Source organism: Sceloporus occidentalis, unplaced genomic scaffold (assembly GCF_023333645.1).
Source record: "Sceloporus occidentalis isolate IW3139 unplaced genomic scaffold, rSceOcc1.0.p SCAF_3, whole genome shotgun sequence".
Classification (NCBI taxonomy): Eukaryota; Metazoa; Chordata; class Lepidosauria; order Squamata; family Phrynosomatidae; genus Sceloporus; species Sceloporus occidentalis.
In genome coordinates this window covers 245,008,838-245,585,553 of record NW_028316983.1, presented here as the reverse complement: position 1 = coordinate 245,585,553, position 576,716 = coordinate 245,008,838, and the positions used below count along the sequence as shown (strand labels likewise).

The 576,716-nt window shown below is 42.3% G+C and overlaps 2 protein-coding genes and 1 long non-coding RNA gene across 10 annotated transcripts; 2 read left to right on the top strand and 1 right to left on the bottom strand.

Moving 5' to 3' along the window:
- The first annotated feature begins 31,932 nt into the window (after positions 1–31,932).
- On the top strand, positions 31,933–38,226 carry ARC (activity regulated cytoskeleton associated protein). Its single transcript, XM_089518064.1, has 3 exons — positions 31,933–35,106; positions 35,897–36,062; positions 36,486–38,226. The coding sequence occupies exon 1, from the start codon at positions 32,345–32,347 to the stop codon at positions 33,572–33,574; it is 1,230 nt and encodes a 409-aa protein (XP_089374190.1). The 5' UTR covers positions 31,933–32,344; the 3' UTR covers positions 33,575–35,106; positions 35,897–36,062; positions 36,486–38,226.
- A 144,492-nt stretch (positions 38,227–182,718) lies between these two features.
- On the bottom strand, positions 182,719–569,716 carry LOC149317707 (adhesion G protein-coupled receptor B1-like). Of its 6 annotated transcripts, none has more exons than XM_089518056.1 (33): positions 568,922–569,716; positions 459,871–460,787; positions 413,254–413,412; positions 395,424–395,531; positions 393,930–394,094; positions 391,912–392,076; positions 383,248–383,412; positions 380,715–380,879; positions 375,605–375,706; positions 367,838–367,944; positions 365,488–365,682; positions 363,625–363,693; positions 360,593–360,701; positions 358,395–358,538; positions 355,616–355,691; positions 350,534–350,636; positions 342,226–342,269; positions 300,433–300,610; positions 259,786–259,889; positions 248,514–248,616; positions 242,693–242,843; positions 236,163–236,232; positions 231,784–231,850; positions 227,567–227,652; positions 219,775–219,873; positions 211,874–212,045; positions 207,616–207,711; positions 206,164–206,218; positions 197,796–198,505; positions 195,802–195,837; positions 193,900–194,007; positions 192,024–192,077; positions 182,719–187,470 (listed from the first exon to the last, which is right to left on the bottom strand). In XM_089518056.1, exons 2-33 carry the CDS (start codon positions 460,616–460,618, stop codon positions 187,273–187,275), a joined length of 4,911 nt encoding a protein of 1,636 aa, XP_089374182.1. In that variant the 5' UTR covers positions 460,619–460,787; positions 568,922–569,716; the 3' UTR covers positions 182,719–187,272. The 6 variants fall into 6 exon arrangements, with proteins under 6 accessions (XP_089374182.1, XP_089374183.1, XP_089374184.1 ...); XM_089518057.1 differs by having other exon boundaries at positions 206,179–206,218; XM_089518058.1 differs by lacking the exon at positions 192,024–192,077.
- A 66-nt stretch (positions 569,717–569,782) lies between these two features.
- Positions 569,783–575,409, top strand: LOC149317706 (uncharacterized). Of its 3 annotated transcripts, none has more exons than XR_016280660.1 (4): positions 569,783–569,932; positions 572,471–572,718; positions 574,269–574,359; positions 574,578–575,409. It is a non-coding gene; the product is annotated as an uncharacterized LOC149317706 (long non-coding RNA). The 3 variants fall into 3 exon arrangements; XR_016280659.1 differs by lacking the exon at positions 569,783–569,932 and adding an exon at positions 570,004–570,193; XR_016280658.1 differs by lacking the exon at positions 569,783–569,932 and adding an exon at positions 570,004–570,776.
- The last annotated feature ends 1,307 nt before the right edge of the window (positions 575,410–576,716 follow it).

The following is a 576,716-nucleotide window of genomic DNA, read 5'->3' as shown; positions in this document are numbered from 1 at the left end:
TGGAGGACCTCTAAAAACTTGGGCAAGCTCATATGGAGCAATACAGTCTTGCAAAGCAATAGGATTAGACACATGTCCCTTATGTTGGTAACAGCCTCTTCTGACTGGTGATCTCAAAGATCTGCCAACAGAGTTGTCTCATGACAGAGCCTCTCTGCTGGTTAAGATCTGCAGGCAGAAGAACTCCCCCACAAGCAAAAAAGAAAAGATCGAAGAGGCAGGCCAAGGAGCAGTTGAGTAACACCATACACAAGTCTCCTCCAGCCCAGAAGCACAGCAACAAGGTGACACAAGATTAAGCCAGGAAAAGGGGGTTGGAGTGGACAGCCCTTGTGCTCTTGTCAAATTCAATGATTCTATGGTTGTAAGGGTAGTCTAAAAGGATTCCCCACAAGGAGGGATTTAAAGTCAGCGCATCTTTGTTTTGCATAGTGTTGATCCAGCTTGCCTTGGGCCACCTGAGTCAGCAAGGGTTGTGCTTGAACTAAAATCCTAGGACAATCTTCAAAGACAGCCCCATATGGAACACATAGTAGGAAGTCAAAACTGAAGTTACCAATTGGGCTAGAAATGAGAGACATAGCCCTTTTAGTCCGGAATACAATATGCAAAGGAATCAAAGGTGCTATAAGATCCCTTTGCATACGGAGGTTACTCAGGCATGAATCATTATGGCTAGGATATCTCTGGAAAGAAAATGGCATCTTTCTCTAGTTGGAAACTTTCAAGGATGACATAGGTCCCCTGCAGGCCCTTGCATGGCCTGGTCCAGTTTTTCATGTTAGTAGTAGAAGTAGCAGTAGTAGTTAATTTGCTTCATGTTGGCTTCAACTCATGGAAACCCCATGAACCCCAAAACACCCTATCCTCAACAACTCTACTTAAGTCCTGCAGGCTCAGGGCTGTGGCCTCCTTGATATCCATCAGGAATTTTAATCCCTGTCCATAGATAAATAAATAAAATATCTTGACCCCCCCTCCCCCAGATGAAAAGGTTTTGGGCCATATGATTTAGGGCCAGATCTGGAAAACCCAACTCTTCCTTCATCTGGCTTTTGGAAGATCTAAGGGATGAGCCACATGGGTTCTGCTGGTGGAAGGGCATTGGTCCCAGTAGAAGAGACTTGTGCCTAATTCTAATCCCCCACAAACAATCCGCTTTTGAGTTACAACTGCTTGGTTAATCAAGTTTTCATCACAGATTAATGGCCAAATCTAAATGCATTTCAGCCTGATTAGTCACTGTTTGATCCTTCTTATTTAATTTAAACTAATATTTTGCATGGTGCTATAAACGCTGGGGTCCCATGCAGTCTCTGGAGCCCATTTCAGCAGCTGCTGAACCCCCCCCCCCCAAGTTCACTAATGGCCTGTTGGTCTCCTTCCATTATTATTATTATTATTATTAAAAAAATAATCATAGACACTTTAGGTCATGGGAAAGATCAATTTACTCAATATAAACTGCTCAAATAATAGTGAATTGGGAGTTATCTAATCCATGAAAAACTCAGAAAGAAACAAGACAAGAATGCAAAATCTCTCCTTTGCTGGTTATTTAACACTTGAGCTTTAGAACAGAGCTATAAAGAAGGAGGAGAAGATTACAGGTATTAAAGTTTTAAAAGAAACATACAAATCGAGGGCATTTACGGACAATTTGGTATTAACGTTGACAAATCCACTGGAGGAGTGGGGAGGCTGAATGAAATATTAAAAGAATTTAGCAATTTGGTTGGTTTTTAAAACCAATGCACAAAAGACTGTGATGCTGAATAAAAATACAGAGTTGAAAGATCAAATAGAATTAAGATGGAAAACTGGTTGCAGAACTGAAAAGAAGGTGAGATATTTAGGCATCATGATGACTAATTCCAATTGTATACTGTTTCAAAAATAATTACATTGTGATGTGGACTGGAATTTAAAAAAAGACCTTCAGAGTTGAAACTCGTCTCTCTTGGGAAGAATTTGTGTAATAAAAATGGATGTGTCATCCAGAATGTTTTTTCTGTTCCAGACAATACCTATTATTAAAAAGGACATACTTTTTAATTAATGGCAAAAAGATTTATCAAGGCTCAGTTGGCAAAGAAAGCAAGCAAGAGTGAAGATGAAAACACCACAAGATGCGAAATGATGAGGTGATCTTGGATTACCGCCTTTGAAAATATACTTCACTGCATGTTGTTTAGTGCAGTTAAAATAATGGATAACATTGAGAAACAGAAGATTGTTAGAAACAGAAGGGCATGTTTTATGTTTGGGATGGCATGAAATGCTATAGTATGATAAGTCTAAGGTTAATGTAGATTTTAGTAATCTTTATGTGCGAAGTGCTTTATTGAGAATATGCATGAAATTCAAAGCTCAGTTATGTTAGAAGATGCCATTATCGGTTTCCTCTCAAGAAGCCTTTTATAGACAAGAAACAATAGGCAAAGAAAAATGGTTCAAAGAACTCAATAAAAAAATAATTGAAAGAAAATTGAATATAATTAAATAAAAATAATTGGAAAAAATCATCATGAATTTGAGGTGTTTTCACATAAAAACCATGAGGACATCCCTAAAATGTGCAAAACACCCGTAGTCCAATGCAGAATCTCCCAGCACCCAGAATTGCCTGCCATTTTTGTCAGAATCCTTCTCAAAATGACAACAGGAAGTGACATGACATCACTTCTAGTCACCATTTTGGGAAGGACTCAAATGAAGGTAGAGATAGTTTTTTGTGGGTTTTGGGGGCTCTGTGGCCCCTAAGCTAGAAGAGCTTATTCCTGACATTTCGCCAGCATCTGTGGCTGGCATCTTCAGAGAATGTAGAGAAGGAGGTAGAGATATTTGGGAGCATTGGAGAGAAAGAATTGGCCCCTTGCTCTTGTGCAGTTGCCTGCTCCTGCAATGAATAAAAGGATGACTTGTAGACTCTTTATGATGTAACATAATCACACTACGTTGTACTGCACCATGTAGTATAGGGATCACTTCTTACTGGAGAAAGATTTGTGTGTGAGTGGGGTGAAGAAAGGGAATGGAAGGAAAGAGAAAAGAAAAGAGAAGGGAAGGGAAGGGAAGAGAAGAGGGAACAGCTCTCATTCTCTTCTCCCATATCTTGAAACAGATCAATAGAGGAATTCAGAAAAGCTTAGGCAGATATGATTGACTATCTAAACTCAAACTGGGGACCTATAGCAACACAAGCTTTAGAATAAGAATGAACAAACGAACTTATCAGTCTGGAATTTGGGATATTTATAAAGAGTTATGATCAAGAGCGAATAACTCGTATTGTGACGTTAATTAAGAATAGTATTTACTCATGTATACATCTAGAAATTGTAGTCAAAAAATTGTCTCCAAAAACCCAAGTCAACTTATTCACGGGTCAATGTACGTACCGTACTCTAACTCTTACCAAAAAAAGAAACCAGTCTCTGCTTCATTCTTTACATCCTTTTTTACATGCCCCTAAGTTTTAAACTCGACTCACCCACAAGTCATATCAAAAGCCGTAATTTTGGACCCAAACCTGTCTTCAACTTATACATGAGGTTGACTTATAGCCGAGTATATATGGTAACTTGAATAAAATTGAGGAAATTGATTTAAATTTTGCTTTTTTAGGCAAAAAGTGATTATACATCATACCATTACTAAGAACAGTGAAAAGGCAGAGGTCAGAAGTCATTTTATTGTTTTTTAGTCTTTGTTTGTTTTAATAAATAATAATAAAATTTTTATTTGTATACCGTTTTTCCGTCTGATCAAAGCAGTTCAGATTATACTGGTTATGTGAGATATGTCACAATACAATATAGTACAATACAAAGCAGTACAATAATCGAGCAATACAGTATATCAAGTTACATCAGCAATATTACACAATTCAATAAACGTCTCATAGCATATACAAATCAATTTAAAAACTATCGGTTGTGGTTGGATATCCGGATCTTAATTAGGGTATTCTATCTCTAAAGAGAATTAAGGGGGTATACTATCTGAAAAAGATGCGTTTTCAAAGCCTTCTTGAAAGCTTCCAGTGTGGAACATAGCCGGATCTTTTTAGGGAGAGCATTCCAATGAGCAGGAGCTGTCGCCGTGTAGGCTCTCTGATAAGTTTTTACTAATTTTACCCTGGGGTATTCAAGTAAATATGTCCCTGATGTTCTGAGGGTGAGGGGGGGGATTATGTAGGGAGAAGCGCTCCCTCAAGTAACTCGGGCCCAAGCCATGTAGGGCTTTAAAGGTAACGACCAACACTTTGTATTGCTCCCGGAAGCTAATATGCAGCCAGTGGAGAGATTTTAATATAGGTGTTATATGGTCCAATCTTTGGGTACCCGTGACCAATCTGGCTGCAGCGTTCTGAACTAACTGAAGCTTCCGAACCTGGTACAAAGGTAGCCCCATGTAGAGCGCATTACAGAAATCCAAATGAGAGGTTACCAGTGCATGTACTACAGTTTCAAGGTCCTTTCGATCCAGACAGGGGCGCAGTTGGCGTATCAGTCGAAGCTGGTACCAAGCATTCCTGGCCATCGCATCTACTTGAGATGATAATTGTAGAGATGAGTCCAGGAGTACTCCCAAACTGTGAACTTTATCCTTTAGGGGGAGCTTAACCCCGTCAAGGACAGGGTGACAAATTTCCCTATTTGGATTCGGGGTGCCTATCATGAGTACCTCTGTTTTCTCTGGATTCAGCTTGAGTCTGTTTTTCTGTTTTATTTTGTGTATATATTTTCTGTATGTGTTTATGGATTTATTTTATTTTTGCTGTTGTTATTGTTGTTGGCATTATTGTTGTGTTAAAACAAACGTATCTGGGGAAAAGACAAAAGAAAAAGAAAACAATTACTCCCCTATATAAATGGGTTCTGTTTGCCATTTTGAGAGGGACTGTAGAAAGAAAAAGGTATTGGGTTCTGAGTTCTCTGTGTGATTTCAGGCAAAAATGGCCTGAAAATTTCACTGATTTTTGTAATTTTATTTTTGGGGGTTGGGGGCTTTGCGGGACTGGTGTGGATTTTAGCAGCCATAAAATTTGGGCGAAGGGGTGCATGATGCTCATAGATTGCAGTATACTCACACCTGGTCTACAACATCCGTCATCCAGACTTTGACCAGTAGCCACATCAGAGCAACAAAGGTTATAAGAAAGCATGGGACTTTGTTTGTATTTCAATGATGATGATGACAATTTAATTTCGCCTACAGAAACAAAAGCGCCATGGAGAGTGATGCCTCAAGTAAGAATTTCTCATCCATTTTGAGATCCTTTGCCTGGTACTTGAATGATAATCATTTAGGAAAGCTGTGTTGCAATCAGGCAGAAGAGCAACAGCAGCAGGACTAACAAGAAAACATGTTAGCAGCTTTAAATGAAGCTTTTTGGATCTCTAAAACACATATATTCCGTGCTTTCATCAACTCATAAAATCTTTAGGCAAAAAGCCATCATACAGTCATCAAGAAAGTAAAGAGACAAGAACTGCTTGTGACATTTGGGGATTTTTATTTTTTATTTTTGCACAGACTGGTTTTAATCGTTTTTAAAGATAGCAAACACTGTTATTTAAATTCCTGCTGCCATAAACATGCCTGCATACCATTAGGGCTGTAATTCTTCACTAAGTTTCATCTTGAAGAAAGCAATGAGTAATTTTCTTCCCACTGCAAGCAAGGCTTTGAAAATCATGAAGTTTTCAAAGCCTATTTGAAACGTGTGGCTTATTCTGCACAACATTTGAACATGGCTGTTTTGCACGTTTTTTGTGAGCAAAAGATTAATATTTCTGAGTATAAATATTATTTTCTGTCCAGGAAATGCTGTGCCCTTCAGAGAAAAGTCAGTTTCCTGCAGAGAAAACGTGTTTTCTGTTCACCCATTTGACAATTTTACATGGAATAAAACCCCAACTGGAGCATTTTCTGTGTGGGGAAAACACTTTTTGTGTGTGCAGGAAATAATATATCTGCTTCGAAGTATTATTTCGTGTGCAAAAAAGAAAAAAGTGTCTCCTGTGCAGAAAATACTGCCTTTTGTGCAAAAGGACCATACATGAATTTTGCACAGAGTAAGTATGAAGATTCTCCTCAGTGCAGGATTTTTCCTGTCGTCGTTTCTCCACACTTGAAAAACACAATATCAACACACACACACACACACACACACACACACACACACACACACACATATATATATATATATAACATTCTCCTTATCTCTACATACCATCAAATCTTTTAGACAAAACCAGCAATGGCTGGTTTCCCTCCAAAGCATTTTAATTCAACAATACTTCAGTATGAATTGCAACTCATCTAGGAAACATCAACTACACTAAATTTCATCCATAGCTTTGGGTCTGGGCTGGTTGTTCTTTCTGGGGCTGCACCTGCACTGCAGAAATAACACAGTTTTGACATCACTTTAACTGCCATGGCTTGGTGCTATGGAAATTTGGGATTTAACCCTCTGGGTGACCTTGGCAAGTCCCATGCTCTCAGCCTCAGGAGAAGGCAATGGCAAACCTCTTCTGAACAAATCTCGCCAAGAAAGCCCCATGATAGGTTTGCCTTTGGGTCACCATAAGTCAGAAATGGCTTGAAGGTACACAACAGTCACAACAATGACACCAAAGCTCTTTGAGAGAGAAGGCTAAATATCTCAGAAAACCTCAAATTCCACAATTCCACATAATTCAGCCATGGCAGTTAAAGCAGTGTCAAACTGCATTATTTCTGCAGATGAGGCCCTGGGCACACCTGATTTTCAAAGCTTGGAGGGCCAGCACGCCTGGCCTTAAAAGTATACACTTTTGCCTTTTATAGTTTCAAGGCAAAATCCAGCAGATAGTTAGGGATGGAATTCTTCATTAAGTTATTCTTGACAGACGTAATGAAAATTTTTAGCATTTTTCCTCCACTTGAAAGTCTTGAAAAACGGCATTGTGTTCAAAGACTATTCACAGTTTGGGACTTATTCAATGCAAAAATCACATTGGAGCAAGGTTGTTTTCTGCTGCTCCAAAGGCTAAGGCATGGAGCTATGGATTCAATCTACAGGCGGAGATTCCACCTAAACATTAGGAAGAACTTTCTGATGGTAAGAGCTATTTGAGAGTGAAATATGCTGCCGCAGTGGATGATGAAGTCTCCTTATCTGGAAGTTTTAAAAAAGAGTCTGGATGGCCATCTGTCACAGAGAGCGCTTGGACTGTGTCTTCCCGCATGGCAGAATAAAATTGGGCTGGTAGCCCTTGGGGTCTCTCCCAACTCTATCACTCTATTATTCAAACTGTGAAGATTCTTCTTAGTTCAGGAGTCTCCTTTTCAGGGAGAAAAAATATATTTTTCAGCCACTTGTCAAATATTCTCTAATATTCTTTTCACTTCTGCAAGAAACTCACCTTTGCTAGAATTAAGGTTGCCAGGTGAGATAAGGTCTTATGCAAGCACCAGTGGCTGAAATTCCCTCTTCTACGAATCAATTAAAAGTACAGGAATCCTCTCTCTTACTTATTTGGCAACTCTAGCTAGAAATGAATAATTCACTTTTCAGCATATGGAATTTCATAAGCCTGTTATTTCCCCCCCTCATTTAGACAAATGCTGAGCATATGGAGAGGAAGCACAATCACATCTACTTGGATTTTACATTCAGGAAATTTGTTAACCCTAATCTGGTGATAAATCTATGATTTGCTGTCCTCCAATTATGTAATAAAATGACATCTGATGGTTTTCACTTTGGCAATTTTGTGCAGCTTCATATATAGGCTGGGACATTTGTGGGGGGCAACTGTTGTAATTTGTTTTGAAGATCCTTTAATATTGAGCTGCTTTGTCAATACAGTGGGCCCTAGGTATTTGTTGCGGTTTGGTTCCAGGACCCCACTGTGGATTCCAAAATCCATGGGCATTCAAGTCCCATTGTATATAACAAAGTCATCAAATGGCATTCCTTATTTTAAAAAATGGCAAAATCAAGGTTGCTTTTTGGATTATTATTATTATTATTATTATTATTATTATTTGGAATATTTTCAAACTGTGAATGAATCCATGGGTGCAGAGTTTACTGCATTTGTTGCTTTTCTTTTCTTTTTAAAGGGCATGCTTTAAATTAAAAATTCATGGCTGGAATACTCAGTAACAGGAATGCATAACCTAGAGATACATGTTTGCAATTGATTTGTATTCACAGTCTTTACAATGAATCAATGTAGAGAATACATAGGAACTGTGAAAATCTCCCAGTCCAGACTTATTGGGCAATAGCTACTGTAAGCGATGGAGGTCTGTTGTACTGTCGATCAGGATGCAACAGACTGATGTTTCCACTCCCCTCCAATAAGCAATCCCTGGTACAACAGTCACAGGAAGTATCCTTGTTGCAATTTCTCCTAGCACTGGAGATTGCTCACAGGAAGAGAACAGCCATGATGTATTCAAGTCTTCTACTCCAAGTCTCAAGTCTCAAGTCCTTGCAAGATATTTTCAAGTCAAGTCTCTAGTCGAGTCTCAAGTCTAGGAGCCAACTTTAACAGACAAAAAGGAGATGAGGCATGTTTCTCAGAAGAGAACAGCAAATGTATTAAGCAATGGTCTTGAGGTGGGGCTTGAGGTCTGCTTGGCAGGCTGTCTCCACTGCCCATTGGATCTTCTAAAATAGTTCAAAGGCTTTAGAAGGATCCTTCTACCTCAAAGCCATTGCCTAACATATTTGCTGTTCCCCTCCTAGGAAGGCACCCCACACTCTGGGGTTGGGTCTTATCCGTTTCTTGAAGTGAATGACCCCAGGAAGTCAGTCCATAAAACTATAAAAGTTGTGAGTTGAGTTGAGTCAGTGGCTTATTTATTGGCGAGTCAAGTCCTGGTTGAGTTACTGAAGTGACTTGAGTCCGACTTGAATCTGAGTCAATCAACTTGAGTCTATTTCAATGGAGAACAAACTTCTATTGCTCACAGTAGCTGCTGCCCAGTATCCAGTAGGTTTGGGTTGGTGGAGACTAGGGACCTTATCACATGGCAAAAAAGCTCAACTTACCCCTGCTGGGATACAGTCACTTAGAGGATGCAGTCAGGAATTATTGCATTAAAAATGCTACTGATGCCACTGGGCAACTGCATCCCAGCTGCATCCCTGTTCACAGCTGCGTTCAGCCAGCTGATTTACATCCTGTGTTTGCTAAGTGGCTGGCTGAGTGCAGCTGGGATGCGGCACTCAGGATGCAGCATCCCAGGATGCAGTCACCCAGCAGCATCAGCGGCATTTTTAATGCGATAATTCCCGACTGCATCCTATAAGTGACTATATCCCAGCAGGGATAAGTAGTGGGGTTTTTTGCCATGTGATAAGGTCCTAGATCATAAGGCACTATTTAACTACATAACTAAGACAGCTATGTAACTCAGTAGCTGATCTAAAGCTGTGGTCAAAAGTTTTGACTTCTGCAGGATACTAGAATTTTCAGCCATATCTATCCTAACTGGTGCTGTGTCCCATGATTGGGGAAAAAGCAGGATATTACTGTAATAAATAAAACAAAACAAAAATGAATTATGATGCCAAACCAAGATAGAGTGCATCCACAATACAAATGCAGCAGTCATATCTCAATTTAACAGCCTTGGCTGTATCCTATGGAACCTTGGGATCTGTAGTGTGCTGAGATACATAAAATTTTCTATTGTACTCTGCATCAATCCCCCGAAGCATAGCATAGTTTCCAAAAATTTCCTCCAGATGTTTTGGACTACAGTTCTGAAAATTTTTGACTGTTGGCCAAGATGGCTAGAGATTCTGGGAACTGATGCCCAAAACACATGCAGGGCCAACCTCTTGGAATTGCTGCACTAGAGCTTTCTGCCAGAGGAAGGCAGAGCCATGGCAGTTAAAGTAATATCAAAGTGCTTTGACTGTGTTGTGTGGACATATCCACAAGAACAGAGTCTACACTGCCAAGCATAGTGAAAGATTTATGTAGGAGGGACTATGCTAGGGCACCCCTGAGCACCACCCTCAGGACTTAGAGTTTTGTTGCAATGTTGTTGTTGTTGTTGTTAGCTGCCTTCAAGTTATGACTTATGGTGACCCCACGAATGGGACATCTCCATGATCCCTTATTATCAACCTTTCTGCTCAGATTTTATAGGTTGATGTCTGTGACCTCAGGCGTGCCTGACTGAATCTAGCCATCTTGTGTGCAGTCTTCCTCCCTTTCTGCTGCTCTCTACCAATCCCAGCATTATTGTTTTTTTGAATGAATCATGCTTTCTCATTACATGCCCAGTATTGCTGCACTAGCCCACCTGAATGTCCATCCCATGTTTGGTGGAGAGTGGGAGAGGGTTCAAGAGAAGCATCTGGCTATGCCCCATAATCAGATGTAGGCTGATGGCATCTTCTACTAGAATCCATAACTAGACATTTATGAGAAGTTTTGGCTCAGTTTGCATCAGTGCTGTGTAATGGCATGTTTGCTGCCTGGATTCTCCTCTGGGCTGCTGAGGTTAGTAGCAGGCCATCACATTGGCCAGAGCCATGCTCTAATATGGTCTGGTTGAACTGTCCCTTGCCACTGCTGCCTCCTCCTCTTGAACATGAGCCAGCAGTGTGATGTGGCAGCTAGAAAGGTCAATATGATCCTAGGCTGCATCAAACGGAGTATAGTGTCTAGACTGATGGGAATAGTAGCGTCACTCTATTCTGCTTTGGTCAGGCTTCACCTGAAATACTGCATCCAGTTCTGGGCAACACAATTCAAGAGGGATATGGAGTATGTTCAGAGGAGGACAACCACAATAATGAAAAATCTGGAAACAAGCAAGCCCTATGAAGACAACATAGGGAGCTGGGTATGTTTAGCCTGGGGAAGAGAAAGTTCCAAGATGACTCAATATCCCTGTTTAAATATTTGAAAGGATGTCCCATTGAGGATGGAGCAAGCTTTTTTCTATTGTCCCAGAGGCTAGGACATGGAACAATGGATTCAGGCTACCGGAAAAGAGATGACACCTAAACATCAGAAAGAACTTCCTGATGTTGAGAGCTGTTTGACAATGGACTACACTGCTGGGAGAGTTGTGGAGTCTCCTTCTTTGGAGTTTTTTTAAACAGAAGTTGGATGGCCTTCTGTCCGGAGGGCTTTGGTTGTGTCTTCCTTCATGGCAGTGGGTTGGAACAGATGATCCTTGGGGTCTCTTCCAACTCTATGATTCTATTATTCTAGCCCGCCTCATCCTTCTGCATCTCCTGACCTTTGCCCATGAATCTTCTTTCCCCTCCAGAGAAGTGCGGCTCCATTTCTAATTGTGCTTCCGTTTCATTCTTTCCCACTTTATTATTAGAACAGGAAGGCAGTAGAATTCCATTACCCAGATTCAACCTCCAGAAACCTCTGAATTTTGACCTCCCTCTTCACACATATCTTGGCAAATGCATTAGCAAGTGAACAAAGAATCCAGTATGGGGGAGAGGAATCCAACAGAGATTGTGTGTTTAACTCAGCAGGCGGTAGACCTTGATTTTGTTCTTTCCTACTGCTCTTTTTGTTTGTTGTTAAACCACAGTTATTTACCCCAACCTTACTTTTTGCTAGGCTATGACAATAAACTGGTAAAACCTCTTATGATCCTTGCATTTCTCCATAAAATTATGAATCCATCCACATGACACAGTTGTAGCAATCCAATGCTACTTTAAGTCCGATCACTTCATTTTAAGATCTGTAGTTTGGTGACAGACTTAGAATTTCCTGCTAAAGAGCTATAGCGCACACCTCTGAACTGCAGCATTTAGAATTCTATAATGGAGAACAGAAAGTACAAATTACAAATTACAAATCCTAGAATTCTCTGTGTACTGTAGAAACATTCTGCTCTAAACCCTGCTGATAGTCCCAACTAGGGGCTCATTCCCACTATGTTTTAAAGCAAATTGTTGATCGGTTAATACAACCGTCGTTCCCATTTGAAACCAATTCTGATCCTAGTGTGATTGGTTTCAATTGTGATGAAGTGAAGCGAATGCAAAAAAACCCGCTCTTTCCTGACACCAGTTCTTTGGTGGTTCTTTTGGAAAGATTCGATTCCAGAGTATGTTCAACAAGTGGGAATGATGGATCTGAATTGCATCACTCTGGAGGGGAGAGACTAATGGCAGAGGGGTGTTTACCATCCCTCCTTAGTTTTTGGTAGACCCACCATCCCCCCCCCCTCTCTCAGTGCTGACCATGTGTTTGTTATCTGACCTATGGGTGCATTTTTTAAAAAACCCATAGAAGATTTGATTAATTGCGTTTGCAACTACTTGATCAATTTATTTTTTTAAAAAAAATCTGTATAAATGCCATGGAGCAGGCAACCTTTTTGAGCCGGGGGCCGGGTTGCTGTCCCTCAGATAACTGGGGGGCCTAACTCAAAATGGTGCCTGGAGAGGCGTGGAAGCTGCGGCGGGGGCAGCAATCGGCGGCAGGACCAGGCTGGGGCCGGTCCCAAGGCCTCGCCGGGCTGGATCCGGCCCGCGGGCTGTAGGTTGCCGACCCCTGCCTTTGAGAGTTTTAGCACTGTGCTCTTGAGCACCTCTTTGGGGAAGCACTCCTTGAGTGATGCCCAGGCAAGAGGCCCAGTGCCTGCCAGCACCCTCTCCTTACCCAGAGTCCAGGCTGCCGCTTATGTCACTGATGGCACACTGATGATTGACATGCATTTTGAAGTGGCACAAACTAGTGGGGGCAACAATCATGCCACATAAAAAGCAATTACAAGGACATAATGAAAAGATCCGCTTTCATAGTGGGAACGATGGAGCTTTTGGAATCGATTTGCCAACAGGGAGCAAAGGCGAATCCCAAACCGCTTTTAATGTAAGTGGGAATGAGCCCTAGAGTTGAGGAAATGAATCAGATTTACCTGTGTAATTTCTCAGTATATGACAATTGGTTGAATGGATTTGCTCTAGGTAGGATTAACCAAAAGGACACCAATTTCTAATGTCTCATGATTTATACCACCCTGAACACGCTTGATCTCATCTGATTCCAGAAGCAAAATCAGATTGGGGCCTGACTAATATTTGTTTGGGAGACCACTGATGCTTTCACAGTGCAGAAATAATCCATTTTGAGACCACTTTAACTGCCATAGCTCAATGCTATGCAATCTTGGGTTTTGTAGTTTCTTGTGGCATCAGAGCTCTCTTAAATTTTCTGCATAAACGTGGGTATTAAGGGTTTAAATTTCCCTTTCTCTCACATTTGTTCTTTGTGAGAAATAGTATTTTAACAATTCCAGAGGGTGTTTTAAAAAAAAAAAAATCATTTCCCAGGTGAGTGGATAATATACTTTCTGATTTTGTTAGGTCCCTTTCCTAACACCTTCTGCCCATTCCCCCTCCCCCCCCCCCCCATCCTTAAAAACTGAAACTTTTCCCCACAGCATGGAAAAAGAGAGATTGCTGGAATAGAGAAAGAAGAAACTCTATCCCTGTGTTTCTCTCATGTATATAAACACATCCCACGCTGTCTACCCATATCTCACTTTTCTTTCCCAGTCTTAATGATACGTTTTCTTCCCCTTTACTTTCCATTCCATTTCAGTGTACTCTTGCATCTGAGTTTTGGAACAAGGAACAAGCTTGAGACATTGCATTGCTTCATAAAGAAAAGCGATGGAGCATAAGCATATCTGGAAGACACACCCTGCTGTCTTGAAGCTTCATGTTTCTAATTCCAACTGTGCAGAAGGAGGATGGAGAAACTGTCCCTATCTGAACACCACTCCCCAAAGCCCCTGATCTTGTTTTCCGGAACATCACCAACATGTTGGCCATCCAGGATTTCTCCATTTCGATTCACAGGTTGAGACTATGTTGTGTAATCTACGCACATGTACTTACTGCCCTACACCCCCCTTTCGCTGAATACTAACATTGTTCAACAGATTTTGTATCTGCCAGTGTCTCTGTTTCTTGTTCCCTTGTGTAATGGGGAATGCACAGCATAACTGTTCCTACAATCCCAGTGAATCAAGAGGTACGTTGAAGGCACTGATGAAAAGCTACTTGCAATGCAAGAAGCTGCAACTATAGGTGAAATAGTCATGTCTGCAGAATTTTACTTATGCAACTGTAAAGCGAATATGGAGATTATGCAATAGTGGAAAAAGTACAACCACATGCATAAGAGAACCCAAGTGTGTATGCAATACTTGCAGGGTTCCAGACAGTTGATTCTACTGCGATTTTCACCCAACATTGTACATATTTTTGTTTGGTTTTTCGAATTCTCTGAAGATGCCATCCACAGATGCTGGTGAAACGTCAGGAATATACTCTTCTAGAACATGGCCACATAGCCTGAAAAATCCACAAAAAACTATGGATGCCGGCCATGAAAGCCTTCAACTTCACATTGTACATATTCTTTTACCTCACAACAAAGCTGTGGGTAATATACCACCAACTCAAAATATGGAATTATTATTTTTGGCATACAGTATCAAGAGTTTCCTGGCTGGTATGTTCATGAATGCAGAGGGGTTGCTAGGAGTTGTGATTCTAAACAACAACAAAAAAAAGACTTACCCTAAATCTACTGCAATGTGCTGTTTACATTTCATAGGCTCATTGGATCCTTGTAGGTACAGGCCAGAAGTGGACCACACTGATTTATACTAGCTGTATCTTGTTTTATACCAAGGTGGGCAATATTGGTGACTTGAGGGCCCAGTCCTCTGCCTCTAGGGCCATGTGGGCTACACAAAGGGCGAAAGCTGGCAGAGAGAAAAACCTGATGTAGACAGAAGTCAATTTCTGGGGCAGCATCATGGTCAGAATACTCCAGGACTGCCCAGAGTATTCTTCACAATGTAAATCTGCCCTAAATCTTCTGATTTCTTGACTCCATTCTGATTAATGACTGAGCCAAAGTAGAGTTGAGACCTGCTATTAAAAGAAAGAAGAGGAGGAAAGAGAAGGAAAAAAGAGGGAGTAACAGTACTCAGAGATTCACTACCATCATACCACCGCTCCATTTTTCCCCTAATAATTTTACATAACTGGGGTGGTGGATGAGATATAATAGCCATGATGAATTAATTTCCAAAGATAATTAGTATCTGGGAAATAAGTCCTCTTATCTATTCACCTATTCATCTTGATTGCAAATACACCAGTGGATGTGAATATTAAGAGGTCAGGATCAAATATTCTGTGTATGATCGGAGGTCCTCATTCCAAGGTAAATGTATGCATGGCAGACAAGTACTAGGGTTGACCCCAACCCCTTCCATTTAGGAAACAAAGGTAAGCTGTCATAAAGTACATTCAGGGAAAAAAAATACTGTGGGCTGTGTTCTTTGTGTAATTATATGTCCGCCTTTCAAATTGACCTTCTCAAATATTGTGCTCAGCAAGCAGAAAGAGGCCATGGGGTATTTCAGCTGGGGAATGGCCCCACTTTTTAGTGGATGAAAGAAAGGCAAACAATGGATTAAAAGACTCTTCTCCAGACAGCTGCACTTAGGGGAGAGAAATAATGGACTCCCTATTCAAGTGCATAACCACTCCCCACAGAGCACTCCAGATATTGGGCGAGTTTTTCATGTCATTTATGCAACAGGCCTTAAAACCAGCTGCCAGAATAAGTGCCGGCTAAGATGCCATGCGGCCCACACTGTGAAAGAATGCCAAGGCTGTGGCAGCAGAATTCAGCCATTGAATGGCACCAGCCATATCTGCCAGAGTGCCATTGACAGGGGCATGTTTACTCTTGTGTAGTGTAGAAACATTCTGGTCTAAACCCTCCTGATAGTCCCAACTAGGGGCTCATGGCATTTTGATTCCTTTTCTCCAATAAAAAGGGAACAGTGCCTTGCAGGGGAAATAAAGCACTGGAATGAAAAACAAGGAGTGGGAGAACAAGATTGAAGGAAGATTTCCAGGTTTCAGGGGCTGCCCCCTCTTCTCTGCTTCATGGGTCCAGGGCCAACTAGAGGAGGGGAAATCTAGGGCAATTAACCATTGCCTGGTGATGTCAAAGGATCCCCAAGACACATGTTGCATGCGTTTTGGTCCTTCCTGGTAGTACAGTTGGCCCTTGGTATCCACTAGGGGCTGATTCCAGGACCCCCTTTGGATACCAAAATCTGTGGATGCTCAACTCATATTATATGCAATAGCAGAGTAAAATGGTGCTCCTTATATAAAATGGGAGGAAAAAATCTAGCTTTGCTTTCTGAATTTTTTAAAAATATATATTTTCAATTCATGGGTTGTTGAATCCATGGATAGAGAACCCATGGATACGGAGGGCTGACTGTATTATTATTTGCATGCCCTCCAACTATCCCAGTTTGGCAAAGACTTTCTTGATTAATCCTATGTTTTTGCCCAACCCCACTAAATATTCTACTGTCCCATGTTTCAGTGGTTTTTAAAATGTCCTAGTAGTTCTCTACTCCTCCCACTTTCCTTCTCATCCTGGTTTAGTTTGGTTGCTGCAAATAGAGCTCAAAGTGTCAAAGTAGTTTGGATTCCATTAACTCAGGAGGAGGAAGAGAAGAAGCCAGGAGAGAATATTCCTCTTTCCTGTAGGCTCAGGCAAAAGCAAATGCCTGCAAAATGATTTTCTCAGACAAAGCCCCATTCATTCTCTGCCTTTTTTCAGGGTTTTTTAAAAAAAAATCTCCCAGTTTCTTTCTCCTCTCACTTCTCCATTTTCTGCTAAATCCAGTTGCTTCAAAATGAATTCAAAGTGCAAAAGTACTTTCACTCAATTAAATCAGCAGTTGGAGAAGAGAGGAGCGGGGACAATCTGGTCCTTCCCAGAAGGTTCAGGGAGAAGCAAACTGCTGCAGCCTCTCCTACTTTGTTTGCTTTTCTTTATTACTAATTTTTGCCACTTCGACCATATTGTGATGTTCGTTGGACACATGTATTCAGTTTCTCAGTGAAATGCTGAAGAGTATATATTTGTCAATTGTTTTTGATGTGCATTGTAAAACTGGTGAATTTCAAGAAAAATAACCATAATACTCAAAATCTACATGACAAAAATAGGGAAGAATAAAAGATGGAAAACTTTTAGCCAGTCCGCCTTTGCTGTAAAGGAGAGTAATACAGGGGCCCAGGTGGGAGAAAGGAAGCAAGACATTTTCATAGAATCATAGAAGAGTGGAAGAGACCCCAAGGGCCACCTAGTCCAATCCCATTCTGCCATGCAGGAAGACATAATCAATGCACTCCCTGTGACAGATAGCCACCCCGCCTCTGTTTCAAAACTTCCAAAGAATCAGACTCCACCACACTCTAGGAAAGCATCTTCCACTGTCACACAGCTCTTACTATCAGCAAGTTCTTCCTAATGTTTAGGTGGAATCTCTTCGCCTGTTTCTTGAATCCACCAAATGCATCTGAGGAAGTAGGCTCAAGTCTATGAAAGCTCATGCTACCAACTTCTGTCCTTGCAGGATCCCTCAGCATACTGATTTTCCAGACTAACATGGCTATGTCTTTGAATTCTCTTCATGAAGGGCACTTTCCCTTCAGGCACTCTTAAGAGTTACAAGTTACAGTTTAGTTTAGATAATTTAAGCCAAGACCACAAAATAAACGTAAATTCTGACACAGCTATGGATGAACCAGACAAGATCCTAAAATGTAAGACATAAAACTGAACACTAAGGGGGCGTTTCCACTTGCCATTTAAAACGATTTTAAATACAGCGATTTGTTTTAAAACGACTCAAAATACAGTGAGTGTTATCCCGCTTTTCAAATCGCTTTATTTTTATCGTTTCCATTTACGTAACGTTTTATTTTGATTCGCTGTAATTGACACAGTATCGTTCCCATTCATGGATGAATCGATGTATATTTAAACCGGTTTTGTTACTTTTTCGTTCACATTCACTTGTTTCGGCTATGAATGTCATGTCAATCAAAGCGACATCATCATGATGTCACAATACTTCGGAGTAATTGCATCGATGTACCTGCGTTCCCACTACGGGGACGTTTTTAATTCGTATTAAATTTCGCGTTTTTTTAAAAGAGCCAATGAGGAGGCGCTTAAGCTCTTAAGAGTCCTAAGTGCCTAAGCTCTTAGGTGATCAAGTGCCTAGGCGCCTATGAACATTTAAAATTTTAAAAAAATATTATGCATTTAACACACTTACCTCTTATCGCAAAGACCTCCGTGGACAAAGGGGCAAGGGAGGGAAAGATGGCAGCGGCGACAACGGATGGGGACAAAGAAAGGGCGACTCCCCCGAGCCAGCCCATCGTGCTCCACCCATCCTGTGGAACCCGAATCAGACGCCGAAACGTTCCCATTTAAATACAACGATCCTTATATCGGCACAAGGGATAACCCGGGGTAAAACCTACTATTTTTTTGCGCCGGTTTATAGGCTTCTGATCCGGTTTAAATGTTTGGATTTGAATCAAATTTGAATCGCTGTGGGAACGATAGAGGGTAAATCTAGAACTGTTCTAGAGTTAATTCGGGATTGAGTGAGAATGATACACCCTGGATTTGCTTTGTAAACTGGTGTATAAGCGAGTGGGAACGCGCCCTAAGGTCAGGATCGTCAAAGCCATAGTATTTCCCATCACTGTGTATGGATGCCAGAGCTGGACCATGAAGAAAGCTGATAGAAAGAAAAACAGCTCATTTGAGATGTGGTGCTTTGGGATGTGGTGCTGGAGAAGAGTGCTGAGGATACTGTGGATGGCCAAGAAGACAAACAAATGGGTCCTAGAACAGATGAAGCCTGAACTCTCCCTGGAAGCCACAATGATCAAACTGAGGCAGTCATATTTACCACATCATGAGCAGACAGGACTTACTAGAAAGCATGATAATGCTAGGAAAGGAGGGTGGTAGAAAGAGAGGCAGACTATATAGTAGAAGGATAGACTCTGTCAAGGAGACCATGGCCTTGAGCCTGCAGGAACTGAGCAGAGCATTGAAGAATGGGGGGGTCTTGGAAATGTCTCATACATAGGATCATCGTGGGTCAAAGTCGACTGGAAGGCAGCTAACAACAACAAGCTACTCACAATACAGATTGGCTTTGTAGTCCTTGTTGTTCTTCAGGAATAACTTGGAGTCTGAACACTTTTGTCCATTCTCAGCCAGCTTCCCCAAGGAAGCCCTCTGTGCCCAAGCAGCCCATTGTTCTCCTTTGTTAGTCTCTCCCCTTGGGAGAGCCTGGGAATGCAGGAGTGATTTGCATGTGTATTGTTCTGTGTTGATGGCTCACACTGTATATATACACCCAATTTTTTCCAGGCAAAGCATTCTCTGAAGATGCCAGCCACAGATGCTGGCAAAACATCAGAAAGAAACTCTGCTAGAACATGGCCACATAGCCCAAAAAACCCACAAAAAACTATGGATGCCGGCCATGAAAGCCTTCAACTTTACACTAATACTATCACCTTATTAACTCTTTGTTGCCTGGAGGAATTCTATCCCCTTAGCTGCACTGCCCAGATAATTTGAGAAGCCCTGTTATCACAGAAGCTGGGCAAAGTTACCTTACCTTTGAGCCATAAACTTTCAGCCACAGCTGTTCATTCCTAAACACAGCTTTCAACTCCTCAGTGGAGAGCAGAGGGAGAGGAAGCAGAGAGGTCCCAAGCTCTTCTTCTTGCAATGCAAAACCAATTCCTGATCAGGTGTTCAGTGTGTCCACACTACTATACCACTTGAATACAGCCAGTCTCACTTAATTCCAGATTATATTGTTGCCAGACCAGAAGAGTTCCAAATTTCATGGCTAAAAACTGAGATCACCTAAGACTGATCCTCTAGTGCTGTCACAAGGGATAGGCCATGGTGACTTCAAGGCACAGCTCTCACCCTGAGATTCCTCCTTCTGCTTTTAGGACCGTTGAAGAAGATTGAAATCCTGAGATTCTGGACAAGGTCCTGAAACTGGGAAACCTTATTTTAGAAGCAAAACAGAGTCAGGTCTGGGTTAATACTTGGATGGAAGACCACCAAGGAATAAAGTGAAGGATCTTCAAACATACAGGCAAGAATTATGTCTAGAACCCTGCAAAGTTGGTGCTAGTCAGACAATACCAAGCCAGATGGATCAATGGGCAGGCTCAGTATAAAGTAGGTTCCTATGGCCTGACGTCATTAATCAGTCTAGTCTTTATTTCCAAGCCTCTTGCAATTGTTATCCTTTCCCCTCCAGTAGGCACTTGCTTGGAGATTTTCAAGAGGTTGGAGAAAAAGCTTGTGTGAGGTATCATTGTTGTTTTGAAGAGGCAAAATATAATTCTATGTGCAGTTCTCTGGTGAAGCAATTTCTTTGGAGCATTCAAGGGAAGCTCTTTGAAAATCCCCATTCATGCTGCTGAGAATCCTGGCCTTTGTTCTATACAGGGTTGCTGCTGCCTGCATTCACGTGAATCTTCCATGCTTTTCGTTGAAGAAAGCAAAAAGGTCTTGTAAGCTCTATAAGGTAGAAAGGAGGTGGGAATTGTGCGGTTTAACCCTAAGCTGCCATGCCAGCCAAGTCCAGATCCCTCACAATGGATGGAGCAAGCTTATTTTCTGCTTCTCCTGAGACTAGGACATGGAGCAATGGATGAAAGCTACAGAAAAAGAGATTCCAGCTCAACATTAGGAAGAACTTCCTGACAGAGTGTTCAACAGTGGAACACACTCCCTCAAAGAATGGCGGAGTCTCCTCCTTTGGAGGTTTTCAAATAGGGGATGGATGGCCATCTGCTTTGATGGTGTCTTCCTGCATGGCAGAATGGGGTTAAATTGTATGACCCTTGGGGTTTCATCCAGCTCTAGGAGTCTATGATTTTACATAGGATCTACACAAGTTTTTACTCTAGCAACCCTCCCTGCATATGTCTAAGTTGCCCAATGGAAAAAGGTGAACATTTTTGTCCAACATGGAATAATAGCACTATAATTCTGTAGCATGAAAGGGCCTTCCAACTTATTCATAGGATGCATATTTGTGGGTGGATACACATTTGTGTATGAACATGAATTGCACATCATTCATGCATGTTCATCGAACATTCAGATTTGCATATCCATAGGCTGTGCAAGATCACTTCTCACTAAAGAGACACCTTTGTGCAACTGCTGCATAACTCCGTGGGCATCAAAATGTGCTCCGTTTCTTTGATGAAATAAGATCCTGTTCACAGAGCCAGTATGGTCCAGTGGTTTGAGCAATGGACTACACCTCTGGAGACCAGAGCTCAAAACCCTATTTGGTAATGGAAACATACTGAGTAACCATGAGCAAGTAACACTCTCTCAAACTCAGAGGAAGGAAAATACAACCCTCCTCTGAACAAATCTTTCTAAGAGAATCCCATGAAGTGTACATCTTATGGTCAACATAAGCCAGAAACAAGTTGAAAACACACAACAACAGCAATAACACCAACAAAGGGAAATCCCACATTTCCAAAAATCTTCCCAATGGTAGAGCCACTCACCATGCTGGTTGAGGGGATTCTGGGATACATTTTTTTCCAGTTAAAAAGTAATTGTTTTTAGGCTCTAACAATTGCACTTCACAGCAGCTTCCAACAACTAAATAACAAAAAAAAACCAAACTTAGCAACTAAATAAATGTTCCATTTACAGAGCGGCGGAACTGCTCAGTAATTAAAAGCAGCAGCGGAAAGGGCTTGTGGAATAAATAGAACGACTTGTGATTTTAATCCCAGCCCTCAGATAAAGTTATCAGGAGCGATGATTTTTCTCCCACATACGAGATCCAGTCCAATGTACGCTGCATGGGATGAGCTAGCTAGGTATATCCTTTTCATTGATTTAATCCCACCATTCTAATAAAGGGCAATTTTTGGCGTTCAAATCCCTTAAGGAGAGGGAAAAAAGCACAAAGCTAATAAGCAAAATTGGTTTGTTTCTTCTCTTGATTAAGCCTCCCACAGCTTGACGCGGTGGGAAAGAGATTATAAGTGGATCATAATCAATAGCTCATTAATATTATCCCTGCCCACACGTCCGCCCGCTGAGAAAATTAAGAAGTGGCTGATTGCAATTGAGCAAACTGGTTTTTTCTACAAGGGCTAACAAATTCGTCCGACCTTGACATTATTATTCCAAAAATACTGTTGTTCCCAGAGAGGCGGGTACAAGTTGGGAGATGCCAATCTACTGCTCTATGCTCAATTGATGATAATAATAATAATAATTAATGGAAACCATGGTTGCCTATAACCATCATGTTTAAGCTCAGTCTCTAAGCTCTGCACCCACTCATATTTTAGGTTCAACCCCTGCCTGGAAAGAGTGGGATTTCTGACAATGAAAGACTGAAGGCAACTCCTTTGAGCAGACAAATGCAGAACAAGGAGCTGCAGGACGGGAGCCTTTGAGTAGTGCCAGTCAAAGAAAATGTTCCTGAACTTCAGACAGTCTTTCAATTGCTACTTTTATTCATTCCCTTGAAAGGGGTCATTACAGTTGGTAGGCTGAAAAAATAGAGCCAGCGGCCCATTTTCTTCATCTCATCCCACCCTCAGAACCTATCTCTGAAAGCGCAGCTTGGGAGTATGCAGCTGCCTTGCCAAATTGACTCTGACGTGTTATATTGGGCCAGCTTTTCCTTTCCATTTACTGGACTATATGTACAACACATCTGGGGTGCATGCGAAGCCCTTTTGGATCCTTTGGTGAGAAGTGTTTCTTTGGCAACCAGGTATGAACAAAACGACTTTAAGATGGGGTAGGGACAGGAGGAAGGAGCATTAATATACTAAGATATGTGGACGACACAGTACTACTAGCCGAAACCAGCAAGGATCTGGAATGATTACTAAAGAAAGTCAACTAGGAAAATGCCAAGGTAGGTTTAATGCTAAATGTTTAGAAAACAAAAATAATGACAATGGGGGAGATAGAAGAAGTCATCCTAGACAATAAGAAAATTGAAATAGTCAAAGAGTTGCCATAACTTGGATTGAATATAGAACAGAGACTGTAGTCAAGAAATCAGAAAGAGCCTAGTAATGGGAAGGGCAGCTATGAAAAACTGAACTAGATCATAAAGTGTAAAGATGTAACTCTGAACACTAAAGTGAGGACTGTACAAGCCATTGCATTCCCCGTCCCAATGTACAGATGCGAGAGGTGGACAGTGAAGAAAAAAGAAAATAAACACCTTTGAGATGTGGTACTGAAGAAGAGTGCTGAGGATACTGTGGATGGTCCAGAAGACAAACAAATGGATTCTAGAACAAATCAAGCCTGAACTCTCTCTGGAAGCTAGGATGACAAAATTGAGACCGTTGGACTTTGGTCAAATCATGAGAAGGCAAGAATCACGAGAAAAGACAATGATGCTGGGAAAGGTAGAGGGCAGTAGAAAGAGAGGAAAGCCACATGTCAGATGGTTAGACTCCTTCAGAGAGATGTCTCATCCACAGGGTCATCATGAATCGAGATTGACTCAAGGGCAGCTAACAACATCAACAAGGGACATGGGCGTCACTTGGGGATGCTGTGGGTACGGTCTGCACCTTAAGGAGGGGAGGGACACCACTTTTCTCCAGACCTTTGCCTTTTGGCAAAAATGGGCTCTGGCATTCACCAACATCCCTGTTAAATGCTGGAGCTCAGTGGAAGAGAAGGCATGAAAGGGGCAAGGCTCAGTGAGTGGAGAAAGATGAGGCCTCAGATTTTATTTTTATTTTTAAACTCATTTTCAATCTTCTTTTAAAAAGTTACATCTTACTAAATTTTCACTTTAACCACCAGAAACTATGTAAATGTAAATACATTTAAGCTGTACATATGACATTGCAATTTGAAGGTATAATTTTAATTGTGCTCGTTATTTATGTCACAGCTATTGCCATGACATTCAGTGACATATGGGAATTGTGATTTATGAGTAATGTTAGTACAAAAACACTACTAAAGGTTCTGCATGGTGTGGTATGGCCGGAGGTCAATGGGAAGGGGGTGACACCATGAGTTACAGCACCAGGTGATGTCAACCTTAGTGATGCCACTGGACAGTTTAGTCCATGGGGCACATATGGGCCTAAGGGCTGTTTTGTGGGCCCCAGGGTCTCCCAATATGGGGGGGGGGGGACACCAGTGTCTTCTAGGTCACTTGCTGTTGTAAGGAATGACTCCCTAGGGTCTAAAATGGCTTGAGAGGGGGCAAAAACATTTGGTAAAATGCTTCCCATACTGCCTAGAAGGTATTTGGGGGTAAAATATTGAAGGTCCAAGGTTTACTGGGAAACAATGCAGCCTCCAAACTCTAGTTAACTGCTCACTCCAGCTTTAAGCTCTGAGAGATGATAATGTCCAGATAGCACAAAATCTATGAGAACTCAATTCAGGTTTCTCGTTCGCTATGAATCTGTGATGTGTGGTCCTACTCATGATAAGCCAATAGTCTTGTGAATCATAGACTCAGAGAGTTAGAAGGGACCACAAGGTGAGCTAGTCCAACCCCCTGCCACACAGCAATACACAAGTAAAACACTCCCGAAAGAGGGACATCCAATCACAGTTTAAAAACCTCCAAAGAAGGAGAGTCTACCCTTCCCTTAGGTAGGCTTTTGCACTGTTGGACAGATTTTACAGTTAAGAGGTTTTTCCTTATGTTTAGGTGGAATCTTTTTTCTTCTAATTTGAATCCGTTGGTTTGTGTTATAGTCTCTGGGGCAGAAAAAAAAGCTTGCTCCATCGTCCAAATGACATCCCTTCAGATACTGACAGAGGGTTATCAGGACATATTTCAGTCTTCTTGTCTCCAATCTGAACATACCTAGCTCCCTAAAGTCTAATCTGCACTGCAGAATTAATTCACTTTGACCTCAGTTTAACTGCCATGGGTGAATGCTATGGAATCCCGGGATTTGTAGTTTTCTGAGCTATTCGGCCTTCTCTGTCAGGCAGCTCTGGTGCCACAACAAACTACAAATCCCAGGATTCCACACCATTGTCTTAAGTCATTTCTCATAAGACTTGGTTCCCAAACGTTGGTCTTCGTGGTCATTTTTCTTTGGACATGTTTTACTTTGTTTATCTCCTTCCTGAACTGTGGTGCCCAAATTTCCACACAATATTCTACTGTGGGATGTAACTAGGAAGCAAGGCAGAGGGGAAGGTTTCCCATAGCTTTAACATCTTTGCAGGATAGAAAAGTTGGCTGATTCTGTGCAGAACCTAACAGTTGAATGGACCAGCTAAACTGGACCAACCAAAACATTTCAACTCTGGATGTTAGAGATATTGGAGCACTTACTTGGTGTCAAACTGCATTATTTCTACTCTGCAGATGCACCCTAAAATTCCCAGTATCCTCCAGCTGGTGGGTATGGGAATTATCTTTCCAAAGGAGTAACTTTCCTGAGGTTTGGGAGAAAGTAGGTGTGAACATTGTCCTAAAGAGTCAATGCTTTGCTTAGAGATGGATATCTCTGTGGTGAGAAAAGCAGGGCCAGTTTCTTGAAATATATTTGGTGTATTGGCAAATAGAAGCACCACCAGATTTTCCATATGCAATCTTTCCTCATCGGCTCTCTTCTTCTTAACCTTGCATTCCCCTTTACCCAGTTTTTAGTTGCTCTCTTTGTCTCCTCTCCTGTCTTTCTTCCCCTTCTTCTCCCCCATTCATCCTCCATTCAAGTCTCCTTTGGCTTTTCTCTGCACCAGTTGCAATCCCTCTCTGCCTTGCCTTACTTCCGGCTCTTCTCCCCTCTCCATTTCTGTCTGCACACCTTACTTTTATTAGAAACACCACTGGCATTGGTTGTCATGACATCTCCATCAGCCAGATATTCCCTTGGAAATCCAAAAGGAAAACCCCTTTTCATTTTCGCTCCCTTTAGGGAAAACAGCAGCAAAAGTATGTTTCAGACAAGGGAATTGGTGCACTGCCAAAATAAGAAGAAGGAAGGAAGGAGAGACAAAAGACAAACCTCCAAACTGATAATAACAGCAGAACCTTTGTTCCATTTGAAATCCCTTTGTTTCCCTGCTGGAAACTGCTTTGTGCATTCAGATCATCATTCAAATATGTGCACTGTGTTTGTCATTCATTGGCAGTGGACAAATTATTGGTTTGGGAAAAATGCGTAAGGGGAGACTTGCATTTAAATGCACTTTCAGCCATGGGTTGATTTAATTTAGGGCCCTTGAACGCTAAGCAATTATAGTGTTATGATTCCATTTTAATTGCTATGGTTCCATCCTGGGATTTTCAGTTTAAGGTGGAGTATTTCCAATGCTTAGCCAGAGAGTTCCAATGTTTTTTCAAGCTGCAAATCCTAGGATTCCACAAGAAGTTATCATGGCATTTTAAGTGAAATTATAGTGCTATAATTGTGGAGTATGGAAGGGCCCTTAGGCAGGTCACTCACTTTGAGTCTTGCTTTTCCTTCTCTGTACAATGGGAACAACAGTAGCCAGGGCCACAGAGTTCGAGAGGGAAAAATACCCATGTTCTGATCTTTGATGAAAAAAGATGTCTCAACACACAGGAACACCCCATCAAGAAAATAGATGACCAACATGAACTTAAAAAAATAATAATTCAGAAATTGATTTTTAATAATAATAATAATAATAATAATGCATTTATATTCCGCCTTTTCCCAAGGGAATCAATCCCCCCCTTTTCTGGCGAATGATTTATTTGTGTAAATAAACTCAACCCTGAAAATCCTTTTCTGCACAAACCTCAGCATTTCTGCACAGAAATATTACACAATTGTCTGCACTTGATGCATTGTTTTCTGCACAAAATGAACTCTTTGCACGAAACCAAATTTTTCAAAGCAAATTTACAAATTTACTATTTACAAAAGTTTCAAAGTGTAAAAATTGTGATTTGTTATTATTATTTTTTTACAAAACCACACATCGGCTCAAATATTAGGGAGACACTTCTGAAATTATTTGTTCTTGTATGCCAGAGTGAAATAAGCAAAGGTTGTGCCTTCAGGTTGCCTGTCACCTTATGGTGACGCTATGAATTCCAAATGGTTTTCTTAGGCAAGGGATACTCAGAGGTGGTTTTGCCAGATCCTTCCTTCGAAATATGGACTACAGCATCTGGAATTTGTCGGTAGTCTCCCATCTCTGTACTATCCTGGGCTGACCCTGCTTAGCGTCCATGATAAGACAGGATCTAGTGCCTTAAGGGTATTTAGTGCTCTAAACAAATTTTTCAGGATTGGAAATGTGTAGGTTTTCATTACAAAGCACTGCACAGTGTTTGCTTCTTTGATCTAAAAGCAACAGGGTTGGACAAATGTGCACATTTTAATTTCCCTCTATTTTCATATTCAGTTTCCTCATTCCTGTTCTTTCTTATGCTGTTTTGTGCACGGTTTTCATAAATACACAAATTTTTTGTGAGCATGTTCTTCAAGTATTTCTTGTTGTTGTTTGCCTTCAAGTCATTTCCGACTTATGACGATTCTAAGGAGAACTTGAGAGCCAGTGTGGTGTAGTGGTTGGAGCACATACCATATCTCCAAGGACCAGGTTTCAAATTCCCACTTAGCCATGTAAACCCATTGGGTGAGCCTGGGCCAGTCTCACTCTCTCAGCCTCAGAGGAAAATAAAGGCAAAACCCACTGTGAAGAGATCTTGCCAAGAAAATCCAGTGATAGTATTGCAAAAGTTGAAAATTGCTTGAAGGCACACAAAACAACAAGGAAAATCTATCACAGGTTTGTTTGTTTGTTTGTTTGGCAAAACCATTATACCACACTTACTTTCATTCTTCGAGTGTACACATACTCATATACATTTTTGTTCTGAAAACTAGATTGCAAAAATTCAAGGAATTGGAGATCCTGAAGCATCATGGCATTCTGCTTTGCATAATGAATAAAAACTGAATTCAGCGCATTCTTGTCAAAATCCAAAGACAAACAACACCCCCTCTTTTATTCTCAGTCCTTAAGAGGCAATGCAAACTTGTTTGGAAAAGGGTTGTTGAACAGCAGGCTAAATTGTGTCTCCCAGTGGCTTCCTTATGGAACCAGTGGCTGGGTGAATGCTTGGCAACCTAGTACAGATACAAGCATTTCATTATTCACCTAATGCATTTGGCTGGACCTGTATGTCCCCATTTTGAAGAGGTTGAAAATTACCCCCATGACTCACCCAGGTCAGGACTGAAGACCCTTCTGGCCCTTCAGGGTGGTCCTAGCATTGCCAGATCAGGACTCTCCTAGGTCCTGAAATTTCAGGGTCAAACCCTGAGACGTAGGAACAACTCCTTGTGATATCACAAGTATATTTCCTGTGATCTTGGAACCCTAATGTTGTTGTTGTTGTTGTTGTTGTTGTTGTGTGCCTTCAAGTTGTTTCTGACTTATGGTGACCCTAAGGCAAGCATATCATACATAGAGCATTTTGGGGCTGAGAGGGTGTGAAACACCCAAGGTCACCCAGTGGGTTTCCATGGCTGTTTCAATGCTTTCAAGGAAAGAATTCCAATGCATTTGGAATTGCCTATGTAAAAAGAAAGAGGCAAGAAATGAAGATGCAACACCCAGGAAATGCGATCTTGACTCTTAAAGGCATTTTTCTGTTATCTCTCTCCCCCCCCCCCCCTCTCTATCTAGCTATCTAGCTATCTAGGCCTTGCAACTTCTGCTCTTTTGAGAGAGTTCCCTCAATGGTGCCTTGCAAAGCCAGTCAACTGTTGTTACTGTTGTTGTTGTGTGCCTTCAAGTAGCTTTTAATTTGTAGTGACTTCATCATGGAGTTTTCCTTGGTAAGATTTGTTCAGAGAGCGTTTGTCTTTGACTTCCTCTGAGGCTGAGAGTGTGTGACTTGCCCAAGGTCACCCAGTGGGTTTCCATGGCTGAACGGGGATTTGAACCACAATGTGACCAAAATATTCTGAGTGGGGACTAAAGACGCTGTGCCACTGCTAACGGTCAACCCTACCATCTGCAAATAGATGTGGAGCTTCTCTTCTCCCTAGAGAAATTCCTACCCTGTCAGAGTTTCTGTGCCCAAAAAAGGAAGGGAAATATGTGACAAGCTGTTTTCATGTGGCTTTATCCCAGTAGTTTTTAGAATTTAGCCTTTCAGAGGTTTTGGACTTGGTGCTGCTGTATGCCTTGAAGTTGTTTCTGACCTATGTCAACCCTAAGGCAACCCTATCATAGGGTTTTCTTGGCAAGATTTGTTCAAAATGGGTTTGTCTTTGCTTTCCTCTGTGCCTGAAAAATACGATTTGCCCAAGGTCACCCAGTGGGTTTCTATGGCTAAGCGGGAATTCGAGCCCTGATCTCCAGAGTCCTAGCTCAACACTGAAACTACTATACCACACTGGCTTTCAAAAGCTGCATTGTTGTTGTTTTGGACAGCTGGCTCCCAAATTCCTGACCATTGGCCACACTGGCTGCGGTTTCTGATAGCTAAAGTCTAAAATACATGGAGGGCCACCAGTTGAGAATCACTGCTGTATTGCATGTGTCCCCCAAAAAAGACCCCACAAAGAAATAGAATTGCCAAGCTAGTACCATCCCAATCCATGGTGATGCTGTGAAAATTATCCATCCGTCATTGTCATGTAGGATATTGTCATTAGAATATTGAGGGAAAACTAACAAAGAACACAAATATATACTTTTCAAGGTAGTGTTCTCATCCTGAGATTCCTTCCCTCATCCTGAGGGTGAGAGAAGATGATCTAAGCTTTAAGATTTGGGAACCTAATGAAGAATCTCACCTTTGCAAACCCAAGAATCAGCAGACACTCATTTTTCCCCACATTTCTATCACATCCCTAAATACAAATTGGAATACTTCCTCTAAAAGGCTAAAAAGGAGTGGACAGTAACCCACAGCAATGCTTCAAAGAAACAAGAACCTCCTGGATGTTCTACAGCTGTCTCGAGAACCTGAATGAATCCATTGGGTTTCAAAACAGAAGGAGATCCATAATTCAGTACAAGTTCATATACGTCGAATTTTAATATATTTTTAAAAAGGACATGCCACAAGCCTAAAGCTGAGTGATAAAACCACACACACATCAAAACTTCACAAGATAGAAACTTCCAACTCTCCTTTTCCTCCTCCCAATCAGAATCTCATAAGGGGAAGATTTCCCAAATCTAAAAAAAGTCCACAAGAAATAAATGTTGTAGTTCATGTGGGTATGGAGGAAGCTTGTTTTCTGCTGTTCCAGTGACAAGGACATTGAGCTATGGATTTGAACTATAGGGCAAGACATTCACCTCAACATTAGGAAGAACTTCATTTTGATAAGAACTGTTCAACAGTGGAACACTCGGCCTTTGAGGGTCGTGGAGTCTCCTTCTTTGGAGGTCTTTAAACAGAGGCTGATTAATGGCCATCTTTCTGGGGTGCTTTGATTGTGAGTTCCTGCATGGCAGAATGGGGTTGGACTTGATGGCCCTTGGAGTCTCTCCCAATTTTATGATTCTATGGGTCATGCTTTTTTTTAAAAATGAACCCCTTGTGTCCAATGAAAAAAAGTAATAATTAAAAACCCAACTGTATATTTGGGGAGTGGGGGCATCTCTGGGAAGAATCACCAAGTTATGTAACCCTCCACGCTTGCTTACTAAGCCTCCCCATCGTGGCACCTTTCCCCTTCCTAATCATGCCTTGGCATCACCATCCTGTCATCTCCTTCATCCCAGTCTGAATGACGGGTTGGAGTTCCGGATAGGGAAACTCTGCCTTTCTAGAAAGGGAATCTCTTTCTTGGCTGGTTACATAAGCCCCCGGTTGTCCTTTTATGGCTCAGCTTCCTGCTTCATCCACCAGGAACAAGTGGAGCATCATCTGCGTCTGTGGGCTGGGCGAGTGATTAAGCATCTGATTCAGGCTTACTAATTGGCAGGTTTGGCGATGGGTGGACTTAATGTGTTGGAAGCCCGGGATGGGTAGGACACCCCCTCCCCAACCCTATTAACCCCCGTACACACAAAAAACACAGTCCCCCCTCCAAAATAAGCATCCTTGTGGTCACTGTCATTAGTGCCCTGTCACTCCATGTGCTGCACCCTAATTCCCACTTCCGGTTTGAAAAACAAAAACATGCACCCTTTCCTGTCCAGTAACACTCCCCCCCCCCCATATCTTTTTGCAAAATTGTACAATGTTGCTTCTCTGGGTACATGTGCAGCTTCTGTACCTATATGTCAGAGGAACGGACTGGCAAAACCATTATTGGGTATTTTTTGCTTGAGAGAACCCTATGGAATTCATGGGGTCACCATAAGTCAGCGGACAACTTGAAGGCACATGCACACATTCTCTCTGTGTGGTGCATGTGTTTAACACACACAAACATACAAAGAGAGACAGAGAAAGAGATGTGGTGGAGAGATGTAGGGGACAGCATGAATGGTCAACCTTTTGTTGGCCAGTGGACTGTGACAAATTGCATTTCAATCTCTTGCCCCCTTTTGTCAGGGGTCACTTGGAGAGAGTGGCTTAATGAAGACCTTGCAGAGTTAACAAGGCTGGGAGATGAAGAAGTCCTTTCTCCATCTCTGTCCTTTGTAAGCAAGGGATGTGCAGGCAAGAGGGGGTGGCGGTGGAGGATGAGAGCGAGGGAGGTGAGGGGACTGTCATGCTGGTGGTAGGGGGAGAGAAAAGGTAAGAATTACTCATCCATCCATCCAACTGTCTGCAGAACCTTTAAAAGTGCTTCTCGCCTCAAGTCTGGAGCTGTGTGGGAGGGGGTGGGCAAAGCAAAAGGATGGGGGAGGCAGGGAGATTTGCCAGGAGCTATGTTTTCTACTGAATCTTTCCCAGCCAATCAGGAGCCAGCTGGCAATGAGCAAAGAGGACTGGCTACACCCACAGAGGGAGCTGCATGGAGTATAAGTATTGGTACCCATCTGAGCAAGTGACAGATCACAGAGAGAAGCCGAATAGCTCTCTCTGCTTTGCAGCTCCCAGAGATTCAGAGCCCTTGTGATTGGGAAGTTCGCAGAAGAAAGGAAAGGCAGAAAACAGCATTGGCAGAGGCACTGGCAAGAGTTTGCGGCTTTGCATCTTCTCAAGGAGGAACACAACCTGCCAGGGTCAGGGATCAGTGGCAACGGGCAACCAACGGACCCAGACCTGACAACTTTCTTCATTTGTTTGTTTCTCCTGGACTTGGACGGCTGTAGCGCAAGTGGACCCAGACGGCGACTCTTTCTGGGTTGATTTCTGATTCAGTTGTGTTTGTGGTTTTGTAGAGGGAAATAGGTAGTTCTCTTCAGGACAGGTTGGTGGCAAAGGGGTCGCTTAAAAAGGGTGAAGGTACAGTTAGGCTATAGCTGCAGAGCTAGCAACTATGCAGTTGGAGAACTTCAATCACGGGAATATCCACTCTTTCCAGGGCCACCGTGGGGTGGTCAACAACAACAAGCCCAATGTCATCCTTCAGATAGGAAAGTGCAGGGCAGAGATGTTGGAGCATGTCAGGAGAACCCACCGGCACCTCTTAACCGAGGTGTCGAAACAGGTGGAGCGGGAACTGAAAGGCCTGCAGAAATCAGTGGGGAAATTGGAGAACAACCTGGAGGACCATGTCCCCTCAGCTGCTGAGAACCAGCGGTGGAAGAAATCCATCAAGGCCTGCTTATCTAGGTGTCAGGAGACCATTGCCCATTTGGAGAGGTGGGTCAAGAGGGAGATGAATGTGTGGAAGGAAGTTTTTTTCCGCCTGGAGAAATGGGCTGACCGTCTAGAGTCTGGCGGGGGGAAGTACTGCCATGGGGATAATTCCAGGCAAACTGTCTCTGTTGGGGTAGGAGGCCCTGAGATCAGGCCTAGTGAAGGGGAGATTTATGATTATGCCCTAGATATGAGTCAGATGTATGCCCTGACACCACCTCCAACAGGGGACATCCCTGTGGTGCCTCAACCTCATGAATCCTATCAGTGGATCACTGCCCCAGATGATACACCACCTTCTCCAGTGGAGACCCAGATTTTTGAGGACCCCAGGGAGTTTCTCACTCACCTGGAGGATTACTTGAAGCAGGTAGGTGGGACTGAGGAATACTGGCTCTCTCAGATTCAAAACCACATGAATGGCCCTGCTAAAAAGTGGTGGGAATACAAGCAGGACTCTGTCAAGAACTGGCTGGAGTTCAAGAAAGAGTTCCTTCAGTATAGTGAGGGCACCCTGACAAGGGATGCTATCAAGAGGGAACTGGATCTCCCTCAGAAGGAAGGGGAGCCCTTAGACCAGTTCCTCTGGAGAAAGAGGGACCTCTATCAGACCCTCTATGTTGAGGCTGAGGAGGAGGAGGTCATCCAGTATGTGGTAGGGACCCTCCAACCCAAACTCAAGCGTTTCCTTAGCCATCCCTACCCTAAAACTTTAGAACAGCTGATCCAGAGAGGGAAGGAAGTTGAGGGCAACATGGATAACTCTGAGGACCCCAGTCCTCAAAGGACCCCAGACCACCAGCTAGGAGATTCAGTGGAAATTTTGCCTCCTTCCACCACTTCTAGTCCTGCAGCGAGTGACAGGACTCAGCCAGAGATTTCTGTCCCACCAACCACAGTGATATGAGCTGTGTAAGGAGACAAAAATGATCCAGATGGGAGCTGGAGGCTTACTTAGGATGATTGTTTCCTATCAGCAGAAACTTTCAGCCATGAATGGTCTGATGATATTCTCAGTCCAATGGCCGATAGAAGGAGAATTGCCTATTCTTTGAGGTGGACCATGTGGAGAACATGGTTTGCCTGAATCACTCAAAGGTGATACAAACTGGAGTACTAATGGCTATTTTGATGATATTTTTTTAAAGCCATTACAAAGGCAACCAGTTCATTCTCTGTGGCAGAACTGGCTACCTTCCTTTTGGCATTGGTTGCCAAGGGAATTAAAGAGGCACAATAGAGGATTCTTCCTACTTATAACCAGTCCTGTCCTTCAACATGCTTTTCCTCCCAGGCATTCTCCCTTGCTTTCAGGAATCTATTCCAAATGCTTATTGCTTACCTCTGTATTAATCAATGGGCTAACTCTCTGGAAAGCCACTGGTTTCTGCTTTCCTTCCATTTCCTCCAGCTTATAGTGTGAGATCCTAAAAGACTGGAGGACTTTTTGCAAGTTGCCTCCAGAAGCTCACCAGGAGTTTCAGCCATGAAATTAACCCAATGCCTGCTCTCTCCCTACTCCAAGTGGGTCTTGGGCTCTGACCTGATTATTCAGGGCTTTCAGTTCCAGAAAAGCCATTTTCGCTATACATTCAACAATGGATGAGAGCTAGACCTAGGTTATTTACTTCCCTACCTTCTAGACTTTAGGAGAAGAGGGGTTAGCCAGGGTGGGATACCTACTTTGCTCACTCATTAGGGCGCTAAGATGTTCTTTCCTTGTGGCTAGATCACTAGCAGGAAAAGGGAATATGCTATCAGTTATCTCGAGTGACTCAAGATTGCACTCCAAAGCTATACCAGAGTTATACTCCTAAATTATGTTAAAGCAGGGTGGGTGGGATATACAAACACAGCTTGAATTCAGATGTGAAGCTGTCCACATCTCTGCCTCAAGACAACAGAGACACTGCATTCATGCTCTCCTACTTTCTTGCTTGAAAGACAAACTGGACACTTTAGTGAGCTATCAATGCTGCGATATCTTCAGTGCCGTGCTAGCTGAGCTGATAGATTTTCCCCTCATAATCAGACTGATTTTAGAAATGAGTGCTTGAAGAAACCTCGGGTCTCATTGCGTTCCTTGATGCTGAAAAGTGAAAGGCCAGCAACTTTAAAAAACTTAGCTGGAGAGAGAGTGAGAGAAAGAGAAAGAGGGAACTGAAGCAAAAGTTTGTAGCACAGAAATTCTGCGCCCTCTAGAGTTCTAGAACTGCAGGAAAGAAGCTTTTGCTGCCACTCAGGTTGTTGGACTAGTCACTGCATATATGACTAGGAGCATTGACCAACCAGAAGAGGTGAAAGAAAGAAAGTAATAGAAGAGAAAACATGCCTGAAGACAGCTTCTGCTCCCTTTGCCGTAAGAGAAGCAATGAAGAACCACTGTGTGCAAATTGTCCTGAGAGCCTCTGGGATGTGACTCCTTTCCCTAGGCTACAGGTAAGATTACTCCTCCTTGGCCTATCTCCTGTTGACAGTTGTAAATGGTGATGGATGAATATAATTCCCAAGTTTAGTCCTTGCAAGATTGAGCAAAATCCTCAGAGTCAGAGGGTATTATTTTAGAGGCTGAGAACTGGCAGGGAAGAGATGGTAGTCAGGGAAACTGGAGATGCCCTCTCCATTGTTGGCCCATTGATAAATTAGCAAAAGAGATTTGTTAAAATCAAGATTGATGTGGGTTGGGGAAGGCATAAGGAAAGAATGGCCCAAACCCCTACTGCCACTCTTCTCAGAGTTAAGAGAAAATAGAGCTGGGAGAGTTCCTAGAGATTGTCTAGCTACAACTTTACTAGTTAGAGCTGGGACAACAGTATAACTTGAGAACACTTCATCATTCGCTCACCAGAGGACTGGGTAGATGGTAGCTGTCATTGAGTACTCCAGTCTAAAGAGGTCCAGAGTCCTCATGTCCCTTCTCTTCCTTCACTCCCCCAGACCCAAGAAAGATTTTACAATAAATGCTGTAAATGAAGGAAGAGTTAGTCATTTCCATTTGTTTACATGTTGTTCTCTGGCTGCCAAAATCAAGACATGAGAGAATTGGGCCAGTGGGCACAGGTAGGCAGCAACTCGGTCTCTGTGCATCATAGTGCATTCTCTACTGTGACAGCAGAAACTGGAATTTGAGGTTGCTCAGACAGAAAAGTAAACAGTGCTAAAATGCAAGACATTGTGTGTCTCGGAAGCAAGACCAGCTCACAGTGTATGACCTGCTTTTTTCTTGCAGTGACTCATTCGAGAACAGCTGCGAACTAAGCACTTCCTGAATCACATGTGGAGCAGAGATGAATATGGAGAGGAGCCTCAGAAAACAACCCAGCATGCACCAGGGCTGGATGGACGTCAGAATCCAAAGGCTTCTGCAGCCCCTACAGAGAGATTGCCTGGAGAAGGTAATGAGCTTTCTTGGCTTGCATGGCTACATCCTGGCCCCTGCTATGAGATGCTAGCTCTGAATGCCCACTGTACTTATTAAAAATCCTTCCCAATGGAAGAAAACATTTAGGTTCCACCTTGGTGGAACATCATGTTGGAGAAGAGATGCTAGAGTTTCTCCATTTGGGGAGAGGTCCCTAAGGAGGAGGATTGAGTTTTCAGGGGAATGTCAGGAATGGGCTCTGACCCTGTGATATCCCTTCCAAATATTAAAGATGTCACCTCTAGATTGCCTCTCTTTCTAATGTACTCCAAGAACTCCAAGGTTCTATTCATGTGGAAATTACTTGTCACAACTTTCCCAGGCTTTAGGCTATCTATTCTAGTCTTCTTCTTTCCTTAATCCACCATCTAATCTTTGCTTCATTCTTTTATTGTAGGATGTTCATTTCTTTCTGCAACTATGAAGCCATCTCTTTGTTTGTCTGACTCCACACTTCCACCATGTGCTGAGAAGATGCATTCAGTTGTGAAAGTGCAGCTTTCAGAAATATGGAGAGAAGTGGCAGATGTGGGCAGCTGCTACAACTCTTGAGGCCAGAAAGGTCCCACGGATGCAGCCAGCAGAACAAAAATGGACATTCAATGGACCATACCCAGGAGAGAAGCAAGCAATGTCTCAAAATGACTACTACAGCAATATGAACTCTGTGGCTGGGGATGTCAAGGGAGGTTGAAGTTCTTCAGGTGTTGAATGCAGAGTTTCACTGGGGATGAGAAAATGATTGGAATTGGGGACAAGGGTGAGGAATTGGGGAGAGTGAGCTCAAGCTAAAAATCTATAGCCTGCTTAGTTGATCCAAGAGGTCAGTTAATATGTCTTGGTGGCCCTATTGCTCATGAGGTTTGACCAACTGAAGTTAAATGCTTTTTCATTTCTTCAGAAACAACATCTTGAAATTAAAGGTGTTTGGCTGAACTACAGAGATGGGTCCAATAGTCACAAGATAGCTGGTGATCATTCACGATGAATGGGTCACAGCTGTCTTTTCACATTGGTCACAGTGCCACAAGGAGACATTTTCTTTTGGCTTATGTGATATTCCTTTTTTGTTTATAGGGCTAAACTAAGGAAGCATAAACATGTAAACCACTGTATGCAGTATGCATTTACCAGATAGTGTTTTTGATGTTCAAATCGATTTCACTTCATGTTCCACCTGTCAAACAGGTTGGATTGGAGATGGTTTGGGATTTTATTTTCTTCATTTCTTCCAAACCTACATTGCTCTACATTAGGTGTGACTGTATACGAATGTCAACGTGCCACATCATACCATCTCTTCAACGTCTGGTGTGTTTGGTCATTTTTTCCAACTCAGAGCTGAGGAGACGTGATGCACCTTGAGCCATCAAAAGAAGAATATTTAGGGATAGGACAGTTATGTTAACTTTTTTAAAAAATGGATATCATTGAAACTTTGGAAAAACTGCTAGATTTTCAGCCTCAATATCCATGCTGGCCTCTTTCATTCCTTGCTATCTACAAACATTACTTGGAATAGCAACAACATGCGATCATAAGTCTTTGAACAGCTGGCCAATTCAATTGCTGGATCGCGACAATATCAATTGCTTCTAACCAGCAGGAGCTTTTTCTGTAGCACTTTTGTTCATATATCATCAGTTCTCGCTGACAAATGTGGGAGAACCATATTGAAAGGCATGAGTGTATGTGTTGTATCTGTGAAACCAAAAACATCTCTCCTGATCCTTTGCATAGCAGTTCTCCAACAAAGCTGCTTTCTAATTCTAGTTTTTATGACTGGGTCTCCTCAGTTTATTGTGGGTTGTACAGAAAGTAGAACTACTGATTCATTATGAATTTTCTTGCTATCTAGACTTGGGTGGGGGCTTTCTTTCTTTCTTTCTTTCTTTCTTTCTTTCTTTCTTTCTTTCTTTCTTGTATGCTCAGATCACTTGTATTGTATGAAGCCACTGACTCCTCATGTTATCACATTGGTGGTGACTCATCCGAGGCTGTGTCAGCCGCCGCTATAGTTTTAAACAAAATGTTATTCTTCACTTGCAAGCAATTGTAGCAAAAGTCTGTTCATAGCAAGGGCATTTTTGCTTTTCTAGATTTCTACAATAAAATATTGCAATAGATGCACAAAATAAGCATACTCCTGTCTCACATTCATTTCTATCCACAACAAATATGGCCTATTGTGTGTGGCATGGCTTATGGCATGAAACGCCAATGTCATATATGACAGGTTTGAATCTAGTTTGCTTCTCCATCTATGCAGGGAGGGTCTCTTTCATCTTACATGATTATATCACTTTGGTGCCATTTTAACAGCCATGACTACATCATATGGAATCCTGGGATTGGTAGTTTAAATGAGGTGTTTCAAACTCTCTACAAGAGAGCTGTAGTACAGCATAGGGGTCATTGGTAGCCAGCAGGGCTAATAATATAGTCTAAGACCACTTTATCTGCCATGGCTTAATGCTATGGAATTCTGCTATAATGGGGTCCAAAACACACTGCAAAAATAATCCAGTTCAAGAGCACTCGAAGTGCCCTTGCTCAGGGCTAAGGAATCTTGGGAATTGTAGTTTATTGTGGCACCAGAGCTCCCTAGCAGAGAAGGCTAAATGTCTCACAAAACTACAGTTCCCAGAATTCCCTAGCATCGAGCCAAGACAGTTAAAACAGTCTTAAAGTGGATTATTTCTGCCATGTTCTTTGGACCCTAGATGACTTAAAGGGAAATGACCCATGGGAATGGTGAGAGAACACACACAGTGGAGGAGCACACACTTGGAATGCCAAAAGTCCTGGGTTCAATACTTCCAATGAAAAGGATCAGGTGGATGGCAATATGTATAATTTGTTGTTGTTGTGTGCCTTCAAATAGTTTCTGACTTATGGTGGACCTAAGGTAAACCTATCGGGGGGGGGGGGTTCTTGGAAAGATTTGTTCGGAGGGGGTTTGCCATTGCCTTCCCCTGAGGATGAGAGCATGTGACGTGCCCACGGTCACCCAGTGGCTTTTAAGGCTGAGCTGGGAATTGAACCCAGTCTCCAAAGTCAAAGTCCAGCATTCAAACCACTAGGCCACATGGGTATCATAGAATCATAGAATCCCAGAGTTGGAAGAGATCCTCAAGGGCTATTCAGTCCAACCCATTCTGCCATGCAGGAAGACACCATCAAAGCACTCCTGACAGATGGACATCCAAACTCTGTTTAAAAATCTCCAAAGAAGGAGACGCCACCACACTCCAGCATTCCACTATTTGAACAGTTCTTGCTGTCAAGAAGTTCATTAGTTTCATCAGAGACAATGGATTAGGGTAGTAGATCTTCAGATATTTCACTGTCACATGTAACAATGAAGAATTCATAGTTTTTGTGGGAGTTTTGGGCCATGTGGCCATGTTGTGGGAGAATTTATTCCTGACATTTTGTCTGCATCTGTGGCTGGCATCTTCAGAGAAATGAGGACACTCCCTGCCCTCCACCCACCTAGGAATTCTGTGATTTGGTTGTTGCAGTTGTGCATTATGCATTGCATGTTCTGGTTGCACATTGTGCTTTGCAGTTGCACCTTATACAAAGTGCATTGAGGCTGTGCATTGCATATACTGCATTGTGAGTGCACATAATATATCATGCTTTGCCGTTTTACCTTGTGAGCTGGGCACTGGGTATCATGCACTGTGGTTGTGCATTCTGTATTGTGCAGTGAGGTTGCACATCCTATACTGTGCATTGTAGTTGTGCATTGTGCATTGTGGCTGCACCTCATGTATTGTGCATTGAGACTGTGCATTGTAGATTGTGCATTTGTAGTTGCACATATATTGTGCATTTCAGTTGTGAATTGCCTATTTGGCATCATGGTTGTGCATCATGTATTGAGGATTGTGCATTATACAACAACACCCAGTCATTAACATGCTTTTCATAATGTTATTATTCTACATGAGAGCTGCATAGTGTTCACATAGAATATCTCTGCATGCAAGTATTTACACTTCGTTGAGCGGCTTTTAAATTGCAGTCTATAAAATGGAAGGGGGCTTCAAAGATTGTGGAGTGCTTCTGGAGAAAGTATGAGAGAGGGCTGTAAAGAATCCTCAGAGATTTCCTTCTCCCGAATGAGGAAGGATCAACCTCCACGAGATTTTTCTCATTTTAGGTGGAAAGTCCAACCAGAGTTTTGACGAGAAAGCATTTTTCACAAAACACACTTTTCTTTGCAGGGTGTCTTTTTCACAAAAAAACTCCCCCCCCCCCCTTGGAACAAGCAATTTGTTTGTTTTTGGTACAAAAATGTTTTGAAGTTTAACTGCATGAAAGTTCTCAACATTTTGCAAGTAGAGAGAAAAGAAATGATAATTACTCATCCCTGCATGTGCAGATTGGGGAGAGGGAGCATAGGTTTACATGGCAGGTGGGCAACTGTCAATTTTTGCCCTGTGAGGGGGGAATGAGGGGCTTTTTGCCATGGACTTAGCTACCACGAGCCATTTTAGGCTCAGAAAAGGACAGGTTTACAAGAGGAAATGACCAGGAAGATGGATTAGATCACTTTCAGGGCATTTTCCAACTATATGATTCCATAAATCTGTGAGACTGACTTAGCTTACATATTCCCTGCGGGTACTAAACACCTTAGGAGGCTATGACTCATGACTGCAATTGCCATTTCTTGCTAAATTACGAATCAGCTTCAAGATAATCATCTGACCTGTTCCTGGTGGAGCACCAGTTGGACAGCAGAGAGAGACACCGGAGGGAATGTGGAAATTAAATCATTTCTCATTTCCGATCCCCCAAGCAGAAGACGGCACAATAGCTCTGATTGGGAAGCCAGGTGTCTCCCAGCCCTTAGCTAGCAGTTGATGTGAATGATTCTTTTAACGGTGCCCTCCTGATCTTTAGTCAACGACACAGGGAGCCATTTATCCATTATCGGGTGCCGCTAGGAAATAGGCTGGTTTCATTGATGACTCAGCCATGGCCTGCTACAAGAACCTTCCTACAGAATTGGATTACAGTAGCTACTCTTGCAAGAGAGCTTAGAAAAGTGGCATTTTGGACTATAATGCCCATGTTGCTTGGGGATTCTGGGTGTTGCAGTTCAATGATGAACTTTTTCAAGGGAGACATTAGCTGACGGGTCTCAAAAAAAGTAAGGGCACCATTGAAAGGGTGAAGGAAGGTGGGTATGAGGCTGGCTATATCTTTTTATTGCTCTTCACGATTTCCCTTGGTGTGGTGGAGAAGACGTGACTTTTTCATTTGATCTCAGCTGCCATTTTCCCCTTCCCCAACTAGAGTGACCTCTGTGCATTGCTATTCTGAAATACTGGGGCTTGGGAGTGGAGGAATGGTGGGATAGAATGGCCAGGCTTCCATCACACTGCAATGCAATTTGATGGTGCTAAGGCAGCAAAAGCTGGCAGCTCCCATTTCAGGTGTTTTTGGCTGCATCTGCACTTCAGAAATAAGGCAGTTTGACACCACTTTAACTGTCATGGCTCAATGCTATGGATGTCTGGGATCTGTAGTTTTGTGACATATTTAGCCTTCTCTGTCAGAAAGCTCTGGTGCCATAACAAGGTACAAATCCTAGGTTTCCATAGGATGGAATCCGATGGGATGGATCCATTTCCTCACTGATGTGGGAGCTGCTATTATGCAGGGATGCATCCTCACAGAAAATTATTGCTCAGAGGTAGGGGATTCCTGGGTACTATTCACCTACAGTTATACAACCCAGGACAAGATATAGCCATCACCCTCCTGGGCCAGACTGTGGAACCAGTCGGCCATAGAGGTATAAGAATGGTGACTTTTTCGAAGTCGAAACAGTCATCCACAATGACTGACAAAGGAGGCTGGTGTAATGCCAGGTCTTGACAGCATATATCACCCACAGTGTTCTGGCCGGAAGCAGATGGCAGCCAGTAATTATACAGATGAGTCCTATTACTGACATAGCCTAGGGCGAATTTCACCCTTCTTTTACTTGACCCACTGAAAAGGCTCCGATATGACACCTACCTCCATTCTCATCATTTTCTAATAGGATCGTGAAAATTGACAAGGGAGAGTTAATGATGGTTAGCACAAGTTCTCTGAAACTTTCCAGATGAATTTGAATGGGATGGGTGCCCCACACTGATGTCAGTGGGACAGGGAATCTGCTCTGGCATGTAGTCTGAAGATTGGTGGAAGGAATGTCATGTAGATGGCACAATACTGCTAGCAGAAATCAACAAGGACTTGAAGCAATGACTGAAGAAGGTTAAGGAGGAAAGTGCTAAGGTTTTGGTTAATGCTGAACATTAAGAAAACAAAAACAATGGCCATGGAAGATCTATAAGAATTCATCCTAGATAACAAGAAAATTGAGATAGTCAAAGAATTCCCATATCTTGGACCAAATATTGACCAGAATGGAGACTGAAGTCAAGAAATGAGAAGACTGGGAATGGGAAGGGCTGCTATGAAAGAACTGGACAAGATCCTAAAGTGCAATGATATAACTCTGAACACTAAAGTGAGGATAGCTGAAGCCATGGAATTCCCCATCATCATGTATGGATGTGAGAGGTGCACAGTGAAGAAAGCCAATAGATAGAATATCGACTCATTTGAGATATGGTGCTGGAGGGAGTGCTGAAGACACCATGGAAGGCCAAGAAAACAAAGAAATGGGTTCTAGAACAGACCAACCCTGAATTCCCCATGAAAGCTGGGGTGACTAAATTGAGGCTGTCATATTTTGGTCACAACATGAGAAGGAATGAGTCACTGGAAAAGTCAATGATGCTAGGAATGGTAGAAGGCAGTAGAAAGAGAGGGAGACGTTGTTTTGATTCAGTGAAAAGGCCACAGGCCTAAACCTGCAGGACCTGAGCAGAACAGTTGAAGACAGGGGGTCTTGGAGATGTCTCATCCATAGGATTGCTATGAGTTGAGGTTGACTCTAGAGCAGTTAACTACAGCAAATGTAATCTGAACTGTAAAGGAGCCATCCAGAGTGCTGACCCCCAGCTGCCAAATAAATTCAGCACTTCAGATAGCTCCTCTACAAACTATGGCCTGATACAGATTGATGCAAAGCACCGGCCTGGGGCCTATTTTAGGGCTTGGGATAGCGCACCGTCCGCATGCTCTGAGCTCTACCGTGCCATAATGGCTTGCTCCCATCCACACGGGGCTGCCATGATGACATATGTGCGGCACCATGTCCAAATGACATGGCGCCACATGGATGTCATCATTGCACATGAGGGTATCAAAGGCGCCTAGCGTGCGCCAAAAAAGGAAACCACTTGGAGTGGGTTCTTTTTAAGGCTTCTGGAGGCCGCACCATTTGGTTGCTGCAGCCTTTGTGTGGGGTAGAAAGGAGCGGCATCTCGGCACTCCTTTCTCCCCATCTGTATCCCCCCTAAATCCAGAATTCAGGTAGGGATGGCCACATTCACAGATGTCCCTTATGCATGCAGATGATTATTTTTCAAGTGCTGCAGAGGCTGGTATCTTCATCCTCTCCACACAGCACCTACATTCCCCCTCTCAATTTTCTTTAAAAACCTGAAGCCACCTCATATGGGCTTTCCATGCTGTACTATGAATAGAAAGGACCTCATATAGGCTTTCCATGCAGTACTATGAAAAGGAAAGAATAGAAGCACCTGGCAGTGCCTTTCTCCTCCTGCTGGAGGCACAGTGAATACAGAAGCATTGAGACCTCCAAAGAACCTCCATGGATCCCAGTGGTGGTGTCATCATTGTGTGTCCAAGTAACAGGGGTGTTGCCAGACCTTCCTTGGTCCTGTCTTCTCACCTTGCAGCATAGAATGCCTGTGTGAGGCATCTCCGGGGCTTTAAAATAGGTGTGAGGACATGGTAGTGCAAGACCTACAGGGAGATTGTTGCACTATGCTAAGGGGATGTTGGAATGAGGACAATAACGCAGAGAGGGAAGCCATCCGTCCCTCCTTCCAATGGTTCTGCTGGTCCCTTTGCTGCCCCCTTTCCTCTCTTTCCCTCAATTTATGCCACCCAAATACTTCGTTCTTAATAGTCCTTTCTCAGGCCAAGGCATTCTGGGCTTTATAGCCACATTGCATCAGTCTGAGGAAGGATTCTGATTCAGGTTGAGTTATTTAACCTGGCTAGCTCTTCAGGGAGTTTGCCAATGCCTGACTCTAATAGAATCCACCCAGAGTAACCCATTGAGATAGACAACTAACCCAGAGAAGTCTCCTATGTGAGAGTCACTGTACGTTGGAGTTGACTTGAAGGCACTAAAAGAGTCAAGGTGGTGCAGGAGAGCCAGCGTGGTGTATTTGACCATCTGTCGGGGATGCTTTGATTGAGATGTCCTGCATGGCAGGGGGTTGGACTGGATGGCCCTTGTGGTTTCTTCCAACTCTATGATTCTATGATTCTAGTGATTTGAGTGTTGGACTATGACTTTGAGACACCAGGGTTGAAATCCCCACCCAGCCATGGAAATCTACTGGGTGAACTTGGCCAAATCTCTCAGACTCAGAGGAAGGCAATGACAAATCCCTTTTGAAGAAATCTTGTTTGTGAAAAGCCTAGGATAGAGTCACCATAACTTGGAGTCAACTTGTAGGAACATAAAAAGAACAGCAATATTCCCATACTGTGTCACCCACAGGGGAGGCTTATGTGTCAAAATGGCGGCTGGAGGTTTGCTACTGCTGCCACTACCAGCAAACTGTCTTTCCAAAAGTGTGTATGTGTGTGAACAATATGAGGCAATTTGCCAGAAACCTGGACAGACTAAATCTGAGTTCTGGTGGAAAATGTAGGATAACAACAGCAGCAACAACAATGAAACCCACATGTGTATGGTATAGTTGTTAGAGTGTGGGCCTTGGACACTGGGAGACTTGAATCCTGGCTCCATAAGGAAAATCCAGTTGATCAGCTTGGGCAGGTTGCACTCTCTCAGCCCCAGAAGAAGAAAATGACAAACCCCCTGAACAAAACTCCATGATCAATTTACATTTAGGCCACCAAAAGACAGAAATGACACACACACCACCACCATAAACAACAGTCTACACAAACATGCAAACACTTCTCACTTTTTTGACCCAACATACCAACATCTGTGCCCACGTATTCCCACGGTGTGGCATATCCACACTCCCACACATGACTCAGTGAGGAATAAGAACTGGCAGCCAAGACTCCCTGCTCACTAAAAACACTACTCACATCTTTTTCCTTTCCCTGGAATTCAAACAAATTGGCTTGCCATCAATAGATTAAGCGTGTCCAAGACAGTCCAAAACACGAATGGCACAGCATCTTTTTGTTTATACAACAAAGGCTCTCGAAATTCATCTTTCTTACCATTAGATCATTGCATCATCTGGATCCTGTCCTTCTTTCCCTATCCAGCCCAGTTCTGAAAATGACAAGAGATCACACCCACCCGTGTGGCTCTCCCCCTCCACCCACATGCCACCCACTCTCCCCAGAGCCCAGTCGCATTTGGATGGTCGCCCACCATGTACCTTTTCGACGGGACGAAAAACAAAGAAAGCCAGGCTTCCCACCCTGTCATGCTGTCTGGCACAAACAAAAAGGGAAATCAGGAAAGCCCAAGAACACCCTCTCAAAATTTGGCCCACCCCTTCCATTCCCTGGGGTTAAGTGGGTTCGGTGCCTGTACATGTTTTCGGTTTCTATGACACCAGGGGTTTTTCCACACAAAAGGTGCAAGATATCACTCAGTACAGCAGCCGCTGGTGCGCAAATCTCTATGGAAACCAGAGGCAGGTTATCCTCTATGACAACATCTCTCTGCCTTCCCTGGAGGCAGGGAAAGATTTTAATTTGTTGGTCAGAGGTGGGAGACAGAAGCTGTTCCTCCACCCACCGCCTCTCCTCCCCCAGTTCTTGGTTCATTTCTTTTAAAAACAGAAACAAAATGCAAACAAAACAGAAACCAACAGCAATATGTTCAAATTCAAAATATTGTTATGAGAAATTAAAAATAGAAAAACGTATTTCTTGTTAACATGCTTCTTTATTTTAAATTGTTTTAAATTATATTTGCTTTATTTGTGGTATGTTGATTAGAATCTCAGTATTGGGAAAGTATGGGATATAGATGAGTAAAAATAATAATGATAATTATTGGCCAGAAGTTTGTATGTCTTCAAGAATTAGAATTTTGCAGTTGTGTAATGTCCATATCCAGTACAGAGCTGTGGTTACGTTACTAGCTAGCAGAGAAGGCAAAGTGTCCAATGTGCATTGGTATACAATTCACATCAGTTTGCAATAAGCATGTGTGCAATGCATATTGGTGTGCATCACACTCTGATGTACATTGAGCACTGATACACATCATGGACTAATGCACATCCTCAGAAATGAGCACTGCATGCCTATGTATATTGGGCACTCCAGGCAGTGTCTCATTATGCACCTTCTCAATTTAGTAAAGGAGTTTCTTAATGCTTCTGCTGTGTAGCTAGGTATATGTAAAGTTATATAACGTCACAGCCATATAGGATTCCAGCAATTATTATTACTATTATTGCTATGATTGAAAACAGCTGTGATTCCAGGAGTGGTCAATGCTCTGGGCTCAATTCCAAATACATCGACAAAACACAGAATAATGGAATCACAGAGCTAGAAGAAACCACATTTTGAATCTTGATCCTGTCCTCTGGGGTATTAGGTACTCCTCCTAATTTGGTGTCATCTGCAAATTTGATAGGCATGCCCCCAATTCTGTCATCCAAGTCATTGATAAAGATGTTGAATAGCACTGAGCCCAGGACAGAACCCTGTGGGACCCCACTGGTCAGTTCAAGATGAAGAAGAGAAATTGAAGAGCACCCTTTGGGTTCAGTCTGTCAACCACTTACACATCCATTTAACAGTTACATTGTCTAACTCACATTTTGCTAGCTTGTATACAAGGATATAATGGAGAACCTTGTCCAAGGCCTTACTAAATCAAGATATGCGACATCTACAGCATTCTCTTTATCAACTAAGCTTGTGACTCTGTGAAAAGAAAGGAGATAAGATTAGCCTGGCATGACTTGTTTTTGAGAAATTCATGTTGGCTTTTAATGATCCAGCCATTCCTTTCTAAGTGCTTGCAGGTTGTCTGTTTAATGATCTGCCCTAGAATCTCTCCTAATATTGATGCCAGGCTAACCAGGCAGTAATTATCGTTTTTGGAAGAGAGGGGCAACATTTGCCCTCCTCCAGTCTGCTGGGTCCTCTCCTGTTCCCTGGGAATTCTCAAAGATTATTGCCAGTGGTTCTGAGATTACCCCTGCCTTTTCATTTATTTCCCCTTTCCTGCACATTGAAGCTCCCGAAAACTGCTCTGTTCTTCTCTGATGTATGTATGTATGGAAAATATTATGTTGTTCTTATTTTGAATCCCTGTCTTTCTCTCATCTCTTCTTCCTATTAGTAAGCCCTGCGGATTCACCTTGCTCAGTTCCAAAACTTTACAGCCTTGCAAGTTTACTCATTTTGGAGTTACTATTGTCCCATTTAAAAGCAACTGTGTTCTATTAAATAGCTGTATTTTGCATGTACTGTTTGCTATTTATGAAACTCTAACATAATATTTGCTATTGCCCAGTGCAACTATTGTGTATATCTTGGCTGATCTGTTTTGAGTTTCATTCCATTTCTGTATTTATCTGCATGGAAGTGTACATTTCATAGAATCATAGAATCATAGAATCGTAGAATCGTAGAGTTGGAAGAGACCACTAGGGCCATCCAGTCCAACCCCATTCTGCCATGCAGGAAATCCAAATCAAAGCATACCCAACAAATGGCCATCCAGCCTCTGTTTAAAGACCTCCAAAGAAGGAGACTCCACTACAATCCAAGGGAGTGTGTTCCACTCTCGAACAGTCCTTACTGTCAGGAAGTTCTTCCTAATGTTGAGGTGGAATCTCTTTCCTGAAGCTTGCATTCATTGCTCCCTCCTCAATATGACATCCCTTCAAATATTTAAACAGGGCTATCATATCACCTCTTAACCTTCTTTTCTCCAGGCTAAACATCCCCAGATCCCTAAGTCGTTCCTCATAGGACATGGTTTCCAGACCCTTCACCATTTTAGTCGCCCTCCTTTGGACACGCTCCAGTTTCTCAATGTCTTTTCTGAATTGTGGCGCCCAAAACTGGACACAATATTCCAGGTGGGGCCTGACCAGAGCAGAATACAATGGCACAATTACTTCTCTTGATCTAGACACTATACTTTTATTGATGCAGCCTAAAATTGCATTGGCCTTTTTAGCTGCCGCATCACACTGTTGACTCATATTTAACTTGTGGTCTACTTGGACTCCCAGATCCCTTTCACATGTACTTTCATTCAGCCATGTGTCTCCCATCCTATATCTGTGCATTTCATTTTTTTGCCCTAAGTGCAGTACCTTACATTTCTCTGTGATGAATTTCATTTTGTTAGCTTTGGCCCAGCTTTCTAGTCTATTCAGGTCATTTTGGATCTTGATCCTGTCCTCTGGGGTATTAGCTATTCCTCCTAATTTGGTGTCCTCTGCAAATTTGCTAAGTATGCTCCCAATTCTGTCATCCAGGTCATTGATAAAGATGTTGAATAACACTGGGCCCAGGACTGATCCCTGTGGGACCCCACTGGTCACTTCTCTCCAGGATGAAAAGGAGCCATTGTTGAGCACCCTTTGCATTTGGCCAGTCAACCAGTTACAAATCCATGTAACAGTGACCTTGTCTAGTCCACATTTTACAAGCTTGTTTGCAAGAATGTCATGGGAAACCTTGTCAGAGGCCTTACTGAAATGTACATATGCTTGAAGAAGATTTCAGAGGCTATTGCTGAAATTTGGCAATATGGTTTTTAGGGATCTGGGACCTGCAAAAACAGCCTGGGGAATCACATGCAGCTCAATAGTTTCCTTGCTATTCATCCCTGCTTTAAACTTTTCACATGATACCCCAAGCTGAGAGATCTATCTCAGTGGTGGGAAAATTTTCCTATGGGGTGCATGTGGATCCCAGGTTATAGGGGCCCTCTAAGGAGTAAAAACAATAGGGAGTTGATGAAATAAATACCTAAACAAAGATGGTATGGTACCCTTTCCATAACCCCATCTTGGGAGAAAATGTGTATGTACTTTCAAGTCACCTTTTAACTTAGGTAGTCGAAAGGCGACTTGAAGGCACATACAGACTTACTCTCAAGATGGTGCTGTAGAAAGGGTCCCATGTCCATTTGTGTCTAGGAATTTATTATCCCCGAATTAGTCTTTTAAAAGAAGATTGTAGAATGCATTGCAGTAATCAAATTAGTTACCAATGCATGGTTTTTGTGTTTAAGCTACTGCTGTCCAGCAAAGGTTGTAACTGGTGCATCAGCCAGAGCTGGCATCTGAGCCATGGAGTCTGCTTGGATCTGCAATGTCTGGTGGGTCTAGAAGTACTTTGAAGCTATAAACTTGCTCTTTCAGTGAGACTTCAACCCTCTCTAGTTGCTAACCGAGTTCCTGGATATGAGAACCACTAATCCTCAGAGCTTCTGTCTTATCTGTATCCAAGTTTTTAAAATCATTTCGACTGAAGGGGGAGAATGTTGCAGACTCTGGGAAACTACGAAACAATGGTGCCATGGATAAACAGACATGGCCATCTGGGGAACCCATCCTATGGCCCTAGAACCAGGTTTTCCCCACTCATGGGATAAGGAATAGGTTATGGAAATGATTTTCAAAATGGTGTCAGGCATTGTTCAAGCTTTGGTGCATTCCAATAGTGGAAGTCCGTTTCTGAGGAACAGCAGATAACCAACTCAGGAACCCCTTCAAGGCATGGTTTAGTTCCAGGGACTTCGACTGCCCATCCCTGTTTTACACAGTGGCATCCTAGATGGAGCTAAGTCCTCCCAATCCCAAACTGGGGGCAATTGCCCAATGGAAACCAAAGGATAACCTTTGGCCAGCCTGGGAATATTTCAGATGCTTATGATTATACACAACTGTTTCCATGGTTATCATTGCTAAGGCAACAAGGCAGTTTCCTTACTGCCTGGGATAGTCAGTACACCTAGTTAGGGGGTGGCTATCTGAAACTCTGCAGTTTCCATTTAAAATAATAGCCCAAAGATCCTTTAGAGAAGCCACCTTTTCTACTGACCTGGTATCCAGATGATGTTTCTATACTTTCTCTCCCCCCACCTCTCAATCATCTATCATCTCAATCATCTAGACATTCCATGTAAACATCAGGAAAAACCCACTGATGTTAAGAGCTGTATGACAGTGGCATGCACTGCCTTCTAATGGAGTCTCCTTCTTTAGAGATTTTTAAACAAAGGCTGGATGGCCATCTGTCAGGAGTGCTTTGATGGTGTTTTCCTGCATGAGAGAAGTGGGTTGGACTTCATAGCCCTTGGGGTATCTTTCAATTCTATGATTCTGGGATTCTATGATTCTATGATCCATCTGTCTATCTTCACACACACACACACACACACACACACACACACACACACACACACACACTCTTTTTCACTGTTGTTGTTGCTGCTGTGTGCTTTCAAGTTGTTTCCAACTGACGGCAGCCCTAAGGTGAACCCATCACAGGGTTTTCTTGGCAAATTGCTTTATAAGGGTTTTGCCATTGCCATCCTCTGAGGCTGAGAGAGTATGACTTGCCCAAGGTCACCCACTGAATATCATGGCTCAGTTGTGATTTGAACTGTGGTCTCCAGAGTCGTAGTCCAGCATTCAAACCACTACACCATGCTGGCTCTTTACACATTTTCATAGGAGATTATCACATTGACAAATGCTGCCATGATAGACTCGGGATTGTAAAGATGAAACTGGGGTTTATCACATGTTCCGGCGGCCGGGTGAGTGCAACTCGCCTCCATCCCATGCCTTGGCTGTGCTTATAATGAAGCTTTTAAAAACAGAAGCCTCTAGTTTTTGAAAAGCCACAGGATAAGCGTGTCTGAGGTCTGGGATGCAGACGGGTTGCGCTCACCCAGTTGCTGGAGTGTGGAGTCTCATCTTTACAATATGGAGTCTATTGCAGCAGCATTTGTCAAAGCGATAATCTCCTAAATGATTAAAAATCAGAATTTAACAAATAGTAGAATTTTATGGGTTTGCCTATTAAACAAAACAAAGTGGTTTTTTTAGGGGGGGGGATCTAAGAAATCCAAGTGTTTTGCAAATTTGTTTATTAACTTCTCTGTGTTAACCACTCTTAACACACACAGAGAGAGAGAGAGATAAAGAGAGGGAGATTAACTACTTCAAGGCTCTAGAATGAGTTTGTAAGACATGGTGTTCATTGGTTTGCAAATTATACACACAAAGGCACACATTATGAGATGTTACGTTGGGACAATGTTGTGTAAATCTCCATGAATCAAACTGTCAAATCCAGCTGGACTTTGAGTCCAGAAAAACAGGCTTCAGTGGTGAAACTCAGAAAACCTTGATTAAGAAACTATAGATCCAGTCTGGTGACTTTTATTGTCAAAACTGACCAAGTGTTAAAATTGCCTAATTAAATTACACACAATTTCAAACTTCAGGTGGAGTAAATTCTAATTTGTTTTAATTAATTTCTCTTCCCTTTCCCACACCATTCCCTTTTCTTTGTTGTTAGAGCCAGATGCTTTTGCCTAAATTACCTTGAGTAAGCTTGCCTCTTGTGTCTGAGCTCACCCTACTAAGTCATACTATCATATATGCAATCACCACATAATCAAACATATTATGTAAGGACAAAAACATATGTAACTCATGGCTGGAACTATACATTAATGTGCTACACAGACATTTACTGAATGGCAATTTCACACAACAGAGTGTAAACACCAAAGATGCAACTGAATGCACATCCATTTACAATGTGGAATGGACACCCATGTCCAATGCCCAATGTACATCCATGCATGATTCACATCCATGCACAATCCCTTTTCCACAACTTTGCACTGACTGTGGCTCTCGCATTTCAGATAAAATGTCCAAGCAGGGAAGCATATGCATAGAACAAGATGCACAAAGATGGTTCAGGCTATAATATTTTATTGTTGTCATCGTTCCAACTACTTGTGAGTGCCCTTGTTTAAGTGAAAAGGTGAGTCATAAGTATATAAAGATATGGTTTTCTGGTTCTCTCATAATATCGGAATACAGGGCCATTCAATGAAGCTAAATAACATGACATTCACGCCAGATGAAAGGAAGTACTTTTCAGCCTACAGCTGAATTATGATATTTGCAGTGAAGGCCACCCATCTGGATAACTTTAAAAAGTGTATAGAATTAGTAAAACTATCAGTGTTGTTGTTGCTGTTGTTATATGCTTCCAAGTCATTTTTGACTTATGGCAACCCTAAGGGTTTTTTTGGCAAGTTTCTTCAGAGGAGGTTTTTCATTGCCATCCTCTGAGGTTGAAAGTGTATGACTTGCCCAAGGTTTTTATGCTCAAGCAGGGAATCAAATCTTGTTCTCCAACGTTCAAACCACTACACCACATGAGGCAGCATGGCATAATGGTTTGAGTGTTGGACTGGGAATCACTCCACCATGAAACCTACTGGGTGACCTTGGACAAGTCACATGCGCTCAGCCTCAGGGGAAGGCAATGGCAAACTCCCTTTGAACAATCTTGCCTAGCATATCCTAGCCCCACAGCTGCCCTGACATGCCCCATTACTTGGCCCTTCATTCCCGTGCCATGGTGGCTGTCTGCATGGGTGTCCTGCTGGGCCACCTGGCATGTCTTCTGCCACTGTGAGTCACTCGCTTTTGAGATCAGACAAAGGCACTCAGGAATGGTCACTTGGCTGGGCACCTCAACTTCAAGGCACACAGCAACCACAACAACCACAACAACAGTGTAGAGTTGTCCTTTCCAATTTGAATTAGCTATTTGATTGTTTATATTGCTCTCCTTTCATTCTTCATTCATGTTAAATCACAGGTTGGTTGAAGGGGTCTACTCTAAAGTAGACTTACGTCTGTGTCTACACTGCAGAATTAACACAGTTTGTCACTGCTTTAACAACCATGGCTCCATGCTATGCAATTCTAAGATTTGTAGCTTTGTGAAATGTTTAGCCTATTCTGACAGAGAGTTCTGGTGCCACAATAAACTATAAATCCCTGGATTCCATAGGATGGAGCCATGGCAGTCACAGCAATGTCAAGCTGCATTAATTCTGCAGTGTGGCAGCAGCTGTTGTTTCCTAACAGAGAAAGGAGCCATGTCACCTTGTCAGAAGCAACACATACCTGCATGTCATATCTCATGCCTTCCAATTATTTCCTTTATATTATAACCTTGTCTCTAGTATTGGTTCTCAAGGTAGCATACAAAAGTCAAAACACATACAATGAAAAGCCATTAGAAAAAGAGAAGTCAATACCAGTAAAAAGATAGTACTAAAATACAAATGAGCAATACCTAGAATTAAAAGAGAGAGCCGGTGTGATGTAGTGGTTTGAGCATTGGACTACAGCTCTGGAGACCAGGGTTTGATTCCCTGTTTGAGCATAAAAACCCACTGGGCGACCTTGGGCAAGTCACACTCTCTCAGCCTCAGAGTATGACAATGGCAAACTCTTGCTGAATAAATTTGTCAAGAAAACCCTATGATAAATTTACTTTAGGGTGGCCATGAGTCAAAAATGACTTGGAGTCACACAACAACAAGAATTAAAATCCTCTAAAACAGATTCATTAAAAGTCAGAAGAGTGAAAGAAGAAGCAACATGTGGGATGTAGCAGGAGAAGCTACTGAAGGAAAACAAAAGCACTCTTTCATATCTGCAGCGATTGTTGTACGTGCAAAAGAGCTTGCTAGATCACAGTGCACTCTTCCTAAGTACAGAAGCTCCTGGGAGAGGCTTTTGTGCTGTTATTTCAGCACACGATTGATTGCGGCTCTTTCTGAGCTGGTTCTCAGATCCTTTGGAAAAGGGTTACTCCTCCTTTCACCATCTGAACTTGAAGTAGTTATGTGTTTTTTGAGTTCAAACTCTAGAAATTGGAGCAGAAGTCAACCGCTCACAGTTAATGGGCCTCCAGCCGTGGATGAATGTGCAGCAAAATTGTTCACTGAATCAAGGCATCTGAAGGTCCATGCATTCAAAGTCATCATGGTGGTATGCCAATGAGCAGAGTAGAAATGAGAGCGCACAGTCTGTTCCAAGCAGGAAATGTACATTTTGGATTAGAAACCTGCTAAAGTTACAAAGGAAAGTCCTCAGAGAGAACGTCTGAAAGACCACGGCCGAAATGCTATATCATGGTCTACTTTTCATTACAGGGACTCAGGTGTTCAAGATACAGGAAAAGGGATTCTACCTAAATGTTAGGAAGAATTTCCTGATGGTAAAAGCTGGTCGACAGTGAATAGACTGTCTCAGAATAGAAAGAGTAATTATGTTGTTACTGTAATTATAATTAAGTTGTGTAAAATATGAGAGAAAAAAAGAAGAGAAACTTAAGCTTTTGCAAAATTAAAGAAGATATCAGAAAGACATGCAACAATGGACAGTAAAAGAGGGAAAAGTAGATAGTCGTTTAATAAACAATTCTTTTGTGTTGTTAAGCACCGAAGGTGAAAAAACTAAAGGAAGTGGTGAATGCTTGATTTGAAAGAGAGAAGAAGGAATGTTTTAATTTTGGAAGAAAGATGAATAGAAGAAAGAAAGAAGATGAAGAATGAATGAAGATAGGGGAAGGGGAGGGGGTTAGTAAGCATTGTTATTGATTTCATAAATAAAAAGTTTTACGTAAATATATAAAAACCTTTGAAATAAATAAAGTATTTTAAAAAAAGAAGAACGTGATGAAGTCTCCTTCTTTGCAGGTTTTTAAAGAGAGGCAGAATAGCCATCTGTCATGGATGTTTTGATTGTGTATTCCTGCATGGCAGAATGGGGTTTGACTGGATGGTCCTTGGTGTCTTTCCAAGTCTATGATTCTATGATGTCTCTGCAAAAAAGATACCCAGATCCAGAAGGGTGGTTTGAGCATTGGACTATGACTCTAGAGACCAAAGTTCAAATCTCCCATCAGCCAAGGAAACCCACTGGGTGACCTTGGGCAGGTCACATGCTCTCAGCTGCAGAAAACCTGTGTTCGGTTCAGCATAGGGTCAGCTGAAGTCAGAAGGCACACAGCAACAAACCACTGCTTCTATGGTATTCATAGAATTCTCCTCCAGCACCGCAGTACCAGTACGTTGATGTTCTTTGTCTCAATTTCAGTCTGGGAACCACTCCCAAATGAATAATCTGCTGAAGACCTTGGATGGGGGCAGATTTGTTCTGCTCACTGTCCAAAATTTTAGAGCAGAATCCCTGATCTCTGCTCTCTTGCACCTGTTGGCTAAGTTCCTTCCATTCCAAACTGTTCCAATAACCTTTTGATCAACATGATTCATCTCATTCCATGCCCAGGTATTGCATCCAGAGCTGCATTTGCATCTGAGCAGGCCAAGGAATTTTTCATCTACCAAACAGATCCCTGATGAATATGCATAACTGCACTGGATGCTCATAAACAATAAGACGAGACTACAAAACTTGTTAGCAGCTGTTACTCAGTCAAATCCAGGGCTGCCTTTATCATTATGCCCAGATGTGAGTTATACCCAAAGATTCCTCCCTCTTCCCATTCATTGAGTCTCTTTCGTAGTTCTAGCTCATAAAAGGAGGATTTCAATTACAGACACATTCTATATTAAAGATTTGATTTTTGTGTCAGCTAGGAAAGGGAACTGAAATTTATTTTTACCCTGCATTATTGTTCCCACAAGCTAGTAGTTGCTGAGGTTTCAATACAAACAGGGTGCAAACACCCTAGTACCAGTTCAGCTGTTTGCTTGATGCGGGGGAACGAGGAGTATTTTTCACTGAACTGCACTCTATAATATTTGCACTGAAAATTTCATCTGCACTTTTTATTATCATCATTCAATGTAATAGAAAAGAAATGTCTTCTGTGCAGACTTTACGAAGTTTGGGGAAGGGTTTTCTCTCTGCTCCACTATCATCACAGGTAAAATTGTTGAGGATACAGGAGAGAGGCTTCTGGGTGGCTGCTCCCACACAGTGGAACTCCACACGTGGTCACACAATACCAGAGTGCAGTCACAATGGTAAAAGCTATTAATGAGAAAGAAGAGAGAAAGTAGGAGAGGCTGCAGCAGTTGGCTTTTGCCTGAGCCTACTGGGAAAGACATGATTCTGCCCCTCTCCTCCTGTCTCCCACTGAATTAACTGAGGAGTGTCCACAAGGAGCCTTGGTGGTGCAGCGGTTAAATGCTGGTATTGCAGCCACAATGTTATGAATTTGATCCCAGAGCTCCAAGGTTGACTCAGCCTTTCATCCTTTTGAAGGTAGGTAAAGTGAGTACCCTGTTTGTTGGAGGCAATTGGCTTATAGATTATAAACCGCTTAGAGCATGCTGAGCACACTATTAAGCAGTACAGAAATGTAAATGCTATTGTTATTGGTCCACATGGACCAAAAGGCTCATGTTCCCCCATCTCATGTTGTCCTCTTTGGACTTCACAGGCCATCAGCCCCAGGCTGGGACTGGGATTGAGCAGACTGGGTGCAGAGCTGGTGGATTTGGCCCAATCCTGGGTCAAAGGGAACCTAACATGGGTCAAACTGACCCACCATTTGCCATAGAGTTTGTGGAAACTCTGTGGTAAACCCTGTCAGATGAGATGGATCCATGCATCCCTTACCTCCCTCTGCCATTGCCACTAATGAGAAGATTCCCATCACTGTGTCTGATATGGAAATGGGGCACCTGGCCATATGAGTTCAGCCAGGTGCCCCATTTCCACATCACATACAACTAGTGCCAATGGTAGAAGGATGTAAGGGGCACACCATAATAGCAGTTCATATTGTGGTGATAGGGATGAGCATGTAAATACCTGCCTGTTCCCACATCAGCCCAGGGAACTGATCCAGGTTGGGATCCAGGCCAGGATAACAACGGTTGTCTAGCCTTTGAACTCAGTTTGGAGTAACTGGAGTAAGCTGAGAATGAAGCAGGAAAATGAGAAGATGAGAGAGAAACTGGGACATTTTAAAATCAGCTGAAAAAGTTGGATGGCATGGGTTTAAATAGGGACTCTCCCTTGCAAATTAGGACAGTTGGAGAGTATGAGGCTGGCTCCCTCTGCAATCTTTTTTTTACCAGCAGCAAAGACCTTTGTATTTAAACAGGACTTCAGTCTTTTAGTGGGGTGTGCTGTGCCTTGATCTTATGTTTCCTGTTTCATAGAATCATAGAGTTGGAAGAGACCGCAAGGGCCATCCAGTCCAACCCCATTCTGCCATGCAGGAAATCCAAATCAAAGCATCCCTAACAGATGGCCATCTAGCCTCTGTTTAAAGACCTCCAAGGAGGGAGAGTCCACTACACTCCGAGGAAGGAGTGTGTTCCACTGTCGAACAGCCCTTACTGTCAGGAAGTTCTTCCTAATGTTGAGGTGGAATCTCTTTTCCTGGAGCTTGGATCCCTCCTCAATATGACATCCCTTCAAATATTTAAACAGGGCTATCATATCACCTCTTAATCTTCTTTTCTCCAGGCTAAACATCCCCAGCTCCTTAAGTCGTTCCTCATAGGACATCTGTTTATTTTGAACTGTTTTGAGTATTTTAATATGATGGTCTCTTTAATGATTTTTTAAAAAAACTTTTGTACTAGATATTTCTTTAATTGTATTTTGCTTTAACTTTTTCTTTATGTTGCCTTGGGTCCCATGATAGGAGAAAGATGGGATATAAACACATGAAATGAATGACTGAATAATCAAACACAAATTTCTAAGCTGAAAAAAAGTAAGGAAAAACTCCAGAAGGAGGCAGCCATGGTGGAAAATGGCTCTCAAGTCAATGGGGGCAAAACCCAGCTGCTGTAGCCTTTCCTATAACATTTGCCTTCTTGACCACACAGTAACGTTTATCCACACGTGTTCCAGTTTTCATCTGTGAAATGCTGAAGGACATGAAATGCAATAGTGCAAATACAACTACACCACAAAGGCTATCAGAGATTTATTTATTTATTTATTTATTTATTTATTTATTTATTTATTTTGGAGTGGGAAGAGATTGGGTAAAATGGTACAAGCTGTTGCAATGGTACAAGCTCTTGTATGGATACAAGAGCTGGAGAGTGAAAAAAATGGATAGGGAAGAAAATCAATTCATTTGAGATGTGGTGCTGGAGAAGAGTGCTGAAGATACCAAGGACAGCCTTGAACAGATCAAGCCTGAAACTCTCCTGGAAGCCAAGATGATCAAGTTGAGGCTGCTGTACTTTGGTCACACTGTGAGAAGGCATGACGTATTAGAAAAGACAATAATGCTAGGGAAGGTGGAGGAAGTTTCTATTTTAGTGTAGTATTTGACTCTGGAGACCAGAGTTCAATGCCCAACTCAGTCATGAAACCACTGGATGGCCTTGGGCAAGTCATGTGCTCTCAGCCTCAGGGCAAAGCAATGGCAAACCTCCTGTGAACAAATCTTGTCAAGAAAACTGCTTGATAAGGTCACTTTAGGTTCACCATAAGTCAGAAGCAACTTGAAGGCACACAACCACACCATTTTGCTTGGGTTGCCTGCTTCCACCCAGTGCCTTCTGTACTTTATTGCTTTGGTGAATTCATTTGCCATGTTGTTCTTCAGCTGTGTAAACACTTTATTGGATTATGGTGGTTCCATACAGAACCACCATACAGAACCAGAACCACCAGTTAGAAATCTGGAAGACAGTAGAGTCTCTTTCCTTGAAGGTTTTGAAACAGCTTCGATGGTCATATTTATATATTTGTTATTCGTCATGTCAGCAGTGCTTTTTCTGTAGTTTCCTCCACTAGACCTGCGGTTAGTCTAGATGATCTTGGGAGTTTTTTGCTTGCTTGCTTGTTTGTGTGAGCTTCACAAGTCTATGCTTCTGTGTTGTTAATAAACAACAGGTGCCACTGTTTCTCGAGAGGGAATGGGTCTATGTCTATAAGCAATGAATTAGAAGCAGGACATCTCTGCACATTGTATTTCATTCCCTACAAAATTTCACAGGAGAAAACTGAGATGCATGTAGTCAAGGAATATCACAGTGCAGTAAATATGGCAAAGGTATTCATGCGGAAAAAGATACAAGCTGCAGCAGTTTGCTTTTCCCTGAATCTACTGGGAAGACCATGATTTCCCCTACTTGCCTCTTGTCTCCTGCTGAGTTAATGGAGTGAAATCTACTTTTGCACTTTGAATTTAGTTTGCAGAAACTGTGGTAATTGCTAATAGGAGGTAATAGGAGGCAGAGACAGAGTGGAAAGATGAAAGATACTGGGACATTTTAAAAGCAGCTGAAAAAGTGGGATGACAGAGGATTAATCAGGGCTGTCCCTGGAGAGTATAGACATCTTTGAATCCCATTTGGGAGAAAAGTGGGATATAAATCAAATCAACCAAATTAATCAACCCATCTTTGTTGGGAAACATCAGCTTGTGTGTCATTTCAGTCTCATAAAAGGCAGGAAGGTGGGTCATATTAATTGAATGAATAATAATAAATTATTTTTGATCACGTTCTGCTGGTGAGTTTGCCAATAAGCAACTGCCTGGCCTCTGCAAGGAACTGCATTAGATGCTGGATCAATTGGTTAGATCCAGCAGAGCTTCTCTGATATATTTACTTTTCCCCTTCCCGATCTATGACTCAGAACAGTGGATCCCTTCAGCAGTGCATGAAGCGTAAAGAGAAGAGCTTCATGATAAAAACAGGGAAAGTGAAATGTTTCAAGTTGAAGATTTGTGGGTTTTTTAATATTATTTTTCACTTGCCACCTCCTCGGTGTTTCTTATCTCGGAAGAACGCTGTACTGATTTGATGCCACTCTTTCTGCCAGTTTAAGATAAAGCACAATGGGTGGGAATCAGAGACGGTGGGTGAAGACAAAGAGAGCTAAACGTTTTCTTTGCTTGCATCTTTTAAATCTTCCTGCCTTGAAAAGTGAGCAATCTGCCTTTGAGAACAGAAATGTTATGTAAAGTGCTCTGGATAGTTCAAAGAAAAAGGAATTGGAGGAGAAAATGTGTGTACGTGTGTGCTTTGTGTGTCGGAAAGAGCTAAAAGTGATGCTTTGGCGGCTCTTGGGACTGAAATCTTCAACTGAAGAAGTAGTTCAGTTAATGACTTCAAAAAAAAGTTAGGCCAACAGAAACTTTTCATACCCACTTGCTGACCCCCAAAAACTACATTTAAGGGTTCTGGAACAAGCTGTTTCTTTTGCAAACAGAAGAAATGTTTATAAGGACTTTAATTTTGCTTTTCTATGTACAGTTGGCAATTCTACTTTTCAAACTCTGCATTGAATTGAAAGATCTACCCACCCCTCGCTTTCCCTAGCTCTAAGCAAAAGTATCTGGCAGCGCCTTTGAGACTAAAGACTTTATGACATATGACTTTTAGACCATGATTACACCAGGAAAGAAGTGGCTTTGGCATTTTGCTCCATGAATCTGAGGAAGTACACTTAGGTCTATGAAAGCTCATGCTACCAGCTTCTCTCTTTCTCTCAGTTATTCTCAATACCCCTTTGCTACAATACTGCATTGCATACCGATCTAGGGCGGTGATTCCCAAAATGGGCAGTACATCCTTCCTCTGGGGCAATGGAGAAAGTCAGGGGGGCAGTGATGTCAAAGGTCGGCAACATGGGGAACGTCTGTTAAAGTATTGCCATGCAAAGAAAGACGGTGGGAACCAGTGGCCTTTAGGATGATGGTGGGGATGAAGAGTTGGAGCATGTGGTGTCAGGGGAGAAGCAGCTGCAAAAAAAGAGGAGCTTTCACATTTGGGACTCTGTTTAAGCTTTGTGAGCTTTGCTGGGACTCAGCTGCCAGCTTGGAGCTGTGTTGCCGTTCCTGCTTTATTTCATCAGACAGGCCGACAGAAGAGGTAGCAGAAGAAACTACATGCAAAGGGTTGCTGTACTTTTGAGACTTAACTAGATGACCGCACTGCACTCTTATAGTGCTCCTATTCCACTTCAAATGCTATTGCTGCCTCCTGTTGCATTCTGGGGCTTGTTGTTCAGTGAGGCCTAAGAGCTCTCTGGCAGAAAATTCTAAATGCCCCTCCTTAAACTGCAATTGCGCAATAAGGTGACCTAAAACCCAAATAATTGTGTGATTGCTTTCTGGACATATCCATGAATGAACCATTAGTACATTTCGGCACATGTCTTCAAATCATGTTCCTGCCCCACACAGAGTAAAAAACAATAAAATAAAATTGATTACTTCACCATAGTTTTTTAATCCAGTGTAAACAAAACCATGCCCTACACCTCATCCAAGACTGAAATCCACTGCAAACCCAATCCTGGCAATGAAACAAGTTGCCTGTGCCAAAATGCAGAGCCTTTAAATTTTAAAGGTCCTGGGCTGCTTCCCCAATAGTGTGAATGAAATGCAATTAGCTTTCACACCGTGGCAATCATTATTATTATTATTATTATTATTATTATTATTAACCTTTATTTATGAAGCGCTGTAAATTTACACAGCGCTGTATAAGCAATCTTTTTAGTTAGACGGATCCCTGCCCTCGGGCTTACAATCTAAAAAGACATGACACAGAAGGAGAAGGGAGTGGTGGAGGGAAAGAGTAAGAGGTCCAGCATTTCCTCTCTACCTCCAAGGCCTGGACCAAGGCAGATGGACTGGAGGGAGGGCTTGGCTTCATAATGGATGGTTAATCATTTTCCAGGGAAAATACATACTCTCAAGTAGGATAATGCATATACAGTACATAGCAATACAGGAAATGGTTTGATAAACAGGCACCAAAAGAACATCAAATAGTAAGTGACAATTATGCAATGCCTGGGAAGGCTTCTCTGAACAGGATGGTTTTCAACTCCGTTTTGAAGCTGGTTAAAGAAGATTGAATCATGTTTCAATCATGCTATTGAGAAGCCCTTCACAGGATTTCCCCATGAATGCTTTGTAGCTGGAGCATTTCTGGTTTGTCCTGGGATAAATGAGTGCGACATCGTCTGAAAATCTTCTCTGCAATTGCGAGATTTACCTGGGATTATGCCTTTTTCTTTCCCTTTTCCCTCCATCTGATAATCTCCTATGTTGACCTGGAGAAGAGAAGTCTAAGAAGTGATATGATGGCCATTTTAAAATATGGAAGAAGGAGTAAGCTTGTTTACTGCTGCTCCAGAGGCTAGGCAATGGAACAAAAGATTCAAATGCCAAGAAAAGAGATTCCATCTAAACATTAGGAAGACCTTCCTGAGAGTAACAGCTGCTTGATGGTGGAATATGCTGCCTTGGATGGTGGTGGAATCTCCTTCTTTTGGAGATTTTTGAATAGACACTGTTAGGAGTGCTTTGATTCTGTGGATGGCCCTTGGGGTCTCTTCCAACTCTATGATTCTACAATTCTATGAATCTATCTCATGAAAACCAGTAACTGCAAATATTCTTTCCATCTCTACTTATTACATGCTTGAAGGAGAAGTTTCCTTCATTTGAACCAATATTTAGAAATGTCTGCTGCCTTCTTTTGACTCAGCAACCAAACTTGTTGAATGAGGGGAGGCAGGATATTCAAAAGATGGTTGTCTGCAAAGACATGACATTTTTTATCCAGCTAACCTAGATCTGTGTGGGTTTTCCAGGAACCACGTCAGAGAGAGGATGTGAGGTGTTGAAGTTGAGAATTACACAGAAGCCCTCTTGATGAGATGAGTAAATTAAAAACACATATGGACTTCAGTGCAATGAAGTGCATCAGTATCTGACCTCAAATATAATTTTAATGTAATTGGCTGCAGCCCAAGTTTATTCTTGGTACTGTTTAGACATTCCACTAGGTGGCACTGTTGCAAAATCATCAGGAATGATCTTTTATGAATGATACAAGCCAGACATGCTTTGCATATTCCTTTCTTCACATACATTCTATGGAAACTGCCATTCTCCAGGGAAGAGAAAGCGTTGGTCCATGTGGAATAAGCCTTTTTATAATAACGTTTTAAAAAAAATAACTTTCAGTTCTGAATATATAGGAAAGGTTAGCAGAAACCTCACCATCCAATCTCCTCATTCAGATTTTTGGGTAGATGTTGACTGCAGTATTCGAGGGAAACTACTACAGATCTATCTACACATTTCAGGAAGCACAAGTCTGCAGTCCTGACCAGAAAGATGGAGCAACCAGTGTCCAGACATTTCAGCACAGAACATTTCAGTCTTTCTTATTTGGCCCAGTTTGTTATAGAGGGGCTATCTGCTGTGGGTATTTTAGACAAAGGGGAGACTTTTTGGCTTCATAGATGTAAGACAACATGGCCTCAGCCTAGAAGGAAATATCATCATCCACTGATGGATGTTGAAAAGTGAATGTACTAGACAGCCATCTTGGATGCAGCTCAGTTTCATCCTTAGCAACTGAAGAAGGCAGAAGTCAAAAATGTTTTGCTCATTTTAGATATATATTTAGTTGTGTATGTTCATCACTTTAATATGTGTGTGTGTGGGAGGGAGGGAGAGAGAGAGAGAGAGAGAGAGAGAGAGAGAGAGAGAGAGAAATAGATTACTAAATGGCTCAGGAGTAGGGTTGCCATAATTTTCTACCACAAAACTGGGACAAAAGGTAGGGAAAAGATGTAGGGCATTCAAGAAAAATGGAGGACATGACCAACTAAAAGCTAAAAACATTAATAAATTTAAAAAACATTAGTATAAATGCATGTTTCAATCTGAGTCACGCTCAAGCCCCCCAGTGAAGCCTACCAGGCCCTGGTGGCAGCAGTGGCAGTGGTTCTGGATGTCCTGGGGCTCGGCATGTTGGCCCAGGGTCTGGAGGAGGCCTTGCTGCCGCACTGGAGGCCCCGGCCCACATGTTCATGCCCTCTCCCTCCCTGAGCTTCCCCTTCTCCATAGGTATAAGCATGCCTCCTCCTTACTGCCTGGGCCCGGCTCTGCACAGAGTGCAGTGGAGCACTCGGGGAGGGCAGCAGCTGCCATCTTGGCCACCAGCTATGTGCCAAGGCAGATAAGTGACTCAGGAGGGAAGGAGGCAGAGCTGAGGCCTAGGTCAGGCAATTATCCCTGCCTTGTTCTGGGCACATTTGACATTTTTTACTCTCCATTCCAGGAATGTCCTGGAAAAAATGGGATATGGCAACCCAATCAGGAGAGTAGTGGCTTCACCCATGCCACTCCAAATGATGCTGCAGCACTTCCATTCTCTTCCTGAGGAGAGACAGTAATCAAAGCATCCCTTTCGCTGAACAGGAAAACATTTGTTCAGCAAAAGGGACACTTTGATGACGAGGAATTGAAGTAAGCTGAGGACAAAGGGAGAAAATGGAAGGAGGAGAGAGAAACCAGGACATTTTAAAAACAGCTGAAAAAGTGGGACAATAGAGGATTAACCTGAGCTGTCCCTGCCAAATTGAGACAGTTAAAGGATATACACCCTGCAAGCATGATGTAGAATCTCAGCCCTTGTTTCTGTCCAAAACAGTGCAAACATTATCAATTCAGCTCTGTTCTTCTTGAAAATGAACCTCTCTCTTCATCCAAAAGAGGAGTAAAACATCACTTCAGACACACTTAGTGTGACATCCCCACTTTACCTAGTATGAGAAATGCATGAAGTTTAAAGGAAGCAGGGAATATAACACACATTTTAGGACTGTCATTAGGCTAATGCTGCTGTTTCTTCATTTCTTTATAATGTGACATAAAGGCCATTTGTAAATCTGAAGAAAGGCGATTAACAGTGACAACAGGAGGCGGTGGGGAGAGGATGAAGAAAAGCCCCTATTTGTGTAATGTCCCAGTAAGCACGTCTTTCTCTGCTCAGACATTCGGAAGAGATGTTCCTTTGGAGGCCGTCACAGGAATTCTCAGCAGAGCCTCCATCCTAATTAATGAACTTTAAAAATGCTGCCAACTGAACAATTTTAATGTTGATCCATAAAGCTGACAGCAGAAGTAGATGTTTATTAGCAGCTCTCAAAGGCAGTCCAGTCATGATGTTCCACTGAGGATCTATCTAAAATGCTAGGCAGAGGCAGAAATTAAGTTGTTCAGTGTTTAACTTTCCTTTTTGTAGATAATTGCTTCTTCAGATTATGGCACTTGCAACAAGAAAGTCCCCCCCCCCCAAAAAAAAAAAAAAAACAACCCTATCTGTGGCTACATTCTGGAGGATTCTCCTGGGGCCAGCTTTCAGGTCCTTCTTGGCAAGATCCTAATGTCTCCTAGGATGTCACAGCCATTGACACTAACATACCTGCAAACATAAAAACTGCTTTTGCCTGAGTCTGCAGAGAAGGGCAAGTATTCCCCCACCCCCCAATTGAATGAACTGAATGCAAACTCATTTTGCAGTTTAAATTCCATTTGCAGCAACTGAGGCACTCTAAGGATAAAAAGGAAAAGTGAGAGGAGAAGAGAGAAAGTGGAATATTTTAAAAAGAGCTGACAAAAGTGGGACAATATAGGATCAATCAGGACTGTCCCTTCCAAATCCCGATAGTTGGAGGGTGTATCATTGATGGCTGATATCATGCCTTAGTTACTGATATCTTAAAAACTGATATCATGCCTTAGTTACATCAAGATTCTGTGCTCACATACCCTCCAACATGAAAATTGGGACAAAAATAATGACTGCAGAGAATCTACAAAAATTCTAACTAGACAATGAGGAAATATTAATAGTTAAAGATTTCCAGTACCTGGGATCAAACATTGATCAGAGCAGAGACTGAAGAAGTCAAGAAATCAAAAGACTAGAAATGGGAAGGGTAGCTATGAAAGAACTATACAAGATCATGTAAAGATATCAAAGTGAGCACTAAAGTTAGAAGCATCCAAGTCATTTTATTCTGCATCATCATGTATGGATGTGAGAGCTGGACAGTGAAGAGAGTGGATTTAAAAAAAGAGAGATGCATTTGAGATGTGTTGCTGGAGAAGAGTTCTGAGGATACTGGGTCAGCCAAAAATACAAACAAATGGGTCCTAGAGCAGATCAGGCCTGAACCTTCCCTAGAAGCCAAGAGGATAAAGTTGAGGTTGTCATACTTTGGCTGCATCATGAGGAGGCATAAATCACTGGAAAAGACAATAATGCTAGGAAAGGTACAAGGTATTAGAAAGAGAGGAAGACTGCATGCTAGATGGATAGACTTAATCACTGAGACCATCATGTACATGAGTTTGCAGGACATGAGCAGAGCAGTAGCTTTGGAGGATAGAGGGGCTTGGAGATATCTCAGGAGCTATACAGATTGATCCTAATTGGCGGCCTGCAGCCGCCCCTTTTAGAGCCAGATTGGGGTTGCGGCATCCATGCCTTTCCATGGTTCAAAAAGGAGCCACAAAAAGTGGCTTCTTTCTGCACTATAGAAAGTGTGCCATAGCCGCTGGCGTCGCTGTCCTGCTTACCTCTACTGAGGACAGTGCAGCAGGGAAGTATACAGAGGAGTAGTCCAGAGTCTGGTCCAAAGGTCACATGATAACAGTCGCTCAGTCACAGAAAAGGACAGAGGCAGGAACATAGTTGCAAGGCAAGTCAAGAGGCCAGATATCCAGAGTCATAAATCAGATAGCAAGGAACACAGGAACAATAAGGCTGCAAGACACATTGTCAGCTGCAAAGAATCTCAGCAGCTGGAGTCTTTTATAAGGCCTCCGCATCTCTCAGATGAAATCTATTAGCTCTCTTCTTGGCTTCTAGCCTGGAAGAACGCCTCAAAGACTCCATGGCCTGTCTTTGCTCCACAGGTCTTAGCACCTATTGCCTAGAGTCTGTTTCTACCTCTGCAGTTTCCTGAATTGCAGCTTCCAGAACTGCAACTTCCTGAGCCTTCTTTGGGAATGCAGATCCAGGCAACCCCAGGTCTGCTCCTACCTCAGACTGCTCCACGTATTCAGAGTCTCAATCTGACTGTGCCGCTAAGTCAGGCCCAGGGCAGTCCATGACAGCCGTGACTTTTCACCATTCCTTTGGCGCTTAGCCATGTAGACACGGTGCCAGAAGAGCACCATGATGTGGCCTGTTGTGTGGTGCAGCTCACAGCGCCACACCAGCCTGGTGGTGGAGTTGAGATGTGCGTCATGGGGAGACTTCACCACTTTCTGTGGCAGTATATTCCACTGTTGAACAATTTATTTCTCTATGTCCCCGACTGCTGCAGTGACTAAGGATGGCATTTCTCCTCTAAATGCCTGTCTTGAGTCGATAATGGGCTGGATGAGGGAAAGCAAACTCAAGGTGAATCCAGAGAAAACGGAGGTGTTTGCGATAGGGACCTCTGGTCCAGGGATGGAGATTTGTCAACCAATCCTGGATGGGGTCACACTTCCCCAAAGGACGAAGTTCGCAGTTTGGGAGTACTCCTGGACTTGTCACTACAGCTGTCATCTCAAATAGAGGCAGTGGCCAGGAGTGCATGGTACCAACTTCGGTTGATACACCAACTGCGCCCCTACCTGGCCCAGAGGGACCTTGAAACAGTGCTACATGCTCTGGTAACCTCTTGTTTAGATTTCTTAATGCACTTTACATGGGGCTACCTTTGTACCAAGTTTGGAAGCTTCAATTGATCCAAAACGCTGCAGCCAGATTGGTCACAGATACATCCAGATCTGACCATATTACTCCAAGACTAAAATCATTACACTGGTTGCCAATCAGCTTCCAGGCCCAATACAAAGTGTTGGTTATTACCTTTAAAGCCCTTCATGGCTTGGGCCCAAGTTAGTTGAGGGAACGCCTCTCCCTACACAATCCTCCCTGCACTCTCAGAACATCCGGGAAGAAATTACTGGAACATACAAAGACCAGACTAATCACAGCTTCCCACAAAGCGTTCACAGCCGCGGCCCCCACACTTTGGAATAACTTACTGGAGGAGATCCATCTCATCTCCACCTTAGAAGCCTTTAAGAAGGCACTTAAGATGGATCTCTTCCGGTGAGCCTATCCACCTGATCTTTTATAGTGGATCTTACAGAATTTTCTACACCTGATTCAATAGTACAGACACAGACAATGACTTGGCTATGTTAATAATAATGTATTTTCACATGCTTTTATTGATTATTTTATGTAGTATGGTATTGTGTAAATGTATTATCTGATTTTATTGGTTGTAATCCCGCCTCGATCCGCAGGGAGAGGCAGGAAATATATTATTATTATTATTATTATTATTATTATTATTATTATTATTATTATTATCTCTTACTGCCAGGAAGTTCTTCCTAATGTAGATTCCTCAATTACAAAGGACTAGGCTCTTGATGTTCCTTCCAATTCTATAGTTCGAGGATTACATAATTCTAACCCTTACTTCAAATTCCAATAAATTTGAGGTTCTATTATGTGTCTAAAACCCTTTTAAATTTTGTTAGTCTTCACAGGTAGACATGTAAAAGTATGCTGTATGAAGATAAATTAGATTTTAAAAAATAACGGCAATACTTCCAATAGAAAATAGTTTAAACAGCCTATTTAATAAACCAAATCAATGAATATCTTAACATCCAATTTTCCATTCATGAGCTTAGGCTCTGTTCTCTTTTGAATGGAGGATAAAGACATCCTGGAATGTACATCGGTGTTCAGAGGTATACAAATACACAAGATAATATTGTATCACAATGGGTGTGGCTTGTTGTTCAAAGCCCTCTTTTCTGCAGCAGATAAATGGATTAATTTTCTAACAAGAGGGGATTTTATTTGTTTTTCCAGAAGCAGCTGTGTTGAATGATGCTCTGTAAAAACCACAGAGCTAATATGGCAAGTCCAAAATCACTTTTGCGCTTTGCTTCTCTCCCTTGTGGCCTGGTGTAAATTCTGGTGAATTTACAAAAGACAGGGAGCTAATAATTCAACAAAATAATTCTCACAGCCCAGGAATATTAAGTGATTTGAACACGCAACCACACACACACACACACACACACACACACACACACACACACACACAAAGGTATAGCTTTTCTTCCTGCTGAGACTGGAATATGACTGTGTCTTGTGAAATTCTAGGACAACAGTGAATAAATGGTAAGGACTGGTTCAATGCATGACAAAACAGGGACAAATAGTTGTAAGGCAGTGATAGAGCATGTGTTTTGTCCTCAGATTACAGACTTAGGGAGCTGGGTATGTTTAGCCTGGAGAAGAGAAGTTTAAAAAGTGATATGATAGCCCTGTTAAAGTATTTGAAGGGGTGTCATATTGAAGATGGAGCAAGCTTGTTTTCTGTTGCTCCAGAGATTCGGACGTGGAGCAATGGATTCAAGCTATAGGAGAAGAGATTCCACCTCAACATTAAGAAGAACTTCCTGACATTAAGTACTGTTTGAGAGTGGAACACACTCCCTTGGAGTGTAGCGGAGTCTCCTTCTTTGGAGGTTTTGAAACAGAGGTTGGATGACCATCTGTTGGGGGTGCTTTGTTAATGACAGATCCTGCATGGCAGGGGTTTGGACTAGACTAGATGGTCTTTGTGGTCTCTTCCAACTCCATGATTCTATGATTCTATAGGTTCAGCTCTCAATTAAAAAATTTCTACCACTGCACCAGTTGGAGAATATAATCCTGGTCCACGAGTCTGATTTAGGGCAAGTCAACCACATAGGTTAATTGATCCAAGTCACCTTATTCAACTATAAAATTAGAGGCTACACGTGAGCCCTTCTGTGCATTGAAAAAATATGTATGGAGAGACTGTAAGGGCTATGCAGACTAGCCCCATCCCTTGTTGTGCCTTACGGCTGGAGCATGGCTTTGGTGCGACTTCTGGACTCTTAGGACGCATGCATCATTGAAACACCATACCTCCACTGTGACTCGAAGCAGCTTTATTTTGGCTGTCTGTTACAGGCCATAGTCATTTAGAAGAAATCAAATAGATCACACAGTACCTTGTCCATGGCCTGTTCTCTTTAAGTAGTCAGTCTTCATAGGTTTACAAAAGGGGAGAGGGAGAAAATGTTACTTGCCTGAAGAAAGAGAGCAAGGGGAGTACCAGTTCATAGAATCATAGAACACAGAACCACAGAGTTGGAAGAGACCTAAAAGGCCATCCAGTCCAACCCCATTCTGCCATGCAGGAACTCACAATCAAAGCATCCTCAACAGATGGCCATCCAGCCTTTGTTTAAAAACCTCTAAAGGAGACTCCACCTCACTCCAAGGGAGTGTGTTCCACTGTTGAACCATGTTAAGATTCTCTGAACACAGAAGCCACCATGTTAAGGTGTTTCTCTGACCCTAGGTCCCCGCCACTCCTGCTGAGCTGGATGGGGCCCCTTGAGACTATATTTTTATCTAACATAAACCTTGCTGCTGCCACCATTTGCCATTGCTTTCCTCAGGTAACAGTCAGTGACTTCCTCAAGGTCTCTTCGTTTCTATGGCTAAGTGTAGATTCTAACCCTGGTCTTTCCAAACTCTACTCCAACACTCACACCTGTAAACCATACTGGCTCTCAAGTCAATATTTCCATAAATTGAATTGATACCCAGGCTCTACTCTAGCGGAGGCTAACAAGTGTGTTTAAGTCCCAGTGAACTTCACATAGAATCATAGAGCTGGAAGAGACCGCACGGGCCATCCAGTCCAATCCCCTGCCATGTAGGAAATCCAAATCAAAGCATCCCCAGCAGATGGCAATCTAGCCTCTGCTTAAAGACCTCCAAGGAAGGAGTCTCCACTACACTCCGAGGGAGTTTGTTCCACTGTCGAACAGCCCTTACTCTCAGGAAGTTCCTCCTAATGTTGAGGTGGAATCTCTTTTCCTGTAGCTTGCATCCATTGTTCCGGGTCCTGTTTTCTGGAGCAGCAGAAAACAAGCTTGCTCCCTCCTTAATATGACATCCTTTCAAATATTTAAACAGGGCTATCATATCACCTCTTAACCTTCTCTTCTCCAGGCTAAACATCCCCAGCTCCCTGAGTCGTTCCTCATAGGGCAAGGTTTCCAGACCTTTCACCATTTTAGTCGCCCTCCTCTGGACACGCTCCAGTTTCTCAATGTCCTTTTTGAATTGTGGTGCCCAGAACTGGACACAATATTCCAGGTGGGGCCTGACCAGAGCAGAATACAGTGACACTATTACTTCTCTTGATCTAGACACTATACTTTTATTGATGCAGCCTAAAATTGCATTGGCCTTTTTAGCTGCCGCATCGCACTGTTCACTCATGTTCAACTTGTGGTCTACTTGGACTCCTAGATCCCTTTCACACATAGTTTCATTCAGCCAGGTGTCTCCCATCCTATATCTGTGCATTTCATTTTTCTGCCCTAAGTGCAATACCTTACATTTCTCTGTGTTCAATTTCATTTTGTTAGCTTTGGCCCAGCTTTCTAGTCTATTCAGATCATTTTGAATGTTGATCCTGTCCTCTGGAGTATTAGCTATTCCTCCTAATTTTGTGTCATCTGCAAATTTGATAAGTATGCTCCCAATTCTGTCATCCAGGTCATTGATAAAGATGTTGAATAGCACTGGGCCCAGGACAGAGCCCTGTGGGACCCCACTGGTCACTTCCCTCCAGGATGAAAAGGTGCCATTGTTGAGCACCCTTTGCGCTCGGCCGGTCAACCAATTACAGATCCATTTAACAATGACCTTGTCTAGTCCACATTTTACAAGCTTGTTTGCAAGAATGTCATGGGAAACCTTGTCAAAGGCCTTACTGAAATCAAGATATACTATATCCACAGCATTCCCTCATCTACCAAGCTGGTAATTTTATCAAAGAAAGAGATCAGATTTGTCTGGCATGTCTTCTTTCTCTCCGTGTGTAGGGATCCGTGTGTAGGTATCCTCTCTGTGTCTAGGGATACCTTGAACCTGGCTTTCCTGAGTCTTAGTTAAATTTGGGAGATGTTGGACTATAAATCCCAGCCGCATTAGCCAGCATAGATAAAGTTGATGAATGCTGGGAATTGCAATCCACCAATATCTGGAGGGTTACACAGATTTCATCCTTGTCCTGAGTATGTAACACTGGCTTTCAGTATTATACAGGTCTCCCAACAGAATGATTGATAACTGGTTTGTGTGTATTCACTGGGAAAAGAGAAGTTCATCTATTACCAAAGGAATTTTGGCAGTGATGTCAAATGCTACCTTTAGGCTTGGCCCATTATCGTAACATTTCCTTTCTGCAACTGCTGGATGAAAAAGCAGGAGGTGAGGCATGTTTTAATAGATCAACGGGGATAAGGGAAAATAGCTGCCCTGGGATTGATTTGTCTCCTCTTGGCTTGTAATTAAAATTTGAAAAATCTCTCCAGCGTAATGAGCAGAAGATACTCAAGAGACACCACTTATGCGCTCTGCCATTAAGGAGTCCATCTCCGTTACACGAAACCATTATTGGATATTAATGCAAAATGTTGAGGAACTACCTTGGAGGTAAAACCATCTCTTTAAGCCACCTTTTCTGTTCCCCCTTGCTGGCATGCTGGAGAATGAATATCAGGTCTGATATTCTCGCTGGTTTGTGCCTCAGTAGTGGAAAATTGCTTCCATATTGGCAGAGGGTGAATCTGCTCTGGATTTTAGACTGGGCTTTCAAGGAGTTGCCCAAGATGCTGAAACCAATCCCACCAAAATAGGTTCCTTACCTTTGATGGTGCCTTAAACATTTGGAGTAAAAGGTGGTGCGGTTTTTCCAACCCATGAAAATAGCTTTAGCACCTTGGACAACTCCCATAGGGCAGAAGTGGGCCACTGTTGGGAGGGTAGAACAACACATTAGCCCCCAAGGAGATCTTGGAAGGCTGTACCCACCCACCACACACACACATAGCAAAGAAAATTCAATTTATGCCCCCAACACATCCCCCAGAGAACCGGTTCCCAAACTTTGGTCCTCCAGATATTTTGGACTTCAGCTCCCAGAATTCCTGACTGTTGGCCAATGTGCCAGGGGTGTCTGGGAGTTGAAGTCCAAAAACCTAAACGACCAGAGTTTGGAACCACTCCTCTAGGAATGAAGACTTTCCTAATGTTGAGCTGGAATTTCTTTTCCTGTAGTTTGAACCCATCACTCAGGGTCCTATTAGTTGGAGCTGATGAAAACAAGCTTGCCCCACTCTCAGTATTCAAAAACAGAGCTACCATTACACCCTTGAACCTTCCCTCCTCCAGCTCCCAACGTTGTTCCACAAAGAGCATGCTTTCCAGACCTTTCGACCATTTTGATCACCTTCCTTTGGACACACTCCAGCTATGTCCAGATAAGAACGCTCTTTAAATATCTGATGAGCTGTTATGTAGACGATGGAGCAAGATTGTTTTCTGCTGCTTCTGAAGATCAGGGCCAAACAAATGGATACAGCCACAAGTGCTAGCCACAGATGCTGGTGAAATGTCAGAAACAAACTCTTCTAGAACATGGCCACATAGCCTGAAAAACTCACAAAAAACTAAAATATTACAAGAAAGGAGATTGTGGATAAACATAAAGAAGTACTCCTGATAGTGGACTGCTGAGCCATAGAACAGATTGCTTGAGAAGATGGTGGAGTTCATTTTAAACATAGGATAGATGGCCACTTCTCGGGCGAGTTTAGCAGATAGCTGCAATGGCAGAACAGGTCTTGCCACCAGTCAGATCTTTCTAATATTTAATTGAAAACTATTTTCTTTTCTTTGGAATCCACTGATTCATGTTCTACTCTCTGGAGCAGAAGAAAACAAGTGTGCTCTGCTATTACACATCTCCCAAAGATGGCTGTCATATCTCCTCTCAGCCTTCTCTTCTTCAAGGTAAACATTCTTAGCTCCTGAAGCCATTCCTCATAGGGCTTGGTTCCTGGCTCTTTCACCATCTTCTTTCCTCTTCTTCCATCACTAGGCTGGGAGGTACATAAAGCTTTCCATATCATTGCTGGTAGTAGACAAAGTATAAGAAAGCACATTTCTACCTATTGCTCTGGTTGCTTAGCTACATAATTAGCCTAAAATGAACCCCATGAGTACATTGGACTTAAAACTGAGCTGCTTTTATTGCATATTTGTCTAAGGATGCATCCACACTGTAGAAATAATGCAGTTTCACACCACTTTCACAGTCATGGCTCCACCCTAGAGAATCCTGGGTTTTGTAATTTTGTGAGACACTAGCACTCTTTGGCAGAGAAGGCTAAAGACCTTTGAAACTACAGATCCCAGGATTCCACAGGATGGTGCTGGGGTATTTAAAGTGGTGCCAAATTTCACAATCTCTACAGTTCAGATGCATCTTTGCTACATTTTCCATTTCATTGTAGCACTTCTAGGCACCCTAAGACACACATTTAAGTTATGATGCACATCCTAGACTGGCACCTGATAGACTGTGAAGCCACAATAATAATGATAACAATTATATATACATACTTACTCAGAAGTAGATTTTCTCTGACTGCTGCCACACTGCAGAAATAAAGCAGTTTGATGCAGCTTCAACTTCTGTGGCTCAAAGCTACAAAATCCTGGGATTTGTAGTTTATTGTGGCACTAGAACTCTCTGACAGAGAAGGCTCAGTGTCTCACAAAACTTCAAACCTCAGAATTCCATATCAATGAGCCAGGGCAGTTAAAATTGTGTCTAGCTGCTTTATTTCTGTAGTGTGGATATACCCATTGAGTTCAATATGACATTATGTTCAATTGCTTTCAGGTAATCATGCACAGTGTTATTTTTCCACATATTGCCAAATCTACCACTTATTAAATCAAATACAAATCTGAAGCTTTCTGTATGCTATCAGGGCTAAGCAGGAGCTATGGGTCAGAGTTTCCATTTGAGTGTTTCAGATCCAGTAATCCACTGAGTCCTCTCTAATGCATACCTGCACACCTTGTTAACCTTGTTTTGATTGATTCAAGAATTAATCTCTTTTGGGCATCAAACAGATTCCTTTTCTGTGTTACAAGCATAACATCTCATGTGTCCTTAAGCTATCTGGTCAACTAGCTGGTGTTCTTGACTGTCACTGGAATTATCAGCCTCAACTTTCAGATGGATGAGGAGCTGATTGTTTGGCTTCATAGCTTGAGCTAAAGATTTTCTTTGCATCAAAATATTTGAAAGGGAAAATAACTTTTATGAAGCTGTTCCATCTCCATCAGGGTTAATCAAGGAAGACGTTTGTTTAGAAATTGCTCAATGTAATTGTTCTGTTATTTTAAAAATCACAAGGCCAGGAAACAAGTAATTCATAGAACAGATACTGAAAACAGATATTGTTTGGGGTTCATGGTCAGGAAAACTTTAAGGAAGTATAGGGAGGGTTCACAAGGACCCTCCAGTCCCACCCCTCAAATGCAGGAATGCACAACTATAGCATTCCTGAAAGACAACCAACCAACCAACCAACCAACCAACCAACCAACCAACCAACCAACCTCTGTTTAAAGAGCTCAAAAGAAGGAGAATCCACTATGTTCTGAGGCCATCCAGTCTACGATAAAACAGCTCTTGCACTCTTTTTTTTTACCCCTAGTGTTTAGGTGGAATCTCTTCTCTTGTAATTTGTATCCACTGGTTTGTGTTCTAGGAGTTTATTAGACAAGGGAAATTGGAAGTATAATCCAATGGCCATCTGAACGCAATCATGGGGTTTCACGTTATTGCGTGATAGACTACCACATGCAATTTCAGGCAATGGCAAGCTATTTTCAGGCAATGGGGAGTCAGTTCGAACACAATTCGAATTCACGTAAATTCGCTGAACTAGCGAATTCATGTGAATGCGTTCTGGCCCCACTTTCTTTTCATTTGAAATTAAGAGAAATTCCTCCCGTGTGATAAACTCCCTAGTCTCTGGGGCAGCAAGAAATAAACTTGCCCCATCTTCTATATGACATCCCTTGAGATATTTAAAAATAGCTCCCATATCAACTCTCAGTTTTCTCTTAATTAATTAAACAGAGAGTCTGTGAACATCTAGAAAGCAATTCCATAATCACAAAAAGTCAACATGGGTTTCAGAGAAACAAATCATGCCAGACAAATCTGATCTCTTTCTTTGATAAAATTACTAGCTTGGTAGATGAAGGGAATGCTGTGGATATAGTCTTGATTTCAGTAAGGCCTTTGACAGGGTTCCCCATAACATTATTGCAAACAAGCTTGTAAAATGTGGACTAGACAAAGCAACTATTACATGGATTTGTAATTGGCTGACCAGCCGAACCCAAAGGGTGCTCAACAATGGCACCTTTTCATCCTGGAGGGAAGTGACCAGTGGGGTCCCACAGGGCTCTGTCCTGGGACCAGTGCTATTCAACATCTTTATCAATGACCTGGATGACAGAATTGGGAGCATACTTATCAAATTTGCAGATGACACCAAATTAGGAGGAATAGCTAATACTCCAGAGGACAGGATCAACATTCAAAATGACCTGAATAGACTAGAAAGCTGGGCCACAGCTAACAAAATGAACTTCAACAGAGAGAAATGTAAGGTACTGCACTTAGGGCGAAAAAATGAAATGCACAGATATAGGATGGGGGACACCTGGCTTAAGGAGACAACATGTGAAAGGGATCTAGGAGTCCAAGTAGACCACAAGTTGAACATGAGTCAACAGTGCGATGCGGCAGCTAATAAGGCCAATGCGATTTTAGGCTGCATCAATAGAATTATAGTGTCCAGATCAAGGGAAGTAATTGTGCCACTGTATTCTGCTCTGGTCAGGCCCCACCTGGAATATTGTGTCCAGTTCTGGGCGCCACAATTCAAAAAGGACATTGAGAAACTGGAGCGTGTCCAAAGGAGGGCGACTAAAATGGTGAAAGGTCTGGAAACCTTGCCCTATGAGGAACGACTCAGGGAGCTGGGGATGTTTAGCCTGGAGAAGAGAAGGTTAAGAGGTGATATGATAGCCCTGTTTAAATATTTGAAGGGATGTTATATTGAGGAGGGAGCAAGCTTGTTTTCTGCTGCTCCAGAGGACAGGACCCGGAGCAATGGATGCAAGCTTCAGGAAAAGAGATTCCACCTCAACATTAGGAGGAACTTCCTGACAGTAAGGGCTGTTCGACAGTGGAACACACTTCCTCAGAGTGTAGTGGAGTCTCCCTCCTTGGAGGTCTTCAAACGGAGGCTGGATGGCTATCTGTCGGGGATGCTTTGATATGGATTTCATGCATGGACTAGATGGCCCTTGTGGTCTCTTCCAACTCTATGATTCTATGATTCCTTTACAGGCTAAACATCTCCAGCTCCCTATGCTGCTCCTCATAGAACATGGTCTCCAGAATAACTTTCATTGTCTTGGTTGGTCTTCTCTGGTCACCTTCCATCTTGTTAATATTCTTCTTGTACTGTGATGCCGAGGGCTGAACAAAGTACTCTGAGTAAGTAAGATCTGACCAAAGCAGAATAGAGTGGCAATACTACTCCCCTTGATCTGGACACTGTGCTTCACCCTACAATTGCTTCACACTGATACACCCTACAATTGCAATGGCCTCACTCTTGACTCATGTGTTCTTCTGCATCTGCATTGCAAAAATAATGCTGTTTGACACCACCTTAACTGCTATGGCTCAATGCTATGAGAGTTTTGGAATTTGTAGTTTGTTATGGCACCAGAGCTCTCTGACAAAGAAGGCTAAATATCTCACCAAACTACAAATCCCAGACTTCTGTAGCACTGAGTCATGGCAGTTAAAGTGGTGTCAAACTGCATTATTTCTGCATTGCAGATGCAGCCCTAGACCCCTAGACCCTTCAAGCTGGTATCAGCCATCCTCTATTTGTGCATTTCATTTTCCCCCCCTGATTAAATGTAAGACCTTACATGTGACCCTGTTGAAATTCATTTTGTTAGTTTTGACTCAGTTCTCCAGTCTGTCAAGATGATTTTGAATTCTGATCCTGTCCTCAGGGATATTCACTGTTCAGTCCACTATTTGAAGTCATATGCCAATTTGATAAGCATGTCTTTATTCCATCTCCTAAGCCATTCATAAAGATGTTGAACAACACTAGGCCTAGAGCAGAACCTGAGGGCACCCCACCAGTCACTTCTCCCCAGGATGAAGAAGAATCTTTTTTGAGCACTCCCTGGGTTTGGTTTGTCAATCGATTACAGTTCCACCTAAGAGTAGCACTGTCTAGCTTGATGCAAGAATATTGTGGAGGACAGTGCCAAAATTCAGATTTTGAATTTGAAAGAAGATTAATAAGATTAATAAATTCTTTGGGAACAGACTGTTCTATATCTCCTTAGCTTGGCCATTGAATGTTCCTCCATGAAAATGTGCAATGAATTTGGAGGCTCTTCTGGAAGAGAATCTCCCAAGGAACATCCAGGGAAGCCTGAAGAAATCTTACATGAATACTGCAGTTTGAGACTGGGGGAAAGGAGTGGTAAAAGAGTTGAACATCCTTATAGGAAGCAACCATCACTTTTGTGTACTTGTAAAAAGAGGACATAGACCTCCAGTGACATCTCTACTGCACAGCTTGACAACTTGTTGCTCTCTGGATGTGGGGGAACCTCCATCTCCCATGATCCCTCACCACTGGTTGCCCTAGCTTTGGCTTATGGACTCTGCAGTTCTGCAACATTTTGGAGACACACAAATTGCTCACCATGCATTGTCAACACCTTTAAAACAGAGGGGGAAAGGCAGTGGTTTAGGGCCACATGTGGGCCTCAGTTTTTTTGTGGCCTTCAGTGCCTCTAAATTCCTAATATTTTCCCTTTCTGGTCCAGGAAAGGGAAGGGAAGAGAAGAGAAGGGAAGAGAAGAGTGAAATTCCTTTTTGGAAGCCTCAATGACTGTCAGTTTAGGTTTAATTTAAGTTGTGGGGCCTTCTTTAACATTTCAACTCCAGTCCCTACTCCATTTTTCAATATCAGAAGTTCTAGCTACTTCTGGGTTTTTTGTTTTCCTTCTTTCTTCCATCCCCCCATTCCTCCTTCTTTTTCCTTAGTCCTTCTTTCCTTCCCCTTCTTTCACTCCTTTCTCCCCCTCCCTCCCTCCCTCCCTCTGTATCCTTCCTTCCTTCCTTCCTTCCTTCCTTCCTTCCTTCCTTCCTTCTTCTCCTCTTCATCTGCCATTTTTGATGCTCCAAGTACTTCCAAAAGTTTTGTGCCAGAAAAATCAGCCCCCAGCACCATCCCAGCACCTCCACACCAACTTTATGATGCCAAAAAGCCATGCTGATATCTCTGGAGTCTCTTCCATTCTGGCACGAAGGCATAGTTTTGATGACAAGTTCCATCTGCAAGGGAGAGAATTAGGGGGACGTGTCTGACATGGCAATAGATACATTTATAAAGGATGCCTTTTGCTTGCTCTTTTGTCACACTAACAGCTTGTGGGTGCCTCGGAGTCTGGTCACACCATCTTCATTTCCTCTTTCCTCTAATGGTCATAATTACTCAGAATGCAAAGAACTGGGCTCCTTTGGTGTAAAATTGGCAGCATTTTGTGAGATTCACGGTTTTGAAGGCACTTAATTGCCACTGAATCGGAAAGCCTCTAACTGTTCCAGGCTTGAAAAACCCAGATAGAGGCAACCATTGTGTGTACGTTCAATAAAAATCCCAAGGAAGATATTCAGATGCCGCCTACACCTTCCATTTGCTGTCCCAAGCACCCACCTGTTCAATTATCTTTAAAGACAGGCTTGAGTTGCAAAATACCACTCTAAATGCCAGGCTGCTTCAGACGGCTTTTGTATTGTTGCAATGCTCTGATTTGGAAAGCCTCCCCAAAAAAGGGCTTCACTGGACAAAAGAGAAATGGAATGAATATTGGCAAAACAGTTACCTAACTGTTGTGATCAAAATGTTGGTGACTTCTGCATATGAAAGGTCCCCTTCAGAAACAGCTGGACATTTTAGTCTGATGTGCAATGGATTTATTCGCTGCAACAGAGTGAATGCAGAGTTCTACATGTGACATCAATGTACATGGAAGTACATTGCTGTACATTGTGCATGGAGGCACATTGACCATTGATTTGCATCCTGTTGCAGTTTGTTAACTGAGTGTAGCTACACTGCAGAACTGTAGCAGCTTGACACCTACTATGACTCTATCCTACAGAATCCTCAGATTTGTAGTTTGGTGAGGCATCCAGGCTGGTCTGACAGAGAGCACTGTTGCCTTGCCAAACTACAAATCCCAGAAGCATATAGGATAGAGTCATGACAGGTATCAAACTGCTTTAATTTTGCAGTGTGGTTACACCCAAGGCAGTGCTGCACAGCTCTGCACAAAACTATGCTCCATTTGTCATTTACTGTCTGACTTGAGTCCAGAAACACAAACTTCAGTAGGTTGAGAAAATTTTATTTAGAAAATTGAGGTTGTTCTTCTGCTGCTGTTGTATGCCTTCAGGTCATTTTAGATTAGTGGTGACCTTAAGGGGAACCTATCCTGGGGTTTTCTTGGAAAGATTTGTGCAGAGGAGGTTTGCCATTGCCTTCCCTTGAGGCTGAGAGCAGGGGAGTTGCCCATATTCACCCAATGGATTTCATGGCCCAGCAGGAAATTGAACCTGGTCTTCAGAGTTACAGTCCAACACTCAAACCATTGTGCCATGCTGCCAGAACAATGCTTAAGGACTGAAGCAGTTTCTGTTACATAGTATATTTAAAGCACTTAGCTCACACATTTTTGTCTGCTCCCATCCTATTCCTCTTTCCACCAAATCATTCATTTCCCCAAGACTGTCCCTTTTAACCCCTCCAAACTAAACCTTCCCACAGGACTGATTTTGAAGCTCACAGTTGATATTTCATCCCTCCACACCTGCTCATTACCCAACTCCAAGAAAAATACACAATTTTTGCAGCCAGCATCATCACTGATGTAGCATATCCCATCATCCAGCACCCAACATCCAATATCATCATCCATAATGTAGCATATCCTACCATCTAGTACTATAGGATGGAAAAACACATAATTTTTTTCTATTCATATCGGCACGATATTTCCATACTGGTGCATGGAAAGAGATAACTGGCGCCAGGGTATAGAAGGTACCTGGCACCATTCAAGGTCATACAGAGTATTTTGACTTATGGATGCCCCATGGACATCACAAGTCCTGGAATACACCTTCCTCCCAAAAGGTACCCTTCTCTCTTCCAGGGTTACTAAGCAACAAGCTGTCATTATAGGATAGCAGTACATGGTCTTCCCAGTGCACATGCTTCATAAATGTGACCTCCAAATTGCCCAGCATGGTTTTGTGGTTTGAGTGTTGGACTACAACTCTGGAGACCAGGGTTCGATTCCTTGCTCAACCATGAAACCCACTGGGTGACCTTGGGCAAGTCACACTCTATCAGCCTCAGGGGAAGGCAATGTCAAACCTCCTCTGGACAAATCTTGTCAGGAAAACTCCATGATAGAGTAATCTTAAGGACGCCATAAGTCAGAAACAACTTCAAGGCACACAACAATAATTAGTGATAGTGTAGCTATGCTGGGATAGGAGCTTAGTGGTTATCGTATGGAAATGCATGGATGTCTCTTCTTTTCCTTTGTGTCAGTCTTTTCTGGTCCTTAGGCCACTGGCACCTGTTTGCCGCTGCAAATAAAACTATAAATCCTCCACTCTCCAATGGGGACATCTGGCTTAATCGCACCAGGGCAACAAACCCCTATTTTTGTGGCTAACTAACTATGATCCTGACACCATTTCCTCAGTGAAGGTTCTCTACTCCACACCCCATTTTTATTAACCCAGTGGCTTTCAGCAAAGTATACACTGACAGTAGGTCAGAATGGGATATTATGGCTGCCGTGTGCCCACCAAAACAAGCTGTAGCCTAGATTCTCCTCCTTCCCTCCTGGTAATGCTCAGCAAAAGAATGCAACATCATCAGACTGAATTTTCCCCAATTTCCAGCTCCACTTTGTTGGCTGCTGTTAGTGGGAGTGTGGAAATTCGTAACACAATGATATCATGCCGTGTGTTTCTTTTACAAAATAGTATTAATGTGGAGAAGATGAGGGGGCAGAGTGATGCAGAGCTCAGCGGCCTCATACATCAGCTGAATGGTTCCAACATCAAGTTGTAGGCATTTTTTTTCTGGAAATCTAGCATTATATGACGCTTATGCCATTGTTCTACTCTTTCAGGCATGACAGTTTGAATGACGTCCCTATAACTTCCTCTCTGGCTTTAGCCAAACCTCCATTGAATTGTTACTGCTTTACTTCTTCCATTTGTTAGGAAGGATCAAATTAGGGGAATTTAATTAGCACAAATATTATGAGAGGCGTGTCCTAACAATGCACGCAGCGGGGTCGTGTCCCTATGTGTATACCAGAGGTCATCTAGTCCAACCCCAAGAGAAAGAGACTCGGATGCCAAAGGAGGTGCCTTTAAAATATGAACATTTATTGAAGCCACACAACAAAAGGGATCACACACGCACACACACATTCAATGCTAAAGCAAGGGAGGGGGGAGTTCAGGAGTAAAGGAAAAGGATAGAGGCACCGTTGGAAATATTTACCTTCGAAGTCTTCGCCAAGACGTCGGATGTGAAGGATGGTGGATGGTGAGACATGGCTGCGGGAACGGGAAAAGAAAGTGGCGGCCACGGTGGCTAGAAGCTGAGTTCTGGCAGGGAAAACTAACAAGAGGCCTGGGTGACAGTGAGCTTGGCTTCGCTCAAATGATTTCAGCAGAGCAAAAAATGCTCAGGGAATGCAAACTCAGAGCGGGATGCTCTACAAGCAAAGAACTCAGGCTTGGAACTGAATCTACAAGCCCTGCTTGGAAATCAGGCTCGGAACTTACTGCTCGACAAGCCCAAGGAAGGGCTGGAAATGAGGTCTTTATATACCCCTAAACATAACCTCAGGCTATGGCAGCCTGGCGGACAAAAGGCTTGATGACTTTTGTCTAAGCTGAAACTTACACAATGGATACACAAAGCATAGGTCTGGCACTTTTTCAGGGGGAGCGAATACCTTGATGGTCGAGCCGTTAATCTAATTACTGGCTCATTAATGAGGAAGCTATAGCTATTGTCTTCCTGCTTCAGGTAGCATGCCAATCCGGTCTAGCAACTCCCAAAACTGCTGCTGAAAGGTTTAAATCTACCTTTTTTCCTGTGACCATGCCTAGCAAGGGCTGCTGGCTACGTGATCTGATCGCTTTTGGGATAATGGCGGCTAGCGATTGGGTCAGTCAGGGGTCATGGCTTCAGACTGCATGGCACCCAAAATTTAGATAAAACCATACTTGATAACACATTGGTTCCCAAATGATCCTTTTTATACAGTCACATAGAACAGAGATGCACCACAGGATTCATTAACTCTAACATCTTGGCCATTCAACCTCAGTTTAAAAACCTTCAGGAAAGGAAAGTCCACCACCTCCTAATGTAGCCTGTTTCATTGCTGAACAGTTTGTCTCAGCAGAAACATTCTGTCTCTTGTTTAGTAGAAATCTCCTTACCTTTCATTTGAATCCATTGGTTTGGTTCTTGCCCTCTGGAGCACAGGGAAATAAGCATGCTTCATCTTCTACCTTTCAGATCTTCAGAAATCTGAAGATGGTTTTCATATATCTTCTTGGTCTTCTCCTCTCCAGGATAAACATTCACAACTCCCTCAATTGTTCCTCAAAGGACACTGTCTCCAGGCCCTTTGCTCTGGACATATTCCTTTCTGGCAGTTTCCTTCTTGAACTGTGTTGTACGGAATCCAAAGGAGATAGGGCCTTTTTCTCAATAGGATGAAGCCATTTTGAATCACTGTTGCCTTATCACTTTGCATGTTACCATTGATTTAACAGTACAGTAGTGTATACAGCAAGTCAGCCAGACTTCCTGCCTGCCTTCCCTCCCTTACTCCTTTTCTTTCATTCTTTTTCCTCCCACAGGGTCAATTAAAATATTTGGTATGTGTCAGCTAAAGGAGCTTCTCACAACTGACTCATGGCCTTCTAATTTCTCAGCCCATCATTCTAGCTGTAGCTGAGATAGTAACTTGATGTGCAAGGATATTAGCAAATTATAACATTTACCTCTAAGGTGTGGAAAGGTTTCCATGTTGGTTTGGACTAGCAGGCTGATGTGAATGACAAGCTGTTACCTAGTGTGCTCTGTTAGCAGACACATCAACTCACACATGTTTTGAGTATATGTTCTTGTGAGACAAGGATGGGGAACTGTGTGGAGGTCAGGACCCATTTTTCACCCACATCTTTCCCCAAGTTACATTTCTAGATTTAAGACCATCTAACCCATTTTTCTAAGGCTCTCTGTTCCACCATCCAACAATGGTCACCATCTTTCAGAACCTCGTTTCCTACAGCAATGCCCCAGCCCCAAGCTTCTTCCTTTCTACCTCTTCTTCTATGCCTTCCTGTCCCCTCCTCTTGAGCCATCAAGCAATTCCTCTTATGAATCAAGCACCTCTTGGGGCCAGGCATGTCTTGGCAGAGTCTGGTGGCATCTGCCTGTGGGTGGACAGAAATGTCAGCAGAAGTATTACGTGGTGACAGCTGGTGATGACTGCCTCATTCTGGCCAACATGCCAAGCTTGCTTGCCAGGGAATTCCTTCTGGGTCACCTTTGCATCTTTTGACAGCTCCATGTGAATATATAAAGAGCAGGAGTAGGGGTTCTGGAGTGTAACATTCTTCTCCTGCCTCCTCTCTGCCATTCATTTTAAGGAAGTGGGCCAGTGGCAGCTGGTGGCTCCATATCTGGAGTGTTGAGTCATAGGATCCTAGATTTGGAAGAGAACCCAAGGGCAATCCAGTCCAACATCCTGCCATATAGGAATACACCATCAAAGCACTCCTGACAGATGGCAATCCAGCCTCTGTTTTAAAAAACCCAAAGAAAGAGATTCCACCACTTTCTGAGGCAGAACATTCTACTGTTGGGCAGCAATTATTGTCAGGATGTTCTTCCTAATGTTTAGGTGGGATCTCTTCTCCTGTAGTTTGATTCCATTGCTCCATATCCTAGTCTCTGGAGTAACAGAAAACAAGTTTGCTCCTTCTTCCATATGACATCCCTTCAAATATTTAAACATAGCTATCATGTCACCTTTTAGCATTCTCTTCTCCATGCTAAACATATCTAGATCCCTAAGCTATTCCTGACAGCTTGGTGGTTTCCAGACTTTTCACTATTTTGGTCGCTGTTGTCTCAACACTCTCTCTGCGTGTTCCATATTGAGTTCTCATTCAAAATTTAAAGGCGCTAGGATCTCCAAAATAGGTTCAGTAGCTTGCATAGAGCAGATAAATTTTGGATGAAAATCGAGTGTGGATTCATTGACCTATTTATTTAATTATTGGTTCGAATATTTATATCATATGCTTTGTGATGGGAGTTTAGCATGGTCTACCAATACAGCAATAAACAATTTAAAGAATTCTGGAGCTTAAACAACATAGACATATATTAAACAAGGGCGTAAGTTGAAAGAGCAGGTCTGGCAGCCACAGTGTAGTCTATGGATAAATGTTGAATAACCAGGTACAGGATCAAACATTGATAGGAATGTGGACTGCAGCCAGGAAATAGGGTGGCTATGAAAGAACTAGAAAAGATCCCAAAATGCAAAGATACACATCTGAGCACAAAAGCTAGAATCTTACAATCCATTGTACCCTACCATGTAGAGATGTGAGAGCTGGACAGTAAAGAAGGAAGATAGGAGGAAAATCCATTCATTTGAGATGCGGGGCTGGAGAAGAGTGCTGAGGATCCCATGGAAGAGCAAAAAGACAAACAAATGGGTTCTAGAGCAGATCAAGCCAGAAAACTCCCTGAAAGCAAAGATGATGAAACTGAGGCTGTTGTACTTTGGCCACTTCATGAGGAGGCAGGACTTACTGGGGAGAAAACCCAATAATGATTGGAAAACTGGAGGGGTGTAGGAGGGGACGAAGACAGTGTGCTAGATGGATGGAGTCTATTAAGGAGGTCACAGGAATGAGTTTACAGAAAATAAGCAGAGCAGTGGAGGATAGGGGGTCTTGGAGATGTCTTATCTACAGGGTTGCCATGGGTCAAGATTGACTCAAAGACACCCCTTTGCTCAGTGTACCATAGCTGTTACCCTGTTAGTGACTTAAATCTATTACCCTGTTAGTGACATGTTGTGTGCCTTCAAGTCGTTTCCGATTTATGGCAACCCTAAGGCCTATCACAAGGTTTTCTTGGCAAGTTTCTTCCGGGGGTGGGGGTCTGCTATTGCCATCCTCTGAGGCTGAAAGAATGTGACTTCCCCAGTGGGTTTACATTGCCAAGCTCAGATTAAAACCCTGATCTCTGGTGTCATAGCCCAATGTTCAAACAGCTACACCATGCTGGCTCTGTTACATAGGCACCTTTGATTTAATGGGGTTTTAGAATTAAGGCTTTCGATGCAATGCTATCCCTGTGCTATTCCACCCACCCCCCACAAGAGCTTTTTAATAAGGAATAGCACGCCTGTATGACATGAAATCACTCTTTGAATAACAAAGCACTGATTAGAGGAAAGTAATGTATCTCGGCTTGGCAGTTAGGGAAAGCAAAAAAGAATGTGTATGTCTGATTGGATCACTTTGTAAAAGAATGGCATTGTTTATCTCAGGTTGGGGACATATAAAAAGTGACATGATGAAAGCATTTAAAAATCAGTAATGGCACTGAGAAATGGCACCATTCTTCTGGCTTAGTCATAATTCAAACAGAAAGAAACACGTGAGAATATGGAGACCTCTTTTGAATCACAGGGGACTTTGGAAAAGTCGCCTGGGATCCTGCCAGAAGGATAACTTTACATTCATAGAGGATGCAGCCTCACTGGAGAATTAATGCAGTTTGACACTACTTTAACAGCCATGGCTCCATTCTATGAGTCATGGGATTTGTAGTTTGTTGCAGTACCAGAGCTCTCTGAAAGAGAAAGCTAAATATTGCACAAAACTACAGATACCAAGATTCCAAAGCACTGAGCAATGACAGTTAAAGCGGTGCCAAACTGCATTAATTCTGCAGTCCAGATGCAACCAGAGTTGCATGCTGATTCAACAACATCACTCTGGGAAATGTGACGCTTTGCAAGTACATGTGTAACTTGTTAAGGAAAAAGCAACATGGGACATACAGTGATTGAAATAAAACATGTATGTGAGAGTCAGGGTGACTCAGCAGAAGCAAGTAGCAACCACACAGGTGTAAAAGGTAATACAATTAGCAAGTCCTGAATGCCAAGGACAGAAAAGTAAAGTGGATAATTGAAAACACCTGAGAATTGTTAAGTGGTCAAGGCTGAGATGATGAAATCACTAATTCTGGATAGAAACAAGAGAGCCAATGAGAGTGGATGTACACGCCCACTGGGTGGAAACTGACAGGAGTGGGTGGTATGATCCAAGGACTATAATAATGACTATGAATCCCAGTGTGTTGTGTGGGTAGTATTGGAGTAGTGAGGAGTATTGTTGTGTTGGATAGTTTGGAGCTGTATATAGTAGAATAAAGTAGATCTTTTATATAAGACTACTGAGTTGTCTGGTGTCTTGAGTGAAGATACAAGAGCCAGCTGGATCCTGAAGAAGTGGGAAGACTTCTGTGGAAGCAAGAGTGAGAAGGCTTGGAGAGTTTGTCAGGGTCTTCAGCCTATTCTCTGTAACTCTGCTGCTTTTGAAGCTAAGCTTTATCCACTGGCCAAAACTGGTCAGCGTCGGTGCGCAACAAGGTGGTGAGTTTGAGCCAGAGGTGAAGAGCTACAACTCCCATCATCCCTGACATAACTCACTGTGGATTCCAATCAGTGACCATGGGGATGTTCCCACTAGGTGAAACCCCGCGTTCTGAATCGAATCCAAGGAGTGGTGTTCCTATTAGGATCCGATTTAAACCTAGAACGGTTCTAGAGCAACCCGCAATCGTCCCCACTACAAATCGAATCGTAGAGCGGAATAAAATTTTGAATCAAGTTTTTGTCATTTAACGCGTGTTAAAAAAGATGTAGGGTCTGACCTTCGTTTTTCCCTTGATTCGAGTTAGGAATCGGAGCATTTAGATAGGAACGACAGCCTTTGAAATCGGGTTAGCTGGATGGGAGGAGCGGAGTGCGATGGGGCTGGCCTTGGGGGATTTGCCCTTTCTGTCCCCATCTGTCGTGGCTGTCGCCATTTTTGCTTCCCTCACCCCTTTGTCCGCTGTGGTCTTTCAATAAGAGATAAGGATTATTTTTATTTTTTATTTTAATGGTTTACAGGCGCTTAATCTCTTCAGCGCTTTAAGCGCCTGAAGTCCTGTCTGCTCAAGTGCCTGCATCTGCCAAAGGAGTACAAGTCTTCCCCCGGTGGATTGTAACCTCCCCTCTGTGTGGGGAGAGCCCATTTCTAATGGAGGAGAGGCAGGAAGGCAAGCCTCCTCTCGAAGAGGCATTCCCTGCTGGCTTGGGCTCTGATCTCACCCAGGCAGGGAAGGGAAGGCTCCTCGCGAGGAGGCATCTGATCTTGCCCAGGCAGGGAAGGGCTCTGATCAATGGGGGGGGGGGGGGAAATAGAGCCTTTCTCCCTCTCTTTCTCAAACGGAATCTGCCTTCTCCTCCAACCCTGGAAAGAGAATCTTTGGGAAGAGTGCTCCCTCCCTGCTTTTCCAGCAGCCTCCTTCATTGATCTCTGTGCTCTCTGAAGGGATTCTCCCTGGCTGTCTTGGGAGACATTAAGAGGGGATGCTGTCCTGCAAAACCCATCCCCATAGTTTCTCTGGAAACAGCTTGGGCTCCCCAAATTCGCTTTGCCAGAAGCCTCTCCCATTGATCTCTGGGCTCTCTGAAGGGACTGTCTTGGGAGACATCAAGAGGGGATGCTGTCCTGCAAAACCTATCCACATAGTTTCTCTGGAAACAGCTTGGGCTCCTCAAATTCGCTTTGCCAGAAGCCTCTCCCATTGATCTCTGGGCTCTCTGAAGGGATTCTCCCTGGCTGTCTTGGGAAATGAAATGGAAATGATGCCAAAAGTTAAATCGCTTCCAAATATTCCGGATTAACGTTACGTCATTCTGACGTACTATTGATTGACAGCCCCAAATAAGGCATGGAGGAGAAGAATCGATTTATTTAAACACCGATTTCATGCCAAGTAGGAACGCTTGCAGGTAAAAACTTCGATTTAAATAACCAGATGGGAACGAAGAATAACACGTTTTGGAACGCGAGATAACACCAGGGTTATTTTGAATCGGTTTTATTAAAAACGTTGTATTTTAAATCGTTTCAAATATTAAGTGGGAACAACCCCCATGTTGCTCTGCACACCGAACACCGATTCTGTAACCTTGAACAGAATACAGACATTTTGCTCAGAGCCTATCATTAGTTCTAGCTAGAATGCAACCATTGAATAGATGGGATTTACCTATGTGTTGACTCCCCATCTAATAAATTCATTCAATGGATCTATTGTTGTTGGAAGCTCTGGGACCACAACAAACGACAGATCTCAGGATACCATTGTTGGAGCCACGACAGTTAAAGTGGTTTCAGATTGCATTAATTCTGCAGTGTGGCACCAGCCATGGTCTTTCAGATATTCTGAAACAAAGCCCCATAGACCTTTATATGTTGCAACCAAAACTTTGAAATGTCCCTGGCATTGAACCAGTAGCCAGTGAAGTGGTTTCAACCACTAGAATTACAAGTCCCCCTGCCAGTGACATTTTCCAAAAACCCCTTTCCCCCACAATGCTGAAAGGTTTGGGATCCCTGTCCTCTTTTCCATATGGAATACCAGATCAAAATTTGAGCCTGCCTCCACCATGCGTTCTCACTGCCAGCCAACGAAGGTATGCGCGGCAAGGTTTCCGCTGAAAAAGGCAGCCAACATTCGTGATTTCTCACCGCTGAAAATAGAGGGGTTTTGGCAGAAGAAGCGTGTGCTTCTCTTCATGGCTTCCAAATGCGTGGGCTGGCTAGGACCCAATGCCAGGCTTCTGTATTTATTTATTTTCTCTGCAGATTGAATGGCATCTTCGGTTATTTGTAGACTAGTACAAAAGAAATGTGTGCATCATGCACAACAAATCTTGAGTCTCACTCTACCTTGTGGCCAGCTGTGGAACTTCAGCCTCTTTGAATTGGGGACTTGTAGTTTTCAGAGTTTACACAAGGAATGACATACAAATAGTGTAGGAAATTGTAGCTAATTGTGTAACAATGAAGGCAGGAGTCTGTTTGATGTGCCCAGGGACCAATTTTCTACTCTCAAACTCTTTGGGGGCTGCATGGACTGGGGGAAATGCCCCAAATTTTTGTTTTGCTTTTTAAAATACACATGCAAACATATAGAAGTAGTTGGAAATTTTGAGAAATTGAATTTTTTAAAAAACATTCAACATGGATATCTCTTCTTGGAGGCCTTCCTGTGAGACTGTGCACCCCAGTTTTGGTCAGAATGAGGGCCTTTAAAATAATCCAGTGATGCTGAACTAAGGCACAAGCATGTCACTTAGTATGATCCAATTCCTATTGTTAGTCCTGACTGGAGTAGAAACCACTGAAATGATTGGATTGCTCTCTGTGATGACTCAAATCCTCTAGTGTAAAGTTGCTGATATCTGCCTTCAAGCCATTTCTGACTTAAGGCAACCCTAAACTCCTCTCATGGTGGGTTTGTTTTGTTTTACCAAATTTGCTCAGAGGTTTTCTTTTCCCGTACTCCGTGTTAAGATTGTGTGACTTGGCTGAGCAAAGATCTGAACTCTGGTCTTTCAGAGGTTATTTATATGTTGTTGTCATTTTTTAGAAGTTTATCACACAGGGGAAATCCCGTGCAAAAACAGGATTTAAAAGGTAGAAAAAACTCACAAAAGCGGGTTGATTTTCACACATCTTTGTTAAACTTGTGTTAACCCGAATGGAAAGTAAACAAAAGCTGCTTCTTTTTACTTTCAGGATTTTCTGAAAGAGGAGTGGCTTTTGTCTACTTGCCCTTCACTTTCCATTCGGGTTAACATTAATTTAACAAGGACGTCGTGTGAAAATCAACTCACTCTTGTGGTTTGTTTGTTTTTTTTTGCAATTTAAACCCCTGCTTTTGCATGGGATTCCCCCCGTGTGATAAACTCCTTAGTGCAAGTGTGAAAATAATCTCACTTACACATTCCAGTTTTGTTGTTCACACTATTTTTCTTTTAATTGGAACCACATCTCTGTTCATCTCTGCATGTTCTGTTGCTCACACACATCAGGACTGTGCATAAAGATGAAGTCAATGATGCAGATGTATCTCAAACACTTTCAAGGCATGCAGAGTTTGATCCCGGTTTATCCCATGTCTATTTGCATCAGTTATTCACACAGCCTACAATGCAAATCTTTTAGGAAAACTCAAGAAAAAAACCAAAAATAGATTATCCCAGATGAAGTGGGGTTTTTTGGCAGCCCCCCTAAAAAAATACTTACTTGGGTGCATTTGAAATGCATATGAACCACAAAGATTCAACCCATATTCTAGTGGGATTATTTTCACTGTCTGAATAACCCCTCAAAGTCCTCATCTGAGACTCAAACCACAAAACCAAATATCAAAGTCAGCATCTGTTTTTGTGCATAAGTGTAAAAGTTGGACAGTAAAGAAAGCTGATAGGAAATGAATCAATCCATTTGAAGTGTGGTGACAGAGGAGAGTTCTGCAGATACCATGGACCACCCAAAAGACAAATGAATGGATCTTAGAGCAAATTAAGACTGAACTATCACTAGAAGCCAAGATGACTAAACAGAGGCTGATACTTTGGACATACCATGAGACAAAGTGACTCATTGAAGGAATCAGTTATGTTTGATCAAGTGGAAGGCAGCAGGAAAAGAAGGAGAGCACATTTTAGGTGGAAGGATTCAATCAAGGAAGCTGCAGGCCTGAGTTTGCAAGACCTGAACAGGGCAGTTAATGTCCAGGGATGATGGAGGACTCTCATTCATAGGGTTGCCATAAATCAAAAGTTAAATTGACAGAAAATAACAACAACAAAAGGCCTACTGTATGTGTATGTATGTGCCTTCAAGTCATCAGTTGACTTATGGAAACCCTATGCATTTCGTAGGGTCTTCTTATGAAAGGAATACTCAGCAGTAGTTTTGTGAGTTCCTTCCTCTAAAATATAGCCAATGGCAGGCACCTGGTATTCATTGGCAGCGTACCGTCCATGTACTAAGCAAGGTTGACCCTGCTTAGGTTCCAGGATCAGATAAGATCTGATGCCTTTAGGGCATTTACATTTTGTTGTTGTTCTGTGCCTTCAAGTTGTTTCTGACTTCTGGTGAGCCCAAAGCAAGCCTATCATGGGGTATCCTTGGCAAATTTCTTCTGAAGGGGGTTGCCATTGCCATCCTCTGAAGTTGGGAGAGTGTCATGGCTGAGCTGGGAATCAAACCTTGGTCTCCAGAGTATCCACCCAACACTCAAATCACTATACCACACTGGCTTCCTGGAATAAAGTATACTAGCTAAATAAAAACCCCAAATTAATTAAATTAATTACATTATTCTGTTTTAAACCAGGCCTTTAGTTTTCGAACCTGTCATCCAGAAGCTTTTTCTGCAAAGACAGATTTTTGAAGAAGCAGGCTTGGAAAACCCTCCATTTAGAAGGGAGCATTATGCAGGTGTCCACTCTGGGTTTTAATATGAGTTTAAAGGTGATGAACCCAATGTGCTGAATAAACTCAAAAATAGCTCCAAAACCTTGACTAGCTCCATTAAAGTTTGTCCAAAAATTCAGAGCACCCCATGAATGTGGAAGCTTCTGGCCACCATGGACCGATGAAATAACTTCTTTTAATCTGCTATGCTTGGCAAAATATGTTTAGTCATGCACAGTTTTGATATGAAGATTGACACAAATTAGTTTTGGAACACAAATATTATTTGAAGTTAATATGTTCAAATGCCTACCATTTAAAGATATGCTGCTCCATCCAGCTCTTGCTTCTCAAAATACCAGCGTCGGTTAAAAGCAAATATTTAACAAATTAAACCACTGTTCAGATTCCTCAAACTGTATACAAATTTACAACCTTGATAGCGACATTTTTGATGTCATGCACATGATTTTATTTTTATTAATACAGCAGTTGATATTATGAAGGTGACACAAGACGGGGGCCGTGTTTTCCCATAAGTATTCTATCTGAAGTTTGCCTTGAGCAAAAGCTGAAAAACAACATAGTGCTATGAAAAAGAAAAAAAAAGATCTTGTGAGAACAATAAAAAGCTTTTACTAGATAGGGCTGGGGTAAACATAGAAAAGATTTCAAAGAATGAAAAGAAAATTGAATGGCACTGAGTACATAAACAACTTTTGTTGTCTGGGTGTGCTAATAAATAATCATGTGCAAGGCTGCTGTTGTTGCATAAGGTCAGTCAAACTCAGGTACTTTAAATATTTGCATCTGTATATACAGACTTTCTGGATGGATGAATTTATGACTTCTGCTTTCTTTGTCACTTTCTTATGTTGAACTCAAAAGTTCTTTCTCCCTATTTATGAAGGAACATGCACATTTTGCAAACTATGGTGGGTTACAGACCGCCGAAAAGTGGCGGCCTGCACCCAGCCAGAGCGGCAGCTGCTGAGGCCCCGATCCGCCACTTTCCAGGCTGCGGGGAAGCGGCAAAAGGCCCTTCCCCGCAGCCTGGAAAGGGGTGTCCTTGGGGCTTCAAGCCCCAAGGAAACGCCACGGTGGTGGGGAGGAGGAGAAAGGGGCCGCTTGGCCCCTTTCTCCTATGCATCGCTGGGTGCAATCTGAAGGCTGCACCCAGCGACGCAAACGGCAAAAGGAGCTCCGTTTCGGAGCTCCTTTTGCGGCTGGGGAAGGGGTGCACTATGCGCCCTGGTGCGATGTTACGATGTTACATCTGCGCCGCCCCGTAACGACGTCACGTCCATGCTGCCCCGCATAGAGGCGGCGCGGTTGTGACGTCGTAATGGCGACGGCCGTGTGGAACAGCCGCCGCCATTTTGTGCGTGCTCCGTGCATGCTAGGGTTGGGGGTGTTCGGAAAGGACGCCCCTTTCTAACCCTAGCACACGTGGAGCACGCACTTTTAGGCCTGTTTGTAACGGGCCCATGAGTTGCCTAAACATGGAACAGGTGGGTGTTGATGTGACTTGAACATAGAGGCCTCATTCCCACTACCTTTTAAACCGGATTGCAAGTTGGTTTGAAACAGTTTAAATGACCCTGGTTCACACTTGAACTGAATCACTCAAGCGATTCAGACAGGGGGGCCATGTGCTAGACCCATTTAACCCATGTCTTTTTGACGCTGATTTTTTTCGCGTCTTTTTGGATAAATGGATTCTGTGTAAGTGTGAACCAGATGTAGATTGGAATCGATTTAAATTTGCCCTTTGACTGGCTGGGGTGGGTCCATTTTGAATTGATTCTTTCATCAATGTGAACCACAAGTAAGTTATTTTATTTTGCAGCAAGAAAATGCAATCGGGGCAAATGTACTGTGAAGCACGCTCTGCTGCTGAACTGATCCATTGATTCGGATTGCAAAGCAATTTATTTGTAAGTGGGAATGTGGCCAGAGAACAACTCTGTTTAATTAATGAAACTCACCTATATATCAGTATTCCTTCCAACAATGCTGGGAACCCAAGGGTCACTTATTCCAAAGCCCATCAGTTCTACTTCTAGAGCAGCAGCGGGAGATGGCTATCTAACCTCTCTTTAAAAATCTCTTATGAAGGCGAGTCTACCTTCAACTTGGGTAGTCCATTCCACTCTGGAACAACTTTTACTGTTGAGATATTCTTCTGAAATGTTAGTTGGAATCTCCTTTATTGAAATTTGAATGACAAATGTTGACATGCTCTCATGCTGTCTTTAGGATGTCTGAGTACATTGGCTGCCAATTTCAGTGCCTCGCTGGAGCAAATATTAACATCTTTAGAGCACCTCTGGTCTGACTGGATCTTTCCCCTTGACTTCACTGGGATTGCTTCATCTTTAGTTGTTTGCTAAAGTGCCCATTTTCTAACCCTTATTATTTATTCTGCTAATACCTATTGGCTGAGTTCCTATACTGGGGTTATGTAGCATAAACCTCACTGTGTGATGGTATTCATTAATTGCGCTATGCAACCCCTGTGCTGAATTAAAAAAGGACATAATGTTTGATGACTTTAGAAAAAGAATATGAGAGAGATGCTTCTCATATATATTAAGAAGAATATTGGAAAGAAGGAAAGTGTTCAGAGAAAGGTGACCAAGAGGGTAAAAGGCCTGCAACCAAACCTTATGAGGAACAGTTAAGGGAGCTGGGCTTTGTTGAGCTTGAGAAGAGAAGACTGAATGGTATCACGATGGCCATCTTTACATATCTGAAAGGACTTCACGTAGAAGATGGAGCAAGCTTGCTTTTGGCTGCTCCTGAGACTAGAACATGGACCAATGGAAATACTTAAAGTACTTGTGCCATGATGGCTGTCTGTACAGCCTGAGCTGCCTGGCACATTTGCCGCTGCTGAGAGTTGCTTGCTTCTGAGTCAGAACAAAGTACCTATGCAGACAGACAACATGGTCTGGGAACAGAGGGCTCTGGATCTCTGTGGAATCTTAACAGGTACATTTTTAAAATGCAGTTCAAGACTGTTAAACCTCAGTTCTGGTAGAGCATGCCAGACATTAGGCGGACTGCTTGCCTCAGAACCAGGGTTTGGGATGTGAGTTTTCCAAACAAGATGACACCAGAATGGATGGTGGTGGTGGAGGTTTGAAGGGTACAAACTCACAAAGTGAGAGTCATAGCATGGTCCAATGAGCTCTAAAGATGAATCTCCAGGGTCCTTTATTTTGGTAATAGGTAAACTTGTCAATCACTGGGCTACCACATTGTTTATTATCAGCCTTGCATGCATTTAATATCTGTTGTAAAATCATAAACATGATATATATCAGTCGGTTCCATCCTTGTAGGCAGCTGCCCAGTATGAACTTCTTTTCTTCTTACTAAATTCAGCATATCAGCCAGCGCACATCATCTCCCATATCCAGCCACCCATAATGTACTCCCTGTGACTGTCTGCCCATGTGTGCATGAGTAAATGTCTCCAGAGAATACTCTTTTGGCTCATGCAGACAAGGCCATCATCTCAGTCTGAAAAACTAGAATTCTTCTAAAAATATCAAGCTCTTTAATAGCAGGCATACAACAAACCAAATTAAGGTTTCACATAATTTGAATGGAATGGATGGTGCTTAAAAGGCTTCATAATTAAGACAGAGGTGAGCTTCCCATCATTAGACCATAATGGCAGGAATTCCACCACTTCACACATCCGCTCATGATGGGAGAGATCATTAACTCTTCCCAGATTTATAACAGGGTAGAACAAATGCCAAAAGGACAGACCTGAGATCTGCATGAGTTCAGCGCACCTGGGGAAGATTCCATAGAGTGAAAACCCATCCTGATGGTGTTTCAGTCCATTTCTGTCTCCCTTATAGTCCTTTTTTTCAAAAGCCACAAACAAAAAGCAAACAAAAAAACCTTTCCACCTCACTATTTTGATAGGCATCCTAAAAATGAAATATATAAATTATTTATCAGTTGGTCTCTGTGAAATATATTGCAGTGTTGCTCTTGTGTACCTTCAAGTCCTGGGGGACTAATGCAGAACACTAACTTGCAAGAATGTTCTGAAGGCTTTCTGTTGGGCTGCATCTGTATTGCAGAAATAATGCAGTTTGACCCTGCTTTAACTGTCATGAATGAATGTCATGGCTCAATGCTATGGCGTTCTGGGATTTGTAGCTTGCTGTGGTACAGAGCTCTCTGGCAGAGAAGGCCAAATATCTCACAAAATTACAAATTCCAGAATTACACAGCACTGATCCATTGCATTTAAAGTGGTGTCAAACTGCATTATTTATGCACTGCAGATGCAGCCTTGGTTTCACCACCATTGCAGGCACATTTGGGCAAGGACACAGGAGAGGGCCTTCTTGAAAGCTGCTCCCAAGTTATGGAAAGTTATGGGAAAATTCAGTTGGTCCTCTTCCTGCTGCTTTTCTACCAGCAAGTAATGATCTTTTTATTTAGGGAGGCATCTTGTTTTCAGAATGATGCGGCAGGTGGATATTACAAAATAAAAGCTGAAAACACTAATATAAATGTAAATTCTTGCTTCTTAGTCCTGCTCAAATGGGATGCAGTGGCTCAAGTGGTTAAGACGCTGACTCTGTTGATGGCAACATCGCAGGTTGGCAGTTTGAGGCCTGAGTGCCATATGATGCGGTGAACTCCCATCTCTGTTCCCAGCTTCTGCCAACCTAGCAGTTTGAAAGCATGCAAATGCAGATAGATAAATAGGTGCCACTCTGATGGGAAAGTAAACAGCATTCTGTGCAATCATGCTGGCCACATGATCACAGAGTAGTTTCTGACAAGGCTGGCTTTTCAGCTCAGTAACGGCGATGAGCACTGCCCCCTGTTGTCAGACACAACTTGACAACCTTGTCAATGGGGAATACCTTTACCTTTACCTTTAGTCCTGCTTAAAATGGAGGACATCTTGAAATTTCTCCTGGACAGAAGGGTGAAATGTAAGGCATGTCCTGGAATATGAGGGCATCTGGTCATCCTGCTAGGCACCAGTATAGACTATCTAGAGAATGCATGAAGAAAGAGAATGGAAGAAGGTTTCATAAAGCACATATATGATAGATGGACCAATAACCAATAACCTGATACAAAGCAGTGGCATCTCTAGGGAGACACAGGGATGTGGATCACACAACTTGACAACCTAAGCAGGGGTGACACCACTGCTCCTCAAACTTTGGGCAGAAATGGACTGTGGCATTTATCTGCTTCCCTTTAAAATGCTTTAAGAGATGGTGGGAGTGGGGTTAAGCTCAGTGAGAGGAGAAAGGAGAGGCCCCCAAAAATCTTAAAATTAAAATTACAAATGTCAAAATGTCAATTTTTTTTTTTAAAAAAATGAAATTTAAATTGTTTAATATTTTAAAATTTTAACCAAATCTTTGCTATGTATATGTAAATCTATTTAGGTTGTGCATATGATATTGTAATCTGAAAGTATACTTTTAATTTTTCTAGTTGTTTATGTCACAACTATTGGCAAGACATTCAGTAGTATATAGGAATTATGATTTATGAGTAACATTAGTGCAAAAAAGCATTACTAAGGATCCTGTATGTTGTGAAATGGGAGGAGGTCAATGGGAGGTGACACCATGAGTTACTGCACTGGGTGATGCCAACCCTAGATGCCACAGATAATTGTGGCATTTAAACAATCCGATAACCAAGCGGTTGTCTGGAAGGAGTGTGTGTATTTTGTCAGTGTATTCCTCTTTCCTTTTTGCTCTTAGATCTTCAAGATTGTGGAACCCACTACTATCTAGTAAACTGACAAGGGAAGGGGAGATACTCATTCCTCTTAGAAGTCTCCTTAGCTCCACTGTTGGCAGTAATGCAGTACAACCAGCCCTCCGTATCTATAGATTTTGCATCCATGCATTCAACCATCCACAACTTGAAAATATTTTTAAAAAAGAATTCCTTGATTTTGCCACTTTATATAAGGGATACCATTTTACTATGCCACTGTATATAATGGGACTTGAGCATCCATTGATTTTGGTATCCATGGATGGTTCTGGAACTAAACCCCAGCAGATCCCAAGGGCTGACTGTACTTCTTAATTTGAAAATTAAAATGTTTCTTTGTGGAGCTGAAACGCAGCTTTCTGTGAAAGCCTTTGAGGTCTGAACTGATTTTATCCAATTTGTACGTGTTCATGGTTTCATTAACTTGGACGTGTCGGAGTGTTTAATATGCCTTTGGACTGTAAATTGCCTTTTACCCTGTTACATTTCAAATAGTTTTAAATGGTTTAATTTAATTTTATTGCACGCTGCCCTGAGATCTCTGGGTATAGGGTATGATATACATATTTTAATAAATATTTTCATAAATAATAAATGCATGATATAATTCAGCATGAAGTTACACTTAGGACTTTATTATGGTTGTTGTTCTTATTAATAAACGATTACATTTTATGGGGCTTAGAGAGAAAAATCTGATCCCTCTTGTTATTTGCTTTTCTCTGAAGGTTTCACAAGATATATACAAACTTCCTTTCTAAGGATAGTTCACACACACACACACACACACACACACACACACACACACACATATAAATAGATGGGGATTTGTGCATAAAGTGAAGACAATTCAGTGTCGATGTGAATGTGTGAAAATGTCCAGCAATTTGCAAAGTACATCCTGGATGATCTTTTTCCTTGTGGTCTCTGATGGAGATTTTAAAATGTATATTAAATGTATTTACCGAGGGGGAAAATGCAGCTTTGACACTTTGGTATTGCAAATGCAGTTTGATATTTTGGACTACAACTCCCAGAATCCCTCCTTGGTGTAGACAATGTATTAAATGCTGCGTGTTAAAATGCATGCACAATTTTGTATGGAAGTGCTTTCAATGATAAGAAAACAACAACAGGGTTAAGCCAATCCCTATAAACCTGTTTTGAGTATAATTCCCAGAATCCCCCATCAGTATGAACAGTGTATTAAATGATGTACATTAAAAAGCATTTATTGTTGGGCATTAAAATACATTTGTTGGGGAAAAACTAAACTGTTTTGCCAAAAGCTGGAAATGTGCTTTTTTGGATGACAACTGCCAGAATCCCCAGTTAAAGTGGTGTCAAACTGCATTATTTCTACAGTATAGATGCAGCCTATAGACAACTAGCTCAGCAAGAAAATATGCTTGTTCAGTTCTATTCTGCTTGGCTTTTCATTCAGCAGAGGAGTTTGGCATCTCTTGCCCACTCGCTGGTAGGCAACCATTCTTACACATCCTAACTTTTCTTCTGGACACTCTTGTCTTCCTTTTCATTTCAATAATCAATATAATTTATCCCAGACACGTTCTTCATTGCAAATCAGTGAGTAGTTGTTTCACACAGTAAACAAAGGATTGGAAAAGAAAAAATATATAATATGCATATTACAAGTGGCCAAGGCTCACTCTATCCCAAGTGTAAATAATACGGCATTGAGTTAATAAAGATCCACTTCATCTACAGTCAGCGGCTGAATTTCTCCTCTGATTAAATGTAAGAAAGCTTTCCAAACACAGTTGCTCCTATTGCTGTTAGTGGGAGAGAGAGCGAGAAAGAGAGATTCTGCTTCAGCATGTGCTTTTTAATGGGAATGGATGGAAACAGAAAATTTGGCACTGTGATGTGTGAGATTTATTCATCTGACATAGCAGGTGGTCCATCATAAGCAATCTGCCATGTGGTCCAGTCATTCTTTCCAGACGGATAAGTGACAGGTGAATGAACAGAGTTTTTCCTTCTAGATTTTAATTTTCTTAGCTCTTGGCAGCTATGGAGTTCTTTTTAGCATTCTTAGAATTTATAAGGTTTGCTGTTCTTGCTGTATGCCTTCAAGTCACTTCCAACGTAGGGCAACCCTAAGGTGACTCTGTCTTGGGGTTTTCTTGGTGAGATTTGTTCAGAGGTTTGCTATTGCCTCCCCCTGAGGCTGAGAGAGTGTGGCTTTCCCAATGGGTTTCATGGCCAAGATGGGCATTGAACCCTGGTCTCCAGAGTCATAGCAGTGAGTGGGCAGAGCTGGAGAACTACAACTCATTCTGGACAATAATGCCACTCTATCAAGGGCTCTTGATGGCAGACCTTTACTTGCTTACAGACAGCCTCCAAACCTCAAACAGGTACTCACCTACAGGACAACAGAAGATGCAGATGGCAACATAGGTGCTAAGCTTTGCCACAAACCAAGATGCCAACTCTGCCCACACATTTATGCAGGAAATATCATCACAAGACCTAATGGTATCATCCACTATATTGGGGGGGGGGGACCTTCACATGCTCATTCTCCAATGTGATTTATGCCATACTGTGTCAGCAATCCTCTTCAGCACTCTACACTGGGCAAACAGGCCAGACCCTGCGCCAAAGGATAGATAAATGGACATAAAGCAGACATTAGGAATGGGAATATGCAAAAACCAGTGGCAGAACATTTCAGTCTCCCTGGACATTCCATCTCAGACCTCAGAACAACAGTCATAGAACAAAAGGTAGATTGGAAAGGGAAATAGCAGAATTGGAATTCATCCACAAACTACAGTCCATCAGCAATGGGTTGAACAAAGACAACAGTTTCCTGTCTCACTAGACACACTTCAACACTATCTGACCCCATCCTCATGGGGTGCCCTGCATTCATCTATTCTTCTCACCTCAGGCTAGTCCCATTGCCAGACTGGATCTGCCAGTTCATCTCCACACACAAAGACTAGTTTCTAATGCCTTTGTGCACAAACAACCATCATTAAAACTGACCATCCTCACATACCAATGGCACATATATGTCTGTGCCTGGCTTCTACTTCACCAAATGCATCTGAAAAGTAGACTGAAGTCTATAAAAGCTCATGCTGTCAATTTCTTTCTTTCAATTAGTCTCAAAGGTGCTACAAGATCTCTCTGCATATTAATTACACAGACTAACATGGCTATGTCTTTGAATTTTACCTTGTTTTATTTATATTATATTATATTATATTATATTATATTATATTATATTGTATTATGCCTTTCTTCCAGAGTGGAACCCAAGGTGGTTCATAAACGAAAATCAACTGCCAATGTGGCTTTGTGGTTTTTGATCATTTGACTCTAGAGACCAGGGTATGAATCCTCACTCGGTGATGAAAACTCATTGGTTGACTTTGGACATATCACACTGTCTCAGCCTCAGAGGAAGGCAACAGCAACCCCCTGTTAAAATATATTTCTAATTTGTATGGAAAATGTTCAGATGTGGCAATGGTTAACTAAGGTTTAAAATGGTTCCTGTTGCAGGCCAGAAAGCCTAGGCCTGGAAGAACAAGTCTTCAAGGACATGTGCTGAGACATAATATAAACAAATGTATTATTGTTATGCTCTTGTGTAGTGTGGTGACTTCATGGGAAAGAGGTGTGTCCACTTGGTGGGAAAGATGATCTTGTGTGAGAACAAAGACTGAGGTCACATTCTAGCTTCTAGCATGGACTCTGGAAGAGTATAGATATATAGTAGCCTGCTGTAAAGTGTAAATAGCAACAAAGTTAATAAACCCTCATTTGAGTGAAAATCTGTGTGGAAGTTACTTTGATCCTGAGTAGCTGAGAAGACTGCATCTGTTCCAGTTGGTACCAGTTCAAACCACCGGTAACAAGAGACATCAACCATCCCAAAGATCTTTTCTCTAACACCCCCTCCCCCCCACTGAAGAAATTATGCCAAGAAAACCCCTGTTATAGGGTTGCCATAAGATGGAAACTACTTGAAGGCACACAACAACGATTGCCTGAAAAGCCATTAAAGTAGTCACACTAAAACAATATCAAATTATTTTAAAGCATATAAGTTAAAAAATAAATAAAAGAGACACATTTTTTTTGAAAGCCTTCCTGGCATTTTACATATTACAAGTCTACTTTAAGGGAAAAAATTAATTTAGACCAGAAGCATATTGGTAGACAGTGCAATTCTTTTACAATTCTTTTAAAACTGATTTTTTTATAGTTTCCATATTGTGTTCTGGCCAGAAGTCTAGTGCATTTTGCACTAGCAGCGGTAGCCATCAACGGCAGCCTCATGTTAATTCCATTGCAGGAGTCTAACTGAGAACTTATCAATGCATTGACTACTCTGCAAACTTTTCTCCTATCAGACAAAAGAACAAACTAAAACACAAAGCGGGTTTGCAACCCCATGGAAAGAAACAACCACCATTGGTCAGGATGGTAGCTATGCTGCATGCAGGCTTTATAGAAGATGAAATCTATCATTGAGCCCAACACTCAAACTATTGCCCCATGCTGGCTCAAAACACATGTTAACTCAGAAAGTCTAGAGAAGTGACTTAGGAGCTTATCACACAAGGAAAGAAAGTGGAAGTTCAGCTGAATAGCAGAGCCTTTCTGCATACCTTACCACATTGAGCTGTAGTAATCCTAAAAGTGAATCTGTTTTCTGGCTGGAAAAATCCATTTGACAAATGACTCACTTTTATGGCTGTCTTTCATGGGAAGAGAACTGAAAACCTAGGACGGCATGTGGCAAGGTATGGACAAAGGTGCGAGTATCCACCTTAATGTCTGCTTTCTTTCCTTGTGCAATAAACTCCTTGCTTCTGCACATGTTTATTTAGAAGTAAGTTTCACTCTTCACTAAGGTTTATGCCCAAGTAAGAGTGTTTAGAAATGTATCTCAAATTGCTGTTCTGAATAAATTTATTTTACATAAAGTCAAAGGCAGAAACATTGCACTCAGAAGCAAACATCTTCTTACACAGATACAGCCCAAGAACAGTCCTTTTGATCATTCGTAGAAACACCACACAGGATGCATTTTACAATCTCAACACAGAAGGGAGACAAAGACCTCAGTCTTCCACATGCTGAATTCAAATAAATATCCCAGGGAATGTTAGTGTTTGTTATCATTTGGCGTTCCGTGTGTGGCATCAACAATCTGTGGGATTGGGTTGAACTGTTACCTTTCAAACTGATTGAAAAGAAATGGTTTTCAAACATGTGCTGAAGAACATTTCAGTAAGCTTCTCATGGGTGGGATGCATGGTTTGTGTGATTGCATTAGGTATGCAATGGTGTGTGTGTGTGTGTGTGTGTGTGTGTGTGTGTGTGTGTTCCTCTTGTATTTGATTGTCATTGTATAATAATCTTTGGGAGTCTCCAGAAATGATGGCTAGTCACTTCCATGTCAGTGGGGCATTTAATATTAGTATCCTGAACGTTACAGCAGTTCCCCAAGATGGTGAACTCTATTTACCAAAATAGGCTCAGCACTTTGGAGAGCTCCTTTAAAATCCTTCGAAATACAGTGGGCCCTTGGTATCCAGGTACAATGACCCCCTGACCATTGACCTATGGGGTCCCCCAGGGTTTTGTGATGTCCCCTATGCTATTTAACATGCACATGAAACCACTGGGAGAGGTCACTTGGAGTTTTGGGGTATGGTTCCATCAATATACCAATGGCATCCAACTTTATTACTCCTTTCCACCTCAATCCAAGGAGGCTGTTCTGGTCCTAAAGCAGTGTCTGGCATCATTAATCGGCTGGATGAAGGCAAACAAATTGAAACATAATCCAGACAAGACAGAGGTGCTCCTAGACAGTTGGAAGGCCTATCGGGGAACACAGATTCAGCCTGTGTTAGATGAGGTTACACTCCCCTTGAAGACACAGGTTCAGAGTTTAGGGGTAATCCTGGACTCAGGTCTGAACCTGGAGGCCCAGGTCTCTGCAGTAACCAAGAGTGCTTTTGCACATTTAAAACTTGTGTGCCAGCTTTGCCCATTCCTTGAAATGCCAGATTTGGCTTCAGTGGTACATGCCTTGTTTACATCACATTTGGACGATTGTAACATACTCTACTTGGGGGTCCCTCTGAGGAGTGTTCAGAAACTTCATTTGGTGCAAAGAGCTGCAGCCAGGCTGTTAACAGGAGCAGGTTACAGAGACCACACAATGCTCCTCTTGAAATTCCTTCATTGGCTGCCAGTTTGTTTCTGGAAGAAATTCTAAGTGCTGGTTATGACCTATAAAGCCCTATATGGCTCAGGTCCAGGCTGTTTGGCAGAATGTATCTCTGTGTATGAACCAGACTGGTCTCTGAGATCCTCAGGAGAGGTCCTTCTCTCTATCCCACTACCATCACAAACACAGTTGGTGGGGACACACAAGAGGGCCTTTTCCATGGCTTCCCTCAGACTGTGGAACTCCCTGCCAGGGAAGCTAGAATGGCCCCTTCCTTGTTGGCCTTCCACCAGCAGGCTAAAACCTACCTGTTTAGACAGGATTTTAAAAGAGAAAGTTTTTAAAGCATGAGATAGCATTGTACAGTGAATCCGTGCCATACAGGCAGTTTCCAGCTTACGTGGAAGCCCTCGGAATGGTTTGGAGAATGGCATGGCCGTTCCAACCCCCCTGCGTAAGGCAAAAAGCGCATATGCTCAAGCCCCATTATATGTAATGGGGCTTAAGCGTACGCGCTTTTTGCCTTATGTGTGGGGGGGTCCGGAACGGATCCTCTGTGTAAGGCAACGGCAGACTGTATCATTTTAAAGTATTTTTTAAACATTTTAATCTTTTTAATTGTGTTTTATTCCTTTCATAAGAAGGCGGGCTTGCCTTCCGTGGCTTTGAGCTTACGTGGAAGGCAAGCCCCAGTAGAAATAATGGGATGCGTACCTGTGCCCTGGATGCGGCCGTGAACACATGCCCCATTATTTTATATAGGGTTTGATCATACATTCTTTTCCCCATATGCGGGTGGGAGGGTCCAGAACAGGGAGGGCGGACTATAATTTGTTTTCATATTGTAATAATTTAATTCTATTTTAATGTACTATTTTTGTATGTTTTTAATTGTACTGTTTTTTAATGTTGTGAGCCGCCCTGAGTCCCAGTTTTGGGGAAAAGGGCAGGATGATGATGATGAAGATGATGATGATGATGATGATGATGATGATATCCATTGGGGTTTGGTTCCAGAACTTCCCTTGGATACCAAAATCCGTGGATGCTCAAGGCCCATTAAATAGTGGGCTTATCCATCCAACCTCTTATAGGAGATCTTTAAGATAAAATGCTTCACTTCTGGTGATGATGTATGTTTTCTAAATGTTTTAGATGTTCTACATGTTTTAGCTATTTTATTGAATTAATAATAATGTCAGTGTTTTATTGATTGTATTTTATATCTGTACTGTGTTAATTTGTTGATGTAATTCCACCTTGATCCATAGGGAAAGGTGGGAAAATACAAATACAAATTATTATTATTATTATTATTATTATTATTAAATACAATGGCATAGTGAAATGGTATCCCTTATATAAAATGGCAAGAACAAGGTTTGCTATTGGAATTTATATTATTTTCAAGCCATGGATGGTTGAATCCATGGATAAAAAATCCATGGATGTGGAGGGCTGGCTGTATAGTCCAATTCTGAGAACATGTTCTGAGATAGTAGCTGGAAGAAAGCCCTCCATAGCACTAAACTGAGAACAGCTACATCTTGACAGAATGCACACTTGTGAATAACATCCCATATTTTCCCCTCTCCTGCATGATTTCCCCTCTTCTGTATGATTTTTTGGCTGTCGAAGAAGCCAGTGGAACTTTGAAAGCTTTGTGCATTTTTGTTGGCCCCATAAAAGTATCACTGTTTTGTGGATTTTGGATGTTGTTGTAGTCCCTCACTGTTGTTTGCTGAGATTCTCTTTCCCTGCCAACAGCAACCTGCCCCTTGAATCTTAGTCTGCCCAATTTCATGAAGGCAGATCTCAGAATGTTTTTACTACATTGATAATTCAGTTTTTACTTCTTCTCTCCTCCACTCTGGAATATTTTTCTGACTGCTATAAAAGATATTTATATTTTAATTATTATTCCGACTCGGCTTTATACGATTCCAGCAAAATGGCTTTACATGATTCCACTCTCATTAACAGCTGCAGAGAAGAGATTGTATGGAAATTTGGAAAATGCCCTTAGCCACACACCCAATTTATTTGTATTAGGTATTAAAATATTAATATCCGACCTAGCCTTTATCATGGGATATTTAAATTTAAAACAATTCTAGTTTAAATAAAATAGTTGAACAAGATCAAAAGATACTGAACATGTCAACAAGTTAAAAGCAGATGAAAGACTGCAACAACTTAAAACCATCAACATGCTCCATTTAAAAGTAAATTACTGCCCCAAGGTTTTTCATTTAAAAACATGCTTTGTCTTGGTACCGGAAAGAAACCAATATTGGAACCATTTGGTCCTCCAACAGAAGATCATTTTACAACTGGAGTGCCAAAGCCAAGACGTCTCTCTTCCATGGCCTTCCATATACACTGGGATTTTTAACTGGGATTAAAAAAGGACCTCCAGACATACACACCAAATTTCAGGTATATGCAGAGGAGACAACAGTGCTCACTTACACAAGCAATTCTTCTTCTTGAAGGCAGCAACCTGTAATTTTAGCAGTTTTCTTCTCACTGCCAGAAAGTCTTCAAAACCATTGTTGTTGTGTGTCTTCAAGTCATTTCTGACTTATGGTGACCCCAAGGTGAACCTGTCATCGTGGCAAGATTTGTTCAGAGAAGGTTTGCCATTGCCTTCCCCTGAGGCGGAGAGAGTGTGGCTTGCCCAAGATCACCCAGTGGGTTTGATGGCTGAGCTGGGGATTGAACCCTGCTCTCCAGAGTTGTAGTCCAGCACTTAAAACAATATGCCATGCTGGTGCTGTACAAAAACTACTCATTTCTCAAAACCTGTTTGCAATCTGGGTCTGAGTCTCTGCAAATTTTGCATGTGGTTATTTTGTGCAGGAAGCAGTATTTTATGTATAGAAAATCATATTTTGATTCAGAAATATTAATTTCTGGGCAGAAAATGCTGTCTCTTGCACAGAAAACACTGTATGAAAATCAACCATGTGCAAATTTTACACAGAGTAAACCCCCAATTACAGCTATTTTGTGTGATAACCTCCAGTATTTTCTGTGCACGAATTAATATTTCTGCACTGAAGTATTATTTCCCAAAGCTGTTTCCTGTCCAGAAAATGCTGTTTCCTACACAAAACAATCATATGTGAATTTTGAGCAGAATTAAGTCCTGAATTGTGAAGATTTTCATCAATCCTGGGTTCTTCTTGTCAGGGTTTCTCAACACTAAAAATCGGAACGTGGTTTTCCAAACTTTTGGGGGGTATATTTTTGAATATTCTTTCAAACCTTTACAGAAGCCTGCAAAAAGGATGTGGAATTCCTGGAAGAATCCAAAGTGCTAGTCATGACTTAAAAGTAGAATCACAGAATCATAGAGTTGGAAAAGAGTTGAAGGGCCATCCAGTCCAACCCCCTGCCATGAAGGAAGACACAAACAAAGCAGCCCTGGCAAATGTGAAAGGTTGTGGTTGGAATTCTGTTAGGGACATGCACTTGTGTAACTGTCTCTTCTACTTGTAAATGTCCTTTTTGGGGGCATTAGAAAGTTGGTACTCCCTTCCTCTCTCCGCAGTGCCTAGTGCCCCTTCCAACTTACTGTAAAGCCCCTGAACCTACTCCACACAATCATTCCATGCTTCTTGGAAAGCACGCATCCTCACAGAAACATCTAGCTACATGCCCATTTGTTGTTGTTAATTGCTGTTAGGTCGACTTTGACTTATGGCAATCCCTTGAATAAGAGACCTCAAAGTACACTCAGTCACCCTATCTTTTTCAGCTTAGATCTTGCAGACTCAGGGCCATGGCTTCCTTGACTCACTCTATCCATCTGTAATTCTGTCTTCCTCTTTCCTGACTGCCTTCTGCCTTCCCAAGCATTATTGTCTTTTTTAGTGAGTCATGTCTTCTACTGATATGGCCAAAGTACAACAGCCTCAGTTTCCTCATCTCGGCATAGTGTATTTATGCTACACTGAGGAGATCTTGGACTGAGGCCATTATGTTACTGTATGAACCTGGACAAGTATTAAGATCTTCAGGTTAGGGCTTTCTCTCAGTCTCAGCACCATCAGAGGCACTTGAGGTGAGGCTGCTCCTGCTTTGTGGAACTTCCTCCCACAAGAAGCTTGTTTTTCCTCCTCTCTTCTCTTTATGCCAGCAGGGAAATACCATTTTATTTAGACAGGCCTTTGATTCTTGACTCAAGATAGCAGAAGGTTGGTTCCCCCCCTCCAAAAAAAATAAGACTGTGCTTTTACCTTTTTAAATTATGTTTTAATTTGTTTTAAACTGCTCCAGTGCTGTGCTTTTAATAGAATTATTTGTGTAATTAATATATATATATATATATATTAAAAACCCCACACACCTTTGTACAATAAGATTTTAGTCATATTTTGTTTTAATTTCAGGATAGCCATTGGAAGTCCTGTGCTGGCAGAAAGGCAGGATATAAATGAAGTGCGAGTAAGTAAAGAAATGTGGAATGGAAGGGGAAATGCAAGCACCAATAAATCCAAGGGTGGAGGGAACTTCCATGACTTTGGATTGTCTTACCCATAAATGTACACAACTGTTTATGAAATACACATATTTACAACATAATGGTGGGCATAGATTTTTCTCTGATGCTGTATCAGGGTGCTAGGTTCTACTGGATAATGTGAAAATGAGATTTGGACTGGAATGTTACATAGAAACTATGTAATATAGATATTACAGAAATTGCATTATCTGCTTATATGCTTCCAGTCCAAATTCAAGGTGTTGGTGATTACATTCAAAGTCATAAGCAGCTTAGGACATGGAAACCTGAAGGAGTGCCTCTCCCTATACACTTGCTTGAGTACTGAGGGTCTCTGAAGAGTCCTGCCTCTGTCTCCTGTCAGTGGGATCATGGGAAGACGCATTAGAGGGTCTTACCTGCAGTGATGCCCTGTTTGTAGAAAACCCTTCCTTTCGAGGCTTACTTGGCACCAATGATGTTTTCATTGTGATACCAAGTTAAAATATGAGCCTGAATCCTGTTGTTAGTCCCAACTATAGTAAATCTATTAAATTATTTGGATTGGCCTTTGTGTTGGCTCACCAGTTGATCTATTGGATCATCTCAAGTTCAGACTAGGATTTAGTCTAAATAGGATTAGACTAAATAGGCTAATACATTTGTGACTTTTTATTAGAACTCTTGAAGCTTATCTGATTTCTTCCAAAATGGATGTATTGCTGTTGTAGTGTGATGTTGTTGTAGATGTTGGGTATCTTTAGCCAGGAGAAGGAAAAGTTAAGAGGTGACATGGTAGTTGTGTTTAAATATTTGAAAAGTGTTGTCGTATTGAAGAAGGAGCAAGCTTGTTTTCTGCAGCTCCAGAGACTAGACATATTATCAAAAGGGGACGTCCCATCCCTGTCCCATCCTTCCTGCCTGATCGCAGGAAAGACTTTCACATTTGACTAGTACTTGACTCGTCAGGGAAATGTGAGTGAAAGTGATTGCGCAAATCACTTTCACACTGCAGTGGGATGAAAAGCGCTTTCAGTCATCATTTGCAGTCTTTTGTATTAACAACTTAATCCGTTAATACCATGACAGCTGAAAACACTTTCAGCTGACGACTAAAAGCGCTTTTCAGCCTTCTGCAGTGTGAAAGTGATTTGCACAATCACTTTGACTTGGGTCATGGATGGGATAAGGACAGGGGAGTGATCCCATCCCTGTCCAGTCCCTCTTGTGATAATCTCCTAGGACACAGAGGAATGGAGGCAGACTACAGGAAAAGAGATTGCACCTCAACATTATGAAGAACGTCCTGACAGTAAGAGGTGTTTGACAGTGGAAAAGGCTGCCTTGGAGAGTGGCAAACTCTTCCTCATTGGTGGTTTTTAAACAGAAGCTGAATGGCCATCTGTCAGGAGTTCTCTGAGTGCTTTGTCTTCCTGAATGGCAGAATGGGCTTGGACCGGATGGCCCTGGATGACATTCAAATTATAGGATGTGGAAGCAGCACTTTAAAAGATAATTAGTTGCCTAAATCTCTCTATAGCAATTGTATCTATGATAAAACATCATTCCAGACTCCACCATGAGATTGGCAAACCCAGTTCTTAAGGGCAATGCTTTGTAAGTTCAAATGCAGACTTTGATGCCGTTTTTCCTGGGAGGTCATGGCCTTGGGCATGGAATATGTATCTCTGTGTGGTCTAACTTTTTTCATCAATGAAAACTTTTCCTCAGTATCACCTCTGATGAAAAGGTAGATCCCATGACTTCAGTGCTACCACTTTCTTTCCTCTCTATCCTTTTAAAAAAAGAAAACATATTTTTCTTTTGTATGAAGAAGATTATGAGCTTCAAAAACCAGTGTATATTGCACCTTCTACCCAGCCAAATAAAGGCATAACTAAAATGTAGTCTTTGGATTTTTTGTTATGGTCAGTAGAGCTGGAAATAATATTCAAAAATATTGGAGAAATGGTTCAAAAACATGGTTTTTGAATGTTGAGGAACTCTGGTGAGAATAATCCTGGAAAGATAGGACTCTTTGCACTTTGTAACTTATTCTGTGAAAATGTTGTATGTGTTTGTGCAGAAAACAGCAGACAATAGAAAATAATTTCTTCATACAAATGCTGTTTTCTGTGTGAAACAACAGTATGTGAATTTTGTACAGAATAAGTCCCAAATTGTGCATTCACATCGAAAACTGCATGGTTTTCAAAGACCTCAGAGCAGGAAAAAAATTGCTAAAACTACTTGTTGCTTCCTTCAAGAAACCCCTTAATGAAGAATTGCACCCCAAATAGTCATTAAGGCCTTTTTTTCCTTCAGGGAATATGAAGGGATAGCAAAAAAGAAAGCTGTCATGGGGCAGTAGTTTGAGCATTGGACTATGACTCTGGAGATCAGGGCTCAGACCTTGAGCAAATCACACTCTCTAAGCCCAAGAGTAAGGCAAATGCCAACACCCATCTGAACAAATCTTACCAAGAGAACCTCATGATACATTTACCATAGGTTGGATTTTCCGGCAAGATCTGGAGCAAAAGGTAAATCCATTATAAGGAATGGTATATCCTGGTTCTGGTGCTGAACTGACCGGACATTGTTTGGACTGTTGGCACCAAAACCAGGGTTTGGGCTGTGTGTCATCCAGGCTGCCTGCCAAAAGGACAGGCATTTTATTTGACCCATACAGACAAGGTCTCAATATAACCGTCCAATTAAAAAAAATGTATGTACAGCGCTGTGTAAATTTACAGCGCTTTATAAATAAAGGTTAATAATAATAATAATAATAATAATAATAATAATAAGACAGTTTCCTATATCCCCATATTCTGACTTGTGTACTTCACTAGGTGCACTTTCATGTTCATCTCCCAGTACAGTCTCTAATGACTCTGGTTTGGGGACAAATTTCAGCTTTAAACTTAGTTCTGATAATTTCTAGCATATATTTTATTCATGGAGATCTGGTGCTTAGGAAAACAGAATTCCCGACAGACTTTATACAACACTGTTAGTATTCTCACCTTCTGCAAAACCAGCAGTGTTATTCATCATTGAAATACAATCAGTAAATGCGACCATAGATTATTTTACAGGGACCAAATGGGACCAGAAATAATACCAGCAAATGCAGACCTATGAACAGGAATCAATGCTCTGTCCAAAGAAAGAGCTAAATATAGAATGGCCATTCCCTTAGAAATGACAGCCAAGCAGTCAGGCTGCACTCCATGAGAAGTTTCACATTTCTGTTGTGATTTCATCAAATACCTTGACTTCTTTTCAATTAGCCCAGGCACAAAGATGATAAGACTTCAAATAACAGTTTAAATGTAGCCTATTAAAAAAAAAAAAAGGTGGAGGAGCTTAATTTGTCCAATTTTGTCTCAGAGTCTCCCTCTGTCTAATTGGACTTAATATTTTCACAGTCTTCCTGCCAAATCCATTTTGTCCAGCCCATGAGAATCTAATTACATGGGAACATTTTAATCGCATTGCATTTCAAACAGTGCAATGCAGCTTTTCCTAATTTGCAAGCCTGATGCATCCACCCTGATCTGCAGTTTCCCTCCATTTGGGGCTGATGTTTCCAACAGCCTGAAAGCTTGCCAGGGTTTTAAAAAAACCTGAGTTATAATCTCCAGGAAATAAGCTTCATGCCCAACAAATGGAGATTCAACAGCTTTCATAGAATGTCAGAGTTTGAAAGGACCTCAAGAACAGACATCAGTTGGATTACTGTGTCCACTTCTGGGCACCACAGTTCAGAAAGGATGTTGACAAGCTGAAACAACCAAGATGATAGGAACCCATGCCCTGTGAGGTATGACTTAGGGGGCTGGGGAGGTTTCACTGGGAGAAGAGACGACTGGGAGGTGATATGGTAGCTATCTTTAAATATTCTAAATCGTGTTGAATTCAAATCAGTGGATTCAAATTCCAAGACAAGAGAAGCCACCTAAACGTTAGGAAGAACTTTCTGACAGTATGAACACAGTGGAACAGACTGCCTCAGAGGGTGGTCAGTTCTGCTTTTTTTAGAGGTCTTTAAACAGAGGTTTGATGGCCATGGTGCTGTACTTTAAGGGAATGGACTAGACCTTTTCTCCTCCAGGTGTTTTGGACATCCAATAACCCAACCAACTTGACTAATGGTCAGGGATTCTGAGAGCTGAAATCCAAAACATCTGGAGGACTAAAGACTGAGAATCACTGGACTAGAAGTCTTTACTAGATCTTTTTAAATCCTCCAGTAGAATGGGGCCGTGGCAATTAAAGTGATATTGATCTATGTATAAATATGCAATGTAGATATATTCCCTGCTGATGACTCTGGATCAGTATAATATCCTGATGTTATGTACAAGACAACATTAGAGTGGCTAACCATGGCATAGCTAACCCAAGCTGTCCACTACTTCTCCTTAGGGATCATTTAAAGGTCTCTGATGTGCTACATATATGCTATTGCCACAGGGGATAAGAATAAGGGCAGTGTGTGCACCCTGTTTGGTAGGCTCCAGTTACCACCATCCCCAAAGAACACACTCATGCGCATCTCGGATCAGGCTATTTCAAGGACTGTACCTTCCCTGTCTGATTTCTAAGAACTTTAGGATCTTAGAGGCCTTTCTCTCTAGCATCACCTTCACAGACATATTTGACACATTTGGTGGGTTCTTCTCTGTGGCTACCCCTAGAAACTAAAACTCCATTCCTAAAAAGGCTAGACTGGTTTTCTCTGGTGGTCCTTTTGTCATCAAGTAAAGACTTTTCTATTCAAACAAGTATCTGAGAACTGATTGCTTTAGGTAATGGGTTTTCTTTCTTTTGCTTTTTGATGCTGTACAGTTTTTCATCTATGCATTTAGAATAATGTATATTAAGCAGTTTTCATTCTACAGGCGGCTTAGCATTATTTTAATTTTAGTGCTGAATATTTAACAAAGCTTGCCAAGAAAACCCCATGAAAGGTTCACCTCAGGGTCACCATAATTTGGAAACGACTTGAAAGACATAAAACAAAATGCTGCACCTCTTTCTATTCTGTATGCTATCATGAGCCCCAGTTTTGGGGAAACAGTGGGGTATGAATGAAATTACTGATTGATTGCTAGCTATCTGCACACACAACAGGACCACATACACAACTCCACTTTGAACTGAATGTGGACATTCCCCAACAGACAAACATGCCAAATTTTATTCATCAGGGAACTTAGGCACCAACAGGATTCCAGCCCAAGGAAGTAACTTGCGTAAGCCCTTTCAATTATACAGTTCCATCTGGTTGCATTGGCAAGTAATGGGAGCCTCTTGCAAGGTTTCTAATCTTTTGGTCTGACCTGGTGCAGCTGTTCTTCGATATGTTATCTCTTAGACAGATTTTCAAACAGCAGGACCAAGATGTTTATGCTAGCCTTGTCCCTTCTCCAAAAACCCCCTGGCCAGTACTTGCTATCTTACTTTGGAACTTGCATTCCATTATCTCCTCTGCATAATAGGTTTTAAAGTGCCAGAAGCCAGTCTCCCTGTGGCATAAAAGACCATTTTGAACAGTAATGGTCATTGGCAAACAGGATGTAAATGGCCTAACAGTTAGCAAGAGTCACATAATGTGACTCTATACCAGGTGTTGAGTGCCATGTGCTTCTCTGCATCATTGTTTTCATAGGTTTGTGGGAATTTGTGGCCACTTCTTGCTGTCAAAGGCCAACTTGTGCGTTTCTGTTTTAATATTTTACAAAAATGGGAATGCTTCAGCCGAATTTGAAGCCGATAGTGTATTTTATGTGAAACAACAGACTGGTTTTGTTAAGCATCGTATTTAAGAAAGCTGCCCTGTAAATCCTGACTGACCATGCACATTCCTGGTGCAAACTACTACTATTGCACTTTTGCCAAAAATGGATAATAAAATAGCAAGCAGACTTTCTCTGAACTCATTCTCAATTATTTTAACTTAACCATCTAATTAAAAAGACCTGAATCAGAGCTACATGGAGGTAACTGGAAATGGCTTTATGTTACAGCAGTTCAATGTGATAACATTGGAAATATGCCCAAAGATATGATTTTCTGCTTGTGTGAAGTCTGTCCTGGCTGATTCTAATGGTCATCAGGAAATTAATTAGAATCAGGCTATCTGAAGGACTATACCTACTACTCTTCTTCTTTCAATGCTTAACCTCTGCCTCTCAATGTTCAAATGGTATTTTAAATTGCTGAAATGCTAAAATTTTGGGGACTGAAAGGATACTTCATGTGAACATAGTTTTTATTGGTGTGTCAATGCCTGCACTCCCTCCCCAGAAAAAAAAAGAGGGTTAGTTTAGTTTTCAACAAAACCAGAAGTTGATTCTCAATCATTTCCTGTTTTGTTTTGGAAAATTTCTGTACCTTGCAGCATGGCAGAAAGGCAGAAGTTTGTTCATCCTTTCCTGATTTTTGTCCATTTCTCCTCCATTTGTTGAAGGAGAAAGAGCTTTTTCAGTTGTGGCACCCCACATTAGGTACTCCCTTCTCGGTGATAGTTAACTAACAATATCTGTTGGGCACCACAATTCAAAAAGGATGTTAACAAGCCGAAGCATGTCCAGAGGAGGGTGATCAAAATGGTGAAAGGTCTAGAGAACACCAAGTGCTATGAAGAGCAGCTTAGGGATCTGGGTATGGTTAGCCTGGAGAAGAGGAGGTTAAGGTGTGATATGATAGCCATGTTTAAATATTTGAACTAATGTCATATTGAGGATGAAGCAAGCTTTTTTCCTGCAGCTCCAGAGAATAGGACCCAGATCAATGGATTCCAACTCCAGGAAAAGAGATTCCAACTAAACATGAGGAAGAACTTCCCAACAGTAAGAGCTCTTCAACAGTAGAACATGTTCCCTCAGAGGTTGGTGGAATCTCCTTCTTTGGTGGTTTTTAAACAGAGGCTGGATGGCCGTCTGAGCTTTTAGATGGTGTCCTCCTGCATGGCAGAATGGGATTAGACTCGATGATCCTTGGGGTCTCTTACAATTCCATGATTCTGTGATTCTGTCATTCTGTTTTCATGCCTGAAGAAACTTGCTATGTGCAAAATGTTCTTTGGTTTTAACAGAGCAATGAGACCAGGGTGATGCCCTGCTGTGGTTAAGTGTCCCATGTGTGTGTATGTTTGCCTTCAAGTCACTTCCAGTTTATGGTGATTCTATTGCAAACTTATCATGGGTTTTTGCTTGGCAAGATTTGTTCAAAGGAGGTTTGCCATTGTCTTCCCCTGAGGCTGAGAGTATGCTTAAACAATTAAACTGCCCCTGATTGGGACAATAGCATTAGAAATTGCAGCAAGCTCAAATTTTGCTGCAATGTTTCAATTCCATTAAATGAAAGCATCCCCCCCCCCCCCGGTATCAAATGAAACTGAAGTTTGATTTTACTGCTGCTGACAATGATTACAAAGAACAAGTCATCCAGAGACTCTTTTCATTCACCATATACAGAAGATTATTGAAGTCTCTCTTATTTGATTGTACCACATTCACTTCACCCTTCCTCATTATTTCTTGGAGACGATATTTATCCTGAAAAATGAAGATTCCAAATCCTTCGCCCGAGTCTTTAAATGAACAAATAATCCACAAAGCTTTCAAGTACAACGCAGTGCCATCATTTCCTATTGTTCATTTTTCCTTGGATCCACAGAGCCAATTCAAATCAGACATGACTTTGTGGATACAATTAGCAATTACCCATAACATGCTAAAGGAAAATCCTGCATACTTTTCATAGCCTTCTTTCTTAAAATTCTCCAACAAATGTGAACTCAGAGCGAGGAAGAGGCAGAGAAAGAGACAAAGACCGCATCTGCACTGCCTAAAGAATCAATGTGACACGCTTTAACTGGCTCAATTCTCAAATTCTGGGCTTTGTAGTTTGTTTAATGTGCTTAGCCCTCTCTGTTAGAAAGAATTCTTAATTGTTGTGTTTCGTGAAAGTACCTTAACTTTGTGTTACAGTAGGGAGGGTTCAAAACACTATATTGCTATTGGCAGTGGAGTAGCTACAGAGGATCAAAAAGAGGGTAGGGTCCCCCTAATAGAATCATAGAATCATAGAATCATAGAATCGTAGAGTTGGAAGAGACCACTAGGGCCATCCAGTCCAACCCCCTGCCATGCAGGAAATCCAAATCAAAGCATCCCTGACAGATGGCCATCCAGCCTCTGTTTAAAGACCTCCAAGGAAGGAGACTCTATCACCTTCCGAGGAAGTGCATTCCACTGCCGAACAGCCCTTACTGTCAGGAAGTTCCTCCTAATGTTCAGGTGGAATCTCTTTTCCTGTAGCTTGCATCCATTGTTCCGGGTCCTGTTCTCTGGAGCAGCAGAAAACAAGCTTGCTCCCTCCTCAATATGACATCCTTTCAAATATTTAAACAGGGCTATCATATCACCTCTTAACCTTCTTTTCTCCAGGCTAAACATCCCCAGCTCCCTAAGTCGTTCCTCATAGGGCATGGTCTCCAGACCCTTCACCATTTTTGTCGCCCTCCTTTGGACACGCTCCAGTTTCTCAATGTCCTTTTTGAATTGTGGCGCCCAGAACTGGACACAATATTCTAGGTGGGGCCTGACCAAAGCAGAATACAGTGGCACTATTACTTCTCTTGATCTAGACACTATACTTCTATTGATGCAGCCTAAAATAGCATTGGCCTTTTTAGCTGCCGCATCACACTGTTCACTCATGTTCAACTTGTGGTCTACTTGGACTCCTAGATCCCTTTCACACGTAGTTTCATTCAGCCAGGTGTCCCCCATCCTATATCTGTGCATTTTATTTTTCCGCCCTAAGTGCAATACCTTACATTTCTCTGTGTTGAATTTCATTTTGTTAGCTTTGGCCCAGCTTTCTAGTCTATTCAGGTCATTTTGAATTTTGATCCTGTCCTCTGGGGTATTAGCTATTCCCCCTAATTTGGTGTCATCTGCAAATTTGATAAGTATGCTCCCAATTCTGTCATCCAGGTCATTGATAAAGATGTTGAATAGCACTGGGCCCAGGACAGAGCCCTGTGGGACCCCACTGGTCACTTCTCTCCAGGATGAAAAGGAACCATTGTTGAGCACCCTTTGGTTTCGGCCGGTCAACCAATTACAGATCCATTTAACAGTTCCTTTGTCTAGCCCACATTTTACAAGCTTGTTTGCAAGAATGTCATGGGAAACCTTGTCAAAGGCCTTACTGAAATCAAGATATACTATATCCACAGCATTCCCTTCATCTACCAAGCTGGTAATTTTGTCAAAGAAAGAGATTAGATTTGTCTGGCATGACTTGTTTCTCTGAAACCCATGTTGACTTTTTGTGATTATGGCATTGCCTTCTAGATGTTCACAGACTCTCTGTTTAATGATCTGCTCCAGAATCTTTCCTAGAACTGATGTCAGACTAACTGGACGATAATTGTTGGGATCCTCTTTTTTCCCCTTTTTGAAGATGGGGACAACGTTTGCCCTCCTCCAGTCTGCTGGGATCTCTCCTGTTCTCCTGGAGTTTTCAAATATGATTGCCAATGGCTCCGATATTAATAAGAATTCTGCTCTTCCAAAGAAATATTCCTTCAGTCCTCAAATTTCTTGTAACATAAAACTTCAGTTTAGCACGTAGAGAAAAGTAGTTTAGGCATCCCAAGAAAAGTAATAGGCAAAGTGACAAAGAGGATGCAAACACAGCAAATAGAAGTGTTCTAGGACTAGAATTCAGGAAGGGACATCTATATGGGTCAGTGTCCCTTATGTGTACGGTTGTGTGGGTTGTAATTGAGGGTTTGTTCAGCATACAATTTGCACTTGGCTGATTTGCATAGAAAACACAATTTTCTGGATGAAGGAATTAATATTTCTTCATTGAAATTTTACATTCCATGCAGAAAATGCTGTTTTTGTGCAAAAACAACCACATGTGAATTTTTCAAAGATCACATACTAAATTACAAATAGCCTTTAAAAACTGTTGTTTTCAAAGACTTTCTCACAGCAGGAAGAAAATTGCTGAAATTACTCACCGCTTTTGAGGAGAAACTAAGGTCCAAATCACACTACAGAAACAATCCAGTTTGAGTCTGCTTTCATTGCCCTGGCTCAGTGCTAGGGAATCCTGGGAACTGTAATTAGAGGTCTCTGACAAAGAAGGCTAAATGCCCCACAAAACTACAGTTCCCAGAATCCCCTAGTATTGATCCATAGCAGCTAAAGCGGTCTCAAACTGGATTATTTCTGCAGTGTGTTTTGGACCTAAAGCTGCTACACCACAGTATTAATACACTTTGACATCACTTTAACTGCCATGGCTCAATCCTATGGAATCCTGGGATTTGTAGTTTATTGTGGTACCATTGATCTCTGGCAGAGAAGGTAAAATATCGCACACAACTACAAATCCCAGAATCCCATAGCATTGGTTCATGGCCATTAAAGTGGTGTCAAACTCCATGACTCCTGCAGTGTGGAAGTAGCCTTGGTGAAGAATTCCATCCCTTAAATTCCAGAATGGAGACCACTGAGTTGGACCCTTCGTGGTTTTAAAAACTGAATGGCAAGAATCAAAGTGCAAGGCTAGAACAGTGAAATTTAGAGTTGCAGAAAGAGGGAAAGGGAGAAAAAGAGGGAGCGTTGCAGAAGACAAATGCTAAACAGTATTGGCAGTTGGACCTTTCACATAGTCTCTACCGGAGAAATAAATTAAATGCAAAAGAGAACAAAAAAAAAAAAAAAAAAAAAAAGGTGAGAGGGAGGAAGGATTACTGGTCTGGGTGAAAAGTACTAGTGGTAAGAACAGAAATAGCTTTCTGATGGCCCTTTTGACAATTTTGAATGTTCATTCAAGTGCTTCGGCTGCTAATTTACTCCTACAGCAATCACTACTCCATTCCTCCTCCCTTCCTCCCACTCTGGCATGGAAACAATTAATGAACTTACTTTTTGGACAGTCTTTTCATGCTTGGCACTCTCGCCAACAGGAAAAGTTAGATGATGGAAACTTTAAAACTGCTAAATCTACAGAGAGTTAAACGAGAGATGAAAGTGTGAAGGGACAAAGAGGTACAGGTGGATAGGAGTGAGCCAGGAAGTATCCTACATACCTGAGATCAAGACAGAGAACATCAATCCATAGTGTGCATCTAGTCCAGTGCTGTAGGCAACAAGATGTTGTGTGGAGGAAACTCGATTGAGATAGCCTTTGGCTGGAATCTTGTTGGTTGGTCCCAAGTCTGGTAAAAACATTGAGATGCATGATAGCTACCACTAAAAACTTGAAGGGATATCATATAGAAGATAGAGCAAACATGTTATCTGCTGCTCCAGAGATTAGAACATGAATTGATGGATTGAAATTACAAGAAAAGGGATCCCTGCTGATCATTAAGAAGAACTTCTTTACTGTTAAAAACTGTTCAACAATGAAAGAGGCTATGTCTGAGGGTGATGGACTTTGCTGGTCTTTGAACAGAGGTTGGATGGACATCATTCAGGGGTGCTTCAGTTGTGTATTCCTACATGGCAGGAACATGGACTAGCTGGCCTTTGTAGTTCCTTCCAACTCTAAGATTCTATGATTCTATGAGTTTATTGTTGAATGATGAGTCAATGCATTGGGAAAACTTATTATCCAGTAGGTCCACTATAGTTAGAACCAATAATATGGATCAGGATATTGGTTCTTGTATCTTGATGTTCACTGATGACTCTGAATATGGCGGTTGGACTGGCTCCCCTTTCTAATTGCCATAGGTGGACTCAGTCTTTATGAATGTGATTGATTTTTTCACATTGCAAGACAGCGAAATTAGAAGCCAGAATCCTGTTGGTGTCTCTAACACATTCCTTCACACATATGGTTGTGCTATTTTTGTCTGTTGCACAATGGACAGATTTGATTTCCTTCTCTGGAGTTCTTTAAACAGAGGCTGGATGGCCATCTGTCAGGGATACTTTGATTGAGATTTCCTGCATGGCAGAATGGGGTTGGACTAGATGGCCCTTGCGGTATCTTCCAACTCTAGAATCCTATGATTCTATGAATTCATGCTTTCATAAATAAAAATACACAAGTTCAGTTATGTTACATGTTGCTGTGTGTTCTTGGATGGTGCCTAACTATTCATCAGTGCATTTGATGTATCACTTGATTTGCTATAATTGGAGAAACAGTCAGTGCTCAGTCGTCTTTGCAAAAAGAAACTAAGCAGTCATGAGGTTGGTTGTACAACATTAGTATTTAGGTTGGTGTGGTGTAACCCACATACAAATATGTGAGTGCAGCTTTACACTACATGAACACAATGTCAGATCTCAACTAATACATGTGCCCCATATTATATAGCCTCACAGCCAGACATATAAACTAGGAGTGAGAATAAATTTATTTATTTCCATTTAGCAAAAGATAGTGGGGAAAAAGCAGTAAGAGAGAGAGAGAGAGAGAAGATAATGAACCATTCCCATTTCAATTTAATTTATCACCCCAAAGAAGCATTTTCTGTCCATCTGAAAATGCCCTACCAAGGACAGTATGCTATGCATGCCTACTCAGGAGTAAGTGTAACTGAATTCATTGGGATTTAACTCCCAGATGAGTTAGCAGATGTAGAATGGCAGCTTTCTCTGCATTTCACTGTGCCGTGTTTTCTCCAGTGGAGCAAAGAAGGGGGCAAGGGAAGAGACCATAATCAGAGAACAGCAGAGCTTAGCAAACTTAATTTTATGGACTCCTACTTCCAGAATCCCCTAGACATCATTCTGGAAGCTGAAAGTACCCAAAGGTGACTTGTCCAAGCTTCGGCTATAATAAAACAAATCAAATGGCTACAACAAATTCCAACTTTGCCTATTACAAAATTAATTTTTCATTTCATCCAGGGTAAAGCAGAATTCCAATGGAGTAGAATGTGGAAGGACATATGTCCTTGGAGCAAGAATGAAGCAAAAGGAACATCTGCTCCTCTCCTTCTTAATGCTATTATATAATATAATAATTACCTATTATTATTGTCAAATGATAAACACGCATGTGGGAAGAGCCATGTTCAATTCAAACCAATCAACCTGAGGCTGGCATTTATCACAACTGATGAAAAAATTGGATGGAAAATTAATTAATAATAAATATGATGTGTTTGCAAAGGTTTGTGGTCTGTCTTGTGCATTCTGCTTAATACCTGAAGGGGGCACTCTTGCCCTAGTCCATGGTCAAACTATAGTGATCATGCCATTCCTTTTGCAAACTACCTGCATGATCAAGAGCCTTTCTTTTTCTCTCCTCTCTTCCTCCTAATCAGGGTGACTTCAGATGGGCTTTGCTGCAAAACGCTTTTGAAATGAGGAATCCAGGTACCCAAGTGAAGTTTTCATCCATCCGTGGGTGAGGTTTTGCTGACTATCGGCAGATGTAATTATTTAATGAAGCAAGGAGCTGCTATTGATTTTTGTGACTCTGGGTGGAAATTAGAAGCACAGGTATAATTGTCCTTAAGCGTTCAATTTATCATTCCTAACGACCCTTGCCTCTTAGACCTCTGCTAATGGGAAATGTGATGTTGGCACCTCACCTTCCAAAGGTGATCTCAGCTTGAGAGGGATGATTCACTCTAAAAAAAATCTAGACTAACTAGCTCTGGATCTGTGGAAGGACAGACTTAAGAAAATCACATCTTGTGTAGTACAGGTGATTTCCAAGGCACATCTGTTCCTTCTACAGAGTTAAACACTGTATTCTGGAAGCATCCATCTCTATACAGCACAAATGGTTGCTTGTGTCACTAGAGATATGTGTGCTGTTTGAGAATGGCAACAGGCAGGGAAATCTACAGTAAACAAGATCTGGCAGAGGAAACCTAGACCAGTCCAAAGCTCTGGTGTCACAACAAACTACAATTCCTAGAATTCCTTGCTTGTTAAAGTGGTGTCAAACCAGATTATTTCTGCAGTGAGGATGCAGACTTACAGACAGTTGCAAGGGGAAGCAGAAGTGTGCCCCAAGATGTCTGAGGAACAAATGAAGAAAGCCATCCTGAATAAATTCCAAAGCCAAGACAGGAGTTTTTAGTAAGATTCGTCTGAAATACACGTGACGGTCAGATTTCCACAAAGTCAGGGACATCAGCAGCAACAGAATGTCCAGGACTGAGCTAATTCATACCAAGCAGTCAGTTAACCCAGCTGGCTTCATTAGCTCAGCATCCTCTTTTTAAAGTGGAGCAGGGCTTTTCCTGACCTTGTGCCCTTGGTGTTTTACCATACATTCTCCCTACTACAAGAACTAAGGATCATTTCACAGTTACTGGTTTGTTCTTTCTGCTTTGAGATGTATTGTCCTGTACAGAAATTCATGATTTTTTTTACCTTCTGTGGAAAGCACATGTTCTGAACAAGAGGCACACAATTTCAGGAAGAAAAAAACACACACACATGGTTTCTTAAACAGAAAACATCTAGAAATACAGATTCTCTTTGCAAAATAATACTTTCTGGGGAGACCATCTTTTCCCGTGCAGAATATCTTTTGCTATCTCGATAACTTTCTTACCTTGAATATTGATTTCTGTTATCAATTTCTTTTCTTTTTCTTTTTTCAGTTTCCAGGATAACCACTTACCACATTTGTTTGCCGATTCAAAATACTTTTGTCTAGTATATTTAATTTTTTTCTCCAATTCTTCAGTCAATGTCGAGTTTAGCTGTGCTTCTAGAATCTGAATTTCTCCTATTAATACTTGGTCTTTAGGGTTCTTTTTTACCAATTGTTCCTTCTGTTTTAATTCTTGTAGAATTTTATTAAGCTTAAATCCTCTCCTTTTTTTGATTTCTGCGGTTTTTTGTATAAAAAACCCGCGCATTACGGCTTTGGAAGTATCCCAGACAACTCGGTCTGCTACCTCTTTATCTAGGTTTTCTTCAAAAAATAGTTCTAAGTTTTTTTGGGCTTGTTCTAATATTCGTTTGTCTTTTAGCAAATTTTCATCTAGTCTCCAATTATATTCTTTTCTGCTAATTTTCATTTCCATAGTAATTGGATTGTGATCTGATAATATTTTAGGAAGGGAGTCAACTTTAATTACTTTGGGAGCCAATATTGATGAGATAATAAACATGTCAATACGAGACCATGACTTGTGATAATTTGAATAAAAAGTATAGTCTTTTGAATTTCCCATTTTTAGACGCCAAATATCTGAAAGTGCCAAAGTATCCTTTAATTCAAAAAAGGCTTTCGGTAGCTTTCCCTGGTTTTTCCTGTTAGGTTTGGTACTTTTCCTGTCTATCTTTGGGTCAGTGACCCCATTCCAATCACCTAGCATCACCGTATTGTCGTATTCATAATTCAACATAATTTTCTTCAAATTTTGATAAAACTTTTCTTTATTTTCATTTGGAGAGTATACCCCGACCACCAAAATTTTCCCATAGGAACAACTAATTTCTACACCAATATAGTGCCCTTTTGAATCCTTGAATATTTCCTTTGCCTCTATTCTCGCATTTATATAAATTACCACACCTTTCTTTCTTTTTTCTCCGGCTGCCACAAATTCTCTGCCTAATTTACTACATTTTAAATATTTACTTTCTGTGTTTTTAATATGGGTTTCCTGGAGACATATCACATCTAATTTTAATTTCCCTAGATAGTGATTTAATTTCTTTCTTTTACCAGGATTATTTAATCCTTTTATGTTCCAAGACAAATATTTTAATGTGCTATTCATTCACAGAAACACCTTCTCCTAAAATTTGTGAACCGCCCTCTGGGTCCAGATCTTCACTGTTTTCTTCTTCTGTGTCTTTGATAGCTATGATATTTTGTTGTTTTTCCTGATCACCACTTTTTTCATCCGTTCTTACATTTGATTGTGGTTTGTTCTGTTCTCCACCTTCATCGTCTTGGTCCAGATCTTTTTGGAAGTCTTCCAGGAATTCCCGTGCTTCCTGAACACACATTAATCTAACTTTTCTTTGTCGATAACGAAGCGAGATGCCTTCAGGCACCTCCCATCGATATCTTACACCATGTTCTCTCAATACACGTGTTAGGAAGATGTATTCCTTTCTCCTTCTCAATATATTATTTGGAATGTCCTTCAAAAGTTGCAATTCCACCCCGTCTACAATTAATTTGGCCTCGAAATGTCGTTGAAGTACCTGATCTTTCATTTGGGTCCGGACGAAATGCAAGATGATATCTCTCGGCAATTTCTTCTGTTTCGCCACCCACGAATTCACGCGGAAGGCCTTATCCAGTTCAATCTCCATTAACTCTTTTTCCTTACCCAAGAACTTTGCCAAGATGTCAACCATTGTTTCAAAGGTGTTTTCATTTTCTATTTCCGGAAGTCCTCTAATCTTTAGACACCGTTCACGCCATTTCTGTTCCCATATTGTTCTTTCATCCTGATTATCTATTCGTTTATCAATTTCTTCTTTCAGTTTTTCTTCCAGTTCTTGATTTTTCTTTTCTAGAACCTTAACTTTGGCCTTAACTTGTTGCACATCCGAGCACCATCTTGAGGGGGAGAGAAGCAGGCCAGCGACAACAGGCCTCCGCCTGCTAAGAAGACGAGCCCTCCTCCCGACCACCATCTTGAGGGGGAGAGAAGCAGGCCAGCGACAACAGGCCTCCGCCTGCTAAGAAGACAAGCCCTCCTCCCGACCACCATCTTGCTTGTCTTATTGCATGTTGTTTTTATAATGTGTTAATTTTTATTGATTCTGTGAACCGCTTTGATCACCTCGGAAAAGCGGTATAAAAATAAAACATATTATTATTATTATTATTAATGGCATGGTTGATTTCCTTAAATTCTTCTCTCACACCTTCTCTTATCTCTACCTTCATTCTTTCCATATCATGTTTTAAATCCTCTTTGTCCCTCTTCATATCCATTCTCAGTTCTTCCTTATCTTTCTTCATATCCAGTCGCATCTGACGCATCTCATCTAAAAGCATCGAACACATATCTTGCGTATTAGGTTTTGCTAAGTCAGCTGAAGATCTTCTTTGAAGTTGTTGCTGTTGTTGTTGCATTTTGCTCACTTGTGATCTGGTTGTTGTCATCTTAAAATCTTTGGACAATGGTGGATAAGTTAAGTAAGTTTGAGTAAGTTTCTAATGTCTTGATGATTTTCTTATTGTTTGGTATTGCCCACTATTATAAATAAGCTAATAGAAAAGGTTTTAAGTTTTCAAAATTTGGGGGAGGGTTAATTTATGTATTAATTATTTATGTTTAGTTTTTACTATATATTGTTTGTTTAGTTCACAAAGAAAAATCAGAAAAAAGAGGGTTCAGTACAATTTATCCTGACCAATTCCCAAATGATCCACCAGATGGCGCTCTTACGCTGTAGTAACTTCTATATATCTTTTGTCAATTCGAATTTCCAATCTCCCCACGGATTGATTCTACAGAATGTTATTCAGACCTTGAAACAGAGCTGAGAGCACCAACCAGCTGCATTCAATATTGATAAGAGTAGAGTTTTTGCCTTATTTACTCCCCCCAGAAAACCCACAGAATTTTCTGTTGCTGTGATTGTTTCTATATTCTTTTCAAATTTACTTCCCTTCAAACAATGCTTCACCTCTCCCTTTCAGAGACAGTGTATAACCTGTGATATATAACATATAATCCACAACAATTACTATTATAACAAGAACTTACTTTTAACAATGTTTCCACCAGTATTATAACAAGACAAAATTAAATTCCAAATTGCTTTTAAGTCCCCCCTCTTTTTTTTTTTCAGCTTCTAATCAGATCCCAGCTCGTTGTAGTATCAGTCCTCTATTTTTCTGTCTTTGTGTGCTTGTATTGCAGTCCTATTTTTCCAATTTCACTTCAATTTTTGCTGAACTCTTATTCCAGTCCTCTTTGCAAACCGTTTGCCTCTCACTGTCCTCCAAACTGCTCTCTCTCTCTCTCCCTCTCTCTCTGTCTTCAAAACCTCTCTCCTCGTTGCGTCCTCCAAAAACCGCTCTCCTCTGGCTATCCTCCAAGCCACTCTCTTACTCTGTTTTTTGCTCTGTCCTCCAAAAATCACCCTTCTTACTGGGTCCTCCAAATCACTCTCCTTTCTCGATCCTCCGAAGCCACTTTCCTCTTCTGACTACCTAGTCGTTCTCCTTGTGCAACTCTCTGGAACCGCTCGCCTCACTCTGTCCTCCAAAGGGTTCCAGTCATCCGATCCTCCAATCCATTCCCCTCGCACAAAGGACCACTAATCCTCTTCAGTAAAAGGTGTCTCTGCCAGCAAAACCAGAGTCAAAATCACGGTAGTAGATTCTGAGATTAATTTGTAATAGACATGCACTCAGAAGTTTTTATGTCCCAATCAAAGTCAACATGCAATAAGACACTGTATATTATGTTCAATTCAGGAAATAAGAATACCTTCCAGATGATTATTTGCTGAAGTATTTCAATCTGCAGAAAGTAGATGTATTGATTTGAGGGTTTTTAAGATTTCCGTGGATTGTTGTATATTTAATAGTCAGGGGCGTCTTGGGCCATCAGAAATGGCGACTCCAACGCGATCGCTCTGTCCTCCGATCCCCTCCGCTTCTTACCCCCTGAAGGGCAGTGATCTTTCTATCAAAAGCGGGCATCGGACCCTAGTAGGACTCATCCGAGTTTCCCATAGCAGGGAGGCTTCTGAGCAGTCAACAGACAGCTCTGATCCGCGCTGGGCAAGCAACTCTCCACAGCAGCACTGTGAGTTTGCTTATTTCAGCGCCATGCCCTGACCGGAAGTTACCAAACAAAATCAAATTAAATTGATTTTTCAGAAATACTTTGCAGACCTATTTACAGGGGGGGAAATAAATGGTAAAGATTTAGGAAAATTTCTGGATAAAGAAGAGATTAAACCAATTGATAAAGAAAAACAAGAAAAAATTAACAGAAAAATATCTATATCAGAAATAATGGAAGCGATTAAAAGTCTCAAAGCAAATAAATCTCCAGGTCCTGATGGTTTTACAGCCCTGTATTATCAAAAATTGTCATCTAATTTAGTGGTCCCTTTACAAAGAGTCATGAATGGAATTTTAATTGGAAAAATACCAGATATATGGAAATCATCATACATTACGCTGATCCCTAAACAAGATAAACAATTGGATGACCCAAAAAATTATAGGCCAATAGCATTATTAAATGTGGACTACAAAATTTTTACATCAATTTTAGCTTTAAGATTAAAAAGTATATTGAAAGATTGGATTGATAGAGATCAATGTGGGTTTTTACCAAAAAGGCAAATCAAAGATAATATAAGAACTCTTATAAACCTAATCGAATATTGTGAAAAAAGACCTGACAAACATGTGGCCGTAATACTATTAGACGCTCAAAAAGCTTTTGACAATTTGCATTGGGACTTTATGTTAACAGTACTAAAGAAAATGGAATTAGGAGAAAATTATGTAAAATGGGTAAAGGAAATCTATAAAGACCAAAATGCCAAAATATTGATTAACGGTGAAAAAACTAAAAGTATCCAGATAGAGAAAGGGACAGGCAAGGCTGTCCATTATCCCCCTTATTATTTATTACGGCATTAGAAATCTTAAATAACAAAATTAGACAGGATAATAAAATTAAGGGAATAAAGATCAAGAGTTTTGAATACAAAGTTTTAGCATATGCAGATGATTTGGCGATTATCTTATCAGACCCTGTGGACGATATCTCACAATTGCTAAACACAATAGACGAATATGGTAGATATGCGGGTTTAAAGATTAACCGAGAAAAATCAATTATATTACCCTTAAACATAGATCAGAAAGAGTGTGAAAAAATTAAATCTATTTCCAACTTTGAAATCAAAAATAAAGTTAAATATTTGGGGATTAACATTACCAGAAAAAAAATCAGATTTATTCAAAAACAATTATATACCCTTATGGAATACTATTAAAAAGGATTAAAAAAAATTGGGGGAAACTGCAAATTTCTTGGTTAGGGAAAATAGCTGCAATACAAATGTGTATCACTCCTAAATTATTATTTCTATTCCAAAATTTGCCCATCATAACAAATGATAGTCCGTTCAAAGAATGGGATAAAGAGATAACCAAATTTATATGGGATAAAAAGAGATCAAGAATCAAACTCAAAATATTACAGGACAGTAGAGAGAGAGAGAAAAAAAAAGAATATCTTTTGCTATCTTAACCACACTTTGATGTTGTTTGTCCACAGAGTTTGGCTCTAGCTTTGAGATCCCTGTAGAAGATCCTGGTGCATGCCCCACCAGCTCACAATGCTAGGGTCTAATCTGCACTGCAGAATTAAATGCTGTTTCACACTGCTTTAATTGCCATGGCTCCATGCTATGGAATTGTGGGATTTGTAGGTTTGTGAGATACTTAGCCTTCTTTGTCAGGGAGTTCTGGTGCTATAACAAACTATAGGTCACAGGATTACATAGCATGAAGGCATGGCAGTGTCAAACTGCATTACTGGCCATATTCTGGTGTTGTTTGACCTGGTTTTCATCTGTGAAATGCTAGAGGGTATGTTCTTTCTATTCCTACTGTTTCCCCTACTTTTCCCCCAACTTTTAGAGATCTGACTTGAAGGGAAGGGAAGGGCTTTCCGATCGAAGGCCTAGCTGAGCAGAGTCTAAAACTGGGCTTAACACAATTAGCATAGAAGGAATGTGCATGTCTAATGAATGATGATGAACAGATGGTCTAATTAAGGAGATCGGTTTTGCCGTTCCCTTCTGTGTGGTGACCTTGGAAGGCATATGGGCCTTGTCATCTGAAATAGACTGGCAGTTGGCCAAAAGAATCAGCTATGTTCTTGATGGCTTTACACAACCAAACAGAGACAAAATGGTATGAGATTGCTAGGGTTCCTTTCACCAATACAGCACCCACCTGCTTGGGAAGGCTGGTGACAAGAATGGTGCACCATGGCTACTTGTGCCCTTTCTCTTTGCTCCTGCAAATGCTGATGAGGATGATATAGCTGGCGGCAGTTAAGCTTGGTACAGCCTCCACAAAACTCTCTCCAGGCTATCAGCATACACAAATACATTTTATTTACCTATCAATTGAGTTTATAGTATGCTGTTCTCCAAGTTGGGATGTAAATTAAATAAATCAATAGTATATTTGTGAGTGGTGAAAATTTGGAGAGGTTAAATATCTTAGAGGCACCAGATCCCATCTGGTCTTTGGAAGCAAAGCTTAGTACTTGGATGGGACACTGCCAATGAAGACCAGGTGCTGTAGACTATGGTCCAAAACACACTTCAGAAATAATCCAGTTTGAGACAGCTTTAAATGGCCTGGCTCAGTGCAAGGGAATCCTGGGAACTGTAGTTTCTTGTGGCATCAGAGCTCTCTCAAAGAGAAGGGTAAATGTCTCACAAAGCTACAGTACATTTCAACCAACTCTTCACTATGCCTATGTAAATGCATGTAGCTTGTGCATATGATATTGTAATTTGAAGGTATAATTTTAATTTTACTAGTTGTTTATGTCACAACTATTAGTATTACATTCAGTGGTATATGGAAATTACGATTTACAAGTAACATTAGTACAAAAAAACATTGATAAGAGTCTGTATGGTGTGAAACAGAAGGAAGTCAATGAGGGGGGTGCCACCAGGAGTTACCACACTGGGTGACACCAACCCGAGGGATGCCACTGGGCATACGTCCAAGTGGATAAAAGGTAGGATTGCTATACGCCCAATTTGACAAGGTATTCCCTGGGCATGCCAGTTCAATGCTAAACTGGCCAAATGTCGAGACAGTTTGCACCTGAACTGGGGATTGGGCCCTACATTTTCAGGAATACTTGCTGTGGGGATAAGAAAAGACTGTTTTATTTCGCCCATGGAGGAAAGGCCTAGTTCTCATCAGTTTCTACACAGAGAAGTTCACCATATGAACAGGACACTTCTCTTGTATTTGTGAAAATTTTCCTTCAGATTTTAGAATCTTGGAAAAGCATACAAAATGGTGACTTTGGGGCAGTACTGACCACCCCTTTCAGGGTGGTCTGTAGGTGCCCGTTTTTGGTTCACAGCAACCAAACTGCAACGCTGTGAACCAAAAAAGGAGCCGTCTAGAGCTCTTCCGCCCACACATCATGCACATGCCCCCCCTCGTGTGGGCAGGAAGGCACTGTAATGGCACCACCCGCACGTAGTAGGGCTCAGGACTATGTGGTTTTTCGCGGTCCCGAGCCCTGCTATTGCTGCCAGGATGTCGTATTCTGGAGGTGTGTACTGGGCCTTTGAGGCTCTTCAGACTAGCCATTTAGGCTGGCCTGGGGGAGGAGTTGGGGAATTGCATCCACATGACACACACCCCGCCTCTACCTCCAGGGTGCCATGATGCCATGCGCTGCTCCACACTGTGCATGTCATCACGGCACTCCACTGGTGCTACGTCTGTATAGCCATGGTGCTGCAGCTATCACACCCTATCCAGGATGTGGAGCCACTAGGGCTGTACACACAGCCCCTAAGAGCTGGTGCAACGCTGTCCTTTTCCTAGCCAGATCGGGGCCACAGCAACCTCACACTGCAGCCCTAATCTGGCTTTTCCATGGTGCAAAAAGGAGCCACAAAAAGCGGCTCCTTTTTGCACCCTGGAAAGGGTGTGATAGCTATGGCGCCACGACTATACGGTGCTCCTTCAGACCTGCATCATGTGGAAGCAGCACTAGAGGAGTGCTGTGATGCTGTGCACCATGTAGAGCGGCCTACAGTGTCATGGCACCCTGGGGGTGGAGTGAGGGCGTGCATCATGTGGACACGACGCCCCAATCTGCCCCCAGGCCAGCCTTAATGGCTGGCCTGAACAGCTTTTTGCGGGTCCCTTTTGTGCCCTGAAAAGGCCAGATTGTGGCTGCAGCATGAGGTTGCCACAGCCCCAAGGAAAGGGATAGCGTCATGATGTCCCTTACAGGCTTTGTGTACAGCCCCTTAATTGAGCCAAGGAGGGAAAAATAGGCTGTAGAAATAATGGTTGTGAAGAAGAGCAAAAGATTTAGTGGGTGATCAAGCCCCTCAAGCACTCCATCATATTCTGAGTTCCCTTCAAGGGTTTCTTGATCAAACCTGATCTGTTTTGAGAAGCTTCTTCCTAGACTGTGTTCAAAATTCAGGATTGTTTGTATGTCTCTTTAACAGAATGAAGGAGCAGCAAGAGTAAGAAGAAGTAGGGCTTTGGCGCTCCAAACGCCACAGAAAAGTTAATAGGCTGACTTTTTCCTGGCGAGAGACCCAAGGCAGCTGGCTTACAAAAGCTAAAATCAAGATAAATTAAAACCCTGCTAATTGAGAAGTTAAAGTGCAATTAAACAAACTTCACATGAAAAATACCATCACATTTTAATAGTATAAAATCATTTTTTAAGAAACCATAACGATAAAATTAAAAGCACAGTGCACACACTCCATGAAAAGCTCCATGCCACCAATTCATCATTAAAAGCCTGTTTGAAGAAAAAGGTCTTTCCTGGTGAAGAAAGCCAGTGTGGTGTAATGGTCTGAGTGTTGGATGAGGACACAGGTAGACCTCAGCTACATCTATACTGTAGAAATAATGTCATTTGACACCACTTTACGTGTTGTAGCTCCATCCTATGGAACCCTGGGATTTGTAGTTTCACAAGGTCTTTAGCCTTCTCTGCCAAAGAGTGTTGGTGCCTCACAAAACTACAAATCCCAGGATTTTGTCAGGTGGAGCCATGGCAGTTAAAGTGATATCTTTCTACTGTATAAATGCACCCCAGGGTTTGAATTTCAGATTAGCCAAGGGTGGCTTCAGGCGAGTCTTTCTCTTCCTCAGAGGAGGGCAAGGGCAAATGCCCTCTGAACAAATTCTGATAAGAAAACCCTGTGAAAATTTCACCTTAGGGTCTCTGTAAGTCAGAAATGATTTATAGGCACATAACAACAACAACTTTTTGTAAATGAGAGAAGAGAGGGGGCTGGCCAAACATTCTGTGGAAGAATATTCCATAGCCTGGGATCAGCCACTGCTGCATCTGCACTGCAGAAATAATCCAGTTTGACACCACTTTAATTGCCATGGCTCAATGTTATGGAATTCTGGGGATTTTTCTTTTGTGAGACATTTAGCCTTCTTTCTCAGAGTGCTCTGGTGCCACAAAACTACAAATCCAGGATTCCATACCATTCAGCCATGACAGTTAAAGTGGCGTCAACCTGGATTATTTCTGCAATGTGCATGCAACCAAAACACACTGGAGAAATAATCAAGGTTGACACTTTTATTATTATTATTATTAACCTTTATTTATAAAGCACTGTAAATTTACACAGCGCTGTACATGCAATCTTTTTAATTGGGCGGTTCCCTGCCTTCAGGCTTACAATCTAAAAAGACACGACACAAAAGGAGAAGAGAGTGGGAGTGGGGAAGGGACCTCTCTAGTAGCAAAATACATATAAAGTACATGGCAATACAGGAAATGATTCCATAAAACAGGCAACAAAAGAACATCAAATAGCAAGTGCCTGGGAACGCTTCTCTGAACAGGATGGTCTTCAGCTTCATTTTGAAGCTGGTTAAGGAAGTGATGGCTCTTGTTCGCGGGGGAAGAAGGTTCCAGGAGTGAGGGGCAGTGAGTGAAAAGGGGTGAATCTGGGATGGGGCAGAGGAAATCCTGGGCTGAGACAGCAGACCTTGACTACCAGAATGGAGGGCCCTAGTGGGAAGGTGAGGAGAAATACGGTCTGATAAGTAGGGAGGGGCCAGTCCATGGAGGGCTTTAAATGTCGACAGCAGGAGTTTGTACTGAATGCGGAAAGGGAGTGGGAGCCAGTGAAGGGATGCCAAGACAGGAGAGATGTGGTCAGAGCGGTGGGTGGAAGTGATAATGCGTGCAGCTGAATGCTGGACAGAGATTAAAGGACGGAGGTGAGAAAGAGGAAGCCCAGCCAGGAGGACATTACAGTAATCAAGTCGTGAGATCACTAGGGCATGGACCAGGATCTTGGCAGTAGAGGCGGAGAGATATGGTCAGATTTTGGCAATATTGTATAAGAAGAATCTAAAAGCCTTGGCTGTGTTCTGGATCTGAAGGATACATGACAGAGAAGAGTCAAAGATAAAACCAAGACTGCAGGCTTGCTGGACTGGTTGAATAGAAATGTTGTCCACAGAGACAGAAAAGGAGTGTTGAAGGGTAGACTTAGGAGGAAAGACAAGAAGCTCTGTCTTGGACATGTTGAGCTTCAAACGCTGATGGCGCATCCACTGCGAGACAGCTGTGAGACATGATGAAACTTGCTGTTCAAGCCTTGGAGAAAGGTCAGGGGTGGAAAGATACAGCTGGGTGTCATCGGCATACAGATGGTAGGAAAAGCCAAAAGAGCTAATGAGTTTTCCTAAGGACAGTGTGTAGAGAGAAAACAGAAGGGGACCCAGAACAGAGCCCTGGGGAACTCCAACAGATAAGGGAACAGGAGAAGAAGTCTGACCCCCTGCAACTACTGCAAAAGATCTGCCAGACAAGTAAGATCTAAACCAGTCGAGAACAGAGTCTGAGAACCCAAGGTCAGAAAGTATATTAACTAGAAGAGAGTGATCAACGGTGTCAAAGGCTGCAGACAGATCAAGAAGGATGAGAACAGAGTAAAGGCCATTAGCCTGGGCCTGTAAAAGGTCATTTGAGATCTTAGTGAGAGCTGTCTCTGTGGAATGCCTTGGGTGGAAACCAGACTGAAAGGGATCATGGCTTGGTGCTAGGGAATCCTGGGGATTTTAGTTTATTGTGGCACCGGAGCTCTCTGACAGAGATGGCTAAATGTCTGATAAAACTACAGTTCCCAGAATTCCCTATCATTGAGCAAGGGCAGTTAAAGTGGTCTCAAAATGGATTATTTCTGCAGTGTTTTTCAGACCATTGAAAGCTCTATCTCATGTCTTCATCCTACAGGCCTTCAATGGTCTAAGAGAAAGCCTTCCCAAAAGGAGCTTAAGGCGGGATACAGATGGGCAAAAAGGGGTGTATTCATGACGTCATGAAGGTAGAGCCTTCAGACGGGCCTTACCTGAATGCCGCCATGAACACGCCCCCCGCACGCCCCAAGCGGGAAGAAGTGGCATTAAAAAGGTGCTGCTTTTCTCCGCTTCTTTTCCGTTTGATGCGCAGCTGCGCAGCTCCGTCTGTAAGCTGCTGCACCGGTACGTCAGAATTGCTACACCGCTAATTTAAGTTGCCCATTTAAAAGCTCCGTGTCTGCCGCGTCGCATAATGAGTCGGGGTCCTGGAACATGCGCAGTTTGCAGTCAGGCTTTAATTGCAGCGTCAGCTGCCATGCAGGTGTGGAAGCTGCAGCACAGCTGCAGCGCATTTTAAGACTCGTAACCCTAACCCTAACCCTAACCCTAGAGCAACATGTACGCATGCGCTGCTTGGAAAGTTTGGACTTTAAAGTGAACCCCTACACACATTCCTGTGCCATTTTCACCTAACAATAAAAAAACCCTAAAACTTTAAATATTTACATATGTACAAGGGAGGTGATGGGGGATGGCAGGGGGACAGCGGTGGCAGCGGCGACAGCTGTGGCTGCGCATTGCAGATTCAGCAGGAGCGCGGGGACCAAAGGAGAGGAGGCATCTATGATGCTGGTGACACTGGCAAAGTGCAAGCGGACAAGGATGCCAACACCAGCTGATCACCAGCTGGCAGGAGACCACCATTGTTCTTGGGCAGAGCGGGAGGGAAAGTTTTAAAGGGGCTTGGGCACTTTAAATGTGTCCATAGGCTTTCTGCCGCCGCTGCTTAGCGCTGCAGCTGCGCAGCTGCGCATCCGCTAGCCGGCAAAGGAAAAAAAAAGCCCCGTTTTTGGCCGCCCGTGAGGAAGCTGCCTCTCTCTTTGCAGCGTCCTCCGAGGCGGCGGTTTGGAAACTCCGGGTCTGAAACGGCCCCAGGTGAGGCGTCTTCACTGCCCCCCATGTGGAAGCCCCATCTCCTGAGCCACGCCCCCGGGGCGGGCGGTCTGGAGGCTCCGTATTCAGCAGAATACACCTCCAAGACGTCTTCTCCTGCCCGTCTGTATCCCGCCTAAGAAAGATTTGGCAGGTTCCTAGGGAGATGCAGTCTTCCAGACAGCTTAGCTATTTTACTTATCTTTAATTTAATTTAATTTAAAATAAAAGAGTTTGGAAGCAGAAGCCTACTCTCAGCTATGCCAGAAGTTTTCACCAGAAGAAGTTTACTCTCTGGGTTTTCTTTCTGGTCCCAGTTCATGAACTCATGATAGATCTTTTTTCCTTTTCAAATTACCAGGAGCAATTATGCTCAAAGCTCTCTGGGGAGCTCCATACTGAATCCTGCCATACGTTTGTTGTGAATGATGGGAAGCTTTTGTTTTCCTGATAGCAAAAGTGTGGAAGTAAGGGCAACCCAGATGATTGAGGTACCATGGACCATCATTTGGAGGAAATATTTGCCAGCCCCGGCCCTTCATTTGCATCTCCTATAAATGGAAGCAACTCTGGGAGAGCTGGCAAGGAGAGCTGGCTGTGGAACAATATGCCAGGCGTGACAGCTGCTAATGCAAAGGAAAAAGTTTATAAATTAAACTGAAAGGAGGCTCTGAGAAATTAATGAACAAATGAGTTGGAAACTCTTTGCAGGTAATGCAGGCAATATTGATGCTGTGTTTAGGGTGAGAAAGAATATACATTCACATGTCAAAAATCAGGTTTTCCAGTAATGCTGCCAAGCGATAAGAAGAAAACTAGGAATGGGGGAGGCAGTCATGAAAGAGCTAAAGAAGATCCTAAAGAATAAAGACATACAACTAAGCACCAAAGCTAAAATCACCCAAGCCAATCACTATGTAGAGATGTGAGAGCTGGAATGTGAAAAAAGCAGATTAAAAAAATTAACTCATTTTAGATGTGGTGCTGGAGAAGAGTGCTGAGGATACTATAGAGAGTCAGAAAGACATATGAGTGAGTCCTTGAGTGAATCAGGCCAGAAATACCCCTGGAAGCCGAGATGATGAAATGGAGGCTGTCGTACCTTGACCACATCATGAGAAGGCATGGCTCATTGGAAAAGACAATAATGCCAGCAAAGGTGAGGGTAGAAGAAGGAGATGTAGACTGCATACCAGATTGCTAGGCTCAGTTAGAAAGACACAGGCATGAGTCTACAGGAGAGCAGTGGAGGACGGGGAGACTTGGAGATGTCTCATCCATACGGTCACCATGAGTCAAAGTCAACTCAAGGGCAGCTAACAACAAGAACAAATGTCTTCCACATGTCTTTGTGCCTTTCCCATGCAAAGCTTCCTAGTGTTCCTGCAGTCATTGTGAGCTCTTTAAAACATGTGTTAATGTAGATATCAAATATAAAAATATAAAATCCCATATTCAGCAACAGGGATGTAGTCTGTATTATCAGTCCCATTTGAAATGTGCTGAAAGAGAGTTCTACAGATCCCAGACCTTTTAAAAAAATTGTATCAATTTTTTGTTGCCACCTGAAAATGGACCAAATTGGCTTACAACCACCTGAAAAGAAATGCTTTACTCTCCCCACACTTTCACCTCCCCCCAAAATTCCCAATCACCCCCCCCCCCCGCAAAAAAGCCTGCAAAAAAGCTGAAAAACCAGTCAAAATGGGACATAGAAGTTACACAATATCATTGACGGTGCACCAAGATGCAATGGTGTGACTGAATAGAGGGCATGTGGGGAGAAGGGGAAGAATTAATGCACACACTTGTCTTAGCCTACCCTTCCTCACAGGTTTATTATGAGATTCACTGACATTCAATGAATTTCAAGAGAAAGTGAAAAGAGGGTAAGAGAGGGAGAGAACAGGAATGTAAAGGAGAAAGTGAGAGAAACAGGTGGCAATTCATGTCAGGAATATAGAGGGAATGCATGGAGAATGAAGAAGTATGCAAGAGGAGATTTAGAAAGGTTAGAAATAGAGAGAAAGAGAAAGAAAGGAACTAGGAAGAATCAAGAAGGAAACGGGGCAAGATCCAAAGGTTAGCTTCACCCAAGGAGTTTTGAAATGAGACAAGGTTAGAATGTAATTAGTATGTGTATTGTGTTTTTAAATGTCTTGTATGTATTTATGTTTATGTGTGTATTTTGAGAAAACACTTAATAAAAATAATGTTAAAAAACAAAGTTTATTGGGAGGAGGAAGGCTGCAAAACCATGGATCCTGCCTTCTTTGGAAAGGGCAGAATAAGACTATGTTAAATAAAGCACACATTAAATGAAGCTTAAAATATTAGAAAGAGTAGGCAGCTCTTGGCAATTGCATGATGGGAGTTTGAAATAGTCTTGATTTAATAGAAGCGGATGCCAAGCCAGGTGAACCAATCTCATGCTCCATTATGTTTCTGTGTTAAGGATCCTGGTTTGACACAACCCTCCACTGTTCTCTCCCACATTCGTTGTGTTATCCTTCCATGTCCCTGTCTGCCTCCCATCCCTTGGACCTTGAGAAAGAACCAATTAAGCCTGACTTCAGCTCTGATGAGAAAATTTTTGAATGGCAGACTCACAGAACTGCAAGAGCATCTATTTTTGGGTTCCCATTTAAGAACCTTCTGATTGCCCTTGCCATCAATAAGCCTATTGATACAGGATTGGAAATGTGAGGCCTGTAGACTACATGAGACAGTATGGAAATTGTTGGGCCCCCAGATGCAGTGGCTTAGTGGTTAAGATGCCAATTCTGATGATCGGAAGGTTGGCAGTTCGAGGCCCAGGTGCTGCATGATGACGTGAGCTTCTGCCAACCTAGTAGTTTGAAAGCATGCAAATGCAAGTACAGTGGAACCTCGCCTTATGTGGAGGATCCATTCCAGCCCCCCCTTGCATAAGGCAAATTCTGCCTATGTTCGAGCCCCATTCAAATGAATGGGGCTCATGTGCGCTGTGGCACAGTGGCACACGCGCCACAAGCATGCACCACAGGCACGTGCCCCATTCATTCAAATGGGACGTGCCTCCCTGCGTGCACTGCACGCTCTCCGCGGCTTGAGTGCGTACGCTCAAAGCCGCGTATAGCGTGCCCACATATAACGCAGGCACACTGTAGATAAATAGGTACCATTCTCAGTGGGAGGGTAACAGTGTTCAGTGGAGCCATGCTGGCCACATGAATACCAGAGAAATCCTCGGACAGGGCTGGCTTTTTGGCTTAGATACGGAGATGAGCACTGCACTCTTCAGTTGGTTATAACTAGACATTCATGTCAAGGGACTACTTTTACCATTACTCTCCCTCCAGGACTTCCCCAGGAGGGAATGGGGAGAAATTATTAAAAATTCAGGGTTGCAGTGGGAAAGGGCAGCCCTCCAAGGGCCCCTGGAAGGGCCAATGTGCCCCCAACTACCAGTGGTTGCATTAATAGTTTCTTTATGAGCAGAACTACACCCGGTCCATCTGGTGGCATCAGTATCCAGGTTTTAAAACAGCAACTTGCAATTTTAACTGAATCAGACTCTCTCCTGTGGTTATTTGGATTTCTCAGACGAAACTGAGATTGACATGCTTTGGACACATCATGAGAAGGCACGGCTCACTATAAAAGATAATAATGCTAAGAAAGGTAGAAGACATTAGAAAGAGAGGAAAACTACATGCCAGATGGATAGATTCAATCAGGGTGGTCATGGGCCTGAATTTACAGGACTGAAGCAGAGCAGCATTGGACTACGACTCTGCAGACCAGGGTTTGATCCCCTGCTTGGCCATTTAGTGTGGCTTTAATGTTTGTAATGTTATATTGTTTTTAGATGAGATTTTAACTGTTTTATTGTAATATGTTTTTATAATTTTATTTGTGAGCCACCTTGGGTCCTCTCTGGGGAGAAAGGCGGGAAATAAATCAAATAAATAAATAAATGAACTCCTACTGGGTGACCTTGGACAAGTCACACGCTCTCAGCCTAAGGGGAAAGCAATGGCAAACCTCCTCTGAACAAATCTTGCAAAACCCCATCATAGCTTCCCTTTAGGTTTGCCATAAGTTGGAAATGACTTGAAGGCACACAACAACAACAACAACCAAAAAGCAGAGCATTAGAGGACAGAGGTCTTGGAGATGCTTCATCTATAGGTTTGCCATGAGTCAGGGCTGATTCGAGGGCAGTTAACACACACACCTACCTCTATGAGCTCATCAAAGCTCTAAGATCATCTAAGATCCTCTCTCTGTCTCAACACCTTCTCATACTTGTTTGGTGGGAACAAGGGAGAGGATGCTCCCAGACTTTGGAAATCCCTCCCTAGAGAAGCCAGGATGGCCCCATCCTTGTTCTGTTTCTGTCAGCAAAATAAAACATTATGTGATCCATAAAACTGACCAGGGTGGGGATTTAATGCTGTACACTGTTGTTTTAAAGGTTGGAATAGTCTTTCAAGAATGTTAATGTTTTTAATTTCATAAGTAGTTTGTTTTTTACGTAACTTTTAGATTTCTATTTTTATTGAACTATGTGCATCCTTTTTTAATCTGTATTATTTCAAAAATAAGTGGTAAATTGCCTTTGTTCCTGTTATTTGGAGAAAGACAGGAAAAAAGGAATAAAAGGATGGTGGTGCAGTCGTGGTGCAGTGGTTACACAAAGTTGTGAGTTTGAGACACAAGGTTGTGAGTTTGATCCCATTCCCAGGGGCTCCAAGGCTGACTCTTGTATCTTTTCATAGACTGGTAAAATGAGTTCCCAGCTTGTTGGGGGCAATTAGCTTACAGACTGTAAACCGCTTAGAGAATGCTGAGTTCACTGATAAGTGCAGTAGAAAGGTAAATGCTATTGCTGTAATGCTGAAATGAACATAATAATAAACATAACACAATTTGTATGTTTCACTTCCCTGTTCATGCAGATCCAAGGAGTTTACCAAGCAACCTCTGGGCCTTGTCAAATGAAGAGGAATGCAAACATGAATAGACAGATCAATTGTTTCATGGAAATCCACTCCTCAGAAGCAGAAACAAGATAATTATGTCTTTCTGAGGATAGGAAACCAAAGATTTACAAACTGTCTTGAATGATTTTGGAGCTGGGAAGGCTCAGAGGAGATAGACATTCTTATGTTCACATTGAAGCCTCATGGCTGCATTTTGTCAAGAAGAATTGTACCAAGAGACAACACATTATTCCAGATGAGCTTTGCATATTCTGTTGGGTATGCAAGCTGTGAATGCTGTATTTCCCCCTCCCATCCACTTGTTTTCCATACTTAGAACTCATAAGAGACAAGACCCAAGGTGGGGAGAATAAAACATACCTGGCAGAGCACCATGAGAGAGTAAACTGGTCCTAAGGAACTTAGCACCAAGGTCACCTAAATGTCCAGTGTGAAATAATATATCCCCCTTTCCTGATCCGTAAATCAGGAGCTCTTGTTTACTAGTCATTTCCATTTCTGTGGGAGTTATATCAGCTCCATGCTGACACCTTACTCAAGAATTCATATTGTGCATCCAATAGAGTGTAAAGAAATGCATTGCTTGTGGAAGGGGTAGAAAGCTTTTGTGTTGAGATTATTAAAAACCAGGGGTTAGATCCCAGGAACTGCCTTCTGGGGATAGGACTTCATTTACTGAAGGTGTCTTAAATCTGCAGAAATAATGCAGTTTGACACCACTTTAATGCCCACGTCTCAATGCTATGGAACCCTGGGATCTGTAGTTTGTTGTGGCACCACAACAATATCTGACAAAACTACAATTCCATGGCATTGAGCCATGACAGTTAAAGCGGTGTCAACCTGGACTATTTCTGCAGTGGATGCAGCCTAAATCTGGTTTTGGGGGGCTCCCCCCTGTAATGATCTCTCTAGGGTCCTCACCTTGCTTCTGCCTGAGTTAGATGGGACCTCCAGAGGCCATCTATCTTAGCTGCCACCTCCCATTGGTTTGAATTTCCCCTGCACAGCAACTCAATGGGATGTTGCTGGGGTTCCTCTTGCACTATACTTTATACTTCTGATGCATCTCTCTCCATGAATAGCAATAGCATTTACATTTATATATGGCTTCATAGTGAACTAAGCACTCTCTAAGTGGTTTACAATCTGTAAACCAATTGCCACCAGCAAGCTGGGAACTCATTTTACTGATCTATGAAAGGATAGAAGGCTGAGTCAACCTTTGGAGCCCCTCAGGATCGAACTCGCAGTGTTGTGGCTGCAGTACTGCACCACCAGGGCTCCTTAAAGGACACCTTCCCTTGAGTCCCACTTAAATAAGTTACAAAGCAGTCTAGATCAATTCAGCTAAGGTCAAAATAAAAGTAAGCCCTGATGCGCCTATCTAAATGTTCCCTATCTATCCTTAGTTCAATGGGAATGCTGAGCTTGGATGTTCCTGGGGATGTCAGTTAGGACTTTACACCATACAGTCTTATCTGATCAACTCTTCTAGGTACTTTAGGTGCCTGGTCTGAATGTCTCTTTGTCCTCTTCACTTCATGTTCCTTACTGAAGTATTTATGACTTTCTAGGAAGTGTATAGAATATCAACCATCTAAGATATGCAGATGGTACCATAATACTAGCAGAAGACACCAAAGACTTGGGTCAATTACTAAGGCAGGTCAAAGATGAGAGAGCAAAGGTAGGGTTAATGTTGAACATAAAGAAAACAAAAATAATGACCACAAAAGAAATATGTAAATTCAGCCTAGACAATGAGGAAATCAAAATCGTTAAAGAGTTCCTGTACCTAGGATCAAATATTGATCAGAATGGTGACTGCCGTCAAGGAATAATATGAAGGCTAGGAATTGGAAGGGCAGAAACCAAAGGAATTAGACATGGTCCGAAACAGTAAAGATATACATCTATTAACTATATATCGAAACACTAAAGTTAGATCTTTAAAGTATTTTTTCCCAAAACGGATTTTATTTTTCATGAAATAAACATACAGTTAACATAATAAATATAACAGAGGACAGATACATCTACCACATATAAAACTAACAGATCTGACAAACATTCTACAATACAAAACAACTAGCTGACAAAACTTCCTTTCCTTTACTTTGACTATTCATTTTACCTCCAGTTATACTACTGATTAGATATGTGTATGAGCCTAACCCATTACCCCCACTTTTTTAGCATTTCAAAAATAATAATATATAATAACACTCAGTTTATATCCTGCCTCTCCGTCCATGGATGGCTTTCTGTCTGGGATGCTGTGATTGAGATTTCCTGCATGGCAGAATGGGGTTGGACTGGATGGCCCTTGTGGTCTCTTCCAACTCTACGATTCTATGATTCTATGATTCTATGACAATTGAGGTGGCTGACAGTAAAGCTAGTGAAAAGATGCAGAGCCAGTGGGGTGTACTGGTTTGACTGGGATTCTGGGAGACCAGGGTTCAAATTCCTGCTAGGCTATTGGTAACCTTGGCTAAGGTACACTCTCTCAGCCTCAGAGGAAACAAATGGCAAACTCCCTCTGAACAAATGTTGCCAAGAAAATGCGGCGTTACCATAAGTCAGAAATGACTTGAAGGCACACAACAATAATAACAGTAGCAGCAACAGCAACAATAGTGAAAGGATGAAGATCCAGCATGTTGCAGCAGTTTGGGTGCTGCACTAGGAGTTTGGGAGACCATGGTTCAAATCCCCATTGAGTCACAGAAAGCTACTGGGTGACCCTGGAAAAGTCACACTCTCTCAGCCTCAGAAGAAAGCAATGGCAACTCCCTTCTGAAGACATCTTGCCGAGAAAACCCTAGGATAGGGTTGCCACAGGTAGACATTAACTTGAGGGCACCTAACTGGTACCTAACCAGTTGAGATGTGACTGTGATAGCATACCATACAGGAACCTTTGCATTCATGTAATAGGGTCTTACATATCTCCCCCTCTTGATATAATAATCATATATGATGTTGTTGTTGTTGTTGTTGTGTTCCTTCAAGTCATTTTCCTACTTATAATCTGGTGGCGCAGTGGTTAAATGCCTGTACTGCAGCCATTTACTCAAAACTGCAAGGTTGCGAGTTCAAGACCAGCAAAAGGGCCCAAGCTCGACTCAGGCTTGCATCCTTCCGAGGTCGCTAAAATGAGTACCCAGACTGTTGGGGGCAAATTAGCTTACTTGCTAATTAGCTTACTTGCTGTTCACCGCTATGATCTTTGGAATAGCGGTATATAAACAAAACATATTATTATTATTATTATTATTATTATCATTCATTTTCTATTTTTGCACTGCTTTTATGGCACTAAAATTGCTCCTTCCTTCACTTGGTGCTTGTTCTTATTTTAATGGAATGCGTTGTTTGGTTTTGGGGGATTTTTTTGTACAGTGAAACAGTATCAGAACTTCCCTTGCAAATGCATCGCCTGTTTATTTTGTTTTTCCATGAATAACTTTGACTTCAGAAAGTGTCATCTTTGCTCAGCTGTTTGGTGTACATCTGCTCCCCAGACCCCTTCATTCATTCACCAGTCTGATTTGCAGCTCTGATTTTGCCAGTTGTGTGACATATCCTTCTTATTTATGTCATCTGCCTTTCACTTTGAAGGCTAAGCTTATCCGTTTCCAGCTCCCTGCTATGATCTGCTTCATAATTTCTCTAAACCACTTAAAAGTGGGGGAAGTGTATTGAAATGATATGACAAGATAAAAATGCCTCCCAGAGATGCAGCCTTCAACATGGGAGAGGAGTTGAGGCGGAAGCAAATGCCTGATGCTTGAATTCTGCGGAAGAGACCTAATAGGCACATTGGCTGCATCTGCACTGTAGAGATAATGCATTTTACACCCCTTTAACTTCCATGGCTCAGTGTTATGGAATTCTGGGATTTGTAGTTTGGTGCAATATTTAGTCTTCTCTGTCAGAGAACTCGGGTGCCACAATAAACCACAAATCCCAGGATTCTGTTGGATGGAGCCATGAAAGTTAAAACAGTGCCAAACTGTATTAATTCTGTCCAATTGGGAAATTAAAGTCTGGTCTCTGGGTTTCAAAATCCAACACATAAACTGCTACACCACATTGACTCTCTCATAGTCACTACAGTTAATATTGCTCAAGGTGGCTGTGAAAAACACACACTAGGATCTACATTTGTGGCTCCCAAACATTAATTCTGTGGAGCACCCTCCGCTTGAAATTCTGATATGGTGCCAACATTGGATTCTTTTCAGCACCTAGTCAAAAAAACCCTACTTTTTATCCATGTCTTTAGGCTGAATGTACTGTAATTGTGCATGGATCTAGTTTGTAATTACTGTAGCCTTTGAGATTGTTTTCATCTTGTTGTATTTAATAGTTAAAATATTTTAGGGATTTGATATGGAATTGTTTGGTTGTTTTATCTGTACACTATCCTGAAATCCCATGGTAAAAGTTGGGATATTGAGAGCCAATAATGTGGCATAGTTTATTGGACTAGGACTCTGGGAGATGAGGGTTCAAATCCCAGTTGAATCTGATTATTCGAGTGAAAACTAGAGAGTGTCTGTATCTTTAATGTTTGTGTAGAAGAGGGATTTTCATCAGTTGTTGCCTGTCACACAATCAGGTCACAGGCGACACCTGGTAGAATTCACTCTTCTACATAACAATTAAAGGTATAGTCACCCTCACCAGTTTTCCATCTGCCAACACTACCGTTGGGCTATGAAAACCCATTGGATGGCCTTAGACAAGTCACATTCTTCTTTCAGCCTTGGAGGAAGGCAATGGCAAATCCCCTCTGAACAAATCTTGCCAAGGAAGTCCTATCATAGAGTCACCATAAGTCTGAGTTAACTTGAAAACATACAAGAATAAGAATTTATTTTAATTGTATTGTTAAAAATATCTTTATTGAATTAAAAAAAGAAGGAATGAGAATGACAAACAAAAAAAGTAGCAAAACAACTCACCTTAAAACCTGTATGAAACAAATAAGCCATTGACGGTGTCTTCCTCCCTGGCAGGAGGTTAGACTGGATGGCCCTTTTGGTCTTTTCCAACTCTATGATTCTATGAGTCTATGAAATGGAACATTAAACACATAAAAATGTTTCCACCTTATACCTACCAAAAGTACCTAGCTCTAAATACCAATATCACTCACTTTAACTTAAACAAAGGCGCAGTACAGACCGCAGGGAAATGATGGCCTGCTGGCACCCATTTTTACTTCAGAGGGATGTTCTTTTTGTGGTGCCAGAGTGATGTGAGTGTGCAAGTGGCGCACTCATGATGTAAGCGATGTGCAGTGATGTGACACATGGTGATGTGCAGATGCCACGTGTCACCTATGTCAAAATGCTGGTGCTTGTATAGATGGAATGCCACCATTATTGTGTCACCATGCCATACTAGGGTTAGGGACCATGCGGTTGGTGCACAGTCCCTAACCCTAAAATCGGTGAGAGCACGGCACTTCATGTATCGGGCCAGACATACTCTTTTCATCCACTTCTGACTTAAAGCAACTCTATCAAAGGGTTTCTAAACTCTAAAATCATTATCAATACCGCCTGAAAATGAATCAAATTATACTTTTATCCATTTATCAAAGAAAATGTAATATCTATACAACTGCTTGATCCTATTCTAACTCTACTCATGTAGTACTCTAACACTGCTTGAATAGTAGTGTTGCCAAACCTTTAGATGATATGCAGACCGGCCATTAAAGCCGGCCTGGGGGCAGAGTTAGGGCAATGCATCACAGCACTCCTCTGGCATTGCGTCTACATGGCACAACACTAAAGAAGCACCGAAAAGCCATGGGGCAATCTGTATAGCCCTTTAGTCAAATATCTTAATTCTCACCCCTCAAACCTTGAATTCCCTTCTGTTCTTTTCAAATATTCCACATATAAGTTCCAACCTCTCAATAGAATAATAATAAAAACAATCTCTGGACTGTCCCTTAATAAATATGTTAATTTATCAATTGCTCCTATTTCCAACCCTTTTTAAACCAACTTTGGTTTCAGGGCTATTATCTCTTTTCCAATGAAGAATAATAAATATAGGAAGGTAGGCAGGCAGACTAGGGAATATGTCTGGTGTTGCCCAGGTTGTACCTGAACCTTCATGCATTGGAAGGTGAGGAATCTTGAATGAGTTGTGGTATTTTTGTGAGCCTTGTGGAATTCCAGCATACTGAGTGTCAACAATAGAGTTATCAGTGTGGATAGGATTATTGGAGTAAGAGTTAGAGATTATTTATTTATTTATTTATTTATTTATTTATTTATTTATACTCCACTCTTCAGCCAAAAGGCTATCAGAGTGGCTTACATGAACCCATCAAGAATCCCATTATCTGTGCCAAATGGGGCCAGTATACTGATAACCAGAGGACATTACCTCTTGGCATCATGGCTTGCTAAAATAAATAAGAATGGCATGGCACATGTCCCCTTATTATCTGGAACAAATAAGAATTCTAAGAGTAACAACAATAAATTTCATGGAACAATGTTTTCGTGAGCCCCATTTTTTTGTCAGTTAAAAAGATATCCCATACATAGAAAGAGGCTGAAATGTTGGGATATTTTTGCACCTGTGGGTCTTAGTGGTTGCATATGGCTTAGGGCAAACTTTCCTTCTCCTCCTAAGGCATCAATATGAGGAATAGGGTACATTTGGGAACAACTGAAAACCCCAGGGATTTTTAAAACATGGCTTTGTTTTTTGCATCTTCAGATTGCAGTAAATGTCTCCATAATGTTAGATGGGAAATGTCAGAAATATTTCCTGTAATAGACGACCTTTTTGTGGAGGTGGGGAAATGAAGGATGAGCTGCAGTATTTATTTACCTTGTTGTTTTATTATGAAGAATGTGGCAGGGTGGATTTATCCTCCTGAGCAGCGAGAGCAGCCTTCTCCAATCTGTTGCCCTTCAGGTGCTTTCAACTACTTTGGAGATGCCATCTGGGGATGATGGGAAATGCAGTACACCAGGGGACTACATAGTTCTTGTATAGGCCAAATTCTCTTCTCCCTAAACCCTGTGCTTATCTCCGTATATGTCCTGGTAATAAGAATAGAACCTATATAGCATAAAGGCACCAGATCCCACCTGTGTTTGGAAATTAAGCAGGATCAACCCTTGGATGATAGCCCACCAATGAATAAAAGGTGCTGTTGGCTATATTGTAGGGAAAAGAAATTGCAAAAACACTTCTGGGTATTCCCTGCCAAAGAAAACCCTATGAAATTCATGAGGTCACCATCAGTCAACAGGTGACTTGAAGACACACACACATACACACAATGAGACAAGAAGAATGCAGCACAGTGGAATTATTGCTCTGAATAATGTGAAGTTGAAGGTTTTCATGACCAGCATCAATAGTTTTTTGTGGGTTTTTCGGGCTATATGGCCATGTTCTAGAAGAGTTTGTTCCTGACGTTTCACCAGCATCTGTGGGTGGCATCTTCAGAGAAGATGTTAGCCACAGATGCTGGCAAAACATCAGGAACAAACTCTTCTAGAACATGGCCATATAGCCTGAAAAAACCACAAAAAGTTCTGAATAATGTTTGGAGATATGAGGAGTGCAAGAACCTGGAGGGACTCACCAGAGTAGAACTTGCTCATGCAATCAAGGGAAACTGGAGAGATAACACCATCTATGACAGCCAATCTCCTTTCCAAGTACTGAGTAGGACTGCTCCTACCTAGCTTCCAAGATCAGACAGGATTTGGTACCTTCAGGATATTTGTGTCTCTTGCACATGTGTACCTTAGGATAAAAGCGGGTAGCTATTTGGGGCTGTTGCTGATTCAGTCAGATCCATGTAGGCCAAAGTGTTGCTATTTTGAGGATCAAGAACTGATGTTTAAGTTACTCCAGTAAGTTTCATAATGATTGTTGGCTGTTTTGGGATGCCCCCTAAGAACAATTATAATGAAAAACTACCTCATAGAGTCTCATTCCCTCCCCCCAGTGAAAAATAATAATTTTGGTCATCTACGAGGAGTGGACTGAGTTGGGGAGGGGTTGGAGAGGCCCAAGGGAATGTATAGGAGCCCTCCAGGCCTAATGTGCCCTATGTGCCACAAGTCCCATATCTGTCTTAGGAGATGCAGCAAGTCAGCTTTCTCTTCTTGATGCACACCTGCTAATGTCAGTGTAATCCTTTCTACCTCTATTGAAAAGGCAGTCCTGTGCTCATGGGGGTGGTAGAGCAGTTAGGATCTGCCTTGTTAATTTTCCATTCCTTTCAATGTGCACATTTGTGCATCAAGCCCTAAACCTATAAAACCTTGAATAGGTGGAAAATTTCATGCACTACAGACCCAGGGTGGTACCAAATGAATAAAACCATTGTGGATTGAGTAGGTGATTAAGCTGTCATGTATTATTGCATCACGACACTGCTGCTCTGGGCTTGCTTAACATCCATTCATGGTCCCCAGTTCCCCAAGTGGTAAGAATGTTCAGGCATCACTTTTTATAGGACCTGTTTCTTTGTTAAGAGGGAAAAAGTAGAGAGCCATAATACATTTTGTTATAGCTTGTTTACAGATGCACTAGGTGAACAGATGGGATGACACAAAGCCATTTTCCAACAGCAAGACTCTGCTGACTGGAGGGCATTGGCTTCTCTTCCTTTAGCAGTAGTGTAGTGGAGCCAGGGATTGTAGGGCTAGGACACCGGTGCAGATCTAGAAACATAGAATCTTAAAGTTGGAAGGCCCTACAAGGGTCAGCTAGATCACAAACAACTCAACATAACTAAACCACTGTAGAAAGATGTCCATACTACATTGAGATTGCCTAGCATGACTCTTTGTGTGCAGAGTTGCACTGTCATTGCAGTATACAATACTTTTGTTGAATATCAACTCTATGCAGTTGTCCCAAGGCCAGCATTCTGTTGTTGTTGTTGTTTGACCTCAAGTTGTTTCTGACTTATTGCAACCCTAGAGTGACCCAATCATAGGGTTTTCTTGGCAGAATAGTTCAGAGTGGTTTGCTTTGCCTTCCTCTAAGGCTGAGAAATTCTGACCTGCCCAAGTCCATCTAGTTAGTTTCCAGGACTGAGTAGGGATTCAAACCCTGTTCTCCCAGAGTGCTGGTCCAACGCTAAGATCACTGCAGCCTGCTGGATCCTGTTAGAGACATACACAAGCATAAGTCCACCTTAGGCTTACATGTGCTCTGTTTTTGTTTTTTAAATATTGTGTGTGTGTGTGTGTGTGTATATATATATATGGTGGTCCTCCCAAAAAAATTGGGACTCAAAGAGGCTCATGATTTGAAAGAACAATACAATTAAAAACATACAAACACAGTGTCAAAATAGAATTAAACTATTTGGAGTATTAAAACCAGTTGCTCTTCAATAAAGGAATAAAAACCAATTAAAAATATAAAACTCTCTTAAAAACAGTTTAGTTAAAACCATACAAAACCATAAAGTTTAGTAAAGACCTCCTGGCAGGTTCTTTAAAACTGTTCTGTTTTAAATGCCTGTCTGAATAGAAAGGTTTTAGCCTGCTGATGGAAAGACAACAAAGAAGGGGCCATTCTGGCTTCCCTGGGAAGGGAGTTCCAGAGTCTGGGGGCAGCCACAAAGAATCCACTCTTTCGTATTCCCACCAACCATGCTTGCAATGCTGATGGGACTGAGACAATGGTCTCTTCTGATGATCTTGGAGCCCAGACCAACTCATACAGGGAGATATGGTCTGTAAAATAACCTGGACCTGAGCCATATAGATCCTTATAACCAGCACTTTGGATTAAGCCCAGAAACAAACTTGCAGCCAGTGGAGTTGATTCAACAGGGGCATTGTAAGGTCTGTGTAACCGGCCCCAGTTAACTGTGTGGCTGCAGCCCTTCGGACCAGTTGTAGTTGACATTTTTTTCTCATAGAGTCATAGAACTGGAAGAGATCTCAAGGGCCATCAAGTTCTCATGCTACATTTTCCAGAATAGCCACCCTAGGACTTACCTTTGAATTGTGAGGGTAGCTACTCCATTTCTGAGAACAGAGGGCATGGCATAAGTGGCTGCCTTGGTCATCATACTCAGATGCAAACCAATGACATCAACCACTGAGACCTCTAAAGCACCCCAGTGGAGCTTGGCTGAAGATGTCCTCATTGAGATGCTTCTGCAATCCCCTCCATTCATAATCAGTAATGGAATATCAGTGGGGGTCCTATCACATTGCAATGGTGAAGCATGGGAGTGGTGTCATGGAGCTGCAGCAACATGTGGAAGTCTTATGTTATGCACAACTGTCTCAGCCCAAATGTGCAACCAATGCACAACCAAATACAGTCAGCTTTCCATATTCATGGATTTTTTATCCATGGATTGAAGCATCCATGGTTTGAAAATATTGGAAGTATACATAAATTGCTAGTTTGCTATTTTACATAAGGCACACCATTTTACAATGACATTGTATTTAATGGGTCTTCAGCATCTATGAATTTTGGTATCTACAGGGGTCCTGGAACCAAACAGTAGCAGATATTTAAGGACCTACTGTACACATATGCAGTCATATATAATATGCAACACACATCCATGTGCATTGATGCCTGTTCTGCAACAAACAAAACTGCTGCTGAACCATGTCTATAGGGTAACTCACACCTGCTCTAGGCACAAACACAATTTCAGCACAGATATCATCTGTCTCCCCTGTTCCCTCTAAGATTAGCTGCCATCAATTTGAAAGCTGGATAGTAGATTTCCCCAGGAACAATATGTTATTGTAAGCTATATCTGTTGTATTGCAAAATATTTGAGAGAAGTCTTGGACAGGGAATTAAGACCCATTATCTTTACAATTTAGGCTGATACACCAATCAGAAGCTGATTCAATGGATTCAGTCTAGTTGAGAATAACCCATAGGATCCAGGCTACAATGTATTTTCTCTCAAAATTCAGATTTCAAAATATACGTCTTGTATGTTTTATTCATTGTATAAATTATGCATACATAGGAAACATATTTTGAATATATTTTTTTACAAAACAAGGACCATGAGAACATTTCAACTATTGTAAAACCGATGGTAAAAATATTTACATATATATCTGAGAAGTACGGACGTTTTTGCAAAGGATGAGATCCCCCATTTTCATAGTTATTTGAGAGATACGGAACTCCAAGTGGCCAAAGACATTTTGCAAAGGGCAAGATTCTACACACATTTTTATACACAGTAGAAGACAACTGGACCAACAATTGATTGTACTGCATTATTGATAATGGAACGGCAAACCTGTAAAAATTACTTTTTAGACTGACAATTCCAGAATCCTCCAAACACTGGTGAGTGTATTCTGAGACTTGTAATTCAAAAAAAAGGAACTTTGGTGGGATACAGACCACCCAAAAAGGGCGGTCTCCCGCTGCCCTGGTTTGCTGCGCAAGGGAGCCACAGCGGATAAACCCCATGGCTCCCTCGTGCAGCAAAAAATCCGCAAAAAGTGGTTTCTTTCTGCGGCGCGGTACTGACACCGCAAGGAACCAATGGTGCACTTGTGGCATCACAAAGGTGCTGGGACGTGCGGACACTAGACGTCCATCATGTCAAAATGGCGGCACCCATATGTACAGGGCACCACCATTTTGATGCCCTCGTCACGTGCGAGGGGCAAGTCGCATCTGGAAGCGCCACCTCCTGCATGTAATGACGGCACCCGTTGTTACATTTTTTCTCTGCCACACCTAAGGGCAGCAGACTAGTTTAGATTGCATAATGAAAGTTCTCTCCTCCATCATCTCATGTCTGCTCACTGCTTCCCAAAGAAAAGCATCTCACTGTGACTAATGGTAGGTCCAATCCTATCAACCAGATTGTATCAGAATTTGTAGTGGTCAAATTCCTGAAACCTCCCTGATATGGAAGCGTCTCATTACTCTGGCTCCTCCTTATAACTGTCAGGCAAGATCTTACTAATTATATTGAAGTTTTCATCAGTGTCCTTGATGGTAGAAAACCACTTAGAAACTGCATGTGATATGGGATACTATACTCCAAACCTAGCCCAGATAGTTGAATTATGTGACCATTTTTTGTACCATCTGTCTTGGGTATTAGTTCATGTTTGGGTACAGTTCTACACTAACAAGAAGAAACTCAACACTGACATGAAGAATCCAGGGCTAACACGAATCTTTGCAGTTTGAGATTTATTCTAGACAAAATTCACCAGTGGTTGTTTTGCATGAAAAATGTCATTGGCTGCACCGAAAATGCTATTTGTGACACAAAAATTCTGCACATGAACTTTGCACTGATTACGTCTTCATCTGTGAATACTCCTTGAAAAAGACACAGTTTACAAAGTCATTTGTGCAGCAAGAAGAAAATTGCCAAACTTACTTGTTTCATTCAAGAACAACATTAGTAATGAATTATACCCATAAGAGTTCCCACCAAATAAGACGGTCAACCACTGTAAGATTCATGATACTCATGGGAGGGGGGAGAACCTAGCAAAGCAAAGGATGTATTACTGTAGGGAGACTCTCCAAAGGCCAACAACAGCAAGGTTCATGATATTAAAGTAGAACAAGAAACGAGATCCCCTGTTTCAGGTGTACATTAAGCCTTGGGGAATGGACAGAACCCATCAACATGATAAACATCAACTGGAGAGTTTTCTGGTTGTCTGGAGATGGATCAAATCACCGCTGATGGTTTCTAATTGAAAGCGGCATGAGCCCATAAGGTCTGATGTCAGGTTCAATTACTCAACACATGTTGTCATCTCCGCTAAATCCATCCATGCAAATATGGCTGCTAATTGGGGGAAGAGGTATCTCCAGTGGCCTGGTGCCTCCACTGCAAGGCTCCTTGTTTCCAGCAAACCTTCTTCCCAGTTGCTTATGCAGAACTAATGGCACATGACTCAGAGCACCTGGGCTTTGGGAACAAGGAAAAGGCAGGAGGAGGCAGAAATTAAACAGCTACAATTAATTATGTTTGCCTGTGTGAGCCTTGCTTTGGTACCTGGAGACTTCCTCACTGGCCCATGCTCTAATTGTTCACCTTTCTCCCCAGGAATAAGACAAAGCTTTTATAGAAATTAATTCAAATGAACTTGATTAAAGCTCCTCCATTTTACTCCGTTACTGGTCTGTTTCAACAAATGCTGCAGCAGCCATAAGTAAACCATTGCTATACTTTGCTGTAATGTGTGTTCCAAAAAAACCCCATACAAACAAACAAAAACCCAAAACAAATCAAACAAACAAACAAACAAAACAAGTACATAACACATAAATTGTGTTCATGTATAATGTCCCCACAACCCTTGGTTCCTATTTGTGATATTTCCTTGTGACTTCTTTGACTAAAAATATGTTGGACTGTTTTTCAGAAAGTGAGGGAGTTGTGGAAGCCACTTCCCCAATTCCTCCATGATCTAAATGCTGCAGGCCTAAGATATCATCATATTTGGCAGTGGGGCAGAAGGAATGATGGTGACTGGAAGTGTTCTTTTGCACCACATCTCTGGATTTTGCCTTCATTGTGATTGTTAGCTGTACAAATAGGAGTATAGTGACTAGATCAAGGGAAGAAATTGTGCCACTCTATTGTGCTTTGGTCAGACCTCACCTGGAATAATAATTGTGTTTAGTTTGGGGTACCAGCATCCAAGAAGGTTGTTGAAAAACTGAACATGAGCCAACACTGTGATGCCAGCTAGAAAAGCCAATGTTATCTTAGGTTGGATCAATTGGAATACAGTGTCCAGATCAAGGGAAGTAATTATACTACTCTGCTTTGGTCAGGAATGCCAAATATTGCAGAATGCTGTGCCCAGCTCTGGGTACCACAATCCAAGAAGGATATTGACAAGCTGGAGCATGTCCAGAGGAGGGTGATCAAAATGGTAAAAGGTCTGGAAATCATGTCCTACAAGGACCCCAAGATTTGAAGGTGATTTTTTTGTCAGCCTTGTGTTTTGCACTTAGAATCATAGAATCATAGAATCGTAGATTTGGAAGAGACCACAAGGGCCATCCAGTCCAACCCCCTGCCATGCAGGAAATCACAGTCAAAGTATCCCCGACAGATGACCATCCAGCCTCTGTTTGAAGACCTCTAAGGAAGGAGACTCCACTACACTTCGAGGGAGTTTGTTCCACTGTCGAACAGCCCTTACTGTCAGGAAGTTCCTCCTAATGTTGAGGTGGAATCTCTTTTCCTGTAGCTTGCATCCATTGCTCCGGGTCCTGTACTCTGGAGCAACAGAAAATAAGCTTGCTCCCTCCTCAATATGACATCCCTTCAAATATTTAAACAGGGCTATCATATCACCTCTTAATCTTCTCTTCTCCAGGCTAAACATCCCCAGCTCTCTAAGTCGTTCCTCGAAGGGCATGGTTTCCAGACCTTTCACCATTTTAGTCGCTCTCCTTTTGACACGCTCAAGTTTCTCATGATTTATACTCAAATGCCATAAACTGCACAAACTTTGTAGTAAGCTTCCTTATTCCATGACCTTTAAAAATCAGAACCATCAGATGGGTTATGCACACACACACACACACACACACACACACACCAGCAGTCCTGTGCTGGCCGGTGTGTGTCTGTGTGTGCTTTGCTTCAAACAGGGGAAAGAGACTTGTTTTTTGACAGATACCTTTTGTATGTGCAAATAACACAAACTTTGAAGAGGAAAAAAATGAGCCTTGTCCAGAATCCTGTTGCTGGGTGCATCTACTGTAGAAATAATTTGACATGACTTTGAGTGAGGTAGCTCTATCCACTGGAACCTGGGATTTGTAGCTTTATAAAGGCCTGGTACAGAGCTGCGGGAAGTGCCGTCCTGACACTGATTCTAGGGTTCGGAAGTATACGCATGTTCCTGAACCCTAGCGTGCGGCAGTGGTGCCATAATGGTGGCCTCCTGTCCACACTGGGTCACCACGTCCACACGTTGTGGCGCCGCACTTGCATCACCGATGCATGCCAGTATGCCAATGGCACAGTCATGGTGACCAGCGCACGCAGTAAACAGAACTTGTGTTTAGCAGGTTCTTTTTAGTGCTGAGGGATGCTGTGTGGTTTGGCAGCTGCAGCGTCCCTTAGGAGGAAAAATGGTCTGCTGAGTCCCAAAGTGTTTAGCCTTCTCTGCCAAATAGTGCTGGTGCTACAAATCCCAGGAATGTGTAGGATGGAGCCATGGCAGTAAAAGCATGTCAGATTGCATTATATCTACAGGATGGACGCACACACTGTCTTATGCACTCTTATGCACTTATAACCGCCTCTATTGAAGCAATTGGAATTGTGTTATCTCATGCACAATCATGTCCATATTCATTCAATATCCACATTCAATTCAAGTGCAGAATAATAATAATAATAATAATAATAATAATAATAATAATACGTTTTATTTATAAACCGCTATTCCAATTGGATCATAGCAGTGTACAAAAAATATCAATACACAGAGCAACACAAAATACAATAAACAATATACAATACATAGTTAAAACCACTAAAACATTACACCTTAAAACCACTAAAACAAGACCAGGCCAGCTAAAATACTTGAAGATATTGCACATTATAGGGGAAGGATCGCAAAAAATGGATTTTTACAAATGAACATGCAGATCTGCTTGGGATATATGTGTGTCTGTGTGTTGAGAATTTTCATGACTGTACATGCACGTTGGTTCCTGCATTCAGTTGCACATCCAGGTGTTCATTCATTTCTGCAATGTATATGTGGAGACTTAGATGTAGCATCTTGACCATTGTTTTTGTCCTCGTGCTGGACATGCAAGATCTCAGAAACATTAACTAACTTTTGATAATTTGTCTTGACATGTCGAGAAGCCCTGTGTCATTAAGAATATGTAATTTAAGATTTTTTCCTACCTGAAATGATTGAGAGGTATACACAGAACATCATATCTATTGCTGAACGTACCACTACCACCTCCCATGTCCCAAAGCCTCTTGATTTAATGTAGTGCTGAGGCAGCTATCACATTCGAGAAACAAAATATAGAAACTGGGGCTTGGCAAGTGTATTGGAATGCCTTCCAAGTTCAGAGCAATTACATGTAAATTTGTTGTGGCTCTGGTGTGGTTGTTAATGGAAATTAGAGTTGCACTCAAGAATTACAAATATGAAGGCTGAAGTGAAATATTTCAAATGAATATGTAAAGTATCAGGAATGCATAACATGTGACCATCATGTTAATGGATACAAATTTTGCTCATTTGTTTTCACTCTAAAGCTTATTTCCAATTTTTAAAAAATCTTTCTCTCTCTGTGTGTGTATAAATATGTATAAAGGTTGAGAAGAAAATGACAGAAGGAAGTAAGTAAAAAAATCAGAGAACTGGAAAGGAAGTCACAGCATGAGACAGTTCTACAAGGAATATGTCAACCACTTAATCCCCCTTCCTTTGACATTGGGTGCATCTATACTGTAGAAATAATGCAGTTTGACAGCACTTTAACTGCCATGGCTTCATCCTACAGAATCCTGAGATTTGCAGTTTTGTGTAGCACCAGCACTCTTAAGAAGGGTAAAAAGCTTGTAAAACTACAAATCCCAGGATTCTACAGAATGGAGCTAAAGCACTGAAAGGGGTGTCAAACTACATTATTTCTACAGTGTAGATGCACCCACCTTTATAACTCATTTATCCATATTCTTTTCATCTTTGGAGATATCACCTCTAAGGTCCCTTTAGCAACTTCATCGGATCACACATGTGTTGGATGAAATTTTTTTTTTGTCCAATGTTAGTGGATTACTGATTTGTGTCATTCCAGACAAATATCCCCATGATTATATATTTCACTGCAGTTGGGAAGAATTGTCAGTTATCTTCAAGGTAGAGGAGGCCTTTTCTCTTGTAAATGTGCATCCTGCCAAGTTGCTCAGCCTCTTCCACTAAAGACATGCCCCATATTCTACTAGGCTGGGAAGAAAACATTTACCAAAATTCTATATCAAGTTGATGGAGCATAACTTTATGCTCAGAGACTTGCATGATGATTACAAGATGGGAATTGAGATTGTTTAGCAACTGTGATGATGTGCAATAGAATGTACAACCAAATGCACGTCTACCTTTATGCATGGTTCACAATGTGCACACACAATGGGAGCACATGTACAACTCCTCTTCCATTGTTGTTATTTGCCATCAAGTCCTCTTCAATGCATGATGATGCTATGAATGAGAGACCTTCAAAAGACATGGTCATCAACTTCCTTGTTCCTGTCTTGCAAACTCCTTGTATGAGTCAAACTATCTCTAATGTGGTCTCTTTCTTTTCTTACTGCCTTTGGCTGTACTGAGCATTCTATCTTTTCCAGTTTGTCATCTCACGATATACCCAGATTTACTGAGAAAAAGAAAGAGGTTGGTAGCATAAACCTCCATAGACTTAGATCTACTTCCTCAGATGGATCTGAGAAGCTAGTAGCTTATGCTAACAATTTCTTTCATTCTCTCAAAAGTGTGAGAAGATCCAGAATAACACAACACAGGCCACTTACATTGGTTTTCCCTTGCCCTTGTGTCACCCTATCCACATGATGCAGGGAAGAAGGCCCGATTGGTGTGCAGACTGTCTTCACATGGGAAGGCCAGTCCTGCACTGAATCTGGGCCATCCTTGCCTTAATCCTTTTTTATTTTAAACTCATCATTTGTTCTGGAATCTTCTAGGAAAACCTGGAGCATTCTGGAGCAATGCTGGGTGGCTGTTTACACAATGTCCCACTGTGCCACTTGGTGTTGTCACCGCTGGTTTGAGTCATTCCTCTGAAGTCAACCCTGGGCACCTTGTTTTTGACCTCGGAGGGAGAAGCTTATGTGAGAGGCAGAGGTGCCAGATGGCACAGCTAGACATGTGTAGACAGCCTGTTTGGTGTCACTTGGGATTGCCCAGGTAATGGAGAGAACTGGGGACAGCTTTGGGGACAGAATACTCTGGCAGCAGAATAACAGAATATTCTGATTTGTAGGCCATTGATCTTTGAATTCTTTGAATTCTAACACCAATACTAAGATTCTGTAGGATGCAACCATGGCATCTCAAGTGTATTGCATTGTTATAGTTCTGTAGTGTGAAAGAGGCCAATTTTATGCTGGGCATGCATGTTCCAAATACAGTTGGTTGGCCCTCCAACTTTGCAGCTTGACTTCAGCAGATTTGACTATTTGCAGTTTTGATTAATATGGTCTCTCTAGGAATCTTAAAATCCTCCAGCTCAGTTCTGCTGGAAGTTGACCATAGAGTTGTGCTGGAGAACCTAGACGTTCCTAGAGAAAACTCTTCCCTAGGCATTTGTAGGTCCTCCAGCATGATTCTGTGATCAACCTCTGTCAGATGTTGACCACAGAGTTGCACAGGAGGATCCGGAGATTCCTAGAGAGGTGTTGTCTTAGATAAAAAGAATAGTGTTTTTAATATGTGATTTCCCCCACATTAATGGGTACCTTCACCCCTAACCCCAGTGAGTGTGGAGGGGCCACTGTATGTAGTTAGATTTCAAGTCATTGGAATATAGTTTAATTTTAAAAATCTATAACAAAATTAATGCGTCACAATTGCTCTTGCCAGAAAACAGTGCCACTGGATGCACCCTCATCACAAGAAACATGAGATGTATTGCATTTACCTGGTCATTTTCTTTTTCAATAGATATAATGGTGTCCAGGGGAAAGGGTACCTTTCTCTGATAGTTATTTCCCAGAGGAAGATTACAAACAGTATATGTTCAGCACTATCCAGCCTAACTCTGCTTGCTCAGAGGTAAATCCTAAAGTCAATTTGCCCTCAATAATTCCATGACACTCAATTTATATACCTGGTCAGCAGTTTCTCAGTACTGTCGAATTCCCAGGGGTGTACACTTGAAAAAGAGAGAGCGTTCTAGGAATCTAATCTAAATCACAAAAGAGAAAGTCAACTGCCAAGAACCAAGGTTAATTTACGGTAATTGATTCTCGGGAAGGTAAAAGGGCAAGCATTGCTTTGGGATACTAGTCTTGGCAAACAGCTGTTTGGTCTAACAATAGTCTTTTGACAAATCTTGGACAACAGGCTGCCAACTGGGCTTTCATTAATGAAAGGCTATTAGATTTCTACAGAATACCCTCCAACTGTCTCAATCTGGCAAAGACAGGTCAATTAATCCTCTGTCATCCCACTTTTCAGATGCTTTTAAAATGTCCCAACTTCTTTCTCACTTTTCCCCTTTGTTTTCAGCTTTCTTCAGTTGCTTCCAAATGAGTTCTATGGGGCTATACAGATGGGTGGCATGCAGCTGTCCCTTTTCGCCCTGGATCAGTACCACGGCAACCGCATGCAGCAGTACCGATTTGCTCCCTGGAGGGAACAAGGAGAAGCCACAAAAAGCGGCTTCTTTTTTGCTCCCTGGAAGGGGCATTATAGGCGTGCTAGCGTGCCATGATGATACCCATGCCGCGCTGTTTGGGTTCTGTGACACAGTGGCATCATCATGGTGTGCACCATGTAAATGGGCAAGCATCAAAATGGTGCCCTGGTGGCAGGGTCACGACATCAAGTGCGCAGACGCTACACCATGACTCTGCCCACAGGCCACCACTTTTTGCTGGTCTGTACAGGGCCCATGTCCAGAAGCACTCAATTAACTCAGTCTGGGAAAGAGGAATGGAATCATGTTCTTCCCTGTAGACTCCAACAAAGGCAAACTTCTGTAGTGTCTCCACAATTTTGTATTCAATAACTTTTGATATATTGACTGCACTCTGTTGTTACTTATCCACATGTGTTTCCCTTTATAAAATGTTGGAGGGTATTCAGGCATAAGTCCAAGTTCCATCTGCTGAGCCATTTTTGGGGCCATTGTAAAAATTGGAATTTTCTCCTGACGTGGCATAATGCCTAAACTCACAAATCCCACCTTTTAGTTATTGTGCACCTACCACATGTTACAGTGCATCTACACTGTTGAAATAATGCAGTTTGACATCACCTTAAGTGCTGTATCACCATCCTCTGGAATCCTGGAATTTGCAGTCTTACAAATGCTTTAGGCTTCTCTGCCACAGAGTGCTTGAGCCTCTCAAAACTATAAATCCCAGGATTCTGTAGGATGGACCCATGGCAGTCAAAGTGGTGTCAAACTGCACAATTTCTGCAGTGCAGATGCACCCTTAGCTTCAGTTGGGGATGAGGAAATCATATTTTTCCCCAGACTGTTCACAAGCTCTTCTGCCACAGTAACTCAGCCAATTGTGCTAGTCTGTGCTTCTGAAATAGTAGCCGATTATCAAGGAATTCAAATGCCATTTTCGTCCTTGCTGGTATTCATCAAGTATTTGCATGTTTACCATTTCACCATAAGGGACAACTGTCCATCACAGCTGTGAATCTCTCCCTGTGAATTATGGCTGCTATCACATAGAGCCCAGGTGCTTTCATTTTATTGCATCTGAGCCTATGCCAGATGGATGGGGAATCCTAACCAATCCCTAATGATTTCTCCACTGAATCCCCATAGCCCAGCTTTTCCGAATCTGGAGCATATATTATTATTAGACATTATTCTCATGCATCGCAAAATATTTTGACATAACAGAGCAGCACACGTCCCCAGATCGATCCAAAATGGCTTGCTTTATGGCCATACACAAAGTAGTATACGCATGCTTTTCATCTTACCAATTATCAGGAAAAAATGTAATAAAAGAACTGCTGTAGGACCAAATTAGGATTCACTTTCTCTCTAGATGGAAATGAGAGGTGATAAAAATAAACAAATAAACACTGTGCTATTAAAAAAAAAGAGAGAGGAAAGAGCCTCATAAACAGAAGTGGAAGGAACTATAAAACATGTTCAATAAAAAACCCAAGGAGTCTCTTTCCCTGTTTCCCACTTCCATCATATAACCCTGGTTGGAAAAGGCAGCAGAAGGTGTTTGTGGAAATTCCAATGTTTTTGCCTCAAATCATGGAGAGTCTAAATAACCTTTTCTCTTTGCCCTTCTCTGTCCACCTCTCTTTCACCCTCATTTCTTGCAGGTCATGTTAAATCCACAAGAAGGACTTGTTGCAACCATACCTTAAAATCACAACATCTTAGAAGCGGGAAGGGGTCACAAAGGCCACCTACTCCAACCTCCTGCCATGCAGGAATAGAAAAACTAAAGCACTCCTGAAAGAGGCGCATCCAAGCTCTGGTTAAAGACTCCCAGAGATCATAGAATTGAGTTGGAAGAGACCCCAAGGGCCATCCAGTTCTGCCATGCAGGAAGACACCATCAGAGCACCTCCGACAGATGGCCATCCAGACTCTATTTAAACACCTTCAAAGGAGGAGACTCTGCCACACTCCATGGCAGCATGTTCCACTGTTGGATAGCTCTTATTGTCCATTTCACAGAAGCAAAAAATAAAAATAAAAATAAATTGTAATTCTAATTTTGGCACAAAGTCTTGGCCTAATATTATCCATAAGAGCCTGCCTATATCCTGAGATCTTTGCAGGAGGCACTTCTCTCAGTCCTGCCTCCATCACATGAACATAGGAGAGGGCCTTCTTGGTGGCTGTTCCTCCTGGTTGACTTTCCACCATCAAGTGAAGACTTTTCTATTCCAGCAGGCATTTCTGAACTAATTTAGCATACTGTGTTTTTTATGTTTTTAAATTAATATTTTATGCAGTTTTAGTTCTATAGAGTAAAATCATATAAAACAGTAATTTTAAAGCATTAGGGTCACCATAAATCAGAAATGACTTGAAGGCATACTGCAAGAAAGGTCTGGTAGACAGTATACCATTTTAACTATGGTCCAAAGCACACTGCAGAAATAATCTGGTTTGAGACCACTTTAACTACCCTGGGACAGCCATAGGGCATCCTGGGATTTGTAGTTCATTGTGGCACCAGAGCTCTCACACTGAGAAGGCTAAATGTCTCACAAAACTACAGTTCCCAGCATTCCCTAGCATTGAGCCAGGGCAGTTAAAGTGGTCTCAAACTGGATTATTTCTCCAGTGTGCTTTGGACTTATATATGGTTTAACTTGTATCTCTTTTCACTCTGTAAGTCACCTTGAGTCCCTCTTTTGGGATAAAGGTGGAATATGAATAAAGTGATTGATCAATTGATTGATTGATAAACAAATTCATCCAGCCCCATACCAAGCATTAAGAGTTGCTTCTCCTCTGCACACACCCAAGTGTCCTTATTAACAGTTTTCTGCTGTATTAGTAATTATGGGTGGCTGCTTTCCAAGGAAGGCACTGAGAGATAACTTTCCGCCTGCAGTAATGAGACCTGCTGGGAAAAGTAACTGCTTTGGACAGACCTCAAAAGCCTATAACAATGAGTCGTCCAATTACCTGGCAGTCTCCTTCCTGCTCCTATCCTTGGTTTGCTTTAAAGTGAGCAAAAAGGCTAACAATTCGTACCTATGAACTGAAATCATCAGGAGGGTGTTGCAACTCCATCATTATAATTGCTATTTTCTAGAATGCCATCATTGCCTATGATGTAAAGTCGAAGGCTTTCATGGCTGGCATCCATAGTTTTTTGTGGGGTTTTGGGGGTTATGTGTCCATATTCTAGAAGAGTTTGTTCCTGCAAATCCTCTTTGCATATCCTCCCACCCTGAGGCCTTGCCATTCAACAACAGAACAATACACAGATTAACATGGGAATCACTCTTCCCAATCCAAGGTCACACAGTATATTTATATACCCCACTCACTTCCTTGCCAGCATTCTCTGAAGATGCCAGCCACAGATGCTGGTGAAACCTGAGGAACAAACTCTTATAGAACATGACCAAATAACTCGAAAAAACCACAAAAAACTATCAATGCCTATGATGTTTTATGGCATGATGTCAGGAGAGGGGAGGAGGTAAAATATACATTGCCAAGTCGAAGAGAAGACAAAGGAAGAGGAGGAGGGAAGTAAGCTGGTATTTGGGTGGCCAACATTTATGGGCTAGGGAGCAAATTTTTGAGCTTGGAATCTATGGGTACATAAGATACCAAAGGTTTCAAAAGAGGATGTAGAAGGAGCTACAAGTCCACTTAACGTATATGTACCCATTTCCCCCCAAAACCCAGTAATGGATTTCCAGCCCGTTCTTGTTGGATGGGGGATGAGTGTTCATAATGATAAACTGCACATCTTACAACCAAGTTAAAAGGTGAATAATCAGTTCTGGAGACTTTCAAGGAAACCTCCCCTCCCCTTCCAAAAAGTGCCCATCTGGGAGACTTGGGATTTATCTTCATTCTACAATATAGCCATTTGCTACTAATTTAATTGCTATGGCTCCATTCCATGGAACTCTGGGATTTCCAGGCTGCTGTCCTTAGATTTTTCTGTAGACATTCACTGTGGGGGAACTAACTGGAAGAAATTTGTGCAAGAAAGATTTAGATGGTATTGTCCATTTATAATAACCGCCTTAGTCTACTTCTCCTAGAGCTCTTTACAGCTTTAGCTAATGGTAAATGGTGGCCACTACAAGTTATACATTGGTGTAACTTTGGCTTCTGGCTATGTTTCTCATCAGTATAGGCTTGGCACTTGACCTTGGAATTAGGGATGGAAAGTATATTAAAAATATTTGGAAAATGGTCAAAAGCATGTTTGAGTTGAGAAATCCACATGAGAAGAATTCTGCACTGACAAAAATCTTCAGAGTTCTGGATTTATTCTGTGCAAAATTTCCACGTGGTTGTTTTGTGCAAAACAAACAAACAAACAAAAACCCAGCCATTTTTTGTTGAAAATATATTTTTTGTGTGGTAAATAATACTTTTGTGTCAAAAATAATGAAGAAATATTAATTTCTGTGCAAAAACTCTTGCAATTCGGGATTTTGTCTATGTAAAATTTGAACAGGGTTGATTTGCAAAGAAAACAGCCTTTTTCTCTGTGTTGAAAACAAACATTTTTCATGCAGAAAAGCTGTTTCCTGCAGAAAACAACCATGTGTGACTTTTATGCAGTATAAGCCCCAGCTGGTGTGGTTTTCAATCCTTTCTCACAGCAGCAAGAAAATTGCTGAAATTACTCATTGTTGTAAACTCAGGCCCTATACAGACTGTCAGAAAGCGCTGACCTGTGGGTGGAGTCAGGGTGCAGCGTCCTCATGCTGGACGCCCTAACTCTGCCCCCATGGTGCCATTTTGGCACACGCCAGTCCACATGGCGCATGCTATCATGATACACCTCTAGTACTGCATCCGTATGATGCAGTGCCGAAGGGGCATCATAAAGCTGCACTGCCATGGCTATGGCGCCCCTTGGAGGGGGCCAAAAGGAGCTGCTTTCTGTGGCTCCTTTTTGTGCTCTCTGGAGACCAGATCAGGCCCACAGTGTGAGGTTGCCACAGCCCCAATCCGGTCAGGAAAGGGGAGGCTGCATGCCGCCCCTTAGGGACAATCTATAGAGCCCCTCAGTGAAGAATGACATCCCTACTTGGAATGGAAGGAAGTACATGTACCAAGCCCCTGTTATGACACTTCCATAACCCATTGGATGTAAATATAGACAATTAACTATCAAACTACTATGAAGGCTATGAGTTTGTTGCTGCTTTGGGCTCCCAACAGTTGATCAGAAATGCGAATTGCTCTGCAAGGCTTGCTTTAAGTACAGACCTTGCCTTAACATCTGTAACTGTAGCTGGTTCCATTGGCGGGTTACATACTGCCATTAAAGTACGGAGTCAGTCCGTACTAGGGTTAGGAAGATGCGGTGCTTCCGCACCCCCCTAACCCTAGTACGGACTGAGTCCGTACAAAATGGCGGCCCCCCTTCCACATGGGGGCCGCCATGACGGTGTCACGACCGCGCTGCCTCTATATGGGGTGGCGTGGACGTGACGTTGTCAGGCTTAGTGCGCCCTTTCCGCGGACCAGGAAGGAGCTCCGTTTCAGAGCTCCTTCCTGGTTTGTGGCGGCGCTTTGCCTCACTGGGTGCAGTCTTCAGACGGCTGCGCCCAGCAAAGCAAGGGAGAAAGGCAGCCATTTGGCCCCTTTCTCCTCCTCCCTGCCGCCGGCGGGGTGTCCTTGGGGCATGAAGCCCCAAGGACACCCCTTTTCAGGCTGCGGGGAAGCAGCGTTTTGCCACTTCCCCACAGCCTGAAAAGCGGCGGATCGGGGCCTCAGAGGCTGCCGTTCTGGCAGCTGAGGCCCTGATACACCGGGGAAAGGGGCGGGTGCAGCCCGCCTCAAATGGGCGGGCTGTAACCCGCCCCAATGAATCTGTCATACCTTCCACCCACCAATGTTCCAGGCCTCTGTATTTTAAACAACCATACTTATTTTCCAGATGAGGCATTAAAATGATCTAATAGGCCATCCTACTACAATCCTGGGATTCACATGAGGAAGCCATGGCCTTTCATGTGGTATCAGAGTGTTTTAATTATATAATATGGATGTATCTCAGATGTATGTGTGTCGGGGCTGTAAAAACAATGATGAGGAGCATTGTAAAAACAATGCTGAGTATTTACTTAGGGAGTGTTTAGAAAGTGCCATCCCACACCTGAATGTAGAAAGGGACAAATGTACCAAGTCACTACCTAAAATAGAAATGAAGGTTGCATTGCCTGTGGGTTGCATGCAGCCATTTTGTAGATCCTGTTCAACCCTTGAGACCTCTGGATACACCTGACCCCACCCAGGCCCTTGATAAATAGCTTTGACTGAAAAATCAAGCAATTGTGATGAAAACCCACATCATATTGCACCCTTCAGCCTAGTAGAAACAGTTCTACATACCCCTGAACAGCTTTAAAATATTGGAAAATAATGGACTTAACATTGTTCTTATTCTGGCAAAGATGGCAAAATGCTAACAGGAGATAGAGAAAAGGCAGAATTACTCAACACCTTCTTTGCCTCAGTCTTCTCAGAAAAGGCAAAGGGTGCTCAACCTGAGGATAATGGAGCAGAGGACAGAATAGGGGAATTTCAGCACAGAATAAGTAAAGAGATAGTAGAGGAACACCTTGTTAATCTAAATGAATTTAAGTCTCCGGGACCAGATGAACTCCATCCAAGGGTATTAAAAGAACTGGCAAAAGTAATATCGGAGCCATTGGCAATCATATTTGAAAACTCCTGGAGAACAGGAGAGATCCCAGCAGACTGGAGGAGGGCAAACGTTGTCCCCATCTTCAAAAAGGGGAAAAAAGAGGATCCCAACAATTATCGTCCAGTTAGTCTGACATCAGTTCTAGGAAAGATTCTGGAGCAGATCATTAAACAGAGAGTCTGTGAACATCTAGAAGGCAATGCCATAATCACAAAAAGTCAACATGGGTTTCAGAGAAACAAGTCATGCCAGACAAATCTAATCTCTTTCTTTGACAAAATTACCAGCTTGGTAGATGAAGGGAATGCTGTGGATATAGTATATCTTGATTTCAGTAAGGCCTTTGACAAGGTTTCCCATGACATTCTTGCAAACAAGCTTGTAAAATGTGGGCTAGACAAAGGAACTGTTAAATGGATCTGTAATTGGCTGACCGGCCGAAACCAAAGGGTGCTCAACAATGGCTCCTTTTCATCCTGGAGAGAAGTGACCAGTGGGGTCCCACAGGGCTCTGTCCTGGGCCCAGTGCTATTCAACATCTTTATCAATGACCTGGATGACAGAATTGGGAGCATACTTATCAAATTTGCAGATGACACCAAATTAGGGGGAATAGCTAATACCCCAGAGGACAGGATCAAGATTCAAAATGACCTGAATAGACTAGAAAGCTGGGCCAAAGCTAACAAAATGAAATTCAACACAGAGAAATGTAAGGTATTGCACTTAGGGCGGAAAAATAAAATGCACAGATATAGGATGGGGGACACCTGGCTGAATGAAACTACGTGTGAAAGGGATCTAGGAGTCCAAGTAGACCACAAGTTGAACATGAGTGAACAGTGTGATGCGGCAGCTAAAAAGGCCAATGCTATTTTAGGCTGCATCAATAGAAGTATAGTGTCTAGATCAAGAGAAGTAATAGTGCCACTGTATTCTGCTTTGGTCAGGCCCCACCTAGAATATTGTGTCCAGTTCTGGGCGCCACAATTCAAAAAGGACATTGAGAAACTGGAGCGTGTCCAAAGGAGGGCGACAAAAATGGTGAAGGGTCTGGAGACCATGCCCTATGAGGAACGACTTAGGGAGCTGGGGATGTTTAGCCTGGAGAAAAGAAGGTTAAGAGGTGATATGATAGCCCTGTTTAAATATTTGAAAGGATGTCATATTGAGGAGGGAGCAAGCTTGTTTTCTGCTGCTCCAGAGAACAGGACCCGGAACAATGGATGCAAGCTACAGGAAAAGAGATTCCACCTGAACATTAGGAGGAACTTCCTGACAGTAAGGGCTGTTCGACAGTGGAATGCACTTCCTCGGAAGGTGATAGAGTCTCCTTCCTTGGAGGTCTTTAAACAGAGGCTGGATGGCCATCTGTCAGGGATGCTTTGATCTGGATTTCCTGCATGGCAGGGGGTTGGACTGGATGGCCTTTGTGGTCTCTTCCAACTCTACGATTCTATGATTCTATGATTCTGACAAAATGGCAGGTCTGCAGGAGCCCTACACGACAGGGTTCAAGCCCTGTACTGTGTCCATCTCTGCCCTAAAGATTCCAGCAACTTTGAATGCTATGCATTCAAACCAAGTTCAGATCTTCTGCCGTGAGTGGCATCCCCCCAATGGGAGAAGTGTGAATTATGAATGAACAACAATATTAGGAATGTGAAAAGAGCTTTTTTGAAGCTCTAGGCCTTTAGTTCTGCCATGGGAAAAGAGTGTAATTGCTTCTCAGGTGACCTCTGCTCCTCTTTGTAGAAATGATTTGGCCCATGAGGCTCTTGCCACTGGCTCTTGCCAGTGATGATTCTTATTTGGGATTCTTTATGTCTCTTTGGAGAGTGGTGCTCCCCCTCCTTCCCTCCTTCTTTTTCCCCAGTCTTTAAATCCGATCTCTGCTTCTTCCTCAGTCCTATGTATCTGCTCATGAAACATGTGTGCATATGTGAGCTTGTCTTTGTGCATGCTCTCCCAAATGTAGAATTGCTTGTCAATGTTAAGTTGATGCTGATTGTTATATCTGTATCCATTGGCAGCTGGTAACTTCTGTGCCAATGGTATAGTACTAAAAAGAATACTACTACTACTATTATTACTACTGCTGCTAATAATAATGCTGTGGATGTACTCTATCTTGATGTCAGTAAGGTCTTTGAGAAGGTCCCCTGTGATATTCTTGTAAACAAGCTAGTAAAAGGTTGGCTAGCTGAATTTGTCATTGCTTGATGTACCGATCCCAAAGGCTGCTTACCAATGGCTCCTCTTCATCCTGGACAGAAGTGAACAGTGGGATACCATAAGGTTCTGGCCTGGGCCCAGTGCTATTCAACATCTTTATCCATGACTTGCATGATGGAGCAGAGGACATGCTTATCAAATATGCAGATAACACCAAATCAGGAGGAGTAAACACCCCAGAGGACAGGATCGTAATTCCTAACAACCTTACTAGATTAGAAAGCTAGGCCATTAAGATTCTAATAATAATAACAATTATTTATTTATTTATTTATTTATTTATTTATTTATTTATTTCTTACCCGCTTCTTCCCAAGACTTAAGACAAGGAACAACATAGATTAAAACAGATAAAATCATTTAACCATCTAGGTTGGAACACATGAACATAGGACACTTTAAAGTCGTCCAATATAATATTATAAAAATATATACCAATTAAATGCAGAAAATAGAATGAAAATAAGCTCCCCTTGCTGTTAGATAGGTGACTTCCTGTTTCTTCTTTTTCTTTCTTCAGGAGAGAGGCAGAGAGTACATGGAACCTCTATAATATGTATCTGAGCAGATTTACATTCCTGGAAGCCAGTTTGAAGGGCTCCTGGAACCACATTCCAGGACTATTCCCTGTTTTACTATGGATTTTGTAACGCAATATACATAAATTTCTCTTTCATAAAAATCTTGTTACAAAAATCCACAGTAGTTAACTTGTGGTTGTAACCATAATCTCACAGCACTAGCCAGCTGTTCCCTGCAAGTATAAATACCAAATATTTGTACATGTCAGACTCAAACTACAGCTTTCCTTCTCCTCAGCCTCCCTCCATCTGCTGCATCTGTAGCTCTTATAACAGATTTTTGTTGTGTCAGGAGTAGAGATGGAAAGACATTTCACTGGATTTGTCAATCCAGATTAAAGTCATATTTTAACCCTCCTTCCAAGCTTTATTGCAAGAAAATGAGACCCTTGCTTCAAACATTTGAGAAGCTTAGGGAGGCATTTGCAAGAGGTAAAATCTGCCCAAAGCAATGTACATATTTTTAAAAGTGAATGGTGAAAATGTCCATAATTGGGCCAGGCCGGGGGAGGGGGGGAGATACACAGAAATAAACTTTAGCAATATAGAAAATGTTCCATAAATTAGGGAAAATGACCACAAATATGTATTAATTAGCTGGAAAGTCTAAAAAGAATGACAGAAATTTGAGTGTAGGAAGAGATAAGATTTTGCAATCTGAACCAAAACAAGAACTGGAAGAAACAACAGATAGGATTTGGAGAAATTCAATGAAATCAAGACTGAAAGCTTCTCACATTCCTACTTCAGAGGAACCACACAATCCACAGTTTTGTGGCATATTCCCATTGTGCTTTCCAGTGTTGCCTTGGAAAAGGCCAATATATTGGGTTTATACAACTATGTGGTGAACCTATGTGCCTTTGGAAGCTTTTATGTTGAAAATTGAAAATTATTCCACTAAACAAGTGTGGGTCCACATGGGCAAGAATACTCCCGGAGTTACTTTGATGTAAGGAAGGAAGGAAGGAGCAGAGGAGGATAGGAGAGGAAAAAGATAAGCAGGCAGCCAAGGAGTGGGGAGGAAGGAAGGAAGGAGAAGGAGAAGGAGAAGAGTAAGGGAGGGGAAGGAAGAGGAGGGGAAGGAAGGAAGGAAGGGGAGGGGAGGGGAGATTAGGCAGGCAAGGAGTGGGGAGGAAGCAAGGGAAAGGGAAAGGGAAATGGAAAGGGGATGGGAGGGGAGAGAGAGGAAAAGAGGAAGGAAGGAAGGGGAAAAGGATAGGGAAAGGGAAAGGGAAGAGATAAGGAGGCAGGCAAGGAGCAGGGAAAGAGAAATGATGAAGAAAAACTTCTTTCAGTTCAAAGAGCAGATGGTAAAACTCAGGCAGCTCAACTGAAATGAGACCCCATAAAAAGCCTGCCAGATTATATGGGGCTATCAACCCAGGGGAGGCCTGTAGTGCTTGCTTTTTATTTATATGTCTAGTGCAGCCCCTGTTGTTAAACCTTTTCTGGAATTTAAGGCTGTTTCTTTTAACATCCATCTTGCAGCGGATTCCACCGAGTGTTTTCGCCCAGCCACCCCTTGATGGCATCATAATCACTTTCCCCAGCCTAGCTGGGTGATAAAAGGCAAGAAATTACAAAGATAAATCTTAATGGATTCAGGAAGAATCAGTGCCCTTCTAAGACAAAAGACTCATCCGAAGGGGGGGAGGGGGGCTATGATTGGCAAATCCCACCAAATCCCCCCTCCTTTTATACAAAGCACATTAAAGCAGGAATTATGGAAATGTGATATGTGTTTTACAACTCTCCCAGTGCCAGAGTGAGATTTCATGGGCAAAGAAGTAATTAAAAACATGAGGAAAAAGAGGCTTTAATGGTGCTCTGTTAAAGGCCACCTAAGGTGGAGATCAGATCTTGTCATCTGCATACCAATAGCAAAAGAATTAAGGGAACAGGAGAGTGACTCCGAACACACTATTCTGTGGCATTGAGAATACGAAGTAACCTTTGATGGATGGATTTCATTTTCTTTGTAGCCTCTCCAATCATTACAGGGGCAGAAAGTCAGCAGAACTAGCTAGCAATGGAAAACTATGGGAGGTGAAGTGAGCTCCAGAACTGCAACTGGAAGAAGCCGGTTGCCAGGAGTGTACAATCCCATCCCCATTCTATCTACATGTTAACCGTGGGATGTGAGGACCAAAAACCCAATACAATTCTAAGCTGCATCAATAGAAATACACTCATCCCTCCATATTTGCAGCTTTGAAATTGTGGATTTGATTATTCACGGATTCAATTAATATGTTCTATCTAGGAATATCTAGGTCCTCCAGTGCAACTCTATGGTCAACTTTAACTAAACGTTGCACTGAAAGACCTAGAGATTCCTAGAGAGTATACTCTACTAGGTCTTTGTAGTTCCTCCAGTGCCGTTCTATGGTCAGTGTCTGTCAGACGTTGACCACAGAGTTGCACTGGAAGACCTAGAGATTCCTAGAGAGGTGTCCTCTCAGGTAAAAACACGGTGTTTTTGTTATTTGCGGTTTTCCCATATTCACGGGGGTCTTGTGCCCCTAACCCTAGTGAATATGGAGGGACAAGTGTATAGTCTCTAGATCAAGGGAAGTAATAATGCCATTTTAATCTGTTTTTCTCAGACCTCATCTGAAATACTGTGTCCGGTTCTGGATATTAATATCATAGAATGATAATATTGGAAGAGAGAGGGCCATCCAGTCCAACCTCATTCTGCCACACAGGAATACACAATCTAAGCACGCATGACAGACAACCAACCAGCCTCTGTCTGAAAACCTCTAGAGAAGGAGACTCCACCACGCTCTGCAGCAGCATATTCCATTGTCACGTTCTTCCTAATGTTTAGGTGGAATCTCTTTTCCTGTACCTTGCATTCGTTGGTCCATGCCCTAGTTTCTGGAGCAGTAGAAAACAAGCTTGCTTTTTCTTCCATATGACATCTTTCTAAATATTAAACATGGCTATGGTGCTGTACAGACCAGCACTTTGTGCCAGCCTGCACACATACTAGGGTTGCCTCGGGGCGTCCTTTCCAGATGCCCCGCAACCCTAGTATGTTGTAATGGCAGTGCCCTTTCTAGATGGGCACCGCCATGATGACATCACGGCTGTGCCGCCTCCAAATGCGGCAGCGCGGACGTGATGTCTTGGCTCCGCTGAAGGGTGCCTGTGATAGCCATCTTCATTTGAAGGGATGCCATGTGGAATATGGAGGGCCATCATGGTGTAGTGGTTTGAGGATTAGTCCTAAGTAGAGTAAATCTACTCAATCAATTGTGGAATGGTAGAATTTTGAAAGAATGAGCTAACACAAAAGCCAAGGGCATAGATTTAATGGGTCTCCTCTAGTTTGGACTAACAATAGGAATTTAGGCCTGATTTTTTATTTTATTTAATCACTTTTTATTACATAATTACATTAAAAAACATACATATAACCATATACATCCATAAACATTATACATCCATCAGTTTAATTCTTACTTTTATAACATTCATTCTACCAATTTATTTATGTATAACATACACCAAACTAAAGGGCCTGATTATTTTTAAAAAGGATTTATTTTCCAAATTAGTCTAATATGTTTTGCCCAGAAATATTGGTATTGCTTTCTTCAGCTCCTTCTCCAGAGGCAGTTAAAAAGGAGACCATATACATCTGAATTCTTTTGAGACCCCCCCCCCCCCCCGGTTGAGTTGAATGGTGACTCCCATTGATTCTATGGATCTACATTTGTTGGGACTAATCAATAGATCCATCAATGGAGCCAGTGTGGTGTAGTGGTTTAAGCATTGGAATATGACTCTGGAGACCAGGGTTTGAATCCCAGCTTGGCCATGTAAACCCACTGGGTGACCTTGGGCAAGTCACACTCTCTCAGCCTCAGGGATGGCAATGGTAAATCCTCTCTGAAGAAAATTGCCAAAAAAGCCCTGTGACAGGTTCGCCTTAGGGTTGACATAAGTCAGAAATGACTTGAACACACAACAGCAGCAGCAGTAGTAATAGAATTCAAGCCAGTGTTTTTTGGAGGAAAGGGAGCATGTGGAGATGAAGAGTGAAAAGAAGTGGAAGAACCCATAATGTATGCATGCCTTAAGAGATTAATCAAAGAGAAAGCCTACCGACAAAAATGACTTTCATTCTCACTTGTGGTGAGATGAAGAAGCATGAGTAGAAACTTTAATTCTCCCCCTCCCTTTCCTCCACTACCCTAGAATAATCTGTACACCTCCCCAACCCCAAATTATTCTGTCCAAGGAGCCTACCTGCCTTTACTAACCTATAGTATCAATTTATATGCTAATGGTCCTTTAGTTTGTAATTCAAGACAGATCCTGCCAATGCCGGGTGCACAGCGCGAAATGCGCTTCATCTCGGAACGGAGGGACAGTGAGGATAGGCTCAGAGAAACAAAAAAAGGAATCAAATCCTAAATAATTGGATCATTGATGGAGTTTGTCCCTGAAGATTAAGCTGCTGTTTCATTTCAGCCCCTCACCTGTCTGGCAGGGAGCCTTTTGAAAGTATTTTGTAATTAGTTAAGCTTCAGTTTGAAGTGAGCATGGAGCTCATGGAAAAAGTCACTGGTTTTTGGCTTCTTCTGAATTGGCTTGTCCCTCAAAACCTGGAAAATGTGATGCCCAATGGATCAGTGGGACAGCAAGTGACTGATCTCTGCAGCAGCAGTCACCATCATCACTATCATCATCACCATCATCATCATGGAATCATAGAGTTGGAAGAGACCACAAGGACCATCCAGTCCATGCAGGAACTCACAATCAAAGCATCCCTGACAGATGGCCATCCAGCCTCTGTTTAAAGACCTCCAAAGAAAATGATTCTACCATGCACTTATCATCATAAATACTTTCTAGTTATATATTGTTGGATTCAAGGTGGCTTACAATGAGGATAAAGAGAGAAAGCAGGAAGAAAAAGAAACTGGGACTTTTTAAATGTAGCTAAGAAAGTAGGATGGCAGAGGATTAATCAGGGCTCTCTTGCCAAATTGGAACAGTTGGCAAATTAAGTTGTGAAAGGAATGAGGACTCCAGAACCCATGTGTCTTGTGATCCATTACAGTTGTCCTCCCCCTGAAGAAGTACACATGCATCTTAGGTTGGTCCTTAATCAAAATGCCACCATTAGCATCTTAGATGGCCCTAATTTCTTTCAGTACCTTTCATTCTCTTTGACCAGGGCTCTAGCAGCTGACATTTCTGGATGGAGATCACCTAGATGAACAAATTCCATGCTGTCGGGAGTTGCAAATGCACCATTCCTGCCATAAAATATTGGGAAGGTTATGTGATGAGTTATACAGTAGTAGAACAGTTATTGCAGAGTCCTGGTGATTTCAGCCACAGATGGTGAGAAACCTCTGGAGAGGAGACAGGCATGATTCAAGCCTGTTCAGAGTTGTTGCCGTGAGAAGAGTCTGGCTGAAAGAAGAAAGAAGGGATGGTATGGGAATGAGAGGGGCAACTGTGCCTATAATTGGTAACAAATGCGGAATTGAAATTGCCATGAATTTGAAATGGTGTGTCCTTCAGTGTTAATGCCTGAGGTTTAGTTCTGACAATTAGCATCTCTGAGCTGGACTTATAGTTGCTGAATAAAGGTTTGCTGAGTTTGAAGCCTGAGTTTCTGAACTTAGTTCCTGCTGGACTTGACACATACACTGCTATTTCCCAGCTGGATTACTGTAGTGTCTTATACATGGGGCTGCTATTGAAGATGGTTTGAAAGCATGAAGTGTTCTGGCACCCAGATCTTAAATGGCTGGTTTGTCTAGGCTGAGCCATTTTGCACCTATTCTGACAGAACTACCAGTTGCCTATTGATTTACCAGTTCAGTTCTGCATGCCGTTATTTATCTTACCTAAGTGGCCTGAATCAGCTAGAAACCCTCCTCCCTCCTGCATCAATGTGCCCATGTTGTGAAATCTTAAGACAATAGGTTTCAATGAGTGCTTTAAATGAGAGGAGGGCATTAAGAAGCCTTGAAAGAGAGGGACTTTTTGTTGATGGCACCCTAAGTCTGGAAAGTTCTCTTAAGGGAGATCTGACTAGCACAAATTATGTTAGCACCAACTCAGTACTTAAACAACAACTACTCAAGCATTTAAACAGACTCTATTGGCTGGAATTCTTTATCACAGCCTATGGTTGCATCGTAGAAATAGTGTACTTTGGCACCATGTTAAGTAGTGTAGCTCCAGCCCAGGCAATCCTGGGATCTGTAGTTTTACAAGATCTTTAGTCTTCTGTACCAAAGGCTGCTGGTGCCTCAAAAAACTACAAATCCCAGGATTCTGTAGGATGAGCCATGGCAATTAAAGTGGTGCCTAACTGCATTATTTCGACAGTAGATATGCACCATAGGACTCTGGGAATCCCAGGGTTCAGTGGGATGGGGCCATGGCAGTTAAAGGAGTCTCACTGCATTATTTCTGTAGCGTAGATGCACCATAGGACTCTGGGAGACCAGGGTTCATATCCCTTCTCAGTCAATGAAGCCCACTATGTAACCATGATCAAACCAGCCTCCTCTGATTAAATCCTGCCAAGAAAACCCTTGAATAGGGCTGCCATAGGTGAGAGTGGAATTAAGGCTTATAACAACAGCAGCAATATTTCACTGTATTTTTTTGCTTATAACTATGTGACTTAAAAAAAAAAAATCATCCCCACTATATTTGATGAGCTTGAGCAAACTGATTGTCCCATTCATTGATTGAGTGTCTTGACCTCCTTTCACTGAACACATTTTGCAGGGCAGTTCTGCTTCCTAAGCAGCTGTTCCTTTCAGCTTCCCTTCAAACATCAGCCTCAGGGCTAGTCCATGCAGTTAAAGGGACATGCCTTACTAGTCAGCCACCCCAAGTTCAAGTGATTAGTTTGTTTTTTGAAAGAGCATCTTTAAAAGGAGGGTAACTGGGTGGCAGGCTGTTCTCTTAAGACAAATAGCTGTCTGATGAAGCACATGCTTTTGGCTGGCATTTTGTTGCTCAATGCACTGGGCTAGTGGCTGCATCTTCTCCAGGGTCATGCAGTGGAGGTGAGATAAAGAAGGCAAAAGCTGGAGTCCTTTCAGTGTCCTGTGCATAGGTAAATGTGGAAGAATGAAGAACACGTGCATTTGGTTAAAGGGTGCAGACTCAAGGTTGTACATATGGTGCCACTGCACATAGATGAGCATTGTGCATGGCTGAACATGCCTGTTGTGAATGGCTGGGCATTGGGCAAGATCATTGTGCATGACTGAGAATTGTGCATGGCTGAATATGGTCAATAAATATAGATGAGCATTGTGCATGGCTGAACATGACCACTGTGCATGGCTGAGCATGGTCAGTACATATAGATGAGCATTGTGAAAGGCTGGACATGACCATTGGGCATGGCTGAGCATTGTGGATAACTGAGCAAGACCATTGGGTAGGGCTGAGAACTGTGCATGGCTGAATATATTCAATAAGTATAGATGAGTATTGTGCATGGCTGAGCATGACCATTGTGCATGGGTGAGCATTTTGTATAACTGGGCAAAACCATTGTGTAGGGCTGAGAATTGTGCATGGATGAATATATTCAATAAGTATAGATGAGAACTGTGCATGGCTGAGCAAGATCATGACCATTGTTCATGAGTGAGCATTGTACATAACTGAACAAGGCGATTGTGCATGTCTGAGAATTGTGCATGCCTGAACATGGTCAACAAGTATAGATGATTAGTATAGCTGAGCATGATCATTGTGCATGGATGAACATTATGCATGGCTGAACAAGCCTGTTGCACATGAATGAGCATTCTGCATAGCACAATGTGTCCAACCAGCACACTTGGTTGTGCATTCAGTTCACATGTGAGGTTTTCCTCAGTTGTGCAACGCTGCTACTCAGCTGTCGATTGCTGCATAGCCTTTGTTTGCAAAAGAGCAGAGGTTCAATCCCTGAGATTTCTTGATGAAAGAAACAGATAGATTGTGGTATGAAAGGAAACAAGGAAGAGAAGACATTTCTGAACTAGACTAAAACTTGAGAAAGTTGCCTTTTTTTGAGTGACTCATCCAGAATTTGCTAGCAAACTGTGAGCTGGATGGACTCGCATCTGTTCCAGGGGCCATTTTAGAAATTGTCCAAACTGAAGTGGGAGATTTCACACAGTGTGGAATGCCAATGTGCAGAGCATATTCATAGAATACCAAAGAAATAGACCTGAGGGACATGTGCTCATCTTTTCATCCAACAATAAACTGCAACCATGACAATACAAAGCACGGTAAAGAGGAAGGATTTAAATTCCTTTCAGGGGGAATTTGGGGATTAAGCTGAGCTCCTTCGCATACACAGCTGAAGATTTTATATGTGTTTCCATTATATATTTGATTATTTTTTTTGTATAAAATATTCTTATATTGCCCTTCTCTGTAAGGATTCCTGGAACATGTAGAAAAGTATGAGGGGGGGGGGGGGCTGTGCAGGTATACATGCAATATGATAAAGAGATAGTAACAACAAAAATGAACAAAAGGCAGATAAAAATATTTTTTAAAACCACAGAGGAGGAAAAGGCAACCTTAACACTTAACAATCAGCATTTTTTTTTTTTGGGGGGGGGAGTATTGGGCCAAAATCCAATTGCTGTAAATCCAAGTAGAGCAGATCCACTGAAGCAATCAGATTTACACAGATGTGGGCTTACATCCAGCAGCTGATTCTTTGGTCTGCTTTTGATCCTGAATGGCAGTGCTAAGTAGACATACTCCTTCAGGTGTTTGGATAGCAATCTATTTAAGGGTTTAATGGTAGCTGAGTACTAATACCAGTATGCAAAGGAGTCTTAAAGCACCTTTGTGATGAACTGTGAGAAAGATGTTAAGTTTTCATGGGTTGCATCCACACTGCAAAAATAATTTTTATTTATATTTCCCACCTCCCCCAAGGATCGAAGCGGGATTCCATCATTAAAATAATACAATACAATCCAAGAAGCAAGCTATAAAATACTAATAATGAATTACAGATTACTATTAGTTCCTTAAACTTAACTGCTGTGGCTCAGTGCTAGGGAGTTCTGGGATTTGTAGTTTTGTGAGCTTTTTTCTGTCAGGAGCTCTGGTGCCACAAGAAACTACTATTCCCAGAATTCCCTAGCATTGATTCATGGCAGTTAAGGTGGTGTCAAACTGGATTATTTCTGCAGCATGGATGCAGCCCTAGACTTGGACTGCTTAGATGCATAGAGGAAGTAGACCAAGGGCCCAAGCAGACAGCCAGGAAAAAGAGGCTCAATCCTGTGTTTGTGGAAAGTGAGTCAAAGACATGCTGTCCACACTGCCTAGCGAACACCCATGGGCAGTCCAAACAGTGTGATATCAAGCCATGCCACTGGGTTATGCCATCCCATTGGACACCCACCTGTATGATAGGCCATACAGTCACTCATACAGCCATTCATACACCATGAATGCAAAATTACACTTAATCTCAGTGCTCTAGGTTCTTAACCATTAATGGAGCCAACACATAGATAGATCCCATTGATTCAATGGGTTTACTCTAGCCACAAATAACGGTAGGATTTGTGCTATTATATTCTAGTAAGAGAACAGTGGAAATATTGAGGCTCTTCAGCTGTTGTTGGATTGCAGGCTTCAGCATTCCTAGTCTAACGAATGGCGGAGTTGGAGTCCAACAACATCTGGAAGGTTGTATGATTCTTGGTCCTGTAGAAAGAAGACCTGCTCTTGTATGATGTGATAAGCTTGCTGGTTTGTTTGCAGGGAGAGTGAATTAAATCCAAATCCTTTGCCTCTGATAGCATGTGGCTTGCATTATCAGATTTGACTACCACAACCATCTTCATCAACACATAGGAAGGTGTGCAGCCATGCCATACACAGCTATTTCTGGATCAGACTAACAGGCAATTTCTTACAAAGGAAGCAAGGAAAGGGACTTTACTTTTTGCGCCCACATAGTGATGGAAATAATATTTATAATTATTCTTCCCAAGGTGAAAAAATGGATATCTGGATAGTTTAGGCAACTATCACAAAGAATAATAGACCAAAAATAATTTTGTTCATTTTTCTCCTTTTTGAATATCCTGAAGTGTTGTGGAGAAACTATTCTGCAGAACAAAAGACAGACACCAGAATCTTGTATGACCTTTATGTTACATAACTTTGCCCATAGCAGCTATAATATTTATACCAATAACAATAGGATTAGAGTGGGAACATGGTGGGTGGAACAAAGAAATTACCCATGTCCTCAACCCATCATACTGGTCACCTATGGTGATCATGAATTAATAAAGAAGGATATGTTATTCTTGCACATTATATTGCATCCCCTTTCACTGCCAGGGTACTTTCAAGTGGTTTGAGGGTCTTGCCTGGTGTCATCATAGTACTCTATAAACGTAGGAAGAGGTTCAGGTTTTCAAGGAAAACAAACAAACAAACAAACAAACAAACAAACAAACAAACAAAGCACATGCACAATGAAGCATAACTTACTTCTTCACTCCCTCTCAAAAACAAACAAAAGTGTAAAGACTCCTTTACACATTTAGGGTTGTGTACCATCAATCTCCTGCCTGTGAAGTAATGAATTAATTGTCCTATGCAACCCTTGGGTTGAACAGCAGTGTTGAACAACTGAACCAAGGCAGAAAATGTGCAACCAAATGTACAACCAAATGTTGAGACATCTATTAGTATATGCACAATGCACATGCATATACCATATATATATATACACCATATATACCAGTGGTGGCTAAAAATTTCACTGAGGGGGGAATTTAAATGCACCTTAAACACCAACAGGAGTCTGGTCTTAGAGACTGTTGTCAATATTCTCTGTCACACAGTCCGATTATAAAGGTCCTTCCTGGGCATCACTCCATTTCCAGTATCTGAGGAAATAGACTAAGGCGGGTTATAAACCGCCACTTGGGACATCCGCAGGACGTCCCATTTTAAAAAAGGGGCATCTCTTCTAGATGCCCCTGGCTCTAGTACGGACTCTGTCTGTACAATATGGCGCCGGCTGTTCCACATGGCTGGCACCATCTTTACGTATCGGACGCTGTGCGTCCGAACGTGTCGCGACGTCTGTGACGTCAAGAATGCGCCCCTGGCGCCTCGCGACGTCACAGAGGCGCCGCAAGAAGAAGCTCCATTTTGGAGCTTCTTCTTTGGTCCGCACGGGAGCCGCGCAGTGTGGGTGCTACGGCTCCCGTGTGGACCAAGCGGCGTCGGCAGACCGCCTCAAAGCAGCGGTTTATAACCCGCCCAAGTCTGTGATAGCTTATGCTACAACGTCTTTCAATCAGTCTCAAAGGTACTACAGTGGGCCCTCCCCTTATGCAGGGATCCATTCTGGATCCTTCTGCATAAGGGGAAATCAGTATATACTGAAACCCCATTGGAAGTAATGGGGCTCGCACCCGCAGTGCACAACAGCACGGTGGTGCATGTGTGCCATGGGCGCGCTCCCCGTTAGTTCTTCTGGGGCGTGTGAAGGGATCTTCTGGGGTGGCTTTCAGCATATGCATACCTTTGCATATTGCTATTCTAGACTAACACAACAATGAAAATTATGTTGAGGTGATGGATGCATAACCTAGAATTACAGATCCTCAACTGTTCCATATTCAACTACAGTCTGCCCTTGCCTTATGCGGAGGATTCGTTCCAGACCCCCCCCCCCTGCATTAGGCAAAAAAATGTGTATGCTTGAGCCCCATTAGATATAATGGGGCTTGTGCATGCTGTGCAGCCATGCACACACACCATGGGTGTGTGCACCACTCTCCCACTTTCCCGGTGGCTTCCACATAAGCTGAAAGCCACCTATAATGGGCTCATTGTATAACATGTATTCTCCATCATGGCATGGAAATGTACCCACAGAGCCCACCTTAAACTCCAGGAAGACACTATGAGTGATGGATGTCTGTTCTGATGGCAATCAGGGTATAGAAGGATGACATTTCCAGCCCTCTTCTACAAAGGACTGAGGCTAAAGGACCCTTACCACAATTCCTCTTCTTATTGAAGATTGGTGTTCGGAGGGGGCTGGAAACTTCATCATATTGTGTCCAGATTGAGAACAGAACACACCTCTGCCACTTGGTGCAGCTGCTGTTAAGAAAGGTTTGGTGGGTCAGGTGATGTTACTGAGTTATGCTTTTGTAATTGTCTGCAATGTAGGATCTCAGCTGTCGTTTTTCTTCTGTTGGAATTTTTCTGAGACTTAGCCCAAGAAGGTGCAAACATCTAGACTGTGCTTTGAACTTTATTTCTGGAAATATTTCATTGGCAACTCTGGCAGCCACATGTGGGCCATTGCAAAAAGAACCCATACAATCTTAATTCATATAATCTTAACATTACTGAAGAACTTTATATGGAATTTGATACAGAACCAGACATAAAGTGTTTCGGAAAATTATTGGCAGAAGGAGGTTGATGTCGATCGTGATATACCTGTGAAGTGAAATCCAAGCCCTAAATACCAAAACTGCTGCCATGGGTGAGAAGATTGCTTGGCAAATCCCATATAACATGGTCTAAAACCCTGTTGTATTTACATAGTTGTACTGAATTCATTTTAAGCCTCTTGAACTCAGTGGATTAATACTCCGATCCTTTGTTTACTTTCGTAAAGCACAACACGGACAAAATTAATTGCTTAGATACTTTACCTTTGCGCACAGAGCTCAACACATCGTACATGAGGGGAAAGCATACATAATTTCTTTATTTATTTTCCCATGTACAAATTACTACAGCCTCTCTGGAGCATTACACTTTCTCACATTCCCTTCTTTCTCCCTTTAAACTTCTATCCTGCATTTCCTCCAAGGACCTTGGGGCAGCACATATAGGATTTCCCATCTTGGCCTCCTGAAAACAACCCTGTGAAATAAGTAAGACACTAACTGTCCCAAGAGCAACTGGCGAGTCTTTTGGATTGAATGAGAAATTGGAACCCTATCTTTCCCAACCCTTGGCTGACATTCTGTTAAGTATTCAAATGGTTCTAAGAGTCTGGTCCTCCAGATGTTTGGGACTTCAGCTCTCAGAATTCCCAGCCAGGATAAGCAATGTTCAAGAATTCTGGAAGCTGAAGTTGCAAGCATCTGGAGAGCAAAAGTCTGACAACCACTGAAGTATATTATAGTGCTTAACAAGTCCTTTTTCCTCCTATTTCCCATCATAACATTGAGATTTAGGGATCTGGATTTATTCTTCAACCCACAGGATATTAATGGTCTTCACAGATTCCCAGGGGTATGGTTGTTCTTTAGGGTAGCATATATATTTTACTGAGCGGAGGAGGTTTGGGCTGCTTATTAGGCTGCACCAAAGTGTCTAGGACAAAATGATGCTCACATGACTGCATCTTTGTCAGATCCCTCCCCCAATTTCCAGTTCAAATTAGTAAAGATTACAATGGATTTTTCAGCTTAAAAAGTAGATTTGGAGCTGGTGGCTTTTAAATGTAAAAAAAAAAAGTTCTTTGAGGGATTATTCTATGTTCTTTCAAGGAGTTACCCACCACAAAACAGCTAACCCCTTTCTTCAAATAGCTGAAGAGGTGGCTGAAGGTGCGTTGCCATCACTTGTGGTCATGAAAATGCTAGCAGTGATGGGGACGATATGGCTGTCCAGAGCTCCAGAAGAGCTCCAGATTTTGGCAGTGTTGTCTCCTGGGCTTTGGAGCATGCCAAGACCTGTTCTAGAAGGATGAAGAAAAGGAGTACATACATAGTTGCTAAAATCCTCATTAATTGTTCAATATGTAAATCTATCTCTTTCAATAGATCTATTTTAGTCATGACTCACAACAGATAATATTCACTGAGTTGCACTACAGTAACTTTGTGTCATTCCCATTTACAGGAAGGATATAGTGATGGAGTTGTGTTCTACAGGTTATAAGGATGCAGCAGGATGATGTTTCGAGACCTCCTTTCTGCCAGCAATGAGGAGTTACAACAGGATCCTGCTTCCAATTGTCATGCCACAGATTGCTGGCAAAAAGGAGCTGGTGGCATCTTGCTGATGTAGCAGATGGTTAGTAAGGTAAGACTGGTAAGGGTGTCAATAGGGGCTGTAAGGGTGCAGGATGCACCAGGTGACAACCTAATGGTGTGTGTGTGTGTGACAACACTGTTCCACAAATGTATGCCTTTGGGCAGAAATGGGCTGTGGTATTTGCCTACATCCCTTTAAAACCCTGGAGCTCAGTGGAAGAGAAGGCACATGTGGGGGAGGCAGAGACACTTTAAAAGTGTCACATCCTACCAAATTTTGACTTTGGCCACTTGGAAATATGTAAATGTAAATGCATTTAGGCTGTGTGTATGATTGTAAATAAGGAAGAAAAACATAATGACCAATGCAGGACATTGCTTTCTAAACACTGCATTAAGTGATAGAAACAGGATTTTTCAGACACTACAATGAATAATAGGATGAATTACTCTGAAAAAAGGAACTATTTTATCACTCTGTGCATTTCAGGGCTGGGTCTACAATACATAATCTATCCTTGATGGGAATGACGAAGCCATTTTTTTCCTCTGCTTCTCTAGGGAACAAGAGATGAACCAACTGATTCAAATTACGGGGAAACAATATTTCACCTATACTCTGAAGTATTTCTTGATGGGAAGAGCTGTTCTAAAAACAACGCACTGCCTCAAAGGATGGTGGCATCTTTTTGGGATGAATTTAAACAGATCTTCTAGCCTCTCATTCTCAAGATTATTTCAGTTATGGATTTTTGCATGGCAGTGGGTTACCTTTCAGTCCCTGCCAGCTCTATGGATTCTACAATTCTATCTCCATTCCTTTCTCACATATATACATTTTCCCAAAATGAAATTTGAAACTCCCCTCCCCATATTTTTACCACCAGCAAAAGGGAACTGTGATTTGAAGGCAAAAAGGTAAAAGTAAAAATTATAACAAACCACTGTATTGTGGAGGAAAAGATCAAACAAAATACAACAGATGGAGGGAAAAGACAAGAAAATTCATGTATAGCTACAAGTATGAGCAGATTAACAGGCTTTTGCTCTCGGTGGAGAAAAGATCCTGAACATTTGTTTCTTGACTAAAAATGCTGATATTAATACATATATACATACAATATAAAAACCCTGATATTCTTCTTTACTTAAATATTGCTGACCATTATCCTGTTAAATGGCAGAAGTATGCCATAAGAGAGTTCATGATTTACTATTTCACTGTGGGAACAGAAGAAATTCTGGGAACATATACATATTTATTGGAACATTTCAAGATGTCTTGATCAGTGTTTGCAGTTATCTTGCCCTCGCATGGAACATTTACAGCTATCTCAGCAAGAGGCAGCAGTGGCATTGATCTCTATGGATTTTTAACAGAATCATAGAATTGATCCTATTTCAATCACGACTGTTCCGGTTTTGAGGGTCTGTGGTCTCAGATTTTTAACCAGGATCAAGAGAAAGAAGGAGGATCTATTTAGTAATTTGCTCCATACAATGCAATGTTCCAACCCAGTGGACGAAAAAGACCAACATGTTTGGCACAGTATTTCCCCTCCTTTTCTTCAAAGGTCAAAGGTGGGGAAAAACACCCACCAGCCTGGGATACTCACCCCATTTGTGCAGACCTACTATGGGGAAAGACATTTGGAAGGACACAAGTTAAAGAAAGGGACATCCTCGGGTTTCAAGTTCTCTTTTTATTGAAGAAAAGAAAAAGAAGAAAAAAATAGATTTTTCCCCAAGTAGATGTTACTCAGTGTTTTGTTTTGTTTTTTCCAGTTTGTCTCAAAGTCCTAAGGCAATGTTCTCCGTATGCTCAACTTTTCCGGTATTGACCACTTTGAGAAAGTAGACCGGGGGAAGGGGCACTGAGTCTTTTGAAAACAAAAGGGAGGGTGAAATGAGGCCACGTGACCCTTTTGTAGAAAGGCCCACAATTAGCTTTGTCTATGATCTACTAACAGTCAATATAATGACCTACATTCTTTTTTGTTCAATGTTTGCTTCTGTGTGTGTGTTTTAAAAAACCCTCCCTTACCCAGTCAAGTTCTTTCTCCTCTTTCTTTCTTTCTTTCTTGGAGATCGGTTGAACGGAACCCCATTGTCCTAAGAGAAGCTCTGTTCATTGTTCACACATCACACTTTTGCTGCCACGGTTGCTGTTCTTATCGTCAAAGAGTTCAGAAAATCCAGCAAGGAAGAAGACATGTTGGAGTCGCTCCCCAAGACCTTCTCTCCCACCGCACCCGGACGTAGCTTATGGAGAGCTGCTGGAGAAATCCCATTTATAAGGAGGCCTTTTCTTGGTAGAGAATCTCTGCTTCAGATGGCTTCAAGGGAGCGGAAAGGAGATGGGCCTTTTTCTTGTCCTTCCACCATCATTCCAAGAACCAATGGGCAGTAAGCCATGTCTGGAGGAACAGCAATCATCTACCACTTGGTAGGTTTCCCACTGAGATCTTCCGTCTGGTTGTAGATTCTTTCACTCCTGACTTCCATTGCCACAGTGCTCTTGATAAAGATCCTTCAATCACTACTGAGAACTGGAGGCTGAAAAACTTGAATCCCCCCTTTCCCCCTCCCCATATTCTTCCCTTCCCCTTGGCCTGCTTTGTTTCCCTTCGCTTCCTTCCTCACCTGGGAAAGATCACGTTTCGTCCTGCACCTACTGCTACTATGTTCTACAAAGTAATAGATTCCCCCAACTCTGTCTGCAGAGAACAATACAAAGGTTACTCCATATTTACTTCCTTTGAACCAAAAGGTTTCGAAAAGAAACCAACAGACTTTTCTCTCTCTGCTTTGATTTCCTTTAATTGGTTCTTTTTTTAATGTATAAAAACATCTTATCTGCTTGTATGTTGTTGCTGTTTTTTTGTGTTGTTTCCTGGCAGGGGAAATAGGACACACACCTTCTGAGTCTCTTTTCTCTTGTCCTTCTCAGACTTCTGTCTGGAGGTCAATGATGTCCTGTCCCACCAGCGGGATTGTGGCCCCTGCCTTTTCCCATTCAACAGTTTTGAGTTCCAAAGGAGACTGGGAAACAGGCTCCATGTCCTTTTTAACCCATGCTGGGGGTGAGTGGACCTTCCGGATTCCTTCCCAGGGTCTCTTGTTTGGCGTCTGCTGTTTTTCTTGCTATAGAGAGGGGGGTAAAACAGAGAAGGAGGGAGTTAGATTTCTGGGGTATTAAGTAAAAAATAGAGCTGTGAGGATTTTCAGGCTAACTGTCAAATGCATTCATCAAAGAACTCTGGAGGAATTAAAATAGCGCTTAAAGAACCTGCAGATATTTTTCTTTAAGTAGTATTTTTAAAGCCAATGTCTACAGCAGTCTCAGGTAACACCTGCTGTCTTCAAAGAAGATTCCACATTTTCTCCCACACTGGAAATCAATGTCATTAAAGAAAGAAAAAAGACTGGGCTTTCGGCAATGTATGCATGGATGTAAAAGCAAAGAATGTGTCTGGATTTTGGTGGTATTGTTTGGGTGTTGGTAATGTCCTTCTCAGCAGGCTAATATAGTGTTGTGGTTTGAGTGTTAGGTTAGGACTTGGGGAGGCTAGAATTGGATTTAGGCCAGTAGCTCCAGGGGTATAGGTTCGACTGGAGTAATAGCAGAGAAGTGAGGTGGTCAATATGCCCTGGAGTTTAGTCTGAATTTCAAAAGATCTGTTCAAGGTGCTACTGAGCCTGTGGTGGGGATGGAGTTTAGCACTGTGGAGAGACCCTTTAAATTCTGGACTAAACCCCAAAATGATGGAGGAAAAAGCCTGGGGATGAATACTAAAACAAAGTAAGGCAGAGCCACACTGAAGGAGAGGAGTTCTCAACCAGGGAAGAATTTAGAAGCTGCATATTTATTAAGCTCTTGCGAATCTGAAGGAAGAAAACAAATTAAAGATTTAAAAGGGTTAAAAGGATCCAACTGTACCATTGCTAACTGGCTCTTTTTGCTAATGATCATAATAAACTCAAATATACGAAAAAAGTTCAACATGAATAGTTTTCACTTAGAGTTTGCTTGGTAACTTTCCATTATGGTGAAATAACTGCTTTTTAAAGCAAATAAACATCCAGTATACACCAATGATTTCTTAAATGTTGTTGTGTGTCATTGCTGGGTAGTCTTTCAAAATGTGGCATGAAGGGTAAGGTATAAGTGCCAGCATGGCATAGTGGTTTGAGTGTTGGACTATGACTTAGGAGACCAGGGTTTGATTCCCAGCTCAGTCATGAAACCCACTGGGTGACCTTGGGCAAGTCATATGCTTTCAGCCTTAAGGCAAGACAATGGCAAACCATCCTTTTAACAAATCTTGCCAAGATAATCCCATGATAGGTTCACCTAAGGGTTGCCATAAGTCAGAAATGACTTCAAGGCAAACAACAACAACAACAACAACAACAACAACGTTTACTTTGCAGTCAGATAGCCTAGCCAGAATGTGACATTTGGGCCAGCACTATGTCATTAAATAAATTTCACTAATGCCTCCTTTCCTGAACTCCAAAAGGGACACATTTCTTCTATACTGGATTCACATCTGCCCAGATTGTGGGTTGCCATTTCTGTTGATGCTCTGCCATTAATTTGAATCCCTCACGAACGCAGTTGCGATTATTATTTTGAAAAAGAGAAGATGGATCTTCTCATAAATTCTCCTTCTCTTAGTTTCCCCATCTTCCTGATCTCAAAGGTAGTGAGAATTTAATGTCAAACATACCAACATGTTGTAGCAATTTGATCCCTTTCTGAAAGAATCCAAACATGGCACGTTCAAGGTGTATTTGTGTGTGTGTGTGTGTGGGGGGGTGACATATGATTGAGAGATGGAACATCACCACAGCATCATAGTTGTGTGTCTGATCCAGAATCTCAACCATCACTTTGACACCCAGTACTTGAGAAATTGTACTGGTAGGATATCTAGGTCTGTATCAGGAGGGTGCTAATGATACAGGCTGCATTCTGCTGGTGAATTATCTTCTAGACTAGATGAACAATTTATGCCATTTTCCATGGCCCCCTTGGCAAAGACTGGACTTCTTCCATATTTCCTTATAAGTTTTTGTAAAAAAATAAAATAAACACCTTTCTCTGAATCTGAAATGTTATCATCAAAATTCATTGATGAGAACTGGCTATTTCACTCCATGATCCAGGTGTTAGATTCACCCTCTTGTCAAAGCAAGTTCTCGTGCTGATTAATTTCATCCATTACCTATCTTTTTTCCTAAGTTGTTATCATTATTATTATCTTTATTTATATCTCACCTTTTCCCCAAGATTGGGACCCAAGGCACCTCAAACATGAAGAAGATTATAATTACATTTTACTGTATCATCACTAATCACTTTAAATTACTTTGATATAAAACTGAAGAGACAAATGCTGAAGATCACACAATAGAATCCCTAAGCAAAAAAAGGGAAGATTGCTGAACATGTTTCAGCCTATGTAAGTATTTCAGCAGCCGCCTTCAGGGGCACTCTAAGAAACTAGCTGCAGAAATTTCGGAAGTTGAAAATCTCATTCCATTTGCTGGACCAACAAGACATTTGTATGCTAGTTTCATAGTTCACCTTTGAAGAAGGCAATTGCAATGTTTACATAGGGCAAAATGTGTTGAGCTTGTTTCAAAATTTTTAAAAATTAGACCATCTAAGTACACTTAGAAACACATCTCCATTTTTTTCTCTTGTGGATTATAATACAATACTACCAGGACATGATTTCTTACTACTTTCCTTCAGTGCTTTAATTCTTGCCATAACTGCCTGTTTATACATGTAAATAATTTTTACTATTGTCATCCATTTAGGAGGAAAATAAAACAATGTGCTCAGCTTAATGTGCCTTGTTGTCCCCCACTGCAGCATTTCCAGGTGTATCTTTTAGAATGTAATAAAATAATTTATAAGTGATTATATTTATATATTCACAATGCAATCTATATTGCACATATTCATTCAGAACTTGGTTCCAGTGAGTTCAATGGGACGTTCTTAGATGGAAATGGGATTGCGTACCTTTTACTGTTACATGTTGATATTATTTTTAGTATCACTGTTTCATTTTTTGTTCATTTTAACTAGAAGCCAAAATGACTGAACTGAGGCTATCATATACTGGACACTTCATGAGATAACATGACTTGCAGGAAAAAGACAATAATGCTTGCTAAAGTTGAATGTGGCAGGAAAAGAGAAAGAAAATATTACAGATGAACTTTCTCACTTTGCAAAATCAGGGCAGGACTCTTTGCAAAATCTCAGTTTGCAAGATCTGAGCAGGGCTGTTAACAGGATCCAGAAACCTGTTCAGGACTTACATCTTCATAAGTGGACTTACATCTCCAGGAATTAGAACTGGGCAGTTTTGTAATGTCCATATCCAACAAGGGGCCACTGTTACATTATTATACAGGGGATCTAGCAAAGTGGCCAATGCACATTGGGACCAATGTACAATAGGACCCATGCACATCAGAAATGATACACAATAGGATGTGCATTGTGACTAATACACATCGGTCCCGATGCCCATTGGTTCTGTTGTACATCAAGACACCGGCTAGAGAGTGCTGATACACATCAGTAGAGCCCAATGAGCATTGGGACATTCTTGCTAGAATCCTGTTGTGCATCTTTGCACTTCCCTAACAGGGTTTGTTAGCACCTCTGCTGTGTAGCTAAGCATATATAAAGTTAGGTAATGTAGACTATGATAGAGGATTCCAGTCAGAGTCTCCTGGAAATCTCTCATTCATAGGGTTACCGTATGTGAAAACCAACTTCACAACACAAAACAACAACATTTAATTAATTATTAATTGTCCATCATTAAATCTCTGGAAAAAAGATAAAAAAGAAGCAATCAGATGTTCTTGCAAGCCATGCCAATGATCATCACACTACGGTACCACACCTGTCCATGGAAATAAACAAGTCTGAATTCTATTGGTTAGTCTCAACTAAAGGAGACTCCTTGTTTCAATTGTTGAATGGGGAGTGAAGATGTAGATTAATCCCATTGATTCAATAAGTAATTGATGCTAACAACAGGATTCAGGTCATGGTTGACATAGCCAAGTGTACTCATGTGCACAATCTAATAATCATCTCAAAGAGAAAGCAAATCAGGTCTGATAGGAACATGCTATTAATTTTCTGCAACTAAAAATAATAGTGAGAGGTTGTAACAATGACACCAGATGAGAAGGAACCCAAAGAAACTATGATGCCCAAATGCTTGTATGAAAGAAGTACCAACTGTGAATAGTTTGGAGAGTGTTTCATCTTTTTTTTCACTTGTTCAACATTGTAAACAGGTTATAGGTTTAAGAAAAGATTTGTGGCAGTAAAACATGCTACTGATAAAGATGGAGGTAGGTGCCATCTTTGGGTATTGGCAAGGCAAGATAAGATCATTGTCAGGGATGGCTTTGAGGAAATGCAGACAAGGCTCTTACTGTGCAGGTGGATGGATGGGAAGACCTGCCTGGGTCTTCTGTGCTAGGTGATGCCAGGTGTGAAAGGGTCAAGGAAGGATTCAAGGGATGATTTGCTCATAAACAGAGAGGGCTAGGTGTTCATACCGGAGAGAGAATGCATTTGGAGACATGCATCATGGCAAGGTTTGGAGTGAAGAAGTTTTCTCTAAGGAAAAACAGGCAGTAAGACTTACGCTAGCGTTAGTTTTATCACTTCCACCCGAAGAAACACTCCACCGTTTTATAGCCTAAACATATAAGAAAGAACAGGGTGTTTTTCCCCCTTTCAATCAACATGGGTTGGCCCACACTCATGAACCGGAATGTGGCTGGTAGGCCCAGGAATACCATAAAGTAATGAGAGATGGCTAACAAGGATTTGGCAAGCGACTTGCTATTACAAAGTTCAGCCCATGTAGAGCACCATGGGGAGTATTACTCGTAATCCAGTCGAATGAGTTTCTCACAATTGGTGGATGAACCTTCTGAGGAGAGCGTGTTGTAATGGAGCAAAACTCATATTGAGGATCTAGCCATACATCAAGATCTCATCTTTTTGAGCTCAAGGAAGGCTGATTTACATGGGTAAAGTAAGGTACTATGACAGCCAGCATGGTCTAATGTTTTGAGTGTTGGACTTTGGAGACCAGGGTTTGATTCCCTGCTTGGCCCTGGAAACCCACTGGGTGACTTTAGGTGAGTCACATACTCTCAGCCCCTCAAAAACAGTGATAGGTTCATATAGGGTCACTAAAACTCAGAAACAACTTGAAGGCACACAGCAACCACAAGACACCATAGTGTTGAGGAAAGTTAACTTTTGTGGATCATAATGTGAGCCTTGAGAGCCTAGAAATCCTTTCTAATTTTCCTTTCACCTTATTTTTGTCTACAGAGTTTGTAGACCACAAATAGGTACCTTCTGAGGTTCCAGGGCTCATTTGCTTTTTCCCTAAACATTTATGGTCTGGCTGTGTCCTGCTTCTAAGAAAAGCTCTGGGGTCATTACATTTAAAGGGGAAAATGGAAGCCCAGATTCTTCTAGGAGTATGTGTGATATGCAGTTTGAGGAACACACACACACAATTGTGTAGATGGTTCAGGAGCTGGTGAACTGCACTGGGGGGAAGGGTCCCAGGATGGTCATCTATGTTGTGGAGAATAAGGATGGAAGGAATATTAAAATATATATTTGAAACATTGTTGTAAACATGCTTTTTAAGTGTAGTGGACCTCTGAGGGGAAGAATCCTGGACTAACAAGAATTTCTGCAGTTTGAACCTCATTTCATGCAAAATTCACATACAGGCTTTTGGTGCAGAAAATAGAATTTTCTGCACAGGAGACAGCATTTTCTATATATGAAAAATGATATTTATATGCTGAAATATTATTTCCTGCACAAAAAATGCTGCAATTTATCATGTGCAAAATTTGCATTTGCATAGAAAACAGTGCTTCACAAACAGGAAACAGCATTTTCTGCCTATGAAATTATATTTATACATAAGAATGTTATTTTCCACAATGCTGCTTCCTGATGAGAAAATGCCAGTTTTTGTGCAAAACAATCACATGCAAATTTAGGCAGAATAAGCCTCAAACTGTGAAAAGGCTTTGGAAACTGTGCAGGGTTTTGAAGAATTTCTTGCAGCGGGAAGAAAATTGTAAATAAAAAGTATTTGCTTCCCTCGAGAAGAAACATAGAGAGGAATTATATCCCTAATAGAGAACTAGGGGAATGAAAAGTCATTTTGCATGCACTGAGAATTCAGCAACTTGAGGCATGTCTCCATTCAAGAAAAAGGCATTGTGAAAAGAAACATTCCAGTGGTACAAAGGCTCCTTCCATGGATGTAGCATTCAAAAAACCCATAATAGAGTTGCCTTAAGGTCACCGTAAACTGGAAATTACTTGAAGGCATGCAACAACAAATTCAGCACAATATATACCTCTTTTAAAGTTAAGATTACAAAACTGGAGTGACTTCGCTGCCTAACTGACATGGAAGCCATGAGACATCACTGCTCCAGAAGAGAGGCTTCTCCAGGAAATAATTCAAGACTCACCTTGCAGTCTGTTGTTGTTGGGGATTCCTTGTCTTTCTCTGCATGCTGCAGTTTCCGGTTCAAGTCCTGGAACATGTCTTGGTGACGTTTTCTCGTGTGCATTATTTTCTGTAGTAGGCAAGGAAAGACACACCAGTGAAGACATCCTGAGTTTTCCTGCAAAGCTTTAAATAAAAATGGCTAGAAATCCTGACCCTTGCAGGAGTATTCATGTGAAGATGCTCACAGCCATATGTCACTGTGTTCATCACAGGGGTGGAGGAATGTCATCCTCTCTTCCCATCTCTTCCCATCTTTCTGCACACTATTGTCAGTAAATACTTTAGCTGGATTTTTTTTTAATAGCTATAGATTCCTGTTACAAACTTGCATAGGGCTCTGTCAACAGGCCTTACCTTGGCTGGTATATATGGCAGTGCATCACTCAGTGACATCTGATACCTTCTGTGAAAATATGAGAGTGAATCTAGTGGGCTTTTATTTCTGTCACTGTGCGGCAACCAAATTTTGGGCAACTTCCTATAGGTTCCAGGTAGTTCAATTGCCCCCTGGGCATGATGAACTTGCCAACACTTTGGTTTATGCCCTATCTACCTATACTGATTTTCTAGCTAACTGTGTATGCTACCATGCCCTATCAGGTGACATGCTAGCCAAGTTTAAATATTTGAAAGGGTGTCAGATTGAGGATGGAGCAAGCTGTTGCTCCAGAGAGTAGGACATGGAGCAATGGATTCAATCTAGAGGAAAAGAGATTCCACTTAAACATTAGGAAGAACTTCCTAATGGTAAAAGCTGTTCAACAGTGGATGATGCTGCCATGGCACGTGGTGGAGTTTCCGTCTTTGGAGATTTGTAAGCAAAGGCTGGATAGACATCTGTCACAGAGAGTGCTTTGATAGTATCTTCCTGCGTAGCAGCGGGTTGGAGTGGATGGCCCTTGTGATCTCTTCCAACTCCATAATTCTATGATTATACAATTGCTGGGTACAGCTACAGTGACATCCTAACAAAACCCCAATCTGCACAGTGTAGGCATAGATCCTGCACACAATGATATCAGTGAACTTTTTGGTGGTGATATTAGCCCCCTTTTAAACAAATGCACTACTATTGCAACATCATGGCTGTGCTTCAACACCAGGATTGCAGAGCTTAAATTTCTGTGTACATTGTCACCCTTGTGTTGAAGGCAACATTGTACAATTTAATACATACCAAAATGTGCTACCAAATGCACAGCTAGATGTGTTAGCATATGCAGATAATTGCATGAACACATGTGAGTACATGTGAATGCACATATATATGTACCAGAACTATGTTACTACATATCTGAAGGGATGTCATGTAGAAATGCAGCAAGCTTGTTTTCTGCTGCCACAGAGCCATGCTGCCTCCACACTACAGAAATAATCTGGTTTAACACCACATTAACTTCCATGGCTCAATGCTATCGAGTTCTGGGGACTGTAGTAAAGGAAAGTTCTGGTGCCACAACAAATTATAATTCCCAGAATTTCAAAGCATTGAGCCATGACAGTTAAACTGGTGTCAAACTGGATTATTTCTCTGGTCCCTGTACTGGGAGGAAGGTGGGATATAAATAAATATAATAAACATAATAATAATAATAATAATAATAATAATAATAATAATAATAATAAATATTTCTGCAATGTGGAGGCAGCCAGTTTTCTCTCAGTCACACATTATTTCAGGAAATGTCGACCACATTGGCTCACATTGAAATACATGCTGAACAAAATATTCAAGCATCCATAAATGAAACTAGCTTTGGCCTGGGGCAGAAACAGGGCAGACAAGAAGCTTTTTGTTCATCCCTCCTTGTCTTTCAAAATGGAAACAAAACAAAACAAGTAGGAAGCAGAAGACACTCACCTCAAAATCTAGTTCTGCATACCGGGATTTCCGTCTCTGGAAATTGAAAGATTTTTTTTTTAAAAAAATGCTAATTAAAAGTACATTGATTGTGTCATATGAAATAGTTCATATCTTGTCATTAGATTGCAATAAGATTTAGAGACACACTATTTGAAACCACTGGTTGATCTTGGACAAGTCACACTCTCTCAGCCCCAGAGGATAGCAATGGCAAGTCCCCTCTGAACAAAGCTTGCCAAGAAAATCCTGTGATAGAGTTGCCTTAGTTGGAAATGATTTGAAGACACACAGCAGCAACAACAAACACATATTACTGGGATAACAGAAGTGAACATTATTCCTGTTAATTGTCTCATTCCCCCCAGAAATCAGTGATGTAGACATCAGTTGACTGACTTGGATTCAAGTTAGTCTGAAGTTGTTTCAATGACTCAGTTTGGACTTGACCTGACAATAAATGATGCACTGACTTGACTCAGTTCACAACTTGTATATTTTTAGGGATCAACCTGCCGGCCTAACTTTTATCTGGAAATGTTATGGAACAGAAAACGGTTCTCCTCCTTTGAAAAACACTTCCTCTCACTGCTTTTTGCCTACCAATCACATGATGGATGGCATACTTTACATCTGTCATAAAGAAAGTGCCCAGTCTCCTCAAGCCCATTGACTAGTGTATTTGCTATTCCCCTCTGAAAAATGCAAACGGAGTTCAGAATCAAAAGTAGTTTTGCATTCAATTGGTGGGGGAAGGAGAGGAGGGGGCAGAATGTTGTCCTTCCCAATTGGCTCCAGTAAAAGCAAACAGCTGCAGCCTCTCTGAGTTTGTGTGTTGTTCCTGATTAATAACTTGTGTTGGCAGTGTCGCTGGAGCCAGGAAGATAAATGTCTCAGATTTGAATCCTGTTGCTAATCCCAAATGCAGCCAATTGTTAAATGATGAGTCAGACCCTGTGCAAATCCAACCGATTCAGTGGGTCTACTGTAGTTGGGACTACCAATAGATTCAAACCTTAGATAAGAAGGGTCACCACGAAAAGATATTCTGAAGGTGAAGAGATATTCTGATATAGTTGGTTACAAGGAAATGTCATACACCAAGGAAGGATGGACAAAGCTGCCAGAACAATAGCAACAGCACTTATATTTCTATACTGCTTTATAGTGCTAAGCACTCTCTAAAAAGTTTACAATTTGTAAGCTAATTTCTCCCAACTAGGTGAGTACTCATTTTACTGACCTATGAAAGGATGGGAGGGTGAGTCAACTTGGAGCCCTACAGGACTGAACTCACATGGTTTTGGTGGCTGTCCTGGCATTTAACCACTGCACCACCAGGGCTGAGCCACCTGAAAATGTGACAGTTTTCTTCCACTGTCCTCCCAGAGCTCCCTAAACCTCTTCAAAACTCTCAAACAAAAGTAAAACTATCAAAATGATGGTTGGAAGTGATATTGCATCATTCCAGGCACGCTGGTGCAGTCTGCTGTCAGGCACGGTGGAGAAAACGGTCCCTGCCTCCTGCACAGTGACCCAGCCCTTCCTAGAGACTACCCTCCAGCTATTGGGGGTGGGGAGGGGTGCCAAAGGATGGCATTGCCCAAAAAATATGAATTCTGTCCCCTGAAACAAACAAAAAAATAATCCTTCAGTCCTCGTTGCAGAGAGTGAGACTCTTAGCTTTGCTGTTTTCACATTCCCTTACTAACTTTTCTGCCCTTTTTCTTCTGATGGCTAAATGACTTTTCTAAATTCTAAATTCTCAGGGGAAATTTTAATCAATTGCAATGCTACACACTGGGCGGCAATGAAACAAAATTTCACTGCAAGGGCACAATTTTTATTTGGGAGGTAATGCACACATTTTTTCCACAGCTCCTGTAGCTACACTGCTGGTACATGAGATCACTTTGAACATGAGATGCTGTAGACATAACTAGGACATTATGCTTTAAAGAACAAGCATTACCACCTCGCTGGCTGACACTTACTTCGAGGGAGCTCATGGAAAGGGTAGAGATGGTCTCACTCTTAGATACTACTCCAGAATTACTGGACTCGCCTGTGTCACACAAGCTGTTTGGCATTTTTGAGTCACCAGATTTGTTAACCAGAGGAGGGGACAACTGTTGTTGCTGCTGCTGCTGCATCATAGGGGAAGCCTGAACCTCTCCGCAGCTCATCCCCACAGGCTCCCTTGGTGGGCTCTTGACAACAAAGCCTGGGTCTGTGGCCATGCTGAGATGGATCAGCCTTGTTTGTGGCATCTGGTCAATGTTGATGCTATATTTTGTTTCATCCTTGGGTGGTGGTGGTGGTGGCGGAGGCTTAGGACGCAAGGTGGAGGTGTTGCTGGGCAGGATAACATAGCTGGTGTCTATGGCTTGATCTTGTGCCCGGGAAAGCTCTGAGTCCAGCTTTTTGAAGATATCTCCATCACAGATGTAGATCGACTTGGGAGGCTGGCTCTTGTCCTTCTTCAAAGTAAGGGTGTGGTTGCTGAAGTCATTAAGGTTGATGGCCCCTAGGTAATGTGGGGACCCTTGGAGGTGCATCTTGGAGACGTTGGCTGGAAGACTGTTAAAGTTGGATGAACCCTTCTGCTGGTTCAGCTTCAGTTTCTCCTCATCCTGCAGTGAAGGGCGCTTCAGAGTCCCTGTGATGGTCATGGTGCGGCAAGTGCTGATGTCTTTATTGAGCACTAACAAGTTGGGGGGAAAGTCATACTGTCAGTAGATGTAATACAAAAACATCTTGCAACACAACAGAAAAGACTTCCACAACAAATGATGCTACCAGACATTTCACTCTCTTCATCTAGCATAGAGATTCCAGTTTGGATCACTGTTTCATTCTATGACCCTGTATTCCAAAACACTATCCAAACCTTGATCCTTGTTCCAAAATTAGTGGTTATGCTTTGAATTGTTGCTGAGGTAATAATATCCAGTGCAGCCACCCATCCATCAGAGCAAGGAGGAAGAAATTATCTGATTTTTAATTTACCTGGCATAAATGCGTTTACTCCACATAATACATTTCAAATGAATCTCATATTCCCAAAGCCTCCCAACTGGGGCTGCAAATGTTAATAAAGACTGGAAATAATTCAAACATTATCTAGGGATGCCGTGATAATCCACTAGATTAGTTTTGCAAGACGAATATTGTACTTCTGCTGGAAAGGACAATATTTAGTTTTATCCAATTTAATTTTAATCAGGAAAAAAAACTAGCAGCATCTGGACATGCAAAGCCTTAGACATATCACTTTGAGCGGGGGGTGGGGACAGAATTGCCTGCATGAACAATGTTATGCACAGTCTCTGAGATGCATGTAAAAAGGCTACAAGGACCCATGTTGAAACTGGCAAGATTTCTTCCCATGCTCATCTCTTCAACATGGCTAGAGCAGAGGTGGGCAAAGTATATCTCCTAGGGGTGTGCATGTGGCCTGCAAGGCAATTTTTGTGGCCCTAAGCCTCTCCAGTTTTCCCGGACTACCTTTTTCCTGGTCAACAAAAAGTGGGTGCATAGCCTCCCCCGGAAGCCTTTCAGAAAGAGGATTCACCTTTGAAATTGGTTAATTATTGTAAATAACAACTTTCCAATAGGACCTAAAAAAAACACAGTGCACACACTCACATACACATACACCAAGAGAGGTTAACATAATTTTGCTTGATCTCTTCTGGCCCCCTCTTTTTTTTGGGGGGGGGGGGAGTCTGAGTGACGCTTTGAAAAGAATAGGGACAAAAATGGTCCTCAAGTCTTTTTCAGTTGTTTAGTTGTATCCCAGGTGGACAGAATGTGTGTCTTCTGTTTGCAATGTGAGCTCCAAATCAGCATATATGTGTCGTATCAGCTGCAATGTCATCAGATGAAGGCCTCAAGTGAAGAACCAAAGGATCCACTAACTACTTACCCAAAACCTCTGCATAGATGCCCTACCAACCCATTTCCTCCAATGAAAAAAGGTCCAGTTAAGATGGGCCTTGTGGCCTCAGTAAGATAATTCCTAATATGGCTGCAGCATTATATGCCCCTGTGCAGCTCTGGCACCTTATAAAATACATCAGCAGGATCTGAGCTTTGAATGGGTTCTGAAGGCTGCTTTGGGCAGAAAGCAGGCAGACACAATCAAAGAATGACAACATTAAAATCTAAGGCTGTAGCTACACTGCAGAATTAAAGCAATTTGACATCACTTTAACTATCATGACTCAATGGAGAATATCACACAGTAAGCCTCCCGCAAATTGTCAGGAAATAGTCAGAAATCATGGAAAACCCATGATTGGCATTCACACCCCATGTGCTTCTCCCAAGAGTAAATCGTAGTGGAGGCATCAGCGCTTGCTTGCCCCATGAGTAAAGCATCCTTGGAGCTGCCATTTGGCAATAACAGGATCTTGGGGAGAGGATTTGGGGGAAATGTTATTTGAAAAATTCACAAACGCAGAGCCAATCCAAGATGGTTAAGTATTTGTTTGTTTTTTCTAACCATCTGATATGGTTTTGTGAAACAGTTTCTTTTGAGAGCATGTTATAGTCTATATCTCTGTGCACTCAAGAAAGTAATAATTTCTCTCCCAACATGATGCACTCAGATATTTTTGACTACATATTTCTCACAGTCCCACTCCACTGGCCATAGTGGTTGGAGATTCTAGCTATTGTAGTTCACCAGGTTAGGGGAGGCCATTTTAAAGCATGAAGAAGGCATGGCATGCCAAGGATGACAACCTATACATTGGAGGAAGCTTGTTTTGTTCAGTTATTAGTGCATGTTAACAAAACCAACATATGTGTGCAGAGACAATTCAGAGTCTTGAGACAAACCGACTGAATAGATGTGTTGATGTTTCCTTCTCGAATATGTCTTCTAATCTGGATAGGTTAAGAGGACATCCATGCCAAATTCTTTTCTTTATTACAATCAGGATCCCAGAGTCAAGACAGTAACTCCATAACAAAATGAACTTGCTTTCCATTTTCTGAATGCTTCTTTTTTTAATGGGGAAAGAGGTCATTTAATAAGTGAGCCAGTTTTGTTTAGCAGTTTTGGTATTGCACTAGGACTCTGGGAGACCAGGGTTTGGGTCCCTACTCAGACAGGGAAGTTCACTGGCTGACCTTGGTCAAGTCAAGTCACAGTCTCTCAGCCTCAGAGGAAGACAAGGGCAAACCTCCTTTGAATAGTTTTTTGTGGGTTCTTTGGGCTATGTGGCTGTGCTCTAGAAGAATTTATTCCTGATGTTTTGCTGGCATCTGTCTCTGAAGATGCCAGCCACAGATGCAAGTGAAACATCAGGAATAAATTCTTCTAAAAATACAGCCACACAGCCTGAAAAGCCCAACAAAAATCTATGGATGCTGGCCATGAAAGTCTTCGACTCCTCTGAATAAATTCAGTCAAGTAAACTTCGTAAAGGATTCATCATGAGTCAGAGTTGACTTGAAGCCAGACAGAAACAACAAAGTAAAGGCCACCATTCTGTTTTGCTTAGTATTATATAAGCTAGGAGTGGGAATCATGTCATCCTGCAAACCTTGTTGGTCTATAGCTTCTAGTATCCCTCACTATTGCCAATGCTGGGTAGGGCTGCTAAGACTTGCACTCCAACAATAGCTGGAAGGTCACATAATTAGCACTCCTGTTAGAAGCAACACTGAGGAAAAATAACCTTCAAGGAATCTGAAACTGAGTTATTCATTTAGAAAACCTTAAGACTCAATGGGGGAACTGGAACCAGAAAATTAGGTCTTTGAAGCGTTCTGTGCAGAAATGTATTTTTAAGGTGTTACCATTTTTTGCTGGGATGGGGCAAAGGAAGACATGCATGTGTTTAGGGCCACTTTCCCCACCTGAAGCTTTGGAGGCTGATGGATCCCATGCCAATAAGCTGGTGTATCCATTGTGGAACATAGTTTGAACTTTAAACTTTTAAGGTATTGTAAAAGAACAAATCTTGCCAAGAAAACCCCATGAGAGGTTGGCCTTAGGGTTGCCATAAGTCGTAAACAACTTGAAGGGATACAACAACGGCCACAACAAAATGTATTGCTGATTAAATGGGATACAACAGATGAATGAGTGAGTACATGTGAAAGTGATGTGGGTCACAAATATACTGATTCATCTGTCCTTAGTTGAAGGGGCCACTGGCATATACTTGTCTCTCCAGATACATGATGCAATTGTAGAAATAATTCATCCTTGCTTTTGACAAAAAGAGTCAAATATTAAAATGCCCATTAAATACACTGTTGTCATATGGTAATAATAATAATTTGTTTTATTTATATACTGCTATTCCAAAGATCATAGCGGTGAACAGCAAGTAAGCTAATTAGCAAGTAAGCTAATTTGCCCCCAACAGTCTGGGTACTCATTTTAGCTCCCTCCTCGGAAGGATGCAAGCCTGAGTCGAGCTTGGGCCCTTTTGCTGGTCTTGAACTCGCAACCTTGTGGTTTCGAGTGAATGGCTACAGTACAGGCATTTAACCACTGTGCCACCAGGGCTCTAATATGTCCTGCCCAATCTTGAACTGGTCTGGAAACATAGAGTTGGAAGAGACTTCAAGGGCAATCAAGTCCAACTGGATTGTCCTTTACTATTGTTTCAAAAACCGAGCAACTCTACAGAGGTTGGTTCAAAATTAGATTAACTACAGATTAAATTTTAGGCAGATGTAGATTTCCTCCAGTAGGAAGAGGATTTTAGGATACATGTAGGTGGAACAAAGGTACAGATCTCAAGTGCTGAAGTGGCTTGCTCTCTCCCTGTCATCCAGATGTTCATTCAGTGATCACTCTTGCCAATCCGCAAGGCTGGCAAAATTGCTCAAAGCCATAGTGTTCACCCAGAGGATTTGAAAAACTGAACATGGGAATGATTTAGCATGAGTATGGAGTGGAGGTAGGAACCAGGAGAATTCCATTTGGTCCACTTTTTAAGGTGAACTCCTCTAAATTACTCCTCCTGGACTAATATGTGAATTGGAAGACCTCAGCATTCAGATCACATGCATCTCTTAATCTTGCCGTGCTCCTGATCTCAAAAATGCAAATATAAAGAAGTGTATGTTCAGCAATGTTGAATCATAAGTGTAGATACTGGAGAAGGATATATATATAGAAATATACCTGTGTTGAGTAAGGTTCAAAACACACTGCAAAAATAATGCAGTTTGAGACTGCTTTAACCACCCTGGGTCAATGCTAGGGAATCCTGGGAACTGTAGTTTTGTAAGATATTTAGCCTTCTCTGTCAGAAAGAGCTATGGTGCCATAATAAACTATAGTTCCTAGGATTCCCTAGCACTGAGCCAGAGCTGGTAATGCGGTCTCAAACTGGAGTATTTCTGTGGTGTGTTTTGGACCTAAGTTAGGTAAAACTGCATGGGAAAATATTTAATTTTAAAGCAGTTATTTAAAAAAACATACTGATGATTGAATGGGAAACAACAGATGGGTGACTGAATACATGTGAAACTGATGTGGATCACAAATATACTGTTGCAATATCTGATAGAAAGACTAGGGAGAGAATGACCCCCAGCCCAGTGAGCAACTTTCCAAATTCTCCATCCCAAAGTGAAAAATGTCCCCCAAGAATAAAATGACTTTTTTTGGGACAGGAAGTTATGTTGAAACATCCCCTGCTCTCCCAACCCTTGAAAGCAGCTGAAATCAGCCAAAGACCTAGATGCTGAAGAATAGAATTCCAGTCACTTGCAGATGCTATTTTTAAAGCTAATTTTTGACTGAATATTGAATACCTACATAATGCAATATATGTGGGCCAGTGGTAAATGCACACGGCTGAAAACATATTGAACAACTGCAATGCACAATGCATTGAGGCAATGCATAAAGACAAGGTGCATTCAAAAACATTTCTGTGTACTTTTTAATGGGCTACCATATGTGCAACAGTTACATTTATGCAACTCCATTTCTCTTGCCATCACCTGGATATATCCGTTACATAGTGCTCCCATGGCCAAATCATTCCACTAACAAGATGCTGGCCATAGTCTGTGAAGATCAAAATTGTCCTCCCCAAATGCTGCAATTGCCCACATCTGCTCTGTGGGGATTCTGCTTCTCAAAAAACAAGAATTGGATGGTGAGAATAGTGGATGAGCACTTGGAAATGATAGAAATAAATAAAGTCCATGGGTATGGATGGCTGGATGGATAGAAGAGACATATTAGTGAAACATTAAGAGTGAGGACAACTTAACATGTTACTTTGAACACACAATACTTTACGAACGTAGCCAACTATATAGGCATAAATCACCAAGATAGTCCTAGCTAAAGTTGAGCCATTGGATCAATTAAATTTATCTATATGTTGACTCATCACTGAACAATTGATTCAATGCATCTACTCTAGTTGGGAAAAACCAACATGATTCTCCCCATGATGTATGGATTCAGTTAATGTGTATACTCAGTAAAGAGATGGGGTTGTGTCTACCCCTTTCCCAGGAAATTCAAGGTATACTGGTAAGCAAGCATTTCTGACTTGGATGGGGAAAAAAGTAGACTGATTGAATCAATTGCTGAATGGTGCATTAACTTTTATGTAAATCCCATCGATTCATTGGGCCTGCTCTAGTTGGGGCTACCAACTAGGAATCAGGTCATCACATGATGCATGGTTTAGACCATGACAAAGTGTGGGATATAAAGGCAGAAAAGACATGGAGGGGAGGGGAAGGAAATGAAATATAGGTACAAAAGCATAGAGAAATTATTCTTATCCTTAAACAGATCCTGGTTTGGAAGATTGGAGTCCTATGCAGGGCCTGAGAGAGCTTGGAAGCAGGAAGAGGGATTTTAAGGAGCAACTCATGAAATTCCCAAAAGCATCACAGGTTTTCTTCAGGTGAGCAAGGGTTGCAAGGAGGCAGGGCGTTTAAGGGTTGGGCAGCAGGGGGAACACTCTTAACAGAGCTGTCACTGTCAGCAGGCACAATGCTCTATCTACTTAAGCAAAGGGAGAGGGTGATGACCCAGGCATGTCTGCAGGGCTGGAAGGAATATCCAAGGGCACAGATTGGAACAGAGCAAATGGGATGCAAGAGAGACACAGGATGGTGAAGACACTAGTTCACCTATAGTATTTCCAAGCACAAGCATGATCCAGAGGAAGGAAAGAGACATGTGGAGAGCCCTCAAAGCTTTAATACAGTCCTTCTATGGCTAGGCCAATATCAGTTGATCTTCTGGAATGATGCACTGTCCTGGTGAGCCTTCAATGGGGAGATTGCATCAGGATTCACCATAAAATCTTTCTACCTCTGACTTCAACATTCCCCGTGATTTGGTTGGACTGCTTTTGGGACACAGGATGATGGCCTTACAGGCCTGCCTATTCATGCTATCCAACCCCCTTCCTTATCACCTATCAAAATGGTTGCAGTACTGTTACTCTGGTGGAGACGGGGGGCTCTTGCTGCTGGGCTGGGTAAATAAGGGCATTGCCCTAAATAAGAATTAAGTCCCACAATGAAACTTTCCTTCAGTTCCCAAAAGTCTAGCAATGTAGAGGCTGAGACAATGAAATTTTTTTTCATCTAGAACTTATTGGTTGTGTTAAAATTCCTTGGTCATGCTGCCTGCCCCTTTTTCTTAAAACGGAACTTTCTTCAATGTCAGAAATTTGGTGTTTGAAGGAAATTTTCATGTGGGGAGTGGGAAGTTCTTATTTGAAGAGGGAAGTTCCTCATTTTGCACTCCGTTGGCAAGCTCAACATGGAAATGTACAGAGGAAGATGATCTGCGAAGGCCTATCCTTTTATGTATAAAGTAGGAGGGGAAATTGTCTACTTTTTACATTAAAAGGGGGCCCAAAGATAAGGGGAATCTGAAACTCCACACCCACATTCTCCATTCTCCTTAACTTCTGACACTTTTTCCTGAGGCCAGCTTATAAAGTGCCTGAAGAAATGAAGCAGAGAGAGGTCTGAGATCTTGTCTTGAACTGTGATTCCTAGAATCTCTTAGACAGCATGGGATTTGTAATCCAGAAAGTAATGTTTCCAGTCTCTCTTTGGGCCTACAGCATCTCTTCTAACTCTCGCCCAACAGAGATTCCACTTGTCCTGGGTGATATCATAAGCATATAGGAGAACAGCAAAAGGAAAGTAGCCATTCCAGGTTTGGGTGAATTAGCAACTATTTGGCAGGGCAAGACAGGTTGAGCAAGGGACAATTCAGACACAGAGACCACACAATTCCACACACAGAGAGAGCAAGGACACACATACACACTCACATATATATAGAAAAATAAAAAGTCAAGTTCAATCCCCAAACCAGGTCACTTGCTGATGTCTCACCTGTAATGTGCTCACCTGATCTACAAGCCATGTCTACGTCTTTCTCGAAATCAGTCTGAAAGACAGAAAAAACACAGGAGGGACGTGGTCAGTGGGGGGGGAAGAGAGGACTGGCACAGGAGGGAGAAGGGTGAGGGGCCTGAAATCCAAAAATGACCATAGTGCAGAGTGAGGAAGTAAACAATAACTTTAACAAAACCTTGATGTCAATAAAAACACAGTTCTTTTTAGAACAGCAACAGTGCTAGCCTGCTGGACACAGCTTTTGAATATTGGAAATAGTGAGCTTTTCCACAAACATTCCCCCCTTTTTCTTTTGCACAGAATAAGGGTTTTGTGTAAAAAAATTATTTTGAAAAATAATTCCCCAAATGAAAAAAATCACTGCAAAATGCACAAAAGCTCTTGCAATTCCAGGCAACAGGCAGAAAACCTGAAATGCTCCATTCTTTCCAATGAGAATGAAAAAAGCAACCATTTGTATCCCTATAAAGGACCAGTGCCACCATGAGCAGGTACATTTTTTGACAGATGGACAACTTGTAAAACATATCCCTGAAACTCATCGATGCACATCAAGGAATGTGATTCCATTGAGTCAGTATAAGCTGAATAGCCAATGTTTGCTGTATGAACAGTAGAATTTCCTCCAGTGACTACAGAAAAGGGGCTGATCTGTACTATAGGCTGAATGTCTTTCACTTACCCAAGTTAATAGTAGTGAAGCCTAAACTAGAACATCATTTGGCTGAACGAAACTACTACAAGCGCACAGGACAAGTGGTTTTCCCAGCAGAGACAAGGATTAGGAGATGATGTGCTTAACTATGATTATGAAGAGCAAAATGATTGCTCATAGTGATGAACACATCAAGGAGAAAATACACTGTACATTGGGGGCTGTGCATTGTTAAGGTAGTGTGATTTTCTGTGTGTGGGTTTCATCCTTCAGAGAGATGTGGGATCAAGAGAGCACTCTTATGACTGTGACTGTTGTTTGGCTTCTTGAAGCCTCATTATCTCCACAAGTCCAGTTTGTCACATCTCTTTTCTAGTACACAGCCTGTACACATTTCAATAACCCCCTCCACCATTCCTATAGACACCCACCCACCATGGCCTTGAACAATATATTTCATCCTGCCTTTGTCCCTCAATGACCATAGTTAAAACTGAACTTGTCACAGCATCACCATACCCACAAGTTTTGCATTGTTTGAGCTATTCATACAGTCTGATTATAAAGGTCCTTCTTGGACACCAGTTCACTCCTTGCATCTGAAGTAGTAGACCAAGTCTATGAAAGCTTATGCTACAATGCCTTTCACTCAGTGAGTTTCAAAGGTGCTAAAGATCCCTTTGCAAACTGATATTGTAGTCTAACATGGGCAATGCCTCTGAATTCAATCAATCTTGGAAGACACCATCAGAGTAAGAGGCACTTTGTCCTACCATGAGCTGAGCATGTCCATTTTGAAATGATCCCCCAGAATCTCCATTCCCTTCTTCTTGACGATCCACCACTCGGCATTTCACAGCATCCTGAACCTAAAACAGGATGTTGCATATGTCACCATCAACACAATAACATCTGACTTCATGAATTATGGAACTAGGAGGTAACTGGACCCAGTTCTGCCACCGAAAAAAATAGTCAGTGAAACCAGATGATGGATATACCATGAGAAGCACTCATTAGTATTAAGGTAATGATCCTGGAAAGCACAATACGTATCAAATAACTGATTTTTAACATGTAAATTTATATGCTGTTTTATCCTGCAACTGAAGAATCTTTTTGAAAAATGTAAACATTTCTGAAAATGTAATAATGAATCTGATCAAGAGGTAAGGACCCAGGGAACAGGGATGGAAAGAACATTTCAAAATGTTATAAAACGATTGAAAAACATGCTTTTTTTTAATCTTGAGAAACCCTGATGAGAAGAATCATGGACTGATGACAATCTTCACTGTTTGGGGCTTTTTGTACAGAATAAGCAAAATATACATGTAAAAATAGTATTTTCTGTACAAGAAACAAGTTTTTTTCTGCACAGAAAATATTTATGTGTGGAAATATTATTCTTGTGCAGAAAACGTGCTTTCCTGTCTAGAAAATGTTGTTTTCTGTGGAGAAAACAAGCATGTGTGAATTTTGTACAGAACTGAAGTCCCAGATTGCAAAGAGGTTCCATAAAGTGCTAAAATTACTCATGACTTCACTCAAGAAAAAAAATTAGTGATGAAGTTCATTCCTACAATGGAGATGGATGACTTTCTAGGGGTAAAATATAGGGTTGGAGCCATGTTTGGATTAGATTTATGGAAATCAATGACAAAAAGTAGTCATAACTAGCTGAGGTCTCACTCCTTTACACAAGTATGACTTTTGCAAAAAATAATAATAATGCTTTTGTACAAATTAACATGCAAAACAATCATAACTGGAAAATGTGCAAAAACTTTTACAATTTCAACCAGAAGGTAGAGAACCTTTGAATGGCTTCCTCCTTTCATATGGAAATAGGAAATGAAAATTAATATCATTATTAGTATACAGAAGTTATAATTGAATAAATACAAGGAAAAGAAGATTGCATATACTTTGGGGAAGCCATAATGAAAGAGAAATTCAATTATACTAGAAATTATATGTTTTGTGTGTTTGTTTTATGTTTCATGTTAATAGTTTATTAGGGTTATGTGGTTATATGTGTCCGTATATGTAAATATGTATATATATGTATATAATTACAAATAAAAAGAAAAAGAAAAAAAAAGAAAAGGAAATGAAAGAAGCAAGGATTAGCCTGGTTCCAAGCAACAGAATCTGATTTACTTAATTTATTTGAACTATTTATATGCTACCTCCCAGCAAAAAGAATGTGCTGTATATTGTTAAACCAGACCACAATCAAAACATGAACGGGGATGTGAACATCTCTTTATCATTCAGCATTTTCATTCTGCCCTTCTTTAATAGAGGATTGTGAGTCTGCGGCTGGGATCCAGTTAGGGTCATACACATGGGTAAATTTCCCTTATGCATGTACATAAGTGGTACTGTGAGAGTTGGTATTCTCTTCCTTCCTCCTTAGTGCCCAAAGCCCCCTCAACATGTTGAAAAGCCTCTGAAGTTTCCCCAGCCCCATTGGCCATTCCTTGGGGAGTGAGCCAGATTTCAGAAGCATCTTCCCATAGCTAGATGCAAAATGATGACATCAATGCCAAGATCTGTCAAAGACTTCCAGGGTTCTCAGTGCCACAGTAATCCTTTCATGTCTGGCAATGGGGATGTAGCGAGATGCTTCTGTGTTCCTGCTTGCTCCCCGCAAAGCAGAGAAAGGCTGTGCTGGAGGGGAGACTTCAGAGGCTGTTCAATAAATAAGAGGGGTGCTATATGGCTCAGCCTAGCATAGGTGTGTATACAAAACTGCTGTACTACAATGAGCCATACAGGATTGCAGCCTGCCTTTCCTTCCGGAACTGGCATTTGCACAACTTTCAGCACACCGATTGGCTTCCTGTCAATGTTTTACACACACTGAAGCTCCCTTACATGTACAGTTGTACTTTTCCGCCAGTGCATAACTTCTGTGTTCAGTTCACATTTACTGAGTTCTGCAGATGTAACTGTCACACATTCACCTGTGCGTTCTTGAATGGTGCAAAACTGTTAAGCAGTACCTCTAATGTATCTGTTGATCCACCAGGGTTGCAATAACAGTCCTTGTGCATCCCCCATTGCACTGTGGGACAACCAACAGACACATTAGTGGACAGTTGGCTGCACAATGTCAGTATTCAGCTGACCACAACTGCAACTTGTCTATATAAGTGCATATTTACACAAAACTAGCAAAGACTAGGACCTTGCCTATTTTTTTCACCTTGTGCAATTTAATTGATGTTCATAACATTTCCCCATGAAGTAACATTTGTTTCTATGTATCTCTCTCCCCCCACCCCCATATTTAAAAATATTTTTAGATAGATATCTGAAACATCTTAATTTGCACTTGCAGAGCTGTGTACTAACTTATGTAGGCAAACATTCTCTGTTCCCTAAACCTTCCATACAATCATAGAGTTGGAAGAGACCCCAAGAACCCTATGCAAACACCCCCGACAGATGGCCAAAGAAGGAGATTCCACCACACTCCAAATTGCAGCATGTTCCGCTTTTGAACAGCTCTTACTGTCCCAATGTGCTTCCTAATGTTTACTGGAATCTTTTTTTCCTGGAGCTTGAATCCATTGCTTTGTGTCTAGTCTCTGGAGCAGCAAACTACAAGCTTGCTTCATCTTCAATATGACATTTTTTTCCAAATATTTAAACATGGAGTCTCCTTCCTTGAAGGTCTAAGCAGAGGCTGGATGGCCATCTGTTGGGTATGGTTTGATTGAGAGTTCCTGCATGGCAGAAGGGGTTGGACTGGATGGCCCTTGGGGTCTCTTCCAATTCTATGATTTCTATGGCTATCATGTCACTCCTTAACCTTCTCTTCTCCAGGCTAAACATAGCCAGCTTCTTAAGCCTCTCCTCACAAGGCATGGTTTCTAAATCTGACCAAAACAGAATACAGTGAGATTATTAATGTCCTCAGTCCATACGCTAGGCTCCTATTGATGCAGCCTAGGATCATATTGGGTTGAATTGCTTAATTATTATTACCTATTATTGTATTTATTTATATCCCACGTTCCTTGTGGTATAGGGACTCAAGGCGGCTAACAATTAAAACAAGTACTGAACGGCTACAAAGTACTGTACTGTACAGCTATAAAGTACTGTGGTGTTACAAAGACAAATTTAGCTAAACCACTGCCCTTTAACTTAACCTCCCTTCTCACTATAATTCAGTTACATGGGGTATGATCATTCAGAAATACAGGTTTCAGTGTCAATTAAATGTCACCCTCCTGTTCAGTAATATTATTCTTATGTGGAAATAAAACATGGCCTTCCCCTAACCAAGCTAAGATCCTAATTTTCATGACTTTAAAAGCAGCATGGGAAAATTATGTATTTGGAGTGTTTTATTCCCTTAAAAAAAGGAAATTTCCTCAGCCCTAATTTTCTTGCTGCATTAAGATATTTGCTCCTGACCCAATATCAAATGATCTCAAGAAGTGCACAGTGAAATCAATTTAACAAATCCAAACAATATAAAACATTAAAAAATCATTTAAACAGGTTCAAAGCCTATTAAACAGTTTGACAAGGTAAAATAATACAATTAAAAGCCACTTCACAGATTTCAAGCAATTTATAATCATGAAGCATTTGTAGATTTGAATATATTGTGTCTAGGTGTGGTGCAGTGGTTTCAATGTTGAACTATGATTCCAGAGACTAGGGTTCGAATCCCAGCTTGGCCATGGAAACCAATTGGTTGATGTTGGGCAAGTCACACACACTCAGCCACAGAAAACCCAGGGATAGGTTTACCTTAAGGTTGCCCTAAGCTGGAAATGACTTGAAGGTACTCAACAACAACAACAACAACAACAACAATCCCATATGCTTTAATTAAAAGCCCTGCTTTGACTTGGCACCAGAATGATACCACCATTGGCCCAATTGGGACTTAAGGGGAGGGTATTCCAGCACTAAAGAGGGCTCCCCTAAAAAATAAATACTTCAGACTTTGGCCAGGTATGTATATAGGGACGAGGAGTTTAACTACCTCTTTTAGATACCCACCTCTCTTCTCAAGATGCAATGGACCATGACAATGACAAAGCCCTCTAAGGAGTCAAAGACTGCAAAGAGGATCTGGAAGAGGGCCGACCGGCGGTCAGTGATAGCCAACACTGCTGACATCCAGGTCAGAGCGAGGAGAGGGAGGACCACGCAGGAGCTCCAAAGGGATGCCCTGGGAGAAGAAAGAGAAGAGAACAGCATTGAGGATCTTCAGAGGTCCAGCTTGCCATGTGGTGGCCACTCTTACAAGCTTCCTGAACCCAAAGTGTTGCAGAGGGATGAACTTTTGGTACAGGGTGAATTATCTGAAATGGTTAAGTGGCCAATGAAGTAAAAATACAGATGGATGCAGAGAAACAAAAAACAGCTTGGACTATTGTCTCATGTAGCCCTCAGCTAACTCACTCTGCATGTCTGTGGGCCAGGCCAAAGATACCCATCCTTGTACCTGATTTAAAGAAATTCTGAATTAAAAACCAGACAATGTCATTTTATATATATATCCCTGAGAGCAACACCATACTGGTTAGGCACTCAGTAGCACATAAATGGCACCATTGTATTGCTATGCCAATGAAGAGTCCAAATGAAGAACAAGTCAGAGCAAGTCCATTAAATGATTCCCCCAGAGCAATGCTTGAGGCCTCTGACAATCAGAATGATCTAATGTACTGGTTCTAAACCTTTGGTCCTCACAAAAAATATTGAGCCTGATTTGTGCTTCATCAATTGAGGACATTTTGGAATTCCTTTTGGACAGAAGGTTGAAGTATAGATCTAGGGACATATTTTGGAAAAGGAGGTTGTGTGGTCACCCTGTCCTGAATGAATATTCAGCTGCCAGGCCATTCAGAATTCAGGTTTACCAAAAGAGTGGGCTAGATAAATATGCTTGCATGTGGTGGGAGGGTAGTGGACATACAGATATACTTTGTGTAGACGGTTTCTACTATAATCTTCATGCACTAGGTATATATGTATGTGTGTGAGTATATATATATATATATATATATATATATATATATATATACACATACACATACACATATGTGGAATATTTATCTATCTATCCATCAATGTATAGTGGGCCTTTGGTATCCGTGGGGATCCCCCTGCGGATGGTAAAAAATGCAGGACTCAAGGCCTGTTGTTTGCAATGGGTGCTTGCTCATGCCCGCACCAGCATGCGCCCACTGTAAAAGCCAGGGCTTGCCATCTGCGGAGGCTCAAATCCATGGATGGTAAGCCCGCACTTGGCACGGGTGCACTGCATCTGTAACTTTGGATCTGCATTGTGCAAGTTGTGTTTTTTAATTCCAGGAAGAACTGTGAAGGGTTGCAGGGTATACAAATTCCCCATGGCCAGAGGAGAGTTTCTGTGTGTGGATTCTCAGGTGCTTCACCCAGATAGCCAGGAAAAAACTTAAAGTGGGGCCGATATAAAAATAGCCATAGATACAGCAAAACAAAACATGCACTTCTTGCACTGTGAGAAATTTCCTGAATTCACTAAATTCCAATATACCACAAATGCAATCAAATTTAATTACCCCATGTGGTTTTAACCCAGTGTCTGTACCTCATTTCAAACATAGATAGATAGATAGATAGATAGATAGATAGATAATAGATAATTGATTGAATTTTTATCCAGCCTTTCTACTAAGATGGGATCCAAAGGCTCTAAGGGAGAAAACTGTTTCTAGCTGTTCAGATGAAAATAAGACAATATGCCATAATTCTAGGGATAGTTCTCTGTGAATTCTAAACAAAAGAAAGAAAAGGAAAAAAGTGACCATTAGTGATTAAAAGGGTCCATCCTAATGCTTGAGGGTTAAGAAGCAACCTTAGTATAAATGAATACCTGTTTTTCAAGTGGTCTACTTGTGTGAACAGTGCAACTTTGGATAGACAGAGTGCACCAGGAATTAGTTATATTCAACTCATGTAATTAATAACTAGTTCTTAGCTGACAACTCTTAATTAACACTGCATGTCATGTAAACATTTTGAATGAATCAGTGCTAATTCATAATTGGCTCTTAGCACACTCTTCTAGAAATATAGTTTTCTATCTTGGAAAGGCTGAAAATAACTCATAATCCTGCTTGGATTGGCATGGAAAATAGCATTTATCTTCAGGGAATGGTCAGGACCCGGTGCTTTATTTCTGTAGTAGTTATTTTGCATTTCTGTATTCTTCACAAACATTTTATGGAAAATATCTCCCAGTGGCAGAGAAAGGCCATCTAAAAAGCATTGTCAAAAGTCCTTTTCTCATTACATTAACATTAACAACCAGTTCAAAGGGTATGATCCATTCTGAAGAGAAGAGAGACTTTTCAAACATGTATAAAATCTTCTTCAGACTAACTGAGCAGGATGTGGAAATGTATGAAACTTTTTCAACTAGATAAAAATACAATAAAAAATGTACAAAACCAAAATGCAACCCCACCACAAACCACTTCTCACTTGTGGCATGTCTCCCATTCCTACTTCCTCAATTCATCACATTACTTTGGTTAACAGAAAAAGTCACCCTTTGCAACATGACATAAAGAAAATTGACTTTAAGGACAAGCACAAGGTAGGGAGAACAGAACCCAGCCCAACCAAAAAGAGTCAATGGAGAAGACACACAGGGGGTCAGCGGTGGGCGGAAGGAAAGAGACTGATGACACATAAGCAGAGGTAGCAAGGAGCAAGCAAGTCAATGGGTCAGTTTGGCTGTGATGATTTCCTCATTGGGTTTATGCAACAAGGGCAACTAGGTGTCATTGATATCTGCTCAGCCTGATGCAGTCGATCGCACAAGTGAGTCTGAGGAGTTTGGGAAGACTTTTCCAACAGATGGCCCATGTGTTAAGCACCCTAAAGCATTCTTCATTGATGCTCAGTTCTAGGAGTGTATAATAATGAAGACACCATCACTGGTTAGTATTTTCCCAAAAACTTTGGTTGGATTGGTGGGTGGTACCAGTGGTCTCTACCAACAGCAACAAAAAGCAGCGTCTGAACTGAAGTGGGACAGCTAGGACCAACAGAAACAAAGATCTCTTTTGGAATGGCTTGTTTTGACTCCCTTGTAATATTACAGGCAAGATTATAGTCTCCACAATCCTTTAAAAGTTAAACAACAGCTTTTCCTCTACTACCTTTGGAAAGTAAAGTGAGGGGCAGACTGTAAACCTATGTTTTGGGGGGTGTTGAGTCCTAACTCTGTTTTATGGCTGCTCTTTGCACCACTGAGTTGTATGTGAGTGTTCCCAGTGAAGTATGTATGTTGGGATAGTGTGCAACATGGGGAGATCTCTGTTAAAAATTGCTCTGGGGGAGCAGATTCTGAAAGCAATGGATCCATCAGATGCCTCTGAAAACTGGAGAAAGGGGCTGTTACCAGTATCGCCCAGCTTTAGTGCTCCTAATTCAAAAATGTCAGACTAGATGAAAGTCCTAAAGATGTCATGAAATGGAAACAAGAGAAAAAAGTGAAAGGAGGTCATAGTCAGTGAGCTGGTGTATTATGGCGGAAGCTTGAAGAGAGAGCAGGAGAGGGTTTCATTACACAGAGATCATCAGGGGAGAGATGTGAGAAGCTTTTAGGGAACACTGAAGTTGATAAAGGGGGCTGGTGGAAAGGAGGAAAGGGAAGCATAGGAAAAGACAGTGCGTTTAGCAAAGGTCTTTGGAAGCGTACCATGGGGATGAGGCAGGAAAAAAGACCAACAAGGGGGAAGTTAGAATGCTCTAGGGCACAATCAAGCAGAAAAGTGTTCCAGCTGAAAGCATCAAGAAGAAAGGGGAGGTGTCTCATGCGTTGAAAAAGAAGCAGACCGATTGAGGGAGAGGTGTGAAAGGAGAAGGAACTTGAGAAATCAGAGATGATCCCCAAGTTTGGATGTGTCTGAAATGCAGAAAGATGACAGTATGAACAGCACTGGCATAGAGAGGTATGCCAGGGTTTTGGCAGAAGAATGAGAAGCTTAGTTAGGAGCACTATATGCAATTGAATATGATCAAAGGACTTGTTGGAAGGCATTTTAGTGCACAGGTATGGAATTGAACAGAAAAGTACTGCAGTCCTTATACAAATGTGCCCCATGTCCCTCTGAGCCCTTGCGATTTAATACAAGGCAAGTGGCTGGTGTGCCTGTTGCAGTGCTATTTTACTGGCTGCTCTGTTTGTCTGGAATTCAACTGGTGTCAAATACATGTAAGTTGCTGTTGTGTGCCTTCAGATCATTTTTGATTTAGGCAAACCTATCATGGGTTTTTCTGGGACTGAGAGTAGCATTCTGTGGTTCAGTGGAGAAGTGAACCCTGATCTCCAGTATCGTAGTCCAATGCTCAAACTACTACACCATACGAGTGCTACATGTATAATTTCCCTTAAATAGAAAAATGCACTTTTTTGGCATCTGAGCAATAGATCTATTCAGTTCTGCAGGTGCAACCATTTCATACAGGCCAGAATCCTGCTCTAAGTCACAACAAGAGTAGATCATCTTGAGTTAATCACGATTCAATAATGATTCAATCACCATTCAACAACTGATTGAAGAAGTCTACTCCAGTTGGGGCTAACCAACAGGATTCCAGCCATATGGCGGCACATTATTGGTTGGTGCACAAGTACTTGTCAGTGCAGCATTTGACTAATATTGCAGAAAGAGCTGCTGCACAACAGAGCAATAGTCAGGGAAGTTGGCAAATTCACAAATAGTTGCATAATGTTGGCATTCAGGAGAAGAGTGATGTAGAGGAACTATATAGGATCAAGGTTGCTTATTATGATCCATTTTATATCCTGTCTGGTATCCATGTACCAAAATACATGCTGTATTGTCTGATAGGAAGGACGCTATTCAGGATAAATACTTGCTTTCCTAAAGAATATTACTTAACCATGGTACTATCTTGAATGTGGCCCCATCTCATCTTATTTTGAAAGGTAAGAAGGGACAGGTCTGGTTAATACTTGGGTGGGAGACATTCAGGGGAGATGAGGGATCTCCAGGGAGGAATGCAGAACAATCCTGCCTGGGATCTTGGAGAGCTATTAGAACTGACCTTTCTTGGCTAGGTGGACCGAGGGTCCATCTCGGTAGAAGAAAGCTTCCTTTATGGCAGCCCTATGCCTAGCTTCAGCTAGCTATCCAAAATTACAAATATTCATAACTCATAATTATGAATCAATCATTGTTATTTATATGGTTCAGAATTAGGGATGCCAGATGGGATGCAAAATAGGGATCTTGTAACTTTAATCTTGTATAAATCCCTTAGGTTGGCAGGAGCAGCTCCAAGATAACAGCCCTTTCCCATCATCTGCCAATTGATGCTTTTAGCTAGACTTTAGTGGGTGGGTTATATATGCTCAGCCACTTTCCAAATTTTGTAACTTGGAGTGTAACTTCAAAAGGCATGCCAATTATCTGTGTGTCATCAGTGATGTAAGTGGCAGCCTGGCTTGGGAACTATGTATATGTGTGTGTGTGTGTGTGTGTGTATTACTAAAAAAAATGGATAGAAGATTTGATTCATTGGTTTTGCAACCACTTGCCTCACTGATTGCAAGTAGTTGCAAAATCAGTCAACTGAATCTTCTATCAATTTTATTTTTTAAATAAAGCACGAAGGCAGCTCTGAGGGTGGGGGTGGAATGGTGGATCTACTAAAAACTGAGGAGAGGCGGTAAACACCTCTGCCATTTAGTCCCTCCACTCCAGAATGAAGCGATTCAGATCCATCGTTCCCACTTGTCAAACATGTTTCAGAATCAATTCTTTTCAAAAGACCGCTAGGAAACTAGTGTCTGAAGAAACTGTTATTTTTGCGTTTGCCTCACTTTATCGCGACAGAAATCGATCAAAGTAGGATCGGAACTGGTTTCACATGGGAACGACAGTGATATAGCCAAATCAGTGATTTGCTTTAAATCATAGTGGGAACGTGCCCCTAGAGTATTCTGGCCATAAAGCTGCCCTGGATTCTACCGTTACATCTGCACTCCTGAGAGGTGCTGGACAGCTGTCTACATGAGCATCTCACTATGCTGTCTGGTGTTGCTGCTGCTTGTGTGAGATGCTCCTTCTGAAGTAAAAAAACAAGTCACCCAGAATTAATTACATGGCTGTGTGTCTCACTGTGACTTCAGAGGGAGTGATTGTTCCCAGTGGCAGCAATAGTGGGTGGCACAGCAGGATGGGCATGTAAACATTGTGGAGGTAAGTTTTTCAAATTCAACTTAATGGAGGGATGGCCCAAATTCAATGCAGAACTGGCCCTTCCCCATTAAGACAGTCCACATTTGAACTGGGGCTTTAGCTCTGCATCATGTGGACAGGGCAACATTACGGTGGGGGGGGGGGGAATCAGTGTAAATTACCTTGGTCACAATCGGCAGTATTATTTTTTGGTGTTTTGGGAATGTTCCTAGGCAAACACATTCCACATTTCCCCATAACTTTAATCCAAATAGATTGAGAAACAGGAAGATTTATTGGGGTGATGCTCAATCAAGCAGACAAAGGTACTTGTCTGTACTTACCTTTCAGACTTGATTTTTTAGCCACAGTTGCTTCCTCCTAACATGGCTCTTGTGTCCTTGATGGAGAGCAGAGGAGAGGGATATAGGCTGCATCTACACTCCATAAATAATCTGATTTGACATCACTTGAATTGCCATGGATCTATGTGTAGATGCATCCATAGAGGCATCAGCAACAAGAACAGAGCTTGGAGCTTGTCTGCCTTCCCAGCTCTACTCTCTATCAGGGAGGTGATGGCCACGTTGAGAGGGAAAGACTGCAGTAGACATTTGAAATCTAAAAAGTAAAAGAAGAGAGGCATCTTTGTCTGGTCTGCCTTAGTATTACAGTATCTTGATTGGGTTCTCAATCTGTTTGGGATTAAAGTTATGGGGAAATTTAGATTTGCTTCCCCTGGGGTGTCCAAGGGAAATTATAACAGTTACAGTTACAAGAGCTCCATCCTGCATCCAGTATGCAAGCCTAAACAGAAGATGAAAGATGGTTCTTCAGAAGCATGGAGAATGATTTTTGACCAAAATCTATTTTAATTAAAGATAATCTATTAAACTATGGACCTTTTCTTCAGAGCAGGAACTATACGCAGCTAGGGAGACAGTCAAGTTAACGAGAAATGGTCACTTGAAATGACAAGATCAGGGTTACAATCCCAGAAGTATCTTACAAATGTGTATGGCTTCCTACAGTTCAACACTTGTGCCTGATGGGCCACACTAAGTTCAAAGTTGCAGAAGTAGAGATGCATATGCGGTATCATCGAGCATGGTTTCACATTGTAAATTGATGTTCGCACACACTGAATTGTATATTTGTTTGCATATTTGTTTGCATGTTTGTTGCTTTGGTTCTGTTGTGCAATGTTACCATGCAAGACACGTTTTGCAAAGAATAAGTAATGTGTAATGCTGAGATTTAAAGCACTCAACACCAATGTAGTATCTTGGTGAAAACAAAACTCTTAAGTACCCTAGAAATGTTGCAGAAAAATTATCTTATTTTCTGCTTCTTTTACTCATGAAAGAAAACTTTTGGGACCTAAATTGGAGAACACTAGATGGTTAAAAAAAATGGAATAGGCCTATTGCCTTCCATTGAAATATCTAAGAACTTAATATTGAAATCGCTTTCCAAGTTTATGTGACTGTGTGTGTAGAATTTCAAAGTGTGGCAGGAAAACTAGGAAAGTTAGCCATCTGAATATGGACTAAGGGGAGGACAGAGGAAAGCCAAGGAGCTGGGTGGGCAGAAGTAAAAAAGGAGCATGGAAAAGGAGACTTGTAACTAAAAGAAAGAAATAATAATTTTTAAAAAGGAGAAAGAAAGGAAGTTGAAATTAGAGGAACTAACATGGCGTTACTGGTGGCTGTGGCCGAAACTTCACCGGAAGAAACCACTCCACACTTGGAACATTTGAGCGTGATGCCGTAAAGAGGCACTGCCATCTGACTGCAATTAAAATTAAAAGACTGAAACGAAACAAAACACTTTGCTCGTGAACACAAATGAAAGGGAGGGGGAAAAGAAAAGAAGGAAGGGAGGGGAGAAGAATATTAAGCAAAAACTTTTTTTTTTTGGGGGGGGGTAGGGAAGCTGAATAAAATAAAATCAGAACCAACAACACCCATAGATTGAAAGAGAGAAGAGAGAGAAGGATACAAAATAACAGAAAGTGGGGGGTTGACACTCTCATCTACATCAATCCAGATGTGGAGGACCATGAGCTCATCTCCCAGCCACCCCAAAGAATTGAACAGCTGTGTCAAATGTCAGCAGGACTGGATGGAACTGTGTTGGGAAAAAAAAATCAGCTAATGACAGTCTGCATTTTGGGGTTGTGGTACCATAACATTACCTTCTATACTATATTCCTCATCTGGACTGTTAAGCTTTGATGACTGGGGCCTTGCCTGCAAATCCATAAGACCCATTCCCCCCTTGTTCTGGCATTATCCTGTTCAGATGATGCACAGCCCAAACTCTGGCTGTGGTATGAACTGTCCAAATGACATCTGGCACATTCCACACCTTAACCGTGATATGACACCCTTAAATCAGTTTAAATAATATACCTCTTGCTCTGGATCTTTGACTCCTTTCATATGCCATGGTGGCTGTCTGCATGGGCATCCTGCTGAGATGCCTGTCATGTCCACCACCTCCATGGGTCTCTTGTTCTGAGATCAGAATGAGCTGATTGTTGCCAGGCACTTCATTCTGACCCAAGAATGAAGTGGTCTGCAGTGGTGGCAGATGCTCTGGGCAACTCTGCAGGATGCCCATGCAGACAGTTGCCACAGCCCAGGAGTGGAGGGCCAGGTAATCAGAACAAATCAGGACAGCTTTGGGACCAGGATATTCCAGCCTGGCCTCCTGAGAAACATCAGCAAGAACTATGGTGTGGTACAGACTGCCCAAAAAGGGCAGCCTGCCGGCACCTGTTTTTCCACCAGAGGGAAGCCTCAGCCGCCAAACTGTGAGGCTTCCCGCTGGTGGAAAAAGAAGCCGCATAAAGCGGGTTCTTTTGAAGCTGCAGCGGCGGCGTAACAAGTGCGCCACTCATTACATAAGTGACGTGTGGATGTCGTGTGGCACTTACATAACAATGGCAGTGCCCATGTATACAGGGCGCCGCCATTGTTACGCCCTCCTCAGGTGCGAGAGTTGCAGGGCATGTGGGCGCTACGTCCTCAGCCAACCCCTAGCACGTGATGAGGGCGCCTAAAAGGCCTGTATACTATATTCACAAATGTTTTTTGTGGGTTTTTCGAGCTATGTGGCCATGTTCTAGAAGAGTTTGTTCCTGACATTTTGCCAACAACTGGTGAAACGTCAGGAACAAACTCTTCTAGAACATGGCCATGAAAAACCCACCAAAATAACAACAACTATGGATGCCAGCCATGAAAGCCTTTGACTTCACATCAGTGGGAACATTAGCACTGGATGGACAATCTGAAAGAGCCACCAGTAAGTGAGAAGCCTACAGCCATTGCTATTGACACTCGTGATTCTCTTGTTCATTTGAGGAATCTTTACTTGATGTCATCATAACGTATTTTCTATGAGAACTCATGGAGAATGCCAACATGTTAAGTGAATCACTGATTGGCCTTGGTGTGGTGAATAGTTCTTTTCAAACAACACAAAATAGACATTTGTTAGGAGAATATGAAGGTGGTGCATAGTGATGGCACACTCATCTTATATGTGGAGGTGGTATATGTGGAGTAGGTAACACATACCTACTATCACTTTCTTCCTTTTTACTCTGTTTTTCTCCTTCTCTAATGAGATGTCCTTTGGTGCAGGTCATTTCCACTTCTGATCCAGCAACAAATAAGAATGTTATTGTTCTGAATCCATCGATAGTCTTCACTAGAATAAACCTATTGACTCAAGAGGATTTACTGATGTGATGAATCATTATTCAGTGATTAATTCTATGTGTCTATTCTAGCTGGGACTAACCAATAGGATCCAAGCTATTATAACTCTTACTGAAACAAGATAGATAGGTAGATAGAAAGGAAAGGAAAGGCCATTTTCTTCCATGTTAGACTGGAAACATGTGTTTTTACAATAAGAGTGCAACTAATATTATCAGCTTTTCATGATGCCTTTGGATGGATGAATGGATAGCTAAGTAATAGACAGGTAGATATGTAGATAGATAGATATGCATGAGTTTTATTTTTCACATTTCAGAATTCCCTGTGAAGACTTTGCAAAAGGTTTCCTTCATGGAAAAAAATACTGATGATGCAGAACAAACAAACAACACCCACCTTCTCATAATTTTATCCACTGCACAGTAAACTTTGATTTTTTTTCAATTTTGCATGACAGAAGGATTATTATTATTATTATTATTATTATTATTATTATTATTTAAATAGAATTGGAAGTGGTATGATTGACATTCATTGCGTATTCTTTTTGGGTGCATAAGCCCATATCTTTTCATTATTAGAAATGATGCTCAACGTGAAACTAAATGTTAAATACTTGTGCTGCAAGCAACAGGAAAATATTATTGTGTTCAACTCTTGCTTGTGGGCATCCTGGAGACAAGCTGAGAACTAAGATTAAAACTGAAATGGGAAATTTGAAATAATCCAGCAAGCTTTATCATTATTTTTTGGCCTGTTGTTATCTCTGGTCAAACACATTTAGCAAGATTTTTTTGTGTGCTTTTCAGGATATGTGGCTGTGTTTGGGAAGAATTTATTCCTGCATTTTGCCTGCATCTGTGGCTGGCATCTTCAGAAGGTGGTGGCATGGAAGTGAGTGAGGCATATATACTGTGTGACCCTTGGTTTGGAGGAAGTGATTTACATATTAATCTGTGTGTTGGTCTGTTGTTGAATGGCAAGGCTTCAGGGTGGGAGGATTTGCGGGAGGATGTGTGTGTCCCACATATCTTGCAAGGCTTCAAAAACCTGCAATGCATATTTGGCCAGAAATTATGATGGAGACTATGCTTAGAGCCAAAGGTAAAGTTCTGCTGTTTAGTTATGGTACATTTCAGCTGGAAATAATAGGGCCACCTTGAAAGTTGCTACCCAAGGGTTTGTTTTTTTTTACTCATTTATGGTGGGGGGACAAAGAAGGGGACAATTGCTGTCTTTTCCTCCTCATTTTTTTGGCCACTGTCAATGCTGTTTTTGCACAAAATGGCAATTTTTGTGCAGAATATGTCTTGAACTGCAAGATGTATCACCCACCTAGGGCTCTCTTTTCCAGGGTGTCCTGACATTTAAGAACCCCATTTAAAATCATTTTTGGATATTTTTAATTAATTTTTTATCCTTAATTCTGATTCTAAGGAAAAATTGCAGTTGTATTCAGCCATGAAGATGGCCGGCACTCTGTTTGCTTTGACATCACATTATAGTTTACCATTGCAGACCATTGACAATGGAATGAATTATACAGTGTCCCCACGTCATACGCAGGTGCCTTTTATGTGGCTTTCAGCTTAGTGGAAAGCCACAGAACGGGAAATGAATGACATGTGCGCTGCACCGCACATCATGCACAAGCCCCATTCTATCCAATGGGGCTTGAGCATATGCGCTATTTGCCTTATGCAGGGGGTCTGGAACAGATTCCCTGCATATGGCACGGGCTCACTATAACTTTTTGTCATTTAAAAAAGAAAATGCATCAGATTACCCCCTCACTACAAATCTATTCAATGTATTTGCATTTGCAGGTATTCCTTTTCCAACACAGTTCCAAAAAAACCCAGGCTGAATGCAATAAGCAAATTGACACAGTCTTTCATCTTCTATGTCCCTTCTGCATTCATAACAAATAACACATTTCAAACTGGTAAAGAGACTGATCAACCCCTTCAACATGGAAAGCACATCTTTAAAACCATTTCACATGCAAGCAAAGAAATTAACAGAAAAGGAAAGGGGGGAAAGATATGAAAAGTGATGCCCACATTTCCCTCAGTGTTTTCATTTTCAAAGTACATTCAGCACCACTGAGAACCAGCTAGGGAAGGAATTGATAGAAAGACTGTCCTGTTTTAGCAAGGCAATAAATGGAAACTGACCAGTTTTCAGGCTGTGTGGTTTGATATAGGATCCATGTGGACTGCAGATATGCATAATGCCTCACATGAAGGATGAGCAGAGAGTGACTTAGTTCTGTTTCTTCTTCTTCTTATAACTTTGTGAGGAGCCTGTTCTCTGAATCCCACTTTACCTGCCTCCCAATTTCAATCCAGAAATTCTGGAAATAATTTTGGGATATTTTCATTCTTGGTGGAGCACTTCTCCAGAACAGACAATGGCCAAAAGGTTTTTTAAGAGTTCTGGCTGTACTGATCATGAACCGTATCCATACAATAATCCATATCCATACAAAAATCCCTTTGCCCTGGTCTTGAGAATTTCTGGAACTAGACACAACTATTTAAACTGAATGCTAGGGGTCTTTCCCTCCTGCCCTGGGAGTTTCTGAGACAGGCAGGAACACATTCCCCTATATGCATCCCCACATATTCCTCCCATTGTTCCTGGGCCGTCCCACTCAGGAGATGTTGAATGGGATGTGCCCATTGCCATGGAGATTTTCCTCCAACTTTCCTTCCCTCGTTACATTTCCACTTACCAGACAGAACATGTTTTTCATACCCTCTTTTCTTTAAGGTCATAGTCCTGAAGTGGTGTAGCACTGTGACTGTACAGTACAAGGAACATGGATATTGGGGAACAGCATTGGAGAGGTGTTGAGATCATGGAGGGGATGACAAGAAGGGAAGGAAACCTCACCCACTCCATAGCTGACCATATCTCAAACAGGAAAAAAGAGTGGGCAACCCTTCGTAATATTTAAGACAAGACTGGTTGTGGGAGCAGAAACAACCATTACAACCAGTAAAATCCAGAATGAGAATAGCCCATCATTTACTGGAACTATTGCCCATCTGGAGTAGGAATGGAAAGAATACTTGAATATACTCACAAAATGATTGAAACATGTTTTTTTTTTTTTTTAGTTTTATGCAACACTGATGAGAGGACTCCTAGACTGATGAAATTTTCACAGTTTAAGACTTATTCTGCATGAAATTCGCAAATGGTTTTTCTGCAGAAAACAGCATTTTCTGCATGGAAAATAATATTTCAACACAGAAGCATTTCAATTCCTGCACAAGAAATGCTTTTATTTCTGCCCAGAAAATGTCCTAATTGGAGATTTAGTCTGTATAAAATTTGACATGAAAAAAACAGCATTTTCTCTGGAGAAAACAGCATTTTTTGCATGGAAACTTACACTTCAATGCAGAGTATTAATTCCTGTGCAGCAAACGTTTTCTGCCCAGAAAATGATGTAATTTTGGATTTATTCTGCATAATATTCACACTTGATTGATTTGCATAGAAAACACTATTTTTCTGTGCAGGAAATGGCATTTTCAGTACAGGAGTTAATATTTCTGCACTGAAATGTTATTTTTGACTCAGAAAAGACTGCTTTCTGCACAAAATATGCTGCTTGATGTGGTAAAGCACAAGGTATGAAGTTTGCACATGAATCAAAACCTGAGTGGTTTTCTAAGACGTTCTCACAGCAGGAAGAAAATTAATGAATTAGTCATTACTATTTTTTGTGTAGAAATTTAGTGAAAATTACATCCCTAATCTGGAGGAACCCTATGCCTGTATTTGGACAGGGCAAAGTTTCATAGAACTAAGACAGAGGTTGCATCTGCACTGCAGAAATAATACAATTTGACACCGTTTTAACTACCATGGCTCAAGGCTATGGAGTTCTGGGTTTTGTAATGTGGTGCATACCAGAGCTCTCTGAGAGAGAAGGCTAAATATCTCACAAGACTTCTAAAGCAATGAGCCATGGCAGTTAAAGAGGCACCAAGCTGCATTATTTCTGCAGTGCAAATGCAGCTAGAGTTTCTTTCCAACCTGAGTTTGGCAGGAATTCCATGCCCTGCTTTGCTGTTCACAACAAACATCCCAGCAGGTTTTCTTAGAATCTTGATTTTGGAGGTGGAGCTGGCAAGAGGGAGAAGGGCATGGGTGCTGCATGGGTGCTTTTGGCTATTGGTGCTCCCAAAGGAAGAGTGACATTGGAGAAACAAACTGCTTAGAGCTGGTAGATTTTGTCTGTTTTTTTCTCACCATTTCTGACCTATTCTAGAAAACATGCAACCACCAGCATAATGCACAAACAGGATCCTCTGACTCAGTTCCAGAAATGACTTATCCCTCATCCTTCTTGGGTGACATTTCCAAAGGAGAGTAGCACATTCTTCAAATGTTTGAAGGACACTGATGTGGGTTGGTTAGCAGCAGAGGCCATGTGCTGCAGTGGAGTCTTTGGAACATGCACAGTGTAGTTTAGCCACATGAGACTTCTTGTGTGCAGAATAGATTGCAAAATCCAGCTCTACTACTTGGCCTTCCTTTCATTGGAGATGGCAAGGAGAAAATCCCGAAGCTTCAACATGTACAGCACCTGTGAGCAACTGTGGGGTGCCAGGTGCCAATTCCCCCCAGACCCCTCCTCACACAGCCTGCACCAATGGAGCAAATACCCTTATTTTCCTCTACATTCCCTCTGAAAATGGAGACAGGGAGTGAAACCATACAACTTCCCATCACCATTTTGAGAGGGACTACAGAGGAAAATTGGTTTTGGGAAGTAGTGGATGTCTTTGTGAATGGGAAAGAAGCACCTTCCTTTGTTTGAAGGACTTTCTGTATGGCTTTAGGGCAAAGGTTCCCTGAAAAACTGCATCCATTTTTTAAAAAGAAATCATTAGGGGGCTTAACAACCTTGGGAGACTGTTGAGGAGCTTCCCAAGCTAAAAATGTGGGGTCTAGCCCCCACTCCTGGGTGCCACATGCTCAGCAAGCCTACATGCATCTGTTGCCCACTGCAGACTTTCACAAAATGCCAAGAAAAGTCAAGGTGTAACTCTTCCTGTTGCCATTTTGAGAGTGACTGCAGAACAAAAAATAAGTATTTTGAGGGTAGTATGGGGATTTGGGCTAATTCTAGGGGTGGGAGCATTTTGGTATGTTTGCATGAGTTGAAAGAACTTTCTGTGTGCGTTTAAAGCAAAAACAATGTCCCCAAATTGTGCCATTTCATTTAAAAATTATGGGTTTCTGGGGCTTTGGGGAACTAGTGAGAGACTTCAGGGGCCACAAAAATGTGGCCACATATTGTCCAGCTGCTTCTAAATCCTAGTGTTATTTCCAACTAAAGTAGAGCAATTGATTTCATTGCTTTTACCTCCATATAGACTCACTAGTCAACTATTTATTCAATGTGTGCATCTTTTGGGGGGACAGGACAACATAATTTCTTCCAGATCTGTTCCTATCTTGATCCTAAGCTGGCATGATATGACTTGCTGTGAATTCACACTGAATCCCTTCAAGTGCAATGACACATTTATGCTCCTTTAACAAACCACACAAGGGTGAAAAATCTCTTTCTTCTCCATCACACATGGCTGACTTCACCCTTCCTTTCCAATTGACTTTTTCAGACAGTCATTCATATTTTCTTCCTCCTCCCCTGCCTGGTTAGCAAGTGTGACTTTTTAATTTCTGGTTTCACTCATTAGAGGAATGATTGATATAAGGCATACCCTGCCCGTTCCTTCAGTTTCTTATCTGTTATTCCATCTTTGGATACAAGTTTGTTAAACACCAGAATACCAATAACCATGTTCACCTGTTGGAAAAGAAACAACAACAAACAGGTTTGATTTGAAGCCTAATGAAGACATATTCAGCAACATAGCCATATATTAATAAAGATGTAAACTATATTCACAAAGTTTTTTGTGGGATTTTGGGTCTATGTGGCCATGTTCTAAAAGAGTTTATTCCTGACATTTCACCTGCATCTATGACTGGCATCTTCATAGAAAGGCATTCTCTGAAGATGCCAGCCACAGATGCAAGCAAAGCATGGTCACATAGTTTGAAAAACCCACAAAAAAGTAAGGGTGCTGGCCATGAAAGCCTTTGACTTCACATATATTCACAAAATTTCTGATCCTCAATGAGAAAAAAACATGGGTAACATCCTGTACTAGAAACGTAGCCATGATGATGTGGCTATGATCTGTCTCCCCACCTGATGCCCAAAAGCCACCTTAACATTCAACCAGTTAGTCTAAGGGACAGAACTCTCTGGTGCTGAAGGATGAGTTGGAAGAGACCACAAGGACCATCCAGTCCAATTTCCTCCCATGTTATGAAGACACCAACAAAACAAGTCTGTCAGTACCCTGCAGGGCTTGTAACTTGCAGGAATGTAATTGGAGGACACACTGTTTTGAAATAGTTTATCTGGAATGGTGCCAGGGTGCATGACCGTAAATGTAGTCCTAGGTTCATTTACTGACATGCTACATTCTGGCCCCCTTCTTGGATAGAAGCAGAAAATATCAGAAGCTTGGATGATTTCAGCCAACCTATAGCTACCCACCCCAAAGACTATTGGACTATCTGGCCCCCTCCCTGAACTCAAATGCCTTTGAACAGGGTTTTTAGTGACTTTTAAAGGGAATGCAGAGAAGCAGACCATAGCAACCTTGACAAAAGAGACACACCATTTCTCATGCAGAGGGGCTGGTTGTCTTATGCCAATTATTATGCCTTGCAACTCTCCTGAAAATTTGGTTGGATTCCAAGGTCTGTTTCCCCCACACACCAAATGTTCATCATGCAAAAGGCACTGGGACTCTGAACCTGCAGTGGAAACAATCTAGGTCTCTTTGACCTTGGTTGGAGTCCCGTTGCCAGTTCAGATTTGCCATTAACCTCTCTTAAGTGAAGCTTAACTAGCTAGCAGAGGGAGTGGAGAGCTGGTAGGGAAAGATTGATGGAGTAACTAATATAAAATGATGTAAATTTTACCTCATTTTTTTCTCACCCAAATGAAAGGATTGAAAAATGAATTAAAAATCTGAAAGCAATCTCCCCCGATGCATGTCTCGCTATCATAGCAATAGCAAGTACATTTCTATACAGCTTGTCAGTATACTTAAGCACTCCCTAAGTGATTTGAAATGTGTAAGCCAATTGCCCCCAACAAGCTGGGTACTCATTTTAGCAACCTACAGAAGGATGCAAGGCTGAGTGGACCTTGGAGACCTGCCTGAGGTCAAACTCACAACCTTGTGGCTGCAGTATAGGCATTTAACCACTGCGCCACCAGGGCAGTATGGGTAACTTGCATGTGGAATGGGCCAATTCCACCCCTCTCCTTGCAACCCTACCTGGTTCCACACATCCCATAGAAAGTCTAAAGAACTCAATATTCCTCTGCAAAATGGCATCTCAAAATGTAGCCATTTTGAGATGGACTGCAGAGGGAAACAGGTATTTGTAGTAATATGAGAGTTCTGGCGTGCCAAAGGAAATGGGGTATTTTCACATGTTTTCATGCATTTTGGAGGTCCTCTGTGTTGGTTTGTGGCAAAAATTGCCCAACATTCATGTTGATTTTTTAAAAAATCTTGCGTCGGTTGAGAAATTTTGGGGGCCCTTAAAGGCCACAAAAGTAGGGCCCAGGGCCCTCAATTTGCTCACCCCTGTTTTAGGACCTGGCTAGGCCTTAACAAAAATGTTCCAAGAAGCCAAATAAGAAAGTAGAGTGAATTCATTTCAAAACAGGTGAAACACAATTATACATGTTGAAAAGAAGGGGCTGGTTTAGCGCTATCTTAAGTGACATTTTAACTGTTTGTCCCACCTCACTCAGGCTGGCATCCTGTTAGTGCAACCGTCCTAATGCTGCGACCCTTTAATACAGTTCCTTATGTTGTGGTGACCCCCAACCATAAAATTGTAGTGTCCCATTTCCTAAGACCGTCAGAAATATGTATTTTCCAATGGTCTTAGGCTACCCCTGTGAAAAGGTCGTTCGACCCCCAAAGAGGTCCTGATCCACAGGTTGAGAGCTGCTGTGTTAGTGACATATACAAGTGTAACACTGGTATTTTGTAGGAAGAAATTCAGTGCCTCCCTCATGCAACAATTTTCCTTGAAACTCATCTGTTGTCTGCAGGGGGTTTCCTCACAAGGACATTTACTGACCTGGGGATTCCTTAAAGGGTCCTCCAGAGTTCATGCAAGGGGATATCATTGTACTGTGTCTACAGGGACTTAGCAAACACTGTTGCTCTCTCTCAGCCACTGCATGGCCATGTGGCACAGCATGAGACAGGTGTCTTTTGAGGGAGGTGAGAGAATAGACAGACCTCTGCCCTCTGATGTGGGATCTCAGCATTTGAGCACTACCTTACTACAGATTCAAACCAGCAAGCATTGCATTGCTTGGGCATTCCCCAATGGAAACATCTAGGTAACATGTAGAAGATTATATGACATAATTCCACCATGAATTAATTCCCGGCTTCTTCAATCAAGGTTATGAAGAAAAGGAAATGAAGCCTAACATCCCTGTAGGACTGTATGTCATGTCATGCCATGTACTGCACTCTCTTTACCTAGATATTATGATGAGACGATAGAGGAAACACAGAGAGCAAAGAGACAGGGAAGGCACTCCTTTCTGTCAGTGGTGGTTGTTGGATCTCATGTCAGCAGGATCACTAAATCTGGGGTGAGCCTGAATTTTAAAGCAGCTATGCAAAGGGCTGAAACTGTGTCAGTAGCCTTGTCTGCATGGGCCAAATAAACCGGCCTTCCCAGGTCTTTTCCATGGGGAGTCCAGATGCCGTATGCCCAAAACCTTGGTTCTCCTGCAAACATACTGGACATGCTCAGTGCCAGAACTGTGGTATACCACCTTTAACATGTTTACCTTTTACTCTGGATCTTTTGGAAGTTCTGGAGCCCTCTGTTGCAATGCCAGGTGGCATCCTGCGTAGCCACCAGTCTCTAGCACTGCAGTCGAAATGAGATGCTCAGCCATGATATCAGTGCTGCATTTCTCATTGTGACCTCAGAGAGAGGTGGCCCATGGTGGACATGTCGACTGGCTAAGCAGGACATTCTTGTGAATAGTTGCCCCGGTGTTGCAACAGAGGGACACATAATCGGGAGAGGTCCAGGCAGCTCCAGGGCCAGAATACTCTGGACTGCCTCTAGAGTATCCTGGCCCATGTACACCAGGGCAGTGATAGGCTTCAGTGCCTTGGATAGTTCCTTTTAATTTCAGATTAAAATCTGGAATATATTTAACACCCCTATTGACATCAGAGCAAACAACAGCCACTGCTTTCTGTCCAAAAATAGATAACTACATACATAATATGGCACATCAAACCTGGAGCTTTCTGACAACACAGACAACATACTGTCAGTCTCGCTGAGAGTAGACCCATAGAATCAATGGGATTTATCTATGTGTCGATGCATCATTTGACAATTGAGTCAGTGGGTCTAATCTAGTTGGAAATAACCAACAGGAATCAAGCCATTTTTCCACCCATCATATGTTGGGCCAGAGATCTATAGCAGATCTCTTGACCCCAAATCAGCATGCATACATGCTCAATAGCATTTTATCCATGGGTGCCCATTAATAATAATTTCTTCAGGATCATTTCAAGGCAGTTTATATATCAGACTTATCATTGCTCCATGAAGCAAACCATTCTTAATCCTCTCCTTTTTAAAGTGCCTTACTCAACGGTATGGCATTCACACTCTTAATCATTCTTGAATAGGATCCCTGAGGGGAAAGGACCGTAGCTTAGGTACTTCTGCTTTCCTTCAGGTTATTTCCTCTTGAGAAATTATTTTAAATGGTGGGATCTGGAGGAAACTGGAGCCATGAGTGAGGCACACATGGGGGGGAAATTGTTCAGAAGAAAGGGTAAAATACCAAAACGACAGCCGCTGCAGGTCCCACGAAGGCATACAGCAGACCTCCTTCCAAAGAGAGCCAACAGCTGGTAAAGGAAGAGGAAGAAGAGACAGGTCAAGACAGTAGCAACGCTGGCCACAAGGCACAAAACACCCATTAACTATGTACAACCCAAAGCCTTTTTGACCAGAGTCTTGTTGGTGTCTTGTGCATGTCAAGAAAGTGGTTGAACATTTTTGTCCAATGCAGAATCTGGACTTATAGAATTCTCTAGTGCTGTGCTGAAGCCAAATTCCCAAATATACTGTTGCATGCCTACAAGTCAGTATGGCAATACTATTGCAGGAGTTTTTTTGGCAAGATTTGTTCAGAAGGTTTTTTGCCTTTCCTGTCCCCTGAGGCTTGAAGGATGCGACTTTCCCAAGGCTATCCAGTGGGTTTCTGTGACTGAGTGGGGATTTGAGCCATGGTCTTCAAGAGTTGTAGTCCAGTGCTCAAACCACTACACAACATTGGCTCTCCCTCAAACATTTTCCTTCCCCTCAAATAGGTATCTCTTTTGATAATTCATTCAGAGGACTTTAACACATGGGGAAAAGCAGGGGTTTAAACTGTCATTATCCCATGAAAATCGTGTGATCAGGGTGAAGATTTTCACACAAAATCACAATTAAAGAGGACTTATCCCAACAATAACCAGGTAATAACCAACAGCAAATCATTCACAGGGAAATCCAATACTCAACACACTACACCACACTGGCTCTCCCCAAAACATCTTTCTTTCCTTCAAATATCTGTTTGAACAATTCATTTATAGAAAGCTTTATACTGCTGCTATCCAAATGAAGTGAGAGCTAATGTAATGTATTTGTTGAGACCAGGGTTTGAATTCCCACTCAGTGGTTTGGACGCTGCATGTGCAAGCATCTAGCAAGTTCATTCAAATCAATATCAGACTTCTTTATTATATCCATGCTGTAAGTTACAGCTGAGACTATTCAGATGTTAACTCCATTTATTGTATCATTAATTGTATGCTTAGGCACGTGTTCAGTCACTAACTGGATGCTGAGCATTGTTTTAATTTCCCTTTCCAGGGCTTATCTACACTATTAAAATACTCCCCGTTCCAGTCAAACAGAATTTGATCCAGTCTCCCTTGAAACCACCCCCCCCCCCCCAAAAAAAATGACCAAAATGATAGCCAGGAGTGAGTTTGTGTCATTTTGGGCACAGTGAAACATGGCAGTTTTAACCTTCAGAGGTGGATACATTCACAGGGGCCTGGGCTTTTTGCAGAGGCAGGGATGCAAAACACCCTAAAGTCTGCAGACAAGAAAAAGGCTTCACATTTTTACCAGAGTATCTGCAGAAATCCACAGTAATGCGCATTATAGCACATGCAGCTGTCTGCCTGCTTCACATGAACTTGGATGGTTGTGTATTTTTGGCAGAGGGAGGGTGAATAGCTGCAAATAGATGCCAATTTGCACAGGAAAGCGAAGACAATTGATACGAATGTGTGAAAATGCTCAGCAATTCATACAACACACACTTTTATGTAGACTAGTCCTAGGTTATTTATGACCAGCTTTACATTTGAGCCAGGTTGCCCTTGGGACTTTTTTTAAATTTAATAAGAGTAGTCTCTGTCCTTGAGCTGCTGATCCTATCTGAATATTGCTCTGGCGCCTTGCCTTCCAGAAGCCCAGATCATGAGTCACTCCAAGAGGCATAGTGTTGGCATGGTTATGCACAAGAGCAGATGCTTTCAGGCATGTCCAAAGAGAATAGCATGGCAATATGGTCAGAACAGAGTTTAGGGACTTGGAATGTATATGTGGTGGATTCCCAAAAGCTCAAAGGAAAACAGAGCTGAATGTCAATGGAAAGAAATCTCATGCAAGAGGAAATTGAAGTCAATCAAATCCTACACTTGATGGAGAATTTGAGGGAAAAAATCAGACTATGGTCCACCTTTGAGTGACCTCTAAAATTATGGTGGCTTTTTAAATATTCTGCCAAATACTTATCTTTGACTGAATGTATGTTCCTTAAAGAAGGGCTGAAGCTGGTGATATCTCCAGTGTGGTGGAGGCGAAGTGGAGAGTTGGATTGGCCTGACTATGGCTGCTGCCACACTACAGAATTAATGCAATTTGACATTGCTTTAACTGTCACAGTTCCACCTTATGGAATCCTGGGATTTGTAGTTTGTTGTGGCACCAGAGCTCTCTGACAGAGAAGGCTAAATATCTAATGAAGCTACAAATCCCAGAATTCTATAGCACTGAACCGTGACAGTTAAAGTCGTGTCAAACTGCATTTGTTTTGCAGTGTAGATGCAGTTTAAGATATTTAAAGAACTGTTTTCTCTTTGAGCCCATCCATCAAACTGCTGCCCCATCCTGTCTAGCCACATGTTTGTCATAGACCTGCTGTTTGTCCCATCATTAGTTGAACTACAGGACAGTAGAAAATGCAGGACAACGCATCCATCCCACCATTATGCCCAGACTCAACATTCCTTATTATGAGATGCTATATTGTATTTTAGCATGGGGGGGGGGGGGGAGCAGTATCCTAATTATTTTTACAGCACATCTTTTTAGAGAGCCAGTGTAGTGTAGCAATTTAAGTGCTGGACTATGACCCTGGAGACTAAGGTTCAATTCCCAGCTCAGCCATGAAACCCACTGGGTGACCTTGGGCAAGTCACATACTCTCAGCCTCAGGGGAAGGCAATGGCAAACCTGCTCTGAACAAATCTTGCCAAGAAAACATCAGGATAGGTTAGCCTTAGGGTTGTCACAAGTCAGAAACAACTTGAAGGCACACAACAACAAACAACATTTTTTTTTATTACAATCCGGTTGCTTGGTCAAATTCGGTGGTTGTCTGGGAGTTTCCATTGGTGCACAAATATTAAAATAAAGAAATACAGAAATAGCGGGTGCACTGTTACACTCCAATGCTTTCACTGTGATGGGGAGGAAAATCTTGCTTTCTGAGGTATGGTGGAATTGTGTAATTGCCAAAGGATTGAAAGCAGCAAAAGGCTAGAAAAACACAGTGATTGTGGGAAGGTGCATGAGACAACCAGCAATAATAGCTGTGATTACCCATAATGTCCAATGACTGAAGGTGTAACAACAAACCAAAGCGACTGAACATGTGTGTGCTTCATGGGACAGCATTGTGAATAAAAGGGTAATGGAAGGCAATTTGGTTTTTCTTCAGAGATCATCGATTTAGTCCCTGCTGGTAATTAAGGTCAGGCATTAACCAACCCAGTTCCCTTCCAACGCTCCATGCAGTCAATGTTGTATGAGCTGAGGTTAATCTATGAGAAGTGGAGGATTCCCACTTGCAACTGTATCTTAGCATTCAGACTAGGCACAGAGAATCCAGCAACTTAACTGCATGCCATTGCAGAACCTGGCTTAGCTATTTGCTTTAGAACAGGTGTGGGCTATTGTGTGGGAAAAACAATGTTTGTGCCTGTGTGCATCCCACCACCTGGGCACAAATAATGTGATGTCATTTATTCCCACTATTTTTCTTTATGGTGGTGCAGTGGTTAAATACAAGTACTGCAGCCGTAAGATTGTGAGTTCGATCCCAGGCAGGGCTCCAGGGTCCACTCAGCCTTCCATCCTTCCCTAGGTTAGTAAAATGAATACTCAGCTTGTTGGGGGCAATTGGCTTACACACTGTAAACTGTTTAGGGAGTGCCAGTTCACTGACAAGTGGTATAGAAATGCACTTGCTATTGCCACATTTTGGGGGGTATTGGCAAGCGAAACTGCAAGTGAAACTGCTGCATTTGTTCAGTGGCCCCTCCACATTTCCTGGGGTGAGGGACACAGGACCCCATGAAGTGAAAAACTGCAACTATTTATTTTTATCTTCAAGAACATCTCTCTAATTATTATTATTATTATTATTATTATTATTATTATTATTACATTTATTTATAAAATGCTGTAAATTTGCACTAGAAATCTCTAGGTCCTCCAGTGCAACTCTATGGTTAATTTCCACCAAAAAGAATTGTGCTGGAGGGATCTACAAATACCTCGAGAAGTGTTCTCTCTAGGGATCTCTAGGTTTTCCAGAATGACTCTATGGTCAACCTCTGACAGAGATCTCAGTAATAGTCAAATCCGTGAATAATCAAATCTGCTAAGGTTGAAGCTGCAAATGTGGAGAGTCAGGTATACATAGTTTAGGGTGGATTTGGTGCTTTTCAGTCAAAATAAATCACCTGAAATAGACCTTTTAAAAACATTTTTGGATGCTTTGAGGTTCTATGGAAGCCTCATGGGTTGGGATTTGGGGGCCACATGTTTTCCCCACTCTTGCTTTTGAATTAAAGAAAGACCATTACTCACTAGTTCATGGTGCTGTATCCCTTGGCTTTAGTGAATCCCACAGAGATGGCCACCACCAAGGCAGGCAAGCCTAAATGGAGAAAATTTAAAAAAGAAAGAGATTATTTTTAAAGCAATTATTTGTAAAAAGATCTTTCACCAAACCATGGAGTTGTTTCCCCTTGAAATGATGGTTATATGTCACTTCCAAGTCAAAAACATATGCATCAGTGCTATCACTTTCTGGGGAGTGTTTGATGGGAGATGCAGGACTGAACAGCTCACAAAACTACAAATCCCAGGATTCCATAGCATGGAGCCATGGCAGCTAAAGCAGCAAGATTGGCTCTCTCTTCATTCAGTGTTAAGCTGGCCATGGTAGGAGGTCTTTCCGTTAGAATGTGGTGTATATTTTTATCATCATGATTATGCCTTTTAAACTGTTTTAAATTAATGCTCTTAATATGATTTGTAACGTTTGTGCTCCCTACAGTTTTCACACTACATTTAGTTTTAACTTATAGCCATCCTCAGGTCCCATATCAGGAGAAAGGTGATCATCATATTCAATGAATAAAATGATGAATGAATATTTTAAATCCTGTGGGACCTCATGAAGATTTGCAGTGACCAACATGATGCCAGCAGATGGAGTTCTGAGTCAGGCTTTGTTTCTCAGTTTTATTTGTGTTTGAAAATAACAACCATGTGTGGTGCAGTGATCTGAGAGATAGTCTCAGACTTTGGGAAACCTGGCTTTCAATCCTTGCTCAGCTCTGGTGTTCCACCTGGTGACCTCAGGCAAGACACACTTTCTCAGCTTCAAAGGAAGGCAAGGACAAACCCTCTCCGAACAAATCTTGCCAAGAAAACATTATTATAGGTCCACCTTAGGGTTGTTGTTGTTGTTGTGTGCTTTCAAGTCATTCCCCCTATCATGGGGTTTTCTTGGTAAGTTTCTTCAGAGAGGGTTTGCCAGTGGATTTCCATGGCCAAGAGGGGATTCAAACCCAGGTCTCCAGAATCATAAGGTCCAACACTCAAGCTTTCGGTCATTCAGAAACAACTTGAAGGCAGACTACAACTGAAAATGACAAGCCAATTTGATGCTTGATTCTGTTGCACTATTTGTACTTCCAAACTCTTCTCAATATGTTCATGTCTCATTAGGATGTTTTACTTTTAACTATCTAAGGAAGGAGGAGAGATCCAGTGTGGTGTAGTGGTTTGAGCATAGAACTAGGAGACTGGAGAACAGAGTTCGACTCTGCTCAGCTATGGAAACCTGCTGGGTGACTTTGGATGTGTCACACTCTCTCTGCTCCAGAAAACCCCAGGATAGGTTTGACTTAGGGCCAATTGGAAATGACTTCCAGGCACACAACAACAACAATCATGATACCTTTAAGGACTTTTGTGAGTGAGTTTGAATCATCCCTTCACCTTCTAATAATACAACTTGATGGGGATGAGTGAGAACTTTGCCTCAGTTTATTTTTGATAAGACTTTAACCAAATGTGCATATTTCTTCATATTTAAGGTGGAAACACCAGACTTTTAAAAAGAACAGCAACTGAAAGTGGAGGAAATGAAACTGGAAAATTTAACCATCCAAGTTTTGGGTGCTAAACTCTTCCCACTGGCAGATATGAATTTGGTCACACAATGTTGTTATTCATCTAAAAGGTGGTGTACTGCATCTGCACTGCAGAAATAATGCAGTTTGGCACTGCTTTAACTGCCATGGCTCAATGCTGTGGAATTCTGGGATTTGCAGTTTGGTGAGATATTTAGCCTTCTATGTCAGAGAGCTCTGGGGGCAAAACAAACTACAAATCCCAGGATTCAATGGGATGGAGTCATGTAAGTTAAAGTGGTGTCAAACTGCATTATTTTTGCATTGCAAAATTGAGTGCAGATTTATACTACTTGCACATGATATATGATCCTTGGCCTTGGAATGGTGTCCTCAAATGTGTAAACTCCATAGTTTGTACTATTCATATGTGTGTATGTATGTATGTGTGTGTACACACACACACACACACACACACAATTTTACTACAGCCACAAAAGGCTAGGGGATTATAAAATTTGTTGTCTTCAAGTTTCTTCCAGCTCATGGCAAATCGAAGGCTAACCTATCACAAGGTTGTTGATTTTTTGCAAGATTTGTTCAGAGGAGGTTTGCCTTCCTCTGAAGTGGAGTGAAAGTGACTTGCATCAGGTCACTTTGTGGGTTTCCGTGGCTGAGCGAGGATTTGAATCATTTGCTCCAGATTTGCAGTATAAAGCTCAAACCCCTACAAAATGCTGCCCCTTAGGAGTTGAACTGAAAACAAAAAGTACAACTTGTTAAAATTCTCATAAATATTCCTAGTGAGAATTTTATATGAAGGACTCTTTGCATCCGGATCTTAATTCAATGTCTGCATCCCATTCTCTTGGTCTCCCATGGCTGAGTTATTAAGACAAGAATATCTGCCTCTTCACCTAAGGAAACCCTGCCCATCATTTAACACCCATCTCCTTGTGACAATGATAAGCAACCTATCTCACTGCTAAGGAAGGACAAATCTCTTTAAAAGGGAGTGAGATCACTTGCCTGCCTGGGCTTAGCTTCCCAATGACAAAAGCCCTTGCTATGGATGCAATGAGATTTGAGTCAGATTGTATAGAAGGCATTTGGTGGATTTCTTCAGTTGTTGCCCTTTCTATACCAGTGCTTCTTAAGGATGTCCCAATCCATACAATTCCTAGCAATGGAAATAGCTTTAGCAGTCATCTAAGGTGACTTTGGCTTCTGCCACACTGCAGAATCAATGCAGTTTGACACCACTTTAATGGTCATGGCTCCATCTTATGAAATTCTGGGATGTGTACTTTGTTGTGGCACCAGAGTTCTCTGGCAGAGAAGTCTATCGCACAAAGCTACAAATTCCATAACATGGAGCCATGGCGATTAAAGCGGTTTCAAACTGCATTAATTTAGCAGTGTAGAGTTGCATCCTTGGAACCAGTGCGATGGTTAGAGCATTGTACTACAACTCTAGAAAACTCAAACAGAGAAAGCCACTGTGTGACCTTGAGACAATACTCTTGGTGGCCAGTTTGGTTGAGTTATGGAATAAAAAGAAGGGCTTCAGGGGAGATTTGAGGGACTCTTGGAGAGTTCAAGCCTGATCTGTTCAAGGATCCACTTGTTATCTATTTGGCTGCTCAAGATATCCTCAAGTACTCTTCTCCAGCACCACATCTCAAATGAGATGATTTTTGTCTTATCCACTTTCTTCCCTGTCCAGCTCTCACATTCTTACATGATGTTGGGGAATATAATGGCTTGGACCATTGTAACTTTAGTCTTCAGTTATATATCTTTACACTTTAGAATTTTGTCCATTTTTTCATGTCGGCCTTTCCCATTCTTAGGGGTGGTATAGACCGACACACGTGGTAAGGGCTGAGTGTCCGCATGCTCAAAGCCCTTACTGCACCACCCAGATGCCCTCTTGGCACTTGCCCATCTACACAGCATGCATCATGATGATGCTCGTCGTGTGCAGTGTCTAAACAGTGCTGTGCACAAGGAGCATCATCATGGTGCATGAGTGTGCCTATGAATCCCCTTTTGGGATGCAAAAAGAAATGCCCAGAAGTGGATTCTTTTTTGTTCCTCTGGTGGCCATGGTATGTGGTTGCCGTGGCTTTCTTTGGGGGCAAAAATGGGTGACATTGAGCCACCCGTCTGTTGAGGTCCTTTGTCTTCTTCTCATTTCTTGACTCCAGGACTTACTCATAGCTAAATTAGGATAGGAAGAGCAATTGTGGTGTAGTGCTTTGAGTGATGGACCAGGACTTCAAGAAAACCAGGATATGAATCCTCACTTGGCCATGAAAATCCTTTGGATGGCTTTGGACAAGTTACATTCTCTCAGTTTGAGGGGAAGGCAGTGACAACCTCCCTTGAACAAATCTAGCCACAACAACATGGCAACAAGATCTCCTTGGGCTTGCCATTAAGTCAGAAATAACTTGAAGGCTCACAACAACTGTTGGAGAGCAGGTCTAAATCCTTATCATCATCAATGTTGCTCCCCCTCCCCCGCGCAAAATCAAAGAAGCATATAGTTCAATGAACAGTTGAAAATAATTCTGTATAAAGGATGTCATAGTCATGGGTGACAATGTGTTAACCAGGCTGATGAATCAGAATCCTCTCTTGACTGCCAGGCTTTCAAAGGATATTAAATGACAATTAAACTAGGATTAGATGAGGTAAGACGAAAAGCAAATAAATTAAAGTCCTCTGAGTCAATAAACCTAAGCAACAGTAAATGGAGAATCTCCCTGGAGAGAAAACCTTGAGTTAGAGAGCTATTATGCATGCTACAGAGAAAAGGGTAGCAGAGAAAGGTGGAAAATTCAGGGTGGTAGCCGTTTAGCCTGGAGTTGGGAATGGACATATTCCATATAAGCAAGGCAGTGAATCTGCTTCAGGTTTGAGTCTGAACTTTTAAAGTGCTGTCTAAAGTGCCAATTTTGAGGATAGGGTTAAGCACCTTGCAAAACTGTTTTAAATTACAGATGAAAACCCAGACCAGATTTACTGCTTCACTGACACAAGAGATACCAGTCACTTCTGCTCTTTCCCATGTCTAAATCTCCCAAACAAAATAATCCAGCACACTGGAGAGAAGATTTTGCTGAACATTTTGCCATTAAATGTGCACTTTCTGCATTTCAGGGGGTTTTAATCTGGGAGATTCTTAAAAAGCACAACCATCCACTTGAAGTGTGAGCTCAAGAGGAATGGGTTGGATCCAGATGTAGTCATACATGGAGTAGATGAATGGTCTTCCCATCAGCCATCTCATTTGGCACAATCTATGAGGATGGCAACTCCAAAGTGGATATATACACAAATATTTTAATGAATCCAAATGTCACTCAGGAAACATTATTGAGGTGCTGTGATGATTGTAATAGCAGCCGAGAATCAGGATGAAAGGGTTTGTTCCACACAGGTGTGGGAATCTACCACAAGTATGGCCATTTTCTTATACTCTGGTGTAAATTTCTTAACTAGCCAACATACTGTTAGTGACTGAGGCATGCTACAGGAAAGTCTTGACCAGCATTTTGTTTTTTAACAGGATAGTACTATGCATATCTTCTTGTTATTTATTGCCAAGTCAGCTTCAACTTAATGGTGACCCAATGAATGAGACTGTACCATCATCCACCAAGGAATGCTGAAAACAAAGTGCCACCTTGGATGCAGCTCCATTTAATTTTTCAGTAATGGAAGAAGGCGGCAGCTGAAATGTTTTGCTCATTTTACATTTTCCATATTTACATATTTGTTAATAATTATATACAGTGGGCCCTTGGTATCTGTTAGAGTTTTGTTCCAGGACTCCTGTGGATAACAAAATCCAGGGATGCTCAATTACCATTATATACAATGGCATAGTAAAATGGCATCCCTTACATAAAATAGGAAAATCGAGGTTTGCTTTTTGGACTATATATATATAAACTATAAATGATGAATCAGTGGATGTAAAATCTATGGCTACAGAAGGCTGACTATATTATATTGACCCTTACTGGCTGCTGTTTCTCTCCATCCTGCCAAAGTATTCTCTGACACAATAGGCTACAACTGTGCCATTGCTCTTTGGGATGGTTTTCATTTTGCTGCCATCAAGGATGTTTCAGCTAGGGCAGGACATGAGCCCAAATGTCCTCCATTTAATTCTCTAATGACTTCATCAGTAAAGATTGAAGCAGTTCCTTTTAAATTTGCTGCAGAGTCCCATTCATATTAACGTCACCTTGAGAGAAATCCCAGGGGTTAATAGATTATCCTAGAAAAAGCTAAAAAGAGCAGGAGATATAGGTCCAAAAGACACTGCAGAAATAATCCAGTTTGAGACCGCTTTAACTGCCCTGGCTCAATGCTAAGGAATTCTGGGAATTGTATTTTTGTGACACATTTACCTTTATCTGTCAATGCACATGATAAACCCTGTTTGATTTTGCAAAATGGAGCTCAGGGGCTGTATCTGCTCACCCCACTTTGCCCACTTTGCCTTAAGCCATGCTTTTTGGAAGATGTTTTCTCAAAATAGATGGAAACAGAGATAGAGGGGAAGATAGAGAAAAAAGCAAACAGAATTTCACTTTTGTGCCAGCATGGGGTAGTGGTTTGATTGTAGCTGGGATCAGCAATAGGATTTTAATATATGATAGCTGTGAGTCAGCACAGGGTAGATGTTTAAGGGTTGGACTATGCCTCTAGAGACCAGAGTTTGAATGCCCATTCAGCCATGGAAACCCTAGGTGACCTTGGGCAAGTCACACACTCTCAGCCACAGAGGAAGGCAAAAGATACCCTGTACAAATCTTGTACAGATGATAGGGTTGACACAAACTGGACATTACTTGAAGGCACACAACAGCGACAACAACAAATCTATTAACTGATTTAGTAACATATGAGATTATTTTCTTTTCAAGCATTCAGGTATGAGCGAGAGACCCTCACCCCATCCAAGACATAGGAAGCGTTTGCGGATGATGCGGTTGCGTAACCTGCCAGTCACAGCCATGTACGATTGCCAGGCTTCTGTCAGCACCCAGCAGAAGGAGGAGAGGAAGAAAAAGTGCAAGAAGGCTGCCACCAAGGTGCATATCACCTGGAAAGACAGAGTGAAAAAGACATATATGAAGAAAAACAAAAAGATCTGTAGGGGAAAGAGAGCAATCAGTTGGGCTGAAAGAAACAGAGAACAGAAATACATAAACCTAACTCCTACGTCAGTTTTGTGTGGCAAACATTTTCACATGCATTACAAACCTTGTGTTGAGTAGCAATGGTCCAAAACACACTCCAGAAATAATCCAGTCTGAGACTGGTTTACCTGCCTTGGATCAGTGTTAGGTAAACCTGGGAACTGTAGTTTACTGTGGCTCCAGAGCTCTCTGACAGAGAAGGCTAAATGTGTCACAAAACTACAGTCCCCACAATTACCTAGCATTGAGCCAGGGCAGTTAAAGCAGTCTTAAACTGGATTATTTCTGGAATGTGTTTTGGGCCTAAGTTATGCAGCTGGCCCAAGTCATGAAATGCGCAATCAGACCCTCAGACAAATGTGTATCTGCACATTTGGGGTAATGGTTTTTAACCAGAGGTTGGGTGGCCATCTCTCAGGGGTGCTTTAGTCATGTATTCCTGCATGGCAGGGGGTTTGAATAGATGGCCTTGCTGGTCCCTTCCAGCTCTGTAATTCACTGATTTTATGAATAGTTATTTCAGTCCACAGTTCCAAAAAAACATACAAGCAAATAAAATCTCTCCTCCAGCATCAGTGACCACCAGGGCATGGAAGTCCAACAAAAGCAACTTTTCCAAAAAGTAGTCTGATCTGATACAGATACATTCATTGCTTCCATTAACCTAGCCCTAAACCAAATATTTCAGTAATTACTGCCAAATGAAGCAGTGGTTCTAGTCATAATTACCTTTCTGGGGTTCTAACCCATCAAGCATCTTTCCTTCCTACCTTCAGAAGTGAATGCATTATTATTATATTTTTTGTCCTTTGAAGCAGGAGATAAAGCTTAGCCAAGCGTGCTTTCATAATAAATAAGGCTGCCAAGCTGCAGCTGAGAGTATCTATGGTGGGGCCCTTTCCCTTTGTCTAATGTGACCGGCAGCAAAAATATACATCGTTTTAATGTGTCCCTTTCATCTTCAAAGCTTTTTGCAAATTCAGAGATGGATTCTCCGGATGTGCCCTGATGGGGGAAAAAGTCTCTATATGACAGGGAATGAGCAAAGGGAGAAGGCAAGGGAGGCAGCATCCACTGTAAGACTAATAGAAGTTAAACCCCCCCCCCCCCCATGTCAGAACTAATTGTTAAATAAGACCCAAGCAGTTAAAGTGATGCCAATATATTGTTGTTATATTTATTATATATATAACAAATATTTACAATAATTTATCATTTATAACAATAATAATAACTGGGATTCTCCCAATTTTAAGAGCCAGTGTAGTGTAGTGGTTTGAGGGTCAGATTAGGGCTCTGGGAGACCCAGGTTTGAATCCTTGCTTGGCCACAGAAACCTATCGGGTGATCTTGGGCTTTAGAGGAAGGTAAAGACAACCCTGTCTGAACAAAACTTGCTAACAAAACCTTGTGATCATACACTTTACAGTTCCCATAAATCTAAAACTACTTGAAGGCACACAACAACAATGATTTTTATAGAAATGCTGAGGCCAGGGGGAACATCAAGAGAAAAGAAGGAAGATAGAAAACATTGAAAAGTATGAATACAAAAATGTGAATAATTGTTTCCAAACATGTACCATTTTTGTGCAAACAGGGAGGAAATGCAGAATGGTGCAGTCCAAATGAAATGAACTCAAGGGTTGTGGGTGTGTTTGGATACACACCCACACCCACATAAGTGTGTGTGCATGCGCGTGTGTGTGTGTTTGGATAGATAGCTAGATAACTAGATAGCTAGACAGACAGACAGACAGACAGACAGACAGAGGATCTGATTCATCCCTTACAATCTGTAAATAACTGCCTGAATCTGGGGTAAATTACTTTGAAATGATTCAGATATTTTGTAGAGTGTAGGGAATTACTCGGGGTGTAATTCTTCACTAATTGTATTCTGGAAGAAATCAGTGAGTAATTTTACCATTTTTTTTCCAGCTGCAAGAAAGTCTTCAAAAACAGTGCAGTTTTTGAACAGTATTCACAGTTCAGGACATATCCTTTGCATAACTCACATATAGTATCTTTTTCACAGAAAACATCATTTTCTATACAGTAAACAGCATTTTCCAGAGCAGAAAATAGCACTTTATGTGCAGAAAATGCTGTAGTTGATGACTTGTTCCAATAAATGTGCTGGGGTTTTGGGTTTTTTTGAACAAACAAAGTATTTGTTCCAAATACGTCTGCGGGTGCATCTTCACTGTAGCAATGAGTGTGGCATCAATTTGCTGTCACTCCATCTCAGACATATTCAAGTCCCATAGAGAATAATGGTGCATGTGCCTGTGGAGCGCATGTCCACCCATTTTAAAGATAGCAGCTCATCCCTCCCACAAAGAGCGAGACTGCTGACTCCAAGTCTGCACATATGGACGGATGATTGTAGTGGTATCCAACAGAAGGGTGGTGGTGTAAGACGCTTGCTGAAGACTTGGGAGAAGGCCATCTCAATGGATGCTCCTAGGCCATGGAACTCCCTCCAGCAAGAGGTTCATTTGCACCATTTCTACTCTCTCCCTGCTGACAGACAAAGGCCTTTATATTTAAGCAGGCCTTTGACTCTTAACTCTTATAAGAGAAAGGTTCGCTAACATGCTCTCCTGTGCTTCAGTCTTTTTTTCAATGGACCTTTCCTATCCATGAGGTTTAGGTTCCAGGCCCCCCTGGGGATGGGCAAAAACATAGACATTCAAGTCCCATATTATTAAATGGGTAGCCTGCCTGTGTTCATGCGAGTGTGTCCATGTGCATGCACCACCACTGAATAATATAAGGCATGGGAATCTGCAAGCAGTCACACCCGCAGGTTGCTAGCCTGCTGATACAGTGGGCCCACTGTTTTATGTTTTAATTTCTTTTTGAACTTTGTGCATTTAGTAGCAATGTTTGTTTAATTGTTTTTAAGTTTTGCACTGTAAGATTTTAGCTATTCTTTGTTTTAATTAAAATTTTAACACTGTTTTAATTTGTTTTAAATAAAAACATAGCCAATTAAGATGTACTGAGTCCCATTCTAGGAAAAAAGGTGGTCTGTGTATGTGTGTGTATATATACACACACATACACACACATATATGTGTACACATTAACTTAAAAATAGCACAACCATCTCTTAACTATGCGAATGTAGATTTATACAAGAGAAGCACAACGTAGGTTCCTGTATATTTTTAGGCCTGTGTATTTACTTGTGCATAATTCAACAGGGAAAGATGGAGAGAATGTGATGCTCACAATTTCCTCCTGATCAGGGGAATCCAAAAAGATATATGCGGGGTCTGTGAATAATCTCACAGGTCATGATTTTCTGTAGAAAACCTCATTTAATGTGAATTTCTTTTCCATCTCTCGCACCCACGACAAGCAATTCCTTTCCCTTTACCTACCTAGGTAGGGAGGGCTGGGTTAGGATTCCTTAATTAAGGTCAGGAATTGGCTCCAGGCCTAGTAGATGAAAAAGGCGCTATGGAAGAGCAGAACATTTATTAAGTGGAACACGCTCCCCTGGCTCTCTTTGGTCAATCTGTCCTTTTGAATTTGAGAGATAAAAACCACTCAACCTCACAAGCCAGTCCTGTTCTTGTACAGTGCCAGGAGGCAGCGAACTGCAGGCAGCTACTCAAAAAGCATCTCATCTGAAGCCTTTTCTATCTTTCTTTTTTAGCAGGGGCTCTTTGAAAGCTTCCCAGATTCTCCAAGACAGAAACTGATAAATAGGTAATTCGTTTGCCATGTAGTTGTGTGCTTTGATGATGAAATGATTTAGCAAAAGCAAAAACCAGGGATCAGCCTTTAAGCTTTAAGTTGGTGTTGAAGAATATAGTGGGTGTGCCCCTACCATCAAGCAGATGGTTTCTAGAGTCCTTATCAGCATGATGGCCTGAGGCCTTGTCTGCATGGGCCAAAAAAAAAGAAAAAGAAAAAAATCCCCCCCCTCCTTTTGGCACGGAGACCAAGGAACGCATGGCCCAAATGCAGGGGTGACACTAGGGAGGTGCAAGGAGTGTGGACCACACTAGGTGACATTCTGAAAGGGGGTGACACCACTGCTTCCCAAACCTTTGCCTTTTGGCCGAATGTGGCATTCCCCTGCATCCTTTTAAAATTCTGAAGCCCAGTGGAAGAGATGGTGTGTGTGGCATAAGCCTCAGTGGGAGGAGAAGCCTTAAGGCTTTAATTTTTATTAAAAAATAATAATAATCATATCCTAAAATTTTAAGGTTTTAAAGTTTTTTTAAAAAAAACCCTTTAATTATTTCTTTATTTTATTTCTTTATAAACATCACATCTTGCCAAATTTTCACTTTAACCACTTACAACTATGTACATGTAAACACATTAAGGCTCTGTGTATGATATTGTAATTTAAAGGTATCATTTTAATTTTGGTACTTGCTTATTCAGAACGAATGCCATTTACATCCAGTGATATATGGGAGTTACAATTTCTCAGTAACATTACTACAAAAACCATTACTAAGGATTCTGAAGGGTGTGGTTTGGGAGGTGGTCAGTGGGGTGGTGGTGGTGAAACCATGAGTTATCATACTGGGTGATGCCAACCCTCGTGATGCCACTGCCAAAATTCTGGTCCTGGTATGAACAGAAAGTATGATATTTTACCTATTCAGTTCTGGATTATACCTCTTTTAACCACACTAAAATACTTTCCTGTTCACTCTGGGTCTTTCTGAAGGATCTGGAGCCCTCCACTCCTATACTGGGAAATTGTTTGAAACATGTCCCTCTAGGATGCCCGGTACTGTCAGTGCTGCCTCCAGTTGCTCTCTCTGAGACCAGAATGAGGTGCCCAACCATATGATTGTCCTTGTTGGTCTGACCCCAAATCAAAGTGATTTGCAGAAAGTCAGTGGGACATGCATATGAACAGATGCCCCATGTCAGAATGGAGGGTCCTTGTCATAGGGGACAGTCAGGTAAGCTCTCAGGCCAGGATACCCCAGGCTGCCCACAGAGTATTCTGGACAGTAAAGATTGGACCCAATATGTCCAGTGGCATAAGCAGGATCAATTCTTGTACAGAGTTTCACTTTAGCCAGGCAATTCAAGACTAAGAAAAGACTGGCAGGTGAGAAAGGACTAGAGGAGTAGAGTTCCCTAGTTACAACTCACTTTGGATAATTTTCATAGTGATTAGGATGGGAGCTTTGGTCATGCCTGCATAATTTTGTTTCTTTTGTTTGCTTCTGCCCTATGCAACCCTGGTGACAGAAGAGAGGGCATCTCAGCCAGTTGCTCCTACTATCCAAAAATGGGGCTCAGGATTGTTTGCCCTGAGATCATCTGGGTAGAATTAATTGTTTAGGGGCCTGATTCTGCCATTTGAAGTGGGAAGATGATGAAACCCATTTAGCTAATGGACTATGATGCTTCTTTCATTATAGACCACTTGCTGAATTATTTAACACCGATAAAGCTTATCTTTTAACAGTTATGTGTGCCAGTTTTAAGTACCAAATGAAGGCTCAGAATTAAATCAAGCTCCAGCTCAGGAAAAAACCCACAACAACCCAGCTACATCTAACCCAAGTAAGTCAGCTCCTTACCTTATTCCGGGTCTGGGTTTGCCCAATCAGGATGAGAGCATTGGAAGATATGATGGAGAGGCAGAAGTTGATAAGGATGACAGAACGTTCTGAGCGAATGTACCTGCAGAGGGGGAACAAACAGAAGGAGAAAACCGGAGATCAGTGGTCTTCAACTTTTTAACAACTCATATGGTATGTGTGTAATTAAATGCTGTCAAGTTATGTATGTTTTAAAAAATTAATAAATATATATATATTTTAAAAAACCCGTTTCACAACTGGCTTCATTTAGACCTCCAAGGTCCTGCCTGTATGGGCCAAAAAACCTGTTTTCCTTCTTTCTGGAGGTGTCCTGTTGGGATGATGCATGACCTAAATCCTGGTTGTGATGCCAACAGTCTGGATGATGTCTGGCACATTCAGTGCAAGAACCAGGGTTTAACAGCATGAATTTTAAAAAAGTATCTCTCCATTTCCATGCTGGGGTGGTAGTCCGCGCAAGTGTCCCACTAAGCTGCCCTGTGCATCCATCATTGCTGCCAGTTGCTCACTCTGAGGCCAGAATGAGGTGCCGAGCCATGAGATTATTGCTGAGCACCTTGTGTTGATCTCAGAACCATGCAACTGTGATGCTGGCTGATGCACTCAGTGGCTGACCAGGATTCCCATGCAGATAGCTACCTTGATGTGGGAATGGAGGGCTAGGTAATGGGGGGAGGCCAGGTCAGCCCCAGGGCCAGGATACTACAGGCTGCCCCAGGAATATCCTGGCCAGTGCAGATACGGCCTGATTTGCAACATGGGACCCACTTCTGTAGCCCAATGTACTCAGGTAGGACACAAGTGATTCAAAGTGTTTTCACCACAGATGTTAGTGGCACCACAATGAGCTTTGTGGTCAGTGGCCAAGATCCTATTAGGGTACTAGAAGAGTGGGTAGCTTTTCCAGCATTTTTATATTGGTAACTAAAGGTTGCTGCTAGTGTAACACATGAGTCCCAGACATAACTCCCCCCTGGCCAAGTAGTATCTTGGGAGACAGAGCTGCATCAGGATGCCTTCTGGCTGCTTTTATTGAGCCAGGGGAATATCACTGCACAAGGAGGTGCTGCATAGCTACTTTAATAACATCTTTCAAAGTAATTATCCTGTAATCAAGTAATCAAGAAGATTCCAGCATTTTGCAATGACTATGGGTGAAAAGGTTCCAAACAGGTGTCTAACCTTTACATAGGTGAGCTGCATGTTGATCCCTGCCATTAAAAAATAGCAGAAATAATTCACCCTGATGTGCATTTTTTAAAGCATGCAAATTCACTAAGGTCTGCAAACTCGGCACACTTCTACTTCAAGCACACAAGACATCTCCCCAAATACCTCTTTCCCAGTGGATTAGCATCATGTGGACTATGCACATCAGTCTTTTTGAGAGGTTTGGGAAATGGAGATCTTTACCTGGCTATAAGGCATACATCTAGATCCTTGAAAGACTCACATTTCTTTTAGACTATACTGGTAAGGTTTAGCAGATGGCAGACCCCAGGCTAAATCAAGCTGAAGGAAAGCTGGCAGCTGGTCTACCAACTCAAGGAAACTGTTCCTGCTACTGGCCTGAGATGACAGCTATGACTACTAAACTAAAGCTGGCTCAATCTCAGAGGGATTCAAGCTCCCTTCAAAGGAAAGGAGAGACAGAACAGCCAGTCAACAAGTCTTAAGGATGTAATTATCCACTGAGTTTCTTCTTGAAGGTAGCAATGAGTAATTTCATCAGTTTTCTTCTCACTGAGAAACCGCACAGTTTTCAAAGGTGATTCGCAATTCAGGACTTATTCTGAAAAAAAATTCACATGTGATAGTTTTGCACATAAAACAGCATTTTCTTCACAGAAAACCGTATTTTCTGTGTAGAAAAATTTTTTAATGTAGAAATATTAATTCATGTACAGAAAGTGTAAGTATGTGGGAATCAACTATCTAGGAATTTTATGCAGAATAAATCCCTAATTATTGCATGGATATGCGTTGACCAGAATGGCTATTTCTGTGTTGAAAGATTATTTCCCATGTTTAAAATGCTGTTTTCTGTGCAAAACAAGCAGACGTGAATTTTGCACAGAATAAGCCTCAAACCACAGCAATTCTAATTGGTCCAGATTTCTTCTCATGAGTATTTTTCAGTTTTTGTAAAACATACTTTTCATCCATTGTTCAAATATTTTCAATTCCTAATCAATAGCCAGTAGTCAGCATGGGTAGAAATCATTTCCATTATTAAAGGACACATTTCTCTGTAAGTTATAGGGAGGCAGAGATGGAGAGTATAGTTTCACTCAACTCCTGCTCAAGAGAATTCCAGGGGCAAGTGATTAACTCCTGTGGGAACAGGAAGGTGGGCTAGATAAGTTTTTGGTCTGATCAAGCATGAAACTATTGCTTCAGTCTTGCATGATCCAGCATAGTGTAGTAGTTTCACATGTCAAACTAAGTATGCTACAACTGGCCATTCAGTGACCCCTCAGACCAGCCATATAATCTCTCAAGTAGTAATTGAATGGAAGAACACCTGTAGCCCAATATTCTCAATCTTAGTCTTCCAGGTGTTTTGGACTTCAGCTCCCAGAACCCTAGACAGCTTGACCAGAAGTCAGGAATTCTGGGAGTTGAAGTCCAAAACATCTGGAGGACCAAAGTTTGGGAATCACTGCTGTATCCAGACCAAAAACAATTAACTCCCCACTGAGACCGGCTGGGGTCCTCTGGAGGTTTCGTGTCTGGCTACAGAGATAGCCAGATGCTTCTCTGCAACTCCACTACTCCCATCATGCATGGAATGGATTCATGGGTGTCTTCAGTGTCTCTACAGTATCTCCAGTGGGGATCTTTGATCAGTGCAGACTTCTGCAGGTTGATTTACATCTATGTATGCCATTAATAGGATGCTACCCTTTACATGTAATTAAGGCAGTTACCCACATGAGAAGATAGGAAGACCCTTCAAGAAGAGTCAGAGCATTGCTTCATTTAGCTCACAGTTCTCTAAACTGGCTCACAGTAGTTTCTCAGTATTGGTCAATCAGAGATCATTTGCAGTCCAACAATATAATCACAGCTTTAATGTAAATAGTTGCAGAGATAACTAGTTACTTGAAATTAGTTTCTTTCCCCAATAAGAATGACTGCAGTTTATTTAAAGAAGGATATTATTCTTTCTGTTGTGTGCACCTGTTCCTGATGCTACTCAGAATTTGTATGAAGCTGCTGGGAGAAATCATCTGGAGACATGGGGCAGGGTGTTATCAGTATGCTGATGATACCCAAATACACTTCTCCATGTCTCGGTCATCAGCAACGACGACAGATGGCATTTCTCCCCTCAATCAATGTCTTGCAGCAGTAATGGACTGGATGAGGGAACACAAGCTCAAGCTGAATCCAGATAAAATGGGGGTACTTACAGCAGGGCCCTCCAAACCAGGTATTGGGTTGCAACCTCCAGTCCTAGAGGGGTGTACACTCCCCTTGAAGGACTGTGTTTGCAGTCTGAAGGTGCTTCTTGACCCCTCACTTCATATGAGAAATCAAGTGAATGTGACGGTCAAGAGCGCCTGTTATCAATTTGGGCTGATATTCCGGCTGCGCCCTTTCCTGGAACTGGATGACCTCAAAACTGTAGTACATGCACTGGTAACCTCAAGACTTGATTTTTGCAATGCTCTCTACATGGGGCTACCCTTGTGCCTAGTCCAGAAACTTCAACTGGTACAGAATATGGCAGTCAGGTTGATTAGAGGAACTACTAGGAGCAACCATATTACACCAATACTGAAGTCACTCCACTGGCTGCCTATTAGTTTCTGGGCACAGTACAAGGTGTTGTTTATCACCTTTAAAGCCCTACATGGCTTGGGCCCAACCTATTTAAGGAATTGCCTGCTCCTATATAATCCACTCCGTACACTCAGATCCTCTGGGAGGAATTTATTGCAACCTGTAAGGACTAAACTGAAGCGACCTTCCAGAGGACCTTCTCTGCTGTTGCTCACACCCTATGGAATGGCCTGCCAGATGAGATACACCAAATATCCAAATTAGATAGCTTTAAAAAAGCGGTCAAGATGGATCTCTTCTGGCAGGCCTTCCCGGAATAGCCCCCAGCTACATATAGATTCCCCATACTTGGAGTATTCTGTATTTGTACAATCCCGGCCATGATGAGTTTGTCCACTGCTTTTGCGCTATGATATCGTGTGATTTCAATATAAATGTGTTGATTTTAATGTTTGAATTTTAATCTTAGAATGGTTTAATTCCTTTTTAAGGGGGGTTGTATATATTTGTATTATTGTTTTCTCTGTACATCTGTATTATTTTGATTGTTGGAAGCCACTTTGGTTGTTTCTGACAAATAAGTGGGATATAAATAAAAGTTTTATTATTTATTTATTTAATTAATTACTTTTGGGGGGGGGAAACTGGGATGTGACCTCCCTAGGTTGTGGAGGAAGAATGGTACACCATTCAAGTGATAGCTTGTGGTACTTTCTTGTGATGCATTGTAGATACTGTGACCACAAAGAGGTGGAAAGGAGGAGACTCTGTTTTGTACCATAGGCCAGTGCTTTATAATATTTTGACTAAGGCCTGATACAGAAGGGCAGAAAGGAGCACTGAGATGTCACCCCTTTCTGCCTCACACAGAGGCCACAGAAACCAAATGCCACAGCCTCTAGGAGGCTTAAAAAGAACCCACTCTTTTTAAGGTGTGTGCGCGGTGCCATTGGCTCCCTCATGTGCACTGATGATCTCCATGTGACATGGTGCCATTTGGATGCTTTGCTGTGTAGATGGGAGTGCACCATTATGGTGCAGTGGGGCTAGGGAGTGTGCGGTCGCTCCATGCTCCTGAGCCCTAATTTCAACCCCAGGACGGTGCTTGTTGCCCATTGTATTGGGCCTTAATTTTTAAAAGAGCAACCTAAATGTTCATTATTCCAGTTACATTTTAAGAGCTGAAAAGTAGTTTAAAAGACTACTACTATAATTGTGGAGGGGGACTGGGACTGGGAAAACTCTCTTGAATTCTCTTGAGGCACAATGCCAGCCTGACTCTTGTTTACACTGGTGGTTGTGTTCATTAGACACTTTCATAAGGAGGTATCCTATACCTCCTTATGCAAAGGATTCCACATTGGCCCACAATGCAATGAAGAGTAGGCACAGATCTGCCACCTCCATAACTAGAATGACCATCACAATGTCTGTGGAATAGTCCTTGGACAGCTGAGAAAGTGACAACCACAATTCCAACACACACACTGCTGCTGCCATTGCTTCTCTCCACAAAACTACATCACTGGACCTTCTTCTCCCAGTGTTGAACAGGTTCTGGTCCCAAAAGTGTAATGATGAACTTTCCTGGTCTAAATGTAACTTTCCATGCCCTAATTACAATATACAATTAATGGGCTGGGAATGTCTTAATCACTTCTTTTTCAGGTCTATTCCGGAGCTTGGGAAAGTCAAGGAATTCTAGGAGTTGTGATCCAGAAAAGGAACTTTCTCGAGCTCTGGGCATGCTCACTGAGAGCATCAGTCTCCTGTGGAAATATCAGTCACAGAGAGACAGAGAGGAGGAGCTTCCACTTGACTCCTGGCCTTTTTGGCTGCCATGCAAACCAATTGTCACTACTGGAAGCATGCCTGAGTACTCTTGCATCTGGAAGGGAGAGATCAATCAGAAGAAATGGGGTCATCGGGTCAAGCTGCCTGCTGGCCTCCAGCCTAGAGGAGGTTGTGAAGTGGCAAAGGCGACAAAACCTCAGATTATTAAACATGAGACTGGAGCTCAGTGGGCCAGCAGCCAATAGCTGCTGTGATCTGAAGCAGTGACAGATGTGAGCAGCTCTTGTTGTTCCTTTTTCTCCTTCCTAAGAACAAACCATGCTGATGTTATTGCTCTGAATTTTAGATTGTTGTGGAATATCCCCTGGACTCTGTTTTGCATCCGCTTGTTTCACAGCAGCTGCAGTGCTTTGTGCCTTCAAGTCATTTCCAAGTTAAGGTGACCCTAAGGAGAACCTATTATGGGTTTTTCTGACAGGATTTGTTCAGAGGAGATTTGCAGTGGCAATGGCCTTCTCCTGAGGCTGAAAGAATATGACTTGACCAAGGTTACCCAGTGAGTTTCCACAGATGAGAGAAAATCTGAACCCTGGTGTCCAGATCTGCAGTCTAAGGAAACAGCAATTGTGTTCCACAAAATGGCCGGCAGAGGCCAAGTTTTTACATCTCCCATTTTCCTTAAAATCATGTCGCATCAGGGCATGCCAGCCACTAGGATGGATCCTGGTAGTACTGCAGATAATTCCTTCCTCCATTATGCTTCAAAGTCCTCCTTTGCATGGGAAACAATTACAGCTCAATCACTAAAACTGTTTGCAGTTCTCTGACAGAAATGGAAAACAGGGATATAGCTACAGGGCATGGGGCAAGTTAAAAAAATCACCTAATGTTTTCCTTCATTCCTCAAATTTCTAGAATTGCACAGAGTGAGACACTGAAAACCATACATACCCAGAACTCTTCTGTTTGCTGTTTTCTTGCACACTCTGTCTTCCCAAACTGAAGTTTTAAGTTACTCAATATTAGAAATTTGGGAACTGAAAGCTGAAAAGCTTGAGGAAGGGGAGAATTCTTTATTGGGAATGACAATACCCTCATTTTGCTATCACTCTTAGCTACAGCTTTGATAGAAAAGAGTGCAGATTATACTTATGCTAGAGAAGAAAGAGTGTCTTGACAAACTGAGGGACCCAAAGAAGTAAATGGTCAGCTACTGTGAGATTTTTCACATTTGGGGACCCTTTCCATGAAAAATTTACTTGCTCAAACAAACAAAGCTTTGCTAGGGTCCTACATCATGGCTGCGTAACATCATTCATTGAATACAGTGTTACAAATTGATTGTGTTACACAACCCCTAAAATGAAATGTAATGTGGTGCAGCAGAATGCATAGCTGGATGTACAATGGAATGTACAACAGAATGCAAAGATTCAAAATAGAGGGGTGTAACCTACTTCAGAGCAATAGATCAAACAGGAAAGAAGGAGGGATAGCATTATATATCAATGATGTTTATATCTATGAAGAGATCCATGACTTAAATCCTGGAAGCCAGATTGAGAGCATCTGGGTAAAAATTAAAGGAGATGGAAGCAACAGTGATGTCATTGTGGGATCTCCTACAAACCCCCAAGACTGAGGATTTGGATTATGCTTTCCTGGAATAGATTACAAAACATTTAGAAAGGAGAGATGCAGAAGTAATGGGAGATTTCAACTATCCTGATGTTTGTTGGAAGTCATACTCTGCCAGTAATATAAAGTCTATCCTGCAGTACGTTGCTATTCAGGAATCAGGAAATAGTCTAATTTAGGTTGATCAATAGAGTTTTTTTTTAAAATCTGCCTGGATTGGTGTTAAACAACATCCATTTCTCTACTCAAATTAACAGGCTTTCAATTTTATTTTATTTGAAGAAACTGAGCAGGGGTATATTTGGGCATGTGTTTTGTGTACCACCTGAATGTCATCAAACGTCTCCCTGAATTAAGTTGTAATATAGCAAATACATATGCTCTGGGTTATTTTTTTTTTGAAGAAGAGGGCTCACTGTGCTCATTCAGTCATGCTCAGAGTTACACACTGGAAGGCACAGGACAAGAGAAAATGATACATCTACTAAATGAGAAAGCTACATGCTTTGAGAAGGTCACCTTTTCTTCCTTCCTCTGTATGAGGTCAGGGGTGGATAGTTCAGTAGCACACCATATGATGCCACTAGGTCAATGACAGCACAACAGGAAAAAAATAGGGATGCCACAGTAATCTGTCAGATAGTATTTCTGATGTAAGTATTGTAGTTCCACTGCTCTGAGCAAAATGCTGGTGGCGACCCATAAAGCCCTATACAGCTTGGGTCCAGGCTATTTGAAGGATTACATCTTTTATGAGCTCAGTAGAACTATGCGATCTTTTGAAGAGGCCTTTCTCTCCATCTCACTTCCTTCTCAGCCTCATTTGCTGGGGACAAGGGAAAGGGCTTTCTCCCACACTGAGATATGATGATAGAAGGGTAGGGTGGGAATGTTTTATAAATAGAGAAATAAAGAGAAAAATGCCAGCCATAGCCTCCAATGAGAAATTTAAATCTATTCCTGAACTGGAGATTTAAGACACTTTCTCAGTTCCCACCAAAGTCTCCAAACCGCCCCCGAGATTGAAGATGGGATGGAGGGAAAAACCATTGTTTAGCTATCTACCCAAGGCTTTTTGTTTGAGCTTGAAACACTCCATTTCTCCTTCTCCTATTGCTCTTGTTCTCTGGCTGAACAAAGCACCGGGAAAGCTTGCAGATTAGCAGGCTCAGCGACTCTATTCATAGGAAGGGGTTCATTTACAAGCAAAGACCAAACACACTAGCTACAGCTCCCCTTGTATGTACAGATAACTAAATCACAGAGTCTGGATAAAGCTGAAGCATATTAAGGAGCCTGGTTCTCCTTCATGTCAGACTATGAATGAATCACCTTAATACAGGCTTTCCTGGAGCAGGGCATGGCATTGAGTGCTTGAAGAGGGCAGTTTTTCCTGAGCAGAAACCTCTGCACAATCAACTCTCCACATTTGTGCCTTTGACTTTTGTGGATTTAATTATTCATGGTTTTGATTAATATGTTCTATCTAGGGATCTCTAGATCTTTCAACATGACTCCAAGTTCACCTTCTGCTGGATGTTGACCATAGAGTTCTGCTGGAGGACCTAGAGATTATACTTCAGTCATTATACAGTCCTTTGTAAGTCATCCAGCACAATTCTTTGGCCAATCTCTGCCAGAGGTTGACCAGAGAGTTGTGTTGGAGGACTCAGAATTTCATAGAGAGTTTTTCTCTCAAATAAAAAAAAATAGTGTTTTTCAATTTGTGGTTTTTCTACTTTCACAGAGGTTCTGCACCCCTAACCCCAGTGAATGTGGAAAAGTCACTGTATTTGCCTTGAGGTTCTTTGAAGGGAATGCAACCTCCAACTCCTCCAATTTAGCAGGGGCAGCTCAGATTCGTCTTCTATCATCCCACTTTTTCAGCAACTTCTGAAATGTCCTAGTTTCTTTCCTCCTCCCACTTACCCCCTTTGTCCTCAGCTTACTTCAACTCATCTAAAAACTGAGTTCAAACTCCAAAAGTAGTTTCCACTCAGTTAACTGAGCAGGAGGGAGAGGTGAGGAGGAGGTGAAGTCTTACCCTTCCCAGTAGACCCAAGAACAGGCAAACTGCTGCAGCTTCTCCTAGCTTGCATGTTCCACCTCACTGACAGCTTTTGCCATCATGACTGCACTCTGACATTGCTTGGCCACATGTGTCCTGATTTCATCTGTGAAATGTTGGAAGGTATGTAACCTTCAGATAGTATCCATTTTCTTCTAGCCACACAGCCATGTTACCTAGTCACAAATTCTCCCTTCCTAATTCATGTTGATTTCCCATTGCACAGAGAGTGATATCCTGGACCTAAACTGGCCTGGAGAGAAGTGATAAAACTGTCCCAGCCACCACAGTATAGGGTTAAAATTGGAGACAGCTTGTTCACCATTAATGGTTGAATAGAAGAGAGAATTAGAACAAGTGTTGCTTGCTACGCAACCAGGTAACAAGCAGTACCTTTTGAAATTCCTACTTTGACATAACCCTTAAGGGTACAGGTGTACTCTTCAGTTTTCACTTTGGCAGCCCCATCCAAGGGACATATTGGCACCACCACCCCTCCACTCCAAAAATGGAGTGGTGCTAGAGAGACTTTAGGGCTGAATATATGTCCTGAGCCATACTTTCCCCAACTTAGACTGCAAGTTTGAGTTTTAAAAATGAATTTGGGGTTTAACTGGTCAGGAATTTCAAAACAAGAAAAAAATGCAAGGAGAGTAACAATGTTTCTCAACATGATTTCTCATGTACCAGTATTTTGTCATTATGAAGGCCAGATCTCATGCTTTCCATTGCCCTTCTTATAAGACACATTCTTGCTGTTGTGTGCCTTCAAGTCATTTTCACCTTATGGCAACCCAAAAGTGAATCTATCAAAGGGTTTTCTTGGCAAGATCTGTTTAGGGGATGGTTTTCCTTGTCTTCCTCTTAGGATGAGAGAGCAGGACTTACCCAGGTTCACACAATGGGATTCCATTGCTGAGCAAAGATTTCAACAAGGGAGAACTGGTTTTACAGAATCAACCCGGGGGGGGGGGGGTGCTAAGGAAAATGATGGGGACAGTATAATTGAGATAACACCCTGGAGGAAAATCACTGTCAGGAGTGGACCATACACAAGGAACTGGGAACCACTCCACCTATGCAGTTGCTTCCTGGAGATAGTGGAGATGAAGATGTTCAAACCGAAGACCAGCAACAAGAGACACTGCAAGCTGGTAGTGTGGCAGAGGGAGGGGGAGTAGGACTCTGGTGAGCATGTATGGCACCCATTGGGTGATGGATAGGTGTCTGGAGTTTCTCCATGTGTCATGTGATCCAGGGTGGGGAAGGTGGCTGTCCTTGGCACTAGACTGAGGTTTAGACCTCACTAAAGATCATGAGACTTGGGGATTGGATCCTCAAGTTGGTATTCCAGTGAATGGACAGCTGAGGAGTAACACAACTTTTGGGTTCTCCCTGGGGCTCAGGAAGCTAGGGAGGAGGTCTAGGAGCGACTACTTGTCCCAGCTGCTTCCACACAAGGTTTTTCCACCTCTTTGCACATCTCTAGGAAAAACCTAAGAGGGATAGTTTAAATAAAAAGCCAGCATGGGGTAGTGGTCTGAGCATTGGACTATGACTCTGGAAATCAATTCCCTGCTCAGCCATGGAAACTCATTGTGTGACCCTGTGCTAGAAGACCCCATGATAGGTTCATTTTTGGTCACTGCCATAAATTAGAAAAGACTCGTAGGCACACAGTAGCAAAGCTTAAATAAAGTGGCCCATATTTCAATCCAAGCTTTTACTTGTGGTCTCATTATTTCATAGGTTGTTCAGCAAAACAACCACATTCAAACTTTGCTGAGAATAAGCCTCCAATTGTGAATAGGCTTGGAAAGCTACATGGTGCCACAATACTTTCTTTGGCAGCAGGACAAAATTTGCTAAATTTCTTCCTTGCTTCCTTCAAGAAGAAAATTGCTGAAAATGAGTTGTGTACCCCGAGAAAATGAAACAGAGAAAGCATAAAACGTTTACCTCCAGACTGAAATGTAAATGATTATCAAGAGCAAAAGAGTCAAGGAAGATACTCCACAGCCAACAATTAAAGTGACCGAAGGAACAAGCACTTTTTCTGGATTCTGAAAGAGAGAAAGAAGAAACACTGGGGTAGTTTTGATTTGTTTTGCATTCAACAAAACAGAAAACAAAAAACAGCCAACTTACATTCCATAACAAGATTTTTCCTAGGGGTGTTGTAGTAATCACTCAGTTAGTTGGATTTTTGACCAATAGACTGTAGTTCTGCTGCTTCAGACAATTATCCTCAGTGCACCTAATGGCCAATTCAGATTTATTTTCCATTTAAGAAGAGGAATGTTGTTTGAGGAGGAAAAGGTTTTCAGTGGCCAGAGGCATAGCTATGGGTGTACAAAACAAGGGCATCCCCCGTCACAAGACTTCTGTGCCTAAAAAGGAAATTTTCCTTCAGTCCCCAAAGTTCTAACATTGCAGACAGAGACAGAAGAGATTATCCAATGAGCCCCCATTCTCACCAGACTCATGAAAAGAATCACATATAGACCAGTTTGGGAGCAACCCTATCGCACATGTTTGTAATAACTGTAGCAGGAATTGGTGGCCTGAGTCTCTAATTCCCAGCCTCCTTGCCCTTCATCCTTGACCTATTACTTGACCAGCAAGCCTTTTGCATTTTATATTTTATATATTTTTTTCTTTTAAAAAAACAATTTAGGCATTATGGCAGTGTGATCTAGGTAGTGGTGGAAAGAACATAAAGAAAGTAATGCTACAGTGGTGATATTGGCAGCAATTGATGGGGAAACCCCATCAATGAAAATGAAGGACCAGCCACAGCTCAGTCACAGCAACAACTGATAAGATTCAGCTATAGACATGTATATTGTACTTTGATTCCAGTTCTTAGGGGTTAAACAGACCGTCATAAAATTCTGGCATTGGGGTGGAGTGGGGGCGTGGTGATGGCATGCCACATGCCCCAATGCTGGTGTCACACCAACAGACCAACTGCATGGCAGGCAGCATCACACCACTTCTTTGGCGCAGTGTTTAGGTGCATTGCGGCAAAGAAATGTGGAAAAGCCACTGCAGCAGTGGCAAGGGTGCCCTTTTGCCAGCATTTTTCTGGTTCTGTTTGGTGCAGCAAAGCACCAGATTGGGCCCATGGTGTGCAGTTTCTGCAGGCCCAATCCGGCAGTGAAAGGGCCAGCGTTAAGCCACCGCTTTGGGGCTGTGTGTTTTGCCCCTTACACTCATTTGATAATCTCCAATGAAAAAAGTTCATACCCAGAACTCTTCCATTTGTTGTCTTCACTTATCCTTGGTTACTTTGCTCTCTTTTCCTTGGATGCCTAAACTATTTCTAAGTGCTCCACTAATGTTTGCAGCTACTATAGTACTAGAAATTTGGGAAGTGATGGAAAATGTCATTAGCCTCATTTCCCCGCATTTCCCACCCCCCTTAGTCGTGGCTGTGTGCACAGTGCATAGAAAAATCTGCATTTTCATACAGGGCTAGCAAAATGGTGGGCCTCCAGATGTTGATGAACTAGATCACATCCACACTGATGGGAAAACCCAGCTTACTGTTCGGGTTTCCAGATCTGTGGGGATCTGCAAAACTGGCACCCACAATGAGCCAATACTGGCAGCAGCGTCTACATACTCCTCCTCCTGTTCTGGCTCTGGTCCTGTTAAAAATGCATTATGCACCAGAGGAACTATGCAAACAAAGTGTCAGTGCTATGGAGTTGGAATTTTTAGGTATATAATTACTCATGAGAAACATATCCTATTACGGGTTCAAGTGAGCAAGAAATGTACCAGCACTATTTGTATATTGCCCTTTGCAGAGGATTGTCATAGAATTTACATCTTTCACATCTTTTCTACATGCCTTGTTATTATTATTATTATTATTATTAGCTTACTTGCTAATTAGCTTACTTGCTGTTCACCGCTATGATCTTTGGAATAACGGTATATAAATAAAACAAATTATTATTATTATTATTATTATTAATGAAGCGCTGTAAATTTACACAGCGCTGTACATGCAATCTTTTTAGTTAGACGGTTCCCTGCCATCGGGCTTACAATCTAAAAAGACATGACACAGAAGGAGAAGGGAGTGGTGACGGGAAAGGGTAAGAGGTCCAGCAGTTCCTCTCTACCTCCAAGGCCTGGACCAAGGCAGATGGACTGGAGAGAGGGCTTGGCTTCAAAATGGAAGGTTAATCTTCATCCAGGGAAAATATATACTCTCAAGTAGGATAATACAAATACAATACACAGCAATACAGGAAATGGTTTGATAAACAGGCACTAAAAGAACATCAGATGGTAAGCGACAATTATGCTATGCCTGGGAAGGCTTCTCTGAACAGGATGGTTTTCAACTCCGTTTTGAAGCTAGTTAAAGAAGTGATGGCTCTTGCTTGTGGGGGAAGGAGGTTCCAGGAGTGAGGGGCAGCAAGTGAAAAGGGGCGAATCCAGGATGAGGCAGAGGAAATCCTGGGCTGGGACAGCAGACCTTGACTACCAGAACGGAGGGCCCTAGTGGGAAGGTGAGGAGAAAGAAGATCTGATAAGTAAGGAGAGGCCAGTCCATGGAAGGCTTTAAATGTCGACAGCAGGAGCTTATACTGAATGCGGAAAGGGAGGGGGAGCCAGTGAAGGGATGCCAACACAGGAGAGATGTGGTCAGAGCGGTGGGTGGAAGTGATAATGCGTGCAGCTGAATGCTGGACAGAGATTAAAGGATGTTGCATCTCTGTTAACAATATGTCTCTTTACAATTGTAATTTACACTGACCATCACAATATTTGCTATATAATTCTGAGTCTCAGATGATTGCTATATCAGAACTGTTATTGTTTACCCATTTTGGCCCCATCCATCATCTAAAAAGGTTAGTGCAGGAAGTGGGTGGGAATGTTTCTTTTCTTGTGTGCAGACACAGCTCCAGTACTCCCATAATCCCTCACCATTCCTCAGACAGGCTGGGGTTATGAGGAATTGGAGTGCTATAGCATCTGGAAGGCTCATATTTACACGCCCATTGAACCAGTATGAGAGAGAAAGGGAGAGGCAGAAAAAAGAAACATTGTTCTTCTTGTACACCATTTACAAATTTGCAAAATTTAGTCAAGTTCTCTTGTAGAAATCTTGCAACTAAAAAGCCTCCAATTGTTATACCTTTCTCCTGTAAGGACAATCTCCTAGTTTCTCCATTGATCCCCCTCCTCTTCTATTTTGATCCTTTGGCTTTTGCTCCTTTACAGCTGCCTTTTCTTTACTACTTTAGCCAGCAAAAATCATGCATGTAGATCACCTCTGTGGCCAAGATCAGGGACGCTGACCTAGAGGCCTTTCATATTACTTTGTAGTTTGTAGTTTGGTGATGGACTAGAGCTCTCTACATAAGAAATCTAAAGACTTCTCTAAATCTTGCACCCCAGGATTCCAGAGCATGTTGCTATGGCAGTTAAAGTGGTATCATAGCACCTTAATTGTGTAGTATGAAAAGACCCATGGATGTTCAGAGCCTCAGAACACACTAGATGTTCTCCCAGGCATCCCAGATTTTTTGTATTACTTTAAATGTTGACCACAGGCTGTGAAAGCTAAACCCTTGTGAGCCTTGCTAAGAATTAAGCCTCCTTTCTGTTAATCTTTGCAGCATGGTAAAAACAAAACAAAAACAAAGCTGGAAGTACACAAAAGGTCACATTATTTGGTCGCTGGGTGCTTTCATTTCCAGAACTGATCAAACTAACTTGAAACATCAAAAATGTGCATGATTCTCCTAGCTGTTTTCCCAAACCAGCAACAAGGAACTATAATAATATAACAATGGCCAGAAAAACTTAAGAAAGGAAAGGAAAGCTCTGTGTCCCTGACCAGCTTAAAGAACCAGCTTAAACAAGGCTTATGATGTGAGACTTAAGGAGCTCAGTGTTCATTGGCTTAGTCGGTTGAGAGGTGACGTGATTGCTGCCTGTAGACCCCCAAGATGAGTTAAGACCTTTAGATAGCAGTGGAAAAGCCCACCTATCTTCCCAAACCACAGAGGTGAAACCATTTCCAGAGGGATGCATAGAGCCAAGTCTCAAGGCTGTAGAGCATAAAGCTCCACATATGGAGTTATGGGGTGATTATGATACACAACCCTTGTGTTGAATGGCAATGTTGCACAACCAAACCCACACCAGCCTCTCCAACAGAATCTGCATCCTATGGGCACATGCTTGCACCATGGCACCAAATGAGCAACTCTGCATCCACAACTTTGAACCGAATGCAGACAAAGGGATCTTGTAGCACTTTTGAGACTAAGCTGTTCTGTCCTGGCCAGTCACTGGCCTATTGGACACCTTGCATGACTGTCTGCTCAATCACACAATCAACAGACAGCCCTATGGTGTGTCAGTGCGCCCAGAGACAAATTGGCACAGCACAATCATGGAGCCTCCCTCCCAGAAATAATGCAGTTTGTCAGCACTTTAACTGGGCTCAATGCTATGGAATTCTGGGATTTGTAGTTTTGTGAGACATGCAGTCTTTTTGTCAGACAGCTGTGGTGCCACAACAATCTACAAATCTCAGGATTCCATAGGATGGAGCCATGGCAGTTGGGGATACACAGACAAAGAACTCTTCTCCAGTAGTAGGAATTTTCCTTTGTCTGAGATATTCATGCCAGTTGTCCAGACATTTCCTCAATCTCTTGACCATTCTTCTCTCTTGGGAAAACCATTTAGCAGTGACGTAATCCTTAGCATAAGCAATTTGCTCTGGTCTCAAGATTGGTACAGGCCTCTACTTTTCACCTCCCCCCACCTTTGCTTTGTTAGTTCTTGTGTGTGTGTGTTGATTTCTTTGCTAAAAAACCTGCAAAAACTATTTGGAGTTGCCTCTTGAGTTCTGTGTCATTTGGGACCAATATACACAGGGTTGATCCTAAGCTGAATGTTGCCCCAGCCAATATGTATATTATATATATATATATATATATATATATATATATATATATATATATGAGCTATTAAAATTCCCTTAAAACATATTAATTTGTGGGTGCCTTCTCAGAGCCCCCGGCTTTAGGGTAACATGCCTGTCAACTTATACCAACCCCATAAATTTCATAGGGTTTTCTCAGTCAAGGAATCCCCAGAGGTGGCTTTGCTGAAATATCACCTATGGCACCTGCTATTTGTTGGTGCTCTACCATCTAAATACCAGCCAGGGCTAATCATGTTTAGATTCCAATATTAGATATTTCAAATATGATATTACAAGGGCAACCTCTAATGATGTCATTGCACACTACACAACCACAGTTGCACAGGGGGAGATTCCATTCAAATAAAAATCAAGTCTAACAAGGAACACAGACACACACTTCAAGACAGTGCTCCCATCCTGAGATTCCTCTCTCTTACTCTGAGAACCAGAGAAGGTTCATGGCCTGAGAGTCAAGGCCAGGCTCAGAGACCTGAGAACCCCAGGCACCAACCTGCACTACTCACTTCTCACCAAAGATACCTGCACCTTCCAAAACTCCCCTGCCCCATTTTGGGCAGTCTGCTTTTCCCCACTTTTTTTTTAAAGAACAAGGAGGTGAGTTTCATCTTCTTCTACTATCCATGCATTTGAAGTTGCTCTCAGTGGGTGGTAATTGGATGTAACTGAAGAGGCATCTTCCTGTGAAAATCGTCTTTCAAAGGAAAGAAAGTGGATTTGTGCAGTGGGGAAAACAGCCGCAGCAACAACAACAACAGCAAGACACTCTACTGAGATAAATGGAAGAGAAAGGCTGCCTCTTACCTGAGGGCATGTTTTTTGAAGAGTTCTTGGGAAGTGTAAAGACCAAGCACTGCCACAACACATACTGGAGCTACTTGATGTGTAGCAATTTTATTTTATGTACAGCAGCCTTGTAGTAGGGGTGAACATTCTGTGTCTTTAAGGAAGCATTCAGCCCTTGGTTTAATACCAGGAAACCCTTCTGAATATCTCTTGCATCAAGGAGATGCTCATGGAGTTACATGTCAGTCTTACAGTGCTAATGTGCTGCTGAATTATGATACGAAGCATCCAGGTACAACCACGCACAACTGCTGTACACTTATGCATAAGAATTGCTATGCACAGTGCCTCAATGTGGAATACACAGCCGCGTACAATAAAACCACATGTGAATATCTGCTTTCGCAATTTTAAACTGAGTTCAAAGCTGCTTTTGCAACTTTAAACCCAGTTTAAAGCTGATTGTGCAATTTAAATGGATATGGAAATTCTGTGTTGGACAAAAATGTCCAGCCACTTCCACAGGGGAACTTAAGCATCCATTTAAGACACCAACAGGATTCTGGCTCTTATTGCTATGCCCCAGGAATAATGCACACCAACTAGCCCTCTAATGTCCAACCACTTTCACGGGGCAGACTAAGCATTCATGAGACCAACAGAATTCTGATCCTGAGTGCTGCCCCTCAAGAGTGTCTACAAGAACTTCAACCAAAGTCCAAGTTAGTAGTCTTCCATGTGTTCTTCCACAGAGTTCTAGTTGCATATCAGTCAATGTTACCATTAAGAACTTTCTGTGGGTTCTTTCATACAATACAGTCATAACACTATGGTTACATTTTAGGGCCCCTGACAATTTTGTGTGGAATCCTGAAGACATAGATTGAAGTTCACAAAAGCTCATGATTAAATTAACTGATTAGTCCTAAAGGTGCCACTGGATTTCTTCCACCCTTTCTGATGTATGTTGACAATATAACCTCTTGCAAGTGAAGCAGGGAAGGATGTAAATACAATCACTCCGGATTAAAGATGACATCAGAATTGATCAGATAATAATTAAAATGGATCAAACTATTATCCACATATTTGTTCTGCCCCCAACAATATTCCAGGAAATATCCTTCATGAAAAACAGGAAGTTTTAAGAGTCAGTTGGTGATATTTGAATCTTCCATGGAGATGCTACTTGCTGTAACAGGAGACATGAGCAACTTGTCTCCTGCCATCAAGTCAGATGGAAAAATCCATTGCACCCAACCTTTCAGTTCTTTGCCAGTTAGTCTTGGAGGGTTAGCATTCTCGTCTTCGGCTGTTTGAGCCAAATCCATTCGATCTCTAAGTGGGTGCCTTGCATGTATCTGCCTGGCAATTCTCCCATTTGGATCCCTTCAAAGTGTAAAAGAAAATGACATGGGAAAGAATACTCTTGGGGCATGTCTACATGAGCCAAATGAAATAGTTTTCCCCTGCCCTTGCATTACCCTGTCTTCACAATGCAGGGCCAAAGGTTTGATTTGACTCTAGACTATCTTCATATGGAAAGGGCAGTTCTGCAGTGAATCCAGGCCATCACTGCATTAAAAAAACAAAACCTCACAATCATTCTGGATTTTCCAGAAAAGTCCAGAGAACTCCAGAGTGACAGCAAGCGTCTGTTTACACATTGTCCTGCTGCGTCACCCACTGCTGCTCCCTCTGACATGGGTTCCTCCCTCTGAGGTCACAGGGAGGTGTTCAGCCAAGTGATCAATGCTGGGTGCCTCTTTTTCAACCTCAGAGGGAGGGACTCATGCAGGCAGCAGCAAAGGATGGTGTAGTGGGACAACCACTTGGTGTCACTGTGGAGTGCCCAGGTAGCAATCCAGGTAATAATTCAGGGGAGCTTCAGGGCCACAACACTCTAGGCACAGCCCAGAATATTCTGGCCAGTGTCACTACTTTTGGTCACCTATACTACTGCAGCCAAAGGTTATGCTGATGAAAGGAAAGTGCAGTGTATGAATCATTGGGACCTCATTTTGCAGCCCCCTAAAGACTCTGAAAGCTTCAAAAGCATTAACAAAACCCGAGGGGGACTATTTAATGTGGGGGGGAAAAAACAGCACAAAAATCAGCATCATGCTCTGGTATTGGCCCTCTGCCCCATAAACTTGCAACACTCCATTGTCTACTAAAGACAACCTCCCTTAAATGTCTGCCCCCAAATGGTCCAAAATGAAACAGGAAGTGCCATAACTTTTGGTTCCCATTTTGGTCACCCTCCTCTAGACATGCTCCAGCTTGTCAAAAAGGAGGTTGACAAGCTTGAGAGTGTTCAGAGGAAGGCAATCAAAATCTTAAAGGTCTGGAAACCATGTCCTATGAGGAGCAACTTAGGGAGGTGGGTATGTTTAGCCTAGAGAAGAGAAGATTAAGAGATAATATAATAGTCCTGTTTAAATATTTGAAGGGAGGTCACATTGAGGATTGAGCAAGCTTGTTTTCTGCTGGTCTAGAGACTAGAACATGGAACAATGGATGCAAGCTACAAAAAAGGGGATTCCTCCTCAACATTAGGAGGAACTTCTTGTCAGTAAGAGCTGTTTGACAGAACACATTCCTGCAGAAAATGGTGGAGTCTGGAGGTTTTTAAAGAGAGGCTGGATGGCCATCTGTCAGGGGTGCTTTGAGTGTGGATTCCTGCATGGCAGGAGGTTGGACTGGATGGCCCTTGAAGTCTCTTCCACCTCTATGATTCTGTAATCATATTGGGAACATCAGTGTGGCCAATGGAGGATATGGAAGGAAATGACCCCATTCCCTTCACATTTGTCTATTTTTGTACAAGGATCATAGAGATGGATAAGAACCCATGGGCCATCCAAACTATCCCCATTCTGTCATGCTGGAAGACACCATCAAAGCACACTCAACAGATGGCCTTCCAGCTTCTCTTTAAAAACCTCCGAAGAAGAAGACTCCATCACACTCCACATTTGCCATTGCCACATGTGGAAATGTTAAGAACCTCCTTATATAGTTTCCCCCTTTTTTATGAAGACTGCACTGGCTGCTGGTCAGTATCCATATACAACTCTATCCCTGATCCAAAGAGCCATTGACTGGACTACAGAAGTGCTCCAGAGAGGCCCCTTCTTGCTGATGTCTGGTCACTGTTGCCTTCTTGCACCCCAGTGTAGATAAGCTGGGGAAATTTTCACCTGGCTAACCTCAAATAGGAATTTGACCAAAGTCTGTATGCACAAGAAAGTCACTGCTTTGGTTTCTGTGGGGAAGTACATCAGATCCCAAGCTGCCTCTCTACCTATCTCTCTGTCACCATGCAGCTGTGCTGCTGGGATAGATGCAAAACTGCATTGGCAGACACTGCTCAGTCCTTCTTTCCCTCGCTCACTTGCTGTTTCCAGTTCCTTTGGCTCTGCACAAGGAGACTTTTAACCAACACGCTCAACTAGGGTGGAAGTAATATCTGCTATTCCCTGGGGACTCAGGCTGCCTCTGCTCTCAAATTGCCTGCCTGAGAGCAGGGAAAGATATTCTGCTTCTTTCCTCTCTTCCTTTTCTTCTGTATCCCTCCCCCTCTTGATTCCCTCATGCCCTCTCTTCTTTTCTAAGCCATTGCTTCTTAACACTCTCCCTAATAGAGAGGCTTTCCTCCCTTCTGATTCCCTATAAACAACAGCAAAGATCGGCTGAGGACAGTCTTCTCTACACAAAATGGTCAATGTAGGCCCCCAGTGCAAAGCCCACCAGCAGGACATCTGTGCAATTCCACCTACCCTTTTAAACTGCTGCATGTTTTAATGAATGTGCTTTGTGAATTGTTGATTTGTTGTTGTTCCCTGCCTCAATTTATGGGGTGAGGCAGGTTAGCCATCATCATCATCATCATCATCATCATCATCATCATCACCACCACCACCACCACCATCCACCACCACCCCCACTCATTTGTTTCTCAATACTTAGCAAACCTGTTTTTCAACCATTTAAAATATTTTTAATATTCTTTTATTCCCCAAATGATATATAGAAATATGCTGTCTCTCATACTGATGGTGATTTGGAACCTAATCTCAGTCGGACCCAGGCCCCTTCCACAAGGAAAGGGAATGGCAAATCAACTAGTCAATGGTCAATACCATTGACTAGTTGATTTGCCATTCCCTTTCCTTGTGGAAGGGGCCTGGGTCCTACTGAGATTAAACTGGCTTTCTTGTGGTGGCTGCAGCAGGTCAGTAGGAGTGATAGAATTGGAAAATACCACAAAGACATCCAGTCCAATCCCCAACATATAGGAATACACAACAAAAGCACTCCTGACAGATGGCAATCCAGCCTCTGTTTGAAAACCTCCAAGTGAGGTTGTTCCACTGTTGAACAGCTCTTACTGTTGAGGTGGAATCTCTTTTCTTGTAGTTTGCATTGATTGCTTTGGGTCCTAGTCTCTGGAGCTGGAGAAAACAAACTTGCTCCATCTTCAGTGTGACATCCTTTCAAGAGGAGAAATCGTTTCCTTGATTTGGTAAACTAGCTGATGACTTTGCTAAAGCCTGATTTAATGTGGCATCTACCAGCTACTACACTCCCCAACATTGGATAGTATGGAGTCATATTGAGGTGGCATGAAACTAGCAATTGCAACTGTTTTAAGGTCCATTGAGAAATTCACACAATATGTAGAAGATCAATGAACTCTTTGGGTTGGCCCTGCAGTTCCAGCCCTTGGCTCCAATCACTTCCCTTGCCCTTGCACTCTGAAAACTTTCTTCCTGGATCTGGTTCTCAGGCTGCCAGGTGACGCTTCTGCTGGACGGGCAGATGTGTTTATTGGTGAGTTTAATTGGATAATGCATGAATGATTCTCCTCATTAATTCTTAATAGAATAGATCCAAGCACAGAGCAAACAAGAAAACAGGAACGGTTCATTATATAACACACAGTCTAAACATGTAGCATTACTCCATCCCCATACACCAGACAGTGTCTAATCCATTGTTGTTCCCTGCCTCAAAAGAGAGGAGAGGTCAGTTGTTGTTGTTATATTTTCATTGAGTGTGATAAAGCCAGAAGTTTTGAAAGTTCCTGTCATTTTCCTGACAGATCCAGAGGTGCATCTACACTGTAGAAATAATACACTTTGACACCACTTTAACTGCTTCGGCTTCATCCTACAGATTCCTGAGATTGGTAGTTTTCTGAGGCATCAGTAGTCTTTGGCAGAAAAGGTCAAAGACCTTGTAAAGCTACAGATCCCAAGATATCACAGTATGGAGATGCAGCACTTAAAGTGGTGTTGAACTGCATTATTTCTACACTGTAGATGCACCCTTGGCTTCAGTCTTCATTTGACCATGAAGCTTTCTGGGCTTAACCTACTTCACAGTGTTTTACTGATTGAGGCAAGAAGCTGTGGGAAACTGGCCATTGCAAGTTTTTTGTGGCCCATTGACCAGTTCCAGTAATATTTAGATTTAAAAAGCATCAGGATTCCATAGGGTAGCACCATGGAAGTGAAATTACTATTAAGGTATGTTAACAGCATGGATAAGCCTTTCAATTGATCACCAGCATTTTGGGAGCTGGTTACCTAGCAAGAAGATCAACTGTCCACAACCTTCCCCACAGCGGTGAGATTCATTGCTTTTCTTTTTAAATATGAATAATTCTTTTTGGTGTGTGTGTGTGTGTGTGTGTGTGTGTGTGTGTTGCCATTACATAAACTAAATCAGCATATACAAATTGCATACTGATGATGTCCTCTTTTGAAATAATTTACTTCCTCTTCTTTTTGGCAGTTGGTAAGTGACCATCCAACCATGACTAAAGCAAGAAAGTGAAATGTCTATGTCTCAGAATCATTGTGCTGCTCTGACTTGGTTAATTTGGTCATCCATGAACAATTCAGATAGACAGGTAAGTTTGGGACCTGTCCTTTTTTTGAATACTGTCTGTGAGTGTTGTGTGCCTTCAAGTCATTTCCAACTTATGGAAATAATAATAATAATAATAATAATACGTTTTATTTATAGACCGCTATTCCGCGATGATCATAGCGGTGTACAGTAAAATCGTTAATACAATAAAAATACAGTTAAAGGAGGGAGAAGTCTCATCCTTCAGGCAGTCCAAGATGTTGCTGGGTCTGCCTGATGGCTCCCTCTGAGGCCGAGATGACAGTTGAGGAGGGAGGGGCCTCTTCCTTCAGGCAGTCCAAGAAACTCTAAGGCGAACCTATCATGGGAATTTATTGGCAAGATTTGTTCAGAGGAGGTTTGCCATTGCCTTCCCCTGAGGCTGAGAGAGTGTAACTTGCCCAAGGTCATCCAGTAGATTTCATGTCCAAGGTGGGAACCAAGCACTGGTCTTCAGAGTTGTAGTCTAATCTAAAACCACCATGCCATACATTGGAGGAAGCAGACCAAGGCCCGTTACAGACGGGCTAAAAAGTACGCGCAGAGCGTGTACTAGGGCTAAGACAGGGCGGTGCTTCTGCACCGCCCTAACCCTAGCGCGCGCTTCGCGCGCACAAAATAGTGGCGGCTGTTCCACACGCCGGCCGCCATCAATACATAACGACCGTGTCGCCTCCAAACGAGGCGGTGTGGTTGTGACGTATTGGGGTCGTGGCAGGGCGCCTAGGGTGCCCTTTCCATGACCCCGGAAGGAGCTCCGTTTCGGAGCTCCTTCCTGGTTTGGTCCGCTGGGCGCAGCCTTCAGACAGCTGCGCCCAGCGGACCAAAGGAGAAAGGGGCCAAACGGCCCCTTTCTCCTTCTCCCTGCTGCCGCGGGTGTCCTTGGAGCTTGAAGCCCCAAGGACACCCCTTTCCAGGCTGTGGGGAAGGGGCCTTTTGCCGCTTCCCCGCAGCCCGGAAAGCGGCAGATCGGGGCCTCAGCGGCTGCCGCTCTGCACGCTGAGGCCCTGATCCGGTGGGAAAAGGTGCGCCTACAGGTCGCCCCTAAGGGGCGGTCTGTAACGCGCCCAAGTCTATGAAAGCTGTCGCTACAACTTCTTCTGCTCAGTTAGTCTCAAAGGTACTACAAAATCCCTTTGCATACTGTTGTAGAAAACACTTTGATAGGTTTGCCTTAGGGTTGCCACAACTTGCAAATGACTTGAAGGCACACAACGACAATAACAACAGCAGCAGCAGCAATTCCAAACTAACATGGCTATATCTCTAATTTCTACCCCTGTTGTAACTGTGTGAGGCCCTGGATGCATGTTCTAAATACTCCTCCTTAAAATGCAAATCCCAGGGCTTTGCTGGATGATGATAGAACAATTTAAATGGGATCATTGTGCTATAATTGTGTGATGTGAACAGGCCTGAGACAATGTGAAATAGAAGGCATTCATGGCTGGCATCCATAGGTTTTTATGGGTTTTTTGAGCTATGTGGCCATGTTCTAGAAGTGTTTATTCCTGACATTTTGCCTGCATCTGTGGCTGGTATCTTCAGAGACAAATCATTGTTGTTTAACTGCAAAGAGGGCAGGATTCATTCTTCCAAGGCTCCTTCCCACACCTCATGAAGAATGTACAAGTATTTCTGCTTCTCAAACGGGGTAGACTTGGATGCATTCCTGTTCCTGAGCAGAAGCTCAGCTGGGCCTTCAAGAGCTCAGAACACAAACTCTGAATGCTGAGGATCCTAAAGGGGTTGGCTTTATTTTTGACAGCTGAGGAAGGGAGCAGCTGCAACTCTGGCTCAGCTTAACAAAACAGACAGGTGTCATCATTTGCCGAGTGATTCCCCTATCATCACTCAGGGTTTAATGCAACACAAACTGACACTTGGCTCTCCTGTTTGGTCTGCCTGTGCCAGGCACCCGAGCCAGAAGCAGGAGCAAGCAGGAACCTGGATGCAGATGGCAGCTCCTGATGGGAAGGGGCTCAGCTTGCTCCTTGCTTGGAAGAGCAGCTTGGGGAGCTAACATCAAGGGCCAGCCCAAATACAGCTTGCTGGAGATAAGAATACCCTTGCCACCTGGACCATGTTCTGATAGACCTCCAAAGGTGTTCCAGTAGGTGATACAAGAAGAGGAGGAAGGAATAAAATAAAGAAATAGAGAACTATTGGGGATAAAATATTAAATAAATTAAATTAAATGGAATAGACAGGAAAAGCAATAGAAAACAAGAGAAGGTGATGGAAAACAAGAATATGTAAACTAGTCAATGGGACTGGATGAGAATTACAGAGATAGTCTGAATTGAATGAAATGGAATAGATCAGTGGTTCCCAAACTTTGGTCCTCCAGATGTTTAGGACTTCAGCTTCCAGAATTCCTGACTGTTGGCCAAGCAGACTGGGGCTTCTGGGAGTTGAGGTCCAAGACACCTGGGGGAGCAAAGTTTGGGATTCACTAGAATAGACGAATGTAAGATAATGGTAATTTACTTAAATATTTGAGGTCTTTGACATTTTGACAAACTGCAGCTTCAAGAAAAGAGTGTTTGTTTTGTATGTTCATTATATATGTAAGTGTGTGTTTCCATATTTGAATAAAAATTAAAAATATTCAAAATTGTTGTCAAAACATGTTTCTCGATTATTGAGAAACTGTAATGAAATGAATCCTGGGCTGACAAATCTAACAAAATGAATTTCAACAGGGAGAAATGTAAGGTACTGCAGAGGGAGAAAAAAATGAAATGCACAGATATCATATAGGTGACACCTGGCTTGATGGCAGCAGAAGAGATCTAGGAGTCTTAGTGGACCATAGGCTGAACATGAGTCAGCAATGTGATGTGGCAGCTAAGAAAAGCAATGCAATTCTAGGTTGCATCAACAGGAGTATAGTGTGTAGATTGAGGAAAATAATACGGCTGCACTATTCTGCTTTGGTCAAGCCTCACCAGGAATCCTGTGTCCAGTTCTGGGCACCACAATTCAAAAAGGATGTTAAAATTGCAGGGTGTCCAGAGGAGGGACACCAACATGGTGAAAGATCTGGAAACCATGTCCTTTGAGGAGAGACTTGGGGAGCTGGGTATGTTTAGCCTGGAGAAGAGATGGTTAAGAGGTGGTATGATAGACCTGTTTAAATATTTGAAGAGGTGTCATATTGAGGCTGGAGCAAGCTTCTTTTCTACTGCTCCAGAAAATAGCACCTGGAGCAATGAATGCAAACTACAGGAAAAGAGATTCCACATTAGGAGGAACTTCCTGACAGTAAAAGCTGTTTGACAATGGAATATGCTGCCTGGAAGTGTGGCGGAGTCTTCTTCATTGGATGCCTTTAAACTGAGGCTGGATGGCCATCTGTTGGGGATGCTTTGACTGGGAGTTCCTGCATGGCAGGGGGGTTGAACTGGATGGCCTTTAGGATCTCTTCCAACTTTATGAGTCTATGAACAGCTTCTTCCTGTATTGGCTGTTGACCCAAGTGCCTTGCCCTTTCCAGTCCAACATAGCTCTACCCTTGTCAACAGCTTTCTTAGCAGCAGCCACAAGGAACGGCTTCTTCCTCCCATACTGTCTAGAGAGGCAAAGGGCTTATTCTCCAAATACTACCCTTATTGACGCATCATCATACTGTTGGTGCATTCTCAATCATTCAGGTGGGCATGCTAATATTCTTAGTCCTCCTTTCCCACCTTCACATAAACAAACATTTTACCATGGAGTGGTATGATAAGCAGAGCTTGGAAGTAACACATTACAAAAACATGAAATTAATTTCCTCTTCCCCCCAAACAATGGTGTAACTATACATTACAGATGTAGCTTCCCCAAGGCTTGCCTTCACTATTCTTGTAGACTATGTAGATGTGGCAGCACTAAATGGTAGAGAAGAGATACTGTATTTTCTGATGTTAGATCATGCTATGCCTCATGCTCTGCTGTGAGTGTTGAAGCAATAACAAAGTGGGCAGAGGAAGAGTGTTTAGTATTATGCGCCAACAGATTGTGCCATTTAAGTATTTTTTAAAAATTGTATAAAAGTAGCTCAAATGGATCTATTTTGGTTTCCCTTGAATAGCAAGGAAAGAAAATGCATCAGCAGTGGGACAAACTGCCTTGGGCTGCTCTGCAGAAATAATGCAGTTCAATACCACTTTAACTGCTCTAGCTTAGTGCTATGGAATTCTGGGATTTGTAGTTTTCTGAGATGTTTACACTTCTCTGTCAGAATTTTTTGGTGCCAAAACAAACTATAAATCTATTAATTTCTTTTTAACTTTTGAATGCTGTGGATTTTAATTATCTTTGTTTTAAACTGATTTGAGTTCCACACTGGGGGGAAAAGTAGATCAGAAATATAACACCACCAACAATAACAACAGTAACTTGTCAAGTTCTGGGCATGATATCCTTTGGCGGGTTACAGACCACCATTTAGTACGTATTGTATACGTACTAGGGTTAGGAAGGGGTGGTGCTTCCGCACCCCCCTAACCCTAGTATGTATAGAATACGTACAAGATGGTGGCGCCCTGTTCATACGGGTGCCGCCATCTTTACGTATCAGACACTGTGCGTCCGAATGTGTCGCGGCGCTAATGACATCGCGAATGTGCCCCTGGCGCCTCGCGATGTCATTAGGGCGCTGCAAGAAGAAGCTCCATTTTGGAGCTTCTTTTTTGCTCCGTAACGGAGCCGCGCGGTTTGGCTGCGACGGCTCCCTTATGGAGCAAACGGCGGCGGCGGCAGACCGCCTCAAAGCGGCGGTCTATAACCCGCCATAGTCTGATACGAAAGAATACAATTATTTATCTCAGAAGCAAAACAGTGGTATATTTCCTGATATGGCCTTGCCTATGAGCATTGTCCAGTCAAGTCCATCAAATTCAGCTGCTGAAGCAATCCAGATATCTTCAACAATTGTTGCCCCTTATGCCTTGAACTCAGTGTGGTAGGTTCCATGCCATTTGTGTAAGGGATGCTAATGTGCCCTGAGTTTTAGCCAATACTTTTTATAGGAGTTATCCAAAGTGCTAAACCTATCTGGGGGATAGATTTCTCCTTCAGAGAATGGACAAAACCCCAGAATGCCTGAGCATTTTAATCTTAGATAGGAACGCAATGTTGCACAATGGACCCAATAATCCAAATGTGGAATGATCACACAAGCAAATGTGCATACACTTCCCTGTACAATGTGTAGCCATGTACTATGGCACTGAATGAACAACTCCATTTCCATAACTTTGAATTGAATGCCTCCCTTTTACATTGGACTTTGGACTATAATATCCACCTAGTCCCATAGAGGAATTCACAGTAACAATAACATCATAAGAGTAATAATGGCTGAGATTCTCCATTGCAGCTGAGTAACATAAATCTTGGCATGTGGGGTTATGCAAACCTTGTGTGAAAAGACAATGTTACACAACTGAATTGCGCTGTTGAATGGTATATTCAACCAGATGTTCCTTCACATCCATACACAGTGGCATCACATGCACACCTTCACCTCTTCAAACTTGAATTGAACATAGCCATTCTGCATTGTAATAAAATCTCTGACTGCTTCCATGGGGGAATGTGTAAGATATTGACAGGATTCCACCTGTATTATGTTGCTTTGCTTTCAAAGTAAAGATAACTTTGGAAGCACTTTTGCAGCCTCTTCTCTAACCATCATCCGTATCCACTTTTCACTACTGATTTGATAACGCTTAATAGCTGCCAATCCCTGAAAGCATGTTTGGAGAACTTAAAGTTCCCTTTTCTGCACGTTTTTGCCACTCTTAACAGGCCATTCCACATAATTATAGTAAATAAAATGGACCCAGAGAGCCATCTTAATGCAGCACTATTCATTAACAATTACTATCTTCTCGTTCTCTATTAAGTCGGCTCCATGGGAATAGGGAGGCAATTTGTGTTTGGTAAACTGCTCTGCTTACTCTCATGGACTTAAAAAGAGCCACAACGCTGCACATTGCTAATAAGTAGGGAAGATGCAAAAGGCTTGTGATTAGAATTTCCAAAAGGATTTCCAAAGCCTTTGAAAAGAGAAGTCACAGAGGAATCATGTGAAGTAGAAACAGCAAGCCGTCTTCTCTAAAGGCCAAACTAGATATGGGGAGGTGAGTGTGAGTTGTAGACAGATTGAAATTTAACAATTTCAAGACAGGGGCTGGAATTTACTCCCCTTTTATATACATGTAACTCTGTAATATTAATTCATGGCCCCTACATATTCACAACTGTGGTACTATTGTCATGATCCCTCCAATCTGGGCATCAGGCACTGTGAGCAATGGAAGTCTGTTCTCTTGTGGATTGAGAAGTAGAAGACTGGTATTTCCACCCCCTTCTACAAGCAATCTGCAGTGTGAGTAGGAATAGCAAAAGGGTTGATACTTCTCCTTGTCACGCTGGAGGAAGAGGAGTGGAAATAGCAGTCTATTGCAGTCTGACCAACAGGAGAACAAAGCCCTGTTGCTCATAGTGGCTGATGCCCAGAAAGTAGGATTGGGGAAACTGGACCAGGATACACTACTTAATTAAGTGTATTTAACTTAGTTAAATCTACTTAACTAAGTACCTGATCTAGGATCTTGACCAGGCTTGAAAGGTTAAAACAATTCAAAATCATGCACACAGTACTCTGCATTGAATTAATTACACTCCAATGGTAATGAAAGGAAAAGAGATTCCATCTCAACATTAGGGGGAACTTCCTGACAGTAAGGGCTCTTTGACAGTGGAACACACTCCCTCAGAGAGCGCTGGAGTCTCTTTCTTTGGAGGTTTTCAAACAGAGGCTGAATGGCCATCTGTCGGGGTGCTCTGATTATGTGTTCCTGCATGACAGAATGGAGTTGGACTGGATGGACCTTGCGGTATCTTCCAACTCTATGATTCCTGCTGACCTGCTGCAGCCACCACAATAAAGCAGGTTTAATCCCAGCAGGATCCAGGCTCCTTTGAAAAGGAGAGGGAATGGTGGACCAACTAGTCAGTGGTCAGTAGTCAACATGGATCCATATCACCTTCACTATTAGTTAGGAATAGAAAGAATGTTTTTTTAAAAAATAAAAATGATTGAAAAGCATGATTTCTGAGAATTAAGAAAAGGAGGTGTGAAGAATCCTGGACATCTTGGAAATCTTCACCTTTTGGGACTTATTCTGTGCAAAATTTGCCCATGTTTGTTTTGCACAGAAATCAGAATGTTCTGTGCAGGGAATAGCCTCTTCCAACTCTATGATTCTATCTTGGAAACAAGAAGTAAGAGGCTAACACAGCAGACCAGGAAGCTCAGATCCCTTTTTAGAAAAGAAACACCCACTCTGCATATTTTAAACACATCAAAAACACAAATGTTTCTCCTCTAAAGTATTTAGAGAATACTAAAATACCCAAGAGACAGCCTTTCCCCGATTTCACATCACAGAGATTCTCAGCAAAGGGGAATCTAGCAACAGCATTTACAGTTTTAGCAAGGATAGGAATCCTGAAGTCCTCCAGACACTGCTGGGCCAGAAATACCAGCAGCCCCAGACAATATCACTAATGGGAAGGGATGCTGGGAGTTGCAACTCAATAACATCTAGGTGGCAGTACTCCTAAACCTTTTCTACTGCCAGTCTTTCTGGCAAGGAGAATGGTATATCTAGAATTCATCTGCTCCACCAGAATGACATTCATCTCTTTCTGGGCCTTTGGGCTAAAATCAAGTGTAATGTGTGTGCATTTGAGAGAAAGTGGGAGTGGGGAGATCAAGATGGTAAAAATTATGGAAACCAAGTCCTTTGAAGAATAACTTAAGGAGCTGGGTATGTTTATCTTGGAGGATAGATGACTGAGAGGTGGCATAGTAGCCATCTTTAAATATCTGAAGGGATGCCATGTAGAAGATGTAGTGAGCTTTTCTTTTCTTTTCTTTTCTTTGGTGTTTCAGAGATTAGAACATGAACCAATAGATCCAAGTTACAAGAAAAGAGATTCCATCTAGATATTAGGAAGAATTTATCAACTGGAAAAGTTGCTTGACAGTGGAATCTTAAAAGTCATAGAGTTGGAAGAGGCCTCACAGGCCACTGAGTTCAACCCTCTGCTCAGTCCAGGATTTCCAGCCAAAACATTCCCAGCAGGTAGCTATCTAGCCTCTTTTTGAAGACGTCCAGAGAAGGAAACTCAACCTCCTCTGTAGGCAATTGGTCCCATTGCTGGAGTGCACTGTTAAGAGGTTCCTTCAAATGTTCAGTTGAAACCTATCCTCCTGTAAATTAAAACCATTATACCTGGCCCTACTCTCTGCTGCAGCAAGGAACAATTCTGCACTCTCCTGTCTGTGACAGCCCTTGAGGTATTTAAAGAGAGCAGTCATGTCATCACTCAGTCTTCTCTTCACCAAGCATGTCTTGGAGGGTGATAGAGCCTTCTTCTTTGGAGGTCCTTAAACAGAAGTTGGATAGACAGGTTTCAGAGGTGTTTTAGTTGTGTATTGCTGCATAGCAAATTGTTGAGTGAGATGACCCTTCTGGTCCTTTCCAACTCTAAGATTCTATGGTTCTAACTGTTGAGTCTTATGAGGATTTAAAAGACAGCCTGCATTCAAACCAGGCATTTCACAATTCTCTTCAACCTTAGCAGTTTGGGGAGCCTTGATATGGATCTAGATATTTTCTGAATGAGAAAAATGCTGGTTTGGGGAAGAATAGATTTCATAAGAAAGAGACAATTAACTTCCCTTGTAATGTGATCATGATTCAAATCTTACTCCTGTTAGGGATGAGTGAGAATGTCATTCGGTTTGTGATTTTGTAAGATGGCTCAAAGCCACCCTGCCTAAATGGACGAGCCTTTAGGAATTTGATGAAAGGAATCTTTTTTTTTCAAGTGTGAGAAAAAGAAACTAAAATATTGGCCCATGGGGCCGGGGACTTTGAGTGTTTAGCTCTTAGATACATGGCTTTGAATCCCTCCATAGGATAGTGCTGAACTAGGGTTTCAACTCTTTGTTTTTTGAAACAAAGCTTCTCATCATTATATGTCAGGCAGGCAGGCAGGCAGAACCTATTATTATTATTATTAACCTTTATTTATAAAGCACTGTAAATTTACACAGCGCTGTACATGCAATCTTTTTAATTGGGCGGTTCGCTGCCCTCAGGCTTACAATCTAAAAAGACACGACACAAAAGGAGAAGAGAGTGGGGGTGGGGAAGGGGCCTCTATAGTAGGATAATACATATAAAATACATAGCAATACAGGAAATGATTCCATAAAACAGGCAACAAAAGAACATCAAATAGCAAGTGACAGTTATGCAATGCCTGGGAACGCTTCTCTGAACAGGATGGTCTTCAGCAACCTAGTTCTCTCCATACTGGAATAGCTGTATTGATTAAATTTGCCTTGTGCAAATGGTTAGTTTGTTTTTCCATAGAACCATACAACTGTAAATTTGGAAGGAAAGTCCAACGCTCGGTGAGAATCCACAGCCAAAACATCCCTGAGAAGTAACTGCCCAACTTCTGTTTATAAATAGCCAACAAAAAAGAGTCTATCGGCTTCCAAGATTTTTTCATTTCCCTGTTGACCAACTGTTACAGTCGGGAGCTTCTTCATAGTGTTTAGTTATAATCTGCTTTCTTGTAACCTGAATCCATTGGTTCAGGTCCTACACTCTGGAGAAGCAGAAAACAAGCTCATTCCATCTTCCACATGACATCTCTTCAGATGTGAGAAGGCTAAAGGGTTATCTAGCCCAACTCTGTACACATAGTCCTCCATCCTATGTTTAAAGAGCTCCAGTGAAGGAAAGTCCACCATCTTTTGTGGTAGTCCATTCCACTATCAAACTGCTCTTAGCATCAGGAAATTCTTCTTAACGTTTAGTTGTAATTTCCCTTCTGGTACTTCGAATCCATTGGTTCAGGTCCTGTACTCTAAAGTAGCTGAAAATGCCGACATGACAGCCCTTTAGATATTAGAAGATAGCTGTCATACTCACTCTTTTCCTACAAACCTAACATACTCAGCACTCTCATAGTCCTTGGTTTCTAGACCCTCGATCATCACTAACTTCGGTGCTGTATTTGATGAACACTCCTCTGTTCATAGATTTTTGTGGTTTTGCCTTCGACTTCACACTCCCCTGTTCCTTCATCGGAATCATTTACCAATTTATTGAACAACACTAGATCCAGGACATAACCCTGAAGCACTCCACTTGTCACTTCTCTCCAGGATAATAAGGAATCACTGAGGATAAATCTTTGGATCAATAAGTTTTGATAAGAGTTTATCAAAATTTACAAATGTTGTCAAAAATGGAATGGAAAGAACTTGACACTGAGGAAAAATTCAAGGGAGAGAAGGCAGAAGTGACAGATTTGGGCATCTGTAAAATCCACATTGCACACAAAAAGTGAGGAGTGGGATGTCTGGGGATTATCAGTTTTGAAGCATGTTCAGGTTATGAATAATATCAAGTACTCTTTTTACTTTATTACCTGCCTGTCTTTTGCTCTGGCCAAGATCCTAAAATATCTAGCTTGGAAACATTACTTTTACTGAACCCAAAATAGTCTTTTTGTTGACAATACAGGCAATCCCCCCCCCCCCCCCGCAAGCTCTACAATATATAACTATGTTATGATCTTTGCATGCTACAAAACAAACTGATGTTTGTTCCCACATCTTCCAGACTATCTTTATTATCAAGGAGCTTTTCTACCTCTTCAATGTTCAGTCATAGCTCAAACCTCCAACAAATGTATCATAATTCATCAAAACATTCTATATTTTGAGAGAAAAGATGAATGCATGTTTGGAGAGGAACTATATTTAGGACCAAGCATTCTGAGAGATAAAAACATGTTCAAAATACATATCTTGGTGGAAGTTTTTGTGTTTACTAAAAAACAACAATACAAAAACAGACTCTCTGAGAAAAACAGGATGAGACAGACTTAGAAAAAAAAATTGCACAGAAATATCATCTTGTGGAAGCAATACTTTTGGAGACTATAGCTCCCAGAATCTCCAAATCATTACAGTCACTGGACATCATGTTCAGTGGCTATGCTGGCTGGTGGATTCTGGGGATTTCAATGCAAAAGGGAACATTTTCAGCCTTCCGGCAATGCCCTGGCTCAACCATTGGGGTCTACAGATGCACTGTTTCTTGTTGGTTAATGTGATTGTTTATCAAAGGTGCCTAATGACCCTTTCTAAGCTTTATGGGCCAACCCAAAAAGGTCTTCATTCCAACAGCATTCATGATACTTGAGTGCAGTTGTGGCTTCATCATCGAAAGGCAAAGTGGAGAGCAAGAAAGAAAGAGAGGGGGCTGGGATGGAGGATGCATGCAAGGGAGGGGAAAGGATCCCAGCTTGTGTTGATCCTGTGAGAAATGTCAACCTTGTTGGGAACCAGCTGTCAATGAAGTGTGGAATGCTATCCAAACAACAGACTGTATGCTTGCCCTTTATTGTAATTTTTTTAAAAGGAAAAAATGCACCTAGAAAGCAGGGTTAGAAAATACCAAGTGGAAATGGTAGCTTTAGGGAAAGTGAACTGCCAAATAAGAACCAGAATTGATAAGGGCTTAGAATATGAAATTTAAGAGCTGAAGATAGACACCTTTCAATTGTTATCTTTGACCAGAAGGGGCTGGCAGCTCTGATATCAGCAGGTTTCTAAAGTCACTTTGGGTTTTAGCAGGAATATTAAAGGAACTATCCTTGGTGCTGATACATATCCCCCCAAAATCTTGAGAACACTGGTTAGCTTCTTGAACACAATAGCTATCATCCTGTTGGTGTCTTCCCTTATGCAAGCAGGTGGACATTTGGGCTGATGCATAATGGCCTTATTCAGCTGAAGGAAACAAAGGCAATTGCACATTGTTGTACACTGTGAATTGTTGCCCATTGTGTACTGAATTCTTAGTTGCACATAGGTGGTTCAATGCTATCATTCTGTAATGAGATGGTATACCACAACGCAGCATAACCTCTCCATGTTGTAGGATCTCAGCCAAATATGTTCTATTGTCACTTTTATCAATGAACTGTGGGCAAGAAGTGATGCCAAAGACACCACTGAAGTTGCATGTGACTCAAAAAGAAAAAAAAAAAGACCACACAAATGACTTATGATAAAACTGAAATATGCAGTAAGTCGGTTGGGTCATCTAGTCAGTTGGATATAAATAAGACAAACTGAGATGAAATGAAATAGTTGGAACATCTGTTGGTAGATAATCTATCAACATTGATGAAAATATGAATACATTTTTCATGCATTGATATACAGTGCATTCCGGGTACTATGATTTGTTCTTTTTTATCCCAATCTTGTACCCCGGGTTTTTAATATGGAACGGAAAACAACAGCAGCAGCAGCAGCAACAGGTGCCCCAGAATGCATCCAGTGATACATCTAGGAATACAAAGGATAGTTGAAAATATTTTTTAAAAATTACCCCCCCCCCCCCTTTATATACTCACATAGAGACAAGATGAATTCTGGATTTGTTGGAATCTTCACAGTTCAAAATCTATTCTGTACACAATTTGCAAATGGTTGATTTGTCTAGGAAAAAGCATTTTCTGTGGAGGAAATAATATTTGTATGCAAAAATATTGTTTTCTGGGCAGAACATGCTGTTTCTTACAGAGAAAATGTTGAATTTTGTGCAGAAAACGTCCAAAATTGTGAAAAGGCTTTGAAAACTGTGTCCTTCCCAAAGCCTTTTTCCACGGTGCTAAGGAAATGGCTAAAATTACTTGTGGCTTCCTTCAAGAAGAAAGTTAGGGAAGAATTACATCCCTCCCCACTTCCAGCAATGTTGAGTGACCCAGCTCTGCTTCCCACCTCTCTTAAAGAGGAGGGCCTGCTGCCAAATTGTCAGGAGCAAAGGTTGCTGCTGGGGTGAAATTGCCAGAGGGAGGAGAAATTAACAAGGCCTGAATGAAATCAATGTGGTCTGACAAGTTGACAGCCTAGTAAGCTAATTACTACTGGGGTGCATTAATCAATGTGGAGAGAAGTACCGAGTAGACCAAAAAGCCCTGACTGCTCTCTGCAAAGATGTTAAAGGCATCCTGCCTCGGGTGGAGGTGGAATTTCAATCAACTGACTGGAAGGACAAGCACATTACTTGAAAACATGGCTCTGCAGCTCCAGAACTACAATGCCAGCCAGGGATTTTAGGGGAATCTGGTTTCTCCCCAATGCTGTGTAGTGCGACGGGTGGAAGAAATGCTTTCCTGGCCGCTCCAATGAGCAGAACCCACAATAAAACACATCATGCGCATGCACCATGACATTGGGAAAATAGGGGGCTGAGACGGAGGTATTAAAGCCCAGGCTGCCTCTCTTCTCTTTCTTTCTGGCTTTTTCATTGGCCCACTCTCCCACCTCTGTCACAGTATAAAATCTCTAGTTGCTTTGGGACTAGATAGATATTTTTTTCCCTTTACATTTTTTTTTGGCCTGTTGATACTATTGATAAGTGATTTGGTGATCTGGCACATGGTAGTGTCTTAAAATTATTGGTCACTTGGCAGGTAGTTTGTCAGGGGGAGAAAGTAAGAGTCTGGTGAACACATATGGCAAGCATTTGGTGGAGAATAGGATTCAGGAACTGCCTGTTCTATGATCCAGGGGTGGGGAAAGTGGCTCTCCATGGGGCTGGCTTGAGGCTTTAGTAGTTACTAGAGGTCATGTGACATGGGGGCTGGATCCTCAGCTTGTCCATTCAGTAAATGGCCAACTGGAGGGCAACCCAGCTTTTGTGTTCTCTCAGAGGCTAAGGAAAAGCTAGGGAGGAGGTCTTATAGAGACCACCTGCCCCAGCTGTTCTTCCACTAGGTTGCGCATCCCAAGAGTGCACATCCCCTTTGCACATCCCAAGGAAGAACTAAATAAGGATAGTTAAATAAAATGGCCCATATTTCCATCCAAGCTTTGTGCGTGGTCTCATAATTTCATTGATTGGTTACCAAGTCTGTTGATAACATGGAAGACAGAGATGAGCACAAGTGTGCCTCAATGTCTCGTTCTGGTTGTGCATCACTTTTCTCTAAAAAGTGTTAGTAGAAAAGCAGAACACTCGACACATCTCTTTAAACCTATTTTTACAGTGTCAAGTGATGCAGGATTGGCTTAAATCCTTCTTGGAAGCCTTTCTCCAGTCACTTTGAAGGTGGGCTCCTATCTGAAAGAATACTTTTTGCTCTTTTTCAAGGATTTCGAATTTAAAGAAATACTCTTGAAAGGAAGCAGTTGGGGAAACACTTAAGAAAGGCACCACAGAGGTATAGGAATACCTGTTTTCTTTGCCTGTATCATCCTCACATGGAAGGGTACATGTTTTTTGTATTTTTCTCCTTGCTGAATAAGAAAACAAAACTAATAGTAATTAACAGGTTTCTATTCCTGTTTTGATAACGATATCAAAACTGAATTAATATTTTAACATTGGCTGTCAGTAGAAAAAGGTCTTTTCTTGCAGCACTTTGAGACACTTTTGGTGATCTGGGGGTTGAAACACAGCCTAAAAAAATGGAAATGGGGAATTTGGGGGCTTGTGGAGGAGTGCTGGGGGCACTCAGGACCAAAAAGGGGACTGGGAACTGTATAAGACCCATGGACCACATTTTCCTCTGTATTAAGAGAAGGGCTAATTGAAGTTGCTTTCCATCAAGGACCCCAGAAACATAAAGCTAACCCTTCATTCTCTCCCATGTGGAATATATATATATATATATATATATATATATATATATATATGATTAAGAGGACAAGTGTTCCAGATGAGATAATAGATATGAAGCAGGCCTATAGCAACAAGTCCTCCACTTCTTCCTTCAGCAAAAGAAAGGATTTAATGTGCACCATCTGCCCGACCCATCAAAAAGACAATAGCTGGCATCTTGTTAAGGAGTGATGATGGTGTAAATCTAACTGATGCATTGTAACTCACTTTGTTAAGGTCACTGCAAAGGGCTGAAAACCTATGAGGAACAGTTTAGGGAGCTGGATATGTTTAGCCTGGAGAAGAGAAGGTTAAGAGGCAACATTATAGTCATGTTTAAATATTTGAAAGGATGCCATATGGAAAAAGGAGCAAGCTTGTTTTCTGCTACTCCAGAGACTAGGTGACGGAGCAATGGATGTAAACTACAGAAAAAAAGATTCCACCTAAATGTTAGGAAGAAGTTCCTGACAGTAAGGGCTGTTTGACATTGGAATACACTGCCTTGGAGTGTGCTGGACTCTTAATCTTTGGAGGTTTTTAAACTCAGGGCACATCTATACTGTAGAAATCATAGTTTGACACCACTGTAAGTACTGTAGCTCCATCCTATGGAATCCTGGGGTTTGAATTTTGCAAGCTGCTGGCTTGCGAAACTACCAAACCTGGGATTCTATGTTATGGCACCATGTCTGTTAAAAGTGGTGTCAAACGTCATTATTTCTACAGTGTAGATGCACCTTGAGGACGTATGTCATCTGTTGGGAGTACCTTAATTCCTATATGACAGGGGGATGGGCTGGATGGTTCTTGTGGTCTCTTCCAATTCTAGAAGTGGGCCTCAGGAGGACTTGGAGTATTTTGCTGTGCATCCAATTAACTGTAGATTACTACAGCTTTGGAGTAAAAAAGAACGTTGTCCTTTTGACAAACAGAAACAGCATTGGCTATAATTTGTGTGACAAAGTGATTTATTTAAGGAGATTATCCTAATCCCCAGAGGCTTGGATGATAACTCCCAGAATCCCCAGTCAGTGTAGCCAATTAAACAAGAAGTTGCAGTCTCCCCAAAAGGCAGTTTCTAACCATGTCTGAAAGATTCTTTGATATCGTCATCCCCAAAATTGTAAACTAGAGACACTCCACTTTCAACAGTTGTGAAATTTAAATGGAGCTATTTCCTTACTTCCACAGTGCAGTAACAGAGACACTCGGAAAGGGTGTTAAAGACATCTCTAGTCCCAAATCCCCTATTCTCAGTCTGTGTCTGAATTCACAGGGTTCCAACTCATGTGGGCCATTTCAGCAATATTTACAGTGAGTAGGTTAAGGGAAGGGGGATGATTCAGTTTTTCAAAGCTCTGGTCAGTTGTGATCAGCATTTTCAATTCCAAGGAGTGCCCCTTCATTGGCTATTTTTTATGCTGTGCCTCACCCAGCACCTCAGAATTAAGTCCTTGGTAAATCATATATAGCAACCACCAGATCAATAGAGCATTCAAACTCTATGGTAAGTTCTCCCCATCCTCCCAAATCATACATTGACCTCTAAAATTCAGAAGCAGGAAAATAGCTTCACTGCCAATATTCTGCCAACACCCTTCCACACACATACACACACACAAAATTGGGAGAAACATTGTGATGTACTGAAATCTGGCCCATGCAAAATCAGAGGTAACACACAGGAGACTAGTAGGCTGAACCAGGTTTTTAGCAATGCAAATGAGCTCTGGGAATGATCCTCAGTTGCTGATGAACAGCAGCAAAGCTATTTTGCTTTGGGAACTCCAAACACACTGCAAGTTTCTCCCCCTGATCTTACAAAATATAGGCTGCCTATGTTTGGCTTACAGCCAACTGCTCTGAATTTGAGATTGGTTTGCAACGGCTTATTTGGTTGGAACTAAGGATATAAATCTTCATTCATTTTCTACTTGTAGGTGAGAACAGATAATTTAACCAATTTTCCCTCTGCTGCTAAAAAGTCCACTTCAAGACTTAAGACTTTAGTACATGAAGCTAAGAAGCAGAATTTTAACAGGATAAAAGTGTATTTGGCCAGTATTTCTCAGATGCCATGTCCATCCTGCTAACACTCTCTTACTGTAATGAACCTTTGCATTGATAGGCAAAACCCATCAATGAACTCCCAATCTCACTATTATCACACAACTATTATAGTGTAAAAAGACTTTTCACTTCAATTTTCACCTTACAGCAGTCATGTGGCAAGATAGGCCTGATTCTCCTCTTCTCTCTCACTAGCAATTCCAAAGCAGGCTAACTCCATGCCTGCCATTTAAAATCAAACAAACAAACTTTGCTGTGTTTGTATTTGTTGTTGCTGTGTGCCTTCAAGTCATTTCTGACTTATGGCGACCTTAAGGCAAAATTACAATGGAGTTTTCCTGGCACATTTCTTCATGGCACCTGCAATGGTGGCTGTAATTACATAATTGAAGTGAAGAGGCTCATCACACCCTCCAGGTAATGCAGTCATGGGAAAGAAGAAAGGTGTGATAACATACTTTTCCAAAGTGGTATGTCCCTATTTCCTTTCATAATAGGATTGCCATGAGATATGAAGCTGATGCGATAATGATCTTATTCTGTGCAAACTCCCTGACACAGAGGCAAAGATCCCACATCATGCTTGTGTATTCTAAATCTAGGCTCACATGATTAAATGGTGGTTGTGCTTTTGCACTTTTCTGCCGAATGTCCACATTGTAGAACTGCTTGTGCATCTGCTCATGTGGTTCCTAATTGTCCCCTGGTGCAATGGGGAATGGGCAATGGCTGGTTCCATAATCCCAGAGAAGCAAGTGATAAATTGAAAACAAAGTGGAGAATATTTATACACCGTCCAAGATTGCACAACCACATGTGTAACACACCTGCAAAACTCTGGTTACACAACTATGAATGAAATATGACTATTATGCCATGGGCAAAAAAAGTACAAATGCACATGTACAGGAATTTACATGCATCTAGAATACCAAGAAGATTCAAGCCATGTGTGTGTGTGTATTGCATCTACAGAAAATGTTTTTTTTCTCTGCAGCAACATTCATGTTTTCTTTGCTAACACAACTAAGTGCTTGGACAGCATGCCTGTACACACTCTGTTCCCCCTTCAGCACTACACTGCTATGAACCTTGCAGGTGAACCTTAAACAAAGGGCTTTTGGCTGGTTGGGATCAGCTTCCAGGGTCATTCAGAAATGAACTGAATGAAAGTGACTTTGGACCACTTGCTCTCATAGGTCCAAGTGAATTTACTAGGTTCCTATTAAGATGATATGGGGTAAATCCAGGGGGGGGGGAACTTTGGTGGGTCTAGGGGCCACAAAGACTGGGAGAAATGCAAAAACCATATGCAGTCCCCCCCCCAATCCAGAAGTGTCCAGAAGTATTAAAACAGGCATTTATAATGGCTTGATATCTAACTGTACAACATGTTTAAAAATATCAATTGCTCGCCTGGTGGGACAGTTCACTTTCTGGTCAGAAAAAGAGCAGTTCAGGAAAATCGGACCATAAAAGCAGCTATAGAGCCAAAATATGCAGCCCAAGGCCCACACTCTTCTCAGTCCTGGGGTAGACCCCATCCATTTTCCTTGGATGAAGAGTATGACATAATCCTAATACATTAATAAATAAATCCCCCATACTTGTGGGGAAATAAGCAGGCAACACTAAGAGTGGTGTGATATGTTTCCCCAAACACACATACATATACACATACACACTGCATAAACTAAATCCGTGATGACTCTAATGAACATCCTATAGACTCTTGAATCAAGTCCACCGGCATCCAGTGATTTTCATGTCAATGGAACAATGAATCCAACTCTAAGTTTAGGCACATGTTTTAGGAGCTATCCAAGGCTCTGGTCCACAAACTAGGTTCAGCACTTCTGACAGCTCAGTTTATAGTAGGGACCAACATCTCAAAAGGAGTCACCACACCACTTGGATGGAAGCTTTCAGTGACCACTAATCACATCCACTAAATATTCTGTTGAGACAAAAATAGCTTTCTTGGGCACCTATTGCAGACACACACACACACACACACACACACACACACACACAGAGAGAGAGAGAGAGAGAGAGAGAGAGAGAGAGAGAGAGAGAGAGAGAGAGAGTGACTGGTGAACAGTAAAGAAAAAAGGGATGAAAGTTTTGATTGTAGATAAAAGGAGCTGAAGCTACAATATCGCTTCAAGGTTTGCATTGCTGCCTATTCAGCAGAACTGCAAATAGACAGTGTCATCTCTATTGTAGTAGTATTTAGGGATGAGTGGAGTCTGACAGATTAGATTTGGAAAGAGGATATTGTACTCCTGCTTTGGCAGGCAGTTTCCCCAAAACATAGCTTCTAATCAATTTACTTTCCATCGGCATCTGGCTGTCAGATCTGTCTGTCTGTCTGTCTGTCTGTCTGTCTGTCTGTCTGTCTGTCTCTCCCTCCCTCCCTCCCTCCCTCCCTCCCTCCCTCTATCCATCCATCTGGAAATGATTGTAGTAGCTAGTCAATGATTTAAGAATGGGAAATCCTATCTCACTGAAAGTGACCAAAGATTGTGCCGGTATCTAGGGGTGCATAAAACCTACATAACTTACTTCTGAGTAAACATAGGACTGCACCATCAGTGAAATTTACTTGGCTATCCAAACCAGATATAGAAAAGTAGGAAAATCATTAAATCGTATGTATGTGTGTTTATATGTGTGTGCATTTTTGCATGGTGCCTTTTAGGGTTATTGCGATGCTTTGATTTCTGAGTAGCACTATTTAAAAGCAAAATAATTCTTTGCGCTTACTCAAACCTTGTTCTGAATATTATGAATAATATTATTTTTATTTTTAAAAAACACAACTTTAGATACCACCGTTTGGAAAATTCCATGGCGGGTTACAGACCGCCTATTTGGGGCGGGCTGTACCTGCCCCTTTCCCTGGTGTATCGGGGCCTCAGCTGCTAGAACGGCAGCCACTGAGGCCCCGATCCGCCGCTTTTCAGGCTGCGGGGAAGCAGCAAAACGCCGCTTCCCCGCAGCCTGAAAAGGGGTGTCCTTGGGGCTTTAAGCCCCAAGGACACCCCGCAGTGGCGGGGAGGAGGAGAAAGGGGCTGCTTGGCCCCTTTCTCCCTTGCTTTGCTGGGCGCAGCCGTCTGAAGGCTGCGCCCAGCAACGCAACGCGGCGCCGCAAACCTGGAAGGAGCTCTGAAATGGACCTCCTTCCTGGTCCGCACTAAGGGCGCACTAGGCGCCCTGGCGCGGAGCGAGGACGTCACGTCCGCGCCGCCCCGTATAGAGGTGGCGCGGCCGTGACGTCCTCATGGCGGCGGCCGTCTTGAACGGCCGCCGTCATTTTTTACGCGCAGAGTGCGTATTAGGGTTAGGGAGGTGCGGAAGCACCGCACCTCCCTAACCCTAGTACACACTCCACGCATACTTTAATGGCAGTGTGTAACCCGCCCCAAAGTTTTTTTTAAAGATACTCATCTAAGTAAGGCAGTTTACTACTATCAATTTCTTTGCTGTATTAAGTAGTACACAGTAAGTGGGGATGCATGTACACGCTAGAAATAATGCAGTTTGACACCACTTCAAGTGCTGGAGCTCCATCCTATGGAATCCTGGGATTGGTAGTTTTACAAAGTCTTTAGCCTTTTCTATTGGTGCCCCACAAAGCCACAAATCCTAGGATTCTGTAGGATGGAACCATGGCAGTTAAAGTGGTGTCAAACTGCATTATTTCTACAGTGTACATGCACCCTGGGACTCCCATTTCAATCAAATGAACTCTCTTACCAATCAATTAATCAATTCTCAAGACTGTCCCAAAGAAAGCTCTTCCAGGCTCAGTACAAAGTGTTGGTTATTACCTATAAAGCCCTATATGGCTTGGGCCCGAGTTACTTGAGAGAACGCCTTTCCCTACACAATCCGCCTCACACTCTCAGAACATCAGGGAAGTACATATTGGAGTATCCTAAGGTGAGACTAGATACAACTCACCGAAGAACTTTTACAGTGGCAGCTCCGAATTGCTGGAACAAACTCCCGGAAGAGATCTGCCTTAGTTCCACCTTGGACGTGTTCAAGAAATCCTTAAAAACTCATCTCTTCCGTTTAGCATACCCTCCTGACTCTTGTTAGAGAAAACTATCTCCACACAGAAGCTACCTCAAGATGATGGACCGTGATTAGATTAAGATGTTCAAGACTGTTTATATGATGTTTTTAAATTGTCTATTTTATTCTGTATTGTAATAGTTATTTAATGATGTGAACCACTTTGATCATTTTGGAAAAGTGGTATATAAATAAAGTTTTATTATTATTTTATTAATTCACATCATTACGTTTTTGTCAAGATAAGAATACCAACCACATTTCAACTAAATTTTACCCAATGTGTTGTGATCAATCCCCAAAGTTGGTCTACCCATTTTTTTTTTTAAAAAAAGAAAGTTAGCAATTTCGGGATAAAGATTGGGCCTTAACATAATTTCACAAGCCATCTCCAGATGTGGTGATTTGCTTATATAGCCCTCTAATGATTTTCAGCTCTGTGCAAAACCACTGAAAAATCTCACAAAATTGGCTCCAGGAAGGAATCAGAAGTGACACAATGTCACTTCCTTCTCATTGGTGATGTGTCAGTTCTTCCCACCATCGCTGGTGCACAAGGGTGAAAACTTTCCCCCTTTCCAGGGGACTTTTCCATCTCTAATCTATAAAGTCCACATCTGGATCTTCCCCATTTCCCACTTCTGTGTCCAGTCTTTTCCTTTTAAACTTGGGCATTTTGCTTGCATGGCAATGCAATGATGTCAATGGCAAACCCCCACTGAAGAAACTTGCCAAGAAAACCCCATGATAGGTTTGCATTAGGGTTGCCATATGTCAGAAATGACTTGAAGATACGACACAACAAAAGCATTGCTTGCATATCTTCCAGCCCTCATTAACTAAAGCATGTTTGGGCAATGTTTATTGTGAAACACATTTGAAATATGTGCTTTAAAAAAAGTAACAACTCTTCTCACTTTTCAAACATTTTATCAGACCTATCTGTTCACATCTGTCAGTGTGAGAATTTGAGAATACATGTTGGATCCTGTCCATAGAGGGATGATGGGGATTGTAGTTCAGCAGTGTCTAGAGGATGACCAATTCCTTGCCCTTTGAATAAGCAATATGTGGGTGGATTAGCAAATGGCCTAAACAGCCCATAGGTCAACTTCCTATATTCTTCATAACCTAAAACTTTGTAATTAAGACTGTGCAGGGAATCCACTTTCAATCCAACAATCAACAGGCTTGCCTCATTCTGCACTTTCCCAGCATCTCATTATTGGTTATGCCAGTGCAGGGGTTACATTCACCCTGTGGACCCTAAGTTTGTGCCCCCTGAAGACCCTGTCAGTCCCTCAAAGTCCTCCAACACTACTTTCCCAATATTTTTTTCCAGCATGATTTTCAGGCAATGTAGTTTTTAATTGGTTAGGACAGGACTGAAAGAAGGAACCGGCAAAACCACCTCTGAGAATTCCTTGCCTAAGAAAACCCCATAAAATCCATGGGGTTACCATAAGTCAGCAGGTGACCTCAGAGGTGGTTTTGCCAGTTCTTGCCGCTGAATTTTAGCCTACAGCACCCAATATTTGTTGGTGATCTCCCATCCAAGTACTATTCAGGGCTGACCCTACTTGGCTTTCAAGATCATAGAGGAACTGGCAGCTTTAGGTATTTAGGCATTTTGGACATCACCTTTAAAGTTTGGTCTGAAAACTTCCCCATCATACCTTCAGCAAATAGATTGTTTACTATACTAAAATTCAGATCAGATTCGCCAACATGTTAACATGCTTCTATCTCTGTGCAGCTGCTCAAAGCATTTAAAGTGAAGATGCACAATTACATGAGTGGAGCTGCTCCAGGGACATCCATGAAGTGTAAAGGGAACATAATGAGCATCGGGGAAAGATAAGGAATAGGAGCTCACACTTCTATGCAGAATTCTCAAGAAGATCAAGAGCATTACTAGTTGCTGCTTCCTCCACTAATGAAACATTTATGTGTGCATTAACTTGACAGCCCCCCTTTCACACTAATAGAGCTCAGGAAAGTTAATAATAAAATAGAGATAAAATGGAAAAGTGTAATGGGAGCATAAAGCCCATCAATTAAAAAATGCATCAATAAAATAAACAGCACCCACCCCATTCACATTTACTCCAGCAACTAAATCTGTGTATAAACTAAAAGCCTGACTGTATTAAAATGCCTTTGCCAACCAGCAGAAAGAAAGTAGAGATGAAGCTCATCTGCTCCCTTCTTTTTCTGTCTTAGATTTCAGGAGCCTAGAAGCAGCGACCAAGAAGGGCCTCTCTCATTTTCCTGCAAAAATTGATCACGGTAGGACAGAGCTTCTCTAAGACTTCTTCTGAGAATGAGAAGCAGGGCACCATTATCTGATTCTTGTCCCATATTGATCTCTTTCTGAATCACAACAATCATGAAATCTATGGCTGAAACAAGAAATAAATGAGGACTAGAATGCTGATCACAATTTGTCTCATTCAAGTCTCTTGTTTTCTCCAAACAGCAGATTAACCAAAGCCATTGTACAATTCTAATTCTCCCCATGCAGTGTTATGAATTAATTTCATGACAAAACCTTTGTGTTGAATGGTAGCATTGCAAAACTGGACCAAGCCACCAAATCTGCAACTGAATGTACAACTAAATGTACATGAATATCCATGCACATTCAGTCACAGGGTCCATAGTGTAGCCATGTGTAATGTGCAACTTTATATGTGGATGTTCAACTCTGCTTTACAGACTCTGAACTGAATATAGCCATTCCATTTTAGACAATAGCTTCTGTTGGGGAATTTACACATGTGTAAGACATCAACAAGATTCTGCTCAACTTCAATGTAGCTCTAACATACTGAAGGTTCAAAGTCCCCTTATTGTTTTGAAAATGGCTTCCAAAGTTTGACAAAAACTACTTGATCAATTGTTTTCCTAATCATCTTGATCAAGTAACATACACAGACCAAAATCACTAACCTCTTTACAAAGAAGATCCCAACAATAAGAACCTGCAAACACCTCCATGCAACAGAAACCCACACGTAATCCTATATCCCAACTAAGGTACTTGATGGGCATATTTGCAAACCCAAGTTATGCTTCATATAGTCCATTCTCAAATCCACACTTCAAAAGCCCTCTTTGCAGCCCTTCTAAGAAACAGATTGCGTGAATCAGTACCACATTTGTAATAGAGCAGTATTGTGCAATAGTGATTGATCCAAAGGTTCATTTTTTGCTCCAAGATGCTCTGAAGGACGCATATATTGCCAAACATTCCAACCCCACCCCCAAACAAAAGACCCAGAAGTAGTTGCAAGTTATGAAAAAGAAGTATTTGATATGATTTTAATGTTTCTGTCCTGTGTATGTTCTGTCCTGGTACATGTAATTTTGTGAAGTATTTCAAAAACTCTCCCAGGGTGCTTTAATGTTTCACCAAACTACAAAACCCAGGATTCTATATGATGTTGCCATGCCAGTTAAAGTGTGATGAAAGTGAAACAATTATGAAGTGTGAAAGGGGTCTGTGGCAGACAACTCACACTTCGTTGTCCAGAAAAATAGCAATGCAAGGAGTTTGGAGGGATCTATGACCTCAAACAAACACATTTGACTGACCTTGGCCCTAGAGGCAAGGACCTCTCTGTGGTTCCAAATAACCTGAGCTACTGAAGGACATGGTGGAGAAAGCTAATCCATGTATTTCTAGTCCCAATAAAACATGTTTGATTATCTTGTGCTGAGGAGAATACATTAATTAGATCAGATATAAGGCAATACTATGGGTATAGAGACAGCAGGGTGTTGTACTCTGAACATGTCCAGAAAAGGACAAGCAAAATGGTGAAAGGTCTGGAAACCATGCCTTATGAGGAGCAGTTTAAGGAGCTGGTTGTGTTTAGCCTGGGGAAGAGATGGACATGATAAACATGTTTAAGTATTTGAAAGGATGTCATATTGCCGACAGAGCAAGCTTGCTTCCTGCTGCTCCAGTGATTAGGATACAGAGCAATGGATTCAAAGTAAAGGAAAAAAGATTCCACCTCAACATTAGAAAGAATCTCTTGCTGGTGGGATATACTGACTTGGAGTGTGGTAGAGTATCCATCTTTGGAGGTTTTTAAGCAGAGGCTGGATAACTATTTCTTGGGATTGCTCTGAGCATGTTTTCCTGCATGGCAGAATAGGGTTGGACTGGATGGTCCTTGGGGCCTCTTCCAACTTTATGATTCTATGACTACTGGGTTAGGACTCAAGGAGATCAGGGATTGATTCGTCACTCATCTATGGAAACCCGTTGAATGATCTTAAGCATGTCATACTCTCCCAGCGTTAGAGGATGGTGATGGCAAACCCCTTTGGAATAAAACTTGCCAGAAAGACCCTATAATAAGGTTTTTATAAGTCATCTTGAAGGTACATGACAACTAGAACAAAATAAGGGGAATTTGTCTGATTACAGGATAGTACAAGATTTCTGGAGTGGTAAGCAATGTGCTTTTAAAATCAAGAACAGGAGAGCCAGAAGATGAGATCTTACCACCTGCATAGAATAAAATTATACAATTGCAGCTATGCTGTAACATCAGATTTCACCCTTGAGCCAGGGACGTAGCCAGGATTTTGGGAAGGGGGGGTCCAGACTAAGTGCCACCATTATAATGGGGCTTGGGTGCGATGGCGTGGCGGCACGCACCTTTCATTGTATCTAACAGAAGGGGGGGTCCGGACCCCAAGGACCCCCCCATGGCTACGTCCCTGCTTAGGCAAACACATGTGCAACAAGTGTGCACTTACCACTCAGGATCACACTTAGTGAACCTCCTAACCAGTGCTCATAGGTTTTTGGGCTATGTGGTCATGTTCTAGAAGAGTTTATTCCTGATGTTTCGCCGGCATCTGTGGTTGGCATCTTCAGAGAATGCTGACCTGGTAAGGAGAAGTGATTCCCATGTTAATCTGTGTATTCTTCTGTTGTTGATGGCCAGGCCTCAGGGTAGGAGGATATGCAAAAGAGGATTAGTGCCTGCTAATATGTGATCATTGTCTGCTGGGAATCACCAATTAGCAGACACTAATCCTCTTTTGCATATCTTCCCACCCTGAGGCCTGGCCATCAACAACAGAAGAATACACAGATTAACATGGGAATCACTTCTCCTTACCCAGGATCACACAGGATATATATACTCACTCTCTTACAGGTCAGCATTCTCTGAAGATGCCAGACACAGATGCTGGTGAAATGTCAGGAATAAACTCTTCTAGAAAATGGCCACATAGCCTGAAAAACCCACAAAAAACTATAGTACAAACACTTGTTTAACAGAATTTGACCAAGCGTAAAGCCACAAAAGCGATTCCATAGAGATGCTACATTTGGATGCAATAGTAAACAGGTTTGTCAATATGGGAATGATCTGCAACGAACCTTTGACTTTCAGGTTCTTTCTTCCTTTCAACTGCCGGGGCCTTGTATGGTTTACTGTGATGTCAAAAGCCTAAAGTGTGGTTCATTTAAACTACAGTTTGTTGAAACAAGCCACCTTCAATTAATGAAAGTTTGAAGTTGCTTTGTTTCAGCAGGCTGTTGTTAAGATAACCCCCTACATTATTCCAAATTCAGATGTTACAAGAAGCTGTGGTTAGTCCTAGGTTGCATCTGCATCTATACTGTAGAAATAATGCAGTTTTACACCACTTTAATTGCCGTGGCTCCATTCTACAGAATCCTGGGATTTGTAGTTATGTGAGGCACTAGTACTCTTGGGCAGAGAAGGCTAAAGGCCTTGTAAAATTACAGATCTCAGGATTCCATAAGATGAAGCTACAGCGCTTAATGGTGCCCAACTGCATTATTTCTACAGGGTAGATGCACCTATAGATGGAAGCAATTACTAGATGTGGGTTCCATCCACACTTCATAATTATAGCACTATGAATCCCCGTATCTACCATAGCTGCATCCTATGGGATCTTGGGGAAATTTGATGAGGAAGTACAGATCTCTGGCTGAGAATTCTAAGCATCCCTCGTCAAAGCACAAATCCCAAGAATCCATAGGATAGAACTGTGGCAGCTATAGTGGAATCGCTGTGCTATAAATATACAGAGTGAAGGGGAGAGCAGTGCATGCAAAGCAAAGGCTGTTGGATTGCTCCTGGTAGAATGAACCATGGTTTATTGCAAACCACAGTTTATTGTTACATGTGAACACAAGCAAAGGCAAGTAGAGGGAAGTAAGAAAGGGGGGATCAGAGGTGATTACCATTTAATTTGGACAGAGATGTGATGTTCATTTGTATAAAACTACAACTTGCTGTGGGTCTTACCAATATCTTTCCATGCATGCATCCTTCCATCCATGGAACTGGGCATGAGTTGGGCAGGAGGAAGAGACCAAGGAGCAGTTAAGGTGAAGGAGAAGACATGAGCTTTTTCACCATGCCCACGTGTGGACGAAGGCCTTCACAGGAATTTCTTTTCACTATCATTTCTGATCCCTTGTGAAAACACTGCCTCCCCAAAGACTTGCATTCCTTGCCCACCTCTCCCATCCTGCTAGGCCTGGCAGCTCAGGAAGCAGGGGAAGGTTAGGTTTGGGGCCTGCCTCGGGCTCAAGCAAGCGTAGACAACACTGCATTTTAAAAGCCACTTCAGTGCAGATGTTTCCATGGCAACTAGTGGACCAAATACATTAGTGTTTCTAATAATAAACCATCTCGGAAAACCTGCCTTCCCCAGGAACCCCTTTTCTCCACCCCCATCATCTTCCTTTACCCTCCCATTCTTGGGACGGACTACACTCTTCCAGGAGGGAGAGGAAATGAGTGCATTACTGGAAGGGCCTTGCAAGACCTGAAGCCCAAGAGGATGGGCACCAAGCTGTGAATGAGGAGCACTCTAGGGGAGCCATGGGCTTAAGACAGGAGCAAAGCTGGCTAAAGCTCTTTGAAAGGCGGTGGGGGGGGGGGTATATACAACCAAATAAAGTCTCCCTCCCTCCTTCTCTCTTTTACAAAGCCCACACACAATTCACCCATGGCCAGTATTTCACATCCAGACCAAACTGTCTTCTCTTTGCCCCACTTTTGACTGCTGGACCACAAACAACCACAATCCAAGTGTATTTAATAAGGACAATGTGTTTGGTTTCCCCTTTTTACTTGGCTGGAGCAATCCAAGGTGATTCTTTTCCTGAGAAGATCATGGCCCTTTTTTTGACCCCATTTTGAGGCACCCTTAAGGAGGCATCCAGAGGCAAAACCACAACCCCCAAGAGTCACAAAGGCTGCTTGGAGAGGAGATAAAGCAGGAGATCAGAGACCCAGCTGCAAAGAAAGAGTTAAAGCACCAACAACATTCCTGAGAAGGATCCAGTAGGTTCCAGCCTGGCCCTCTCTTCCCCTTCACCTCCAGCTTTTTTATTTAAATTCATAGCTCAAGGCCTGAGCCTAAAATACAATCCAAGCAACAGAGTTGCCCACCTCGCCACCTGCCTCCATCACCCTTTGCCAAATTATATTTGACATTAGTGAGGAAGGGGTCAGATTCTGCCACAGAGCAATCAGCATTGAAGCAAAAGACATCTTTTTTCTTTTTTGAAAAAATAAAAGCATCATCGCAGGAAGACAATAATGTTTCAATGCAGTCATGCACTTGGTCTGATTGATCTCTTTCTCCTTTATTATTTAGGTCACAGATTTGCAACATGTAAATCACTTGACTCTTATGGTGCTTATTAGTATCTGTCTAGATGGAGAGACAGATATGCGCACAATGGTTGCCTAGATAGGATCCTGGCCATACACGCATATACACACATGCACCGGCACGCACACCAAGCCTGGCTATTGCCTGCCACACTGAAATGTCATCACACGCTGGACCATTTTCCTTTGCTTCTCTCTGTCTCTGTCTCTCTGTCTCTTTCTCTCTCTCCACACCTCCTTGACTTATGCCAAGGGTTTGTTCCATGGATTGTCTGGATGCTCGGTTGGCAGCACTTACCATTTCAGCACTGAGCTGGGCTAAGATGGCGAAGGTAGAGATTCTGTCACAGAGGCATTTAGTTCGGAAAGGATCGACCGGGACTGTTCGGCAGCCACGCCAGGACCAGGCACCAAGCTGAGATGAGGAGAAGGAGGAGGAGGAGGAGGAGGTGATGGTGGAGGAGGAGTAGGAGGGTCTGTGAAGAGATGGAGGAGGGGGAATCACAGTGCAGAGAGAGCAATGAGAGACAGAGGGAGAGAGAGAGAGGCACACACACACAGGGAGAGAAAGAGAGAAAGACAGGAGGGAGAGAAGAAAACAAGCATCACCAACAAATTGCCAGAAAAAACAGCACAGCAGCATCCAGCCCCCTGCCCCCAAAAGACACATGTCCCTCTCTGCCCAATATATGACACCCCTTTAGTTACTCACAGAGAAACACTATGCATCTGGAATATCCTCATCCCTTACACTCTGCTCAGAAGTGCAACCCATGTCCTACCCTTTCCTCTTAGCCATGACTTATGGTGTGACCCATAGAAACTCCCAGACACACATCAGAAAGGCTTCTTCTCCCCTACCCCAACTATCTTTCCCATGCATCCCTCACACTCAGTCTAGAGTGCAACATGTCCTAGCCTTTCCTCTTCACCATAAATTATGGTGTGATCTCTGGAGATGACCCACAAACACCAGAAAGTCTTCTTCTCCCCTACCTCAGCTTTCTTCCTATGAACCTCTGCCCACCCTCCCATTACCTGTCTGCTACTCACTCTCTCAAAACTCTCCCCAAGGAGCTCAGAACATCTCCTCTGGGTGAGGAAAGCCCAGTTACCAAGCATGGAGGCCTCCATCCAGATGGCAAGGCTAAGAAAGAGCTTGGCCTTGCAGAAATAGCACACATATGTGCTCATGCACATGGATTGCATGTATACAGTCTTATCACACACCTGGAGCATCTCCCTCTGGAACTCTCACTGCTTGGTTCACCAAGGATGTCTCTCTATCAAATGATCCTACTTAGTCTTCCTCATAAGCGCCACAGACAACAACGCATCCAGCTGACACAGACCTTCACTGACACTGACATGCCTTCCTCTTCAAACCCCCACTCAACAAAACAAAACAAAAAAAAAAAAACAAAAAAAAAACCCACAAAAAACAAAAACCTCATGTCTCACTTTATGTCCTGGCAACAACAACAATTCTGTCACACACACCAGTCTCTGAGTGTTTTCACAGAGATGCTAGCTCTTAATGTCAAAACGCCCCAACACTGACACATTGGCCTTGCCATAAACAAGTGTTTTCCACACCCCACCCACAACCATCCTTCTCTGACACAAACAGACACACAACCTTCTTGTGCTCACACCCACATCAACAGCTGTTTACACACCCACATCTGTTCTATACTTGGCACCTTGTTCTGTATACCAACAGGCAGGAAAAAAAAACAATCTTATGTTTGCCACAAAGATGAAGCTGGTTTTTGCTGTTTGGTGAACATGAGGGATGTGTCTATCTCACTGACCCATTCATAGTAGAATTCAGATATAGCAGTATTAGTTTGTAGAATCAATACGCAGAGAAATTTTGTAGCACCTTTGAAATTCACTGAAAGAAAGAAGTTGGCAGCATGAGCTGCCCCACACTTCAGACTGCTTCCTCAGGTGCTTTTGGTGGAGTCAAAAGCACCTGAGGAAGTACACTGAAGTCTACAAAAGCTCATACTGCCAACTTCTTTCTTTCAGTGAGTCTCAAAGGTGCTACAAGATCTCTCTACATCATTGACCCATGTTTGTGTGCTTGCCTCATTTACACCTTGCACTCTCAGGTGGGCACCTTGGGGGCACACTTGACAGTTCAAAGTGCTGTTTTACTCTGTAAAATACTATAGAACTGATGCTCAAGCTATCTGAAGGAATGGTTCTTCTCATCAAAGCACTCCCAACAGATGGCCATCAAGCTTCTGTTTAAAAACCACTCCTTCTCTGGAGATTTTTAAGCAGACATTGGGTGTCAATGTGTCAGGAGTACCTTGATTATGTTTTCCTGCATGGCAGAAGGGGTTGGACTCTACGGTTCTGTGATGCTTTGTGAGTCTGTTTGAGCTTTAAGATCTTTGGAGGGGGCTCTTATCTTTATCCCATTGCCTTCAGGGGTACATTTAGTGGGAACACTTGAGGGGGCCTAGATTCTGGAACTTACTTGTTATTTTTTCATCAACAAGTTAAGGCATTCTTTTTTTTAAAAAAAAAATCATATACTTTGGGAAGCTGGTTATTTTATAAGGGAAAGGGTTAGGGTTAAGGTTTTCTCAGTGTGTTGTGTTGTTGTTGTGTGTCTTCAAGTCACTCCTGACTCATGGCGACCTTGACAGTTTAGTACTATGCTACACTTACCTTGTTAGCTACCTATGTTGTATTTCTTTTTATCTTGTAACCTATCTGAATCCCAGCTTTGCTGGAGGAACAAGATATGAATAGAGACAACAGGCATACTGCATGAAGTAGCATTTGATACCTGCCCCAAAGATTGCATACCTCTCACCAATTAAATATCTCTTCCCTGACTATGAAAATAGCAGTTTCAGGGAGTGAGAGGTGTTTTTTTAAAAGGGGAGAAGTAGTTCCTTTTCCCTCCCCTTATAAACATTTAGGTGATAAGAAAGATACACAATCAAGAAACACTGGTTTTTCCTTTGCCATACATTTATCATGTGCCAGATATCTGCAAATAGCTTTTTGTAATATCTGATTGCAAAAAGTAATACAGTAAGCCCTCTGTATCCAAAGTTTCTGCATTCATGGATTCAAGCATCTACATCTTAAAAAAATATATTTTTTAAATTCCAAAAAGCAAACCTTGCTATTGCCATTTTATATAAAGGACACCATTTTACTATAACACTGTATATGATGGGACTTGAGCATCCACAGATTTTGATATCCATGGGGCATCCTGGAATGAAACTCCAGCGGATACCAAGGGCCCAATGTACTTCCCCAAAACTTTTTCCTGGTCCATAACTCACTTTTTCAGATTCTCCAGAAATGATACTGGATGAGATCCTACATCACAGATGAGATCCTATGGCACTATATTAATCCATAGCAATGTTGCAGAAATGCAATGAAACCTTGTTAGTGAAATGCAAAGATGTGCATTCAGGAAGTGTCAAGAATGCTCCAATGCACCTCAAGCATTTCTAATGTGCACTGAGCACTTCTGATACACATCAGGCACTCCTATTCTGACCTGGCACTTACTAGTTGGTGTCTGGATGCACCTTGTAGAACATCCAAAGGCACATCTGTGCTCACTGTACATTGGGTCATGGCACATTAGTGTCTTCAGAGAATAGCATTGCACAAGTGATGCCTGCACACTGCAATCTTATGGCAGCTGGTAAGTGAATATGGATGTTGCAAAACTATTCAATTCAATTTTGCACATGTGTAAGATGTACATCCCAAGCTAAATAAAGTGTCATACTGAAACATCAAAACAATATAGAAATGTACTTGATTGCTATTGCTACTTTAAAGCACTAGAAAGGCATTTAAACACAGTGCATAATGCTCCAAATAATGTGCATCTGTCTCACTTCTAGCACCCTGAGATACTTTGCTTTTATCACTAGTCCTGTCCACAGTGGTGGCTGGTATCTTGTTGCCAGTGTCTGCACCAACTTACTGTTCAGGATGTTGAAGGAACTACTCATGGCACTGAATCTGTTTTAGGGATAGGGCTCATTCCCTTGGATAGCTGCTTTAAAAGCCTTGGCTAAACCTGGAATAGAGTAACCACATCCCTGCCATGGAAACCATCAGTTGCCTTTGTGCATATGGTAACCCTCTGCCACAAGGCAGCTGTATGTGGGCTTTCAAACTTTTTCATTAGCAGGCCTGCTGTGTCTGCATGCAGCTTCAGTACAGAGATGTAATAACTGGAAAATGTCCATATTTGGAACTTCTGGCTGCCATATTTCTGTAAGGACACCAGAAACAAGTAGAACCTTTATTCATCTTGCTTTTTTCTTGAATATATAGAATTTGACCTACTTGTCTCCTTCGGCATACCTTTGGTTATGCCACCTTTGGTTACCACCCACCCAATGTCACTGTTAGGATTTCTTCTCAAGTGTATTCCCCCCCCCTCCCCCAAGAAAAAAACCTCCCAAGTTTTTCTACAGCTAACCAGAAAAAAGGGCATGCCCTTGTTTATTTATTCATTCAAATTAATGCTGTGCTGTTCAGCTAGAGACTTCCAGCATGGCTTGAAATAAGATAAGTGTTGTGTAATAAAAACATGCTGAAAGGGGGGGAAATGAATAAAAGCAGCTAAACAGACTATAAGAAGGCAAAATAGAAAGCAATTTAAAAGGCCTGGATCAATACCATCAATATAAAAAGTCTGTATGTGTCAGTGAAAAGGGAAAGGTTTGGCCCAAAGTTAGTTCCGTTGCGGAAAGGATGCCAGGCTGCCCTCTGCTCCAGCCTGTGGCTTCCAAGTCAGGAATACAGTGGTTCCAATGTGCTTTATTCTGCCTACTTGGCCGTCCACATTTGCCGGGGTTTGGGGCACAAGACCCCCATGAAAATGGGAAAAGTGCTAATAAGAATAAGAATATGAAGTCTTTTTTTAAAAAACTTGACAGAACACCTCTCTAGGAGTCTATGGTCAATATCAGCTGCTACTTGACTATAGAATCAGACTGGAGCAACTACAAATGCCCAGAGAAGTGTTTTCTCTAGGAATCACTAAGTTCTCCAGCATCTAGGTCCTTGACTCCCATTTTTTTTTGGGGGGGGGGGAGTGATACACACACAGAGATTGGTTAAGCTATGCAAGGGCTGAACCTATTTGGGGGTTAAAGTTTAGCACCTTGAATTACTCTAAGGCCTGGTTGATCCTCTAGATGTTTTGGACTTAAGCTCTTAGAATTCTTAACAATTGGCCACATTGGTTGGGATTTCTGGGAGTTGAAGTCCAAAACACACCTGGAGTTTTGGAAACCACTAATCTGGACTAAAATGGCTGCTTGCTGTTTTGCCTCTGAGGAGATCAACATCTGAGCAGGTTTCTGCAAGAACCTTTTTATCCTGATATGAGAAACATGGTACATAAATGAAGCTGCAAATGTTTCCATATGATTGGAGGGTATTTCACCCTTTGAGAGCAGCTTGAGGAGCTGAGTATCTTCAGCCTGGGGAAGAAAGTAAAGAATGACATGATAGCCATGTTTAAATATTTGAAGAGGATGGGGATGATAATGAGGATGGAGCAAGCTTGTTTTCCGCTGCTTCAGAGACTAGGACATGAAGCAATGAATTCAAGCTACAGGAAAAGAGGTTCCACCTAAACATTAGGAAGAACATCCTGATGATAAGAGCCATTTGACAGTGTAACACACTCTCAGTGTGAGGGAGTCTCCTTCTTTGGAGGTTTTTAAACAGAGGCTGGATGGCCATGTGTCAGGGCGGCTTTCCTGCATGGGCAGATTGGGGTTGAACTGAATGATCTTTGGGGTTTCTTCCAGCTTTATGATTGTATGATTCTATGACTTGTATAATGAAGACCACTTGTATCATGTCTGCTACAGTATATCTGAATAATGCTAGGGCCTGTAGGATAGTTTGTAGTTTGTACCATCAAGATAAGACTATGTTGCACAGTTTCTTTGTGTTGCTTAAGGCTAACTGAGACAAGTTGGGGTTTTTTTGAAGGGGGAATGGATCACTGCAGAGTCTGAAATTCCCTTCCTTCCTCACATGATGGTCAACTTCACCTGACAATCCATGTTTCTCCTGTGTCATGCCCCCATGTGTATCGGCAGTGAAGGGTGACTGAGAGGTATCTAGCTATGTGACTATAGCCAGATATGCAATAGTGAAGAGATCTTCTAGGGCTCCCCAGAAGACTTCCATAGATCCTTGAATATGCCACTCTTGTTGTGCATCTTATTGCATATGTGACATATCACCTCTCTTAGCCATCCTCCACTCCCCACTGGTCGCTACATGGCCAAGGAGGGCAGATGAAAGTGAGCCCTATGTGAGGATGGAGGATACCAGAGAAACAAAGAGCAAAATGAAGACATCACCCTGCTAAAAGGATTTCTGCCCCTTCAAATGACATTTGTCCCTAAACTTCAAGCTTTTCAGTAACTCCTGGCTCAGCCATGTAAAACCACTGGGTGATCTTAGGCAAGTCACACTCTCTCAACCTGAAAGGATGGTAATGGCAACCCTCCCTCAGATGAAACTTGCCCAGACAACCCCATGGTAGGGTCGCCTTAAGGTTGCCATAGTTCAGCCCTCATTTCCCCCTTTCTCATAGTTCATATCTCTAGACGACACCTTTTACAGTTTTGGCATGGTGGAGGTCTCAGTGTGTCTTCAAGTCTCCTAAATCAAGATGTAGGTCACTGTGGTTTGAGAAACCTATGATACTTAGCCTTTAAAGAACCCCCAGAAAACCTGATTTGGGACTTCCTCAAATCATGTTTCATTTGGTGTTTGGAGCATGTGCCCCAAACAAACACACAAAAATGTCCAGAACATAATCAATATAGATCAGTCAAGATGCTTGTTTCCCATAACACATTTTCTCACTGAGAAACTTTTCATGGTTCTAAATCCTATTGTTAGGTCTCAGTACAGTAGACTCATTGACTCATATGTCTTGCCTCAGCACTGAACAATTGATTCAGCGGGTTGACTTGAACTGGGACTAACAAACAGAATTCAGACCAAGAACTGACAATGAACCCAATGATTTCCTGGAATGCTCTTTTGAAAGCCACAAATAGTTTGCAAAGAATAACAGTGTCTCTGCATGCACTCTGCTTGGCAAATTGATTGTGTGAGTACTTTTAAAATGAGAGTGTGTGTGTGGAGAGGGAGATTAGGATATCTAGTGAAGATGGATGGCCTCCCTGGGGGGAACTGAATACAGCAGCTATTGCTGAATAGAGAGAACATCCTGAACACATACAATACCAAACATCTGCCCGCAGGCTGAGGACATGAGAAGAGACACAGATAATGGAGTGTGAGAGACTCCACTCAGTTCATGAGTAATGCACAAGGGACAAGAGCTCAGGACAGGGAAGGGATGATTTGTTAAAGCCAATCCTTGAAGCCTTGTTGTCAGTCCTCATTGTCTTCCTACTATTACAAGTAGACCAAATGTGGGAGAGTGAAGAAACAGAAGTGGATTGTATTGTGTGTACCCATCCCCTCTTCAGAAGCTGAGAAAAGAAGGACCTCCAGCTATAAAATGGGGCAAGCTTCCTTTCTGCTGCTCCAGAAACTGTGCTATTGTCAAGTATCTCTGTGTGTTTAAACATAGAGACTTAGAAATTTAGACATTGTTTTAAAAGAAACAAATCCTCTGCTTCTGTCTGCAAATATTCACATGGAAATTGCTTGCTCCAAACCCCAAGTAATGAGGTGGCATCACACAACTATACATAACTCAATGGACGTTATCAGACAAGGGAAATTGCAAGTATAATCCAATGGCAATCCGAACGCAATCATGGAGTTTAATGTTATTGCATGATAGACTACCACACACAATTTCGGGCAATGGGAAGTCAGTCCAAATGCAATCATGGGGTTTCATGTTATTGCGTGATAGACTGCCACACGCAAATTCGGGCAATGGCAAGCTATTTTCAGGCAATGGGGAGTCAGTTCAAACACAAACTGAATTCATGTAAATTTGCTGAACTAGCGAATCCACATGAATGCATTCTGGCCCCACTTTCTTTTCATTCGAAATTAAGAGAAATCCCTCCCGTGTGATAAACTCCAATGTGTGCAACATTACATTCTGCCTCCTGGATGTCGAATCTCAACCTAAGTATTTTGTTCCAAAACAGAGTTGGCGCTCCATATCCATGGATTTTGCACCAAGAGATTCAAGCAACCACGGCTTGAAAATATTCCAGTCCCCAAAAGCAAACCTTGATTTTACCATAGTTTTTTGTGGGTTTTTCGGGCTATGTGGCCATGTTAGAACATGGCCACATAGTCTGAAAAACCCACAAAAACTATGGATGCCGACCATGAAAACCTTCAACTTCACACTTGATTTTACCATTTTACACAAGGGACACCATTTTACTGTGCCATTGTGTATAATGGGACTTGAGCATCCATGGATTTTGGTGTCCAGCAGATACCAAGGGCCCACTCTGTACAGTTCTGGACACATTTTGCTTCAACATTTTAATAATCTGCTTATCTCTTGGTTGGTGTGAACCAAGAATTGTGACCGAACATCTGGAATGATTGAAACCCAGTTAACTGCTCTGTTTTTGTTGGGGTGGTGCTGAAAGCTGGCCTGTTCATACCATGCCATCTGCAAAGACCAAATCTTTAAGGATACCTTATCTGTAGCCCTCTCTCCATTCAGTTCTTTCCCTGAAATAGTAACTTTTGTCAAATGTATTTTCTGGGTCAACTTGTTGTAGTAAGAGGCAATGTTGCTTATACACTGGGGACTGAGCGAATTAAGGGCTTCTCTCAACTTGAGTGGAACAACCACCACTCAGAGCTGAAAGAAATGTTCTACTGGGTCCTCTTCCTCCCTGCTCTGAGGTCCATCAGATATCTGGCTGGGATCCATCTGCCAGGCTGATTACTAATTCAGAGCGCAGGAGAAAGAGGCCAAGTTAATTCTCCTCTTCAGAATCCCCCAAAGCAATTTCCATTTGCAACCTTGGCAGTTTTCAAACCTCCTTTCACACCCCAAGGAAAAGCAAGCTGCCCAGTTAGATTGGAAAGCACTGGGCCACATGAAAATGGAAAGGATTTGCAATCTGAATCTCAGGCAGGTTTTTAACTGCAGAACAGCTGTGTGTATATGTGTATGTGCCTTCAAGTTGCCTGTTGATTTATGGAGACCTCATAAACTTCATAGGGTTTTCTTAGGTAAGGAATATTCAGAGGTGGCTTTGTCACTTCCTTCCAATGAAATATAGCCTACAGAACCTGGTATTCACTAGTGGTCCCTCATCCAGATACTAAACAGAGCTGGCCCTACTTAGCTTTCCAGATCAGACAGTATCTGGTGTCTTTAGGGTACTTAGGCCCTACACAAAATTTAGGGGATGCCAAATATTCAGGTTAGATGCTCTGAGAATGGAGATGACTTGTGCTCTCTTTAGGTTGTTTGAGCTGCATCTCAAAACTGGGCTGATTTATGTTGCATGCAATGCAGCTGGTGGCTTGCATATCATGGGGCAGTGAATCCTCACTGGATTTTACTTCAGTTGTTAAAGGGGTTAATTTATTTGGAGCCAATATATTTTGGAAATAGGATCCAGCAACATTAAAGATCAGAGGGAAAACTGGAATCAAGTCAACACTCCACAGACATGGGAGCTATCAGTCAATTGCTGGTTGTACTCAAGTCAATCCACAATCGGGATGCTGGTGATTTTGTTTCATCTGTATTTTTAAAGGAACCAACCTGATCTATGCTTTCTACTCTATTCCATAGACTGGAAGGAAGTTGGGTGTGTGTTTATGAGCCTTCAAGTCACTTGTCAACTTTTGGTGACACCATTTATTCCATAGGGTTTTCTTAGGAGAGGAATACTCAGAGGTGGTTTTACCACTTCCTTCCTTTGAAATCTAGTCTACAGCACCTGGGATTCCTAGGCAGTCACCCATCTAAGTACTACCAAGGGCTGAGCATGCTTAGATTCCAAGATCAGATAGGATCCGGTGACTTTAGGGTTACCCTTAGGTTTCTGCACTTTTCCAAACTTTGTTCTCTACTCCAAAACCATAGCTCAAAAACCATTTCAAAATTATTATTTTCAGATCACACACACACACGTAAAAAAATCAAACATTTGAGATCCTACAGGAAGAAAATGGAGCGTAATTTCATACTGAGATACATGACAGTTGTGCATTAGTCAACTGCAACACTGCACAAGTGAATATACAAACAAATATGAAATGCTTTGCAACATTCAATGCATATCTGCTTGCCCAGTGCAAAAATCACTCTGTGTGTGTGTGTATTATAAGTGCAACAGCATTGCATGAAAAACTTTCCCTACAGAGCCTTCAGTTGAATACTGCAGAACACAGACACACACACACACACACACACACAATTTTTGTAGACAATAGGACTCAAGCAGTGAAATTTTTCAACATTCAGGAGTCTCTTCAGTAGGGTTTCCTCACATTGGAGAAACACATTTTTGAACATTTTCCCAGATATTTCTGAATATGCTTTCTACTTGTGTGTGTGTGTATGTGTGTGTGCCAGACAGAGAGAGGGAGGTGGGGGGAGAGAGAGAGAGAGAGAGAGAGAGATATTTTGTTGGTCAGTAAATAAATGACATTGCATGGTGCTTACTGTCAATGCTCTTGGAAGCGTGCATTTAGCCATGTGCTTGCAGGACACTCTATGCTGAAGAAACTTTAATCTGATTAGCCAGTATTATTGAATTACCACTTGAAAAACCAAAGAGGTAGCTATTGATCTACTTAGCCAGGGCAGGAAAACAAAGGGAGATGACCAGTGATTTGACTACCTGGGCAATTTCTGAATTTTAAACCATCTCATTCTGAAGATCATATCCCAAAGGACCTGTGCAAGGGATGTGAGAGCTGGCTGATATGATAGTAATAGGGATGTGTCAAGAACGGTGGGAGGGAAAGGTAACGGAAAAGGGGAAAGACAACCTCCATCTGTGCGTTTTCCCCCCAGAGCTAATGGTGTCTAACTGAACCAAAGCTTTGCTGAGAGACTGAGGACAAGATTAGTGAACCATCCGCCAATTAGCCATGGAGGGGGAGAGAGCTCATATTACAGCCTTCAGTCTGAAGCTTTAATTAACAGCAAAAACATTCCATTGCACCAAGAAATAACAGATCACCATTGCAATAAAGCATATGGCTCAAGAGATTATCTGGAGTGTGAGAAGCAGGGGATTACTGTTTCCAGACACCGTAAATGCAGCTGTTGCAAAGAGGTTTCTGCGATCCTCTGCAGGAAGCCAGGGCCATCCTAATAGGCAGTTGACCTAGTGAGGCACCAAAATCTCTGTCCAAATGTGGACACCCTTCTTTGATTTGGAAATTCTCGTCCTCAGCTGAATGGTGGTAATTGGCTCAGGACACCACAGAATGCATCCTATAGGGACGCCGCCATGAAATAAAGATTGGAGACTGAGTGAGTATGCGAAAAAGACAATGCACAAACAGGCTGCCCTTTTGCTGATTAGCCAAAACTAGAATAGGCCTGTTCAATCAATTGTTGAATGGTGAGTTAACACAGAGACAAACCCTGTTGATTCAATGGGTCTACTCTACTCAGAACCTACAAGCATACTTAGGCCAGAGTGTGTGAACTTCTCCAGTTTCAAGAGGCCAAGCCCAATGGTCACAGGCTGGACCTGTACTGGACAATTAATGCAGTTTGACACTCCTTTAAATGCCATGGTTCAAATTCTGGGATTTGTAGTTTTGTGAGATATTTATGCCTTCTCTCTCAGAGAACTCTGGTACCACAACAAACTACCAGCCCCAGGATTCCATAGGATGGAGCCATGACAGTTAAAGCCGTATCAAACTGCACTAATTCTGCAGTGCGGCAGCAGTTAAAGTCAGGACTACCTTGATTTAGAGCTTGAACTGTTCAAATTGTGTTTGTACACAGCCCTCCATTGTTATCATGCCCTCTTTATCATTTCTCACAACTTCCAATGCAATCACAAATCCTGTCATTAGTCCCAACCAGACTAAAACCACTGAACTAATGGGATTTACCTATGGGTTGACTCACCATCTAACAAATTCATTTGATGGATCTATTGTAGTTGGGACTAAACAATGGAATTCCAAAAATGCCTGAGGATATCTAAAGATGAGGTGAGTGCTGCCTGATACTGAATGTCTTTTGCCTCCAGGAATCATGGGATATGTAGTACTTCTGTTGTAAAACAACCAATTATGTATAGGACTTTAGTCATGCATAGGATGCCACCAATTTCCCAAATTACATAGTTAACAAGATTAAGAAACAAATAAGAAAAAGAAATTAAAGAGAGGAGAAATGTTTGCCTATTCCTACTTCAAATATTTCCACTTGAGCCCTGCAAACTGATGTCAAAGCTGGTGCATGGCAACCCTATCACAAATTAATTTTGATGCAGTCATATATTGAAGACAGAGATAAATAATGGGTGGTCCACCAGATATTTTTGGACACCAAGTCCCATCAGCCCAGCAATCCTGTGTGAAACAAGTTGTAACACAAGGTTTTGTAGATTTATCTGAGGAAGCAGACCAAGGCCAAGCCAGCTTGGTGAATGGTCAGGTGCAATGATAAATGTCATCCAACACCAGGATAGTGACAGGTTTCCCACAGCTTGATATAAACCCTTTGGATGTTGGGGCCATAACAATGTTGTAATTTTGACCAACACTGAAACCTTTTCTACTTGCAGGCAAGAATGAATGACAGAGTCATAGAAATACAGAATTGGAAGTGACCCAAGGGTCCTCTAATCCATCCTTCTATCACTACAGGAATCCACTGCTAAAGCACCCTGGGAGATGACCATATAACCTACGTATATTCCACGGTCTACAGTATCTATTCCATGGCTATACATCTCTTACCACAGGATATTATTCCTAATGTTTAGCCTAAATCCCATTTCTAGTCATTTGAATTAATTGGCTTGGGTCTCACCCTTACAACTTTTACTGTCACTCCATCCTATGGAATCCTGGGAATGGTAGTCTTGTAAGATCTTTAGCCTTGTATGCCAAAGTGTGTTGGCACCTCACAAAACTGCAAATCCCAGGATTCTGTAGGAACAAGCCATTGCAGTTAAAGTGATGTCAAACTGCATTATTTCTAGAATGCAGATACACTCGAAGAGCACAGATAGATGATAGATTGTAAGCCTGAGGTCAGGGAACCATCTAACTAAAACATTGTATGTACAGCACTGTGTAAATTTACAGCGCTTTATAAATAAAAGTTAATAATAATAATAATAATAATAATAGACAGACAGACAAATAAGCTATATGGAGATGCTAGGGATTTTTTTTTCTTATGCAAAGCATATGACCTTCCACTCAGTTATGGCTCCTCCTCAAAGCAGAAGGGTTTGTGAATAAAACAATGTGGATTTTAAAGATTCACAGCCACTTCTGTTATTGGCATGTAGATGGGAAAAGGCTGAAGCAATCCACATACATGTCCTGTCTATATCAGCCTATGGATACTCAGCCTCTGACGCAATTCAGAGCCACAACCATCTGCACATACAAATAAGAAGTCGGATTAAGGAATAATTGGTGCTAAGAGGGAAAGGGCTGAAAGGGGTCTTTAACATCTTTAGCAAAAGCAACAGAAATCGCTTGAGGATCGAGACTTCACAACTGCAGAGGTAGCTGGATCAGAGAGTTTTTCCTATTGTGCCTGACCCATTTTTCCTTGACTGAGCAAGAAATGCTTCAAAGTTGGAGCAAGAGAACTTGCAGGCAACTTGCATTATGAGAAATGCTTCACAGTTGGGTTGTGTAGTCAGTTGAAGAGAAGGACAGTCTGGGAGAATGTGAAAAAAGAACATGGCCCTCCTTTTCCTGAGAGAAGGCAGGTTCTGTCCAATACCAGACCTTGGAGAATGATTTAGTAAAAAGTTACATGGGAAGTCTTTCACTTTGTAAGTGCGGCTGGTAAAGACTCAGGAGAGACCCTTCTTGGTAGCTGCTCCCAGGCTGCAGAATTCCCTTCCACTGGAGATCCAGTTGTCCCTCTCCCTGCTCTCTTTCTCCCAGCGGGTGAAGATATCCTTATACATGAAGGCATTTGGTGAGAGATAGAGTTTTGATGGGAGGGGGTGTAGAGTTTTTATTTTATTGTGTTTTAAGTATTTTTAATGCTGTTTTGACCCTTTTTAAATAAACGAAGAGCCATCATGAAAGACCGGCTGGGAGGAGTGGAGTCAGGGTGTAGTGTCTCCATAACGCATGCTTCAACTCCGTCCCCAGGGTGCCGTGACACCACATGTCGCACCACATGGCTCAAAGCATCACAACACTCCTCCAGCACTACATCCGCAAAACGCAGCACTGAAGCAGCACTATATAACTGCAGGGCCATGGCTATCATGCCCTTTCCACGTTGCAAAAATGAGCTGCTTTTTGCAACTCCTTTTCACACCCAGTAAAGACCAGTTTGGGGCCATGGTGTGCGGTTGCTGCAGCCCCGATCTGGCTGAGGAAGGAGTGGTCTGCACAGCCCCAAAGTTAGTTTAACTTTTTATTAAGAGGGCTTCTTTTAATTGTATTGTGTTTTTAAGGTTTGTACATCACCTTGGGTCCCATACTGGCATAAAGGCAGGAGAAATAAATATAAATGAACAGTTGCATTCCTGCACCATGGACATAGTTATGAATGCATGTAATCTTCTGCACCATACCCTCAAACCTACCACACCAGCCAGCAGCCACATGAAGCTACTAAGATGTATTCTGCTTACATACTGTTTGGGTTGCCACAGTATGATGTTTCCTGTCCCAAGACAGAGAGCTGTGGTGCCATGTGGAGTTACAACAGGGGTTCTGCTCTTGATTTTTGCATCACAGCTCACCAAATGAGAGGGGGATGGAAATGTCATCCTGCAATGCCCTGATCATCAGCAGAACAGATCTCTATTGCTCAGCATAGATACCGGTAGTTAAGGTCAGGAAGAGGATGTTGCAATTGTGGCCACATTCATAACTACTAATATTGACACTTATGAATGTGTAGTTCTAGATTTGTAAGATATGATGCTGAAGAAGAGTCCTTAGGATACCATGGACAGCCAGAAGAAGAAGAAGAAGAAGAAGAAGAAGAAGAAGAAGCCTCAACCAATGGGTCCTTGAACAGATCAAACCATAAATCTCATTGGAAGCCAAGATGATCAAACCGACGCTGTTGTACTTTGGCTACATCATCAGAAGACACAGAACACTTGAAAAGACAACAATGCTAGTGAAGGTGGAAGGATTTACAAAGAGAGGAAGGCCGCATGCCAGATGGCTAGATTCAATCAGGGAGGACATGGGTATGAATTTGTAGGAACTAAGGAGAGCAATGGAGGACAGGGGACTATGGAGATGTCTCATCCACAAGGTCTCCATGAGTCTGTGTCAACTCAAAGGCACCTGACAACAACAATAACAAATACTATAGATAGTCATGTATAACTTTAGAAATTTTAGTCAAAAAACTGGCCAAAAAACCTGGGTTGACTTATCTGGGGTCAATGTAGGTTGGTGACTACAAGTTCCATAGAGCTGCTATCATTGCCATTTTTCACCAGGCATTCGAAAAGGTATGAAGTGGCACTGTGGTGGTGAGAGTAGAAGGGGTCAGAGGTGTCCCCATACAGGGTGTCACCTGGTGTGGGGGTGGGGCTTCTGGGGATGGGATTTCCAGGGGCAGGGCCAAAAGGGCTCTATCCCCACCTCACTGCATCATGACAGTGAAGTGAGGGGTGCATTTGGCCCTCTCAGCAGCCCCCCTGGTCTTCCAAGTCCTGCATGGCCATGACTGCCGGCGATCCAGTGGGCAGATGCCCCCCCCCTCCAGCCTTCTTAATCATTCATGGCCATGGAACTTGGACTCAGGACCTGGAAAGCAACAGCAGCCCCCCACACCCTGGGGAGTGCTACCCTACTTTGTAACACCCCTCTGTGAGATGTCACTCAGTAGAGTCTGCACCACCACACACACCCACAGTGACACCACTGGAGGAGATTGGTGCTTCTTTTAGGTGCTGCCAGGGCAGACTAATCTCTCATCTTTCACCACTCTGCTCAGTACTCATAAAAAAGGAACTATCCCTTTCTCTGAGTAGAATGGTGAAAGACAAGAGCTTAGTTTGCCCTGGGAGCACCTAAAAGAAGCACCAGCATCCTCTACTCTCTTCACTGCAGTGCTGCTTCATACCTTTTCGAATGCCTCATGAAAAATGGCAGCAGTGGCAGCTCTATAGTCCTTCTTTTCAAAGGAATGCCAAGAGCAATTCAGCTGTGAAGGATGCAAATAAGACATATGTATATGTTTGTCAGCTTTTCTGAGCTATAATCACTTTATCACATTAAAGATAAAGGCTATAATCACTGCTAAAATAGTCATCATTTGCTTTGCTTTGCCTCTTCATCCCTTTTGACATGTGCACATTTTATAGGCCCTGTGTACGACTGGTTACTTCCTCACACACATTGCATAGCCACCATTTACCATAGTTCCCTCTTTCCCTATCCATCTTTAGGGTGACACAAACAGTTATACCTGCCAGAATTTTATGTTTTATATGTTGGCATTTTTTTCCTTTTGACAGGAAAGGAATAAATAATAAAAAATTCTTTATCTCCTTAGCTACATGCCTTTAAGTTTCATTCCCAACTTATCCATAGGTCATATCAAAATCCATAACTTTGGCCCCAAACGGTATCCACAACTGATACATGTGGTCAACGTATAGTCAAATATATACAGTACTTAACCGGATACCAGCCAACATTAACTAAAACATATTACTTCCAAGTTCTCTGCTTGTAATCATCAAAGCCAAACCCAAGAAAGTCCAGAAGGAAGGACTTTGTAGATCATGTCACAAATTAAACTTCTGCTGAGCCTGTTATTTTCAAGATGGCACCTTCACTCACTACATCTGTACTTGTTCTCAAGATGGTTTTCACACTTGTGCGTTTCACACATGCAGAGGAACTAGTGGGTGTTGTTTCTTTCCACCTTGCTGAGTCACTTGAAACGAGACTGATTTGTTTGCATTAGGATGGATGAGAATGTCCTACCAATGGGCACATTCTAAAGTTTTCAAGGGTGAGTGGGTGGGTGCAAACTTTTGTGAGTGTCAGGAAGGGATGGATAACATTCAAGTGAGAAAAGAGAAATTTCAGGCAAGGCAGCCTCCTTTTTTGACAAGGTGGCTGGGGAAGATGTTATAACTGCATCAATATCATCCTCAGGTAAATGAGATGCTTAACTAGTAGGCAACAGGATGCTTTCCCCAGTCCTTTGGTCTTTTACAATGTAAGCCAAGCAAAAGACATAGAGACTTTTTGACTAAGGTAAGCTCCCCAGCCTCCGTGAAAGTTGAAGAAATTCTCCAACCAGCTATGCCATAGGCAAAGGTCCACCTAAATAGGGATGACACATTAAGAACAGTCTAATTTCCTTCCTTCATTTCTGGTTTGAAGCTGTTCACATGCAGTGTCCTCGGCTTGACTCAAAACATTTCTGTTCGTATTAGTGTATTTCAATTAGTTCAGAACATGGCAGCCAGGCTGGTTACTGGTACAGCTAGAAGCAATCACATTACACCTATCTTAAAATCACTCCAGTGGCTGCCAGTTAGTTTCCAGGCAAAGTGTTGGTTGCTACCTTTAAAGCTCTACATGGTTTTGGTCCTGGTTACTTACTGGATCCCCTCCTCCAATATAATCCATATACTCAGGTCCTCTTCGGGACATTTGCTCCAGTCAGCCAAGACTATGTTGGCAACTATCACCTAGAGGACTTTTTCTTCAGCCACCCCTAGTCTGTGAAATGACCTGCTAGAAGAGAGCTGAATACACTGTCTGAATTTAAAATTATTATTATTATTATTATTATTATTATTATTATTATTATTATGTTTATGTTTATGTTTATTTATACCCCACCTTACTCCCAGGCGGCTTACAAATATAAAACAATTAATTGGTATTAAAGACCAGTCTCTTCCAGAAGGCCTATCCAGAAGATTTTTAAAATGTGAATTTTAAACTGTTTAATATGTCGTGTTAGTCTGTAGAACCAGTATGGGGAGAGATCTTGTAGCACCTTTTTGAGGAAGCAGACTGAAGTCTACAAAAGCTCATGCTGCCAATTTCTTTTTTTTCAGTTAGGAGTTTAGCGCATAGTTAAATAATCCGGCTTCCCTTACTTGGTTTGAATCCTCTTCTGGGATGCACCCAGATATTACCATATGCATTTTGCTGCCGATGCCACCTCCTACCTAAAACCTGCCTAAATCCTAGCTAGTATCCAAGTTCAGCCAGGAAGCTCCCAACTTTGCAAATCGACTGGCTGAGCACAGCTGGGAGCCAGTAACAGGTTGACAAACCCTTTCTCATTGAGGATGAGATTATTGGGGGGGGGGGGGAATTCTCTAGAAGCAAAGCTTGCAAAAGTTACCTTTACAGTTCCTAGACTGTCTGAGCCTGTAATATAACAGGTAATTTCTCAAGTGAATCTCTAAAGTAACTTCCATTGAATGGACATATTCCCTGTTAGGTATACAGAGAGCTCACACAGGCTCACACAGTACACATAGACCCACTTTTTTCCAGGCAAAGCATTCTCTGAAGATGCCAGCCACAGATGCTGGCGAAACGTCAGGAATTTTTTTTCTAGAACATGGCCACATAGCCACAAAAAACCACAAAAAACCAATATATATATATATATATATATATATATATATATATAGAGAGAGAGAGAGAGAGAGAGAGAGAGCTGTTTGCAACCAAAATCCCTGATTTTTCTGTACCAAGGGGTCCTTCTCACCCTCCCTTTCTCTCATGGATGGACTTTTGCTCCTGGATCTTTGAAGGAAACTTCTGTGACAGCTGGATGGGTGGTTAGGCCTATATTCCCATCCCCCTTGAATCTACATTTGACTCAAGCTGTCAGGTCAAATTTGCAGTTGTCAGCCAGGAAAATGCTGAATTGCTTCTTGCTTGCATCGTTATGCTGCATTTGCTGGAGTTGCCCTGGATACATGTCATTTTGTATTAGACCATAAAGTTACATTTCCATCACCACTGCCACCGCCACCACCACCACCACCACCATCAACATCTCATCCTCAACAACCATGTATCATACAATTTTTGGATTCTTGTAGTGTCTTTTCAATGTATAATATCTCCTAGGGAAGTAGTCAAACATTTTTGTCCAATGCAGAATGACTGTACTGAATTCACATAGAAAAATTGAATCCTAGAGCTGGAGAGACCTCAAGGGCCAGCCAGTCCAACCCCATTTTGCCATGCAGGAACACAGAATCAAAGCATCACCAACAGATGTCCATCCAGCCTCTGTTTAAAAACCTCCAAAGAAGGAGATTTCACCACCCACTGAGGCAGCATATTTCACTTTCAAACTACTCTCACTCTTGGGAAGTTCTTCCTAACGTTGAGGTGGGATTTCTTTTCCTGTGGTTTGAATCTATTACTTCATGTCCTAGTCTCTGGAGCAGCAGAAAACAAGCATGCTCCATCTTCAATATGACATCCATTCAAATATGTAAACATGGCTTTCATGTCACCCCTTAACCTACTTTTCCTCCAGCTAAACATACCCAGCCCACAAAGCTGCTCCTCATAGGGCATGGCTTCCACATACGTGCATTGTGCATGAATCCATGTTGCTCATGGATACTTATGTTCATTGCACAAAAGTCTGCACTGCACATTTCACATGGATGCACATAAACATTTGGTCATGCATTCCATTCCACATTTGGTGCATGGGTTCAGTTGTGCAATGTTGCTATTTGACACAAGTGCTATGCAACCCAATTAATGTGTAATTCCACAAATGAAGATTTATTTTACAAAATCCCAGTGTAGTATCTCAGCCTATACATGCGTTCCATATTAAGGATCATTATATTGTACCGTTACATTTTAAATATTATCATTTGCTGCCTATGATCCTAACAACTAGATTTGTGAATAGGGATGTCGGTGGACCCTATTCTGGTAAATGTTTTTTCAGGACTTCATCCAGACCATAGTTCATGGACTGTCTGTGGGCTGGACACATTGGCCAAGCATGACCAGTACTGCATAAGAGTTACACAGGTGGATTTCCACTATGGCTCCCCAGTCCTTCCTCACCAATTTGCAAGCATTTTGGTATGACAGTTTTTACTGGACATTCTGCAGCCGGTGGAAAGTATGTGTGCAGTGTGGACTGGATTAGCATCTGGCTATGCCCCATGCCCAAACACAGGCTGGTGACATCTTCTGCTGAGATCAATCAAACAATCGATCTATTATTTCATTTATATCCTGCCTTTTCCCTAAAAGCAGGACTCACCAGGTTCTTACAGAGGTCTCAACAGCAGATGTAATTATTCTGCATCTGTTTATAGGGGGCAGGCAGAGCCAATTATATATCTCCAATCCCTTCCCCATGCTCTCCATCAACCATGAAATGGCCATCAAGGGGGCTATGAAACCAAATCCTAAATCCTGGGGGAGCTTTGGTGATTGCAGAGGATGGATGAGAATACCATTCTCTGCAACAACCCCAAAAAGACATACGCAGGTATTGGGTAGATTTATACCTGCATAGGTTATTTGGTTATATTTGTTAACTGACGTTAAGTTAACTTTGACATATGGTGACTCCATTAATGAGTGACCTGTAAGTCACCCTATCATTAACAGCCCTGCTCAGGTCTTGCTGACTCAGGGCAGCCATGGCTTCCTTGACTGAGTCCATCCATCTGTACTGTCATCTTCCTCATTTCCTGCTGCCTTCTACCTTACCAAGCACTATTGTCTTTTCTAATGAGTCAAGTCTTCCCATGCTGTAGGCAAAGTACAACCATCTCTACTTAGACATTTTGGCTTCTGGGGAGAGTACAGACTCGATTTGCTCTAGAATCCATTTATTTCTCATTTTAGTAGTCCATAGTATCTGTAGAATTCTTATCCACACCACATTTCAAATTAGTTGATTTTCTACCTATCCACTTTTTTCACTGTCCAGTTTTCACAACCATACAGATAAATGGGAAGTACGATGGCACGAACAATCCTACCTTTAGTGTTCAATTATATATCTCAACACTTCAGGATCTTGTCTAGTTACTTCATAGCTGACCTTCCAAATTCTATTCTATACTTCTGATTTCTTGATTGCAGTAAAAAATCACTTATAGGACACCAAGCATATTGTGCTCTACTCTAACATTAGTGGATGGTTGTATGCACATCTAGAAAACATTCACACATTTACAAAGTACACACAGAATGATTATTCTGTATCAAAAACACATGTGATTTTTCTGCACAAAACATCACATGGATTTCTGAGCAGAATAACCACCCAGAACACTCAGGGATGTGGAAATATGGAGAGGACATTGCACAGAAACATTTGTTCTCTCCCACAGCAGGGCAAAAACTTCAGAAATTATTTGTCCTTACATGTGAGGATGAAATATTGAAAGATTTACATCTCTGGTCTGGATGATACTGTTTTGACTACATAAAGATTACTACTCAGAGAATGAGTTTGCCATTAACATACAGACAGATTGACCTAGAAGAAGGCAGCCACTCTTGTCGTGTTTATGTACCATAGACTGCGAGACTGGAGCCTTTATTGTTCATGATATCCATGCCATTATTGTTTATTATTCTCATAACTATCTCATTTTCCCCTTTCAGCATCTATAATATGCTCCAGAAATGGAGCCAGAGCAACAAATATCATCCATCACTTTCAGATTATACAGTTCTCTCAGTTTTGTTGTGTTCTGATTCATCTCCCTCTGACTTCTCACTGTTTCTAAACAGAAGGTGCCAAATGCAGTTTGTCTGAGCATCACTGTGGCCTGGGGTTTATTGCATCCTACAATGCCCACTATAATCTGTACCCACACCACCTCAATTTCACTGTATTGCTCATTGCAAAATAGTTTCAAACAGGCAATGGCCTGACATGCAAAGTCCCAGACCTAAAAGGTTATGCACTTACACACAAGTGTTGAGGGGAGATAATCACTAAGGCAAAATTGGAATCCTCAACCTTTTGTCTGCTTGTTGGGGGGCATATGGAGGCAGTTTTATGGGTAAATCAACATAAGGGAAGATATATAGTAGTGATTATGTCCCCCAACACTTGTGTGTAAGTGTGAGTAATGAATGTGTGCAGGGGAGCATTCACATCACAAAATCATAGCTCTGTATTCCACTTTAACTGTCATGGTGACATCTCATGGGATACTGAGATTTGCAGTTGAGTGGATTTTGAAAAATTTCTCAGTCAGAGAAACTGCAATTCCCAAGATTGCTTAGCATGTTGCAATTGCAGTTAAAGTCTATCTAGACTATCATTGTGTAATCTAAATCTACCCCCACCCCCCACCCCCCAAAAAAGAGCCAGTGTGGTTTAATGGTTTGAGTGTTGGGAAAGGATTCAAGGAGAGAAAGGTGCAAATCCCCATTTGTCCCTAGAAACACACTGGTGACCTTGGGCAAGTCACATTCTCTCACCCTCAGATGAAAGCTTACTAATGAGAACCAGTATGGTGCAGTCATTTGAATGCTGGGCTAGGAGTCTATAGTTCAAGTCCCCACTGAGCCATGGAAACCAATGGGCTACCTTTGGCAAGTCTACCCCCCAGTATACTCTCTCTCCCCTCCTTCGTCAGCTGGTTGATCTGGCATGAGTTTGCTTGTTTTTATTGTAATGTTTTTAATGTATTTTAATATGTTTGTATGGATTGCTTGTTGTACACTGCCCTGATTTCTAGAAGGGTGGTATAGAAATAAAATTTTATTATTATTATTATATTCTCTCAGCCTCAGAAGAGGGCAATGGCAAACCTCCTCAGGACAAATTTTGCCAAGAAAAACCCAGTGACAGGTTTGTCTTCAGGTAACCATAAGTCAGAAATGACTTGAAGGCACACCACCACCACCACCACCACCACCGAGCTTCAAGTCAGGTAAGGAATGAAGACTACCTGAAATCATACAGAGCTATTGCTTTCTTTCAGAGTTGACAATATTGTAGTACACTGGGGTGAGTAACAGTCTGCCCCCTCCAGAGCCTCTCCCCAGGTTGCATCTCCCCACAGCAAGCCTACATACCTCTGTTTTCCTCTGCAGTCCCTCTTAAAATGGTGACAGGTGGTGTGCTCTTTTGAGAGGGATTGGAAATGACAATGGAAGTATGTTGGGGTAGAACATGGTTCTGGGATGCCTGTGGGTATAGGATGTGAGGGTTTTCATGGATTTAGAGAGCTTTCTGTCTGATGTAGGGACAAAACTGCCTGAAAATCATGGAAGGCTTTGTGGGATGTTTTAGGGGGGGGGGGAAGGAAAGTTCAGGGGCCACTTGAGGCCTTCGTGGTCTCACTGTGCCCTTATCTAGATGGACCATGGGTAAGCATAAGATAGCTTCCACAGGCTAAGCCATTATTTATTTAACAGATTTTTTTATCCTCCTTTTCAGACATCCAAAGGATAGTTAACTCTGCCTTTCAGGGTATATAAACAAGGAGGTAAATCTTAGATGATTTCCCCCCCAAATGAGGATGAATAATTACAGTAGTTTTATTTGAACACCCCAAAATGTTGTAGAGGAAAGATCTCACAAAGAAAATCTTTGGGAGGCCAGGAGGGTGTGTGTGTGTGTGTGTGAGCAAATAGGTTTCCTTTGCAGGGAGCAGATAAACAGCGTTTTCAGTGCTGGAATTTGTGCACTTGTGTGTGTGTGTGTCCCTGTGTGTGCGCATGAAGAAAAATCATAGTTTTCCACCACAAAATATTTCCTGTGCAGCCCTTTACAATGCTTGAAAATTAGGAGAAAAAATTGCAAAAGTCTTATCCATCTGTTATTCTTAACCTGTAAGGAAATGTCTTTTTTTCCCCACCCTGGGAATGAATAATTGCTAATATTCTCTCTCCCCCCCCCCCCTATTATGCAGTCTCAAAAGAGAGACAATTATATGCAATAACATAATATCCTGCTTTCTTTTGTCTACTGAGTCTTTGGTAGAATAGAGATGAAAAGGACATTCATAAATATTTCAATCACTAATGAAAAAAAGGGGTCCTTAAATGACAAGAAATCCTGATGAGCAAAATCTGGGTGGGACAAGATTCTTCACAAGTTGGAACTTGCTCTGCAGCCTCCCCTGCAAACACAAACACACACACAAAGACACAATGGAGCATTACTCCATGCCACTTTCCCATGCATGGATAACTTATAGTGTGATGGAGTCTAATTCTTTGGAGGTTTTTAAACAGAGGCAGGATGGCCATTTATCAGGCATGCTTGGATTGTCTTCCCACATGGCAGTCTGGGCTGGACTGGATGGGCCTTAGGGTCTCTTCCAACTATACAATTCTATGATTCTAACTCGCCTTCCTCCTGCAGAGACCATTTTGTGGCTGGTCAGCATGGGTAGATAGGGGCAATCTGGGAGAGTCCAGATATGTCCTTATACTCCTGCATCCAGACACATGACAATGAAGGCACCATCCAGGAGCTCCTGTGTTCTCCAGGGCCCTCAGTTGCCCCTATCTTCCTGAAGCCATTCAATGGTCATATCAAGCATATGCCCATAGGAAGAAGGTGAGTCCTCCATCTAGGTGAAGAGTTCCATGGATGGATATCCTACGAAGACCAGGCTAAGACTCAGAAGATAGGAGGAAAGAATATCAACAATCTAAAATACGCAGATGACAGCATATGACTAGTGGAAAGCATCACAGATTTGGAACAATTAATAAGGAAGGTCAAAGAAGAAAGTCCAAGGACAGGTGAGTGCTGAACATAAAGAAAACAAAAATAATGACCATGGAGGATATACATAAATTCAATCTAGATAATGAAGAAACAGCAATAGTTAGATCAAAAATTGATCAGAATGGAGGCTGCAGTCAAGAAATCACAAGAAGTCTAAGAATGGGAAGGGCAGTCATGAAAATACCTGACAAGATCCTAAAGTGCACAGATAATACAACTATGCACTACAGTTAGAATCATCCAAGCCATTGTATTCCCCATCATCATGTATGGATGTGAGAGCTGGATAGTAAAGAAAGCCGACAGAATAAAAATCAACTCATTTGCTGCTACAAAAAAGTGTTGATGATATCTTGGACATCCAACAAGACAAACAACTGGGTGCTGGAACAGATCAAGCTAGAACTCTCCCTGGAAGCCAAGATGATCAAACTGAGGTTGTTGCACTTTGGTTACATCACAAGGAGGCAGCAAAAAGGAGGAGGAGGAAATGGTAGGGCCACTACATGGAGAAGATGGAGAAATGCTAACAGGGGACAGAGAAAAGACAAAACTACTCAACACCTTCTTTGCCTCAGTCTTTTCACAAAAGGAAAAGGGTGCTCAGCCTGAGGAATTAGTTTAGATTAGCTTGTAATCTTTCCATTCTTAGGGTCCCCATAATTCAAAGTCGACTTGACAGCAGTTAATAATAAATGGGGGAGGGGTATGGAGAGAAAAGAGAATGAGGAGAGAGGGAAGGGGGAAGGAATGAAGGATCAAGAAAGAAAAGAAAAGAAAAGAAAAGACAGGCTTCACAGTTGACATCCTTGTTCCCACAGCCAATCAGTTTGCTCCAAACTGGGGCAGATGTCAAAACATCTGCGCAAAGCTGTCAGCTGCTTTTCACACTGGAGTTAATCTCAGCTCCAGGGATGAGTAGCAGAGAGATAAGGGGAGATTTCCTCCTCTGGGAAGTTTCCTACTGTTCTTTGGTGTGAGGACACAAGGGTGCAATTTTGCTAATTAAATACCTGCTAATGGGGAGGCAGCTCAAATTGGGAAGTTTCTAATTAAAGCAAGACGACAAAACACAAATCAGTTAGTTTGCCAAGGGCATAACTCCTTGGATGGACCACAGAGAGGCAGAGTAGATCCAGATCTGGACTGGCATTATGCCTGGGACTTACATTTTTGTAAATGGCCTTATGTATGCCTAGAATGGAAGTGAGCTGAGTAGTTTTGCTAATGTCCATATCTACCCAGGGTCTTCCATGACATTGCAACATATAAACATCCATTGGGCAATGGAGAAGTGATGGATGCCCCGCGACCCAATGCACAATGGGACACTCCACCAGATAATGCCAGAGAACAACAGGAATGTCCGATGTGGATCAGAAATGCCAGATGCACACAAACTCTCTTGCTATGGCCTGGATTTACATGCTCAACATTCACTAAGAGGGTTTCATTGTGTTTCTGAAACATAGCTATGGATTCATAAAGTTGGAAGACATAGACTGTGATGTAGCAGCTCAGCCTCTGTGTTTCAGTAACACATCACAGTTAATTGTATTTTATCAAATCAGGAAATGGCTGAACAAGGATTGGCAAGTGGAGATGATTTCTAGCTGGCTTCAACCCAAACATGTATAGTTTTGCAGGTGCTTCAGTTTAACTGAGTGTCATTTTAAAAGAGAAAGGTGCGTTACAGACCGCCCTAAAGCGGGCGGTCTGCCGCTGCCGCCATTAGCTTCAGGGGGATGCCCCAGCGGCCAGACCGCGAGGCTTCCGGCCTCAGTGATAAAGGAGCGCCAAAATGGCGCTCCTTTTTGGCCCCTGGAAGTGGTGCCGCGAAGTGCGAGGTGCGCACTCGTGGCGTCACTTCTGGTGCACCACGTCTGGACGCTGTGTGTCCAAGACGTAAAAATGGCAGCGCCCATGTGGATGGGCGCTGCCATTTAGGATGTGCTCCGCGCGTGTTGGGACCGGGGCCGGTTAGGAAGGGGCAACCGTTCCTAACCCTAGGACGCCCCTTCCTAACCCTAGGACGCGAGGAGTGCATCCTAAATGGTGGTCTGTAACCTGCCAAAGTCTCCTTCTTTGGAGGTTTTTAAACAGAGGCTGGATGGCCATCTGTTAGGGATTCTTTGCTTGTGTATTCCTGCATGGCAGAACAGGGCTGGACTAGATGGTTCCTGGAGTCTCTTCTAAATCTAATTTAATGAATCTCCACTCCTTGCTCCTTAATTTCTCTTCCCGTTTCCTTTCCCTTTCTGCTCCACAACATTTTTACATGAAGTCACCCCGCATTTGTTCTGCTCCATTTCCTCATTAATCTGCAATGTGTGTTTCCTCTGTGTTTTATTCACAGGAAAGTTTGCATGTAATACATATTTAACTCTGCATTCATTTTTTTAAAAAAGAACACCAGTCATGTTTTAAAATATAATTCAACATATAGTCTGTGAACTATGAACTGTATTGAAACATTTTAGAATGGCAAAATCCAATGGGGAACTAAATACACCCTTAGTCCTGAATATGTGGATCAGATCAGTTTATGCTAGAATACCTATACTCATTCTTTGTCTTATCAGAGTGAAAACCAGAGTTGTAGTGTTTGAGAGTGTCATTGCCAGTACTCTCCATCTGTTTGGAGCAGCTAAGTTTGCTCAGGAAAAGGACAATAGATTCACCCACACCAAAGTAAAATGTGTGAGTGGGCTTCTGAATAGGGTTACAAAGCTGCAACTTTGCAATATACCTTAGACATAGGAATGTATGAAGAATCTTAGTGGAGCAGGCTAAGGACTGTCTAGTCTATTGACATAGTGGCCAACCAGCTGAATATGAAAGGTCTGCCAGCAAGCAACACAGGCACACTAAAACTGTAGTTGCTGTCCTAGACTCTACAATGAAGGGACAGAACATAACTTTACATGTATGTTGTACATTTGAGACAGCTGTACAACATCACCCATTAGTGAGTCATGACACTGCATCACAAAACATATGCATATATGCATGTGCAATGTATAGTATGTACCTATGCACACTTGTTCACAATGTACATCCATACATATACATGTAGAATGCACCTGTACATCACTGAGGAAATCTATGAGCAATGGTATTGGATGTACAATTCTGCTTCTTCAACTTTCAAGTAAATACAGCCATTCCGCATTGGCCAAAAATGTCCAACTACTTCCATCGGGGAACATATGCATGAGAAGGACACCAATGGGATTCCAGTCACTATACGGTCACCCTGACTAGCCACTCACTGTCCTAATCTTTATAAATTTATCCAGTCCCCCTTTAAAGGCATCCAAGTTGGTCATGAATGTTTCTGAAACAGGATTTATACCCAGGAAACATGTCCCTTTTCTCCAATATGACTTGTTAAATGTGCATGTCATCAGTGATCTCCTTATCAAAGAATCCCATTGGAAAGGACCCATGGGAGACAAAGTAGCCAGAAGCCTGCTGAGAGCTGGTATGGTATAATGCTATGCTAGTGTATGCTATGCTGTGGAATCATGAGGGAAGTGAACCATCCAGATGTTGGGGGGTGGGGGGCGGGATTGTGACCACATATTTTCATGGAGCACAAGCAATTGTTGTACTATCCAGGAGAAACTTTGCATAAGGAGATCTCAGAGATTTCCTTACTGCTTCTTCTTGTGTGCCTTCAAGTCATTTCTGGCTTAGGGTGACTCTAAGAGAAACATTGCACTGGGCTTTCTTTGATTTGTTCAGAAGAGATGGGGCATTGCTTTCCTTTGAGGCTGAGAGAGTGTAACTTGCCCAGGATCACCTTGGGTTTCATGTCCCACTGAAGATTCAGACCCTGGTCTTCCAAAGTCCTAGTCCAGGACTCAAACTACTCCACCACACTGGTTCTCAACTGCCTTTCACACAATAGTAAAAAGTCCAACCACTTGTGTATCTGGCCAGTAATGGAAATGTAAATCATCAATAAGATTTTGGCCATTGTTTGCATGAAGAAGGCCCCACTGATGAACATTAGATTTCTGTCTTCGGTGAGAAGTAGGGGGACAATCTGTCCTTAAATCCTTAGAAAGCTGCTGCCAGTTAGGGCTCTTTGGGGCATATTTGGAGGGCCACAGCTGTGGCTTAGTGTTCTTCTTGGAAACCCTTGCAACAATTATTATCATCATTTATTTATACAGTGCCATCACTGTGCATGGTGCTTTACAAGTAACAGAACAACAAAACAGTTCCCTGCCCTCGGGCTTACAACCTAAAGCCAAGTCTGACACCATTACTCCTTGTGTTGCCAAGACCTGGAGCCAAGTGCTAAGCCTTGGCAACAGTAGCTATTTCCATGCTTTTAGCAGCTGACCTGAGGTCAAATCAAATTCAAATAAATCCTTATTTTGTTTTTAATAAAAAGAAAATCAAGCAAAGCGGAGCTGTCCTTTCAGCACCAACAAACATCCCCTCCATCCTTAAGAGAAAGGCTCACTCCACCACAGGGCATACAGTGCCGCCAACTGCTGTGCAGACAGATGTGCCATCCTTCACAACTCCTCAGCAGGAGGTCATCTATTGTACACACACACACACACACACACATCTCAAGAAGCTGCCAGGACTGGCTATCGATCCAGCTGTCAGCTCTGGCTCATGCATGACTCCGTGCTCTAATCCGCTTTGCAAGGCAGCTAAGAAACCAATGCTCCTTAGCGGTCTAAGCACTCAATGGATTGGGAGGTGAGGGCAACTGTAGGTGGGGACTCCTCAACTTATAGGCAGGCTTCTTTCAGGCTTGCTCTTTGAGTTGGCACATGCCAAAGAAAATGTCCTTCCACAGAAAATGGAAGGTGCCATGGATGTAGGGAAATAAATCATTGATTATTTCATTGTCATAGGCAAAAGAAATAATCACTGCAGTTTTCCCCTCACAAACTTTGCAGCGTCCCCCTCCCCACCACCATTCAAATGTTACCAAGTGACACCCCTTCCTAACCCCAGTACGTGCCGAGCACATACTTTTTGGCGGTGTGGAACCCGCCTTGGTTTCCTATCTATAATAATATCCTTTCTATACCAACTTCATTCAGAAGTTTAGCAGTTTGTTTGGAATTGCTCCCACAGCATCCTCCAAAAGAGTCCCTCTTTCATCCCGATCAGTCTCATTGTTTAGTAGGTGTTTCTGACTGGAATGCTGGACCATCAGTGATTCAGATTCCATTCAAAAATTAGAGAGTTATTGTCAGGTAATGGTGCATGTTCCAAGTAGTTCACACATGTACAAAAGTGAGACTATTTGGAACTTCTTCCTCTTCCTCTTCTTGAATACATAGACTGCCTTGGAGACAGCATGGTGTGATAGCCAGCGTAGTGTAGTTGTCTGAGCTTCAGACTATGACCCTGCAGACCAGGGTCCCAATTGCTGCTCAGTTATGGAAATCCACTGGGTGATATCAGGCAAATCATACTCTCTTTGCCTTAGAGAAAGGCAAAAGCAACCCCTCTCTAAACAAATCTTGCCAAGGAAACCCTGTGATAGGTAAGCCTTAGGGTTGCCATAAGTAGTAATGTCTTGAAGGCACACAGTAACAACTTGGGAATACTAGATAGTATCAAATAAATTCATTAATTATGTAAGTACATGTTTATACACAATAAAATAAATTAAGACAGCAAGTTGGCATCTAGACTCGTCTGTTCCTCTCCTGGAAAACCCATGACACGGGTTGTCCACCCATTACTCATGGGGCACTGCAAGACCCACTAGCTGCCTATATTTCCATTATTCTATGGGCATCTACCCACCTGAGTTCAGTGGGTACTGCAATTATGCACAGACATACATACAAAAATTGCTGATCCCCATACTTAAATGTCTCCCACCTGACATTCTTATTGCCAGTATAGTATATTCTGCTCCACAGTAGCATATCAAAATCAGTCAGCCATGTATACATTCTTCGACACCTAAAAAGCCACGGATTAACTCAACTGGGTTGTTTTTATGCAGCAGCCTCAGCTATTTCAGACTGCAGGAGCGAGAAATGCTTCCCTCTAGTGGTAGGTCTGTAGGGAGACCGCAGCTCTACATTTTCCATTCAAGTCTTAAGAGACTCGCAGATAAATATCAAAGCAATCCACCACTGAAAATTACATCAGGATGTCAGATACCACCAGAAAAGTTTCCAGGTAATTTTCAGAGACACAGCCATGTTGGTCTGGGATATCAGCATGAAAAGGGATCTTGTTACACTTTTGAGCCTAACTGAATGAACAAAGGTGCAGCAAAAGCTTTCAGAGACTGCATCTGCACTGCAAAATTAATCCAGTTTCAAACCATTTTGAACTGCCATGGCTCAATGCTATGGAATTCTGGGATTTGTAGATTTATGAGGTGTTTAGCCATCTCTGTCAGTCAGCTCTGGTGCCAGAACAAGCTACAAATCCCAGGATACAATAGCATGGAACCATGGCAGTTTAAAGTGGTGTCAAACTGCATTAATTCTGCAGTGCAGATGCATCCATAGACTCAGGGGCTTTGCAGACTGGCATCTTTGGCTAGCCTGGGGGCGGAGTCAGGGCATGGTATGTACACGACGCACAGCCTGACTCCACCCCCAGGCTGGTGAGATACCACACACTGCACCACATGGTACATGGCATCATGGCATTCCTCTGGCTCTGGTTCTACATCATGTAGTGCCAAAGGAAATCCTAAAAGCCATAGCTGCAGTTATGGCACTCTTTCCAGGGCACAAAAAGGAGCCACTTTTTGTGGCTCTTTTTTGCCCCATGGAAAGGCAAGATCAGGGCACAGAATGTGGTTGCTGCAGCTCCAATCCAGTGCAAAAATTCCAGGATGCAATTAGTTTGTACAGCCCCTAAGTTTACTTCTTCAGATGCATGGAATGTGCTGATGCCACTTTTTGCATTTGCTCTATTGTGATCCTATCAAAAGCAATTTCATTCAGAAGTTTGGCAGTTTCTTTAGAATTGCTCCCAGAGCACCTTTCACAACTAAAACCATAGTTTCTTTTTCATCCTCATCAGTTTCAGTATCTAGTAAGTGTTACTGTCTGAAATTTTGGACCATTGGCGATTCAGATTCCACCCAAGAATCAATGAGGTTTCATCCAAGGATCAGTCACCCCTCTTACAAGGGCATCCATCACTAAGGGCTGACAGGGGGGCAAAAGTTTTTGTGTGCGTCTTCAAAGCTAGCGGCCATCATTACCACTCCTTGCAATTGTGAACTGATTATATGTGTGAAGAAGATGGTCAGAGGTGAGAAGGACAGTGCTTGCTTTCAGAAACAAAATCATGCATGCACAGACACATTTTAGAAGCAGCAACCTCTACATGACTATTCTAGGAGCTTCTCAGTTTTCCTTGGTGCAGGCAGGAATATAGCTTGGGGGGACCATAGTTAGGGCATTGCCCCTCTCAAATATTCTGCCCCCCCCCCATGAAATTTCCCTTGAGACTCCAAATTTCTAGCATTGCAATCACCTAAGGTTGAAATTATGGATTGAGAAATAGGGCTTAGGCATCCAAAGAAAGTTGTTGCTGTGTGTTTTCAAGTCATCCCCGATTTAGGATAACCCTAAGGTGAACCTATCATGGTGTTTGCTTGGCAGAATTTATTCAGCAGAGGTTTTTCATTGCTTTTTTTTCTGATGAGAGACCATGACTTGACCAAGGCCATCCAGGGATTCAGACCCTGGTCTCCCAGAGTCTGAAAGTACATCCACACAGCAGAAAGAAAGCAATTTGACACATAACTTTAACTGCCATGGGTCCAACCTACAGAATCCTGTGTTTTGTGAGGGACTAGCAGTCTTTGACAGAGAAGGCTAAAGATCATGTAAAACTACAACCCCCAGGTTGGAATTACAGCATGTAAAGTGGTGTCAAACTGAATTATTTCTACAGTGTAGATTATTATTATTATTATTATTATTATTATTATTATTATTATTTATATACTGCTGTAGATTTGCACAGTGCTGTACATACACTGTAGGTGCACCATCCATTCTACAGAATCCTAGAATTTGTAGTTTGGTGAAGCTCCAAAAAGGACAGACTACAAATACCAGGATTCCACAGAATGGTGCTATGACAGTTAAAGTGGCATCAAACTGCTTTATTTCTGCAGTGTGGATTAGCACTTAGTCCAGCAGTGAAACCACAACATGATACTGGCAGTTATCCAAAGGAAATGAGAAGGGAAAGTTACCAGGGGCATGCAAATACATCAGTGGATGTAGGATGGAGCCATTGCAGTTAAACTGGTTTCAAATTGCATTATTTCTACTGTGTAGATACACCAATATAGAAGAGTTCCCATTGGGGACAAATGCACCCCTTTCTGCAATGTTAGACATTTTGGGGGAAATTTCATTTGGGGAGAGAAACATTTTATTGGGGGCCAATGCCCTGATCTTGCCTCCCTCTTTGCTCCAATCCTTGGCTACACCAATGAATGTCAACAATAGGATTCTAGGCTAAATCTCCAAATATTGGCTGCTTAACTTGGAGCCAAGATGTGTAGTAAAGTTGTAGGAGAACTCTAGGGATGGAAAAACTATTTGTATTTTCCCCCAGCCTCAGTGAGGAAGGATGAAGGGGGGGGGGGGGATCCCTCAACAGATGTGAGATATTGTGACACAAAAGCAAAGTGCATTTTCATCATCATCATTATCATCACCACCACCACCAATAGCAAAAAAGGAGGCATATTTGAACCATTATAACCATGCCCAAAATTAATTTCCTTATCCCCCCCCCCCAAAAAAAAGACATCCCAGAAAGTGGCAAAACTGAAAAATCCACAGAAATCCTTATAATATTATTTTGTGAGGAGTCAGCGGTCAAACTTTTTCATTTTCACATGTATTCTCTCACTCCCTGGCCAGCAGTTAGCAATTGCAGTAGGTCAGGGAGACATTTTCCTTCCCCTAAGACTTTCTGTGGGTTTCACAGACTGTCAGAAATCCCCCCCCCAAAAAAAAAAAAAAAACCATGAGGGAAAAGGCCAGATTTCTTAAAAACTCTCAAACAGTATGGTCAGGGTTCTGCAATCTATTTACAAGTTGGATCACTGTTCCTGGAGAATCCCAGGGAAAGTAATTCCCTTTCTTTTGGGGGGCAGGAGAAAGAAAGGTCTGGAGATCTGGAGAGGTTGAGGGCTTAAAAAACATTCTCAGTGGGCCACATGTATTTGCTAGAGCAACACTTTACCCACCCCTGAAATAAATGGTTTTATATCCCAAGAGAGATCAAGGGAAGGATGTTTGCTGCCTCCATCTTCACAGAACGACTCTTTGGGGCTAAGCTGGTAAGAATTCCCAACACATTAGCTATTCTGAGCACATCCATAGTAAGCTGCACGGGCAACAATGGATTCCAGACTTCTGCAAGAGGCTTAGCTTTTTGCACTGAAGGATAGGAGGGAGGCAAGAAAGGCCCCTGTCCTGGACTTATCCATTGCTTCTGCTTTCAAACATTCTGTGGATGCATATGTGTGTTGGGGGGTGGAATTCTTCCATGTGCCATTGCATGAAACAAATCAACCATCTCCTGCTGCAAGATGAGACCACAACGAGGCTATGCAAGAAAAAGCCAAAGTGAGGGATCTTTCACACAGAGAGAGTGTGAAAGGAGAGGAGAGGGTGGATTCATAGTGAAACACAAGCTATGGAAGGAAAGCGGTTGCAGATGCAAAGGTTACAGAGAGAAAGGGTGAAGGAGAGAGATGGAGAGATGCAGGTGTTTATGGAAGGGATGCAGTCTTGTGCACAAGTTACACCCACCCACAGCTGAAGGATACAACCTTTATGCAGGGATATCGCATGTGCATTGTGTGTGCATGTATACGAGAAAGCAGACATTAGAGTTTATCACACGGAGGGCGAATTGGTAAAATCCTGTGCAGAAATGGGATTTTAAAATCCGGGTGTTGTCCAGATGCATTGACATGAAAGAGAAATAACGTGAAAATAATCTGAATGGAAAGCTCCTTTGCGCTTACGGAATTTAGCAAAAATAAAAAGGAGGAGGTTTTGATGACTTTGCATTCGGGTTATTTTCACATTATTTCTCTTTCAGGCAAACATCGTCTGAAAAACTTCCCACAACCTTGTTTGGGTTAACCCCCAACGTTGTCTGAAAACGTTGTCTGTGGGTTGTTTTCAGTTTAAATTTAATTTCTGCACAGGATTTGTCCCGTGTGTTAAACTAGATAGTATGTAACAGCTTGGAACAATCAAAGCATCCTTGAAACTAATCCCCTGAACAACTACCACTTCACCATCCCCCCTGCCCCCGCCTGAAGAATCTCAAGCACACGGTGCTGCCCACTTTTCAGCCTCCATGCCCACTTCACATTTGAACTACATTTGAACCTGACCCGCAGCAAACTTTTCCAGTCATGTCAACAATGGCTCCCAGCTTCCATTTCTCCACTCAGCACACCCAACTTGCAAGAGCAAGGGAGAGATTTTGATGATACTATACCAGCTATCTCAGTAGAGGCATGTTCAGGATAGATGTTGAGTCTCTGCAATCCTTTGCTCCCTCTCTGGGTGAGGATGTCTTATCTGGCTTCTGGAGTCTGCCAATCCCTCCAGTTTAATTACAGGAACTAATTTATTCCTTCCCAGGGATGGTCATGGGCACCTCTCTCTTTCTTTCCACACAATTTCCCCCCTTTAGAAGAACAGTCTAACTTTCAGGTCTGAGTACTTAAACCAAGCCATGTGACGCGTAAGCATGGAAACCTGCAATGAAGCTCACTCGGCTGGTACACAACAGGAGGCACCCAGGAGCTTGAAAACTGGCCCTTTCCCAACAAGCTTGGGAAGAGGGGGAGATGTCAGAAGGGGTTTCCTCCCACCCTCTTTCGAAAGAGATGGGGAAAAGCTAGGCGAGGGAAGGGGGATGAGTTAGAAAGATGCAAAGTCCCTTAAATCCAGGACCAAAGCAGGAAAAAAAAAGTTCTCCTCTCATTGCTTTCCATCTCTGAAGAGGAGGTCAAGATGTAGGCCATGTTGGCATCCCGAATGCCACAAGTCAGCCAGCTAACCCTTGGCATTGTTAGGAATTCAGAGAAGAAAGGAATGTTTTCCTTCTCTTCTGGATTGGGAAAGGAAGGAAAAAGGAACATGCTGATCTGCATTGAAGGTAGATTTGTCTCATTCTCATTCTCTCTCCCGCTCACTCTTTTACACACACACACACACACACAAACTGTTTTTTCTGTTGCCCTGACACGTCAATATTCAACAAATCCTCCAAGTGCCATAGCAAGCCTCTTTAAACCCAGATTATATGGTAAGTGAAGAGAGGGAGTGGAAGACCCCATAAAACCTAATATATCAGCAATAAGAAGAGAAAGCTGGCTATTCTTCTCTGTCATTGATTTTTAGTGAGGTTTTCACATAGGAAAATTTCCCAGGAGAAGAACTTTATGAACAACATTGATGGGGGATATTATGAGACTTTATGTATTTGGGATTGACATTTGCATAAGGAAGAGCTTTCAGGGACTCGAGGTATACCTATGTTGCAGATACCCGGTTTTTACACCACTTTAAGTGCTTTAGCTGCGTCCTGTGGAATCTTGGACTATGTAGTTTTACAATGTCTTTAACCATCTCTGCCAAAGAGTACTGGTGACTCACAAAGCTACAAATCCCAGGATTCTGTAGGATGGAGCCATGGCAGTTAAAGTAGTGTCAAGCTGCATTATTTCTACAGTGTAGATGCAGCCAGAGTCTGACAGTGTGCAACTTACCCAGAATAACTTGGTGGTTTCTGTGGCTATGTAAGGATTTGAACCCTAGTCTCCCGAAGTCCTAGTCCAACATTCAAATCGCTACACCACCCTGGTTTTCACATGTGTCTAAGACTGAAGCCTTCATGGCCATTCATTTCTAAGTTTAGAAGCCAGTGTGGGGTTTTGAGCATAGTGAAAAAAGGGCAATAGCATTTTTAAGCCAATAAATATGACGACATTACTGTTAGCCCTGGCTAACACAGAAGTCTTTCTTAATCAAGGTTTGAATCCAGTTTTCAGTTCCTGAAAGAAGTCTTTATTAGAATTAACAATGGAGACTCAGTGTAGTCCAGTGTAGAGCAATGTTGCCCAAAGTTTTGTTCTCCAGATGTTTTAGATTTCAGCTCCCTGAATTCCTGTTTGTTGGCCCACTTGGTTAGGGCTTCTGGGAGTTGAGGTCCAAAACATCTGGAAGACCAAAGTTTGGAAAAGGTTTTTCGACAGGAGTGTAGAAAAACAGTTACTGCCAGAGCTCATAGGAGAAGAAATGACAGGTTGCAAATACATTTTAGATAGAAACACAACAGGATAGAGCCATGGTCTATCCTGCTACCTTTCTAACTGACACAGCTCCCTACAGCTCCCTGCCCAAGGTTTGAAATCCAGTGGAGGGGTTTCTCTCTATGTCCCACCTGTCAGAGAAGTACATCGTACAAGAACATGGGAGATTACCTTCTCTGCTGTGGTTCCCTCATTGAGGTATACCCTCCACTTAAAGGTCTGATGGACACCAGTGCTGGTGCCATTCCAACACCAAGTTAAAAACATGGTCTTTTTTTCACTAAAGACTTTAGAGCCTACTGTATACAACGGGCGCTCCCCTTACATGGGGGAAATGAGTGTATGCTTGTGCCCCATTAAAAACAATGGGGTACATGTTTGCGGCTCAAGGCAGCACACATGCCACAGGTGTGCACCACATTACTTTGATTGGCATGCAGCTTCGTCGTAATCTGGAAGCCACATATGGTGCGGGCGCACTGTATACTCATGTATAAGTCTAGAAAGTTTAGTAAAAAACTGATCCCAAAAAACCTGAGTCGACTTATCCATGGGTCAATGTACAATGTAAGTACTGCATTTTAACACACACACACCACCCCCTGATAAAAAGTAAGAGTGTAATCTGTTCTGGAAGCACTGACCCTCCTCTGCTCTCTCATCCATCCATCCATTAAGGTGAGCACAAACAGTTATGCCTGCTGGAATTTTGTAAGTTCCTTGGCATTGTTTTCATTTGCTTCCTTATTTAGATCCTTTGTTGCCCCTAGGTTTTACTTTCAATTTATCTATGGGTCATACTAAAATCCGTAATTTTGGCCCCAAGAGCTGTACTCAGTTTATACATGAGGTCAACTTGTAATGAAGTAGATATAGTAATTCATTTCATACAAATCATAGAATCATAGAATTCTATGATTTGTATGAAATGAATTACTATATCTCCTTGATTATAAGTTGACCTCATGTATAAGTCTGCATTATTTCACTTTGTTTTAAACTGTTACATCTATCTATCTATCTATCTATCTATCTATCTATCTATCTATCTATCTATCCATCTATCCATCCATCCATAAGGGAGGAACTAAATGGGACATCCAGAAATTTCTAGTTTTGTTTAAGCATTATTATTATTATTGGCATTTTGGACTGTCCACTTTGACATAAAATCTGCATCCTGAAAAGTGATGAGCACATTCTAGTGCCTTACACAAAGTCATCTCCACAGGCATCCAAAGCAAAACCTGTCTCCAGTCTGATGCAGAGAGGCCCAGCCTTCAGAGAGGCTGAGGAGAAGGAACCTGCTGAGATATCAGCTCAAGCTGTGCTGATAAGCGGTTAATAATTGCTTCCTGTGAATGACCCTGGAATCTCACCCACATCACTTCACGCTCACAGCTTTCAATTTTGTCAGCTCCCACAAAGCTCATTAATCATCCACATTTCCTCCAAACACAAACAAAAAATCCCTCTCCAAGTTGTCCAACTTAGATGTAAAAGGTGGAGCATGAGGAAAGAGGAGGGGAGGTCTAGCCCTCCCGCCCGATATGCAGTCACCCGGGGAAGACTGGATTTATTAAATCAAAGAGCTACTATTAACAATGCAGCTTAAATATCTATCTAAATGCAAATGAGTACAAGATGGATAGTAGGATTTTTCCCCCATTTCTTTTTTAAAAATCAGACAGTTCATGTGACAATCTCATATTGTGGAGACTCCCCCCCCCCCCTTCCCCTGCAGGGCTGACAAAAATCCATTGATAAGATGAAAGCTCAGATCCTGCATCAAAGGCACTGGATGTAACTTTATGGACATGGAGGTATGCAACACACGGTTTTGTTTGTGAATTTCAGAGCCAAATATCTATGCACACTTTTCCTGCATAATGTGCAATGCACAGGGGCAACATGAAATGTCCATCCATACACAATGACAATGCATGCACAATATTGATTCTGCAACCTAGAACTGATTATAGCTGTTGCACACTGGACTAAATGCAATAGAAGTATAGTGTCTAGATCAAGGTAAATAATAGTGCCACTATATTCTGCTCTGGTCAGGCCCCACCTGGAATACTGTGTCCAGTTCTGGGCACCACAATTCAAAAAGGACATTGAGAAACTGGAGCGTGTCCAAAGGAGGGCGACTAAAATGGTGAAAGGTCTGGAAACCATGCCCTATGAGGAACGACTCAGGGAGCTGGGTATGTTTAGCCTGGAGAAAAGAAGGTTAAGAGGTGATATGATAGCCCTGTTTAAATATTTGAAGGGATGTCATATTGAGGAGGGAGCAAGCTTGTTTTCTGCTGCTCCAGAGACTAGGACCTGGAGCAATGGATGCAAGCTGCAGGAAAAGAGATTCCACTTCAACATTAGGAGGAATTTCCTGACAGTAAGGGCTGTTCAACAGTGGAACACACTCCTTCCTCGGAGTGTAGTGGAGTCTCCCTCCTTGGAGGTCTTCAAGCAGAGGCTGGATGGCCATCTGTCGGGGATGCTTTGATCTGGATTTCCTGCATGGCAGGGGGTTGGACTGGATGGCCCTTGCGGTCTCTTCCAACTCTATGATTCTATGATTCTATGAAATTGCCGAACCACATCCACAAAGGAAGTTACACATACATAAAACACCAACAGAATGTTAGCGCATATCAATGATAGTTATTATGTTTGAGTATATTTATATTCTTAATCAGTATATTTAAAGGCACCAAACAGGTAACCAAATGCAGAATCACTGCTCAGTGTACATCCATTATCAGTGTACATACATGTGCAATGAATTCCATGCATGGTGGTACCACATGCACAACTCTGTTTCTGCAACCTTGTCATCTCACATCAGAGAAAAACACCCAACCATTTTTGGTGGGGAAATTATGCATGTATAAAACACCAAAAAGATGTCAACCCAGGCGTCAAAGAAATTATAGTTCTATGGGTTCACCCTTGCTTGATCAGTATGTATATATTAAAGAAAAAAACATTTAAATGAGGTTATTATGCTGGGTCAAGCTAAATGCTACCCGCAGTGTCTGCCTAGGGCCAAAAGAGACATCTATATGTCTAGCAGCCCTCATCTTCTCTAATGCCAACCAAATGTTCCCTCATGAACCTCTCTCTCAGTAGCTTCTGTTTTCTAGCTCTTGCTTTCACATCTTGGGAAAAATTGCTTTCAGAATTGCCTAGCCAACTTGGTTAGTGGCCACTGATATCCTACAATAGCTACTTAGCTACAAATATGTAGCTAATAAGTAACTTAGGGGCTGTCCAGATCAGCCTGAAAGACAGAGGACCTTGGGACAGAGTTGGGACACAGCATTTTGATGATGCATGCCCAACTCAGCCCCCCAGGATTCTCTGATGCGGTGTGCTGCTCCAGATGGCACTGTGCATCATGTTGTGCCTCTGGCACCACGTCCAGATGACACAGTGCTGAATGGGCACCATATAGCCGCACTGCCACAGCTATGGTGCCCTTTCAAGGGAGCAAAAAGGAGCTGCTTTTTTCGGCTCCTTTTTGTGCCCTCAAAAGACCAGATTAGGGCTGCGGCATGAGGTTGTCACTTTCCCCATCTGGCTGAAGAAGGAGTGGCTGCATGCCACCCCTTATGGGCTGTGTGTACAGCCCCTAAATGATGTTTCCTGGCCCAGCCCCTCAAACTCACCTTAACAGCCAGCAGATGCACTGAGAGAAAGATGTCTGTTCAACCCTGTTTGTATGGCAATTGGGGTGCCCAAGAGGCAGAGGTTTCCAGCCTCCTCCAACCGAGTGAGATTGTAATAAGGAAGTCACAACATCACTTGCTGGTAGATGAGGGCTGGAAATGGAAACATAGTCCTCCTTGTACCCTGATAACCAGCTGGGCAGACCTCCTTTGCTTGTTGTAGTTACTGGGTGTTATGTTGGCTGTGAGGGAAACATTTACAAGCATGGCAATAGTACCCTGAGTGTGATTACATAGTGCTACTGAATTCAAAGATACAGCTATGTCAGTCTGTAGAATCAGTACACAGAGAGATCTTGTATCACTTTTGAGACTAACTGAAAGAAAGAAATTGGCAGCATGAGCTTTTGCAGACTTCAGTCTACTTCCTCAGATGCATTTAGTGGAATACAGAGGAGTTGCATGAGTGTATAAATGTGCTTTCAAGTTGCTGGTTGACCTATGGTGACCCCATGAATGGCATAGTGATTTCTTAGACAAGGAATACTCAGAGGCGGTTTTTCCACTTCCTTCCTCTGAAATATAGCTTATAGCACCTGGTATTTGTTGGTGGTCACCCACCTAAGTGCGTGGCATACTGGTTTGAGTGTTGAAATCTAACTCTGGAGACCAGAATTCAATTTCCAGCCATGAGTGACTGGGTCACATGCTCTTAACTTCAGGCAAAGGCAATGACAAACCTCCTTCGAACAAATCTTGCCATGAAAACCCTGTGATAGGGTCACCATAAGTCAGAAATGACTTGAGGACACACAATACCGCCACTCCCATCCAAGTATAAACCAGGGCTGACCCTGCTTAACTTCCAAGATCAGATAGGATCTGGTGTGTTTCAGGTACATGGATCCATAATTCTTAGTTACGAATCCATAACTGCAATATAGAATGCCAGCCAGAGAATATTGCATGGGTTGTTTCTATGAGTGGAGGGAGGAAGGAGAGAAAGAGGAAAGGAGGAGGGGGAATGCAACTACAGAAAGCAAAAAAAGTATGACCAGTAGATCTTCATTTGCTCCATATATGTCCCACAAAATCTCCTCTGCATGTTAAGCAACTCAGCATGTTAAACAAACGTCTTAAGAGCAAACATGTTTCGACTGAGAGTTTAGAAAAACAAAACACCACTGGACTTACACATCAGCTTCATCCCAGAGGATACATGTCTGGTTGGTAGTTCCCTGCCAGAATGACAAAAAAGGAGGACAAAATAAGACAATGGATGTTGAATAAAATGACTTAGAGTTAAGTCCTATTTCAAATATTCAGTAATCTAATTAAAGTAAACAGACAATGATGGGGTTTCATAAGCTCTGGCTTTGCTTTCCACATGCGGAGACCAACAGTTTGAAAAGAGAAATCTCTTCTATGTGTGATGGCTTTCCACTAGCTTGGTCAAGTACTATTTGTCCCTTATACGCAAGCATGTCTCCCTGTGGAAATGGTTAGACATTTTTGTTTGATACAGCACAGCTGGGTTTAGATCAAGACCGCGGAAGTGGAGCTAGGAATGAAGTGCCATTGCATATGGATGCACATTGCAAATGAACATGCATGCACTTTGTGTATGGACAAAGATTGCATATGGATGTGCATGTGCATTTGGTTGCACATTTGGATCAGCAGTGCAATGATCCAACTAGCATAAAAGTTGCATAGAAGAACTGCTATAACTGCAGAATTGCATAACTGCATGCAGAGATTTGCACTGTGCAACTCTGACCATTGTCTGAATAGAAGTATAGGGATATGCAAGTCTGCTAAGCTTCATCTCCTTTATTATTCCTGGAATCAGCTGATTTGGACTCAGGCCACCACCAGATTACAAACCCCGAAAAGTTGCACAAATTTCTATATGCATTTCCCCCAAATCTGGATATAATTTTCTATTCATTTCTACAAAGAATAAAGTGTAGCATTTCCCCAACATGTGGTCCCCCCCCCCCCCCATGCACAGATTCCAAACGTTCACATTTCTGAATGCCTTTTTGACTTTTTCAGGCACCTTGAGCTCCGATATTCTGGAGCTGAGAAATGTATAGCGTTTCAACCACAAACTGCTTTCCATTGTGACAAGTGCAAAAGGTGTAATCCTGCATTAAAATACAATCTTGGGGGTCCTACCACACTGTGCAATTAATGCACTATAACACTGTATTAACTCTGAAGGCTCCATCCTATAGAATCTTGGGATTTGTAGTTGGCTGTGACCTAAGTGCTCTCTGGCAGAAAAGGCAAACCTACAAATCCCAGAATTCCATAGCATTGAGTCATGGCAGTTAAAGCAATGTTGAACAGCATTAATTCTGCAGTGTAGACACAGCCTCAGTGAAATTCTTATCAACTCTGCTTTAGAAATCATCTTATAGTAAAAAGAAAGCTGAAGCTTTCAGAATCTTTTGGATTCTGGATCCCGCCATATCCAGCTAACAGAGCCAATAGTAAGTGATGATGAAAGCTGGAGTCCAACAACATCTTGAAAATCACATTTTGCTCACTTCTGTCTTAAACACTTCCATTATTACCAAAGGTTAGCAACGACAGTCTTAAGGAAATATGTTTCAGTACCATCCGATGCCCTGATGACTACCAACTTTATACTCCATGCTTAGAGTCTAGAACTAAATTTGAAGAGTGGCCAACCAATTGCTTAGAAGAACAGCATAAGTGTAACACCTCTTGATCACTTTGGCTCCCCTCCCCACTTTTCCAGCTCTATTATATCTTGGTTGGCATCCTGTTGTTGACATATACCAGCATAACACTGGCATGTGTGGAGTCGAAGGCTTTCATGACCGGCATCCATAGTTTTTTGTGGGATTTTGGGGCTGTGTGTCTTCTCTTTCTCTCTTTCTTTTGTTATTGTGGAGAAAGAAATTTGCCACCTTCTATACACATAGAATTATAGAATCCTAGCATTGGAAGAGACTGCAGGGGCCATTCAGTCCAACCCTCTGCCATGCAGGAATACACAATCAAAGCACTCGCAACAAATGGCAATCCAGCCTCTGTTTAAAATCCTCCAAAGAAGGAGGCTCCACCACGCTCCAAGGGAGTGTGTTCCAACACAACAGTCTCTTCTCCTCAAAACACACCATTTGCCTGTGGGCATCCTCAACATAGTCATTTAGTGGTCAGTGGAGAAGTGGTGAGAGTAAGAGTAACCCTATGTCTTGTAGGTGGACACATAAATGTGAAGTCATCCTCTAGGAATTTTGGGGGTCCTCCACATGATTTTGGAGGATGTTTTCATCATTGTTCATCCAGCTATAGGGCAAGACTGTAGGCACATAGCTAGAAGCTCCTCAATCATCTCCCACTCTCCACTGACCACTAAAGGAGAGATAGGCAGCAGGGGACTATTGCAAAAGCAGAGAAGAGAGATGGATTGGAGTTCCACCAGATAGGAATTTACACTCTGCCTTTACACTTGGGCAGGATGGTTGCCAATTTCTTCAGATCTAGTGGTGAGAACCATACAGCAGCTGTACAATAGTGCAGTTGTACCATAGACTTATATATTAGCAGGATACTATTGGCACAATTTTCAGTTCCTTTTCTAATTACACCAAATATGTAATCTGCTCCTTGTAGACCACCTGGGTCAACATTTAGATCAAGTTATCTCTTGCAACAACACCGTCTATTTTTTGGTCAGTTGCTGCCAGCGAGGGATGAAAAGAATATCCACATTATTCTTTTCCTGGCTGTAAAATGGGTTTCCCAACATTCAGAAGACATGATTTGGAAGAAAAATAAAGAGACAAGAATCGTGTGCCATTTTTGTTTGGTATTTGCACATCCTGAAGTGTTCTTATTGTTTTATGTAGAAGCACACATTGATTTTTATGTAAAAATTGTGTGGTTTGTTTACTGGCAGAAAAGCAATTTTTTTCATACACAAAAAATGTTATTTCCAGAAACACTTTTTGTGTTCAAAACCATACTTTTTTTGCAAAAAATAAAATAAAAACCCACATGCAGAATTAATTTCATAAAACACTTGAGAGTGCATGAACACTTGGTGAAAACCACATAAATATTTTTCCCACGGTGGGAAGAAAACGCTGGAAATTATTTGGCCTTGTATTCATTGCTGAAATAATGATGGATTTACATTCTTGCTGCCAGACCAGCTCAGTGTACAGATGAAGTCTGGATTTATTTTCGCCCCAATGTGCATAATGTTTTGTTGCTCATAACTGAATTCCATTCAGACTTATCATAATACCCTTTTAAAATCCAATTCGGTTCTCTTTGTAATCTATTTTGCCCCATTCTTCTTGCAGTTCATTTTTGTCCTCACCATGCTGCATAAAAACCACATCCAAAATAGCCCTGGGCATATTCCAGACAACTTAAGCCCCACTTTCGAAAATGAGAGGAAGTCCTGATGGGAGAGGAATGTTTATTTGTTTACTTTGCTTCTAACTGCAGAGGACACATGGTACACGACGTTTAAGCTAAGTTCAACCTAGCTAGCTTCTGCAATGTTAGAAATTTGAGGAGTCTAGGAAAAATTCACGAGAAGGGCACCAATGCCTTCATTTTGACCCCTCTCCTATAGGTAGACCTCTGGTTCAGTCATTTGACCTCCAGTAGCATGGTATAGTGGTTTGAGTGCTGGACAAGGACTCTGGGAGAGCAGAGTTCAAATCCCCACTTGGCCTTGGAAACCTATTGGGTGGCCTTGAACAAGTCACAATCTCTCAGCCCAAGAAAACCCCATTATAGGTTCACCATAGGGTCTTCATAAGTCAGAAATGACTTGAAGGAACACAACACATTCAGAGAGCTCCTACACATGTATGATATTGTATCTCACAATGGCCTACATTATATTGATAGTCCCAGCTGAGTGGATATTGAGATAAGTGTTGATTCACCATATAATGATTGATTCAATAAAACTGCTCTAGTTGGGATAACCAGTAGAATTGAGCCTATGGATGCAGAAATGATTTTCAAAAGGCCATAGTTCTGCTGGTGTCTTGCCCACCCATATGTTCCACTATGGAGACAATTGGACATTTTTGCTTGATGTGCAATATCTTGAATTCAAGGTTGTAGAAACAGAGATGGCTATGTGGCACCACTGCAAATGACTGTGCATTGCACAATGAGCAGGGGTGTGCATTATGTACTTTGTTTCTCATTTGGTTGTCTATTTGGAGCCTTGGTTCAGTTGCAGAATGTTGTCATTCAGCCCAAAGGTCAGAAGAAAACTAATGTTCAACTTTGCATGTGGTGATTTACACTATCCAGCCTCAATGTAGTATCTCAGCTGATATTTAGCTATTTGAACGACTACCTAACAGTAAAATTTCTTTACAGCCATAGGACAATTGCCTCCTCGCCGGACACCGCCGAAAGAGCCGCGTTTCTGCCGGGCGGCCTCCTCCCGGTGGTGTCGGAGGTGCGCAGCTGCGAAGCTGCGCATCGCCCCGGGAGTGCCGCCCACGGACTGCAAAAGGGGACCGCTGCGGGACTCTTTTCTCCTTTTGGCTTGCCTTGGCGTTTTGCGGCAGCCGGGGAGGGGCCCTTTAAGGAACACCTGGGGGGAAGGCAAGGAGGAGAGGCTCACCAGGTGAGAGCGGTGAGCATAAAGCCGGGCGTCCGGACCTTCCTGCCACGCCCCCTCTGCCTCCTCGCCGGACACTGCCGCCAGAGCCGCGTTTCTGCCGGGCGGCCTCCTCCCGGTGGTGTCGGAGGTGCGCAGCTGCGAAGCTGCGCATCGCCCCGGGAGTGCCGCCCACGGACTGCAAAAGGGGACCGCTGCAGGACTCCGCAGCGCTACCACCGCGCAGCTGCGCAACTGCGCAGCTCTATTGGGCTAGGGAGGGTGTGGGTTAGCCTTAGAGCAGAGAATGCCTGAGGTGGCTAACCTCTGCTCTCTGAGTTGCTGGAGGAGGGTGGGGGGAGGTCATGGATGCGGGGGATGCAGGGGCTGGGGAGGAAGGGGATAACATCGCCTTGAGCGGAGCTCCCATCGAGGTTGTGTGGGGCAGGGGGAGGTATGGCAGTGGGAAAAGGGACTTGCGTTCCAGGGGAAGGCGAGATCGATGCGTCATATCTATCTCTCCTTCCGGTCCCCTTCCCAACCTAAGGGACCTGAGGGTCGCTCAAACTGTGCCACAAACCCTGTCGCTGCTCCTGTGCAACGCCAGATCTATTAACAACAAGTCCCACATCCTCCACGATCTGCTGGAGGACCAAGGTTGCGATCTGGCTTGCATTACTGAGACCTGGCTTGGGCCTGAAGGGGATGCTGTGTGGGCTCAGGCCCTGCCTGCCGGGTTCTCGGTGAAGGACCAGCCCAGGTTAGGTGGGCGGGGGTGTGGGGGTGTAGCCTTGATACATAGGAACACCGTGTCCCTCACCAGGAACCACATTCGTCAGACGTCCTACATTGAGTGTATTTACCTGACCCTAAAAGCGAAGGACAGTCTAGGGATTCTGTTGGTGTATCGGCCACCCCGTGCGCTAACGGACTCCCTTAACGAGCTGACACAGCTGGTCGCTGAACTGATGCTGGAGACACCCAGGCTACTTGTCCTGGGCGACTTCAACATCTCCCTCACGGCCAGCTATGTTCCACCCGGTGCAGCTCGCGAATTAATGGATACCATGGCGGCCATGGGCCTGTCCCAGCTGATTTTGGGTCCCACGCATTGTGCGGGTAATACTCTTGATCTGGTCTTCTGTTCGGATGCGGAAAATCCGTGGGCGGAAATAACTAATATTTCCCCCTTGCCATGGACGGATCATTTCCTGGTTGAGGCAAAAATCAAGGTCTCTACCCAGATCCCTCCCGGGGGTGGTGGACCTATTAGGATGGTCCACCCTCGAAGGCTGATGGAACCCAAAAGGTTCCAAGAAGCCCTAGAGGGATACATGGTTGGAAGTGATGGCGACTCTGTTGATGCCCTGACTGGTATCTGGAATACCGGTCTCTCGAGGGCTATACACAGTATCGCTCCTAAGCGCCCTCTCAGACCCGCTTCCAAATGTAAGCCCTGGTATACGGAAGATCTCCGGGCGAGGAAGCGGGAACTGCGACGGCTAGAGTATCGTTGGCGGAAACACCTTTGCTTAGACGACAAGACTCTCCTAGACCAACTGTTAGTGGACTACGGAGAGGCGATACGAGCAGCTAAGAATTCGTTCTATGGTGCTCATGTCGCGTCTGCGGAGTCGCGTCCAGCAGAGTTGTTCAGGGTAGTCAGGGAGCTAACTCAGCTCCCTCCTGCCCCGAACCAGATCCTTGAATCTTCTAAGGCCTGCTGTGACCAATTTAACAACTTCTTCTCGGATAAAACTTCTCGGATAAGCGAAGGTCTTGACGCCGACATTCAAGCAGAACCTAGGGTAGAGGCATCCAGAGCCTCCGTGGACTTTGTTAAACTGGATCGGTTTGAGTTGGTAAGTACCGATGATGTGGACAAGATCCTCGGAAGTGTTCGGAAAACGAACTGCTCTCTCGATCCCTGTCCCTCATGGCTAGCAGCCCAGGGGGGACCGGCAGTGACTTCACTGTTACGCCGGATCATTAATACATCCTTGAGGGAAGGGCAATTTCCATCTGATCTCAAATTGGCCACTGTAAAACCTTTATTAAAAAAGCCCTCCCTTGACCCCCTGGTACATAATAATTATCGGCCAGTCTCGCTGCTGCCATTTTTGGGGAAGGTGATCGAGAGGGCGGTTGCAATCCAGCTTCAGGCGGTCTTGGATGAAACGGATTATCTGGACCCATTTCAAACTGGCTTTCGGGCGGGTTACGGGGTTGAGACGGCCATGGTCGCCTTGGTCGATGACCTCCGTCTGGGCATCGACAGGGGAAGTGTGTCCCTGTTGGTGCTCTTGGACATCTCAGCGGCTTTCGATACCATAGACCATGGTATCCTTCTGGGGCGCCTGGCAGAGGTGGGAATCGGGGGCACTGCACTCCAGTGGTTCCGGTCCTACCTCTCCGGGAGGTCCCAGATGGTGCAGCTGGGAGACGTGTGCTCCGATGAGAGGGCCCTTAAAACTGGGGTCCCTCAAGGAGCCATTCTGTCTCCCATGCTATTTAACATTTACATGAAACCGCTGGGAGAGATCATCCGGAGACATGGGGCGCGGGGTTATCAGTACGCTGATGACACCCAAATAATTTTCTCTATGTCTCCTACTGATGCAGTGACCGAGGATGGCGTCTCTCCTCTCGTGGCCTGTCTGGAATCAGTAATGGGCTGGATGAGGGAAAACCGACTCAAGCTGAATCCAGAGAAAACGGAGGTACTTGTGATAGGTTCCCCTGGTCCAGGAATGGCGGTGGTTCCACCTGTCCTGAACGGGGTCACGCTCCCTGTGAAGGACTCCGTGCGCAGTCTGGGGGTGCTTCTTGACTCGTCCCTTCACCTGACTGCTCAGGTGAATGCGACGGTCAAGAGCACCTGTCATCAGCTTCGGCTTATTCGCCAGCTGCGTCCATACCTGGCCCAGAGGGACCTTGAAACTGTGGTACATGCTCTGGTAACCTCGAGAAAGGATTTCTGCAATGCACTCTACATGGGGCAACCCTTATACCAAACCCGGAAGCTACAAATGGTACAAAACATGGCAGCCAGGCTGGTCACTGGTACTTCCAGGGCCAGCCATATTACACCAGTGTTAAAAGATCTGCATTGGCTGCCGATTCGCTTCCGGGCGCAATATAAGGCGTTGGTGATGACCTATAAAGCCCTAAATGGCTTGGGCCCAGGATACCTGAAGGACCGCCTCTCCCCATACATTCCGTCCTGCACCCTCAGAACATCTGGGCAGCAATTACTTAGGGTTCCCGGGGCTAGGCTTGTCTCCACTACCAGGAAGACATTTTCCATCGCCGCCCGGCCCTTTGGAACACGTTGCCCATAGAGCTCCGCTCGGCCACCTCCCTGGCCCAATTTAAAAGGGATTTGAAGACCTTCCTTTTTGGTAATGCATTCCCCGATTAAGATGTCTTATGGACCTCCTTCCTCTTCACTGGCAAGGGGATTGGCTAACTCGGGGCTTTTCTGTTTTTATTGTAATGATATTGTTGTTGTAATGTACTGTTTTTAAAATGCTGTAAACCGCCCTGATCTGTGGAAGGGCGGTATATAAATAAAAATTTTATTATTTATTATTATTTATTTATTAAGTTCCTTCCAGCTCTCATTTCCTACTTCTTTCATTCCATCTTATTGCTTTGATTCCAAAGTAACCCACACGTGCCTCTTTTCTTTTGCACCCAAATCCAACTTGTCAAAATGTCATCTGTTGGTTTCTTTCTATCCAAAGATGCCATTTAAAATGTGTCACAGTGGGGCACCAGCCCCTCTTTGTGACATTTCATTTTTATAAAAAAAGCAAAAACAAACTGGGGTTTTAATTTTGGGAAAACTCCTCAGTGCTCAGCAATGGGGAAGCTGGAACTTACATTGTATAGGTGGGAGAATTCGATTTCCATTGGGGTGAGGAGGGATCGGGGAGCTGGTTTCACAGTCACAGAGATGACTCTAGAATTGAGCACTGTGGTATTCCTGGATAGAAAGAAAAAGAACAGCAAATTAAAGACCAAGGAAGAGCTGGAACTGAGATGGCAGAGGGAAAGAGAAAGCCATAATATGTTCTTGGTTTAAAACAGGGCTGGGAATCATGCAGCCTCCCCAGATGCCATTGGAGTACAACTCACAGCATTCCCTACCATTGACTATGCTGGTTAGGGCTGCTGGGATTTGCATCCCAGAACTTCAACAGCTGCATGATCCCCACCCCTGCTTTAAAAATATTTGTATCCCATATTTGCACACCAAACCAATCGTGGCTGGTAGTTTCTGTGTCCATGAGACAGTGATTCCACTCCAGGTTTTAAAGGAATCAACAAAGATGTTAAATTTATGGAGTGCTATTGTTCAGTACATTGGATAGCTCTCAATCTCGCCTAAAACCTGGAGCAGATTCATTGCCCCCTGGACATAGGAGCCATCTGCTGCCATTGGACAAATTATTCTCTCCTGCATGAAAGAGTAATCCCTTAGTACACCGGGATTTTAAGGTAGGTTTTGGGATCACATTAGGAGTTGGATTATAGCCATGACCTCCTAGCTATGTGTCCAATGCAAGCTCTTGGCTATACATTTTTTGTTTTGTTTGTTTTTTTGTACAAAAATCCTGTTTTCTGTATTGAAACAGGATTTTGTTGTGCAGGGACCCTGCTTTCTCTGCAGAAAACATATTTTTATGTGTGCAAAAAAGCAATTTTTCTCTACTCAGAATAATTCATCTGCAACATTTCATGATGATCATATACTGGGAGAAAATTGTACAAGAAACTCTCATCTACTATTCTTCACATCAATGATTCCAGCAAACAACCATTTTTCAACCTGAGAGTGAATAATAACAAACATTATTGCCATCCGTAGCCTGCGTAACCTGGAAGAGAATCTATAATTGATGCCAGTACCAGCCGTGGCCTCCTGTGTTTAACTGTTATGCCCCAATGGAACTGTTTTGCTACTGAAATCCCACAGTGGGCAGTAGCAGAGAGCATTGCCTGTTTGCTTGCTACTAGTCTGCTGCCTGTAATTTTCAGCCCGGCCTCCAGGATCCTGCTGGTGCCAGTTCTAAATTAGTAGTTGCTTAAAATGATGGCAGGCTGCAAGAGAAGGAAGGCCCAGAGTTTCTGGGAAATACTCTCCTGCCAATCAGTGCAGAACGGATTTCAGAGGTGCCAAGAGGCAGACTTAATTTGCTGCCTCAGTACCAAGCTCATCCTTGGAGGGAAGGAGTGGGAAAGAGGGAGGGAAAGAGTGGTGTAGGAGCAAGGAAGAAATCTCTGCTGTTATCAATGCAGACTGCTGAGCAGTGCAAACCCCAAGGCAGGCGGCAGGACTGCACAAGTATCTGTGAAGCAGCACTTTCAAAGCATCACAGTATGGCAAGAGTGTCCTCTAGGGAGCAGGACAAACACACCGACACAGGAATTCTTATAGGGAGAGAAAAGGGAAGGAGCCTCTGCCCCCAAAGGATGTACAAAACATAATTCTTTTGGTAAGTATTGCTCCTGCAGTGTAACTTTTTGTCCTTTTTTAAAGGTAAAATATAATTTGCACAAAAATAGTGGGTTGCGCCAAAAACAATGGGCTATGGAATGCCCTTAAAGACATGGGAGTGCCAACGCATCTGATAGTCCTGATGAGGAATTGTACTCAGGGCAAGAGGCTACTGTCGGAAGAGAACACAGAGAAACAGAATGGTTCCCAATTGGCAGAAAAGTCAGACAAGGCTATATTCTTTCATCCTATCTGTTCTAGTTGTATACAGAACATATTGTAAGAAAATATTGGACACAGAGGAAGGAGGAATGAAAATAGGAAGAAGGAATATCAACCACCTAAGAAATGCAGATGACACCATAGTACTAGCAGAAAACCTCACAGACCTGGAACACCTCCTAAGGAAGATCAAAGAAAAATGTCCAAAAGCAGACTTAAAGCTGAACATCAAGGGAAAAAAAAATGACCACCAAGACCTTCACAAGTTCAGTCTACACAATGAAGAAATAGAAATAGTAAAAGAATTCTCATATTATTATTATTATTATTATTATTATTACCTGGGATCCAACATTGATAGAAATAGGGACTGCAATCAAGAAATCAGAAGAAGATTAAGAATGGGGCTATGAAATACAGTGAACCTTTTATACGTGGGGGATCCGTTCTGGACCCCCCCCCCCCCACATAAAGAAAACTCCGCGTATGCTCGAGCCCCATTGAAAGTAATGGGGTTTGTGCATGGTGCGATGGCGCGGTGGCATGCGTGTGCCCCATTAAGCTTAATGGGATACGCCTCTGCTTGTGCCCCACGCACTCCCACAGGTTCCCTTGCAGCTTTCAGCGTATAGTGTGCCTGCATATGGTGCGGGCACACTGTAACTAGAAAAGATTCTAAAATGCAAAGATATGCAACTGAGGAAAAAAGTTAGAATCATACAAGCCATCATATTCCCTATTACCATGTATGGATGTGAGAGCTGGACAGTTAGAAAGAAGATAGGAAGAAAATCCATTCATCTGAGATGTGAGGCTGGAGAAGAGTGCTGAGGTTCCCATGGACAGCCAAAAGGACAAACAAATGGGTCCTAGAGCAGATCAAGCCAGAAACCTCTCTGGAAGCCAAGATGACCAAAGTGAGGCTGTCGTACTTTGGACACATCATGAGAAGGAAAGAATCATTGGAAAAAGACAATAATGCTGGGAAAAGTGGAGGGAAATAGGAAAAGGCCACATGCTAGTTGGATTGACTCTATTAAGGAGGTCACTATGGGTTTTATGGGGTTTCAGGATTTAAGCAGAGCACTGAAGGACAGAGGGTCTTGGAGATGTCTCATCCATAGGGTTGCCATGACTCAAAGGCAGTTAACAACAAAATGGCCTTATATGCATGCAACAATGAACTGAGTAGTTTGGCAACGTCCATATTCACTTTGGAGCTTCCATGACACTACAATGTACAAGCATCCACTATGCAATGGTGGAGTGACTGATGTGCCATGGGCACCAATGCACCTAAGAGAACACACAACACACACCTGGATATCAGCTAAGACATGCCAGAGCAAAGGAGCACCTGATGCACATCAGAAGCACCTGATATGCATTGGAACACTCCTGCCAATAGCTGGATGCAAGTCTTTACAATTCTGTAACAGGACTTTACTGTATTTTCACAACACAGCTACAGATTCATAAAGTTATGAAATGCGGACTGTGATGTAGAGTCTTAGCCAACATCCTTTCTTCAAAAGACAGTTTTTCTTTGCGTAAATTATTATTTTTCTATTAGAAAGTCCCAAAATGTGAAAAATGACTCAAAAACAGGCAAAAAAAAAAAAACCTTGACAATATTACCCAGTGACTAGAACATATTGGAAAACATTTGAAATCCTTCAGCCTTACACACAAGAATAATTTCAACAAAAATTCACATCTCTAATGTTGTACTTTATAATCTGATTAACACAGATTGTTGCAGAAAACCTACACAGAAGCTGTGAGCCACTGACTGTGGCCTGTTACAGACTGCCAAAATAAAGCTGCTTCGGGTCTCTTTGGAGGTATGCTGTTTAAATGATGCATGGGTCCTAAGAATCCGGAAGCTGCACCAAAGCTGCACTCCAGTGCTTAGGAATGGAGTGTGGCTTTGGCGTGACCTCCGGACTCTTAGAACCCATGCATCATTTAAATAGCATACCTCCAAAGAGACCCGAAGCAGCTTTATTTTGGCAGTCTTGTGATTTGCAGGAAAGAATCATAGAACTGGAAGGGACTTCAAGAGCCATCTATTGCAGTACAGGAACCCACTCTTAAAACATGTGTTTGCTTAAAAACCATCAATGAATAAGAGTCCACTATCTTTCAAGGTAATCTATCTCATGGGCAAACAGATCTTACCATTAGGAAGTTTTCTATAATGATTAGGTGAAATCACCTTTCTTATCATTTGAATTCATAAGTCCTACCTTCTGGAGCAGAGTAAAACAAACTCATATACCATATTACAACCTTCCAGTTCTTTAAAGATGGTTCTCATGCAACCACTTCTCTCTTCCAGGCTCAACCTACCAAGTTCCCTGAACGTTTTCTCATAAGCCTTATGAGAGGGTTGAATCCTTTTCAGATTGTGGACACATCCATGCAAGCAGGAGAGGGGATGCTAGCACCTTTCCACAGTCTTCTACTACTTGTCCATGACCCTCTTACTCACATCTGATTCCCCCTATAAAATGGCAAGACATATCCTGAATCTCAGCTGCAGGGGAAACATTTGCAGAAAAGAGGTTACAAGGGGAAATGAATGAGAAAAGCTTAAGCAACTTCTTTCTTTTCTCCTACCACAAATCACTTCCTTATTCTCCTTATTTGCCACTTTTTGGTTTGAATCCAAGTTCTCAGGGAAACAAAGGGCAGAATTCCTTTTTTCAAAAAAGCAAACAAACAAACATAAAAAAGTAATCAAAACATTCCAAAAATGATTTTGGGGACTGAGAATACAATTCTTTGCTCATTTTCTTCCCAAAGGCAGCAAGAAATAATGTCGGCAATTTTCTTTTCACTGTGAGAAAGTCTTTTAAAAACTGTATGCTTTTCAAAAACTATTGCCAGTTCAAGACTTATCGTGCGCAAGTTTTGTGCCCATTATTTTTGCACGTGGCAGCATTTCCAGTGCAGGACACAGATATTCTGTTTTCTGAGTGAAAACGCCACATGCACATTTTGTTTAACACAAAATCCAAAGTGTGAAGGTTCTTGACAGTTGAGAATTCTTCTCCTAAGGGCATCTTGACCCTAAAGAAACACTCTGAGCATTAAAAAAGAGACCTGTTTCTGGATAATTTGTTCATCCCTACTGGAAGCTTTGCTGTGCAAGGCTGGTCTTATTATGTCCATCCACTGTCCAGGCAACTCAACACTTTCATTTCCAACCCTGTTCTGGAAGCACAAGTATTCCTTACCTCTGGAGCGCGAGGATCCCACCCAAATTTCGGTACAGCACTGTCCCCACCACAAAGACAGCAGAGTCATCTGTCTCTGTGAAGAAATAAGAAGACAAGCAAGCAACATAATAAGAACAGAAGGGACAAAACAGGTCAGAGGGGTAATAAAAAGCCTGGGACAAAACCAAGGAGAGCAGAAGCAAAAGTCTTCAGAATTGGCCATTGCTTCCATGTCAGGATGGCAGTGAAAGGAGCTACACTGAAGAATTAATACAGTTTCACACCATTTTAACTGTCATGGTTCCCTCCTATGGAATTCTGGGATTGGCAGTTTGTTGTGGCACCAGTGTGCAGAGAAGGCTAAATATCCCACGAAACTACAGATCCCAGAATCCCACAGCAATGAGTCATGGCAGTTTATTTATTTATTGTATTTACTTATATCCCACCCTTCTCCCAGGACTCAGACTCAGGGCAGCTTAAAACATTAAAAACAACACAATTAAAAAGATACAAATATAATACATTGAAAAAATCTTAAACTACTACAATAAAATTTTAAAAGAAGATAAAAATGTCTAATACACATTTAAACAATATAGCAACCCAATATATAGCCAGACTATTTAATTCTGCAGCGTAGATGCAGACCTCAAAATTGGTTTTAGGCCATTATGTTAATTGCATAATATCTTTGTGAGGCTATTATGACTGGTCAGCCACATTACAAATGGCAAATGGGTTGTTTGTGTGACATTGAATCAGCTATTCTTTCTATGTTTGCCTTGTCCATGTGTATGTGCTTTGTTTCACCACATGAAATGACACTAGTTTTGGCACAAATTGTAGAAAATCTAATGGGAATTCTGCGGTGTAGATGCAGACTAAGATACCAAATTTATTTTTGGCTACAGGTTTTGGCACCTAGTTTGGATACTTGTTTTAGAACAAGGCTACATCGACCTTCCCCTTCCAGGATCCCTTTGAGAGAAGCATTATATGCTTACCCCCACCTCCGAAAGCTAAAGTTGCTAAAAATTTCCACCAAACATTTCCCAAGCCTCACTAGGAGGATTGATTGGGGAATGTTTTTGCACATTTTGGACCTTCCCCAGGCCATTTCAAACTCAGGAGAGGTCTCTTTTTAACAGGAGGTGACCCAAAGTTCAATTGATGGGTCACTTTCTGTTAGGGACCTTTTGGGGATTGCTGCAAGTCTTCAGAGAAGCAGAAAAACAGGCTTGTGGCCCCATGCAAACCACAGGTCACTCCTAAACTCCTGCTTTAGAGATCCAAGGAGGATTTATTGCCATTTGATATGAAAGCTATCATTCACCACTAGCCTGCACATCAGATCAAAAAGATAGTTAAACATCTCTGCTTTCTGAGCAGAATGACGGAGTGAATTAAGGGAACATTATCTATATGCATGTGGCATAGAGATGTGTTTGTGTATTACCAATTTCTTTCCACCATGAGGAAAAAAATCTTCAAAAACGACTCCATTTTCAAAGACTTTTCTTGGTTTGTGAGTTATTCTGCAGAAAATTCACACATGCAGGTATATTTTTTGTTTGTTTGTTTGTTTTGCACAGGAAACAGGTTATTTTCATTCAGGAGACATCATTTTCTTCACAGAAAATAATCTTTATGTACCAAAAATGCTGCTTTTTGCACAGAAAATGCTGCAATTGGAAACTTATTCTGTACAAAATGAACTCATGGGGGGAGGGGGTTGCACAGAAAACAGAATTTTTGCATATACAATTTTTTCTCTCTACACAGACAATGTTGTGTTTTCTGCAGAAAAAGATACAATTTTGAATAGAGTAAGTCCTGAGCTGCAAAAGTTCTCATCAATCCAAGATGCTTTGCCTGAAGGTTTCATGCCAATCCAAAAGCATGTTTTTCTTCCATTTCTTATTTTTCCCCCATCATTAAAAATGAATGGATATGATTAAGTGGTGCAGAGTAAGAGATGAATATAAGACCCCTAACTTTACTTATCCTCCAATGCATGTTTCACAGAATCATAGAATCATAGAGTTGGAAGAGACCACTAGGGCCATCCAGTCCAACCCCATTCTGCCATGCAGGAAATCTAAATCAAAGCATCCCCGACAGATGGCCATCCAGCCTCTGTTTGAAGATCTCTAAGGAAGGAGACCCCACTGCACTCTGAAGGAGTGTGTTCCACTGTCAAATAGCCCTTTCTGTCAGGAAGTTCCTCCTAATGTTGAGGTGGAATCTCTTTTCCTGCAGTTTGCATCCATTATTCCGCATTCTAGTCTCTGGAGCAGCAGAAAACAATCTTGCTCCCTCCTCAATATGACATTCCTTCAAATACTTAAACAGGGCTATCATATCACCCCTTAACCTTCTCTTCTCCAGGCTAAACATTCCCAGCTCACTAAGTCGTTCCTCATAGGGCTTCATGGTTTCCAGACCCTTCACCATTTTAGTTGCCCTCCTTTGGACACACTCCAGTTTCTCAATGTCTTTCTTAAATTGTGGTGCCCAGAACTTGACACAATATTCCAGGTGGGGCCTGACCAAAGCAGAACAGAGTGGCACTATTACTTCTCTTGATCTAGACACTATACAGAAGTATTGATGCAGCCTAAAATTGCATTGGCCCTTTTAGCTGCCGCATCACACTGTTGACTCATGTTCAACTTGTGGTCTACCTGGACTCCTAGATCCCTTTCACATGTAGTCTTGTTTAGCCAGGTGTTTGGAACTGTGATGTGTTTGAAAGGAATTTCATCCCCTTCCACAGATACACCACTTTGCTTACCTGAAACCCCCGTAGAGAGGATATTTTTAGATACTGTGACCCTGTCCTCTGCAGTGCGGGCCCAATCCACCATACTTCGCCAGCCTTTCATGGGGAAGGTAATATCTTTGGCTGCATTGGCAGGAAGCTTCTGAATGCTGAGGACTTGAGCAGAGAGGGAGAGAAAACAAGGAAATCAAACCAACTCCAATCTCCCCTGTTTTCCATCAGCAATTGATTGTCCATGGGGGGGGGGGTTGCATTGTAACCATAAGCCAGTGGGGTATCTTGATCACTGCAAGGTAAGGAAGAGAATGCCAACCTTTGCAATGACCAAAAAAGGGCACGCTCTGCTTTCATACTGAAAAAATAAATGTTGATGTTGTTCATCTGACTAAATGTCCAACTCCTTCCGATGGGAATTTACACCAGCAGTTACCAACAAGATTTTGGCTCTGGTGTGATCAATTTTGCCTTTGTTGTGCCAATACAAATGGTTTGTCAGAGTGAGTGGTAATTAGTGCTATATAATGCAGAGCTTGGGAAACCTACACTTTTGACTACTATGCCCAGCACCCCAGAGTTGGGGGATTCTGGGACTTGTTCCAAAAAAAGCAAAACTTCCAAGCTGCAATATACTAGAAAAAGGATCTGCCTTATATCAAATTATACCACTGGTGTATTTAGTTCTGCAGTTTGCTGCTCCAGGAGTAGGGAAAGGACTGTCCAGTGTGGCAGTTTTGATAGTCCCAAGGTCCCTGTGGATGGGGCTATATGGCCAGGTGGGGGCAAAACTTCCTGGGGTTCCATGTTGCCTTCCTTTCCTGGAAGAAAGTCCACACGTGCACCAACTTTGCTTTGACAAACTAAACCATGTGGAGCTGGCTCTGGCGCTCCCAACCCCGGAGATGGCCCCTCAGGCCCTTCCCTACACTGGTGCCTACGTAGTTCCCACCAGGTAGGTGCTCTTCCCGCTGCCTCCGGACCTCTGCACCGAGCGTCGGGGTTGAAAGGCTCTCCTAGGGTAACGCCCTCCCACCATGGACTTGCTGGATGGGACACATGGCAGGGTCCAGCCCTCAACCTCCCCTACACTGCTGGCGGGTGCCCCGCAGGTCCAGACCTGTCCAGGTGTCCCCAGCTATTAGCTCTCCCTTGACCACCGGTCTCTCCTTGAAGCCTTCTTCCGTGTTCTCCCCTCCTCCCGCACACCTCGCCCTCTTCCTTAAGAACCTTTTCCTGCTCCGCCCCCAAACCTGGGGCTTTGCCTTCCAGCTGTCCCCTCTTAACTTCCTCTCTTCTCCTCTCCTCCCCTGGGTTCCCTGGACCAACCCTTTCCCTTCCTGCCCGCTCAACCTTCCACTCTTTCTCTACCTCTCTACAGTCCCCCATCACTGGTGAAGTGCCAAAAATCTCTTCTAGGGATTATGGGTCCATTTCACTGTGTTTTTGAACCCACTCTTGGGCCATTTAAAGCACAGCAGAAAGCAATTCTTGCCAAGCAAAAAGTGAAGCAGGAGTAAAGTTCATATATTTTTAAAGATCTCCCTTAAACCTAAAATTTGGTAACATTATAGGGGCAATGGGGAAAATATTTTATTCCCCACTCATTTTAAAGGCAAAAAATAGGAGTGGGATGTAGTGTTGATGCCCAAGGTCCCCTGAAGGCCACTGTGATACCTCAACCCCTGGCGGTTGCCAAGTTCTGCTGAGCAATGGTCTCAAAGCATATCAGGCAGAAGTTTTGGCAAGTATCTGCTGCCTGCTCCATTTTAGTGGAGCTGCTGGGGATGGATTATTCTGTATGCAAGGCATGTGCTCAGCTGAGCTCTGCTCCCTTGAGCGATGCCTCTCTCCGCCCTGCAATTGTTTTCTGCTTCTTGATTCTTCATTAATAAAATAAAGTAAAATGAAAAATTCCTACAGGTCAAATCATACATTGACCTGCAAACTTTACATGGGGAAAACATCAAATGGAGCCAGCTCAGCATCTCATTTTCTTGGCATAATGAATCAGATAAACAGCATCCTTTCCTCATAGATACATCCCCCTCCCTCCTGCAGTGCTAACTCCTCTATCAAGAAAAAAGTGGCACTTCCATCATCCTGATTTCTTTAGATTCGGCACCAGATAAGCCCACCTGCAAAAAGTAGCCCTGGAGCATTTGCCATTTCTAATAAGAGGGAGTCAAGAACTGAGGGCAGTCCAATCCTCTCACCCAGATTTTCGGTCACTTGATAGGAATCCTGGAAGTCTTTCATGCGGAAGCCAATGACATCAACAAAGTCTTCCACCAGCCTAAAGAGTTCCTTGGCATTTGGCCCCATCTGCAAAGATATATACATGGTTTACTCCCACCACAAGTCTTTGTGATAATTGTTGGCAACCCACATTATTGTTGTTGTTGTTGTTGTGTGCCTTCAAGTCATTTCCATTTTCTTGGCAAGATTTATTCAGAGAAGGGGTAGCCTTTGCCCTTATCTGAAGCTGAGAGAGTGTGACTTGCTCAGGGTCATCCAGTAGATTTCTGTGGCTCAGCAGAGATTGGAACCCTGATCTCTTAGTGGTTTTGTTGAAGCCATGAAGAACTGCAGGAAATGACTTCTCTCACTAATAAACCATTTCTTTACATGGCAAATAAGCAAGCAAACAAAAGAAAGACTTCCAGACTTAGATGGAACACTGTAGAGATGGTATTGTTGTTGTTGTGTGCCTTCAAGTCATTTCTGACTTATGGTGAGCCTAAGGTGACTATCATGGGGTTTTCTTGGCACGTTTCTTCAGAAGGGGTTTGCCATTGCCTTTCCCCAAGTCGGAGAGTGTGCAACTTGCTCAAGGTCACCCAGTGGGTTGTCATGGCTGAGCCGGGTTTGAACCCTGGTCTCTAGAGTCATGGTCCAACACTCAAACCACTACACCACACTGGGCCTCAGAGCTGGTACTAGCACCACCCCCATATTCACTCATGGAGGGAAGAAGTTTCTCCTTGGCAGCAGTACTCTCCTGTCTGTTAATTCACAGCCTCAATCAGCTGCTTATTCAGTTCTTTTTGGGGTTTGCCCTGAATATAACAGGTCCTATGATTTGTTCTTGATACAAAATACACATAATGTGCTGTGAGCACATGCATACAGGTTCAACATGACAGACAGGCCATTCTATGCAGATGAAGGTCACCAGTTTTACATCTGCATACTGTGATTTAAGCCTGGTGACCTTCTCTTGCCTAGCACTGCAGACCTCTTACCTTAAACATGTATTCTTATATCTACAAATTATATGCATTATGTATATGCATTGAATGCACATAATGTATATGTATTTGTATATTTTGTTGTTCTTGTTTACCTTCAAGTCATTTACGACTTACGGCAACCCTAAGACAACCCTACCACAGAGATTTCTGGGGCTGAGAGAATGTGATTTGCCTAAGGACACCCAGTGGGTTTCTATGACCAAGTGAGGAGTCAAACCCTGGTTTCCAGAATCCAACACTCAAACCATGCAACACATATTGAACAATAGTTCTATTAATTTTACAGCCAATCAAATATGGATTGGTTGTACAATGTACAATGACATTAGTGATAGCATGCCCTCACTCTACCTTTGTTCTTCCATTTTGGAATGGAGGGAAGAGGAGCAAAATAATCTATGGCCTGTTACAGACTGCCAAAATAAAGCTGCTTCGGGTCTCTTTGGAGATATGCTATTTAAATGATGCATGGGTCCTAAGAGTCCGGAGGTCACGCCAAAGCCACACTCCATTCCTAAGCACTGGAGTGCAGCTTTGGTGCAGCTTTCAGATTCTTAGGATGCATGCATCATTTAAACAGCATACCTCCAAAGAGACCCGAAGCAGCTTTATTTTGGCAGTCTGTAACAGGCCTATAAGTCCCTCCCAGAATAATCTCAGAGCTCAGCCAATCTGAGGACCTTTGGCTTCCACATTTGTCTGAAACTATTCTGTCAAGAGATGAAACATATTTAGATCTGTCCATTTTTAAGACTGTCATTGAAAGTGCATTTCCAAGATACAGTTATAGCAGTTTGATCCCACTTTGAAGGCCATGGCTGCATCTTACAGGATCCTGGAATTTGTAGTTCAGTGAGGTACTTAGACTTCTTTGTCAGAGAGCTCTAGGGGGAGTGGATTACAGCTGCGCTGGAGGGAATTTTAATTGTGGTTACCCAGTTAGATTTGAAATTGGACAAATAAACACTGAGAACTGGGGATGTACCTCACTTATTTCATTATCAAATAATAGAATGAAAAGCCTTATTTTTTCCTTCTCAGTGGGTTAGACAATTTTGGCCATTTTGGAGAAATTTTTTCATTTGTGAATTTTTATTTTTAAATGTAGTCCTCCCCCTAAACTAAACAATTTTTTCTTGCATCAAATGTTTGTTGCATGGATCTTTGAAAAATATAAACTTTGCATGGGTTGTATGTTTGTTTTTTTTGGGGTCAATAACCTTGTCTTTCTTTTTGTGCTGTGTGCATATGCCTTTTGCTTAACAAAGTAGGAAAAGGCTAACTGAAATGAGGGGAGGAAATAGAGTGATGTCATTTATAGGGATATAATTCTTTTCCAAGTCTCTTCTCAAAGAAAGAAACAATATGTTTTAGCACTTTTCTTCCCATTTTGAGCAAGTCTACAAAAGCCACACCACTTTTAAAAAGATTATCTGCAATAAAAAACTTATTTCACACAAAATTCAGACATGGTTGTTTTGCATGGTAAACGGAATTTCTTGAGCAAAGAACTTCATTTCCTGTTTGTAAATATTATTTTCTGTGAAGAAAAAGCTTTTTTCCTATACAGGAAATGCTGATTTTTAATGCAAATCAACCCTGTGCAAATTTTGTACATAATAAGTCCCCAGAAACAGCATTTTCTGCACAGAAAAATTTTCTATGCAGCAATATGGTTTTCTTCAAATGAAGCAGTTTCTTTTGCAGAAAATGCTATTTCCTGAACAAAATAACCATTTGGAATTTTGCACAGAACAAGTCCTGAATTGTGAAGGTTCATATTAGCCCAGGAATCGTCTCATCACTTAATGAACATCGTTTTCAGTATTTTGAAATTTTTGCATGTATTCTTCCCATCCCTAGTCATTTGTCTTTTTTGCAGTTGACGAATGGCCATTCTTGCAAGAACAATTCTGTGAGCTGCAATCTATGTGCATGTGAACACACACACACACACTTTCCAGAACATTATTTGAAATATAAGATTCACCTACCAGCTGAGCCTCTTCCCACTTCTCCCGGTTGTCTTCAGTCAATATGTTGCTAATTATCTGCACAAAGTTCTAGGGAAAGAAGACAGGTGAGAAAGCTGTGATTCCATCTATGGAATGGTTTCATCCTGCAGACTCCAAGGGCTCATCTACACCAGCCAGAATACTCTGGGCTATTCTCAAGAGGATCCTGGCCTGAGAGCTTCCCTGGAGACCACTTATTATCTCTGTACTCTATAGCAATGTTTGGCAGCTGTCTACACATGTCCCAACTGCATCACCCAGTGCCATTGCTGCTGGTGCAAGTCAAGCTCTGAAGTCACAATGAGGCACCGAGTGGGGATCACATGGATGGACATCATGTTGTGACCTCAGAGGGAGTAACTCACTCCAGAAGTGGTGGCACCAGGTGACTCAGTGGAGACACACACATAGACACTGCTTGGCATGCTCTGGATTTTTTCTTGAAGGTAATTCTATACTTAGTATTTCTAACAATTTTGTGCATGAAACAAAGGTTGTATACACTGAATCATCAGAAAGCAAAAATGTGACTATCTCAGAAACCAATATTGACAATTTTAGATTTTGGACTATGGGGCTCGACAGACTGCCAGTTTATGCCGGCCTGTGTGCGCAGTAGGGCTGTGGTAGTGCTGAGTGTTCACATGCTCCAAGCCTTTCTCTCTCCGCCGGGGCACCATTATGTCACATGCCCATCCAGACAGCACACGTCATGATGACGTCCCTCATGTGCAGCACCCAAACAGCCACAGCACTTATGATGCCCCTTCTACGGTGCAAAAAGGAGCCCCCCTTGGAGGGCTTCTTTTTGCTCTGTGCACAGGCCGCAGCATGCAGTTGCTGAATGCTGCCAATCTGTACAGCCCCTATTTTGGATTTCATAATTCTGGATGAGGGACACTCAAGATGTACATCATAAACTTTTATGAAATTCACTTATGGAATTCAGGTGTTATGAGGGCTATTGGGTACCACCTGTGACAACATAGTACAGGCCTAGGTGGCCCTTCTGTCTGAATCAGTGTCACTATATTGAAAAGCTAATGCTTGTTCTAATGCTGTGGAAATGTGCTGGAGAATCCTTTCTGTGATGCCCAGTTGAGCGACCAGGAAAGAGGTGGAGAAGGATGGTTTTATTTCAAAGCCATTGATTTCCTTTCCATTTAGAAGGTTAGCAGAAACATCACAAGGAAAAAACAATCCAAAAGGATGCATTTAACATTTTAATGCATGCAATCATGACCTTCTTCAAAGGACAGATCTACAGTGGCTCCAGAACTGCAGAGAGATAATCCCTTCAACTATGTCAGCTCTCAGGAACCTTTTCTCTCTTCCACGTACTGCTATGCCTGTGTCAACACACTGCGCACTAAAATCGGCCCCACATCTGCATCTCATATTTTCACTTTAAATGCCTGGTTTTAAACATAAATGCAACCCTGTACCTCTTATAGTTTCATCAAGATTATTTCATAAAGAGTTTCATCAATGTTAACTGTGTCTTCACAAAACAGAGTGGAAAGAAAGATGTGAATGAACAGAGTGCGCATGTGAAGCAAACACTCTATGGCTGGTCTGTTGGTTTGTTCCAGCTAGACATGTTCAATCAATTAATGAAAGATAAAGTCAACAGATAGGTAAAGTCCATTGTTTCATTGTGTCCCATCAGGACTATTAACAGAATCTAGCCCTTTATGACATTTGAAGAAGTGGGGAAATAGAGGATTTCAAGTGGATTTGTTCTACTTCATACCCAAGATGAACAGGAAACACATTCATTTTAGCTATGATTTTCTTCCACCCTCCCAGTCCAACCACAGAGTATTCCACCCATTAGCTCACCTGAACATCATTGGAGTTTGGGCTATAATAGGCCCTGCGGAAGATCTCGGTCATGTTCCTGAGTACATCAAAGGTTGAAAGTAGATCCCCACTGTAGCTGGTCCCATCCTGAGAGATCTCTACCAAGTTCTGCAGTACCTCTGATACCCCATCCCCTATTAGTCCTCTCTGGGCTTTTGAAAGATGCTCCCGTGTCTGGCAAAAAAGAGAGGGGAAAAGAATCATCACCAAAATATGTATCTTTAACCATTTCAGATTCCAAGACTTGAAGGGGGTAGCATGCCATGCAAAACCCAAGACAAATCAAAATAAAACATTGACTTACACGAGTAAAAATAAAACTATGTGAAAAAAAGGATAATTATTATGAATGGCCAAGATCCAAAAGAACAACGAAAGAATGGTAGGTGAATTAGCCGACCATTAGCTGAGTTAGTCCAAATTGCCAAATTAACATGCGGTTGAAAGGATAAAGTAATTGAAGGATTCCCCTCCCCCCTGTTTTTGAAAAATTAGATACCATTGTCCTTTTGAACGAGAAGAACGCTAACAATGTAATAGCCTGTGTTTATAGTTATTAATAACCTTTGTAAGTTTATTTAAATAGATCTGTAATGGATCTGAACATTGTATTATTTTTTATTGGTTTTTGTTTTCCAGTCCAGTTTGGAACAGGGGAAGAGAGACTTCTCATGTTTTAGTTAGTGTTCAGGGTATTAGATATTCTGTGTTTATTGCTTCACTTTAGTGTTTTAGTATGGGGTTTAGTACAGTGTTCTAGTTTTAGCTTAGTTTTAATATTATATATATACACAGTGGGACATCTCCTTACGCGGGGGATTTGTTCCGGACCCCCCCCCCCCACGCAAGGGAAAATGCACGTATGCTTGCCCCCCATAGGAAACAATGGATGCACGAGGCAGTGGTGCTCATGCGTGTGCCATTGTTTAGATTGTCGCGCGGCTTCCACATAAGCAGAAAGCCACGCATAGTGTGCCTGCATATGGCGTGGGTGCACTGTGTGTGTGTGTGTGTGTGTGTGTGTGTGTATGCACACATATTTGTTGCTGTTGTTAACTGCCTTTGAGTTGACCTTGACTTATGGTCACTCTGCAGATGAGACATCTCCAAGACGCTCTGTCTTCCACTACTCTGCTTAGGTCCTGTAAATTCAGGCCCATGGCATCCCTGATTTAGTCTATCTATCTGACATGCAGTCTTCCTCTCTCTCTATTGCCCTCCACCTTTCTTAGCATTATTGTCTTTTCCAATGATTCAAGCTTTCTCATGATATGATCAAAATATGACAGCCTCAGTTTAATCATCTCAGCTTCCAGAGAGAGATTTCAGGCTTAACCTGTTCTAGGGCCCATTTGTTGGTCTTTTCAGTCGTCCATGGTATCTATAGCACCCTTCTCCAGAGCCTTATCTCAAAATAGTTGATTTTCTCTTTATCTGGTTTTTTCACAGTCCTGCTCTCACATCCTTACATGGTGATAGGGAATACAGTGGCTTGGACCATTCTAACTTTAGTGCTCAGTTGTATATCTTTACTCTTTAGGATCTTGTCTAGTTATTTCATAGCTGCCCTTTCAATTCCTCATCTTCTTCTGATTTTTTGGCTGCAGTCTCCATTCTGGTCAATATTTGATCCAAGGTACAGCAAATTTTTAAAATCTATTTCCATTTCCTCTATTTATTTCTATAGTGCACGGTATTTTACAAGTAAAAGAACAACAAAATAGTTTGCTGCCATTGTTTGATGATCTAATTATGACATGGCACAAAAGGAAAAGGGGATGTCTGAATGGGAGGGGAAATCATTCCAAAAGATCCTGCTTCTTCTTCTCTCCCTCTGAGGCCAGGGCAGTGCCACTTGGCATGGAGGGAGGACCTTTTATCTGCGTCAGGGCTTAGGAATGATGGAGCTGTGCCTGCTTCTCCTCTCCCTCCAAGGTCAGGATAGTGGCAGTTGGGATGGAGGGAGGGCCAAATACTCTTCTCCATTCTTTTCAAGTCTATGTCCATATTCTCCTTCTAGGTATCAAAATCAATGGCACTGAACTGGAGAATACTCACTCCATGAGCCTTTCACTCTACAGAATAATACTACTATGATTCCATTTTACCTGCTATGCTTGTAGCTTATGGAATCCTGGGATTTACAATTTAGGGAAAGGTATTCAGAATTCCCAGCCAATGAGTTCTGGTGCATCCTACACATCCCAGGATTCCACAGGATGCATCCATGGCACTTAATCTATAAGCACTATGATGAATTTATGTAGTGCAAAAGGATTCCAGGTCTGGATTTGGCAACTCATGCCCCTGATCCAGGTTGCACACTCACCATCATCTGGATGTTCCTGTAGTCAATCGAAACACATTTGACATACGTCGGAAGTGTCCAATAGGCAATACCCTCTTCATCCAGCACACACCGCCGTAGGATCAGTCCTGCAGGAAAGCAGAAAGAGCACAGCCAAGAACATCATAACCAGGGTAGAGAAACAAAAACTTAATTATTGTTATTCTTTTTCTAGCTTTATTTATACCCAACCTTTCCCTTAAAAGCAGGACTCAAGGTGGTGGAAGAGCTTTCTAATGTAATCCTTTCATCTACTTCTAATGAAGAAAATTGTGAAAATGGGTGCTCCCACTATCTAGGCAACACAGCTGAGGGATATGATCTCTCCTCCAGGTAAACAAAGGGTTAATGATGTGATGTTTTAAGTTACATTTATTGGTGGTCAGCATCACAGAGGACCGACAACCCTGTTATATGAGTTTCATACCATATTAAGTCCCTACTTAATTCTGTCTGTGCACCACAATTCGATCCATTTTGTACTGTTTAACTGTCCTAGCTCCTTCCTAAAGAATCCTGGGATTTGTACTTTTGGTGTGGGACTTCAAAGAGACCGAAGTACATCCTCCCAAAAGACGGAATGAAATTTAGAACACTTTAATTCTGTAGTGCAGTCTGGTACTTGAGGCACCTTGGGAACTGTAGTTCACAGGAGTGGTGTGATAAATGGGAGTCCCTCCATTTATCAGAGCCTTCGTTCCAGCTAACAAATGTGGAAGAGATAGTTACATTTTAATGAGAGATACATACATACATACATACATACATACATCTTTACTGAATAAGTCTCCAGACCATCTCAAAGAATACAAGATAAAAGGGAAAAAATGCATAGTTAAAACTTATATAAAAAGAAAGCTCTATATAATTTAAAATATATGGCTCTGATTACACAGTTCTTGTAATTTGCACAACAATCTATCTGGGGTCCTTTCATTCTTGTTTCCATAGAATAGCAGCTTTCACTGCAAACAAGGCAGCCCTAAGAGTAATAAAAGGCTCAACTCCTTGCAATAGCAGAGCCAGCTTGCTTTCATGATCCCTTTCCCTCAAATTTCTGAGGATGGGAGCTAGATATTGCTCTCTAATACTGTTATATAATTGACATTGCAGTATGTAATGTGTAAGCTCTTCAACTTTAGGTGCCCCACTTATACAGAGTCTATCAAGAAAAGGGATATCCTGGTATCTTCCTTGAATCACCTTTGAATTCATTTGCTCAAATCGAAGTTTGGCAAGAGGCTTCCAATGTTTTCTTTTCATAAAGAAAAGCAAATATTTTTCTTTAATGAGAGATTATATCACAGCTGATGTGATGGCAAGTTTCCAATGAGATGGGCAGATGGGGAAAAGGGTAAAGATTTGAGGTTTTAAAAAGTGTGGATGCAACACAAGGCTTAGGTGAGTCTGTCTTTCTGCTGGCTTTTACTTCATGCTCTCAAGAGGCTGAACATGAGGAGGCTGATGGAGCTGAACAATGGAGTCCAGGCTCCCAGCTATCCAGAAACATCAAGGACTACAAATTCCATCTGATCTGTGATTTATTTTCCTCGTTGGGCTGAAATGGTTGTACTCTGTAACTTATACTTTCTGTCTGGGTCTGTAGCACAAGTTGGTCCTCTTATTTTGTTACAGAATCCCTCTACTTAGAATAAAGCTTTTCTTTAAGGCACTATGCCTCCCTTGCACTCTTTTTTGCATGCCTTAGGCCTGTTACAGACTGCCAGAATAAAGCTGCTTTGGGTCTCTATGGAGGTATGCTATTTAAAGGATGCATGGGTCCTAAGACTCCGGAGGTCGCACCAAAGCCATACTGCATTCCTAAGCACCGGAGTGCAACTTTTGGTGCAGCTTTCGGATTCTTAGGATGCATGCATCATTTAAATAGCATACCTCCAAAGAGACCCGAAGCAGCTTTATTTTGGCAGTCTGTAACAGGCCTCAGGCACGTTACAGACGTGCTTAAAGTATGTACAAGGTACGTACTAGGGCTAGGAAAGGGTGTCCCTTCTGGATGCCCTAACCTAGTACGTACAAAATGGCGATGCCCATTCTACATGGGCGCCGCCATTGGGACATCATGACCATGGCGCCTCCAAACAGAGCGGCGTGAAAGTGATGTCCTCGCACCGTGCGAGCGCGCCTGGGGCGCCCTTTCCATGGCACCAGAAGGAGATCCGAAACGGAGCTTCTTCCAAGATTTGCATCGCTGGCGCAGCCTTTAGATGAGCGACGCAAAGCAGAAAGGGGCCAAGCAGCCCCTTTCTTTTCGTCCCCGCTGCCGCTGGGTGTCCTTGGGGCTTGAAGCCCCAAGGACACCCCTTTCCAGGCTGTGGGGAAGCGGCCTTTTGCCGCTTCCCCGCGGCCTGGAAAGCAGCACATTGGGGCCTCAGAGGCTGCTGCTGTGTCAGCTGAGGCCCCGATCCAGCGGGGAAAGGGGTGGGTACAGGTCGACCCAAACGGGCGGTCTGTAAACCACCTTAGCTTGGCTAGTTCTTCACTGGGTTGGCAAATACTGGTGGAATTCCCCAGCAATATTCCAATGAGTTGAAAAGGTGTAACAGCTTAATCGCTGGGTGGTGGCAGTGTGCTTTTTAGATAAAAGGTGGTCTCAAAGGGTCCCATCCAGTTCAGCAGGAGAGAAGTAGGACCCACAGACAACAAGCACAGTGGCCTAGAGCTCTGTAGCAGAGTATTTGACACCCCTCACTAAATTACAACCCCCCCCCCCAGATTCCATAGAAGGAAGTTCTAATGGTTAAAGCAAGATAACATTCATATATCTGTGGAGTGAAGATACATCTAATCAGGGAATGCTAAATGTCTCCCCAAACTACACATCTCAGGATTCCTAAAGACAGACTCATGGAAGTTCAAGTGGTATCAAACCGATGCATTTGTGCAAAGCAGATATACCCAAATATAACAGCTGCTTCTTGAGAGGATATCTGCATAATTGTAGAGCATGGCCAACTGTGTGTGTGTGGGTGTGTTTGATTTTTCCATCATGGAGCTCAGAAACAAGCAAACTCCACTGACTACAGGTGAACACACCACATGCTCAAGAGCCACCTGGGAGACTTTGAAATCAGAACATATATATTCAGCAGCAGCAGCCTCCTTAGAAACCAATAAGCAGCCATTCATCGTCTCATCAAAAACATTACCCAGTGTCCTTCATTACTCTTGTCTCTTTTAATTTGGACTGATGTGTTGCTTTGGCAGCTCCCTTGCTTTTGGGAACCTGTGCTTCCCAATGGACGGGAATGCATGAGTTGAAATTGTGCTGGTGGAACAAGAGGATATACGGCGCCACTTTGCTGCCTTCTCCCCCACCATGCCTTTGGAGTTGACCCAAGCTTTCTTCATCAAGAGCATCTGCAGGTCAATTTCCATTAGGTTCACACAGCAAGCCCTCCCATTTGGAGCCATTTAGCAATTCATCTTGAGACACGGTTCCTTTAGGCCAGCTGCTCTCATGGCTCTTCCAAGCTAGAGTCCAGCAAAGATAGCTCCTGCCATTTTGACATGAGGGAGCCAAAAGAGTTTGGTTGAAGTACTTGGAGAAACAAAATGGTTCCCAATTGGCAAAGAGGTCAAGCAACTCTGCATTCTATCATCCTATTTGCTCAACTTGTATGCAGAAAATATCATGCGTAGAACAAGTTGAGATGGAGGAGGAGTGACAATACGAGGAAGGAACATCAACAATCTAAGATACACAGACAACACCATACTAATAGGAAAAAACGCCATAGAATAATAGAATTGTAGAATCATTGAGTTGGAAGAGACCACAAGGGCATCCCGTCCAACCCCCTGCCATGCAGGAACATCACAGACTTGGAACAATTGCTAAGGAAGGTTCAAAAAAGAAAGAAAGAAAGAAAGTGCAAATGTAGGCCTAATGTTGAACAGAAAGAAAACAAATTTAATGATCACAGAAGAACTACATCAATTCAAATTAGACAAAAAGGAAACTGAAATAATAAAAGAGTTCCTTCCCATACCTTGGATCAAACTTTGATCATAACTGAGACTGCAGCCAAAGAATAAGTAGTAGTGTAGGAATAGAGAAGGCAGTTATGAAAAAACTAGACAAGATGCTGAAGAGTAAAGATAGACTGGACCCTTGTTATACACTGGGGTTTGGTTCCAGCATCCCCTGTGGATAACAAAATCCATGGATGCTCAAGTCCCATTAAATATAATGACATAGCAAAATGGTGTCCCTTATAAAAATTGGAAAATCAAGGTTTGATATTTGAAATTTATACTTTTTTTTAACATTTTCAAACCATGAATGCTTGAATCTGTGTATTAAAAAATCCATGTATAAGAAGGGCCGACTGTATTTGAGATGTGAGACTTGAACATTGAAGAAAGCAGACAAGAACAAAATCAATTCATTTGAGATGTGGTGCTGGAGAAGAGTGCGGAGGATACTGTGGACAGCCAAAAAGACAAACAAATGGGTCCTTGAACAGATCAAGCCTGAAATCTCCCTGGAAGCCAAGATGATAACATTGAGGCTGTTGTATATTGGCTACCATGCAAAAGCATGTCACATTAGAAAAGAGAGGAATGCTAGGAAAGTGGGAGGGTAGTAGAAAAAGTGGAAGACCGCATGCCAGATGGATGGACTCAATCAAGGAAACCATGGGTTTGAAGCTGCAGGACCTGAGCAGAGCAGTGAAGGACAGGGGCTCTTGGAGATGTCTCATCCATAGGCTAATCATGAGCCAGGGTTAACGTGAAGACAGTGAATATCAAACACAAAATTGTTGAAACCCCAGGAACCAAAAGAATGCTTGTTTCTGGAGCAAAAGATCTACTCTGCATTGATCAATTCTTGTACAATTGAGAAATTGTACACAGTGGGCATCTATATATTTTAACACTTCAGATTTCACATCAAGTGAATGCTGCTAATATTGATCCAACCCTTGGCTGACTTTCACAAGTGCAAAGAGCGCAGGACTGCTTAAATCTTTTCTTCTGGATTGTGCAAGCCTTCCCATTATCATGCAGGATGGCCACTCATTTTCCATAGGGAAAAGATGTAGAGTTGAGTAGAATAAACCAGTGATACCTAAATATTGGCCCTCTGGGTGTTTGGGACTTCAGATCCCAGAAGCCCTAGACAGCTTGGCCAGCAGTCAGGAATTCTGGGAGCTGAAGTCCAAAATATCTGGAGGATCCAAGTTTTGGAACCACTGGGTTAGATTGCCTCTGCCAACCACAAGTGGAAAACTACAGTTTTTAAGGTTTTTCGGGCTATGGAAAACTATACTAACTTCAATATGTAAAATCTCTATACATCTAAAACTGGGTTTGGTTCAGTAAAAGTTGATGTTTTGGAGATTTCAGATACCATGACAATTCATTCAGTGGTTACATCTTTCTTTATGGGTGCATTGTAATGTATCCATTGAAATTACAGAAAGCTTTTCCATTTGTAGACACACATGTTCTCTTAGATTATGTCCTTGAAAGGAGAAATTTCAAGAATGGTCAATGTAATTGGATCCTGCATGTTTTTACCATTTGGCACATCTTGTAATAAGGTCTTCAAAATGGCAAAAGCATGCAGGATCCAATTGCATTGACCATGTATGAGCTTTCCTGGGTCCTGATATCCTCTGAAGAGGCCTTTATCTCAGTCCCACCAATCTTTCAAGCACACTTGGTAGGGACATATGAGAGGACCTTCTTGGTGGCTGCCCCTAGACTCTGGAACTCCTTTCCCAGAGAGATGCCTAAATGATCGCCTCCTTGCTGTTCTTTCATCAGCAGACAAAACCATTTGTATTCCAACAGGCCTTTAAAACAGCTTTCAAAGAATGAGGTAAGGCTGCTGAATTCTTTTAAATTCAACTCATTTTAGTTGCTTTTTATCTTTTTGAGTATACGTTCAAGTTGTTCCAATACTGTGAGCAGGTCAATTCCATTTTAAGGTTCACTTTTTACATTTTAAGTCACCATGAGTCATAACTTTAGGACAATAAATAGGACAACAACAAGAAGCTTTTTTTCTTGCTAAAAGACTGCTGACATGATCCTGTAACAAGAGGAGAGGCAATAGCTCTATATTCATAGAACTGCATGTGAGCTGTGCATTAGTGAATTATAACATTGTGCAATGAGACCCAGACATGCATTTGTGCAACAATGCACAGCACACATTCACGTGCAACATGCATCCATAAGCAATGCAGAAATCAGTTTCTATGTCTCATCCGCTGTTCCGCATTGAACAAAAATGTCTAGCTATTTCTTAAGCGAATTTATGCATGTATAAGATAAAAACAGGATTCCAGCCTTATCCTCCGAGAGTGGAAAGATAAATATTGCCCACTGGTAGTTAAAATATTTACTGCTTTGGCTACCCCTTGAATGCATATTTTAAAGACATAACTTCAAGAAAATGTGTTTTCAGAAACATTGTCAACCTACATCAGTGTATACGCTAGCACATGTTCACATCCTATGGACTTTCCCACTGCCTTATTTTCTTTTTCTTCCCCTCTTTCTTTGTAATTATATTTTTAAAATCCAATAAAAAAGTGAAAAAATAAACAAAACATTCTTTAACTCTATATGCTTCCTTTCCTTATATTCTGAATCATGCTTTGCATTTTGTTGGCTTTTTTGTGGTGGGGAGGAAGGCCTGAAGAGGTAAACGTTGTGATGAAATCACCGCCGTTGTTCATGTAGGAGAATATATATCCAGAGAGAGTTGGATTGGCCATGCAGCAAAACACAGGAAAATCAATACAATCAAATAAATTGTGGTGATAACTTCATTAGTCCAAGAAAGAATCCCGTGAGTGTTGAAAGCTTGTGTAATATATTTTACACATTACACAAGTTTCCAAACCTCACAGGATTCTTCCTCATGGCTGAAATCAAAGACATAAAACCTTATCACACTAGCAAAATCCCACTGACAAACAGGATTTAAAATAGATTTAAAATTTTAAACCCCCGCAAATGCGGGAAGTTTATCACACAACGTTTTGCCAGACCAGAAATAACACAAAAATAAAGTGAATGTAAAGCGCACAAAAATGGCAGCTTTTTATTTTCAGGAAGTTCTGAAAGTAAAAAGCTGCCGTATTTGTCTCCTTTACATATGCTTTATTTTTGCATTATTTCTGGTCTGGCAAAATGTTGTGTGATAAACTTCCCACATTTGTGGTTTTTAAATTTTTTTTAAATCTACTTTAAATTCCATATCTCGCTAGTGTGATAAGGTCCATAGCCATGTTAGACTGGATTACTACGCAAAGGTGTCTTTGTACCACCTTTGAGACTGAGAGGAAGAAATTTAAAGCATAAACTTTCACAGAATGGATCTCCTTGTCTATGAAAGCTTGAGCTACAAATGCTGTCCTCTCAGTTAGTCTCCAAGGTGGTACAAGACCCTTTTGCAGGCTTTTTCATCAGACATGGCTATTAAAAGTCATCTTAGGGGTGGAAATGTGATGATGGATGGTCACCAAGCTGCATCTTTCCTGAGATGCTAAAACTGAGTTTAAGACAGTGGTGGAGAGAGGTTTAATGCAGATAAAGGTCACACTTCTTGCTGGCCATGAAGCACTCAGGACACAAAGGGAAGGCATTGCTTGAAAGAAAGTCAACTGTTTATAGAAGAATACTACTTAAAGAGCCATTGGCCTGAGTCTTGTCTTTCCAAGATGGAATAAACAAACACAACTGAGGCCAAAACAGATTACTGCTTCTTACCTGTGGCATTACGGGGACATCGGACAGCTGCAGCATCTCCAGCAGGAGTCTCCTTCCAAATGACAGAACCAAAGTTATCTTCATCACAAATTTCATGAGGCTCTGTAAAGCAAAGAGAAAACTGACTTAGACCAAGAGAAAGAAGGAGAGAGAGAGAGAGATGAAAGACATGAGAAAGGAAAGCAAATAGGGAAAGGGATAAGACAAAGGATCACCTGCCACCTGGTTTTGAACCTTAAGTAACATGTCCTACCTAGACAAAGCCTCCTCAGATGATGAAAGGATGAACTCATCTAACAGGCTCAAAGTAGAAGATGTTAGCAATCCTGCCCTGGAAACAGAGCCTAGATCAGGGGTAGGCAACCTTTTTGAGCCGGGGGCCGGGTTGCTGTTCCTCAGACAACTGGGGGGCCAAAGCCAAAAAATAAATAATGAAATAATTTAAAAAAAAATTTAAATAAATTAATAAACCGGGACAAATGTAGGACAAAATTTTCAAATGGTGGACACTTTTTTAAAAAAAAGCGGAGGACACACGAAAAAATTTGCTGATTTTTTAAAAAATGTTAATATAAATGCATGTTTCTGAGGCTTCTATAGACAATTGACCCTGCGCGCAAGAGGCCAAAGGCCCCGGCGGCAATCGGCGGGAGGACCGGGCTGGGGCCGGTCCCAAGGCCTCACCGGGCCGCATCCGGCCCGCGGGCCACAGGTTGCCTACCCCTGGCCTAGATTATCACAGGCTTAAAGAGAGAGATCTGAAGATTAAACGACTTCATTCTTTGAAAAATCAAAGATGAAAATAGCAGCAACAAAAGCATAGGAAAGGGTATTGCCTGCCTAAAAAAGAAAATGCTGGCAAAATGAGGCCAGCTGTGCTCAGTTACTGCTGGCTATAAATTAGTACAGCCAAGGCGCCACTATTTTTGGCATTGCTGTGGTCTCTCCTGTATATGTTTTTGAACATTTGCTTGCTTTTTGGATTCTTCCTTTTGATTCTTCCTTGACTGGCTGGACTAGCCTTCTTTTATCATTCCTCTGCTTTTCTGAATCTTTTGTATGACCCTGGACTGCTTTGTTTTCTGCTTGGTTTGTTTCTTGTGCAAAAGGTATTCTCTGCTGGATACCTACCACCTTTAAAACACGTTACTAAAACCTTCCGGCGGAGGCGGGGGGGGCAGCAACAACCAAATAAAAGAAAATTGTCATTCCTAGAAACTACCAGAAATGGTTTGTTGTTGGGTGCCTTCATGTCACTTCTGACTTATGGCAATCCTACAGTGACCCCATCACATGTTTTCTTGGCAAGTTTCAAAAGAGGGGGATTTGCATCGCCATCCTCTGAGGCTGAGTGTGTGTGTCTTGGCCAAAATCACCCAGTGGGTTTCAATGGCTAAGCTGATATTCAAACCCTGCTCTCCAGGAATACCCAACTAAAACACTCCTGAAAGAAGATCGACCATTCTGTGTTGCACAATTTTTGTGCTGTCCTATTCTCTGGAACAGCAGAAAACAAGCTTGCTCCATCCTGCATGTCCAACTCCACTCATTCAACCTACATTTAACAAAATTGTCCAACCCAATTGCATAAGACCAAAATGCTTTCACAAGGGAGGCAAGTGTCATTAGAACGTGATTGAAATGTGGTAATAGTGCAATCAGGGGAAAGATTATCACACCCCCATGTGTACCCATGCGTAGACTGTAATGGATGCATCATTGGTTAATAATAGAAACTTCAGTCATTACCCAGTGATGCATCCATTACGGTTTACGCATGGGATATTTTCCATTCTGTTGGGCATGTAAAAAGTGGTACAGAGCCAGCAAGGTGTAGTGGTTTGCGTGCTGGGATAACACTCTGGAGACACAGGTCTGTGTCCTTGCTCAACCAAGGAAACCCACTGGGTGACGTTGGGTATGTTACATTCTCTCAGCCTCAGAGAAAGGCAAATCTGAACAAACCTTGCCAGGAAGAACAACGCATAAATAGTCTGGCATACACCCAGGTTGGACTGGAACGGGACAGTCTAACAAAGCTAATGCCGAACATGAATAAAAAATTTTTTGGCACAGAATACTTTCTTCCTGATCAGAAAATCACATTTTCTGCACAGGAAACAAATTTCCTATAGGGGAAAAAAATGTTTTCTGCACAACACACTTTGTGTGTGTGTGTGTGTGTGTGTGTGTGTGTACAGAACAAATCCTGATTTGCATCATATCCATATTGTTTTTGAGAGTTTTGCTGCATTGGGGAGAAAATTAATTACTAATTCCTGCCTATGAGAACAAAATTAACACAGATTTACATTCCTGTATTTGCCATGTAAGATTGCTGGTGTGTTTATGCATGGGATTGTGAAAAGTCTGGAAACCAAACCCTATGAGGAATGGCTTAGGGAACTAGGTATATTTAGCTTGGAAAAGAGAAGACTGAGAGGTAATAGGATAGCCATCTTTAAGTACCTGGAGGGATGTCATGTAAAAATGGAGTGAGCTTGTTTTCTGCTCCTCCAGAGAGTAGAACGTGAACCAATGGATTCAAACTACAAGAAAAGAGATTCCACCTAAATGTTAGGGAGAACTTCTTGACTGTAAAAGTTGTTCCAAGGGTGGGAAAAACTTCCTACAAGAAATGTACTCTCCTCTTTTTCAAGTCTTTAAGCAGAGGTGAAAAGGACATTATAAATAAATGTTGTTGCTGTTCATGTTGTTGTATTATTGGTTGCATGGCCATCTCTTTGGAGTGTTTTGTTGTGTATTTCTGCAGGGCAGGTCCTTGCTGTCTCCTTAGTCTTCCATCCTACTGGAATAAAGCAGTTTGACACCACTTTAACTGTCATGGCTCCATCCTGTGGAATCCTTGGATTTGTAGTTTGGAGAGGTATTCAGCCTCGTCTATCCGGGAGCTTTGGTGCCTCACCAAACTACAGTTTCCACGATTGTGTAGGGCAGACTCATGGCAGTTAAAGTGGTGTCAAACGGTTTGATGTCTGCAACATGGATACACCGTCTCTGAGTTTATGGCTGCATCTGCACTGCAGATTGACACCACTTTAACTGCCATAGCTGAATGCTATGGAATTCTGGTATCTGTGGTCTTGTGGGACATTTAGCTTTCTCTGTCAGGGAGCTCAGGTGCTGAAACAAACTACAAATCCCCGAATTCCATAGCATTCAGGCATGACATTTAAACTTCATGATAGTGCCACACAGCATTATTTCTGCTGTGCATATTAGGGGTTATGCAAAATGAAGGTCACCAAGGCAGCCTGTCCCATAACCCACCATCCAGCATCCTTCTGTATAGGAAGCAATGCTGACACCATGTCCTTAATCTCATTCTTTCAACTTTTCCTACTGCGCTAAACTACATTCCTGGGAAACAAAGCATGACACTCCACATTAGGGATGCTTGTTAGAAATGCATTTCGCTGTCTTGCCCGAGAGTGTGGGAGTGCTTCTTTGCTCAGGAGGGAATATCGTGATCCCTGTAATTTTTAATATCCCTTTGTAGCAAAATCCTTTTTACAAAAGGAGGCACACAGCACTGGGAGAGTTTAACATCTCACCCAATTATGCTCACTTCCTCTTCCCACTTTATTTTTTAACAAAAATCAAATTACAGTGGAATTTGATGTTCTTTCCCCACTCCTCTGTAGTGTAAAAATAAAACTCCTGTCCTTTTAGATCAGTGATCTGATCACTAGAAGATCTGAGTGTCATGCTGTTACAGGGCAGAGTAAGGCTTACTGGTCAAGGAACAAAAAACTCTTAAGGCCTCAAATGATTGGTCAAAGCGGAGGGATTATGAAATTTAGCTGAGATCAACCTGAGGAAAGTATGTGGCCCTAGAGTCACAAGTTGCCCATCTTGTGATCCTCAGGCCTGATGGAGGCCAGGTAAGAGATTTTGGATGTGGGCTGCTCAAAGTCTAGGCAGATGCCAACTGACTGCATACCAGTTGTTTGACACAATAAAGAAAATAAGTAGAATCCCTCCAGTTGACATAAAGTAGTCAGTGATTCACTGAATGTGGGGGGAAAACCATACCTTTTCCAGCTATGAGTGGCCACTGATAGGTTTTTGGGAGATGCAGTCCAAAAATGAACTTCTCCAACCCCAGGTTTTGACAGGCTTTATATACTGTATGCTGGTGGCTCTGGACTGGAACTTCAGTATGGAACACAGAAAAGTTACTTTTCTCAAGCAATGCTTAGAAGCTCTTTGATCAATGCCAGCTAGATCAGATGCACTGAGGTGATAGTTGAATTTTGAGTCAGCAGATAGTGAGTCAAATCCATTTCATTCTACTTTAGTTGGACCATCTAGTCTGATTAATTCTACTCCAAGTTTAATCTAGTTGAAACTAGTAATAGGATTTAGGTCTATACCTCCCAGAATATCCTAGCCATGCTGGTTGAGGGGATTCTGGGATCTGTAGTCCACAAAAAAGGATTCCTCCTGTCCCCTGCCCCCATGTTCTGGTTCTGAGAATCTTCACATTTGAAGGCAACACTGTTCTGTCAGTCCAGCACAGAATGAGGAAAAGAAATATTATTTGGAGCAGTACCACCAGGATCATCCAGCCATGCTTGTTGGGTGATTATGGGAGCTATAGTCCCACAAAGTTCTCATAGTTTGTTCTAGCATTATCTGAATTTTCAGCCCAAAAAGAATATGATGGCGTTCCCGAGCTTCTTGGCTAAAATCACTCTCAGATGACCACTGGCCAGCAGAGTCACTGGTGCAGGTGGCAAAGTATCTATTTATGATTTTTTTTCTTTTTAAAAATCATCCAGTGATTTAGATTGCTGAGCTGAATCTATATCTGCCCCATGGAAGTTTTTGCATAGCATGGCCATAATTAGTATCTAGCTTTGGAGGCAGAGGGAGAGAGATAGGGGAAGATCAAATTTGGAGAGGCCGCCAAAAGTGCATACGTATAGAACGTTGTTGTATTACTATTCCAATCCAGTGAAGAACTTCAGTTGATCTGAATATTGCAGTCTTGATCAATTAACTGTTCAATGGGATCAAATAATTCCCCACTTTGGCCACCATCACCTATTTAGGACAATGTTACTCCAGGGTGAAAGCTACTCACCTGGACATCTTTTTTCATTGCATTGCTTGAATTCCTCTTTTGGCCCTTGGCACACATTTCCCCCGAAGAAAGGGCCATAGCAGGATCGCTCACGTTTCTGAGTCCCACCTCCGCAGGTGGCTGTACAACTCCCCCAGGGACCCCATACCTGCCACTTTCCATCCACTGCAGGAGGAGGAGGGGAGAAATATAAGACAACGTGTGAGAGAGAATTAATTTAAAAACAGATTACATCTCTGACAAGTCTGTCACACATCCCAGAAACATACAGTTATTCACTTACAGAAGCCTGTTGATGAGATAACATTCTGGCTGGAATAATTGTTGGGATTTATTTCTTCACAAAAGAACTTTCATGTGCGCAAAACTGCACTGAGTACCTTTGCATGTCCATATTCATGTAGACACTGTTGTGAAATTACAACACATGGGTGTCTGATGTGTAATGGTGGAGTGACCAAAGCACCATGGCCCAAAAAGCAATGGGTACCATTGCACATGATGGTGTGTCCCAATGTGCATCTGGACACCAGCTAGGAAGTGCCAGAACACATCTGGAGTGTTCAATGCACACTAGAAGTGCTTGCTGCATACCAGAATTGCCTGGTGCACATTAGAGCACTTCACAATCCACTAACAAGCTCCCATTGTGCTTCTGCAACCAACCTGGAGATTCATAAAGTTATGTGGCTGCTGTCATGCTGCAGAGCTAATATAGTTTAAGACCGCTTTAACTGTCATGGCTCAACTCTGTGGAATCTTGGGATTTGTAGTTTGTTGGGCACCAGAACTCTCTGAGATGACTAAATATTTCACAAAACTATAAGTCCCAGGATTCCATAGCATTGAGCTACGGCAGTTAAAGTGGTCTCAAACTGCATTAATTCTGCAATGGAGATTCAGCTTGTGATGTAGAATCTCAGCCTTCCTTTTTATTATTACATTTATTAATATCTCTCATATTCCTTATATTCCTTGATTTGGGACTCAGGGCACTTGCAACAGTTAAAACAAATAGTCTTAAAAATGTATGTAGAGAGATCTTGTAGCACCTTTGAGACTAACTGAAAGAAAGAAATTGGCAGCATGAGCTTTCGTAGATTGCAATCTGCTTCCTGAGATGCATTTAAAAATGTATGTCATGCAAAAGTTAATAAGCAAATAAACCATCATAAAGGTAAAACCAGTTAAAAACATTAAACATTAAAAACAATGACAAATAACAGTCTAGCAAATTCTATGAGGTCAGTTCTCACTAAGGGTAAAAGAGTCATGTACACAGGTGTAATGTCATATTTTGCCTGTATGAGGAAAGTTAATGTTAAATCATTTTGTTCTCTCAAGAAAAGATAACAACAATAATTTCCAGGTTTTTTTTCACACTGAGAAAAAAAAATCAATATCTATGCAGAGTTCTCACCCAAAATTGAAGATCGTCCCTACTATTCATTCAGCTGTTGCATAGCGTCTGAAATAAATTCCTTTTGGGACCTCTACAAGTTAAAGATTTTTGGCCAGCCAGTCAACATTAATTTTTTACTTTACAATATTGACCCCATTATATTCAGAAGAGCTGCAACTTTTCTATTGGCCATAGCTAAGACATGGGCCAGTCATTGTCAATCAAACAAGAAGATAGAATAGAAAGGCCTAGCACCTGCTAACAAGTTGCCTTAAATGACACAGAATGAGCCAAAGACTTTCATAATGTCTGGCACATCTGTGTCACTCAAACTTAGGAAAGTTTTGGAATTTAATCTGGTTTTAAAATCATATCTAATGTGATATTTTAATGGATCATTTATTTATCTTTTTTGTGTTATGCCTGTAGTTTTTTGTGATGACTTGTGGACATGTACAATGAATGTGTTAAGTTAAGTTAGTAATAAAAGGCCATGGAGGGAAGAGATGTTGGTTGTACATGGCGTAGAATCCAGAGCTACATCTGGCAAAACTTCACACTCCATCAGTGTTCTGTAGGAGCTCATCAAATTCATATTCGTTAGAGTGATTAATGTTTAGAGCAAGATATTTCAGCTTCTGAATGTGCAAATACAGGCTGCAATGTCCAGCTTTATAATTCTGTGAGAATAAACATTCTTAGGGCTTTCTAAGCCTTCCATGGCAGGCATTTATTTTGTTTATCACAGGCATAAGTTTCAGCTTCCATCTATGCAATGCCTGGTGTGTGTTACATTTTAGTCCTTCAAAAGTATTTATCCAGCTTAAACATGAGACCAAGGCTGTTCCAAGTACATGGACTGCTAAGTGCTGCATACAGGTGTACCAAGCAGATGTTGTCCCACCAAGCAAACCTGGGCTGAAAACTTGTCTAAGCTCCATTTTCATGACATATCCTGCCTAAGAGAGAGAAGCGGAGGCTTGGATAAGGTCACTACCCTCCATCCCATCCATCCACCTCTTCACTGACCTTTAAAGGCTGAGGCTGCCAAGAGAGATATTGTCAGGCTTTCACAGGGAGTCATGCTTTGCTATATACAAATCAAGAACCATGGTTTGTTATGTTACTAACCTGGGCATTGTCTAAGGAAGCAGTCTCGGGTCTCCACCCAATGTCCTTGGCATTCGGCTCCACCGTACGATGGTCCATTGCACTCTCTCGTCCGCTGCTGGGTGCCATTGGAGCAGCTGGTGGAACAGGAGCTCCAACTCGACCATTCGTTCCAGTTGCCGTCCACTGAGTGGCCCAAAGAAGGAAAAGAGAAAAGGCAGAATGTGAAAACCGCTTTTGTACGGCGGGGTACCAAGCCCACCCATTTTTCTTCTGCATAGAAGGTAAAGCAAAAGGTATGCTTGCCTCACGTAGACTGGGAACTTAGGCTGAAAGTAGCCTAGGGCAAAGCCCAAGGGACCAAATCCCTTCAAGGGCTACAAGCCAGCTAAGGTGGTGTCAAAGCCAACAAGAGGCCCAAGTCAGTTCTCTCTTTTCCTCTATTGCCTCCCTTCCTTTTGTTTTTCTCCTCCTCCATCATTTCTCTCTATATCTTCTATTATTATTATTATTATTATTATTATTATTATTATTATTATTTTCCCACTTATTCCCTCATCCTACTGTGTGCCAGTTAGGGTTGCCACTTTGGATACAAAGTGGCTTACAAATTAAAACAATAACAAAAACAAAATACAATTAAAAACATTCAAAAGTGATCATTGAAATGGAGTTAAACTACTATAGTATTAAATTACATTACTCATGAAAAGGATAAAATGCAATTTAAATGATAAAAGTTCTTAAAAATAGTACATATTAAAACAGTTAAAAATATTAAAACACATTAGAACAATAAAAATAAAACTTTATAGAGATCCTCAGAAACCTTCACATCCAGCACCACAGAACCCAACTTCTACCATCTGTGAAAGTCTAGTGGATTGTTTTAAAATTTGCCACCAGACAGACAGCAAGGATGGGGCCATCTTGGTCTTTCTAGGGAGGGAGTGCCAAAGTATGGGAGCAGCCACTGAGAAGGCCTTCTCCCTTGTTCCCACCAAGTGAGCCTGAGAAGGTGGTGGGACAGAGAAGAGGGCCTCTCCAGATGATCTTAACGCTGTAATGGGCTCATGTAGGGAGATACAGTCCTTCAAAAAATCTGGCCCCAAACTGCATAGGGCTTTATAGATGAAAACAGTTTGAATTGTTTCCCTTTCTCTTCCTCCCTCATCCTATTGTGTGCCAGTTAAGGTTGCCAAAGTGAAATCTGGAAACTGCTCCTGTACCTTTAATGATTATGTAGATGAGGGATTTATAGCAGGTGTCTCTTGTTATCTGTTTCCATGACAAGCAACACCTGCTAGAAATCTCTCATCTACATAATCATTAAAGGTACAGGAGCTGTCTACAATTTTGGATCTGGCAGGGCTATCTATGGGCCACATACAACTCCCAGGGTCCCCAAAATCATTGCCCTATAATTTTGTAGTATGAAAGGGTCCTTAGAAATCAGAGGAACAAATCTCAAGTCTCCACACCATGGAATGATATCTCCTGTACATACCATGGAATAAGTTTAAAGAAATTAAAATAAGACATTGAACAAAAGGTGAGAGGCACTTGTAGGTGGTTATGCATGGTGGTTGCTCCTGGACTGACTATGTGACAAATGTTGCTGTCCTCGAGCAAGCAGGGATCACCAGCATTGAGGCCATGCTATTGAGGACGCAGCTGCGCTGGGCAGGACACGTTTCTAGGATGAAGGACCATCGCCTCCCCAAAATAGTATTCTACGGTGAACTCGCCACGGGTCAGCATAAGAGGGGCGCCCCAAAGAAGAGATACAAGGACTCCCTGAAACAACATCTCAGGCTTGGCCAGATAAATCACCAACAATGGTCCTCCCTGGCCTCGCATCGGGAGGCATGGAGACGCGCTATCCATGACTCAGCAGCCTTCTTCGAAAGCTCACGCCAAACGAGCCTCGAAGAGAAATGACAACGCAGAAAGAACCGCAACCTGGAAACATCACCCAAGGAGACTTTCTGCTGTGAAACAGCTCTTATCACCAGGAAGTTCTTCCTAATGTTTAGGTGGGCTCAGTTTTCCTGCAGCCTGAATCCCTTGCTCCATGTCTTATAATCTCTGGAGCAACAGAAAACAACCTTGCTCTCTATATGACATCCTTTCATATATTTAAACAGGGCTATGATATTTCCTCTTAACTTTCTCTTCTCCAGGCTAAACATACCTAGCTCCCTAAGACACTCCTCATAGGGAGTGGTTTCCAAATCTTTCACCATTTTGGCTGTCCTCCACTGGAGGACTCTGGTGTGTGATTGCTGCCTTCCAGCTTGCCAATATCTCACTTGAACTGTGGTGCCCAAAACTAGACACAGTGGTCCAGGTGAATGCCGTTGTTTTTATGGTAATGGGACATGAAATAACAGGCACTGTGTTGTTGGTGGTGAATCAGGAATGGCTGCAAAGTTCTTGCACAGCTTCCAGTCTCTCTGTTCTCTATCCCTTATCTCAGTCGAGATGCCAGAGATGAATAGATTGGACAGACAACTTTAGCAACATGAGGAGACAGAAAAGATAAACATCCAGTGGCTTTAAAGAGCTGCTTTCATGCCAAAACACACGCAGGCAGGCAGAAGGGGAAAGCATGTTTAGAGAAAAGCAATTTACTGAATCCCCAGGGCTGATCTTGGTGGTGGTATTTTTTTAATGTCAAAGCTGCCTCGAGTATGACAAGATGGTTTCCCTGCTGCCACTCCCCCTCCCTTTCTGGCAGCTCAACATCACTTTCTTCTGTAATATGTGCATAAGTCACTGATGATTGGCATTGCCAGAGCTAATATCATAACACCATCAGGTTGTTCGGGGGTTGTAAATAGAAGGAAGCCAAGGCATGACTATTTTAAGCTTGAAATGCTCCTTTTAAAGATTCCACTTGCTTGCAGCAGACCAAAATCTCAAGCCTGTTGGAAACCTGTCCTGTGTTAACGAATCCAGCCAATGCAAGCCTAGCAGAAGCACATAATTCCTTGCACCACTTAATTAATGCACATAGACAACGGAGTCCTCCAGTCCGAAATACCAGTGATAATTTATCATTCAACTGGCAAAGAAAGAAAAACCCTTATGCAAAGTCCAAGTTAGGGATGAAATATGAATACTTTTTATTAAAGCAATCTATCTTGAAATACTTCCTGGCATGATAGACTCAGTCTAATTATTGCTGGAAAGCTTCAGCTCATTAGTGCAGGGCTCATTAGTTCTTAAGCAAAAGGGAGTCTGAGTCTCTGTTCCCAAACAACTGTAGGGCTAGAAAGATTCATGTGGTCACTGAAATGACCCCAGCTCTAAGGTATTGTATTTCATGCATTGAACCACTGCAGATTGTATTCAAAGAGTCTGGTTTGCAGTGTACCTGAAGCCAAGAATGGAGCAAACAGGATATTTGTGGGATAAATGATTTGAAATGTCTCAAAAAGTGAGCCAAGCTAGATACCAGGACAGGCTTCAAATTGGCAAGCATGTTGATTTTCTGCATCCAACAGCAACAACAACAACAACAACAACAACAACACTCATTCCATGTACATAAGAAAACCAGAAAAGAACCTGGATAGTGTAGAACAAAGGTTCCTCTAGTCCCAGCAAGGATGGGGGGGGGGGGGGAATCCAAAATATTTCAGGGAAGGGGGTTAAAATGTGTTTCTCAAATGATGGCAATCCCTGATGTTGGGAACCCTGGACTGATGAGACTCTTTGCCGTTTTTGGCTTTTTCTGTGGAAAATCTACACGTTTCCACACAGAGAACAGTATTTTTGCACAATAATCAGGCAATACCTTCTCCTACCCTTCCCCATAGCTATACTTTTGGGAAAACCACACATTCAATTGCCATCTTTCAGGAATGCCTTAGTTGTATATTCCTGAATGACACAGGGTTGGACTGGATGGGCCTTGTAGTCTCTTCCAACTCTTAATATCCTATGATTCTATGCAGTCACATAACAGCAACAAAAAGGGGGCACACTGTCTTTTCTGGAAGCCTCCAAGAGCAGCATTTTACTCCCCTTTCAAATAAAGTATTGCCCTCCTGCATTGTTTAACGTTTTACAAAACCCCAGTTTTTTGCAGCCAAAAATGGATGTCCAACAACTTCTGCTTTTTCTTTGTTTAAAGTTTGGGCATTTTCGGCAGCTCTTAGAGCACTGAGAGGGTAACAGGGACCAAAAAGTGCTCCTCAGGCCTCCTGCATTTTCCCTTTCTTGGTAGGTAGGTTGTAATAGGTTTCCTTGTATATTTTTGCCATGTTCTGTCTTGGAAGACTATCGCACGGGGAAAAGGACATCCTTTTTCCATCCTTAACACATGATCATGCATGATCATGTGAAAGATGATCAGACAATGGAATTATCCATGACCGTGCAAAAGATTATCAGACAACATCGCGCTTATGCCGTCATTATCCCATCAGTGAATCAGAATCATCCTGTCATTTTTCATTAACAGAAGCTTCCATTATTCAAAATTGACAGGACAATTCCACTTTACTGAAAGGATAATGATGGGATAAGCATGACATGTGTGATAGTCTTTTGCATGATCATGTGATAAGGACAGGGTAAGGGTGGGAATGATCTGCTTTGCTCCCGTCCTCCCCCCGTATGATAATCTTCTTCTTCCATCAGCATCCTCTTCCTCCTGAATAGCCAATTTCCCACTCTTTAATCAATATTGGTGTGTGTGTGTGTGTGTGTGTGTGTGTAAGGAAAATAGCATCCCAGTGTGCCACCAAATCTTTCTTTCTGAAAGTGTGGACATTTAATTATCACATTCTCATTGCAGCAAATCAAACAGCAATCAACCAAAGCCACAATCTATACAGGGCTTGTGCTGCAATGAGATAGTCTTTCCCCATCTTCTTATACCTCCCCTGTCTCTCCTAAAAAGCAACTAATCCTTCCCTAGTTCTGCTGTACATGGAAACCACTGCTTTGTCCTTGCAGTGGTGAGTTGTCACTGTTTGTAGTTTTAAAACCCAGAAGCCAAAACCAATGTATGGCCAGCCAGGGGTGCACTAAGCACTGGACTGTCCTCATTGTCAATTTTTAGCTACTTTCTTCTCCCAAGTTTGCTGTTCATTTGGCAGTTGATCATCCCTATAGACTGCAGAAAGCATTAACTAGCCCAGATGGGCTTTGCAATGGATTGATTCTCTTTTGGGTTTCCATTTATTTGACGCAGTGGAATAAAGCAAAATAAACTGGAATCAATGTTTAATCCATGGGTGCCTCAACTTTTTTAAAGAGACTTGTTTCAGTTTGGGAAGCTCACATTTTCCAATGCAGATGCAGCCATCTCAAAACAAGGACATAATCTTCCAAATGAAAAACCTTGGGAGAAATGGTAAATAGGTATGGGCTCAGATTAAGAGACATGATAGTATCCCTCGCCTGAAGTGCTGGGTCCAGTTCTGCCTTCCACAGTAAAAGAAGGATACTAGAAAGCTGAAAAATGCTCACAAGGAGACCAAGATGGAGCTGTGCCTAGAAACCAAGGCCTCTGAGCAATGGTTGAGGATGCTGGGTATGTTTACCTTGGAGAAGAGAAGACTGAGAGGTGATAACTATCTGTACAAATATCAGAGAGATGGAGCATGCTTGTTTTGTTCTAATCCAGTGGATAAAATCAAAACCAATGAATTCAAGTTGAGAGAGGAAGAGACAGAAAGAGAGAGAGAGATAGATTGAGAGACAGATTCTGATTTAACATTAGGAGAAATATTCTGATGGTAAGAATTGTGAATAGTGGAATTGTGAATTATGAAAAGATGTCAGATTCTCCTTTACTGATCTTTAGACAAACATTGGATGTCCACATTTTAGGGGTGTGTCAGCAGTGGATTATTAATCTGGCAGCAGGTTGGTCTACATGATCCCTTCTAATACTATGATTCTAAAGTGATAGACGGATGGGTGGGTGGGTGGATGGATGGGTGGATGGACAGGCAGAGAGAGAGAGAGAGAGAGAGAGAGAGAGAGTGCAGAGCAGAAAGATGGGCAGACAGATAATAGTTTGAGCTGCAACATGCTTCTTCATTTTCATCCCTAACAACCCATTGGAATGTGCTCCCGGAAGAGATTTGTCTCAGTTCGACATTGGAAACCTTTAAGAAGGCATTGAAAACTTATCTCTTCCGGGTAGCATACCCTCCCGACTCGCTGTAGAGAAATTAGTCCCTACTGGAAACACTTGTTATCTGATGCACGATTGCTGTTATATATGTTTTTAAACTTTGATTGTATTTTTGGATTTGTATGATATATTGTACTATGACATGGGTCATAGAGTTTTAATGAATGTGAACCGCTTTGATCTGTAGGAAAAGTGGTATAAAAAGAAAAGTTTTATATTATTATTATTATTATTATTATTATTATTATTATCTCCACCAGGACAAATTGGCTAGTGACCCTGAACTCCATGGGCAGACACCTCTTATGCCAGTATTGAGAAAATGTTGTGGGTGCATCAGATGTAAAAGTAAGGTGTTTAAGAAACAGACTGCTTAGAGCCAACAGTTTTTGCCAAAGTGAGTAAAATGTGGCTCTGGAGATGCAAGCAGTCTCATCCTTCCCAAGTTTTCCTTTGATATTCTGAACCCCTTGAGACATCATAGACATACTTTTGTCTCCCATTTCCTGTGAGTTGCCTCTCCTGGAAGTACCCAGGGGTAGCCATTAATTTTTTACATATGCTGCAACTCTTCATGCAGTGTTTTGCATTTTAAAATACAGTCGTCCCATCCCTTACGCGGGGGATCTGTTCTGGACCCCCCCCACGTAAGGGAAAAAACGCGGTTGCTCAAGCCCAATTCAAATAAATGGGGCTTGTGCCTGTGGCGGCATGGCAGCAGCGCATGGGGCGCACACTGCAGGAGTGCGCGTCATTGTTTTCTTCTGGTGCACGACTCCCTTCCTTCTGGTGCGGCTTCCAGGGTATGCTGGAAGCCGCGTAAAAAGCGCCCATATATAACGCAGGTGCACTGTACCAATGTTTCAAAACCATAAATGGAGTGGATTAATTTTTTTCACTTTGGAGGTATTTTAGCAGTCTATGCAAACCCACTCCAGATGCCCAATTCTGCTTTAAGTAGAAATCAGGACTATGGCCAGCTCTAAATGGGTCACCTGACTGAATTCTGGAATGCTGTTTCAGCAAATAGCTGATACCTTCTGCAGTTTTTTCTAGGCTGACAATCTGCTCCCTTCTTGGAGAAACTGGTTGTGGTGTTTGCTTGTTTCATTTCTCTCTCTCTCAAAACGGCACTACTTAGTTCTGCAAGGACTGGCTTCTATGAGGCAAAGATTGTGGAGGAGTTACTGAGGAATCTCCCATGGAGGATGGGGAAGGTGAAAGGTCTATCTGGTGCATAGGAATCAGTGCTGAAGTCTTCCCAACCCTCCTGAGTGATGTAGCCTATATCTGCTCCCCATGTGTTTCTTCTTAAAATTGCTTATGTTTAATTCTTTCATAGTTTCCATATTCACTCTGCCTGAAATTTATTCCTCCTCAAATTCTAAGTTACGTAGAGCAACTTCTAAAATTAACTCCAGATTTGAAGAACATACAATGTTCTCCAAATTGGAGATCTTGGACTTTGCTGACATCTTCCATACCCCTCTGTGTAGCTATATGCATGGGAGAGATCACACATACATTTGCACTGAGATGTGTGTGTGTGTGCGTGCATGTGCGCAGTGTTTTTGCTGCATCCTTGCTGTGGTGTTCCTGCTCATTAGAAAAACACCACACACAAGGATCTTGATGCAGCCATATATGCTGTCACATCAAAACTGCTTTATATGCAGTGCTATGACACTGTGCGCATGCATTGGTTATGTTGAAGGAGAAAAGATCCAACATGATTGAAAGCTATTGAAAATGGTGTCTTCCTTCTTTGTGTAAATTTTTTTATTATTATTATTCTAACAAACTGAACTGTGGATGTTCTTAATGCATCTGTTTCACAACAGAAATGTGTACATTTCTGGGTACTGCTGTTCAAGAGGAATATTGACAAGCTAGAATGTGTCCAGAAAGGGCAGACTATGATGATTCAAAGGTCTGGAAACCAAGCCTTAAGAGGAACAACTTAAGGAGTTGGATATGTCTAGCTTGAAGAAGAGAAAACTGAGAGGAAATAAGATAGGCATTTAAAATATCTGAAGTGCTGTCCTATAGAAGATGAAGTATGATGAATCTACTTTCTTGTGATCTGAATCCATTTGGTTTGTGTTCTAGTCTCTGGAGAAGCAGACAATCTCACCTAAATATTAGGAAAATCATATTTACTGTAAGAGCTGCTTCAAAGTAGAATAGACTGCCTCAGAGAGTAGTGGAGTCTCCAACTTTGAATGGCTTTAAATAGAGATTGGGTGGACATTTTTCAAGAGTGCTTCAGTTATTTATTCATGAATTGATTAGATGGTCCTTGTGGTCCCTTCCAGCTCTACAACTCAATGATTCCATTATTCTGTCATTCAACCACAAGCCAATCCTTCAAAGTCTAAGGAGAAATTCAGATAATGACCATTTTACAAGCGTCTCAATGCTAGTTTGTTGACTTTAAAACTATCATGTGCCTTATTTTCTGGCATGTTTGCAAACTGAATCAATTGCCCACTGAGGAACCAGTGGGGAATGTTTTTTTGCCAGTTTACCTGGGCAAAGTGCAATATTGCAGAACTTGGTTTGCTTCTCAGGTCCCTCGCAAGGGTTGCCACCAAACTGAGGAGGTTTGCAGGTCCGGGTGCGATCCCTGTACCCTCGCCCACAGGTTGAGGAGCACAAGCTCCATGGAGACCATTCATCCCACGTCCCATGTACTGGAAGAGAAACAAAGAGTATAAGAACATATCATGAACCATGTTGGATCAGACCCAAGATGTTAGTAGTCCAACATTCTGTCAGCCAGAAGCCCAAAGGGAAAGCTTGCCATTAGAAGACACTGATACTGGCAAACATGTATAGTCATCCTGACTAGTAGTCATTGGTGATCCTAACCTCCATGACTTATTCAATTCCCCTTTGAAGCCATCCAAATTGGTTCCATGAATCTACCCCCTCTATGTATTTATCCAATCTTATTTTGAAGCCATCCATGTAAGCAGCTATCACTGCAGACTGTGGCTGTGGGTTTATCTATGTGCTTCAGTTCAACAGTGCATAGACAAAAATGCTGCTGTTCTACCTTCTTTATAAAAATTGTTGCATGTACCATTGTATCTCTGCTCTATGTTAAACTCTTTCATGTTGTTTTATAGAATCACGTGGCTGGAAAAAGCTTCTCAGGCCAACTTGTTTAAAATATTACAGTGAGAGGATTTCCTAGACCAGATCAATATCCTCCTTATAAATACCGAGAGGCAAGTACACCTTAATGTAGGAAAAAATGTTCGGTTATCTGGTAGTTTCTGAAGCTATAAAGATACTTCTAATATACCATTCATATGTGCTTCTCACCAACGTAACACCGATCATGTCTTGCATTAAGATGAGAAGATCTGTCTGTATCCATTTGAAGGTACTTTCACATATTTACTGATAATTCAGTTGAATACCTGCCTACAAATACAGTTTAAAATGTGCATATTAATACTTATTTAAACATGCATCTGCTCTCAAAATACCCAATTAAATGTCTATTTTGATATTTAAACTATCAAAGACTGCCAGAAGCAGTTCATACAGTTTAATTTGTTTATGTTGTTTTTAATATACTCAATTATGTTTACATATCAATGTCAATATTTTAATATTCTCAACTATTATTTTTATTTTTGCCTTGCCAATAGCCTTGGTGTGAGTCTCCTTCATCCCAGTTGTGGCAGGGAAATAGGATCTAGTTTTTAAAAATGTTCAAATTTTTATTATGATGGCATTTCATATATTTAAATGTATATGCCACTTTGGACCTTTTCATAGGCTAACATTAAAGAAATAATTGCATAAATTAAAATAGCTAATGAATTGTTTTTATCTTTTTATTTCAGAAAATGGTAAAATCACATTTATTACAGTTATTGTTATTCTGGTATGGGCCCATCCAGCCTATGAGCCACAGTCCCCCCTACAACGCCCACAAACTTCCAAAACACTCTTTTAAAAAATGGACCATAACTGCCATGGTTCAATGCTATGGGATTTGTAGTTTGTTGTGACACCACGGCTCTCAGACTTGGGGCCTTATCACATGAGTAAAGAAAGTTGAAACGGAGTGGGAGAGTAGCAGCTTTCCCAGTGCCTCTCTGCATGATGTCTTAGCACTTCTAATCATAAAAACATGCTCATAAAAGCATGCCTTTTGCCAAACAGATTTTTCCAGTGATAGAAAAGTCACACTTTTACAACCATCTCCCTCAGAAAGAGAACAGAAATGCGATGATGGCATGTGGAGAGGCATGGAAAAAGCCGCTATTCTCCCACGCCATTTCAGGTTTCTTTTCTTGTTCAATAAGGCTCAGAGAAGTCTCTACCAAACTACAGAATCTCAGAATTCCATAGCACTGAGCTATGGCAGTTAAAGAAGCATCAAACTGCATTATTTCTGCAGTGTAGATGCAGCCTAAGTTCCCTTCACTAACTTCGCATGAGGATATTAAGTTACACAACCCCACTGTGAAATCCCAGCCATTGTCCTGGTGTCAGGAGGACAGGGAGAGATGGGGAAAGTCATCACCTGGACAGACGGCTGAATTGTTGCATTGCCGTTGCTCCCGAAGGGGCCCGCTGCATTGGGTGCTGTAGGAATACGACACACAGAAGCGTGTCCTGGTTTGCCAGCCCTCACCGCAGGTGGTCGAACATACGCTCCAGGGGGACCACTCTTCTGCAGCTGGATCACCTGTCAGGGTTCAGAACATAAGAACCAGCCTTATGTCAAGCCATTAGTGTAGCTGGCCCAAGGCTGTCTGATCCAACCTACAATGGCTCTCTCAGACAAGGGTGGGGAAAATGTTGACCCACAGGCAGCCTCTGGATACCATTGTTATGCTCCTGAAGCCTTCCAACAGCCCTATAAAAACATCCAACTCCTTTAAAAAAAACTGGCATGATGTGGGATGATTTGTAACCAAAAACTGTACAAGGAAGCACTTGTATCCAAATATTTCCAATTTTGTTACAGTCCCTCTTGCAAATGCACATGGAAGTGAAGTGACATTCCAAATATCTGAGGTTGGAAAACCCTTTGGACTGCCATGTTGGCTAGGGAATTCTAGGAGCCAAAGGGCAAAAAAGTAACTTTTCACATTCTATCAAATATCACTTTCTTAAGCAGTGTGGCAGAACTCTCAATTTATTGGGCTACAGTTTGAGAATCCTTTTTACCTGTACTCTCACTCACTCTGAAGTACCCTAGCCATCTGCATAACCATATAAATGAAACAGTAATCCTAACCATATCTATCTATCTATCTATCTATCTATCTATCTATCTATCTATCTATCTATCCATCTATCCTTCCTTCCTTCCTTCCTTCCTTCCTTCCTTCCTTCCTTCCTTTCATCTATCTGAGATCCTTAATTACTTCATCCTCATACATAAGAACAAATAATTTTAACAGTTTTCCCCTAATGGGCAAGATCTCAAGTCTTTGTACATTTTCTCAATACTTTTTAATATTTTTAGACTTTTCTTGGGGGGGGAAACCCTGTTTGCCAGGGGCAGGGGGGAAATAATAATAATAATAACAATAATTTTATTTATATGCCGCCTCTCCTGCAGGATCGATGCAGCTTACAACACTGGGAAAAATTTTTTTCACAGAAACATTTTTTTTTTTACAGAAAAGTGTTTTAAAAATCACAGAAAGTAGTGAATTTTGCACAGAATAACTGTTTTCTTTGCAAAACCAGGGTGTGGTGCTTTTAGGGGCAGCAATTTTTTTTTAATAACTTTTTTTTTGGGGGGGGGGGAACCCATCCTGAAATATGAAAAATCTCACAGTGGTTGACCAGTTTTTCAACAGGCATCTCAGTATATAAAGACACCTTTCCCCATCAACAATATAACAAAATTTGTGAGCACTCTTTACATCCTGTCTATTCTTTCTGATTATCAAAAATAGTATTGATGTGATTTTTCTTTTTCTTTGGAGCTCCTGTCCCAAGAGCAAAGAGAGGATAGCTGGTCTCTTGCTATTTATCATTGTTGGATATTAAGGCTGCATACCTATTTGAGGCGCAGGGTAACCGTACTGTTGGAACTCATCCGTATCATCTCGCTTCCGGTTATCGGTGGACCTCAAGGACTGGCTCCGGGAATTATAGTGTCCATTTGCTGGAAAACAAAAATGACACAAGTGAACCACTAGATTATTTCTGCAGTGTGGATGCAGCCCTAGTTACACAGTTAACTAGCACTTCCTGGCTTGATCTGCCTCCCAATCTGACTTTACTAGGCAGCAACCATTGTGAGCAACAGAGATCTGTTCTCCTGTCAGTTGGGATACAGAAGGCTGGCATTTCTAAGCCCCTTGTGTGAGAGATCTCTAGTGCAATGCATCATCATACTGGAGGTTGTTCATCTTCTCTGTCCCAATTAATGGGAGAAGAGACCCAGTGCTTGCTGTGACTGCTGCCCTGTAAATTTGGATTGCAGGGCTTTTAGAATCCCTATATATCCTGAATACAATTGAATACATAGAGATTGTGAATACAAACCAGTCATGAATGAGTAACTCTAGGTTATGTACTTTTAAGTGTGACCGTGAATTCCAGCCAACAACAACAATTGAACAAAAGCTATATTTCTCTACCATTGTCTAAGGTGACTGTTGATGAGTAAATAACTTTACAGCTCCCAGCATGTTCCTCATCATGACCTTAATTTCGTCAATAATTTTGAATACACCCAGGAATAATTGTGTAGCTAATTTAGTAATTTAAAAACATTGTGTGCCCACATACTAAATGTCAAACTTATTACTTCTCATTATGGAGCCCAGATACATTAGGAGGAGAAGACTGAATGGAGTCATTATTGCAAGCTTTGGCTCAAGAGAAATGAACCACCATTGCTATCAAATACTAAGGAAAGTCAAATGCAGCTCATCAAGGTATTTGATAAACTAGCTTTTCTTCAACAAAGCACACTTCACTAAGCGTATTGCTATTATTTCGCACATGACATGGTTAAACTGTGGCACTCACTGTCACTAGATATAATTATTCCTGTCAACTTGTATGGCTTGAAAAAGAATAAACCTGTGGAGGATGAGCTCTGTTCACACAATTGCAAGACTATGGTGTCCTGGTCTTTGTTGGCAAATGCCCACAAGTGCAAACACACAAAGATGGAGACAACAAGGGATTGGGTTGAAGTTAATTCAGGGTCAATCATGGGGATTGTATTATACTACCCTTGTGTTGAGTGACAATACTGCAGAGCTGATTGCACAAATGGACACCCCGTCAGATAGGCACTGAATGCAAGTGAAGGTGCAACACAATGCATAATTGAACATGTAACATAATGCATAATGGAATGTGCAACTAAAGGTGTGCCTGAATGCACAACTGAAGGCGCTTCCAACATGAACTAAATGTGGCCATTCTTCATTGGATGAAAATATTCAACCACTTCCATAGAATATATGTATATGCAGGACACCAATTGGTTTCCAGCCAATGCAGATTGGAATTCTGTTGGTGTTTCAGCTCCCTTCCACATGTGGCTGTAAGCTTTTGGCCATGTCTGAAAATTGTCTCTATTCAAAGATGAAATCATGTTAGTTTAAATCAGAGTGCAAGGGGATCTTGTAGCACATTTGAGGCTAACTGAGTGAAAGAAGTTAGAATCATAGAATCACACAGTTGGAAGAGACCACAAGGGCCATCCAGTCTGACCCCTTTCTGCCAGGCAGGAACTCACAATCAAAGCATCCCTGACAGATGGCCATCCAGCCTCTGCTTAAAGACCTCCAAAGAAGGAGACTCCACTACTCTCCAAGGGACTGTGTTCCATTGTCAAACAGCTCTTACCATCAGGAAGTTCCTCCTAATGTTGAGGTGGACTCTCTTTCCCTCTTTCCATTACTCTGTGTCCTATTCTCTGGAGTAGCAGAAAACAAGCTTGCTCCATCCTCAATGTTACCTCCCTTCAAATACTTAAATAGGGCTATCATATCACCTCTTAACCTTCTCTTCTCCAGGCTAAACATACCCAGCTCCCTAAGGAATTTATCACACAAAGGAGATCAGGAGTTTATCCTGTGAAAATACCAGAAAAATTATATAATTACACATAATGATTTCACATGACGTTGCACAAAACCCACCATTAAAGTGGTCACAAAAAAGCATTAATGCATATCTTTTTATTTTTGGGATTTCAGCAACAATGCATTTCTGACATCATTTTATTTGTGCAATTGCATGTGATAATCATTCATGCAATTACTCGCCATTTCTGCTTAATTTGCAAGATGCTTTAAATGCACTTTAATCTCTCTTTAATGTCAAAATCAGCCCCAGTGTGATAAACTCCTAAGTCTCTCTTCACATTGGTAGGATAAGCTTTTGTAGACCTGGTCTACTTCATCCTGCTGGTGTGCTCTCCACTGTGCCTGCTTATTGCAGACACAGGTACCGTGTGTTCCCCATTGTACTAGGGGCAATAAGCAGGCACAGTGAAAACACACAACTGGTTGCACAATACAGCAGAAAGTTGATATAGAACAATCATGACTTAGAGGCTGTACAAACAGCCCCTAAGGGGTGGAATGCAGCTGCCCCTCTACTGGCCAGATCGGGGTCATGACCACCGCATGCCACAGCTCTGATCCGGCCTCCAGAGGGTGGAAAAGGGAGCTTCAAAATGCAGCTCCTTTTTTGTGCCCTCTAAAGGTTGTCACAGCTGCAGCAGTGCAGCTTTGTGACACCTTTTTGGTGCTTCATCCTCTAGATGCAGCACCAGGGGCACACCATGATGCTGTGTGTTGTCTAGAATGGTACGTGGTGTCATGGTGTGAGGGAGTGGAGTCATGGTATCCAGCATGTGGATGCTCTGCCATGACTTTGTGTCAATCTGTACCGGGGTCTTTGTTACATGAGTGTAGCTTTCCACTATGCAAGCACAATAGAAGATTTCAGAGAAAGACTTGCTGAAGAGGAAAAAGTAGACACTGGGAACAGTGATGTCACTTTTTACCTGCCAGTGGATATACCTTTAAAGCCTTACATGGTTTGAGTCCAGGTTACCTACAGGATTGTCTCTTCCCATATAATCCACCCCATAAATTCAGGTCCTCTGGGGGACATTTACTTAAGTTGACAACTCTCACTTAGTGGGCATTTTCACTGGCCAACCCTAGACTGTGGAACGACCTGCCAGGAAAGATTCGACAGCTGAACATGCTGTGTGAAATTAAAACACTATCAAATACCATTCCGGCAGGCCTACTCAGGGCTACCCAGTCATTTTAAATTGGGATGCTTTAGTTTTATGCTAGAAGATTTTTAATGTGTCCTGTGTTAATGCGTTTTAACTTAATGTGTTTAAATGTATGTATGTGTTTTCATCTATGTTGTACCCCAACTTGAGCCTTGGGGAGATTCAGGTGTTCATCATCAATCATCATCATCATCATCATCATCATCATCATCATCGGTGATTTATAGCAGTTTGACACCACTTTAATTATCTGGGTTCCATTCTGTGCAATCATGGGATTTGTAGACTAAGGAAGAACTTAGAAATCTGTAATGCAATAGTACCACATATTTGTAGCAGACAGTTCTATGTAATAAAACTATAAATACCAGGGTTTTACAGGACCGAGCCATAGCAGTTAAAATGGCAAGTAACTGCTATAATTAGGCAGCGTGGATACAATCTTTGGCTGCATCTGCACTGCAGAAATAAGGCAGTTTGACATCTCTTTAACTGTCACGGCTCAGTGTGATGGAATTCTGGGATTTGTAGCTTTATGAGGTCTGTCAGGGAATTCTAGTGCCACAACAAACTACAAATCCCAGAATTCCATACCACTGAGCCATGAGAGCTAAATGTTATTAAACTACATTATTTCTGCAATACAGATGCAACATCAGACTTCTATAAGCAAAACAATGTTTCCAGGTATTGGGGGGGGGGGGGCATCTATCCCAAACTACATATTGCCTATATGTATGTCTCTTTTTGTTTGCAGAAGTTTTCAGTGGAGGAGTTTTCAACACAACGCCTGCCATTGATCAGGAGATAAATTTCCTGACAGGTCCCAGCATGCCAGTTCTGTGGGGACTAATCCTATCTGACTTTTCTCACTCAGCACTTGGGTTCCCTGCAATGAGACCCTCCTAATGACAGATCTCAATTCCTAATGAATGGTATGATTGCTTTCTACTCCCCTGCTGGCATTTTGGGTCCCAGCTGTCAGTGCCTCTGGCTAATTAAAGCCGATTGGGGCAAAAGGCCTGCATTTTGAGAAGGTCTTGCAGGAACAACAATGCTTCTGAGTCCAAACAGTCCAGACTCCATCCTTGGAAGGAAAAGGCTCATGTATTTCATTCACATGTGCAAGAAATAATAATTTCAAAGGTTTTATCTCAGGTGGCTAAGTTTACTAGAATTTTTGAGTATTTTGTATGATGTTTTGTACACTGGGATTATCTTTAAAACAAAAAAATTCATTTTTTTCAGACTGAATCAAGGAATCACAGAGTTAGGAGAGACCCCAAGGGCCATCCAGTCCAAACCCATTCTGTCATGAAGGAAGACACCATCAAAGCACTCCCAACATATGACCATCCAGCTTTTGTTTAAAAGCCTCCAAAGTAGGAGACTCCATCATATACATGGCAGCATATTCTATTGTCGAACAGCTCTTCCTGTCAGGAAGTTCTTCCTAATGTTTAGGTTGCGTCTCTTTTCCTGTAGCTTGAACCCATCGCTCTAGGTCCTGTTCTCTGGAGCAATATAAAACAAGCTTGCTCCATCCTCAATATGACATCCCTTCAAATATTTAAACATGGCTATCATGTCAACCCTTTACCTTCTCTTCTCTTCTGCTAAACATCCAATTGATATGGATCATGTCATGATTCAGAGAAGATGAGGCCATCAGTGAATACTAGTCAGAATGGTATATTTCTCTTCCTATATTGAATCAAAGCATGATAGAGGTTACCATGGGGTCTCTTTCAAAGCATGAAAGAGACCCCAAGGGCCATCCAGTCCAAACCCTTCTGCCATGCAGGAATACACAACTAAAGCATTCCCAACAGATGTCCATTCAGCCTCTGTTTTAAAGAACCTCCAAAGAAGGAGACTTCACCACTCTCCAAGGCAAAGTATTCCAATGTCAAACAGCTCTTACTATGAGGAAGGTCGTCCTAAAGTTGAGGTGGGATCTCTTTCCTGTAGTTTGAATGCATTGCTCCATGTTCTAATCCATGGAGCAGCAGAAAACAAGCTTGTTCCATCCTCAAAGGACATCCCTTCATGGGATTGACACAAGTTGACAGGTGCCTTGAAGTCACATGCATGCACACACACACAGACAGAGAGTGAGAATTCATATCCACAAAGCTCTAGTACATCCCAAATTAAAAACCATAGGATTGCATAGGATGCAACTATGGCAGCTAATGTGGAATCATAGCATAACTATGACAGGGCTCTGGAGAAAAGATATTTCTTATTGTCAGTAGGTGTATTCCACACAAATAAAGAAAGTGCTTTGTTTGTTCTGAGCCCAGCACAGGCTGCAGAAGAACTTTGCACCCAACCCATGTGCCCTGGATGGTGATGGTTTGATTTTCATCTGCATTTGTAGGTTTTGTTGTTATTGTTGTTGTTGTTGCAGTGGGACGATATTGGAGACCCTTGGAGGTGGCAGGAGGAATCACTGATGAGAACACGAGCCCTTTGAATGTTATAAAGAACATATAGATTTTTGCATAATTTTTGAGAGAGGTTCATAGAAAGAGTGAACCTTTTGGTGTGTGTAATGTTTAGATGGGTACCACTGTGATGTCAAGGGAGAACCACACACTTTGAAATGTCAGGTGCTGTTTTTGCCAGACAAAGTGGCATTCTATCAACTGGTTTTTTGGCAGGATTCATTTCCAAAGAATAAACGAAAGCTGCTGGTGATATTCCCTGCAGTTCTGTGGCTTGCTTACATGAACACCCTCCCAGACATTGGCACGTCATGCCATTGTGCCATGAAATGACTGACCTGGCTTTATCTCACATCTAATGCATCTTAAAATTGGGGGTCTAAGTGCAACTGAAAAGGGGAAAGGGAAAATCCCTACTAGTTGTGTGGGATTACACATTTTCACAAGTGGTGGTGCAGCCCATTTTGCAAGCCCTTGAACACCTGGTTTCATAGCAAAACTACATCTTAGAACTGCTTGCAAAATAAAAGTTGCATTGGGTTTCAGCTTTCTGGCTACTTGGCAAGTGTACAAGTATTAGCATAGCACTGAAACCAGAGTGGTGTGGTGGTTTGCGTGTTGGACTCTGGAGACGAGGATTTGAATCTCCACTTGGCTATGAAAACTATTGGATGATCTTGTCCAAGCCATGTGCTCTTAGTTGAAGGCAATGGCAAACCTTTTATGATCAGATCTTGTCACAAAAACCTCATGGCAGGTTTGCCTTAGGGTCGCCATATGTCAGAAACAACTTGAAGGCACACAACAACAACAACAACAACAACATGTCTAACATAATTGGATGCAGGTTGGAATCATTCCATAGTCATGCCATCATTCCACAAGCCAGTATGTCCTCTGAAAGTTATAGTCTGGAAAAAAACCCTCTATTCGGATCTTTCCTTTCCAGCTAAACTTAATGATGGACAGCACAATCTTCATCTCTTTTCTATTTTTTGGAATCATATGGGCTAGGTTGCATAATACATAGATGGCTCTCTCATGTTTATCCAAGCAAATGTAACAATGTTTGCAAAAAGGAGATAGAACAGGGCCAGAGTGACAGAGGACATGGAAGGGATTAAACATCCCGCCCAAACTCTTCTCTGTCTGAAGCAACATTAGATTTAGAGAGTTGCATTTGCTACTCTATGATTCTACGATTCTAAGCGATGAGCTCTGATTTTTTTGATTTTTTTTAAAAAAAGTTTTAAAACTTTTTTTAAAAAAAATTTGGAGTGTGAATGCTTTCATAACAAACACACCGTGAGAGCATCACATACTGTGAGGAGGATGATCGGAAACATATATTCTGAAATAAATCAGGGGTGGGTGGAATCCGCTGATTGTGCTCCATAATTCATTCTTTAAAAAAAAAAAATACAGCCCTGATTTGTTATTTATTTGCATAACATGATGAAGTTAAAATTAACTGCAGATAATCTCTGGCATGTAGAGAGTTAGTCTGTTATAGTTTGAGTGTAAAAGACTCTGGGCGATCAGGGTCTTGTCTGCACTCTGGGACACTCCAGAGGCAGACCCTGGCACTGCCCCAACCTCTCCCCATTACCTGGGGTCCTCCATTCTGATGCTAGGTTCACACATTGCCCTACTGTGCCAACCATTTTGAAGATGAGGACATTTGCCCTCCTCCAGTCTGCTGGGACATCTCCTGTTTTCACATGTATCCTGGTTTTCATCTCTGAAATGTTGGAGTGTATATCAATGCTTTTAATGTCCCACTTTCTTCACTAGAACTGAAAAAATAACCACTGGACATCCCCCTTTGCACAACAGTACAACATATTGGGATATACTGTATTTAGTTGGTTGAACAACACTGGCACTCAACAGAAACATGATGTAGTTGTTCAGTGAAGTGTGTGTAGATTTACACCTCACAACCAGCATAGGATATCAGCCACAAATTCCTTATTCTTTTGACTTATAGTATACCTCATTTCTCACTGTCAGATATTCGATGGATAGTGCTAGACATTGGCTGTCCCTATAGCAAGATGTGCTTGGCTTGTGAAATTGCTTGCTTGGTCCAAATCCAATATATGACAGAAGTCTCTGTGTTTGAAATTAGCAAGGAAGAAATCATTGTTTTCTTTGCTTCGAGCAAGCAATAAACAGAAATTACTAGAAACACAGGAACCTGTCCTACAAATCAGCTTTTTGCAAACTAGCTGGACAGAGAGAAAAAGCAACCAGCAGAGGTGAAAAAGAAATAGCCATTTCTAAACCTGAAGCAATTGTGTTTTCAATCCACAATAAACAGTAATTCTGACTAAGACCCAGAAGGCATCTGACTTTTCCCCTTTGAAGATACTTGAAAACATGCCTTGGTGTGGGAAGATTAAAACTAGAAGTCAGCAAGCTTTTCTGGGGCTTAATATTTGAGCTGGGACTCAAATTGGTATTTGTTGGTTTTTCTTGTGTATAAATTCCTTGAAGTAGCAATCTGCCAGAGTAATATGTTCACTGCAGTTCTGGACTTCAAATAGGAAAGGGTTAGGCAACTGCCAGGGGTTGGAGGGCTGCATTGCCTCCCCTTGCCAAGACAATGGAGTGATGAACCCCTTGGAAAAAAAGAATCCTGTTGGACAGTAATGAATATATAACCTAAAGTTATGCATATGTAACTGGTATATATTCACAGATGTCCCCTTGTGCAAGAAATGTCCAACACAATGGGGATTTGCATTTGGGTCTTTTTTTTTACCTGTCACATCGGAGATTGCTCATAGGAAAGAGTGGGAGCAAAGGCAACTGCTTTTTGGTCTACAGGGGAATGGGCCTCCATCAGTTCCAATGGCTGCTTACTAGTCAGTGAGTCTGGGCCATGGTTCTGCTCAGAATCCCTTTCCCCAGCACCATTCCCTTCTCCTTTTGTGTCGTGTGTTCTTAGATTGTAAGTCTGAGAGCAGGGAACCATCTGATTAAAAAGATTGTATGTACAGCACTGTGTAAATTTACAGCACTATATAAATAAAGCTTAATAATAGTAATAATAGTAATAATAGTAATAATAGTAATAATAGTAATAGTAATAATAATAATAATAATAATAATAATAATAATAATAATACTTACAGTGCAACTTAGTATGTAATGGTCATATAGCAGTCGTGTTCCCACACCGAGTGACACCTGGTGCAGGGGCAGGATTTTCAGGGGGTGGGATTCTGGCCACCTGAAAAAGCCTCCCCATGGGGCCTGGGTGCCCAGAAAAGCCTCCATGCAGTCCAAACAGAGCCTGTGGGGGGCAGGGAGCCAACCTGGTGTCATTCCCCTTCTTGGGTGTCCTCCCCCTTCTGGGGTGTCACCCGCTGCAGTCCGCAGCCCCTGCAGCCCCCAGTGATGCTACTGTCATATAGGATTCTGGCAGATATTGTAACTTTCAAATGCCCTCTAACATCCCTAGGGACTGTGGGGGACACACCCTCACATACAAACTGTTTCATTCAGGAACACACCCAGCTGCATTTGGCCTTTCTAAAAAATGACAAGCGACCTCAAATGATTTTACTTTTCCTCTGTGCTTTCTCATCCCATTTGTCTCACATCTCAACTGGCCACATCTGTTTTGGAATTGGAGCACAATCAGCAGTAAGGCAACAGGGGAGAGAACTTCTGGAATGCATTCTCCTGCGCTTCCAGACAGATTCGTCCAATGGAACAAGGAGAAGATGAAAGCCTAATGCACTGGAAAGTCTTCATTTCAAAATTTCAACTACAACATGACTTTCATTTTATGGAAATGCCAGACAAGGTGTGAAATCATTTTAGCCATCCATGTATTTTTGACATTTTTCCCCTTCTTTACTCAGTATTATTTTATTTAACTCATTCCTCTGTTCTTCAAATCCTTCTAGTTTTAAGTCCATTTTGAATCTCTCTTTAAGCTGTAGGTATGGAAACCAATACAATTGGTAATCTATATTTCCAAAGTCCTCAGTTGACTTTATTTTATATCTATTTTGTTGGTCTTTTATTATGATATCTTCATATTTAATCCATTTTTTACATTGTGTCCATCTTTCTTGCAACGCTTCCTGGGCTGAGATCCAAGTTGGAATCTTCCTATAGATTTTTTTTCTTCTGTTTTATCCAGATTCTTAAAACAGATTTTCTAATTTAGTGATTTTCAAAGTCTTTGTGGATTATAGCCTTGTCATGCCAAAAAAATGTGTACCAGCCATAGTGATTGTTGAATCGTTCTATAGTCAGCAGTCTTTCATTTTCCAGTGTCACCCAGTCTGCTATCCAAGTTAATACACTGGCATGATAGTATATTTTCAGGTCTAGCAAATTGCATCCCCATTTTATTTTTTATCGATAAGTGTCTTCCATCTAATTCTTGGTTTATGTCCTGCCCAGACAAAGTTCCTCAAATCTCTCTGCCATTGACAAAATGGTTTGTCATGTATTATTAGTATTGGAAGATTCTAAAAAAGGAAATTCAGCTTTGGCAGTACTGCCATCTTCACTGCTGCAATTTTTCCTAATAAGCTCAAATTCAGTTTGGAGCACATTTCTAGATCTTTTTGTATCTTTTCCCATGAAGTTTTGTAATTGTTTTCAAAAAGATCTGGGTTTCCTTTGGAGAGCCATTGGTTAAGGTTTGCAAACACTTTTCCCAGGCTGTTTTAATTATTTTTTTAAAATTGTCTAATCAATCATCTTCCAGTGTGAGAATATAAGGATGACCACCATCTGCAAAATGAGAGAAGCAATGCCCAAAGATCACAGAATCATAGAGTTGGAAGAGACCACAAGAGACATCTGGTCCAACCCCATTCTGCCATGCAGCAACTCTCAATCAAAGCATCCCTGACAGATGGCCATCCAGCCTTTGTTTAAAGACCTCCAACGAAGGAGACTCCACCATTCTCTGAGAGAGCACCTTCCTCTGGCGAACAACTCTTACTGTCAAGTAGTTCCTCCTAATGTTGAGGTGGAATCTCTTTTCCAGGAGCTTGCATCCATTGTTCTGTTTTCTATTCTCTGGAGCAGCAGAAAAAAGCTTGCTCTATCCTCAGTGTGACAACCCTTTATTTGTCCAGAATCCTTTGGGGACCAAAACATGTATGAATTCCTGAGGAAGTAGGCTCAAGTCTACAAAAGCACATGCTACCAACTTCTTTCTGTCAGTCTCAAACACGCTACAATTTTTTTGCATACTGATTTTTCAGACTAACACAGCTATATATCTGAATTCTACCTACAGAAGCAGTGAGACATCTTTATCTATGCAGAGCAGCCATTGGACAAATTGCTTTTAAGGACTGGATTGGGATTGTTTTAAGGTGGATGAGGTCAAACATTGACAGTCAGATCATTATTAATTTTGCCAACTTGCAGGTATTTTTGTACAAAGCAACAAAAACACAGGACACAATACATAAAAATCATCAACATCATTGTTGTCATCATCATCATCAATACCACTTAAAGCAACCTGACTTTGTTGTCATTGTTGAGCTGCCCTTGGCCCCATTTAAAAGCATCCACGGGAATAGCTATATTCACTTTAAGTTTGCAGAAGAAGAGCTGAGCATGAGGTGCCATTGTGTGTGCAGATGTGCATAGCTACATATACACATTGTGCATGCAGATACAACATTGCATATTGCAGATATACTTGTATAATTGGTTGTTTATCCAGCTGCACAATTAACTTAACAATGTTGCATTCAGTAACTACTGCATAACTCTGTGAGCATAAAGTTATGCTCCATCTCTTCAGTGTAACTCTTGGTTTATTTCTTTATGCCAGGTAAAAACTTGTAAAACTGCTTATCCAATCAATCCTCTAACATGATCTCTTGCTTGTTTTGAAAAACTAGGGGAAAGATTGGTGTCCTGTCACTTCTTACAGTTCCCTTTGTATATTCACTCTTCCATTCGTGGTTGCTTGATTTGTATGTTTAGCCAGACAAGGCAGTATAAGCAAGTGACAAGCACCCTGATCCAGCCCTTTCATTAGTCAGAGTCAGACAAGTGCCCAAAATAGTAGATGCTGGCAAGTGACAGTGAGATGTTGGAGGACAGGGATGTATGCTTTAAATTAGACTGCCATCCTCAAAGCACCAGAAGAGCTTGTCCTGCCATCAAGTGTTCTAGTAAGATTCATTTGCAAGTCTGGTTGAGTGCTAAGCATGGAAAGGAGAAGAAGCAGGCAGCAAAATGTTTTTATTGCTCCTTCCCTAACCATGGTTGCTGGCCTTCCCAGATACATAAGAGAAAACCTGCAATGAAACATACATATCTTGCCAAGGGCATTCTAACAAACCTCTGCTGGAACAAGGATTTTGCTACATAACCCCTTCACAGAGATGATCTTTGATTATAAGTGGTCCTATAGCAAACCACCTTGGGGTCCTTGGAACCAGTAGACGTTTCAGGGGTGTTACTAGGGGATATGAAGAGTGCAGACTGCAATGTGTGACACCTCAGAACAGGGCTGAACACCCAGTGGAGCTGTCGCTCCCATCTGTCCCAAGACTTCCCTGCCACTGGTGAGAAAGGTCTGTCATCCAGGTCTGGCAAAGCTCCTGGGCAAGTGGGAAAAGAAATTGACTGGTTTTCCCAACTGGCCAGCAGACCCTCCAGATCCAGAAAAGTCTGATGGTTGGCAGCAGCAGTCCAACCCCACCAGTGGCCACTTATGAGAGTGGGCATGGTGGATCTACTGGTTAGGTGGAAAATTGAGTCACCTCCCTCTGCCACTTGACCAGCAGCTCCACCAGGCCCAGAAAGTCTATGGAATGGCAATAGTATCCCCCCCACACACACACACACAGCAGCAGCGATGGCATGGATGGTGGAAAAAGACATTGAGGTGCCTGTGCCAGGAGGTGACAGCACTGAATGACAGAATGAGTTACAGCTTGTTATCGGATGCTATGCCAGGTGTGCCCCTTCTTGGAGCCTGGAGACCTTAATAATGTGGAACACACACTGGTAACCTCACGACTTGACTTCTGTAATGCACTTTCCATAGGGCTACCCTTGTGCCTAGTTCAGAAACTTCAATTGTTCAAACCATGGCAGCCACATTGGTCACTATGAGCTCTGGGTGTGAACATATAACATCAATTTTAAAGTCCCTTCACTATTAGTTTACGAGCATAGTACAAGGTGTTGGTTATGACTTTAAAACCCTTCATGGATTGGGCCCAGCTTATCTATGGGATCGCCTTCTTCCATACAATCCGCCCCACACACTTAGATTCTCTGGGAAAAATTTACTGCAGCCAGCAAAAACAAAGCTGGCTGTGATTATCAGAGGACCTTCTCTTCTGTGGTTCCCAAGTTATGGAAGGGCCTGCTGGAGGAGATATGTCATTATTACCAATCTTGACAGCTTTAAAAGGGCGGTCAAGATGAATCTCTTCTGACAGGCCTTTCCAGATTAGCATCTCAGTCGCCCCCATAGACTACCCTGTCTTGTCTGTTTTAATAATCTTAACAGTATTGTTTTACTGTTATTGTTTAATGTTATGATTTATGGTGGGTAGGTGGAGTGCTGGAACACTTTATTTTATTGTATTTTATGTTTTTATTGTTGTTAGCCACTTCGCTCTCATTGGAGAGGCAGGGAATAAATTATTATTATTATTATTATTATTATTATTATTATTATTATTATTACACTGGACTGACTATGTGATGAATGTTGCTGTCCTTCAGCAAGCAGGGATCACCAGCATTGAGGCCATGCTATTGAGGACGCAGCTGCACTGGGCAGGACATGTTTCTAGGATGAAGGACCATCGCCTCCCAAAAATAGTATTCTACGGTGAGCTCACCATGGGTCAAGAGCGTAAGAGGGTTGCCCCAAAGAAGAGATACAAGGACTCCCTGAAACAACATCTTAGGCTCGGCCAAACTGATCACCAACAATGGTCCTCCCTGGCCTCGCATCAGGAGGCATGGAGACGCACTATCAATGATGCTGCAGCCTTTTTTGAAAGCTCATGCCGAACAAGTCTAGAAGAGAAACGACAACACAGAAAGAAGCACAACCCGGAAACATCACCCAAGGAGACTTTCTGCTGTGCTTTCTATAACCGGACTTGTTTATCTCGGATGGGCCTTTTTAGTCATCAGCGCTCTTGTAGAAAGCGCAGGATGAGTCCTTACTGAATCTTTGTTTGCGAAGTAAAGCCAGAGATTATTATTATAGCACTGGGGTGACCCCAACCCTAATAATGTCACTGAGAGGTTTGCTTCCTTCCTATCACTTTTGTGTGTGGGCAGATTGATGCAGACATGAGACGATCTCCTATCATGATGGGGAAAGATAAAAGCTCAGAAATTATTCAAAATTCTGTCTAAAAGCAGAACTGGAATGAGATGACAAATGGAATTAAAAAAACTGGAATAATGACCTGAAGTCCTCCTTCCTCAAAGGAGAGATCCTTCCTTTAAACTTTCTGAGCTGAAGCAAATATATCCTCCAAGGAAAACATACCCTCCAAGACTTCACAATTCAAAACTGGGGCACAAGATGGCAAAGGTTATTTATGATGAAGAACCACAAGCTAGGAGATGCTGCAGCACTTTCCTTTTCTCTGAGCCTACAGGGAAGGTCAAGACTCTGCTCTTTACCCTCCTCACTCTGATCAAATCTGAGTACAAAGCTCTTTTCTTACTTTGAACTCAGGGGCTGTACAGATTTGTGGGATCCAGCTGCCTCTTCTTGCCCCAGAAGCAGCTCACAGCAGCCACATGCTGCAGCCTGTGCCCGGAGCAAAAGGAAGCCCCGAAAAGGGCCTCCTTTTTGTTCCACAGAAGAGACATCATTAACGGCGCGGTGCGGCATTACGATGCCCCTTGTGTGCAGCACTGTTTGGGTGCTGTGCATGAGGGACGTCATCATGGTATGCACCATCTGGACAGGTGCATGCCATAATGGTATCCTGGTGGAGAAAGGAGGGTTTGGAGCATGGACGCTCAGCCCTACCACAGCCCTAATGTGCACGCAAACCGGCATAAATTGTCGGTCTGTTGAGCCCCTCAGTTTACAGCTGGCTATCCCTGTTGGGAGGTATGGAGAAATTATCCTTATGGTGTCTAACACACTTGCAGAATAATTACCATAGATCGGGGTGAATGGAAAAGATGACTGCAGTGCTCTCTTTGCAGGCAGCTGGAGAAAATCCACAGGGTCCTCTTGCCACACATCCTTCTTTCAATGTGCCTTGGAGAGCATTGCAATCATCATTTCCCAGCACCCTGATCTGCAGCAGCATGGAAATCCATCAGTTAGAGTGCTACCTGGCTTGAGAAGTAGGTTTGGGGGGTCATAGTTGGTTGTTAACATCATAAATTGAAATCCAAAAGGGTACAAGGTTGCATGTCTGGCTAAAGATCTCATACATTTTGAACAGGATGCCTGCCAGTTATTTTTAATCTGATGATAACTTCCATACTGGCTCTTTTTAATGATGTTTAGTATTAGTCTCAAGCAGAGCAGATCCATCAAATTGGTCCTCTGGCATTCTAACTGCCTTGAATCTCCATCTTGAGGAAAAGGTGTGGTATAAATAAAGTGGAAGTAGCATAAAGAAAGAGGAGGGACACATTATAGGTGGATAGATTCAGGGTGCATCTACACTGCAGAAATTGAGACCACATTAATTGTTATGGCTCCATCCTACAGATACCTGGCATTTGTAGTTTTGTGAGAGGCCAACACTCTTTGACAGAGAAGGCTAAAGACCTGGTAAAACTATAAATTCCAAGATTCTGTAGGATGGAGCTACAGCAGTTACACTGGTGTCAAACTGCTTTATTTCTACATTGTAGATGCACCCTCACTTAAGAAAAGAAACAGACATGAGTTTGCCAGTCCTGAGCAGGGAAGCCGATGGCTGGTTTGTTAATCAGAGGGTTACCATAACTGAAATATGACTTAATGGTAAATAACAGCAAACAACAACAAATGAATAGTGGTTGATTGATTGATTGAATGGAATTTTCATAAGTGTTGACTTTCTGACACTTAAATAAGCATGGCTTACCAAATTTCTATTGATTCAATGGTTCAATGGTTTACTCTAGTAGGACAAACACTTGGATTTAGGCAAGTGTTTGATTAATGTTACTGTTTCTTATTGCCTTTGAAAAATTATTCCACTATCTAGTTGCTTGATTTTTATCACTAATTTTTATTTGTGCTCTTGTTTTATTTGTATTTATTGTTTCCTGCCCAGAATTATTTTTTTATCTGTGAGCTGCCTTAGGTCCCTTTCATACACACACACACACACACACACACACACAATTAAAAATAAATAAAATAATGTTTCTTATGCCAAACAACCACATGGAAATTTTGTGCAGAATAACTCTCAAATTGCAAGTTGTTTTCAAATTCTGTGTTTTTCTAAGACTTTCTCACAGTGGGAAGAAAATTGCTGACATTACTCCTTGCTACGTTCAAGAAGAAACTCAGTATTATTAGGGTATTATTTTTCATCTTCAAGCTGCACAAAATGTGCCCAGGCAAATGGTAATTGTAGCATCTTTAAGACTAACTGAAAGAAAGAAGTTGGTAGCATGAGCTTTCATAGCCTTGAGGCAATACCTCAGATGCATGGAAGGAAGTAGGCTCAAGTCTATGGAAACTCATACTACCAATTTCTTTCTTTTGTTTAGTCTCAAATGTGCTAGACGATCCCTTTACATACTGCTTTTCCAAACTAAAACCACTATGTCTTTGAATTCTGTAAATGTAGAAATTTCACTCCCTCCTTCCTTTTCAAGGCCCAGCTGTGGTCCATCCCTGTAAAGTGGCTGAAATCAGTTCCTTCAAGATGCACAGATGTGGTGGGATCAAAAATTGCCTCCACTATATCTATTCTGATATAGAAACTACTGAGTGAGATGTATCATTTTTCTGAGTCTGAAGTTGGACAAATTACCCCATGACTGTGCTGGCTGGAGGGAGTTCGGCTGTCATGCCCAGCCTGGAGGAGGACTCAGAGAATGAGCCAGAGTCTCTGGGACCTGTGCCTGCATCTGTGGAGCCTGAGTCTGGCCTTAACTCTGCTCCAGCAGAGTCTGTGGTCTCTCAGGAGGCTCAGCAGCTCAGGCCCGTTACAGACCACCGAGAAGCGGCAGTCTGCCGCCGCCGCTGGTTGCAGCATCCGGGAGCCGCAGCAGCCAAACGGCGCAGTTCCCGGACGCTGCAGAGAAGGAGTGCAAAAATTGCGCTCCTTCCTTGGCCCTGGAAGAGACACCGCAAGGTGCTAGTTGTGCACTTGCGGCATCACTTCCAGGGCACGACGTGCGGACGCAGAGCATCCGCTACGTCAAAATGGCGGCAGCTGTGTGGAATGGCCACCGCCATTTTGACGTAGTCATTACGCGCGAGGGGCAAGGTTCATCAGGAAGCGCCGCCCCTTGCACGTAATGACACCGCAATGACGGCGCCTCATGGGCCCATCTGTAACGTGCCCTAGTCTCCCTGTGGTAGAGTCTCTAGACATAAAGGAGGACCAAGAGAGTGTGCCCACCTTCAGTCAGCATAGAGCTGAAAGGCAGTGCCTTTGAAGGTTGAGGAGGCTTTATCAGAAACACGCTGGCAATCAGATGCACCTGAATGCCTGCAACCTGCCTATATAAGCAGCTGTAAAATATTTGTCTAGTTACCAGTGATTATCAGACTTTCTTTGGGAAAGTACTCTGTCTCTCTTTGCTCTTTGTACTGAAACCTTGCTTCTTGAACTGCTGACCCATCTTGACCCTCTGGAAACCTTGACCTTTATACTGCTTTATCAACCTGCCTATCTGATACCCTGGACTTCAGACCTCTAGACAAATCCTCTTGGTCATATTTCTTGTGCTTCTGGACTTGCTTTGCACTGTTTGTTTGGGAACCAAGCTGGTCTTATCAGCCATTTGGCCACTTTCCTGGACATTGGCATCCAAGAAGTCCACCTTCTCATATTTCAAGAGTTGGCCATTGTCCCTCCATGAAAGAACCCACAATCATTCCAAGAAGTCACACATACACCGTGCATCAAAGCAAGAGAAGTGTGGTCAAGATGGTCTCTGAGTTGCAGCCACAGTTAATTGTCTGGAACACAAGATGTACTTACGGTTGCAAGCTTTCCGGTTGCACAATCTCCCTTCTTCTAAGACTCCTTCACAGATGAGGCCATCTTCAGGAAGGGGTTGACATGTCCGGGTGCGGGTCTGGAGGCCTCCCCCACAGTCCCTGGTGCACTCTCCCCACATTGACCAAGGATTCCATCCACCTGGGCAGAAACCAGGAAAACAAACAAATGAACAAACAAACAGAAAACCATAAGTCTTCATGTAACCTTGAAAAAGTGGACAAAAATCTAAAAGGCTGACACCTTGCACACACAAGAAGCAACAACATGAAGATTCACTTGTTATTGAATAAATATTTCTGGTCTCTCTCAGCTGTCTTCATTAAGGGGATTTATTCAGCACTTAGCCAGACACAAAATTGCATCTCGTTTTAATGCCAGCAGCTGTGTCTCTAAAAAGCCAAGTACTGATGGCATCATATTGGACATGCTTCCAGGACACGGTAACCTTCACAGAGGTAAACACTGTCCCCAAATTTCTGCTGCTTACCACTTGCTATTTTTTTTTAAAAGAACATATAAAGCAGTTGGACAAAAAGTATCTAACCCCCCCCCTCCCCACAAATGCCCTAACTGAATTATTTTCTTCTTGGACATTTTGGGATTCAGTGCCAGCTTATGGCCTGATGGGGAAGCTGATGCTCAACCCACCATTTGAGGTTGATATACCTACTCTGCTTGGACCACTAAGGCTATCCAGAAGTATGTTCCCTCTCATCAAAAAATAATACAACAAATTAAAATGCCAAAACATAGAGGATTTATTAAGGCGGGAGGGGCACTATGAATAGCTTGGGACACACTCAAAGACACATCACGCAAAGTCTCTTAAGAAAACTACTGATTTATTTTATTTTATTCTTGCAATCTGGGGCTAGAATCCTGTTCAACAGATTGTTGAATGTTGAGACAACATGGAAGTAAATGCAATTGATTTGATGACCCTGTCCTAGTTAGGACTAACAACAGAAATCAGGTTGCAGTGATAACCCTCATCATTGCAAACGATAAGGATAAAAATAGAGAGCTAGCCTGGTGTAGTGTTTTGTATGATGGGCTATGACTCAAGAGCATGGTTCAAATCCCTGTTTGACCATGGAAATCCACTGGATGACTTTGGACAAGTCACATTTTCCCAGTCTCAGATGGAAGCAAAGGCAAACCTCCTCTAAACAAATCTTGCCAAGAAAACCCTATGATAGGGTCACCTTAGGATCGCCGTAAGTCAGAAATGACTTGAAGGCATGCAGTAACAACAACCAAAACAAGAAAGATAAAAAGAAAATGCTGCATGGAATTTTCAAACATCACAAAATTCAAATAAGCAGAATGAAGTATGCTTCTTTTGCAGAGAAAACATATCTATCTGTTGGGGTGGGTTATGTTTTTGCCACCAAGATATCTTTGAAAGTGATTTGGGATCATAACATACTCTGAACAATATGTAGGCTAGTTTATGTTCATTTCATAAATGTTAATCTCTAGAAGAGCTTCATAAATTAGGGAAAGGGCACTGCTGATTAATTGGGCAGCACATATCTTCTTTTATTGTATTGTATTAGTATAAGCAGCTATTAAAACTTCAGTTTCTCCCAAAGAAGCTAGAGAAGGGTGGAGGAGAGAGTGGTAAGTTAAATAAACGTGTTAATACATAATTAAGGGATACAAAATGCATCAAGCACCAAAGGCATCAGAAGAGGTCACGCTTTCAATATATTGTATATACTCATGTATAAGTCTAGAAATGTTCGTGAAGAAATCAACCCAACCAAGTACTGTACCTTAGTTCCAACCAAAAAAGGAACCCTTCACTTCTCTGAGTAGAGTGGTGAAAGGCAAGAGCTTACTCCATCCTGGGAAAACCTAAAAGAAGCACCGGCGTCCTCTGCTCTCTCCAACAGGGAGATGCTTCTGACCTTTTCGAATGCCTCGGTAGGAAAATAGTGGTGGCAGAAGCTCTTTGGTCCTTCCCCTCAAAGGAGCACAAAGAAAGTAGAAGAGATCAGTTCTCCTTTCAGGTTCTCCTGGGACAGACTAAGCTCTCACTCACCTTTCACCGTTCAACTTAGAGAAGGGGATGGTTCCTTTTATATATACGAGTTAATACAATACTCTAACTCTGGCCTTTACATCCTTTCTGATATGTGTGTGTTTTCTTAGCTTTGCTTGTGCCTTGTAGTCTCCTACACACATCACACAGCCACCATTTTCTGTAATTCCCTCGACCTCTATATAGCTTTTAGGGTGAGTATATACAGTTATGCCTACTGGAATTTTATAACTTCTTCAGCACTGTCTTCCTTTGCTTTGTCCTTCACATCCTTTGTTTTACACAGGTCATATCAAAATCCATAATTTTGGCCTCAGAACCTGCCCCTGACTTGTGCAAGAAGTTGACTTAAACACAAATATATACAATAGGTAGCACATGCTGATTTATATCTACTAATGAAAATTTTGAAAACATTACTATAAACTTTAGAGAGGACAGTCATCTATCTGAATGGCATGGATTTACCTCTTTTACCTGGAATGAAGGCATCACCCTTCCAACAAAGTTTGATACAGTAATTCCTATCACCTATCCTTTTGGTTTCCCTTGATTACACCCAGACCATATACATCTGACACCGTATAGCTCAAGTAATCCCTGTAGGTCTCCTTACTCTCTAAACCCTGAATCATCCAATAGCTCTGGGGAAAAATCACCTCTAGGTCAGATATCCAGCTAGTTGTGTCACATCTACATACAGTACCTAGATCAGTGATTCCCAAACTTTGGTCCACCAGGTATTTTGGATTTCAGCTTCCAGAATTCCAGAGTGTTGGCCAAGGTGGCTGGGACTTCCAGGAGCTGAAGTTCAAAACATCTGCAGGACCAAAGTTTGGGCATCACTGGCCTGGTGCCTCCTCATGTAAGGGAAGAAGTGAAACAATGGGCAATGGCTATCTGGTATCCTATTAGTAGCTGGGACTTCAACCAGAAATCCATACCTTCCTGTACATCAGGTGATTTCTGAAGTTAGATCCTCTGTCTTTTTAGACTGGCCCAAGTTATTTTGCAACATGAGGTGAAGAACCAGATAGCACCTTTCCTTTTTGCATATACAGAAGGTGACTGGATTGACAATTGTATTCAGTTCCACAGTTGTGACCAAACAGAGTCCTCCACCAAACATTAAGGCATCAAGCTAATTCGGAGTTTTGACACACAACAATTCCTTTCATCACCTTTCATGCTGCCTCCTCAAGCAACTGCCTCAGGTTATCTAATGATAAGGCCTGCCCTACTATATTACTACACATGCAAAGAAGACAAGTTGACCTTCAAGAGATTTGAAGGCAAGGGTTTTCCTCCCCCTCCTTGAAGTTTGTTTTTCTTGGCCGAGCAATGACTTTTCTAATGGCATGCACAAGTTGGGTGCCTTGTCTCTTCCACTTCCTGACAGGAGATAGATTGTGTTTCAGGGCCATCAATGTCTATTGACATAATGGCATCCCCTTAATGTCTCACACAGTCTGATCGATTGCATCTCTGTAACCAGACACATTGGACTGGAAAAGAGCTTTTAAAAAAGAACCTTCTTCAGTTCATGCCATTAGAAAGGACCACATGTCCTCCTCCTCCTCCTCCTCCTCCTCCCATGGCAAGCGGTAGGGATATGGAAACAGGAAACGGATCAGGTCCCGTACAGCTACTTTGATGGACAAATGACTTATCTGTCTGAGTTCCCTTCTTGACTGGTAGTTAGGCAAAATGCTTAATTGCCATAATGCATTAAAAAGCAATTTCATCATACCATTGCAGCATTAAGCAAAATGTATTTCTGTCATCAAAGCTGACTGCCAGTCATAGAGGGATCCTTCTGTTCAATGATGGGATATGGAAACGGGTCCAAGTTTTACTGTGAAATCCATTATGATATCATTAAAAGCCATCAAGAGAGACTGAGGTAGGTTTGCTCTAATTAATGAATAGATCTTCTGGACACACTGGAGGAGCAAAGAGCCTGCACTGGATCCGAATAACATCTCTTTTCTACATCAAATCCCTCTTTGTGAGGGATAACTGTCATGGATTGGGACCTGATAATAGCTAGAAAAATTTGAAGGTGATCCCTACAAAATAAGGCCATTAGTGTAAAACAGGAGTGGCCAACTCTCACAGGCTAAAGGAGCTACATTAGCCACCCCAGAAGAGCTTGGAAGGCCACACTCTTCTCCATCCCCCCCAAAAACACACACACACACACATATATATATAGCCCCCAAATACCTGCTAAGGGATGTGGGGTAATTTCTAAGGCCAAGGAAATGCCTTTGAACTCACTTCTTACTATTAAGGAACGTCTCCCTTGGATTCAAAATAGTCCCTGTGTGGGGATGTTATAAAATGGATGGTGGTAAAATGGCCCCAGATGACATTAGGGGGCAATTTTGACCTTTAAGATGCCCAGCAGCTGCAAAAAACACCTCTGGGAGTTTGCATATAGCAATGTGATAGATTCACTTTAGGGTTGTCATGCGTCATAAAGGACTTGAAGGCACACAACAACAAGAGAACCAGTAGTGCTCTCAATCAATTCTGAGGTGCAGTGGAAACAATAATAGGAAAATCAAGAGTGGATTCACCACCCCTCTGGTGACAGATTTACTGGCCATCCTGTGATAAATATGTACCTGAACCATTGTTGTTGTTGTTACTGTTGTGTGACTTCAGGTCATTTCCTACCTATGGTGAACCTATCACAAGGTATTCTTGGTAAGATTTGTTAAGAGGGGGGTTGTCTTTACCCTCCTCTGAGGCTGAGACAGTGTAACCTGCCCAAATTCACCCAGTGGGTTTCCATGGTTGATTGCAGATTCGAACCCTGGTCTCCAGAGTTGTAGTCCAATGCTCAAACCACTAACATCATTTTGTATCTCCTACCTGGACCGTATCACTTCAATTTATTGCAGAGAGGGATGTTCTCATGACTGAATATTTCTCAGGTTACAGCAGCAGCAGCAACAACAACAATAAGAGTATCATTCTTGCTATGTGAAACCAGGGGTAAAGTAATGCACAGTATTGTAGTGTTGTACTTTCTGGCTCTACCCATCCCCTTAGAAGCAAACAGGATGTTTTAAGTGATTTAGAAAGTATGTACTACCTTTGTAAGATTTAGGGGATGGGATGGAAATAATAATAATAATAATAATAATAATAATAATAATAATAATAATAATTTATATCCCGCCTCTCCCTATGGATCGAGGCGGGTGCCCAAGCACAGCTGTGGTACAAAAGCCACCATTGATTTCTATGGGCAACTCTCACATCAGTTCCTGGGGATATTTTTAGGTAATGTCACAGCACAAATTACTTAAAACACTTTGAACTAATCACCCAATATGTTAAGTAATGTGTCAGCTTTCACCTCAATTGTAACACCTATTGTTAATGTTAAAACACATATGTTGAAAACAATGACTAATATTCCACTAACCCTACAGCGTTAGATTTTTTTTTTCTGAAAAGAAAGCCTTAAAAATAGAAATGGCCTCAAATATCCAAGTCCTTTCGTGTGATCCAAAAAATAAGTTCCTCCAACACCCAAAGTGTTTGTTACTCGGTATATCCGCAAAGCATAACTTGCTGGTACCAGTGTTCATACAAAAACTAGGATATGGTTCTCTTCTCATTACTTCAAAAAGCAGCATATTGCAGCTAACATAAATCTTTCCAAGCTCTGTTTCTCACTGGAACCTATCAAGACACATAGAAGGCCCCCGTTGTACACTTTCTGAATCCATGTCTCACTCCTCCCTTTCTAGACAACCCAGTCCTTCTTTTCTACCTGGATGTCAAGTACCCCTTCCTCAATAGTAATATACCATATTAGAGGTGAGGTTTGACCAAAACAGAGTAGAGTGATACTATTGCTTCCCTTGATCGACATACACTCCTATTGATGCAGCCTAGAATCACATTTGCTTTCTTAGCTGATGCATCATACCATTGACTCATGTTCAGCTTGTGGTCCACTAAGACTCCCAGATCCCTTTTGTATGTACAATTGTCAAGCCAAGTATCTCCCATCCTATAACTGAGCCTTTCATTTTTTTTCCTGCTGATGTGTGGTACCTTACATTTCTCCCTGTTACAAGAGGGTAGATTTCAGTTTAACACTTGAAGGAACATCTTGACAGCAAGAGCCATTCAGCAATGGGACCATTTACCTAGATAGACTGCAGACTCCCTTTCTCTGGATGTCTTCAAAAAGAGTCTGGACACCTACATGCAGGAGATGTTTTAGCTGGCGTTCCTGCACTGAGTAGGAGATTGGGCAAAATGGCCTATGGGTCTTTTCCAACTCTTTCATTCCATGATTGTATTTTTGCATAGGGCAGCTTTCAATGACAGGACCACCTATCCTGAACTGAGATTAATTCCCCTTCCAGGTCTTTGGTAAACTTGATATACATGACAATCCAGACATTTTTCTTTGGCCTGGGAAGGCAACCTTATACATCACGCCTTCCTTTCAACACACCTAACTAAATGGCTGAACTTGTCTCTCATCACTTCTCAATTTCTCCCCAACTTGTGCTAGCCAAGAAGCATTTATCAGGGGGTCTTACAGAGCTCAAAGCTTATATTAACATTAGCCATGCCTGAGTGGCTTTAAACTGGGTAAAATCAACCTTTTCTTTTTAAATCATTGCTTCCTTTATCCCTGTGGCTGAGTGGCTGTTTGCAGATGAATGGTCGCTGATCTATTAATACAGTAGAGTAGTGGCTGCAATAATGAACTCATTGGGATATAGTGGATTAAAAGAAATACCTCCGGATGCAAGAGGGTTCCTCCTCTCCTTCGGTGTTAATTTTCATATTAGGATGCTATGAATTCTTGGCTTGGTGACCTTGGCTCTGAATTGCCTTAGAACTGGGGTAGACAAAGTGCAAAATTTGGGCTTCATATGCCCCTCAAAGACTCTTCTATGGCTCTTGATTCTTCCCGATTCCTTGAGTCCTACCCCCAAAAGAGATGAATTTCAACTCTTGGAAGTCTCTAGGGGTGGCTTTTTTGATCTTCCACACATTGCAGGACCTTCCAGTATGTGTAAACATGGACGAATACCCATTTTAAGAACCAAATGGAGACCTCTGGCCATTAAATTTAGGTGTTTGCTTCTTCAGTCTTTGTTTGGGCAGTTCGTGTATCTCCTGTGTGTGTGTGTGTGTGGGGGGGTCTTGGGGTTAGAAAATTGGGTCTCAGATGCACCTCAATTGCCTACTGCATATACTCATGTAGCAATAGCAATAGCAAATACATTTGTATACTGCTTATTAGTGCTCTAAGTGGTTTACAAATTGTAAGCTAATTGCCCCCAACGGTCTGGGTACTCATTTTAGCGACCCCTTTGGAAGGATGAAAGCCCGAGTCGAGCTTGAGCCCTTTTGCTGGTATTGAACTCACAACCTTATGGTTTGTGAGTGAGTGGCTGCAGTACAGGCATTTAACCCACTGTGCCCCCAGGGCTCATGTATAACTGTTGGCATTTTAGTAAAATAAACTGATCCCAAAAATCTTCAGTCAACTTGAGCATGGGCCAATGTAAGAACTATACTTCAACTCTTATTTAAAAAGAAACCATTCTCTGATGAAAGTCAAGAATGAAAATTGTTCTGGAAACACTGGCTCCCCTCTATTCTCTCATCCATCCGGTCTTTAGGATGAGCACAAATAGTTATGCTTGTTGGGATTTTGTAAGTTCTTTGGCATCATTTTTCTTTGCTTCTTCCTTTACACCCTCTGTTACATGCCCCTAACTTTTACCCTCGACCTACCCAAGGGTCACATGAAGATCCATTATTTTGGCCCCAAAACCTGCCTTCGACTTATACACGAGGTTGACGTATCGTTGAGTACATACGGTATCTCTGCCTTAGATCTATCCAATATGTCTATCCAATTCTGAAGGGCATTTCTTGGCTCCAAGACAAGAGGCTAGCAAATGCATTGGCATAGAAATCACATGGAGATGACAGCTAAAGCCGTGGTTCTGCCTGAGTGAGAAAGGACAGTCCTCTTCCCTCCCTTCCCATCCCACCTCCACCAGAGAGAACACATGCTGGAGGTGCTTATGAATCAGTCTAGCAGATGGCATCCAGAGAGACTCTCAGAGCATCCTTTGCAGCAGTCAGGAAAATTAGATATCTCCTTGCCTTTCCAATCTGCTTTTCCCAACCCATCTCATGTACTGCCTCCTCTTTAACAGTAGGGAATCTGTAACAATTGGCATTTCAGGACCTGCGTAGCCACTATGTACAGAACTGAAATGTCTCTGCATTAAAATGGGAGGAACAGTTCATTCTTGGAGATGCTTTTTTTTAATGCCTCATATTTGGAGTGTGTAGCAATGGCAAATTTCATGGAGTAAAATGAAAATCTGTTTTTGTTTCATTTTTAAAAACTTTTCATTGGTTAGTGTTTGCATCTTTCTGCATCCTATTGCACTCTGATCCCATTGTGAAAGAAGAGGGCAAAATGAGAGCATTGCCACCCAAACAATTTTTTCCTTCAGTCCCCAAAGTGAAATCTGAAAATCACTTACATCTAGAACTCTTTGATTTGCATTACCTTGGTCAAGTGGCTCGCTCCCTTTTTCTGCGGATGCTTAAATTTCTACAAGCCTTAGAAGCAAGGCTCTAAGTTTCTGCAATGCTAGAAATTTGTGGACTGAAGGAACGTTTCATGGAAGGGCACAATATTCTTATTTGTGGTGCAATGTTCTCATTCGCCACCACTACCATAGCAACATGCCTAGTTGCATCCATGTAATTGCTATATACTTGATGCTTTCATTAACTTTCTTCATGCATCTGAGGAAATTGAGATTCATGAAAGCTCCTGCTAAAGAAAACCCAGTCAGTCTTAAAGGTGTTGCTAAATTCACCTTCCTCCCCCTTCCCCTTCTTTTTTATGCTTCAATAGACTAACACAGCTCTCTCTCTCTCTCTCTCTCTCTCTCTCTCTCTCTCTCACTGAAAACTGGTTTCTCAGCATCCTACAATCATTCTCATTCCTAAAAGTTTCAAACTGGGTTGCAGATTCCTATTCCTACTTCTCCTCCACTCTACCTTTCCTGCATAGCAATTTCTGCAGATGTTGACACACATTATTCCTAATGTCTAAATTTCTATGCATTTTTAATGTATAGATTTCCCCATTGGATATGATGTCAAATCATCATCATCATCATCATCATCATCATCATCATCATCATCATGCCTTTCTCCCAAATTGGAACCAAGGCGGCTCACAAAAGATACTTAAAACAATAAAACACAATCAAAACACCACATCAAGATAAAAAGTATAAAATATAAAAAAGATAAAACCAATAATAATAATAATAATAATAATAATTAGTTTTATTTATATACCGCTATTCCAAAGATCATAGCGGTGAACAGCAAGTAAGCTAATTAGCAAGTAAGCTAATTTGCCCCCAACAGTCTGGGTACTCATTTTAGCCACCTCCTCGGAAGGATGCAAGCCTGAGTCGAGCTTGGGCCCTTTTGCTGGTCTTGAACTCGCAACCTTGTGGTTAGAGTGAATGGCTGCAGTACAGGCATTTAACCACTGCGCCACCAGGGCTCCTATTAAAAACCTACCAAAACATCATTCCAGGAAGGAAGCTCCCTGGGTGCAATTACATATTAACAGGCTGCTTGAAAAGAAAAGTTTTATATATCCCACTTTTGGTTGCGGGCATTTATTTGTGAGCCAGTGTAGTGTGACAGGGTCTGATTTCCCCACTTGGCCATGGAAAACCACTGGGTGACTTTGGGCAAGTCACACTCTCTCAGCTTCAGAGGAAACCCACTTTGAATAAATTCTGCAAAGAAAACCCTTGATAAGTTCACCTTAAGTTTGCCATGTCCAGAAATGGCTTGAAGGCACAAAACAACAATTTATGTCTGTTTTGAAATAGGGAAAGAAAAACAAAACATATAAAAACAGCCTGAACAGTTATTGATTGATTGATTGTATTTATATCCTGCCTTTTCCCCAAAATGGATTCCAGGCAGCTGATAGTTATGTTCTCCCCTCTCCCCCCACAAGTGCAACAAAATATCTTGGACAAGGTCCCACAACATAGGACTTTATGACATGGGGAAAACTGGGTCTTTAAATAGTGATTATCCTGTGAAAACCATGTGATTGCGATAAAGATTTTCACACAACATTGTGAATAAAGTGCCATTATTGTGGGATTAAACAGGCAATAAACAGCAACAAATCAATCATGGGGAAATCCCATGATTTGTTCCTGTTTGTTTCCTGTTTATTCCTGGGATAATGGCTCTTTAATCACAATGTGTGTGAAAATCTTAATCGCGATCACATGATTTTCACAGGATAATCACTGTTTAAAGCTTCCCTGTGTAACAGTATAACTCTCTACACCAATATGGAAAAGTGGTGGTTGAGCTACGCTAGGGATGCAATCCTTTGCTAAATTAGTTTTCAAGGTAAAGCAATGAGCAATGTTAGAAATTTTCTAAAATTATTGGGAAACTGTGCCAGTTTAGATGCCTTTGAGACTCATTCTGTGCAAACTTTGAATGGTTTGCTGTGCAGGAAACAGCATTATTCTACACAGAAAATGATATTTCTAAAAAAAGAGAAGATGCTGTTTTCTGTGCCAACAATTGTATGAATAGGTCCCCAACTACAGCACTTTCTGCACAGGGAACAACACTTGGTATGCAGAGTCATGCTTCTTGAAGGAATGACAGGATTTTGTACTTTTGGTCACAGGCAGGCAATTGCCAGAGAGTGAAAGGGTCTAACTGGGTCTCTGCTGGAACTCAGAGGACCATACGTACCTTGAATCTCATAAAAACCCTTATTATTATTATTATTATTATTATTATTATTATTATTATTATTATTTTTATTTTACCAATTCCCTCCCATGCTAGGTTCAGGAGAAGTTTTTAATTCTCAACCCAGGGACCCCAGAGTCAGTGTGGTGTAGTAGTTTCAGCATTGGACTATGGAAGCCAGGGTTCAAATCTCCACTGAGTCATGGAAACCCACTCAGTGACCTTGGGCAAGTCACACTCTCTCAGCCTCAGAGGATGGCAATGGCAAACCCTCTCTGAACAAATCTGCCAAGAAAATGGATAAGGTCAAGAAAAGTATATGATAGGGTCACCTTAGAGTTGCCACAAATCAGAAATGACTTAAAGGTACACAACAACCAGAAACCCCAACACATGTCAAACCGCACCACCAGGGGATGTGGAGGGCATTACACACACACACACACACACACACACACACACACACACACTGAGTTGGCCCTCCATTTTCACAGGGGATCTGTTCTGGACCCACCCACCCCCATGAAAATGGAGGCTCACGCATATTCAAGCCCCATAGACTTGAATGGGGCACGCCCCTGTGCGCACAGTCTAGGCATGCACGTGCCATTGAAAATAGTGGAGGTCGCCCCTTCATGGATATTCAATGTCGCTGATCTCAGATCTGCGAGTTAGGAAGGGCAACTCTGTGTGTGTGTGTGCGCGTGTGTGCGCACACACACATTGTGCCCCACAAAGAAAATTAAACATTGTGTGTCTGGGAGAAAAATGCCTTATGATCATGTGTGGTCCATGTGCTATGCCTTCCTATTTTAAACTACGTGGGGGGAATACAGCTGAAATCATCCACCTTCCAAAGGAGAGCAAGAAATAAAGAGACGTTTACCATGAATAGCCATGGTTTTCAGAGGTACAAGGCATGCATCCATCCAATGAGCGAAGCCATTGCACTCGGACATCCATTGCTCAGACCCACCTTCCAGTAAGCCTAATATGCCATTTCCATTCTAGGAGCTGATTGTGGGTTATCACTGACCTCTGCTGGACAGAATCAGATCTGCTCAGTGATGTTATGATGGCAAGAAGAGATGTGTCCACTGGGCAGGTCTGTAAGATGTGAATCAATCACTCCTGTTGATCTTTTGCACCAGTGGTTCCCAAACTTCAGTTCCTCAGGTGTGTTGGACTTCAGCACCGAGAAGCCTCGGTCAGCTTAGGCAACAGTCAGGAATTCTGGGAGCAGAAGTCCAAAACATCTGGAAGACCAGAGTTTGGGAATTACTGTTCTACACAGTGCAAGCTGATAAGTCTATCCATCTCATATGTGGTCTTCTTCTCTTTCAACTGCGCTCCACTTTCCCAAGCATTAATGTCTTTTCAAGTGAGTCATGTCTTCTCATGATGTGACCACCTACACTGGCCAAAAACTATTTGGACAGTGGAACCAAGCTGAGTGGGTGGGAATTCTCATGCAACTATCTTCAACCTATGATATATACTACAAAAACAACAGAACTGTGTTGCATCTGAGGAAATCAACCAAGTCTATGAAATCTCATGCTGCGGTTTCTTTTGCTCAGTTAGTTAGTCTCAAAAGTGCTACAAGATCCCTTTGCAAATAGAGCTGTGTAGCTGCTAACACATTTGACCAGCATATTTACTGGGCCATATTAATAATCTCTCAGTCTCAAAGGATGGAAACAGCAAACCACTCTGATGAAACATGCCAAGAAAACCCTATGTTAGGGTTGCCCTAGAGTCATCAAAAGTCAAAATTGATTTGCAGGCACACAGCAAAACAATTAACTATCTACTACTGAATATGTCAGTCTGGAATGTATCTATTTGGGAAGATTGGGAAGATAGCCATCTTTAAATATACAAAGGATGTCATGTAAAACACAGGGTGAGGTTGTTTTCTGTTGCTTTGGAGACTAGATTGTACACCATAGCCAGATTTACTCTTATATATTTATTGTTTTTATGTACAGCGCTGTGCAAATCTACAGCGCTATATAAATAAAGAATAATAATAATAATAATAGAATGAGAAACAATGGATTCAAATTTCCAGAAAAGGGATTCCACTTAAAAGATGAGGAAGAACTTTGTGATGGTGAATGTTGTTCAGATTCCCTTGAAATAGATCTCATGGTCTTGCAAATGAATCGACCCCACCATTGAAAGATCATGGGATCTCCTTCATTGCTGGTTTTTAAATAGATCTCGGGCAGCCATCTCTCAGAAGTGCTTTAGTTGTCTATTCTTCCATGGATTAGGAAGCACAAACAAATAAGCAAAAGTAGTTTGCTAGACATATAACACAAACTGTCATTTTGTTTGTCATAGCCACTGTGAAAAATGGAGGTTGCAGGTTGAAATCCTAGGGGGAAGTAATGACAATCAATAGCATTCCATAATTAAAACCCAATGGAGTAACTCAATATGTGATGAGTTGAAATATGTATATTAATGATATCCTCATTTTGCTTTGCGGTTATAATGGATGGCTGCTTTTCCCCGAATTAACCATTTTTAAATGTGGGAACTAGTAGCAGCTGGTAGTTCCCATGTCAGTGGAATAGGAAATCCACTTCAGATTTCACCCTGAACTTTAAGATTGCTATCCAAGGAGATGTATCTATCTGGGGGATAGGAATTTCTCTGTTCTTTTGCCTGTGGATATCTAGGGTCACGTTTGCAGATGGGGGAAAGTGTGAATGGCCTCCCCATCTTTTTAGCCCTGGCCCAGCGCTAGAGCTTCCCCACATCTGTTTTATTTGCAGTAATTGTCTATAATGCTGCAGCTCCCAATACGGTTGCCTTTGCCACAGCTCCAGGACAGATGGTTGCCTGCCACCATTTATGTTCCTCACCCGGAACAACATTAAAATAATAATTAAAAAATTCCTGCTTGTGAAGCACCCAGCATTTCATGATCTTGAAATACACTGCCACAAGAGGCATAGAGGAAGGGGAAATTACCTGGAATAGCATTTCCCCCTCGTCCATGTTGCTTCTGGTGGCATGTTTTGACGTTACAATGGGTTCCCAGTGCCTCACAAGCAGAAATAATTCTTTATTTTAATGCCATTCTAGGTGGGGAAGGTAAATGGCATCCATAAGCAATCTAGGAGAAAGGCAGCAGTGGTGGGAACTGGCTGAAAATAGTGGCACCTGCCAGAAGATCTGTCCTAAAAAAACATTCATTGTGAATTAATAGGACACACACAGGGAACACTGGATTTTCCTAGGATTTCTTCAGCAAACCGTGAGTTTCAAAAATCTGCATTAAGAATTTTTTTACTCCAAGTTTGCTACTGACTGGTCCCTGTGCCACATGTTCTGATCATGCCACATTCAGAGAAAATGCCATGCATTGTGTGTTTTGATTAGCACAGATTGTGTGTGTGTGTGGGGGGGGGGTGTCATTTTTTATTCCCCTCATGTAGACTTGGTCCAGGTTTTGCAACCTTCATTCAGCAAGTATTTCTATGAAAGGTGTAACAGTAGGTGGTACTGGGGCTAAGCACAGTGATGGTTATGAAGCCAGGAACAAAGATCTCTGTCTAGAAAGGGAATAAGGAGCTCCAAAAACACATGAAAGCTCACACCCTGCATTGCAATTGGAAGACCAAATGGCTGCCAGCCAGCATCTCTCCCTTCATCGTCTTCCACCTCCTAAAACTGTCAGTTATATTCCATCATAACAGGATCAGTTGCCAATCACAGTCACTTTGCAAAACTGAGTGAAATGGGTTCTTTCTCTTTTTAATGGGTGATGTGGTGGTATAGTGGTGTAGTGCTTTGAGCACTGGATTAGGACTCTGGAGACCAGGGTTCATATCCTGGCTTGGCCATGAAAACCCACTGGGTGACCTTTAGCAAGTTACACTCTCTCAGCCTCAGAGGAGGGCAATGACAAAACCCCCTCTGAAAAATCATGCTAAAAATGCCATGATAGGTCCACCTTAGGCTCACCATAAGTTAGAATTGACTTGAAGGCACACAACAACAACAACAACAACAACAACAACAACAACAACAACAATAAAGCTCTGAAATAAATAATAATATTGGAGATTATATCTATGAAAACAGGGATGGACAATGGTCAGGGTTCAGGAGTTGTATTATTCCCCTCCCCAGTATCTTGGGGAACTATACACTTCTTGTTTCTCCCCACTGAAAATTTCTTTGAGACTAAAGAGACAAAATGTTTTTACTCATGTACTATGTCAGAGTGCGATGTCCACTCTGATATTTTGGAAGGAGGGGATTGATAGCAGAAAAGGGAATTATTTGGTTTATTTCCTTCCCATCATAAATATCCCAGTTTCTTTAACTGGTGGATTGCAGGTACTCATAATCTCATGTTTACAGAGAGATTACATTCTTGAGATCTCACTGTTTGTAGTGTTAACCATAAGCACACGATCATTTCAGTTTGATATGGTGTACTCTACCACTTCAGATTGTAAAGGGTGGAATGTGATGATGTACACTTGTGAAAAATGGAAATCCCCTCACACCAGACACAGACCCAGACACACACAGACTCAGACACAGACACACAGTTATCTTTCTTGTATTTATCTCATGGCTTTGAAAAATCATATACTGCCATCACATTCTCCCCTGCAGCAATGAGTTCCATGGATTTTATAGGCAATGCATCTAGTTTCTGCTTCTTATAAAGTTTCAGAGATGATGGTGTAATCTTATGATGAAAGACAGTATGTGAAATTGTTTAGTTTACCCACTCTTTTCTGGCTGGAATCGTATAATCATAGTAACAGTCCATTCATTCATTCATTCATTCATATCCCACTATCCTCTGAGTTTTGGAACTCAAAGTGAGTTACACAGTTGAAACATGCACCTACAAAAGTTCGTTACCATTAAATTTATTTTCTGCTGCTCCAGAGAACAGGACCTGAAGGAATGGGTTCAAACTACAGGAAAAGAGATTCCACCGCATCATTAGGAAGAACTTCCTGGCATTAAGAGCTGTTCGACAGTGGAAGAGGCTGCCTGGAAGGGTGTTGAAGTCTCCTTCTTTGAAGGTTTTTAAACAGAGGTTGGATGGACATCTGTCAGGGGTACTCTGATTCTGTGTTCCAGTGTGGCAGGAGATTGGACTTGGTGCCCTTTGACATCTCTTCCAACCCTATGATTGTATCTTAAAATACAATTAATTGTAGAATTTCAAAACTGTATCAATAGATCCATGGTACTGAGCCAATTGAATAATTCGGCACCTTGGTCAGCTCCCCAAGAGCTTCTGCCTTTTATGAAAAGGAATGAAGGTGAGCAAAGAGTTACGTCCTCTTGGGTCACTATTCCTTACTCAGTTGTAAGACCAGACCACGCTCTTCCTAAGGCCTCTATTATCCAGGGTATTTTTACAATATGACCCCCCTAGTGCCTTTCCCTTTTCTGAACCCTGCTTGGACACCTGGCACTTCTTGATCAATCTATGACAAGAGTATTTGTTATAGAATTTTGATAACAAATCCGATAATCTATAATCATATAGATGTCAATCCGTATGATGGCAGGGGATGGTGGGAATTGTAGGTCAAACCACTCTTGTTTTGACTATTCTGTTTTAACATATAGTGTAGGCTCCTGTGGATCCCATATGGAATTCAGTGGAATATACATTAAATAAACCAATAAACCAGAGCTGGATTAGTAAATGATGATGCCCAGAACTAGGTGAGCTTCTGAAATGGAAAGAATGCTTGTGATTTTTCTCTTCCTTGCTGAGAAAGTGTACCTTGAAGACACAGTGATCCACCACTGTGAGATTTTTCACATTCTAGACTTGTGCAAACAACGACTGGCTTCCTGTTAGTGACATACACCAATGTAATTCTGGTCCAAAGCACACTGTAGAAATAATCCAGTTTGAGACTGCCTTAACTGCCCTGGCTCAATGTTAGAGAATTCTGGGAACTGTAGTTTTGTGAGACATTTAGTCTTCTCTATCAGAGAACCCTTGTACCACAACATATTACAATTCCCAGAATTCCCTAGCATGAGCCAGGACAATTAAAGTGGTCTCAAACTGGATTATTTCTGTAGTGTGTTCTTGACCTCTGTTCCATGTTTCTTTTGGGTTTTTGGGGAGGGAGGAACCCACCATTTCCCTCATACTACAACCTCCAGCCCCCATGAAACTCTTCTGGTTCTCCCTCCACCCCTTAACTTGGCCATGTAGTAGTTGGTGGATCACAACAGGCAGCAAAAAAATGGTCCAGATGTACAATGACAACATCTTTACAACCAGATGTGCAATGGCAACTTCTTTCTCTGCAACCAAAGGAGGACCCCTACAGGGTCCTGGAGGATGCTTTTGTTGTTGCTTGTCCGGCAATGCAGGTGGCCAATGTGCAACCTGTGAACAGCATGAATCCCCCAGAGTCACACTTGTGGCATTTTTCCCCCATGCTTTTTTGCTGTCATTGGCTTTTTGCCCCCAAAATGCCATTGAGGAGGACAGCAATTTGGAGGAAACTTTTTCCAGATTTTGTTATATAGTGAAGGGTTTGGTCACCAAGTCCTATGAAAATATAATCTGCTTAGCGTAGACAGTGAGAGGTAATATGAGAGTCATAAAAATAAAGTGGTCTTGTTTCCTGCTGCAGCAGAGAACAGGACTGAACTAATGAATGGAAATTCCAAGAAAAGGAAATTCCAGTGAAACACTATGAAGTATATCTTATTGGCAAGAGCTGTTTGGCAGTGGAAGAGACTATCTCTGAAGGTGGCTTCTTTTTCCAGTAATTTGGATAGTGACCTGTCAGGGATGCTTTAGAGAGGAATTGGGCTCAATGACCCTTGATGTCCCCTTCCAACTCAATGTTTCTTTATGATTCCACTGCCATCTCCTGTATATTTTCCCCTCTCTGCTCTCTCAACCACTTCAAATTGCAGGAGCAAGGTTGCTTTAGCATCTTAATTGAATTGACTTCTTAAAGAGAGTCAGACCCTGCCAACAAGGCTGCTGAGTTCGATTTGCTGTGGCTGGAGATAGGAGTTGATCTGGGTAGCTCAGCAAAGCCAGAAGGGGTTCCATTTGTGCCATGTGACTCATCTTCCATCGGCACGTTCCAGCTGCTGAGAATCAATGGAAGCTCTTGATACTCCAGCCTCTTCATTATCATGCTCCTGGAATCACCTGAAGATCCACTCTTGTGTACTCCAGGCCTTCTGGACATTTTATGCCTGGGGTCCCCCCTCCCTCCCACTGAACATTTTGAAATTTATCATATCACACCAGGTAACAGAATGTGTCCCAGCAAAGTTAAATTGCCATAGATTGCTCATGCTGCCAATTTCTTTCTTTCATTTAGTCTCAAAGGTGCTACAAGATCTCTCTACATATTGCCATAGATAAGTGAGATAAATCCCAGCTGACAGTCTATCTGACAAAGGCCAGAAGACCAGAATCAAATAGATGTTCCACAACAGGATAGTAAGCCAGTTATGGAACAACTAGGTTCTCTGTGTGTATGTGTGTGTGTTTGTATGTGTGAAAGAGAGAGCTTCTGTCCTCACATGCTGCGAAGTCAAATTCCAGGAGGGTTCTCATATAAGGCCACCAGTGTCAATACCAAGAATAGGAAAAGAATGAAACACATGTAGTCACAGAATCATAGAGATGCAAGAGACCACAAGGGACATCCAACCTGCTACTGTGAAAGATATATATACCACATATGCTAGAAAAGGTATGAGTAACCCATATGACTGTGGCCAAGTTTGAAGATCTTCAAGAGAGGCCCTTCTCTTCCTTCTTGCCACCCTCCAAGGTACATCTGGCAGGATGATGAGAGAGGGCCAATTGGAAATGACTTGAAGGCACACAAAAACAACAGCACATTTAGTTTAACTCTGGGTGCATCTACATGGTAGACATAATTCAGTTTGAGACCATTTTAAGTGCTGTAGCTCCATCCTGTGGAACCCTGGGATTTATTGTTTTACAATTTCTTTAGACGTCTCTGCCAAAGGGCCTCACCAAACTACAATTCTCAGGATTCTGTAGGATGGAGCCCTGGCAGCAGTGTCAAGCTGCATTATTTCTACAATGGAAAAATATTTTTGTAAGCAGGTTCATGAGTCCCAGGGCTGGAAGAAACGTAAGAAATGCATCCATCCATCCATCCTACAGAAGAGAAAAATGGCTCTCCTAAGGAGAGATTTAGAAGTTTGTGACTGTGCAATGCAGTATCTTGTGCATTTTAATTCTTAGAATTCTTACATCAGGGTAAGGAAGCTCGGGAGAGCATGAGATAGAATCGCTCCCTCCTCAAAGAGCAGAAAGATGTTATTAATTTATTTATTTATTGCTTCTGAAAGGAATCTTTATCTCTGCCATCCCCAACTTGGCAGATGATGGTCTTTCTTTGTAGCAAGAGATCCATTTAAATGCAAATGTTGACTTTTGCCTTGCCTCCAGAGGGGAAACGCTTTGGAACAACATTGCAAACAATCTTCCCTCTACCTCTCTCTCTTTCGCTATACTTCCAATTCTTAAAAAAAAAATCATATCACATTTAATATCACTTGAACCAACAAGGACCAAGGTAATAAACATACATTAATTTGATTATGAAACAAAATAGGGCAAAATAAGACAATAAAGAAAACAAAACTCTTAGTTCCCTACCCCACCCATTAAAATGACTTCTAGTTTTCTCTGACTGTATTGTATTAAGTACATTAAATATAATGTTACTCCTCTCTAAATTACATCAATCATATTTACTATTTCTCCTTATAACACAAGCAAGATTTGCTTTCTGTCTATCAAAACCTACCATTACAGTGGCAGCATCCACACTGCAAAAAACAATCCAGTTTGACACCACTTTATCTGCCATGGCTCAGTATGATGGATTTCTGGGAGTTGTAGTTTTTGTGAGATATTTAGCCTTCTCTGTCAGAGAGCCTTGGTGCCAAAATAAACTAAAGTTCCCAGAATTCCATAGCATTGAGCCATGGCAGTTAAAGTGGTATTAAACTGCAATATTTCTACAGTATAGGTGCACACAGGGGAATGAGGGGAGTTTTGCAGCCCATTGTCTAGACTAGGAGCACAGAAAGCGTAACCCCAAGGGACACATACAGCTCCTAGACTTCTTCTTTTGTAGCCCTGAAGCCTCTGCCAGTATCTCAAAAAGTCCCCTAATCCCTCCTTCATTTTTTAAAAAAGGCCCCAAGGCTGCATCCGCACTGCAGAAATAATGCAGGTTGACATTACTTTAATTGCCATGGGTCAGTGCTATGGGATTTTGAGAATTGTAGTTTTGTGTGGCACATGTAGCCTATGCTGTCAAAGAGCTCTGGTGCCAGAACAAACTACAGTTCCCAGAATTCCATAGCACTTAGCCCTGATAGTTGAAGTGGTGTCACTCTGGATTATTGCTGCAGTGTGGATGCAGACTGCCTTGAAATATTACAATCTATGCAGAAAATGCTGTTTTCTGGCAAAAGAACCACTTGCAAATTTTGCGTAGAATAAGTCCTGAACTGTGATGATTCTTCAATCCAGCATTCTTCTCATCAGGGTTTCTCAGCACTCAAAAATATGTTTTTGACCATTTTTTTGAATAACGTTTGAATATTCTTTCCATCTCTACATCCGAGAAGCCTTGTGCATGCTTTGAATTACAGCACCCTCATTGTCATCTCCCATCACCATTGTCCATATCGACTGTGGAAAATGCAAGTTATAATGCAAGTCTGTTTCTGTGCATGAAGACTGAAAGATGGAGAGATGAGAATTTATGCTCCAGGGATAACTGGCTTATTCCCCTTTTCCCCTATTTTAGTGGTTTTACTTCTGATGATCCCCTTTGCCTGGCTTAGTTCCTTGAGATTTATCATATATAACGTTTCAGAGTGTTTTAATCACAGGAAAGGTAGCCTGAACTATTTATACATAAAAGATCATTCCCATGGAAGGAGAAACCTTTCCATCTTTGCAATGTGCGAGTGATTCACGCAAGTTTCTTTTTCAAGAGGAGAAAAATCTGGCAGGGCCTGGATTGCCAACCGTCAGATTTGATGGCTGCGTGGGCTGAGCGAACGGATTGATTTTTGAAAACTTTATTTTATGAATGCCCATAAGCTCCACCTCCACAAAACCATTGCCTCCATGGTAACAAAATTAAGTTTAAAAGCGGGCAGGGACCCAATATAAAATAAGGAGGGAGGAAACTGGGAAGGGAACCAAGAGAGAGGGTGGCACTCTCCTAAACGTTGCAGGCACAGGAGGAGACGAAGGCAGGCAGAGGCAAGATATTGGGTTCCTTCCAAGATCTACCTTCCGGCAACAGAAAGGCTCCACTTATGGAAGCTCACTCTGCCTGAATTTTGAAAATTCCACTGCTCCTTCTAAAGGAGCAGAGCATATGGTTGCTGTGTGCAGTCAAGTCATTTGTGACTTGTGGCAACCCTAAGGCGAACCTATCATGGGGTTTTCTTGGCCAGGTTTGTTCAGAGGAGATTTGCCATTGCCTTCCCCTGAGGCTGAGAGTTTGTGACTTGCCCAAGGTCACCCAGTGGGTTTCATGACTGAGCTGGGAACTGAACGTTGGTCTCCAGTGTCATAGTCCAATGCTCAAACCACTGCACCACACTGGCTACCTAGCATAGCTTACTCCACTCCATTAATTTCATAATATCTACAATATCCAAAATCCTATTGGTGTCTTACACCTATGTGAGTTCCCCTGCAGAAGTAGTTGAGTATTTTTGTTCTGCATGGAACAGCTGCATTCAGTCTGAGATACGTTGTGCATGTGCTGCCTGTATGCATGGATGCAAATTTGCATTGTGCATGGATGTACTTGCACATTTAGTTGTATATACAATGTTTTGGTTCAGTTGTGCAATGCTGCCATTTTATGTAAAGGCTGAGTAGCACAATTCATGTTCAACTGTACTTATGGAGATTTAGGTCCACACTGCAGAAATAATCCAGTTTGAGACCGCTTCAACTGCCCTGGCTCAGTGCCGGGAAATTCTGGGAACTATGGTTTTGTGAGACATTTAGGCGCGGGACAGACCACCCTAAAAGGGTGGCCTGCCGGTGGCCTATTTCCCTCTAGAGGGACGCCGCAGCTGCCAGACCTCGTGACGTCCATCTGGAATAAAAAAAACCTGGAAAAAACGGGTTCTTTTTGTGCTACTGGGTGGATGTCACGACTGCACCAATGGCGCACTCATTACATGAGCGACACGCAGGGACGTGCAGATGCTGTGCATCGCTTACATAAAGATGGCGGCCCCCGTGTGGACAGGAGACTGCCATCAAAACATCACCAGCATGCACTAGTGTTAGGGACTGTGTGGTTGGTGCATGGTCCCTAACCCTAGAATTGCCGGTGGCACTGCGCTTTGGGACCGTCTGTCCCACACCACAGTCTTCTCTGTCACTCTGGTGCCACCATAAACTAATGTTCCCAGGATACCCTAGCTCTGAGCCAGGGCAGTTAAAGCAGTCTCAATCTGGATTGTTTCTGTAGTGTGTTTTGGACCAGTAACTATGTGAATTCCATAGGCATAGATTCTATGTAGATAATGATTTTAGATTGTCTCTCCAGTCATACAGTCAGGTAGCAATAGCAATAGCAAGTACATTTCTATACTGCTTATCAGCGCACTTAAGCACTCCCTAAGCAGTTTACAATGAGATTTTCATTGAAACAGATCTTACTGATGGCTGCCCTGCATTTCAACTCTCTGCTGGTATTGCCCAGACCTGCTTCCTTAAATCTGGACACCCTGATTCCTAATGCCATTACAATTATGAGACCTGTCTTTCATTCTCCATATTCATGTTAAAAATCAAGATCAGTTCATACATTATACTAGCACGATACAACCTTCCTGCAGCTTTGTACACTTGACAGTGACTGGGTTCCATTGTGAAATATGTAGTCTGCAATGCATCATAGTAATGCACAATACACAGTTCATAACCATAATGTGTGACATTGCTGTCTGTGCAACTCTGCACTGTCAGCAGAACATGTCTGGTGAGCTACAGCAAACACTTCACTGAGCCTGCATTGGGCAACTTACACATGCCAGTCTCTCTATAGCTGCTGCCACACTGCAGAATTAATGCAATTTAACACCGCTTTAACTGCCATGGTTCAATCCTATGGAATCCTGGGATTTGTAGTTTGTTGGGGCACCAGAGCTCTCTGATGAAGAAGGAGAAATATTTCACAAAAATACAAATCCCAGAATTTCATAGCATTGAGCCATGACAGTTAAAGAAGTGTCAATCTGCATTAATTCTGCAGTGTAGATGTAGCCTAACATAAGACCAACTAATAAGTATCACATTGCAGAAGAAACTAGAAACTGGATCTCCCAAATCCGAAAGCAGGACATTAACTGATATCCTATATTGGCTATTTCATGAAGTTGTTATTTCAAAGATAAGAACAGCATCATATTTAGCTTTGTAGCATTCCTTCCTTTGCTTTCCTCCTTTGCAGACACACCAACATCTCTCTCTATTATTTCTCTCTGTGCCCCCAATATCAGGATATGTGCCTTTAAAACTCAGCATCCTCTAAACTGTGACCCTTACAGCTGCTATCAAATGACATCTGTGATCTCCAACTCTTTTTGCCAGTCACCTGGAGCTGATATCTCCAGAATCAGCAGGAACATTAATGGGATGTTTGCTCTCCCTGACAGCTGAGAAATCTGATTCATCAGACTGCGGAAAAGACGTTAGTAGCCCTAGGGACTTTTGGAGCATCAGAAATTAAGTCCATCACTCATTCCCTTTAGATACTGAAACAAGCCAAATATAGAAAATAGACAAATGCCACTCATCTGCTACTGTTCTGGAAGACTACAATGTAAATAAATGGGTAGACCAGTCCAGAAAGTGTGCGTAACTTGGGCTATGCTGATATTCTGCTAAGATCTAAGAATCAAGGCATGGTTTGTTGTTGTTGCTGTGTGTCTTCTAGTCATTTCTGATTTATGGCAACTTGAAGGTGAACATATCATGGGGTTTTCTTGGCAAGAAGAGGTTTGCCATTGCCTTCCCTTGAGGCTGAGAGAGTGTGACTTGCCCAAGCTTACCCAGTGGGTTTCATGGCCAAGCTGGAAATTGAATTCTGTCTCCAGAGTCCTATTCCAACATGATAACTCTCCTGATATTACGTGTGAGTTTCCAGAGGCATAGTGGTGTTAGTCCGGAGTATATGTATGCGATGGGATCTTGCAGCACCTTTGAGACTAACTGTACCCATGTAGTTCATTGGTGATTGTGCTATACAATGCTGAATACCAACACTGGGTAATCTATATATTCATCTATTGGAATAGTTATATCCTCCCTTTTATTGTGAGTTCTCAGGAAGGAGATTTAAAGCAACCAGTTCCAAATTGGACTCACTAAGGCTGCATCTGGACTGCAGAAATAATGCAGTGCAGTTTGTAGTTCGTTGCGGCACTAGAGCTCTCTGAGCTAAATAGCTCACAAAATCACAAAGCCCAGCATTTCATAGCATTGAGCCATGGCAGTTAAAGTGGTGTCAAACTGCATTATTTCTGCAATGCAGACACAGCCTAGATAAAGATAAAAACAAACCAAATAACTTAATCAAAACAGCCTAAAATACATTTTTAAAAGCCCACATTCGTGCTTGAAAGTAACAATCTTCATCTTTTGCACAGTTAGTCTCAAAGATGCTCCAAGATCCCTTTGTATGTGTGAGATTGTTCCACCTATACAGGCAGTGAGGATAGCTCATCTTTCACAAGAAACACTGCAATCTGAGGCTGAAATCCTACCATTTCTGCCCCCATAATTTCCTTACACATACAGTTCTACTTTTTTGGCTATTGTGTAATATCCATATTCAATTTAAATTTGTGGAAGCAGAACTCCTCAAGTGTGTCAGAGGCATATGAAGTTGCAGCAATTGAGGTATGCTGAGAATAAAGGGGGAAAGTGGGAGGAGGAGAAAGAAACTGGGGCATTTTAAAAGCTACAGAAAAAAGTGCAAAAACAGAGAATTAATCCCAAATGTCTCTGCCAAATTGGAACAGTTGGAGGTTATGTAAGCAACCCCATTCACATGTTACAAGAGTGGACCTTTGCAATAATAGCACCCAACGTAACATTCCCTCCTCTTGGAAGACCAATGGGTGCCAGTGGTGGTCTCTTTTTGGTACCAGGATAAGACATGACTTTTTATGAAAGCCCTAGTGAATCCAGTTTGGAATTGGTTGTTTTATATCTCCTTCCATCATTCCAATAGATGAATATATAGATTAGCCAGTGTTGGTATTCAGCATTGTATAGCACCATCACCACTTAACTACGTGGGTGTAGATATATATACGAGACAAGGACAATGTAGTTTCATGAGCAGAATTTAAAGCAGATGATATGCCAAGTGAACAGGGGAGTTTCATAGTCTGAGAAGGGGCTCTCACCCTGGAAAAAGCAACAACAATCTAGAAGTAATTGCAGTTTGAAAGGAAGAGGCTTGGAAGAGGTTTAGGAGACTAGTGTTCAGGCATGTCATTATTTCTTGGACCTTTGTGAGGCACCATCAATCTTTGCCAGAGAAAGCTAAAGACATTGTTAAACTACAGTTTTCCATAGGATGTGTGTCTGCACTGCAGAAACAAAGCAGTTTGGCAACACTTTCACTGCCATGGCTCCATGCGATAGAATTCTGGGACTTGTAGTTTTTTGAGATATTTAGCCTTCCCTGTCAGAGAGCTCTGGTGCTCCACTAAATTACAAATCCCAGAATTCCATAGCATTGAGCCATGGAAGCTAAAGTTGCATCAAATGGTTTGATTTCTGCACTGTGGTGGCAGTTCAGGCCTATCTACAACTTAAGAAAGAAGCTTAAAGTTTATTCTCCTCCAAAGTTTACTTGTGCTCAGGTCAAGGAGACAAACAATGGGATGCAGGGAAGGGATGAAAGCTGGGCCTTACCCTGGAGGTAACCCAGACTGGCATTGTCAGCAGTCAGTTTTAAAGCAGCTGTATCCAGAGCTCTCCGCTTCCCAGTTGTGTCCTGAAATGGGAGCATCATCTGCTATGCAGAACGAAGCTAATGCAAAATGCCAATGGGGGAGGGTTGAGTGGTGTGTTGGGGGGAGAAGAAGGACAAAAGGTCAATTCTTCCTTCTCTAGGCTGGAAGCCAAGCGATTGCTCACTTGGCCCTGTGGGTCACTGCCATCTTTTGTTCTTCTGATTGTTTGTGTTTATAAATATTAGATGATGCCATGCAAAGGAGAGAAAGGGCATACGGGCAGGGGCTGCATCGACTTAGAAGAGATGGTTGGGATTATGACAGGAGGATGGCGCCTCCCAGGGACCTCTTCTAACCTTATCACAAGAGAAATGCAAAATCGGGTTGGTCATTTGGCCGGCATGCCAAGGGCCTAGCTGTATGAAGTCACGCCTGACATGTCGATTCCATAAACCACTATGATTTTTGACAATGTTGATGGCATGGAACAATAAACAAGGCATTTTGACCATTGCAGGACTTGATCTGTCTTTTTATAAACTCACTGGAAAGTTTGCTTATAAGAACACCAACGTTGGGTTCTGATGCCGACTGTTGTTTTTCAGGTCCACACAGTCTTCTTAATGTAAACAAGGTGGTTTCTGCGTGGACCAGAATACTCCAAGAGGAGCCCACAATATTCTGCCTGACCTCCCCCTTACCTGGGGCTCTCTGTTGTTAAGATGGACAGCTGTTTGCATGTGGATCCCATTGTGCCACCAGCCGCTGCCGGTGCCACTACAAATCACTTGCTCTGAGGTCAGAATAAGGAGTCCAGTGTTGATCGCATGTCTTGGCACCTGGATCTGACCTCAAAGTGAGTGACTCACTGTTCCAGCAGCTGCACTGGCTGGCTCAGTGGGATGCACATGAGAACAACTGCCAGGTATCACAACAGATCTGTAGCAAATAGTGAGTTTTTAAAAATTGTTCTAAGGGTGTTATACCCCAAGTTAGGTGCTAAATTGGCCCAACGTCATCCAGACCACTTGTATGGTGGGGATTGGATCGTGCATCATCCAGACTCCCTGCTGAGAGGACAGAAGGAGGATGTTTTATTTGACCTGTCGTCTAAACCAGTGCTTCCTAAACTTTGGTCCTCCAGGTATTTTGAACTTCAACTCCCAGAAGCCTCAGCCAGCTTAGCCAAAAGTCAGGAATTCTAGGAGCTGAAGTCCACAACATCTGGAAGACCAAATTTTGAGAACCACTCATCAAATAAATATACCAGAGAAATAACCAAGTGTCGTACAATTTACAGAGAAAATTGGTTGTGCAAAAGCTTTGTTGGTACCCAAGCCCATCATACATCCCTGTTGTATGATACATTTTATTCATAGCAAGTGATGCAGTAGATGTCTAAAGCAGAGAAAATATCAAAGTGCCTTAGTTGATGGGTTCCAGCATCCCCTCATAACAGGTGGTGGGGTATCCTGAAACTTTAAGAATAGCCACACTTCCTTATCTGGCCTCCATTTTTTTTACCTGGTTTTAAAAGTCCCATTTCCACACTCATTTCCAAGTTATACCGTCATTCCACTATATCCACAGATTCCACATCCAAGGATTCCACCATCCATGGCTTGAAAATATTTTTAAAAATCCAAAATGCAAACCATGATTTTGCCATTTTAGATATGGGGCATCATTTTATCATGCTGTTGTATTTCTTGGGACTTGAACATCCACAGATTTTGGAATCCACAGGGGGTCCTGGCACCAATCCCCAGCAGATACCAGGAAGCCACTGTATTTGTTTTTAAAGAAAAGAGCATATTTATGGGGCAAAATGGCCACAGGACCATCAGCTCTGGCAGCTCCTCTCACTAGGTGAGGCTGAAGCATTGTTGTTGCCATGACTAGCAAAGGCTCAGGGAGGCTGGATGAAGGATGCAGAAGCAAAGCAAAGAAAAAGAGTTGTGACTCACCCCTCAGCAGTGATTCCCAAATTTTGGTCCTCCAGTTCCCAGAAGCCTCAGCTAGCTTGGCCAATGGTAAGGAATTCTGGGAGCTGAAGTCCAAAACATCTGTAAGACCAAAATTTGGGAACCACTGGGTAGAGAAAGCAGCAGTGACAAACATACGGAGGGAAGTAGCATCTGGTATTTGTTGCTAATCTCCCATCCAAATACTAACCAGGGCTGATCCTGTTTACCTTCGAAGATCAGACAAGATCTGGAGTCTTTAGGATATTTAGGGTGTACTACACATATAGGTTCATCTAATTTATTTGGTTTTTTTTTTAAATGTCTTTAAGCTAGGGACGGGTATCTCTCATTCCATCTCCACATAAATTTTGATCGATAAAGAAATCTGCAGGACTATGTACATTTCAGGACATAGATAATTCATATTTTAATATGAATTTTAAATATATTTTTCAGCCAGTAATCATTTTTAAACATTCAAGAATGATGAAATTGGATAGATAGAAATCTGATAGTTCACTTGAAACATCATATCCGTCCAGAAGGTTCAGATCAGATCAACTGATTTTAGATTTTGCAAGGATCAAATGCTGCAAATGATTTCAGTTTAATGCCACCTTTAGTATGCAGCAGAGGGAAACTAATAAGAGGAGATTAAGGTTTTCAGTATATCATTTTCAAGTTTAAAAGAAACAGAGCTTTTTCTGTATGTTTAAGCCAGGGGTAGGCAACCTGTGGCCCGCGGGCCAGATGCGGCCCGGCAAGGCCTTGGGACCGGCCCCAGCCCGGTCCTGCCGCCAATTGCCGCTGGGGCCTTTGGGGGGCAATTGTCTATAGAAGCCTCAGAAACATGCATTTATATTAACATTTTTTTAAAAATCAGCAAATTTTTTCACGTGTCCTCCATTTTTTAAAAAAAGTGTCTTCCATTTGAAAATTTTGTCCTACATTTGTCCTGGTTTATTTATATATTTAATTTTTTTTTAAAAAATTATTTAATTATTTATTTTTTGGCTCCGGCCCCCCAGTTGTCTGAGGGACAGCAACCCGGCCCCCGGCTCAAAAAGGTTGACTACCCCTGGTTTAAGCTAACCTAGCTGATCATTTGGAGCGGCAACTGTAAGGAGCACCAATGGAGTAACGTGTAAGCCAAGAGATGTAACTCTGAATTACAAACAATGATGTAAATGATACTGCTTTAACTGCCATGCAGTACAGAGACTTCTTAAGAAAGTCAGTGTTCTTTGACTAAGTAAGAGTCTTGGATGTTCAAAGAACAAAAACATCCTGGATCCTATCTCTTACTTTCTACCTGATGCTAGGCAAGGACTATTCTTTCTCCATACAGCCTAGTGAACTTGCACCTCCTCTCCCCATTAACACTTAATTATCTGATTGAAAGAGCCAGTCAGTTAACAAGATCTATAAGCAAGACAAATAAAAGTTATTCCTAGCCTCAGCAACCATGGAGGAGCAAGTGCTAAGAGAGCAGACATTTGCACCTATTCTCCTTTAAAGCATGTCCTCCTCAAGAAAAAAAAATGTTTTCTAGTAAGGAAATATATCTGGGTCTTCACCTATTCTTGCTAAAGGAAAGGTCAGGCCACACATTTCTATATCAGAGACCCAATTCTTGCACAAAGACCAGCTGCTTCAAAAAGAGCTACTCTGTTGAGAACCATTGTAGAGCATTGGACTGTAACTCCGGAGACCACGGTTCAGTTCGTCACTCTGCCATGAAACCTACTTGGTACCTTGGGCAAGTCACCTGCTCTCAGCCTCAGGAGAAGGCAATGGCAAACCGCCTCTGAATAAATCTTGCCAAGAAAACCCCATGACAGGGTCGGCATATGTCAGAAATGATTTGAAGGCACACAACAACATAGAAGGCAGAAAATCACTAAAATAATTCTGGAGTCTCTCATGACTGTAGTGGCGGGTGTCAGTTCTGTCCTTGGAATAAGGTCTTGTCTGCACTAACTGTAGATCTGTAGGCAGGCAAGAGCATTTTGCGCTAGAACTGGGTCTGTACTGGTCATGGTAGTATGGTCTGGTGTTCAAACAGACTAGCTGGGCCAACACCACATTGCCACGGTTGTCACGTCCTTGTCCCCACAGCCACCACTGCTATTTCCAAACCTGAAAGAGCTCAGTAGACAGGCAGCCCAGTGTGCTGCCAGTTCTCCTGAGGATGGGCTCACCCATGCAACCAATGAGAAGAGAAGGGAGAGGAACACCCTGATCACATGGATGGCAGATATGGAAGGGGCAACCATGGCTCCAGGGACAGGCCACCTACTTCACCTGTGCTATTCAGTGTGGAAAGGGTGATAGTGCAGAGTCTGGTATGCCAACAGCAGGCTGATCTGATTCAACCCCAGTCCAGATGTTTACATGCAACAAAACCCTACATTAACTCCAGAGATATAGGAAAATATTACTTTTCCAAATCCAGTGCAGTGGCATCCCTAGGGTTGGTGTCAGCTGGTGCGGTAACCCATGGTGTTACCCTCCCTTATTGACCTCCTCTACACCATACAGAATTCATAGTAATTTTTTTTTTACTCGTAAATCATAATTCCCATATATATCACTGAATGTCATGGTAATAGTTGTGACATAAAACAACTGGCACAATTAAAATTATCTTTTAATTACAGTATCATATGCATAGAATGAACGCATTTATGTATACATTGTTTCATGTGATTAAAGTGAAAATTTGATAAAATGTGTTTTTCAATATAAAAAAACCAATACGTGGGGCCTCTCCTTTTTCCTCCCACTGAGCCTCACCCCACTCAGCCCATCTCTTCAGCCCTTTAAGGAGACACAGGCAAATGTCATAGCCTGTTTTTGTCAAAAGGCAGAAGATGGAGGAGCAGTGGTGTCACTCCCACTTAGGGTGCCACCTGGTGCAGTCTGAACCCCCCGCACCCCCCAAGTGACATCACTGCTCCAGAGCAAGGTTGAGCTGATTTAGAAAACCTGCAATATTCCACTGCAAGCCACCAGGCATTGTGCAAACAGGCAGCACTGACCTCGAGGTGACAATGGGGTTTTTCACCTCTGCAAAGTCAAAGACATCATCCTGAACACACTTGGGGCCCACTCACATTACCTGATTAAATTCCTATCAATGTACATTAATTGCCATGGCAACATAGTATGGAATCATGAGGTTTGGAGTCTGATGATGCACTAGGCTAGGACTCTTAAGGGCTCTACAGACCCTTGCATCCTTCTGAGGTCGCTGAAATGAGTACCCAGACTGTTGGGGGAAAATTAGCTTACTTGCTGTTCACCACTATGATCTTTGGAATAGTGGTATATAAATAAAAAAAACCAAAACAAACAAAAACAAATACCTGAAAACAGCGGACTGGAGGCTCCTGTTTTAACTCCGGAGGGAGGCTGCAGCAGCCAAACCATGTGGCGTCCCTCCAGAGTAAAAAGAAGCTGCAAAAATCAGCTTCTTTTTGTGGTGTGCTCTGCACACCATGACTGCGCCTGTCACGTGTCCATGATATAAGCACATTGCCCAGAGATGTGCATGCGGTGCCGCGCTTGCATCATGCACACGCGCCCTGTATAAAGATGGCACTGTCCATATGTGTGGATGCTGCACATTCCGGAATGCTAGAATTGGCCCCAGGTTGCCACAAACCCCCGGTCTGTACCGGGCCTAAGAGACCAGGGTTGTTCTGCCCTGGAAAGCCACTGGGCGATCTTGGGAAAGTCACACTCTCTCATCTTTAGAGAAAAGTAATGGTAACCCCCCTCCCATTGAACCAATCTTGGCAACCCCATGATAGATTGATTACCCTGATTGATCGCCCAGTCCCACTGATACAGATTGCCCAATAACTGCCTCAAGATGTCCTGCACCAGTGATGACTACTTTAAGTAATTTTAATTGTATTTAATGTTATTTTATTATGTGGATTAATTTTAGAAAGGGGATAAGGGGATCATGTAATGATTATGTATGTTACTTGTATTTATTTATTTTGGTTGTGACCCACCTTTGGGAGAGGTGGGATATAAATAAAATTATTATTATTATTAGATTTGCCTAAGGAATTGCATGAGTCAGTAAATGACTTGAAGGCACACAGTAAAAGCAGTAAGTGGCTTCACCCCTGACGGCTATACCAAACCAATGGAAGGAATCTTTCACCAAATGCAAACCCTCCTTTGCCCCTATCTGGTTTGTCTCTTCCCCCTACCCCTGGCATATGTCTTGCAAATGTTTACTGAGGACACATATTATCTCTCTTACTTTCCAGCCTCCTCTTTCAAGAGCAAACATGAAATGTGTTGAGCCTCTGGCGGTTCCTTTTATTGTCTAACACAGAGTTCATGCAATAAAGTCCGTTAATTAAAACATGAATATTTAAAATGGCTTTCAAGAGTAGCAGTCTTATCTCACCAGAGGGGGAAAAAGCAGGGTTGGCTGTTAAAAAGGAGTGGAGGCGGAGGGAGGTTAACATTGTGATACAGGGCTGGGCTGGGCTGGTGGTGGGGAAACAGCTGGCTACTTCATTTTGCCAGAAGATTATTCAATTATTTAATTGTGGAATGAGCATTGATTGACCCTCCCCCAGCAATACAAATGACACTAGATGCTACATTTGGGGAAGGGAGGTGCTGAAGAGCAATGGGAGATACATCAGGAAAGAGAACATGTGGAATTTTAATTAAAAAAATTTTGGTAGCTGTATTATCATTTTCAGCAGAGTGATACTTCAACACTGCCTATGGGTCCAAAAAGCTGATGGAATTGGCTTGCATGGTGTACCATATTTTGGGATTTCTTTAGAGTGCCCAGTGCTGTAGGCTTGGGTTTGTGTCTTTATCCCAGAGGTGTGAAATTTCCCAGCAGCCACAGCCAACACAGACAATGGTAGGGAATACTGGGAGTCACAATCCAATTTATAGACCACAGTACTACACTGAGATGGTGTGCTTCCTAAACTTTGGTCCTTTACGTGTTTTAGACTTCAACTCCCATAAGTACTGACTATTGACCAAGCTGGCTGGCGCTTTTGGGAGCTGAAGTACAAATTATCTGGAGGACCAAAGTTTAGGAATCAATGAGAGGGACTACAATTGCCTTTGCTTTTATCCTTTATCCGTCCCTGAGAGGTGAGTTCAGTGGAAGGGAAAGCAGCCTAAATTGAGGCAGACAGTTGGGCCTGGCTATATGCATAGCCCTGAAACCAAGTGTTAATTCCAGCTAGAGCAGAACCACCAAATCAGTGGGTTTTCCTTATGTTTTGATTCAGCTTTTAACAATTGATTCAATGGGTATACTGGAAAAATGATTTTTTCTTTACACTGGGATTATTTTTCTCTGACTATCTGGTTTTAGACTTTAATCAGTATTGTATTCTGGAAATGGATCTTGAGACCAACTGAAACAGGATGTCAACTAATAATTAATTAATCATTAAAAAAATAAACACCCTGAGAGCTTGCCATTCAACAAACGAACACTACACAGATTAACATGTAAATCGCTTCCTCTCAACCAACAGTCTATATACCCCACTCTCTTCCATGTCAGCATTCCCTGAAAATGCCAAAGCCACAGCTGCTGGCTAAACATTAGGAACAAACTCTTTTAGAACATGGCCTCAAGACCCACAAAAAAACGATGGATGCCAGTCGTGAAAGCCTTCGACTTCACAACTCTGATATTCTCTGTTATCTTACTTCCTTGGCTTCTTGGAATGCCAGTTTTCTCTGAATGCCTAAACTGAATTTCTAAATCCTAAATTCAAATTTGAAGTAACTCCAAGGTTAGATATTGGGAACTGAAGTAAACATTCATTGCTGGGGATAGAATTTTTATTTGGGGGCAACAACTTCATTTTGCCACCCTGGTTGGCACTGTATATCAGTGATCTCATGATGTACAAGTAATTATCCCTTATCCGAAAATCCAAAATGCTCCAAAATCCAAAACTTTTTTCATAGGTGGTTGCTGTGGGGACACCTTTGCTTTCTGATTGTTCAACATACACAAACTTTGTTTCATACACAAAATTATTTTAAAATTATTTAAAATATTGTATAGAATTACCTTCAGACTACATGTATAAGGTGTATATGAAGCATAACTGAATTCTACGTTTAGACTTGAGTCCCATCTCCAAGGGTGTATCCACACTGCAGAAATAAAACAGTCTGACAACACTTTAACTCCCATAACTCTGTTCTGTAGTATCCTGGGACTTGTAGTTTGGTGAGGCACAAGAGCTCTCTGACAGACCAGGCTGAATATCTCAACAAACTGGAATCCACAGAATGGAGCCATGATGGTTAAAATAGTGTCAACCTGCTTTATTTCAGCAGTGTGGAAGAGTTAGTATTCCAAAAAAAATAAAAATAAAAAAAAATAATCTGAAACACTTCTGGTCCCAAGCATTTCAGATAAGAGATACTCAACCTGTACCAAAGAATGGCACTAGGACACTGTAGACGGAATCCTATTAGTAGCCCCAACTAGAATAAATCCATTAAATGAACAGAATTTACATTGGTGTAGACTCATGATCCAACAATTGACTTGGTGGTTCTACTGTAGACTAACCGCCAGGATTTGAGTCTATCTCTTGCCAGCATGGTGTAGTGGTTTGAGTGTTGGACTATGATTTTGGGGGCCAGTATTTGAATCCCACTTTGCCATGGAAGCCACTGGTAAGTCACACTTTCTCAACTTCAGAGGAAGGCATAGGCAAGCCCCCTCTGATAAGCACTTGCCAAGAAAATCCCATGATGGGTTTTCCTTAGGGTCATCATTCATCAAAAAAGACTTGAAGGCACAAAACAACATATTCTCTTGGCCTCAAAAGGCACTATCTAAAGCACTTGAGTATAGTCATTAGGAGCTGTAATGCAAGGCATCATCAGTATGCAAAGATGAATAGAATTATTTGACACAAACTTTCCTTGTGCATTAGAGTGACACTCAAATCACGACACCCCACTGACTCCCTAAAGATTTATGCACCATTCAAAAAAGAGCATGTGAAATGGATAAACTTGTGGAGTTCTGGTTATGTTAACATGAACTGAATTTGTATGTAGCGCAATGGCCAAGGCTAGTGTTGCCTCCCACTACACCTCTGTTACAAAGGCACTAGGACGTAGTGTTGTGAATGTTAGCCAAAGGCTCTGAGAGACCAGGATATGAATCCCCGCTCGGAAACCCACTGGGTGAACTTTGACAAGTTAGTCACCCTCTCTCTGCCTTAGAAGAGGATAAAGGCAAAGTACCTTGGACTGAATCTTGCAAGAAAACCCCAGGATAAATTTGAACCCCAATTTTGGGGGAAAGCAGGGTACAAATAAATAATAATAATAATAATAATAATAATAATAATAATAATAATAAAATTGCCATAAGTTGGAATCAACTTGAAAGCACTTAGCAACTAATGACACCAACAGGATTCCAGCCAATATATGTCTTGTTCAAAAATATTGGTTTTTGCAGCAGCAGTAGCAGCAACCACAAAAATAAAACAACAACAACAGCAATAATAGGGAGTAAACCTAGATCTCATTGTACCCACTGAATGGTAAATAAATTCAAAATAGTTATTTTGACATACTGTCTTGACATCTTGCGACACTCTTTCTTGCCAGGAATAAGAAAATGCATGAATGTGTATTCTTTACATTCCTAATTTTATTCTTATGGATATTGTAGACACTGTACATTGATTTTATGAATGTGTTTTACATTGTACATTTGATGCTTTTCGCAGACCCCTTTATTTCTTCTCAAGCTATCCATTTTGTGGTATCTTGGCAGCTTTCCTCTGCCCTCTAACCAAGATCAATTCTGCAGATCATTGCTTTGAACTCAGAGATCGGGCAGCTCCAAATGACAGACGTTCCAATAAATGCTGGGAAAGAACAAGAATAAACAATCAAATGCTCAAGCCCAAGGAAAGACCAGTTTGCTGTCATCGAAATAATCCACAGGGCTTTGGCTGTTTACAAGCTGGAAACTGACAGGGCATTGGTCTCCAAACCAGAATTGCATGCCAGGTCTTTGACCCATTGTGGGCAAGTTTACAAAGCAAAGTTGGGCCCGCCAGTCCTGGCATGAAATCCCATTGCCAGCAGGGACCCAGACACCATGTCATCTGTTTTCTTTACTCTACATCAGTAGAGACAGTGGAAGGTTCCAGGGGTGGTGGTGAAGGGAAAGTGAGGCATTAGGGGGGAAATGAGGGGGGAAATGGGGCAACAGGGGACCTTCAGTCAAAGTATTGGTGTGTAAGAAACACAAGGGGAATCAGCAGCCTTTAGGACCATGGTGGGGATGAGGATTGCATGAAACCACCACACAGCCTTGCTGATCATTTTGCATGGTGCTATCTCTTGCTCTTTGACTGCCCATGTGAGCTCACTCCTTTACCGACATCTTTCACTAGTAGTGGCAATCGGGAAATTCTCATGTGGCTTGGGCACAGGACATCACTTCTGTGGATCGGAGCTTCACCATTTTGGGACAGACACGAACAAAGAGGGCACATGGTGGCAGGGGAGAAGTGGTGGCAAAAAGGAACTTTCAAATTTGCTAATTCTGCTAAGTGGACCCCACTTAAGCTTTGTGAGCTTTGGTGGGACTTGGCTGGCAGTTTGGAGTTGCACTACTGCTCCTGCTTTTATCATCAGATGGAGTGAGAGAAAAGGTAGCAGAAGAAACCATTTTTTCTTTTATTTTTGTGAGAGAACCTGTGGGAAGACTAGTTTTCTGCTCTGAGAGCATTTCTAAAGAACAGGGAATGATGATGAGAATGATGAGGATGATGAGGATGATGGTGATGGTGTCACTGGGGAAGGAATATCTGTGCTCGATTCTTGGAAAGAGCCCTTTGTCTTGGAGCAGCTTCTGTAGTTAAAATCTCCCTTTACCAGTCCACACCAGTCTCCAGTCCAGAGCGTGCCACCTCTGAAAACCCCCTACACACACACACACACACACACACACACACACACACTGGCTGTGCCTTTCTTTTCCCTGATGAGGGATTGAGAGTCCCTCCTCTCTTGGGAGAAGCTTCTCCCTTGCACCTGGTCATCCCGGGAGCAGCAACCAAGAGGCCTCTTGTCCAATGGCTTTTGTTGAAAGGCTTCTCAATCACTGCTTAGTCAACTGCTCACTTGCTGCTCCCAGGATGACAGGGTGCAAAGGGAGTAGCGACTGAGCAGCCAATCAAACAACAACCAAAAAGACTCTTGCCTGTGCTGGCCTTTGCTGCAAGACAAGAAGCTTCTCAGTCACTGCTCAACCAGCTGTTTGGTTGCTGCTCCCAAGATAAATGGGTGAAAAAGGAGCAGCGACTGAGATTGGTTGTTTTGAATTTGACCTGGTATCAAAAATATGTGTGGGGTGTGTGTGCTAAAATTGTCCCCTAAGAGGAAAGGGGGCGGTAGCCCAAAAAGGTTTGGCGACCACTGCTCTATGTGGAATTGTTTCTGTTGTAGAGACATTTTTGCTGGTGGAGACTCATTCAATGGTTGATCTAGTCTAGTGCAGTGGTGGGAATCATGTGGTTCTCCAGGCCCAAGGTGTAGAAACTGGACATAGAATCATAGAATCATAGAGTTGGAAAAGACCACAAGGGCCATCCAGTCCAAACCCCTGCCATGCAGGAATTCTCAATCAAAGCATCCCCGACATGTGGCCATCCATCCTCTGCCTAAAGACCTCCAAAGAAGGAGACTCCACCACACTCCGAGGAAGGAGTGTGTTCCGCTATCGAACAGCCCTTACTGTCAGGAAGCCCCACTCCATGCTGAGGTTTTTTGCTGAGGTTTATATAAAGATACTTGCTATACCCAACTCCCCCAGAACAGCAATTTAGTGGAGAAAAATGGAAACATATTGTTTTCAGAGCAGCCATTATCACATATCACATATCCACAATAGTGTGACTGTGGCTGTTTCTATCATTGCACTCCTTTTTGCACTCACGCTTAAACCTGCCTCCCTGCTCCACACCACACGCAATGGGCCCTTCAGGCTTTTTATTTTATTTTTACTTTTTCTGGAATTCTGCTAATGCATTTAAAAAAGAGAAAATAAATAGAAATAGGAAAAATATAAATGAAATTATGCTGCTTGGGAATAGCGAGGAGACAGGGGGAAAAGAGGAGACACTAACACCACATGACTGCCAATATCGCAACTGCCACAGCACTGATGTTTCACACCCAAGGACTAGCATAATTGGTAGCTTATTGATGGGTTTCCCCCATCGTTAAAAAGGGACACCCTAACCATGCTCCACAGACAAAGCAGCTATGGATCAGAGGTGATAAGTCATGTGCTAAGTATTCCAAAGGAGCTATTTTATGATTATAATTGTAGTTTAAAAGACACATGTAGTAATCTCCTTTAAGCAAGTTGTAGCCCTCAGTACATTATAGTCAGCCCCCATATTTGCAGCTTTGATTTTTGCAGATTTGATAATTCACGGATCTGATTCATATGTTATATATAGGAATCACTAGTTTCTCCAGCGCAACTCTGTGGTCAGCAACTACCAGAAGTCATGCCGGAGGACCTAGTGATTCCTAGAAAGAAGACTTCTGTAGGCCTTTTTAGGTCCTCCATCACAATTTTATGGTCAGCTTGTGACAGATGTTTTTCACAGAGTTGTGCTGGAGAACCTAGAGATGCCTAGAGAGGTGTTCACCCAGCTTAAAAAACAGTAGGGTTTTTTATTTGTGGGTTTTTCACTTTCATGGGGCTCCTATGCCCATAACCCCAGTGAACATGGATGGCCCACTGTGCATTATTGAACTTATATTGCATAATGCCTGAGGGATTCTGGATATTGAAGTCCACGAATAATATCAGGGATCCTATTGGGTTTTTTATCCTTATAAGTTCCCTTGGCCATTGTGTAACATCTGTATTCAGTTATGCAATTGCATTAGCAGGTCTATCCAAGTGTTAACTGTTGCGCCTGCAGTTTCACACTCTCAAAAGGTGCATAACTATTTCTCAGTGCCTTCTATGTACTTTCATGTACCTCGGTTCATTGCTGAAATAAACACTGTACATTCTCCACTGCACAATGAGACAATAAACAAGCATATTGGCAGAGGTACAGTTGATGGTGCCACACTGATACTTAGCAGAAAGATGGGTAGCACAACTACCATGTAACTATGTGGGTGTAAGTGTATACCTCAGAAGTACAGTGTAGACTCTTGGTCCATGTTTCCAAATTCTAACTGGAACAGTTTTCTAAGGGTGAGATACTATAATGCCCTGTCTGCACAAGTCAGCACCCCAGAAGGCAGGTTTCAAAGGACTGTGCTGCCATAGTCATTTACTGGCCGGGGAAAGGTGGGAGCTCTTAGACAGCATCCAGATTACATTCTATATCTGGTAGTAGACAACTAATACCACTTTTCTTTTCTCCCAGGTACAAAACTGCAGCCAGACATTGCCTAGGCACTTCCTGCCTTTCCCCAACCAGTAAATGACTGTGGAATCAGTATCTGGGCATATGGAAACTGCTTCCAGGAGGAGGATCAGTGGCATAGCTAATATACAGTCAGCCCTCTGTATCCATGGATTCTTTATGCATGGGATTCAATATCAGTGGTTTGAAAATGTATACATATACCAAAAAGCAACCTTTGATTTTGACATTTTATATAAGGGACACCATTTTTCTACACCATTCTATTTAATAGGACTTGAGGATCCCTGGATTTTGGTATCCACAGGGAGTCCTGGAACCAAACCCCAGCAGATACCAAGGGCCCACTGTATTTGGCACCCAGTGTAGATCATTATGTAACACACACACACACACACACACACACACTTCACTCTCTACAACAGCCTTTTCCAGGTCTAGTGGAGCAGATGGCCGGGCAAAAAAGGGAGGCAATTTGCCTTCCCATGCAGCCAGTGGACCAGCTCCTTCCCAACAGCACTGTGGGGAGCGGACTCCTGCTGCTGCTCTACAGTCTTTCTGGATCTGATGGAGTTACTGGCTGGGTGGGAAAGGGAGGGAATTTGTTTTCCCTCCTGCCCAGCAGAGCCAATAGACCAGTGGTTCTCAACCTTCCTAATGCTGTGACCCTTTAAAACAGTTCCTCATGTTGTGGTGATCCCCAACCATAAAATTATTTATATAACACATATAAAAATATGTGTTCTCTGATGGTCTTCGGCGACCCCTGTGAAAGGGACGTTCAACCCCCAAAGGAGTCGTGACTCACAGGTTGAAAACTGCTGCACTAGACTCAGAAGGCAAACCCTTCCTACCAGTGCATCAGCTGACAGCCCTCTCTGAGCAGGGTGACCAGATATCCTAACTGCAAAGAAGGACAAGGTACCACAAAATGTAGGGTGTTCAAGTAAAATGTTGGATATTACCAAATAAAAGCTAAAAGCATGCATAGATATATGAATGCATGCTGCTTAGCCCTGCTCCAAATGGAGGGCATTTTGGAATTCTTCCTGGACAGAAGGATGAAATGTAGGATGTGTCCTGGAAAAGGAGGATGACAGGTCACCCCGTCTCTGTGGTATCTCCTTGCACTGTCCCTACCCCCTGCAGCCCTTAGTGACAACCCAAGGAAGGACATTATACTAGGAGGTACTGAATACCAACTTCCTCAGATCCAATATACACCTGCAACTCCTGCTTAGGCAAGCATACATTATCATTAGGATTCCGGCTCCTAAATATAGGAGTCTCTCCCCCCACCCCATCACCTAATATTTTGTCCTCTAAAGTAGAGGAACCAGCACGTCAACTTGGTTAGTGCTTTGCTACTAACCTATAGCAATGGTGGAGAATTTCCTTTGATCCATATATTTAATCAAATTACCCTTATAGATCAGAATACCTCAAGACAGCACACTTCTTTTGTGTCTTGGTCCCAGTGGCTGGTGAGAGGCCCTCCTTCTTTTCTAACTGCCACTGAGAGCAGCAATCAGTGTCTGTTGGAAACAATCACATCCTACATTGCATTCCCTTTGTCCTTGTGTTTCTGTTTTATTAGCTTGTAAACCTGAGGGCAGGGATGTGTTAAATTGGCAATTTTTAAGCTGTTCTGGGAGCCTCCCCGCCCCCCCCCCCCCCCGGGCTGGATTTAGAATGCCCTAAATCAATCAGTCAATAATTTCCAAATTTTGCAGTGCACTTCCTTGCTAAAAAATTTCATACAAAAAATGTAGATACTACAAACATACAGTGTAAAAATGTACATGAGGATAAATGGGGGGGGGGGTCGTATCTCAAGAAAAAGTTGCATATGAAACCACAGTGGATATGCATGCAGCTTTAAAAACTGGAAATTGAATGGACTTATTACACAAGAGTGAAGTGAGACTGAAGTAGCCTGATATGCTTATTGCTAAGAGCTCCTCAAGTTTCCCTACTTTTCTATCCTGACTTTATTTCCCAACAGGTCCCCTCTTATACCCATCATCTCTCCAGGTCCACTGTCCTTGATCATCAGTTTTCATTTTAAAAAATAAATAAAAGCCACTTGGAACATGGGGAGAGATGTATAGAGACCTGCCCACGCTTGTCTTTCTGATGATGGCACATTTTGTAGTTCCCAAGCACACTGGCTGAGCCAAACCCGGTTGCTTCTTTCTAACTTGGTAGCTGTGAGTTATTCCCCAGTTCAGTTAAGTGTTTATTTCTTGGATGGGTCACGGGGGGACTGCAATGACCATTTGGCTAAATGAAGTGTGCCACCGTGCAGAATTGCTATTGCATGATATTGGATTTCAGAGCAAAAGATGGAGGCCTAGTGATGTATATGCAATTATGATACAGGGATGTTCTGGGGATGTCCCATCTTATTAGGGTTGCATCAGAAGGTCCATTAAGACTTACAAAACTGATGAGTACGATATGTAAATAGGTCAGGAGTGTATCCTACCACCCAGTTGGGTGCACATAGTCTAAAAATAAGACACACGGGTAGGAAAAGATTGGCATAGAGGAGAACTTTTCACACTATTCCAAGGCAAAGGAATATCCAGTTCTGCCACCCAGTTCTGGGGTTGGGGTTAATAATAAAGGCAATGGTGGACATGGATATAGGAGATTCAACTAAGTGTATTTGGTGGGGACATGGAAGAGAGCCTGCTTAGTAGTTGTGAACAGATTGTCTTAGAAGTGGGAGGTTCAGTTGACCTCCTCTCTGCCCTCTTTTCATCAACAAGTAAAGACCTTTTTGTGAAGTTGAAGGCTTTCGTGGCTGACATCCATCTTTTTTATGATTTTTTTCATGTTATGTGGCTATGTTCTGGAAGAATTTATTCCTGACATTTTGCCTGCAAAACCCACGAAAAACTAAAGACCTTTTTATTTGCGTAGGACTTTGGCTCTTGACATATTGAGGCAGAAGGTGCTTTTAATGGGGTGTGTTGTGCTGGTGTCTTGATATATATATATATATATATATATATATATATATATGTATATATCTGTACTTTGTTTAAATTGTTTAAGCTACCTTGCAACTTGCATATGGTTGTGAAAGCTGGACAGTGAAGAAAGCGGATAAGAAGATAGGCCTGGCCATGGAAACCCACTGGATGACCTTGGGCAATTCAGATTCTCTTCGCTTCAGAGAAGATACTCTGAAGAAACTTGCCAAGAAAACCTTATGATAGGTTCACCTTAGGGTCACCTTGCTGAAAATGACTTGAAGGCACACAACAACAACAAATAACAAACTGCTCTATATTCACCCATGCCTCGTATTCATAACTGTGGTGCTATGGCCACGATCACAAATACCCCCTTTGACATGTAGCTAAATTGCCAGGGAGCCACTCTGAGTGATGGAGGCCTGTTCTGTTGGCGAAAAAGGTGAAGCACGATAATGTTTCCAGCCCACCTGCCACCAGCAATCTCTGACATGATGAAGAGCTGTGAAAAGTCCTGGTTATGAACGGCACACTGCAGATCACAGGGCTGGAAAGGTCATCCTGGTGCACCTTAGTCACCAACAGAATAGACCTCTGTCATAGAAGCTGCTGGTCATTAAGGTAAATTTGGAGGTTCCAGCCCTTTAACTGAATGGGTTAAAATTTTGGCAGGTTGGACCTAATTTCCTTCTTTACTATTCCACTGGTTGAAATTTTTGTTTCCACTTTTTGCCTCTTATCTCTGGGTGTGTCTACACCAATCATTCCCAAACATTGGTCCTCCAGATGTTTTGGACTTCAGCTCCCAGAATGCTCAACTCTTGGCCAAAGTGGCTGGGGCTTCTGGGAGTTGAAGTCCAAAACACCTGGAGGATCAAAATTTGGAAAACACTGGTGTACACTGTAGGGAGAAAAAATGCAGTTTGACACCACTTTAACTGCCATGGATCCATCCTACAGAATCCTGGGATTCGTAGTTTTGTGAGGCACCAGCACTCTTTGGCAGAGAAGGCTAAAGACCTTGTGCTACAGCACTTAAAGTGCTGTCACACTGCATACTTTCTACCGTGTAGACACATCCTCATTCAGTAGAAAAAGCATTTGTGTGTGTCCGTGGGTGTGTATTTGTGCGGTTGCATTGGCACTCGTAGCTCCCCAAGCCACTGCTTTGCTTTTCTTGCAAAAAAAGAGAGAATGAAATTTTATTTTATTTTATTTTATTTTGGCAGATCTTTGGCTCTCATTTCCCATCCTGTATCCCCTTCAAAACTCCCTTGGAAGAATTGACTCCACTGCCAGAGTCAGAGAAGGTGTTAAATAATGCTGAACTCTGAGAGAACGACCAAACTGAACAGTTGAGCTGTTTGCCACGGTGCTGCTCATTAAATTACACATAAAAGTCCCCTTGTAGCAATAATGGGAGTAGTTGCCTGTAAAACTCCCCGCAGAAACTGGATGTAAATTCCACCTTTCCTCTCCCTGCTACACCGATGGCGCATTCGGGAGGTAATTGCTGATATTTCCACATTGTGATCATGTCCGTAAGCTATTGAGCAGAGAACAGAAAGGATGGCTCTCCTCTTCCCCCTTACCTCTCCTTTCCCCAGTGCCCTGAAGTTCTGCCTTTCTGATGTGTAATAAAAAGGAAAGAAATACATTTTGATAAAAAATTTAGTGCTCAGATCAGAAAGTCCTTGCCTTCCCTTGCCATGAGGTGGCATTTGTAGAATTGTAATGCAGTTAGGTTTTACTTGTGCTAACCTTCCCTAGAGTGGGGGCCTTTGGATGTGTGCAGTTATCCTGTTACCCAACTATGGAACAATTTTGTTTCTGTTTCTTTTTGATAGGAATTCATGAACATTCATGACGTCCACCCAGCACAGTAAAAAGAACCTGGTTTTTCTGGGTTGTTTTTACTCCGGAGGGACGCTGCGCAGTTTGCAGCTGCGGTGTCCCTTTGGAGGGAAACAGGCCCCTGCCAGGCTGCCCTTTTGGGGTGTTCTGGCCCGGGACTAAGAGAACACCTCTCTAGGAATCTCCAGGAATTTTGAGAGCCATTCCTGCTGCGTCATTTCTATAACATTTAACAGTAGACTTAGGTGCTCTCTAAATGGTTTACAGTGTGTAAGCCAATTGCACACAAGCTGGGTACTCATTTTAGCAACCTACGGAAGGATGCAAGGCTGAGTCAACCCTGAGCCCTTAGCTGGTATTGAACACAGGACCTTGTGGTTTGTGAGTGAGTGGCTGCAGTACAGGCATTTAACCACTGCACCACCAAGGCTCCTTTTTATTGAACAGTTTATTGAACTGTAAGGATGTATAACAGGACACCAGCAAGAGTGCCCAATCCACTGTGCACATCACTGTGAACTGGTGCACAATGCACATCAGTATGATGGGCACATTGTGCACATTGGGCAATGATGTGCACATCAGACACTGATGTGCATTTCACACTAATGTGCATCAGACACTGATGTGCATTGCACACCAATGTACATTAGGTGCTTTGCTGACTCTGCTATGTAGTAACATAACAGCAGTCCCTCTACTGAATATAGGCATTACCCAACTGCACAGTTCTCATTCCCACAGACATAAGTGCACTTAAGAAGACACATGTTCCCAATGGGATTCTGGTGACTGTTTTCACTGAAAAGGCTTCCTTAGTCTTCAGTTGATCATACTGGCTAAGAATGATAGGAAACATAGTTGTGCCCTATTCAGGGAGGCTGTGATGCCCTTTCTTTTAGCGCACATCAGGGCTAACAGAATTGTTTAAATATTTAAAGGGATGTCATATTGAAGATGGAGCAACCTTGTTTTCTGCTGCTCCAGAGACTAGAACATGGAGCAATGGTAGAATCTCTTTTCCTGTAGTTCATGGAACAAGAATGAGAATCATACAAACCTCCCCAATATTTTTGTTCATTTCTTAAAATATTTATCCCTAGTCCTATATGGAAAGTTCTTGTTAGACTGCAAATCCATTGTGACCAGATGTCATAATCGCAAATGAAGACAAGACACTGCAAAGTGTAGAACGTTCAAGAAAAATGTTGGACATTGCAAAACAAAAGCCAATAACACTAATATAAATATAAATTCATTTCATATAGTTTCTTTAGAGCTATATTATATAAACTGTATTTTAGTATGTACTCAACTATATTTTTCTTAAATTATTTTCAATAAAATGCCTTGTTGGCTAGCGATATACTTATAGAACACTGAGCAAAACAAATGCTTAAAATGGTACTTTACTAGCAACAAATTCTTGACTGGATCTACATTTAAATTATTCATTTCATTTGTACTTTTGCCGTTTGCTCTCTCATCCTTCCTGCTTCTTCCTCAACCCAAATCACACACTTTTGTCCCTGCCACCAACTTGGTGCTGCTGATCTGCTTCAATATCTTCCTTTCTTTTCCACACGTCCATCAGAAAAACCAAACCAAACAAAACCACCACATGTTCAGTGACAGTCCTTTTCAGCAGCTGGGCAGTAATAAATCTGTTGAGGTAGAGGCACCAGATGACACAAGAACAGGTTTTATGGCTCAAAATGGAGAAGGTTTTGCAATTCCTTCCAGATCCCCAAACATAAGGCTGAAATGTTGGACACGTTTAGGAAAAGAAGGCTGCCTGGTCACCCATGCAAATCCTAGCTGCCTTATGAAGTGTTGCCAATGGTGAGGAAAGCTGGAGGTTGCAGCCAAATGATATCTGAAAGGCTGCATGAAGGCTGGGGCCTTCCTCTAAGACATTACATATTGGAGGAAGACACTTGTATTATGTTAGAGGTTTGATCAGCTCCCTGGTTTGCCCCTCTCTTATGCCAACTCATTCCCTGGTCAGGAAACAGTCATCCTGGTTTATTTATTGAGATGTTGGTGAAGAAATAGTTAACCCCACTGAACTCCATTGAGGAAATGTTGTTCTTTGCACCATCTAAATGTTGCTAGCCTTCTTAAAATTCTTAACACACACTCTTGTACCCATGATCCTCTCAGGGAGGAATCCAAAGAGGCCACAGACAGTTTCAAAGCAGAGTCAACTTTTCAACTTGGGTGTGCTTGGAATGAAGCAAGCCAAAAACACTTCAAAGCAAAAAGGAGTTGGCCTGTGACCAAGACCCTTGCAGTGACTTTAATACAACCAACACTAAAGAAAAGAAATGCTCCCATTGCACATCACATCCATTCTATTCGAAGTCTGGAAAAACAACACTGAGTCACAGAATGACATAACTTACCCAGGAAATCCAGGCTGCCACTGTCCTTTGGGCTGCTCAAGCAGTTCTCCAAGTAAATCCCATCCTTAAAACAATCGTCTTTCTTTTTGGTTATCCCCAGAATCTCACTGGGCTGATCCAACACCTCTCCACTGGAGCATGAACATGGTGTTTGCATGATGCCACAAGGGTGGGAGCTGCTGCTAGTAGTTAAGCAAGTATCCAGCCATTTGCACAGCATCTGGCAGGCAGCTTTACTCGGACTCCGGTTGCCCACCACCAGGTATTCCACTGAGAAATCTCTCTCCTGAAATTTGGAGGGCTTCCAACGGAAATGCCCGTTTTCTAAAGTGGAAACCATCTGCTTCATCTGGAGGAATTGCTTGTTGGACTGTAGGAAGGCATAGCGGGTGAAGCTGTCACAAAGGTTCAGCACATCATCAAAACTCTCCATGCCCAGGTACGTCCGCGTTGACTCCAAAAACGAGTCAAACTGGTATGTGCGTATTAGCTGGTGGTCACACACGCTGGCAGGCTTCAAGACTTTCAGATACAAGGTATACCTCCTGGGGTCAGGATTTTGGATAATCCAGGAGCAATGGGAAGCGTTCAGTGGGAAGACAGCAAACGAGGAGAAGTATCCAAAGAATTTGCCCTGGACCAAAGTGGTGCACGAAGATTGCCCCAAGTCCAGGGCCACTGCTGTCCAAGCAAAGAAAAGTGGCAATAACAAAAGCAGGTTCAAGGAAAATCCAGTGCTTCTCCTCATCCTAGGTCCCTGGTCCTTTGGAACTCAATGCAATGGCCAGGTAAAGTGCAGATCTTGGACATAACAGGAAGGGAAAAAAGAGAGATCTCACTCTAGGCTCACTGAGAGATTATTCCAGCCTTTCCATGTTGGGCTTGAGGCTCCTCCTTGTGGCTTAGGCAAGGAACACCTGGAGAGGAGGAGAAGAGAAATGCACAGCTTGGTTAAGTCCAGAATGCAGCATTATCCAATGCAGTCATGATCAGAGGTCCCTTCAGAGAGAAGCTTGCAGGTAGTGATGTCTCCAACAAGGCCACATCTGGGAGCTTTGGTTCTTAGATCAAGGCCATATCTGTTTGGGGCACATGCTTCCCTCTCCACTTGAACAAAAACTCACAACACAAGCAACTGCCTTCAATTTAGATTTCTTTTGCAGAGGAGTACAAACCAGCTGAAACACACAAACACACACACATTTTGCAAAAAACCTGGCACAGACCTCCTCCTCAGCCCTGCCTGCATAAATTCATGACCAACACTAATGAGCAGCAAGATTGGACAATCTCTCCTCCAGCCTTCCGCCCACACATTCCGTACACACACAATACACACCATCAAACATATATGTACATATGCCATCCTCTTCCATTCTAGTCTCAGAGCTGCAGAAGAATTTGGATTCAGTATGAATCTGATCTATAACTATGCAGAACTGATGCCTTGGATACATCCCTTTTGGCTGTCTTTGAAGAGTGTTTGGAAAATGTAATTTGTATCAAGAGTGTAAACAGGGGCTGGTTACAGGAGTCATGCAACTCCCTAGCTGCAAATGCTCAACTGGCTGCCAGTCTCTTTCTGAGAACAACTCAAAGTGCTGGTTATGTGAAATAAAAGTCATTATGGCTCATGCCCAGGATATGTGACAGACTTTATCTCCACCTATGAGTCTGCAGGGGACCTCCACTTCACAGAAGAGGTCTTTCTTCCAGTCTCTCCACCTTCACAGGTATGGTAAGAAGAGACACGAAACAGAACTTTCTCAACAGCTGCCCCTTAGTTCTGGAACCCCCTTCCAAGGGAGACTAGAATGGCCCCTACTCTTTCTTGCACAGAAAATATGATTTCCTCTTTAAAACAACCATATGAAAAATTTTCATAGCATAAGCTCCAAACATTGTGGCACCACTATAGTGTAATAGTTGGAGTATTGGACTATGACTCTGGAGAACAGGGTTCGGATCGCCACTCAGTTATGGAAAACTACTAGGTGACCCTGGGCAAGTCACACTCTCTTAGCTTCAGAGGAAGGGAAAAGCAAATCCCACCTCCTGAACAAATCTTGCCAAGAAATTATTATTATATGCTCACTTTAGGGCCACCATAAGTTAGAAATTAATTGAAGGCACAAAACAACAACACTCCAAACTGCAAAGATCCCCATCAGCCTAGGATTCTTTTTGCTAAAGTTTCTCAGCATATGAGAAACACAGTTTTTGACCATTTAAAAAAATAGTTTTAAATATTCTTCCCATGCCTACAAGTAAATTTCCTTATTATTTTTGTTGTTGTGTGCCTTCTAGTCATTTCTGACTTATGGCGACCGTAAGGAGACCTTGTCATGGGGTTTTCTTTGCAAGTTTCTCCAGAGGAGGTCTGCCATTGCCATCCTCTGAAGCTGAGAGAGTTAGACTCGCCCAAGGTCACCCAGTGGGTCTCCATGGTCCAGCAGGGATTCAAACTCTGGTCTCCAGAGTTGTAGTCCAAGGTTCAAAACACTACAGCACTAGTGTAGTCTCTCCACTATATTACTTTAAAAGCAAAATCTGAGAAGCAAAATCTGAGAAGATATGGTAGAAGAATTGCAACGCAATACTCTCAAAAGAAAATGGTGAGGAAAATATATGGAGGTTCCAAGCTTGAAGAATAGAGAACCATATGTAGAAAAGATGACAAATTACTTCTCCCATTCATTTGACTCATGTGGCCCCATAGACGAGACATCTCCAAGCCCCCTTGTCCTCCACCTCTCTGCTTAGATCTTGTAGGTTCAGGCCCATGGCCTCCCTCATTGAGTCTATCTATCTGGCCTGCGGTCTTCCTCTCTTTCTACTGCTTCTACCTTTCCTAGCATTCTTGTCTTTTCTAAGGTTATAGAATCATAGAATCATAGAATCGTAGAGTTGGAAGAGACCACTAGGGCCATCCAGTCCAACCTCCTGCCATGCAGGAAATCCAAATCAAAGCATCCCTGACAGATGGCCATCCAGCCTCTGTTTAAAGACCTCCAAGGAAGGAGACTCTATCACCTTCATGCCTTCTCATGATGTTGCCAAAGTACAAGAGCCCCAGTTTGATCATCTTGGGTTCAAGGGAGAGTTCAGGATTGATCTGTTCTAGGACCCATTTTGTTTTCTTTTTGGCTATCTACAGTATCCTCAGCACCGAATCATAGAATCGTAGAGTTGGAAGAGACCACCAGGGCCATCCAGTCCAACCCCCTGCCATACAGGAAATCCCAATCAAAGCATCCCTGACAGATGGCCATCCAGCCTCTGCTTAAAAACCTCCAAAGAAGGAGACTCCACCACCCTCTGAGGGAGTTTGTTCTACTGTCAAACAGTCCTTACTGTCAGGAAGTTCCTCCTAATGTTCAGGTGGAATCTCTTTTCCTGCAGCTTGCATCCATTGCTCCGGGTCCTGTTCTCTGGAGCTGCAGAAAACAAGCTTGCTCCCTCCTCAATATGACATCCCTTCAAATGTTTAAACAGGGCTATCATATGACCTCTTAATCTTCTTTTCTCCAGACTAAACATCCCCAGCTCCCTAAGTCGTTCCTCATAGGACATGGTTTTCAGACACTTCACCATTTTAGTCACCCTCCTTTGGACATGTTCCAGTTTCTCAATGTCCTTTTTTAATTGTGGTGCCCAGAACTGGACAAAGTATTCCAGGTGGGGCCTGACCAAAGCAGAATAGAGTGGCACTATTACTTCTCTTGATCTAGACACTATACTTTTATTGATGCAGCCTAAAATTGCATTGGCCTTTTTAGCTGCTCCATCACACTATTGACTCATGTTCAGCTTGTGATCTACTTGGACTCCTAGATCCCTTTCACACATATAAGTCTCATTCAGCCAGGTGTCCCCCATCATATATCTGTGAATTTCATTTTTCCTCCCTAAGTGCAGTACTTTACATTTCTCTCTGTTAAATTCCATTTTGTTAGTTTTGGCCCAGCTTATAGTCTATTCAGGTCATTTTGAATTTTGATCCTGTCCTCTGGAATATTAGCTATTCCTCCAAATTTGATGTCATCTGCAAATTTGATAAGTATGGCCCTGACTCTGTCATCCAAGTCATTGATAAAGATGTTGAACAGCACTGGCCCCAAGACAGAGCCCTGTGGGACCCCACTGGTCACTTCTCTCCAGGATGAAAAGGAGCCATTGTTGAGCACCCTTGTTGAGCACATCTCAAACAAGTTGATTTTCTTTTTATCTGTTTTCTACACTGCCCCAATCCTCCTTAAATACTGAGACTGTCATAAGCTCAATTTTGAAGCCCCTTCCATGTAGTCTGGGTGCATGAGATAGATGCCATGCAGTCTTTCTTATTCCTGGGAGGACTCAGTGACAGTAACTGTCTTAATATTCTCTCTGTGTGGGCTTGGTGCTCCAATATGCCTGATTATTGTGGGGTGGTTGTGTGAGCCCAGCCTCCTCATTTCAGGGAGTTTGAGACCCCAATACGCTGTAAAAAGTAAAGGTAGTCCCTTAAGATGAATGTCCAGTCGTAACAAACTGTAGGGGGTGATGTTCCTCTCCATTTCTAAGCCAAAGAGCCAGCATTGTCAGAAGACTGCTCTGGTGGTCATATGGCTAGAATGACTGCACCGAATGCTGTTACCTTCCCACTGAGAAGTGGGATCTGTCTATCTTCTTGCATTTGCATGATTTTGATCTGCTGGTTGGCATACTGCCAGCCTTCTGATATTCCGATCATCAGAATTGGTGTCTTAACCACTAAGGCACTGCATTCCCAAATACCCTGTACTTGGATCATATTTTCAACTATACCACTGTTCCTGTCTACAACTTGAAAGCAAGAGAAAGGTATGAAAGTCCTACAGAGTGACTGGGAGTGATGGAATATCATTGTCAGTCATCCAAAATCGTGACTAGAGTTGTGCATGCAGCCTTCCAGGAATTCTGAGAAGCTAAAAGTGGTCCTCTAAACCCTGAATTAGAAGAATAAGGATCACATCTTTAGTACTTCTCATCATCTTTCTTTGCATTGTGAATGACAGGGACCCTATAAGCCATTTACAAACTCAGCACATGCCTAGAGAACTGTGCGGATTCCTGCACTCCTCCACAAGAAATAATGCTTGATTTGCTCACCTTTGCCTCCTACAGACCTCTGCACACTGTCTGCCACACTCCTCTTAAAAGCCAACAAACTTTAACTAAATATCCCCATTAAGAGGATGCTGTGTTCTGGCTGTTAGGTCTCAGGATTGATTTCTCCTAAACCAAGACCCATCTGGACGGTTTTATGATCAAGGAATGTAAACACCTCTCTTCTTTTGAATGGATCCCAGCTGCAGTGGGAAAATGTAGAAGAATACACATTCACACACACACACACACACACACACACACAAATGTGAAACGTTCAAAATATATATATATCCCCATTGTGAAAACACCTGGATCTCCAACACATTCAGTAATAAACTCAGCAGCTTATTTGCTCGACAGCAGAAGGCAGACACAAATATTCCATCAGAGGTTATGAACTAATCACCTTGCCAGATTCATGTACGAAAGTGGAAAGAGAGATTCAGTCCAGGGTAGGAGTTCTTCCTTGAGGAATTTTGTTTTTTCTAGTACTGATGCAAATAGACATGATCTAGAATTTTCATATTGTTATGTACACTGTTATTTTATAGTAATGTTTAGACCAAGTTGTCATGTTTATGTGATTTTCCAGGTGTTGATGAACTACAACTTTGATCATCCTTGATCCCAAACAGAAGAGCTATGTATAGTCACCACCCTGGAAGGTTTTGAAGTTAATCACAAGAAGTATGACAACAAATTGGATTGGTGGACCAAAACTAACAACATGAATTGCCATAGGGATAGCTATAAGATACTACATTTGGATTGGGAAAATGCAATGCACAAATAAGAAATGGGAGACACCTGGCTTGAAAGCAGAACATATGAAAAAAATCTAGGTATCTTAGTAGACTATAAACTGAAATATAAGTCAACAGTGTGACGTAGCAGTTAAAAAAAGTCAATATGATTCTAGGCTGCATCAATAGAGGTATAGTGTCCAGATTGAGAGGAGTAATAGTACCACTCTCTTCTGGTTTTGGGAGACTTCACTTGAAATACTCTGTCCAGTTCTGGACACTACACTTCTCAGGTATTGTACGGGTCTTGGGATATCTCAACCTTAACATAAGTCAACTGTGTGTTGCGAGAGCAAAGAAAGCCAAGGTGAGGCTATCTCCTTCAAATTCCAAGATTCCATAGGATGAAGCCTTGGCAGCTAAAAGTGGTTTTGTTGCTGCTATGTGCCTTCAAGTCGTTTCTGACTTATGGTGGCTCTAAGGTGAACCTATCAGGTGTTTTCTGGGGCTGTGAGTATGTGATTCACCCAAGGTCACCCAGTGGGTTTCCATGGCCAAACCATGGTTTCCAGAGTCCTAGCCCGATGCTCAAACCACTACACCAGACTGGCTCTCTTATAAGTGGTATGAAGCTGTTACAACTGTGTAGTGCCAAGATACCTTGTGCCTACCAAAAGTAATGCTGGTCTTGTTTGCTGCTTGGTCTAATGATCTGGTGCTGGAATGGGAACAGAGCTAAGGCAGTAGACAAGATAACATAAGGACAAAACACTAGACCAGATTCAGAGTTTTTTGTCTTAATGAATGGAACTCGACAGTCCCTTCCAGTTTGATGGCCTTCTGTCATGGATGCTTTAGCTGTGGATATTCTGCTGTGACAGTCATGGGAACTAGACAGCCCTCTGGATCTCTTCTAATTCTACAGTTTACCTTGCTATAATTCTTACCACCAAATTTCTGTTGAGTTGGTAGATGCAATAACACTTTCTGGCCACCTGCAATGGTGTTGCTGTAGCACAACAGAGCAATCCAAAAGCTTCTCTCTTCCAGAAGCTTCTTTCTCTAATAAATTGTCATAATAAAATAAACAATAAGGTAGACAACTTCAATTGCTAGTAGTCCCGTGGCTCTTTTGGCCTGGATCTGCCTCTCAAGTTTGCTTCCGTTCTTTAGACATGTCACTGTTATGCCTACAAAATATTTATGTTTACCATTAGCTCTCTCAAACAAGGGAGTAAAAAATTAAAGATGACCTTTGCAAAGAAACTTTGCAATAAATCAAAAGGCACTTTGCAAAACCTCAGTTTCTCTGTAGGTGAAGATAAATAAAAATAAATAAAAATGTTTCACACAACCACAGCTGCTATTTCCAAAGAGAACTGCTTCAAAAATGTCAATTATTTCATTAAATGAAATTTTAATGTAAAATTTTTACATTAAATTAAAATTAAAATGAACCCACTTTACTCTTTCAATGCACATTGCATATCCACATGTCTTGAATTTATCTATCTCTGTTGTAATCTAAATCTTGCAAGGGTTATGCTGGAAGAAATACACCAGATTAGGAATAAAGGGATTTAACACATACCCATATTCAAACTGACTGGAGAAAGACTGGTGGAATGAATACATATAAAAAAATACAAATGTAGAAACTGATAGACATTCTCACTCAAATGGTAAAAAAGGAAAAAACAAAACAAAACCCAAACCCATGAAGTGCCATACATGCCCCCTCCCAAGAGTTCTGCAAAATAGCTAAGCACGTTGCATAACGGACATTGTGGGAGGTTACAAAAAATATTTTCCATCAGTGGAAATTGTTTTCTTGGCCCGAGAGTCCCTGAGGTGGTCTTGGGTACTTTACAAATTCAGAATCCTGTTTGTAAAACAGGAATTGACTTTCTCCTGGGATGACTGGAATTTCGTTAAAACTGCCCACATTTCAGTAGTTCTACTTCACTCCAGTAGAGGGCAGTAGTAACTTGCATCCAATGTGCATCCAAACAGTTTATCTCAATTCCAAACAAAGCTCACAGTCCTAGATTCCCCCCCCCCCCCCCCAAAAAAAGAGCTTTTCCAAGCTCTGGTTTCTAATAGTCTAGTACACTGAAAAGATTCAGTATAAACACTACAGAATGCAACCAACAGCTTGCCTGTGTACACATATTAGGGAAACTGTACTTAGGTATAGGAAATTGGGAACCCACATCAGATGTATGAAGATACGGTGATGTATCTACACAGATGAGGCTTGGATGCATCTATCTCAGTATTATCTACTTATTACACTCAGCAGTCATTCTTTTAGGACTACAGGCAACAATCTCAGAACACAGGACTGAGACGTGGAATCATGAGACTATCATCCAGAGCTTGGGAATGTTTCCCTTTTTTGTACTATAGTTTCCAAATGTTACCTGTATGATTCTGGGTGTTGTAATCCAAATGAAATTTGTTTTGAACTCTGTTGTCATCTCCTACACCTAGGTCAAGGGAGGGAATCATGCATTCTTCCAGACGTTTTTGCACTGCAACTCCCATCAGCCCTATCCAGCATCACCAATGGTAAGCAATGCTGGGAGTTGAAGTCAGCCTCCCACCCCTTCTCCAGATGCAAAGATCATCTACAGCTAGGGTTCCCAACCTGTGCTCTGAGGAGCCCTTAGGGCTCCATGTGCAATTCCCAGGTGCTCCATGTCAGCTCCAGAAAAATGAAATAAATAAAAATGAAATGGAATTAAAGAATATAAATATATACAGGAATGAATCTGATTGTGATTAAAGCAAAGGCAAACTAATAAGTGACATGTTACAAAACTGAGTAAATAAAATACACAGTGATTTATATAAAGCAAAGGTAAACATATGTAACACCCCATTAAGTGAATGCAAAGATGCCTATAAGATCTCCTGTCACATCTCTCCTTCCACTGTTGTGTGCCTTCAAGTCATTTCTGACTTATGGTGACCCAAAAGCAAACCTTTAATGGGCTTTTCTTGTTCTCAGGGGGCTTGCCTTTGCCCTGTTCTATGGATGAGAGTATATGACTTGCCCAAAGCCATTTTCATAGCCAAGTGGGCATTTGAACCCTGGTCTCCAGAATCATAGTCCAAAGTTCAAACCACTATACCATGCTGACTTTATCAAGGCACAATTTGTGGAGTAATGCAAGCTTCATTAAATGTTGAAGTTAAACCCTAAATAAGCATTTCTATAGATAGCCAAGTAGGGTTGGTCATGAGTGCCATTGATTCAGATTTAAGGGTCTGAATCCTGTTCGTTGGTCCTCAATCAGAGTAGACCCATTAAAACAATGGGATATATCTGTCTGTTGACACACAAATCAACAATTGGGGCTAATCAATGAGATCACCATTACCTTTTATTATTAGATGTACATGATTTTAACTTTCACTTCCTTCCCCACTCCCAAGATATATTCAACTGGGGTAACCTCGGCTGTTGTCTTGAATATTCACAGCATCTCCAAAATGTCATCATTTTGTTGCCAAGCTGAATTATTGATGAGCATCCTATTTTTGTTTTCTGTCCACCATCTGTCTTCCCATTCTGAAGGAAATGAGTATATGTTGACCATTCCATGCAATAACTCACCCATCCATGGCACTGGTTGTGTCTGTTGGGTGGCTGAAGGTAGAAGATGAAAAAGGAAAGAAGCAAACAAGGACAAAGCTTGCTTGGGGCATAGAAGAGGCTTTATCTGTTTGAGAATTGGAAGACGATTGCAGTGATGCCTGGAAGGTCTCAAGTCAGTGGGGCATTGAATCTGGTCCAGGAGTTGAATGGCTTCAAAGGACCCATCTGAGCACTGAACCTGTTTGGGATAGACGTTTCCACACATTGGGAAAGTCTGAACTGAAATCTGGAATGGAATCATTTGCCTTATTGGCATGGGACCCACCAGCCACCACTGGACCAATGGGTAAGATTAGCTGTCAGACTGAGTACAGTTGAAGATGAGTGTTGTCGTTGTGTGCCTTCAAGTCATTTCTGTTTTCTGGCAACCCTATGGTGATCCTATTGTGGGGTTTTCTTGGCATGTTTCTTCAGAGGGGGTTTGCTATTGCCATTCTCTGAGGCTGAGAGACTGTGATTTGTCTATGGTCACCCAGTGGATTTACATGTTCAAGCCAGAATTTGAACCTTGGTTTCCAGGGTTGTAGTCTTGTGCTCAAACCACTACAACTATGATGTAGTTAAAGAGATATCCTATTTTCAACTTCAGACTACAAGGAAAATTTAAGCCGAAATCTTCTTGTTAGTCCCATGAGAGTGGAGCCATTGAATCAACTGGTTGACTTAAGTGTTGACTAACTAGTTAACTATTGGTTCAGTGGGTCTACTCTACTTAGGACTGTACTGTATGGTCTGTGCCTTCAAGTTATTTCCAACTTATAGTGCCCCTAAAGCAAACCAGTCACAGGGTTTTCTTGGCAAGTTTCTTCAGAGAGGATTTGCCATTGCATCCTCTGTGGCTGAGAACGTGTGACTTTCCCAAGTGTGTTTTCAAGGCCAAGTGGGGATTTTAACCCTGCTCTCTAGAGTTGCAGTCCAATGCTGAAATCACTGCACCACACTGGCTTTACTCAGTGTAATTCTAGCCTTGCTTTTGTGGCTGAATGGGAATGAACAGTGCTACTGCTAGTCACTGCACATGGGGAAAATAATTGTCACATGGATCCTGTGAATTTCATTTGTTATTTACTGAAGTGTGGCTGGAATTCTGCTGGTGCCTTATGGATGTATAAGTTCCCCTTTGGAAATGGTTGGATATTTTTGTCTGATGATCACAGTCTTTTCAAGATTTCAGAATTTATTTTGCGCATGCAGCATCATTGTTCATGGATGTGCATTGTACACTGGACAGCGATGCACAGAAGCATTTGTTGCTGGATTTGGTGGCACATTTGGCATCTTGATTCAGTTGAACAATGTTGCCATTCAAAGCAAAGGTTGCATAGCAGAATGAATGTGTCATTCCACAAACAGAGCTGTAACTTACACAATCCAAACATAGGATCTCATTTATGAGTTTTGAATTCTTATAACGGCAATTGTTGTCATGTGTCTTCAAGATGACTTACACTGATCCTGTCCTAAGGTTGTCCTGGCAAAATGCATTTTGAGGTTTGCTGTTGCCTTCCTCAAAATCTGAGCGTGATTTGCTCACAGGCATCCAATGGATTTCCACCTCTGAGTAAGGATACTAATCCAGATCTCCCAGACTCTTAGGCTGCTGCCACACTGCAGAAATTAATGCAGTTTGACACCGCTTTAACTGATATGACTCCATACTATGGAACACTAGGATTCCTCAGCCCTTGATTGGTTCAGAATATGGTCACTGTTCAGATTTAGAGGTCAAACTATTTTTAGAGTGAATTCTAACCTGACAAGGGGACCTAGTGTGATATAGCGATTTGAGCATTGTACTATGACTCTGGAGGCCAGGGTTCGAATCCCCACTTGGCCATGGAAACTCACTGGGTGACCTTGGGCAAGTCACAGTCTTTCAATATCGGGGGGGGGGGGGACGGCAAATCCCCTTTGAACAAATCACCCTCTTCCCCAAGCCATGATCAGTTCACTTTAGGATCCCTATAATTTGGAAATGACTTCAAGGCAAGCAACAACAACTAAATGAGGGATGGGATATATTGAGCTTAAAGGTCACATGGTTCCACCGCAAGATGTTTTGATACAACTATTCTTCAAAATTTGGTGCTAAAAAAAGAAAGAGCTTCAGATTTAACATCCCTTCCAGAAAGGGATATTCCTTACTGCCAGTCCACAGAGCTCTATGGTGTGGAAGGGCACTCTGCTCCCCTTCTGTACTGTGGAGAGCCACTAAAGTTGTTATTGAATTTTTGCAACTGAAGCATTTATAGGAATCTCAGCATCCCCCAACAAATTTCAGTAACACTGCAGTTCTTGTAGTATGTGTATGTATGTGTATGTATGCATGGGTGGGTGGGTGTGAAGTTTCCAATGCAGCTTTTCCAATACCAAGAAATCACCCATTTAAAAGCTGCCAGCCATCTCAGTTTCCCCAAAGCTAATACTCCACTCCAAGACTCACCAGTATCTACAACATATTGCTCCACACCCTGCTGCACCAAACACCAAAACTGGATCTTCTGAGGAAACCATTTTCATTTGGTACCTAAGCTGCGTCCCTCATCTCTTTAAGCTGGAGTGTTTCTGTTAATTTGCTTAACTGCTTTCCAAGGGAGGTTGACAGAGTGAAGACAACTGGAGAAAGAGGAGTTGAATCAAACACCAGTTCAGTTTGAGCCACTTTAACTCATAGCTAGAGGGAGAAATGAATTTTATTTGGCCATTGACCATTGTGACAAAAGTAGCCTTTTTACCTTGTGTAATTCATTACAGGAAGAGACACATCTAGAACTCAGGATTTGCACATTTGCAAGGTTTAGGGAGGTTTATTTTGTGGATTTTTAGTGCCAAAAATATTGGTCAGAGCAGGAAAGGGGCTTCTTCATCCTAAGATAAGGCCACTAGCCTGGATTTGAAAGGGAAGAGTACATGACCACAGCTGTGAGGAGTAAGGAAAGGGTAATTCAAGAAGATGGCCGGACTTCACCGACAGAGAGCTGAGTGAAAAGACTAGAGGCAGAATGTGAGAGATGCATTTTCAATGCTTTTCTGCTGCAAGGCTAATTCCGGCCCCTGAGTCAATGAGAGTGGACAGTTCTGGCCCGCAGCCTCATTTCAACTTCAGATGGTGACAAGGGAAATAGACAAAGAGAAAGCAATCAAAACAAAGCCAAGCAAAATGCGGATGTTAGTAATGGAGCTGATCATACACCATTTGAAATGTAGGCTGCTGCCATGCTGCAGAATTAATGCAGTTTGACACCATTTTAGCTGCCGTGACTCCATCCTGTGGAATCCTGGGATCTGTAGCTTGTTTTGGCCCCAGAACTCTCTGACAGAGAAGGCTAACTAGCTCACAAAACTACAGATCCCAGAATTCCACAGCATTGAGCCATGGTAGTTAAAGCAGTGTCAGTCTGCACCAGTTCTGCAGTGTAGATGAAGCCATCGTAGGAGGGAGAAGGATGAGAAAGAATTTTAATGCAATAGCAGCTAAAAGACTTACAAGCCTTGCCTTGATTTGAAAGCTCTTTGGGTTGGTTTAAGCCAGTGCTTCTCAATTATTTTCTGTCATGCCCTCCCTAGGAAGAAGAAAACAGTTCGCGCCCCCCGTGTGACTGTAAATAGTATGATTTGTTTATAAAATTGTTATAAGTACACCTCTGCATAACAGAGCCTCGCGCCCCCCTTTACGGAGCCTCGCGCCCCCCCTGGGGGGCCCGCCCCACTATTTGAGAAAGGCTGGTTTAAGCCAAGGTTTTTCCATCTATTGTCATCTTCTTTTTCATGAGATCCATTATAGGCAGGATGGGATTTGCCACAAGGCTTTAATTTTTTTTCAGACTGTTGTCGTTCTGTGTCTCCATGTCTGCCTAAGAGAGAGTGTGACTTGCTTAGGGTTCCCAATGTGTTTCGATGGTGGAGTAGGTAGTGAAATCCTGGTCTCTCTGGTCCTGATACAACATTCAAACCATGACCCTTTTTGGACAACAACCAGAACTTTCCAGAAAACATGGCCATTGTCCAAAAATGTAAAATTTTCAAATTGCTGACCTAAGCCACTTAATAATCTACTTATACCAACTATTATTTATTATTGGGGACAAGTGAGCCCCATGTCCGTTAGGCTGATCAGTCCACAATAGATTTTAATTTGAACTTTACAGAAGTTATCCAGGGTGCAGAAACTGTTTGGGACATAAAGTTCAGCACCTTGGATAGTTCTCTTAAAATTCATGGCAAAAAACAGGGGCTATCTTTCTCAGCTTAACATTCACAGCAAAAAATGGGGGTTAGCTTTCATTGACACAGAAGCAATCAGCCACTACTGGAGTCCTTCCTAATATGATTTGCAGCTTAGAAGATAAGGATGCAAGAGATCTCTGTTGGAATCAAACCAAGGCTGCATCTTGATTCCCCCCCTTTGACTAGGAAGGTGGTACTGAGAAGCAAGGAGCAGGCTGCAGATCTTCTGTTGTTGTTGTCGTTGTTGTTGTTTGCCATCAAGTCAACTTCAACTTGTGGAAACTCCATGAATGATAGACCTTCAAGTCAAGCTATCATCAAGAGCTCTGCTCAGGTCAATGGCTTCCTTGATTTAATTTATCCATCTGCAATGCGGTCTTCCTCTTTTCCTAATGCTTTCTACCTTACAAATTTTCTATGGTATTTTTCAACTAGGCAGAACTCCCCTAGCTGTGAACCTAGCTATTCCCATCAATCATAAATCACCATTGCATGCCGGGGCAGCCCATGATGTTTTGCTGTCTGAGAAAATGGCCAAATTGGTGTCTTCTCCCTCTGCCCCACAGCATAGTCAACATTACAGAGGTAACCCAGACTGACTTTTGAATTTTACTCCATCACTGATAATAAGACAGATGGTGCATTGCTTCTCATTCTTTTGCTCTCCAGAACTTTTGGAGAAGGATCCTAAGATCCCTGAACATTGGCTATGCTCTCTGTGACTTCTGGGAGCTGAAGTCCAACAATAGAAAGTTCAAAGGAGGGCAACCAAGGAGTGAACAATAGAAAATAGAAATTCTATGTTTCTGTGTGTGTGTGTGGTTGTGTGTGAGGCTTGGCAGCTCACTTGCTCCTGTGTGGCCAGGTAGGCAACTTCTGAACTCTATGGTGAAACACTGTTTAACCACTAACCAACCATTAATTATAGGCTCACTGGTTTTAATGAATGCCATATAATTATCTTAGAAGAAGAATTACAGTTGGACATCCATATCCATGGATTCTTTACCCATGGATTCAACCACCCATGACTTGAAAATAATAATAAATAAAATACAAATATTCAAAAAGCAAACCTTGATTTTGCTGTTTTATATAAGAGTCGCCATTTCACTATGCCATTGTATATAACAGGACTTGAGCATCCACAGATTTTGGTATCTACAGGGGGTTCTGAAAGGGCCTACTGTACTTATATAGTTAATGGCAATGGTGGAGAAGAGTTATGATGGAATGGAAACTTTATAAAATGATGTAACAAACAAAAATTAGAAAAATAAATAAATTAAAAAGACCCAGCCCTTGGTCAATTCTGCAAGCCTGAATGTGGGCCCCTGGTTCCATGGCTGTTACTATCCTCCCCATCCCCTGTTAGAATCAGAAAAGTGAAACCACTTTGAGGAATAGTTGAGAGAGCTGGATGCATTTAGCCAGAAGAGAAAAATGAGAAGAGAAATGAGAGCCATTTTCAGAGATCTGAACTGCTGTCACAGCTTGTTTTCTATGTCTCCAGAGGTCACGATGCAAAGCAAAGCCTTCAAATCACAACAAAGAAGGTTCCAGCAATACATCCAGAAGGATGTCCTATTGTTAACAGCTGTTTGACACAGGAATGGACAACTCTGGAAGCTGATGGCAGTTGCTTTCATTTGGACTTTGCTGGTGGTAAGCAGTGCCTCTCCTTCACTTAGTGGTTGAAAAATTCAAGCTTAAAATTCTTCTCAGAGAACTGTTGTGTGCATAAGTGTGTGGGAGGAAGCACATAAAGCATCTATATATAATGTTTGGACTATTGTTGTGAGTGGAAGGGTAGCTTTTGCCTACACTGCAACATAGGTTGCAACATAGGTTGCAAGCATGGAGCTTTGTTTTTCCCCTAAAAGGATATATATATTAAAAAGCAAAGAAGCAGATCATGGAGCCTGGGGTACAAAGATGCTTCTCCCCACATCTTCCACAGGCATGCAGATCCTTTGCAATCCAGATTTCCCTAAGAGCAGTGAGAATTCCAATGTCAATTGGTCTAGTGTGGCAATTGCCAAACTTTGGTCCTCCAGGTGTTTTAAACTTCAACTCTCAGAAGCCCCAGCCAGCTTGGCCAATAATCAGGAATTTTGGGAGCTGAAATCTAAAACATCTGGAAAGTGAAAGTTTGGGAAGTACTGGTCTAGTGAATCCGCTGTAGATTTAAAGGCACAGTCCAAGGTTATAAGCCCTCCAAACAGCATTTTGATTAATTTCTCTAAACCTCAAGCTAAAACACAGAATGGACTCACCACTCCTTATGACACTGGACCACAAGTGCCAAGCCTCTCCTGCTAAACAAGAGTGTGTGATCTCTCCATTGTAAGTCAATAAACAGCCAATACATTTTCATTTCTGCCTCACTGAGATCACTCTGTCTCTTTACCTGATTAACCTTAAACAAAAAACTAAACAAATAAATAAAAAAGAGATAAACATTTACAATAAGCAATAGATAGTCTGAGCTGCAACATGGGACCTTGAACAGCAGAGTTTCCATGGCATTCCTAGCATTGCTGGAGCTTTCTGAGAGTTGCTACAGTACATCACAGGGAATCATGGTCACGTGGGCTGTTTTTTAAAAATTTCTTCTGCAATGTCTCTTATCTGCACAGTCTCCCAATGTCTCTAAGAGGTACACCCTCCCCTCCCTGCAATTTGAAATGAAGCCATCTCCAAAACTGAAAAGAGTTGCTTTCCGTAGTTTCTAAGCATGCAATTGCGTCTAAGCATTCCAGGGTAACAACTGGAGCATAAACAAACACAGTCTGGCATTCTGTTAGTGAATTTGAGAATCATAGAATTGGATGCAGCCTCTTGGGCCACTGAGTCCAACTACATGCTCAATGCAGGATCTCCAGCTAAAGCATCCCCAGAAGGAGCTGCCCAAACTCTTTGAAGAATCTAGAGAAGGAGACCTCATTACCTCTCTAGGCAACTGGGACCATTGTTGAACCACTCTCACTGTCAAGAATTTCCTTCTAATGTTCAACCAAAACATTAGATCCAGTCCTAACTGTTGGGGCAGCAGAGAACAGGCTTGATCTTCCATAGAAATAGGGAGGGCCATAGTCTTTCTCTACAGCAGGACTCCCTCCCTCACATCCCCCAAGTCATGTTTGTTCTAAGATTCTCAATCCAGCAGGTGATGCTTCGAAGCTGTCAAATCTTTTGTGGGCTTCCATCACTGTGATTGTCGTTTCTTAGCAACTCTGCTTTCATCAAAATGTTCAACTAAACAAAACAAAACTCTCCAAATGCCTCTGCCTTTAGCATGCTATTTTGAGCTGGAATTGTGCCCGTTTCAAATTTGCCCAGGCCTAGTGGACAACAGCACAAAGCAGCGCCACCCACAAATCTGAGGCATCGAGCAAAGACTGGACAGCTTCCTTTTCCATGAGTCAAAAGGAGGAGTGATTTTACAGACATTTTGGAAGCAGGGCTGGAGGACACTGTAAGTTTGGATGGAAGTAGTTACAGAGCTATATAGTGTTGCCCTGAGCAGATATCGTCCACTCTCACAGTTCTCGTGGGTTAGGAGTGTTCGTGTGACTCATAGAGGAAGCCATCACATTTCCCATCACCATGAATACCAAAATTAGGATTGCCCAAGATCATACATCATGTATAGATTTGTGAGCTTGGGCAATATTAACTTTGATATTTGCCTTGATATCTTCACACATTCATATCTTGTCTAGAATCATAGAATCATAGAGTTGGAAGAGACCACAAGGGCCATCCAGTCCAACCCCCTGCCATGCAGGAAATCACAATCAAAGCATCCTCGACAGATGGCCATCCAGCCTCTGCTTAAAGACCTCCAGGGAAGGAGAATCCACTACACTCCGAGGAAGGAGTGTGTTCCACTGTCGAACAGCCCTTACTGTCAGGAAGTTCCTCCTAATGTTCAGGTGGAATCTCTTTTCCTGTAGCTTGCATCCATTGTTCCGGGTCCTGTTCTCTGGAGCAGTAGAAAACAAGCTTGCTCCCTCCTCAATGTGACATCCTTTCACATATTTAAACAGGGCTATCATAGCACCTCTTAACCTTCTCTTCTACAGGCTAAACATCCCCAGCTCCCTTAGTCGTTCCTCATAGGGCAAGGTTTCCAGACCTTTCACCATTTTAGTCGCCCTCCTCTGGACACGCTCCAGTTTCTCAATGTCCTTTTTGAATTGTGGTGCCCAGAACTGGACACAATATTCCAGGTGGGGCCTGACCAGAGCAGAATACAGTGGCACAATTACTTCTCTTGATCTAGACACTATACTTTTATTAATGCAGCCTAAAATTGCATTGCCCTTTTTAGCTGCCGCATCACACTGTTGAGTCATGTTCAACTTATGGTCTACTTGGACTCCTAGATCCCTTTCACATGTACTTTCATTCAGCAATGTGTCTCCCATCCTATATCTGTGCATTTCATTTTTCTGCCCTAAGTGCAGTACCTTACATTTCTCTGTGTTGAATTTCATTTTGTTAGCTTTGGCCCAGCTTTCTAGTCTATTCAGATCATTTTGAATGTTGATCCTGTCCTCTGGAGTATTAGCTATTCCTCCTAATTTGGTGTCATCTGCAAATTTGATAAGTATGCTCCCAATTCTGTCATCCAGGTCATTGATAAAGATGTTGAATAGCACTGGGCCCAGGACAGAGCCCTGTGGGGCCCCACTGGTCACTTCTCTCCAGGCTCTTTCACAGCTGCCCTTCTCAATCCTGATTTCTTGAGAAATCCCCATTCTGATCAATGATTGATCCAAAGTATGCAGAATCGTTAACTATTTCAATTTCCTCTTTGTATTGAATTCCTTCATCTCCTCTGTGGTAATTATTATTTTTTCCTTAATTTTCAACAGAAAACCTGCCTTGCCACTTTCCTATCTGACTTTCTATAATAACGCTGTCAAGTTTTTGATGTTTAGTATGGTGCCATCTGCATATCTTAGATTGTTCATTTCCTTCGATTGTTACTCCTCCTTCTTCCATATATAAACCTGCTCTGGCTATTATATTTTCAACATACAAGTTGAATGGATAGGATGATAATATACAGCCATTTCTGACCTCCCTTTCCAATTGGGACCCATTCTGTATCTCTGTATTCTCTTCTGATGGTAGCCTCCTGTCTTCTGTAAAGGACAATCAAACCAAAAGGGTGCAACAACTACAGGACCATTGCACTACTTTCCCATGCAAACAAAGTCAGGAAGTTACAAGGAGCAAGCAGAAGGTCAGGAAACAAGACAACATGATGCCAAAGGAGATAGTAGGATTACCAGTATTGTTTTGCATCACAGAAATGGTTTTGCGTGTTCTCATTTAATGCCAGCTATAACTCAGAAAAGCCAGCCTAATTATTCCAGCTTTCCTTTCCTAAGGTAGGCCAAGCCTCTGCTTTTGTTTCTACCATTTAAGTCTACAACAATTTAAAAAATAAGGTGGCTCCGCAGCTGTTTCCTGTTGTTCAAAGTCTACATCTTTGATTCCACTTTCAGGGCAGGGCTGTCAATAAAGGCCTGAACCCTATTGCTAATCCCAACTGAATCATAGAATCATAGACTTGTAGAGTTGGAAGAGACCACAAGGGCCATCCAGTCCAACCCCATTCTGCCATGCAGGAACTCCCAATCAAAGCATCCCCATTGACAGATGTCCATCCAGCCTCTGTTTGAAGACCTCTAAGGAAGGAGACTCCACTGCACTCTGAGGAAGGAGTGTGCTCCACTGTCGAACAGCCCTTACTGTCAGGAAGTTCTTCCTAATGTTGAGGTGGAATCTCTTTTCCTTCAGCTTGCATCCATTGCTCCGGGTCCTAGTCTCTGGAGCAGCAGAAAACAAGCTTGCTCCCTCCTCAATATGACATCCCTTCAAATATTTAAAAAGGGCTATCATATCACCTCTTAACCTTCTCTTCTCCAAACTAAACATCCATAGCTCCCTAAGTTGTTCCTCCAACTGAAGTAGATCCAGGCAGTATCCACACTGCAGTTATAGAAGTTTGATACTACCTTAGTTGTCAAGACTCCATTCTATGGAATTCAAAGATTGGTAGTTTGGAAACATTCTTAGAATTCTGTAGTAGAGAGGACTGCTCCACCATCTGAACTTCTTTGCAACGCGGATCAAATGCATAGTAAAAAAAAAAAAAAGTTGAAACAAATTGATTGGAAAACATGGATTTTGAGTGTCAGGTGATCCTGATGAGATGAATTCTAGATGGATGAAATTCTTCCCAGTTACCCTTTCTCATCCGAGCAGGCTTCCTCTTGGTAGGATATGACATTTAGGAAATGTAGCCAGTCCACAAACAGACATCTTCAAATATTTGAAACACAGTTATATAGAAGAGGAAAGAAGCTTGTTTCTCACTAATCCAGAGGACAGAACCACAAATCAGTGGATTCAAATCCCAAGGAAGGAGATGCTCACTAAATATTACTGATAGTAGTATAAACTGTTCGACAGAGCAATGGGCTCTGGAAGTCGTAGCCTCTTATGTTGCAGGTTTTTGAGCACTCATTGGTTGGCCACTTCTCAAGGGTGTTTTAAGAGTGAATTCATGTGCTAGCAAGTAAGCCTTAGGTTACCAGTTCTACAGTTCCAAGACCTTTAAAGTACTATCCGGTTCTACGGTTTCGTGATTCTATGACATGCTTTAATAAGTCAGAGTACTATTTTTTGCTGCATGTCTTCAAGTTGTTTCTGATTTATGGTAACCCTAAGACAAACCTATCATGGAAATTTTTTTGGGGGGAGGGGCAAGATTTGTTCAGACATGGTTTGCCTTTGCCTTTCTCTGAGAATGAGAGAATGTGACCTGCCCAAAGTCACCCATTGAGCATCCATGGCAACACACAGATTCAAACCCTGGCCTCCGGAGTTGTAGTTCAACACTCAAACTACTATATCATGGAGGATGTAGGTTAGGATATATTGGGATGTAGTTAAAATAGTCAACCACTAAGTGTCTCCAAGGTCTACAAATTGATGTCTTGGTGCAACCATCCCTTGGAACATGAGTTTTCACTGACAGCTGGCCAAAGTGATATACAGTTTACCAAACCAAAATGCAGCCCCCTACTTTTTTATGGATAGCCTGTTGAAGGCTCAATAGATGTCCTCTTTTAGGAGGCAAGTTTACTGGGATTGCCATTTTTTAAAAAAGGGTGTGTGTGTGTTATCCATACTGCAGGCCATCCTGTATGATGTAAGGTTTGATAGATCCTGATGTTCAGACCTTCTTCAGTGTACTTGCAGTCTCAAACACTCATCCAGTATAGATGGCAAAGGCAGAAAACTCTGTAGGTATTATTTATTCTGCAGTCTTAATGGGTCCAGACTCATCCTCCTCTCCTCCTCTTTTCTTCTCATCCATTCAGTCCACGCTTTCCGCCTCCACTCAGAACTTAGTGCAATGACGTATCCTGGAAGTAGCCCACACAGGCTTCTCACCCAATCCGAAGTCCTTCTAGTACATTTGTCTAAGTCACATTTAATTTGAAGAAGAAGGAAAAAGAAAAATAACCTCTCAAAGAAAAAAAATCTTGCTTAGCAGCAACTGCCAAGAGCAACTGTTTTGGTGAATCATACATAATTCAAAAAGTAAATGTTGGTTGAAGATTTTTTTAAACACACACACACACACAAATGCCTTTGGCAGATAAAGCAAAACATTTTCCCTAGGAGATAAAGGAGGTAATTTTGATTTGGATTATCAAAATAGAGAAGCACTTGGAAGATTCTGTCTCCAAATGTATTGAGACACACTGAGACCAGTGAAACACCTGTCAGTGATGGTTTCATTCTTTGGGAAACTTGATCTTCAGATCTTTGTGCCACTTTGGCTTTATCAGTTAAAAATTTCAGGTATAACAGGTATGATTGGTCCAATAGCATCCTGAATCCTATTGATAATCCCAATTGGAGTAGATCCAGGCTGTATCCGCACAGCAGTTATAGAGGTTTAGTACCACATTAACTGTCAAGACTACATTCTATGGAATTCTGTATTTTGTGTGATGTAATGATTTGAGCACTGGACTACAACATTGCAGGCCAGAGTTCAATTCCCCACTTGGCCATAAAACCCACTGAGCGACATTGGGCACATCACACTCTCTCAGCCTCAGAGGAAGGCAATGGGCAAACAAACCTTGCCAAGAAAACCCCATGATAGGTTCCCCTTAGGGCTGCCTTAAGTCAGAAACAACTTGAAGGCACACAACAACCACAACATAATATATGAAATAATAAAACTTTAATTTATATCCCGCTTTTTGTTACCACCATTTGGACTTGAGGATGGGATGCATATTCCAAAACAGTAAAAAAAAAAAAAAAAAAAAAAAAAAAAAAAAAAAAAGTGGTTGAAAAACACTGGATTTTGATTGCCAGGCAAATTCTGCACTGAGAAACATCTTTTTCTTTACAGAAAATATTTCTGCAATGAAATACTACTTTCTGTACAGGGGTGCTTTTTTCTGTGCAAAACAACCATAAGTGAATTTTGAGCAGAATCCATTCCCAATGGTGAACAGGCTTTGGAAAATGGTTTCTGGAGTCTTTTTGTTTTGTTTTGTTTTACAGCAGGAAGACAATTGCTAAAATCACTTGTTGCATCCTTTGAGGGAAAAAATGAGTGAAGAATTGTATCCTTGCTTTGGGCAGCTTCTGAATCTTTGAGGCCTTAAGCGGATATTTAACTGGAGATGCCCTGAAGAGGTTGGACTTCAGTGTGGAATGGATACAGCCTAATGTTGAATTAATTTTGAGAGTGTATCTACACTTGAGGTGGAAGGAATATTCTCTATTATTCCTTTTCTGGTATTTCAAATGCTCAGAACTTTGTGTTAGAGAGCTCCAGACCAGTAATTCTTAACCTTTCGCTTTCTAGCAGCTTTGGGCTTCAACTCCCAGAAACTAGTATGGCCAATGGCATATCCTGGCAGATCTATATCTCAGGATAACATAGGATGATGCCATGACAGTTAAAAGGAATCACAGTGCTATAAGTGTGCAGTGTGAAAGCCCCCCTAAGACATAAACCTTGAATGTCATGGCGGGAGCGGTGGCCTAGTTTAATGCCCACTGAGGCCTGAGGGCACCCTCTGTGGAATCAGCCTTTCTAAATGGCAGGATGGACTTTTAATGGTGTGTTGCACTGTTATGTGATTTGTATACCTTGTTTTTAAAGTGTTAATGATTTCAACTTTATAAATAGTTCTAATAATATTAATAATAGTGTTTATTTGTAACACCCTTTTCCCCAGAGGGTGGCACATCAGATGTACATAATCAAAAAGGAACAATAAAACACAACCCTATAAAATGATAAAATACTAACTTGATAAATGGTTTCATTGTCTTTCAAACATTTAATGGGTATATGCTGGAATGAAGTTAACAAGAAAAATGGGGATAATGGGTGCAAAGTTGTATATACAAAATTAGCTTTGCTTTCTTTCTCTTTACCCTCAAACCCTCTTATAGATATTAATGCATACTGTTCTATGTAAAAATTAATAGAATTAGTGTATATTACAAAATAAGTCGGATTTAATGCCTAACTGATGTAATTGTATTTGTAATGGCAATGATTTGATGAAGGGTTGATGTATATATGCTTCGAGTGTATGTTTTTAATATTCAATAAAAATTAATTTTTTAAAAAAAACCTGGTATATACTTTACACTTTTATTGATGTTTTTGTAGTGTTTGTAATCTATATTGTTTTTAATATGCGATAAGACAATTTGAGTCCCATTATTGGGGGGAAATCTACTTTTCACTATTCAGCTGACATTTGGTAAAATAGATTGAGAGGGTGCAGTTAGGGTCAAGGCAATAATGTCACAATCATGGAGAAAGTGGAGCGTGTCCAAAGGAGGGCAACTAAGATGGTGAAGGGTCTGGAAACTGTGCCCTATGAGGAAAGCCTTAGGGAGCTTGGGATGTTTAGCCTGGAGAAGAGAAGGTTAAGAGGTGATATGATAGCCCTGTTCAAATATTTGAAGGGATGTCATATTGAGGAGGGAGCTGACTTGTTTTCTGCTGCTCCAGAGACTAGGACCCGGAGCAATGGATACAGGCTCCAGGAAAAGAGATTCCACCTCAACATTAGGAAGAACTTCCTGACAGTAAGGGCTGTTCGACAGTGGAACACACTCCTTCCTTGGAGTGTAGTGGAGTCTCCCTCCTTGGAGGTCTTTAAGCAGAGGCTGGATGGCCATCTGTCAGGGATCCTTTGATTGAGATTTCCTGCATGGCAGGAGGTAGGACTGGATGGCCCTTGCGGTCTCTTCCAACTCTATGATTCTATCACTAAGGAGTGATTGTGAATAGGGAACAGATACCTAGCGTTGCTATTCCATAACTGTTTTGTATTTGCAATTGCAACTTAATCATAATTTTGACATTATCACCACAAGCATAACTAGGTTCCTCAAACTTACTATACTAGCTGGGCATCAGATGAAATGGGAGAAGCAGGTCCATTCTACTGCAGTTTCCATAAGGTTTGTAGAGGTCAGGCCAGGAGAGGTTACTTAGTAAAATATACTAAGCATACTTAGATAAGTAAACTGAGTAGCTGATACAGGATTCTGGCCATTATAGCCTTCTCTTCCAAAGAGTGCTGGTGCCTCACAAAACCACAAATCCCAGGATTCTGTAGGACTGAGCCATGGCAATTAAAGTGGTATCAAGCTGCATTATTTCTAGTGTAGATGCACCTTAGTTACACACAAACCAGTTAGGTTAGTTAGGTTCAGCTAGAATTATGAAGACAAGGGGAAAGAGCTAGTTGAGACAATTAGGATTTAGATGTATTAAATAAGCAATCTTTAACTGTATACTGAACATCTATGTAACAAATTATTTTTGTGTAGGCTGATTAAAAAAGAATGGTGCAAATGGTGCTGTATTTATTTGGTTTTGCATCATTTTAAAAAATCACCCTGTATTATACATCTTTGTCTCTGGGGATGCTACAATGGGGCTACTGGCTGAATTCAGACACAGGGTGTTGGTGGTCTCCGGTGATGGGATCATTAGAACAATCTCATACAGAAACCATGAGGAGATCCTCATGTGCCCACATATGGTGCCACAGCAGCAGGTACAAGTGAAGGTCCCCATATTGGGTGTCAGTGGTGGGACAAGTGGGGTCCCCACATTTGGAGGGATAAGTGGATGCCCCCACATTTTCATATCCTCCCTCAGATAAGTTCACTGCCTTGCGAATGTCTTTCCAGTTTCAACAAAAAGCCAGCACAGATTCACCAATCCCTGAAATGGAGATAGCCCTGTTTAAGTATTTGAAGGGGTGTCACATTGAGGATGGAGCAAGCTTGTTTTCTGCTGCTCCAGAGACTAAGACATGGAACAATGGATGCAAGCTAGAGGAAAAGAGATTCCAGCTCAACATCAGGAGGGCCTTCCTGAGAGTAACAGCTGTCCCTTGGAGAGAGTTGGAGTCTCCTTCCTTGGAGGTCTTTAAGCAGAGGCTGTATGGCCATCTGTCAAGGGTGCTTTGATTGAGAGTTCGTGCATGGCCAGTTAGACCAGATATCCCTTGTGGTCTCTTCCAACTCTATGATTCTATAATTCTATGCTGCAAACCAACAGCCTCCATTTCTTCATCCACATCATTTCCCACATCTTCATTTCAACCATCCATCCAAATTGTTTTGACCACATTGCCCCAGAATCCTTTGTCATCAACATCATCCTGATAATTGGCACTATAATCTAGCAACTGATTGAAAGGATTTGCATTGTTCTCTCCAACATTGCTTCTGGAAACACCAGGAGGGGGTGAAACCTAGGCTTTTGTTCTTTCAAACCACTCTCACTTATAGATGAAAGAACGTCAAGGTTTCCTAAGTGCTAGCAAAACTCAGCTGGATGATCTCATTCTTGATACCAGCACCTGGTGGAGGGATTTTCTTCTACATTAGGTGTTGCCAGAAGCTACAAAAAGTGGAGTATTTATCCTGGGCTGATGAATCCAACAATGGAAGGAGTATCATTGTGCAAATGCAGCTGAGAGGTGCAGAACATGTGATTAAAGTGCATCAGGAAATATTATCTTTTCCCTTCATCTCTTTCCAATTTATTTGTTACCAGGGAAGAAAATGTTAAACGCTAATGGCAGCAGAATAAAGTCCTCTGTTCTTATTGGTGGTGCCCGGAGAACTCAGTAACTATGACAACATGCAGTACAACTTATCTCCTATAAGATAATGATCTTTTATTTTTGTCCTCAGTTATCACCAGTTCTCTCTCTTTTCTTCCCTACTGTTTTTGTGTTAAACAATGATAGCCACTTTGGGAATTTTGTGGTGACCTCTGGATTGCATGGCCAGGGATTCCTGTCCCTGATGTTACTACAACTCTGTAGTGTGGATGTTATTTCAGAGTGAGTTAAGGGGAATCACTGAGACCTTCCAGATGTTGCTGGACCACAACTTTCATCAGCCCTGGTCAGTATCTCCAAATCTGAAGGACGCTGGGAACTGTTGTGCAACAATACAGATATACAGGAACCCCAAACAATGTAGAAGGTGCAATAAAGTTTCACGTATTCCTTCATGTTTCATTGCAACCAAGCATTCTTGATGGCTAGGTTGCTGAAATGAGGGAGTCTTCATTAATAAGGAGTTTGCCCAGAACAGAATAGAACCAAAGACTGTAAGAGAATTTGGCTGAGGATAAAGAAATGAAGCAGGAGACAGATTGACTGAATTTTGTGAAGCGAACAGTTCATCACTGCAAACATATTCTTCTAGCAACCAAAGGGTAACAATGAAGTTTATTGCACTGGGGTTAAAACATCCCCCAATGTGTTCTAACGTGCCCATGCACAGGCGCACATGGAACATGACGGGAATGCAATGGGGCCAAGAACCCCATTTTACTGCACACTGGAATACCGCCTTTGCCGCCAGGCATTCCAATCACGTTCCCGTTGAGTTCCAGAAGGCGCCATTTCTGAGAAGTGTTTTAAAGTGTTCTCAGAAATTGCATCCCCTAGAACTCAATGGGAACGCGATTGGAACACATGGCAGCAAAGGCGGCATTCCAGTGTGCAGTAAAATGGGGTTCTTGGCCCCATCACATTCCTGTCACATTCCGTGTGCACCCGCGCACGGGCACAGTAGAACACATTGGGGGACGTTTTAACCCCAGTGAGATAAACTTCTATATAGATGCACATAGCCTGATGGCCAATACAGAAATCAGAAAACGTAATTGGAAGCAGAAGATGGAAAAGCTCCACTCTCTCTGCAAAAACAAGGCTAGAACTACTATAACAATCAATGCAGAGAAATAGAATATGACAAAAAGAAATTAAGGAAAAACAAACCTCTTCCACTAGATCTGAAAAATTAAAGGGAAATTTAAACCAAGAGTTTGGAGGTTCTATTCTATAGCCTCCAGGAGAATACAATACATGATCAAGAAAAAAAAAAAAAGCCAGTGGGAATTATACACTGAAGAACTACATAAAAGAGATGAAAGGATGATAGATTCAAGGAAGAAGTATTTGAAAGTGAACCCACAATTTTAGAAAGTGAAATGGAAGCTACACTCAGAGCATTTGGGACAAATAAATTACCAGGAACAGATGGCATACCAGTAGAACTGCTTCAGTCTGCAGACATAGAATCAGCTCAAGTTCTAACTAAAATCTGTCATCAAAAATAGGTAGATAGATCAAGAGATAGATAAACAGAGAGATAGATAACCCCAAAGATTAGAAACACCCAATATACAGGGCACCCATGCTTTATGCGGGGGATCTGTTCCAGACTCCCTCGCGTAAAGCAAATTACATGTATGCTTGTTAAATTATATGCTTAAATGGATGGGGCTCGTGTATGTGGTGGCGCGCATGTGCACGCTCCATAGGCACATACCCCATTAGTCCACCCCTTCCTCCCCGCGCATCTTTCAGCATATGCTTAAAGCCGCATAAAGCGCACCTGTGTATGACGCGAACACACTGTACATTTGATCTCCAAGAAAAGGGACACCATGGACTGCAGTAACCAAAGGACCATTGCATTAATTTCCGATGCAATCAACACAGTGCTCAAAATTATACAGCAAAGACTTTTACAATATATGGAGTGAAAAATACAAGATGTTCAGGCTGGGTTCAGAAGAGGAAGAGGCGGGAGGGATTACATTGCAAACATAAGTTAGATAATGATCTGCACCAAAGAATTTCAGAAGAAAATCAGCCTGTACTTTATAGATTAAAACAAAGCTTCCAATCATGCAGATCATGAAAAACTACAGATCACACTTAAAGAAATGGATGTGCCACAATATTTGTTCATCTAAATTTATAATGGGTATTCAGGACAAGACACTGCTGTAAGGACAGAATATGGAGAAATTTCATGGTTTCCAATTGGTAAGGCGGTAAGGAAAGGCTACATTTTATCACCCTATTTAACTTGTATGCTAAACCTATCATACATTAATAATAATAATAAAATTTATTTATATACCACCCTTCTTAGAATCAGGGCGGTGTACAACAAAAGGCATACAACAATATAATAATACAAACATAATTTAATAACAGTACAGTACAATAAAAACAATAAAATTTGTGCCAGCTTGACAATGCTGACGGACGGGGGGGGGGGGGGAGAGCATTCTGGGGCGAAATAGTCAGGGGTAGGCCTGCTCGAAGAAGTAGGTTTTCAGCCCCTTCTTAAATTGGGCTAGGGAGGTGGCTAAGCGGAGCTCAAGGGGCAGCGAGTTCCAGAGGTTGGGGGCCAAGATGGTGAAGGCCCTCCTAGAGGTGGAAGCTAATCTAGCCTTTGGAACTCTTAGAAGTTGCTGCCCAGGTGATCTGAGTGTGCGGGGCGGATTAAACTGGATTAGATTCTGAAGAAGGAAGTGTGAAAAAATGGAGGAAGGGACATCAACAATTCACAATATGTAAATGACCACATACTATTAGCAGAGAAGAGCAAAGGCTTGGAACGGCTACTGAAGAATGCCAAGGAAGAAAGTTCAAAGGCAGATTTACAGCTGAACATTCAGAAAACAAAAATAATGACCCCAGACAATTTACAAAACTGTAAAGTAGAAAACGATGACATTGTATTAGTCAAAGATTTCATATTCCTTGACTCAGTCACTAACCAAATTGGAGGCTGCAGTCATGAAATCAGCAGAAGACCTGAACTTGAAAAGGCAACTGTGAAGGAACTGGACCAAATCCTGAAGTATAAAGATATATCATTAAATACCAAAGTCGGGATTGTCCATGCCACTGAATTCCAGTTTATATTTATTATTGTGAAAGTTGGCAGTGAAGAAAGCTGAGAGAAAGAGAATCAACTTATTTCAAATGTGGTTCTGGAGGAGAGTTCTGCAGACATCCTGGGCTGTCAAAAAGACAAATAATTGGGTTCTATAGTAAATGAAGCCTGAACTCTCTCTAGACACCAAGATGACTAAAGTGAGACTGTTGAGAAGACATGACTCACTAGAAAAGACAATAATGCTTGGCAAAGTAGAAAGCATTAGGAAAAGAAGATTGTATTACAGCTGGCTAAAATCTAGCTACCATGAGTGTGCAAGATCTGAGCAGGACTGTTGAAGAAAGGATAACATGCAGGTCTCTCAATCTAAGGGTCACCATAACTCAATGTTGACTTGATGGCAGTTAACAACAACAACAACCTACTTGCAAACAAGATATAGAAGTCTATTTCTTTGGCTTCCTGTCATGTTGGCACTTTTTCATCTATGTATTTATTCCCATCCAATTTCCGCATCAGTTTGCAAATGACTTAAAAAAAAAGGTAACATGAAAATTATCTTGAGTTTCATATGCAATTTGTCCTAATGATTGCTTTTTCTGTGAATATTTTTCCATCAAGAAATCTCATTGTCAACAAGCAAACACACAAACAGAAAAACCCAACAACAACCCAGAGTATAATTGTGTTCCTGATTCATACATTATTTCAGGAAATGTAAAATAGGTTGATTGGCATGGAACTAGGGGGTCTGGCATCTCCCTTTTCTGGGAATGATGAATCTGGTCCAGATCTGAATCTGAAAATGTGGAAGAAATAACTAAGGCAGTATAGCCTGTTCTGAGAATGACTGCTGGACTAAGGGGCTCTATAGACTGCCCTGATAGAGTGACGTCCCACCGCTCCTTTCAGTGCTGGATTGGGGCTATGGTAGCCACATGCCATGGCCCTAATCCAGTGCTTTGTCAGCTCTAAAAGAAACTGCAAAATACTGCTCTTTTTAGATGGCAAATAGGTGCCCTTGCCACCGTGGAGGCACTTTTCAGCACTCCTTTCGGCAGACATTGTATAAAGACTGTGCCAAAGGACCGCCATAACATCATGTGGTTGGGTAGGTGGCATGACACCAGAGTGGGGGCGGCATGGGGGCATATGCTGTCCCTCATGCCGGCGCTTCAAACCCCACCTCAGCCATGAGACTCACTGGGTAACATGCTCTCAGCCTCAGGGGAAGGTAATGGCAAACCTCCTCTATACAAATCTTGCCAAGAAAACTCCAGAATAGGTTCGCCTTAGGGTCGCCATAAGTCACAAATGACTTTAATGTTCATAATAAAATTGGAAATGGATTCACTACCCCACTGACAATCCACCCAATGTCACTGGTTCTAGCTGTGAGCCAAACTGATCTTGTCCCATCTCTGTCTGTGGGGAGAATCAAATGCCAGGATCCAGCAATACACTCATACACACTCACTCCCCATCTTCATTGCAAGCATCTCAATTAGGGTGTTGTTTCCTGCCCTTTGCAGCTGCATCCTTATGCATCACTTTGGATACCATCTGGAGTCCATTTTTCAAAAACTGGGGCAGGGGGCAGATGCAATGATCTTTAACAGATGCTTGAATGCCCTCCTGGACAACCAAACATTATTTGGCACCCTGGAAATTTGGCTAAATATTCTGGGAACAAAGCATAGAGGTTCCAGAGAAAGGAGAAGACATGAAATTATAATAGGGAAGGAGCTCTAGTTTGATCACCACACAGCAAAGCTTGGAGAAATTTCTATGCTGGGACTGCAACCTCCCAGCTGGCTGGGGAATACTTAGAGCTGGGATGCCAAAAAGTAAATTTCCCAAACTCTCAAAGAAAGGAATGATTGGTCCATGTTTATTGTTTTTATTCAAGAAAGGCTTGGAAAGGGGAAAAATCTGCAGTCCCCTCTGTAGCTCTTGGACTTCTGCACAATGTGACACTGCATTGCAGCATGAGAAGAGAGAGAGAAAGAGAGAATGAATTAAGCATCTTCTCAGCGAGACATTGCCGGAGCTTCGGCAGGCTACAGTAGGCATCTTTCTGAAAGAAAGAGGGATATTTCCATTCAAGGCAAAGAAGGGAACACCCTTCAATCCATCAGAAGATTTATTTCACTTGCAGACATACACCAAAGGAACCTCAGTTTAAAGGCCTGGTTCTCCCTAATGTTGCCATTTTTGAGTCAGAAATTGAAGAGGTAGGGAGTCACTTGTTGATCCCTACAGTTCACCTGCTGGGACTCTGGAATTACCTTTTTAAACTTCAAATAATGTATTGTATGTAAATATCATAACTCTTCAATGCAGCTCAGCCTTTGAATGCAAACAGAAAGCTAGCATCTCAGGATGATGGGATCTAGCAAGGATCTAGCAAGGTATCTTCTGATATTACTTTTTCTTGATAAAGAGTTGCCTTCCTAGGGTGGGGACATTCTGAGATATGACTTTCCCTCTCAGTGGTTGCTGGTGGCTTCCACAGTAATAAAATGGTGAATCCTTTCTGGGTTTATGCCCAAATTTTAATGAGCTATCCAGGCTACTGAACCTATTTTAAGGTGTCTTTTTAAAATGAATTCAGCACCTTGGACAACTCTCTTGGAGCTTGGACTAAAGCTCAGAAGAAATTCACAGTTCTGCTGTCATGGAAGCCACTGCCCAACTTGGGCTACTTCCCAATGAGGTCCTTAACTTCAGTCTGGGCTAGATTTCTCTGAACTGTAAGTGGAACTTCATGTAACTGAAGTTCTCCATTCTCCCTCCCAACAAGTCCTTGCACATAGAAGCAAGCATATCAAGGAGTATGACCTTCCTTTCTGAGACTCTGACTTTCTGTCTGCCTACTAGGTAGAAAAATTAATATCTGAAAATATCTCCCACCACCAGTACAGAAAAAGGCCAGGTTTCTGAACTGACAGAAAACCAATGAAGAGAATCCTGGCTGATGAGAATCTTCACAGTTTAGCATTTAGTATGCTCAGTGCTGTCTCAGGTTGGTGCCACCAGGTATAAAGGGGATGAGTGGTGTGAACTTTCTTGCCCTCCTTCCTCCAGCCAGCCACCTGCCCAGACCACTGCTGAGGCCTCTGCAGTGTCCATTCATGGTTCAGTGTGTCTGCTCTATGACCAGTCTTCCTTGACCCTGAAGGTAGCTCCCACCAAGAAAGGCCTTCAAGAGCAGCCTTACTGGATCCTGAAAGCACCACCACAGCCTCTGCCACCACCATTGATGGGAGTGGCACTGTGACCTCTGAAGGGTTTGCTGCAGCTTCTAGGTGAGTGGCAATGAGAGACAACGCCCATTCTTGCTTCCCAGTAGCTATTCCAATCCCTCTGGGTGTACCACCCTACTTAGTGACACTCCTCTCTTGGGTGTAACCCAGTGAGGTTCACACTCCTTACACCTGCTACAGATGTCTCTGGTTCTGGGCAGATGGTCCAGAGGCAGATGAAAGGCTATCCCAACTTCTGTTTCCTTGGCCTTGGAGGGAGAGAAGAGCAGCCAGCATCTTCTGGACTTAACATGCCATCCCCTTTTGCTCGTGTACTGTGTCTTTTTAGAGAACAGGGAACTTTCAAAGTAACAATTGCAAACCACTTGTGTAAAGTAAAACACAGGGATTCCCAACCTTTTTGACTCATGGAGCCCTTTTTAGAATCCGTTTCTATGGTGGAGCCCCTAAGAGGCCTACCCTATGTCTTACAAGTTAATGGTGTTTAGGAGAAGTGTTACTTTTTGTTTTTTATTCTTTAATTTCATTCGGAGCGGTCCTGATGATGAATGCTAAATGATGATGAAGATGAGGTTGAGGATGATGGACATGAAGATGATGAGAATCAGGATGATATTTTGCCTTTTAAAAAAGTTTATAATAAAATGAAGGTACATTTGGCTGAATGTTCTTTGCCTTCAAAAGCTGACACAATCACAATCTTTAAACATCTGAAGGGATGTCCTGAGGAAGATGGACAGAACTTGTTTTCTGCTTCTCTGGAGACTAGGACATGAACTAATTGATTCAAATTACAGAAAAGGGACCCACCTAAATATTAGAAAGCATATCCTTGCATTGAGAGCTGTCAGAGAATGGAAATGACTGCTTTGGAAGGAGGAGGTCTTCCCTTCTTTGGAGATCTTCATATAAAGATTGAATGACCATCTTTCAGGTGTGTTTTGGTTGTTATTTCTGTTATCCCTGCATGGCAGGTGATTGGACAAGATGGCCCTTGCAGCCTGTTCCAACTCTTACGATTCTGTAATTCTAAGATCCAAACAGAAGCAATGCAAATGCAATCAGATGGCAATCAAAGGCTCAAGAAGAACTCATCCAAAGTCAAGCCAGTCTGCTTTATAGTTAGCAGTTGAAGAACACTTAGGAATAAATTAAAATTCTCCTGGATCTTGTTAGCCTCTCAGTATGCAGAGTAGGCAAGTGTGAATGGAAGCAGAGAAGGACAGTTAAGAAGATGCAGTACCTGCTGAGGCTGTCTTGTGGTCTAGCTACCATGTTTACATGCCTACAGAACAGTGAGAGTAAGTGCAGGAAAAGTCCATGAACACTCTCATTCTCTCTTTTTCCAGTTGCTTCACATTCCAGCAAACTGCAGACTTTCTCTTTTTTCTACAGAGAAGTACAGAAAGACAAGTTTCTTGCCTTTCCTAAATTTCAGTGAGATTGCTAGAGTTGAGGGTTTGCATTGGCTTTCCACATTGTCTGTGCAATGCTGGCTGGTGCCATAGTGATGCTATTTAAAATGTTGTTGTTGTTGTTGTTGCTGCTGTTGTTCTTAGCAAGTTAAAAATGCTATATGGCAATTAGGATGTTTTTAGAGGGGCTTCCTTAAATGGTGAAAGACATCTCTTCTCTGAAGATGCCAGCCACAGAAGCTGGTGAAATGTCAGGAATAAACTCTTCCAGAATATTGGTCACATGGCCCAAAAACCCCACAAAAAACTATGGATGCTGGCCATGAAAGCCTTCGACTTGTTGTGCTTTCAGCTGCATATATCTTTCTGCATTTGGGTTGCACATTCAATGGAACAATATTGCAATTCAATACAAAATTGCATAGCATAATCAATGTATAATCCTCTGTACAGAGATTACAGAATACAATCCCATAGGATCTTGGGCTACATCTTGCAAGAGGCACTTTGAATCATTTTGATGTGCTGTGCAGACATCAGTGGGACTACGCTCACTTTACCGATGCAGTTATGCACTGCTCTGTCTCACTCTCAAACCTGTGTCTTCTACTGTGACCCTGCTATTACCCACGATGAGACAGTTGCCCCATGCAAAAGATCCTGGACACCTAAAAAGGGCAACTGGATTGACAACAGTACATGTGAAAATGGTTCAGGGGTCTTAGTAGGTCTCAAGCTAAACATTATTCAATAGTGTGATGCAGTCAAAAAATGCCAATGTAATCCTAGACTATGTTCACAGAAGTATAGTTTTGAGATCAAGGAAAGTGACAAGCTCACTCTATTATGCATTGATCAGACCTCACCAACTTTCTGTGTCCAGTTCTGAGCAACACAGATCAAGAAGAATATTGACAAGCTGGAATAATAATAGTAATAATAATAATAATCATCATCATCATCATCATCCCGCCTTTCTACGCAATGCAATTGGGGTGGCTTACAGCATTAAAATATACCTTCCATATCCCCGAATCCTCCCCTTAAAATACTATTAAACAGTTTACAATATAAACCATAATTCAAAAGTAATAAAACAACAACAACAACATTCTCTGGAATATCTCCAGAGAAGGGTAACCAAGATGACAAACCCAAGAGGGAATGGCTTAGGAAGCTGGCTTTGTTTATCTTGGGTAAGAAAAGACAGAGGGGAGATTGGATAGCCATCTTTAAATGTTTGAAGAGCAGATATTGGCAGGAGGCTTGGATTGGATGGCCCTTGTGGTCTCTTCCAATTCTATGATTCTAACCACTTTCATTCTCATAGCAGCATTTTCTGTGCATGAATTCTCATTATGGCTGGGATGAGGAGACAGATCTTCAAGGCAGAAAGCATTCCTCATCTGAATAGTGCTTTTATGATGCAGAAAAAAGGACAGCTAAATCTGCTCTGGAATCCTCACTTGAATTTCTCATTTCATGGGTTTCCATGGATCCCAGGTGCTCTTGTTGGTGCTGCTTATGCAACTTATCTTTTATGCTTTCATGTATATACCATCTGATTGTAGTTGCCCTTCTGAGGCTACAAATCCTGCTCCTCAGTGCACCATCGGTTGCAATTATCAAAAGATTCCATGACTAGTACAAAGGAACCATGGTTGCATTGAGTCAGTTGTGGCGAGCTGCCAGGGCTATAGACTAGAGCATCACTCTAGGATTTTGTTTGATGTTTCTTGTGTGTATATGTGTGTGTGACTACTTCATGAATTTTGCAAGGTTTTCCTAGACAAAGAATACTCAGACATGGTTTGCCATTGCTTTCCATGGAAATACAGTCTACAGCACCTGGTATTTATTGGCAGTCTACCATTGATAGAGTCAAAGAGTTGGAAGGGACCCTATGGGTCATTGAGTCCAACCCCCTGTTGTTGTTGTGGTTGTCAAGTGCCTTCAAGTCATTTCAGAATTATGGTGACCCTAAGGCAAACCTATCATGGGGTTTTCTTGGCAAGACTTCTTCAAAGGAGGTTTGCCATTGCCTTCTCCTGAGGCTGAGAGCTTGTGATTTGCCCAAGGTCATCCTGTGCATTTTATGGCCAAGCTGGGAATCGAATCCTGACTTCCAGAGTCATAGTCCCACACTCAAACCACTATGTCACAATGGTGTATTTAAAGTATTTTGGCACTGGAATTTTCTTATTACTGGGCTATTCTGGCCACTCCAGTTCCTGCTTGATGTCTGACAGATCTGACAGAAACATACTTACACCAACATATCCTGAATCTATACAGAATTATTTCTGCAACTTGAATGGGAACAGCTGGAACCCATGAATGCAGTGCAGCTGTTGCAATTGCCACCCACCAATTTCGAGACACTATGCAGTTTCACAGGAAATCTGCTGGAGGTAAAAGCTGGCGAGAACCTTCTATGGGCCTTCTGATTATTTCTTTATCATTTTTATTTTATTCATAATGAGTCATTTGCTTTCCTATTAAAATGAGGAGTAAGGGAAAGCATTATTCTTCCTCTTTCTTCTTCTTTTCCCCTCTCTTTCAATATTCCTTCTCAGAATTCAATCATGCCCTAGTTCTCTTTCAGTGGACAAAATACACCAGGATTTGTCCAGGAGACAAATAGTAAGCCTCAATCCAAGCTTTTCTAATAGAGACAGTAGGAATATTAGCTAGCATTTTCCAACTACTTCTGGAAAGAGCCATCTGCAAAGGCTGACTGATCACATCAGATTACAGCTGCATGGAGAGTATGCAAGTAAACAGTATATAGAAGATTCTGCTCAGGGCTGTAAACTTGTCAGAGTTCATAAGCTTGGCAAAGATGCCCAGACTTCTGTCGTGTGGCTCAGTTAAAGCCCTTGAAGTCAATAACTAAGAAGGCATATGTTTGTGCAAGTCGATGTTTTCTTTCTTTCTCACTCCTTGGAGGCAATCTTTGAACAGACACACACTTCATGTTTTGCTCCACCATCAGGGGGCACTGTTGACTTTTTGAGTATTTGAAAGAAGTGCCCATTTTGCCCTCTGAGAAACTTAGAAAGTTGCTTTTACAAAGAAGTTTGTTCTAAGGCAATAAAATGCTTTAATTTTAATTGGCATAGGGCCTGAACAGACTGGCCAAAATAAAGCTGCTTTGGGTCACTTTGGAGGTATGCTGTTTGAATGATGCATGCATCCTAAATGGTCAGAAACTGCACCAAAGCTTTTGGCACAGTTTCTGGCCTCTTGTGTGTGTCTTTTAAACAGCATTCCTCCAAAGTGACCCGAAGCAGCTTTATTTTGGCCTGTCTGTACTGGCCCATAGTTACTTTTAGTTGCCCATGGCACTTTCCTTCCCCTACTCTGCATTCCATTGTTCTTGTTGTTAGGCACCTTCAAGTAATTTCCAACTTATTGCATCTCTAAAACGACCTTATCATGGGATTTTCTTCCCATGTTTCTTCACAGGGGTTTTTTCCATTGCCAAAATATGAGGCTGAGAGAGTGTGGCTTGCCCAAGGATACCCAGTGGGTTCACATGGTGAAGCCAGGATTCAAACCCTGGCCTCTAGAGTCCTAGACCAATGCTGAAACCACTACTTGTGCTGCCTCTACATTTCATAAAATCACAGAGTTGGAAGAGACCACAAGGGCCATCCAGTCTAACCCCATTCTGCCATGCAGGAAGACACCATCAAAGCATTCCCAACAGATGGCTACCCAGACTCTGTTTAAAAACTTCTGAAGAAGGAGACTCCACCACATTCAAAGGCAACATGTTTGACTGTTGGACAGCTCTTACCATCAGGAAGTTCTTCTTAATGTTCCGGTAGAATCTCTTTTCCTGTAGCTTGAATCCATTGGGGGAATGCTCTTTACAGATGAGGGCTTGGAAGGGAGCATTAACATTTTGGCTCAAGGTTAATATTTTTAAAACTAGGCACAGGTTGACTTTTCTGTTTATCACAATATATAATATGTTGTTCAATACTTGGTGCACCAAAAGCTGCTTCAATTTGTCTGTCATCTTCCCTCCTTTTGTTGTTTTGATGTGCTTTCAAGTCATTTCTGACATGAGGTGAGCCTGATATGGGGTTTTCTTGGCCACTTTCCTCAGAGGGGATTTGCCACTGCCATCCTCTGAGGCTGAGAGAGTGTGATTTGCCCAAAGTCATCCACTGGGTTTACATGGTTGAGCCAGGACTGGAACCATGGTCTCCAGAGTCATAGTCCAACACTCACACCATTACACCAAACTGGTTCCTGTTACATCTGGGTTATGGCAGTGCTCTTGAATCAGTAAAACAAAGACTGTGGGATATTGCCTTTTGTGACTCTTAGGCCCATTCATACTCATCCTATTCACCAATTGCATTACATTGGGCCTTTTCATCCAGATGGGTATTTAATGAATTTGGCTGTTGTTAATTACTGTTGAATTTTTACCAAGGTAGATTTGCTGGTGTCCCTTATATTGCAAGATTATGCCTTTGCAGGAATCAGGAAATACAATCTATGAAGCACTTTCTTTTGTGTTGTAGCTTCTACAAGCAGGCTTAAGGACATGTGGTTAATCCATTAATGGTGAATCTAACAGGAAAATTGGACCAATTTTATGTCAAATTCTTATTGGAAGATCAAATTCCCAGTATGCCTTTGGTGGTTGCTTAGTTTTTGTCTGATGCAGTCAGGATCAGAGAACAGCTAACTTCTATGCAAGGGGGAAATCTTTACTAATTGCCTAATTCTTCTTTGTGCTTTTAATTTATTGTATATGTTGTAAATTCAGTTTTGCTGGGTCTGTGGACCAAAATAAAGAAATGACTGGTTCCTTGAAGTGGATGTAAATGTTCTTCATGAGACAAAAATATTCAAAGGTTTATGTAGATAAACATGCAGAGGTGTAAGGTGTCAATATGATTAGAGCCAATGAGTTTTCCCTTCCAAGTGTAAAGAACATCATGTATGTATGTATGTATGTATTTATTTATTTTAAAAAGGGGAAACATTTACAGATAGAAACTTTATTTGTTTTGACTTTAAAAGCCACAAGGCATTTTACAAGTACTTCTTCCTGGATTAAAGCAATGCTAAGTACAAAAGTACCAAGTTATCCAAGGGCTCAGGTACTCATTTCACCTGCCATCCTATGATCAACTAAAACAGATTGATTCAAAGAGATGATCAAAAGAGAATGTGTATGAAGCATAAAAGAGAGAGTTCACAAATGTCCTCTTTATGCTTGTTAAGAAACCGAATTTATTTTGTTACTTTGTTCCAAAATGCAAGGGAAAAGTCAAGCCATTTAAGGCCCTAATGACAGGCTTGCTAATTAATGACTCAAAGCAAAGCTGAACGTGATTAATGACTTAACATTCTGATCAATACACTGGTAAAAGAATGATTATCAACTGCAATCAGCAACATAATCAGCCAACAGACACTTTCTTGACCGTGGTGTTCCTTCTTCAGGTCTTGGTGGAGTTCAGTTGCTTTAGATGGAAATTAATCACTAGGACTCTATACACTAAGAAGAAATTAAGGTCTGAAGCAAACTGAGAGTAAGGTTTGGGGACGGTGTGGGGGCATGGGGTTTAGATGATGCATGCCCCAATGCGGCTCCCAAGCCGGCATCACACTGCTCACCCACCCGACCAATTGGTGGGCACTGTTGCAGCACTCTGGCAGCACTGCATTTATACACTGCATGCCCCTTGAGTGCTGCAAAGCTGAGGTGGCAGTGGAAAGGGTGCCCTTTTGCTGGCTCAAAAAGGAGTGGCATTTTGCCACCTCTTCTTGAGCTGGCAAATAGTCAGACTGGGGCCACAGCGTTCTCAAAGGGGCGATGTGAAGCCACCCCTTCAGGGTTGTCTGTTTTGACCCTTCATCTCTTTGAGTTTCTCTGTCATAAAGTTCCCAGTTTTACATGAGGCAGAACATCCCAACAAAGAACTGAAGTCTAGTTTCTCAGGCAGACTGCATCTAGGGTAAACTCTTTGAAGCAGTGGATCATACATAAGTATTTCCTTCTTAATTGCCTGCCATTTCCATATGGTTTTATTTCAGCTGGGATGAGGAATTGGATTTAGGATGGAATCCCTGCTAAATTGGAGCAAGGATATAGTTGCCTAAATACTTCAAAGCATGGGAGACCACAGTTCATACTTATGGAATTCATGAGGTTGCCATAAGTTGACAGGAGACATTGAGGCATGCATATGTGCACACACACATATGGTATAGTGGTTTAAGTGTTGGACTAGGACTCTGGGAGACCATGGTACATACCTCTCCTCCACCATGAAAGCCAACTGGGTGAATTTGAGCAAATCTCAGCCACAGAATAAACTCCCTCTGAATAAACCTCATAGAGAAAATGCTACAATAGGCTTGCCTTAGGGTTGCCATAGGTTGGAAAAGACTTGAAGGCTCAGATCCAAGTTCATGCTAGTGAAGATCCCCACTAACACTTTTGCACAGGGGTGTTATTGCACACAGCACTGTATGAAGCAGTTGCACAAGGGGGCATCACAGCAATGTTGTGCACAACCAGTTCCACAACTGTTTAACTAAATTGTGAAAAAAAACCCTCTATTGATTTTTGCCAACGACTGTGCCCCTTTGCACCAACTCTTCAAATGACACAAATGGATCCAGCCCCTTGTCTGTGATGTAAGGTGGATAAGCAACTGCAAAAGGTCAGGAACTATTCCCCCTCCTCAGCTCTCACACATGTTTAGACCATTCCTATCACATCACTTTAGGTTCTATGGTCTGGCCAAAAATGTTGAGATTTTGCTTGGATGGAAGGAGTGTAGAGAAGCTACCTAAACTGCCTTTTCTCCCCTAGTGGCTTGGTGACAGTTGTAGCTGAACAAGTGGCAATTTTTTAAAAAAGGAAGGTCTTCTGGAAGACCCTCTGGTCCTCAAAATGGATGCCTAGGGGCTGAGTGCACTGTCTGATCCTTCCCCATACCTGACCTTAGATATCTGCAGATGTTATTGAAATCTAAGAAGAAACCTATGAAAGGGGGTTGGAATCATGCCTCCTGACTCTTCCTCTCAACCTTCACATGTTCAAGATCTCACTTGTAAAGGAGGGTGCTATATGAGCATAAGCCATGGTCTGAAAATTATGAAGACAGCTTGCACTTTATTATTATTATTATTATTATTATTATTATTATTATTATTATTAACCTTTATTTATAAAGCACTGTAAATTTACACAGCGCTGTGCATACAATCTTTTTAATTGGACGGTTCCCTGCCCTCAGGCTTACAATCTAAAAAGACACGACACAAAAGGAGAAGAGAGTGGGGGTGGGGAAGGGGCCTCTATAGTAGGATAATACATATAAAATACATAGCAAAACAGGAAATGATTCAATAAAACAGGCAACAAAAGAACATCAAATAGCAAGTGACAATTATGCAATGCCTGGGAACGCTGCCCTGAACAGGATGGTCTTCAACTCCGTTTTGAAGCTGGTTAAAGAAGTGATGGCTCTTGTTCGCAGGGGAAGAAGGTTCCAGGAGTGAGGGGCAGCGAGTGAAAAGGGGCGAATCCGGGATGGGGCAGAGGAAATCCTGGGCTGAGACAGCAGATCTTGACTAGCAGAACGGAGGGCCCGAGTGGGAAGGTGAGGGGAAATAAGGTCTGATAAGTAGGGAGGGGCCAGTCCATGGAGGGCTTTAAACGTGGACAGCAGGAGCTTATACTGAATGCGGAAAGGGAGGGGGAGCCAGTGAAGGGATGCCAACACAGGAGAGATGTGGTCAGAGCGGTGGGTGGAAGTGATAATGCATGCAGCTGAATGCTGGACAGAGATTAAAGGACGGAGGTGAGAAAGAGGAAGCCCAGCCAGGAGGACGTTACAGTAATCAAGTCGTGAGATCACTAGGGCATGGACCAGGATCTTGGCAGTAGAGGCGGAGAGATAAGGTCGGATTTTAGCAATATTGTACAAAAAGAATTGACTTTAGGGGCTTATAACCATGGGCTATGAGAGCTTCAATGCTTGGAGAGTCATCTCTCCCATAAGAATCTACATGTGGACAACCTTGAATGAACTGGACCAAATCAGGGTATGCACTAATGCTTATGTTGCTATGAGATGTGGTGGGATGTTACTTCTGTGTCAGTGGATTGGTGAATCTGTTCTGGGTTTTATCCATAAAAGCGCTGTACAAGATGGAGCTTTCTGGGGGATAGGAATCACCCCCATGACCTATCTTCTGGAACTATCTCACCAGATTGTTCTGAGTTGATTAACCTGACCCATCAAGAGAAGTCTAAGGCCAGAATCCTCTTGATGACTTATGATAGTGTCACACTTGGATCCACCAACATTAAGCAGATTTTGGAGTGGTGCACAATGGTAAAACGCAGAAGATGAGAAGGTCATCTCTGTCAGTAGAAAAACAACAACTGCCCTACCAGTTCCCAAGCAGCCCAGAAGCTGACAGGTGATGTGAAAGATCAGAGGATGATTGTAAGAGCAAAGGAAAATCATCACCATCATTAGGAGTGTAGCAACAGGAAATGCAGGAATTTCCCCCATAGTAACAATTTTGTCTGCCAAATTAAATTTTCCTTCAGTCCCCAGATTTCTTTCCTTGCAGTAACTTGAACGTTCAGCTGAGGCTTTAGAAATGCAGTTTAGACAACTAAAGAAAAGGGTGAGGCAAAGTGACCAAAGAAAGGCAAACATGGAAGATATGAGAGTTGTAGGTATGCATGATTTTGAGTGTCTCCTCTGCAATACAAGAAATTTGGGGACTGAAGGAAATTTTCATGCAGACAGAATTCTTACTGGTGGGGCACTGTCCTCATTTTGCCTCCCTCTCCCTATAACTACACCCTTGGGCACAATAAAGGAAAAGTATCCTTAACCAAGGGAAATTCAAGAAGCTGCAGATTTATCAAGCTCTTAGGGGTCTCAAGGGAAAGAAACAGCTGAGTTGTACAGGAGCTGTACTGATACTAGACCTTACTCCAACAAAGATTCAACACTGGGAGATGTCCTGGACAACTGAGGGTAGCTGTGGGAGTGGCAATAAAATAAGCTAGAATGGATTTACTGTTCCTCTGCAACAGATCTACTAGCAACCCCTGCAATCGGCCATTGGTGACTTTGGGTTAGCCAGACTCTCAGCCTAGTCGCCCTCTTATGAACCGAAAAATCTCTCTTCCTCAGTTCCACGTCCCAATAGCCTATTCTTCATGTCCCTTTTCTGTATTCTGTGGCAAGACTTTGGTGTTTTCCCTTGCACTGAAATCTGCCCAATTTCATTCCATCTCACCTCTTACCCTAGATTGCTATGGAGATCAAAACATGATCAAACAAATTGAACCAACCTGAATTCCTTCAAGAAAGGACAACAGGACACAAAAATATCCAATAACTGACACATCTCCCAGTGATGGAGTATGAACTTGTCCATATAACTGAGCTGAGTGACCCCTCGCTCCATGAAATTTGCTTGAAAATGTGGCCTCTACTAATACTCTAATATTTATTTTAATTGTCTAGCTAATTGCTTAATCATTTGAAAGCAAAACAGTTAATCAATTTTAGAACCCTTTCTCCCTTGACAGGGTGAGTCACAACCTATTCTTCACAGCTCTTTATTCAGGTTCTTTTAGAGGAAGGAGAATTCAATCAAAATAAAGCTACCAGTTACCATTCAGAAGTTTCACAATTTGGTGCAAGAGGCTGTCAGGAGAGATCACATAAAAGCCACAAAACCCATGAAATGATCAGTCCCAGTCGCTATACCAAAGTGCTTTCTGTGCAATTTTCTTAGGACCTGCAAAAGCTTTGGTAGGCTTCTGCTACTGGAGAAGAGTCAAAGGTCAAGAGTTAAGTCTATGCTTTTCCTTGCAGATGATCTAGGTTCCATTTCTGGTCTCTCATGCAGTAGGACATGGTTGATCTTTTTTATATTCTTCTTGAGCTGATTGGAGACAGTATTCCAGGTGAGGGCCAATCGAAGCCTTTGTAAACTGAAGTAAAGTATACTGAACTCCACGATTCAGTGACAGAAGCAGCCCTTTAATTCAGCCCAATCATTAAATGAGAGAAATAGTTTTAACTTTTATTGACTCAATCAATTCATTCTGCTTACATGTCCAAAGATCTTGATGGCTAGACACATTTAGGGTAGAGTAATGGAATCAGTTGCTCAATGGTGAGTCAACACATAGGTAAATCTGACTGATTCAATGGTTCTTCTCTTGTGAGAAGAACTCTGGAAGCATTACACTTTTGTTTCTTCATTCTAATGCGGCGATCTGCAGCTATAAATAAGTTAATCTAGCTCAGGGGTAGGCAACCTTTTGGAGCCGGGGGCCGGGTTGGTGTCCCTCAGACAAGTCGGGGGGCCGAAGCCGGGGGGGGGGTGGAGCTTCCACCCTCTGGGGCGGGGCTGCATGCTGGGGGCGGAGCTTCCACCCACCAGGGCGGAGCCACCCTCTGGGGCGGAGCCACCCTCCAGGGCGGAGCCTCCACCGAAGCCCTGCAAGGAGGAGGAGGCATGTGCCCGCCCTCTCCTCCTCGGTCCCTTTCTGGACAAACACCCCCAACCTGCATTCCAAAACACACACAACAGCACAGTTGTGCATTTCACATGGCTTTACTTAACATGGCCTCTTGCATATTTCAGAGGCTTATTCCATAACCAAACCCCTTGGGTTTAACACTTAGCATGGTTTAACATGGCTATGCATATTGAACATGTCAAGGTGGTTTCACCGTTCTTGGACCAAGTGTACTTCTCAGAAATGTGTACTTGGTCAAGGGACTTTGGTTTTTCTTCACTGCGCATGGGTTTGTAAAAATCACAGCAATTTACATTGGCCTTGCCTCAAAGGCTTTCTGATATCAATATCACCATTAAAGAACCAAAAACACACAGAAAAGGCACTTTGGAAAGTCACACTCTCTTGGCTTCAGAAACAGTGCATTCATGCCTCTCAAGCTGACTCATATCATTGTCATTGTCATCATCATCATCATCATCATCATCACCACACTATCATTGTCAAAGCAAGGGAGACTTGTTAGCATTAAAAGCACACAAAACACACTTTGCAAGGTCACACTCTCTCAGCTTCTGAAACAGTAGTTGCATGCTTCTCAAGCTGACTCATCACCATCACCACCATACTATCATTGTCAAAGCAAGGGAGACTTGTTAGCATTAAAAGCACACAAAACACACTTTGCAAGGTCACACTCTCTCAGCTTCTGAAACAGTAGTTGCATGCTTCTCAAGCTGACTCATCACCATCACCACCACACTATCATTGTCAAAGCAAGGGAGACTTGTTAGCATTAAAAGCACACAAAACACACTTTGCAAGGTCACACTCTCTCAGCTTCTGAAACAGTAGTTGCATGCTTCTCAAGCTGACTCATCACCATCACCACCACACTATCATTGTCAAAGCAAGGGAGACTTGTTAGCAATTAAAAAGAATGCAAAATAAAACAAAAAACCCATGTGGCCTCTGGCCACTCACCACCTTCTCCTCTTCCTCCTCCTGCTCTTCCTCTCTCCTCTTCCTCCTCCTGCTCTTCCTCTCTCCTCTTCCTCCTCCTGCTCTTCCTCTCTCCTCTTCCTCCTCCTGCTCTTCCTCTCTCCTCTTCCTCCTCCTGCTGCCCCCATCTCCTCTTCCTCTCTCTTCTTCCTCCTCCTGCTCTTCCTCTCTCCTCTTCCTCCTCCTGCTCTTCCTCTCTCCTCTTCCTCCTCCTGCTGCCCCATCAACTCTTCCTCTCTCCTCTTCCTCCTCCTGCTCTTCCTCTCTCCTCTTCCTCCTCCTGCTGCCCCCATCTCCTCTTCCTCTCTCTTCTTCCTCCTCCTGCTCTTCCTCTCTCTTCTTCCTCCTCCTGCTCTTCCTCTCTCTTCTTCCTCCTCCTGCTCTTCCTCAATCCTCTTCCTCCTCCTGCTGCCCCCATCTCCTCTTCCTCTCTCTTCTTCCTCCTCCTGCTCTTCCTCTCTCCTCTTCCTCCTCCTGCTCTTCCTCTCTCCTCTTCCTCCTCCTGCTCTTCCTCTCTCTTCTTCCTCCTCCTGCTGCCCCCATCTCCTCTTCCTCCTGCTGCTGCCTCCTCCTGCTCTTCCTCCCTCCTCTTCCTCCTCCTCTTCTTTCTTCTCCTCCCCCTCCTCCATGCGCCGCGCGGCCTGGGGCCAGGACGGAGGAGACAGAGGAGGAGGTGGGCAGCGCGGGGCTGCATGAAGCCCCGCGGGGAGGCGGGGAGGGCCGCGCGGAGCCGCGCAGAGCCACGCAGGGAGGCGGGGATGGCCCCACGGAGCCCTGCGGGGAGGGCTGCGCAGGGCCCCGCGGAGCCGCGCAGAGCCCCGCGGGGAGGCGGGGATGGCCCCACGGAGCCCCGCGGGGAGGCAGGGAGGGCCCCGCGGGGCCCCGCGGAGCCCCGCTGGGAGGCGGGGAGGGCCGCGCAGGGCCCCGCAGAGCCGCGCAGAGCCCCGCGGGGAGGCGGGGATGGCCCCACGGAGCCCCGCGGGGAGGCAGGGAGGGCCCCACGGAGCCCCGCGGGGAGGCGGGGAGGGCCGCGCAGGGCCCCACAGAGCCGCGCAGAGCCCCGCGGGGAGGTAGGGGAGGGTGGCGCCGGTCTTCATCCTTTGCCTCCTCCACCCCAGACCGCGCGGCTCTCCTCTTCCTCCTCCGCCGCCATTTTGTTTATCAAAATGGCGGCGAAAGGTCGCACGAGACTTCGGCCGCCATTTTGAAAAATAAAATGGCGCCCGGAGCGGCGCGGAAACAGCGGCAATCGGCGGCAGGACTGCGCGGGGGCCGGCAGAAAGGCCTCCGCGGGCCGGATCCGGCCCGCGGGCCGTAGGTTGCCGACCCCTGATCTAGCTAGATGGCTCACATCTAAATTGCTAGCAAACTTCTTTGCAACAGTTTAGATCTGGGATGTCTTCATTTACAGAAGTTGCTAAGAAGGTAGCAGAGGTTTTTCATAGACACACACACACAGACACACATGCATGTGACCCAGTGTGGTGTAGTGGTTTGAGTGTTGGACAATGGCCCTGGAGATCAGGGTTCAATTCTCCATTTGCCCATGGAAACCCGCTGGATGGCCTTCGGTGAGTAAAACACTCTCAGCCTCAGACACCTCTGTGAAAGGGTCACCTTAGGGTTGCCATAAATCAGAAACAATTTGAAGGCACACAAGAACAAATATATATGCCTGCAAATACAAGCACACATGCACGCATAACTTTGATTTTTGGAGAGACAGAAAAAATTCTGCTTTGATATCTATTAAACAACATAACATTTTGAACTGCTGTTATGCTTTGCAAAATCTACATAGCCATATCTTGACTTGGTAAAAGCTAATGTGCCAAAATCATCAGTGTCATCATTTGTGGCTCATACATAACATCCGTCTATACCTCCCTCCAGCCACCAATAGTTTTACTTGAAAGTCAGCAAACATACACCTGTGTTTCCTTCGACACGGCATTGTTCTTAGAGCCAAATAATTGTTGGTGAGAAGCTTTAGAGATTCCTTTCTAGACTAAACATCTGAGGAATTCCAAAGGCAGATGAAATGCGGGTGGATAGTTTTTTTTTTAAGACTGGCAAAATTTCTCGGCAGTGTTTCCCTTTGTTCCCTGCTAATTTTATTCCATGTAATATTTTCTCTCCTTTTATTGGCTCACAGATGCATAATCTTTCAAAATGTTAAACGTTGCTTATTCACTGGGCAGCAAAACAGACATTCTTTTGATGGTGAAGAAAAAGAACAAGCAAAGGGGGACAAATCCCGCCGTTCGAAAAAGAAGCTCTTTTTTCTCCTTCCCTTTGTCTCAGTGCTAATGAATTTGACTTCATTGCTCACTCTTCTCCCATTCATTCAGATAACCCATTATAATGCCCAGACTTGCTTTCCTTGTCAAGCTTTTCAGCCCTCCCTTCTAATCCTTATTAATTAACTACTTAATAGTCTCCCATTATTCCTTAGCTATATGAATGGATCAGGCTATTCTTTCCTGGGCTGGAGACAGGCTTCTGCCAAGAGCTGGTGGTGCCTCAAATCCCTGAAGAAGCTTTGCAAGAAAAGAGGAGAAGGAGCCCAGACTTCATGAACAGCCTCTTCCAAAGCTAAATCAGTCCTTGGCATCTCTGTTTTACTCTTATTTTCTGCCCCACAATCAGCTCAGGCACATCCCTAGCTGAGGTGGAACCAAAACCTGGGATAAATGTGGCATCAGTTTAATTTTCTCGAATGCCCCAACCAACAAGGCTAGAGAATTTGTTTTTAGAGTTGCATCTAAAAGAGTCACTTTTCTGAGCTCTTGTAAACAATTTCCATTAATCTGGAAAGTTTGTTGTTATTGTGTTCAAGTATGGTGATCTTAAGGTGAACCTATCACTAGGTTTTCTTGGCAAGTTTCTTAAGAAACAGTTTGCCATTGCTATCCTCTGAGACTGAGAGAGTGTGCCTTGACCAGGATCACACAGGAGATTTCATGGCCAAGCCCTCGAACCCTGGTTTCCAGAATTGTAGTCCATACTGAGAATGGAGGAAGCTTGTTTTCTGCTGCTCCAGAGACTAGAACACGGAACAATGGATGCAAGCTACAGGAACAAAAGATTCCACCTGAACATTAGGAGGAACTTCCTAACTGTAGAACCTGTTTGACACATACATTCACTCAGAGTGTTGTGGAGTCTCCTTCTTTGGAAGTCTTTAAGCAGAGGCTGGGTGGCCATCTGTCGGGGATGCTTTGATTGTGATGTATTGCATGGCAGGGGCTTGGATTCGATGGGCCTTTTGGTCATGCCCAACTCTATAATTCTATGGTTCTATGAAAATTCCTCCTCCTCAGACTTCTAGCTAGATTAAAAAGTGTGTGTATGGGGGCCATATGTTCTGACTATGTTCTCATAGGAGCATCATGATGTCGTGTTATCTTAGCTGTTGGAACACCAAGCTGGTCTGAATCATGAGACCTAGCTATAGGGCTGTGTATTAAGGACGAAGAAATTCTTACATGCCCTTCTCAGCTTTTACAATAACACTCCATGAATCATTCCGGTGTTCATGGTAGATATGGCAACCTTTGCATACCTGTGATGAGTAATTGCTAGTTTGCCTATCTACAGACTTCCGGTTTGTTCATTTTAGCACACCCACTCTCTTCCAGCATTACTCTATCCTGCAACCATGTTTTCCTCTTCTTTCTCTTTCTTTCTTTACACTATGTGTTGGATTATGAATGATTAATCTGTAAGTAAAGGTAATTTTATATAATTTACAAAGAAGCCTAGGAGTGCTTTCTTTTCTCTGCCAGAACCTGGGTGGATGGGTGGGCATGTGACTGGTTGTTGTTCAGCTACTGCTTTGTCAATGTGATTAGCATGGTTTTCAAAAGTTTTCTAGCAGAAGGAAAAAAACTTACAAAAAAATATTCATTGCTTCCTTTGAGAAGAGATTTAGTGAAACTACATCCCAACAGTATACTGGGTCCACTGTAACCATGCCTAACCATATCTCCCCCTCTTATTTTCTCAGCTAGTATATCCCCCCATCATACACAAATGCACACTCTGCCACTCTCTATTCATACTTATCAAACACTTCCCATCTTGGAACGACTCATCGTATAAATACATCTTAGATTGCAACAAGCCAACATTAGATTATGTCCTACTGGTGTATTTTGTACCTTTCCCACAGAAGCTGTTGGATATTTTTGTCTGATGCAAGATATCTGCATTTTCTTCAGGGTCGGAGTAGTGCTTGAAACCATGGACTGCTAAAATGACAAATAAATGGATCCTATGCCAAACCAAGCCTTGAACTCTGCCTAGAATAGACTTAACCAAGGAAGCTATGGCTGCCATGAGTCTACAAGACCTAAACAAATCTGTTCAGGATAGGGTGACAGTGGTATCTCATACAAGGGGTCACCATGAGTCAAAGTTGTTTTGACAGTAGTTAACAACAACAAAACCATGGATTCAGATGTGGATTTGGTTGCACATTCTATAGTGCGACTGGATGCATAGTCAGTCATGCTACATTGCCACCCACTTAAAGGATCACATAGTGCAATCAATGCTGAGATTTACATTATACCCCCCCCCCCCCCCATGTAGGTTCTTAGCCATTTTCAGGCCTTGCCCCTGCAAATAAGACTTTTCCCACTAATACATGCTCCTTCAGTCCCCAAATTTTTAATATTGACAATAATTTACACCTAGGTGCTTTCATTCTCATAATCACTTTTTCTCCCTCTTTTCTTCAGAGGCCTAAACTATATTTCCAAATGTGCAACTATAGATTTAAATTACTAGAATGCTCAAAATTTGGAAAGTGAAGGGAAATTTCATAGGGAAACAAAGAGCTGCTTTTTGAATGGCTGCAATGAATTAACCACCCAAGGGTACAATTTGCAGTGAGTGACCTTATATTTGTGCATGCCCATGCACACCAAACCCTCCTTCACCCCATGTAGCTGTAATGTATGGTCTTCAAAAATGGCCAAGCAAAATGTCATTATGGATTCAGCCTGGAGAAGGACAGGAAAAGAATGCCACAAACCAGGGGACCATCAGCCCCAAGCATTTGCTGATGCTCAGGATGATGTCAGGAGGCTGTCATGGCAACAGAATCCCACCAAGCCCAAATGTGAGTCAGGAAGGCTGAAGTGATGATGGTGGTAGGTAGATGCTTCAGATTCTCAAGCAGGAATCTCAGATTTATTCAAGCCAGAACAAAAACCAGAATGTCATGTCCCTGTCTCAGGTTTTAGGTACACCACTCTATCACCCCAGTGTACTGCCTCTGAAAACAGAGGATGCAGAATGCAGGCAGGAAAGAAAAGATAATGGGAAAGATGAGTGTGACTGAGAGAGAAAGACAGAGAACAGGAGAAAGAAGTGGCTTTAATGCAACTTTGGTATATATCTACTCAAAAGTAAGCTACACTGTCTTCCTTAGGACTTCCTCCAAGGTTTAGGTTTATCTCACTTCTGGGCACAAACCACAATATTTAACTAGCTCGTGAACTTAAAGACATTCAGATCTGCCTAGGTATTGTAGAATGGTATACAACAACTGTAATGGACACATATTATCTTGTTGTGTGTCTTCAGGACATTTCCAATTTATGGTCACCCTAGGCCAAACCCATCACTAGAATTTTTGAGGCTGAGAGTGTGTGGTTTGCCCAAAGTCACTCAGTGAGTTTCAATGGCCAAGTGGGGATGTAAACACTGACCTCCAGAGTTTTAGTCCAATGCTCAAACTGCTACTGGTGTGACTGACTACAACAATGGGCACATGCAGTGCAAATAATTGCAATTATTGCAATTCCAGGGGAGAAACATTATATACAGTAGCAAGATGTTGGGAAAAGAAAATGACTTCATCATCAGAGAACTGCTCAACTGCACAGCAAATCCAAACTCCAGAACTGGAGTGCAACTGGAATGGCCTCAGAGAATGCCATGGCCAATATGGGACAATGCCTCTTACACTACATCCACACTGTAGCAATAATCCAGTTTGACACCACTTTAACTGCCATCGAATTCTGGGAATTGTAGTTTGTTGTGGCACCAGAGTTCTCTAACAGAGAAGGTTATATGTGTCATAAAACTACAGGATAGCTTTAAAAAAACCCGATAGCTTTGAGCCATGGCAGTTAAAGGGATGTCAAACTGGATTATTTCTGCAGTGCAGATGCCGCCTTAGACATGCAAATTCCCTCTATGTGGGGTATTTACACAAGACGTGTCTCTTGTCCCTGTGCAGGAAATCCCTGTGTGGGTTTTTGTGGCTGAGAAGGAATTTGAACCCTGCTCTCATCCTAGTCCAACACTTAGACTACACCACCACACTGCTTCTGGATCGAACAGGGTAAAAAAACAACACCCTCCCCATCCTTGGATCCTCCTTGCAATTTACTTCTGCACCACCTTTCAAGAAGAATGACCCAGTAACACCATTTGCTTGGCTTGCATACAAACCCCCACACACTCCCTGACTCGTCGCCTCCCAAATGGGCTTGCGATTCAGGCATGGTTGGTTGGGTACAAAAGGATCTCTGTCAGTTTCATTCAGGCAGGAACAAGTGGATTCAATAGCTCTGGGTCCATGTGAGACCCAGAAACAGTGTAGTCTTGTGTTGAGGTTGAATGAGGGGAACAGGGAGGGGAGGAGGGGAAATGGAGGAGGAGATGTGTTGATTCGGTTAATTATTGACTCCTTCTTTAAAGTGGAGAACTACCAGTGCGGGTAGAAAAGAGAAATTTCTTTCCAAGCCAAGCTTTGCCTTGTAGCCGAGAAGATGCTTCAGTGTTCAAATTATCCAGAGGAGGAGGAGGAAGAGGAAAGAGAAGGGGGAATAGAACAATTCAGATGTTCACCTGGGACTCACGCAAATTATCCACAGGCTGGAGATCACCAGCTGATAAGATTTTATACAGAGCTTTGGGGAAATTGTGTTGCATCAGCATGAAACGTTGATTTCATATGCAAACCCGTGATTTGCCTGAAGCACAATGTGTCAGCAAGCTCATGGAAATAGCAACAACTCTACTTCATCCATCCCTGTAGCTGTACTGTGGTGCTATTTTCAGTTGGAAAGATTCCTTTCCAGAACCATTCTCACATTGCAATGATTTCAGTATGTTGAAATGGCTCTTTGGACAACAGCTGCTGCCACATTGCAGAGTGAATGCAGTTTGACACCGCTTTAACCTCTGTGGCTCTGTCCTTTGAAATACTGGGAACTGCAGTTTGTTGTGGCCCAAGAGCTCTCTAGCAGAAAAGACTAGATATCTGACAAAACTACAAATCTCAGAATTCCATAGCACTAAACCAGCGTTGAACTGGATTCATTCTGCAATATAGATGCAGCTTACGTCTCCCAGGAAGCAAGGGCACTAGTCATGTTAGTGGGACACTTTGGGGGATGTAAGCTAGGAAAATGCTTCTTTATTTTTTTATGTTCACACAACAAAGGCCCGGTACATACCTTGCATTATGTCCAGCCTGATGGCGGCATTTTTTCCTCTGCAGGGAAGCCACAGCCACCAAACCGCGTGGTTTCCCTGCAGAGGAAAAAGAACACGCAAAAAGCAGGTTCTTTTAAAGCCACAGGGCGGTGTAAGAAGTGCATCATTGGCACACTGGTTACGTAAGCACCGTGCAGCAATGTGTGGATGCCACAAGGTGCTTATGTAACAATGGTGGCGCCCGTGTATATAGGGCACCTCCATTGTTATGGTGCTTTGCCGTACTAGGGTTAGGGACCATGCAGTTGCTGCACAGTCCCTTAACCCTAGTACGGTACCAGCACAGCGCATTAGCGCTGTGTGTACCACACCAAAAAAATCTGCATACTTTCCAACAGTCAGTTTGGCAGGAACAGTCCCAATTGATGCTTTGATAGCCCATTCTTTCAGCTCCTTTAAAAATGTCCCCAGTTCTTTCTCCTCCTCCCACTTCTCCCTTCATCCAGAGTCATAGTTCAATGCTCAAACCACTGTACCATGCTGGCTCTCTTGCAAATATATATCCTAATATATATAAGCTCACAATTCCTCTTGCTCATGAGAGGAAATGATCTGTGAGTTGACTTCAGGGTCATGTCCAATTGGGAAGAAAAAGCCTCCTCTGGGCCTAAGCATGATGTAGTGGTTTGAGTGTTGGACTACAACTCTAGAGACCAGAGTTCGAAGTCCAGCTCCGCTATGTAAACCTGCTAAGTGACTTTGGAAAAGTCACATTCTCTCAGTATCAGAGGAAGGCAATGGCAAACCCCTTCTGATCAAACTTTGTCAAGAAAACCCCATGATAGGTTTGCCTTAGGGTTTGCGTAAGCCAGAAATAACTTGAAGGCACACGACAATGGGTCTAAAAATAGTTCATAGAAACCCCATGATAGGTTTGCCTTAGGATTTGCATAAACCAGAAATAACTTGAAAGCACACAACGACAACAGCGGGCCTAAAAATAGCTCGTAGAGAACTGACACCATATCAAAATTGTCCCCCTCCCAACCCCAAGGGGGCATTTGAGGGCAGACCAACTTTGTGCATTGCATTACATAATGCATAAAATAGCCTTTAGAAGCAAGCACAGAAGAGAGCATTTTTTCATGTGCCTTTGATAACAGAGGGCCTGTTATCAAGCTACGGGGCCAGCTTATCTTTCTGAGTCTCTCTTTCCAAGCAAAGCGAATGCTCTTGCCAGCTTGGCTTCCTTCTCCCTTCCCGCGACGATCTGCATTGTACCATCCCAACTTTGTTCAACTGGGCCAACACAACACAAGGCTTGTTGACACAACCACAGCCCAGAGGCTCTTATTTGGAGGGCTGCATGCTGAGATAGCCAAACCCTGTCTAGATCAAGAAGGAATTCCAAGGGTTGGAAGCTGGAATGGAACCTAATGGAAGCTCAATGAGATCATTCACAGTTTGAGGGAAGAGTTCCTTCAAAGCGTGGGAGGCCGAAAGCAAACAGACTTGCCGAGAAGAAGCTATGAATGCCTGAATACTCAGTGTACACCAATTAATGTGGAAAGAAAAATGTTTCACTTTGTTATGAGATATTAATCTTTTATCACTCTTTTTTCCCAAAGGGCAAATGTCTCATTAAGGAAATAATCTTCTTCTTTCTTATAAAAATAGCACGCTCCCTTATACTGTCAGGCCATTAGTTTCTTTCTGCATGGGCCCTTTCACACTAAATAGTTACAGCACCATGACTCAACTTTAACAGCCATGACAATACCCTATGAAATCCTGGGATATGTACCTTAGTGAGGCACTAGTGCTCTGTGGCTGAGAATTCTAAATACCAAACCCTAAACTGCACATCCCAGGATTCCATAGGATGCTGGCATGGCAGTTAAAGTGGAATCAAAGTCCTATGACTATGCTCATGGTGATCCCATTAATTTTATAGGGTTTTCCCAGGCAAGAAATATTCAGAGGTGGTTTTACCTGTTCCTTCCTTTGGCCATGTCCTCCCAAGGGCGGTGTACTGTGCCAAATAACCAGTGTCAGAAATTTCAGTTCAAAGACTTCCCTGTGCCCGGTTACTTGAGGTAACTGTAGATGCCAGGATTTGAACTCAAAACATTCAGCTAGAGTCCCTGGTGCCTAGTGTGTTCATTCTGTAATCAAAAGAGCTGTTCTTGCTATATTGCCAAGCCAATGAGACACAGAGCCAACCAACCCTTTCAGATTCTTAGCAAATGTCTAAGATGGTATTTGAAAAGGGACAAGTGATGAATAATATGGAAATGACCCTCTAACTGATGCAATTCACATGTCCTTTGCATAAAATGTTGCATGAGAAGCCCCCATTAGTCATCCACTGAACAGATAATTAAATCCCAAATCGGAGCATGTTAGTGGCTTACAGCCCAAGGAGAAGGTACTGTGGAACCAGGAAGAGCAAGAAATCCATCCTATCTCTTCTTGGTTTTAGATGTCTTTTAGTCACCAGCATCTAGTGGCTTCCAGGCCAGTGGGACAATGAATCCAGGCTTTAGCCCACACTTTAAAGGCTCTATGCAAGGTGTTCACTTTGGATATCTCCTTCAGGTTCAAACTAAAATCTGAAATGGATTGATCACCCCACTGACATGGAAGCAACCAGTTGGTGCAGCTTTTAACTCAAGCAGTTGGTGCAGCTTTTAACTCAAGCAATACAGGCTTCGAATTCACCAAATGTTGTCAGTTAATTGAAAATCTAACTCCCTAAATGTTGGGGTTCTTTTGCAGACTTAAACACTGGGATGTGGAGCATTACTTATGCACCTATTCCATTTTGAATGTTGGACTTTGTTCTTTCATTGTTTATGGAGAATCCAGGTGATGCCATTACCATGAAGTTGTACTTTCTAGCCTTATTCACTTCTGGACATAGTTTCAGAAGGAAGACATCCCAGAGGAGGGTGACCAAGATACAGAAAGCTTTGCAGACCAAGACCTGTGAAGAATGGTTAAGGAGATTGGGCACAATTAGCATTGCAAAGTGAAGACTGAGAAGACTAAATATCTGGTGATGAAGAGAACCTGTTTTCTCCTGCTCCAGAGGGTTGGACCCAAAGCGATGCATTCTAATTACAACTAAACTTTAGGAAGAATTGTCTGATGGCTTAGAGCTGTTCAGTAACTGAACAGCCTAACTCAGAAGTCTCTTTCATTGGAGATTGAACTTGGATGTTGGCTAGCCAACTCATGGGAGTGTTTTGGATGTCTGTTCTTGCATGGCTGGAGGCTGGACCTCATGCCTTTTTTATTGTTTCCAACTCTATGAGATTATGATTCCATGATTCAGATGTTCTAAAACAGGTTTAACTTATAATATGGGGAAATGGCAACAAAGACATTAGTTTCTCCCTTCTCCTTTGCTCTTTTCAACATCTTCCATGTGCAGATGACCACTTTCTTAAGAAGTGAGACTCTTGTATCCTCTGGCAATGGTAACTGGTGGTTTCCATGGCAGTGGGACAATGAATAGGTTCTGGATTTTTAAATCTGAATTTTACAGGAGTTTTCCAAGGTGCTGAACCTATTTAAAACATTGAGTTCAACACCTAGGATAGCTCCAGGGTTAGTACCTGGAGTGAATTCACCATCCCCACTGACTTGTAAGCCAGCAATCTTCATTGTCCTGAAGCCAGCCTCACCAGATTAAAAACAAAAAGATTTTACTTCCAAAAAATAAATAAATCACTTTCTGAGTACTGAGAATGACAAAAAAATGGCAATGGGCTATCATATCACCTCTTAACTTTGTCTTCTCCAGGCTAAACATACCAAGCTCCCTAAATATCTCCTCAAAGGGCATGGTTTCCAGACCCTTCACCATTTTAACTGCCCTCCTTTGGACACTCTCCAGTTTCTCCACATCCTTTTTGAATTGTGTGCCCAGAACTGGACACAGTATTCCAGGTGAGGCCCGGCCAAAGCATAATAGAGTGGCAGTATTACTTCCCTTGATCTAGAACTTTCAAAGAGTTGTCCGGTTTGTCAGCCAGAAAATGCTAGCCCTTGTGATTTCATGCAAGGGATTGGATATATGAAATAAGGACATTGCAGCTCCCTAATCCACAGTCAACATTTCTCAAGTGATTGTTGTGGGAAGCCATGGTCACTTCAGCCATTTTCCAATCTGGTTTCAATCTGATTCTTCTGTTGTGCTTCAGAGCCCGGCTACCTTGAAATGCAAAGGCTCTGTGAAAAAGCAGTATGTCACGGACTGATACTGTACCCTGCTGAGTCACTCTGGCAGCGGCTCAACTATTCATTGCTCCAAACCACTGTGATTCAGCCTTTCGCTTCATGAAAGGGGCATTGCTGCATTAAAGCAAAATTTTCACTCTGCCACACTGTAAAAATGAAGACATCAAAAAACAAAACAACAACAACAACAAAATTTGGGTGAAGGGTGTAGAAATGAAGTCTAGCCAATGAGAAATCAGGGAAAAAACAAGAACAGCTGATTTGTACATAATAAGAGAAGGGAAATTGTTATGACCCATCACACCACGGTATGCAGCTCTGGCAACAAACAGAGAAACCAAGCCAATAGGCCCTCAAGGAAGGGCCATATCTGTATCTGACATGGTCTCAAATGTAGAAATGTCAACATGTCCTTCCAAAGAACGACTTCACGCTATCCTACTCCATAGAGAATTTCTGCATCAACTTGTTGCACTGTGGGATGACAACATTGCTATTCCTGTAACTATTTGGCACACAGTAACCTGAATCCTACTGGCTAGTCCCAGCTACAGCAGACACATTGCCCTCTATTCAGTTTTGGTCAGAACTCAATGGGGATATTTGTCCAATTCTTGGCACCAGAGTTCAAGAGGGATACTGATAAGCTGGAATGTGTCCAGAGGAAAGTGACTGAGATGTTCAAAGGTCTGGAAGCCAAGCTCCATGAGAAATACCTTGAGAAGCTGTGCAAGTTTAGCGTCAAGAAAGGAAGACTGAGAAGTGAGATGACAGCCATCTTTAAATATCTGAAGGGAACTCTTGGAGAAGATGGAGCAAGCTTGTTTTCTAATGTGAAGTCGAAGGCTTTCATGGCCGGCATCCATAGGTTTTTGTGGCTTTTTTGGGCTATGCTAGAACATGGCCACATAGCCTGAAAAACCCACAAAAAACTATCTTGTTTTCTGCTGCTCCAGAGATTAGCACAGCAACCAGAAGGATTTAAAGAACAAGAAAGGAGATTCAGCCAAGACGTCAGGAAGAACTTCTTTGTTGTAAGAACTGTTTGACATTGGGAATTACTGTTTTGGAAGGTGTGGACTCTTCTTTTCTTTGGAGGTCTTTAAACAGAGGCTGGATGGGCAGCTTTCAGAAGTGCTTTAGTTGTGGATTCCTGCATGCTAGAGTTCAACTAGACCAACGATTCCCAAATGCTGGTCCTCTAGATGTTTTAGATTTCATCTCCCAGAATTCCTGATTGTTGGCCAAACTGGATAGGGCTTCTGGGAGTTGAAGTCCAAAACACTTGGAGAACCAAAGTTTTTGGACCACTGGATTGAATGGCCCTTGTGGTCTTTTTCAGTTCTTTGGTAGCAATAGCTATAGCAAGTACATTTCTGTGCCACTTATCAGTGCACTTAATCCCTCCCTAAGTAGTCTACAATGAGTAAGCAGGGATGTAGCCAGGATTTTGGGAAGGGGGGCTTGGGCCCAGGTGTCCCCCCCCCCCGGTCCTAGATTGTAATGTTTTAAGACTGTGTATCATTTATATTATTTAAAGTATTGGGATGGGGGATTGAGAATAGGGATTATTTTCAATATAATTGTTTTGTTCATTTATTGCTATGTAATTTGCTTTGTTAATTTTATTGCTGCTGTGAATTGATATGTATTTTTTGCTATTTTTTGCTATTGTGAATTGCTTCATTATTTTGTTGTTATTGTTTATTTGCTTTGTACTTTCTTTATTGTTGTAACCCACCCTGATTCCTGATGATTGGGCGGGCTATAAATAAATAAATAAATAAATAAATAAATATTATTATTGTATTCCAGTGCAGCTTTGGAAGGGGGAGGTCCGGACCCCATGGACCCCCCTTCCTTTGCTATATCACTGGTGTAAGCTAACTGTCCCCAGCAAGCTGAGTACTCATTTCAGCGACATCAGAAGGATGCCAGGCTGAGTCAACCCTACAGCCCCTGGCTGATATCGAACTCAGAACCTTGCAACTGTGAGTGAGTGGTGCAGCACTGGCATTTAACCACTGTATCACCAGGCTCTCCTTATGATCTGATGGAGTTACCCCCCCCCTCCCTCCACACACACTCTTTCTGGCATGGATAAACATGTTTGAGGAGTTTCTGAGGCTCTACAGTCTAGATGGTGGTGGTAAATGGCTCAGTATAGGATGCATGCAGAACATCAACACTATGCAGAGCCATGCAGGATTGAAGCCGTAGGCTCCTGGTCCCTGGTTTCACCTTAACAACTGCGTACAGTTCAGCCCTGACCATGCATTAAAGTAAGGTTGAGCGAAGTGCAGCCTTGGGTATAACAGCCTCAATGAATTCCCATAGGAGTGGGGATCATGTAGACCTTCACCTGTGTGGTAACTACCAGCATTTCTCAACATTTTCAATTATTGTTTTTCAAATTAAAAATTGGTCTTACAACATTAGTCATATGTCTCATTTGGATAACCTACTTCATGCCAATTGTTGTTGCTTTTGTTGTTTGCTTTCAAGTTATTTCTGCCTTATTGTGACCCTAAGGTGGCCCTATCATGGGATTTTCTTGGCAAAATTTCTTCGGAGGAGGTTTGTCATTGCCTTCCCCAAGGCTGAAAGAGTGCGGCTTGCCCAAGGTCACCCAGTGGGTTTCATGCCTAGCTGGGAATTGCAACCTGGTCTCCAGAGTTGTCATCCAACACTTAAACCACTATGCCATGCTGGCATTCATATTCCTTGCTAATCCTGATATTATAAAACCATCATAGAGGATTTATTTGGTATACAAAAAAAAAAAAAAAAAAAACAGTTAATTTGGGAAACATGAACACACACACACACACACACTATATATATATTTCAGTTTCTGCTCTTTCAAAATAATTTTATTGCTATTGTTTTCCAATTTAAGGTGACCTTAAGAAGACCCTATCACCAGATTTCCTTGGCAATATTTGTTTAGAGCTTGTTTTTGCCTTCCTTTGAAGCTGAGAGAATGTGAGTTTCCCAAAGTCACTCAGTAGGTTCCTATGGTCAAGCAGAGATTCAAGCCCTGTTCCCCAGAGTCATAGTAAGCACTAGAAATTGAAAAAAGCTCACCGGTGGCATTTAACACCAATTAAATTACAAAGAATTAATAACCCAGGCTCACAAAAATGTTGGAGACTGTGGGCACATTGGAACATATGTGGGACTTTTGCTTGAATGTTATGGATTTTTGGAACAAAACTCTAAACTGGCTAAATCAGATGATAAGGCAAAATATCATTTTCCGCTCAGTCCTTATTAACATTTTCAGTTTTTTGATGAGGATAATGCAGAGCTGCCACACGAAGATTTGATCGCTCAGTTCTAATTGGAGCTGTTAGAGCTGAAATAGTAAGATCCTGTGAAAATGCAGAAGGATTATCTTTTTGAGGCTGGTTAGATAGCATATGGTGGATTGCTCTAACTGGAAAATTGACAATAAAAGCTTGATTGGGAAGGAGATAAACAGTAAAAGATAACTTTGTGGAAATATGAAATCTGTTTGTACCTTAGGTTTCAGATATAAGGCATTTTAGCACAATATTTTTGTTTAAATTGGAAGAATATTTAATACCAGCTTTCATCACCATTGACTATGCTATCTAGGACTGCTGGAAGCTACAATCCAAAAATATATAGAAAACTACACAATTTCTAGTCCTGTTTTAAACTCAAAAGGCACCTGATTTTAGAAACCAAAAAGTGAACTCCTGTCTTCTCAATTGTCCAGAAACCCCAATGAGAAGAATCCTGGATTGATGAGAATCTTCGCAGTTCAGGACTTATTCTGCACAAAATTAACATATCATTGTTTTGGATAGAAAATAGCATTTTCTACTCAGAAAACAATGTTTTGTGAAAAGGAATTATTAGTTCTGCCTTGAAATTTTCTACACAGAAAAGACTGTTTCTGTGCAGAAAAGGCTCTTTTCCTTACAAAACCACCACATGCAAATTTTGAACAGATGAGCCCTGAATTGTGAATAGCATTTGAAAACTGCACGATTTTCAACGACTTTCTTGAAGTGGGAAGAAATCTGGTGAAATTACTCATTCCTACCTCTGAAAAGAAATTTATGTAGCATGTACACTGCAGAAATAATCCAGTTTAACACCACTTTAGCACATGGCTCAGTGCTATGGAATTCTTGGAACATCTGTCAGAGAGCTCCGGTGCCACAACAAACTATAATTCCCAGGATTCCATACCACTGAGCCATGGCAGTTAAAGTGCTATCAAACTAGATTATTTCTGCAGTTTGTAGGCAGTCTTCATTATGAATTACATCCCTAACTGCACACCTATGGGCCAACATCCATTTAGGGACATACACATCCATATGTGCACTATGGAGCCCTGGTGGCGCAGTGGTTAAATGCCTGTACTGCAGCCATTCACTCGAAACCACAAGGTTGCGAGTTCAAGACCAGCAAAAGGGCCCAAGCTCAACTCAGGCTTGCATCCTTCCGAGGAGGGAGCTAAAATGAGTACCCAGACTGTTGGGGGGCAAATTAGCTTACTTGCTGTTCACCGCTATGATCTTTGGAATAGCGGTATATAAATAAAACAAATTATTATTATTATTATGTGTGCAGTTGCAAAAAAAATCATCATTGCACAACAGATGTTGCACAGACCGCATTTTCCTCTGTGACTTGTCTTTGATGTTGAGATTGCACACTATCCATTGTGTGCTGCAGTTGTGCTCTTTCCAATGTGTGCACCTGTTCATTGTGCATTGTGTTGTGCATTGTATCAACATGCATTGCAGTTTTTTACCATGTATTGTACAATGGCACCTAATCACTGATGTATACTATGCAGTGCTGCTATTCTGCATGAAAGTTTTATAGTGTTGGTATAGGATATCACTCTGTGTGGATATTTATGCTACCTTGAGGGGATGTTAGATTGCAGACATGGAGTTATCTGGCTGTTGTACAATACCACCTTGTTAGTGAACTGTGACATTATACAATCCAATGTGAATGAAAATCAACATGTGCAATGAGCAATGTACAACCATGTTAAATGCACACCCATACACAATGGCTCCTCATTCATAGCTCTACTTCTGGCATCTGAAATTGAACACACCCATTCAACACAGAACAAAAATGTTCTACTGTATGGCATAGTGGTTTGAGTGTTGGACTGTGGAGAACAGGGTTCCCAGCTTGGCCATGAAACCCACTGGGTGACCTTGGGCAAGTCACACTCTCTCATCTTCAGAAGAAGGCAGAGGAACCAATTTTGCCAAGACACCTTAGAACTGCCATAAGTCAAAAATGACTTGCAAGCACACAACAACAACAAGGGCAACTTAAAATGGACAGAAAGCACCAGCACAGACTCTGAGACCAGGAGGCCAACATGAATAGATTGCAATGTTTGGACTTCCTTGTCTTTTTGGGTCTTCAAATTTTGTCTTTCTGCCTGAATAGCCCTGAATTTTGTATTATGTCTGTCTGTGTGTGCACAGAGGGAAGGAAGTATTGCCAGCCTGAACAAAGTGAATTATTCCTAGCCAAACAACAGAGAGATGGCATCATTATTGCAGGCTGGGCTAATAAAATTCAGCTCTCCTACATCTTTAGGGGATCCTAGCCACTGACATTTTAATTAAGCCATTTCCACTTCTCAGTCAGTTGCTGTCAGAGTAGCAGTCATGTCCTGACTCTCCTGCATACACAGACACAGGTTCAGATTCAGATACAGAAACAGAAACACACACACACACACACCTCATTTTTAGAAGACATGAGTAGCATCCAATGTCTTCTGCTCTGCCCTGCAGCATCGCAGGTGCAAAAAGTGACATAATAGATTGCACTTGTACCGGTCTCCAAATGAAGCTAGTGCTGAAGGAAGCTTGTTTTACTTCTCCCTTGTTGAACAGGGGCATAGGCATCGGAAAGCTTGTACTGTCAGTCTACCTCAGCTGGAACATTGAGGGCCAAAACGATAGATCAAACTATAGCCATTCATCAGGAATTTACACCTTTTTCCTCCTTGTTATTTCCAGCCTCCATTTCCAAGCAATTTGTTCAGGTGTAATGCCAAAGAAGAAAAACAGCTGGGAAAGAAGCTGCTCAGCCCCCCTTTTCCTGTCTTTTGCCAACTCAAAATTCACCTCTCCTCCCCAAAAATACTTTCTCAAACAAAAAGGGAGCGATGCTACAAGGGAGTGGTGGCCCTGATGTTAGCAAGACACTGAACCCACTCTGGGTTTTATCCTGAACTTTAAAGGATCCCTGGGCTCCATATAGGTTTTGCAACTTGGATAACTCCTTTGAAGTTTGGACTAAAACCCAGAGTTGATTTATTAACCCACTGACATGGAAGCCTCCAGCCAACACTCTCCATATGTGTAACTAGAGATCTACAAGGACTAACAGTGTGCTATAAATCAATGTGCCTGTCTCCAATGGCCCCATTCCCCCCAACCCCAAACTTCATTTTCCAAATGTGCAAAATCAATCAAATTTTGCCACAATTTTACACGAAAAGCTCCCCCAGAAAATGTTTGAAAAGATATGAAAATACCACCTGCCCAAATGCACAAGCCACCCTGTAACACTCTACTGCTCCTACTATTTTCCTGTGCAATCATTTTAAAAATGTCAACAAAAAGCCATGTTCCACTGCCATTTTGAGAGGGTTGTTGTTGTTAGATACCATTGAATCAACATCGACTCATGGCAATGCTGTGCATGAGACATCTCCAGGCCTCCTTGTCCTCACTGAATCTATCCATCTAGTATGTGTTCTTCTTCTCTTTCTAGCACCTCCACCTTTCCTACTATTATTTTATTTTCTAGTGAGCCCTGCCTGTCTTCTCACGATGTGGCCAAAGTATGACAGCCTTGCTTTAATCGTCTGGAACCCATTTATTTGTCTTTCTAGCTGTCCATAGTACTGTTCTCCAGCACCACATCTCAAAAGAGGTGATTTTCTTTCTTTACTGTCCAGCTGTCATATCGAAACATGGTGATGGCTTGGGCAATCCTGACCTTATTGCTTAGTTTTATATGTTTGAACTTTAGGATCTTGCTAATTCTTTCACAGCTGTCCTACCCAGTCCTAGTTTTTGTCTAATTTTTGGCTGCAGTCTGCATTCTGGTCAATGGTTGATCCAAGGCAGGGGAAGTCTCTAACTATTTTAATGTCCTCATCATCTAGTTGAATTTATCTAAGTCTTCCATGGTCATTACTTTTGTTTTCTTAATGTTTTGCATTAAGCCTGCCTTAGCACTTTCTTCTTTGACTTTCTTCAGTAATTATTCCAAGTCTTTGTAGTTTTCTGCTAGTAGTACAATGTCTGTGGTGCAAAACAGAGATAATTTGGCTTGGTGTGTGTTTGTGTGTGTGTTTGTGTGTGCTGTAGCCCTTCACCCCACACAGTTGTCAGCTGCTGATTTAGGCAGATAGAAATGGTAATCTCTCTTGTTGTCCAGCTTTCTTCAGAAATGACTTGGGAGGAAAGTCTTGCTGCAAGACCATGCTCAGACATGTAATTGCACCTGGGTGACATCTCTTACGCTTGCAACGCCCTGCCAACCACAGACTTGTTTTGCCCTTCAGTACAGACTTGGCTTTCCAAAGGGTATGTTTGCTTTGAGAAAAGGCCTGTTTTTTCACTGGGGTTTGCTTTTCAGACTCCAGAATTTCCTGCCGTTATGGCAGAATCTTAGTGCTCTGGGAAGCCAAGGAATGTCTCTTTAAGAGCTGTATTTACAAAAGCACTCCGTATGTGTCCTTCGGCAAACCTAGCCTTCCTCTTTGCACACAAAAGCCTCCCTTCGTCCACCCACCTTGTGCAAATGCCACTGCTTAGATGCTTTTCATCTGCAAGAACATCCCCTTCCTTTTAAATCAATCTCCATGCAATAACCACAGAGCACCAAAGCTTAGATCTTCCTCCCTTCCCTGCCTTCCCCCACTGTTTTCTCAGAGCTCAGCTTCACATCTCCATAGCAGCTGTTGTTTCTTCCCCAAACTACACCGACATCAAGGAATGTCAGGTTCCCTAGGATCGCTTCTAATAATTACAGATTATGGGCAATGAAGACAAGAGTACCAGGTTCCTGCCACAGCTTGGAAGTAATGTGTCACTACTAATATACTATTGGTCATTTATTCCATTTTTTAGGAACAAAGCTTCAGCTACACTGCCTGAAAAATGAAGCATAACAAGGCACAAGCACACTTCTTTGGGGTATAAACTATAACTTGTTGGTTTCTTTTCTGTTTGAAGGGGATATGCCTACAATCAGGAGTGGAGGAGGAATATCACATGGTTCAGCATCACATACTATGTTTCATGGTTCTCTGTGGATGTAGAAGTGATGATTAAGTGGATGGAAGGAGAGCATGCTTGGCAACACAGGGCAGTAGCTTGTAGCATTTTGATTTTTTAAAGTAATTTCTACTGCAACAATGGTCGCTGTTACTTTTGAGTATACAGACAGTAAAGCACTACTTTTAACAAAGGCTAGAGTAGAGAGCCAGCATCTATCCATGAATCTTGATTCATTAAGCTATGGCGATTTGGTGCACTATAGCAGCAGAATCAGGATGATTGGCTAACAATGTACAGATATGAACTTATGTGTTCCTTCCAAGGAGTGTGGATCTCCTCCCAAGTGTTCCTCGGTTATTCAAATAGAAATATTGAGCAAGTGTCCTTTCAGAAAGCTTTCTAAGCTGATCTGTGGGCCAGCCCTTCGGAAGGAGAAAAGCCAACTGAATAAGCCTGCAATTGGCTATAATTAGTCCTTACAATATAAAAGTATAATTTGCACTGAATTATGCATAAACTAAAATGTTGGTTCTATCACAGCAAAGTCAATTTCCTTCCTTCCTCCAGCTGGAAATGCTAAGAGAGGGGATATTTTTTGGTGATGATGGAAATACTGAATGCTGAAAGTAGCACTGGTCATGCATTCATGCACACTACTCATGTATATACATTGGCTATGATCCTAGGTTGCCCTGGCAGAGAATAAAGCACCACCTGATGTAACTCTCCTTCCTTCCAACTCCTTATGCTCTTCACTTACCACTATGCTGCCAGGGCTATCCAGCCAATGCCCCTGAACACCATAAGAGAGAACACTACTCTGCTGGATATCTGGTTGCATGGCTACCAATGAGGTGTCCAACTACAATCTACCCTCCTGTAATTTACATCCTAACACTGACCTCATCATTAGCCTGGAGAAGAAAAAAGTGAGATGTAGTACAGCTATCACCAAATATCTGGAAGATATTCTGTAATCGAGTGGTTCCCAACTATTAATCTTTCAGGTTTTTGGACTTCAACTCCCCAAAGTCCCAGCTAACTTGGTCAGAAATCAAGAATTTTGGAAACTGAAGTTGAAAACATCTGGAGGATCAAAGTTTGGGCACCACTGGTGTCGATGATGGTGCAGACGTGTCTCCCAGTGCTCCAGAGAAAAGGACCAATGGATTCCAATTACATGAATGGGTATTGTGACTAAAGATTAAGAAGGAACTTCCTGATGGTAAGAGCTGTTCAGCAGTGAGAAAGAGCACTACTACTCAAAGTGGTGCTCCATGAACCAGTGGTGGTCCATGAACCATTGGCTGCTAGTCCAGAGAGGGTTTCCAGAAAAGAAAGAAACAGTGGACACAAATGAACACAAATATAATGTCAGTTCATACCGAGGCTGGGGGAATCTCTGTCAATCCCCACAGCAGGAGGGGGGGGGGGATACTGGAACAAAAGATGATGACTTCTCCTTTGTAGGTAGTTTGTAAACAGAAATTTGACCTCTTGGGAGTGCTTTAGTTACAGGAGATGTCTGCATAGCAGGGGGCTGGTCTTTAGGATCACTTCTATTTCTCTGAGCATGAAGGCGCTTTAGGTGCTTTTGACAAATGCTTCAATGCCACAGTAGTAAGGCATATAGTGCATCCCTACCACCCAGGCTAGATCATCACTCCTTCTTCTTTACCGTCCTCTACAAAAGCAGGGCAGAGGCCTTCCTCTATGGTGGCAGAATATATTTTAGTCTAATTGCTAAGTTAATTATGTTGGATGATGGTGGGTGGGGGTGGGAAGTAGATAAGCAACAGCTGGAGTTCAAGAGAAGCTACCCAAGTCAAGAACATCTTGCAGTGCTAAAAGGCACAATTAGGATTAATTTCTCCACCACATTAGCTATGTAGCTAGTGCCCGTGTATATATATTGGGTACCATTTCTCTTTAGCTTGTGAGTGGATAAGTCCAAAGCACCCTGATGAGAAAGACCAGCCCTGCTTAAATAGCAGCAGAAGAAAAGTAATCTTTTCCTTTTCGGGGGGTGGGGGGATTCACCAGAAAAGTCAGGCAGGGAGAAAGCTGGTTTAGAGGGAGAGCTCTTTGACCCATGCTGAGCGGAAGTGAGCCAGGCATATTCTTCCTTCTGTCATGAAGACGTGTTACTCCAGAAGAGATAGCAATGGCTCCTGGTTTTTATGACCTTAAAAGGTAATAAGAGAAATTTATGGAGGGTGGAGCTATTCCACACTAGCTCTTTGTTGTGAGGGCTATTTAGAACTGATTGATTCATTGATTGATTTAAGTATTCCAGTGTATATCCATAGATCTCATAGTGGTGTGCAATCAAATCAATTTTTAAAATGTCAATGTTAAAACTGAAGAAAAGAATAGTCTACAAACATTAAATTATGAATGGCACCCTGTTGTGTAATCATAATTTTATAAACCTGGGTTTATGTCACAATTTTACCTATTCATTTTTATGGTCGTTGTACCAGTTCAATGACTAAAAGAGCCCTCAAAACCTACTTTCTATGTCAGGATTCCCAAAGAGGGATTTCCAAAGTGCTGGGGAGTGAGGTGCTGAGTAAAGATGCACCCAGCCATTTCCTGGTAGCGATTTGCTCCATAACCCCCAATGTGTTGCAGATGAAAACCAGGACAGGTGTGGATAAGCAACATAAGGTATGGTCAAGATGTGAAACCTTATTAAAGAGGAAGAATGCACAAGCCCAGAGAACCTGCGGCAGTTTGCTTTTACCTGAGCTTCCTGGGAAAGGCAACATTTTGCCCTCTCCTCCCTGCTGAGTTAACTGAATGCAAACTACTTTGACACTTTGAACTCAGAAGAGAGAAACAGACTGATTTTCAAATCAGTTGAAAAAGTGGGATGACAAAGGATTAATGGAGACAGTCTCTGCCAAATCGGAACAGTTGGAGGGTATGGCCATGATAGAAGAATCTCCCAGGAGTCACAGCTGCCTTTCGCAAGCCCTTACTGTAGGGAAAGGGTGGGGCACATCTTCACTCAGCACCTCATTCCCCAGGATTTTGGAAATTCCATTGTTGTGGGGGCTGCCTGGCTTCGATGCAGCAGCCCTAAGGCAAACCTATCATGGGGTTTTCTTGGCAAGATTTCGTCAGACAAGGTTGTCCATTGATGTCCTCTGAAGCTGAGAGCTCTCTCATCATAGCTACATCTCCTCGTGAAGGATGTCAGCCTATATTACAGTTTAAAACCTGTTAAAACCATGTGCACAAACACATTACACCCAAATGGTTTTAATAAAAAAAGCCATTTTAACTTGATAATGAAGCTGATATTATTGTACAGTGGTACCCCGGGATACGAATTACCCGGGGTACGAATTTTTCGGGATACGAATAAATCCCATAGGGATTTATTGTTTCGGGTTACGAAGGTTTTTTCGGGTTACGAAAAAACCCCGGCGCTGTTTTAAATGGAGCCGCGGCGGAGCCGCGGCTTTTTTTCCATTAGCGCCTATGGGAATTCGGCTTACGAAGGTTTTTCGGGTTACGAAATTAACCGCGGAACGAATTAATTTCGTAACCCGGGGGACCACTGTACTAAAGAGAAGGGCATTCTATCACCAGGAAGTCCCTTTCCAGTATCTTCATATGCCCTTCCCAGAATGGATATATGGTGCAGAGCAACATAGTGGTTTGAGTGATAGACTAGGATTTTGAGAGATCAAGGTCTGAATCCCTGTTTGGTCATCATAGAAACCCAGTGGGTAACTGGGCAAGCCACACTTTCTCAGCTTCAGAGGACATCAATGGAAAACTCCTCTGAAGAAATCTTGCCAAGAAAACCTCATGGTAGGTTTGCCTTAGGGCTGCTGTAAGTTGGAAACCACTTGAAGGCACACAACAATAACAAACAGCAACCATCTCCCAGATACAAACATGGACACATCATTTTCTGAACATAAGTCTACATTCTTCCAGGCTTGCCATGTGATCTGTGGAGCAATGATAGCAACAATGTGTTCATTCCAATGCACACATTTTTAAAGTATGAAAGCAAAAATGCACACATTCCTAAAATGGGCAGAAATAGCCCCCTTTTTTCCAAGTAGCACCTTTGAGACTAACTGTGTAGAAGAAGTTGTCACATAAGCTTTCATAGATTTTGTCTACTTCTTCTGAAGAAGTACATCAGGCCTACAAAAGCTTATGAAACAACTTCTTCTAGCTAGTCTCAAAGGTGCTACAAGATCTCTTTTCATTATGATATTCCAGACAAACACAGCTATGTCTCTGGATTCTACTTTTATTTCAAGGGCAAGGAAACTCTTTTGAGACTGAGGGAGAAATTCAATTTCAGAGAGGACCTTGGGAACTGCATTCCAGCAGTGGATGGAGTCCAAGGCAGAAGCATAGGGACAAAAGTGTTAGCATATTTTAACTTAAATCTCTTATTGCTTTAGTGCAATAAGCTTTTGAGAGCCAGCATGATATAATGGTTTGAATGTTGGACTCAGACCCAAATGAATTTTTCTGTCCCAAATGTCCCCTTCAATGCCGATCAACACATTTTTACCCCTCTCTGGGCCAATTTAGGCCCAGCAGAAGCATATTTACTCAACAAGGAGTGACTCGGAAGTCATCTTCTGAGAGTTATTGCTTTCAGAGTGAGATATATATGGACAATGCACACACATTTCCACACACAAACAAACACAACAGACAAAGCTAAGGAGAACTCTTTCCTTAAGCAGCTCTTTCATATGCGATAGTGCAGGGGACTCCAAACGTAAGAACACAATGAACCTTCTTTTTTAATCACCAAGACAACACTAAAAGGTTTAAATGCACCCAGCATATTTATCGCATACTGTCACCCTCATCTTATTAGTACATTTTCCATATGGGAAAATCCAGCTGTTGCTATGGCAGCCTTATCACATGTTGCCATTTCCACTGAGCTTGGATTTGAAAGGTTGCCTCCTCTTCTCTCCTTGAAGAAGTCTTAATTATCTTGGAAGACAAAGAGGGATGAGGGAAGTAAGTAGAGATTTGGGGCGCTAGTGAGGGGTCTTCTCTAAAGTTGGATGATTTTAGACATCTTTCCAAGGTCTCCAGAGGAAGACCTCCAAAGGGCACCATAGCTGTGGCAGCACGGCTGTTTGGCACCCTTCGGTGCTGCATCATCTGGACCCAGTGCTGGAGGTGCATTATGATGTTGTCCACTGTCTGGAGTGGCACATGCATCATGGTGCCCTGGGGGCAGAGTCAGGGCATGTGTCATCAGAACATTGTCCTATGACTCCACCCACAGGCCGGCCTTTCGGACCGGTCTGTATAGGGCCTTAGTGCTTGGTGGCAGCTAGACTGACTGTGGTGATCCCCTCTCCTACTCAAGAGCAGAAGATGAGACAAGAGCCTGTTACAACCCTGCATGACTATTCCATGCTTTGCAAAGAGCAGTCAAGCTCAGAGAAGAACTGGGCTATATTTCCCATAGCCAGATGTAATATTACAGTATTTACAGCAGTGCTGAGATGCCAGTGAATCTCAGAGCTGATGTCATCATTTTGCATCTGGCTATGTCGATGTAGTCAGATGTTTCTCTGAGCCTGCCTCCTCACCCATAAATAAAGAATGGCCATCTGGGGCTGGGGCAGGGGATTATCAATAGGTCGGGAGGCTTGGTCACTGCATATGGAGGAAGTAAATGCCAACCCAAAATGTTGGGATGTCTACTCAAACTCCTACTATGTCCCATTGAACAACAAGGTTCGTACCATACATAGAGGTACCAAAAAGTGGGGCTAGGTGCAGGGCCCCCATAGTCTTCTATTCCACTCCATTCTGGATCATCATTCACTTTGGCTATTCTGCAGGACCTTTACTGCATCTCACCTAGCCTTGATATTGTGCAAGGGCAGCCATCCCACAAAATGCCATGCTATTGCACAACCACTGTCCAACAGCTAGCTGTTTGCTTCATTTGTGCAGTGGTCCCAATGGCACAACTATGGCAATAAACCCCTCCAAGGAATATGACCTCTGCACAAAACACTACCATTCTGAAATGTGTACTTGTAAGCTGGTTAATGGTATCACAAACTCTTGACAGAATGCCTGCCTTCTATTTTAACAGATCAGTTATTGCAATATCCTTTGTTGCTGTTAGGAGAGGAAAATGTTCAACATAAGAGTAGGGCAGATAAAATGGAAAAAGGAGATAATGGCTTAAATCCTATTGGTTGAGATCCTATTGGTTAGCCCCAAGTAGAATAGACCAATTGAATCAAAGGTTAAAACATAAATCCAACTCATTCAATGGGTCTTTTCTAACTGAGGCTAACCACAGGAATTAGGCCATTTTTATGATGAACTAGACGACACCCACCAAATCAATGGGATTTACTTCTCAGTTCAGCCAACAGTCAACAGTTACATCATGTGTTGTTGCATACATTCCAATTATTTCTGCCTTATGACAACCCTGCATGGGAAACCTATTTTTGGGTTTTCTTGCACTGAGATTGTGTGACTCACCCATGGTCATCTAGTCGGTTTCCATGGCTGAGAGAGGAATCAAATCCTGTTTTGCAGGATTGTAGTCCAGTCCTAAAATCACAACACCACTCTGGCTCTCATTATTCTCATTACATATAACCAATAGGATACAAGCCTGAAACATTGGGGGTTTTTAAACAATAGCTTTCCTTGTATACCATGACTTCAGTGTTGGGATACCTTCAGAAGTCCCCATTCCTTGGGCAAGCACATATAGGAAGTGACACTTTTTCAAGGTCCCAAGCCTTTAAATGTCACCTCAAACACCTTGAATTCAGGCCTGAAGTGAATTGGCTGTCTTAGAACATATCTGAATCTCAGTGTGCTGGACTTCAGCTCCCATCATCCTCAGACAACATGGCCAATAGATGGGCTGCATTTCTTTCCCAGCTGCTTTCTTAGTCTGGGCCGACTTCTGCCCCTCTGTCCCACATCTCCTCCTCCAATCAAAATAATACTGTAAGGTCCTCAGAACAAAAGCTTGTCTTTTTAAAAAGGTAATTCTGTAAGGCCCTGTCTGCATGGGGCAGAATACTCCAGGGCAATCCAGAGTATTGTGACACTAGAGTTGTCCTGTTACCCAGCACTCCTGTTGCTGTGCTGAGTGGCTGTTCGCACATATATGTCTCGCTGTTCCATCATGGCAGGTTGCTTACTCTTGAGATCAGAATGAGTTGCCAAGTGGCTGGGTGTCTTGTTCTCACCTCAAAGCAACCAACTTGCCACTGTGGCAGCCAAGGCAGGCAGCACAGTGGGACACATTGTATCCAGATGCCCATCATCACAATGGAGAAACTTCCAAAGTAAAAGCTAACTTTAAAAAAAAAACATTTTAAGGGTGTTATAGAATGGATATGGTGCTGAATGGGCTGAATGTCTTCTGGACTGTTTGTGCCAGAACTGGGGTTTGGGTGATGTGTTGTCCATGCATCAGGTGAAGAGGATTGGGGAAAGATATTTTATTTGTCCCATGCAGACAGGGCCCAAATTGCAATATACAACATGGACGGTGCCATATCAGGGTGGTCAACTGTGGCAAAACTAGAAACAATTTTTCTGCCCTTGGAAGATTCTGGGGCTCACACAGAATGCCAACCAGAAGTGGTTTGAATCCTATTTCTGGATTTGAAAAAGAAAATCTGATGTCAAACAGGTGAATTACCATTTCTGGAGGCATCCTAGTGGGGCAATCCATATAAATATATTTGGCAAAAAGGAAAGTCCAGGGGATGTGGTGAGATGGAGGCCCGAAAATACAATCTTGGAGACCACACAAAGCCCCCAAGACCTCATTTTGCCCACTTCTGAGCTATATAAACAGTAGCTAAGAAGGGCATTTTGCAAAGGTAGTCAAATTCTCCTGAGGCCTGAAAAACCATAATTGTATGGGACAACTGGATGCCAGTGCATCCAAAAGAAGAACAAGGAGGAGGAAAGAAAGGGAAGGGAAGGGAATGGGGAAGAAGCTTGGTTTCTTTTGCTGTATTCTGGCTGCAGTTTCCAATGTACTTGCTGAGAACAGCAGGGTCAACCCTTGGATCGGAGCCAGAAACCCCCATGTCCTGTCTCTTGTGGGCCTTGATCACTCTCTGTGTCCTTTAGCAGGATGTGCATCAGCAGCAGATTTCCCCACAGCCTGCTATCAAACTCCTTCCCTCCGGCTGGACCATCTGCCCTGTGCTTGCAGAGACTGGGATCAGTAATATTCCATTCACTTTCTTTTGCCTTTCCTACTCTCCTCTGCCTCCACTCCCTGCTGAGTGTCAGCATTCCTCCAATCTTCAGGACATAGAGCTCTGAGATCTCAGGTCCTGGATTCTCTTGTCCAGGCTTCAGGGAGAGGGAGAGGAATCTCAAGGTGAGAGCTCTGCCTTGAAAAGTGGGTGCACTAATAATAATAATAATAATAATAATAATAATAACAGTTTTTATTATTATTTATTAATCTGTCCAACCTGGTCGGTTTTGCTTTCTTTTTTGAATGGCAGACTCTGTAACTGTGGTTGAGGCACTGTTGTGGATGATCCTGACACACTGCAGAATTAATGCAGTTTGGCCCTGTTTTAATTGTCATAGCCCCATCCTATAAAATTCTGGGAATATTAGTTTATTGTGGCACCAGAGCTCTTGGACAGAGGCAGCTAAGTATCTCACCAAACTATGAATCCCAGAATTCCAGTAGATGGAGCCATGGCAGTTAAAGCAGTATCAAACTCCATCCAGTTTGCAGTGTAGATGCAGCCCATGAAACCTGGAGTTGGAAGGGGGACCACAAGTAACATCCAGTCAAAACCCTCACCCTGAGGAAATCTGCAACTAAAGCACTCCTGAAGGATGATAATCCAACTATCTTTAAAGACCTCCAAAGAAAGAGAGTCCACCATTTTCTAAGGCCGTCCATTCCACTGTCAAACAGGTCTTAAAAGTCATTGGGGTCTTCTTAATGTTTAAATGGGATCTCTTTTCTTGTAATTTGAATCCGTTGGTTCATGGTCTAATCTTTGGAAGAGAAGCTAGGATACAGCCATGGATGTTGACATGGAATCATTCTGCTATAGCTTCATAGTATGAAAGGGCTTCGATTATCTGTTTGTTTGTGAGCAGCCTTGGGTCCCTTCTGGGAGAAAGGCAGCATAGAAATTAAATAAACAAATCTTTGAAACATATGCTCTTAGGCATTAGGGCAAGAAACGTAGGATTCTTTTAATATGGATCACAGGAAGTTGAATGTCATCCCCAGAAGAACATTTTGTGCTTTTCTCTGTGCCCTTTGCTCTAATATAACACAGAGCTATAGGAATTTTAACATGGGGTACAATCCTTTTTGTCTCACCTGTTATCCTTTAAATGCTTTGGAACTGCTTCTATTCGGTGCTGTTTTAATCCGACAGTTTATTTAATTGCTTTTAAATTGCTTTTTTATTATTACAATTGATTTCAGCTGCATTCTGTTTTAATCTATGGTGCAATAACCTTTGGATTCTGCACTGAAGGCCAGCATATAAATAAAACGAATGATTGAGGAAGCTATATCCATTTACCATCATGGTTAACTCCAACTCACAGCCCCCCACTTTGTCTACTGGGAAAGATAACTTTACAAGCAAAGAAAAATCTGCCAAGAAAGTGGCTTCATGCATAGATTCACACAAAGGGCTGGTGGTAATAGAACCAGTTATGAAAGATTTGGGACACCAGATCCATAAAACCCAGAGATCCATTGGTGGAGAATCACAGACCTAATGTCTAAGTGCAATAATATCCCAAATCAATGGTACCTTTAATGGACCAACCAAAATGCACAAAATACATGTTGTAAGCTTTCAAAAGTCCACTGGCGTCTTTGTCAGGCAAAGGTGGCAAAGGAGGGGAAAAATGATGATGTTGTTGGTGCTGTTTTGGATTAAGATGGTATGGAGGGATATACATGCAGGCAGGCCACTCCTCCTTCTGGCCAAGTGGGTCCTGGGAGACAAAGCATCTAAAAGTCCAGAAAATAAAATGTAAATTCCATAGGAATCCATAGGATTCCAGCATTGGTGGTTTTCCCCATAGGCAGGGGCAGGGGGGAAGGGATCCCCTGCGTATAGGAAGGGCCCACTGTATAAATATTGCTCCTCTTTTCTACCTTATTCCATACCTTCTGTGGCAATGGACCATCCATCTTGATGAGGGCCAATTTTGCCATTTGCAAAACAAGGGAACAATGCCTGTTCTGGGACAACACAAAAGCCCATTGAACTGTCAGTATGGGCACATGGCATCCCTTGGTTTTGTTGCAATTTTGATCTACCTAGTTTGTCTTGTTGCCAGGCCTAGTTTTCATTGTTTCTGTTGCTCTTTAATTTCCCAAAAGCAAAGAGCTGGGGAGCTGATGCAACTCACCCAGCTTGCATCTCTTTTCACGGTCCATCTCCATCTCTGCTCCAAAGCCTTTTTTAACGTTTGGCATTCAAAACCTTTTAACAGCTAGATAGCCCATTTACAGCCTCCAATCTACCAGGCAGAGCTGATAAATCAATGATGGGCATCACATCATTTGATGTGCAAGTCAGCAGGGCAAAAAAGAGTATAATTTCAGAGAAAACGAGTGGGCATTTTTCGTTTTTGCCTGCTTTGACTGAATGGCAGTGATGGTACCAGGCATAAAACAGGTCATTTCTTTCAGTTTCATTTCAGTTTAATCATGTTCACACATATATACCCCATGCAATGAATAAACATCTTTATACTCTGCAGTTATTTCATGCATGGATGATGGATGTAATTCTCAGCAAGGGCTCAATAGGAAAAACACCCTTTATGAGACCTGGTAGATAACTTGTTGCAAGAGTTGTGAATCCACCTTTTCCTTTACAGCCACTCTTCTCATAGCTTCCAGAACTAACAAAATGAATTTCAACAGAAAGACATGTAGGGTACTGCATTTGGGCTGTTAAAAATGAAATGCACATATAGAAGATAGGTGACACTTGGCTTGACAGCAGTCTTGAAAAGGGGGTCTTAGTGGATCACAGGCTGAATATGAGTCAGTAATGTGATGCAGCAGCTAAGAAAGCCAATATGATTCTAGACTCCATCAATATGAGTATAGTGTTGAGATTCAGGAAAGTAATAGTGCCACTCTATTCTGTTTTGGGCAGACTTCACTGAAAGACTGTATACAGTTGGCCCTCCACATTTGCAGCTTTGACTTTTGTGGATTTGATGACTATAGAGTTCGGTTGGAGAATGTCAAAGTTCTTAGAGAAAACACCTCTCTAGGCATTTGTAGGTCCTTCAGCATGATTCTATGATCAATGTCTGGCAAATGTTGACCATAGAGTTGCACTAGAGGACCTGAAGAATCCTATAGAGGTGTTCTCTTAAGTAAAAAGAGTAATGTTTTTTATTTGTGGTTTTCCCACGTTTATGGGGGTCCTTCATCCCTATCCCCAATGAATGTGGAGGGACCACTATATTCATTTTGAGGAAGGGGAACTTGACAGCCAGGAAGATAGAAGGAACAGATTGACTAGAAAGGGAGGCATAGATTTAACACTGTGTCCAGTTCTGGACACCACAATTCAAGAAGGATGCTGAAAAGCAGAAGTGTGTCCAGAGGAGGGTGATCCAAATGGTGAAGTCTGGAAACCATGTCCTATGAACAGCAGTTTAGGGAGCTGGGTATGTTTAACTTGGAGAAGAGATGGTTAGGAGATGACATGATAGTCATGTTTGAATATTTGAAGGGCTTTCATACTGAGGATCGATCAACCTTGTTTTCTGCATCTCCAGAGACTAGAACATACAGCAATGGATGCAAGCTACAGGAAAAGAGATCCCACCTATACTTTATGAAGAACCTCATGGCAGTAAAATCTGTTTGAGAGTGGGATACACTGCCTCAAAGGCTGCTAGACTCTTCTTCTTTGGAGATTTAAAGCAGAGGCTGGTTGGCCATCTGTTGCTTTGATTGTGTCTTTATACATGATAGAGGGTTGGATTGAATGTCCCTTGTGGCATCTTCCAACTCTATGGACCTTATCACACTTGACGAATCCCATGCAGAAGCGGGATTTTAAAAGTACAAAAAACCCACAAATGCAGGATTTTTTTTAGATGCGTTTGCACCAAAAAGCAATAACATGAAAATAAAGCAAACAGAAAGTCAACACAAATGACACTTTTTTACTTTTGGGAAGTTTCTGAAAGTAAAAAGGTGTCATTTTTGTCGACTTTTTGTTCACTTTATTTTTACGTTATTGCTCTTTGGAAGAAATGTTGTCTGAGAAACTTCCTCCATTTGCGGGGTTTTTTTCTACTATTAAATCCCATTTCTGCCTGGAGTTCATGTAGTCTGATCAGGTTCTATGATTCTATGATTCTCTGACTTTTATGGGAGCTCTCTTAATGCTAGATCCTACTATAGGGATATAATTCTTCACTAAGTTTTTTCTCGAAGGAAGCAACAAGTAATTTTAACACTCTTAAAAATCTGGAACACTTCAGGACACTTCAAGACACTCCAACATGGAGACCATATTGTGTTAAAATATTGGTTTTCTCCTATGGCAGGGGGAAAACTACAGTCATTATCCATCCTTACATGTGAGGAAGGAAAGCAAAAATGAAGGCTTTTCTTTCAAAAATCATTGAAAGACAAGCTGCAATTTTTTTCTTTTTGAAAAAAGAGACATGCAATTTTTGTTATTCTCTTCCCACTGCAAAAAGTCTCCAACAACTACAGTTTTCAATGCCTACCCACAATTCAGGATTATTCTGTGGAAAACTTGCATGTGGCTGTTTTACACAGAAAACAATATTTTCCTCACAGAAAATAACATTTCTCTATTGAAATGTTATTTCCTCGTATGTAAAAACGGCACAACCACCTGTAATTTATTCTCAGAAGAAATCCCCAATTACAGCATTTTCTGTGCAGGAAATACTGTTTGCTGCACTAAAAATGCTCTTTTGTGTGCAAAACAGGTCCATTTGAAATACACTGTATTTCCTGTATGTATACACACACAAAAGGTTTTTGTGCAAAAAACACAAAAGTGTGCAGATTCAGATAAACCAAACGTATTGTTGCACAAATGAATTTTCCACAGCAAATCTTGATGTGCAAATCTTGATTCCACAGCAAATAGTGCTCAAAAACTCTGCAGAAATCTTTCCATTATTGAGAAAAATAATAACTAAAACTATTCCTTCTAGCACAAAGAAATGAAATCAGCAAAGATTTACATCCTTATTTGAACCTGGGACTTTCTGCTGGTAAGGCAGATTCTCTAGTTTGCTCTCACACATCTATCTATCTATCTATCTATATTATATATATAATCCTGCTTTAATATCTTGGTGCAAGGATGGAAATCATGGAACACCTGCAACTCTTATCTAACATAGCCAGCATAGCCAAAAATGGAAGTTATTGGAGTTGCAGTCTTGTAAGACCTGAAGGTTTACATGATTCCCATGCCTGAGATAGTGAATTGAGTGGATAAGGCAGCAAGAACTAAGGCCCTTAATCTCCCTGCCAGTCTTTTTCAACCTGATGACTTCCAGATGTTTCCAACTGCAGATTCTAGGAACTCTCCCTTAGTTACTGACCATGTTAGAACAAGATGATGGGAGTTGCCATCTAAAACATCAGGAGGCACAACAAAGATTCCTAGACCTGATCTTAACCATTTTTGGTGGGTAAATCTCCAATGGAAGAAGGACTTGTATGGGTCCTTGTGGGGTTATTGCATATTTGCAGCTACACACACACACACACACACACACACACACACACACAATACCCTCAAGCTGCATTTCTGGTGCCGACCCAGAGGATAATGAAGAACTCTCCAAGAAGTCTATTCAGCATTTTAATGAGGTGGTGTTTTGCAAGGGCTATTGAAGCATTGCAATTAGTACTGCCGAACAGGAGGCCAAAACCGATTAACAAAGGACGATTTCTTCCCCAAGCAGAGAGGACTCACGCTAGCTCTTCTTCCATGCCAGCGATCCAAGACAGGCTGTTTTCCTTGGAGTTCTTACATCAAAGCAGAATGTGCCAGGTCCATCCCCGCTCAGCTGCAAGAAGCTGGTTTTCTCCCTCTCTCCTCTCTCTCCTCCAAAAGGTCAGATGGATTCATTTCCACAGGCTCCAGGCTGCCTGGAAACCACAGCTTCTTAGGCTTCTCATTTGCACACCTTTTGTGCAGCATTTCCATGCCTCCAGAAGGAGTTGTGGACTTTTTCATTAGTACAGAGCAGAAGCAGGCAAAGTGCACCCTGTGGGCCAAACTCCTGAAGCTTCTCAGAAGCTCCTCAAAGACCTCAGATCTCCCTTAAAATTTTATTTTATAAGTTGATTTTTCTGGCATTTTTAACCCCCAAAGTAGTCAGAAAGCACCCCAAGCCAGCTGCAAATGTGATTGTTTACTTCACCCATCCTCATAGCCATTCATCCTACCAATAAAACCCAAAATTCAAAACTCAGGTCAAACATCCGTCAAAACATCATTTCTAGTCTTCCAGAAAAATCATAGTACAGCCAAAAACCTCCTCAGTTGCCTACCCTCTGGAATAGAGAAAGGTTGGGTACACTGTGGTGAACAAAGGTTATCCCTACCTCATTTCCTGATCCTTTGGAGCTCAAAGGGAGTCTTGACACTTGTAGAATCATAGAATTGTAGAGTTGGAAGAGACCCCAAGGGCCATCCAGTCCAGCCCCATTCTGTCATGCAGGAACTCTGAATCAAAGCATCCCCAACAGATGGCCATCCAGCCTCTATTTAAAGACCTCCAAGGAAGTGTGTCCCACTGTTGAACAGCCCTCACTCCAGAAACAGCTTGTGGCTCTTTTTATAAGCCCTGTTTCCTTGTCCCTGCTTTGAGCACCAGCCTGGACCATCCACTGTTTCCTCTCCTGCTGGGAAGGTTCATAAACAGCCAACCTGGAATCACTATCTATTAGTTCTTATGTCCATCTTTTCATAGTGGTGACAACACAGAACAAAGTCTGAATGAAGGAGAGCTGGAGGGCACCTGAGGAGGACTGTGGGGTCTGTTGCAGACCTAGGGTATATCTACACTGCAAGAATGAATGCAGTTTGACATCACTTTAACTGCCATGATTCTGTCCTACAGAATCTTGGGATTGGTAATTCAGTGAGACACCAGATCACTCTGACAGACCAGGCCAAATACCTCACCAAACTTCAAATCCCTATAAATATGCCTTAGGACAGAGTAGTGGAAGTTAAAGTGGTGTCCAACTGCTTTAATTCTGCAGTGTGGCTACTGTGCTAGGAGGAAATGTCGCATAAACATTGAGAAGAATGTCTTTATTGTAAGAGATGTTTGGCAGTGGACTATACTGCTGAATGTGGCCAGCACAAATGAGTCAGAATTCACTTTGTTTAGTAAGAACTTACTCAGATCCAGGGATGTAGTTAAAGGGGAGAGAAAGTAAGGCTTTGCCCCCCGCCCCCCCAATATGAATTCTTGCCTCTTCCGTGAAATTTTCCTTCCTCAATTTCTAGCATTTCAGAGAGTGAGATGCTGAAGAGAATTCACAGCCAGAACTTTGATAACTGCTGCGTTCACATTCTCTTGGTCACTTTCCCTGCCACTTCTCAGTGGATGCCTAAACTGTATTTCTAAATGATTGACTGCAATTTCACCTTATGGCAATGCTAGAAATTTGGGGACTATTGTTGGGAGAGGAAGAATTCTTAGTCTGGTGAACAATACCATCAATTTGCCTCTCTAGTGACACTTTATCCTACTTCACAAAAAGGATGCAGGGAGATATTTTTATTTTTCAATGAATGTAGAATCCTGTCAGATTTATGAGAAACAGAGCCTGCCCACTCCATTTTTAGCACAAAGATGGTATGTTGTTGTTGTTGTTGTTGTTGTTGTTGTTGTTGTAAACACCCTTTGAATTGACCCCAAGTTATGGTGACCCTGTGGATGAAACACCTCCAAGCCCCTGTCCTTAACCCCTCTCAGCTCCTGCAGGTTCAGTCCCATGACCTTCCTGATTGAGTCTTCCTCTCTTTCTAATGCTTTCTACCTTTCCAAGCATTATCATATTTTCTAGTAAGTCCTGCCTTCTCATGATGTGGCCAAAGTATGAAAGCCTCAATTTAGTCATCTTGATTTCAAGGGAGATTTGAGGCTTGATCTGTCCTAGGACCCATCTGTTTTGGTCACCCATGGTATCCTGAGCACCCTTTTCCAGCAGCACATCTCAAATAAGCTTATTTTCTTCCTATCCATTGTCTTCACTGTCCAGCTTTCACATCCATACATGGTGATGGAGAATATGATGGCTTGGACAATTTAGTGTTCAGTGGTATACATGCGAATAAACAAGTATTTTGCCTGGTTCCATCACATCTATTAGTGCAATGAATCCAGAAATAAGATGCCAGTATAGGAATCCATTTAGCAAAAGCTCTAATCCCACTTTTCAAGCCTCATGTGATAAAGTCCATGGTGATGAACCAGACCCAAGTCCAAGGAGGTGAGCTATCCCTTTCATTGCCTGGTATGATGTCAGTTCTTCGGCCTCACGTGCCTGAAATCCTTCAACTGTGGTTGAAGGACTGGACTGAGAGAGTGGAGTGAAGCTCTGACTATAAAACAAGATGTTCTGTTCCATAAAGCATGCCTGACAAGAGTCCAACCTCTCTCTTCAATAGCCCTGTGAGAAGAGATAGCAGAAACATCTGCAGCCATCCTCCTGAGCTGCCCTTAGAAACCAGGTTTGGTTATAAAAATTAACTGGCTGAGATTTCTATTTAAACCAAGGTGGGGAACATGTGTTTTTCCAGAGGATGTTAGATGGCAACTCCTCTGATCTCTCTTCATTTGCTGTATTGGCTGGGGCTATACTGCAGATTAGCATTATTTTGAGGGTTATGTGGCCTCCAAGCCTGATTTAAATCTATTGATAGGGCTGCAAAGCCACAATTATTTCATCTGAACATTCAAGGAGAGGTAATCCTTGTAGTTTTCTTTCCTCCCACCCCTGCCTTGTAGGAGAAAATGCTTTTTTTCATGCAGTATTCTTCCCCTCTTCAAGCGTCCCAAAATGTTCTGGGGGATATTTCTGTGCAGAAAAAAATTGTAGAAAATATGCAAAACCTGTTGTGTTTCTCTGCGGGAAAAAGTCCTCCAGGACATTTTAGAAGTTCAACTACTTGGAGGAAACTTCACTATAATCTCTCTACTCTGTTATTGTCTGTGTCAGCATTTCCTTGATTGTTGGGAAACACATTTTCTCACTGGGAAACAAATAGAAAATATTCATTCCATCCCTATCCACTGATGGAGCTATTTATATTAATATTGAACTTCTTTCTGTCCCAGTCACCCAAGAACAATTAAAAAATCATGCTTAAGAATGGGAACAAGCTTCTGCAACTGAGAATGGGGAAATCAAACCCATTTCTGGACCTTTGCCATCTTCATATGAATTCACTGATACATCTTTCCTTTCTCATTTCCACAGTATTTTCTCAATCAATACAGCTGTCCCATCCCTTTTGTGGGTTATTTTATTATTCATGGATTACAATTATTTCCCTTCCACCAAAAATATATGGTTTCTCTGGGCATCTGGAGAACCTCCAGCATGAAATATGCTGGGTGTTGACCATAGAGCCATGCTGGAGGACCTATAGATGCCTATATAGAACACTTCTCATGGCATCTGTGGGCCCACAAGTGGGATTCTATGGTCACCCACCATTGGAAGCAGATCATCAAGTTGCGCTGGAGGACCTACAGAAACCTAGAAAATTGTTCTCTCAGGTAAAAAAAAAATATAGCAAGACTTTATATATGGGTTTTCCATTTTTGCAGGAGGAGTTGTACCCCTAACTCAAGTTGAGGGCTGAGTGTACTTCTGGTATTTAAAATTGATACCTGACATCCTGTTAGTGACATATGAAGGCTTAAGTCCACCTTTTTCCTGTGTAACTCAGAGTTTTGGTTGCAGATGTTGGAATGCTCTACAGCAGCAGTTCTCAACCTGTGGGTTGCAACCCCTTTGGGGGTCGAATAACCCTTTCACAGGGTTCGCATAAGACCATCCAAAAACACATATTTCCGATGGTCTTAGGAACTAAGATGAAAATGATTTTCTGGTTGGGGGTCACCACAACATGAAGAACTGTATTAAAGCATCGCACCATTAGGAAGGTTGAGAACCACTGCTCCACGGAGTGCAAAATGACTAAATGTCCACACTCCCCAAAGAAACTCACTTTTTAAGCTGTTGCAGCTCATCCTCAACACAGCCACTTACTTGCTGGTGGAGAGTGTAGGGGAAGAGAGGTTGATCAGCATCCAGCTGTGTTCCTGTAAATCAGTGGACTTCCAGATGTTTTGGACTTCACCTCCCAGAATTCCTGACTGTGGATCAAGCTGGCTGGGACATCTGGGAACTGAAGTTCAAAACACCTAAAGGACTAAAGTCTGGGAGCCACTGCTATGGCTGAATACACAACCATGAACCATCTTCTGGAACCTCAGGAAGTGCTGGAGGATCTCAGTTTTTCTAAGCCCAGATATAGGAATATAACTGGATCCTGCTTTCCTCCCCACCTCCTGCTCTCTGTCAATGAGTAAATGGCTGTATTGGAATTGTCTAGTAGTAAAAATGAGGAGGAGACATATCCATAGATCCTTCTTACTGTTCAGAACTTAATAATCCCTCTCCCTATCTAAGATCCCCATAAAATGTCACAAACATTCACTTCTGAATATCAGTTTAAATATTTGCACTTAAACATCCATTTCTAATACAATTTCATCTCAAAACATTGATTTCTACAGCCTTTCCCCTTAAAATATATGCCTGCTTGTGTCACTTACACTTGTTCTATGTCATCCTGTACCTCCAAGTTGATGCCAATGTATGGCAATCTTCTTCTAAAGCCTTATTGGCAAGATTTATTTAGTGAGTTTGCTCTTCCCTTCCTCTGAGGCTGAGGATGTGTGACCAGCACCCTCAGATGCTGGATCATCACCTCCAAAATAGGTTTGGCACCTTGGGTAACTCCTTTGAAGTTTAGATTAAAACCCAGAGCAGACACATCAAGCCAGAAGCACCAGCTGCTGCTGGGATTCTGGAAGAGGCAGGTTTTCTTAAGAAAATGTGCTGGAAAGTAGAATTAGCCAGTTTTGAGATGCTGGGTTGTAAAAATAATGAGTTTCGGTAAATTAACCTTGCTCTGTCTCTTTAAACTAAGCAAGTGTGACTTTATTGTGGACTTTGATGTATTTTTCATGGCATGATTTGTGTGAGCTTAAAGAGTCTGATTGCTTAATAGTGTAGCATTGAAGTAGAAAGGAACCACGAAAAACAACTGTCTAGACATAAACTTAATTCAGGTTTAGGTACTGATGCTTTCTATACAACCTACTCTACATTCTAAAGCTTTGCTGGTTCCAATGAAGCTTGGGCCTAAGTACATTTGCAAGTGGTTGAAGCCTTAGGTGGTGTCTCACGAGCCAGAATACTCCAGTAGCTGCCCATACAGACATCACTTAAGACTTAAACCCCTTGCAAACTTACTTGGGCCTCAAGTAACTTTGTGTGACAATCATTTTTTTCATATGGACCTTCTTTTTTGTGTATGTATAAGTAACACTCACCAACTTCTGCACCAAAAAAAGTCCATATGTGTTTCTGGAAACAGGTTTTCTATGCAAAACTGCACACACGTACTGTTGCGTTTGTGTGCCTTCAAGTCATTTTTGACTTATGGAGACCCTAAGGCAAGCCTATCATTGGGTTTTCTTGGCCTGGTGGATATAAAATGGTTGGGCACAAAGTCTGGAAGGCTATATTAAAAAGTTAACTGGATACAGTTTTGTTTTAAGCATCTTTCCCAAATAGTTTATTATTGTTGTTGTTGTTGTTTGTTGTGTGCCTTCAAATCATTTCTGAATTATGGCAAATCTATCATGTGCTTTCCTTGGGAAGATCTGTTAAGAGGAGGTTTGCCATTGCCTTCCCCTGAGGCTGAGAGCCTCTGACTTGCCCAGGGTCACCCAGTGGGTTTAGTGGCTCAGCCGGGATTTGAACCCTGGTCTCCAGAGTCATAGTCCAACGCTCACATTACTACACCACACTGGCTAACTGCCTACACGGACATACAGGTATATACAGGTATAAAAAATAAGTTTAAAACAGCATTCGAAACAATTTGAAACATTTATTTATTTATTTATTTATTTATTTATTTATTTTGCCATTTTTCTTCTAAATTGGACCCAAGGCAGCTCACAAAAGTAAACATAATAGAATAATAAAAACACTACCCCACATCCCACCCCCCTTTAAAAAACTTTACCTGCTGCAACACATACACATTTTTTTTTTGTGGGGGGGGGGGGGGGAAACATCCGTAAATAAAAAGTGTTTTATCTGCTGTCAAAAAGGCCTTCTGGAGAAGGGAGTTCCATAACTTGAGAGCAGCCACCAACCAGGCTCTCTCTTGTGTCCTCATGGGTTTTGCATAAAACCTGAAGTGTTTCCAGAAACAGATTGGGGGGGGGGGGGCTTTGTGAAAAATTCTTTTTCCCACCAAAAAAATAACTCCTCTGGTTTTATGCTTTTAAAAGGTGTGCTTCGAGAAACAGTAACTTTTCTGCAAAAAGATTTTTGTTATGGACAAAAAGTTGACTGTTTTCATACAAGAACGTGATAGAATAATTTTTCAAAAACTATTTGAGATGTGAAGATCCTAGCTGAAAATGATTCAGAAACATTTGTCCTGTCCAGCAACAGAGAGACAAAATGCAGGAATTGCCCATCCTAGCATGCAAGGATGAAATATTCAAAGATTTACTACCCTCCTTCACTCTGGGATTTCTGCTCTGATGAATGGCTAAGAAGTAATGCCCCTTCTACCTTACTCTATACCCAAAGAAGGAATGTCCTCAAACAAACCTTTTGCTAAGAACAGAACTAGGAATAGGAACAGGAAGTCTGTCTTAACAAATTCTTAGTGCCATATATATACACACACACACACACACACACACACATATATATATATATATATATATATATAAAAACTTGTTCAGAAATTACATTGATTCACTATCCTGTTCCTGGCGTTTGCACCGAGATTGATTTTTTAAAAGCCTCCCAACAACCTCCAAAGGAGATTATGCGACATGCTCTCTAATCAACAACAACGTCAAAAAGGCTTAGAGCTCAAATGTAACCAGTAGGGAACCCTCACAAAAGCCAGCTTTTAGGCAAGAAACAAATAGGGTGTTTGGGTTGCCATGCTAGGGGGTGGATTGGGGCCTTTGATAATTTAATTGTTGCAGCTTCTCATGCTGGTGATGGTGGTTTGCAAAGCCCGCAAAGCACAAGGATTCTTTTTAGTGTGTAAGAAGCATCGGTCAGACTGTTTGCACAGGATAACAGCCTCTGAACTTGCATTAGCCTCCAATTCAGCAATGTCTTCTAGGGGCAAAGAAGGGGTTGCAGCAAGATTGTGTGTGTGTGTGGGGGGGGGGGGGGACTCCCAAACTCTGCTCTCTCTGGTGTTGCTAAGCCACATCATCTTTAGGTCATGTAAAGAAGAGCTGGCAAGAACTATTCTTTCATGGGCACAGTTGATAACGCTTTGGAAACACATTGACCAAGAGCTTATATCGTGCTCCTGCAGTGCAAATCTACAATCATGTAGTTGCATGATGTTTGAGCGACATTGCTTTTCTGCTGAACGAACAGCATTGTGCAACTGTTTGTGGATACAACAGTCCGCCTGGCTCTTCTCTCATTGTGCACTGGGGAATGCAAAGTGGCTGCTCCTGCAATCCCAGTGAATCAGGTGGTAATCTGAAGGCACTGGCAGGAATAGCTATGCAGCAAGAATGCACAACTGCATGTCTGGAAGCCTTTTGGTTAGCTCCAATTAGATTAGACCCACTGAATTGATCGTTGAATGGTCATTCAAGACATAAGTCAATTCAATTGATTCCATGGCTCTCTTCAATTTAAGGGCTGACAATAGGATTTAGGCCCATGTGAAATAGTTATACTTGTTGAGCTCTATTCACATAACCATGAACTAAATACATCCAATGAACGCTGGATTATGACCCTGGAGACCAAAAGGTTTGAATCCCTATTTAGCCGTGGCACGTAGTAGGTGGCTTTGGGAAGTCACACTCTCTCAGCCTCAGAGGAAAGCAATGACAACCCCCCCCCAAACAAATCTTGCCAAGAAAATCCCAGCGTAGTCATCATAAACTGTAAATGATTTGAAGGCACACAACATCAAAAACAACAGTGACCAAAACAGTTACAACCAATCTTAGGGAGCTGGGGATGTTTAGCCTGGAGAAGAGAAGGTTAAGAGGTGATATGATAGCCCTGTTTAAATATTTGAAGGGATGTCATATTGAGGATGGAGGAAGCTTTTTTTCTGCTGCTCCAGAGAACAGGACCCGGAACAATCGATGCAAGCTCCAGGAAAAGAGATTCCACCTCAATATTAGGAGGAACTTCCTGAAAGTAAGGGCCGTCCGACAGTGAAACACTCTTCTTCGGAGAGTGGTGGGGTCTCCTTCCTTGGAGGTCTTTAAACAGAGGCTGGATGGCCATCTGTCGGGGATGCTTTGATTGAGAGTTCCTGCATGGCAGGGAGTTAGACCAGATAGCCCTTGTGGTCTCTTCCAACTTTACAATTCTATGATTTTATGATTCAGACATAATCATGGGTGTGACACCAACAGAATTTTCACCATTATCCCTGTGTAAATGGTCCTCGAGTGAACAGATTAAACTGGAATAAAAGCTGGAATTGTTGAATGGCAAGTCAACATTTAGGTAAATCCAACTGATTCAATGGGTATAGTTTGGATTCAAGCCCTGGTGTGTACAATCTATCCTGCATGCTGTGGACCTTTGCAAAAAGTTCATTGCAGCTTTGTAGGCAGGCATGGACACTTATCATTTCACAGGAAAAGAGCACCTAAGCATTAGGAAGAACTTCCTGATGGTGAGAGCTGTTCAGTAGTAAAACCCTGTTCAGTAGTAAAACTCACAACCTTAGAGAGTAGTGCAATCTCCCTATTTGGAGGTTTTAAACAGAAACTTGATGGCCATCTGTCAAGATGGAGAGCTCTGAGTATGTCTTCATGGCAGAATGGGGTTGACTGGATGGCCTTTCGTGTCTCTTCCATCTCTGTGATTCTACCTCTAGTGGAAGTCAATGGCCCTGAACTCAGTGGGGTGGCTGCAACATTAAAGGGTCTATCAAAGGTGTTTAATATATTGGGGAAGATAATGTTTAGCACTTTGGATAGCTCCACAGACATAAGAACTGTGGTGGCTTGCAGCTCTGATGCTGGGGGCAGACTTCCATTCTGATGCTGGGCATCCTAGAGTATCCTGGCAGCTGAGCTTCCCTGACCTCCCCACATTATCTTGGCCCTTCATTTTGACACTGTTCACACACGTGTCCCACTGTATGCAGCTAGTGTAGCCACTACCATGAGGTGTTGCTTAATTCTGAGGTCAGAAAAAGGCAACCAGCCTTGATCACAAGGTGGGGCATCTCCTTCTGACCTCAGACCAAAGAGACCCACAGTGGCCTCCATGCTGGGTAGCACAGCATTCAACATTGGAAACAGCTGCCTCATGTCAGAATGGCGGGCTCTGAATCTTCTGGGAAGATCTGGAGGAACTGGTGAGTTATTTAAGTCTATGTTAACAATGTTATACCTTGGGTTTGGGAGTGAATGACCTGGAGGTCTCCCAGATTGTTTGCACCAGACTCAGGGAATAAGCCCTGCATTGTTTGGACTCTCCTCCAAGAAGATTCAGAGATGCTGATTTATCTGGTCCATGCAGATAGGGCCAGTACCACATTATTCCTCTGTTTTCTCTCCTATGAGCTAATATATATATTTTTAAACTTTCAATCTCTCTTACATGCCTTACCTTATAATGCAGCAATTGGCATAAGCTATTTTTAAAACTGGCATCCCAAATTGAATCTGTGGTGGGCTTTTAACCTGTGAGCTGCAACCATCACAAATTCTGATAGCTCTGTTTCTTTGGTTATTTGCCATTATTCCCCTCATTTGTATTTGCAGGCTCTCAAAATGAGCATATGTTCTCGTTACCTAGTGATTTGTAAGCTGCCTCTGGATTTTCCAGACTAGGCATGCTATACATTTCATTTATCCTGTCTACTGATGATGCTGCCAATGTTTGTGATGGCTTGCAGCATAAATGAATTTTCCTTGCTTGATCTCCAAATTAGGATATACCTGGCAGGCATATACAAGGCACTTTGAACAGAAGAGAATATGCAACATAAAGCGTGGTAGATATAGTATGAAATGCAGTGGACAGACTGTTATCCGGAGCGCATTTTAGATACCACATATCACCAATTTTAGGAGTATATTAGCTCCTATTTGCTTATACTCAATTCAAGGTATTGATTTATAAAACCCCTGACCAGCTTGGGACCAAGATCTGGAAGACTGCTTCCTCCTATATAATCCTGCCTGAAATCTAAGATCATCCCAGGAGGCCCTGTTACATCTTCCACCATCACATGGGACTCTGGTACGCATAGGGCTTTTTCTGTAGCTGCACCCGAATGATGGAACTCAACCTTCAGGAAGACCAGGATGGTTCCATCTATAATTTTATACTGTGTCAAATGTGATGGTTCTAATTGTGACTTCTTCTGTAAGCTACCTTGGGCTCTACGTCTGGAGAAAGGCAGGATATAAATAAAATGCATAAATAATAAAATTGTAGTGGGACTATTGGTTGTGGAAACACGGTAAAGCAGTAAACTAACATCCAAAACACACTGCAGAAGTAATCCAGTTTGAGACTGCTTTAACTGCCCTGGCTCAGGGCTAAGGAATCCTGGGAATTGTAGTTCGTTGTGGCACCAGAGCTCCAGAGCTCCAGCTCCCTTCTGTAATGCGCTCTACATGGGGCTACCTTCGTCCTTGACTTGGAAACTTCAGCTGGTCCAAAACATGGCAGACAGGCTTGTTTTAGGAACATCTAGGAGGGACCACATCACTCCTGTCTTGAGGTCCCTCCACTGGCTGCCTATCAGCTTCCGGGCCCAGTACAAGGTGTTGGTTATCACCTTTAAAGCCCTAAATGGCTTGGGTCCAAGCTATCTTAGAGACCGCCTCCTCCCGTACAATCCTCCCCGCGCTCTCCGCTCCTCTGGGAGGAATTTGCTGCAGCCTTCAAAATCTAGACTTGCGGCTACCTCTCAGAGGGCATTCTCTGTTGTCGCCCCTAAGCTCTGGAACGACCTGCCGGATGAGATCCGTCAGTTAACATCTTTAGACAGCTTTAAAAAAGCTGTCAAGACGGATCTCTTCCAGCAGGCCTTTCCAGATTAAATTTTTTTCCCAGCCCAGGCTCCTGGGCTCCCCGATTTCCCTTATTCCTCTCGTGGCCCCATCCCCTGATGGTGAGGATTGCTGGGGGTTTTGGGGTTTAGTTTAGGATAGTATAATTATATATTGTTATAGTCCCATTTTAATACATTTAAGTGTTTAATAATTTTTTAAGGGGGGGAAGGGAGTATAAATATTTATGTATATTTTATTCTGTAAATTTTTATGTTGTTCACTGCCCAGATTGGCTTTGCCACCGGGCGGTATAGAAATAAATAAATAATAATAATAATAATAATAATAATAATTATTATTATTATTATTATCATCATCAGTTCCAGGGAGAGGTCTGCATTTTAGCTGAAGTCAACCTGAAGTCAATCCCTGCCCTGGAGAGATTCGGCTGTTTACCTGTCTAAAAGCAGATGCTGGAAGCATTTTGATAAACACATCAGATGTTCTGCCAGGCAACAGACAAGGGTCTCATGGCCTAGCTGACAATGTGCAGGTTTATTTCTCTAATTATGACTGTTGCAGCTAGGAAAGCTTACAGTGCACCAAAACGCTGAAGGAAAAAAATGCCACCATTCTATGAGCCAATGCACACTAAAATAGGGATATAAATCCTTGATTATTTCTTCACATGTGAAGCCGAATAATCATAGCCATTTTCTCTATACTCCAGGAAAAAACAAGTATTCCTCTGCAGTATTTTCCTGTCTAAATGTTGTTGCAGAAGAATGATTCTGTGCAGAAAGATATATTTTGGTGAGTGCATGCTCACACACACAAAACTGGTTTAAGGTGTAGAAAACAACTTCCTGTTATGACTTTCTGTGTAAGGAACCCATTTTCTCTGCAGGAAACAGATTGTTTGACACACATTTTTCTTCACAGAATGATCCCTCCAGAGCACTTCTGGGCCATGTTTTTTGATGTGCAAAATAATTCTTCCACAATATTTTGAGACATTTGAATACAAGGGCTGCCTCTACACTGCATAAATAATGCAGTTTGATACTACTTTAACAGCCATGGCTCGATGCTTGGGATCATTGGGATCTGTAGTTTTTTGGAGATATTTAGCCTTCTTTGTCAAACAGCTCTGGTGCCACAACAAACTACAGATCCCAGGATCCCATAGGATAGAACCATGACAGTTAAAGCAGTGGCAAGCTGTAATAATTCTGCAGTGTGGCAGCAGCCCTAGTAATTTACCAAGTTCAAGATAATTCATGAAGTCTTGGACATAGGCTATCCAAGAAGGACTAATAAATACTGGCGCTGCAGTAGTAGGTGGCTAAAAATTTCCACAAGACCCTGGTACTCTGTAGCATCACTCTCAAGCATGTGCCCAATTTTAAATGTTAGACCCTCCTTGGAATGCACAAACTGTCCAGCTTTGACCAGACTAGATGCTACCAAATGGACCCTGTCTCAAGGCAGTACCTTCTGTGATCAATAGAGTAAAATTCCTATCCTCCCAATCAACATGACCAATGGGATAATGGTAGTTACAAGCCAATGCATTTGGAGGACACTTGGAGAAGGCAAAGACATTTGCAGAAGGCTGGCATTAGTATCCCAGCATTTCAGCCTTTATGTAGTGTCAAAATTAATGCCCTAATATTGCAGAGATTTTAATCCAGTAGATAATGGTTTTGCCCCCAGCTATTCGGAAAAGCCTTGAGAAAGACTGCATTAGGTATTCAACCAGAGACTGCCCTGAACAGCTGCTTGGCTCTCTGTTATAGATCCTCTTTCACTCCCATGAAATTTTTCTACTTTTGATCATCTCCTTCTCATATCTCTAAACCAAGGGTCAACCATTGAGGCTGGTCCAGGGGTGAAGCTTCTGTCCCTTGGACATTCTGGAGGCATTACAGAAAGCATGCTCAAATGGAATAAAATGTGGTTAGAACTTCATCACTGGATTGAAAAAAAGAATTTTTAAAAGGTTAAACAAGGTAGGGTAGGGTAGGGTAGGGTGGGGTGGCATTGCGGGTCCACAACTCATTTGGAAAATGAATTATCAGCCCTGGAAGCATTCAGGAGAAGCAATATACCTCTCTGACTTTTTTGCCCAGACAAAGCTTGGAGGGGTCAATGGAAACAACAACAGCCTGGGGTGGGTTTGAAAACTGAGATCTTGAAAGTAGAGTTAAGAACACACAGTGCTTATCCACAGAATCATATAGTTGAAGAGACCAAATGGACTATCCAGTCCAACCTCCTGCTATGGAAGAATGCACCATCAAACTACTTCTGACAGATGGCCATCCAGACCCTCTTTTAAAACCTCCAAAGAAGAAGACCCCACACACTCCAAGGAAGACCACTGTCAAACAGCTCTTACAGTCAGGAAGTTCTTCCTAATGTTTAGGTGGAATCTCTTTTCTTGTAGTTTGCCTCTATTGCTCTATTTCCAGAAAACAAGCTTGCTCATCCTCAAATATTCAAATATTTAAACATGGCTATCATGTCACCTCTTAACCTATTCTTCCAGAAAAGAACTAATGCTAATGTCTGAAGTTCAACATCAAGTAGAAAGTCTGACTAAAGAGTCCAAAATCCTTCAAGATGTATTGGCGTAATCATCTTTACTGAACACCAGCATTCTGATCTGATCATAGATAAAGTGAGGCAGAGGAACGTTTAGTCCTGAAGGGCCAAAGGTACTCCACTCTTCATTTTAAGATATGACTTGCATATGAAATTTAAATAATAGGTCATGCCATGTGGAACAATGTGTGGAGGTGTTTTTGATAGTTGTTCCTCAGATTTGGAGCTTCCTCCAGTCACCTTGGGGCTGGCTTGCTTGAGCATCTACTGCTAGCAGTTCTAGCCAATATGTACTGGCCAGCAATTTATTTTAGTTTCATAATTGTATAAAATGATGCCTTTGAAGAACATACTATTTTTAACTGATGTATCGCTCCAAGAGGCAGCAAAGCTTGTTCGTAGGAGGCTCTTCTGTGCCCTACGTCCTCTTAGATATTATGCTTGAAAAGAAGAGAACTTGCATCATTTTGCACCCACACTCTTTGTGATGTGGGCAGGCGGTTACACCGTCAGCTTTCACAACAGGCACAATGGAAAATGTGGGATGCCAGTCATACAGCCTGAAATATTTTCAGTATCCAACATTTCTAACATTCCACAGTTTGGAACATCAAAAATTGTGGCTGCCGTTTAGAAGAGCCATCTCCCTCCTACGGGTTCTGCACTTGTCTTATGCAGTTTTCTTTTAACTGATATGGAGCCAGATGTATCTTGATTTTACAGGTGGGAAAAGTATGGCATGTGAGCTACATACAGACCCAGAATTGCAGTGCCTGAAATCCCCACACCAGTTCCCCAAAGTCCCCAAACCCCTAACATTTCTTTTTTAAAAAAAATAAAATCCTATTCATGTAAAGCTGCAGGTGGAGCCCAGATTGGATATGATCTGCCTACTGCCTGGTTACTGGGCAGTGTAATAAGATCAGTCAGTGGCAGTTACAATCCGTGTGTATCCTGGCACTGATGGATTATGCAGTCGAGTTTCCCTCAATAATCTCCTGTATGGCAGATGCAGGTTATTTCTGGCACAAGTTGCATACCAACTGGATAAGCTTCCAAGGAAGGACTCATTTGCTTTTGAGCACTGTTGGATTTAACATCCCACTAAGGCCCTGCTTATCCCTCTTTTGCTGTGTTGCCCCTATGGAGTATTAACACTGCAGCTGATCCCCTGCCATATCCCCTGCCAAATGCCAACTGAAGATGTTTGGAAACAAGTTACTACAACTCCACCTATGAGCCATAGTCACCACCATGTCCTCTGTCTCATCTCCTAAGGCTTGGCTATACATGTATGTCCACTCTGTCCTCTGCCCACATACAAATGGCAGGTCCAAATTACTTCTGGCAAGGGTAGGGCATACATTGGCTAAGCTTCAAAGAGCGGAAGCATTTGCTTTTGAGCTGCTCTTGGATGCAACAACCCACAAAGCCCCGTTTTCCTCTCCCTTGCTGTGCTGCCCCCATGGAGTACAACTTATTTTTGGTCATCCGGTCATTTTCTGATCAAAGCTGAAGGACATGGGAGGGGGGATTTCAAAAGGAAGCAGCAGGGAGGGATGGGAGAAAAGAAAGCCTCCCTCTGGTATAATTCTGATAACATGCAGAGGGAGGAAAAGAAAAAGGGAAAACATACACTCAAGGAAGAAGAAAAGGATCTTTCATTTTCCCCAACCGAGGTAGCCAATTTAAATTTTCATAAAGGACGCACTGATGTGTGTCTTTGTGAGATGAAGTGCCCAATCAGGCGGACCTGTGAGTTAAACTAGGATTATTTTTGTCCTACCCCCCACTCCCCATGGAAGCAGATTCTTTAAGAATTAGGAAAGATTATCTCAATATAATCAAAATAATGCCACAATCCTCATTTCGAGGCTGACTGCAAGCAATTTTCAGGCCTTGGACATGCAAGTGAAGAATAACCCACTTTGCTGTTAGCAAAAGCTACTGGAAATCTCTCCTCCTTTTGGTGGTGGTGGTGTTTCCCTACATTTTAAGACAGGGGTGGGGGTTTTATGGCCTGTGGGTCACATCCGGCCCTTGGAAGATCCAGGGGAGTTCTTGAGATCCACACAGATCTCCCAAATCACAAAAATCCCCATTTTCCAGCCAACTCCCACATTAAAAATAATATAATATGATTTTTAGGGAGTTTCTCCACCTTCATACAACAAAAACTGCCCTGATAGCCCAAAAGATAACTAGGAATTAAGCAACATCTATTCTAGTCAGCAGCCATGAAATAGTGGCTGTGGCCCTCTGGTGCTACAGAAGTGTTGCAAATTGGTGGACACAGCCCTCTGTTGTTGTTATGTGTCTTTGGGTTGTTCCTGCCTTATGGCAACCCCAAGGTGAACCTATCATGGGGTTTCCTTGGCAAGATTTGTCCAGAGGGAGCTTGTCTTTGCCTTCCTCTGAGGCTGAGAAAGTGAGACTTGCCAAATATCATCCAACAGATGATCCAGTAGATGATCATCCAAGGTCATCCATGGCAAAGTCAGGATTTGAATCTTGATCTCCAGAGCCATAGTCCAATGCTCAAACCACTACACCATCCTGGCTTTCTTCTGGAAAGCATGCCCACCACTATTTTAGCCCTCCAAGGCATTTTTGCAGCAGTCATGTCTCTCTTGACTAGTAGGAGGACATGCTTATTTTCGTCCAAGACCTCCCTAAAATAGATATTAGGGATACATATCTGCATAAATTTCATTCTCATGGTCAACAGATAATTTAACTATATTTTCTCCTCATGTCAAGAAAGGTCTCAAAAATGTCCAGGTTTTCAAGGACTATTCACATGTATGGAATTTATTCTGGGAAAAATATGCATAAGTAAGCATTTTGATCATTAAACAGCATTTTCTGTACAGAAATGTAGGTCTTTCCTGCAATAAATTAATGTATTTTGTAGAGTAAGCTCCCCTTCTGACCCAACAATATATTTTTGTTTCTGAGCAGAAAGTACCATTTTCTGTGTAAAAACCTAATGTGTGTCTTTTCTCATCGATCAGGGACTCTCCTAAAGATAATAAAGTTTAGCTTACAGTTGTAAACTGCTTAGACACTGCTATGTCAGTATGAAGTGGTATATAAATGAAGCTGTTAGTTAGTTAGTTAGATAGTTAGTTAGTTTAACATCACTTTAATTGCCATGGTTCCATCCTACAGAATCCTGCAGATTTGTAATTTTGGGAGGCACCAGTACCCTTTGTCACAGAAGGTTGAGGACTTTGTGAAACTAAAGTTTTACAGTCAAAGTGATGTCAAACGGCATTAATTCTGCAGTGCAGATGCTCCTTAAGTCCATCTAGTGAGTTCGTGACACAGGCAAGAATGTCCTGATACGCTGCTTGGTCTTCTAGCTGCTATGCTACAGCAGTTTGATCTATACAGCTGCTTCATCTGCAAGAATCAATCCATAAAGCTATTCCCAGCATGGAGATAAAGCCAATGCTACTTGCTAATGCCTGAAAATCAAGATGTTCTCAAAGACAAAGGAGCAAAAGCTGTTTTCTTTCCTTTTCCTTTCCTTTTCAGGAGCTTATCTACATGAGTAAAAAATGCTGTATTCACCCCAAAGCTGGTGCTGGTAGCAGTGGTGCCACTAAGGGGTGCAGGGGGTGCGGACTGTACCAAGTGACACCCTAAAAGGGGGGATTGACACCACTGCTACTCAAGCACCTAACTTTTGACAGATTTTTTAAATTATTTTTTTTAAACCATCACATTTTAACCAAATCTTCACTGTGTATATGCAAATACATTTAGGTTGTGCAGCATGATATTGTAATTTGAAGGTATAATTTTAACTATGCCAGTTGTTGATGTCACAACTATTAGCATGACATTCAGTGGTACTATATGGGAATTACAATTGGTGAGTAAAATTAGTGCAAACAAGCATTACTAAGGATTCTGTAGGGTGTGAAATGGGAGGAGGTCAATGGGGGGGGGGGTGACACCATGAGTGACCACACTGGGTGACACCAATGCTATGGACGCCACTGGCTGGCAGTCCTGATGACATACAGATACTTCTGGGGAGGAGTCATGGTACTTTACCCCAAACCCAACTTTGTTCCACACTAAGCAAAACTGGGTTAAAATCTGATGTGGATCTTGGGTTTTTTTTTTTTTTTTGGGGGGGGGGGTTGGCATGTAGGAACAGATTGTATTCAGCCTGATCCAGTTGTCAACATGCCAAAGGCCATGCCATCCCCCTTCTCCCCACTGAGCTTTGCAAGGGAAAGGAAGGCCCTATTTTTGGAACTGCCACCACTTCCTTATGGGCAGGAGCTCCATGGAAAGCCCAGTTCACCATTGCTTCTTCTGAGGTCAGCACCAGCTCCCTGAACTCTTTGTTTATCACATGGCCAAGTGCTCATTTCTGACCTCAGCAGAAGTGGTGGCATGCCTGGCAGGCTTTACATGGCACTCCTGCCTGGAAGGATGTGGTGATGGTAGCTCCGAATACAGGGGACAGGCCAGCTGAGCCATGTGCACAATGGTGTGGTGTCACATTGGATCTGGCCCAGTGCATATAGTCTCCAACATGGTCAGTCCAGGGCCATTCCAGGGCATAACACTTTGGACTGATCCTGGACTAAGTGGCCGGTGTAGAAGCACCCTAAATTGTCCACTTTATTCAGGTCTCACTGTGGGAACCCACAGACTCCTTGCAAAAGTAGCTGTTAATGTGGTATGTGTGTGCGCACACTATACTTCTTCCCCATGGTTGTCTTTTAAATGCTTTAAATGGCTTTAAATTATTTTATTATTAAATATGTTTTATTCTAATCATTGCAAGATTTTAAAACTATGCTTTTTTTAATCTGTGGTGTGAGCCCCCCTTGTGTCCCATGTTGGGGGAAAGACAGGGCAATATTGTCAATCAATTCCACTAAATTAGGATTGAGAATCATGATGCAGCCCATATTGGCCAGAGGGGTTCCCATGAGGCCTTCCCACCAAATCCCCCCAATCTACTACTCCATCACTTTCTTTAGCCAAAAGTGGAAGGTTGTAGGCTGGGGGGAGGGGAAATCCTAGCTCAAGAATATGGCTGAAAATGCTACTTGTGGAAAGAACACACAGAAACGACAAAAAGGAGCCTGACATTTCCTCCCAGAAGCAACTGGATGCAACAAAACATCATATCTGGTCACCTAAAATGGCAGCCATCACAGTACAGTGTGGCCTCTAGGGTTGTTCAAAAAGGTGAAAATGATCCTCCAGGCCCTGGACTGTGAATGGTGGGTCAATGTATAAGTAAATACAATGTATAAGTAAATACATCTGATTCAATGGCTCTACCTCATTTGGGACCAATGGCATACCCTCCAACTGTCCCAATTTGCCAGTAGCAGTCCCAGTTAATCCTCTGTCATCACACTTTTTCATATGCTATTAAAATGTCCCAGTTTTTCTTTCTATCTCCCACTTTTCCCCTTTGTTCTTCAGCATGTTTTGGACTTGTACCAATTGGCCTTCTTCAGGGGCTATTACCAGAGATTTCTGGAGTTGTAGTCTGCACTCTCAATCAAATTGGACTTTCTGAATATTAGAAGGAACAAAGTTTTTAGACGACCACACTATATACGGGACTTTATTGCCTTTTTCAATTAACTTTGCCAGGGGGGAGGCAGGTGAGGAGAAATCATATTCTTCCCAGTAGGCTCAGGCAAAAGCAAACTACTGCAGCCTTTCTTAGCCTGTGTGTTCTCCCTCAATAACACTTCCCACCTTGACTACATTATATGGCCTCATGCGTCATAGTTTACATCTATGAAATGTTGGGTAGTGTGTAGCAATAGGATGTAGGTTCAAAATTCAGACAACCTGCAAAGGTTTTGACTGGATAATTTTTCCCCTCTCAAATATATCTTTAGGAACAATTTGTATATGAACAGACTTGAGCTTTGGTTTGGGACTCATCCCATCACTTAATAGGTTAAAAGGGTTTCTTTATAATGAGGGCTGAGACCTCGGGGTCAAAAGGTTTTAGATTTCTGGAAAGGGGAATATAGTACACCTGTCTGGAATTTCCAGATATTAGGTAGGAATAATAATAACCATGCATTAATTTCTACCTGAAACCATAAAGACGGGGGGGGGGGGAGGAATGAAAAGGGCAGAGAGAAAGCCAAAACATGATGAAAAACATTTCTTTCTATTCCTCCCACATCTCCAGAAACAAAGCAAGTGGGAGGAGAACATTTTGCTGTTCAGTAAACACTCCTTTGTGCCTCCCAATCCACACATTCCCTCATCCATCTCCTGAAGCGCATTTTCTACAGGGTAATTAATTTGTCATCAGAATAGATCCACCAACAACAAATTGCGCTCCTCTCTCATCGCAGGTCGGCTCCAACATGGCTAGCTTTTACAGAATGGCTGCTGCAAAGTCATGTAGCCTGCAGTGTTGCATTTGTGCTGCTTTTGGACACCTAACAGAAGTTGGAAGCTGGTATCAAAAGAGGTAAAGAGACTGGTTTCGGAGGAGATAACCCCATGAGCATCATCCCATGCAGCACCCATGAGTAGGAAAGGTGGCTTTGTGAATACTCTAAGGGTGTATGGGTGTTATGTGGTATTTGGGCAGCTAATAAGAATTATGGGAGTGCATCTGCACTATAGAAACAATGCAGTTTGACACTATTTTCAGTGTGGTTGCTCCAACCTATGGAATCCTGGGATCTGTAGGTTTACAAGGTCTTGAGCCTTCTCTGCCCAAGTGTATTGGTGCCTCACAAAGTGAAAACTCCCAGGATCCTGTGGAATAGAGCCAAGTGGCCAAGTGATGTCAAATGTCATTATTTCTACAGTCTAGAACTGAACCCAAAGATTAGTTCCAGAGGATGTAATGGAGTCAGAAGCTGGTTTCAGAGATGATAATCCAACAAATATCATTTGATGTGGCAACCGCAAGTAGGACAAGTGGCCTGCGAGGCAGAATCCACTCCTCTCTTCCCCCTCTTGTTGTTGTTGTTGTGTGCCTTCAAGTCATTTCCAACTTATGGTGACCCCATGAGGTTTTCTTAGCAAGATTTGTTCAGAGGAGGTTTGCTCTTGCCTTCCCCTGAGGCTGAGAGAGTGTGACTTGCCTAAGATCACCCAGGGGGTTTATGTGGCCAAGCTGGAAATCTCTTCACTTATTCTATACATACAGATACCATCACTATGAATGCTTGCTGTCTACCTTCCCATAGTTTACTTTATTCCCATATCCAAAATCACTGCTTAACACCTCCAACTACCCACCAGGAGCCTCATCACAAATACCAAATATGCATCACACACTGGCAAGGCCTTTTGTTGTATATATTAGAAGCTGGGAAATCAATTCAGCTCCTGGAACTATCTCTCTCCAATTTTTCAGGGCTAATCTCCTTTAAAAGGGCTACCATATTTCCGAATGTCATTATTTGTTTCTGGAAAACAAGAAATAAAAATGTGAAGTTGTTTTGAGGCAATTTTTAAAGGTGGGAGGCACAAACAAGCCCTAGATCTTTTTGTCTGAATTGTTCCCATCTAAGGCACTATTAAAATATCAATATCTCTCTCTCTCTCTCTATCTATCTATCTATCTATCTATCTATCTATCTATCTATCTATCTATCATTGTAGATGGGAATGGGTGGAAAGGAGGAATTGGATTTTTGAATCTTTTCTAAACTGTCAGTGGTTCCAGCATTAGGCAATGCCCAAGGAAGAGAGAAATGGCTGATTAAACAGCATCATGGAAGGGATTGAAATGGAAGAGGAGACTTAATGCAGACATGAACATTGCAATTGTTTCATAAGGTCAATTCCACATCCAAATCAACAGAGAGCACAGTTTAAATTGTTTGAAGGGCTATCTGGGCTCAGCTGTGGCAACAGTTTTCATAGCCCACAGAATCACAGAATCTTAGAGTTGGAAGGGACTCCAAGGAGCATCTAGTCTAACCCCCAGCCATGTAGGAATACACAACTACAGCACTCCGGAAAGATGGCCATCCAACCTCTGTTTAAGGGCTGTTGAAGAAAGAGCGTCCACTAACACACTAGGAATTTGTGAAAGTGCCCTTTCAGAGTGTGTACATGCCACTGAGTTATCACAACTGGTCCTCACATTTGGAAGCTCACAGGCAAGGACTGCATCTCACAGGCATTTTCCATAGATGACCCCAAATTCAGTCCCTGGCATTCCAGAAAGAAGATCCTTGTCTGAAACTCCTGAGAGAGAGGTTGATGGTAAGAGTAGAGCAGGACTGAGCAACAGAAGCAGGCTTTGGGGCAAATTTCTTGCTGGGGAGGCTGTATAGAGAGTAAAAAAACAACCAAGGAAGGGGATCAAAAATCATGGGGTTTTATTTTAATAAAAAGTGCAAGAAGTGTCTTGTTTGTTGTTGTGTGCCTTCAAGTTGTTCCCGACTTATGGCGAACCTATCATTGGGATTTTCTTGGCAAGTTTCTTCATACAGGTTTTGCCATTGCCATCCTTTGAGGCTGAGAGAGCCTGACTGGCTCAGAGTCACCCAGTGGGTTTTCATGGCTGAACAAGGATTCACACCCTGGTCTCCAGAGTCCTAGTCCAACTCTCAAACCACCACACCCTTCTGGCTTTAAGAGCGGTCTTTTAACCTATTTCAATGGTGAGTGGCCTTCCAGGAGTGCATCTGCACTACAGTTATAGCAGTTTGATACCCCTTTCTTATGGTTCCACCTTATGGATTCCTGGGACTTTTAAATTAGAGAGGTTCTTAGGACACACTCTCCTATAATTCACTACAGGGACACTGGAGTTTTCAAGGAGAGAATTCCAAGTACTGTTTCCCCATTTGATGGCAAATCCCAGGATTCTACAAAGAGGAACCATAATAGTTCAAATGGTATCAAACTGCTGCACTTGCATAGTGCAGATGCACCTTGGGAGGTCCTGGAAGCCTGGTTGAGGACCACAAATCCAATTCCAGGGGACCACATATGGTCTCAGGGCCACATTCCCCCGCCTGTGATGGAGACACAATGCCCAAGTCTCTGAAACTTGCTTTCACAGCCTTACATTGTATATGCTTGCCTTTCCAAGCAAAGCTGAACTTCGGCACTTTCAGCTTCCCTTCCCAAAGATAAAATAAGGTAGGCTGAGCAATATCTTGAAATCAAGTCCATCCTGATGGCTTAATCAGATTTCAGAGCATAGATGGGTCTAAATAAAATAAACCCCTCTATTTCTCCAGTCTTGAAGCTGTGATTTCAGTGGAGCAAGAGAGCTAGAAAAGCATCCCTTGAACCAGAATCCTGGCACATGGCAGATCTTCGGAGAGAAAAACATAAATGGAGAGATGATTTCTTGGGGCGACTGGAAGGTTTCATCATTGGATTTCAGTCATTTCTCTCTATCCTGAGGTTTGCCTCTCCTTCTGCATTTCAAGGCTCGTTTTTTAACTGCACAACAAGGAACGAAACCACTCCCGGCATAATCTGCTGTAAAAAATCCATTCCCAGAGTGGGCCAGAAGAAGTTATAGCTGGAGAGCGAGCGCCATCTCTCTGTGAGAGGGAAGATTTTTTAAAATAATGACTGAACATAGCTAGTCAGGCATTCCCACCAGCCATCACATCTCTCTCTCTCATATACACACACAAGGAATGTGGTGGAGTCTCCTTCTCTGGAGGTTTTTAAACAGGGGCTGGATGGTCGGGAGTGCTTTCATGGATTGTTCATGCATGGCAGAAAGTGGTTGGACTGGATGACCCTTGGGAGGTCTCTTCCAACTCTAGGATTCTGTGACGCTTTAAATAATAGGGAAGGAGGAGGGAACGGAATGGAAAATTTGTTAGAACCCAGCACATTTCTGCTTGAAGTGAAATAGAGGCAAGCCTGACCATTACTGGGAAGGGGTTTCTTTTGCTGTCGTTGTTGTGGGCCTTAAAGTTGTTTCTGACTTATTATGGCCCTAAGGCAAACCTATCATGGGGTTTTCTTGGCAAGATTTATTCAGAAGAGTTTTACCATGGTCATCCTCTGAGGCTGAGAGTGTGTGACTTTCCGAAGGACGCCCAGTGGATTTCATGGCTGAGATGGGAATTGAACCTTGGTCTCCGGAGCCATTGCCCAACATTTAAGCCACTATGCCACACTGTCTCTTTTATAACTACTTGATTATTTTTTGAAAAGGAAACCACAATGTGTTTCAAAGGCAGCTCAGAAAGAGGCATCAGATCCTGTCTGATTTTGGAAGCTATGGAGGGCCAGGCCCAGTTAGTACTTGGAAGGGGGACACTAGGTGCTGTATATTTCAAATGAAGGCAATCCCCCCATATTCTTGGCCTAAAGAAACCCTAATGAACTTCATGAGGTTGCCATAAGACGATGGGTGACTTAATGGGAAAGAATGTTACTCTGCAAGTAACAAGTTAAACTATTTTTATAGCAAAGGTTTATATATATGTTGCAGGAGAGAGGAGTAGATTGAGAGATCTTGTATAAAATCTCACTTAATCAGTAACATTAAGAGGTGAGTGAATAAACCAGACCACAGTCCTAAACATACTTAAAGAAGGAAGGTACATGTCACATGAAACTCTGGAAAGCAGGCTTTTGAGTACTCGTATTTAGGGTAAAGTGTCCCGGTTAGATGAAGATGAGGAGATAAAACTATACTGAGAATAGCTAAGAAGCAGTTGCATGTATTGATGGATGAGTCGGCCTACAGAGAGATACTGTTGGGAGTGTTGAAGGATGCCATTTCCCCTAGAAGAGTTCCTGATGAAAATCTTGATTTATTGAAAATGGAGGGTGTTTTTTTTCCTTGTCAAGATGGAAACTCCTGCTGGTGCATTATTCATTGCGTCTCTTCCCTATCTCCCTGCTGCTAGCCATCCCAAACACCTCATTTTGAACTGGAGAGACCCTGTGCTTGGTAGGAAGACTCTCAGCCCAATTTAAAGCAAGTCAGGAAGGGACTCTGGACTGGGATGAGAATCATTTGGAACATTTCTCCTTTGACACCTGTTTATAAGACACTGACAACTTAGGTCCACGTTTTATTCCTCCGATTCATGCTCACATCCGTGGGTACCATAAATAAATCTGCATGCTCCACAAAGGATCTCGGGTATAAGCAACACTTCAGCGAGTTGATTCAAAGAAATGGGGCTGAATCGTATCAACACCTTTGGGAATACAAGGGGAACAAGTTGCCATTTGTCTGGTTTGGTAGCACTGTTTTGGGAGTCCATGCTTGGGTTGAAGAATCCTTACTGATGGGGGAGGGAAAGAAGCATTGAAATCTGCACATTGATCTGGATTGCTTGGTTTACAATGAAGGCAAGGAGATGAGCCATGCCTTGTTAGCTCTGAGAGGAATTGGTGGTCCGTGGGCCACCTGTGGCCACTAGAAGCCTATAATGGTCCCCATAATCCCCCAACCCTCCACATCCCCTCTAAAAACGGAGCTAACAGTTCATTCCCATGCAGGTTCACTCATCACTACAACCCAATTATGCTCAACAGCAACAGCTCCTTCTTCATGTTGTTGAAGGTTTGCAACCTGGTTTGCTCTTCCAAGTCTTTATATGAGCACTACATCACCCATTCGCCTGGATTACAGTCTTTCCAAAGTCACATATCCAGATCCGGGGGGGGGGGGGGAGCACCATTTTGTGAGGACTGGCAAAAGCTAGCTCCCATGGACTTTGCAGCTGTCTCCTACAGAAGTGTGTGCAAAGAAGCCCCAAAATACCCAGTCAGGCATCCTGCATTTTACTACTGTTTGCAAAGGACCCCCTGTTGCACTTTGGAGTTATTTAACCCAGGCTTATAGGAATGGAGGGGAGGGGAAGATCATTTCTCATGCTGTTAATCCAGTTGCTTTTCCCAGCTTCAAATCTATTCCAAGTGCTCCCTTCATTTTAGACAAGTGCCAGAATTAGATTTTCTTGCATTCTTGCGTTTGGGATTGCTCAAACACCCTGACATTAAACAGCCTTGGCATTAAACAAAGAAAGGGATAAATATCTCCCCCCCCCCTCTCTCTCTCTCTCTCTCTCTCTCGCACACACACACACACACACACACACACAACTCTTTTTGCAAAGTTCCTATTCTGAGGCTGCTTTTCACAGAAGAATGAGGCCAACCATAAGAGCCAATGTACGGTAGTGGTTTGATTGATTTGTTAGGAGCAGAAGCTGCCTTTAAAACACAATCTGGATCCATGGTTATGGATCATGGTTGGGGGCGGGGGAGGGGCTACAAGATAATGGAACCCCCCCCCCCCCCAATGCATAAGAAATCCAAGATAGGAAAGTATTGTCTGCATTCTCTTAGTAGAAGGGGAGGGGGGGTCTATGCAGGGCATGACAAGCAAATCACCTCCCCAAAAAAAAAATCACACCCCTGCCTTTCCCATGCGCCTTCCATCCTCTCCCTCATGTGGACTAGAAGCATGGCCTTCAGAAGAACCATTTAAAGTTTCTCTATTTACAAATAAAGGTTAATAATAATAATAATAATAATAATAATAATAATAATGGCTTGATAGATTTTAAGACTATCCCATGCCTTTCTTCCCCTCTCAGTTTCCAATGGTCCACGAACCACTGAGCGGAAGCTGGACCATTTGTTGGTCAGCTCTCCATCGATACCAAGTGGATTATTCCAAGATCTATATTCTCAGGTGAGTCCATCAGAGCTGGGAAGGGCTTTTCATTGGGGATGGGGTGTCCAAAAGTAACCTTCAGTGTAAGGGAACAAAGGTCTTCCCTTTATTGGATCCTATGGCCAACACACTACACAAAGTCCTTCCCTTTTCAACTGCAGATCAAGCAGTGCAAGGAGAGAAATGAAGAAGATGTGCTTGGGGGTGAGGGAGCCAAATAGGAAGAGACCCCGATACTGGTGGACATGGATCCACACCACTTCTATGCTAGGCTTCACAAGCCTAGCTGCTCTCTGTCCCCATAGAAAGAAAATGGTGCCATTCTCTGCCACTAAATTGCTTGGCTTCCAATCTGGGGAAGCCAAGTCCAGTCCCCTTCCTGTTAAGAATTCTTTTTTTTTTAATTGGGGGGAACTGTTAAGGAGGGTTCAGTGGCAGGATCCACAAAGCTGTTAAGCCGAAGCAAAGGGTTCCTGGCTGGTTGCCACCAGTTAAGCCACTGCTTGGCTCTGGTTTAACTGGGTGGTGAACAGCTCCACTGAAGAGTCTTGCTTGCTTGCCTCTTTCCAGACAGCTCTCTCCTCCCTGATGCAAAAAGCCCAAAGGGGAAGAAGATCTCTTCCTTCCTTCCTTCCTTCCTTCCTTCCTTCCTTCCTCCCTCCCTCCCTCCCTCCCTCCCTCCCTCCCTCCCTCCTTTTCTTACCATTCTCCTCCATGAGGACTAGAACCCTGAGAGCTGAAGAAGCCAATGCTAAACCTCAAGTCTTGGTTTATGAGAACTGCAAGGGAGGATTGCAAAAATTAAAAAATAACTAGTGCACCCTAGATGTAAGGATCTGGTCTTAAGAACAGTCCATTCTTTTCTTCCCTCTCTCTGTTTGCAAGCGGTCCACAAAGCAAGGAGCTGGACATTGGGGTTTGGTTCCTGTCTCTCTCCACCTTTTATTCTTCCCTCCACCTTTTTGCAGGCTGAAGGCAACCCATCAACAGGTAAAGCGAGGGAGAACCAGGTCTGCCTTCCCAATTTGTAAAGAGAGAGAGAGAGAGAGAGAGGGAAGTGGCTTGGAAATAATTATCCCCCAAGGGTTCTTCTCTCTAAAATGTATCCAAGAAAGGGGAAGCTGCTGGATTTGGCCAGAGAAAGCAATGCCTTTCCTTCTTTCCCTTCCTCCTTGGAGCAAGAACTCCTTGGTGGTGGTGGTGGTGGTCTCCATGGAGCTGTGGAAGAAACCCTCTTTGCTCCAGGAGCCAAGCTTGCAAGGAGCCAGTTGGGTTTCTAGTGCTCTAGTTCTGGGCACAGCCTTTGCCCAGAAAGAGAAGAAATTGCATCCCTCTTCCTTGCACCGCGAATCGCGCTTTCCCTTCTTTGACCTTGCTTTGATATTCAAGGTTTGGCCCTCGTCTTCAATGCCTTCAGCACACTGGCCTGGGGTTCATCCAGGGGTGGACAGGGACACAGGGCAATAAATCTCTCTGGAGGATGGAGGGAGGTGGGGTTGCCCTCTCCTTTTAGCCAAAAAGAAATGCACATGGGAAGAATAACCACCAGTCCAACCGACCCACCTCGCTTTGGAGGAAGGAGATGGTCCTAGATGTTAGGAATAGCTGTAAAGAAGACTCAAGTGCTCACATCAATCCCTACAATTCCAGTCCTATTTCTCATCCATCCATACCTGTCCCCCAAAAAACCAAGTCCTGCTGAGACTGAGGTTGGACGTTGGAGGAATGGGCAAGGTTTCGCCTCTCAAAGCGATGAGGGAACTGGACCCATGTGGAAGTGTAGTGAGGAGGATCAGTACACCTTTTTCTCCAGATTCATCCTCTGCATGAAGGGAGGTGTCATTTCTTTGCTGGCCAAAAGAATTCCCAAAGCAGCAAGATCTCCCTTCTAGGAGGCATCTGCTCAATGCATCAAGTGAGTGTATATGATTTCCCCGCGCTTGGAGGGTGAAAATTGGCTTTCTTTGTGGAGCATGGAAGCTCTAGTTTCCACACCACATCTCAGGAGCTCAATGGGACTCCTCAGGAGCAAGCTCCGTTGCTTTCAGCCCCCGCGTGCCTTGGTTGAAGGCACCTCTGGTGGCTTTTCAGAGGGTCTACTTTCCAGAGTTTCTCAAGAGGTTTCTCCCTCAAATTTGGGGTTGGTGGGATAAAGCCCCCAGAAAGGGGGTCACTTTTTTCTGGGGAGGAGGATCCAAGAACCCATTTCTCTCTCCTCGTTCTCATCTTTCCTGATAAAGGATTGAACAAGTGGAGATGTCAGAGGAGCCTCACTTCTCCCGGAGGGTAAACGGGTCCGAAAGAGAGGAGATCCGCCCAACATCATCTCCCTTCCTAGCTTTACTCACGAGTAGGTCCACTCCCAGCTAAAAGGAGGCTGGGAGGTTGGTGGCCTCTTGGCTTTGAACCCAAACGGTGCCCACTGGTAGCTTCTGGCTTTCCACCCAAGACCAAGTGAGATTGGTAGGGTTTATTTTCCAGTCTGGGGGTCTCAAGGAACATTTTTGATGGGGGACCACTTTAACACCAGTTAAGTTCTATAGTTCCCCCTTAAAAATCAGATTTTGCAGTAAGGAGGGAACGTCTTCCATCTCTGCCTTCGGAAACTGGACCGTTAATTCCACATCCCCCAACTCTCCCCTCCATCAAATACCAACAATTCAAGTCAAATATATTCTAAGGATGCCCAAAGCCATCCAACTGTCCCTCTTTGTCCAAAGTTGGAATGGAAGGGGGTCAAAGATATATGCATTTTTAAAAAAGTCGGGGATGGATAAAAGATGGGTAAGGAACTCCCGTCCGAGAGAGAAGGAGAGCCCAACCTTTCCCTCTTTAGCTTCGCTTCCATATATTTTTGTAGCAAAGGACAATATCATGACCAACCTTCTCTTCTTTCCAAGTTGTAGCCCCTCAAGCAAGAACAATTATTTCCCCCAGCTCCAAAGCCACACCAAATGCATCAACTCAGAAAGCAAGCTTCTTTTCCAAAATACATATATAGTTACAAGAAAGATTTCTTTCTTTGAAAAGACATACATATATAGGAATGGGTTTTTCCCCCCTCTTACCTTTCAGAGCCTCCAGTGCCTTATATCCTTTCCCCCAGTTGGGTCCAATTCCAAATGGAAACCATCCACAAATCCAGAAGGAAGAAAATGGCCATTGGCTAGGGAAGTCTGAACGGGTTTCGGGGGAGGAATCAAAACAGGGGGGTCTCTCTTTTTTGGTTCTTTCCAATCCACTATTTTTTCCAAAAATATAAGCACACACAACAGAGAGAGATGCAGAGAGAGAAGAGGCAGGCCAGCCCCTCCAAACTTTGTCACCCAAGGGTGAAGGCACCCTTGCACCTTGGTCTGGTTGGAAGATGGGCAATGGAAGAGGATGGGAGAGGATGATGGGGATGGTGGTGGGTGGGGATGATGGGATGTGCAAGGCAGTCAGGGCTCCTCAGCCCAGGGAAAGGGCTCTCCTAGCCAACCAGGGGAAGCTCCAGAGAAAGCCAGGGATTTAGATCCAGGACGTCGGAAAGCTTGCACCGCCTAAAAAGAGACAGATGAATGGCTTCAGTTTCTTCCCCCCCTTTGTTTGCCCCTCTTGCTCCAGAGGAGACCCAAAGGGGCCCAGATCCAATGTCTTTCCACCACCCTCTTGCTTTTCCTTCGCAATTTTTTCCTCTTCCTCCTTTCCTTCTGCTTGATTTTCGCTTGATTTTAATTGTCGGCTTTTTGGGTTTCGCTGCTGCTTCTTTTCTTCCCCTGCTGGCGGTTGTCCCTACTACTACTAGCCTCTCTGGGTAGCCAGAGGCTGCATTAAGGATTACATCAGGCTTTTTATAAGCTTTCCAGCTCCGCACATGAGAGAGAGAGAGAGAGAGAGAGAGAGAGAGAGAGAGAGAGAGAGAACGGAGGGAGGAAAAGGAGGGGAGAAGGAGGGAGGGAAGGAAAGAAGGGGTGGAGAAAAGGAGAGAGCGAAAGAGAGAGGATATGCGAACGGCTCTCTCTGGCTGTTCTTCTCTGGGGGACCTGGGAGCGATCCAGAGGAAAAACCCCTCCTTTGCTGGCTTATCTGCGTAGATGGTGGGTTGGCCTTTTGCTCCATCTTTTATTTTTTGCTTTTAACACCCACCCACCCCCACCCCGCCAAATTAAAGGAGCGATCCAGCAAAGGTTCAAATAATAATAATAATAATAGGGAGAAAAAACTGGCCAGATCCATCGATCTCTGGCATTTAGGAGAGAACTTTATTTCAAATCCTGGAGAGAAGAAGGGAGGAGAAGGAGAAGAAGGAGAAAAAGGCGAGGGAATGGAGGGGAGAAGGACATACATACACACTCTACGTACGTACATGCAACTGCTGCATCCGCACTGCAGATCTAACCCGGTTTGGTACCGCTTGAACTGCCCCGGCTCCCTGCTCTTGGATTAAGGGCACTGGGAATAATAGTAGCCCCCTCCGCAAAGGAGGACAGAAGGTAGGAGAGGAATGTAGGACTGGCGGAAATGTCAATTGCTTCTGAGCTTCTTTCCGGACGGGAGGAGGTAATGGAGGACATGCCCTGGAAAAGGAGGACATGGGGGCCACCGTAAACCCAGGGCGAAATGTAGGGCTCTCTTAAAACCCTAGCGGGAAGATCAATTCAGGCTCCTGAGCCATGCTCAAATCAGAGGACGTTTTTTTCCCTTCCAATTCTTCCCGGACTGAAGGTGCACGTGGAGGGCATGCCCTGTAAAAGGAGGACATGGAGAGCCCACCCTCCTGATCCCATCCCTACTTCCCAGAATTACATAGCAGGGAGCCCTGGAATTCAAAGCAGTGTCAAAGCGGGTTAGTTCTGCAGTGGGGACGCAGGCCACTGATGGAGAAGCGCTCTGCCTGCTCTGGTTTCCCAATCCTTTGTTAGTAATCCCAGGTGAAGTCAGGTAATTCTAATCCTGGGGGGATTGTTGGGAGGAATGGAAGGATGGGGGCGGATGGGGATTGAGTGGGGGGTTCTCTGCAGCCAGAGAGTGATGAGAAAGAAGGGAGGATGGAGATAGAGCTGGACCAGGATGGAGAGGGAGGAAGGGATGCAGGGACCAAGCAGAGGATGGATGGAGACTACTCCAGCATCTCTGCTTCCCCAGCTCCCTTTGGAAAGAAAGGCTTTAGGGGGCAAAGAGACTGAGAACTGGGATTTTTGAACACTGGGGAGTGTACTGGGAAGGGGGGTGTATTGGAGGGGGAGACTGGGCCCCTTTCGCTTGGAGAGCCAGCCAGAAAGGGATGCGTAAAACTGGTCCAGGGGATGGAGGGTCCTTTGGAGAGGTGGTCTCTCCAAAGGATGGGGTGCCCCTTTGGGATGTTCTTTCTTTCAATCTCGTGACCCCCCTTCCCCACCCCCAGCACCCCCTTCCCTTCCACCCCATTGTCCTCTAGGGCAGTGGCCTCCCTAGGGTTGGTGTCACTCGATGTGGTCACCCATGGTGTCACCCCCCTCCATTGACATCCTCCCATTTCACACCATACACGATGCTGTGCTCATAGTTGTGACATCGACAAACGAGCCAAATTAACAGTATACCTTCCAATTACAATATCATCTGCACAACCTAAATGCATTGACAGATACACAGTGAAGATTTGATTTAGAATGTGATGTTGTTTTCAAAAGTTTTAAAAGAAAAAAAAAATCAAAAATTTCAATTTCTTAAAGCATTTTAAATTGAAGCAGAGCCTGTTTCTGTCCAAATGTAGGTGTTTGAGGAGCAGTGGTGTCACCCCCCCCTTAAGGTGTCACCTGGTGCAGTCCACAGCCCCCCCCCCCCACCCCAATTGAGGCCACTACTCTACGGAGCAGGAGGGAAGCCCCAGCATATCCCTCCTGAGACTCACCCTGGGCTTAGGCTGACCAGATGACCTCCTTTCCCAAGGCCTGGCCAACATTTCCACCTCCTCTTCAGGAGGCATCCCAAAATCTCTTCCATTTGGAGCATGGCTCAGAAGCCTGAATTGACATTTCTGTGAGGGTTTCCATCTTTTCTTTGGTCATGCCCTACCTTTTTCTGGATGATCCTATATTTTCATCCTCCTTTGCAGTGAGGACATCTGGTGACCCTGGGCTTGGAGAAGACCTTGCCTTCCCCAAGGCTCCCTTTCTTCCCTTGTGCATCCCAGGGTTCCCTCTATGGGATGTATGTGTGTGTGTACACATACACACACTCACACCCTCCTCCACTTCTTCCTCCTCTTCCTCTTAGGGCAGGGTGACCAAGAAGTCCTCCTTTTCCAGGTTCCCCATTTCCCCCTTCTGCCTAGGAGGCACCTCAAAATGCCCTATAATTTTGAGCCAGACTAAGAAGCACAAACTGATATGGCTATGCGTGTTTTTTAAGCTTTTATTAGGTCATACCCTCCATTTTACTAGGATGCTACATTTGGCAGTGCTCCTTGGCAGTTATGCCATCTGGTCAGCCTGTCTTCCAGAGTCCCAGAGATCAAAGCAGCTCCTTTCTCCTTTGGCTTGCCCATGTTCAAAATATCAACATGTGGATGCATCATACACAATGGTGTATCTGTGTCTAAGAGAGAGAGAGATGGAGTTGTCTGAGCTCAATGTTCCCTTTTTGTTTTTCAGAGGTGGAGAGAGGCCAAGGCCTAAATTCTATCATCAGTCCCAATTAAAGAAGACCCATTGATTCAATGGGATTTTGACTCCAGTTGAGACTAATCTATAGGATTCAGGTCAGTATGTCCTGTGGGCCATGGTTAAGAGAGGCAGTCTAAAAGAATCCCAAACCCAAGATTAGGTCTTGGTGACCTGACAGACTTCCCCAGCTGCGCAGCTCTCTGGATGTGTTGGACTACAAAACCCATCACCTACAGGTAACTGAATGTTCATGATGGGGCTTGAAAAAGCTGCATGAAAGTAAAATGCAAAGCAACAGGGAATGTTAAATTACATAAAAGAGGAAAGAGAAAAGAAAAAGAAAAAAGAAGCCTCCGTTCCCCATTGCTAAACCTCCACACACATCATGATGATGATGATGATGACGATGACGATGATGATAATGAAAGACCCTAGGTCTTTTAAATGACTATACATTGATTGAATAGACAATTTTCAAACTCAGATTTTAAAATAGATAATAAAAAATATTTCCAAATTAAAATAAATAATCATCAGTTCATCCAGCTGAACATCTTGGAGATGGGCTTTCTCCAAGATGAAGTCTCCCCTTCAGCTATCCTCCTATCAAATGTAAGGGATGATGAAGCTGTGTTAATGGTGTGTGTCTGTGCGTCTGTGCCTAATCTGCTGTCCATGCACATCTCACACAGACCAATTAAACCTGTTCCCATGGAGTTAAGCCAAATGAAGCCCATCAAGTGAGTCTCTTGAAAGAAACATATGTCACCGATCTTGCTATATGAGTGTCATCCTCCTTATCTGTTGCTATCCACTACTTTCCTGAAGAATGGTTTATGGATTTTCCACTGGCCTCTACCTCCACCTTGGGATTATCATCATTTCTGAGGAAACGGGATGGATGCTCAGGGAAATAAGCCTCACTTTCCCTAAAACTTACATAACTAGAGGCATCAAGAAGAACATCCAAGCCAGAATCCTTAGAGTCTCTTACACATATGTAAGTTCCCCCTACAGAAGCAGTAGGACATTTTTGTCCAATGCAGAATGGCTGCATTCTGTCCTTGGCAATGGAACCAGAGTGTCTCATTCAGGGTTGCTATACATGGTTGAGCATTGTAAATGGTGCATGCGTGTTGCAAGTGGGTGTCCATTACACATTGAGATACACATATATATTTAGTTGTGCGACTTCACTATTAACTACTGAGGTGGTGTGACTCACCTACTCTGCATTTCATGATGGTAAAGCCATCTATTTCCTCTATATAGGGTCTTAGATGTAATGTGTGCTGAGACTATTGTTATTATGGGGGCCTTGGGGTCTCTGCTATTATTAAGAGTCCATACAGGGAAATACTAGTCTTCCTTATGAGCTGAGCAATGCCAGCTCCTTGGAGAAACCACAAGACAGGAGGAAGCCATCACGTATGTGAGTAAGGCTTGGACCGATCCTACTGCTGAAACAAAGCCATGAGTTTGGGGGGGAATGATTGTCATTTCAAAGATGCAGATGGAATTGTACATGATATATGAGTTGTACCATGGAATTGTAGTTTCAGACATCATCCCAAAGGTAATCTAGTTCAACCCAAAGTTCAACACTTCAAGAATCCACAGCAAAAGCACCTCCTACAGATGGACAGCTAACCTCTGTTTATACAAACTCCAATGAAGGAGAATCTTCTACCATCCATGAACATCTCTTACCATCAGGATGGTCTTACCAATGAATCATTTTCATTAATTTTTTTCAGTGTATATTTATTTCATTTATTTATTACAGTTCAGGAATCCACAGCTGCACTGTCCCTGACAGTAGCCATTCAGACTCGCTTGAAATACCACCAGTGAAGAAGAGTCCACCAGCCTCTGAGGTAGTCTGTCCCACTGTCCAACACGTCTTAGATACACACTAAATTAACATTTAATTTGAATTCCCCCCTCCCTTTTTTTTATAAGACAGGGTTGTGTGGTTAAGCTGTCTATGAACCAAGCTATTGTACAACGTTAGCACATGTTCCCGTTGAAATGTTGTTGCTGCTGCTTTGTACTTTCAAAATCCACTTGGATGTATTATTTCTTTCTTATGCAGGTTTTCTGTAGTCATCATTATAACTCATTGTTTATCCACTTCTGAAGTCTGGCTTCAAGTGTATCCACAGTCATAAGTATGACACTTCAACACTCCTTTGAATGCCATGGGCCCAGTCTTGGGATCAATAACTTGGTGAGCCCTTTGGAACCTTCTAGAGCACTCCCAGGACCTACAGAATAAACGATGTCAAGTGGAAAAACATCTACGTAGTTCATGAAACTACAAACCCCAAGATTCCATCAGATGTAGCCATGAGAGTTAAAGTTATACCGAAGCACTATAATTATGTATTGTAGATATGTCCCAGGTATAAGGCTACCTTTTCAGATCACTGCATCCAGTGCACAGATATGAAGCAGCAACTATAGTATTGTGATTGTGTAATAGTTACCAAAGATCCAGCAAGGTGTAGCGGTTTGAGTGTTGGACTATGACTCTGGAGAGCAGAGTTTGAATCGCCACTTGGCCAGAAACTCACTGGGTGACCTTGAGCAAGGAGTACTCAGCCCCAGAGGGAATCACCCCTACCCCTGCAAAGGAAAAGTATTTCCAAGAAAACCCTGGGATGGGTTAATGGCATTACTAGGCTTAGCATCACCCAGTGCAGTAATTTCGTGGTTCCATTTCCCCCTTTGACCTCTTCCAACACCACACCATACAGAACACTTAGTAATGCATTTTGTACTGATATTAATTGTAATTCATGTATATCACTGAATGTAATGGTAATAGTTGTGTCATAAACAACTAGCAAAATTAAAATTATACCTTTAACTTACAATGTTATAAGCACAAATGTATTTACACATACATAGTTTCACATGGTTAAAATTTGGTGAGATGTGATGTTTTTAAAGAATAAAAAATTAAAAATTAAAAACAATATGTTTTATAGCCAGGAGCCTCTCCTTTCTCCTCCCACTGGGCCTCACCCCATTCCCACCATCTCTAGCATTTTAAAGGGACACAGGTGAACACCACAGCCCATTTCTGCCAAAGGTTAGATGTTTTGGGAGCGGTGGTGTCACCCTCCTTAGGGTGACACCTGGTGCAGCCTGAATCCCCTGCACCCCCCTAATGATATCCCTGGAATAGGTTCGCCATAGGGTTGCCATAGGTCAGAACTGTTTTGAAGGCACACAACAACAACAGTGTAGTTACAATAAGACCTCACCTAGTGTCTAATTCAAGAAGGTTGTTGACAAGCTGGAGTGTGTCCAGGGGAGAATGACCAAAATGGTGAAAGCTCTGGAAACTATCAAGCCCCATAAGGAGTGGCTTAAGAACCTGGAGATGTTTAACCTGGGGGAAGAGAAGGTAAAGGGGTGACACGATAGCCATGTTTAAATATTTGAAGGAATGTCATACTGTGGCTAGAGCAAGCTTGTTTTTTGCAACTCCAGAGACTGGGACATAGAGCAATGGATTCAAACTACAGGAAAAGGTAGAACCTCTTGATGGTAAGAGCCATTTGACAGTGGAATGTGATGAAATCTTCATCTTTGGAGGTCTTTAAACAGATGCTGGATGACCCTCTATCAAGAGTGCTTTCGTTGTGGATGCATGTATATAAGGGTGGAATACCAAAGAGGTCACATTTCCAAGCTCTGTTTTTCCCCCCTCACCATTTGCACATAAGCTCACGGTGAATATATATGTATGACTTGGTTCTGCTGTTGTTTTGCTTTTTGTATTGCTTATTCAAGTGGGGTGTGGGTCTCATTTCAGGGCATTTGCCTTTGGCTCAGTGCCCTGCTCCCCACCCCCTAATTCTGGGCTTCCTCTTTTCTTTCAGTTTTACCCTGCCATTCCCCCCTCCCCATGCTCAATTAGGCCAGCAATTACATGGTCTACTGTGTGCAGAAGAATGGCGGCCTGGGCTCCCGACAGTGAATCCCTCCTCACAAGACTTTGCCAAGCCATTCGCAGCCTGACTGCAGAAGAGAAACTGAGGACCTGGGGCCAGGGAGGAGGAAAGTGACTGTGGAGTGGGTGGGTCTGGGCAGCATGGAGATTGGCTGAAGTGTCTGTGTGCGTTTTAAGCAGCAAACAAAATTCATGCTGCGTGCATGACGAGAATGTCAATAGTGTTGCATTTTCTTTTTGGACAGTGGTTTGCCTATCCCTCCTTCCCAC

Bases quoted from the DNA above. Each gene is read 5' to 3' on its own strand.
- ARC (XM_089518064.1), top strand. From the start codon at position 32,345: ATGCAGTTGGAGAACTTCAATCACGGGAATATCCACTCTTTCCAGGGC.
- LOC149317707 (XM_089518056.1), bottom strand. From the start codon at position 460,618: ATGAGGAGAAGCACTGGATTTTCCTTGAACCTGCTTTTGTTATTGCCA. The intron at 363,694-365,487 runs GTGAGCTAATGG...TTCTTTCCCTAG, and splicing joins CAAACTCCAATGATGTTCAG to AACTTTGTGCAGATAATTAG. The intron at 195,838-197,795 runs GTAAGTGTCAGC...TTCAATTTCCAG, and splicing joins TTTCCATGAGCTCCCTCGAA to AGACGGAAATCCCGGTATGC.